Source organism: Gouania willdenowi, chromosome 17, assembly GCF_900634775.1.
Source record: "Gouania willdenowi chromosome 17, fGouWil2.1, whole genome shotgun sequence".
Lineage (NCBI taxonomy): Eukaryota > Metazoa > Chordata > Actinopteri > Blenniiformes > Gobiesocidae > Gouania > Gouania willdenowi.
This window is the reverse complement of record NC_041060.1, coordinates 14,410,738-14,987,453: the sequence shown is the minus strand read 5'-3', so window position 1 is coordinate 14,987,453 and position 576,716 is coordinate 14,410,738. Positions and strand designations below refer to the sequence as shown.

The window sequence follows — 576,716 nt, the reverse complement described above, 5'->3', positions numbered from 1 at the left end:
ATTAATTTCTTATCTTAGACTTTTTCAACTGAGAGCCAAAATGCCAGGTTAGCTCCATGTCCCACTGTTTGTCTCTGAGCTGAAGAAAAGCAATGATTTTGTCCTCATAGCTGCTTTTTTTTTTTTTTATATAAATCAGAGTCATTACAGATTAGCTTCACTACTTTTCCTTTCCCCTTTTAAGAATAGATAATTATTAACGCTGTGCTTATTCCTTTAATAGACTTCTGCCAGATGCTATTAACTGTGATGAAAATATCTAAAAAGAGAATTTAAAGGCCAAAAAGGCTGATTTATCAAACTATTGCTAACTTCTATAGCCCAGAGCAGAAAAACATAACTTTTGCACAGCTGGGGAAAAATTGCATATGATGGTTTAAGGCTGAGTCTGATGACTGACCTGTTATCACTCCTATTACTGTGTTAGAGTTTAACACATCATTGCATTGTAGCCAGGTAACTTCATGTAGCCAGAATACATATTATTTATTGCTATTGCAACAATGCACCTCACATAGTTATGACTTATGAACATTTATCAATGTTAGCCTTAAGGTGCGTTCACAGTAAACGCAACTTCAGCGACTATAGTTGCTTAAAGAGGCATTATTATGTTAAATTCACTTTATAATGGCTTTAGAGGGCCAAAGTTGAAAATCTTTCCCTTGCTATTCCACATTTTGTAAAAAGTCAGCTCCAAATGGGCGAGTTGGATTTTTGCTCCCTTATGACTCATAACATGAAAACTCCTCCTCCAGACAATCCTCGCTCCTCCCACCCTACAGAAGAATGTGAGCTCCTCCCTCTCAAACTACCTCACAGGTAAAACAAACATGGCGAAGGCACTGCGGTTCAGTATATAGATAATCCCAAGCGCAGTGAGAGCGCTCACAATCAGTTTCACTTTTAGCAGTCGATACACCGCTTCGTATCGCCTTTGACATGATCTGATGTTTTTGTGAGCCAAGGCGACGCAGCGATAGGACAAAACAAATGACCATCACCTTAAATGGAGAGGTGAGGACGAGAAGAAAGTGACTTTGCTGATTGAAACAGCTGACTCAGATGACAGTTTACTCCGCTGCGATAAACAAACACCCAGAAGCAGCATTTGTCAGACTCACAATCACAATGCATATATATATATATATATGTGCATAAAGGCCCAAAAACGACCTGTTTTTAGAAGCAGTCATGACTTTTCAGAGGGCTCAAACTCTGAAAAACAGGCAAGTTTGGGAAAATAAACCTCATACTATGTTATTGGAGTTCCTAGAATATTTGGAGATGGGTGAAAAAAGCATAATACTGGACCTTTAAATCGTGATGAGTCGCTTGAACATAATCATGCTTTTTGCTCGCTTCATCGCCTCATCTACCACAGTGACATGACGACCGGCGAAGTGAGATAGGGAGAAACTCATTGCCGATTGGATGTCGTGACACAGCGGCACTCGAAGTTGTTTTAAAAGTTCTACATGTTTAACTTTGAGTGACTTTCAGATCACGCGACTGCGGCATTTACATTGATTTTGAATGTAATCTAGTCCCCAGAGTCGGGTTCAGTGTGAATGCACCTTTATAAAATTAGAATATTGTTTAAAACAGCTCATTCATTTTACTTACCACAATTCCTGATTACTCTTATCCCAATTAGTTACATTACTATGATTTTGAATATAGTACTGAGAAGTTTTTTTTACCCAAGGTAATAAATCAACAGTAACACTATATGTTATTGCATGTGCAAATTGCCACTGAAATGCTAAGCTAGCTCTGGCTCTTATGATTTCGGACGAAAGTGTATGAAAAAGGCAGTGAATGCCTGCAGAAGAGGAGCTAACTAAATATCTAACGTCCTGAAGTGACAGTATTATCGTCATTTATTTTAGATTACAGAGACACTCGATGCTGATTCTAGCAAATTCATTTTATTCCTGCATATTTTAAAACAAAACCAGATTAGTTACTGCAGTTCAGCATATTTCCTAACGTGTTTAAAGGCATTCAGCGGCTGTGATAATCCTCCTTGTCACATAAGGAGTAAATAAGTACATTTTTACTAGGGATGGACAAATTCCCTGTGATCATTTGTTTGTTCCGTGTGTGCGTGTGCTATTTTTAGGTTTTTTTAATCTCATCTCATCTCCACAGTGTATTTGGGATTATATTATTGTAAAATTGTAGTATCAATCTGCAGTCTGTAAATGAAAATCTGAACCAAGGCACAAGATTGTAGAAGTTTGTGAGGTTTCCTTATCTAATAAAGGGGCACCGAGGGACAGAGGACAGGATCCAATTCATGATAACTGATATTTCCAGGAAGGCTTGTGTTACAGTGGTTGCCTGCATCAAATATAATCTATGCATAATCTATAGCCTCTCCTTCAGAGGCTATAACAAGTACGTGCTCTAGTCACATGGAAACAGGCCAGCTGTAAACCAGCAACCTTCCCACATCACATCTGTCAACGACTGCTGTAAATAGCAGGGTTTAAATTTAATTGACAGCAAGAGGAAAGTGTCGTTTATGACAAATACAGAGTAAAATGTGAAAAAAGAATGTCCCATGCTGCAAGAAACCCAAACATCATAAAAATCTGCCTACGTGGTTTGACAACATTTCGTTTTCCACTCACTTCAGGCATAAAAAACTGTCTAAGCAATCGAAAATAACAGTCCACTGGTTTCCATACAACTTTCTGGATTCAAGCCTTGGGGTGGACACTTGGGTCTTTTCTTTGTGAAATGTGCAAGTTTGTAATAATAACTATTGTAAATTAAAATGTTTATGTGTTGTATGAAACTATGTAGACTTTTCTTTTATTTAAATATATTATTTTTTTAAACCTACATGTATGGAAAAGAGGGTGATTTGAACCTCAAAGGAAGAAATATAATATTTATTCTCTGTTTTTCCAGGTTTATATTTAATTTACTTATTTGTTTTTCAATTTTTTTTATTCTCTCTGAGTTTTGTTTTAAGAATGATGACTCATAAAGACCACAGGCGTCTATTTACTTTATTATTTTTTCTGTCCAATTTTGTTGTATGCCACCCTTTGTAAACGTTCTGTGATTGTTTGCAGAACATTAAAGAAAAAAATAAATACAAATATAAACTAAAATAGAATTTGCAAGTTCTCCCTGTGCATACGTGGGTTTTCTCCAGGTACTCCAGTTTCCTCCCACCATCCAAAAACAGTCTCTAGCCTCTTGAAGTATCTAGATTGCCCATAGGAGTGAATTACAGTGTGAATGGTTGTCTGTTGCTGTTAAACTTTCCTCTTTTTCAGTCAAAACTAACAACACTTTGGAAACTTTTTATGGTTGTACATATTACCAGGATTCAAAGAAGCTGATTTATCAGCTTAACTTATGAACTATTAAGGATGTAACGATTCACTCAACTCCCGATATGATTCAATTCATGATACTGGGTTCACAATATGATTCTCTCACGATTTATTTTACAAAATGGGACTGTAGACAAATAATGACTGAAAAATATTCCTTTATTTTTTTTTGGGAAAAAAAAATAGAAAATACTGTGCTATTTTCCTTTTATTTTTCATTGTCAAAAGAATCATTTGATAAACTATTGAAAACAATACAATTTAACTAAAAATAAATCTTGAATAAAATAAATAAAGGAATAATACAAATGAAGAAGAAGCCTATTAATTCAAATTCTGGTTCTATAGTAAACAATGCAAAACTGCATAATAGTTCTTTTTCTTTTTAAAAGTGCAACTAAAAATGTTTTTTTGTGCCTTAACACTTCGACTTTATAAAAAAAAAACAAAAAAAAAAAAACGTCAGATATTTGTTTGGACCAGCAGAAGGCGCTGGTAACCCAGTGGTCGGTTGGCATGTAGTTATTCTAGCAGTGAAGAAGAGATGCTATGCTAGCAGACAGAGCTAATAGAAAAAAACGTGACTTTTACAGATATTCACGTAATATTACAGATATTCTTTCGGTGCTAAAGGAGTAAGGAATCATTTATGAACATGTTTAAGAGTAGAAGGCGGCCAGAAAGAAAGTAGAAGCAGATTCCGCCCGCAGCCTACAATGTTAAACAAGCTAGGGATAAATATATATATATATTTTAAAAAAAGTACTGCGATTCAATTTTCAGAATATCGATGTGACCCGTGATACCTAGGAATCGATTTTTAACTGCCTTATGATTAATCGTTACATCTCTATCAACTATATTAACTAACCCATAAAGCACTAAGAATGAAGTTGTGAAAAAGTTTGGTAATAAAAAGTTGGAACATTTGGCTAAAATCTACCCATTGATCAGCAGCTTTGGTGCAAAAAACTGATTAATACGATAGACTGAAGCTTTTTCCACCTATATGAAACATATTCCAAATGCATAATATATCTTCTTTTTCCTGTATTTTTTAAAAAAACTTTAATAATCACAGGGAAAATGTATTACTATTGGTTAAAAATCAGCTGTCCATAAAAATGACTTGTATGTTGCTGGTATTGTCCTTAAAGTCAGAAAATGGAAGATTTAAAAATTTGAGAGGGAGTAATTCAAACAAATTAATGAGAAGCAAAGCACATTCTTTGTGTAACTAGATCTTTATGTTAAAAAAAAAAAAAAAAAAAAACTATTGGTTGATAAGCCTATTAACTCTACTTATCAAAGCTCTGACAAGAAGCCTTGAGTGAAAGAATCCCATCATTATCCCTGACCTGAGAAAAGACCTCACCACACTTCACATGGAGCATCAGCTTTTGTTTGGCAAAAAAAAAAAAAAAATGATCCATTTATGCATTATTCAAAGTATCAAGTGTCTTCGGTTGGAAAGCATCGTATCTGCTGAGATGACGTCTTAAAGGAAACTTCGCCTTCAAAGACAAGCACAGCCTGTGAGTGTTGGTGCTGTTTACTACACCAGTGGTTTTTAAAGTAGTTTTCAGTCATGCCCTTTCTAGAAAGAAGACATTTTTGATCTGGCAGCCCTCATATCTTTTTATTTCCCAAAATGTTTTTTTTAAATACAAATTTCGTTGTTAGTTGTTCTCTGATCTACTAGGTTAATTAACAAAACTTTTAACTTTTCTATTTTTACGTAGTCTTTTTCTCATCACTTTTCACACCGTTATTCTGAAGACACAACTGCAGATATATTTATGTGCACAACATCCTTTTTGATAGAAGAGACAACAGCGAGGGAGTGGCTGAATCCAATATAAAAGCAGTTGTAAAGTTATAATGTAATAATTTGTATAAAAAAACACTGTAAGCTAATATTTAGACAGGAGTTACTGTATCTGCTGATTATAGGTATACAGCTTTTGTCCAGGTTGTTTGTTATGAAAGATAATGTTCTGTGTGTGCACTGCGTGAGAATGTGTGTGTGGCATTATATTAAAGAAAGATAAGACATCAGTTTAACCAAAAAGAGAAAATCCATGATATATTTTATCGACAAAATCACACAAGTTGAACCCATCACATTCCATCTTACACAATGCTTCGTGTTATATTTGAATTTCACTTTTCACTACTGTTGTGCCATTGAGCATCCAAGTTAAATAATAATAAAAAGAAAACAGCACTAAACAAGACATTTCATTAAAAATGTAATAAATCCAAATCGAAGAGAATTGATTTGATGTGATGGATGTGAACATTAGTCGAAAGCATCTGTTTGTAGAAAGAAACTGTGAAGTAAACTATGAATGCTCAGCGGCCTATTCAACATGCTAATGAGAACCTCGCCTCAGACAAGGAGAATAAAAACCAAGGATTAGAAAAATAGATGAGGACTCATTTAGAAGCTTTTCCTGGGACATGGATCAAAACAAAGACTTTAGATTCAAAATGACATGCATAACTACTGATTAGCATTGATCTAAAACTCAATAATCAATTAATCTTCACTTGTACTGTTGAATTATTCAGAGCAGAGCCCTCCTGGGCGTCACACTTTAGAGAACTTAACAATAGGGAGTAATCCCAATAACCATGGTGGTTATTAAGCTCTCCCTGGCTGCTCTTAAAGCACACTGTGTCACCTCTCCTACAGTAAGCAAGATTTATGGCTTGCTAAGAAATGGGCTCCGACCTTAATATGCAACATCCTTCTGTCTCTCTCCTGGTTTTACAAAGGGCTTGCTGCACACGCTGCCCTGATTTTACATTTTCATGATCACCCGACGACATTATGCTGATGGAAAATGATGCTGCACACAAATCAGGAATCTGAAAGGTGTGACAGACGCAATAATGAAGCGATCACTCTTCTTATAATGTGTAATGCTTTGCCAATGTGACACATTTATATAAAGCCATATTGTGTACTCTTACTTTCCATTTAATATATGCGACATATATTAAGTATTTCTGAGGGATGCTGCTTGTACGGCTCATTGATCCTCTTTGTTTTTCCTCTTACAGTGATTGCTTGACTGCACTGATGCCAAATTTGGAATGAAAACTCTAAAAAGAGGAATAATGGCAATAATGGCTGTTTCTGCTCCAACTCCTATTAATGTGAATTATTATTCATTAATTGGTTCTTTTTGACATGCTATAATTATGTTTCTTTACTAAATACTAAATATCCTTATATCCAATAGCTTTATATTATTCATCCATATTCCAAATATATCCTTATAAAAAATTTTATGGAACAAGGACAAAGAGTTTCAAAACATCTGATTTCAACTAAATCTAACCAACAAAAGTTTTACGTAAGCAATGGGACAAGTCAGATATGCCAACTAATGTTAGATGTAAACTTGTGAATTCCTGCCTGGCTCAAATAAAACGTGTGTATGTCTTTATCTCTTGATGTGCGACAGCTAATTATGTTTTGACTCTGACAATCAGAAATGTCTTGTGTAACATAAAAGAAGACACATGGCAGAAGCCATGTTCCAGGCCAAAGGGAGGAGGGACACTAGATAACAATGACTGGTTAAAATGATGAGAAAAACTACAATCCAGGCTTACAATCCAATTCTTAGTATGCATACTCCGTACTTGTGAACTCCTGGCTACAAACTTGTGGCAGTAAACTTGGAGGGAACGGACGTTGTTGTGGGACAAAGCAAACTTCCTAACATTGTTATGTGCAACACTGTAGAGTATGTGGGGTCCACTGTAAACATCAAAGAAAATAATATGTATCAGATGTCATTGTAGATGTCAAATATTAATTATTTTGTAAAACTAATAAAACATTTGGTGATAAATTAAAAAATTCTGAACAGATTTTATGAAAATTTTATGTATAACAAAATCAAAATAAGGTATTTGAATTCTTACTTAATAATTAGATTTTTAGGTATTTAATTAATAATAGTAATAATAATAATAATAATAATAATAATAATAATAATAATAATAATAATAATAATAATAATAATAATAATAATAATAATAATAATAACTAAAAAACTAATAACTGAATAATTCCCGATAGATTTTGGAAATACTTTAGACCCACAAACAACAAAAATAATATTATTAAGAATATTGATAATAATGATGATAATAAAAAATAAAATAAAACTAATTGTCCTTTTTGAATATGGTATTTTAATTGTCAATAATTACATGTTTTAGGTATTACATTTTTAAATAAAAACAAAATTCTGTCTTGAAAATATTTTCTTTAGGACAAAACAGAATCTGCACCACTTCAGGTATGAAATTAAACTCCTAATTTAATGCAATATTATTATTATTATTATTATTATTATTATTATTATTATTATGTTCCATATGCTGGCCAATGTATTATTTGTAACATATATATGTGCGGCTTATCCTCCTTCGTCGTCACCTTTGAAATCATGCGCTTGTTCGAAGTGAATGATGGGAAATATAGCTGGCAGAGTACGCACAAGTCTCCTCTAATGCATGCTCGGTAAAACGGGCGGAGCAAGTTCATCCAGGGATTTATAGCGGACTTTGAATTGGAACAGGACTTGGACTGAGTCCACGAGCACACAATTCTACACAAGTACACAGAATAAGAAACGGCCAATGTCTGTGCACATTAGAAAGGGTGTCTACGCCAGACCACAGCTGTGTTAGATGAGTGCTTGTTTTTCTATTGACTTGATAATCTTGTTTATTCATTCTATTCATTTAAAATCTGTTACTAAACGATTGATTGATTCAAGCAAAGCAAAACCGCTGACTCCGTCTCTCTGATGCTTCTCAGGTTTGAACAACTACAGTAACTTCATTCTATTCTAACAGTCCATTCACTAATTTATATGAGACCATTGTTTGTCTTTTTAAGGGTTTTAGCACAAAAATCACTGTAGGGTCAATTCAGAAACTCAAATGACTCTACTCTAAGTATGCTTGTCTATGTAATTTTTGCATCTTGTATCTGGTAGGGCGGGACTCTCGCTCTCGTGCTTTGGGTTTGTTGGAATTTACATTCACACTTCTCAACAGCCCACAATATCCTTTACTAAACATCCATATGTAAACTGCAACGCCCATCTCATATACTTGGGTTTTTTATTGGCCCACCGTTATTAGCCATAGAATGTAATATTGTTCTACGTCCGTATTTGGTTTCCACAGATATTGAAAAACTGATATGTGCTGTTGTTTTAGACAACATAATAAAAACGACAATGGAACTTTTTCCATTACTAAAGTTGAATAGGTTTTCTTATTTTGCATGAATATTGTTTATTTGTGAAATACATCCAGTATTGTATTAAATTAAAAGCAGCCATAACCTGTTATTTCCATTGAGACATATATATTGTGTGACCTAAAACTAGGTTTATATATCGGTATCGGTAAATATTGGGAATTGGAAATTTAGTGTTGGATACGGGCAAAAAGCTTTCTGTTTAGTTTGATTATTTGAATAAAATGAATAGTTTGGTTTTTAAAAATCTATGAATACCTCTTTCTATTTCAACCCAGTTGTCAGTTCCTACTTTTGTCAAGGCCTTAGAGCCAGGTTGTGACATAGGAAACCAGAATATCTTGAGTTAATCCATTTGAAGAACAGAAATTTGACTATTCAGAATATTTACACTGTGACACTAAACATTTTTGCTAAAATTTTATGTAAAGTTTATGTACTGCAACAAGCCAAAGCTAATACGTATTTAAAAAAAACCATTTATTAAAGGAATGATTTAGTTATAGTAGTTTAGTGATTTCCTTTGTCCAAATTAAGTACACATTTCAAAATCTATTGTCCTTCTGCGACAGTTGTAGCCTGGATAATTGCGTATGTCAGTGGCGGCTGCTGGTCTTTCATGCAGGGGAAGCTCATTTTCTGCCTACTTCAGAAAATTTATCTGTTTATTTAAATGTGAATTCTAGTAGAATTCACATTTTGTTGTCAACAACTATTTGTAGATTATCGCACACGCACGCACACGCACGCACGCGCGTAGCTTCTGCGCGCTGGAGTGTGAGTGTTTGGTGAAAAGTCTCACAACACAAGCAGTAACAGTCTCCACAAACACCGAAAACAGACACTAGGTTTGTCAGAAGTTAATTCGCTATGAGAGGATCAGCAAAGTCTCCGTGTCAACACAGAGCAACGGACTGAAATATTTGAAAAACCCGCCTGTGTGCTTACAACGTCATACTCTCTGATTGGCTCATTTCGCTGTCAATCAAAATTGAATTAGCCTGAGACAGATCATCCAATCATCATCCATTATTCCAGCGTCCGGAACAGACAGATCCAGCCCACTGCTCCATAGAACTCCTGTGAATCCCGGCGTCCGATGGGCGGGACTAAGTGCGTCATAACCGAGCATTTATCCAATGAGCGTCTAGTTTGACTGCAGTGGATCAACCCCTAAATCATCTCCCATTGAAGTCAATTGAAGCTGAACTTCACCACTGTTTATTAACACTTTGACGCTGCGGTAATGAATGAAGAACGTCACGCTGTCACTGTCAGTTTCCTGTTATAAGAAGCTGATTCTGAACTAAACATATAATGTGTTCTGTCATATATTTAGTCAATGAAATGTACACACAACACTACATATTTGACCACTGATTTTAGGGGAAGCTGAGGTTCCCTTGTAGTCTTAAAGCATCCGCCACTGGCGTATGTGTATGTGCACGTGCATAAGCATAAGCAATGGTTGTGTAATTTTTGGCCAGATAAGTCGATTCATTTCCTACAAAGCAGAGCAGAAAACACATTCACAGCTTCTCTGGCTGGAGGCTAATCATCATTCCTACCTGCATTATTAGCAGCTGATAAATTAGGTTATTTACGTAAATCAGACATGATTTTATTAGCAACAACCCAATATTATTTATTTAAAAAGGCAAAGGTTATCAATAAGAGTTGAGCAAAGAGAGATTTTTTAAGAAACTGGAGCTTGATAGATACTTCTTTGACAGTAAATCGACTAAAACATACATAATGTGTAAAGAAAAGCGGCTAAACAATCAGGATCCGTGATCATAAAATGTTATTGGGCAATGTGTAAAAGTGAGATTATGCATCCAGATCGAACAGGAAAGAAAATGGTTGTTGGAGGCTTTAGAGAGAGGTTAGAGATACTGAGAAGGGTTACAATAAAAAATACATTTCACGTTTAATTATACTGCTCACGCAGAAAGTGTGCGTCAAGCCTTCATTATACTACAAAATAGCACATACATGTAATTTTACAACTCAAAAATATGCTACTGCTCAGCAATCAGCATGCTTTTATTCCTCCTGCCTTTTTTACTTTATTTATTTATTCATTTATAAAAGAGACAATACATATTCATGAACATTTAAGTACATATGTTAAATTGTAGTCAATGGCTAATTTGCATCTCTAGTCCTTTAGCAGGTTGATGTAGAATATTGATGATTAAGGAAGTGAATGTCATAATAGATTTTTAATTTAATTTTTTTTTTTTTATCAGCAGTTTAATTGCAAACAATGCACATGCAGGCATGCATACTGAGCCTGAATGGCTTCACAAAGAGCAATAAACCAGGGGATAAGATCGGCCCTGGTGAAAGTCCTTATACAAAAGAATACGATAATTTTTAATGAGATCCTACCCTTTTCTGATTCAAAGAATTCCAGCAATGCTCATGGTTAGTATTTAAATTGTATATGTTCAATCCTTTCTTTTATTTATTTCAAATTGTCCCTTGTATTTAGATTATTTATATATACTATATATATATATATATATATATATATATATATATATATATATATCATTGCTTACACCTTTTGCACTATTTTTTTTCTACACTGTCTTGTGTCTTGCACTGTTTATGAGAGCTGATATTTTAAAATAAAATGATTTTGATTCTGATTCAGTGGCAAAACTATATGCGAATGCATTTGAATGCATTTCTTAATGTTGTCAGTTCAATCCACTCTTGTTCTATTACTTGCTTTATTACAAAGTCAGGGGATCGCCAGCAAATACGCACACGCACACACACATACACACACACTTCACTGACGCAAACCACAATCAAACAAATAGACAATTCAGTGAAGCCAACCAAATACTAACAATTATCACTACTCTTGTAGTTCTGTGATAAAACCACACCCGTGCATGCACATGGAGCACTCAGCACAGATTTCACAGAAGGGGCCTAAACAGAGCAGAGATAATGGATTTACCCCACATTCCAGTACTCACATTGGATTAGGAAAAGATAAACTAAACCCAACGACCAACTGTGTTAAAAATTAGTTTAGAATTTTACCACCAAAGTATAAGGAAAAAGGGGAACAACAAAATGTGGTTTTATGGTTAAAAAAGCCCCCCAAAAGCTGAATTTACTCTAAAAACTAATTACAGATAGAAGATTGCTCAACTGAAAGTCTCTCTCTATAAATCATTTTTCAGTCTCAATGCATTGTTAAAACACAATGCAGACGGTCTCAAAGGACGATGACACTTTACCCATGGCAGGCAGTTTGCTTTCTCTCCTCTCACAAATGTCCTGTGTTTTTGTCAAAAAGGGTCAAGGGAACAAAGAAAGTGACATGTCCTTTTTTCCTTTAAGATGCCGTGATGACAATCAGCTTTCTCTGATCCCAGCACCTTTGGCCTGAATAACAGCGACCCACAATGACAGGTTATTTGGGTCTAAGGCAGGGATGTCAAACTGGTTTAACGTGAAGGGCCACATGCCACCCAGTTTGACCTCAAGTGGGCTGGCCAGAAAAATCCATGTTTTTATGAAGGAAAAAACTAAAAAAATTGAGCATCGCGTTAGTTCAGGTCAAGTCAAGCTAGCCAGCCCCATCAGCTGTCAGTAGCCATCCCCTAATTCAGCTAATCATCCAAATTTGACCATGTTCCATGCTTCCCATTGGTCAGAGTTAGTCACAGCATTGTATTGAAACCACTGTAACAGGCCTACTTCCACACGCTTTGTCTGCAAATGCCTCGCAACCCACTCCCGCCCCAGCTCCTCCTCTTCTGTCTAATTAAACAGTGTCTCCTGTTGCCATTTAAACATCTGCGCTTCTGTTCCGGGGGGGGGGGGGGGGGGGGGTCATGCTGACCGCTCTCTCTGCTTATGCCTTTCCATTTAGCTCATGGAAGAGCAATGGGGAGCTCCCTTAGCTTTGGGCTTAGAAGTCCTAAAACAGAGCATTACCGCCAAATCTAAAATGTATGCTAACAATTTGACTAAAGTGATCCTGACGGAAATTAAAACAAAATCCTGAATGTTAAGCAATTGGTGAAAGTTCTTTGAGCCACATTTCTCAAAATTCGCAATGTAATTTGACAGAATTCTGTTGGAAACTTTGCAAAAATGTTCCAGGTTTTTAAAAATAATTGCCAATTAGTATTGCTGTAAATAATGTAGCACTGCAACCCCCATCATATGTTATCTAAAACTTATATGGCAATTTACAAAGAGTCTGGTTTTTGCTGCAATTTTTACTTAAAACAAAATCTTCCTGCGGGCCGGACGAGATGCTCCGAACTTGGCCCTTGGGCCTTGGGTTTGACATATGTGACCTAAGGGTTCCAACTTCCAAGTGGCATTTATTGATATAATTTCACAGCAATTGCAGGCTTTAAACATGCTGGCTCTGTGACAGATTTTAGTTTTGGATATGGAGCGGATGCTCAGTGCTCATTTTTAGGACTGAATGCAAGTACATTTTAGTTCTATCCTCCTGCCCTGTTGTTTTTAAAATGGCTCTCAGTGATAAGCATGACATCTCAGTTATATGGTGCTGTATTAAACACAGTTTCAATCTTCCACATGAACCTCAAGCCTGTTATGTTGTTGTTTCTACTGTTGACATCGCAAGGCAAAGCAATTACTGCATGTAGCACGCCGTATCCTTGTAAACACAAGACAGAGTTATAGGACATTGAAGCCAGTGGTTGCTCTCAATAAGACGAGGGTGCAGATTGTATTAACGGTTCAGTGACTCCATCGTTGTCAAAATGCTTTACTTCAAAATATTTCACGCTCTTTGTCTGACACGCTTCAAAGACTCACAGGAAGTGCACTCTTAAAGACGGCAGGATGATGAGAGTTTGTCACAAATAAATTCAACAAAATGTATGCGTTCAATCCGAGAATAACGAGGAACGAACGTGGAGGAAGTATCAATAAAAATGTTTTATGCGCGGGGAAAAATTTGAGCAGATGGTCGAGGTTATACATCAAACATCGAGAGGTTTGCTCTTTCAAGTTAATGAAAAAGAAACACCTTTGGATCACTGAACAGGTATATCATAGGAAGTTTAGTAGCTGTCTGTTGTAATAAACTATCACACAATGCTAATCATTGTAAACCAATGTGATCCAATGATACGTCGACATCCAGGGTCCTAGAGAGCTCCTGTCTTGCATGTTTTAGATGTTTCCCTGCTCTAACACACCTGAATCTAATAATCGTGTCATTATGAAGCGCTACAAAAAGCCTGATAACTCATTGTTTCTGCCGTATTCTTGTCCTTTCCAGATAATCTGGATGCAAAAAGCTTACTACGTGTTCTGTAGTGTTCCTTATCCTCTGTACTATGGATGTTGTACTGTTTTACAAGCCAGATCTTGGTCTGACTGATTCCTATTTCATTCCTACAATTAACATTTCACAGGATGTCATTTTATGCACTCAGACAATTTAGTTTCAACTACTTTGGCCAAAGTCGATACAGAACATCGGAATAAATTAATTACACATCTTTGCCATTAGGCTGTGATAAAAAGAAAAAAAAATGTGACAGAGTCGGTGTGACATGAGCTATATTCAAAACTACATACTAACGTACTACTCATATTAAGATTGATGTCTAAATGAGTATGTAGTGCATTCACATTAGATAGTATGGAAAGATTGAGTACGTGAGAATACCCGGATGCATAATATATCAAGACATTTTTGAAGTATGCACCGTGGGCACACCAGTCATACTCAACCGCCCCATGATGCATTGCGAGCGGAACGTAAAATCGTCCTGAGACTGGCTTCAAGCAAAAAATCAAACATCACCTCTTGGTTTTGATTAGTTTTCTTTCTTTCACCAATTTAGTTGAGTTAGTTTTAGGTTTCTGTTGTGTTAGGGTAGATTTTGCATCAAAGGGGGTCACTCTTTTTTTCTTACAAAAAATAAACAAACATAATGGTAATTATGTTGGTCTCTATAAATAACTATTTTCAGTGGCCGTAACAGCCAACCTCTCTGTATTTCATTATTATTTTTTTTAAGTTATGTGTGAAATTAAAAACAATACACATCTGCAAATATTTTCTGCCTTTTTGGCTGTCTGCTGCTCATCTTTTTACTTGATTTTGATGGAATTTCTTACAGTCCACTGATGTATTTCTAAAGACGCTTCTATCTATTCATCACAGTATCAAGGCATGAAGCTGTTAATAAATATTTTGTCATTGGCACAAAGGTCATGATTATGATTTTCCTTTTCAAAATCTCCTGCTGCATACATATAATATTTTCCTTCTACCCAAATGCTATTAAGTTTTAAATTGAACAAAAGAAATGCTGTGATTAAAATTCCATTTCATTCATCTCCGTTGTTTTAATATCCCAAAAGCAGCCCACACGTAATGCACTGTTCACTTTCACTAGTATCAAGACTGTAATTATAACTCAGAGGGGGAGGTGTCGAGGTGAATAGTGTTTGAGAGACTATTTTGGGATAAGAACACACTGATTGCCAAAGCTACTCAAATTGCCATGAAGGGGATCGTCTGCAGCTTATGAAGCATGACTACATGGCAATGACATTCACACTGGAAAAAAAACAGATTAAAATAGATTTTAAAAAAACCAACATAATTGGAAGACCATGCGTGTGAAGCATCATCTTTTTGGTTCATCTCAGATTAGAGTGACTTTGTTGGGATGATGAATTACAGATGAAAAGTCCCTTTTTAAGCTTCTGTGTTTAGATGCTTCAAGTACCATAGCCTCATGAAGATATCAGTGTTAAATAATACTCCCTTTGGTTTCTTTGTGAGGCCACAGTATGTAGAAAGTATCTTTTCACAAGTATTCATCTGTGATTCTTTAGATTTGAGGTTTTCCCATTATTAAAAAAAAGTTTCAACAAAAGAAAAAAGTCCAGAAATAAAAAATGTAAAACATTTTCTTGCATTACGGTATGTTTCAATTTACTTTTCAGTTAATTTCAAGCCATATGTCATGCCAAAAAACTTTAAGGCTTTACCTCTATTATACGGGATAAGCAACATTTGAGCAACTAAAGTAGAAGAATCACTGATTAAATGCCACTAGGTTATTGCAGATAGTCACCATTATAATCTCTAATGTTGTGTTTGATCATAATAAACATAGACAACAATAAAAACATTGCTTTGCCTAATAAATGTGATCTATGTCATTGTAGGAGCTGTTTCTAGCAACAGTTTGTGTTGTCCTGTCCTCTCCATGGCCTAAATACATCTCACGGTGTCAACACTGTAACATTTTGCTAGTTTTATTCTTTTTAATTGTGCATACAGAAACCAATTTACAACCAGTCCCATCTCCAAAGGGACATAATGAGCTTTTTGTCTTTATATTGTTGCTGCTGCTGTTGCTGCTGCTGCTGTTGTTGTTGTTGTTATTCATACCAGCTTGTTTCCTCAGTGGAATTTTGATTTGATGTAAATGTGCAGGACATTTCCAGCTCTCTTACTGTCTACTACAGCATGAAGCTAATATTTTCCGCAGAGAGTGAGCATCAAATACTGCTCTTTATGACATTACTCTTGTTCGCCTTCCTAATGTATGGCAATGTGAAGCAAACTTTTATGTTGGCAGTTTGTGCACGTCTTGCTGTGTGTCATAGAAAGTGATGTGCATGCTCGTGTCTTAAATTTATCTGCAATTTGCTTCACAAAAGCATAAAAATACATTTTTACAGTGTGTAATGAGAAATTAGACAATTGCAAGTGTAATTTGTTTGTTTGGAGTTAGACTTTCTGAGTGTGCAAATGTTTTTGCTAATGCATTTGTCAAAGTTCTTTGCAAACTTCTAGTTTGAAATCAGTGCAAGGTGCAAAAAAGATATTGAATACTGGATCTAGAACAGGGCTGTCAAAGTCATTTTCGTTCAGGGCCCAAAAACGGACCAATTTGAGCTTAAAGCTGATATATGGCGTTTCTGAGAAATCTATGTTTATGTATGATTCTTTTGAAATGCAAAAAAATGCCTAACTAGTCATTTACTATGGTCTACTGCCCGTGGTCATTCATATACATCAATGTATACAAGTCCCGCCTTCCTCCTATAGACCCCTATACAAATGGAAAATCACGCCGCAATCACCCAGCCAATAGGCTTTGACTTCCTGTAGCGGACTCTGTCAATCAAAGTGAATGTGGAACTGTGCATGGAAACAAGGCCGCGTGTCACAACAGCAAACAGGTTAATATGATTTTGGCTCTTACTTCAGAAATGCCTATCTCCAAAAGAATAACGATGACCCATAGACATATATCAATGCGACTTCTTCTGTTCTGCTATGCGCATGCACAAAAGTAGAGGCGTGGCTTCTGGTAGATTGGCAGAGGCAGGGGGAGGAAGTGGAGATGTTTGAATTTTCTCTCTCTCTTTTCATCCTCCGGATAATTGCTTTAAGTGGGCCACAGTTTTTGAGGGGGGAAAAAGAGCAAATTCAACATTAATGTGCCCTGGTTTGCATGTCCACTATAATTTATATATGGTAAAGTCTCTGAGTATATCCGTCCCTGCAGGAACTTCCCTGATTTGCGGAATTTTCGTGGAATTTATTGCAAGATTTTGGAAAAATTGGAAGTTTTTTCAACAGTTTGAGATTAAAAATAACTGCCGTCATGTGATACAAGAAGGAAAAATCTGAGCTCTGCAAATATTGTGAATTGTATTTGAGGTTTTTTATTTAAATGGGCTGAGATATCTACAGCTGAATTTGTTGATAAAATATTTAATGTTTTTTCAATAATTTTTACTATTTCGAGCGAGCCTTTATTCATATATTTCTATACGACATAATAATGCTGCTAAAGAGCTTTGTCTTTGAGGCTGGACAACAGGAATGTTATTAGAGTAGACTGAGAAATAGTGAAAAGAGCAGTGCTTCGTGGAATAGAGGGATAAAGAGCCTCACGATGACATATACCATTAGTCACGTTATCAGGAACAAGCATTAGGTGCCAAGTACACATCGCCACATCTGAATTCCCACGGATTAAGAGTCCACGTGCCTCGTGAAGGTGCAGAAACAGGATGTGTGGTTTTACTATGAAGTGAAAGTATTATTTAAGTCCTGTGTCATCCAAACATCTTTTATCTGCTGCCACAAACAAGTCAACCACCGACTGCACTGACAGCCCACGACTATAGCTCCACAGGTGGTGCTGATAATGAGCTTCAACCCACACGTCCTACCCACAACCCCCATGGATCACATCTTGAATTGGTTGGTAAATATATTTAAATATACGACGACTGATGACCAAAGCTCCTGCAACATAGTACATGGACAAGATCTTGTTTATTGGTTTTCAATACAGACTCACAGCAATTCGTTTGGTGAAGAAGGCAGAAGGAACGGGGAGAAGGACAAGGATGTCAATCCTGGAGTGAACGTGTGTCCTCGATGTTGGACTGTGTTTCTTTTATTGAGCGTCCTCTAGCTGCAGACCCAATCACTACTCTGTACAAACTGCACAGTGAAAACCTACCACATTACAGATAGAGTTAGAGGTTATATACATTAATTGTTATAGAAAGCTTTATTGTAACAACTATTGTTAGAATGTGTCCCAAATGAATGATAATAATACATTTTATTTATATTGCAATTTGCATTTTAAGCAAATGTCAAAGTGCAATAAATGGGTACAGAGGAGTAAAAGTCTATAGGTAGAAATAAGAGCAGGTTTAAAATTCAAAACAGAGAGTGAGCCATACATCAATAAAAACAAATAAGATAAACTATTTTTAAAGGAATAACAATAACAATAAAAAATACATGTTCTTTTTTCTTCTTCTTCTTGAAAATCCTGTTTCCCATAAGAAATAAATCATCAAATGTTGCGCAAAGATGCAGACGTCAGCTGCAAAAACAGGCCAATAGTCCCGATGGTGGCGCCACAGCAATCCTCTGACAATTCTGAACAAATCAACAATTTATGCTAAAGGTTTGCAACTTTTACCAAAATGTAGCCCCAACAGTAAAGAACTATGAAGTTCATAAGTCTTTTTTTTTTTTCATTTTTTTAACTATAAAAATTATTAAACATATCTTCTCCCGCAATTTTTGCCCATTTGACACCAAACATGCTACAGCTCTTCTTCTACTGTCCAACACACACAATCCACTTGATTCTTGATGTGTTGAAAATTGAACCTACAGTGCATCAAAATGTTTGACTGTAAACAGTGTTGTCAATATATTCTGGCTAAATACATTTTCAGTGTTCATTGAAAAAAAGACAAAATTGTAATGGTAGATGATACAATATGAAAATTTCATCTCAAAAACATTCTTTTAATACAGAATTTTGAATTTCGCTCTCATGCAAACAATTAAGAGTCAATGCACAAATGGCCTTTTTTGACATCAGTTTTTCTACTTATGGAGCCAACAAATCATTGTTAAAAACAAATGACCAACATCTCCATCCTGCCTAGATGCAATATGTGTATTTTTGTTTTGATAAATAACACTTTTGACAGCTGTTTGAAATATGCCTTTAAACGCTAACAGCTGTTGTCTTGCATACAGGTGACTGGCTTAGTTAATTAGTGAAGCTACATGTGACATTTACATTTGCCAATTAGCTCAGTGAAATACGGCATTGTCTCTTTGCCAGAAATTATGAATTCAAGCCTCAGCTCATGTAACATTTCCATTATTTGCTTCTGAGAGCAAAATTGGAAAAACATTTAGATTTATTCAAGATTTTTATCCTAAACTCATGATTGATTTAATACCATTGAAGACATTGTCCAACTTTTCTTCTAATTTTGATTAGCACAAATCCTTTTGTATTCTTTACCTACTCAAAACTACTACTGACTTTACAGTAGATTTAAATAGATGATCCTAACCAATTCAATAAAGTAGCTTTAGCGTTTCCACTAACTTTCCTAACAGATTGCCAGAAAAGGTTTTTTTGTTACAAAGTCAACAGTAAATCAGTCATGTCTGGCTCCGCATCTATTTTGATCAAATAGCTAAGTCCAAGCAGAGAACGTGCATCTCTACAGCTGTTGGATAATTAGAGCTTTGGATTGATCGCTGCATCACCACCCCCCCTCCTCCCCCCCTCCTCCAAGTTGATGCACAGACAGCAAATCAAATTACAGCGTTAAGACAGACAAGAAATAGCAGTTAAAATGTTTTTTACTACAAATAAATTGAGATAATATATTAAAAGAAACCTTGATTACGGTTAATAAACTATATAACTTTGGAGTCAGCGTAGAAAAACAACATTGTGTCTTCTTTATTATCTCAGCTGTGGTCTGATGTTATTCTCTTACCTTAACGTGCACAGCCAAGTTTAGGACAAACATAGGTACAAACATCAAACATCTCGGTACTTATTATAAATTCATTAGATGCACTTCATTGCGACTCTTTGACTTTCACTAATCAGTAATGATTGAAGCTCTGCATCTCATTCTGAAGCTTTGGGTCTGGTAATGAGATTCTTCTCCCAGAGCATCCCTTCCTAATCCCACTAGTCTATCTGTGCTTTGCGGGGCTCCGGAACAGTTAAGCCAAGCTGAACATGGGCGCTCAATGTGAAATTCAATGTTAACCCTGCCATGCTGAATAAAAGTGAGACAATAGAGCTGAAATGGAATGGATGCTATGCCTATTACAGAACATGTTAATCCTCTTAAGAAGTTAAGAGATGTCTTGATGACATGCGGGAGGGACGGGAATGTAGAGCGTGGCAAAAAAAGAGGTTCATCCTCAACAATAGCAGCCCTGGAGGCTTATTTTCACAGTCATTAACCTGCAACTCATTTTAAAGAAATTGGTGAAAAGAATTAAACGAGAGGGACTGTTTTTTACTTTCTACATGAGTTATTTTTATATAACATTTCTAACAAATATCTCCAGCATCAATGAAGGCAAGTCTAAACTATAGTTTGGATTAATTATCAAGCATTTTATCGTAATCAAATCCAGTAGTTCTCAAACTTTTTTGGGTTTAATTTTATTATTATTATTATTATTATTATTATTAGGGATGTAACGATTCACTCAACTCTCGATACGATTCGATGCACAATACTGGGTTCATGATACGATTCTCTCGCGATTTATTTTACAAAATGGGACTGTAGAAAAATGATGACTGAAAAATATTCCTTTATTTTTTGGGGGAAAAAACTATAAAAAATTATACTGTTTTCCTTTCATTTTTTTTATTGTCAAAAGAATCCCTTGATAAACTATTCAAAACAATGCAATTTAACTAAAAATAAATTTTGAATAAAATAAATAAAGGAATAATACAAATAAGATGAAGCCTATTAATTTAAATTCTAGTTCTATAGTAAACAATGCAAAACTACATAATAGTTCTTTTTAAAAGTGCAACTGAAAATGTATTTTGTGCCTTAACAATTGGACTTAAAAAAACAAAAAAAACCAAAGTCATTTCACTGTATTTAGGTCAGATATTTGTTTGAACCAGCAGAGGACGCTGGTAACCCAGTGGTCGGTTGACATGCTGATATCTTGCAGTGAAGAAGAAATGCTATGCTAGCAGACAGAGCTAATAGAAAAACATGACTTTTACAGACATTCACTTAATACTACAGATATTAATATTAAAGTATTAGCAGATTCCGTCCGCCGCCAACGCTTCTGGATATCCCTCTCTGCTGGTTAAAAAAAAGTACCTATGAATCGATTTTTAACTGCCTTACGATTAATCGTTACATCCCTAATTATTATTATTATTATTATTATTTAATGCACTTTTAATTCTGCTACATGTTTAGGCTTCTCATTATGAATTTCTTTGTGTGTTGTTCATATTTATTGTCAATGAAGGAAGGCAGTTAAGAAAATTGGCATCAAATTAAAATGTCCTCCCTTTTGTCGGGCTTCACCTGTCAAACCTACATTCCCCACCATAGGGGTGCGCCCCGTCACACACTTTGAGAACCACTGCCGTATTCTGTGTAAACACAGATTCTCAAGGGTTGCGATTTTGTTTCATTTAAATGCATTAACCACACTTTCCCCAGATGAGCATTTGTCTGATTTCTGTCTCACGTCAGCACATTCATGTGATGCTTCTGTCCGTGTTCATTTTTCAAACAAGTGACCTCCTCTATACCTCCAGACAGAGACTATTTTTGTGCCAGAGTTTAGAGCCCCACTTCTCAAAGCCTCATGAAAGTCAAATTTTAGAGATTAAAAAAGCACTGATAAAGAACGGGACCTGCGTCTGTGATCAGATCTATATTATTGCAGGCAATGGAACACGAAGCCCAAGAATCCACCAGAAGTGTGTGACTGACCTGTCTTTTCCAGTCTCTTTCTTGAAGACCATGTCACAGTAGTTCATTCGGTCATCAGTGGTGACGTAGATCCGTGCGTTGGGGTAGTTTTCGGCCGCCTGTCGCAGCATGTTGTAAACCACGCCCTTCCCGTCCTTCCTCATGTTCCGTAGCGGGCCCCACACCACGTAAACTGTGTTGTTGCTCTGGCCAAAGAAATACTGGGGCCTCTGCAGCAGCAATGGGACGCTCGTGTGGGACACCACCCTCAGAGTGGTTCGCTGGCCCACGTCGCGCTCAAACCCCCGCGTGGGTGCGTTGTTCATCCTCCAGATGCAGGGAGAGCGGTCGATCTGTGCGCCAGAAGCTTGTCCCAACATCTGGCCAGAGCTGGACACGATGCTGCACAGATCGCAGTGCAGCTTCAGGGGCTGTAACACAAAAACGTACAGTAAGTCTAGCCTGTTCAGCAAAAGGAACATCTCAGTATTAGAGAGAATTCAATCAGCATAAAACTGGGAAATAAAATGTAAGCAGAAGAAAAAGAAATGTAACAAATTATGACACTTTTTGCTAAATGATGACACCTTTGGTGCTATGTTGGCATTTTTGAGTTAGGTGGAGGGATCTAGTGGGGTTAGGGTTAGGTAGGTTTATATACATTAATTATTTTTTCTCGATGAAACCCCCTGAATGGTTCTGGACTGTTCAGTTTAGAATAGGGAGTCAAAGGCAGGGCACGGGGTTAGGGTCAGAGCAGGGATGGGAAACTCTATCACAGCGGGGCCACAAACATCTGATTGTATCTGATCCGAGGGCCACATGATCAATATTTATGTCACCTTTTAGAATAATGACCAATCAGAGCATTAATATGGGGATAAATCACTTTGTCTTTGTCTGTAGTTTTGATGTTTTGTTTTTGTGTTCTTGGTGTATTTGTGTGTCATATTCTGCATTTGTGTTATTGATTTGTGCCTTATTGGGGTCACGTTCTGTATTTTGGTTGTTGTTTTCTGTATTTTCCTGACATTTTGTGTACGTTTGTTGACAGTTTGTGTCTCTTTGGAGATATTCTGTAATGTGTTGCTGTTTTGTGTGTTTTTGCATTCACTTTTGTTTGTTTAAGTGTGTCTGTCTTTGTTGTCATCGTATGTATTTTGGTGCGTTTTTGTGTACTTTGTGTATTATGTTGGGCTTCATATTCCATCCAATTGGGTATTTGCTTTGGGGGCCGCAAAAAATTAGACTGAGGGCCACATTTGGCCCTCGGGCCGTGAGTTGCCTGTGCTTGGATTAGGGGTTAGGGTAACAAAGGACACTTAATGACAGCCTTCATGACACCTTATTCATGCTAATGACAGGTGTCATGTCATAAAAGAAAATAAATTCAACATGCTCATTCCAATTCCTTTTTTCCATTTGTTCTACTGATCATTCCTTTGTGTGACTTTCTCTGCGACAGAAACATTTTTTTTAAAGTACAACTATATCTAGTGAACTGACGACCATTGTTGTGTTGAACTTCATTGTTTTTCTAACCATACTTTTATGATGGACTTTGCAATGTACATTATAACATCAATTATATTTAAGTGGTCTTTTGGCCGGAGGCCTGTGGGGCTAGAAATGAAACACAACACATTTAATAATTATTAATTTGAAAAACATGTATGTATTGATCAGAACTTTATAGACCAGCATGTTGTCCGATAATTATTTTAGATTGATGTCATACTGTCCGGAACAAACAGGAGCTTAAGTAAATTAAAAGAGAGACCTCATGGTTGGCACAGTAACAATACAGAGCACTGGTAGATGTACATGATGCATCTGCAACTGAATTTTTATGAGAACATTTCATAAGGTGAAGCAAATGGATTTGAAATGAATCTTTGGCAAGAGCACTCAGCTTACGTAGTGCCAGGAGAGGAAGTGCTCCATGAATTCCCCCCCCCAAAAAAAAAAAAAAAAATAGATTTTCCTCATTGACGTTAATATGATTGGACGAGATTCATCATTGTTTAATGAATGTGAGACAAGTTAGAAAGCAAAAAAAGAAGCTTTGTGTCATGACTAAGCCATGTTTTTCATTTGTCTAATGGAGACTAATTGTAATGCCACAGGTTTGAATACAAATTAGATTTTAGGCGCGCTCTGGTTGCAAATGTAAATCTCCCTCTTGACCTTTGTGCATTTAATCAACAAACCAGAGAGTTATAGAGAGTGCAATCACAATCCCACATGGCAATTTCGGTCAATTTTATTACCATTGCCTTAAAAACTGCAAATTATTCGCTTTTTTAACAATGACGTGACACCTAAATATTCTGTCCAACTGCATTTCTTTTAGTCAAAAAAGGTTAAAATGCATAAAAAAATACCAAATATGTAGTAACTCAATGTAATATATACACTATGTGCTTACTTTTGTTTAGATGAGAGTTATCATTGTTTAATGAATGCAAGACAAGTTAGAAAAGAAAAAAGAAGCTTTGTGTCATGCCTAAGCCATGTTTATACAGTAATTTGTCTAATGGAGACTAATTGTAATGCCACAGGTTTGAATACACATTTTTACACAACAGAAAGGTTGATGAGATGACACCTAAATATTCTATCCTAACTGCATTTCTTTCAGTTAAAAAACAATAAAATGTATAAAAGATACCAAATATTTAGGAACTTAGTATACTATATATGTGCTCACTTTGATTTTCTTTTTATGTTACTTCCTAAATGACTTCTGTAATTTATTCTGTTATTCAAAGTACCATGTTTTGTGCGACTATCCATGACTACTGTTTTGATTTATTTTTTCTTAAACTTTATTAAAGGGATAATATAAAAATAGAGGGCAGTGTTATACCTAGGTGAGTTGGAGGGGAATAGGAAAGAGGGAGTCAGGGTAGGAAAATGGAGTCGACCGTTTAGATTTTTTTTGTTTATTTACCCTAAATATATTCAAAAAATGTTCTGCCCTATTTTTGTTATATTATAGTCTTTATATGATTTCAAAGTATTTCTAATTTTATCTCCATCACCATATTCATGCAAACCTTGCCAGATGATGCCCATTTCATAAAAGCCTTATATGTCATTGAGTCCCGAAATCATGTTTATTACACCAGCAAATAGTTTTTGTTTTAGCATTCGCCTTTTTCCTCTGATTACTAGATTTAATCAGGAGTTCAGACTGATACAGGACCAGTGGAGGTTGAGTCCATTTACTCAGTGCTTGAAACACACATCACTGTAGCCCTGAGCTGTCAGCAGCTCGTCCATCATCCCTCGCTTCCCGTCGGCCGAGCTCATAACTCCACCACGCCTTTCAGCACACACAAATTGGCACTGCATGATGTGGGGGATACTGACATAAGCAGCCTGATAGCAACTAACAAGGAGGAGCTCAACATAGAATTCCAAAAAGTTTCATTGATTAAAACGTTGAAATGTTTTGGTTATAACACAATCTCTGTCACTGTTCAGCTTCCTGTACAGTGAGCTTTAGTTCATTCAGTGTGTCATACAGTAAGTGAGCGCTACATCATCATCTACACCAGGGTGTAGACACTGGGAGGGGGTCGCCAGATGCCTTTAAGAAACTAAGAATGTGTTTTGAGCAATTTTACCCTTTTTCAGCAATTACACCAAACTTACTACATTTTAAGCTATTTTTATCTCTTTACTTGCCATATCTTTGCTACATTACTCCCATTTCTGCTACTTTTCCATCAAATTACAATGTCTTTTCCCTTTCCACCACTTTTCCCACATGTCACATACTGTTCACCTATTATTGTCACTTTTAACTTCTTTTCAACATATTTCATGCTTATTTTTGCCAATTTAACCACATTCACAATTTGCCTTTTGCCATATTTTCATGCCACTTTTAAGCCAATATTGACACTTTGTTTTTTATTGTTTACTACTTTTTCTGCCTATTTTTGGCAACTTTTAACCAATTTCTGTGGTTTTCAAAATCTCATTTCACCACCTTTTCAACCATTTTTGGTCACTTTTAACCTATTTTATTTCTGATTAAAACAAGGATTTACATCTTTAAAATGACTATATACTACGGCACAATAATATTAAACATGTATAACAGTGGATATTATTCATATCAATAAATAAATGTGGTTATCGCAGATTCACAGAACAATGGATCATCATTTTGCTGACTTTATGGATGGCCCCCAAAAATCTCCCCCCTTTATTCCCCCCTGATAGATGGCCCTGTCTCCACATGATTGTTCTTCAATGTTCATGTCTGTGTTCAACCACCTTCAGGTACAGTGGGGGTCAACAATCTCTGGAACCTTTATTTTGGGGGTCACGGGCTGAAAAGGTTGAGAACCACTGCTCTACACAGCAGATCCTCACATTCTACTGCTGTTGTGTTTGTTATGTTTCTAAGGGCTTTATTGGAAAAGCAGGATGATGTGATGACAATCCTTCAAACTGAACCTCTTTACGTGAACTTGACCTGCACACTTACATGAAGCTCGAGCCCAATTCATTTCTAAGCAATCATTTTTAGATGACCATGCCAATTATCTCTGTCAGGCGCCTCAGTGGGATTTATAAGTCCTTTTGCTTAAAAAATGATTTAATTATCATGAGCTGTCTGCATTTGCTAAAAAGGGGATTAAAGCCAATGCGACTCTAGGGGCAATCATGTAATTCTTGAAGAAGGAAAATCGGGTAAACCGTTTTACTAAGCGTTACCTACAAATTAGACGAGTGGAAGTTATAGGCCTCATCAAAGCGGTATTATGCAGTCTTTGAGCGTTCAGCGACAGCTCATAATTGATTGCAGACTCGTGTCATTACAGGAAATAGAACATTAACCTTTCAGCACAGGTCCACTGTTTTATACTGAGTCAGTACAGTGTTCCCCTGACAGACATCATAAATTCAACATGTGTTGAAGAAGGAAGAGTCAAAAAGGAACCTGGACTAAGTAGAGCATTGCCTGTGTGTAAAGCCTGTCTCATTAAGAATAAGCACCAAATACCTCCACACGGTTTAACAATGTAAACACGGGCCCAACGACCTCCAGAAGAACATTAAGGGATACACTCACCGGTTGTTCAGCAACAAGCTGAAGGTACTTTTGTCTCACTTCTTATAAACTTTAAAACTAAAGCTTTTAGTGCTCATAAAAATTCGCAATTAGTGGGTTAATGAGTCAGGAGAGAATGTCATTCTAATAAATGTGAGCTGTAGCAGTGATTGAGAACAGTACCTGCCTATTCAATGGTGCTTTATATCACTGTGACAGCTTATTATTCTGCCCTTCGTTGTTCCGTTGTAGACTAAACAAATGTAATGATATCCAATCAGGAAACTAGTGACAATACAAACCATTTTACAAATGCATAGAAAGACACAGAAAAGCACACCTACAGTAACCTTAAAATGAATGTATACTAAATAGTGCATTTTTTTTTTTTGCAAAATGTTTCTTTTTTGCTTAAATTCACTTTCAAAATAGCTCCACAAATTTTGTCCATGTAGAATTTTAGATGCATATTATTAACTAGCAACAGTTACAGGACTTAAACTACACAAACGCAAAAAAATTATACAAATATGTTGGTATAACACCAAGGTTACATTTGATACTATTGATGCTATGAAATTGATACAATTTTATAGCAGAAGGTTCATCAATCATTTGTAGAGGAAGGAAATTGGTATAATGTCCCTGTATCGGATGGGTATTATTTCCCCGCCTATATCTATAATTCTTTATTTTGAATTTTCTCCCTGTGCAAGTATTAGTTTTGATTGAATGCTTGAATTTCCTGTTAAACTGAATTACCGCGCCCCTTGTGTATTAGCTCTGTACTGGATTAGCAAGCCGTCCAGCTTTTCAATTGCATTTCACTTAAAGTGAAAATCCCACTACTGACCCAAAAATGGAAACTATTTCTATATATGACGAGTCTGGGATTTTGGCATTTTTACAATGTTAGAATAAAAGTATGTTCCCCACGCTGGCTGTGATAGACCAGAGGCATAAATATAAGCTGCCACAAGACAAATGTTTTCTATTTCTCCCAAGAAGCAGAACAGGAACAATTTATCACACCTGCAGACAGACTCAATCAAATGAGAAAAATAAAGCAGACCGTTCACAGGCTACAGGGTTATGCATTATACATGATTGTGTGAGGTTTATAACACCTTAAATGGCTTCTCACAGTGGCTTGTGTAACTGTCCAGGAGAAATATCACTGCTTCATACATGTCTGTTAGGGTTTAGGAGGAGCTGAAAGAGTCTCACCTTGACCAGACCTCCATAGTTCTGATCCCTCTTTGTCACATTTGACAAAAGGTGTGAGAAATACCTGTGAGACTTCCGTTTAAGCTAATTATGATACTGCCAGTTTGATTCAGTTGCCAAAATTCAGTGGTGAAGAAAAGTGAGGTAAAAACAGTCGCAGAAAGTGCGAGTCTTTTTTTGATCATTTGCATAAATCTCTTGAGGACGAGTCAGTGATTTAAGCAAGCTTGTCTGAAGGCAGAAGGAGGCGCAGACCAAGAGATTGGTGTAAGGCGTGATTGCCTCTGGGCCCATGTTGTGTTGATGAACCCCTCCAGAGCCAGAGGATGATGCTCTGCATTAATCTGCCAATATCAGCGCGCTGAAAATAAGGCTTTCCCTTCTCGTGAGCCGTCAAAGCACCAACTGCAACATTCAATCATGTATACCAAAGACAAAATGCACTGTCAGCGTACGATGCCTCACTAATCGTGTGCTAGAATTAATTGTTTTAATTTTATCCAAGAAGAAAAAAAAAGATCAAAGTTTTGTGTGGCTGCATAGAGTCCAAGGGTAAAGGTACGGTTTCAGCATACGGCCTCCCCAAACAACAAGCACGCAGCTTGGTTTGTGCATTTTGATGTTTGTGGGAATTAAAAGGCTTTGATATTTCAATTTCCATAAATTGTGTTGGGAATTTAAAGCACAGAGCTGTTTGAAGGCAGAAGAAAGGGATCACAGACAAGTGTGTGTATGTGTGTGTGTGTGTGCGTGGAATTACAAAAAAATGATACACACCAGAGACATCAAACAGGCATATTGCCATCCATCATGAAAAACCTGATCTAATGAATTAGGGAAAACCTGAAAGAGATGCTTTATCTGAAGAGGCCATACCGGTGCCTACTCTGCATTTTTTAAATGGTTCCGGTGCTTAAACCGGTACTTTTCAAAAGATTATATATATATATATATATATATATATATACACAAGTAACATATGGAAATAATAAACAAAGACATTTAAATAATATCAAATAAAACAATATTGTATTAAACTATATAATACTGGAGATGAATATTGTTATCATGATTTTATTTGTCAATAATCATTAATAGCCTTTGTAAAAATAAAAAAATTTCAGTATATATATTTTTTTAAAGCTATAGGGAGTCATTGTAAATGAGTCAAAGTGCCACATGTGGCTCCTGAGCCGCAGGTTACAGTAAACCTCTGAGCTAGCCAATCTGTTGCATTCCTAAATGCAAAACTGTGCCTTTTAAACCTGGTGTTAAAGCTTAAGTTCAACCTTTTGTCTACAAACACGACTTGTTATGAGCTTAACATTAAACAGAAAGTCAGCGAACACTGAGTTGAAGTATAAGACAGTTGATATGCTGTTGTCACACGTTGAATGGCAATGGTGTTTGCTAAGAGTAAAGGCTGCTATCATCATCTGTGATGATGTGCTCCACACGAGCAGCGCTGGGAGCGGGACTCACTGCACTTTGTCTAAGGAGGTTGACACTGGCTGCTGTCAAACACGGTGCCTTGTTTGGCTTTTAGGTAAACTCCATGTGGTCTTTTATCCTCTCGGTATCAGTTATGAGCAACAGGTGTGCTGAATCTGCTGAGTAGCGGCACTGACGTCACGATCAACAACCGGGACGGTGGCGGGGCACCGATATGAGGCACACATATAGCCTACTCAAAGGGTAAACAAATGTAAGCAAAGAGGGGGCTGACCCACATCGCGCTAGGGTAACCCACAAGGACGGAACAAGAAAAAAATCCGAAAACCCTGTGATGGAAAAAGAGGAAATTAATAAAAATTAAAAAATGTAAATGTTTTTTTTTTTAAACCTGAAATTGCAAAATATAATAGTTTTTAACTACAAATTCGATAAATCGATTAATCAATTTTTTGCCCAGCCCTAGCTCTTACCTGATTTCTTTGATTTTTTTATAGGCTTTTCTCCACATCGTCTTTAATAGTGTTGTATTTATTACTGTGGACAACACAAACACGTGTGTTGGAGCAATTTTTGACACGTCTGAAGCTCTTATTGTGAGTCCGCAGTCAGCTGCACTGTTTACAGAGGAGATACCACATACTGTAGAGAGAGAGTGGAATTACCCAGGGGTGAGTCCGGGAGGACAATGAGGTGATTTAGAGGAGAAAAATCCACTAGTGGAGTACCTGTCGGCAAAGCTAACGCCATGTCATGACGTCACTACAAGCATCTAAGGTGAGCATCATGGTGGCCAGTGTCTCACAGACGAGCAGGTATTTTCTGCTCCTGGCTGCTCTATAGGGTATTTTAAAGAAAACAACCTGACGAAACCTCTAGTATTATATCGTAAATGATGTTTTGATAGAGCTTGCAATTAAAAATTTAGAGGTATACCCTTTAATGTGAAAGAGGAACAGATTTGCAAGAGAAAGCACTATAATAGGTCACTTATTTAGAGACGGTTTGTAAAATTTCTATAAAAACTCACTCACACATGCTGTCCCTTAGGGAAACACAGTTAAACATTACTAGCTGGTAATAAAATTGTCATCGTGGTATTTTACAGCAGTGACTTCGACCCAGAATCTTCCTTCGCGTAAGACTCTACTCAGAAAACGATATTGATTCATTGGCATTTTGAGAAATAATATTGATATTTGATTTTTGGTTCATCGAAACATGATGTTACTGCAGTCAGGGTAAAGATTTATCATGCTGTCCATCCAAAAGAGAAAACACAGAAATCAGTTGTTTATTTTAGGTTAAAAACTCTACAAAAGCAATTATTTTATGCTCTGCTGTTAAAGGGAACTTTGAGTTATGGCGCTGTTCAGGGTTCATAAGGAAAATCCACTCCTACCCAGTAGGGGGAGCACAATACCAAAGAGTCACTATGTCTGTCCCCATGGTGACCACTGTGCAAATAACTTCACAGCAATATTTTTTGATTCAATACTTCCTAAATTATTAAAATAAACATTGAAAAACACCAACAAATGAACTAACTTTTAGTGTTAACTTATTACTTGATGCACAGAAGTACAGTGTCTGGTTTTTATCTTGGTTACTTGGTTGTTATTGTTTTTTGTTTGTTTTTTCACATCTTATGAAATGTAATGAGCTTTGTGTAAACGATTGTGTACATCACATATCAAATTAATGTAATAGTGCTGGATCGATAAAGACGCTGTTACAGTAAGTGCTTTAATGGTGTTAATGTTTCCTATCACTGTATTGCACAGATTACATATTTATTATCCTGTTATTTAGACTGCATTGATATTTATAACATAAATTGTGTTATTGATTAATTAGATTTTATTGCACTTGTAACTTTATCATGCTGTTTTATTTGTATTTTATACTGTCTGTCAATTGTTACTATGAACTGTACTGTTTTTTTACCTTGTATTTCTATCTTGTTTACCTGCCCAGGGATGCCATAAATGTGCTATTTGCTAAATCTGGTGCAATTGACTATTGCACAATGTTCCTGTTAAATAAACAACAAATACAATGAAATTAAATTATGACTTATTTATAACACTACCATAAATAAAAAAAATACAGTTTTTGCATTAATGTGTGCTTTTTTTTGTCCCTCACCTCTTCTTTCGGGATGCTGATGTAACCCAGGTGAGGCTTGTAACCTTTGTAAAGTGGTTTGGCAAACACCCAGTGGCTGCTGAAGGTCTGGCCGAACACAGGCTGCAGGAGGAAGTAGGGCTTCTCCGAGTAGTTCACCATGACCACCAGGAGCGACACCACCACGGCCAGACTGGTGGCGATCAGTGACTTCCTCTGTGGAAGGAACAAGGTCTGATTATTCATCTTGAGCATTGACCGAAAATCACACAATGGTCGATGATTGCATGGCCTATTATATATTTGCCAATCCGGAAAATGAACACTGCGGCTGCATCACGAAACTGTCAGGGACTAGGCTGAGGGTCACCTTCTACTAGTGGGAGGGTCACATGTTCTGGGCGGTCCTGTCAGCACCCCACCTGTAGCCAGTCTGCTAATCATCATGTCAGAATCAGAATCAACTTTACTGGTCATGAACTGTGCTCTCTCTAACCATGTAAACATTAAAGGTATTGTAGTGGACCGTTTCTCCAAGTGAAGCTCCCATCCGCCAAGGAGCTAGCAGAGGTGACGATGACTAATTTGTTCCGCCTCAATGGGTTCCCACGGGACATAGTATTGGACAGGGGACCTCAGTTTTTTGGAGGGAGTTTTGGTTACCACCCCGAGTCTAATGGCCAAACAGAGAGGGAGAACCAAGAGTTGGAGTCTGTCTGGAGTCAAGGTCGGCCGCGCACCCCAGGTTGAGGATCGTCCCGCACCCCACGTCAGTCTGTAGTCTGCTGTTAAAATAAAAATGTTGTCAAGCAACCCTGCGTCTGAGTTCCGCAATTGGGTCCTGTCTGTTACCCGTGACAAAAACTGGTTAAAGGAAATCGACACAGTGAAAACAGAAGATTTGTCTCACATACAACTATTCTATCCTGTGTCCACATATACTGTATGGGTTTCATGTGTAGTGGAACATACATCTGAATCACATTCAGATTTTTACACATTAAAAAAAAAAAATTCTGATAAAGACAAAAACATAAAATCACAGTAAGAATGAATTTAAAAAAAACAAAAAAACGTAGGCATCCGTCTCTGGGACTCCACATCCCACATTGCAATGAGCAAAACTTTTCCAAAAATGTCAGTAAACCAAGGGTTTACGATGGAAATTAAAACAAACCAAGTGGCAATTTAAACATTTACTTTAAATATATCGACCTATGAGGCATACACTGTCTTTATCTGATAAAAAGTTTTTATTCAACTTCATCAAAGTGTATGACATAGAAACTTTAGTGGTTTTATTTCATAAAGATAAGGATCATGTTTCTCATTCAATGCTCACCACTTTAACCCTCCTATTATCCTTGGGTCTATTTGACCCCATTCAATGTTTATCAATCAAAAAAATTATATTTGACTTTTTTTTGCTTTATATTTAAAAAATAATGAGAGTAAATTTGAAAAGATTTGGATGAAACTTATTCAAAACAAATAAATTCCCTAATTTAAAAGTTTAGCCTGATGATGGCGCTATAGAACAGGACGCGGTTTCGCTATAAAGGGCTTATTTATGTATTCAACAAATTAACAAAGTACCTGACACAAAAACTTGGTGAATAATTTTCTGAAAATATTTTTCTGAATGCAAATATCCCTGGGGTCAGATTGACCTCAAGGGTAAAAGGGTTGACTTTAGTGCAACATGACTTTAGTGCAATTTAACTGAGGTTTATGCCTAGAACAACAAATAAATGCAGAAAGTTAGTACTTTTTTTTCAGATTTTATTGAAAAACACAAGCTGGTCAACATGCCCAGGTTTCAGCACTTCTTTGTGCAGTTACAATGTCTCCTGCAGTGGAAAAGACTTTCCTGGTTAAATAAAAGTTAAAATTAAAAATTAAAAAAAATTCGATATGGATGCATTTTAAATCGATCCGAGAATCGTGCGATGTAATCGAGCGATATATCGCCAAATTAATTTTTTTCCACACCCCTAATGTGTACAGTAAATAAACATGTTTCCTTGCACAATGAAAATCTAGCTTTGCTTTCCACACTGTCTAAGGTATTAAAACACAGCAGACTGGGCTGAGTAATGAATAATTGATAGAGACAGAGAACATGAAGAGGTCTCATAGAGGAAAAACTATCAGACAAAGCAAGAAATCAATTCACATAAAAATGGAAAAATAATCAGCAGTGTGCTCACACTACACCCTTTGGTGAGGATAGATTTTTATTTCCATCTTTTTAAAGAATAAACTTCAATAACAAGCTGCTCATCCAATAGACAACACCAGTGGAAAGCTCTGGATTTTGTTTTTTTAGGAAAGTAGTGTTTTGCAGATACTTTGAACTTATCTGTTAGTAAGAAAATTGGATGTGGTGCAAAGTAATGATGATGCTGCCGCAACCAAAGAGCCTTTGCATCCGTGAGCTGTGATCTCCAACATCAAACATCCCGAGGGAGGTGCCAACGGCTTTGTACCGCCGAGACGACATCAAACGTTTGGTCTCCGAAGGTGGTTGGTGGGGAAAAAGATAGTGACCAATCTCTGCCCTGACAAGCCTATCACATCTTACCAGTTGCGAACTTGCGTGCGTGTTACATCACACGTCATTTCACGAGACTACCATATATCTTTGATCCCAAACAGAAACAATCTTTTTTGGATGGTGACCCCATTTTCAAGAATTTCTTTCTTTTTTTTCTACAGTTTAAGATTGCGTTTAAATTTTTTTTAATGAAAAATGAAAACATTTAAAAAATCTATTTTTATTTTTCAGAAATTTCAGGCGACCCCATTTAAACTCCAGGTGACCCCACATGGGGTCACAACCCCAAGGTTGAAAAACCCTGATTTAGTGGCTCCTGAATAGATTTATTTCTATAGTTTTTATCATTTCCAGTTATTTCACGCCTTGGGTGGGACCAAGATTAACACTTTATTTGTTAATTTTCCACTCTTACTCTCTCTCTGAAGTATCCCCTGTAGTGCCATCGCATACCCTTAGGGTTACATGTACCCCCACTTGAGAAACACTAGTCTACAATATAACAGGATGTCATACGAAAGCAATATGGATCATTAGGACAAAAGGATTCTTCAGAAGTAAAACAATATAGAAATACCCATCAGCTCAGACTGCAGAGCAGCAACATTCAACTGTTCACATGGCGACGCACATATTCTCGTCTCCTTCAACTTCAATCTGGTCACAAATCACAGAGGAAATGATGTGTCACAGAGGCACAGTGTAGGCGTCTCCGGGCGCTGATCCTCCGCAGGCTTGAGTGTGAGACTCACCACTCCTATCCTCATCTGATCATCCATCAGAGTGATCATGAGTCAGCCTGTTGAGGCGTGCGACACTCAAGTCAAAAGACGCCATGTTGAGGAACGAGTATAGTTGGAAGCGGGACCATTATCCCCTACAGAGAGGAGCACAACGACTATAAAGCGCCAACATTAGAGCTTCCAGTCATCGGAACACATTTTGCTGGAGGATAATGAGTCCAGACTGTATAGCTGCTGCAGCAACCTTGATTGCCACCATCAGATCAAACCATGACGGACATTGTCTGCTTTAAGAGAGAAAAGTGATCTCAGTTTATAGATTTGAAATTGATTGGATTTAATGGATAATTGGGACCTAGATAACAAGTAAACTATGATTTCATGGGGTACCCCAAAGCCTACACCTGGCATACTTGGCAAGCATCTACAAATGCCTGCACTGAAATCAGGCCTCAAAAGTTTAGTCCAAAGTCGTCCAAACCCGATTATTTTGAAGCTCGAACTAGGGCTGGGTGATATGGACCAAAACTTGAAAAAAAAAGGTGATATGCGATATAAATCTCTATATTTTGAACTCAATAAAGCCAGAAAACCAATTCAGGGAAACAATATGTGCCACTTTTATCTTTTTCTCCTATAGGGGACAGCACGTGTGAGTGAGTTCTGTAGTGTAGCTTATTTAGGGGAAAAGTCAGGATTAAGAAGCACTCTATATCTAACTGGGCTTTTCCTGATTTTCTGAGAAGTAACAAAAGCAACAACTCCTAAAACAAGTATTTTGATACATGATAAGCTATAATAATAATAATAATAATTGAGAAAAAAAAAAAAAAAAAAAAAAAAAAAAAAAAAATATATATATATATATATATATATATATATATATAGGCGACATTGTAATTTTCTATATCAGATATCTTATATTTCTTATTAGTTTATCAGTATAGTAGATAGTATCTCTACTATATTATGATGCTAAGTCATAATTATGAAATGATAAGTCATAATTATGAGGAACTATCTCATAATTATGAGATAATACTACTGCTGAGTCATAATTATGAGATACTAAGTATAGTAGATAGTATCTCATAATTGTGACTTAGATTATTCATTAGTTTATCAGTTTAGTAGATAGTATCTCTACTATATTATGATGCTAAGTCATAATTATGAGATACTTAGTAGATAGTATCTCATAATTATGACTTATTATTTTATTTTTCCAGGGATTTTATTTTTACAGGCGACAATGGGCTTCCATATAGAAGAGATTAAACTTTTTTACCGATCAAAATATAGATAATAGATGAAAAATATGTCTTTCTTTATATGTATGAAGCATACCAAGAAATAATGAGTTATTAACTCACTTTACAACAACAAACATACCTCTTTTTTTTCATCGCCTACAGCATTTCTTCTATTATACATCAAATAGGTAATAAATCAGCAAATAGCAGAATGATCAGCAGCTACTTCCCAGTTCACTCGTGTGATGAATGGGAATGGAAAGTAAATTAGCTGTTGCATTCACCCACTTAAGGTTCTCTCAGGCCATGAATAGAATACAGTTTCCTACAAAGACTAAGGCTGTGGCACAGTAAACAACAGAACAACCCAGTAGTTCAATCAGAAAGTTAATAGCAATGGCTACTGGAGTAATGAGAGGCTAAACCAGAAGAAAATGGCTCATGAAAAAAACATAACTACAGTCTATTTTTTATTGTTTCCGGGATAATCAGCAAAAAATCCAGAGAATTACATTTGCATTGCAAAAAAGGGGCCGCCTCCCTGGCAACTAATTCCTTCCACGCCGCTCCACTGAACATTTAAAATGCATTTTCATTTAGGACGTTTGAGCAAATATTTGGAGCTTTCTCTTTCTATTCTCTTTTAAGCCTCAGCGCTGCTCTTCAGCAAATAATAATGACAAGCATGAACAAAATGGCATTATTGACTCGGCTACGGTATTTTAAACACACACTTTAATTTGTTTCATATTTAGAGAAAATGACTGGCTTTAAAAGTCTTCTGAGAGCAGGATACACAGGGAGGCCCTGTTATTATACTGGAAACTATAGCACTCTGAACCTTTTCCCACAGGAGAACCACAGCAACTGAGCAAGAGCATCTATTACTATTGGAATACATTACTGTCAGTAAATTAGGTTAATAAACATGTGAATAATAAGTGTTTTTATGCCTGGATGATATGGACCAATACTCATATCTCCAAATGGCGATATACGATATAAATCTCGATCATTTTATTTCAAATAAAGTCTGACTAGAAAGACAATTCAGGGTTAAATTTGCTGACACAAAAGGCACATTCATTAACAAACAGCCATTTTTGGCTTTTAGTCCCCTAAAGGACAGCACGTGTGAGTGAGTTCTGTCGTGTAGCTTGTTTAGAGGTAGATCTGGGTTAAGACACAATCAGCAACTCATCTAACTGTGCTTTTCATTCATAAAGCTCGATATATCTTGAATCTTGATACAGTTTATCGCCCAGCCCTAAGTCTTTCTGGTTTTCACAAACATTGGCCATGTTTACATGGGAGCTTTAATTCCTCTTTAAAGCAGAAAAAAGTGAATTCCTCTTTAACCTGACCTTGTAAACAGTTCATTCCTAATGCTAATTTCATTCCGAATTAAACTTAAATCTGAATTAAGTGGCTGGTTTATTCCGATTTCACTTCCGAATTAGATAATTCCTCTTTCTTGTAAACCCTTAACTTGGTGAAAGCCGCTTTAAGTTAATTAGGATCGTTTTGCACTTGCGCAACTTGCGGCGATGACGCGCTGGTGACGACATAATCGTAACCGTGGCATGCATATAGTATAAAACAACAATAATGACAAAGACAAAAGTAAATATGTGTTTAAAAAGCATGTGTTTGTTACAAAGTTTTGAGCGTCGAAATAATTATTGGTCAAAAACGCTCATGGATTTCTGACAGAGAATGTTTGAGTGTATAAAGGTGAATAATTGAGTAGGTAGTCCTTGTACTTTTGACAAAATAGTGCATTAAATGAATAGCTCGTAATGCAAGGAATTTGAAGTTCGGACCTTAAACTATACAATTAATGAACAATTATCCAGGTCATCATGACTGTGCAGCCTGACAGTCAGTGCATTAGCAGTTAGGTCTGAAGAGGCTTTCAGTGCATTAGGCATGAAGAGTAAAGTGTCTCACCAAGATGTGATAAATGCCTCATAGACAATTTCAATGATTTTGGAAGACCGAAAGAAGCTGAATCAGGATAACAGTATTTTTAACATTTCCAGACAGCTGTTATTTTTACATCCCCTCATTGGAAATAATGATCAAATGTGGCACAAGGTCAGGTAATAATGGCAACATAATGCTAGAAATGAGGGTAAATGCATAAGGGCCCAAAGTCTGAGCCTTTATTATGAAATAATATTTAAAATTATTGTATTTTAGCTTTGAAGGAGATGGCAATCAAAAAAACAAACACTGTTTTAGAAATTCTAAAAAGAGGCAGAATAGTTTTATCTATATAACATAATAATATATAAACATAATAAAACGCTATGGATGGGTGAAGTTGGCATTTTATCATGTCTGACATGCATTAGGATCAAAGCTTCCCACAAAAGAGTTTCTGTGGCACAATATGAAGTAAATGTTTGCTGCCTACAAGCTTTTAAATGACGTGTTAATGCATGACTACAGTTCAATTATTATTTAACAAAAATCAATGTCACATACAACAAATTAAAAAATAAATAAATAAATAAATAAAAAAATTGAATTAAGAGAAATTTATGTGGATTTCTAGCCTGCTGATCCCAACCCTGTCCAGCAGAGGGAGTGCTCACCTGATATATTGAAGTGGAGCGCTTTGAGTGTGCCCTATCATTAATACTTAGATTAATAATGTTAAATATTAACAGATTAATACTGTTAGATATTAACAGATTGATACTGTTAGATAGGGCACAAACAAAAAAATCACATTTTTAACAACATTCACAGTCACAAAGGTTTTTACTGACTCAATATTATTATAGCTGTATTCAAATTTAGATCAATAAACTGAGAAATTATTCTATTTCTGTAAAGCCTAAATCATTAAGAAACTAGGTATTGTTTTTTAAAGGAGGCGACGACTCAAGGTACTGGAGCTAACTCATGACGTAAGGTGTACTGGCAACAGAATGTCTCTGTGAAGAAGGGTTGGTAATAATAGAATTTTGGAGGATCTATAAGGCACACACTACTTACCGATTAACAAAGAACCCAAGAACTTCATTCAAACACAAGACCAAGAGAAGCTGAGTAAAACTCGACTGAACAACAAAAGCTGAAACAACATACACCACCAGAAAAACCTCTAGGGATGTAGAAGTCACAATAAAGGCCCACAATAGTCCAGTTATTCAATTTCATTGATAAAAGAAACAGCATTATCCAACATGATGAAACAAATACAATGAGAAAACAATTTATTTAACCAACATAGTGCCTGTGGGGTCATTGAGGAACCTACCTGACATAACTGAGTCAAATTTCATAAAGATCAGTCAATTAATAACTAAAATGTGAATTTTTGGAATTTCACCAATGAAAACTAACTGTTTGGCTTAATTTTATAAAAGTATATGAATCCTGGTCATTCAGTTGGTTTATGAATTAATGTCATGTTTGATATAATCAGTCTATTCTCTGTCTTCCTGTGTCCACCCAGGTGTGCCTCATCTTCCTAATCTCTGTTTTAGGAAACATAATCTGGATGAAGTCACACACTCTGAAATCTCCCGTTATGTGTATTAAAAGCATGAAAGCATTCTGTGTTAATTGCAGATGTTTTTTTCATGCATTTTTATAATTACAGTCCAGATGTGTGTGCTGTGCAAATTAAGCTTCCATTACTCCAGCGCACATTAACTAAATATCCTTTGGTACATGCAGCTTCTGTGACATCATCCTTATCAGCGGTGACATGAAATGCTAATCCTTCAATCCAGGTCAAATGAACACTAATCTGCTCTGCTGCCAGAAATCTAGTTCATAATGTTTCCGAGCATCACATTCAATCTTAATCTAGAGCCTGAAAGAAATCAGTTCCTACTAATGGGGATGAGTGTCTTTGGACGTCTACAATACAGAGGTGAGACACAATCAAATGATATATACACACACAATGTAAAAATCCATGCAGTTAAATCCCATTTGACAAATGCGTGTCTCGTATGAATTGAAACACAATCCCAATGGGATTAAACACTGAAATTATTACTTTGACTTTTAATACGAACTAACTTTTGGGATGATGTGGGGGATGGGAACACCCATATGTTTACAAAAACATGTTGGAGATGTTGTGTGCTGCAGGAGCAAATTTGTCATGAATTGTAAAAGCAATTTTCTTGATAGAAAATGCTTTTTTTGTTGCACTTAAAGAAGTTAAAGTTTGACTATTTTTACAAAAATTGAAATTTTTGTTTTTTAAAACATAGTTTTAAAAAAAAAACCTGAATACTGGGTCATTCCATGTCATTTCAAGACATTTTCAGGATATCCCACACACTTTGGTCTAAAAAAAATTCTGAAATTTTTACCAATTGTGCCTTAATAATGAATTGGCACATTGTACATTTTTTGTTTGATCGGATGAATCGAGGGGTATGTGTCAACTTTTTTTCCATTTTCCACTTAGGATATCTTAACGAGAAGACAGTCATCAACATCCCCCACCAAATTGGTTCTCATTATAACTCACAACCTTTTCCTAAATGTCCTAAATCTAACTTAGATGTATACATAAGAAAATATTATCACATCAGAATATACAATTACTATCTTAAACAGTTTCTAAGAAAAGCTGTCCCCTTTGACGATACCTCAAACAGAGTAAAAAAAAAAACAGAACAAGGGCAATAACTGCGGAAAAAATAATTGCGCGCTTCTCATTTTCGAACTCCATCAAGGTATTGATACCCTGAAGCCTCACACCAAATGTGATAATCCTATCTTAAACATATACATAAGCTACATCTGAATGAGGTAACCTTTTAAATAATAATAATTAAAGAATAAATAAATAATAAAAACACAACTGCTTTACAAGGGTTCCCGAGCAGTAGGAACTAAGGTGTTTGCATCCCCTCAACCTCACCCTTCCCATTAAAGTTGCATTTTATAGTTTCATGATGATGAATAATTTGCATTACTGTTATATGTTAAATCAATAAAAAAAAATATCTGGAGATTTCTTTCTCTAAAAAGAGAGCATTGTTTCAATGCCAGTTTGCTAAAAATTTAACGAAATCGAAAAAGTTAAAATTCTGAATAAGTTATTTTCTTGTGTATTTACAGATTATTGTTTTCTTTATTATATATTATTCACCAACATGATAGGTAAAATTCAGGGACACCTTTCACTGTAGGGCAGGCTACATTGTATATGACATTACATTATCATGTTTTTTGAGTGTGCAGGAGTAGGGGGTACATGGCTTCAGGTTAAGGGTCTGAAGGGGTACGGGACTGCAAAAAGCTTGGGAACCACTATTCTCGATCCTAAAATGTCACAGCTCTGTTTTTTGATTTAATGTCACTTAATGCCATTTTCATTTAATGAGTAAAAGAAAAGGAAGAAAGAAAGAGAAAAAATAAAGTAGACTAGAACCGCCTGGGGATAAAGACTGCCTTTTTATTTTTTTCATTTAATGCTGTGTTTCTTTTATACAGAAATAGATTTTAGTTGATATCTTAATGGAAATGGAAAAACATCTGTCTTGAAATATGTGTTTCATCTTACTTAAAGCGGGAGATAATCTGTGTATAAATTATTGTCTGGAATATATGCCTGACTACATCTAATTTATCCCCTCCAAAAAAAAGGATTTTTTTACCCTGATTAAATAGACGTAGACACTACAGGTTTGGAAGTAAAATCACACTTGTTTAATAACAAAACATGTATAATGATTATATTAAGATACATCCATCTATGATCCTCTTTACGACCCGTTTGCTCCTTTTCAGGGTGTAAAACGGGGATACACCCTGAACAGGGCGCCAGTCCATCACAGATTAAGATTTATTAAGCTTACATTAAAATGATTAAATTAAGATTGACTGTACTGTACTTTCTTTTATTTTCATTACAAATATGTGTTTTTGTCACTTTCAAACTGATTAGGTAGGGCTGCTGTGTGGTGCACTAGTTAGTGCGCGCTAGTTAGTGCGCGCTAGTTAGTGCGCGCTAGTTAGTGCGCGCTAGTTAGTGCGCGCTAGTTAGTGCGCACTAGTTAGTGCGCGCTAGTTAGTGTCTTGTAATTGGCTGGCGTGATAAACAGGATAAGCAGGCACAAGGACACGGGATGAGGAAAATGGCAACTTTTCTTCTCCTACAATATCAACAACTCTTAATTTTTACACAAGTCCAATTGTCGTGCAGCATTTAATAAAACATAAAAGCTACGATTTTGTTATGTATTCTAAAACACAATACAATAAAGTAACAGAAAGCCCCAGTACATGAGAGAGAGAGAATGCTGCACACTCAGCTTTTCATCACTGTGATGTACAATACTGCAGAAAACCAATTATTCTCTCAGTGTCATTGGTTGGAGCCATAAAGGGAGGAGGAAAATAACTGTTGAGAGAAAAATCGACTGAAAAAAAAAATCCATTTCAATTTGCCAAATGCCAGCACAGGATTACTGACATTTAGTGTTTGAGATTTCCCCCTGAAACCTAATAGTAACCCTCCATTACTCCACAATAGAACCTCATCTCATTGACAGGCAGTACACAGTGCACGGCTGCTCTCACTGACAAACCTGAGGATGAATATTTCAAATCTACACAAACGCTGAGATATCTGAAATAGGATGCATTGCACCATCTGTAGCTCCAGGAAATAAACACACACACACAATTTACTTTCCCAGTTTCTCGATAACTGAGCAAAGGTTTGGCTGGTTTTTCTGCTAACGTTCTCCTGTTTGAGAAACATGTCTGCCATGGAAACATCTCCTCACGACATGAGGCCAGGGCACACACTGAACCATCAAGTGGTTCAACAATAGAAAATGTTCACCTATTTGGAGTTTAAGTACAAAGGCTTGAGGTTAAATAATATATCATTGTAACAGCTAAAACACCTAAAACTGCATGAATATTTGACTGGTTACAAAGATGAGTATTTTAAAATTGGTCCCACACTTCATGAAATAAAAATACTCTGCAGCCAAACAGGGTACAAAACTCAACACACACACAAATTCCAACCCATATTGAAAAAGTTCCATTTTATATTATAAATATTAAACTGAATACAAATGTAACAAATCACACTCAAAAAGCACAGAATTCTACCAAATCCCAAATATCCTCTTTGCCAGATAGTGGCAGTTATCTGGATCAATGATCCTGATCATTCAAACTTTAAAGGCTATGAGCAGCCCTCCCTAAGGAAGGGTACGAAACACTTTATTAAAGGGAGGATAGAAAAAGAGAGGGCAGTACCTACTGTAGGTGAGGGGGAAGGGAACAGGGAAGTGGGAGTCAGGGTAGGAAAATGAGCAGTGTGGTGATACTGTGTGTGGTGTCAATTACGATTTTGATTATTACACTCAACGATTACAAAATAACATAATCGATAAAAAACAATTATAAAAAATTTTTTTTTTTTTTTTTTACACGTTTTATTCGCTAAATAAAACAAACCCACTATTTTGGATATCTACAAATAATAAAGCTTGGCACACACACGTTAGTAATACTAACTTTGAGTTGTTTAATCCATGCACATGCAAGCTCCTCCCCTCCGCCCCGCCCCTCTCAAAGCTAAAGCTAGCCTGCAGGCCAACACGAGGAAAGTTGTTGCTAGTGGTCTAGAAACATGGCAGGAGAAACGCAGCAAAAACACTTGGTAAACAAGTAGCAAGTCAAATTCTCTTATATGGGAACACTTTGGGTTTGATGATGAAGACCTTGAGCAAAGACGCATCACGTGCAAGAAGTGTTTTGTTTTGTGCAAAAGCGAACATACTTGATTTTAGTGTTTGAAGGATTTTATTTATGTTTTAAGAATATATTTCATGTTTTTTTGTACAAAAAATAAATAACTTTTTGGTTGACAAATAATCGTGATTTCAATTACGATTAAAATAATCGTGAATATAATTTTTTCTATAATCAAGCAGCCCTACATTGCTGTCTTAAAAAGATTGCATTTATTGTAGTGTTGACCTTCGACAGCATGTGCAGACAAAAAAAACTTTCAAAGCTTGGAAAAAATTTCTCTCTCCATTAATAACGATACAGTAAATTAAATGAACACCCCCATTTTTAAAAAAGAATTGCAAATAAATGCGCAATCCAGATCCGATCTAGATAAAACTCGGTGAGATAATTTAGGAACAGACCTGACATAATTTAGTCGAACTTCATAAACATTGGTCAATTACAAACCCAGATATGGATTTTTCTAATTTCACCAACAATAGGTGTGATATTTCTATTCTGATCCAGAATCAGTATACAGATCCCCTTAAAAAATTTATGAAATCTTCCAATAGCGTAAAGTAGGAGTGTGACAATATCTCGATACGGCAATATATCGCAATATTTTCCGCACGATCGATTATCAATATGCTCGTGCTAAGTATCGATTTAAAAAAAAAAAAGATCATTATTTATTTATTTATTTTTTTCAAAACCTTTTCTGCTTTTTCACTAAAATGTGCAGGTATGTCTTTACAGAAATTTTTTCACTGTGTGTTGAAGGAACCAATATATTGTTTACTGGAATATGAACACTATACTGGTATCACTGGTAAGAAAGACCCTATTTTTTGTTTACAGAAAGCACTATTGGAGATATTTATTAGTTTACATTGGTATGTTGACACTTATTTACAGAAATGTTGCACTAAAATAGTGTCACTGTTCATAGGACACTTTTTCAATTTATTGTCTTTTAGAGATATAAAATACAAATTGTATTTTTTCACTTAATCTTTTTTTTTTGTGTAATGTCATAGATTATCGTAGATTGATTTCTGACCAATATATCAAAAATCGCAGTATCGTCATTTTGTGAGATAATCGCTATTGTGAGCTTTGTATCGCGCATCGTATCGTATTGTGAGGTACCCAGACGTTCCCACCTCTAGCGTAATGTCTATCTTTGATTAAAATGTTGTCAAAATCTGTAAATGACTTTCAACATAATCCTACGAACAGACAAACCAACTAAACACCAGTGAAAATATGACATCCTTGGCAAGGGAAATAAACAAAAAAAATAACAGTATAAATGTAAATGTCTGCAATGTGCTAACGTGAGTGTTATCTCATCAGTGAGACAAACGTGAGATGAGACTTTATCAATGTCTGCTCAAGTTAGAATTCCTTTATGTGTTTGTTGGTACTGTTTTATTAGAAGAAATAAAGAACTGTTGTAGTGTTCAGAGGCTGAATGACACATGCACAAAGTAGAGAAAGTAAGCTAAGAAACTACCCCAACGTTAATGTAACTCGCTGATCTACTGCACTAACATGCCCAGTCATGGAAGGGTTCTGGATAAAGGCCAGCACAGAACCACAATGTGAGCTTGTATAATTGATAAAAAATATCTCAATTCCATCCAGAGACTGGGAAGCTCCCACTGGGATTTTGACTATGGAACTGCAACCATTTTCTGGCTTCACTAGACTAAGATTTAAGACAGATTGTGAAATACATTTCCTTCACAGACAGCACCATGCCACATAGCACAATTTACCCAAAAAGCAACAAACCAAAGTCAAGCCAGGGAACCCAACAAGGACATCCAATACTGTATATCTTATGTCAAAAGTAAGTATGGATATAAATCCTAACCTTTAAGGGCAATAAGTTAGGCTGAACGCCGGTCTGAAGGGAGCAGGAATGGATGTCACACGGCTCTCAGATGGACAACACTAATGCAATTATAGGGATTTTGAGTTAGCTCGTGTTCTCGGTTCAAGGGCGGAGTGTAACAAGCTGACGGTGAGCTGCGAAGAATCAGGCATTACTCAGGGTAAAAGCAAAGCTGATCTTGCCACCTCACTGTCTGGAAAGCTGTTGAGAAAATACATAATAGGATTAAAGAGGGATATTCTGTACTGATGGGACCAGCCTGCATAGCATCAAATTATTATGTTTAGGGGAAAACCTATGTATTCCATCCAAAAATATATACTGTAAGTTGTTAGCAGCATTTGGATTAATGTTCTTACAAGCAGAACAGGAACAAAGACAAAACCTGGAGATCACTGAAGATCCATTTGTTGTTACACCTAAACATCGACCAATGATTCTGGTTTTTAGAACTCTGGGCTGCAATTTCAAGTCACATCCAGGTCCTTTGTGTCAAACATGGCCTCGTCTGATCTGCCCCTTCTGGGGGCTTTGAATTGCTTCTGTGCCAACGGGCAAGACTACAAGACTACAAACAGCTTTGCCAAGCATATCATTTGTAGAGCATCACTTGCCAAAAGTAATTCAGCAATGAAGTGAGTCTAACTAGCCAGGGGGTTGTTTTAGTCAGAACTTCATTTTTAAAGGTTTAACAGATTCAGAATGTGTAAATGTTACCAAAACAGGATTTAAAGTTTCAGGAAACTTGTGTTCAAGAGCATTGAATTGATTTCTGGAAACCAAAGCAGAGCAGGAAACAAAGAGATGAATATCCACCAATGTGCAGAAAGAAGGAAAGAAAAGCACACAAAAAAAAGCATTTGAATTTTCTCATCTTTGTGTGATAATGTAAAAGAGGTTTGAGCAAACTCACATTCCCTGTAAACGTCACAAACAGAGTGTATCAGCTCTTACACAGGGAGCAAATCCAGGATTTGTCATTTCCTCACTCTTGTTGAGTTGGCAAACAGCCTCCTGGATCATGTTGAAGTGCAGATCTCCAGTGTTTGTCCAGGAAACCAGCAGGGTAAGATGATGCCATCTGACCAAAAACAATCTGTCGTCATGGCCGTTTTTATCTCTCTCTGACTCACTCACAGTCAGAGAGACTGGCGTCGCAGTGACTGTGCTTAGCTTAGTGAAAGTGTAAATCCCTGTGGAAAGTAAAGTGTTAACAGGTCACTTTTAACCTGATAAGGCGAGTCACCTTTTGATCCCAGAGGACTCTGTGGCCAAGAACTACAGAACAGTTAATGGTAACAGTTAAATCTACCCTAAGACACGTTAATATCAGGACCTGGAACAAGATTACCTCCAACAATATGTGCATCTATCAAGCAACATTAATTCTGTTATAGGATTTACCTATTTTATCTAAATTAAAATTTGTCAACTGTTGAATGAAAAAAATAAGGAAAAGCCTAAATCAGATTTGTTTTATTTAATATTATCCACTACACAATTCAAGCTTCGAGCTAACAACACTCAGAATATGGATAGACTGCCTGACTGCTCGATGCTAAAAATAATTATGTGTATACTTCTTGTAAAGCAAGAATAACCTCGAGTTACATATCTATTATTTTTACATGTTTTAAACTATTAAAACTGCTATATAAAGACATAATGTAGGCCTCATAGATCAATAAATCAAAGATTGTTTGCTCAAAAATGATGTAAAAGTTTGTTTTGATCTCCACTCTAAAGTTTTGCTTTGCATTGTGGGATGCGCAGTCCTGTAGACGGATGCATAAAAGTGTTTCTACTTAATTTTTATTGTGGATTTCTAGTGGTTGCCTTCATAAACTCACTCAAAGTGACTTCCCAATTCATTTCTGGTGTTTTCACGAACTGATAGTTGTAGCAAAGCAATGGTGGATGTTTACTTTGGGGCTTACACGCAAAGATCTGAATCTGGCCAAAATTGAAAGTCTTGTGGAATGAGGTGATATCACAGGTAATACCGGAAACAAACTACAACAAAGATGGATTCAAGCAAATCACTGTCTTGTCTCGTGAAGAAAAACAGACAAGAAATCATGGTAGAAATGAAGTTAAAAAGAACGTGTATGCATCTGTTTCGGTGACTCCACATCCCACGGTGCAATGGGCATCACTTTTTTGAAAAGGTCAAACTTTCGAATGACAGTTTCAAGCTTTTACATCTTTTTTTTTTTTTCAAGCAAACGATCTTGTATTTATTGTTCTTTAAGGAATACACTCTGTCTTTATGTGATTAAAAATACTGTCCCTAGCAGCTTTAACCATTTTCAAACCTCACATTCTTTGTTCATCACTGATTTAAAGTGGCATTTAACAGAGACCACAATACTCCAATATGAATGCACTAAACATCACGAAGCCAAGCCTTTAAAAGTGCCATGGATCACATTATACAGCAATCAAATTTTTTTTATTGACCTCTTGTCTGGCCTGAAGTGACCACTTCCCTGCTATGTACAACAATGTTAACATAGCAATAGGCCAAACCAGTGCCTGAACAACTATTATCCCACACAGCCCTGGGAGAGTGTTTGATGGATTGACGTGTGTTCACTCAAATGAAAATCTAAAGACAGACTAGCCAATGATATCCGTGTAAAGCTGTTTTCCTCCTGTGAGATTCATTTCATCCCATCAAAATAGAGCCTGGTGTGTTTTGTATGGCGTAAGGCAGTGTTTCTCAAAGGGGTACGCGATGAAACTACAGGGGGTACTTGATAAAGATAAAGAGGGGAAAATTAACAAATGAAAGCATTAAAAATATGGGGGGTTTTTTATGTGTATTTTTAGTTAAAAATGAAAATACTAAATATTACCAGCAACTCTCAAAACGACAACAAAAATACACACAATAAAAGAAAACTATACTGAATAATAAAAAAGAACAGACAACACAAGACACAAAATGACACCATAAACACACACACTAAGAAAGAAAAATACTATCACCAGCAACACACGAAACGACAAGAAAGACGCACTAAATGAGAGAAAAACACACAAGATCACTACTAAGCACACAAAAATGAAAGAGAAACTACCAAACGACACCAAAAAAAAAAAATCACACACAGAGAAAGAATTATTTAAATAATACCAACAACAAAACACACAATATAAGAGAAAAAATATACTGAAAAATAAAAAGAACAGACAACAACAAAATACACTAAATGACACAAAATACACAAAATGATGATTGGAATTATTTCAATTAGAACATGAACTGAAAATACAAAGGTCAGTCTTGGTCCCACATCAGATAGGAGATGACCAGAAATGATAAAAACTATAGAAATAAATCTATTCAGGAAGCACTAAATACTATTTCATTCCACTTATTTACAAAATAAGATTCTTTAAAATGTGTGCTTTCACTCATTCATTCCATCATTGTGCTCTATAGTTGTTTTTTTCATAGTATTCTGAGCAAAATGTTGTCGTCGGGGTACTTGGATTCAAAGGTAAGAGAAAGGGGGTACTTGTCTTGAGCCAAAAAAAGTTTGAGAACCACTGGTGTAAGGGACAGGATGTATTACTATTATTGCCATCATTTCTGTTCAATATTCACTTAAACTTAGTTTTCAGATTTGAATTAAATAATCTCATCTCCAACAGCTGAAATGCCTTGGATTGTGTTCCTTAGTTGGGGTTATCAGCAAGGATTGCACTTCAGGATGCTTGAACCAGCAGTGGCTGCACGTGACTTAACGTGCAAGATTAGAAGCAACCTCAACAAGAGTGAAACACACAGAGAGATCAAGTACAGCTTCTCCAGATGCTGATAAAACTCCTTTAGAGGAACGAGGTGTGGGACACTGGCTAACTCACCACTCCAACACTGCGGATCAATGCCCAATCTGCAGGGAGGTTATCACCAGGGGTTAGAACTGACAATGAGCTCACCCTGCACGAGCTGCTGCAGCAGAGTGTGTGTACATCTGTGTTCACACCAGGATGTGGGTTACGTTACGTTAGCATAAAAATCAGCTGCATACATAAATGGTAGGGTTTAGCAAATGGACAGAGAAAACAGAACAAATACAAATAAATGTAAGTACTTGTAATACTTAGTTTGAGCATTTTGATGAATACAATATATTGATAATCATAAAGAACAGTGGTTCCCAAACTTTTCACAGTCCCGTACCCCTTCAGACATTTACCCTAAAGCCATGTACCCCCTACTCCTGCACACCTAAAAAACATAATCATTTCATATACTGTAATGTAGCCCCACAGTGAAATTTGTCTCTGAATTGTACCTATCCTATTGAGGAATAATATACAGTATGATAAGAAATAATATTAATGATCTGTAAGCACATAAGAAAACATATTATACAGAATCAGAATTATCACTTGGTTTACTTAATTAATTAGCCGACTGGCATTTTCAGTGATAAACAATCTCTTTTTAAATTTAAAGAAATCAACCAAAAATATTCTGTAATATTCTTTCAATTTTCACATTTATTCAACAAGGCATTGCAGGGATTTTCATCTGACGGTCCAGACTTTAATTAACCAAAGGACTTTAAAATATAGAAGCCTCTCACTTTGGAACAATTTACCTCATACTCTGAAATCTATATCCACTTTAAAAAAAAAAACATTTGCAGAAGTTGTTAATTTATTGAAAAGTATATATTTTTTTTGTATTCATCTGTTGCTTTGTATGGGTAATTTGCTTACTTGTAGTTAAAATAGGTAAGATGGTTATATAAGACCCTATGGTCTTTTTAACCTCTACCAGTAATACCAAATGTTTGTTGATTGAACATATAGCTGTAATACAACATATTAATCACCCTGAAACTGTGAAATATAGGGGTTGTGAAAAAATCGATTTGGCGATGTATCGCGATATTACGTCGCGCGATTCTCTGATCGAAATGCATCCATATCGATTTTTTTTTTTTTTTAACCTTTATTTAATCAGGAAAGTCTTTTCCACTGCAGGGGACATTGTAACTGCACAAAGAAGTGCTGAAACCTGGGCATGTTGACCAGCTTGTGTTTTCAGTAAAATCTAAAAATAAAATGCTAACTTTCTGGGTTTTTTTTGTTTGTTCTAGGCATATACTGTACCTCAGTTAAGTTGCACTAAAGTCATGTTGCACAAAAGTCAAAGTTGGTTTAAAAGCCACAGGCAGATTGAATGTTATTTTGTTTATTTTAAGTTGTTGGCACATGGCATGTTAAAGCCAATGTTTTGAGTGTAAAATATGCCAGTAAAATACATTTCATACATAATGTTCTCATGAAGATGTACACATTTACAGATGTGTTGTTTCTTAAGTCATATATTAAAAACAAAATTGTAATAATCGCCTTATACTTTAACATTGGAATATATCGCACAGTATCGTGACCTATGTATCGGGATACGAATCGTATCGCCAGATGCCAGGCGATACACACCCCTAGTGAAATACAACTCGCTACTTAAATCGTTCTCCACCTAAAGTCTTGTTCTGTATTTTGTTTTCATGTTTGTCGAAGCTGAAAATCCACTTTCACACAAGTACATGGTAGCAAAGGGCATCAAGTGCGTTTGGCTAGCGCAAACCAATGTAGCTCTCGTCAGATTTGCTCTTTTATTGATGAGATTGTTTTTCTGTCACCACGTACAGAGGCCAATGAGTTTTTTGTGGCACTGTCGGTTGAATTATATTCTAGTTTCCAATGTTGTCACACTATTTAAAATTTTCATTTACGCACCCCCTATGACGATTTGCGTACCCTACTTTGGGAACCGTTGGAATATATTAAGGCTTGTTTGTTTGTCACTGTGTTAACTATTGTGAAATAAGCAACACTTCAAGGTACAACACTGCCTACAGTGTTCAATTAAACCATTTTCTCTTCCCTTGTGTTGTTTTTATACTAGTGACAACAGACAGTTAACAGGAAGTTGTTTCCTACTCTACTTTAAATACCTGCACCCAGAAGTATTTACACACAGTAGAAGTTACAAAATGTTTCACATCACAGATCTTTGTTAAAGTTTAACTCAGAAGGTTAAGGAAAACTGTGCACATAAGACAAGATAGGCTACATTTCTAATTCCAGTAACTATAATAATATTGGTAATTTGAACAAATAATCTAGTGTAATTTTAGTATTTTATCCTAACTGTAATAGTGGTGATGTGCAACAAGTTTAGCTTCTTTCTTACATTTCAAGGTCTTAATCCACATACCTCAGTCAGTCTTAGGCCTGAACACAATCACGTGGTGAGGACAAGAGGGTCTCAAACAAGTGCCATTCATCCCTTAAACACTAAAGAACTGGGTAGCCCGCTGCACTCTTTACTCCTCTTATAATAACTCCTCTCACCAAACCTCAGAAGCTTGTCTTTTTGTGGTTTGCATCCATTAAATATGCAAATCCTCCCTGTCCGTGTTTCTTTGCTTTCTGTTTGAGAGTTATGACATGACCTTGATCTGCAATGTGTGGTTAAAAAAAAAAAAAAAATGCTTCATCACATTCTGATGATGGTGATGGAAGCCCCATCATGTAACTCAAACTGTGTTGTGCACAAACACATTCCGTCCAATTAAACATAAAAAAGGAGTAAATGTCCTCACTGGAACTCTTTCTATAAGCCTTTATTCATAGTTAGAGTGTAGACTGTAATTAAGCCAACGAAAGCAAACTGTTCATGAAATTGGTAAATCAACGACATTATTCTCCTATTCTGTTCATTTTATAATGTAGCTATTTATAAACATCAACTGCATGGAACAGGATTCACAGTTTATTCACTGGGTTACATCATGATCAGTGAAACCACGAAAAAAAATCCCTTCTGTAGCAATGAAAGTCGGGGTGTTCCTTATTTTATTCCTTTTCTTTCTTTTTCTTGAATAATAATTCCTGCCATGTACCTAGACAACACATGCCACAGGCATGTTTAATTTTTTATCCACACTATCCTGAGATGCTAAGGGAAGAGTTTATTATTTTTTTTAATTGTAATGTTATATGTTATAAAATATGTAGTTATCTGATTTCTTAATCAGTAAATTTAAACTACTGTTGCACTTTTGCTTAAACCTGGGTTAAAACAAAAAACACACAAGCAGCGTTTTTCTGTTTTAAAATTAAATCTGGTTCTGTTTGTGTGATATTTGGATCTTTACGAGGAAACTAGGACGAGAGCTTCATGTTTTAACCTCACCACACAGAGGGGACACACAGACGGACTTTTACTCTGCTGCGTTTGATAAAAATGATCTTGCATCATGTTGTCCACCTCACACCGATGGCAGATGTGTGATTTGTGCATCGACAACTTTACCGAAGAGTGTTACGGTCCAAATAGTATCCAGACAAACTGGTGACTGGGCGGACTTCTGCTCCCGGTCCGGACATAAAAAGAAGCAACGCATAAGTCGCATTACTGGTGAAGTGAAACGTTATTAATACATAAATAAATCAAAATCAAAAAATGGATGTTACGTAAAACATGCACATATGTGGTGTAATGAATCTACTGGTGCTCCTCGTTTCTTATGATCAACTTCCGTGTGTGTTGACGACTGCTGTTAGCTGTATTTATACAGTGCAAAATAAAAATTTTACTTCCCTCAAAAAAGCTGCAATTGTTTTTACAAAAGTGTCAAATGGCAGAAGTTCTAACATCTATTGTTCCTCACACCAGCCTCACAGTTGATAGTCAGTCACCAGTTTATTTGGATACTATTTGAGCCGTAGCGCCGCGAAACAAAACATAAACGTGAGCAGCTTTTTACGAGCTAAAACATCCACACTCTGAAATGAAAACATGAGCAGGACCAGAAAACTCAAAGAACAAAGGGTACACGGATTCAGATCCCGCCCATTTCTGTCCAAATCACAGAGATGCCTATTCGCAGTGGATTAGTATTATCACAGGACCTCGGAGTTCAGCAAAATGTAGTAGGTAATTTGCGAGGAAATTTTTACTTTACAAATTACTAACATGGCTGATTCGCACGGGATTAACATCACAGACATTCTCCGCAATTATTACAAATCGCATGTGGTCCCGAGGTAAAACTAATCCCGTGGGAATAGAATCAGATGTGGTGTATTCAGTGGAACAGCTGATGACCTGTTATATGTTATATGTATATATATATATATATTTATATGTATCCTATTTATCCTTTATTCTCTATCTATCCTTTATTTATCCCTCATCCTTTATATTTATCATTATTATTATTATTATTGTTGCTGGGTTGTTTGTTTTTTTTTTAATTTATTTATTTATTTGTTTTTTTTGTTGTTTGTTTTGTGCACCAACTGCAAGACAAATTCCTTGTACTGTCCTTAAAACTGTACATGGCCATTAAAAACATTTCTGATTCTGATTCTGATTCTGATACTGTATTTAGTCGGTCAGATTTCAAGGGTTTGTGGGACAGGATGGGTAGATGAGGTGGATTTGGAAAGCAGTCAGTTGGAAAAGGTGATGTAAAGAAATGCTGCCAGTGTTCTGTGTAATGCTTTGAGTCAGTGTTTTACCAAACTAGCAAGTTAATATACAACCCCAGTGTTTGTGGAAAGGAATAACAGCAGAGTTCTTCACACTGCGCTGCAGAAAGCCTTCTAAAAACCCACTTACTCCTCTTTAAGTGGCCAAAACCTCACATCACCAGAAAGCTACATTACACTACATTAATAGGGACGATGTGGGAATAACAACCACATTATAGCTATTAAGTGTATTTATTTAGAAAGAGTCACAAAAATCTGATAGGATTACTCACAATCAGTTCAAAACATTTTACGGTGCTATTTTCTTCGACAACAGTGAATTAAATTGGATTCGTAAAGTAATTTCAAAATTCATGGCAAACAAAACAAGCATGTCAGGGATTATTTTCAACAAAAACGAACACTAAAAGAAAAAAAAAAGGTTTGTTTACGTCAAAGGTTTAAAATTGAGAAGAAAAAAAAAGAATATCAGAGGTAGCATGAAATCTAAGTGAATGCTATGGGAACGTCATAACGTTTCTTAACGTATCAGAGTTGCATTCAACTCTCCTGTAACATGCTCCTGTACAAACTTAATGCAAAGTGCAAATATGTAAAAAAGAGCCTCGAAAGGTTCATTTTGCAAGGCAATGCTGGTTTTGATATTGCTTCACTTCAACCGCTTCATTGCAATTTTTTGACTAAGTAGGGAAGTTAGCTCTGTGTAACAATAAGGTCCATGTAATGCACACAAGGAAATGGAAAAATGTAAGTTAAATGGGCAAAATGTGGCAAACAATAGTGAAAAAGGGCAAAAATATGGAACAAAAGAGGCCAAATGTAGGGAAAAAGGGAAACAAGTGGTATCTATTGGACAAAAGGTAGTATTTTTGGATGAAAAGTCACAAAAACTTATTTGCCACCAGATTACACAGTTTACATTGACAATTCAATTCAATTCAATTCAACTTTATTTATATAGCGCCAATTACAACAAAAGTCATCTCAAAGCGCTTTAAAAATATAAAATTTCTAATAAGAAAAAAACACAACAAATCCACATGAACAAGCATGAGCGACAGTGGGAAGAAAAAACTCCCTTTTAACAGGAAGAAATCTCCACCAGAACCAGGTTCAGAGGTGGCAGCCATCTGCGTTGACTGGTTGGGATTAGTGGACAGAAGGACCAACAGAACAGGATAGAGAGATAGACCATCAGTGTGTCCCAGACTAGTTGAGCTGTGAGCCACTGATACAGTCCACAATATGACATTAAAAGTACATACAAATCATTTTTAAAAATGAAAAGAAATAGATAAAATACAATAAAAATGCCATTGACATGATTTGCATTTTGTGCTTGTCCTCTAATATAAATTAGTTATGGTCAGTGATTTTAGACACTAGTATCAGGACAGAGCAATGGCATGCCATGAATGGATGAATAAAGGTTAAAAAAAAATTTAAAAAAATAAAAGTGTCCCAAAAAGCAGTGGGAAACTCCACTAATTTATAATCACGTGTCATGATTGTCTTGTTTTATGTCATCAGAGGCACATTAAAACTCTCACTAATAGGGATGTCCCGATACAACTTTTTCACTTCCGATATGATAACGATATTCCAACCTTGTGTATTGGCCGATACCAATATTGATCTGATATCAGCACGAATCATACATACTTTTATGACTTATTTTGTAAGTGTGGAATGTTAGAAAAGGCTTGATTAAGTGATGTTACTCAAACAGAGAACATTAGTCAGCAACAGTAGGTTACTTTGTTAAAGTGTGAACCACAGTCACCTATGGATAGAAGTGCTGGAGCGGAAAATGTTATCGGAGTGCTTATATCTGTGATTTTAGTTCCAGTCCGGTAAAATCCGATATTCTTTTTATGGCTGATATCGGACCGATATCCGATATCAATATCGGATCGGGACACCTCTACTCACTAAGGTCACCAGGATGGGACTCTATGATGGGACATTGGATAGTTGAGTTTTATGTTATGTTAGTGCTGCTGTGTCTGATTATAACACACTGGGACCCTGATTATCCTCCTCCACATCATGTCAACATCTGGACTTCTCATAAAGGACACTGGCCTCCAGCTGCTGCCTGCTTCTCACCAAGAAACACAAACAAATGGAGGAAAAACACCACATAAACTAGTACTATGCAGAGAAACCTTATGATAGAATGAAACCATGTATCTATAGAAGGCAAATGTGCAGAATTAAATGGCAGACAGGAAGCGTTCAGTGCATAATATGCAGCAGCATCACCAGCTCCACATTCAGGCTAACACACATCAACCTATTACTAAACTACACACATTTACTGTGTGTTCTGTCAAAGTGACTGGTGTTAATAAATAAGCAAATACCGTTACGTTACATGACGTTACGTTACCTTCCACATCCAGGCCATCCTTATTTCTATGGAGACAATGGTCAGCCGCTCGTTTTCATCAGCCCCGAAACTGCAGCCGTCGCCTCCGAGTGCGAAACACCTTCATTCACATGTCCATCACTCGCTGGTACATTGGAAAAATACTGTTTAAAGCAGCCTCGGAGTCCTTTAATGTGTGAATGATCCGTTATTCTCTCGGTTTTCCCACGTAGAGCTGCAGGCAGAGCTATGTGGGACCTGGGCCGGAGCTCTGCTGCCATTGGTCGAATCAGACGTAAGGACCCGCCCCGTCACACGTCACGTGACCGGTACTGGTTTCCCCATCTGTATTAAAACACGGAGAGCAATCATTGAGCATTGTCTTCTTAACAAAATATTTTGACTTTATTGTTTAATAACCGTAGCCTAAATAATGTTGCTGCTGATGTTTTTGTTTAACTAGTATCTGTTTTAATTATATAATCATATTTCTTGCTGATAGTAACACGGCTTTTTTTTTTTCCTTCATATTAAAATGAGGTTGTTTTTTATTTTATTTTGTTTATTTATTTATTTTTAACTCAATCATAATTGGCTTTTAATGAAACATTCAGGTAAATTCCATACTCAGAAATAAAAATTGTATGCATGCAAAAAATATATTGTTTAAGAAGAGAAATGTAACAATTGCATTAAACAACTATTAACTCTATAAACTAAAAGATTTTTGTGCTCAGTTTTAATATTTACTGATTAGATTACATTTATTTATTTTTCCCTTCTGTTCATGTTTTTATGCATTCCTTCACTCAAGTTGTATTGTATTGTGAATTTTTTTTTTTTTTTTTTTTACACCTTTTATTATCCAGGAGGTGTTTCTATATATTTGATTTTGTGCACTACCTTTGTAATGGAAGACAAGGTTACTGTGTGATCAATCAATATCAAAAAAAAAATTTCTTACATATTGTAGTAAGTAATCCCAGTTATTGTTTGAAAAAAAAAAAAGTAGCCATTTATTTCTTATTGTGAAAGGCCTGCAGTTGAATAACATATATATTAACGAAAGGTTTACTTCTCCACTTACCCTTACAAAGCTTATTTCTTTATTTCTAGATTATTAATAATTGGAACTGAACTAATTAATTGCACCCATAATAGAGAGGTTGCAGCACCAAGATGGAAAAGTATTGGCATGGTGCGCCATAATATGTGTATATATAAGTGTATTCGTTGTGCTTTTTGCCCATTTCTAAAGTCAGCACCCGATGCAATGATGTAAATATAATTTTCAGGTATTTTCAACATTCATAATTAGTACTCAGATTGCATTTAGTAGGAAAAATTGAAGTAAATTGTACCTAAACAACATCCTTTAATAAATCTGCTTAACGTATTTAGAATTCTTTAAAGTCATTGGTGCATCCAACTGGTTAGAAGCACATACACTCAATATTATCCAAATTGTTCATTTGCAAATGTATCTTTTAGAAATGTATCTTTTACCCCTGGTAAACCTATTGAAAGTGTTAATTTGTACGGTTGCCGTACAGACAACCCCCGGTGTCATTGGTACGGTTACCGAAGTACACGTAGCGTCTTAGGGTTAGGTCTAGGTTTACGGTTATAACTCTATATCGCAACAATTTTTAGGGTTAGGGATTAGGGTAAAGTTTAGTCTTAGTCACATGACCTACCTATCACGTGACCTAAACTGGCCAAATAGGGGCGCTGCGTATGGATAGAATGTCGGTATATTGATACGGCAATCGTACGAATAGCCACTGCCAAACCTATTACCTATTATATTTTTATTATATAAGGAAACCAATGGACACTCAAACAGAGAATTTGGGACATTTGCTAATAAATTAACAGTATTTATCTGCAACATTTGATTTTGGCCCTCCAAAAAGGCTTGCCAGGCAGCACACAATGTGATAACTCAAACTTCATTGACCACAGGTCATAAACCTGAAACAGAATAAATGCATCAAAACACACACATCAAACCAAAGTCTAACTGTAGGACTTTTTATAACACCGTAACCTCACTGTGGCGTGATTATTGCCTTTGAGTTACCATGACTACCAGTCAGCAGAGCTGTTCTCTTTTATCCTGAGTTGCCATGACTATCTGTTAATTTTATTAAGCGACCTCAAACCAAACAATTTGACTTTTCTATTGTTTTGTCTCTTTTTTTAGCCTTGGTATGGTCTTTAGATGAGGTACTGTATTCCTATGTTTCAGAAATAGAATGAGGTATGTAAGAAGTAAGATTTTTAGATGCAGACATTTACACCAGTGGTTCCCAAAATGGGGGACGTGACATCATTACGGGGGGAGTTAAAAAATAAAAAAAAATGTTTTTCTTTGTATTGTATTAATAAAGAGCTGTTCTTAAAATATGTGATTGCAAACTGAATGTTAATTTTAAGAGATGAAGAAGAATAGTCCAAATTTGTATTTTTTTTTTATAAAAAAAAGTAGTAAAAAATAAAAGTTTTGCAACAAAATTAGTCCAAATTTGTATTTTTCCAAAAAATAGTCCAAAATTGTCTTATTAGTTATTTATTTTTTCAAAAAGTCAAAATTCGTATTTTTTTATTTTTTTTAAAAAAAAAAAAAAGAGTTCAAATTTGTGTTTTTTCCAAAAAATAGTCCAAATTTGTATTTTTTTCAAAAATAAATAAATAAATAAATAAATAAATGGTTTTTTGATAAAAAAAAAAAACTGTTTGTTTTTTTTTTGTTTTGTTTTGTTTTTCTAAAATAGTGCATTTTTTATTTTTTTCTCCAAAAAATAGTCCACATTTTTATTTTTATTTTTCAGAAAAGGTCACACCTCTTTAAACCCATTCATTTTTAAATTTTGTCACATAAAATGTTTGGGAACCATCGACTTACACCTAAAGAAAATGTGTTTGTTTTTTGAGTGTTGCTGTGTAGCCCCATATATGCCAGTTTCTTTTGTCATGTCTCTAAATACAAAAATTAATCAACTTTTGGGTATGTTTGGAAAAAGACAACAATCATTTTGAGCTACAATATCTACCTATAAATCCATCTACTGAATCCTAGGTTTGCAGGGCATTGAATCATGTCCCAACTTACTCAGAAGAAAGAGCAAACTAATAACCAAATCCTTCTATGCTTAGAAAATAAATGAAAGTACTCATGAATAATTAAAGTTGTTGTATTGAATGATTTATACTTGAAAATGTCATTCAAATGCGTGTGGATAAGAAAACATAATTTATTAAAGCTGCACACTATCAAGCCAAACTCATACATTACTGAAAAACATTTGTGGACCTCCTGTTGAATATACCTGCATATAAAAAGCTTTTGCATTTATGAAAAGCAGGCATAGCAACCTGGTGTCTGCGGTGCCTTATTCATTATGATTTGCATGCAGTGTCTTTGTGTGTGTCGGCTCCCTGCAGTGGAGGCCGTGATTGAGTTCTGCCGCAGCCTGTATAGATGAGAAGAAGACACTTTGAGTAAATAGACATTTTCCAAGATGTCAGTCATGTTTGCAAATGAAAGAACCCAATTTCATTTTTATAGACGGAGGAAAAAAAGCTTCATCTGATATTCACCTGCCTGAAATTACTTACAGGCACACAAGCATGCTCACACACACACACACACACTGATTAAACTGACTGATTAAACTTCTTCTGGGTTTTTTTGCAGGTGTGAAAATGTTAATTTACATGATGCCATTGAATTTGTTTAAAAACTTTTTTTTTAAAGTTTAATCTCATGTTTCTCAGTTTCTGGCTTTACCGCCCCACTACATCTGCCTCCGTATCTAGTCTTCACAATATTTTTATTTCAAATGTTTTTAGAAGTTTTGGCACAATTGATCATTTCATAATAAACATGGCTATAGGCAAACAATGCATTTGCATATGGCTGCATGAGGTACTATGGGACCCCAAACCTGGGTCCTATATGCTTCATCCCTAATTAGCTTAATATTAATGTAGAGAGCTGGGCGATATGAACCAAAACTCATATCTCGATATTTTTTCTCAAAATGGCAATATACGATATAAATCTCTCTTTTTATTATTATTCAAATAAAGTCAGATCAGGAAAACAATTCTGGGTTAAATTTGCTGATGCAAAATGCCACACAGGCTAATTTATTAACAAACAGCTGTACAATATGTGCCACTTTTGTTTTGTTTTTTTCCCCTATATAAGGGACAGCACGTGTGAGTAAATTCTGTAGTGTGGCTTGTTTAGGGGAAGGTCTGAGAATAAACTCAAAAAAATCCATCTAACTGTGCTTTTCATGCTGTTCTGAAAAGTAGCAAAAGCAGCGACTCCTAAAACCAGTATGAAATTATATATATATATATATATATGTGATGAGCAACATGATTGAAAGGGGGCGCGTCACACCACTTTTGGGCTCTCTGGTTGCTTACGGTCTGCCTCCGGGAGAGGGTGCCATCGCTCCATGTATGGCTCCTCTCTCAGTGGGTACACCAGAGCGCTTGACCTCTCTCTCCCACGTTGATCCTGGTGGCTCCACTGTGGCCGGCCATGCATTGGCTGGCGGGGATTTACCAGCTGCTGTGTGCACATCCCTGTGCAGGGACCTGCTGTCAAAGAGGAGGGGCACAGTGTTCCACTTGCGTCCAGACCGTCTGCACCTGTGGGCTTGGACCCTGAGTGGCTCAATCTGTCAGCCATGGGATTATCACAGAGTGTGATCTCCACCATACAGAGTGCTCGAGCCCCCTCCAATAGGTCTCTTTATGACTCTAGGTGGAGGCTATTTGAGGGGTGGTGCCTCTAGAATTAACCACATCCCTTTTCTCCCGGTGGGAGTGATTTTGTCATTTCTGCACGTTCAAGGTCAAGGTCAAGGTCAAAGTGTTTATTGTCATCTGTACAGTTAGAAACACGTTTCCCTGTACAATGAAATTCTTGCTTTGCCGACCGCCAGTGAATGCCTACGTAATAAAGGAATAAATAATAAAGGACTAAATCGAGATAAAAGAACTATAATAAATAACAGTGGCATGCAACACTGTTATTCAACAAAAAAACCTGAACATTAAATACAAAACACCTGTACAATTAAGAATACAAATATATTAGCTATACAGAGGAGAGGTGATATATACAATGGTATGTGCAAAAAAGCTGTTTCATAATAGAGAGACATGGTGTTAGCTGTGCATGGGCGCATCTAAAGTACGAATGCAGGTGGTGTGCAAAGTACAGTGGAGAAGGGGGGGGGGGGGGGGGGGGGTGAATGAATAGTTCATTAGACTCCAATCACTTATTTAGGAGTCTAATGGCCGAGGGGAAGAAGGAGTTTTTGAGTCTGCTGGTCCTGCATTTCACACTTCTGTACCTCCGGCCTGAGGGTAGAAGTGTGAACAGTCCGTGTTGGGGGTGAGTGGAGTCCTTGATGATGGCGGCAGCTCTCCTGTGGACTCTGCGCTTGTAGATGCTCTGCAGAGAGGGCAGAGGAGACCTGGTGATCTTCGTAGCAGTCTTCACTACTCTCTGCAAGCGTTTGCGGTCCATGACAGTGGTGTTGCCGTACCACACGGTGATGCAGCTGGTCAGGATGGGCTCAACAATGCAGCTGTAGAAGTTGCTGAGGATCTTTGAGGACATCCCAAATTTCCTCAGCCTCCTCAGGAAGTACAGCCGCTGTTGAGCTTTCTTCACCAGCTGTGTGGTGTTGAGGGTCCAGGTGAGGTCGTCTCTGATGTGGACCCCAAGATATTTGAAACTGCTCACCCTTTCCACTTCCAGCTCCTGGATAGACAGTGGCTGATGAGGACGCCTCTCCTTCCTCATGTCCACTATCAGCTCCTTCGTCTTTTCCGTGTTGAGGGTGAGGTTGTTGTCTTCACACCATGTCACCAGACTGGACACCTCCCCCCTGTAGGCCGCTTCGTCTCCGCCAGTGATACGTCCTATCACTGCGGTGTCGTCCGCAAACTTCAGGATGGTGTTGTCCTTGTGGGAGGCGACACAGTCGTGGGTGAAGAGGGTGTAGAGGATGGGGCTGAGGACACAACCCTGAGGAGTGCCAATGTTCGTGATAAGGCTGGCTGAAGTCCTGGACCCAATCCTGACAGACTGGGGCCTGCTTTGGGGATAAGTCAGCCAGTCAGCATCCGCTGATCTGCCGGTTTATGAAGGGAGCACGTAGGGTCCTCCCTGTGTCCAGACCACTGGTGCCACCGTGGGATCTGGTGGTGGTTTTGGAGGGACTTAGATGCCCTCTTTTTTAATCACTGGAGGAGGTGGCCCTGAAGTTTACCTCTCTTAAGGCTGTCTTGTTACTGGCTCTGGCTTCGGCCAAGAGGGTCAGTGACATCCATGTGCTCTTGGTTCATCCGTCGTGCGCTCAGCTTTTCCCAGGTGATGTGAGGATCATCCTGAGACCCAACCCGGCCTTTGTGCCAAAGGTTGTGGGCTCGTGTTCTCCCATTGACCTTTTGGCCTTTTCTGCCTCTCAGGGTGAGCAGCGGCCGAATGTGTTATGTCCAGTTCGTGCAATCTGCACTTATATGGATATGACGAGGAGCCTCAAGAGGAGCAATCAGCTGTTCGTCTCCTGGGCCAATCCCCAGCATGGCACAGGCGGTTTTACTGTCCTGATGGGATCAGACTTCTGCCCTGGAGGCTGGTACCACTCGATAAGCATGTCTGCACTACGGGAGTTTCCATATCCCATAGAGAGACATCTCACAAAATATTATGAAATAGAACTTTAGGTTATGTACATAACCCCAGTTCTTTGAGTAATATGAGTGAGATGTCTCACCAGACTACCTTTCTTGCTCGAACGAGGAGACGAGGCGCTTATTTTGAATGGTGCATGTCTGTCCGTGTCCTTCTTTTATAGGAGGTGGGTGACCCCCCGAGGGGACGGACGCGCTTCACCAACCAATCTGGGTTGGCAGATTGACATAAATGCTTCGGAGGAATACAGACAGAGGTTGCATCCTATAGTGAGGCATCTCACTCATATTACTCATAGAGCCTCATCTGTCAATAAACTTTTCCACTTTGGTACCATTTTTACATTTTTCTACTTGATTCCCAATCCCATAATGCATTGCACACATTTTTTCCACAGTTCAAGTCACATGACCATTTGTTTACAAACCCAATGTTTGAGATGGAGTCAAGAACAATCTTTCAAGTGGCAATTTTAACCTTCGACATTTGTTTGTGATTAAATTCTGTTTTGCAAATGTAATCACTTTGATCAGTGATGGGCAACACTAACACAGCAGGGGCCACAAAAATCTGATCTGAGGGCCACATTATAATCATTCATGTCAGCATTTAGAATAATGATTGATCAGAGCATTAATACGGGGGAAAAAGGGTTTCGTCTTTCTTTTGTCTTTGTCTGTGGTTTAATTTTTTTGTCACTTTTTGGAGGCATTGTGTTGTTATTTTTTGAGTTGTTGTAATTTTGTGTATTTTTCTGCATTCATGTTGTCGATTTGTACGTTTTGGGGGTCACTTTCTATATTCTTGTTGTTGTTGTCTGTATTTTCCTGTCATATTCTGTAATGTGCTGTTTTTTTGTGGGTTTTCGTGGTCATTTTCTTTGTTTAAGTGGTTGTTGTGTCTGCCTTTGTTGTCATTTTGTGTATTTTTGGAATATTTTCCGTATTTTAGGTTTAGCATTTTGCTGTCGGTTTGTGTATTTTGGGGGTTATTCTGTGTATTATGTTAGGCTTTATATTCCTTTCAACTTCTTGAAAGACAATTTTTGGGGATTTGTTTTGGAGGTCGCACAACATTAGACCGAGGGCCACGTGTGGTCGGTTGGGTGTTAGAAATCCATGAGAAACTATTTTCCTGTGAAATTAGGAAAATAATGAATTCCTTGCAAACAGAGCAGCTGCTTTCTTTTGCTATTAGTTTATCATAAAAGAGAAAATCAACCTTTAAACCTGAATGTATGAATATAAATAGATTTGCCCTTTCTGTCCAGGAGTATAATCGCTGCACTGCTGTGGTTTAATTAAACACTTATTAAGTGATTGTCTGCTGCGACTCCCCAGTGTTCTGCTGCAGCCTTGTGTACTAAACTAATCCACTACATTCTGTGTGCAGATAACAAGAAGGTGAAAGCACTGGGAAGAGAAAGGAGAAAATGGATTACAACCTTATACACACAAAGAAGCCTGGAAGGTGAAAAACGATAACCGAGCCTATCCCAGCCCAGCATCCTCTCACCGTTATTCATTCAGGCGTCTTTTCATCACTCTCCTTCTCATTAATGAGAGCCAGTGGGGTTCCCCAGTGTAACCAGTTTGTTTGTGTCTGCCTACACATTACTGCTCCCTCATCGGCTAAATAAACACATAAACAAGTACAGGGGATGTAGTTTACAGGCTTATAGAATACAGAGCATCCAACAATAAACTATGAGGGCTGTGGAAACAAATGAAAAGGTGAAGAATTTATGGAAGTTAACGATTTCATGCAAGTATACAAAGCACACTTTTTATTGTCTTATTGCAGGGATATTAATCCACACCCCTTCCATGTAACCTCAACCAGGCTGATGCATATTTTATTAAACATATTATACTGATTTTTGAACAGATGGAATTGAATAATTTCATCCGTACTGGCTGGAATGTCGGTATGGCTACGTATGGATAGCCACTGCCTATTCCAAATTGATCAATTAAAAAAAGATAAATATATAAAGGATGACTTTCTATAAGTCCTAAAAAAAAAAAACAAGATGCTTACAAAACTAGTAACCCGAATCGTAAAGTTGTACTTAATGATATATATTTTTAATTGTATCATTTTGCACAGATGCTAATATTTATGTTTAGATATGATTTGAAGTTACTTCTAATTTCTATAATAAGTTTCTATTTTTGAATATTCCCAAAATTTGCGAGTTTGGGTTCCATTGGAAATTTACCGGAAATGTTCCGTTCCTTTGCAACCCTACTTATATCTGACTGGGATCCCTTATTTACCCACTAAGAATACAACAGGGGACACAGGGTGTGGCTTTTTTTTTTTTTTTTTAGAATAATTTGCATCGGTGTAAGTAGAGCAAATACTGATTAAAAGGAAAAATGTTTAGCTAAAATACCTGACAAAATTCTAGTTACAAAACCGACCTGAATTAAAGTTATGTGGAGAAATACATCAGAAATGCTGCTGTTAAAAGTAATGTGTCTCCTTTTAGTAATAAATATTAACCTGGGAAACCTAAAGCTAATAGCAATGATGTGTACAGCACGTGTACCTCTGCATTTCCTTTCCTTCCATTGAAAATGCTGCCATCTAGCGGCCAACCTCATTTACTGTCATTAAGGATTTAAACCATTCACCTCCTCATAATAATTTAAAAAAAACTAGCAATGCTCTCCTCCATCTATGCACCCTATTGAATGTGAATCTCCAGAAAAGAGGAACGTGTTTGAGCCCAAATTCATTGATCAACTTTGTTTACATTGTGGTAGTTTGAATTATTTTTACACCCTATGTATTTTACAACATATATATTAAAAATATTGATCATATCACAGGCATCTGTGTTAACAGCTGCAGTTTATGACTTTGGGACACCATCAATAACAAGCTAGTTCATCACCTACATAGCTGTCAACTTAAACTGTGAGCTGATTGCTAATCCTAGACTCCAAACTAGTCCGTTTTAGAACTGAAGAAGCCTCTTGGATGACAGGTTTCAATTTTATGGTTAGGAAAGGTTTGCTGGGAAATATATATAAACACTGCATTGGGAAAAATAAACTTTCTAATTCAGAAAATTAAATGACCCAAAGTGCAGCAAAGAGAGAAAGCTTTTACAAACGTGTTTGGCCATGGCACATTTTAGGTTGCATCAAATGGAAATGGTAGCTTCTCTCAAATAAATGTCGTTTTTTTTTTTTTTTTTTTTTTGTTTTTCAAATTATAGACTTCCGACCAACACATGGACAATCTTTTTAAAGAACGCGAATGTGCCCCCAGTCTTCCATAGCAATGAGACGTTCTTTTTTTGGTCAAACTTTATCTGTTTGAATTTTATTCAACACTTAATTTATGGACAAAACAGACAAATGAACATCAGAAGAATGCAGTTATTACAGATTAATTACTGATTCATACCATCTGAACATGGAAGCAGGAACATTTTTCTGTTTTGCAATTTTGAACATTTTCACTTCATATAGATTTAATAAAAATGTGAATCTGAAGGTTATTTGCAAAAATTCCCGTTAATTTGCAGAAATGGCATCTAATTTTCTTCAAGCAATTCTAAACTGGTGGGTCGGGACCCAAAAATAAATAAATACTTAATATCTCTCATGTTGGACTAGTCTTTTATTTTGGACAGGCATGCTGTGAAATGCATGTTGCACAGGAAAATATAGTTTTATGTAAAAAATTATACGTGTGTTTTCAACAGCTATTTTTGAAAAACTGAATTTGGTTGGTTGAATTCTAAAAAAAAAAAATGGGTTGCAATTCAATGTCCGTGGAAAAATGTGGGTCCTAGGGTGAGACCAGTTGAGAACCTCTGTGTTAAATAATATATATCTTACTTCAATACAAAGTTAAACAAGAACATTCGCAAACAATTGTTGACGCTCCCAACTCACAGAATATTAGTGATTTATTTCACTCACAACATGATGCAGGAGGTCAGAAATAAAGGAATGTATAATAACTAGTTGTTGTGGAACCTCAAAGATGACGTATGAGAAGATGACGTTTGTGGGAAGTTAACGAGGGTCATATTTTGTCCATTCAGCACAGATTTTAAATAAAAGCTCCACCATCACTGTGATATGGAAGGACTCCCCTCTCAGCTCCCAGCATGCATCTGTGGTAGTGAGTGTGAGGGTGTGGCAGTGTTGTTTGTAGCAGCGATGCTGATTGGCTAACTGAGGATGTCTGGTTGCAGGCCCACCCTCTGCAGGACGTCTTCAGGCATACAAAGCACTGGATTCACTGGTTTGATTTGCTCGTCTCCGAGGAGGGAGAGACCAGCGACGCCAAACAGAGTGTGGAACGGATCCACCTGCAACAGCATTTAGCACCAATAGGAGTCAACATTGTAGTAACTATGTAGCATGCTAGCTTTAGCAGCACACTGGATAAGACATGACTGCATGATGAATGCTAATGCTAGGTTTATGTTATTGCTAATGCTAATGCAACGTCAATGGTGATGCCACATTAATGCTAATGCTACGTCAATGCTATTGCTAGATTAAGGCCAATGCTATGTTTACTAAATTCAATTCAACAAAAAAGTCATCTCATTGGACTTATCAAAATGTAGTTTATCAAGTTTATGCTAATGCTAGGTTAATACTATTGCTATGCTAATTCAAGGTTAATGTTATTGTTTGGTTATTACTATTGATAGGCTAATGCTAACGCTATGTTATTGCTAATGTTAGGCTAATGCTAACACTAAACTAATGTTAATGCTAGGCTACTTCTAAAGCTAACTCAATGCTAATGTTAGGTTAATAATAATGCCAGATAATGCTAATGTCAATGCTAGGTTAATATTAATGCTAGATATTGCTAGCTAATGCTAATGATAGTTAATACTAGCTAATGCTAACTTATATTAATGCTAATGCAAGTGCTAGCTAGTACTAATGCTAAGCTAATACAGTGTGACACAGACCAGCACCTGCATCCTCACTTGCATATTCTTCAGGAAATATAAATATTCTAGTTCTACTGGGACCACATAGCAGCATTAGCAGGGTTCATTTGGCAGAACATGACAGAAAAACCTTAGCTTGGTTGTATCTAAATAAACTCACCATGTCTCCTGGTCGGTCTGCAAAACCTCCCGTTTCCTCATCTTGACAGGCCAGAATAAACTTTTTCAGCTTAGCTTTGTCGATCCAATGGATTCTGCCAATAATTGTCAACGACGCCAAAACCCACCACGAGTAGCAGACGTCTGGAAGCTGTGAGGGAGCAGAAGCTAGCTCAGCACTATCACAACATCAACAGATTGAGCATCAACATTGTGTAACAGTGTGAAACATCAGAGGAACAAAAGTTTTTGTTTTTTGTTTTTTTTATCAACTAATGATTTGCTACTTCTATAATATGTTTGTCCTTCCCTCTGCCTACCAGTCTCCCATATATTATGTTATAGTTCACAGCTCTGCACAAGTGCCAACTATTTGGATATATTTATTTATCTCAAACATTAAAAAAAAGCAATATAAAGCAATCATTTCTCACAAAAAAAGAGCACCAGCAATGTTTGAAAAGGAGCAGAAGAAAGCGTAATGCTCATCTAGTCCTGCCCCTACTTCCAAGCTGTTACACAAAGAGCCATAGAAATCTGACATTTGAGCAAATTCATGTACGTACATGTATATATAAACAAAATAAACAACAAGCATTCATAAGCCTACCTACTTGCATAACATCCACATGTCCACCTACCCATAAGATTCTAGTCTTTGTACTGATCTAATAAAAAATAATATAACAATAAATGTCTTCATGCTGTTACAACTTTTAAGTTCAATATTAAGACTGTTCCAAAGGAATACCCCAAACACTGAGATCCACATGCTTTTCAAAGTTGTCCAGAATGTTCTCTTTCTTAAGTTCAATTCCCCGCAAATCATTCTCCCATTGTCTACTTAAAAAAAAAAAATCATAATACATTTTTTAGCAGTGTTCTGTATTTAGCTTTATACATCATTTGCGATGTTTTAAGCTTAATCAAATCCATAAACTTAATTTCTTTAGACTAGATCTGGGTATCCAGCATGATTTTTTTTTTTTTTTTTGTACGTTGCTTTTGTATGTATTTCCCCAGACTTCAAGACAGATATGGTAAAATTAAGTATGAAAACAATAGCTGTTTAATAAGGAGATTTAACCTTCTCAGGGCGTCCATTAAGACCTCCAGAGGGCAGCTGTCTCTCACAGAGCCACCAGCCCAGCAGGTCAGCGTTTATCTGGTGCAACTGGCCAGTCAGGGACAGAAACCCTGTGCAGCAGTAAATCTGAGGGACAGACAAGAGAACAGAAGATGAAATACTTTTATTTTGTTTATTTTTTTTTAACTATTTGAAGCTGATTTGAAAGTGCATTTGTGAACTTACCTGACCAGCATGAGACTCTGAACCAGGTCTGCAGCCAAAACCTCCATCAAAGTTCATACAGGACAAGACAAACTCAATAGCTTTGTCCAGATTTATGGTCTCCATCTTACCCTTGAAGAGAAAAATCAGAAATATTAAAATTCTTTTATGACTGTTTAAAAAAAGAACCATGTACAAGTTGACTAACATTAGCTTCATGTAAATTACAACATTACATGACTTATAACCAATGGACTAAAGCGGTTTTAGGACTTTCTGATTACATTTCATATCAGGTCCAAATAATTGTATACTAACCAGTAATGCAAGTGTGGCCACCGCACAGAAGGAAAACCGTGTATCTATTTCTCCTGAAAGACAAAGAGTTCCATTAAGGATCATTTTAATGATAATAAAATGATCCTGTGCAACAATAATATGCATAAACACATGTAATAATGCTAACCATGTGCAACTAACAACTAACCAGGTGAAGGATGGTGTGCAATAATTTTAGCACTAACCAACCAGGCTAAGGGAGAAGTGCAATTTCTTTTTAGGACAAAACATTAGCACATTAACAATTTAGCACCAAAGTACTTTATCATCTACCTTATGCACTTTAGCTGCATTGCTCACTTTTTTCTGTCTGTCCTAAGCTAAATGTTTGTTATATTTCAGTTTTTGTATTTTCTACTGTCTTATTTTGGTGTTGCCTGTGTTATGCTTTTATGTAATTTCTTTTGTACACAACACCAACCTACTAGGGACTACAAATGGAAACCAGCCCGTGGCTACAATGTGGCACATTTACATATTTGTCTAATGTTTAATGTGTTTTTTATTACATTTTGCTTAAAACAAAAACCATAAACAACTATCTTTTGTGAATTTCTTTTACACATGCAACATTTCATATATATATATAAATATATATATATATATATAGGCAGTGGCTATCCGTACGGTTGCCGTATCAATATATAGACATTCTATCCATACGCAGCGCCCCTATTTGGCCAGTTTACGGCTTCGGTAACCGTACAATAGCACCGGGGATTGTCCGTACGACAACTGTACAAATAGACACTTTCATATGTATATAAACTCTAATCCTTACTAACATTTTGTGCAGAAAAAAAAAAAAGATAACAGTATTAGTAACTGTAGGTGCTATTATAACATACATATTATGAATTAAAGGCTTCTCACCCCATTTGTCCCCTGCAAAGGAGCCGTCGTCCTGCTGCAGCCCTTTGACATATTCCACCACTTTATCAACATCTAGTGCATCCACACTGTCAAACAAACACAGGATCTAAGGAGGACACAGGGAGAGATAATACAGGTCAAAGCAGGAGTGAAAGGGAAGCATTCACACATTTGTTTTGGTGAACAAATAAAGCATCTGTCACCCTTTAAAACATCCGTTTTACAATGAAAACCTGCTATTAAATGATCAACTACACCTTAAAAAAGAGCACTGAGAGAGTGTAAACCTGGATCAGTGATCCTGATAGTTAACACTTTAAAGACTTGTAAGAAATTTCTAATCCCATTATTAACAATAAAGTTGGTCCAAATGTATGAGCACCCCCAGTTTTTTGAAAAATGGAAATGTGATCTGGATGAAACTCAGTGGGAAAACTGAAGAACCAACCAGACATAATTGAGTCAAATTTCATAAAAATCGGTCAATTACAAACCGAGATATACATTTTTGAAGTTTTGACAATGATGAGTGATATGGGATTTTTTTTAATTTTTTTTTTTTAAACTGATCAGAATCAGTATATTGATCCAGATCCCCTCCAAAATGTATGGGAATCTTCCATGGCCTAAGGTCTATTTTTGGTTAAATGTAATCCAGCGAACAGACAATCAAACAAACAATCAAACAAACAAACAAAAAACAATTATAAATATTTTCTCAACTGTAACTAATAATGTTCTTCCACTGCCTTAAAATGTGCAATAATACGTAGTACTCATTGTAAAACCCCACTTACCACTTATTTACATATTTTTTTGAACTGTCATCTCTATTGTTTATTTTATTTTTCCCTTTCTGTAATTGTATTTAGCTTTCTTGTTTGCTTGCTCTTTGTGTCTTTGGCTGCTGTAAGGTGAATTTCCCGACTGTGGGATAAAATAAAGTAGAATCTATCTATCTATTTATCTATCTTTCTATTTAATATACACAGGTGACAATATTACCTGCTTGTTTGAGGTAACTAACAGATTTTGATGCTTTACTTTTTACTAAATCCTTTTCTTTTTTAAATCTACATATGCCTATGGATAAATCAGGAATAGACAGCTTGGATGAGACACTAGGCTTAAACTGGGACTCATTGAATTAGATCACATTACATCTCGACTCAAACTTAAACTCCAAATATGGCAAAAAGTTATTCAAGTTGTTTCATGTATGAAGTCACCTGAACAGCGCTGAGGGTGTACAGCAGGTGGGGGTCGTGTCCGATGCTAGCGCTAACACCTCCACACTCGTGCTGACAGTCTTTGATGAAGTCAATGATCTCTGATCTGTTCATCCTAGATAGCTGACTCATCAGGTCCATTACAGTCAGACCCCAGTAGACACCGCTCATCCTCAGGTACTCAGACAGCGTGTACTCCTGAAGGAACACAGAACGTGACACACCAGAGACTGATCAGTGATTACAAGTCTAACAAGAGTAACATTGTTAATATTTAGGGGTGTACCGATCCAATTTTGATATCAGCAAAAAAATTGATTAAATCGGTCTGCATCTAAAATCTCCAATATAAGCAGTCTGATACGTAATTAGTTTTTATCTATAGTCACGAGGGCTATGGCTATGTTTAACGTACCTCCAGACATTTTGTTTTTAATATTGGTACTTGAACTACAGTTAGCTACTATTTACTTGTTCTCGCAAGTTTAAATACATTTTTTTCTATAAATTGTTTTTCTTACCATTTTGTACACCAAATTTTAAATTACTGCTATATAGCGTAATGTACATCGTGTTGCTTATTACAATATATCATATTGTGACATGCAAATTGTGAATCGTATGGTATTTTCAGATTCATGGCAATGCTCACCTCTAGTGCACAATAATCGATATCGTATCGGAAGTGAAAAAGTTGTACCGAGACACGCAAAAAAAAATCTATTTGGATAATGCTAATCAATGCTAACTACATTCGACCACCAGTTGGTCATATCCCAAAGTGTAAAAGGAAAAGTAAAAGAGTAGTTGAATTTCTGTAGTCAAAAGAAAAGCACTTTAAACTACATGTGAAATATCGTGCAATGGATTATGATTGTTTCAGATTGAATTGTATATATTGGTGTTTATTATGATTAAGTCCATGACTCACATAGTCGTCCTTCTTGGAGCCGTAGGCAGCGATGTAATCTGCATGTTTGTCCAGCAGCAGAGAGCTGGGAGCGTCCGCTTTAATAACCACATCCTTTATCTGGGTCCCCTGTTGCCAAAACCACACACAAAACCAGTTAAAACACACGTCTCACCAGCAGCATCTCTTTGCTAACCACAGTTATGGAGAGGTTAGCCACCTGCATGCTAACCCCGAAGCTACAGCTCGTCCTTTTAAACACACAAATATGGCCAAATGACATTCAGAGTAAAGCTACATTTATCAAAAACAGTGGACACTGCTATCTATTTTTATTTGAGACGTTATAGTAACATTTAAGAATGAAGCACATATAAAATGCGACTGTTTACCATTCTGACATATTTCGCGTGACGAGCTTTTCCTGTTTCTTCTTTTGCTGACGTCTAGAGAGCAGCAGCAGCAGCAGCGCCCCCTGGTGTCTAGGAGGAAAACAGCAATTATATTTTATTTTATTTACTTTCTTTTGAATGTTTTACGAGTGGCGTATTATTGTTGTTTACTGTGTCTTGTTTTATGGTGTTATGTATTTATTCCCTTCACTGTAAAGCACTTTGGTATGCTGCTGGCTGTTTTAATGTGCTGCTATATAAATAAAGCTGACATTGACTTTATCATATACTATGTTGAACATAAGTAAGAAATTGACACAAAAGGACTAATGAATGGATTTGGATAACAAGTACTCAAGTTACTGTAATTGAGTTGCTTTTATGGGAACTTGTTCTTTTTTGAGTATATTTCTAAGTCAGTAATTTTACGTGTTCGTTTTAAAAGAAGTAATTCATGACATTTCTACACCGAACCATTAAAGTAAATTGTAATTTTTTTTTGTGATCATTTTTTTAATTTCCGTTTCATGGTCATTGAACAGAATCGATATGATTTTAGTTGTACCATTTCTGATCAACACCCAGGCACTTTCTTGTGTTGAGGTTGGGTTAATTCTAATAATTATGTTGAGTTGATAAATGTAGCTATATTTAGAGCCTGATCATTTATTTTATTTTGAACTGAATTCAGTGTTTTTTTTTTTTTTTGTTAAATTGTACATTTTGACATATTTTGTACAAACGCCAAAAATAAATAAACTTCCGATTGTGCAAGACTTTGTCTCTTTAAAATGTATACATGAGATGTTTACTGTACGCAAGCAAACCATGGCAAGATTTATAACCAAAAATAAACATGGGGGGTCACTATGGTAGTAGTTAGAACACTATTTGAGCTACTTTTTACGTGTACTTGAGTATTATATGTATGACTTAGTTTGTACTCGTTCTCAATTCAACTCACGAGTGTTTGTTTTATAAAAAAAAAAAAGTATGTATACTTGTATGTATTTTTTTTTTTTTAATTATTATGTGTGTCTCTTGCTGCTGAGATGTTTTTTCTTGTTTTCATTTATGTCTAGAAGAATCTGTTCTATTCTATGAGTGACTAATTAAAACAGCCAAGAAAAAAAACGCATAAAACCTCGTCCGAAAATAATAATTTATTAAATGAACGACAAAAAGGATGAACTTTATAAGGATAATGAGAAATATCGATAACCATGGCCTACAAAACATTACATCCATAGAATAGCTGCAAAGGGAAGATATGAAGCTAAAAGTGTGATCGAGAGACTCTATGTAAAACAGTAAACATGCAGTTTAACAAATTTTCTCAGCACATTCTGAATCTATGTATTAGATCGTATGAACAGGCTCTGGGGGAGTGAAACCAAATACTCTATAAACTTTTAATATTTGTTTTAAAATAACAAGTACGCACAATCTGTCTTGTGTTAGGTCCTACATTAAAGTTCATTAACTTTACAAACACACGCAGCCATGACCATATCGATGCTAAATAAACAGCAAGTCTCTAGAAAAGGACAGCATGAGACATTTCACTGACATTTGACAACTGTTCCAAGCAAACAATTGTGACATGTTCACCTTGTTTTGTGTTTATTCAGGAAAAAAAAAAACACTCTGAAATCTCCAATTAAATATAGTGTTCTTTAAAGACCGGACAATCCAACATTAAGGCAAATATTTGAGGCTCACTCTGAGATCACTTGGCCAAGTCTGATTGGAGTATGAACAAGCTATGGGTACAAGAGCAACAAGGCGAAACAGGATGCAAAGCTCACTTCTTGAATTTGCCCAGGTGTTCTCGGGCAATGATGATTCTCTGGATCTGAGCTGTGCCCTCGTAGATCTATGAACAGAAATCAGACCATTTTAAAGCCGTGTAATGAGGCTATCTTCCACTTCATGGTTACCTACCTGGTAGATCTTTGCATCTCTCATCAGCTTCTCTACGGGGTACTCGCTGTTGAAGCCGTTTCCTCCAAACACCTGCACTGCATCAGCAGCCACCTGATTGGCTATGTCTCCAGCAAAGGCTTTGGCGATGGAGGCGAAGTAGGTGTTTCTACGGCCCTGGTCCACCTCCCAGGCAGAACGCTGGTACGCCATTCTGGCCAGCTCCACCTTCATCGCCATCTCAGCCAGGATGAAGGACACGGCCTGATGCTAAATCATAACACATACACAGGTATAATGAACTCATCTGACAAAGGCCTTTACATGTTCTTAAAAACAAATTCCAGAGGAGAGAATAATGTTTAAAAAATAAATAATTAACAACAACAAACCTCAGCAATAAGTCTGCCAAAGGTCTTCCTCTCCATTGCGTAATTTGTGGCTTCTTCAAGTGCTCTCTGAGCCAGGCCTGTTGCACCAGCAGCCACCTGCAAAACATTATGAACTTTAGTAACTGTAGAATTTGTAACAAAAAAGAGAAAACCCAATAAGTTAAAGGGTTAAAGCAGTGGTTTTTAACCTTCTTTAGTTCCTGACCCTATACTGATATCACAAATGTGAGCCCAAAGACATTTTTTTTCTTCTTTCTAGAATTAGTTTTTTTTTATCATATTTATTTTAGTGTGTTACAAATACAGAGTAGGTAGGAATAGTGACAAGATGTACCACTTCAGAAATCTTTATATAACGCATTTTATTTGAACTAGATTTATGCGTGAGAAATTTAAATAAAGAGTAGTTATTTGATAATTAATGTGTGTGATGTGTTAACTTGAAAAATAATAATTTCAAAAATATAAAACTATCATTTTAAGGAGTTTTTTTTTTAAACATATGGTTTTTTTGCTCTCTTTTTTTTTTTAACCAATTACTAGACATTTCAGGCAACCTCATTTTAATGTTGACCTCACATGGGGTCCCGAATCAAAGGTTGAAAAACACTGGTTTAAACTTTAAATCAACCTAAAACAAAATTAACTTTTCTTCTGTGGTTAATCTTATACCAACACAAAATAATGGCAACCGAGGTCACAAAAAACTCATAAACTACGGTTGTAAAAGCAATGACGGGATTGCATCTCTTTAGGCATAAACCAAAAAGATTCTGAGAATAATAGAAAAATGGGAATCTGGAAACAATGTCCTAAGACAAATGACTTGTTAATGTTGGTCAGATTGATCATGCTTCTCCCTTCATTTAAAGCAGATGCTATTGTTACAAATACGGTTGTTTTGTGTAGTAAAAATGGAATCGTTAGGAATTTATCTTGTGTACAGGAAGATAATGGATGAGTAGACCTACAGGTGGTCGGGTGTTGTCAAAGGCGCCCATGGCGATTTTGAACCCGGCTCCTTCTCCAATCAGAACGTTCTCCTTTGGGATTCTCACATCTTCAAAGGTGATGCCTCTGGTGTCAGAGCACCTCTGGCCCATATTCATCTCCTACCAACACAAATTAATATTACATCAATATACACATTGCAGACATGGTTACTGGGTAAGTTTAGGAGCAGGTTTATTTGTACAACTTCATTGTGATGCTAAAACGTGCTTATTTGGTTTCTGAATATTTAACTGATAATCAATAAAGAAATGGGCATTTTCCTTCTTTAACCTGCAAAACCCTTTTTATAATAGATTGAACTATCTGTGGATGCATGAGTAAGAGCTGGAAATTTGTTATACATTTATATGAATATACCAAAGCACAAATCTACCGTTTGTTTTGTCAAACATTATTCTCCTTTTCCATTCAACATGAGAAACAACAGAATATTGGTGCAACAAACTGTTTTCCGCTCACTAACACTCTCAGTGACATCGTACCTTCCTTCCCACTTGAATTCCTGGAGTGTCTGCATCCACAATAAATCCAGTGAAAGCTTTGCCAGCGGATCCTTTGGGGTCTGGGTTAGTGCGGGCGAGCAGGAAGTACCTACAAAGGAAGAAAAATGAACAAACGTTTACATATTAATTAAAACATCTTACATGGCTGTAATAAATTATCTTCTACAATGAGAGTTGAATACTTTGACATACCAGTTGGCTTTCCCTCCGTTAGTGATCCACATCTTTTGCCCGTTAACAACATACTCGTCTCCCATTTTCACAGCTCGGGTCTTGATGCTGGCTACATCAGAGCCTGCACCGGGTTCTGTGACACAGTACGCCTGATGGAAAACAAAACGCCAAAATAAATGGATGTGACCAAAATTGCCTTTTAATTTTGTCATAATAAATGTTATTACCCTGAAAAGTATTAGATAAGAGTTTAATGAGTCATTTTTTTCTCGTAATACGTGACTTACACACATGAGAGGCTCCTCTGTCATCCTTCCAAGGTATTTCCTCTTCTGTTCTTCGCTGCCAGCAATAATGACGGGCATTTGCTATGTGGAGTGGGGTTGACACAGATTAGTTCAGAAGTTATCTACAATTTCAAAGCCATTTACAACTAGCCATTTATTTCCATTTAAACCAATTGCTGGAATAAATAAAGAAAACAAAAAATAAAACTCACTCCGAGGGAATTAGCTTCCATTGCTGTTTGCACTCCTGTACAGCCGTAAGCTAGCTCCTCTGTGATGAGACAGCTGTCAAAAATAGACAACCCCATTCCACCTGAACACAGACACACAAAATTCCACTCAGCACTCATGGTAAGATGCAAACTTTCATAAAATGTGATGTGAAAATATGATTATATTAGAATACGTTTCTTATGTGCAAAAGTATGTCCATGCATCATTTCCCATAACAAGAACATTTTCTGAGACCTTTAAATGGGTGTTGCTCACATTACCATTGTAGTGTGCTCTATATAATAAATCGGATAACATTTAACATTATTTTACTGTAAAAAAAAAAAAAAAAAAAAAAAAATGTATTACCAACCATTTACTTCTTCCACATTGATACATTCTGGGTCGTTTATGGAAAAAACAAAAGAAAAAGAAAAGCCTAGGTACCGTATTCCTGTGGAATGTGGCCGTTCACCAGACCCAGCTCCCATGCTTTCTTGATAAGTGGAAAAGGATACTGTAAATAAAAAACAAATACAAAATGTTTTAGAGCAAAATAAAAAAAAAAAAAAAACACTTCATCTACTGCTTGCCCAGACTAACAAACATCAATGTAAATGTTGACAAGTCGTCCATGCCATGGTGGTGTTTCAGCAGAGATAAGGATTCAAACTTGCAACTCTGATCGCACTCGCAGCGACTTGAGACTCGTGGCTTGGCTCAAATCTGAGGTTTGAGACGTGTGAACAACCTTTTTCCTCCTTTGGGGGGAGGGGATTGCTGAAAATGTTTTATTCTTCATGCACGTGAAAATTACATCGTCTGACATATCCATTTATATAACTAGTACAGTGCCCTTCGGAAGTATGTATTCATATAATGGGAGCTTAAGTAGTATTATGGCCAAATGAGTATGTGTTTGAAGGTTGGATGTACAAAGAGGTGTACATACTCTGTAGTGTTATAAAGGGGTATATTTGTGGGTGCAAAGTAAAATAGTGTGTGCGACTTCCCTGATTTAGTTCTATGGGGCATGTGCATGATAATTGTGTTTGTCGGTTTTTTTAACTAATTTTTATATTTGTCATTTGGTGTATTTTCTGTAATGTATGTTTATTAGAGTCATTATGTGTATTTTTCTATCTTTCTGTTGTCTTCGTGCTTTTTTGTATAATTATTGTTTTTTGTTGCCATTTCAATTTGATTCTGGAGTCACTTTGTGTAATTTATAGCTTTTCTGGTGTAATTTTGTGCATTTTCTGTATAATTATTGTTTTTTTTACTCATTTTCATATTTTTGTTGTCGTTTGGTGTATTTTTCTGTAATGTATGTGTTTTAAAGTCATTTTTGCGTGTTTCTGGAGCCTTTGTGTGTATATTTACAGTTATTTTGTCAGTTTTTGTTGTAATTTTGTCTTTCTCTCTCCGTGCGCAGTGACGGTGGCTGGATGTACACACTGGGAATATGTGCAAGCTGCTAAAAAAGTTTAGAAACAGAAAAAAATCCTTCCAGCATCCCTTCCATTAATTACCAGTAAATTCCGCTAATAACTTTATCTTGTTAGTAAGGCCAGCTAACCTGATTTGGTTTCAGGTTTTACAGTATTTGTTATTGAAAAGTTGTATATTGCTGATGAACATTTATTGAGAGCTTTCAAGCAGCTCCAACCAGAGTTGGTTACCTTGGACAGACTTTGTGACATGTCTGCCAATTAGAGGCTAATAGTAGTAATAATAATTATACTCACTTCCCCACTCTTGTCGTATGCGGCAGCAGCAGGGACGATCTCTTCACGAGCAAATCTTCTCGCCAGCTGCTGGAACTCTTTCTGTTGATCAGTCAGCTCTGTAAATTAAAAGAGCAAAACACAACGAAACTCATTTCCTTTAGCCAACCATACGATGGTGGAAATGAACATGAGAAAACGATGAGAAAGAACCAAACACGTCTCATTTCTATCACTAACTGCTAATATCACGATAAATAAAAACAATAAATAAAACAATTCCCAACTTAAAGTATAAATATGTCCCTTACAAACATAAATTAATTTGAATACATCAACACTAGACACATTAAAAAGGCAACAAAAGCTGCTGACTCAAAGAGCTCATGGGCTGATATATTATGTAATAAATTAGTGCATGTAGATCACTCTATTAGTGTCATATTTCCTCAGTTAAAATGATTTAAAAAAAAAAAAAAAGCACATTAAAAGAAAAAAATAACTAATAGTGTTTTTACTGCTGCTGAATTGTTTATTTTATATCTGATAACGAGTTACGTAAAGTTATGGTTGATAAATATCTCTGAGTTCCTATAATTAAACCGGATAAAGCTGATGATTGAATACTTCAGGATATTTAGGTGTAATAATCACAATAGTTACATTACTGTCTAATGGAACCAGCTTTGTCTAGTGAACAGGTGAAATATAATTACAAATATTGCATTTCACAAGTTGGGACAGACGAATAGTGACGTTAGTTTAATGCTAACATTTATTTAACACGAGGTGTAACAGGTTAGCTTTTATCCTTCCATACAAGTGTTAAATCTGACCATAAACAGTAAGACGTGTACTTTTTACTTGGTCAATTCCTTATAAGAAGTGGTTAGCTTTAGCTCGTAGCCCAGGCTCTTATGTGTTGGTGGGTTAGCTTAGCATAGTTAGCTATAGTTGAGTTTCCAGTTCATAATTGTTGCTGCGGGTTCATCTCTGTCACCGTGTTTGTGGAAATTTGGGTGGATCTGGCGGAGGAACTTGGACTGGTTCCCTTTGTTGGATGGTTTTCTAGTCTTAACCAAGTAGTGGTCCATGATGTATCGCAACACGGTGAATGAACACCACCGTCTGTGTGTGTGTGTATGAGGGGCGGGGGCAGCGGCGGCGCTGCCATGAACAGCGCTCCACTCCAGAGAATAAGAAGTTGACAAAATATTTGAGGGCAACTTTGGCCGTGGAACAAGGTTTTTAGGGGAATTCTTGGCTAAATTGTGGGACAAATGGCCCGTGGCACTCGCTAATTTCTGACATGGGAATTTACCGTTTCTATCGTGGGATGACATATTCTTACCGGTGAGAATGTTTTTGACGACATATAGTCAATGATAACATATCGCACATTCTTACAAACTGCCATAGCAAAGAGTGGCTGCAGTGGAAGATAACACATCTGATGGTTAGAATCTTCTACTCACCAAAACAGAAGCCACCTGATGGTACATGGTTGCTGGCTGATGCTACTGCGTTGGCTGCCGAGGAGCTTTGCAGCCGGATCCCAGACCTCACACTGGCTCTGAGCACCTGAGTGACAAGAAAATGAGCCATGTGCAGATATTAAAAATCATATTTTAACACTGTGTCAAAAGATCAATAGGAAATGGCCTGTTCCTGGCTTCAAATTTAATTTTTTTTCTTACCAAAAAAAAAGTTATTTATGAATTAAACAGGTGAGGGTCTTGTTTATTACACAACACAAATTAATGGCTCAACATTAGATTATGGGCTTCACCTCAAAACAAACAGGATTTATCAGTAATGGATACCGAGTGCTGTTTCTGACAAAGTTGTCAAATAGATGAGATCTTTATTTACCTGTGATACTGATCATAACCTTATATAAGAATAGCTTGTTTGAGTAATTTTAAACATCTATTTCAGTCACATTCAAGTCCTTTTCCATGATACTTTTACGTATGACTCTAATATCACTGAAACAATGTCACCCATGTCTACAAATACAGTGGTGGTTACTGTACATGCTGCATGTTTTGTAACTGTGCTGAAGGTAAGGACATTGGTTACACATAAGTCAGCTGACAGGCCATTGTGTTTTTCTTTTTAAACTATTTATATATATACATAGGAGGTCAAAGAATTGCATTACATGCAATAAACCTCTGTGATGACGACTATCAGTAGCTGGAGTATTTAAAGTATTTCAGTTTCCTTACTATAATAGCTCGGGAACAGCTCATTTATCTTTGGTTTGTGGATCATTCTTCTCCACTAAAAGCTGGTAATAATTTAATTTAATAATACCTCCTGTGTTTGCGGATTCTTTTAGGTTTTTTTATTTATTTTTTGTTAAATTCTGGTTTTACATCAGCCACTCCAGTGCTTCCAATGGATGTTTTAATGCATCAGTGGAAATGTACCGTTTATGTAAAGGTTAAAGCAAAGCTTCATATTAAAAAAAAATACTGTAAAATAAACATGAATTCATATGCTTTACAGCCATACACATTATAACTCAAATATTTTTTTCTACCCAACCAACAGAGAAGTCAACGACTGCTCAATGGTTGATTTTCAAAATAAAATAATAATAATAAATGTATTTCTTAAAAAAAAAAAAAAAAAAAACTATTTATCTGCGGTCAACGTGACAAAAATCCACCAAGACGAAGGGTGGAAACAGTAATGTTCATTAAAGCGATTTGTAGAAAGAAAACGAAACAAGTCAACAATTAACACGGACACTAGTTGTAGTGGAACATGGCTCCTGACAGGAACGTGTGTGGCTGTAAAGGAAGTATGGCAGTCTAGCATAATACAACAAGAGTGACACTGAATAAACAAATAAATAGTACCACAATTAACTGGAAGGCTTCTTTTAACGTTATTTGGGTGAAATAATACAACCGTGAACGTTGTAGTTAGCCAAAGCTAGCTTGTTGTTGCAGCACTCTTGCTTTGATTATGCCTTGGAATGGAGGCGACGAAGGCAAAATGGCGAATGCATCATAGTTGTTTTCCCCTAACTGCTGTTACAAACCTAATCATGAACCAGTATTTTGGAAGTCTTACCTTGTTGACCAGCATTGCCTCGACGTTATGATGAGCCCTGGTGACCTGAAGAGACGCAGCTACGTTCCGTCTGTCCTACAAATATGTGACCGCGCTCTCAGCCAATCACGACGTTAGGATCAGTCACATGGAAACCCCCGTCATCCAGCTTGTGACTTTTGCCCCACTTTAGTTACTTAACACGTCTTATCACACACACATAAAACACCTGATGTTTTCTATTTAATCAATGGAAACTCCAGCAAACGTCAACGATGGAGATTAAAAACACGTTTAAAAATAGGAGCAAAGTTACCCAAGAACCTAAAATATTCGATCAATAATTATAAAAGACAAGTGCCACATTATCATACTGTCACTATGACTATAATGGTGTAAAATTCCTCAACAGTTTGATTAATATGTGCATATACTTGCTATAAACACTAAAATTTGCTGCAGAGCAGCGAGTCAAATCAGGACAAGTGGATGGTTTATGTTGCAGAGCTGGTTACTGCCACCAGATGGCGCTGAGATTCTCCGAGGTGATTACGACATGCCAACTCATCAACCAACCATTGACTGAAAATACATCAGAATATATACAATATGCACAACTATGACATCACATTGCACTCAACATAAAATACCCGATTCTTTCCAACACCTTCCGTGGTCCTACCCTGACTCCCTCACTAAAGGTGTAACACTGCCCTCTTTTTTATTCACCATTTAATAAAATGTTTTCACTATTCCTTAGGGAGGGCTGGTGATGGCCAATTATGCAAAAAAGTTATTACAATAAAACATGCATAGTAAAAATATTTCACCTCATGTAACCTTCAACAGCATGAACAAAAAAAACGCTTTACTTACCTGATTCTATTTAGATTATTGAAATTTCACTTTGATTTACAAATCCATTTTGGATAATTGATCTGACTGAATGAAAATTTGGCTTTGAGTAAAAACGCCAATATTTACAAGTGTAAATTGAACAACCAAATTACCCATTTATATTAAAACTTTAAACAAACAAGGGTATGAATCTACTTCCTATCATTTCATACACTAGTAAAGATGTCCTACATAGGTAGCTTGTGCACTCGACTTACTGTAAGCATTAAGACAGAAGTAATTGTTTTTTTCTACGGAGTAGCCAGACTGGGTATACTGGAAAGACCAGTAGTTTATATCGCCAGGTGCTGTTATCGGTATGAAGATGGTAGAAACAAAAATAGGATATAATAAAAAGCTATGTTCACACCATCGAAATGCCATGTTTTAGTGACCAAATAACAGAGGACGTTTTAATTATAAAACGAAAGTTACTGTATGAAAATATACAGGAAAATAATCAAGTTGCAATGCAAGGCCTTAACCACAGATTGGAAGCACAATTTATTAAATTCACACCTAAATAGATCCAGGCGCTTGTATAGAATAAATAAACAGTAACGAGACAGATTTGGGATGTTTGGATTTTATTGGCATATCAAACTGCTGTACATCTATTTGCCTTTTTTGGCCTTGATCTTCCTCAGGTAGAACTCAAGTTCTTTGCCTTCTAAGATGTAGCCATCAGCCCTGCCACACTGGCCCGGTCTGGAGGCGATGCACGCTGCAGGGAACAAACAAATAGCACATGAGGATTATTTAAAAACCAGTTCAATTTGAGGCAATGCAAAAGCCTCAAAAATACATCCTATATGCATCTATCATAAGAGTTTTACTTAAGTTTATCAACAAGGCATGACATTTTATCTACCCTCATAGTGGATGTGCAGATACTTTATATAATCTTTCTCAGAGTCTTTGTTGTCACCACTTTCATTCAGTAGCAGAACTGGACAAAGTATCATCTTGGAAAGACTTCTTTCTAGGCAAAAGGTAATGTTTGTTTAATTAACCTTCTCAAAGTTTGATCCTATACAAAACTTTTATTAGTAAAATGAAATACATTAATGAATAGTTCTGAGAAAAGAAATGTATGTATCTTATCTAAATATGTTTGAGCACCAATTTGGCTTCCTTCCTGCGTTAAGGACTTACTCCTGGCCCACTACATGTTGAAGAGTAACTAAACTACAATACCACTTTTATTTCCCCTGAATACACATGTAATTGGTATTAAATAGTGTTGATTTCAGACTGCATTGAAGCTGCTGTGAGGTTTGTAGCTCTGTGCTTCTATAAAGAGCTGATTTTGGTCTAATCAAATTACATGTGTTGAGCCAGAACGTGTGGGTATCCACATCTATGTGTGTGCGCCCACTGTGAGACTTTGTGTTGTCGTTTCTTTGGCAGGTGTGCATTAGTGAGTTGGTGTACAGGCTGTTTGGCTATGCACTGCATCTATGCTATAGTGTCTATAAGGTGTGTGCGTGGGTAAGCGTCATGTCAAGATTCTGTGTACAGTGAGTGTTATGTGCACTTGTGTCTTGTTGGTTGGCAAGTTTAGAGTGACTGAGCGTGTTTTAACGGTTTTAAGAAACACCCATAACCGAGGCATTTTTAAAAAATTTAATTTCCTGCATTATGCACTTTGCCCAAACATAATGGTTTAGTTACACTTCAGCGTGTTTAAGTATATTATTTCCTATTGAACTCACCAAGCAGTTTTCCCTGCTGAAACTGCTCCTCCAGAAGTGTGCTGATCTTTGCCGTCTTTTTACGTTCGTCGTACTTCTTCTGGGTTTTCTTAGACCTCTTTTTGTTGAGAACCTCCTCCTCTTCTGGAGTCTGTGAGAAAAAAAAAAACAAATCTTACTATTTATGGAAGTTTAACTACCAGGCATGACATTTTATCTACCATCATGGTGGACGTATGGACACTTTAAATATCTTTCTCAGAGTCTCTGTTGTCACCACTTTCATTCAGTAGCAGAACTGGACAAAGTATCATCTTGGAAAGACTTGTCAAGAACAAAACAAAAAACCAGCAACCTAACCAATAAGTGGCAGAATTAGCCTTAAGTTTTTGACTTTTGTCTTAATTGACTACACAAAACATGCATTGTAACGTGAAATCCACTGACAAACTGAATTAACATAAAATGTATCTAAATATGAAGTTTACGCACCAGCTTGGCTCCCTTTTTGCGTCCCAGAGGAGTGGCGAAGTGTGCCTCATACCAATGTCTGAAGGGAAGGCTGTCGACCAGAACAATGCAGTTCTTCACCAGGGTCTTGGTTCTGACCAGCTCGTTGTTGGACGCATTGTAGACCACATCAATGATCCTGGTCTTGCGTGTGCAGCCTGAATGTACAAAGGTACACAATGCATGAAGAAACAAATATGACAACTACTATGTTTTCCATGTCTGTTTAAAGTCTTTCTCAGGGTCTTAATTATCACCACTTGCACTCAGTAGCAGAACTGGACAAAGTATCATCATGGAAAGTACAGCAGTAAAAACTGAAGCATTACAAAACACTTACACTCAGAGCCCCATGAGAAGTTGCCACCGTCCAACCTCAGAGCACGATACTTCTTGTTTCCACCTCGGACTCTCACTGTGTGGATGCGACGAACTCCAATCTAAGAAAACAGCAACATAACCATTACTTTGTGTAACATGCATTTTTTTAACAGTCAAAGACATGTTAAATAACACTACGGCGTGTCAGTGTAACTATGACAAGTCCAAACATCGGCAAGCCCCCAAACTTTGGGCCAAAACGACCCAAAAAGAGCCGCCTAAGGTCAAGTTTTCATCACCCACGCAACATTAAAAAAGTTTTTTTCTCTCCGTGGTAACAACTATAATTTGTATTAGGCCAGCAACATTTTGTTATGTCTAAAATCACAAAGGGCATATATGTTATATATATGATGAGCACATGCTGAGGAGTCCTTTTACATCAGAATAGGTTTCTGCTTTGGCAGAAAACCCTCCAGATGAACTGTGCTTAGTTGTAAACTACAGTTAGAATAAAGGCTTTTACACATTTATTAAAGTAAAGTTGGTACCACGTAAAAGAAAAAGCCTTATCTGGTTGATGCTTTTTTTTAAAAAAAAAGTTCATCTAGTTTACCTTTGTGTTTGCTGGGGGACGTCCGAGCTCATACTTCCTCTTCTTATGGTAGGGCTTGCGTTTACCGCCTGTCTTGCGGCGTTTATGCCAGTTGTCCCTGGAGATACCTGTGAATGTTTGGGAGAAAAAAACAAGGGGTCAGAAAACTGGGTAACCATTTCATAAATACAGTTGGGTCAAAAGAAAAGTAATACTTGAGTGATCAGTTCTCCAAGGTATAGTTGTCCACATTTTTAGTTTGGATTACAAAAACATTCATCATTTCACTCAAGCACAACCTTCCTCTAACCCTCAAGTCAATCTATTATCTAGAGCTTACATAGAGATGTTAAATACGTTTTATCGATAGTGCAAAGTATGTGCCACGTCTTAGTAAGTAACAAAAGCATTTATAACTGAACACACCTTCAATCAACTATTTTGTTTAACAAACTGGTTTAAAAGAGTCAAATGTAACAAATCGAGTTAACAGTTAAACTGCACACATGGTTTAGCACAGCAGAGCGACATGCTAAAAGCAGAAAGCCTAGCTGGTGTGAACACTCATTGTTAACTACCCAGCGTCACATTTTAACTTCAATTTTAGCATAATTCCCTTAAAAACACAGTTCGGCTAAACATTTAGTCCACTGAGTAGTTTCATTAACTGCCCAATAAACATTTGTACACTAGCAGCTAGCGTAATGGCTAGTGAGAGCAGCCATCTTGGGATATCCACTACAAAATAACTTCGATTTCTATACATTAATCCAATCTTTGACCGCATATATAGAAGTAAGTGCATAGAGAAATAGTTATAAATAAATATGACCTAACCATAACAAAGATATTCCGGTACAAAACCTCAGATGGACAAGGATTCTGCCGTCGACGCAAGAGAGGAAAGACTCACCCATTCTCAGGCGCCGGCTAGAAAGAGGACCCGCAAAGGAGCATGGGAAGGTTTGAAGCTACGTGTTCTCGCGAGACTAGAACGAATCTAACGAGATTTCTAATATAAAGTAGTAATAGTAGCAGTGGTGGTGTTATCGTAATAAAGTAGTATCTTGCAGTAAACAAGGAAAGTAAAAATGTGCATATATAAAGTAGAAGAGCGTCAGTGACCCACTATCTTATTCTAATAATAAACCCAAACCCAAATTCAGGAAAACTCTAACGTTTTCAAATAAATCAAATACTTTGCCGTTTGATCCTAATGATACACATTGTGATATGGCAACATTAGAAAAATGCCTTTTCAACAATAATAAAAACAAAAAGTCTAGAAAAGAACGGAAAATATCAATATATCAATTTGTTTTCTGCACATAAAAACCAAAATAACTCAATTCTGGCAGCCATTTTTATCCCTAAGCCAATTTTAATAGAGAGAAAAACAATTGCACTTAACAAAAACTTAAAGTCTACAACTTATTTTCTCATTACAATGCAATGAGGATTTTACTTCATTTTAAAGAAAAGAATAAACAATAACTTTAATACAGCATTATGTAAAGTTGTTTTATTTTTATATTTTAATACAGGATAATTCATGTAAAAGTCGAGCACAAGATTTGCAATTACATGTTTAGGACCATAATATCCTACAGCAGAGGTTCTCAACATATGGGTTGGGATCCAAAATTGAGTTGTAGGCTTATACTTTGGCAAACTAGAAAAAACAATATGTTTGTTAATGCAGCTTAATACCATTATATAAAGTAAAATCCTGCAACTTAACTTTGAGTCTCAACCCATATGTTGAGAACCTCTGCTGCAGGATATTATGGTCCTAAACATGTAATTGCAAATTTTAAGTGAGACTTTTACGTGAAATACCCTGTATTAAAATATACAGTAAGATCAAGACGTAGCATTATATCCATGATTATATAAAATACATTAAATAAATACTTCTAAATTAGAAATTTCTATAAAAATCTGACGTTTTATTTTTATTATATTTTTCTTTCATTATAATTTTATGCATGAATCACACATTTACTACATGGACAATTAAAAAGCATCATTAGTCATGCATTGGACAACTGCTTTGTATTTGATGTCCGTTTTATTAAATGTGCTTAATAACTGGTAGAGGAGACATCCGTCTCATTCATGAAACTACAAATGACAGAAACTAAGCTTTGACTATACAAAGGTGTAAATCAACTTGTTTTTAAGGAACTTGATTGCTAAACACAAACTACATCACTTATTTTCTTTTTTCCACATAGTTCTTTATTATATACAGTATTTGAATGTTTGGCAATGGTGAAGACATAGTGAATAAATTGAATAGATTCCTCCAGTCAACAATGAGCATGCATGTGTTCAGTCAATAAGCAGGAGCTTCACTCCTCCCAGGGGCTCATGTCGGTATCAATGGCCACACAGTTGTAAGCAGCATAACGCAGCTTCTCCTCACACACCTTTGCACTGCAGGAGAAAAAAACAACAATATTTTCAAGACAATTTAGCTACTGTGTTAGTGCAAATCCACACACATTATATACCTTGGATAGTTTGGTAGATACAGCGTGCTGGAACATGTGGAAGACTGTGGGAGTGCATCTGTAGTTTCAGAGCTGAAACGAGAGTTACAAGTAAAATATCAACCTATTTACTTGTTGACCAGTCAACGTCTTGACTTGTGCTTACCCCTGTTTGTCAGGGATGACGTAAATGGGTGCAGGAAGCCGACTTCTTCCGGTTACAAACCTCAGAAACCGGCTGCGGTCCTCTGAAAACAGAAATTAAAATTGCACATTGTGGTTCATTTTTCACATATTTTGATTTTAGGTAATGAAGTGTGGAAGCCAAATTAAAAGTGCTCTGACCATTGGTGAAGTTTGTGAGTGCTTCCCATAAATACTGCACTCTCACATCAGTCTGTTCCAGGTCTTCATAGCGCGCTGGTAGAGGAAGACAAACACTTTCAGAATACCATCAAATAACATGATTTAAAAGAAAAATAAATAAATAAAATACTAATAATGAACATTTTCCAGGATGTAAAGATACCACAGATAGGACTCAGTCCAAAGGGATTAGCCCAGTAGTTCCTAACCTTTTTTGGATCATGATCCCTTTTTGATATCAAGAATTTCCTGGTGACCCTAAAGACATTTTTTTTCTAGAATTCATTTTTTTTAATCATGTTTGCTATGCTGCATTACAAATACAGAGGAGTCAGGATTAGTGACAAGTTGTGCCAGCTCACATATTTTTTTTAACTGTATTATCATTAATATGAACTAGATTTCTATTTGACATAGTGAAAGTATAGAATACAGTTTAGTTTAAGATTGTGTTTTAATTTAAAAAATAATAATTAAAAATAATTTCTAATCAGTAAGTTTTATTTTTTTTATTTTTATCAATTGCTAGACATTTCAGGCGACCCCATTTAAATTCAAGGCGACTGCACATGGGGCCCTGACCCCAAGGTTGAAAAACAGTGGATTAGAGTAAAAAAAATCAGCAATAATACCCACAAGATTAGTTTCTGGGTTTTCATTCATAGAAATGTAAGTGTTGGTCATTTCAAGTTCTTGCATCAAATGATAACTTCCAATATTTGATGGTGTCAGACATTTTGAATGACAATCTTTCAAGAAGCTTTGTTCTAAAGGTAGGCAACACTCACTGAGGCGTTTCAATGCTTCGACTGTGATCTCTGGGTCTCCGCACACTTTCCGTTCCACTTCCTGCCACGTGAGCAGGTCCAGCACTGCCTGAGGAACCACTTTGAGCAGCCCTGCCTGCATGGCTGCTATCTGCAACACATATAATGAAGAGAAAATCTCAACCCACAACACTTTGAAGAAGTGTGACAGGATAATAAGTCATGCATCATGATCAAGCCCCACCTGCTGTTTACTCTCCTCTAACCGAGTCTTCTGCACCAGGCGGATGAACTCGCTGCGGTCATCGTAGTGAACCGCTACGTTACTGCCACCAGGAATGAGCTCCACAATCTCACCGTCAGACGTCAGGGTGGTGTAGACCAGCTCCTCCCCGAACCTGAACTCAAACGTCTCCTGGTCCATGTTTTCCATGGCCTCCAGCAGGTTTACCTAAAGATACAAATAAAAGATGCATCAAGGCATCTGCTCACTAATCTAAATTTCACTTTAGCTTGTTTTGGGCTGTTTTTAAAATGGCAAAAATCGGTTTTATTCTTTAAGAGCCTGGAGCTGATTTTCAGTTTTTTCTGTAGTGTTTTGCTGTTTTGGTTGTTCTTGTTAATTTGTTTTGATTGATGTGTATCATATGTATTCTTTTGTAACTATGCACACATTGGTACGTCATGACTGGTATGGTGGTTGATGAACCTTTGTTTACCATCAGACCTATCCCACATTACATTTTATTAATAATTATTTAGTTTTTTTAAATTACATAATTTAAATTTTGTCTATTTTAATTTTAAATATCTGTATGTTTTATTTTAATTGTGTGTATTTTATTTATTTACTTTTAATTCATTTTGTAAATTTAGTTTACTTTACTTATACGTGTATACGTTCATATCTATGGGTGTGTGTGTGTATCTATATAGATATATGTACGTACATTCTAATTTTGTATTTTTTCCCCCTTTCCTGTTCTTTTTATCCAATATCTATTGCTCTGCTTGGTTATCCCTTTAACACTATTGTTGCTATTATTCCTTCTATTACTATCATTGCTGCTGTTATTGGCTTTTTTTGGTTTCTTTTTTTAATGCAAGTAAATACTGTACCAAATGTGGAAAACTTTGTTAATTGAGAGCCAAAAATGTGTAATAAGAATGGTTTTGAAAGAAAACCCCCAAAAAAACAAAAAGATAAAAAGTCTTACATTTAACCAATGGAATACCCTCAAAGCTATTTCATTAGGTCATTTACAGTATAATGTCTAACAATTTTGATGTACTTACCAACACAGAGTCAACAGCAGGAAAGTCTTTGTTCCAGCTGATCGTCTCCCCTGTCAGCTGTTTCCAAACCAGACCAGGTAGAGCCAAGACCTGTATGAGAGTTAAGTAAACTAATATTAAAAGCAACCAACCCTGCAGACTGGGTGTCGAGTAAGCACTCATCACTTACCAGGAAGTCTTTACCTCGGAGAGCAGCTCCCATTAGCTGACCGATCCACTCGTATTTGTGAATCTCTTTACATGATGGGTTAGGGACATAGTAATCTCTGGCCTCCAAGGAGCCCTGACCAACAAGGAAGACATTGTTGTTGAAAACCAGAGAGCCAGGCTGATGGTGCGAGGGTTGAGGGGGAGGAGAGCGTACCTGGTTGGATGTGCGAGTGAAGAAGGGTAAAGCCATGGGACACTCGGCTGAGCTGGGGCAGAGCTCCTCTGACATGTCTGCCAGGCTGTCGCGAAATCCACCGCCTTGGTCGATGATCCCTTCAGCAATGAATTTACACTCCCACCACTGGTCGTAGCGAGCAGGCCACCTAATAAGACCAAACAGAACAATTGGCCGCTTCGATTTAATGATTCAAAGTTCCATTTCCAGAGGAGAAAGTTTATGAGGCACAGGGAAAAAAACACACCTGTAATCCAACGTCTTTTCAAATTTTTCAGAGGGCTTGAGACCCTCAAAGACCTACACAAATGTATAAAAAAGGGGACATTTTGAGATGTTTTGTGGGCTTGTAATGTTTTTAAAGCATCACAGTCTGTTTACCTGATTGAACACAGCATTCTTGCAGCTGGAGTCTAAAGACGGATTGTCTCGGTGCTCCATGGCGAGGCGTCTGTTGATGTAGAGTCGAGGCATGAAGTTGGGCTTACTGGTTTCTGAGTCCTTGAGGCACTGAGTGATGAGGGCTGCACGTCGCTTTGACAGCAACATAAACTGCTTTATACTCTAGAGGGCGTAAGATGAACACAGAAATATTTCATTTAGCAGTCACAACTGAAGCCTGGGGGTTTCTATTTAAACTCAGTAAATAGGAATAAACAAAGCAGCACAAATGACTACACAACTTACTGCAACGTTCATTAATAGTTATACAACAAAAATACCACGGCAGTTAAAGCTGCAGTATGAACTGGTTTTTTGGTATCATTTGATTAAAAATCCATAGTCACTTTTCAGCATATTATAATTTAAAGTCAAATTCCAGGGTTTTCGCCAGCACTGTTGAGCGTAGGGGGCCCTGACGCTGTGATGTCGCCCCCTACGGTGCGTTTCAACCAGCTTAGGGGGATTTTCTGTTTTTTTTTTCTCCTTTTTTTAATAGGTACCATCGTACTAATTGTTGCACACAAAAGGGACTTCCAGGTGTGTACAGGTCATTTTAACTCTCTTTAATCTGCATAACCGAGAAACACATACATCAGCAACACCGTTTATCTAATACAGGCGGCTTGCTCGGATGCTACCGTCTTCACCTGAGGATGCTTGCAGCCTCCGCTTTGTAACCCATAATTACCATCCAATATAAAGTGTGTTTCAACCAGACATAGCGTGTAGCGGCACGTGAAGCTGGTCATCATGTTTGTAACACACAACGGATCATTCGAAATGCGCGCGCACGGATGTGAATAGTGTCTTTTTGAAACTGGTTCTGGCTTAAAGAGACATCGGCTTCATTCGGGTCGGACAGGTTCGGGCTCGTGCCAGGTCTTCTTTTTTTGCCCGATTAAAACTCTACTGTGTGCATCCTCTGCTTTATGACCCATAATTACCATCTAATATAAACAGTGTGCTTCATAATATAGGGCGACCGTGGCTCAGATGGTAGTGGGTCGTCTTCTGATCGAGAGGTTGGGGGTTCGATCCCAGTACCTGACTATGTGTCGAAGTGTCCTTGGGCAAGACACTGAACCCAAAGTTGCTCCCAGTGGTCGACTAGTGCCTTGCATGGCAGTCCTGTCCCATTGGTGTGTGAATGTGAGCGTGAGTAGGTGAATGAGCTGATGTGTAAAGCGCTTTGAGACTGCTTCAGTGTGGGGATAAAGCGCTATATAAAATCAAGTCCATTTGCCATTTACCATTTAAACAAAAACACTCAACTAAATAAAACAACAGAAAAATCATTTCTAATTCTAATTTCTAATATTACTGCGGGCCCCACATAATACGTAATTTTTAATTGATAAGCGTGTCTTCGAATCAGACTTTTGAATACAATTTTATTTCTTATCTATACAGTGTGAGTATTTAATTGTGGAGGAATAACTAACTAACTCCATTCATTATGACCCTTTTGGCTTTAAAGTAAGGCACTAACAAAGATAAAATAAAATAATAAAATAATAAAAAAAATAAAAAATAAAAAAAACTTTAGCCTTACTTCACAAAATTTGTCCCTCAGACAGTTATAAATTGTCTGTGGGCAACACTTGCACCGGCAGCGCTCAATCACAGTCCATAAAATCCCCCTACACTGTGAAATATCTGGTGAGAACCCTGAATTCGTTAAGGGCAGTAACTACAGAGTGAAACAAGCTTTTATGTCAGAGTCTCTAAAACATTAGAAAATTCTTCAATAACAAGTAAAAGCCGCCAGATTTGTCACTAGGAACTTTAGAAAAAAAAATTGCTTGGAGGAATTTGGAAGTCCACATACTGCAGCTTTAATTTCCTTCTCATGTCTCATTTACCTGTATTTTTCCATTGACAGCAATATTAGGAACTTTCCTGCATCTACCAGGTGTTTATTCTGTGTTCTTTCACTTGCTTCTTCACTGGCTAAAGTGAAGCACAAAATGTCTGATCTAAAATTGGTTGTTCACTTGACATTTGATTAGATTTTTCTCTTCCTATTATGAATGAAAATAATCCACAGTACAGGAAAGTTGCTGGTAGCTGGTTGAAGTTATCAAAACAAAAAAAAAAAACCAGAGTAGCATATTCAAGAAATTGGATGACTCACTTTAATCTGGCTGAAAGTCCCGAGACTGTAATCCCAGGCTGGCACCACATGTGGCATCACACTGTCTAACAAAGTGATAAACCTGCAGTGGCCAAAAGAAAACAACTATTTACTTTAAACACCTTAGAGTCAACATCCATCATAAACACACCCTACTGTCTTCACAATGATTATAATTAGCAAAATGAGCACTAACTAACCTCTGGATGACTAATGCTCTGCGGTACAAAACGTCAGGCAGCGTGCCCTGCAGACGAGGGTAACGCACCAAGTTGGAGGACTGGAAAACATCAGCGTTCAGCCCAAGGTCTCTGTCACACGATGACTTGATCTTCAAGCCTCGAATCCGAACGTCGATTCCCTCATCTGTAAAAAAAAAAAAAAAAAAAAAAATCAAACAATGATGTAAAGGCTTCATATTATACGTTAATGACTGAGGTGGGAAAAACAACCACAGAAGCAAAGAGAAAACCCTCACCTCTACATTCTTCAATTCGAACTTCAATGATGGGTAAATGTGAGGTCATATCCTCCAACACACACACTTCGCCGATTAGATTACTGCAAGCACAGGGAAGACAGAAAGATTCCTTTACTGTATCTGTAGCTGTACAATCACACTAACCCCTACCCACCCCATCCCATGTGCACACTGTGGGTTGCAATTGTTTTAAATGCTACTGCTACTGCTGCTGTATATTTGTATTATTTTGTATATATTCAAGTTTTTTTATTTGTATTGTTTTATACTACTATTAATTTACTCTCTTTTTTAAGGGCTTAACAGGGAACGTCATTTTGTAATGTACACGTTATGCACATGTTGAGAAATTTAAATCCCTGAATCTGCAACAGGAGAATAAAAAAAAACAATCAAAACCAGCTGCTTACTCGTCTATGGTGACATCACTCAACTTCTTCAGGTTGTCCCCTTCACCTCCATAAACTGTGACTCTCTTGGGCATGTAGTTGTCATCCGTTGAGTCCACAGTCAGTATGAGCTTACTGGAGGATAGAGAATAATTATTACCCAACAGCTGATTATATAGAATAGAAAAAAGTGATTTTTATTTTTTTGTCAGTCTTTCTGCTAAACTAAATAAGACATTAAATGAATATTGAGGTTCAACTGCAATCATTTGTAGTAGAGCAGCGATATCAATTCAGAACTAAAAACAGTCCTTTAACATATCAAAAACAAAAATTGACATATTTGTACTTTCTTAATCCTATGCAATGTTTCTCACCTGGTCTGGGTAGAGGAGCCACCATTACTCCTCAAAAACATGTAACAAGGAAGAGTAAATCAAATAAAGAAAACGAATGCTAATTATATTTTTCTTTATTATTTCTTTAACTTGTCAAGCCATCTACTGCCCCTCACTGCAATTATTTACATTTCTTACTTTGCCATCTTTAGAACCACTGATTTAAAACAGTTCAACATCACACCACACAAGCTTACATTGTACATAACAGCACCACGTGCAGTGGTTAACAAACATTTTGTAGCAGTAACATAAATTTGATAAGTTTGACCTATCCTCTACTGTGTACGGTGCTGTTGTTTGTGATCTTTACTTCCTGTTGCCTGAGGGCCTAATGTGTGTGATTCTTATTACAATGTCTTATATGTTTTTAAAATGGTACCATCAACCTGTCCAGGGACAACAAATGGAAATTAGACTGTGGTAAAAATCTGACATATTTACATATCACATATGTTCAATATTATGTATTATTACTTTTCTAAATAAATAAAAATAACATTGGGAAGGGAGGAAAAATTCCTGTTTCAGCACTATGCAAAACTGTGATTTCTGAGAGGATGCCAAAAAAAAGTGAGCTCCTATTTTTCAGGTGTGGTGAACCTAGTGACAGAACTTGAAGTATATAATGGCTCTATATAAATACTGGGTATTTTTTTTTAATGTAAAGAAAACATTCCAACTTTGTGCAGGAGTCAAAGTCAACACCAGAGATCCTAAAGCAAATGGAACACATTCAAGCCAGGAGTTGAACAATTAGCAAAAGACTAATGCAAAAACCTTTCTATGGTGTTCAGGTGTGACTGTTGGACATCATCTGCTTACTTGACCACGGTTTCTCTCTTCATGTGCAATCTGATCCAGTGCTGTCCCTGCAGACCGTCACTCTCCCAGTAAGTCTCAGTGTCACCGTCTGTCAGACAGCTCGCCCCTCCACTGGGATCCTCCTGTCCAATAAAAGGATTCAACAGTTTTTGTTTTTGTTTTTCTTGCACTGTTACGTGGGTTTTTCTATTCTTTGAAAAATCAAAAATAAACGAAAATAATTGTTAAAAAAATGTATCTAAAAACAGAAAGGAAATGAGTAAATCAAAGTTAAAGAGCAACTAAACCCTTGCTTTCTAATGACCTGTCACTAGGAGGAAAATTAAAAAAAAAATGCCTTGATTATGGGCGGGGCTCCTTAAACAGTAAGACACGCCCAGTCTATACTATAAAATCTCCAACGAACAATCCATGCTATGTTAACTAGCTACTCATTACACCTCTCTATTCACAACCTACTCATCACAGATTGCAGAGCCCACAGGTGATAGTTCTTATAAAAGGGGCGGGGCTAACAGTGCTTGTCTGTGAAGCAAGATTTTCCCAAAACATCACATGATTTTGTTTTCAGCCAATAGCAAAAATCAATTGTAATCGCTGTGTTTCAACCCATAGAGGGTAGTCACTGACAATTTACAGCAAAGTCTGCCAAATTGAAATACTTTGACTAAATTGTTGAGTTGGACCAAGATCAATCAACAGCACTACTTCATACCCAAAGACATTTGTATACAGCAGAAAAAGGTGGTTTTGGGGTTTAGTTACTCTTTAATCTTGTGCATCTACTTGAATAGTGTGGAATATTTCTCACTGAACATGAAGACACATCTATGCTGGTCACACACTGCTTCACACTCCCCAGGTTCTCATCTTCCTTTCCTATGTGGTCATAAAAGTAATGCACCAGGTCCTCGTCACATTCATACGTCCAAGTGGGAGGAACGTGCCTTAATAAAGATTCAAAGTATAAATTACTTTGATGATCAGTGGTTGCCGTCAGGCCTCGAGATCTCTTCACTGCCAGCTCACCTCAGCTTGTGAACCGCAGCGTCGTCGCGTTCAGCAATTTTGGGTTTACTGCCGATGTGAAAGGCGTTCTCTACATCCACCACCTGTTCCCACCTGTTGCAGGGCTTGTGGTCGTAGCCAAAGAGCTGCTGCTGCCTGCTGACTGTTTCTGGTGATTCCACAGGGACGAGTCGGTCGCCGCCCTCTGTGTGTTTACACACTAGAATCCAGCCCTCCTCCAATTCCTGGCCCTGACGATGCTCCTCCAGCTGCTCCTTAGAAGAAAAATAAGAAAGTATTTACAACTATTCCTTAAAGGTCCTATATCATGCAAATCAACTTTTTTGAGCTTTTAACCTTGTTACAATGTTAATTCCTTATCAAAAACACCACCAAAGTATTATTGGGCATCCTTCCTGCATCTCTGAGAAATCCCCAATAATCCTGCTATCTGAGCTGCTTCTCTGCCCTCTTCTGAAAAACGAGCGGTTCAAATGCTAGTGACGTCATTAGCATTCTGAACTGCCCCCTCCAGGATGTGCCTGCTGCCGGTGCCGCGCCTCCACAGTGTAGGCACCCAGGGAGCAGACATTGTATCGCCTTTGACTGGATCTGACGTGTTTGTGACCCAATGCGATGCAATGGTTGAGGTGATAAACAAATGATTATCACCTTAAATGCACTATTCCTGTATTTAACAAAGATGAGGAGGAGAAGAAAGTGAATTAGCAGCTTAAAACTCCAGTGAGTGTTTGAAACAGCTGACTGCTGCTGCTGCTGGATGAACGCACAGCGTGGAGACAGACTCACACAATAGCCACTTAAATATCCACGTGTTTTACTGTAATGTGCAGTTTTTTTTGGCTGAAAACAACAACAGTGTTTGGATAGCATGAGAAAATCACTTTGGTGATCACTGATATGCCTCAGAGTGAGTCATGCAGTAGCCTCGCAGGCAAGTCAGCAAGTAGACACGCCCACTTATGAATATGCATAAGCAGGCAGCAAACAGTTTTCAGAGGCTAAAACTCTGGAAAACAGGCGAGTTTGGGAAAATAAACCTCAAATACTATGATTTTGGGGTTCTTCAAACAAATGGAGATGGGTGAAAAATGCATGATATGGGACCTTTAACTGAACTAAATGAACCAAAGTTAAAGAAAGGACAAAGATATTTTTTCAATATCTTCTAAATTCAAAATTTGTTGAATCAAAGTTTGCCATTTCCCTTGCCACGTAGTTTTAGAACTAATTTTTTTTCTTCTTTTTTGCAAATTATGAAGTCTATCACTGGGTTTTTTTCTCCAAAAACCTGAATCTCATTAAACCCATCTCATCTCATAATTTTTGCTGAATTGACAACAAATGTACTACAGTGTATCTTCAAACTGTCCCACAAAAACCATGCACACAGATTTTGGTTTAATCTAAAACTGAGCCTATAGTGCATCACAAAATGTTTGTCTGTGAACAGTATTGTACACATAAATTTGCAAATTCTTGCTAAACACATTTGAATGATAAATCAAAAGAAATTTACATTTTTGACTCATTTTGGATAATATTTGGGAACTATCAGACTTCTCTCAAAATCAATTTTTTGTTTAAAGCATTTGGAATTTTTATTCTCAAATGCGAACAATTGGGAGTCAATGCAAAAAAATCTTAAACATCAGTTTTTCACTTATGAAGGCAAAAAAATATTGCTAAAATGACCAACATCTCCATGCTGTCTAGATGCAATATGTGCATTTTCATTTTTGTGCTGCAGAGCAACTATAATATTCTCCTGTATCCTGGCTTTTGAGGAAAAATATTAATAAGAAAAGTAATAATAATAATGGTATGGATTTATATAGCGGTTTTCATGACACTCAAAGCACTTTACAGAAACCATTATTCATTATCTGAACTTTCAACAGCCCAAAAGTAAAATATTTAATGTCATTAATCTAAGTTATGGAACAATTATTCACATCTTGCATAAAACTGTGAGATTTTGAAATGTTACAAAAGATGTCTAAAGAAGATTGTGGTTGCACATACCTAGCTTTGTGGTATATTTTATTTTTTTTTATTTTTGTTCAATCTAAGCTTTTATTGAATTCTATTGAATTATTTGACACTGAGGTATTCACAAATCCTTTACAATCACTTGTTTTTGAGGATATTTAAATCTTATTGTATGTTTAGTAGGGCTGCTCAATTAATCAGAAATCAATTACGATTTTGATTATTACACCCAACGATAACAAAAATAACATAATTGAGAAAAAACAATTATTAAAAAACATTTTTTTTTTCTTCTTTAATGTGTTTCATTCGCTAAATAAAACAAACCCACTATTTCTGACATCTACAAATAATAAAGCTTGGCACACATGTTATTAATACTAACTTTGAGTTGTTTAATCCATGCACATGCAAGCTCCTCCCCTCTGCTCCGCCCCTCTCAACGCCAAAGCCAGCCTGCAGGCCAACACGAGGAAAGTTGTTGCTTGTGGTCTTAAAACATGGAAGGGGAAAAAGCAGCAACAACGCTTGCTAAACAAGTGGCAAGTCAAATTCTCTTATATGGGAACGCTTTGCAAAAAGTGTTTTGTTTAGTGCAAAAGTGAACATACTTGATTTTAGTGTTTGAAGGATTTTATTTATGTTTAAAGAATATATTGGATGTTTTTTTGTACAAAAAATAAATAACTTTTTGGTTGACAAATAATCATTTGAATAATCGTGATTTCAACTATGACTAAAAATAATTGTGATTATCATTTTTTCTATACTGGAGCAGCCCTATTGTTTAGCAATTTTAACCATTTATTTTAGGTTATCTTTTGTTTTTTTAAGTTCTGTTGTTTTTGTCTGTTCTTTACTTTTAAACTATTTAGGTAAACATGCTCTTGGATCTTTCTGCCTTCTGTAGCACTGTTTACCCATCTCTTATGTAATAATGTGGATTATTCTGTAATTGTGCAAAAATAAATAATAAAAAAAATCATTTAAATGTGATGTTTTGCAACGCAGAGGGAGATTTTCTTACCTTATCCAGTTTGACCCACAGGCCCTGGTTGTTGCAGTATTCCTCTCCTGTTGTCCTTATACAGGTGCCTTTCTTAGGTTCAAGGGTGTACTTGGAGGACTTTTTGCTGTGAATGGACTGATTAGGGTTTTCAAACACAGAAACCAGAGTTTTGCCAACAGAAGAACCTCCTGCGGCGGCTCCAGATGATGAGGAGGTGGAAGATGAATCCTTGCAGATTTTGTAGCACACTTCTTTAGGGACGTAACACAGACACTCGGGCACCGGCTCGCTCTTCTTGAAACTCTCAATACATCTATTGAGGAAGCGGACCCTGCCCAGGACCAGGTGAGGGTTGTCACCCAGAGACATGGTTGATGGTAGTGAAGGTGACAGTTCAGCAGCAGCGGGATGACATCACAGCACCGCCCTGCTTATGTTTTCAACGCAGGGATGCACCTTTAATAGACAAACACAACTAACATTAATCACAAATGTTAATTATATCAACCCACAGTTAACTCCAGACTTATCATTTTGTTTGAAAAATATCATTTTAGGTGTTTTAGAGGACAGGGACCAAATGTTTCTTATTAATCTTATTTATACTGGAATATACTCAGAATTTAAATACTATACAGACTCCATTAAGTGCTGAGAAAATACCAAAGTGTCATAATAAAAACATATCTATACAATGTGATGCTGAAGGACTGAAAAACCACTGAAAATCTGATTGACTACATTATTGATTTCATACATTTAATTTAATGTTTGTTTTTCTATCTGAATATCTGTATGTGCCTTGTTTGTAAAATTAATACAAATCAAAAATGATGTAGCAAGTTCAACCACTGCACATTTAACCTGATAAAAGGTAATTACATTAAATAAAATAAAATAGCAATAGTTAATTGATTACTTAACACTTATGAAGACAGATTTCTCTATTCTTGTATGTTTATTTGTTCATTGGATCCTTATTAGCTTCCATCGTGGTGGTTGCTAATCTTCCTGGGGTCCATTAAAAAAATAAATAAACAAATAAATAACTTCAAGATTCTAGTATAACATGTAAGAACAGGGGAGAAATTTTTAAAGACAGTTTAAAAAATACAGAAAAAATTAAATAATATACATCAAGACACATTTTCATCATGACAGCAACAAATAAATGAAAAAATACATGATATATACATTAAGATTGTTAAATATAAATATATATATATATATATATATATATATATTTTTTTTTTTAAAGAATTTTTAAATATGCGTAAAGTTGACATGTCTTTCAGATCCCCTAGGCAATTTGTTCCATCAGTGAAAATCTCTAAAAAAGACAGACATTTGTAAATCGTTGGTATTATATGAAAAAGGACAACAGATCTGAAAGCACGCAGATTATTCTAATTGACAAAACTATCCGTAACCCGGTGAGGGAGCGCTAACGTTAGCAGGCTAGCATTGCTATAAGGCCTTTTTTAATGCTTTCATGATAATATTATACCAAAGTTGATTGGTTAATTGGTTTGTCATTTGTTGGACTACGTGTGGAGCACATGACAAAAGAAAATGAGTGTGTAAACAGTGAGTGTGAACGTACCAGAGGAGTATTGGTTCAGCAGTAGCTTTCTGTTGCACCGAGTCAACGCGGAAGTTCAACTCTTCTGATCCGTCTGAACTCCCGTCTTTCAGTTCTTTCAAAATAAAAGCATTAACTCAATTCATTTTTTTTTCTGGATTGGCAAATCATGTCAGATATGGGTCTCAATGGGCACTAAGCTGTGTGATCTAAGGGATTTCACTAATTAATCTAAGATTTGTGCAATATAATCCCAAATTAGAATGAAAGCGTATGGTTGCCGTACGCACAACCTCTGGTGCTATTGGTACGTTTACCAAAGTACACGTACGTTGCATCTTTTTAGGGTTAGGTTATAACCCTATATTGCAACAATTTTAGGGTTAGGTTTAGTCTTAGTCACGTGACCTAAATTGGTCATGACTGACCTATCACGTGACCTAAACTGGCCAATGAGGGGCGCTGCGTACGGATAGAATGTCAGTATATTGATACGGAAACCGTACGGATAGCCACAGTCAATTAGAATAGAAGGTAAGGTCATTTTATCCATAATATATTTCGCTCCGAATTCCAAAAATTGTAATGAACATAGATGCTAAATATTTTGAGCTTTAAAGTTTGAGAATGACTGCATCATAATCACCGACAGTTCGTGATGTGATTGGAGTTGAAATATTGTTTTTAATTTAGGTAGTGATCAATATTTTCATTGAAGTGCAATTGTAAATTCACAGCAAACCTTATATCCAAATAAAAACTATAATCAACAGCCACAAAATGTGCCTTGTGGTTCCTTGAAAATGTGAAAAGAAAGATTAAGAGCAGTGTTAATTTCGTCGACTACATTATTTAAGTGACATTAACTAGACTCCGAAGTTTTTTTTTTATACACATTAAAAGCTTTATCATAATATATTTATATTATTGTTGACCAATAAAGACAAAACAATTTCATCACATGGGGAAAAATCCAATCAGAAGTCATGTGATCTTAAGCATTGATCACATCAAATCTGTTTTTTTTACATTTTTTGAGATTTATAAACATCAATACCATCCCATATCAGATAAAAAAAAAAAAAACTAGAATATGACTGAAATAGTCCTGACTAAATTTGAACTAAAACCAAGTTGCATTTTAGTCAACACGATGACGAAAGCTTTTTTTTGCCTGGCTTGACAACAGTGTTATATGCAGTATGTTCTAAAACAGATCTCATAAAGTTGAATGTGAGTTCCAAAGTAAACAGAGGGTCAATTCAAGTCCTAATGGTCTTTTTCAGACGAGCATGTGTAGTTTCTTAGCTTTTTGCATTTACATTTAATCCAGTGTTTGATCTCTCACCAATAAATCAGAGACGATGCAGCATTCAGCTTTTATTATCAATAGCTTCAATCATAAACAACAAAAAAAGACAAAGAAAGGTCCAGGCATACACAATAGTAAACACACCTTTAAGGCAATATAATCCCTTCAAACAGTTCTGATAGTTAAAAGTTACAGTTGTTTCAATATGTTTGGGCTTATTAAAGCTGTGATATGCATCCCGACCGCCATATAATGGGTGGTTGGGTTCAGCTTTTTGGTTCTTTTCTCCACCAAGATCTAGATTTGTGGGAATTGTGCAGTAACTGAAGCTGAAATATAAAAGAAGAGCAGGTTACCTTTACGATTTTTGCGCATTCTTAAAAGCGAAATAGAGCGGCTGCAGTTACTATCTTATAAGCATTGTGCATGCTTGTCTTTGGTGGTTGTCTGCACAGTTTGCGGAACCGTTTGATTTCCCACCAACACTTTCAGTTTTTATTTTGATGCAGATTTAATCAATTAGACAAGAAACAACCTTGAGAGACACATACAGCAGATCCAGTTGCCATTAGAACTTTTTAACCTCATATAAACAATCTGAATGTTGGCAAAATTTTAAATACCTTATTCTTACCTTAATCTAATCCATTACATTCTTCCATCTTTTTGATGAGTAAAATTCATCACAACAATCATCTAATTGCACGAACCATAAACCTGTTGAGTGCATAGAAACACTCAGCCCCACAGCCTCAGATTGTTCTGCGTTTTGTGGAAAATTCTGGTGGCATGGGTTCTCCATTGAGCAGGCAGGCCATTATTCCCAGGCGTCCACGTCATTATCAATGGCCACACAGCTGTAGGCAGCATAACGCAGCTTCTCCTCACAAATGCTCGCACTGCATTGCGACAAAAAGGAAGAGAAGAACAGAGAAAGTAATTGTCAGTAATGGAGGGGGTTTTCAGGGCCCTACATATCATATAAAAATTAAAAGCAGTGGTTCCCAACCTTTTTTGGGCCATGACCCCATTTTGATATCACAGATTTTTTTTAAAGCATTACTTTTTTGATCATGTTTGTGATATAGTGTTACAAGTAGCACGATAGTGACGAGATACGCCCACTCAGATATTTTTATCCCGTTTTTTAAAACTAGAATACAGTTGCTTTAGATTGTGTGTGGTGTTTTTATTTGAAAAAGAGTAATAATTACAAAAATATAAATTCTATTTTTTATGATTATTTAATTATTACATTTTTATGTGTTTTTTTAAAATAGAAATTAATCAAAAATATTATTTTTATTAATTAAAATCAAAAATTGTTTAATTAAATTTTTGTGCTATATTTTCTTCAACTAGATTTATATTTTAGGATGTGAAAGTATAAAATACAGTTGCTTAGGATTGTGTGTAGTGGTTTAATTTGAAAAAGAATAATTACAAAAATATGATTTCTATTTTTTTATGATTATTTAATCATTACATTTTTATAATGTATTTTTTCTTAAACTAGATTTATATTTGAGGAAGTAAAAGTATGGAATACAGTTGCGTGAGATTGTGTGCAGTATTTTCATTTGAAAAAAAAAAAATCTAAAAAATTACAAAAATATTTTATTTTAAATAATATTGAATGACTATTTAATTATTCCATTTTTATACTGTATTTTAATTTTTAACTAGATTCATATTTGAGAAAGTGAAAGTATAGAATACAGTTGCGTGATATTGTGTGTGGTGTTTTCATTTGAAAAAGAATAATAAATATATATTTTTTTAATTTAATGACTAATTATTACATTTTTATACTATTTTTTCTTTTTTTTACTAGATTTATATTTGAGGAAGTGAAAAAACAGAATACAGTATGGTGAGATTGTGTGTGGTGAACAATAATTTATTTTAATCATTTACTAAATAAGGTAAAAAAAAAAAAAAAACCCTCAGCAAACATAAAACACAAATGATACCTGGTGTATCGAGGTAGATAAAGAATGTTGGAACACGTGGATGAGCGAGGAAGTTCATCAATCTTCTCACCACCGCTCCTTCAGACAGAAAATCACGTATTTAACCCCAAATGATTTGCTTGTCGTTCAACAGAAATGTATTTGTAATGACTGCTCAAAACAAGGAAAACTTGTGCTGACCATGAATCATCAAAGAAGATGTTAAACGCTGCAGGGAGGCGAGTCCTGCCAGTGATGAACCTCAGAAGCCTGCTTCGATCCTCTAAAACAGAATTCACATCGTTACATCAGCAACATTGAGTTCCTTAACTTAGCTTCTTTACGACACTGGATGAAAATAAAACATGACAAACATTTAAAAATATGAAAATACAACAAAAACTGACCGTTGGTGAAATTTGCCATAGCCTCCCAAAAGTACCGTAATCGAACGTCACTCTGATCACGGCAATCGAAGCACACTGGTGAGGAGATCCGAACACAAGATTAATAACTTTGATTTATTTCTCACTTTTAGAATCGGCAACAAAAATACAAGCTAACTTGATTGGTTCCTTCTCGAAGGTGTCATTATATGTACTCGTTTTAGCCCGTGAATACATTTTTCACCTAAAACACCTTCAGAAACTTTCTCTGTCTTGTTCTATTTTGGACCAAACACTCACCGACTTGTTTAAGAGCTTCTAGTGTGATCTCTGAGTCACCACACACTTTGGTTTCCAGTTCTTTCCATGTGATGAGGTCCAGCACTGCCTGAGGAACCACCTTTAGGAGACCTGCTAGCATGGCTTCAATCTGTGACACACAAATCATCATTACAGGTTTCAATTCAACATAAAAAAAAAATGTTCTATGGGAGTTTTTACCAAAAGGTTTTGTTCATGATTGCTTCTAAAATCAACAAGCAATTTAGAGCAACAAATGAGGCTAACATTAAAGTGGTAAGACGCCAGAGGAGCTTGAGATAACTTAAACAAGCACGGGGAGAACACACTCCTATTTTCTTCTCATTAAAGACTTTTCTTTAGATTAATTACAGAAAACTGGAGTACTAATTATAAAGCCACTAGTATGGATTTCCTTGACACGAGCAGCAAATGATTAATAAAGAATGAATGATAAAAGCTTTCAAAAGAGAAATGTGAAATGCTACTTAAAGTTGCTGGAGATTATTATTATTATTTATTTTTTTTAAAAATCAGATAAAGACAGTGTTGGCCTCATAGATGATTAAATTGAAGAATATTTGCTCAGAAAAAAATGTGCAAAACTTGAATTTTCCACTTGCAAGTTTGTTTTATTCTCCACCGTAAACACATGGTTTATTAATATTGTCAGAAAAGTTTTGTGCATTGCATTGTGGGATGTGAAGTCCCTTAGACGAACGCATAGAAGTGTTTTTACTTCATTAGTGAGGATACAGGAGGCACCTCACCTATTTTGACAATTAAGACATCAAAACATTTATAAAATTCAAATTTTTAATGCATTTTTGTTGTTAAAAATGTTCTAGTATAATAAGAGAGAAAACCCCCTTTTCAACTTTTTTCCCCTTCGAATTTGAACTTCAGTTGTTCGGCCATTCTTCAATCGATTTCAACCATTCAACTTTAAGAATATACAGCTGTCTGTTGTCCTTCAACTGTAATCTTCAACTTTTTTTTTTTTATCTTCAACTGTTTTTGACCTACAGCCCTTCAACTGCAGTGACTTTTCAGCTCCGATCCCATTTATAGGAACGGATGAATGGATCTACAGCGACGTGGGGTAGCAGCTGCATCCTAACTTACATTTTCTTCAGGAAATACCAATATTCTAGTTGAAGTTCTTATTGTGATTTATTGTGTTTGCAAAAAAATCTGGCTGAAATTGAATGTCATGCGGAGTGAAGTGTTATCACAGGGAATACTGGGAGCAAACGAGAACAAAAATGGTGTCAAGCCCATCACTGTTCTCCTTGTCTGGCTAATAAAAAAAAGAAATCATAGTGAGAATGAAAAAAAAAACACTTCTATGAAACCATCCATGTGACTCCACATCCCACAATGCAATGCGCAAAAGAGCGTTTACAATGAAGATCAAAACTTACTTTCGAGCAGCAATTTCAACCTTATACATATCTTCTTCAAGGAAATTATCTTTGATTTATTGATCTATAAGGCATACACTATGTCTTTATCTAATGAAAGACTTTCGTCTCACTTTTACTAAGAGAACAGATTATTAGGGATGTTAGAGTATGGTTTTGGCCAACAGAGAATAGTCTTCTAGCCCTGACAGTCCACCACCTGTCAAGTTCTACCTGCTGTTTGTTCTCCTCTAGCCGAGCTTTCTGCACCAGGCGGATAAACTCGCTGCGGTCCTCGTAGTGAACAACTACGTTACTGCCACCAGGAATGAGCTCCACGATCTGACCATCAGACAGCAGGGTGTTGTAGACCAGCTCCTCACCGAACCTATCCTCGAACGTCTCCTGGTCCATGTTCTCCATGGCCTCCAGCAGGTTTACCTAAAGATGCATCCACATGGGCTTTAACAGACTTTTCCTTCGCTGATATGGCTCAGCCTTCTTTGTGTAAATGTAAGAGTTTCAAAGTCCTCACCAGAACAGAATCAACTGCACGAAAGTCTGAACTCCATTTGATGGCATCTCCAGTTAGTTGCTTCCACACCAGACTGGGTAAAGTCAAGGCCTGCATAAAGGTTAGAGCACATGTGTCAAACTCATGGCCTGGGAGTCAAATCCAGCCCTTTGGAGTATCCAATTTGCCCGCAGGAGAAAGTAAAAATGACATAAAACATGAATCATTGTGTAAATAAACTCAATATCTCTAGGGGCTCACAGTTTTCCTGGTGCTTATATCGCATGATTGCAGTCATTTTTAATGTCAAACTGTTGAAAAACAAATCGAAATTCTTACAAAATCCTTTGATTTTTCTCAAATTATTATATAATATTTCCCTAATTACATAAAAATTGGTCACAATATCTAGGAGATTTAAAGTGAAGATCCTGTTGGGACTGATATCTGTCACTTTTTGCTTGGATGTTGTCGGTTTCTTACATATCTTTGTATTTTATGTAAATGTAGAAGTGCAAACTCAGACACAATAATGTTGAAATTACTCATTTTCTGTGGCCCACTTGAAATCAAACTGCTCCATATTTGACCCCTGAACTAAAATGACTGACACCCCTGGGTTACAGAAAGGCCATGAGTCTTAAATGTATGATCAATCTAAATAAAAACATGGGATATCTCTTTTCTGCCACTAAAAGGAAAAGCGTGACTCACTAAGAAGTCTTTCCCCCTGAAAGCAGCTCCCATGAGCTGGCCGAGCCACTTGTACTTGTGAAACTCTCTGCAGGACGGGTTGGGGATGTAGTAATCTTTGGCATCTGAGGAGTTCTAGCAATTTCACAAAAGAAAGTGAGATAATCAGTTGATGGTACATTTATTATTTATGGAAATCCTTGCTTCCACTCTCAAGAAGTACCTGATTGGATGTCCGGATGAAGAATGGAAGAGGGAGTGGACAATCAGACGATCTGGGGCAGAGCTCCTCGGACATGTCTGCCAGGCTGTCACGAAATCCACCTCCGTGATCCAGAATCCCTTCCCGATGGAACTTGCATTCCCACCACTGAGTGTAATCCTTAGGCCATCTTGTGAAAAAAAATAGAAACAGGATTTTAGAGCATAATCCTTTCAAAGGTTTGGAAAACACTTGTAGCTTAGAGGATGCACACCTATAGTCTAAAGTCCTGATGACCTTGTCAGCTGGATGGAGACCATCATAGATCTGGAAGCAGAAATGCACAAGTTTTGTTTCAACCATAGCCGAGCTGAAATCAGTGAAACGTCTGTTTTTAGTCTTTACCTGAGTAAACACTGCTTTCTTGCAGCTTTTGTCCAGAGAAGGATCTTCTTTGTGGGTCGCAGCTTTATGGCGGTTGATGATAAGTGCAAGTGGGCTTTTTGGTGAGTCAGTCTCTGAGAGCTTCAGGCACTGAGCGATGAGGTCGGAGCGGCATTTGGCCAGCAGAAGGAATGACTTCATGCTCTAAAAACCATCACAGGGACACATGTCATTTAAAGCACAGGAAGTACATTATTGCTTGACTTTAATAGTGTTCTTTTACAACAGGGGTTCTGAAACTGCAAGATCCTATAAGAAGTATGAGTTTCCCAATCCGATATTGATATCAGACAAATATTAGCAAAAAAAAAAAAAACCATGTGATTATAACATCCTGCAAGTAAAATCTCTGATAAAAGCACTCCATTCTAGACTTCCTTGCCCTCAGTTGTTCCCACTATAAACTGACAGCACAAAATAAATGCAGTGTACTTCAAATGATGTTTGGCACTTTAAAAGTATAATTTGTTTTTATTGTTTCTAATTTTTTGTTGTTGTTTATACTATTCAGTTGTACAATAGTCTCTCTAGTGGTTATTTTGCACTTTAAATATATATTTTTGTTTTTATTGGATTTATTGAAGTTATTTTTCAGGGTCTTCTAATTTTTTATTTATTCTATTCAATTGTAGAATAGTCTTGTGTTTAAGTTAAACCACTGGGTATTTTGCACTTTAAAAATATATTTTCGTTTTTATTGGATTTATTGATGTTATTTTTCAGGAGCTTCTAATGTTTTTACTCTTAATTTTTTTTAAATTGTAGAATATTATCATATTTATGGTGAAAATGTATGTAACCCATTGGTTGATAATAAATGGGTCAGTTTTTCTCATACCTACTGTTGCTGACTATTGTTCTCTGAGCGATATCACTTGATCAAGCCTTTTCTAACATTCCACACTACAAAATAAATAATGTAATGTATGCCCGATTCATACAGATATTCTATAGGATTGATGTCGGTATGGGCCAATATGCAAGGATGCAATATCGGTATTGTATCAAAAGTGAAATGGTTGTGGGGCAAGATGTAGTGAGAGAAATCCCTGTTTTCCTAAATAGGAATAGAAATACCTGGCAAAGCCTAACAAACCAATTCTTTTTTATTTGGAGGTTAATTTCGACTCACTTTGATTTGCTTGAAAGTACCAAGGCTGTAATCCCAGGACGGCACGACATATGGCAGTAAACTATTCAGGAGATGGATGAATCTGCAAAGACACAAGGAAACGGTGAAACCTTCAACAACACGGGCGGCCATCGTGGACTCGCAAGACAAAATCTACATTAGTCTGGTCCGTTTGGGGGGATTGTGCAAATTTGTCCACAAGCATGAAATTTGGCACACTTGCAGTTTTTGACCTGTTGAATTCAAATCTGCCAGGGGTAGGAGCCAATTCTCAATGGGGTTGCCATATTGGACAATTAAAAATGGCGGCCACCCCAAGAACAGCTTTTTCTGTTACTAGTCAGTCAAAATTCATATACTGTAACTAAAATTAAAAACACTTTTCTAAGGTTTTGGAACTATGACGCTTACTTGACAGTAACCTTGAAACGCATCGCCATATTGAAAAATCCAGTATGGCCACCTTTGAATATTGAACAAGGTATCCTTTATCTGGGATGTGAGGCTTCTATGTTGTAAAATAAAGACATCTTTGGTCGTAAATGTTCAATGTTAAATATTCAAAGGTGACTATATTGGATTTTCCAATATGGCAATGTCAGTCAAGGTTTCTGTCAAATAGGCATTTTCTTAAGAATCCCTGAGGTCCAGAACCTTAGAAAAGTGTTTTTTTTTTTTTGTAATTTACTTTTTATTTGGAAAACACATGAATGGACACAATCTCACTGACACAGTTTTACAGTGTTTCCTTGGCCATATCCCCATTGTCCTTCGCTGAATAAAATGAACAGAGAAAAACAATAATGAAGAAAAGTCCAAGTGTGTCAGTCAACAATGTCTTTCCAGAGTTTTCCATTCCACATTGAAAAAGGTACAAAAAATAATGTTCACCATTCTTTTCAAAATATTGGCATGCATCTTAGAAATATGGTCAATTAAAATGGCCCGAAGCTTGTAAGATTTGTCTTTTTGCACCCTGAGGGAAAATGACAGCTTCTCCATAATGTAGATCTTGTGTACAATATCAATCCATTCATTAATGGTTGGGGATTCTACTTTCAACCATTTTTTAGTAATGTTTTTATTTCTTTACCTGCAACCAGCAATTTGGCCAGTAACTTTTTGTCCAATTCCTAAAAGCTATATCACCAAGGTACAGAGTTTCACACATAAGTGGGATGTTTGAACTAAATTTGTTATGCTGATTAACTGACAACTCCAAAAGACGTGGTCATGATTTGCCCCATTTTACCCCACTGTCTCCAATATGCATCGCCACCTCCCCGGTGACTACTCTGAACGGGTGTAAAGGAAGAATCTCACCAGGTTTTTCCATCAAAATGCACACCACATGTTGGACTCTGTTGTAATACTTGGTAGCTGACATATTACCTCCCAACTCTCCACTGAAATTAAAATATTGCCTTCATTTTCCCCATTTCCTTCTCATGTATTCTATACCTTTGTGTTTACATTTTTGGATGCTGTTTTAGAGTTTTGAGATTATTTTGTTACATGTCGTGGATTCACATAATGACAAAGGCCTAACTCACCTCCTTTCAAAGCTGTTTTCAGGTTTTGATCTAAATAGTGTAGAAAAGTGTCTATAATTACAGTATGTCACTTTTGGTTGGCTAGTAACAGAAAAACCTGTTTTTGGGTGGCCACCATTTTGAATTGTCCAACATGGCGACCCCATTGAGAACTGGCTCTGGCTCCTGGGAGATTTGAATCCAGCAAGTGTGCCAAATTTCATGCTTGTAGACAAATTTGTGCGATCCCTCCTTTCAATCCCCCAAACAGACCAGACAACATCTGCTCACAAATAATCCGTAAAGCTACAATATGTGTTCTAGTATCCCACCTCTGAATGACAAATGCTCTGTAGTATAAAACATCCGGCGGGATGCCCTGCAGAGAGGGGTACCGCACCAGGTTAGAGGACCGGAAAATCTCAGCATTCAGACCAAGGTGCCTCTCATCTGACTCAATCTTCAGCGATCGAATTCGAACATCTTGCCCATCCTCTGCAAAAACCAGAAAATCAGGACAGTCAGACTCTTCTTAAAAAAAAAAAATCCTATTTATAAAAAACATGACTCAAGAATCACATGAAAAACCTCACCTCTACACTTCTCTATTCTAATTTCAATGACTGGTAGATGGGAAGTCACATTTTCCAGGACACACACATCAGCGGCCCCGTTGTCGTCACAGGAAAGCTGTTCACTATGAATCATCGAAAACAAACTCAGCATCAGTTATTCCAGTGGTTCTCAAACTTTTTTGGCTCAAGTTCCCCCTTTCTTTTATGTCTGAATCCAAATCCCACCTTTATCCAACTACAACATTTGGCTTAAAAAACTATTTAAAAACAACTATAGAGCATAATGATGGAATGAATGAGTGATATCACACATTTTAAAGAATCTCATTTTGTAAATAAATGGAAATAAGCAGTTATTTGTGCAGTGGTTTCCAAACTTTTTTGAATGTGATTTTGATATTAAAAATTTCTGGGGACCCCAAAGACAGTTCAGTTGCACCCCGGCTGTGGAATAGCTTCCCTGTGGAGCTCAGAGGAGTGCAGAGTCTGAACTAAACACATATTTATTTAGGAAAGCTTTTAAGTGTTAAATCTTGTGTAGTTTTATTGTGTTTTTAAATGCAGCACTTTTAGATTCCTTGGAATGAAAAGTGCATTACAAATTAAATCCATTATATATATATATATATATATATATATATATATATACACATATAAATTGTTTTTTTTTTTTTTTTTACTGCATTTTAGTTGAACTAGATTCACAAAGTGAAAGTACAGAAATACAGTTGTTTAAGATTGTATGATGTTTTAATAATTAAAAATAATAATGATAACTAAAAATATATCTGAATTTATCAGAAATTTCAAGAGACCCCATTTAAACTCTAGGCGACACCACATGGGGTTCCGACCCCAAGGTTGAAAAACACTTGTTTAGTGCCTCATTTCTGATCATCTCAGGCCTGGGGTGGGATCAAGACTGACACTTTATTTGTTAATTTTCCACTCTCTCTCTCTTCCTATAAAGTACTCCCTGTAGTGCCATCACATACCCCTAGGGGTACACATACCCCCATTTGAGAAACAATCAACAACAGCTTAAGAATCAAACAGAAAGATCCAGATGTGATACATAACAATATTGGGTATTAACAACAAAATCAGTCATTCCCCCTAAATGCAATGACCAAACAATACTTGATGTAGCTCACTCCTGTATAGTGATTTCATTCAGCCTCTTCAGGTGTTTTGCTTCTCCACCGTAAACGGCGACTTTTGTTGGAATGAAGTTACAATCCGACGAGTTCAGACCAATGATCACTTTTCTAGTGGACACAAAAAAGAAAGAAAGATGTATTAAGAGAGGATTCACCTTTATAAAATCACTTCAATCTAATATGGACCAGTGTCGACAAAATTACAACAAAGTCAAACAAAATACCTTCCATTAGGATCCAACACAGTGTAGGAGAACTGTACCTATGTTATTCAATTCCTAATCATTTACATGATACCTCGCTTACTTTACAATGGCACATTTCTTTATACGCAGACGGATCCAATGTTCTCCCTCCTTTCCCGCACTCTCCCAGAGAGTATCCTCATCTCCATCTGCTAGAACGCCCGGCCCGTCCGTGTAAGGCTTTTATCAGGAAATAGAAAACAACAATGAAGTGTTTGAAAATACAAACATATTAAAAGCAAGGTATTTATTGACAAGTTTTTATTAGATTCATTTGACGACTTCAAATATAAATTTAGATGTCCATTAAACAATAACTACTTATAACATGAAATATGTTTTCGTAAGCATGTCAATAAACCACCTAATCCGAGTAAAAGCAAATAATAATAATTTTTAAAAATAAAATAAAAGCAAGGCAGAGTATGATCGAACACACACAGACATCATGTCACTGTCAGTGTCTTCCATAATATACAGAACATATTTTAAGACTCTTTAAGGCTGATGTAACCCGTAAACTGTAAAAGTTACCAGTATTAGAAAATGCACAATATTCTTATATCAGGAAGACTGACTCACCTCAAAATAAAAATAAAACACTGAGGTAGGGCTGGGCAATATATATTTATATAAGATATATCGAGTTTTCTATTATCGCAATATAAAAAAATTACAATATCACATATATATATATATATATAATAGTTTATTTTGTATTAAAATACTTCTTTTAGGAATCGCTGCTTTCACGACTTCTCAGAACAGCATGAAAATCACAGTTAGATGATCACCGAGTGCCTCCTTATGCCCTATTGTAGGCACCTATTGTGCAGCTGTTTGTTAATAAATGTTTCAGCCCCATTGTGTAGTTTTTCCTCATTTTGTGTATTTATGTTGTTCTTTTGTGTATTTTTTGGTAAATATGGATGTCTTTCTGAGCCGTTTGGTATATTTTTTGGTATGTATGTTGTTGATAGATTTTTGTTGTCCCATTGTGCATTTTTTCTCTTTTTGTGTCATTTTGTGTATTTTATTGTTGTTCTTTTGTGTATTTCTCCATTTATTTGTACGTTTTTGCAAAGTTTTGTTGGTGTATTTTTGTTGTCCATTGTGCATTTTTTTGTCCTTTTGGGTATTTTGTTGTCCTATTAAGTATTTGTGTTATTCTTTTGGGTATTTCTCTGTTAATTAGTGTTTTTGTAGTAATTTTCTGTATTTTTTGCTGTCATTTTGTGTATTTACTTTTGAAGCCGCTAGTTGCTCACGTTTGTGATACATGCACACGTTTAATGTTATTTTAGCCTGCGTGGCATTTTTGCATCAGTAAATTTAACCCTGAATCATCTTTCTGGTAATTCAAATTACTTAGATTAATATCGTATATCGCCATTTTCAGAAGAAATATCGAGATATGAATTTCAGCCCATATCGCTCATTGAGGTTAGACATTACACTTTGAACAAATCTTGTTGATATTTACCGCCATTGAAGAAAACTCAATTCTTCTCACGCTGTTTGCCAAATAACCCAGGGTGTCCTTGTCTATCTCCAAACATCCATTCTCCTCTTGGTCATGGTCATACAAGTAATGTGCCAGGTCCTCATCACAGTCGTATGTCCAAGTGGGGGGAACGTTACTTTAGAGATTTTAAAATAACATGAATTTGACAACAAAATAAATAAATAAATTATGCTTTTATTCTAGATGAGGCTTACCTTAACTTCTGTTGAGCAACTTTATCACACTCTGCAATTTTGGGGTGACAGCTGATTCGCATATGAAGTGCGTTCTCCACGTCCACCACCTGCTCCCACGTATTGCAGCGAATACAATCGTAGCCAAAGAGCTGCTGCTGCCTACTGACATTCACTGGGGACTCCAAAGGCACCAGTCTGTTGCCTCCTAAGCTCTGTTTCTGTGCCAGAATCCAGCCTTCCTCCAACCCCTGACCAGGACACTGTTCATCCAGCTGCTCCTGGGGGAAAAAAAGCCACATAGACGCATGACGAGTCACAATAAGCGAATGCGCGGTTTCACCTTTTAAACATTCTTTACAATCACTACAAAATACAATTACATACTCTGGAAAAACGTGAATAAATGCATGTTCATAACAATATAATAAAAAAAAGAAGACAGTCATCAACATCCCCCGCCAGGTTGGTTGTCATTATAACTCACAATTTTTTTCTAAAAGTCCTAAATCTAACTTAGATGTATACATAAGAAAATATTATCACATCAGAATATAAAATTATGTACTATCTTACACGGTTTCTAAGAAAAGCTGTCCCCTTTGAAGATACCTCGAACAGAGTAAAGAAAAAAATGGAACAAGGGCAATAACTCCAGAAAAAATATTTGCGCACTTCTCAAGTTCAAACTCCATCAAGGTACTGATACCCTGAAGCCACACACCAAATTTGGTTATCCTATCTTAAACGATTTCTAAGAAAAACTGTCCCCTTTGAAGATACCTTGAACAAAGTAAAGAAAAACTGAACAATTGTAATAACTCCGGCAAAAATAATTGCTCACTTCTCATTTTCGAACTCGAACAAGGTATTGATACCCTGACGCCACACACCAAATTTGGTTATCCTATCTTAAATAGTTTCTGAGCAAAGCTGTCCCCTTTAACTCGGACGGTCAAACCTATATCCCTTCCACACTTTGTGGCGGGTGATAATAATAATAAAGGAAGAATCGGCTGGTCAGCTTTTTAAATGCTCAGTGTGTGGTGTAATGTGTCGTGATGGTTTTAGGAGAATATATTTCTGGTAAATACAGCCCTTAAATTGATCCACAAATGATTGTTTTTTATTGACAATACACAAGAAAAAAGAAAGTTTTTAAAAACAGACAAAAAGTTGTTTAACACAAATAATTTATAGTAATTAAGAGTGTAAGAAAACAATTATTCTGTGATATATTGCAATATTTCACCGCTCGATTATTGTATTGATAAAAAAAAATGTCCAAACACATTCTTTAAATCATGTTTTTTCACAAAAAAATAAAACACCAAACATTTAATCGCACTAATATATGCATAGCACGTAAACAAGTTCTGATGTGGTTCACTGACACCTAGTGACCCTACGTGTCAGTGAACCACATCAGACCTTGTTTTACTACCTGCTTAAGCATTTTATCTTTGAAATTGATTGCACTTTGTTTTCATAAACCATACTGGGCACTTTTATAAGATGTATGTGGTTACTGTTTTAAGAATCTAAGAACGTAAGAGAATCAGAATCTGTTGTAGAAGCAAAAGTTAAACCTTTTTGAAAAATGTGATTTGACAGTTTAATAAACATACCACTTGTTTTTAATATTGTTACTCGCAAGTTTTAACAAAATAAAATAAATTGTATTTCCTACCATTTTGTACTTATGAAGGTGAAATATTGTAATGTTTAGAAGTATTGGGATATATCGTATCATGGCATGGATATTGTGAATTGTATTGTATCGTCAGATTCATTGCAATGCACACCCCACAATTCAGTATTTTTTAGAAATGTTTATCTGTGATGAAAAATATTTTGCATTACCACTGCTACCAATCGTGAATATTTCAAGTGTGCATCAAATAGGAATTATTTCATTTAAACATAGCAGTCGTTACAGATTTGATCTTCAATCAGACGAGTCATGAGAACTTCATCTTACCTTATTGAGTTTAATCCATTTGCCGCGATTGTTACAGTATTCTTCTCCAGTTGTCCTAATGAACATCCCTTTTTTCAGCTCGATGGTGAACTTGTATAAGTTCTTGCTGTGGTAAGGGCTTTCAAGGACAGGGAAGACGCTTCGACCGGCGGATTCTCCTGCTATAGCAGCAGTGGACGACGAGTCTTTGGAGATTTTGTAACACACCTCTTTGGGGACATAACACAAAGACTCAGGCAGCGGCTTGCTCTTCTTAAAACTCTCAATACACCTGTTCAGAAAGCGGATCCTGCCCAGCAGCAGGTGAGGGCTGTCATCCAGTGACATGATGATGATGAAGATGATGATGATGGTAAGGGGTTAAAGTCCGCCGTTCAGTTGCGGAAGGAAGGCATAAAACACTGGCTTCTGCAGGAACTGTAAAAGTGAAAAACCCAAGGCTTTATAAATGACACCCAATCAATCACAACCACATGTCCATTCACTGAAAGGACAAAAACCTGCTAATCAGGGTCAAAGTTCCACTGACACACCCAGAACAGAGCAAACAGTTGATCTTCCATTGGTTCAAATAGAGACTGAATTAAAAAAGCAAACAGCACAAACCAAATGGACCAAACAGGTTAATTGACAATATGCGAAAAATCTATTTTTATTTAATTAAGTTTTTTGATATACCGTAGTTTTACTTGTGTGTGAGCAGTCGACACAAGTTTGTCTTTTATGATTTTAACTGAAAATGTCTCCTATCATGGTGATAATATATAGAAATGCAAAAAATCATTATCATATACAGTATGAAGTAGGGCTGAACAATTTTGGAAAATAATCTAATTGCGATTTTTTTTCCCCCTCGATATTGTGATTTAATATGCAATTTTTTGCACATATTTTTCAATGAACACAAGCAATAAATCAATCTGTTTCATAAACAACTTCAGATTTATTTCAACTTTAAAGCTTTACCTCTTCAGCATAGCTACTGTAAATAACTTCACGTTTCATGAAACATGTAAACATGTGGACTGCACTTCTTAAACACCTTGAACTTAACAGGACAGTCAATAAATAAATAAAATAAAGGGATATTAAAAAAAAAAATGAAATAAAGATCTCAAGTGGGCCACAGATTTTGTGTAATTTCAACATTATTGTGCCCTAGTTTGCACTTCCACGTACACATAAAATACAAAATATGTAAGAAACCGACAACTGGATATTCACTTTGAATTTTCTACATTTTGTGACCAATTTCTATATAAAATTAAGGGATATACGTCATAATTTGAAGAAAATGCATGAATTTTGTAAGCATTTTAAGTTTTTTACAACTGTTTAACATTAAAAAATGTTTGCAATCGTGTGATTCAAGCAGCGGAAAAAACTGTGACCCCTTAAAATACTGTTGAGTTTCATTTACACAATGATTCATGTTTTCTCTGTAATTTTTTTACTTCCTCCTGTGGGCTGAATTGGATGCTCCAAAGGGCATGATTTGGGCCCCGGACCATGAGTTGGACACAGGAGCCATAAGAGATCATGTGTGGGGAAAAATGTACATGACAACCAAGCTCGAAATAAAGGTTTTTGTTGTTGAAAATCAAATTTTAATGAAATTTTAGAAACAGTAATAAGTTAATTAAACGAATATAATTCCATCTAAATTTTAATTATTACTACGACTATTAATATAATAATTACACATCTGATACTATGGTCGACCCCTACATGAGCAGGGCTATTTTTTGTTGACTCATTAAATGCGTTTCAGAATGTGGTTTAGAATTTCTCCTTCAAATAACACCCAATCGTTTTTATTCGATATCTAACTACATTTGCTGCTACCTCTAGTTTTCGTCTACATTTATTGTTATTAAATGCGACATTCCAATTAGTCACATTTGATGGTTTTCTTGTATTTTCCATTCCAATCTCGGCGCTCAAATTTAACTTCAAGTTGACAACTCTGGCTTCCCGTAGACCAGCCAACACTGTTTGGATTTGTTAGATACTACATACAAAAAGCACAAAATGAGGTTGTCACATTTATTAGAGTTTAAATGTACCTTCCTGTATCTTGTGAAGTGTTGAGTCTCCTCTGCCAACCCGGCGCTGCGATCCTCTGCGAACACGGAAGAGCAGCTTGGCCCCTCCGAGCTTCCGTAGTCTTTATTTATCAAAATAAAAGTGATGCAGTCTTGTAACAACTCGTATTTTGAAACGCTTTAAAACTCATGCAGTATGCACATAAAATGGATACCAAAATTAGAAATATGTCCAATAAAGTACTACACCGCGAGAGATGTTGCATAATTTGAGTATTAAATGAGTATTTATCATGTAGCAAAAATAAATAAATTAATTAATAAATGTTACCAACGACGTGCTGTTGCTTTTACTTAAAAAAAAAAAAAAAAAAAAAAAAAACAATAATAACTTGTCACTTTAAATTATGCAACGTTTTAAAACTGGACAAAATTAGTAGTTTGAAGTCGTCAACTCAAACTTTTTTTAAATTGTGAAAACGTAGTCAAAACAGTAATTTCCCATGCGGACACCAGGGGGCGTTAAGACTATGTCATCGCTATAAGTTTGATTTGTTGGTTTTCAGTAATTAACACTTTAAAAAAGACATAGAATAACAGTTCAAGTGTGAGGTTGTTTTACTGATATTAACCCTACCACAATAAACAGACCTAAAATGGTACTGAAGGTGCCTACAGTGTGGGATAGAACAGAACAGAATAGAACAGAATAGAATAGAATAGAATAAAATAGAATAGAATAGAATAGAAAATAATAGAATAGAATAGAATAGAATAGAATAGAATAGAATAGTTCATTGCCATATGTACAAGTTAAAAAGAACAGGCACAACATAATTATTGTGCATGTCCCTGAGTCAGATGGAACAAATTACAACCAACAAATCAGCCAAGACAGTATGTAGTAGGTAGAAGGTGCAAAAAAAGATAAATAAATAAATATAATCTGATTTCAATGTACATATTGCACATTGGAGAAAGTGAGGTGAATTGTCCTGCATGGTGTATTAAACTAGTGAAAGTTTATCTTACTTCCTGAATTCCACCCTGTATGCCTAGAAAATTTAATTTATTGTTTAATAACACTTGCTACTTGTTACTTGTTTGTACATTTTTATTGGGGTTGCATTCTGGAGACAATGACAATGAACATACTGACTTGAAAAGATGTCACAATCACATATTCTCACTTCAAATGATCTCTGTGTTTTAAATACACAACACAGAACCTGAATTATACAAACTAAACTTCCTCAGAATGCATACTGAAAGGTATTACTCAACTCACTGGTGTGGCCACATGACTTCAAGCTAAACTTGTTCATCAGTGCACACCCAGATTTACTGTAATTACTCCCATTCTGTGCATGTGTGCAGCAGACAGTATCTCCACCTACTGCTGCTCTTACATGGCAGTGGAGCTTCTGGCTCTCAGACGATACATTTCATAGGGTTTTAAACCAAAAAAAAGGCTTAAGGTGTAACCTCAAAACAAAAGGATCACATTTGCAACAGCGAGTCTTTTTTATTCTCAACGTTATGCATACATCTCTACACATTTTCATTATTTTATTGATAATCTTAAACATTTTTATTCACTCATTATTCGGTGTAGGCTCCACCTTTCTAGAGCTGGCTTGGACTTTCCTTGCGTACAATTTACTTGTCAACTAACAGAACATCTCATTGTTTATGGCAATTTAAGTAATTGATCTATTGGACAATAATACAACTTCAGCAAATCACAATCCTATGACTTGGTGTGATTATCAAGGCAAGATGAAACTGGGTCATTCCAACAAATAATAATAATAATATATATATACTGTATATGATATTGCGCTTTTTTTTGAGGAGACTCAAAGAGTGTTATAGAAACCATTATTCATTCACACCAGTCCCTCACACAATCACACCAGTGGTGGTAAGCTACAATGTAGCCACAGTTGCCCTCGGGCAGACTGACAGAAGCGTGGCTGCTGACAGAAACAAGCATTCATGCACAATTCATACCCATTCATACAAGGCAATGTGGGTAAAGTGCCTTGCCCAAGGACACAACAAGGGCACAACGACAATGACTCGGATAGAGCAGGATTCAAACCCCAAACCCTTCAGTTACTGGACGACCCACTCTACCACTTCAGGACATCCCATGCGCTTTGATATAAAGATATTCACATTTTTTTTTTACCAAATAGTGAGGTGGGTATGACTATGTGTTGATTTTTGAATAATGATCAGTGATGTTCTACTGAAACTTTGAACACTGCCTTGTCTTGGCTTTTACGATTTGTACCATTGGCTTCGTGAACTTCATCTTCTCTGTTTAGAAATGTGGACTCGTCCAGCAGACAGGGGAGACTCCCTGTGTGACAGCCCTGACGGAGGTACTGTTTGGGAGCATCTGTCTGCTGATGAATCTCAAGATCTTCAGTGCTCACCCTGCAGAAATAATGTACATATTTATAGTATTTTTTTATTTAATAAAACTCCATCTTCTATACTTCTATGGATTTAGTTGTTCTACAGTTTACCTCATGTCAAAAGTGGAGCCTTGAAAAGCTGGTCTGAGCGTTTCGGCTGCAGTGGACACAGTGTAGGGTACAGAGAAGTGTCTTTGTTTCCAGTATTTGTCCTTTACGATCGGAGCCAGGTTCTGGTACATGTCATCCACAGCCAGCATTGACACCTGACGAAGGAAAAACCTGCCGTCAAAACCTCACTGGAAGTTGATCTTCTGATGATTATAGAAGAATCTCAAGGGGAAAAACCTGAATGTTTCGATCAATCAGTTGGTTTGTTTCAAAGTCGTCATCGTCTTCACCAAAAGGATTTATGATCAGCTCTCCTACCTGATGAACAGAAAACCAACCATCTTGTATCATCATTCCATGTCATTTCACAAATGGTCCACAAAAATTCAGACATTTTTACCAATTGTTCCTTAATAATTCAATTACTACACTGTACATTTTTAGCTTGAACTGATGAACAATTTTTGAGATATGGACAATTTAGTGAGCAACATTATTTTTCTTCAGTTTTCAGCTTCCAATATCTCACGAACTACACGACATAGGAAACTGAAATGTGGTGTACTAATAGAGCTCCAGTTACTCAATCAGAATATATAAATATCTGCTATACATCCTATCTGGTGGACATGCCAGCCCTTCAAAATTGGAAAATGGTTTGTTGGGGTTTTGGGCGTCAACATGTTTGGGCTTTCATTAAACAACTTTGCATATGCCTCAGCTCCCTGTAATTTGATCATCTTTGAGCTATGTATATAGACTGTTCAAATCACGAATGATTAGTCAAATATATGCATTGAGTTCTTGGGTGACAGTCTCTTGAAATCCAAATGTATTTATTTTTTACTATTTTCATCAGCCCATAACTGCATATGGGAATGCAAGAAAAAAAATCTGATCTCTTTTGTTAATTTATAGTATAAAGATAACTCTTTCTCGGGATATACATTTTTTTTTCTTTATACGACTTCGTCATTTTTATTTTGGACCCCAACTTTGGGTTATTTCACCACTTGCGGATATTGGAAAATCCTTTACATGAGGCCATTGTAGCTTGCCTCTGTCTTATAATAATGTATTGTTAATTCATTTTTCACTAGTAACATAAAAAATCTATGTCCTGAATTATTTGTTTTTTTAATGAAGTCTAAAAACAAATTTTACCTCTTTTGAAAAGAATGAATGAATGTCTAAAAAAAAAAAAGAAGTTGAGATAGGGTAGTAGATGAATTAGTGAACATGCAGCACATACATTAATCTATACTCTATAATGCGTAATGTTACCTTGAGCCAACCAGTGTAGAAGAAGAACTGCATCAGAGTGAAAACAGGGACGTACATATCTATTTTGTGGTCACTGTAGCCCTTCGCTGGATTTAAGAATTGTCGTCCGATTACACAAAAGGCAAAAAACGAGTAAACTGCAATTGTTACGACCTGCACAGAGAGGCAACAAAACACCAACATATGAAAGTCTTTGCTATTGAAATACCTCCCTGATTGTGTTGTGTTTTACCTGAGTGTAAACCAGAGGGATGCTTATCCAGTCATAGTGGAACAACAGGCTGCACTTGGCTCTGTATTTATTGAGCTCCTACAAAACAAAAGTGCTCACAGGTCATTTACGCAGTTTGACTAAAACATAAATAAATAGAGGCCTCATTAACACAAACAGACTCACATCCATCAGCAGCCTCAGAGCGATGTCATCCCTCACTCGACCCTCCTCTCTCGCTCTGGATGCCAGGTTGGTAAACCAGGTCAGAGGCATCCAGTACTTGTTGAAGTCAGAGTGCAGGGACTCAAACTTATTCAGCTCTTGTGTGGTCATAAATCCTGTACACACATCATGCGGCAAATGTAAACATACATTATTGCGTCTCTATAACACATATTTGCTATATACCATTTTTATGGGGTGCCTAATATAAAAACTCGGTAACATTTAATTCATTTATCTTTCATTTGAGACAAATTCATGTAAAACAGCATGCTCTATATCATTTTTAAAAATGTGTAAACATGAAAAATAAATCAAAATGTTAAATATAAATCTAAATGTTAAATATAAATCTAAATGTTGAATCTAAATATAAATGTTGAATATAAATTTAAATGTTAAATGTAAATCTAAATGTTAAATCAAAATCTGTATGTTGATCACACGGCCCTGCCCACACGCCACACACCACCCTTCAAGGTCTTCTACATCCTTGGTGTCTTCATCACTGGCAAAAGTGAGTTAACATACAGCATGCCTGTACTGAGCTTCAGTCAGTGGTGTGGGCGGGGCCTCATGATTGATAAGCACTGATCTGCCCACAATTTCTAAACATTTAGCTTTACAGTTGGCAACCGATTTAGCATTTAGCTTTAACATTTAGATTTACATTTAACATTTAGATTTATTTTTCATGTTTACACATTTTTAACAGTGATATAGATATAGAACATGCTGTTTTACATAAACAACTATCTCAATTGAAAGAAAACTTTGCACAATGTGAGGAAAGTGAGCTAAGTGTTCAAAATACCGATTATGAAAAAGTGTGTATATATGTTGTGTTGCAGCTCCTCCAGGCTTTGGAGCTTCATACCTACACAGGTCTGGTATCAGTAGGTGGTATTAATTTACAGTTTGTGTCTATATGGGAATTATTTATTATTATTTTTATTTTTTATTTTAACCAATTAATTTGATAATAAATTTGTACATTTATTCATTATTTTTTTAATAAGATTTTATTAAAATGGGCTAAACAAGCTGCACTAACTTCACTGGACTTAAGTGTATTTAAATCCTCTTCTCTTTTTTTGCCTCACCAGCCTCCACAATGTGCTCCAACGTTGGGAACCTCTTGCGAACTCTTGTGCTGATGGAGCGCAGAATCAAGACTGAGGACAAGTTGGCGTATCTCATAAGGGTTCGCCGAAGCAGACGACCCCTCTCATCTCCCCCATGAACATTCCCAGAGACAACCATCATTAGATCATCAGGCAGTGGGAAGCTGGTGTACTGACCCCACCAGCGGTTGAATGCCAGCGTCACATAGAAACCTTGCACCAGGGTGAAAAAAAAAAGGTTAAGAAAGAAACACTGATTCATCTTTGTACAGAAACTAGACAATAAGGGGTACAACATTCAAGACTATTAATTGATGTATTTATTGAGCACGATTATGTTGCCTGCATAGGCATGTCACATACATTATAGGTGTACATATATTTAAACACATACAAGCATATATACACAATCACAACACCACATCTACATTATCCTATACTCTCAATGGGAGGGGAGGAAGTACAACCTTATTTAATCCCCTCCATTCTCACTCAAAGAACTTAATAATAATAACTAAGAATATTGATTTCTAATAAACATAATAAAAGATATATATAGTGATAGAGAATATGATTAATTTATATATTGCCCCACTAAATTTAATTGATGAAATTTGTATCGTAGATCTGAAATTGTATAATATTAATATTATGTACATGTTTTGTACATAATATGTGTGTATATGTTTGTACGTATGTATATATGTTTGATGTGCACGTAAAAATAGTAATAACGGTTAAAACATTTGTGTTTTGTGATCTAATCTCGAGAACTTTGTTTTGTTTTGTTGTGATGGGGTAGTTGTGTATAAGCTTTGCTTCAACCTACACCTATTCGGCTGAAGAATTAGTGCTTTTGGTTCTGTTTTTGGTTTTTCTGAAGACTGCCGAAATAAACTCCAAATTCAAATTCGAACTCTCCAAATACTGAAAGGAAAAACAAGACTTCCATTTTATCTATAAGACAATGTTGCATCTTTGTAAAATACATCAGACCAATCAAGTCCTCTGCACAAGGAAAACCAACAAATCATTATACCTTACATTATCATATTCCTTACGTACATTCTTCCACGTTGTCGCTTGAAAGCACGTTTTGTCTGTAAATTGTCCCGACACTGCTTCAGATCCTCCTTTAAACTGTTCCATAATAGAGCACCACACGCACATAAGCTGAGGCTTTTTTATTGTTGTTATGTTAAGTTTTTGAAAATACATCTGACCTCTGAGATTATAACCTTCTTGTTGATAAGTGAAACATTTTTTTCTAATATTAACTGGTAGTAAGTTATTGTCTGCTTTGAACATAACTTTGACAATATCATAACATGTATTTTAATTAGATAAAGCTTTGAAAATCTCTCACTAGCAATGATCACAATGACCTTGAAATAACCAAATTGGCCAGTATTTTTTTTTTTTTACAGAAAGAGGCAAAAACATGTCTTAACCCTTTGTTTAACATTCATGACTTCCACTTGTGATGATGAAAAACAACAAACAAACAAAAAAATCAGTGAAATAAAAGAATGAAATTTTGAATTAAAAATGTCCATCTTCAGAAGTGTTTTTTTTTTCTTCATTGCGTCTTACCGAGCACAAACAGGACGGGGATGAAGTTGGTGTTGGTGAAGCGATCACAGTAAAGAGCGACTCGCTCGAACAGATCCTGCTGATTTGGTGTGAGCGTAAACCTGTGGAACAGATAAGTGTAATAAATGTGCAACAGAGCGTAGAGTTAGATTAAACGAATGAATGCATTTACCTATAAATGAGACTAAAGAACAGGTAAACTCCACAGAACACCAGAAACTCTTTGTAGAGCAGCCTGTAGATGCTGCCCCTCCACCTGAACAGAAGCCTGGAGAAGCCCCCAAACCTGGCATTGGCCACCTCTAGAGTGTAGGATACTGTCATATTTACTGAAGCAGCTCCAACAAAAACACTTGTGATATCACTTATAATAGCTTCTCAGGGGGAAAACATCCACAGACGCTACAGACGGTCTCTTCATCTGCTTTCTTAGGGTGAGAATTTGTTACTGTTGCTGCTACAATATAAAGCTTTGTGTTACGCCATCATAAATTAACATCTTAGATTTATAACCTGGGAACCTGCAGCCGGGCACACACAAAGAAAACACATATACACAATACCAGAGGTGAAAGTAATGGATTACAAGTTCTCACGTTACTTGCTCTTATGGGTACTTGTACTTTTTTTAGTATATTTTTAAACCATTAATTTACTTGTACTTAAGTAAATTTTAGAATAAGTGAAGTAGATAGTTACATTTCTACACCCAACCGTTACTGAGTAAAATATTTTTTTCGTTCTTTTAAAAAGATCACACTGTGAAACTACAAAAGATTAAATAACCAGACAACAGTCAAATGCATCACATCATAGCCGACCAACCAGATTAAAAGTAAAACAGCATTGAATGACGGTTATTTTTGCAGTTTTAGTGTTCACAAATCTAGCCTGATATATTTCTTTTATTTAACGTTTAATTTTATTCATTGGTGTTATTTTAGTTTTCAAAGAATTGTACATTTCGACAAATCTTTTATTTTAAACTGATGTCTTTGTGGGAAAAAAAATGAAGATTTGGTCTCTTCCTTTTTACGTTTATACATGACATATTTACTGTATGAAAGGAAACCGTGGCAAGTATTATTATTGAAAATAATAAGTAACTTTTACTTCCAGTACTATTTAATTGAGCTACTTTTTACTTGTACTTGAGTATTTGAGGCATGACTTACTTGTACTTGTATTTGAGTACAATATCAATCAAGTAACAGTACTTCTACTTGAGTAGGATATATCAATACTCAGTGTACACAATCCACACTGCTGCAGACATCTTTTTTCCTACTAACATTAGTACTTATACGCACATCTTAAAAGTGACGGTGGTAGGTGTACAGATCTGATGGGGACATTGATTTGGCTAGCAACAAGAAAAGTTCCATTGGTATGTGATCACTTGGTTTATTGTAATTTCTGACAGTTGAAAACTATGGTTTTCTGAGAAAAGAGAAGAATGTGCAGCTCCCATGTTGTAACATGAGGGGAACACACTTTGATACACATCCATGGACAAAGAAAGATACAAAACTGAATAGAAACATTGAAAAATGATAATTCTTGCATCTCCATTTAGATGTGAAGACCATCTACAAAAATCAAAATCAAAGAAACCTAATCAAAGTCTTTATTCCAGCACAAAACCCTAATACATTTACGTTATCGCTGTTTTATTTACATCCTGTAAATATCAAGTAACACAAGCAACAAGTATTGGGGGTTTTGTTGCTGTTGCTTTTTCTATTGAAACACCACAATTTACTTTATATATTGTAAAGGCCAATTCTGTCATGTCAAATTCAGAGACCAAAACATTCTCCTTACTGTAACCTTTCAACATTTTCACACTTTGGACTTGTTTTTTTATATCTGAGTAGATGCGATCAATGACTGTCAGTTATAACAAACAGGGATTGATTGTACATGCAGGCGAGGTGTGCTCAGTGTTATTTAGTGAAGATAACAGGGATCCCAACATCAGAGCTGTCACATGCCCCATCATTTTGTCCCTCAGACTTTTCCCTCTGCCCACTTGTTTGTTTTTCACATCGTTACAGCAGTCAACTGTAAATCTGACTCTTTTTTTTTTTCGTCCTGTGTTTTTGTGCACTGGCTCTTGTTTGCTCTCTTCTCACTGAGCATTTATGAGGTCATGTGTTCCCCATCCCAGCAGTGATCACACAGGAATTATATTATTTTCAGTCCTCAGGGAAGGGAGGAAGCATGATGGAATTTTGTGATCTGCTTTCAATTTATTACCAAGAAATGTATTTACTTGATTTATTTTGTCCTTTTTAACTCCCACCACTAGATAGAGCTCATGAGAAGACTCTGTGATGATTATGATTATGAAGGCCCATTGCCACTCAGTCTTGGTGTAGTAGTAAAGTCACTTTTTTTTTGTTCTTTTCCAAAGCTAAAAACTTACACATGTTCAATACTTATCCCATTATTGATATTAAATGTTTGAAAACTGAGCTAAAGATTTTTACGTTTGTTTCTTTCATCTGTTTTTGAAACCTAGCAACAATGGTTGTACAGATATAGGCATACGGGCAATTGTGTGATTCCAGCTACTGGATCCACTGGTCTGGGCTGAAACCTCTGAGAACAGCTCCGAGGGTGCAGCCCTACGCTGATGGTTTCAGTAACCCAATGCTGTAATTACAACTTCCCACGGTGAGTGAAATCAGAGCTCAAAAAAGACAAGTTGGATTTCAGGTAACTGGTCCCAGCTTGGGTCATTGTACAGGCAGAAAGAGTCTGCAAGAAGGTACAGATGCTATTAATGAGATAGTTTTTCAGTACAAACCAAAAACTAATAATCAGAGATGATAGGATTGCTTTTATTTTGTCTGCAAATATAAACCATTTTGCACAAAACAGTCAATTCATCTTGCAGTGTCAAGAAAAAAGCCTTCTTACATATCATATCAATTGCGTCATCATTGTTACATTCCAGCGTTTGAATTAAAGTAAATTCTAACACCAATCATGTATCAATCAGTCAGAAAATACAGTATATTTCAAAATACAGTATATTTTAAAACAAGTTTATTCCTATTTCCATATTTGCATGTTTTGTCTGACTTTTTAGAGACTGCCATCTTGTCCAGGCCTAATGTTTTGGCCTAATGTATATTTTTTAGTCAGGGCAGAAAGGCAGGATAGGCTACACCTTCAACACATTGCATTCACCTCATAGGGCAAACACACAATAATGGAGAACATGCAAACCCCAGAGCTTGAACCTGTTGTCTAATCTTACTTAGAGGAAATGAAGGAACCCACTGCTCCACCGAGTGCGTTTATTTCCAACACTTTATATGTTGTTTTTGAGCTACTTTGTCTTAGAGATCCTCCACTGTTTTTGCAAAATCTTTTAAATGTACTTATATTAAAAGATATATGCTAAACAAAATGCATTATTATGCACCATATATTATTTTATTGTCTTTTAAAAATGGGACTACTTGCTTGTGTTCCCCCTACTTGATTGATGATGTCACACGGCCCCACTGCCTGTAAATGTCCCATTCATTGCTATTGATATTTTTAAAATTTAATTTTTAATTTAAGTTTTGTTTAAATGTGTTGCTGAATGTTAGCATTATATTATTTTTAAATGCTCTAGTGTTTTTATTTCATTTTATTTTTTTGATTGAAAAATTGTTATGGATGAGTGGTGTATGGTGGACCTAAGCAGATACTGAACAAGATGTAGGCTACACTTGGCGTTAGCATTCACACACCCTCAGTCAGTGAAGTTTAGATCTTGGATTTGGCTAGAGCTAAGGCTAGCAAAAGGCTAATTATTGCATTCCAAACAAAACTTGTTAACCTGTATAATACATTTAGGTGTAATTTGCACATACACACATACATGAAAAAGTACAAATGACTCATTGACAGGCGTTAGTGAACTAGCACACACTGTGGGCGTCATCGTTTAGTCCAAAGCTAATGTTAATATTTAGTAACAAGCCTTTTAAGTTGGTTGGTGCGGAACCCCTTAATTAAAAATAAATATTTTTCATTAGTTTAATGCATTTTACATGCTCACGGCAAAAGAATGTAAACAAAAAATTATGTGAGTGCTATAAAGTTTTAGCATTCAGGACAGAGAGGGTTTTCAAGTCGCCATATTGGAGGTACTCAGCAGGTAAACAAAGCGCACGCACACCAGCAAATCCCAAAATTTCGAGAGGAAATGGTGAATTATTGCCGTGTCTTTGGCTGTACCAATCGGTCAGACCGTGAAAAACATTTGGCGTTTTATAGACTGCCAAAACTTATAACAAATCAGGGAGAACAATGTCAAAAATGATCAGAGGAAAGGAGGCGCATGTGGCTAGAGAAGCTAAACTAGGACCTATGAGCTAAAAATCTGAAGTTTAGGTTAGGTTTGGTTATTAGGGTTTGGTTGATTAAAGACGTTATTGCATTACTTACTTTGGCCTTCACAACACATCTGTTGTTGATGACTTAATACTGCATCTCCCTCACGGCCTCACCCATCCACACACCATCTGGTTATAGACCTCTAAACTTCTGTAAGTATTAAGGTCTTCCGCTGTGTATGGGCATTAAGAGAAAACCAGGATAGCAGGATACATACTGTAATAGACGGAAGACTCTTCAGGTTGTCATTGATCCAAGACGAGGGAGCCAAGTCGTTTGGATCTGCACCACCAATAAAGCATAACTTTTCATCTATAATGCAAATTGAGGAGCTTTTCTGTGGTTTATCCATTGCAGTGTTTATCTCCAAGTGCCTCCAACGTGCAGCGTTTATCTCCGAGTGCCGCCAAATGGCCCAGGGTTACTGCCCAGAACATCTGTGAAAACCCTCAATAAATGCCAGTGTTGACGCTAACCACGTAACCTACACACTTCTTTTTAGGTACATGACTTCTATTTGTTTATTTATTTATTCATTAATTTTGGCTTGACGCACGTATGGTTACTTTTTTTGGTGTATGCTTTTGTCCGTGTCTTCAGGTGCAGCACATCATACGGTTCTGAATTAAAAAGGTTCTGAATAAAAAAAAAAACTGTTTACTTGTTCTTTCCTGAAAAGGAGCAAGTAAGTCTTAAAATGAATGCATGTTGATGCACTCACGATGAACTACTACGTGAGCTTGTAAAACTAATAAATAATATCACTTTAATGAGCTCATTAAGTTATAGTGTATACCATATATTTTTATCCAACAGAATAACTTCTACTACAATCAATTGTGAAAAACTAAATGACTTGAAAGGTACGAAGACGGACTGGGGATAAACTTTAACAAAAGTATAGAAAATATGATTCAAAATTGTAGTGAAACCACTTCAATAGACCTGGTTTGACCTTTGAGGCTTTGACATTCAAAATACAAAAAAGTAAAATATTCATAAAGCTTTAATTAGGAAAAAAAAAAGTCCAATCCTATTAATAACTACATTAGTTGCAGGATGTTCCACACCCTTGACTGCACCCATTAGTGCACAACCCAGTTAGCTTACGAAGCCTGGTGAGTTTTAGGAAAAGAGGTTTGTCTGCTTATTGTACATCTGAGAAAACAATGCAGTGTGTGCTTCCTGCAACTTCACAATGACAGTAATGTTGAATGTCTTTCATGTCGGTCTCACCTTCAGCTGCAGAGAACACTCCTCTACTCTGGCATTTTCAAAGCTCATGTGCACATTAGATAATCAACATGCAAATATTTCTGCTATATATAAAACAAGACAGAATCCTTTAGAAAAAAAAAAAAAAAAAAGCTAGAGGTAAACAAAGGTAACAACACAAATGCCAGCTCCTAAACAGAATTCACAACACTGTGGCTGTACAACTGCAGCTTAGTTTCCAGTGTTGAAAAGTCGGTCCTCCCTTTTTAAACCGTTGCTACGTTCCTCGGGTCCCACAGGAAAAGCCTGGGATTAAATCACTTCCCTTTACATTGTGATACCTCAGAGGTCGCTCTACTGTGTCTCTCAACAAATATCTGTTGTTCTGTGACACACGGCCCCTTTTTGGTGCTTTGGAAACAACACTTGAACATTTTAAAGCAGCCCTATTTACTGTTCTGTGGTTTCTTTTCATTGATATAGTAGAATCTGACTTTCAAAAACATTTTTCCGCCAGAAAACAGTTTTGAAATGTATGGACAAAAAAAAAAGGAATGAAATATTGTAGTAGAACAATGCAGGGCACCAGTTTATCTTACAGATATATATACAGTATATATATATATTTAAACTTATGTGATTAAATGTGCTTCGTCATTTTCTACAGAGCATAATGTATTTCAGAATAAGAAGATAACCTTTTGTTTATTAGATTCACTTTTTGGATTTTGATTAAAATGCAGCTAATTGCATTTTGGTTCATCAAGAACCTATTTCTATTGTTGCCTTTATGTGATATAATTACAATTATTATTATTACAATTATGATTTTCATAAGATGGGTCTTAAAGCCTGACAAGTTGTATTAAATATACCCAAGGGTTTTAGTTTTTAAACTTTAACTTTGTTTTCATCCAACATTACAGCACAGAGCCTCTATTAATGCTGTATGGATGTAGAATGTGAAACATTTGACTTCATTCAGCACCATTGATCTTCTCATCCAATCATTCTAAATAATATGTATCACATGTCATGATAGGTTGATATTCTCAACCTCTCCAGGGTCTGAGTCGTCCAACTCGATGCCTGGCACCAGGCTGTAGTACTCAGTGGACTGGGTCATGTAAGCCTTCTCCCTGTCACTGGAGTCTTTCATCACCTCTGTCACACTGACTGTGTCCAGATCGCTCTTACTGATCTTGTCGGGCTCCTGGGAGCTCCGCCTCTCTTCTGTGAAGCTGGAACAGCACGAGGAGCCTCGTGGGAGAGACTCCACCGATCCCAGTTTGATCTCCTCCTCTTCGTCGATGTGATTAGTGCTAGCCAGAGGTGTAGCGTGTGGGCAAAACAGCAGCTGGCCCTTTAAAATCCCCTGATTGACACAGTCTCCTGTTTTACTTTGTTCCGCTGGCAAGGTGAAGCTGCAATGTTTCTGGCCATTGCTGTTAGAATGTGAGGTTTTCTTTTTTACCGTGCTGAACTTTGGTACTTCTTTCTTTTTCTTCCTGCCACAACACCAGCAGAGCAGCAAAGCAGAGAGGATGAAGAGGGGGAGAATGATGAAGAGCGCAGTGAGGCCAGCGGGGCGGCACACATCGTTGAGCCTCACCGACCACACGCTTTTACCAGCCAGATGCTGAGGAGAGAAACAGGTGAGATTTGCCACCACGTACTGTAGACGAGCAGTCTTGTTGGCATCTCCACCTGCCTCCAGGCCTTCCAGTAAAGGACAGGAGCAGGCCCAGGGGTTTCCATCCAACTCCAGTCTCTGAAGATTCGGCTTCATCAGTATAGAGTCAGGAAGTATGCGAAGCTGGTTCCCCTGCAAGAACAGCTTCTGGAGATTGTCAGAGGACTGCAGAAATCCCGAAGGAAGCTCCTGGAGGAGGTTTTCACTCAAGTCCACCTTTGTGAAACCAGACAGGCCTGACAGAAAGTCTTCTGGTAATGACGTTAGTCTGTTACGACCCAGATAAACTTCCTGTAACGCAGATGTCTCCTTTGCAATGAAGTCGATAGAGCTGATATTACAGTTGGACAGATCCAGGACCAAAATCTTTGTCTCATTGGCAAACACAGACCAGGACACATGGTTGAAAGAAGAGCCAGAGAAGTTGAGACAACAGACATATGGAGGAAGTTCAGAAGGGAACTGGGATAAAATGGTAGCAGCTGGACAAAGACATCCAAAAACAAGTGCTTTGATATCCAACAGCAGGAAGATTAGAAAACTCCACAGGAAAACCATCTCTGTAAGAGAAACCAGAGTGAAACACAGAACAACTGTCACCACATGTCTGTATATCACGTCCTACCTGCCTCCTCCCAGACCCTCTGTCAGGCATCCACTACTAAACTCCTCTGTGCTTGTAAAGCTGACGGCTTCTCTGAGGACTCCGGGTTGCTGTGATGATTGAAGTAGTTGGCATGGTGACACAGATCACTGGGGAGCAGGAGTCCAGTGTTTGACTGTAAGAAAAGAAACAGAAGCTACTACGAGTCTCACATGAGGGTCAGGCTGGTAATTGGCAGATGGGAGCATTGCCAATGTTTGTTGAGGCTGACGCTGTCGCCTTATCAACGTACTTTATCTGCACCTGTATTGTACCAAACACTGTTGATTTTGTGCAAACATTAGTGCTTTTAACTGTTTTAGGCTTAAGGTTGGGTACCATAAAGACTTGGTTTGGACTGTGTAGGATTAGGTGTCCCATTAGGTGAGAAGATGAATTCACAATGTAATTGTACACTTTCAATTATATTAAAGGAATTTGTTTTCATTTTGTTGTTAAAATAAAGAGCTTTTTTCTTCATCACTGACTGTATACAAGTCAAGTCTCAAAATAAAAGTGTTAAATTAATATCAAAACTATTAACACAGCAGGTAGAATCGTTTTGTTCCTTCTGTTGTGGATTTTCTTTTTTATCACAATGTGCCAGTTTCAGTACCTGAAGCAAGCTTTGAAAAAGACTGATTTTTATACATACAGTGTGCTGCATAAGTATCCCCTTTAACATTTCAACATTTTGCCACGCTATGGAAATTTTACTTGAAAAACACACACAAAGTGACACACAATCGTGAAGTGAAATGAAATTTATACATGATTGTGTAACTTTTTTATTTTTCAAATAAAAAAACTGAAAAGTGGGATGTGCAAAAGTATCTACCGTATCTCCCTTTCCTCTTGAAGTTGCATAATGATTTCTGAATGGCCACGTGTTGACCTAATGACTAAATAGAGTCCACCTGTGTGTAATCTAATCTCAGTTCAAATACAGCTAATCTGTGATGGTCTCAGAGGTCAGTTAAGAGAACATTGGGGAGCAGACAGCATCATGAAGTCCAAGGAACACACCAGACAGGTCCGGGATAAAGTTGAGAAGAGGTATAAAGCTGGGTTAGGTTATAAAAAGATTTCCAAAGCTTTGAACATCTCTCAAAGTACAGTTAAATACACCATCCAGAAATGGGAAGAGTATGGCATCACTGCAAACCTACCAGAACACGGCCGTCCTCCTAAACTTACCGACCAAACAAGGAGAGCACTGACCAGAGCTGCATCCAAAAACCCTATGATGACCCTGGATGAACTGCAGAGAGTAACAGCTCAGGTGGGGGAACCCGTCCACAGGTCAACTATTAGTCGTACACTGCACAAATCTGGCCTTTATGGAAGGATGGCTAGAAGAAAGCTATTTTTAAAAGAAAACCACAAGAAGTCCCATTTGCCGTTTGCTAGAAGCCACATGGGGGATACAGCAAACATGTGGAAGATGAGACCAAAATTGAACTTTTTGTCCTAAATGCAAAACGCTATGTTTGGTGTAAAAACACTGCACATCACCCTGAAAACACCATCCCCACTGTCAAACATGGTGGTGGTAGCATCATGCTCTGGGGGTGCTTTACTTCAGCAGGGACAGGGAAGATGGATGGGGCCAAATACAGGGCAATCATGGACGTAAACCTGTGGGAGTCTGCAAAAGACTTGAAATTGGGGCAGAGTTTCACCTTCCAGCAAGACAATGACCCTAAACATGTGTTAGAATGGCCAAGTCAAAGTTCAGACCTAAATCCAATGGAAATCTGTGGTTCATAGCATGGCAAAATATCAAAAAGTTAAAGGGGTGCGGATACTTATGCAACCTACTGTACTTAGTTGGGGACCTGCAACCACTTTTCTTTCACATACAATAAACATTATCACAAACTTGTCTTGTCTGTCGAGAGTTACCACCTGAATATGGCTCTATAGAAACTGAGACTCATCAGACCAGGCGGTATTTATTAATATATTATATTCAACAATCCGTTTTGGTGAGCCTTGAGTTGTTGCCTTTCTAATTTCCAATGTCTAGCAACAACAAGGGATTTTATCTTAGGAAAGTGCTGTTCACTGGATATACCCCCCCCCCCCCCCCTTTTTTTTTTCTAAACATTGTAAACTGTGTTTTGAAATCAGCAGGTCATTCACGTTGCTGTCAAATAATTTGCTATGTATGTTTTTAACTAAATGGGTGTAGCCTACAATATAAAGTAGACTTTAAAGTGCCGTGTGTGTTGTGCATAATGTTTAATGGATTATTGGGTTGTGAATCCTTGAGGACACAATTAAATGGATAGAAGGTCAATTCCTGAACATAAAAACCCACGTGGCTCTTCTTTCCTTAAATGACATTCAGTGAATTTAATGCAGACAGGATAGCAGACACTGGGAGGCAGAATGTGTTTGTTTCACCCTCTACAATAGGACTGAGGCAGGAATGTGCTAACTCTCCAACATCAGAGTCAATTGATTCCCAGCAGAGGGTTTAGGCAGGACCACCGTTGTTGTCAGTGGAGGTCTGCACACTTTTATTAAACACATTTTAATTGCATTTCCTGCAAGCAATCAAACATCACATTTATGTACCTCTCTATCAATAATAAAAATATGTTTTACTTATTTTATAATACAAATTGTAATTATAATAATTAGAATAAAAGCACCCAGACAGCGCAAATCTCCACCAAGCATCAAATATCCCCATATTCACAGGTCTCTGCAGTGATTCTTATCATTGTACCATGATTATTCACACTTTAAAGACTTGGAAGAAACGTCTATCCCCATTAATAATGATACAGTAGGTCCAAATGTATGGGCACCCCCCATTTTTTCGAAAATATAAAGATGAAATGCGCAATCAGGATCCAATCTGGATGAAACTTTTGGGGTAATTGAGAAACCAACTGGACATAACTGAGTCAAATTTCACAAAGATTACGAACGTGATATTAATTCTTGAATCTTTGCCAATAATAGATAGGGATTCTTTTTTTTTAACTGATCCAGAATCACTATATTGATCTGGATCCCCTCCCATTGCGTAAGATTTGGTCAAAATCCATTAAAACAAAGACGTAAAAAAAACAAACAAATAAACACCAGTGAAAATATTACCTTTTTGGCAGAGGTAATAATATTAATAATAAACAAATCAGTCAGAAAACATCACATGAATAAAAAAAAAAACACATAATTTATGAAAATTAGAAGAAAATTTGATAGTTTTCATCATTCAATCAAAAATAATAAGAATAAAACACACATATATATATATATATATATATAGCATAACCAAGAGATGAATACACTTGTATGTATCCTCTACACACACATACACACACACATTAAAGTCCAGTTCTAAACAGAGTTTACTGTTTCAGCTGTACGAGGCTGGACAATAACAATCACAGTGGCTTCAGGCTTTAGTCAGAATCAGTTTCACAGACATTAGTGTGTCCAACACCCAAATGTACCAAAATCCTTTCATTGTGTCGACTTATTTGTCTCACCTAAAATTTCAGAGCAGCGAGCGCCGTGAGAGTAACGCAGGAAGTAGGTGTGAAGAGGAACAGTACGAGCCCTCAGGCTGATGTCTGCCTGTGCTGATGACGTAATAGATCCAGTATGTGTATACACAAAGACGATTTATAGTTAGTTCCAAGGAGGTTGTTTATGTCAAGGGGAACAGTTTGGACTTCAATGAGTCAAATCACCTGTGGAGGAATGATGGAAAACCTGAAAAAAGAGGAGGAAGGATGGGAATAGAGAGGAAATCCCCTCAATCTCAGATTATATTCTTATAATGTTACAGATTATTGATCAAATTAGATGCTAGTGTTTTTTTTTTTTTTGAAGACAGATACTTTCTAAGATTAATCTCTTTGTGTACGGAAACGTAGCAGTTACATGTAGGTGATCATTTTTTTTTGGTGCATCCTAAATGAGCAGTTACGATAAGAGGAGGAGTCTAGCTTTGATAACAGTATTGGAGTAAAGGTCCTCACATGGCTGAAATGATAACGTCTGCTCAGGTTCAGGACTATAGATTTAAGTCGTTCAGTAAAAAAACCACTGATTGATGACTGAGACAATCTTTAGATTTGGACATCACACACAAAGGTTAGCCAACGGTTGTTACGGTTACGCCTTAGAGGAGAGAGGAGGGGATCCTTCATCCACAGGATTGAATATGGAGAGCTCGGGTGATCTCACTCAATAACAAAGGAAGCTGCAACATCCTCTCTGGCAGCAGGACTTCCTCTGGAATAATGCTTGCCATTCTCCTCTTATTCCATTATTAAATATGTGCATGAAAGGTGGGGCTACATGTGGCATGTGCCAAACATTTGTCCTGCAAATTCATCAACATAATATCCTGAAAGGATTTAGTGCAGGGTTGTCAATGTCATTTTAGTCCAGGGGCCAAATACGGAGTAGTACGATTTCAAGTGGGCTACAGATTTCATGCGGGCCCTAGTTTGCACTTCTACGCATACATAAAATACAAAATATGTAATAAACCAATAATATCCAAGCAATAAGTGACAGGTAATATATCAGTTCCAACTGTATTTTCATTTTAAATGTCCTTGATTTTGTGACCAATTTTTATGTATTTAAGGGAAATGTTATCTAATAATTTGGGGGAAAATTGAAGAATTTTGTAAACATAAAAAATGACTACCATCATGTGATATAAGCACTGGAAAAATTGTGAGCCCCTGTAAATATTGTTGAGTTTCATTCACACAATGATTCATGTTTTCTCTGTAATTTCTTTAACTTTCTCCCGCGGGCCGAATTGGATGATCCAAAGGGCCGGATTTGGCCCCTGGGCCTCGAATTTGACACGCGATTTATCGTATGCACAAAATATGCGTATAAAACATCCCAGAAATACAGGTTTTAATACACACACTTAGATGCTGCATTTAAAATCAGTTGTTGTGTATTGAATAGAAATAGAATACTATATATATATGTATATGGTTGTGAAAGTACAGCGAGACACAGATAAACTGACTGATAGCACTGTCCACTATGTACATCCTGAATCAAATCATTAAAAGATCATTTAAAATTGATTTTTTTTTTTTTAGATAATTATAATTGGTGTCATCTGACTTTAGTAATCTCACAAGGAATTAGAAAATCCAACAGTCATGAGTTCAGATCAGTCAAAACTTTTGAATACTAATTGTGTTTTTGTTTTTAAAATGGACTCTTGAGTCTGAAATAAAGAAGGATGATGATGATGATGATGATGATGATGATGATGATAATGACTCATTTTCCCTTTCAGTTTATATTATGGGAAGGTGTGTCCAAACTTTCAGCTGCTAGTGTTCATAGGATTATAGGATAAAACTTTTTTTTTTATTTTAAATGGTAATCTTAAGAAAATAAAATAAAAACATGAAATAGACATATCTTAACACCACTTATCACATGTTATTGTAAACAGAGAGCTATTTAAGACAGTTAGAGGAGTTCCCAAACAGAGAGAGCACATCATTGCTGAGAGGAATAACAGAGAAGTTGTTACCTGTGGATTTAATGGAGCTCTATGAGGCTCTGATGGAGGATCAGCTGTGTGTCACCACCACCACCACCGACTCTCTCCTCTCTGCATCCCGGCTGGAGCGCCTCTCCTCCCGGAGGCCGGAGGGCGTGTCCCTGTCAGAGCGGAATGTGGAAATACAACCCTGCTCCTCCCTCCCACACCCCACCCCCCCCCCCCCCCACGTGCGTGCGTGCGTGCGCGTGTCAGATAGCGCACTTTGTTCATCAGCGTTGGAACTTTTTGATAAAGTCCTCCTATCTGTGTCCACTGTTACACACCAACACAAGACAGATGACCTCGTTTCACGGGGAACGACCTGAGTTGTTTGTTACAACAGCGCCACCTTGTGTTTGACTGATATTGCACATTTATACTGTACACACTGTACTGTGTATGTCAAGTTTACTCCAGTATGCCAAATAAGACGAATTTAGTAAATAAATAAATAAATAAATAAATGATGAAATGCATTCCATTTCAGAAAATAATTACATTTAAATGAAATAAGTATTTGTAAGTTTAATCATCATATTTTAAATCAGTGTTTCTCAAATGGGGGTACGTGTACCCTTAGGGGTACGCAATGATACTGCAGGAGAGAAAGAGAGAGAGAGAGAGAAACATTATCAAATAAAAGCATGAAAAATATGGGGATCTTAAAATTAGGGGGGGTGTCACGATCCAATATCGATATCGGTCCGATATTAGCCTGAAAACGAATATCGGATTCAAATTTTTCTATTCGAGATTCTCCGATTATTATTTTCATTTGTTTTCCCCAATTCATTTTTTTTAATTTATTTCATTCAATTGTTGAATACTGTAGATATTATGTTGAAGGTTAAAATGTATGTAACATTGGTTAATAATAATAAATGGGTCAGTTTTTCTCATACCTACTGTTGCTGACTATTGTAACATCACTTGATCAAGCCTTTTCTAACATTCCACAATACAAAATAAGTAATTATTAATTTTTTCATTAAAGAAAAAAAAAGTATAATTCATGCTGATATCGGATCAACATCGATATCGGACGATACGCAAGGCTGCAATATGGGTATTGTATCTGTAATGAAAAAGTTGTATCGAGACATCCCTACTTAAAATGTGTATTTTTGGTTTAAAATGATAATCATAATAATGATGATGGAAATGATCTTAATTCGAACATGAACTGAAAATTCAAATTCACTTTCTACTATTCCTTCTATTTCTATACAAAGTTTGATTCTTTAAAATGTGTGTTAAGTTCATCCTTATTCAATTCATCATTGTGCTCTATAGTTGTTTTGAAAAAAAATAAAATTCTGAGCAAAATGTTGTAGCTGGAGGGGGAATTGAGCCAAAATAGTTTGAGAACCACTGCTTTAAATCAGTGGTTCTCAAACATTTTATGGCTATTCTTCACTTTGAACGAAGGTGAACTTTCAAGCCCCACCTACATCCATTGCCCCCCAAATAATCCTGACAAATAACACATTTTCAATTAAATAACATGGGCAACACCATATTTCACAATAAATCAAAAACTAAATTAAAAATATTAACCGGCATAAAAATAAATTAAATGCAGTAGTAAAAAAAAATACAGGTAATAACATTGTTTGCAATCTGTGCAAAAAGTAAAAAAAAAAAAAAAAAAACTTAAGAAAAAATTAAATAAATCAGTTTCCGGTCGCATATCTAATGAGGTCTAGAAATTGAATGCTCTTTATTTTCTGCTACATTTTTAGGCTATTTCATTATGACTTTTTTTTTTTTTTTCAAGTGAATGACATTGTTTTTAGTGTTTTATTGTTTCATTTCCTCCTGTTTGTCGCGGCCCACCTGTCATTTCTTTACTCCCCACCTCCACACACTTTGAGAAACACTGCTTTAAATAATAACATTTTAAGGTCTGCATATCCAGATCAATATAACATGGGAATGATGGCCCTTCTGTGATAAATAAAGATACGAGCATGTTGCACTGCCAGAAAAACCAACTGCACACACCTACAGTATTTGCACAACAATACTAACATGTTTATAATTCCCACGACTATAATGTTATTTATCCAATATCTCAAAGCTTTATCCTAATTTGTATTTTGCGTCCATCTCGGAACAATTTCCTTTTTTTTTTATCATTGAATTCATAATTTATTTTCACAGTGAATTTACAGTGGCAATTCTCTTGTACACAAAATGCCTTTCAGGTAAATAAATACTTGAATCTTAATGATACATATATATTAGGGATGTTTGATATTAGCTTGTTGTCCAATGCTATATTTCCGATATGAACCAATACTGATATATGCTTGTGCATTGTGTATATACTGTATATTTATTACAAAACAGCAATATACAGTAAGGATGACACTTGCATTTAGCTACCCCAAAAAAAGGACATTCACACTATTTACTAACTAATTGCAGAAGTTAGACTGTACCAAGGCACAATTAATTTATGAGTTTGTGATTTTGGTTACCCCGGTTTTTAGACTCATTTAAGATCTTTCACCCAGAGCCTGCATGAGTTTTTATCCCACTTTTTTAATGACAAAGTTGCATGTGTGTAGCTGTCAGGACTGATGGGAAGTCTGTATCACTGACTGATGAGCAACAAATTCACCAAAAGTTCTGTCTATGACGGCTGAAATAGTCGATACTAAGTAGAAATGAGGGCTTCCTGAGGACAAAAGAAACATTAAAACATATTTATTTAGTCAACAAAACAGCCACATTCTTATACAGTCTAGACATGTTCAATGATGACCAGAAATCTTTTAAAATGCAACAAAATAAATGTAAACCTTTTCATGGTTATAGTACGTGGTGCTGCTGCTATTGTACCATGCACTAGTAATACTAAGTCATTTATCTCAGAAACGTGTGCAGCAATATGATTGTAAACGATGTACACTACACCTCCCTCATGTTCAAAACAACAATGACCTCTGTGTTTGTAAATGCAACACAATTCTACACCATAACAAAGCGAGAATAAACAGTTTTCTTTCTATTAAGGCAGTGGTTCTCAACTTCTTCATCCTGTGACCCCAAAAATAAAGGTTCGAGAGACCAAGGACCCCCACTTTACCTAAAGGTGGTTGAACACAGACATGAACATTGAAGAACAGTAATGTGGAGACAGGGCCATCTATAAGGGGGAATAAAGAGGGGGAGATTTTTGGGGCCCGTTCATAAAATCAGCAAAATTATGATCTATTATTATATGAATCTGTGATAACCACATTTATTTATTTATCTGAAAAACATCCACTGCTATCTGGGAAGTTTATTATTATTTGGGCCATAGTATAGAGTCATCTTAAAGATGCAAATCCTTGTTTTAATCAGAAATAAAATGAGCTAAAAGTGAACAAAAATGGTGGAAAAGGTGGTAAAATGTGATTTTAAAAACCACAGAAATTGGTTAAAAGTTGCAAATTAGAGTGGCCAAAAACAAACAGGAAAAAATGGTAAAAAGGATATGTGCCAATATCAATTAGGAACACAGTATAAACTGCCAAATAATGGGCATGACAAATTGTGAATGTGGATAAATTGGCCAAAATAAGCACGGAATATGATGAAAAGAGGTTAAAAGTGACAATAACAAGTCAACATATGCAATATTAGGTGGGAAAAGTGGTGGAAAGGGTTTATAAGAGCCGGAAATGTCTTGAAAATGGAAAAAACGTGTAGAAAAGGCATTGAAATTTGAGAAAGAAGTGGTAGAAATGGGAGTAATGTAGCAATTGCATGCATTGAAAGGAGCAAAAATATGGCAAGAAAAAGTGATGAAAAAAGGTTAAAATATGGCAAGTTTGGTGTATTGATATAAAAATAAGCAAAAATGGGCTCAAATTGTTCCAAAAATATACTTGGTTTTTTTAAGGTAACTGGGGATCCCCTCTGAGTGTCTTGCAACTCCAAATGGGGTCCTGACCCCAAGGTTGAGAACCTGTGTTAAAGAGTAACTGTATTATTCAAGTGCAGGTTGTTGGTTCCACCCTCTGGCACACGGCATGTATTTCATAGTATTTTGTGTTGCAGTCAGACACTAGAGGGCAACAACGCTTTGGTACTGCAGCAGCTTCAATATGAACAACAAATAAGTTCCAATGCTCCGTAGCATTAGTGCACTTTGTTAAAGGCTATTTTTGGCAGATCAGCTTACTGTAAACCATCAGGTGAATAGCTCACCATCTTTCTTGATGTGTTTGTTTGCTTTGCAAAAACACTGGGAAAAGTACGAAAACTGGCTTAAAAAAAACCTCCTAAATTCTCCAAAAGGCTGCTTATATACATAGTTTTTTTTTACATGTAAAAACTGTAGTTCGTATCCTACAAATACTATTCTTTTCACATCCAACAACAAACTAAACCACTGGCGATAAAGTCCGCCTGGATAGTGCCGCTGTGCCGAATCACTGCCAATCAATCCACCCATTATTTTAAAAAGGACTTTTTGGTTTTGGGGTTTCCATCATGAGTCCAGATAGATGGAGAAGATTTGGCTGAGGCAGCATTCTACGCTGTTAGCCTGGAAGAGGAAGCTGTCATCCAGGCAGGGAGACATGCAGTAACCGCCCCCGGCTTGGTCCTGCAGGTCCTGCAGTAAGTCAAAGCCTGAGAAGAGAAAACCAGAATCGTTACATTCATCATATCAAGATATAAGAAGTTGTTGGTTTCAACTGTAGAAGAAGATTGCATTTAGTTAAAAATACATGGTCAACACTTAGAATTTCTTAACTTATTTGTTTTTTGTGTAGTTTGAAATACAGATTGTGTATTTTTCTGAATTACAATAACTTTTATAACCAATAATAGACATTTGCTGAGTTCAAAATTGCATACTAACGTACTACACACTAGTACGTTACTGAGTATATAGTGTCTACTATATACTATTAGTATAATTAGGAGGATTAGGATGTTGACTGTTCCCACTGAAGTATACTTCCAAGTTTCCCAAGATGCATTTCGAACCGATAACGACAAAAACCTGAAGCACACAGAGGCTAAATATCTGATTCTCCACCTTTGAAAGTTCTGAAAACATTTTAAGTGAGAAAGTGACCATGTAGAATATCTACATGTTTTCAGAGACCCTCCATTGTGCTACTGACTAAACTTCAGGTTAACTTCAAAACAAGAGCCTAAAAAGTAAACTGAAAACAAGAAGAGACGCTTTTATTTTGAAAATGGGATGTTTGCCTTTTAGCTTGAAGCCGGTCCCTGGATGATTTTATCTTCCGCTCGCAATGCATCATGGGGCGGTTGAGTATGAGTAGTGTGCCCATCATGCATACTGTAAAATGAATTAAAAGGAGCAAAAATATGGCAAGAAAAGATGATGAAAATAGGTTAAAATATGACAAGTTTAGTGTATTGCAGAAAAAGGGTAAAAATAAGCCAAAAAGGGGCTGAAATTGTTCAGAAAATATTCTTAGTTTCTTGAAGGCACCTGGTAACCCCCTCCCAGTGTCTCACGACCACAAATGGGGTCCTGAACCCAAGGATGAGAAGCCCTGATTTAACCAGTGATTTGAGTAATTCCATAAACATTGTGAGTGCCTCACACAGACTTACCTGTGGAGTGAGAGGTTGGGGGGTTGGTGAGGTAACCAGTTTCCTCAAAGCCTCCATCGCCGTGTGATGCAACCATCTTTCCCTCAGGATACAGACAGCCTTTGGATAAACACAGCGGAAACAATGACGCATAGCAACACTGGGCGCAGGTGTCGGTGATGGACGCTGTCTGTACCTTGCTGCTGGGAGAACACTTGCTGTTGTTGGTTGTACATTTTGTGGTAGCCCTGCAGACACACATCCACTCTTTCTGAGCAGAAACTCACTGGACTGACTTCAGGGAACTCGAACGATGACATGCTTCGGTTCCTGTTAATATATTGAATTTAAAGACAAACATAAATGTGAAATAATGACACTCGATATCTCATTATGTCAATGAAAAACTTGGATAAGCAGGTGTTTCCACCTTAGGGGGCGACGTAAGCATGTTTGATTTGGAGTCATTTTTTTGATGCTCTGCACCAGGAATGTGCTGACTGTGCACAAACAATATGACTCGACATGGAAACAACTGAGTCAGTGGAGCCAAGTCGGCGAGAGGAAGGCAACCAAATCTCTCTCTGAGGAGAAACGCAGCTGAAAGCCCCCAGTATGTTATTTGACTTCCCCCCTCCATCCTCTCTCAGCATTTCAACCCAAGATCTGCACTGGATGATGTACTGCAGCATATTGTTCCCCGGAGAGATAAATGGCCTTGGTTTCCGCTGGAAGAGTTTTAGTGGGAGTCATAAACAAGCTGGGACTTGTCAGTGATACAGGATGGTTACCAGCCAAAACGCCGTCTATATTTGCACACAAGCATCTTTAAAAAGTAAAAATGTTTGGAGTTATCTTTACTTACATCACATTTATCATCCACGGGTCTCTTTATTACCCGTTTCCCATGTCATATGCTATTACATTTTATTCAGCGCCCTCTGCTTTCACTTGAAAAACACAATAAAAGCGAAAATTAATCACGACTTTGAGACCAAAACTGATATAGCTTACAGATGTTTGTGGCTTCCCATGGCTTGTATAGGTTTATGTACACAAAGTGGACTTTGATACAATGAGTGACTGTTCAAACGAATGAGCTGCAATGACTGCAAGAACCAGTATCCCCTCTTGATGGCCCCTGGAGCACCATGGCTGACCTTAAGGCTGAACAATGGCATTTGCTCTATGGTTTACATCAGGGCTTTTCAGCCTTGGAGTCGCCTGGAAATAAAATTAAAATTGGGTCGCCTGAAATGTCTAGTAATGAAAATATTTTGCACAATTAAAAAACAATACACACGATCACAGAATTAGATATACAGTGCAGGAAGAGGAAAAAAGCTTGATGAGCTTAAATAGTAATTTTTTTTTTTTTTTCAAATTAAAACACCACATGCAATTTCAGACAATTGGATTTCTATAATTTATCTTTCTTAAATATAAATCTAGTTGAAAAAAATGCAGTATATAAATATCTAAGCTGGCTCATATTATCACTAATGTGCACTGATAGTGGCTACTCTGTATTTGTAACACAGTATAACAAACAAACAAAAAGGAATTTTAAAGAAAATAAAGGTTCGGGGGTCACCAGAAATTTGTGATAAGAAATGGGGTCATGACAAGAAAAATGTTGGGAACCACTGGCTTACACTCTTGTAACGCGGCAAATCTTCATCCAGATGCTTCTCTTAGTTTACATGTGGTATGAAAGGAACGCAGATTGGAAGATTTCAGATCAGCTGCTACATTGCACAACCAACAGTCAGGGATAATCTTAACAGCAAATTTAGTTTCAGTTTTTTTTTTTTTTATTATTTATAGTTTCAGTCAAAATGTATAGTCATCAGGACTTTTTCAGTTATAGTCTAGTTTTAACAAACTAAATGACATTAGGATTTTAGTCGACTAAATCATTTTTATTTATTCAATTAACATTTACCAAGCTGATATGAGATGGTATTAATGTTTGTAAATACACACAGACTGATTTGTGCAAAACACCACATGAGCCGTCTTACGTCTGCAAACTAGGGCTGAACGATTTTGGAAAATAATCTAATTGCAATTTTTTTCCTCAATATTGCGATTTAATATACGATTATTTTTTCAAGGGCCTCTTGTCATGTATTTTTCAACGAAAACAAGCAATAAATCAATCTGTTTCATAATAAACAATTTCAGATTTATTTAAACTTTAAAATAAATATAAAACATACATTTTGAAGCAGAGATTACAACAAAAAAGTAAACAAATTGGTGGCTTTAACTACTCTACATATCTAATTAACTTCACGTTTCATGAAACATGTAGACATGTGGACTGCAATTCTTAAACACTCTCTGAGCTTAACAGGACAGTACAAGACAGGACAAGAAAAAAAAAAGGGAAAAAAAAAAATTTGCAGCCTTTGCGATTAGAAAATAGCGTTTTATGATTTTGTGATAATATCGCAAATGCAATTAATCGTTCAGCCCTACTGCAAACACTATCAGCTTACTTCCTTGGCTCACTTACCAGCTTGTCCCGCCTTCCACGCAACAAAACTTGAATCGGTAACGCTTTAATTGACATTTTATACATAGGGCTGACATTACGCTGTCATTATTATGATATGACACCTGCCATTATCATGAATAAGGTGTCATGAAAGGTGTCGTTCATTACCCCAATCCTTTGGTACCCTAACCCCTAACCTTAACCCTAACCCAACCTAACCCCTCCGCCTAACCCAGAAAAAGCCAAAATAGCTCCAAAGGTGTCATATTTTAGCGAGACACTTAATGACAACCTTCAAGACACCTTATTCATGCTAATGACAAGTGTCATATCATAATAATGACAGTGTAATGTCAGCCTTTATGTATAAAACTTCAAGTAAAGTGTTACTGTAGTTTTTTATTAATATATCATCCAAAAAAAGAAAAAATAACTTAGTTCTGATTGCTTTCTGTCCCATGTGAACATTATAGTTTGTTTTTTATTAGTTAACAAAAATCTTTCGATATAGTTTTTCTTCACATCTATTTTTTAATGACCCATAGTCTGGTTATTGTCACTTAAAACATGTAGCTGACATTTGTAACACTGCTGCTGTGCAAAGTCGTGCTCATTAAACTGGTATCTTTTCAGTTTTTAGTGCTTTTCAGGTGATGGTGTAAACCAAAAATGGAGATTTAAAATGACAAGATTAAATGCTACTAAAAACAGAAAGAAATGAGTGACAATTTCATTTTGCTTTTACTAGAAGTACAAAGAAAAAGTGTAAATGTATAAATATTTTATATCCCCAATGCTCCCTGATGGACAAGCCTGTGTGCAGGTTTCTGAATCCCAAAGGTATATAAGAAGAAGTTTCATAGGCTTTTTCCAGCCAGAGTGAACACTCGTCTGACCATGAAGTCAGACCTCGATGCCGGCTGTACCGTGGAGCAAAGATAATTTACCTCCACGTGTTTAAGGTCTCACTAGGTCATTGTGGAGGGAAAAACAAGTGCTTGCCTGGTAGGCATTGGCAGAGTGCTGAGAGCTGTGGGCACCGCTGGGATTCAATGACATCTTCAGCTGCTAAAAAAACACACATCAATGGGCAGATTGTGCATAGCTTCATGAGACCGTTGGCTGAGACGCACATTAAAGGCGTTTTCAGTTATGCGCTCTCGAAGCAGACACCCAAACACTTGATTTACTCAAGTATGGCTTTGTTTAGTGGTTACTCTAATGTAGTGAGTAATTTGAGCAAATTGTTGGAAAAATGCTACAGGCGGTGGACGCTCCAAGACCTAAGGTGTATGCATGTATAGTAATTTAAGATAATGTGGAGAAGTGTTTTAGAAGTGGTACTCGTAGCAAGATACTCACTATTTTTCAAGCAAACATTGTTTGTGGTTTTGGTTTGTAATGAAGGTGAGGCAGGGGATTGGATCTCAATTCCAAAATTGCATCTTTGTGGTGCATATTATAGCACCAGTACTGTGTTATGAGGTATTTTGGCTTCACATTAGCAGCATATTAGATTGGTTTCATTTAATTTAATACTTTTTAATTTATTTTAATGCTATAAAACTTTGTATTCAGGGGAAACTAATTTAACACCTTAGCAAAAACCACAAATACGTTAAAAAAAAGTGTAAAAAGAAACTATTCCCTGAGAGACTTTCTTTTATTATAACCACAACTTTTATTGGACAGACTGCTCTTGTTGTTCCTTTGGTGCCATTAAAAGACCATTTCACATGCACATCCTCAATGACCAATAATTTGAACCCATTATGTCCACAAACTGCAGCACTGGAGGCTTTCAGCTGTCTTTCTTTAGTCCCACTGCTACTTTTACACAAGGCTAGACAAAAATTTTGTCTCAGTTTACAGAACACATAAGTTCTGCGGCCTCCAACTACCCAATCAGAGGGACCGCAACGCTTTAGCTTCATCCCTGGCGATAATGCCTCTGGTTTATTCAAGAATGCGTAGGCTGACATTACTCTGCCTGATTCTTGGTACGAGCTTTCCAGACCAAAGAGAGACTCGAGCAAAGTGACTGTGGTGATATCTTCAGCGACATTAACGGATGGTTTTGGAGATGTGTACAAATTGGGGGTTGAGATCAATTATTTTGTTTGAAAACATTTTGATGTAATAGAAATTATTTTTGAAACAGCAGAAAGGGAACCAATTGATCATATTTAACTGTATATCCATATTTGAGACTATGTGTGTATGTATATGAACAAGATAAGTCAAAAACTGTGGTCAGTAGAAAATAGCTGTGAATAGAAACTGCTCCATTGTACTGTGCTGGCAACAATAAATATCTCCAAAGTTCGCCAGACACCGCGAAGGATAAGTGGGAAAACATGTCCTCAATTTATACATTTGAATTTTGAATGCCTTTGGAAACACAACGAGATTCAAATACTTACTAAGAAGTAAAGATCATAGGGCGCTATGTTATTTCTCTCCACCAGTAGGTCAATTTGTAAGCTATTCTTTTTTCTTTTTTTTTTACATTTATTGTTTATTCAGACCAGTGTTCAATTTGATAGAAAATTGTGATTCTGTTTTAGTGATTTCAAACACAGTCATAGTCTTCTGACTAAAGTGCAGCTTAGTTTTAATCAAACTCTAATAATCAGGACTATTTCAGTTATATTCTACTTTTGGTCAACTACATGACATCAAGATTTTAAAATATAAAGTATAAACATTTAAAGGTTCAATTACCATTGATCAACCTGATATGGGATGATATTAATGTTGATAAGAAATAAACACAGATTTGCATTGGGCCACATGAGCCGTCTTACGTCCACAAACACAATCAGCTTACTTCCTACTGGATCATTTACACAAAAAAAGTCGTTTTGATTGGATACCTTCCTAAAAAATAAACTTAGTTCTGATTGGATTTTATCCCATGTGAACATTAAAGTTTAGTTTTTATTAGCTAACAAAAATGTTAATATATTTTGATATTGTTTTCGTACACGTTTTAAAAATTTAAATAAATAGTCATAGTCTCGTTATTGCAGCTTAAAAATATACTCCACGAAAACTATGATAAAAACTTTTAGTCAACAAAATGAACACTGATTTAGATGTTACCAATAGGGATGTAACGATTAATCGTAAGGCAGTTAAAAAATCGATTCATAGGTATCACGGTTCATATCAATGCTCTGAAAATTGAATCGCAGTACTTTTTTTTTTTTTTTTAAACAGCAGAGGGCACTATATCTATTTATCCTTCTCTTGTCCAGAAGTGTAGGCAGCGGGCGGAATCTGCTACTACTCTCTTTCTGGCCGCCTTCTACTCTTAAACATGTTCATAAATGATTCCTTACCCCTTTATCACCGAAAGAATATTTGTAATATTACGTGAATATCTGTAAAAGTCACGTTTTTCTATTAGCTCTGTCTGCTAGCATCTCTCACTGCTAGAATAGCTGCATGCCAACCAACCACTGGGTTACCAGCGCCCTCTGCTGGTCCAAACAACAAATATCTGACGTAATTACAGTGAAATGACTGGATTTTTTTTTAAAGTCCAATTGCTAAGGCACAAAATACATTTTCCGTTTAAAAAGAAAAATAACTATTATGCAGTTCTGCATTGTTTACTATATAACCAGAATTTAAATTAATAGGCTTCTTCTTCATTTGTATTATTCCTTTATTTATTATTATTATTATTATTATTATTCCTAGATTTATTTTTTAGTTAAATTGCATTGTTTTGAATAGTTTATCAAGGGATTCTTTTGACAATGAAAAATAAAACTAAATTAATACAGTATTTCCTAGTTTTTTCCCGAAAAAAATAGAGGAATATTTTTCAGTCATCATTTGTCTACAGTCCCATTTTGTAAAATAAATCATGAGAGAATCGTATCGTGAACCCAGTATCGTAAATTGAATTGTATCGGGAGTTGAGTGAATCGTTACATCCCTAGTTACAAAAAACATTTTTTTTTTTTTTTAAATATTCGCACATGAATAGTTTCATCTTGAAAGAATATATTATCTTTCTCAGCCAGTATTATCCATGAGCAAGGCACCAATCATCCTTCATACTAAACCCACTGTGGATGTTTTGATGTTGGTACTCACCCCTCTCTCATGCTCCCTGGGCTTCTTAACGGAGATACATTGCTGTTGCCATCAAAGTTTTCCTCCAAGCTTGCATATCTGGAGCAGGTGTCGGATGACGAAGGCAGGACTTCTGTATTTGCCTTGTTGTTGTTGTTGTTGTTTGAATACACACCTGAAGAAAAACCACTGTCACAATTAAAGATTTTTTCCCTCTACATAATGTTTTCAGTAGAGTTTCGAAAAGAGGGATTTTAAACTTGTTAGCGGTTTGGCTTGGAATAGTGATGAAGAAACCAAAGTGAAAGTTGTGTTTTACAGAGATATATCTCTGCCAACCATGGTCCAGTGTGCACGTAAAAAGGAAAAGACCATTTCAAATGTGATTTAAAGCAGACTCGTCGGAACTTTTAAAATCATAATGAACCATAATGACAAAGTTACGATTATATTAAGTTCACATTTGGCCACTAAAACCTAAACACATCATTCATGGAATATGTCTGCCAAATGTGACAACAAAACAAACGTTTTCAAAAGCATTAAAATCACAGAATTATGTAAGGTTAGAGTGACCATTGATTCCACCAGATTCTGGCATATTATGATTTTTCCCCTTTGAGTCTACACAATAGTTTGCGCTGAAAAAGCAAGTGATTCCTGGTAGAGTTGTTCAAGTCCTAAATGTTTCCCTGACATAAAGAGCACAGTGACCGCTGATTTTCACTTTAAGGAAATCAAGAATGCAGTTGTTTTTTTTTTTTCTTTCAACATCTGTGTTTCTTTTTAAAAAGAGATTTGAGGAGAGCAGAATAATTCAACTTCTTTAAAGAATGTAAAGTAAATTCCACAGAAACCACCCCAATATATACTGTATATATCTCCTCCTGGACAGAAACACTAAAAATCCGAGAACGGGGGTTCCCAATCTTGGGGTCGAGAGACACTGGTAGCCAGGGGGTCGCCAGATGCCTTTAAGAAACTAAGAACATTTTTTGAACAAATCAAGCCCATTTTTTTGCCTATTTTTGTCTTTTTTCTGCAACTACACCAAACTTGCCATATTTTAACCTGTTTTCTTGCAATATTTTTGCCCCTTTTAATACATTTTTGCTACATTACTCTCATTTCTACCACTTCTCCATCAAATTTCAATGCCTTTTCTACAAATTTTTTTTTTCCCACTTTGAAGACATTTTTGGTACCTATAAACCATTTCCTCCACTTTTATCACCTAATCTCACACATGTTGACCCATTACTGTCACTTTATTTCATGCTTATTTTCTGCCAGTTTAACCACATTCACGATTTATCATGCCCATTATTTTCCTGTTTATTACTATTTAAATTACATCACCCCCCCCCACCCACCCCCCACCCCATTTCTGCCACTTTTAAGCCAATATTGACACTTATGACCCTTTTCACCACTTCTTCTGTCTGTTTTTTGGAGCTGTAAAATGAAGTTGTGTTGTTTATTTATGTTTTTATTGTAATTTGGAAGAAAGGAGTGCATTAATAAATGACACGCCCACACGGTTAATGGTTTTCCTACTAAAAAGTGGACAAACTGCTCTGCACACTCCAATCCGTAGTTGGTCCTTTACCAGCCAATGATGCTTTGTTTGTAGTCCCTCCCTATTATTACAAAAACTATTGAACCTCACTTATTTAAACCATTCCTCTTTCCTGGGAAAAGCCTGCAGCTAAAAGTGACTTTTGTGTTCAGCAAAAACAAATCTGATGATTTTGGGAAGGAACGCGGTCAAACACTAGCAGAAACAGAAGCAACTTTTGGCTGCTGATGTCTTTCCGTTTGTTTTTGTTTTAAAAAGTAAAAAAATAAAACCAAGATGTTGCAAGGTTCAGCTTCGTGATCAAATGTTTTGATGTAGAACTACAGGGGGGTGACTCATTCAAAGCTGTACCACATGTACCTGTGTGCCGTCAGCAGCGCTTTCCAAGCCTCTAGTTCAATATGATATAATATAGTATAATTCAGCCCTCTAGTAAAAAGAAGTTTCTCCAGGCTTAATTTCAGAATTAAACACAGACATATCAGTGTCAACCTCAATTAGTTATATGTTTGAAACTATTCACTAAAATCTTCATGGTATGAATTTTGTTTCCAGTATATTACAGGATGTACTGGAGGTAAAGTTGCCCGACATGTAAGAACGACCCGAAATGTAACAAGATCCAAAATGTTATTAACAAAAATTAATAAAACCCAAAATTTAATGACTGGTCAATAATGTAACAAAATAGTTGAACCCAAAACGGCAAAATGTTTTTCTTCATTACATTTTGGGGCAGGCAAAACATTTTTCCCCAATAGTGTAATAAATGTATTACATCATAGAGTGATTAATGGATTAAAGGGCTTATTGCTTCAATGTAGAGAGTAGCAACGCCTCAACTAGTCTGGGACACCCAGATGGACTATCCTTCTATCCTATTCTGTTCGCCCTTCTGTCCACTAAACCCAACCAGTAAAAGCTGATGGCTGCCACCTCTGAACCTGGTTCCGCTGGAGATTTCTTCCTGTCGCTAAATGCTTATTCATGTGGATCTTGTTGGGTTCTTTCTTTCTTACTCTGGACTTATTATATTTTGTTCAGTGCTTTGAGATGACTTTGTTGTATTTTGCGCTATATAAATAAAGTTGAATTCAATTGAATAGCAAACAAAGATGTTTGTGTAAATATGTGTGTGTATATATATATATATATATATGTTTATATGCATTAAAAATGCAAAATGTTTATTTATTTATTATTGACCAGTTGTAATTTTTTTTTTTTTTACATTTTTTATTACATTTTGAGCTCAGCTATTTTGCTATATTATTGACCAGTTATTACATTTAGGGTTTGATTACATTTCAGGTTGTTTTTTTTTACATATCAGTCTCTAACAGGTTTGACGATGCTCATTTCCTGGCTCTGACTTCTGTAGCAGCTGCACTTACCTGTCAGGTCATCCAAAGCCTGTAAAGGTGTGTTGGTTTCTTGATGGGAAGATGAGCAGTGGAGATGCTGCTTTGACAAACAATCCCTCAAAATGTGAGAATCTAGCAATAAACTGTCCTGGACCTACAACAAGACAAAATAGAGATACTTTTTTTATTGGACTGAACAGATCAGCGATTCCATTGGTTTTGTGACATTTACTCTGCATAAACAGACACAGCGATAGTCAATAAACTATTTCCCTGGACACATTACTGCAAACCCATAAAAAAATTAAATAGTTTTCATTAATATCATACTATTATAATTTCCAACATTGCTCTAATGCAACCAAAGTAATTGAATAGACTTGTGCATGACTGCAGCACAGCGTAATAAACAGAGAGAACATTGACCTTTACTGATGTTGAAAAGCATAAATAATGCTGATAATCATGATTCAATGACACTTGTTCCCTCTTAGTACGGCTTGTTCTGACGGTTCTCCAGCTAGTGTTTAAACTTTCAGCAGCAATTGTGAGGAAAATAGGCACATTATTATTATTTTGGCATTCCTACCTAATAGTTATCTCAACTTGTAGGGCAGTGTGACCCTATGAAAAGTGGTGCCTGAGCCTTTTTTTCTGCCAAATCAGTAAATAAAGAAAGATGCAGCTCACACTGTTAATTTAAATCAGACATGGACGTGTAGAAAATGACACAAAACCACAAAACAGCAAAAAATGAACAAAATCACTCTAAAAACAACTAGAAAAACTCACCGAAATAATAGAACACTATACAACATGATAACCGAAATACCCATACGGTGCCGGGAAAAAGTTTTTGCAAAGCCAACCCAAGTCGTCATATCAAAATATAGTTTCTAAATTATGATTTGATTTATTGGGGGGGGTAAAAAATAATTGTCCCCTATTGTTAAACTATGACTTAACTGCGTCTTCGGAAATCTGAGTACAGTTTCACTGGCTACACCCAGGTTTTATTACGTCTATGATGGTTGAATCAAAAAATCACTTAAATAAAACCTGTCAGACAAATTGAAGTAGGCTACAAAGATCTAAAAATGAAACATGACTCAAAAAAGTTTAAGAACAGACGAGAAACAAAGTGATTAAAATGATTACAAAGCCATTTCCAAGGCTTTGGGAGGACAGCGAATCATGTTTAGAGCCATTATCCACAAATGGAGAAAACTGGGAGCAGTGCAGTGATGAACCTTCCCAGGAGTGGTCGACCAACCAACATTACGCCAAGAGTGCAATGACAACTTATCCAGGAGGTCACAAATGATCCCAGAAAAACATCCAAAGCACTGCAGGTCTCACTGGCCTCAGTTTAGGTCAATGTTATGACTCAACCATAAGAAAGACACTGGGAAAATATGGCATCCTCGGTAGAATTTCAAGGTGAAAACCACTGCTGATAAAAAAAGAACAAAGGCTCATCTCACATTAGCCAAGAAATATATTCATGATCCCCAAGACTTTTGGAGAAATATTCAGTGGAATGATGAGGTTTTTTCCTCCTGGAAGTTGTGCGACTCGTTACATCTGGTGTAAAAATAACAGCTTTTGAGAAAACGGTCAAGCATGGTAGTGGCAGTGTTATTAACTGATGTGTTTGATTAAAAAAAAAATGTGCCATCTACTAAAAGATCCCCAAGGTGAATGTCCAATAATCAGTTTTTCATTTAAAGCTCAAGCGCTCTTGGGTTGTGCAACATGATAAAGGACCAAAACATACCAGAAAATCCACCTCTGAATGGCTGAAATAAAACCAAATGGAGTTTTTGGCAGAAGTCTGGACTTCTATATGATGGAGATGCTGTAATGTGACCATAAGCAGGCAGTTCATGCTTAAAAACCCTCATATATGAATGAGTTAAACCTATTCTGCAAAGAAGAGTGGGGAAAAATTCCTTCACAGCGATGCAAAAGACTTGTCATCACTTACTGCAAACGTTTGATTTCAATTATTGCTGCAAAGATGGACACCACCAGCTATTAGGTTCAAGGGGGCAATTACTTTTTTTTTTTTTTTTTTTACATCAGGCTAGATAGGTTTGGATTTTCCCCCCTTAATAAATAAAATCATCATTTAGAAACTGCATATTATATTTAATTGGGCTGTCTTTGTGAGATATTAAAATTGGTTTGATAAATATGCAAAATAATCAGGAATAAGGAAGGGGGGGGCAAATACATTTTCAGAGGACGTTAAATTATTCCAAAAACATACAATATTAGATAAAAAATAGAAAAAAGAAGAGCAGTATCACACAAAATGACTATAAAAATATCAGAAAAATATTCAAAACAACAATAAAAATTCACAAAAAGACTAAAAAAACATACAAAAATATAGAAAAATACGCAACGATTACTGAAATAACTCAAAATAACAAAAAATATACAAAACTACAACAAAAACACAAAGTGAGAGAAAGTATACAAAAGAAGAGCACACAGAGCTTAAACCTCCCCCAAGCACTAAATATCCTCTTTGCCAGATATTGGCAGTTATCAGGATCAGTGATCCTGGTCATTGTACCATGACTGTTCACACTTTAAAGCCTTGGAAGACATTTTTACCCCGTTATTAATGATACAGTTGGTCCAAATGTATGGGCACTCCCATTTTTTTCTAAAAATCGCAATGAAACGCCAAATCCTTATTTAATCCGGATGTGTGAGGCGATTGATGAAACAACACAACAGAATTGGCAGACGAAATGACTGCAAAACCAATACATATTTTCTATTGAGCCACACTTCATTAAGCACGTGCTGCCCAGGTATTCCATCATGAGAGTGAAGGCAAAGTTAGGATGACATTTGATGGCAAGAAATCTTTAAAAATAAATGTTTGGCAGGACGCTGTACAGTGTTTTATGTCTAGAAAGCTTAGAAATGTTAAGAGCTGGTTAGTGGCGAGTGAATGGTGGCATCCCAGTGTGAATGAGAGTAATTAAAGCTGCAGTTTGGGCGTCTTTAACTGTGTTTTTATGTTAGGAAATACAACTCCAACAGAGCTTGCACTTTGATGGGATTGACCTCTCTTTTGATTACATGTAATAGATCAATTGCAAACACGCCGAGTGTTCTTTTTTTTCTTATTCATTTTACCTCAGCAGTTGACGCTCGTACCAGATGCCTGGTTCCTGTTTCTCCTTTGAGTCAGCTCCTCAAAGTACGAAAAAGAAATAAGATCTTTTCCCGAATGTTGTTACGACATTAAGGCAAGACAATTTGGTTTATTATCCAGCGTTAACAGAGCGTCTCCCAGGACTTTCCAAAACCATTTATCCACAGCTTCGGGACTCAGAGAGCTTGTGAAGGACACATAGGAACCACAAAAAAGTATGAATAATCATTGAGAAATGTTACATCAAAACAATGTTCATGAAGAAAGAGACTTTAATAGCCGTGACACATCAGCACATAAAAATGTGTTACCTTATATGTCAGTGTAATTTTTTTGAACCCCCCGTCAGGATTTACTGCAGCACGGGGGCGTGTCAGGCCATGTCACAACTTACAAGCACACGTGGTTCTGTTTAAACCACACAAGGCATGGGAATACACACAAAGCCTCAGTGTCACTCACGGTCCATAGAAAATAAACAAGACCCAGATAAGGCAGAACAATAGGCTCCCTATTCTGACTTCCAGGGAGTGTGTGTAATTCTTTTTTGTTATTGTATTTCATTCTACTGAATCATAAACAGCTCTCACTCCTCCCACTGCTGCTCTCAATCATCTCTCAGAAACAAGACCCTTAAAATACCAACCTCTGAGGAACTCTGTTCGCCATAGAAGCTACTTAAAGAACCAAATGACCCGACATAACCTGGCTTTTTCATTCATCCTTTGATGTCAGCTATTCCTATATTGCAGAATTCAATAAGTGTCGGATTGTTCACCCACTATTGGAGAATGTGAGTTGGGTTAGACCATACACACACATGCCCACATGCAGACTCTCTCATACAAACTAATGCATGCTTGTGGGCAGGTTAAAAGAGGACAAACTAGTAATGGCTAGTTCTTTTTTACCTTTTTTTTTTTTAATATTCTTCGGGTAGAAATGAAGCATCTAGGAAAAATGGTGCACTGACCTCTGACATTTTTTCCGCAAAATTGTCTAAAATTCTTAAAAGGATTCTCCACTTTTTACAAATGTGGCCTAAAATCTTTGAAATGTATTTATTAGAAGATCTATGCCTAAGAAAACGCATAATTTTGCACCGTATTGGTTTTTATTTACGTAAAATGGGACTATTTCACCATTTTAAAACATGTTCCGCCCTCTTGAAATCTCATGATTTATGACGTCACACAACCCCATTTGCCTGTAAAGTGGTCCCATTTTCAAAAGGTCATAAAATGAATATGGTTTCAAATAATGTGTTTTGTGAGGCATAGATCTTCTAATAAGGGCATTTCAAAGATTTTAGGCCACATTTGTAAAAACTGTGGAGAAAAAAAACCTATATCAACCTAAACAGAGCTATTTAACTTTTATCCTCTTTAAACTCACTTCTCTTGTTAAAAATGAGAATAACAGAACAGAAATAGATGGAAATCCCATCCACCCATTCCCATTGTATAATTCTTTGTAAAAAAAAAAAAAAAAACTCTACAATTTATATGACATTTATCTTTATTTAATACAAAGCTAAAAACACTTCTACCATATACAAATGCAATACAGCTTATTATAAAAGGTTAGGCTTTGGGCAATAACATTGAGACACAGCCTCGTGTCCAAAAGGACATTAAAAACTCCATCATATTTCATGCTGCTGTATTCTGTGGAGCTTAGATCTGGTTCCACAAGCTCTTAAGTTAGGGGTGTCTAACTCATTTTAGATCAGGGATGAAACACGGAGCAGTTTGATTCAAAGTGGGCCAGAGACTTTAGAAGAGGAAGAATCAGGGCTTTTGCCTTTATTTATTGTCATATATGTTTTTTACACATATACAAAATTTGTTCTACTGCATTTAACCCATCTCTGAGGAGCAGCGGGGAGCAGTTGGGGTTAAAGGACTTGCTCAATATCCCACAGTGTTGGCACGGGTGAGACTCAAACCGGCGACTCGCCGATTACAAGCCCGCTGTCCTCAACCACACGGCCACCACTCCCCATTTTAGGTAGCAAAACAAGCAATTTCAACATTACCGTGCCCTAGTTTCCACTTCCACATATTAATGATACATACAGTGTGTAAGGCACCGACAATATCGAAGCAATAAGTGAGAAAGATCTTCAGTTTAAATTTCGTTGATTTTGTGAGTGAGTTAGTTTGGGTGAAAATTGTGGAATAGTTACAGGAAAATTGATGGACTTTGAAGAACGTTAATAATTCTTCTAACAATTTCAGATTACAAATGACTGACATCATGAGATATAAGCATGGGGAGTTCCATTGACCTTATGTTGGAGGAACTAGATATCCACAACTGAATTATTTGGTAATTTACACAATGAATTATGTTTTACCTGTAATTTTTACATTCTATTGGGGCTGAATTGGATGCACTAAAGCTGTGGTTCTCAAACACTTTTTGGTTCAAGTAACCCCTTTCTCTTATTTCGGAATCAAAGTACCCCCTTTGTCCAACTACAACATTTTGCTCAGAATATTATAAAAAAAAAAAAAAAACAACTATTAAGCATAGTGATGGAATGAATGAGTGATAACACGTTTTAAACTAAACACAAACATTATAAAACCCATATTTTGAATCCTTTAATTTGTTAATTTCCAGCTCTCTCTTTCTCTCAAGTACCCATGTAGCACCATTGCGTACCCCTAAGAATACACGTACCTCCTAAGGAAAGCCATTTAATCACCGGCTTTCCTTAGGTGATTAAAATACCAGGTACAACACCAGAGCACTCAGCACAACTGAGGGCATAAACTGCACGTCAGCTTTACACTATAAAATAAAAAAACGGCCTCATAATTGGTATCCCAACATCCTGAGACTTCCCCCACGACACCATTCACATGCAATGTTTCCATCGCTGTTTAAAGCAAAACCTTTATTTGCCTAAACTGAATTGACTTGAGTGTCATCTGCTTAATGCATAGTTTTACCATTTTAATGAAAACATGTTCATATACGAGCTTGCAGACGAGCAGTACCATGCACTCTTCACCTTCCACACTCAAAGGCCGCTGCTCATTCAAACGCGATCCAAGTTTAAAACATCAGTACCTTGAATTCCCGCTCCTGAAGCCCTTTAGCTGAATGTGCTTTGACGTGTTTTCGTAACGAGCTGGGGTCTGTGTAGCGTTTGGTGCATCCTGGGATCTGACAGGCGTATGGCTTCTGTGACCAAAACGACGACAAAGGAGGAGAAGAAGTTTAAAAAAACAGGATGTAACAGTAAAACAAACAGAACAGGGGATAAAATGGAACACTGCTGTTTCAAGTACAGATTATCTCAATATTTTAGGATTTATTTTGGCTTTTAATTACTTAACGAAGGTGTAGTCCTCAATTTTATAATAAAATTAAAGGTGTGAACTACAGATATTGTAGGTAATAAAGGCCTTAGCGTGAATCTTCTTTTGTAAAAGAAACCACATGCTTACAAATACTAGTGCACATTTAGAGAAGCACAAAGAGAAATAAAAGTCAAGTTATTACAACAACAGAGTATATTTAATTACCTTTCATCTGCAAACTTCAAGAGAGGAAGAGGAAGAAAAGGTAAGTTCAGTTATTTGTGCATAATCTTTAGGGGATTCAAAGTTCACAGTAAACTTGTGGAAGTATTAAAGACATTTTTTTTTAAAAAAAGAGAGGTTACTCTTTGAGGTTGGATCAGGCTGCAGTGAGTGCATGTTTGTAAAATATGTAGAAGTTATTCATTACATGTACATGTTCATACTTATTGTGACAAAAGAGCTTTAAGCGAAGCTGGCTGTCTGTGTTTCACAATTGAGGAAAAGTTGTTCCAGTGAAAGAAAACGAGCCAAGTTCTCTGAATACAAATCCTCCCAGACCTTTACACTCTTTTTTCATTATTGAGTTTTTGAAAGATGAAGTCACTATTCCTGAAAACACATGGTGTACTGTACTATTTTACAAACTAAAAAAATCTTTTGGATTAATCGTAATTTTCAAGGTGAAGAAAGAAACGCAGAGCATCAAAACAATTCCAAACCTCTCATAGGACCAGCTGACTAACTGGTTCAATAAAACCAGGTGTTTAAATTAAAAAAAACTTCATTGGTTTAAAAAGCTAATTTCAAGTATTTGGCTGTGGCACACTCTGTACCATTAGTATGATTAATATGATGACCGTTCCCACTAAAGTGTACTTCGAAGTTTCCCAAGATGCATTCCGAACCGACAACGACAAAAACCTGAAGCACACTGAGGCTAAATATTTCTGTTGATTCTCCACTTTTGAAAGTTCTGAAAACATGACCAAGTAGAATATCAACATGTGGTTATTTAATCCATAAAACTCGTGGAAACACATTTCATGCGGACGTTTCAGAGATTTTCAGAGACCCTCTATTGTGCTACTGACAAAACTTAAACAGGTTAACTTCAAAACAAGAGCCCTATTTACAAAATGGTTAAAAACTAATGGAAGACAAGAAGAGATGCTTTTGTTTTGAAAATAGGATGTTTGACTTTTAGCTTGAAGCTGGTCCCAGGATGATTTTACGTTCCGCTTGCAATGCGTCATGGGGTGGTGTAGTATGACTAGTGTGCCCACTGTGCATACTTTAAAAATACCCCAATATAGTATACATCCAGATATTTCTTGCATACTCAATCTTTGCATACTATCTAATGCAGGGGTGTCAAACTCATTTTAGTTCAGGGGCCACATATAGACAGTGGGCCTCAAGTGGGCCACAGATTTCAGCAGAAAAAAGAGCAATTTTAACATTATTGTGTCCTAGTTTTGCACTTCCAGGTATCAATTATATATGAAGTATATGAGACAGATAATATCCAAGCATATATTGACCTTAAATTTAAATTAACTTACATTTACTTAATATTATGGAAATGTTATTTAATTTAGTAGAATCATTTGAGGAAATTTGCAGAGTTTTGGAAAAACATTTCCATCAGTCTGAGACTAAAAAATTACTGCCATCATGTAATATAAGTGTGAGAGATTTGTAAATTTATATCCATGTGTATTTGGAGGTGTAAATTACACAATGATACATGTTTTTTCTGTAATTTTTACTTTTTCCCGTGGGCCAAATTAGATGCTCAAAAGGGACGGATTTGGCCCCCAGTCCTTGAGTTTGACACGTGATCTAATGTGAACGCACTACATACTAATTTTGATGTCAGACTTAGTACGAGTAATACGTTAGTATGCAACTTTGAACACAGCCTATGAGAAAGCGCAGTAAACTATGAGCGATAATGGAAATAATTACATGAAATAGAGGTTAAATTGGCATAAGCAAGTTGAGATGGAATGGTTTCAAAAGTCAAACATTGAAAACAAATATTGCAAACACATATTTAGCTCACGGTTCACAGCATTACTTTAATTATTCCGTTACACACCCTTCTCCTGAAGAGGATTGTGGGGATTTTGCGGCAGAAATGTTTTGGCTTTGATTGTTTTAGTAGGACATTTAATTTGACCTTGATTCATGTTTGAAAATACACAATGAAAGCAGATGTGGGCGAAGTTACCACACAGCTGTAACAGGGCTTTACACCATAATCTCTCTTGGTGGAGTTTTCTCCTCACCACAGTTACCTCACAATATTCAAAACATGCAAGTTTGGGGGATCTAATATGATCATTAAAGTAAATTAGTGAGGGTGAACCATGTTTACCACGCTCCGTATTCACATGTTATTACAGATAATGAATCAGTTTGCCACAAACTTACTTATATGAGAAAAAGGTTTGCAACATGTTTTCCCCTTATAGCAACATAAATAAATGCTTAATCAGATGTGAAAAAAGCTGTTTCATTGTATCCATAGCGATCATTTACAGTCTTAAACTGAGCCTCCGAGATGGCGCCAGATGTGTCTGATTTTTGATTTGTGTCGCAACAGAAAAAGCCGCCATTAGAAAGCGTGAAACCACAAAGGGGAGAAAATAGCTTTCTAACATGTTTATAAAACCAATCTGTAGCCTCATATCATCCATATAAACATAGATCTGATTTGCTGGTTTACAGCTAAATCCTCGTTGCTTGTCAGCAGGGGTAAAAATAACTGTGGCTTGTAGCCTGATTCCACAGCAGGTATGAAGTTTCACAATTCAGAGGAATTCACGCGGCATGTCAGGAAACTCTGTAAAGAGGAGGAGAAGTGAAGAAGTGGTACTTCAGATGAAATTGATATGGCGTGTTGGAAGAGCCCCTCACATACTCAGCAAAAATCTGAATCCTTTTTTCACAAAGGAATTTTACATTTAATAGGAGGGCTGCTGTTACATTGTTGCACTCTTACTGACAGTTACAGGTAAGTATCTTTACTCCAAGATGAAACACTTCCTTTTTAGCGATACCTTTACCGTTAGTGATATATTAAACTTCTCAAGTCACTCAGGATCAACTGTTTTGAACCCTCCGATGTTTCTACTAAGCAGTTGATGTAATAAATGTTGAGAGAGATAAAGAAAATGTGGGCATTCAACAGACATTGGGCTCAAAATACTCAATAACTTTCAATTACTTGTGTATTTTTGTTGTTATTGTTGTTGTTGTTGCAAATGTATCTATATGTGCATTATCTATGTATCTGTTTGTTTGGTTTGTACCCTTCCAGTTGATATGTGGGGGATAAGGGGTGGGAAGGTAGGGGATTATGAAATTTTCTGTAAATGCCGCTAAAATTTCTAAAAAAAAAAAATATGACTGGGGAAAATAAACAACTCAATAGCGTCCATGATTTTGACCAAAGTGATTCAAATACTTTTTTAAATGTCTGATTGTATTGCCAAAGACACAAACCTAAATATATGTCCCACTTTAGTCAAAAATGAAGCATTAATATTATCTAAACATGTGTGGAATGTCCAATATCAAATTAAATACACTGGGGGAAAACCGAGCAAGGAACCAATTCTCAAGAAGTATTCATCTATAATAACAAATCCATCATATATACATCTACATTTAATGTTTTTTGGGATCTGGCCTTTCAGTAGGGACCGTATACAACACAAACGGTAGATCACATGTGCATTTTACAAATACTGTAAATACAGTATTATATTTACAGTACTAACTGCTGTTTGAGCATTCCTTAATGACACAATATGGGCTGGGCTTAATGACTTATTGCTCTTTAAATACTAATAAAGATCTTCACAGTTCATTAACCACAACCAACATAAATACAGTGACCTTTGACTGCAAATTATCATGCATGAGTCGGTAAAAAATCAATTCTGTCAACCAAACAGTCATGTATTTGGATGGTAGAAGGAAACCTGCAGTACTTGGAGAAAACCAAGCAAGCATGGGGAGAACATAAAAACTCCACACAGAGAGGCCTTAAATGTCAGGGATGGAACCTTCTTGCTGTGTGGCAGACGTGCTGACAGAGAAAGTTACATATTGAGTCATGAACTAAGAAAAGTTTGGTTTACAATTTGCATCAGCTTTCATCCCTAAAAAAAATATGTATTTTATTACATTTTTTCAAAACGATGCACTACTGTACTGCTTCAAGCGTGGAGCACCTTTTAAATGGTTGTTAATGTTAACGTAGAAAGATATGATCCACGGAAACACACTTTGAAGACATTCTTCTATTCTCTAGCTGGAAATCAGGACTCACTCACCGTGTCCAGGTGTGTGCGCTGATGTTTGGCTCGGTCACTGGAGTTGCTGAAGGCCTTCAGGCAGCCAGGGTGCTGGCAGATGTAGGGTTTCTCTCCAGTGTGGCTCCTCAGGTGGATCTTCAGGTTTTCCAAACGAGAAAATGCCTTCGAGCAGCCCTCAAACTAATGGAAAATAAAGGTTTAAAAGTACTTTTAACATTAGGATTAATCATATTAGAAAAATGACTTTACTGGTTACACTTTAGTTGAAGTTTTATACATAAGGCTGACATTATGCTGTCATTAGCATGAATAAGGTGTCATGAAGGTTGTCATTAAGCTGTCATTAAGTGTCGTTCGCTAATATACGACACCTTTGAGCTATGATGGCCTTTTTTGGGTTAGGTGGAGGGATCTAGTGGAGCTAGAGTTAAGGGTTAGGGTAATGAAGGGTTCTTTTTAATTATGTCAACACACTCCAAGTTTTGGAAAACAAAGAAAATTACTTCTTCCACTGCACAAAAACAACATTTTCTTGTGCACTTCTGAATAGTGGACATTTAATCTATTGATATATGGATTATTATGTGGAAAACTTAAACTTTTAATGAATAATTTGTCGATATTTGGACTGAATGTTTGATACAAACACACAAAAAAAGGAAGCACTTTCTTCAGATCCACTCAGATAACGCCCAACACAACTTTCTTGTGTTCTGTATCATTCCATTTCATTTAGACCCATGTGTATATACTGTATATATCTTCCGCTTTTCCATTTTTTAGTATGCCGTTTCATTTTATTTTATTTATCTGCTGCTGAAACTGTTTCAAATTTCCCTTTTGTGGGACTAAAAAAGTTTATATCTATTTTTATTAAACCCTCGTAAGATGTGTGTTACTGATCGAAGTTTGATGTTCTCTCTTCTTAAGGTTTTCTTAGTCTAAAAAGCATGTTATTTTATTTAAAACGTCTAGGGATCCGATGTAATGCGTTTCTATTATCGTCTGTTAAATCAGTGAATGATATTAATAAAATAAGTCCAGTCACCCTTTTAAAGAGACTGTAGGTACTGTATATTCAGACTCCGCAGCCTGGAGAACACCTGTCACATCTGGGACTTGGCATTTCAAGGTAAAAAAAAGCTGCATTTATTAACAAACAGTAACGGCATTCATTAGACAAACTGCTGCACCATGAAAGACTTAATTGACATGTTTTGGCTTGAGGGCTTTATGAAAAATGACGTAATCATATCCATCCAGGTCAAGTGTAGCTGAGTCAAGGAATAATTAGAATTTTTTGTTTATTTGAATCTTCATAATCGGCTCGGAGTCAACACTCTACTGTAGCTCAGGTCGGTGTAATAAGCTAATTTGCTTATAGAAAGAAGAATGTCTCGGAGTGAAACACGTCTAAATGGATAAGTATTCAGAGTCCCAGATGGTGGATGACCAGTGGGGATAATAGAAAGTTACTTACACAGATGAAGATTTGGCCCTTAACAGGTCCTTGTGGAATGGAAGTGTTGAGAGTTTTAGAAAATAACTCATGACAGATGTGATGAACGGTGATGGCTCAATAACCGTACTTGTGAAGCAGAAATATTCAAAGTTACGTGTCAGAAAATGGATGGATGATTATATCCATTTAAGATCGACATTTCCTTTACTATTATTACTTTTACCCTTTGTCGTAGAATGCCCATGGCATATTAAGACAGATTATTGATATTTTATTAAGGATTTTACAAAATTTTGAGTGATTTTTTTTAATACTAGATAAGCAAATGATGTTATTATGAAAAACACCTTGTTTTCCCAACACTAAACAAAATGTTTTTCCACAAAAAAACAAACTGTTTTCTTAAATAAAAACAGCTTTAAAACATCAGAAGCTATTCTGCGTTTGTGTTTGAGAAACATATCAAAATCAAACGGCTACAATTTTAGTAATGTGTGAAACATTAAAACACATTTATGTCTTGAAGTAATTTAACTGTAACGGTTTTGCTCAGGCAACTCAGGATTATGCAAAGAGATTGTGGTGTTTGATCTATGATGGAATGGATCTCTATAATACAACTGTCAAAAACCATATTGCCATTTAATCAGCTGATTCTTACAAGACAATACACACATAAAACTCCACAGACAAAACCAAGGGAAGGCTTTCTGAGCATTTTATCAGAGCTACACACTTTCAATTTATTCCATATCGGATGAGTAAGAGACATTATTTTCACCAAGAGCAACAGTTTGTCAATATTACTGTTTATAAAACTGTTGATAAATCTGTTAGAATGAACCTCATTCTTCTCAACCAAAACATTGACAAATGCTGGAAAGGATCAAAACTGTTTTGACTCATGCATTGGTGGGTTTTTTAAGTTTTTAAGTATTTACAAATGAGGTTGTTGGAAAATATATTCTCTACTATTTGGTCATCCACAAAACTTCTGCTTTGGCAAATTCTAACATTGTGCAGGCATTAATGCTTTGTGTTTATCATCAGTGTATAGCTTTTAAGTGGGACTCTTCTTGTGAAAGGCTACAGGCTGAAGTTGTTGTTCTTTGTGAGTGACATTTTTTTTCGGTTACACTTAATTTGGCCACTTATGTATTCATCTTTTAATCATAGACGGAGTTTGAGATTGTTGCCAGGGGGGACAAAATAAAAAATAGAATTAAATATACAGAGCGTCTCAAGATTCGCGCCAACCACAATGTGTGTAACATATGCAATTATATAAAAATGTGCATTGATGCGTTGTTCAATGTTGTCAATTCAGGATAAAATCAGGCTGGCGGCTGGTTTCTACTTCATTTTTGCTGCAGTACCATACGTGAACTGTTGCTTCACCATTTACATTGTGAAGAAAAATTGCACAACAGAAGAAGAAGAACCAACCTAAAGACTCAAAAGTTTGGAATCATTTCACTGAAAACTTAATACTACAAAAAATACATTACATAATCTACAACAAATTCAATCATATATATTTTCTACAGCCACAGTGTTTATGGCACTTAAAATATTTGTACATTATGTACAATATATTAACTCATTGACTGCCAATGACGTTTTTTGATTTAGTAACATTGACTGCCATAGACGTCTAAAAACGTTAATTGTGTTTTTGGGCTGGGGTTGCTAGGAGACAGTGTGACAAAGCTCTCCTGTGAATACCGAGCTTGTAACATGGTGTAGTGACCAACGGGTGCCATGTAGATGGCAGCAGCGCACACTCGACCAGAGCATGTGTGGAACTAAGTGGACTATTGAGAGTGTCGTGATGGTGAGGACACCTCCTCGGCATGAGGAGGAAGTTGATGTGGGGAGACTGACGGGGGTAGAGACTTGGAGGACGGCCAAAATACAGAAAGAAAGCCATTCAATTCTGACCCAGATAGCAAGATAGTCTTTAATCTATCAATCACACAGGAAGTCACTCTTATGAGTTGTAGGAAAAAGGTTGGGTAACAGCATTACTGTTGGGAAAAAAAAAGTATATGCTCACCATGCATTTGTTGGGCTTTTCTCCAGAATGGACCCTCATGTGTATGAGCAGCTTGTAGCGAGCGTTGAAGGGTTTGTGGCGTCGTACACAGCCGGTCCAGAAACAGGCAAACTCTTCACCTTTGCGTTGGTCGATGTGAACCTTCTCAATGTGTCTCACCAGCTCCTCTTGACTGCCGTAGATGGCCTTGCAGTCAATCCAGTGACACTGTTGCTCATGCTGGTCCAATATGGAGTCCTGACCTACAGGATCACTGTAACTAGGCTGATGAAGAGTGGACTTTGGACACTCTGCAGCGTTAAACTCTTGAGGAGGCTTACTAAAATGAAATGGGTCACCCTGCTGGTTGCTGATTGAGTATGACTCCCTTTCAATTGGTATGAATTCATCTGCAGGCTCTGGTTTGATGGTGCACAACTCCTCCTGTGGCTTCACTTTCTGCTGAGAAATGGCATTAGAGAGAGATGAAGCGACTGGGCTAAAGGTTGGAGGTGTGGCACAACTCGGATGCATGTAGGTTATAGGCAGTGAGGGTTGAGGGTAGCAGCTGAACCTCTGAGTGCCAGTTTTAGAGTCTGTGTGAGTAGTGAAGGAAACATCCTCTACAGTCTTTTCTACATGAGATCCCACAGTCTTACAGCTGAGCAGGGACGTGAGGTCCCGTCCTAGTGAGGACAGGGACAGTGTAGCCCTGGAAAGACAGCAGAGCCCCCCTGCACAGAGCGATGGCTGACAGAAGTCATCAGACGACAGAGGACATGTCTGAAGATCCTCAGTATCTTCAAACACGCTCCCAAAACAAGGAAGAGTCAGTTGCACATCTGGAGGTCCAAGATCAGGAGGCCACATGCTGATAATTACTGATGCTCAGCAGATGATATCCTCAAGAAAGTGTGGATGGCAACAATCTTGGTGCCACTTTCAGAATCCACTGAGGGTAAAACAGTTCACACATCTTTTAATGCTCAGATTGATTCAAACCAGATTGATGATGCAGTTAACGGCATCTTTTTTATGTGCAATCCTCCGTCATTTGTTCCAAACTGAACCACTGTCAGTCATATTTCAAGAACTGTTGGGGGAAAACCAAACCAAATGAAAATGAGTCATCTTAGCAGCTCCAAAATCACAGTTAAAAAGGTTACTTTAAACTTTAAACTTTTTCGGGACAAAAGAGTAGATTATAGTTAAGGTACATTTTATGATACATCAAAGTCAAATCTGCATTCAACAAGAATCAAATCACATGAATGTATTAAAACGTGAATTAAAGATTTAAAGAAATACACAATATCTGATGATTTGGATGAATTTTCAACAACTGCATGTTAAATAAACTTAGGCAATTTTGTAAACAAAAACTTAACAAAATGACGAAAGAAAAAATATACAAAATTACTTCAAAAACAGAACAACATAAATACATGAAATAACAAAAATACACAAAATAACAACCAAATAACCAATATGACGACAGACATACAAAAAGAAAATACTACACAAAAATAAGAAAAAAATACACAAAATGACTTGTGAGAAATACACAAAATGACCAAAAATACATTAAAAACAACAATAACATATGAAACAACAAACAAGAAAAGAGATACTTGAAAAAAAACACAAAATGACAACCAAAATGCAGAATATGACTCCAGACATATAAAACGACAATGAAAATACTCAAAATGACAGAAAAACAGATAAAAAAAACCTCAGATTGATCATTATTATAAATGCTGACATAAGTGTTGACAATCTACCCCCCCCGGATCAGACAATCTGATTTTTGTGGCAATCAATTGCTAATTTTCACTGATGTTTTTCCAAATTCAATGAAACAAGAATCAGCAGAGAAGTTTTTAAATGGACTAAAAGCAAATAAACAGGTAGTTAGTATTCGATTTCCTCTGACTAGCTGCTGTGATTCTCAGGGCTGATCCATTAAAGCCACTTTTGCTGCAAACAGCCAGTTGATTGCCTGGAAATCTGATCCAGATGCCTGTTAAAAGAATAAGAGTAATGGAGTCCAAATCTTCACCAACTACACATGTAACATGATGTCTGTGGGCCTTACAGGCGTTTTCCCACCCGTGACACATTTCCAGTAGCTCCACTGTGAAGTCTTTGGCTTTTTATTAGACTTCACTTGAGTTCCATATTACGCAGCCATCTGCCAGATACGATATGATCAGCAATTTCCCTGCAGCCTCCGGTAACTAGGTATCACAAAGACTTTATAGGCATTTAGAAAAAGTCTTTTACAAGCCAAAAATTAGATGATGAGTAAATCTACTTCAGTAGTTATATTAGCTGATGAAGGAATCACTAAGTGTAGGTTGATGGCTAGGGTTTCCTGGTATGGTCTGGTTTACAGTTCCCGTAAATCGCTGGAGTTCCCCTTTATCACAGTCGAGTAGCAGACTTATAATGAATGCTGCAGAGAAGTATTAATTAGAGAAGCTGCAACATGTTGGCATGACCCCAGGCCTTCCGCAGAGGTGCAGGATGGAGCATGTAGGTGTATTTCTAATTAAAAATATCTTAAGAAATTACAGGCAGTTCCCTGAGTGACCAGAAGAACTTGAGTGGACTGACTGGAGGCAGCTAACTACTATTTTTGTCGTGTACCGCATAGGCTTTTCACTATTTTAAACCTTTTTTTTCCTTCTGTGCTACGAAGAATTCATGAGCTAACTTAATATTTCATTTGTGTTCCCCTTATTCACTTTATTTTGGCATTCCTTTGCTTTTTATGATGTTTTTTGTTTGTTTCAGTTTTTTGTTAAATAAAAGCGGTCAATAATGCTCAAGATGTAATGTCTCATATTATTTGTTGTTGTTTTTTTGTATATCTTGGCTGTGATTAGGGATGGGAATTGATAAGAATTTAGCGATTCCGATTTCATTATCGATGCTGCTTATTTATTTCATTCCTTACCAATTCTCTTACTGATTCTCATTGGGTGAGGGAATTATATAATACCAATGGATTTGTTTGCTTTAACTCTTTATCTTATCTTATCTTTGTCTCTTTCATTTCCTGCAGGGATATCAGCTCTTTTAATCCACCAGGTAAGGCAAGGTATAGATTGTTTTCACTGGATAATAATATATACAATATATAACACGTACAGAATATGTACAGTGCTCCTTTTGAACTTGAACAACTTAATCAAAAACTAATTCAGACATAAAACAAATAATTATTTTGTAAAAAAAAAAAAAAAGAACATATTAACCAAAAGTATAGCTGCACTTATAAACTGTGGTAGATTAACAATTTTTGCGCAGAAAAATTTGCATGTTTGCCTTGTCAGGAAGGATACGAGAACATTCTGAACTTAGGGTGTCTCCAGCTGTGGAGAACACCCTTTCAGATGGTGTTTTTAAATCGATGTTTGCTGTAGGTGCTAGCTTTAGCATTGTTAACAACCAGCTAGCTGCACACAATAAGAAAGGTTATACCTTCCTCTATTATCCTACGTTGTGCAAATTTGTGTCCTGGCCGCTTCAAACACTGCCTAAACCATCTGAAAAACCATCTAAACTGCCAAAAAACTACGCAAATCAAAACGGACTCCTAAATACGGGGCCACCAGTGCCCGTTTAACTTTACGGTGTCTGTACATTTCCATCCGTTTCTAGTCAAGCGAAGCGGCGCTCTGTGACATCATCTCGTATTTGCGACATAAGAGGAACCGTTAAGCAGAATTGACAGGCAAGCAAACAAACGATTCCTAGGAATTGGATTACTGGGAACCAGTTCTCAAAAAGAATCGGATTTCAATTCCCATCCCGAGCTGTGTTAAAGAGCTCAAGTATGAAGTTCAAATCATGCCAAAACCTCACAAAGTCACAAAACGTGTTTAAAAAGCTTTTTGCCATGTGACTTGCCTTGCAGATCCACAGACAAATGCTAGAAATGCCCGTTACCATGAGTATAACATGTTTTGTGAGTTAATGAGGTTGTGGCATGTAACACCAGCAAGTTCATTTTGTCTTTTTTTTAAGAAGACAAAATCATATGTCAACCTTAACATATGATTGTAACTCCACACTCAAAGACGATAAGGATTCTTGCCATGGAGCCCTGATGTGATTCAATTTACAATAAACACAACCAGTTACCATAGTTCATTGATCAGACTAGCAGAATAAAACAGCAGAATAACAATATTTTTTAAAAGTGGTTCCGTATGAACAATTTGCTTAGATAAACAAAGGAAATGTGAAAAAAAATAATAATTTCACAAATAGAAAACAAGGTTGCTTTCCTCTTGGCACAAAAAAGAGAGCCACTTCTTCTTTCTGAGTTGAGTTTACCGCTCCTCCACTTATATCTATTGTATTTTTTTCTTAGAAATCCAATGCAGACAACAAGTAATTTGAGCTTGGTAAATGGCAGTTTAATTTATTTGGTTTAAAACTTAAACTGGCCATTTAGATGATGGATGATGGCAGTTCTTGTTTTGACACTTTGGGATAAAGTCCCATATTTAAAATGTAAAAACAATACCTTGATTACAACCAGAACCCCTGATTTTACAAATGTATTCAATAAGATCTAGGTATGAAACACTAAGAGAAGCCGTTATGGCTTGGATGCATTACTCAGAATGATGTGGCAGCTTCGGCCAAGGAGATAGCATTGTCTTTCAATTTTTTGTCTGAGTGATCCAAACTACATATATTCTACACATTATCCTTCATATAGCGAAACTGGAACTCTCCTCATCTCCATCACTTCTCACCTATCTTCTGTTTTCTCCATCTGATAGACCAAGACATACACCAACAGGTGTGGATGTGTGAGAAACACTGAGTGTGTGCAGATGTCAGGAAATACCAGTGAAATGACATTGGCTTTGTCCAAACCACACAACAGTGCGAGCTTCCACATATGGAAATTGGAGAACCTAAAGATAAGTTTCTTTCAAGATGGACAGATTCTGCTTTGCTGGGCTCTGAAGGCCTATCATGCGTGGTGGTATTTTGGAAAACTGTGTTTTCAACCAAGCGTTCCCTTTTAGAAATTTGTTGAGTCAACCCTTTTTCCGCCTTCTTAACATGGACCTCTCTCACAATCACATAGTAAGAAAGATAGTCACCACTTCACTGCTTTTGTGATTTCATGGTCAACATGAGATCAGACCAAAGGTTTTAAAGTTGAGCATAGTAGCCAAGATGGAAGACTTTAATCTAAATACCTATCTACTGTAATTTCTCATTAGGGTAGATAGCATACGAATTGGAAAGACGCAATATATGCACTTAGTGATATTTGAATAGTGCTTCTTTGTGTCATTTATAACTTAGCAAATTTGGTCCACAAGCCGCTATGTTTAAGATAGATTTCACACTTTGAACAAACAGTCCTTTCTATTTTTACAATAATTTATCAACTTTTCACCATCAGATGTGACATTGTCAAAGCTGTAAATCAAGCATGTTCATTTTACCGAGACTCGATGGTGGATATAAATATTTGGTTGATATTTAAATGGTCTCCCACACGACACATTACAAAAAACAGTGCACATTCTTTGGAAAGAATTTCGAGTGTCACACTTTATTATTCAAAGTGCCCAAAGTAAACTGAAAAAGAGATCAGGGAGGGAAAAAAGCCAAGTCTCAACTCTGCAAAGCTGGCCAATCACAACCTGTGGACTTCAGAAAGTTTCAAAAGGTTGAACACTAATCATCTTTTAATGACATCAATATAGTTTTGTTTTTAAAGGATTGTAGTAACATTTTAGCTTTAGTGCGAGAGCTCTTTGGAAAACTTTCCTGTAAGACCCTCATCTCATCACCTCTACATGCTTGTCCTGTACAGGGGATGCTGGAACCTTTCCCAGTTAAGATGCACAATGCAGAGTAAACCCCCATGCATAAGTCGAATACCAGTCTCACAGAGTTCGTGAAACTGTTACAAAAAAGACGAAGTAATTATTTGTGTGTGGCAGCACAATTTCTGCATATTTTTTGTGCAGCAAATTGCAAACTGATGCATGGAAATGGGATTCATCATTTCAACCATAACCCTTACTCTCACTATAACTCTGAATGAAATGTTCTAAAAAGTTGCGCACACACACACTCACACTCACACACTCACACACTCACACACTCACACAACTGGGGCATCTTTAATCTGCCAATTGCTGGAGCTTTTCTCTCTTTTTTAAATTTTAAAATGTAAAATTATTTTCTCCCTCGAGTTGCACAAACACAGAGCGCGTACTTTGTAGCATTCATTCAGCGTCATTTATGCTGACACATTTCTTTAATTTTTAATAATTACGGGTGTTGAAGGTGGCTCCCAGCAATAATATTTAAATTGTGCTGGAATATGCAACTTTTTAATATTACTGTTGGTTTAGTATTTACACCTGCATGGAAAACACTCAAAAACAGCACATTGAGATGCTTTACCGGCAGTGACTTTAAGTTCCTTGAAAGAATGCTAAAATCATATGTTTTTGGGGGGTACGTTCTTAGCGTTAGATTTCTTTTATCAGGTTTTGTGCTTCTATTTGACTAAATTTAATTGTGCATCTTTAAAATCCTTTAATCAATCTCACGTATAAGGATTAGAGACTTTCAGATTATTTTTACACCATGCTTCCTTCTCATAAATGCAAAATATTGATGTCTGTGTTTTCTGTTGACTCAAAATCTGTGTTATTTGGAAGGGAACAGCTCCTTCAAGACAGCCAACACTAGTAACATGTCACTGTAAACCAAACCAAACGTCAAATTGTATTTGACAGCAAACCTCCAAGAATATTTGACTATTCAAGAGTTGGCAGACAAAAATGAATAAGAATGAGTGGAGGATTTACAGACAGCACGTAGAACCTTGAGTTATTCAACTGCTGCCTTGTTACAGTACATAGACGTCATTGTGAAAAATGACATGCATGATTCAGGCAAATTAAACAAAACAATGTTTAATGGTGATTTCACTACCTCAAAACTTATTATCGGCAATGTAGTACAATTGATCACTTTACAGTTTGAAACAGTGAATTATTTCTCTGTACTTTGACGCGTTGCCCCTAAAGTGACAGATAATGTTAACATTACAGATATTTTAAATGCCATTCAGCCAAGGTGGTTTAAGACACTTTGAACTGGAGTTTTGATTTTTAGGTGAAATGACATTTTAGACGTGTGTAACTTTCATTCTTCGAAGTAAAATTGGCCAATGCAGAATGATGTGGTAGATATCGGTTCATTTTGACGAAGCAAAATTAAATTGATATCTCCAGCCAATATCAGGACAGCTGTTAAATATTATGACGGCTTTCCATACAGTGGTGTGAATCATCATCATCAAGCATCGAACTAGCGACCTTCTATTTACTACTACAGTGGCCTTTCTTATTGAGCAGGTATTTTTATGTGAATCCTTTACTGTTGGAAATGTGAATGATATGTCCCTACATATTTTTGTCTATATTAAATGAAAACAAATGTATTGCATTTATTTTGATACAATCAGCGTTAGCTATTACCAGGACAGCTTAATCTTAAATTTCACTGTCTGTTTGGGCAACGAATCAAGGGGTCATTGACTAAAGTGTTTGAACACTCAGATTTTTAGGTTATTACCTAGCAGATTTTGACAATATTTCAACCAAAGAGAGACCTTAGGCCATAGAAAGTTCTATTACATTTTGGAGGGGATCCGGATCAATTGATTGATTCTGGATCAGTTGGAAAAATCTAAAAATTAATTTCTCTCGACATTGGTGGATTTTGAAAAATTTGTATCTAGGTTTGAAATTGACCAATCTTTATGAAATTTGACTCAGTTATTTCGGGTTGGTTCCCCAAGTACCCCACCGAGTTTCATCTGGATCAAATCCAAATTTCGCTTTTATCGCAATTTTTTGAAAAAAAAAATGAGGATGCCCACACATTTTTGCCTACTGTATCGTTATTAACGGGGATAGACATTTCTTCCAAGCCTTTACAGTGGGAATAATCAAGGTACCATGATCAGGATCACTGATTCAGATAATTGTCAATATCTGGCAAAGTAGATATTTGGTACTTGATGGTAATCCTCTATTGTTGGAAATGTGAAGGATATGTTCCCACTTTTTTTTTTTTTTTTTTTCATAAAATGTGTTTTGAGTCAATTATCGTTGCCAGGAAAGCTGATTCTTATGTTTCACACTCTTTGGGCATTTAATTATGGGATCAAAGACAAAAGTTTTGCAACATTTCAGGATTTTTAGTTATTTATCAATATTGCTTTAGTGTGGATATCATGAAAAGCAATTTTGGTTTGGAATCACTGAAGGGTAAAATGAATAATGACTGTGAAGTTTTTATGTCTTTAAGCCTATTATTTTTGGTGCTACTCTTAACGTTTGCCTAAAGCAGTGTTTCTAAAGCTTTCGTACCCTAGAGGCTCAATCCCACTATTCTAAAATCTACTACATCCCATAGTTCAACTCCATCTGGATCCAAGTTGAAGCCAAATATTTTGAGTACCAAATTAGATTCAGGAACACGCACACATGTTTCTTTGATAAATTTGTTTCCCAGTAATATATATTGTGAGGGCAACCACTAACTGGAATCTGGAGTATATCACAGAGTGCTCAGTAATCTTGATGTTTTAAGAAGAACATCTATCACCGCACACATTCACTACACTGGCAAAGAAAGAAAGCGCGGAGGGACAAGATAACTTTACAAGTAAAAAGAGAAAAAAAAAAGATTCCAAAAGGACATTAGCCTGCAGTTATAGTCCAAAGAAACAAACATTACCTCTGACACTTGCAGCGGGTTGTATTACCCTGCTGTGTCATCCTTGGGTGTTGCAAAAGAGCGCACATCTCTGGCCAGGAATAATATATCTGTACAAAGCCAAATTGAGCACTGCGCATAGGGCAATCACTGTTGTTAACGTCAATGAAAGGTACTGTAGGTGCGGATGAAGGCACTGAGAAAAACAAGTACAGAACCATTTCAGCAGCATAGGAATACAGTAACAGCTGTCATAATACTACCACTCATACTAGAATGAGATTGGAGGTGACACATTGGGACCCAAGGCTGTTTTTCAAAGCATGGTAACAAATATTTATGTATGAGAGAGCAAATTTATTCCTTGCCTAACACTAAATCATCCCATATGATTTGAGTTTCTCCGTGACTTTAAAACCTTAATTAAGTGCATTAGGTCATCTCTGCTCTGCGTAATGTAAACACAATTATTAAAGGGACTTGAGGAGGAAAAGCTACAAATGAAGGTAACCTTTTTAGACACCAGAGGGAATTCCTCATTTGTTTCCATTAAAATGTGGCTCACATTTGAATTACATTTCTAAAGCATGAGCTAAACAAAACATGTATCAGCAGTTTATTTTCCTTAGCCTGCTTTACACCCTTTCTTTAAAGTGGGTGTAACAACATGACGTAGAAAAGAACCATTAAGTCAAGGACCCCTACCTGGTTTAACATTGTCATACTTGCCTTTTGCACATCATTTGGACAAGTCTTTTATCAATAATATTTATGTTACAGTTAGAGTGACAGCATTTCACCTTATGAAAAGTATAACGTCAGTTTTTGTGCTGCCAACAAAGCAGTGCTTGTCAGTGTGAAGCTAACACTATGGTTTACTTCTAAAAGCCACATTTTCTAATAGAATGAAGTTGAACAGTTGGAATGCGTTTCTCCGTTTTTCACAGCCACACTATGGACTTTGTTTTGATGATAAAGGAAATACACAAAGGGTGTCACAGCAGCTTGTTTATGAACAGGGCAATGTTGGCTAAGGTCAATATGATCTTACATTGATTAGATAAATGTACATCTCAACTCAGCTAGTTGACAAAAAATCTAAAGCATAAGCAGGGACTTCAAGACTGTCACCTTACAACTTCTTCTTCATGATAATGGGGAATTTAAAGTAAGGGGGGAAAGCCAGAGGTGACCGCCTAAAATTAAACACGTGCATTACTAAATAATCCCAAACCAATTTGTCTATTAGCAGAATTAGGTCAAAAGTACTCAACAGGTTTTGACAACATTTTAACATAAGATAGACCTTACGCCATGGAAAATTCCATTACATTTTAGAGGGGATCCGGATTAATATACTCATTCTGGATCTGTTTAAAAAATATATAAAATCCCTATCCCTTATTAGGGCTGGGCGATATGAATCAAAACTCATATCACAATATTTTTCCTCAAAATACCAATAGATAATATACATCTCGATATTTTTAACTCAATAAAGTCTCACCAGAAAGACAATTTTGGGTTAAACTTGCCACACAGGCATATATATTAACAAACAGCTAAACATAATGTGCCACTTTTGGTTTTTTCACTTATAAGGGACAGCACGTGTGAGTGAGTTCTATGGTGTGGCTTCTTTAGGAGAAGGTCTGGGTTAGAAATCAATCTAACTGTGCTCTTCATGCTGTAAGAAAATAATTAGCAAAAGCAGTGACCCCTAAAATGAGTATTCTAGTACAAAATCACCAAAATAAAAATCTCAATATATCTTGACTCTCGATATACTGCCCAGGCCTATCCCTTATCATGGGTGAAATTTCCAAAAATCCTATCTTGGTCCATAACCGACCGACCTTAATGAAATTTGACTTAGTTGTGTCCGGTTGGTTCCTCAATTATTCCACCAAGTTTCATCTGGATCGGATCCTAAATTTGCATTTCATTGTGATTTTTATTTTTATTTTTTAATGGGGGTGCCCATACATTTGGACCTACTGTATCATTATTAATGGAGATATAAATTCTTCCAAGCCTTTAAATTGACAATGATCATGGTACTATGATCAGGATCCCTGAACAAGATAACTGCTAATATCTGGCAAAGAGGATACTTGGTGCTTGGCAGAGGTTTGCACTCTCTGGGGCAGATTCACTAAAGGTTTAGGGGTATTAAAACATGTGCAAATGTCACTAAACACGCTAATATGCCATACAAACCCTAGGGAATCAGGAGTGCACGGCTGCTGCACGTCGCAATGCGCCCTCAATCCATCTAGCGTGTTTTCCTCTGATTAATATGTATAGTTGGCAGAGCTCACAAGGCGAGCAAAAAAATGGGAGGAGGACATGCAAATAAATTAATCCAGTGGGCACAATGCAATTCATCAAATCTGGAACTATTTGAGGTGATTGCTTTAGCACAGGAAAATAGTACGACTGACAAGCAGGTGCAAACACACATGCAGAGATCTGCAGGAGTAAATATTTACATATTTACACAGCGGAGATGGGAAAAAAGCTCCAGTTCACCATTCTAGTAAAAGAAAATAATTCAAATAAAACAATAGTCAATATTAAATTCCACTGAATTAAAAAAATAAAGTGTGAGTAAAGTGTGTGTGAGGGAGCGAAAAAGCTGGATGCCTGAAGCTTGTGTGGATTCTGGTATGTGTGTGTCCGCTGCGGTGCAGAGCCAGAGGATGTTGTGGGCAAACCTATATGGATGTCGCTTTGGACGCACAGCTTCAAATAGCTTGTGTGTCTTTCTCTCCATGTTTTGACCATCAATAAACTCTTGTGTCGCATTGATGTCAGGCCATATTCAGCTGATCAGATGCGTAATTTACGCAGTGATGGACCAATGTTCACATATGAAAGTGTGCGTGACACAGTGCTGCTCAGAACTGCTGGATAATGGTCAGTAGATCATGTTCAAATGGTGCAGACTAATTGACAGACTGCGTTGCTGCATTAACTCAGATCAATAGCAGATCAGTAGGATGGTTTCTGTCCAAATCTGCCTATTTTTCATGGACTGATCAGAGCAAAGTTACAGGACCTAACGGAGCAGCCACATTAAATGAGGAGGAAAAAATATAATTAGGATTTAAAGTTGTTTCAAAAAATAAATAAATAAAAGAAGCATTTTTATTTGCTTATTTAGTTTTCTACATTATTAAATGTTTGTGCAGCTGACAGAGAAGTCCATCTGCCTCTGCCTTAACTTCCTCAAATGTCATTGTGTGCTTCTGTGCGCCTCACCTCTCCAGATTGAACGAACAAAATGCTCATTTAAATAGGGTGGTCTTCACCACTTCTGCACGTGCACTAATCATTGCTGCAATCTTAGTGAATTCCTCGCAGCAGGTGAGGAAACTGCGTCACTAAAGGATTTAGGGACGAACCTGGTTTACCACCCTTTATTTCAGATCTTAGTGAATCGGCTCCTCTGAGTGCTATTGTATTGAAATAATAAACTGGACACTTCTGGTAAACTCCTCTGTTTGTTAAATAATCAGTCATGTCTTTGTCACACTATGACACTTCTGTGAATTGCTGCATAAAGTTGCAGTAGGAGTGGTTAATCCAGCAACATTATAACGCAATTAGACATTGTAAATGTTAGTAGAATTGAAATTCTGTGTCAAAGTAACATGAACATACTGTATATTTGCAAGGTCAAAACTAATATTCAATGTAGAAATACATTTCAGTCACTGGGGAACATGTTCGTCACATCGTACCCCCATATAAGCACTCAAGCAAACAAAGAAAACATCTGGTCAAATAATTGGTGAGTCACTGGTATTATATCAAAATATAATCACCATCCCAAAGGCAAGCTAAATGAGGTTTGTGTTTCAAATCTATTTTACAGCCCATTTAACAGACACACAAATTAGATTAAAGGAGATGAATAATAAAATTAGCTAAGAAGTGTTCCTTGCAGCACAGACCTCTGTGCAATGGGAGCACTGGGAACATGTCTTGGGGAATAAACCATATTTCCCAGCTAAAGCTTAAAATCTGTGGTATTGTGGAACTAATGAATATAACAAGCTCCGTAGGGCTGGATATATCGAGATTCAATTCAGATATTGAGTTTTCTATATTGGTGATATAGAAAATTACAATATCGCCTATATATATATATTTAGCATCAGCAATTTTAACCTAGATTGTCCTTCTGGTAAGACTTTATTGAGTTTATAATATCAAGATTGATAAAATATATCACCATTTTCAAAAGATATTGAGATATCAGTTTTGGTCCATATCACCCAGCCCTAAAGCTTCATCATAAGTGGGTCAATCACAAACCAACATATGAATTTTTGAAATTTTGCCAATTATCATTATTTATTTCTTTCAAATCAGTATATTGATCTGAATCCCCACTAAAATGTAAAGGCATCTTACATAGCCTAAAGTCTATCTATGGTTAAAATGTTGTCAAAATCCATTAAATACCCTTATATACCCAAATAAACACCAGTGAAAATATTACCTTGTTGGCTGAGGTAATTGATTACGAGTACGTGCCCACGTACCCCAGGTTGGGAAACACTTTTAGGGAATGTAATAATCCTCAAAGTGAATGACTGTCTGAAATTTACCATTGATGCACATTTGACACAAAACGTCAGAATTATAAAGGAAAATAATACAGTAGAGCTAAAAGTTTTAAAGTATTTTCATTCTCCTCATAACACAACCTGATACAACCACAGTGAGTATAAATCCAGTTGAAAGCTGTTGCAGTCCCAGTTCGCCCAGTTTAAGCAGGTAAATGGTGCGTGCATGGCTCTTACCGTGTTGTGTCCACTTATCATCGCTGTGTGTCTGAGCTGTTGGTCCTTCCCACAGACAGTCTGTAGCCCTCAGTCCTCCAGCAGCATCTGCTTCCCACTTTCCCCCTGAACCCCACCACCACCTGACACACACACACCCCATAGTGTGTGTGTGCTTTTAATACTACTACAGTGGACCGCCCGCTGCACAGTGCACACTACACAACAGCATCTCCTCAGCACAAACTCTTTAAGCTAACTGAGAGCTAGCATTGAGACCAGCAAAGTGTTTTCACTCTGTTTTGAAAAGGAAATAGGCAATAACTAGTTTGTATTTTAAAGAAACACTTTTTTGGACTATCTATTTTGTATGGAAGCCCATTCGCGGCAGTAAAAAACAAAAAACAAGGAAAAGAATTATTTAAAAAAAAAAAAAAAGTCAAAGTCATAATTTTGTCATAGTATCTCATAAGGATTATTTTATTTCGTTATTATTATTATTATTATTATTATTATTATTATTATTATTATTATTATTATTATTATGTTATTTTTATTTAGTTTGCACATATTAGTCTAACTACTCTTATATTTATGTTTATACTTCTTTTTTAATTTATTTTTCTTTATTCTAGTTGATTGTTATTATTCAATGTTACACTATCTGAGAGAGCACAGGTCACCAAAACAAATTCCTCGTGTGTATTCATACACTCTTGGTCAATAAAGTTGATTCTGATTCTGATTAGGATTTAAAAATATATATATATATATATATATATATATATATATTTAATCCTTATGAGATACTAAGTCAAAATTATGACTTTGATTTTTTTTTATTATTATTATTTTTATTTTTTTTTTCTAGTTTGTTGTTGTTTTTTTACTGGCGGGAGTGGCCCCTTTGTAGTTTTTATTTATTTATTTATTTATTTTTAATAATAAATTGGAATGTCATACCTGCCTTGTATTAAAAAAGAAAAATCCTACATTTGTGATTTTTTTTTAAAATTGAAGGTAAAAAAAAATAAATAAAAAAAAATATATATATATCTATATATATAGAGAGATATATATATTAGATATAGGTGTACTACACATACGCCTTTTATTCACTTTGATATTTAATTTATTTTTATTTTTCCTTTGCATGGGTACAATCATACACATCATGTGTATGTACATTGTGTTACATGTCTGGAACAAATTAATAAAATGGAATTAAACGAAGCTCTGCACACACACAAATCTGTTTAAATGGAACAAAACAAAAAAATATATATATTTTGAAACAGTGTCTTGTACTACTGGTTGCCACTGAAGGTTCACAGATGCCCGAGCCTGGATGGAATTATGATTTCCATGTTTTTCATGAATTGTTCACTTTGTCTGTGGAGCATCATAAACTGTCCATTGGCCTTGTACTGGCTCACAGTTCAGATGTTGGGAATCGCTGTAGGGTTTGGTCAGTGTTAACATGCTGTAAACACTTCCTGCTTTGACCTGTAGTTGTAGCTGACATAGATTAGAGGTAACTTTGTAATGTACAATGGAGGACTATAGTGCTTGTTTAGTAGTGTTTACTATTTTTTTTTTTTTTATTGCTGTAGATAACTGTGTCGAACACTGTGATGGCTCTTATTAAACAGGCTGTGCTGCTATGACTACCTTTATTCTATCTGCCACAACAGCCTACAACATTCATTACAGATGCATGGGCAAAGGGGTCAACAGATACTGTCATTTAGTAGATCACAGGAACAGTGTGGGTTGATCATGGTCTTAAAGCATATTCTAATCAATACCACAGCATCAAAAGTGTTTTGTTGTTGTTTTTTGTCTAAAAGAGTAACAAATGGATGAGATTGGTAAACTGGCAATGTAGCACTTGATGTTAGAAAGTGTCTATTTGTATGGTTGCCATACAGACAAACCCTGGTACTATTGGTACAGTTACCAAAGTACAGGTCTTAGGGTTAGTTTTAGGTTATAACCCAATATTGCAACAATTTTTAAAGTTAGGGCTAGGGTTAAGATTAGGGTAAGGTTTAGTCTTAGTCACGTGACCTAAACTGGCCAATGACTGACCTATCACATGACCTAAACTAGTCAAATAGGGGCGCTGCGCACGAATAGAATGTCGGTATATTGTTATGGCAACCATACGGATAAACCACTGCCTAGATGTTAACTGTAGCAGTTACTTTTCGGAAATTGTTAGCAGCCCCCAGGTGTTTTTACCTGCAGGGCACTTAGAAGTATATCTATTTGTTTCAGTTTTGTTTGAAATCGTAAAAAAGTTCAGAGAGAAAGCTCAATTTCAGCCTGCCATGCAATGTATTCATGACTGTCTACCTCAGAACAATATATTAAATTTCAAGTAAAACATTGAAGGTGTTTTTATCAATCCCACTCATCTTTGAGAATGTTCTGTTGTGTGAAAATGATATTCTTGCCATCCTACGCCCTTGGCGACATACAGAAGGTGCTGATACATTTCAACCAATCACATCAAAGAGTAAACCTATTGGGCAAAAGAATGGGAGCCATCTGGTCCATCATTACACAATGAAAGAGAAATAAGGGAACCCTTCTTCTCTGTGCATGATTACACCATGAAACTGCCATTCAGGGTTGAACTTTTGATTACCGATATCATGCAAGCAGCTGTAAACAGGTCATTGTCGACAGTGCTCCAAACAAAACCAGATGGGCATAAACAATTGACATGTTTTCCATAGAAAAAAAGCCCTGGATAACATAAGAGGTTTCATCTGCTAACAACATACAGAAAACAGCTGACATTTTCTCTTTAGCTTGCTTTCTTTTTCTTTCCTTAATGTGATTTAGAAAGCTTAGCGGCAGGAGAAACATTTAAGCAATGGGTCGCACGAAGAATCGTGCTCTGATAAAACACACACCCACAAATGATTTGATGTTCATTTCAGCGCCATTAACAATGCTTGAAAATACAATTCAATGGATAACATTAGGAGTGTATTTATTAAGTTTTGAAGACATTTTGACCTACTCTCAAAGAATATTGAACCATCATCAAGATTACTAAATATACATTTGCACTGCAGAGATATAATTACAGCAGATCCTCCAATGAATATTAGCAGGTTCTTCTCCAAAGGTTATTCCCAGGTCAAAACTTTTGTTTAGATGGATAATTTGTCAACTTTTAAAATGTCAATATGTATTAGCTGAGCAACGTATAAAGCCTGCTGATGTATTTGTTAGTATGCACTATTTGTCACTTGGATATTTAAAAGTCTAGTAAAAAGTTTGTATCTACGGTATTTAGTAAATTACCCAAAAATTCAAAATACAACCCTTAGAACTATAAAGTATAGTTATACCTGGTGGTGAAAAAGTAAACTCACTTTGAAGAGGTTGCGATGAGTCTGACATGAGGATTTATTTTCAAAATGTAAGAAAAAGGTTCTATAATTCCTGACTGAGAGCCAAACCTAATCATTTTAGCCCTCTGTAAAGGACATTAGTATTTTTTTCAACATGTTTTTACCCTGTAAGCAGCCCTAACTCATTCCTAAATGGCTGTACAGAGGACACCCTGGCCTTTCCAATGACATATCATGTCTTAAAATGGAATATCTTTTTTTCCCCATGCTGAAACTAAATGGAAAATGCAGCAAACTACTTTTTTTCCTTGGTTGTCAGGAGGATATGTTAAATCACAAAAGTGTATTTATTACCTCAAAATTGGCATTGAATGAGTCACGGCTCGTATAATTTTTTTTTTTTTTTTTTTTTCTAACTTTGTATAAATATCCAAAGTATTTTCTTTGGAAAAAAGAAAAAAAGAAACATCTGAATAATTCATATTAGCCTATTCTTGGAGATGTCTCACCTAAATGTTTGTTGTTGTTGTTGTTGTTGTTGTTGTTGTTTTGTTATCAGGATATTCAGTAGTGGTCTTCATAACAATGATTATATTTATTTTAATTGATTATCTTTTAATTGTTTTAGGTTATGCTAAAATGACAGAACCAACAAAAACACAGATAGATTAATTAAAAGATTTTTTTTTAAAAACTTCTAGATTAAATAGTTGCAATATTAACACACATTTGTTGGAATAATCTGTAGCAGGAAGTCTCTGTTAACCAAGAATAGTTTCACTTTTATCAGGCAACAATATTCAGCCCCTTTACATGGTTTGTTATTCATTTCTTAACTAAAACATGAAGATAAAAAAAAAATAATTCCTCCATTAGCATCCTCTTATTTTAAGGCAACATTGCCATCTCCTGGCGTTGCTTGTTGTCGTTTTAAGAGACATTTTCTTTCACAATCTATATGTGGCTTTTGAAATTGTATTCCCACAATTTTGTGATTTGATGGATAAAATTAATAAAGACACAACATTTCGTCAAAGCTAATTATTTAAGACGTACAATATTTGCTCCGTGTGACTCTTTAAATTTTATTTTTTTTTTTCTCGAGTTTCTTTCCACTGACACTGTCAGCATTTATTTAGTAATATAAATGTGTAAAATAATTTGTTGATAAATTCTGTTTTCACGCTCTGGTCTAATAATTGTTTCTGTTTCAAACGCCAGTGTTTTGAAACGCGTCGGTAAAGAACCCACACACAAACTAGAGCACTGTTTCAATTGCCCAACCACACCGCCAAAGGCGGTTTCCTAGCTGTTAAAAGGAAACCACCAACCCCCGCTCCCCCGGACTGGCTTGTGTTATAAATCCAGCCCCTCCACTTGTTCCCATTCTGTTGCCCGTTATGCTAGCCTGGTTCACTTGCTTTCGGGCTGCGTAGCTTGTGCTCTCATAAGGACGACCTAAGTATCTAAATTGACCGATTTTACCGAAACCAAGACATTTTGCCCGTACAGGTCGTGGTGAGTATTTTGTTCCCAGATTTTTTTTTTAATTTTTATTTTTCCTTTTTCTTTTTGGATTTTTTCCCCCACGATGTTTTTCCCGATTTTGAACAGGAACACAATGAACGTGCTGGCTAGTGGAATTGGCTAGCTTAGCTCATTAGAACTCAAAACGCTGCTTGAGGCTTCTAAGAACACTTTTCGTGCATTGCAGCTTCTGTTTTTAATCTCCTAGACCATTTTTTGAAGGGTTGTGTTGCCTTTTTTTAATCAAGACTTCTCCTTTGGTGGGACTGAATTGCTTTTTTGGCCTCATCAACTAGCTAATCGGCTAGCTAACGGCGGTGGTTTGTTAGCTGCAGAGTCATTTTGGGCCTTTGTTGGTTGCAGATTGACTACGGGTTGAGCTGGACTTTGCACGTTTTTTGTACGCATCCAAGCAAGTGGTCTGGTTTCAGTGAATTTTTTTTTTTTTTTTTTTTTTAAACGATGTTGTTGACCGACGTTAGCAATGCTCCAGCTACAAAGGCGCAGGGCCTGCAAATCACCCTGTGGCCTGGCGGTGGCGCTGTCCATGTCCATGCGAGTGTTGTAGCTGGATTTAGTACATTTTTAACATTCCAGACACTTTTCAGGTAGATGGACATTTTAAGCTGTACATTTTTTATTTTTACTTTTTTGTCTCTGTGATGAAGAGGGTTTTTCCAGTTTTGCCTGTTGGTTTTTAACGCGTTGGACTCTCAGCTGCTGCAGTTTTTACACTTATTTTTCTTCCAAGTGTCAAATCACATCCATTAAACTTTAATGAATGAATATTTTTTTGGCCTACTGTGTGTCTCAACATCAATGAATTTGCAACTACGTATCAGAGGTTAATGCCCCTATTAATTTATTATTGTATAAACTTAATTTTCATTATTGGATCCATCTCAGTAATATTTCAATAATACTTTAATTTGTTTTTATCAAATGGCTGATGGAATATATATTTATTCCTGCTAAGCATCATTTAAAATAAAAAATAATACAAATCCTCCTCAGAAACAGTTTTATACTCTAATCTTTTCTAGGTAGGAAATGCAAACATTCCTTTTAGGTATGATAAAAAATGTATTGTGAATAGAATACTTGGCAATTAGAAATATAAGCTTCTACTTCTACTCAGTTTTAGTAACAATGCAAGGAAAGTCAACATTCATCTGGTACAACTAATAAGCAAACCTGTACAAATGTTAGCAAAATAATTGTGCAGGTTATTAATTTGTAATCCACTGTCCCTAATACATCAACAAGGTTTTCAGTCCTTAATAATGCTAGCAAACCTTCATAATTTTACTAGTGAATGGTTGGAAGGCAATCAAGAAAAACTTAACATGGTGCGCCAAAATTAAATGGACCTATTTATTCTTTTCTAGTAAAATTAATGTCAATTATTCTGTATTCATTCTTTTTAAGGCAATATTTAATATTTGATTCATAGTTTCTAAATCATGTGGGTTTTTTGCCCTTAGCATTCCGTAGGTCAGTGTTTCTCATCCTTTTCTGTCTCATACATGTACCCCTCCGAGCCTCTTTAAATTCAGACTGTACCCCTGTCACTCCAATGTAGTAGCCCTTGTTTTACTTCCTCTGAACTCTCCTTGAACAACAGCAGCTTATTATTAAACCTGTGCAGTTTACCTTGAACCAAATATCAATAAGCTTAAGAGTTGCAAATATTAAAAACTAATCAATAATTTTTTTATGCATTCATAAATATTGTAATATGATAATTGTTTTGATAATAAGTTTGATATTTATGTTACTAAAGATTTTTATTCCATTTATGCTGTTTATTGTCAGTGGGTGGAAAGGTTGTCCGCTGAGCTAAGCAATATGCTTATGAAATTACTCATCTTAAAAATAATTTCATAATTGTTTCCAAGTACCCCAAGGAAGGGGTCCACTTACCCCTGGTTGGGAACCACTGCCTTAGGTGATTAAAAAAAACAAACTACGTGTTTCGTATCAGGCGCATGTTTTCCTTCAATTTTAAAATGCTGTCAGGCCTACATTCAGTATTATACAACTTCATATTGACTGAAAGGCTTGTAGAGTTCACATTTCAAAAAGTTTGTCTCGAGACACTGACTATGACTAATATATTGTTTATATGTTGGTGCAGAAAGTATGTCTGAAAGAGGTTTAAGATGCACTTCTAATAAAGTATGAGACCATTTTAAAGCTGGTGTGCATAAATGACATATATAAACCAAGTCGGGATGAGTCAATGTGCTTCTCTGCTAATCAGGGTTGGGGTCAATTATAATTGTAATCACATAATTGATAATTACTCAGTCTGCGCCAGGGTAGCTGTGGTTACAATAGTAGCTTACCACCACTAAGTGTGGAGTGAAAGAATAATGCCTTAATTCTGTAAAGAGACTTTGAGTGTCTATGATAAAGCGCTATATAAAATTGATGCATTATTAATTAATTACAATTATGATTAATAATTGTAATTTTTAAAAATTCTGCTGCTATCATAATTAAAATGTAATTGAGTTTAGATAATTGACTGTAATTGTATTTGCATTGAAAATACAATATACATTGTCAATTATAATTTAACGCTGAACTGGGGAAACCCTGTTACATGTATTAAAATACGTTTCATATTAAGCATATTAATTGAAATCGAGGGGTAAACAGACAAAGGCTCAGATGCCAACATGAAAAATATTATAACCTATATTTTCATTGATTAGGAAGCCTAACAAGGTAACCAATAAATGGTAAAGAAATTAGATTTGTTTTTACAGCTGATTTAGTTATCATAAGAGATGCTAACACAAGCGGAAGGTTAACTTTTATTAGGTTATTTGATTCAGAGTTAGTAATTCAAACATAATTGTAATGGACTTTCTGAGGATAAAAATGTAATTGGAAAAAATGCTTGTCACTGTAATCATAATTGAAAAATGGAATTGACCCCGACCCTGTTGCTAATGACATCTTATTAGAAAAATAATGTACAAACCTTATTGGCTATTCTGACCCTTGAACGGCCCCTTTTACATACACTAACCAATGTACTACATATGCATAAGAGGCACACATTAGTCTCACAGTAGCCATAGTTTTCCATCATAATTTGGGACGGTCGCACCTATTTCAGCACAGACTCTCGCAAACACACCGACCAGGTAAGACTTACCACCAGATAACCCTGCTCAGCTTGACTGAGGTTTCTTTTTGTCACCTCAGTATAAATCTCGAGGGGCGAAGGTGAAGGTCATCACACCAGCCCAAACTGAACAGACCCCAGCCCACAGTATCAAACCTCACAGACGACAGCCCTGCACACAGACGCTATGGAGTGAGTGATGAAATAATACTGGGCCCCCCCACATCTGTCAACTGGGGGCTCTGATGGCACCTATGTTTACATGTTCACATCTTCTGTCGTCCAGGAAAAATTCAAGTGTATGCTTTCTAGGAGAATTCACTTAGTCTCTCCATCCCTAGAGACAGACTTGTCTGTTAGAATAATGATAGAATGTAATAGAATAATTTACAAATGTGTTGTAAAGCACCGTCGTAAATGGAGGTAATTATTTTTGTCTTAACTGGTATACCTGAGCGTACCTGTTTACTGTGGTTAAGGCTGATGTCTGTTGGATTAGAAATTGCCTGCACTGCTTTTGATCTTAAGATAAAGTATTTTGAACTTCAACACTGGTAAGAAATGGTGGATGAGGAATGAGTGTTGACACAGTGTTGGAAAACAGATTAACAAAGGGTGACAAGTAAGTGGCAGCAGCTGTTGATGGCAATATTAACCATGAATTACATTTCCTCTTCACATTATACAAATGTTTAAATGGGATTTATTTAAGCAGAGCAGGTAAAATAAAACAATGAATTATTTTTTAGTGTCCCTCAATTTGGGATGTAAAAGCTTTTTTTTTTTTTTTTGTGTCCACATTGGATATTAAGATAATTACGTTAGAACCACAAATTGATATGAAGGTAATCTCCCAACATATGCCACCATTTCAGTTAATCTAAAACTCTCGCCTATCTAAAAGCATTTCATATTGTTTGACTTGCAAAAAAATCACTGAAAACAGATAAATACAGTTTGGCTTAAGTTTCAAAGCAAACATCAGTCCTGGTGAGTATTGCCTCCTAAGGTGGTTTCTTTGCTCTTCACATCCTGCCTGTGTATCACCCTCAATTTTAAGGAAATCGGGCTATGCATGTTTCCAGATTCACACTGAATGGGAGAGAAAGGGTGACGGATAGAAATAATCTCACCTGACCTCCAAGTCCTAAACGTCTCTCTCTGTGTGTGTTATTTCCCACAGCCATTCACCCACAACCTCCAGCCTGATGGCCAGCAACGTTACCAACAGAACCGACTTCCGCTCCCTCAATTCCCGGGTCTTTATAGGTAACCTCAACACCCTGCTGGTCACCAAAGCCGATGTTGAGGCCATTTTCTCTAAATATGGCAAGATTGTGGGTTGCTCGGTCCACAAGGGCTACGCCTTTGTTCAGTACGCCAACGAAAGGAACGCTCGCGCTGCTGTGGCGGGGGAGGACGGGAGGATGATTGTGGGACAAGTTCTTGGTGAGGCTTTAGCCTGATAACCTCTGTTTGAAAACCATTTACATCCAAGCAGCTTTTGATCTGTTGGGCATTGGAGACCTCCGAAGCACTTTAATGCAATTCTTCACTGATAATACTTTTCTAAATGGACATCATAATGTCGGGACAATTCACCTGTGTGCCACAAAGAAAGTAATGGGTCTTGAATCTTTAATTAATATGTTTTCCCTCAGATATAAACCTGGCTGGTGAGCCGAAACCACACAGGTCAAAGACCACCAAACGCTCTGCTGGAGACATGTACAGGTCAGTCTAAGTCAGGGTTTTTTAACCTCGGGGTCGTGTCGTGAGTCACCCCATGTAAGGTTGCCTGAAATGTCTAGTAATAATAAAATAATTTACTAATTAAAATGATATTTAAAAGTTATTTATTTTTAATTATCTGCTCTGCACAATAAAAAACAATGCATAATATCACAGATATAGACATACAGTGCAGGAAGAAGAAAGCTCAGAGCTTAAATATGTATTTTTTTTCTAATTAAAACGCTACACACAATCTCAAAAAGCTGTATTTCTATACTTTCTCAAACATAAAACTAGTTAAAATAAAATGCTGTAAAAAAATATTTGAGCTGGGGCATATTATCTTTGTGCACAAATGCTACTTCATAGGTACTGTATAGTTTGAAGGGCTACCAGTTAGAAAAGCACTTCCTAAATACTACATTTTCACAGTTTCACTTTAATTAGAGGGTAAGATAATAAGGAAGGCTAGCAGTAACTTAAAAAGATGAAACACTATTTCTAAGTGATATCATTTAATTTTTGTGAAATTTTATTTAAAAAAATCCACCTTGCGTTTTTTAAAATCTTATATATATCGTCTATCATATTATATATAACATACAGCACTGACTTTAAATCAGATCTGCAACATTTGTCACAATGTTTTAGTGAAAATAAAAATTTAAAGGTGGATAATTTAATACTAAAATTGTACATTTTATCAGCAGTATATCTTTACTAACTACATCTCTCATATGTATTTATCTTTAAGTTTGAATCCTGGAAAGTAAATCAGGTTTTAGATGAAACTCATTGGTGACTAGAGCATGGTAGCCCATGAGCACCATGTTGGGGACCCCCGGTACAAACAATATCATTTAAAAAAAAAAACACTGATTTTAGAGAGAAATTTGATATAAAAATGGGGTCACGACCCGAAAAAGGTTGGGAACAACTGGTCTAAGTGAACAACAAAAGCAATCATTGCTGTGGAACGCTCCCATTGACTGGAGAAAGAGAAGCTTTTCATGGAACTAAACTCCAGACTTGAGACAATGCCAGAACGGTGTAACTAATCTGTCACGTCGTAACACACTGACTCTTTGTTTCCTCTGTATTTTATCTGAACAGCAGTTCCTCGTTCGACCTGGACTACGATTTCCAGAGAGATTACTATGACAGGTGAGTAAACAACTTGGAGAAACAACACACACACATGCACTCCTCTGAGGAAAAAATATTTGTTTTTAAATAATAATTAAAGGCTTTACTCAAACTGCTCATGATTTGTAAGTTACAAATCATGTTTTTTTTTTTTTTTTTTGCCTTGTTCAACAACAGATTGTACTCCTACCCGTCTCGTGTACCCGCTCCTCCCCCCCCTCTGTCCCGGGCCGTTATTCCGACCAAGCGGCCCAGAGTCAGTCTGAGCGGAGGAGGAAGCGGCAGCCGCCGAACCAAGAGCAGCTTCTCCTCGTCCAAGAGCAGTCAGAGGAATTCTTCCTCTAGACCCAGTGAGTGAAAATGAGACAAAGATACAGTGGTGTGAAGACTTTGCCCCTTTCCTGGGGCCTCATTTATAAAACTGTGCCTAGGTAAGCTCACTTCAGCTTCAATTTACGCTTGTCCCACCCCTGTTTCTATTTCAAATCACAATCAACTCGGAAAGTTGTCGCACGTGAGAAAACACCTTGCTCCGCCCATACGGTGCCTATAAAAGGTCCGGTGAACGCCCTTAATGAATATTCACAATTACAAATTTCACTTAAAATGCGAGTTGGAGGTATTAATTGATGAGGTGGACACACGTGAGAGAGCATAATTTGGTGACAGTCCGCATCACGAATGATAATTGCATTTCCCTGCATGAAATAATAAAAATGAACAGGTAATTAAACACCTTTGGAACATTACATAAATTACAATATTTAATTTCAAGTAAAACCATATTTTTCATCAGTCCCAGGGTATTCACTGGTGAGTGCAGGCCGGGGGCCCCGCAGCACCTCGTCCTCCCTCCCACCGCAGCCTCTTCCGCCCTCTCGCAGCACCTCGTCTTCACGGGAAGGTCCTACCTATAGATCTCTCTGGTCTCTGTAGATCAGGGGTCACCAACATTTCTGAAACTGCGAGCTACTTCAAAGGTACTGAATAATCTGAAGGGCTACCGGTCGGATATACACTTATTAAATACTATATTTCCACGGTTTCATTTTAATTAAAGGGTAAGATAATAAGGACAACTAGCAGTAACTTAAAAAGATAGGAAATGGTTTGCAATTGTTTCATTTTCATTACATTTCATAGGAAATGTAATGTAGCTAGCCACTTTTTAAACTCATCATGAATTCTGTAATATTTTTTTACAAAAATCCACAATTTATCACAAATCTGCTGCTTCTTTAACAAAAATCCAATCTGCAACACTTAGACAAATTTGTCTCAATGTCTTAGTGAAAACAAACATTTCAAGATGGTTAATTTAAAGGTGCAGTGTGTACTCTATTATGTCATTGGTTACTAGTGCTCCTGTTAGAACAAGCCTGAGGGCACCTTTTGTGGTCCATGCGGGCTACCTGGGGTCCGCAGGCACCATGTTGGTGACCCCTGCTGTAGATCCTCACGTACGCCTCCAGCAGTGCCAGATAAGACACTGTGTGTCTTTACGCATTATGTGCGCATTCCTTTTTATAAAATCTACAAGTGTTGCAGCCAATTGATCAGCAGTTTTGCGCAATGATTGTTTGATTTTGATAACAATTATTAATATAAAACTTATTTGTAGGCGTGCGCACGTCACTTACTCCCTGGGGTGTCAGTATAGTTTTTTTCTCCTTTGTTTTTGGCAAATCTATTCTTCATATATATGTATTGTGAAATGTGCAATGTTTGATCATTTCACACAAATGTATCAATTTCACAGAGCTGTTTTTAATTTCATCCTTCTCCTGTTGGGGTCGGAGTTTCTCATGGTTTTGTGCGTGGGTCAGAGCTGCCGTGGAGGTGCGCACATTATCTTTTTATTTTTTTTTTAATAAGTTCCAAATGTTACTTATATGTGGCGTACACTTTATTTTGTACGTACGCATCGTTTATAAATGAGGCCCCAGAACTCTTATTTTTTTGCATGTTTTCCACACTTAAATGTTTCAGATCAAACAAATTTAAACATTAGTCAAAGATAACACAAGTAAACACGAAATTTGTTTTTAAATGAAGGGTTTTATTAATGGAAAAAAAAAAAATCCAAAGCTATATGGCCCTGTGTGGAAAAAGTGGCTCCTGTTGAAACATAACTGTGGTTGATCACACCTGAGATCAATTTCTGTAGCTACACCAGACCACTGTATTGATGTTTGACAAGGTTTTTATTTGTTTTTAGTAATGAAATGGTGTTAAGGGGATGTTGAGATTTTCCAAATATGCTCAGATCAGTGTTTGTAGGAGAAAATGTCTGAAAGGCCATTTTTCTTTCCAGTGAAAGCGGATGAGCTGCAAACCATAAAGCGAGAGCTGAGCCAAATCAAAAGCAAAGTCGACGACCTGCTGGAAAGTCTTGAGCGTATGGAGAAGGATCACGGCAAGAAGTCTGGTAAGAAGAAATCATTTTTTAAATTGGAAATTAAATGTTTGCTGAGGCTAGTTTTATTTATTTTTTTAACAAAATAAACCATCATTGTGAAAACTTGCACAATAAAGATCTTAAAGGGATCCTCCACTGTTTTTGTGCAATTTTGTTGTACTTTGTACAATGACAAGAAAAGGATTGTGTTTTAAATAAACCCTGAGGATAGAAGTCTTTTTGGGTGGGAGTCCTTCAACAGTCTGTAATTTACTCGCTTACTTCATCCAGAGTGTCAGCCGTGCACTGTTTATGGGAGAGTAAAGGTCCCTTAGGAGAGCTCTTCTTCTCAGTTTCATTGTCTACTACCAAACCGCAGAGTTGGAACTTTCCACCCCTGGAGTCATAAATAATTTTTTAACTATTAACTATTTTTATTCTCATTCTGTGAACAAAAAAGGGTTACATCGACATCTTGAACTTTTTTTTAATTATTTAGAGCAACCAAAAACAGCACAAATTGGCAAAAAAGTTGCTAAATGATCTAAAAAATTAGGCTGAATGCTACATTCCAATAGAAAACAATGGGATGTTTACAGACAAATGGAGCCTTGTGATGTCTTCAATCACGTGATTTCAAGATGGCAGAACACAGGCTCTTAAACGGTAAACTAGTCCCCAAAACAGTGGAGGATCCCTTTTTTTTTAATTTATATTTATTACCTGCAACATTTGTAATGTGGAGTACAGGAAGTTCCTTAAACTTTTTTCCTCTTTTAATGTGAGCGACAAGGTTATGTTTAATGTACGCTGATGTTTGTCACAAGTCAAGAGCATAAAAATGGAGCCAGGAGAAGTGACCACGCCTCCCCACTCCAGCAACAAGGAGGACGATGAATCTAAAAATGATCAGGAAAACCAGGACATAAATGACACAGAGGAGGAGGAGCAAGATGAAGGATACCTGCTGGAGGAGGAAGAGGTGGGATATGCTAATCATGTCAATGGGTTTTCAAATGGTGGCTGATGTAACAGTGGGCGGAGCACTCTGCTTTCGTACTTGTTACATATTATCTATACTCTCCAAAATTTCTTTTACAGAAACGAGCACTAAGAATTATTAGTAGTAGTGGATATAGTGACCATAGAAACCCAATATTTATACAGCAAAAACTAGTAAAATGTCATAATTTGGTCGAATACAACTTTTTTAAAAACTATGTACAAAGCTCATTTAAAAATCTTATCCACAAAACTGCAAAAAAAAATCATTAAGAGAGAAAGCAATTCTAACTTTTGAGGAATAGTTATTTTTAAAATGTGCGTTTCAGTTCAGGGGGTCAGACTATGGAACAATCTAAATGACATCAAACTGTCAAGATCACTTATGTTAAAAAAAGAATGTGAAATATATTGTGCTGAAGAAATCTGAGACAGAAGTGTAACTGTATTGTTGTTTGAAATGAGATATGACAATGACTGTTGCAGTTTACCTTTGACTATTATTAAAATAATAATAATGGAGGGGGGCAGATGTTAAGTTTTACTTCTTTCTGTTCCTTTTCATTCATCATTTCTTATTTTTTAAATGTGGAGGAGAAATAAACTAGTTTTAATGTCTTGAATAAAATAAATAAACAAGCAAACATATTACATTAGATACAGTGGAGTCCGTGTCCTGCCGTCTTCCTCTAGGAAATAGAAAACGAGCACATTAGTTATAAAAGGTCTCCATTATCATGTAGTATACTTCAGTGTAAACATTTGGAACTAAAGCCCTGTGTACATGGAGCGCTGTGCTGCTGCTCTTTTGTGTCCATTATGTTCATTAAATCACGTCCTTGTTTACAAAAACTGCAGGTGAAAAGCCAGCAGAGGGATGAGGATGAAGAAGAGGAAGAAGGCGAGCACGTAGAAGACGATGACGGCCAGAGCGTGAACGGTGACGAGGGCTCATAGGTTTTGATCGACCACAATGCATGCCGTGTACTCGCAGCTTTCAGCAGGAATCTGCACTCTCATTTTAAATCATGTTGTAGATAGACACACGCCAGCATGACAACCCACACACTTACACTGTCCCTGGAGCCGATGCTACTGTTTATCCCTTGCCTGTATGACGTCATGGTAACACGAGTAGCAGGTGGATGGAGCGTGTGTTTTTAGGGGAGTTGAGTTGGCCGCAGGAATGTGGACGTTTGTTCTCAGAGGCAAAAGCTCGATGGACATGTCGGATTGTACGGACAGACTTTGAGCTACAGAAATCCAATCTCATGTTCTGCATATGTTTTCTTTATCTGTGAGTTTGTTGGATCTTGTGTCCGTATGTAATGTCAGGTTTTTATACTCTTTAGTTTCACTGTAAAGTAATAAATTTCAATAAAATATCAAAAGTTGGTGTATTTGTTTTTTTTTCTGAAATCACTTGCTTTGTGCTAAAATGAGTGTGATATCTGCCTTATGCTCAATGATTTATAATGGATGTGTTGAAATATCATTACATGGGCCAATAAATACATATATACATTTTAAATCAAGGGTAACAGGAGCAAAACATATTGATTACAGGGAAGAAATGCTTCTTTCCCAAAACCCCAAATACATCTTAAGCCAATTGGAATTTATAAATTGCCCATTTGAGTGAATGATTGAATCAGAACTAGTGTCCTTAAACCAACACAATAACTAAGTTTACGTCACACTACTCTGAGAATATAGGTTTAAGAATGTGAATATGATCTTTTTATCATGGTGTGAGAATATAAAAGTTACTGGGTGTCAGTTCTGCTAGTTTACCATGAAGATGAGCAGCACTGGTGGAGGCTGATGAGGTGGTGTTTGCGGCTGGCGTTGGTGTCGGAGCAACGTTGCTGCTGGGGTCTGAGACGTTCAGAGGGTCACTCCTGAGGGTCTTGTTAAAGGACCCGATGGCAGCTGTAGAGCAGATGTTTTAGGACAGGGGTGTTAAATTATTGGTGGGAAAACAACTGTCAACAAGAATATTCCCTACTTTGTACTTCCACCTTAAAATCAAAATGTTATGATTTGAGTTAAATTGCATAAATTACACATTGATTCTTCATGTTTTTTCTGTCATTCTCACTGTCTCCTCCTAAAGCAATTATGGGAAACTTATCAAAACGGGGGCCACAGAAATGTGATTGTCTGCCCACTGCTCCTCAGGGATGGGTTAAATGCAGAGGACAAATTCCATTAATGTAATAACATTACATGGCCAATTAAAGGCGAAAGCCCGATTTAAAAAACATTAATGCCGAAATAAAAAACTAATCTGAGAATCTTTATCAATTTGAGAATTTCTGCTGGCATTTTATGAGTGTATTATGCATTTTTAGAGTTTTTTCATTGTTTTTGTAGTTTGTTTTGTCAATTTAGGTGGTTGTCATCCTTTTGAGTGGTGTAGACTGGGATTGAACATTTTGAGAGGTATAGACGGGAATGGAACCCACAGCATCCCGATCGGACGACTCTTTAGTGTTCATTGTAGGGATGTAACGATTAATCATAAGGCAGTTAAAAATCGATTAATAGGTATCATGGTTCACATCGATATTCTGAAAATTGAATCGCAGTACTTTTTTTAAACAGCAGAGAGCGCTATATATTTATCCCTCTCTTGTTTAACAGTGTAGGCTGCGGGCGGAATCTGCTACTACTTTCTTTCTGGCCGCCTTCTACTCTTAAACATGCTCTTAAATGATTCCTTACTACTTTAGCACCGAAAGAATATCTGTAATATTACGTGAATATCTGTAAGAGCCACGTTTTTTCTATTGGCTCTGTCTGCTAGCGTAGCAGCTCTTCTTCACTGCTAGAATAACTACATGCCAACCGACCACTGGGTTACCAGCGCCCTCTGCTGGTCCAAACAAATATCTGACGTAAATACAATGCAATGACTGTTTTATTTGGGTTTTTTTTAAAGTCCAATTGTTAGGGCACAAAAAAACATTTTTAAGTTGCACTTTTAAAAAGAAAAAAAAACTATTATGCAGTTTTGCATTGTTTACTATAGAACCAGAATTTAAATAAAAAGGCTTCTTCTTCATTTGTATTATTCCTTTATTTCATTCAAGATTTATTTTTAGTTAAATTGCATTGTTTTCAATAGTTTGTCAAAGAATTCTTTTGACAATGAAAAATAAAAGGAAAATAGTACAGTATTTTCAAGTTTATTCTCCCCCAAAAAATAAAGACATATTTTTCAGTCATTATTTGTCTATAGTCCCAATTTGTAAAATAACTCATGAGAGAATCGTATCGTGAACCCAGTATCGTGAATTGAATCGTATCGGGAGTTGAGTGAATCGTTACATCCCGAGTTCATTGTGTTCTTTAAATCACATGCTTATTTATTTACACAAACTGATCGACCACAGTGCATGCAGTGTACTCGCAGGTTTCAGCAGGAACACGCAATCCCATTTTAAATCACGTTGTAGACAGACACACTCTTTCACACTGTCACACCTACCGGCGCATGCGCACTAATAGCGTAGTGATAGCGCATGCGCACTAATAGCGTAGTAATATATATATATTTTTTTATTTTTTTTATTTTTTTTTTGCGTCGTAAATATTTACACGTATAGGTGCATGTTTGTTATCCGCCATCCCTCATGTATACAGCTGCATGACAACACATCTTCAATGGCGGATTCATGTGATTTTTCCCAAATTTATCAAGGATTAAATATCCCAGATAAAACTACTTGGTACTCACTACAAGTTTTGTAACAAGGAGACAAATGAAGGCGTACAAAAACCTCTCCTCATACAACTTTTTTGTGTCGGGATGGGTGAGGAATATTGTTGTAAAAAATACAATGCAAAGGAAGAAACAAATGTAAACACACACACGCCTGGTAGTACGAGGTTCCTGTTATATTATAAGCACATAAGTCAGGGTAGTAATGGATAACAAAAATCTTACCCTTTACATACTGGTGGGTTTGATGTCCGATCTGTGCAGATTTGTGAGCCACTGTCATTGACGTCTGCGAGTTAATTCTTCGATTTCTGGCCCTTCACGCTGTTATATATATTATATATATATAATAGTAGGTAAACTAAAAAAAAATGAAACATTGTTGCGAGCAGAATTGTTATAACACCCGACAACTGCGCACTTAACTCCCATTTTGCCCCTTTTCTCAACGGTTTACCGCCGTGTTGTAAATAAAAGTTATCATAAAAGATGGCGGAAACTAGTGAATCAGAGAGGATCATGGGAAAATCGTGACGTCGGCGCAAACGATCTATACGTACAATGTTTTGCTACCTTAAATTTTCCTACTATGTTAAACCCTAATTTTAACCCTAACCCTAAAAATTTAAGGAAAGATTCTCAGCTTTTTTTTTCTTTCACCATGACTGACGCGCATGCGCAGTTCGTCAGGTGCGCATGCCCATTGTCTAGTAATACAAAGTAACACTTCAATAAAATGTCAAATCAAAAGTTGGTGATGTGTTGGTGTATATGTTTTTTTTTGTTGTTGTTGTTGTTTTTCTGAAATCACTTGCTTTGTGCTAAAATGAGACAAAGTATTAGGAGTAGATATCTGTCTCATGTTTAATGATTTATTATGGATGTGTTGAAATATCAATACATGGGCCAATAAATACATATATACACTTATTTTAACATGTGTGGATCAACTCATATTAACTACTTCTTTTTTTCCCGCACAGGGCCTGAAGAAATGACCTTCAATTTTATTTGGTGTTCTTTTATTTTTGCAAATGATGAGTGCCTGGACTGTATCTTTTTATGACGTTTAAGCTGCAGTTTTTGGCTGAAATTGTACAATTTTTATTTTTATTTTTATTTTTTTTGCTTCAAAGTTTTCTGTTGTGTACAAGTTTCTTTTGAATATTGAAATTTTCCTCATTCCTCTGCTTGATGGAATGTTTACAAAACGTAAATGAAATATGCAATTTTTTTCATTTATTTATAATTTATTTATTCATTAAAAAATACAACAATTGGGCATTAAAACCTTAAATCTGACTTGCTGTTACCTGTAGAAACTCTATAAAATTATTTGTACAATGAGATCAACTGTGAACCACTTCTTTATCGATAATTGTTCAGTATGATCACCATTTAATCCAATAAAGAAACTGAACAGAATATGTATCTCTATTTAATCTACTTTAATTTTGAGTTTGACACGCGTGTCTTAGGATATCCTTCATAATAACTTACATTAGTCTTTTTTAAACGCAAAACAAAGATAAATCAAATTTTCTGGCATTCTGATTAGTCTATACTGTATATGTAAGGTGGATGACATCTTAAATTCACTAAAGCAGTGTTAGAACTGCTTTAAACATAATCTATATAAATCTCCTTCTGATCAAATAGAACCTGACATGAACCACATCAGATATTGAAGATAAACTAATTGATTACAAATCACTTTTATTATTCTTTATGGCTTATACAGTACAACATTTACAGAACAATAAACAAGGCCAATGCTTCTCCTGGATGCTGGCCAATATTAATGCAACCACTGCAGTGATCAAATTCATATATTTTACAAATATGTTATCATTTGCACAACGTGAAAACACCTATAAACAAAGAAAACTGTACACCATTGCTCTTTTGAGCTCAAAGTGCAAAAAAAAAGTCTGGTTAATGCTGTAAATAACGGTTTGCAACAACATGTAATAAATCGGCCAATACGTTGAGTATTTTTTTTCACGTCACACTTATTACAGACATCATTGTGTCACAGCACTGTCAGGATCCTGTTAGTTCGTCTTCAGGAGAGACACCGAGAGGACACTGGGCAGCAGCAGCAGCAGCACATCTGGACAGAGAACACATTTATCAGAACATCTGTTTCAGCACATCTTTAATAGATCTATAACATCCAGTGGGTTTTTTTTTTTTTAACTGGTTTTAATGGTCAGAGGAAAGAATACTCTGGTAACCAAAAGTAAGTGTGAAGGGACTTTTCGGAATTTGCACATAATTTCTCCAGGAGTGTGCATTGCCATGAATCTGACATGATACGATTCACGATTTGCATGTCACGATGCGATATATCCTGATACTAACCAATATATTGCAGTAAGAATAATGACAAAATTCACCTTTACAAGTAAAAAATGGTATGAAATACAATTTATTTCATTTATTTTTTAAACTTGCGAGAACAAGTAAATGGTAACTAACTGTAATTCAAGTACAAATATCAAAAACAAGTGGGATCTAGCATACTGTCAAATTACAAATTACATTTTTCAAAAAAAATTAACTTTCCCTTCGACAACAGATTCTGATTCTGTGAATTTATTAAATTATTTTAAAAAAAAATAACCACATACAACTTTAAAAGTGCCCAGTATAATTAAATTAAATTAAATTAAATTAAATTAAATTAAATTAAATTAAATTAAATTAAATAAGACCGGATAAATGTGCTATGCATATGTTAGCGCAATTACATGTTTTTTTCTTTAAAATAACATGATTTTAAAAAATAACAATAATTTTGATATATTTTTTTGAATGGACATGATAGTCGCACAGTCAAATATTGGGATATATCACCGAATCGATTTTTTCTTACACCTTAATTCCTACTCTAAAAAAAAAAAAAAAACCCAAAACACATCTTAAACCAACTGGAGATTCTAAATTGCCAATTTGAGTGAATGATTGAATCAGAACTAGTGTACTTAAACCAACACAATAACTATAAGTTGACATCACACTACTCTGAGAATATAAAGGTTTAAAACAAGAATATGATCTTTTTTTTATCATGGTGTGACAGAGAGAATATAAAAGTTACTGGGTGTCAGTTCTGCTGGTTTACCATGAAGATGAGCAGCACTGGTGGAGGCTGATGAGGTGGTGTTTGAGGTTGGTGTCGGAGCAACGTTGCTGCTGGGGTCTGAGACGTTCAGAAGGTCAGTCCTGAGGGTCTCGTTAAAGGACCCGATGGCAGCTGCAGAGTGAGAGTGCAGATGTTTTAGGACATGGGGTGTTAAATTATTGGTGAGAAAACAAGAATATGCCCTACTTTGTATTTCCACCTTAAAATCAAAATGTGATCATTTGAGTTAAATTACATAATTTTTGGAAAAAATTGAGAGTTCTTTCAACAATTTCCTTTTAAAAATGATTGCCATCATGTGATATAAACATTGGAAAACTGTGAACACTAATAAATATTGTAATGTTTCATTGAATTGGTGTATTTTAAGGGCCTGTGATATCTAGAACTGAATTGTGATTCACACATTAATTCTTCATGTTCGTTCTGTCCTGGGGGCCACATTGGAGGCCCTAAAGCAGGGATGGCAAACTGTAATCAAAGCGGGGGCCACAAAAATATGATTGTCTGAAAAAAGGGCCATATGATCAACATTCATGCCAGTATTAAGAATAACAACCAATCTGAGTGTTAATACTGGAAAGAACAAATAGTTTTGTTGTTGTTTGATGTCTTTTTGAGTTTTTTTGTTGAGTTTTTAGTCATTTTGTATATTTATCTGTCATTTTGGGAATGTCTGCTTTCTTTTATGTTTTTTTTTAATTACTTATTTTTTATTTTATTTCTTGTGTGTTATGTTTGCATTTCGTTTATTGTCAAGCTGTGCCTTTTTGGAATGTTTTCAGTGTTTTTGTCATTTTGGGTATTTTTTTCTGTCAATTCGTGAAATTGTGTTAGCATTGTGTGGTTTTTTTGGCGTCATTTTGTATGTGTTGTTGTTTTATGAATTTAGGTGGTTGTTGTGTGACTGATGTCTTTCTTGTTTATTTTTGGAATCTTTTTTGTTGTTGCTTCCTTATTTTTGTTGACATTCTGTACATTTTGCTGTTGTTTTGTGTGTTTTTGGAGTTATTCTGTGTATTATGTCAGGCTTTATATTACTTCCAAATTCTTGAAATGCAATTTTTGGTGGATTTGTCCTGGGGGGCCACACAGATTTAGACCGAGTGCCGCAGGTGGCCCCCGGGCCACCAGTTGCTCATGTCCAGAATTGGCCCCCGAGCCTTGAGTTTGTCTTGTGTGTTTTAGGATCTTTGAGGTCACGTTTAAACTGTTCCAGTCTGTGATTATTACTAAATGATGTGTGTTTAATTAGAGAAAAGAACTGTAAATGACTCAGTACAATGTTTAGCTCTGTGGTTCTGCTCTTACTTCCGTTCACGGGCCCTTGGCCCAGGATGACGATGAACATGGTGTCATTGCTGCTCCTGGTGTCAGTGGCGTTGGCACCGGGGATGATGAACTCACACTGGATCATATCACCGTTTACAGAGCCTCGTATTTCTGTCACTCTCTGAGGAAGGAAACAAGGAGTTAGATTTCCAGCCATTTTCCATTTGGTTCTTCATCATGAATGAATTTGGAAGAAAGAAAAAGATGTTTGTTGGGGAGCCTCACCGTCTCTGAGGGAGAAATCATGCTGTTGCTGTTGTTTCTTGTCATTGTTCGGAAAAAGAACGACCCGTTGTTCTGAGCACAGATGAAAAGCAAGGTGGTTCCCTGAAAGACAAGGATGGACAGTTAGTTTAAAATTAATAAAAAACTGTCTATTGACAAAGTTGACATGGGGATTTGGAGCATTTTATACAAAACTCTAAAATATGTATTTAAAAAAACTTCCTTTGGAAGACTATTATTGTTCTTTTTCCATGGGTTAACCAAAGGTACCCCATAGTACGGTGGCTGAGAAATGCAAAACATATTTACATCTTTGAGCAAAACACTTTAACAAACGCCACAACAAATTTTAAAAACAAATTTACACAGCTAGCTTAAAAAAATTACTGATAGCAAAAGACATTGTACGTGTAAAAGTGTTTCCATATTTGTTCATTTGTTTTGACCTGTTTTGCTATTTGTAATTAATTTTTTTAGATAATTATGTATATTTGCTTTCAAAATTGTAAAAATTTGTTGTGGCATTTGTAAATATGTTTTGCACTTCTCAGCCACCAAACCGTAGGCCCAACTGGACCCAGTCTGGCACATTAACCGCATATTTGAAAACCTTGCAGAAAATTTTTCCATTTGTTTTTTTGTTTGTTTTTTTTTTGCCAATTCGGCAAAATGATGCATAGATAAAATAACCAAGAAGTGAATCCCAACTTTAGTGGTTCAACTTTTCTTTTTCAAATTTCATGTATCCCAGTTTGATACGTCTGGTTTCCTGTTAAACGTGAACCCTGCCTTGTCCCGGTGATGAGTCAGCGGATAGAGCTGCAGCACTGCCCAACAAATAACACTCAATGGATGGTTTGATTGTCCTGAATTAAAACATAATTTGCTGCTGAAAAGAAATAAAACCCAGACGCATCATAATGTTTTTTTGGTGTTGGCTGTTTAAGATAATGGGACCAATTTGCACAGAAGTGTTCCAGTGCAACAAGTCATCATGAGAATGACGTCAGCTGTTGGGTGTCATTTAAGAAGTCTGGTTTTTAACGACACCTGCGATAGCATTCCTGTGATTAATCATCTGTGAATACTGTGCATTCCTACCTGTGCCCACGCCTGTCTAATCGAACAGTAACACACCTCTCATTAACCAATAAATGACCTATTAGGTGCATAAATGCCACTCCACTGGGGCTTATTCAAAAGATGTTTGCAGTTCCTAAAAGCCAGCTTGACTATGTCAACTCCTCACAGTCCCTAAGTAAAGCATTGGTGAAAATGTATGATGATTAAAGGTGGAATGATATATAGTGCGTCAAAGTATCGCAATATTAAGACATCACAATGCGTATTATTTCGGTCTTTTTTTCTATTCCAAAAATATTGTATCATCGTTATTGCAAGTGCTTTATTATAACTTCTCTCACAGTGGGGGCCACAAAACTGGTATTTTCTGATCCGAGGGGCAACACTGTCAACATTCAAGTCAGCATTTAGAATGATGACTGTTAGGTCTAAATACGTTAAGACCGTTGCTAAAATGTGAATGTTGGGTCTAAATACGTTAAGACCGTTGCAATCACAACTCAGGGAGAAAAACACTATCTGACTTAAAAGGCGACCAGAGGCAGAGAGGTGCGAGCTGCAGCTCGGAGAAAAACCCAACAAAAAGAGACACAAAAGTCCGATATAAGTTGGATTGCTCTGATGGTGATGCCTCAGAACCAGGTATTTATTATAGAAAACATAGACCACACCCAGAGGGCTGTGCAACAGCGCTCTGGGTGCAGGCTTAATACCATATATGGTAACACGAAAACTTTGGGGGAGAAAAAGGCTCATATGTCCCTGCAGTGGGTCACATACCCCCACACTGGCCCAAACTAGTTTAAACCAGCTATGGTGGACAATGGATATGTTTTGCAAACACACACACACACACACACACACACACACACACACACACACACACAGTTAATCATGGATAATTTCATATTCTAACTATCGTTTAATCATTTAACTATAACTAATAAAGTAATAAAAACCACACAGACTATAACATATCTTACATATCCGCCCTGTTGTGGGTTTGGAAAACATCAAGCAGACGGGCGTCTTCACAGGTTTACCCGGTGCCATCATAGGACCAAAACAACAGGGATGACCACCGTGAGGTGGGGCGAAAACCCGACAGCTAGTACGGGAAAAATTCCCCACCGTCCCCCCCTGCTGGGGCGAACATCGATTCTGATCCACGGTGATCTGGAGACAGTTCAGGGTGTATGTACAACTGATGACCCAAAACCATGGTGTTGAAAATAGGGCTTTAGGTCTCAGTGTGTGTTTGGAGTTGGTAAGGGAGGGTCAGAGGTTACCAGCACATAACCCTCCAGTAGCAGTGAACCTTTACCGCTCACTGTGATGATGGGAAGGTGTGGCAGGGTCTTAGTCCATCAATGGGGCAGATGGGGAGAGACCCATAACATGGAGTTGGTACTCTGGGGAGGCCTGAACCTGCATAGCACCGATGATCATGTTGTCTATGCCTTTCTTCACACAGGGGACGATGCAGCAGCAGGCAAGACCAACGACCAGCAGCACAGCCAGAAGAGGGAGACCCAGACGTAGCAGGAATTGGAACCAGGAGCCTTGGAACAGCCAGTCCCACCCGGATGAATGGACATTGGACTCGTCAGCTGACATGGCACCTTCCAGGTTGCGGAGTGTTTGCAGGGCGTCTTCGATGGACTCCGAGGAGTTATTAGGTATGTATGTACAGCAGGTAGCACCCACCATAGCACACACACCACCTGTGGAAGCTAAAATCGTATCTAAAGCCATACGGTTCTGAATAGCCATTTGCGCGGTGGCCGCTGTTCTAGCATTCATTTTGTTATTAACAGCTAAAGATGCATTAAGAAGCATGTGAAAGCGGTATTGGAGGGTCTCTACCATAAGGGAATTCTTACCCACGCCTATATTAGGGAAAAGAGCATGAACGACTTTTTGACTAGTTGACCAATATCTATGTTCGGGAGGGACATCTGAGCCCCATATTGCATCATGAGGTGTGAAGGTTATAATCTCACGACGAGAACGACTAGGCATTGTCATATGAACTATGAAAGACCCATCTGTGACTGCTACTGGTACACAAACGGCTGACATATTAATTGGAGGGGAAGGATAAACTTTATCACCGCACTTCAACCAAACACCGTCTCTAGCAAACATTGGGACAACCGTACGAACGTTCTGAACGGTAGCACAATGGTTTATGTCTACTGATGGTAGACCTTTGGTGTTAGTTGGTGGACCATTAAATCGTACGCATAAAGGATAGCAGTGAGTATAATTACCACAAGGGACATCATTCGTGTTTAGGTGTTTAGCAGCCTGACCTAGGGGTTCGAGGGTCTTTAGCACTGGTAGAACAGGAGGGCACGGGGTCGCGGACTTATTTTGTAAACATTCTAGTACTTTCTTTGAGTCAGGGACTGGAAGGGACGCAGACAACAAAGTTGGGGATTTTACAGCATGCGGCAGATGTGAGCAAACATAGCAACTATCATTAGTTACTGTTCGTGCAGATAGTTCTACCATACGGTACCAAGAATTAGCGCGCAGACGATGATGGACGTGATTATTCTGTTCAGACAGTAATGCGAGTAACGAGTCAGGTTCTTCTGTTGGCATAGGTTTTGCATTTATAACTCGTATATTCTGTCTAACCTCAGGTGATAACACTATGTCCATGCGTGGTTTAACTACAATGGGAGTGGCCGGAGGTGTAATACAAATATCCACCCAAAAGATGGGATCTGTCCCTTGTACGTCAGGGCCGAATCCCATAAGCAAACAAGAAGGAGGTACCGCGGTGGTGTTAACGGTTAGGAGTAGGATTTTTTGTTTCTGAACAATTGTTTTTCGCAATGACAGATATGCCGCTGTAACGGTACGTGTAGATGGTGTGAGGGGCCATGTAATAGGGGTGTAGCTTGTATGGAGGAGTACCTCAGACCAACCATGAGTAGACCATGATTGGTCTGCTCCCCGGACTTGCATGTACCATTCATAATTTACATAGTCCTTACCATGTTTCCATGGTGTGTAGCCTTTATTAGCCAGAGCCTCTAGTGGAATTGTAACGTCACTTAAAATGTCCGGTATTTGTGGTATGCACATAACGAGGTTAAAGCCCCCGGGGCATCTACCTATGTAATCATACCAAGGTGAGCTTAGAGCCCCTGCTAGCACTTCCTGGGATCCCACGAGGAGGAGGAGGAACAACAGATCCATCTCTGTGTTACTAGGGTGTATCACCTGCTGTGGTGGGTTTCTGTACCTTTTTCCCGTGTGATTGGTGTATCCACGTCTGTCTTTCAGCTATCTTAAATGCAGTTGGTGTGGTTAGCAGAACTGTGTAAGGGCCGTCCCACCGTGGAGTACACCAGTGTTTTCTCTTAATCACCTTGATGAGGACCCAATCACCAGGACGAAGGGGATCTGAAACAGGTAAAGAGAGACTAGGCAGTGTATTAGCTTCAACAATTTCAGCATCTGTGAATAATTTAACCATCCATTTTGTTATTGGATCCAACTCTCCCTCCTGATCCTGCACCCACTTAGAACTGGTGAGGGGTAGGTGAAAAGGTCGTCCTGTGACAACCTCAAAGGGGGTCAAACCCTGTGTGTTTGGTGTTATGCGCATGTACATTTCTACCAGGTTAACACACTCTGGCCAGGGCCTGTTTGTTTGTTCTACAGCTTTTTTTAATCTGTTTTTAATGGTACCATTGTTGCGTTCTACCAATCCAGCACTAGCCGGGTGGTAGGAGCAGTGATGTTTTAATTCAATGCCCATGGCCTCTGTCAGCAGGAGTATTACTCTGTTAACAAAATGGGGTCCATTGTCGCTCCAAATCTGTCGTGGGATGCCATGTTGAGGTATTATTCGTGTCAAAAGGGCCTTTGCCACTGTCATTGCATCATTTGTTTTAGCGGGCACTATGGTGACCCATTTTGAGAATGAGTCCACCAGAACCAAACAATACGTATACCTCTGAATAGTGTGCAGTGTTATGAAATCCATCATAATGACCTCAAAAGGATATGTACCAGCTGGCGTCTTACCCCGAGGGGGCCTAACATTACCCTGAGGGTTATGACGACAACAGATGATACACTGACGACAAAAGTTTTTAAAATGGGTTTGGAGTCCTAGTGGTATATGAAATGACTGTTTGACTATATCTACCATCCCTCCTGTTGAGACATGGGCCAACCCATGGCTCATTCTAGCAACGACGTCAAACATACATCTAGGCAAACACGGCTTGTCATTTAACATAAATACTCCAGAGTCATTTTTAACAGCACCTTCAGTCACCCATTTTGTTTTATGTGAATCCAAACCATCCCTGCGCTGTACTATGAAGAGGAATGGAGAAAAATGCATTACTTAAATCAATTACAGTGAACCATTTTTGATGAGGTTGTAATTCATTTAACAATGTGTGTGGGCCTGGTACATTTGGAGCTCGTGATTTAACAGCCTGATTTACTGCTCTTAAATCATGTACCATCCTCCAGCCCCCCTGTGGCTTTTTTTACAGGGAAGATGGGGGTGCTGCATTCAGCTGAGTCATGTTCCTGTAACACGCCTGCAGTCAGTAAATCATTAATTACAGGCTTTATTCCTCATCAGGCGTTCTAGTACGATATGGCTTTTTTCCCTGTCTTTTAAACCCTGAGCGTTCGCTCATTAGAGCTGCAGCCATGGCCTCAGCCAATACATTAACATTAGCTGATTCAGTTTTTGTTTTCTTTCTTTCAGTGACTTCATAAGCATGTTCGGCCCATTCCATTAGCTCTGGAACAGTGAGGGTACGGTGTGTGACACAGTTTGCTTTTATGAAATCTGACACGTTTGGCAACAAACCACTAATTAACCACATTTTTAGCTGTATTTGGTATGGATTATCCACCAGCGGAGAATGAGGAAGCCCGCTATTAGTCCTAAAAACCGTTTCTAAACGGGCACGATATTCCATTGGCGTCTCGTCTGATTTCTGACGACACGCACTTATTTCTTCGTGGCTTGGGGGTTTTGTGTAAGTCGCCCTAGTCACAGGTCCCTTTGTTTCTTGTCCTGCAACTGCTCCCCCCTCTTGTAAACCCCCTGCGGCCCCATTCTGTTGCTGATTTGTCTCCTCAACTCTACGCGGTACACACACGGTCTCATCAAAAGGCTGTATTTTAGCTGCTGCTAACTTCCCTGCAAACCCACAATTTTTGTACCAATCTTCTAAATAGCAACAACTACCGGGATACTTTCTCTGCATGAATTTCACATCATTATTTTCCATCAATGCTTTACGCTGCGCGTTACCCATGTTCTCAGCACGGGATTTACAGACACCGTTACAACAAAGAAACACCACAAAGAAACAACACACAAAGAAACAACACACAACAACTCCCGTCTGCCCTCTGTCCCTTTACCACGCCGTGTGAGTTTTACGTCACCCACCACGGTCTCCACTCCCCGTTGTACGTCACGGGTACTATGGTGAAAAGAAACAAAGAAACAACACACAAAGAAACAACACACAACAACTCCCGTCTGCTCTCTGTCCCTTTACCACGCCGTGTGAGTTTTACGTCACCCACCACGGTCTCCACTCCCCGTTGTACGTCACGGGTACTATGGTGAAAAGAAACAGCTTCTCACCTCGTCAGTGTTCTCCCTGGTTCGTGGGACCCGTCACTCCCCGTCCGGGTCGGTGCTGGAACAAGCTGTGACCACCCCTGCAAAGGAGGGGGTGCCGGCAGTTTTACTAATGGTCCGGTTGCGCCCGCACCGATCCAGACGAAAAGATGTAAGGTCCCGGGTTGCGGCACCAGTGTATGTTAGGTCTAAATACGTTAAGACCGTTGCTAAAATGTGAATGTTGGGTCTAAATACGTTAAGACCGTTGCAATCACAACTCAGGGAGAAAAACACTATCTGACTTAAAAGGCGACCAGAGGCAGAGAGGTGCGAGCTGCAGCTCGGAGAAAAACCCAACAAAAAGAGACACAAAAGTCCGATATAAGTTGGATTGCTCTGATGGTGATGCCTCAGAACCAGGTATTTATTATAGAAAACATAGACCACACCCAGAGGGCTGTGCAACAGCGCTCTGGGTGCAGGCTTAATACCATATATGGTAACACGAAAACTTTGGGGGAGAAAAAGGCTCATATGTCCCTGCAGTGGGTCACATACCCCCACACTGGCCCAAACTAGTTTAAACCAGCTATGGTGGACAATGGATATGTTTTGCAAACACACACACACACACACACACACACACACACACACACACACACACAGTTAATCATGGATAATTTCATATTCTAACTATCGTTTAATCATTTAACTATAACTAATAAAGTAATAAAAACCACACAGACTATAACATATCTTACAATGACCATTCTGAGCAACTTTTGTGTATTTTTCTGTGATTTTGTGTATTTTAAAATTATTTTGTATATATTTTTTTGTCATTATGTGTATTTTAGAATTATTTTGTATATATATATATATATATATATTTTTTTTTTTTTGTTATTTTGTGTAGCTACTTGGTACATTTTTGTTGACTTTGTTTTAATTTTTCTGTAATTTTGTGTATTTTTCTGAGGTTTTGTGTTTGTTTTAGAATCTCTTTGTATGTATTTCTGTTATTTTATATTATTTTGTGAATTCTTGTTGACTTTTTTATTTTTCATTTTCCTGTCGGTTTGTGTGTGTGTGTTTTGCTTTGGGTTTCATACATTCATTTGTTTCAGGGGCCTCACGAAACAAGCCACGCCCCTTAAATAAATAGAATACTTAGATGTTTTCAGTGTGGTTTGTTGTGTAATCTGGTTTTCACCCATTGTGTAAATATTGAACTGTATTGACTGTAAGGTTGGTTGTGTTTGTACATCTATTAACTCTGTAGGGAACTGGATGGATTTCTTATGGTTAAGATAAGATTATACTTTATTCATACTAGAGGAAAATATTCAATTAAAGGTATGAAACATATTGTTATAATGTCAGAAGAAATGTGTTATATTAAATAGGGAAAAATCAAGCATTTATTTACTTTTAAAGCTAAACTCTAGTATTCTTTTTTCTCAAGTACTCCGTTGACTTAAAATAGCTTTTAACTTTTTATTAATGTAAAAAAAAACCAGATGGAGTCACCATTATAGTACATCCAAGTTTTTTCAAAATTATATCCGCAACAAAGTATAATCAGAGGTAAAAGCAATAGATTACAAGTACTGAAATTACTGTAATTGAGTTGCTTTTATGGGTGATTGTACTTTTTTTTTTTTTTTTTTAAGTATATTTCTCAATCAGTAATTTTACTTGTACTTAAGAACATTTTAAAAGACGTAAAGTAATTAGTTTCATTTCTACACCCAACCATTACTGAGTAAATTATGATTTTTTTTGTTTTGTTTTAAAACGATTAACAGACATTGTGAAACTAGAAAAAATGAAATGACCAGAAATCAGTGAAATGCATCACATCATAGCCGACCAACCTGTTTGCATGTAATGTACGGTGCCAAAACAGCATTGAATGTTTCAGAGTTCATAATTGTAGCTACACTTATTTTTCTTTTTTTTTTCTTTATTGAATTCATTGATGCTATTTTTTTTTTATTTTTTTTTTTTTATGTAAATTTTGACATTTTCTTTTATTTTACAAATAAATGTAAGTTCTAATTGTGCAAGATTTATTACCAAAAATAAACATAGGAGGTGGGGGGTATCCGCAACAAAAGTATAACATATATTTTCCTCAAAGTTTTCAGTTTGAGGAGATATTGAAGCCTTTTATTAATGCTGTGTGTTGTACCTGTGATGCGTTGGCGGTCAGCCCCAGGGCAATGTAGCCGCTGGAGTTCCCACTGAGCTCCACTGACAGGTCGGTACCATTTGGGGCCATGGTGGTGCTGGCATTGAGCGACGCAAACAGACACTGGGTGCTTGCTGCTGGGTCACAGCCATCAGGAGTCTGCACACACAGTTTAGTGTCTCCACAGCCTGCTCGAGTGATGTTCACCTGTGACAAACACAAAGAAAGGAGAAGTTTACAATGGGGATGACAGAATATTTATGATCACCTATAGAAAGTGGGTGAATGCATGCTGTTAGGTCTCAGTGATTCTGTTCAAACACTAATTCAACCGCCATGTTTACACAGACAATACCACAACATCGCCGTGTTTGGTTAGTCTGAGCAGTGTAGCTTTGTTAAGTCTAAGAGGATCAGTGACGTGTAAACACACATTTGGAATGGAATCAGAAGGTCAAACATAGGCGATGTCATTGTAAACGACAAAAAAAAAAAAAAAAAAAAAAGCTATTAATGAGACAATGACTGAAAGACAAACCTCTGTGTTGTTGGCAAATGACAGGTGAGACGTTCCTTGAACATGGTGTACCATAGAAACCATTACCATGGCCATCAGCAGAATCAGTGCCGTCGTCATTTTTTCTGAAAAGACACAAACAATTGGTCAAAAAGAGTCGACACTATAGTAAATATAATCACATGATGTCCATGTATGAACAAATTGTCTCAGTAATCCCTCCTTTGTTGAATCCATTCCACAGACTACTCATATAAACACTGTATACACCTTTTTATTACACTGACTGATTTTATGAATACTTTAATGTTAACCGTTTATAGAACTATTTAAACTCACTTAACATGAAAATAGCAATCACACCTTGCGCATATTACAAAGCTTGAAACATGTGTTTCAATTGTGTCAGATGGGGAAATGTGTGCTAATATTCCTTTTATTAATATTCATATTTTTTGAAAAAAAAAAAACATCAAAAAAATATAATGAATCTTTGTAATTAGTTCAAAAAACCTTAGTGAGTTTTACAAAATACATGTTAAATTTATTTTAAATATAATTATTATTAATACTATTAGTTGCGAACTCATGATTAAATTGTTATTTTTAGTTTCTTTTTTGTTTAAAAACCAGTGTTGAAACCCAAAATTATGTGTTTAATATATATATATATATATATATATATATATATAAAGTACCCCTGATACAGTCCTAATACATTGATCAATATTAAACAGGCAACATTTTGGGTTTCAACTCTGGTTTTCATGTTTTTACTAATTACAAAGATTCATTATGTGTTTAGTTTTTTTTACATATAGTTTTAAACTAGAAAATTAATAAAAGGAATATTAGCACACCGTTTTAATCAAATCAAAAGTATGTTTGTTTGACATAATCCAAAAAATAACTCACTTATTATTGTGAAAGTCCAACGAGTGGCAGGCCAGTCAGTGTTCTCTGTTCAGCAGTTTGAGGTTCTCTCACTGAGATGGAGCCTCGGGATGGTTTTAATCTGCAGGTGATGCAGGTCAGAGAGAGCATCCTGAAAGGGGCGGAGCCTGATCAGAATTCACCTGTCTGAATACCTGTCTCAGTGTGTGAAGTCTGATGTCATCGAAACTCAATCTTTTCCCTGAACGTGCTTCGTCACCAGTCGTGGGGGAACCGGTTTTTAAAACAATGCAGGCATCACATGTGCCAGTTTACACAATCACTGTGTATAGAGAATTTGTTGGTCTTATAACTATAATTGTTACTTTTCAGTGACCTTTCAATACTTAATTATGACTTGTTCAACGTTATCGCCACAACCCTAGGACGTTTTATTTTTTTAAATTGTGTTTATTTATTTACTATAATGAACGTGCAACCAGTTTAGAGTGTTTTCAATAATCTTCTGCTTTGTTTCTTTATAAAACTGTGTGTCACCACTTTTAATTCAGCTGCCAGGTTGGATTTCAACACCTTGATATGGCACGTAACTTTTTTGTTTGTACTCAGTGCTTAAATTACAAATACAAAGCAATGTTTATTAAGTTTTTATGAGAAACGCAGGACGGGGATATACAGAAGATGTTCAGTAAAGCATAAGGAAGTTAAATATACCGACTGGCACAATTTAAAATGAATCTTATAGGTAGTTTTTAGTGTTTTAGCTGAAATCAGATATTTGTCAGCTTTTTAAGCTGCTGAAATAAGTAATATCACTTTAAAATTCAGTCACAGTTAAACCTAAGAACCAAATCTGTCTTTTCTACACTTTTGGTTGTGAGACCAAACACTGACAGTCACCTGACATACCTCACAAATTATTTTCATTCTTTTGCTTTATCAAAAAGTTTTTTGTTTCCAGGAAGTCTCTGCATCTTTTTTCTTTGTAGCACATCCTCCTTCTGGTAATTTACTGTCCAAGCTCATATTACCAAAATGTTCCAGGAATGAACTATTTGCTCACATATATACAGTGTATATATATATATATATATATACTGATCCACTGCGATGCCTAATATCTTCAATTTGTTCTACTGCCAAGCAAGAGTCAACTTAGTTTGATTTCTCAGCCTTTGTTTACTCCCACTTAACATAGATTAAGTTTTTGCGATATTTAAAAGCATATTATTATTCAGGCTTCTCATAACCTCACCCAGCACTTTTACCAGTACATTGGAAACAGGAACCAGCATAAAACATAGTTGTGTCATCAGCATACACGACAAGTGACGGGTTGTTCAATACATATTTTCACTAACCATATGACGTGATTCGATATTCCTAACAAAAGAGATGTTGTTTAGAAAAACCTAAGTAAATACATTTGAAAATACAACTTTGAGCTTCCTGCGCACCTGCCTTTTTTTTTTCCCCCCACATTTGTTTTTAACCTTCATCATTACGTAGTCCACCAACGCTGCTGAAAACAAGCATTAAAAGTTTCTTACAAAGACTAAAACCAGTTGGTCACCAAGTTGGACTGATGGAGAGACTGATAAAGAACAAACAGATTCTACTGACTGTGATGGATCTTCAAACATTCTACTGGCCACCACACCAAAACAGACACTTGGAAAGAGAAAGCAAACATAGCTACACTGAGTAGTGGGTTGTTCCAAGTGTTTAAAAGTTGTTTTAAACTAAGTATCTCATGAAGAGCTTTACATTGTTGGACACATTTACTTACATTCCAATGGTGACAGAGCTGTCATAGGGCTTGGGGAAAATTGAACCAAATTGAATGAAAAACAACCAACCCCGTGCACTTAGTCACAAGTGTTGCACATGACGCGTTTTTTTTAACAGTCCTCAAACAAAAGACCCAGTGTCCTGTGCTTTTTTTTGTGCAGTTAACGTCATTCGTCACTTAACTGTGGGAAAAAAAATGAACCTTCCTCATTTTTAGATGACAGCTAAGACTTCAAATCTGCTTCCATAAGCGCCCTATTCTCTCCTGCTTCCTGTTAGCTTTCATAACATGCTGTGCATTACTTGACGTTTACACAGCCCTGTTCATTGCATTAGAATGTTGCAAGACAGTGTTACCAGATTAATCTGTGACTTTGTCAGAGTAGATCCATGGGTTTCACAGCTGAAAATGACCACTGATGAAAAATACCTCTTGTGACATCCCTAGTAAATCAGACAGATACAGTGGGGCAAAAAAGTATTTAGTCAGTCACCAATTGTGCAAGTTCTCCCACTTAAAAAAAATGAGAGAGGGCTGTAATTCTCATCATAGGTATACCTCAACTATGAGAGACAAAATGAGAAAAAAAAATCCAGAAAATCACATAGTAGGATTTTTAATGAATTTATTTAAAAATTATCGTGGAAAATAAGTATTTGGTCAATAACAAAAGTTAATCTCAATACTTTGTAATGTACCCTTTTCTGGCAATGACAGAGGTCAAACGTTTTCTGGAAGTCTTCACAAGGTTTTCATACACTGTTGCTGGTATTTTGGCCCATTCCTCCATGCAGATCTCCTCTAGAGCAGTTAGGTTTTGGGGCTGTCACTGGGCAACACGGACAACTTCCTCCAAAGATTTTCTATGGGGTTGAAATCTGGAGGCTGACAAGGCCCCTCCAGGACCTTGAAATGCTTCTTACGAAGCCACTCCTTCGTTGCCTGGGCGGTGTGTTTGGGATCATTGTCGGGCTGAAAGACCCAGTCACGTTTCATCTGCAATTCCCTTGCTGATGGAAGGTGGTTTTCACTCAAAATCTCAAGATACATGGCCCCATTCATTCTTTCCTTTACACGGATCAGTCGTCCTGGTCCCTTTGCAGAGAAACAGCCCCAAAGCATGATGTTACCACCCCCATGCTTTACAGTAGATATGGTGTTCTTTCTCCTCCAAACACGAAGAGTTGAATTTTAAACAAAAAGTTCTATTTTTGTTTCATCTGACCATATGACATTCGCGCAATCCACTTTTGGACATGTACTGGCTTAAGCAGGGGGACACGTCTAGCACTGCAGGATTTGAGTCCCTGGCAGCGTAGTGTGTTACTGATGGTAGCCTTTGTTACTTTGATCCCAGCTCTCTGCAGGTCATTCACGGAGGACTCGTGTGGTTCTGAGATTTTTGCTCACCGTTCTTGTGATCATTTTGACCCCACGGGGTGAGATCTTGCGTGGAGCCCCAAATTGAGGGAGATTATCAGTGGTCTTGTATGTCTTCTATTTTCTAATAATTGCTCCCACTGTTAATTTCTTCACACCAAGCTGCTTACCTATTGCAGATTCAGTCTTCCCAGCCTGGTGCAAGTCTACAATTTTGTTTCTGGTGTCCTTTGACAGCTCTTTGGTCTTGGCCATAGTGGAGTTTGGAGTCTGACTGTTTGAGGTTGTGGACAGGTGTCTTTTATTCTGATAACGAGTTCAAACAGATGCCATTAATACAGGTAACGAGTGGAGGACAGAGGAGCCTCTTAAAAAAGATGTTACAGGTCTGTGAGAGACAGAAATCTTGCTTGTTTGTAGGTGACCAAATACTTATTTCACCGAGGATTTACCAAAAAATTCATTCAAAATCCTATAATGTGATTTTCTGGGGTTTTTTTTTTTTTTCATTTTGCCTCTCATAGTTGAGGTATACCTATGATGAAAATTACAGGCCTCTCATCTTTTTAAGTGGGAGAACTTGCACAATTGGGTGGCTGACTAAATACTTTTTACCCCACTGTATGCACACAGATGGCTCATTGTTGAGGTATGCAACATGTTGACTGTCAGGTTAAGCTGGTTACCACCGTACTTTCCTGGACTTTATGGGGGAATGAAACATGGAGTGTTTTTAAACACTCTAGAATTTGTTTTCCTGGAAATTCCGCTTCATTTGGGTCGGTGTCAACAAAAACAAATTCTAGATCAGGGCTCACCAACCTTTCTCAAACCAAGAGCTGAAAGTTCGATATACTACTTCACGGTTTCACTTTAATTTGAGAAAAAGATAATTAAGGATGTATGTATGGAGCTCCGATTGTAAAGTTGCACATACTACATTTGGCATCAAACCAAGTTTGAAAAACGTATGTAAATTTTTTTATGTTACTTTTGAGCAGATTTACAGCAATATTTGTAGGAAAAATTCTCATAATAAAGAATGTCAATGTTAAACCTAAATGTTAAACATCAAATCTAGATCTAAATGTTAAATGTAAATTTCAATGAGATTTCATTTTGGTACTTCCGGTGAATTGGCTAAATATTTAGTTTCACCCTTGACATTTAGATTTAACATTTAACACTTATATCAAACATTCAAGATTGACATTTAGCATTCAGATTTAACATTTAGATTTAACATTGACATATTTTTACAATAAAAAAAAATCACAAATTTCACAAATATTGCTGTGAAGTTGGTCAAAGTAACGTAAAAAAAATTCACAAACGTTTTTTTAAATGTGGTTTGTTGCTAAACGTTGAAAAACATTGCTGTTTATTTTAGCATGTGCAACTTTCCAATCGGCATCTCATAACTATGCATGTTAATTTTTGCAAAACAAACAAACAAAACCAATGTTGCTTTTTAGGTCCATATCATAAGCACTGGTAAATAATGACAAATGAAAAACATTTTTTTTTTTTTTTATTTTAATATATGTACAAATATATCACAATATAAAAACAAAGAAAGAATGAAAAGTCCTGTCAGGGGCTTCCGCTCGGGGGCTTCCGCTGGGTACTACTGCACCTGTGACCCGGGATGACGCTTCGGAAGCAATATGTCACCCATGACTCTGTTCCTCTAGAATCTTCTCGCTGACACACAAGAATTCTGAGTGACAGAGAAACTGGCGGTCATCCGGGATTCATAGAACCATAGTTACATACGCAACTTTCGTTCTGTTTCATCCTTCCTGACCGCCAGAGGGCGGTGCTGAAAGCACTGAGTGCCCAATATCTACGATGTCACCAAGAATCCTGAGTACACACCTCACTGAGACGACTGAAGAGTATGGTGTCAATTTAGTGCCAAAACCCAAGCGCATAAAAACTGTAATCGCGCACAGTTAGATCACTTTCTGCGAACGCCTTTCTGCACACTCGCCATCTCAGTCTGTGCTCTCGCTGGGATCTCTCCGCGCGCGGTGATGTTGAGTTTTGGCACCATCCATTGCATGGACGGCACCTCCTTTCTGATTGGTCACTTGAAAAACAGTCAGAGCCAATCAGGGGCAGAGTAGGGCAGGTCATTACAGTATAAAGTCCATGGCAGTTTCCTGGGACACCTGGGACAAAAAATAAACAAATTTCTCCCAGATTTCATTTGATTATGTGCTGGGACCAATGTATGGAGCTTTTTTTTTTTTTTTTTTTTACTGTGTTAGCTAAAGTGACTTCTTGTCTACAGCTAATTTTCCATAATCTGAGTTGATTGCAGAAACCTAAATATTTTTTTTTAAAGTAATATTAAAACCCTATTCATGTATTCTATTGATAGTCTGTCATTCATTTTATTTCTACTAAAGTGACTATACTTGCAACCAGTGTTGTGCTAGTTACTGAAAAAAAGTAGCTCGTTACCGTTACTAGTTACATTCACAAAGTAACTCAGTTAATATTTTAATTACTTACACCAAAAAGTAATGCGTTACTGGAAAAAGTAACTTTTGAGTTACTTAGAATTAAAGAATGTATTATTTTTTGGGGACATTTGTGTCCATACAGCCTCATATCAGTGCTGTAATAATATAATAATCCACTGTTGATCAACTGTGCCCCTGTATTAACATTGTTTTGGATAAAATCCTCTGATAAATGAAATGTTATTGTATCTATCCCTACAGTTTCTAATCATTTACATTCACTGTACTAAACTCTGCTCAGTATTAATCTTTACAAAGACCAATCTGACTGAAACACTAAGTATTCTTTCAATACCAGTTTATTTACCTGAGACCAGAAACTGAAAATGTTACAAGCAATTGTGAAATAAATAAATAAAACAAAACAACGTGAATATTATTCAAAATCAAAGATCAAAAATTAAAGTGGCTTCAGCATCATAAAACGGTAGTGTCTAGCCTTAGAATGTTCCCTTACAGCATAAGTACAAAAACTAACAACAATGTTTAACATAAACACAAAAAACCTTCTAAAATAAATAAATGAACGCAATCTGAATAACATTTGGAATAAATTTTGACCAACTCCGCTTTACAAAAACTGCATTTTTCTCATCTACACAATGCTAAACAAATCAGTTTAACGAGATTCTGTTTTATCGTGTTTTGGCACGCTGTCCCGCGAAAATATGTAGCGTCACTGTAAACAGTAAAGTAACGGACAAACGCACCATATTGTAACGGTAACGGCGTTATTTCTTTAAAAAAATGTACGAATATGATATGATATGAAGTACGCATTGATAAGTGGGTTCAGGCGTACAGTCAGACCAAAACCAAGGTTGATCATATTGCAGGGTATAAAAAACGGTAGTACTCCACGTGATGGTACGTTTAGCACGTTCCGCACGGTAAAAACCGTTTGTTCTCCAGCGCCACCTGTAGCTGATTAGAGCGTCCATTTTACGGCAGATTAGACAACTTCTTCTCCTAAAGCTTCCTCTGCTTCTAAAATGATGTCACCAATCAACTTAAATTCTCTGTTTGCTGCCTCGACTTTCTTTTCAAGAATTTTAAACCTTTCCCCCAGCTTCTTAAACTCAGCCTGTGTTTCTAGCAGTTCTGCGTAGAGGTCTCTGTTTTCGTCCAGGAAAAAAATGTTTTCTTCCTTCTCTTTCAGCTCCTCTACGTGTGTCTCCTCCATGTTGTACTTCTCCTCTAGCGGCTCATCTATGTGGTGGTGTACACTATTTTCTTTGGCCTGTGTCGTTGCCAGTAATTCAGCCTCATCTCTTTCGTGCTGTTTCAACTGTTCTCGTTGACCTTGGTGGACGTCAGAAAAGTCGACGTGTTGATCCAAGCGCCTCCTTTTCCGATGGTTTCCAGCGTTCACCTTGTTTTCAAGGTCAATGATCCTCCTATTCTGTCTGTCAAACTGGCTCTGTATTGTTTGGATTCGCCTTTTCAGTAATTTGTTTTCTAAAAACAGTCCAACCCTGTAGGGACAGAATCGGCACAAACGCCTTGCCATTTGCTTAGTATTTAGAGCGGTCACAAGAGAATGTGTACTGGCTTTGAAACGTAGCGTGTTTCGCTGAACGAGTATCCGACTCACAAAACGATTCTGGCAAACTCCTGTCGAACACGGCTTTTATGTCGTTCGCCTCTTGCGTCATGACGTCAGAACGAGCGTAAGTCACGTGACACACGGCGAAACGGACGCTGACTTTTTCCTCCCTGTGATTTCGTATTTTATTTATTTACTTATTCTTTAAAAAAAAAAGAAAAAAAAAAAAGGTCGCCCGCCCTAAATAAATAAATAAATAAATAAATAATGATTCAAAACTTAACATGTTCGTTTACACATACTAAGGGTTTGTGTTTAACACCAATGTAACAGCACAACCATGATGGATAACACAATCATACTCATTACGATATTCGACCATAAATACCCTTTAATTATCCTCAAAACAAAAATCTAACCAGATTTAGCTTTCAAAACACTGTCAAATATCATGTAGGATGCAGCCAACCATTGTTGTTAGAGCCACTATCTTTACCAGGAAGCAAATACTTTATCTATTCCTGATTATTGTTTTCCAGAGTTTTATTGGGCTTTATTTACCAGTGATTAGTTCCTACTTGGAAACCAGTTGTATTTTTATTATTATTATTATTGAAAAGGTTCAGATAGCCCATCTATATGTTCATGACAGGAACTATGCACAATAATAAAATATTTATAAACTTGTAAATTTGCAGTATGTTTTAGTATCACCCTAAAAAAAAAGGGAGATAAGTGACAATGAAAATGTCCCTTTAATTTAAAAACACACAATTAGCACTTTATAAAGTACAACAGTATTTAACTCTAAGTACATCTGTATTTATCTTCGTAAGTTTGAAGCCTGGCAAGTAAATCACTGAAGTATTGTGATAAATGTGTTCTAGTATCACAGATAGGATTTTGTTTAAGATGATGGAGTAAAAAAAAAAAAAAAAAAAAAAAAAAAGGGTAATTTCATTATGATTTCAGATGAAATGATTCAGAAGTGGTCCTTTGAAAATAATACAATGGCATGAATTGAGTGGAATAAAGTGTTGCACGTTGAAATGTCAGTAGAAATGATTTCAAATGATCTTGTTCTTTGAGTCCACAATGTACTAATTTGCCTTTTTCCTCACCTGTGATTCACTGTGAACATGTAAAAGAGGTAAATCTTCATCTATGACACTATTGGTTGCAGTTAAATGTGTTTGACTCGTAATACTTGTTTGGCTCTTTACTGCCATCTAGTGATAATAACCAGTCATAAATATATATCAAGTGTATGAAATCCCTAAATGCTTAGAAATGAGACAAAAACTCTGCATGGAACACTAAATAATTTATTATTTAAAAGAAAAACCCCAGCACCAATGTAAACTAAAAGTGTATTTCCAGTGTTAATATCAATATAAAACATCAAACATGTAGTGGTAAAGGCAAATAAAAGTTAACTGTGTCTCCAAAAAGTCCACAGAGTAGAAAATGTAAGAAATACAAATTCTAGCATTTAATCCACACTCCCAGAAACAAGAAAATTCCACAAATTTTATGTGAAACAGGATAAAATGTTAGTTTTGTTTTTTTTTTTTTTTTAAACAAGAAATTTCCTTTCCATGTTTCAGTAAACATACGGTCATATAGTCCAGCTGCTGGTACTGATGTTTTTATTTTAAGGTGCATCTTTTCTATAGCTTTCCTGTTTCTCTTTTAAGCTGAGACTAAATTCTCAGTCAGTATATAATGTAAAACCAGGATGTTGGGGAGAGCTTTTCTTCTCTGTAACCAGTGTTTAGTAGAGTTCTCTGTGATTAACAGCTTTGACCTGCTTGATGTTCCAACTCTCACAGTGAACAAGGTCCTGTTTGACAGAATCTGATAGTTTTGGTGCTAAATGTTGAGTCCGTCTTCCAGCAAAGGGTCGGAGCGAAGTCGTGAACCTCTCTGACTGTGATGATGATGATGATGCTCGCTGTCTCTCTCGCTTCCTCTCTTCCGACTGTCCCTGTGCTCCCTGCTCTTCTCCTCTTCCTCAACCCTCTTCTTGGTGCTCTCCACCCTGCTCGCCCGGCTTTCTTTGTCCCACTCTCTGTGCTCGTCTTTTGCTGTCTTTTTATCTTTCCATGCGTGATCAGTTGCTCTCTCCTCATCCTGTCTCCTCCTCCTCCAACTCTCGCTCCTGTCACTGTGGTGGTGGTGGTGGTGATAATGGCTCCTTTTCTCCTCCTCACTTTGCCTGACTTCCTGTTTGCCTCTTTTCTCGGCCTCCCTGTCACTCCTGCTGCTGTGCCTCCTCGTGCTCCTGCTTTCTGATTCTCTTTCTGTGTTCATTGACGTCCCTTTAGGCCTGAACTCTCCTTCGTCCTCCCTGCTGCTCCTGCTGCTGTGCCTCCTTGTGCTCCTGCTCTCTGTTTCTCTCTGTGTGTGAACAGAATTCCATTCAGGCTTCAGTCCTCCTCCTCCTCCATCCTCCTCCCTGCTGCTCCTACTGCTCCTGTTCTCAGACGCTCTCCCTGTATTTACAGATTTCCATTCCGGCATCAACCCTCCATCCTCATCCCTGCTGCTCTCCCAACTCGCACTCTTCTTCTCAGTTTTAACCAACTCACTCTGAGCTTTCAGACGCTTTGAATCTCTTGATGTGCTCTTCACCTCCTGCTGCTCTTTTTCCACTTCCTCTGCTAGATGCCACACAGTGCTCTCCTTTTTCTCTTGGTTAATTTGCAGTTTCCCAGATGTTTTCCAGTTTTCCGTTTCTTTCTCTTTCTTGCTGCCTTTTAGAAGCAATTCTTTGGGATCTTCCTCTTTGAGAGGTTTCTTCTCTTCTTCATCAGCACTCAGAGACACAGAATCACCTTTGTCATTCTCTTTTTTATCATTCTCCTCCTCCTCCTCCCTCTTTTCTTTTTCCTCCTTAGCTTTTAGCTCCATTTCCTTTTTCTGCTGCTCCTCCAGCTTCTTGTCCAGTTTCTCCTCCAGGAGGTCGAGCTCCTGCTCCAACTCAGCCAGCTTCTTCGGGTCGGACTCGAGGTCGTCTTCCACCTCAACCTCGACCTCTTCAAACTCCTCAAACTCCTCCACCTCGATGCCGTCCATTGTTTTCTGCAGCTGCGTCTTCACCTTGTTCAGCTCCAACAGGCCGTCCTGGAGGTCTTTACACACGTCTCTGATCTTTGAGGCAAATTTGGTTTTGGCCCCTTTGCGGAGCTTGTGCGAGTCTTTGGCAAGGAAAAATATATCCAGAGCCAGAAAGAGTGCGGACATGACGCCCGTGGTGACGCTGATGGCCTGAGCGGCTTTGGCGACGCCACCCGCAGCGCCTAAAACCTGCACCGTGCTGATGAGCTTGTCCGTGTTGATCATCAGGGCTTTTCCAGCGCGGCCTCCCTCCTTCATCACGTGTTTGATGTTGTGGTTCATGGCCTTACTGGCAGCGCTCTGGGAGAATTTTTCAAAATCCCACCCCTGAAGAGTATCCATACCTTCCTGCAACAGATGGGAAAAGAGTGTCAACACAGTCCTGGAAATGTCTAGTTAGTGAAATGTCATCAGATACCAGTTATCACATCTATATCTATAAAGGGAGAATAAAGGGGAGATGTATTTGGGGCCCATCCATAAAGTCAGCAAAATAATGGTCCATTGTTCTATGAATCTGTGATAAACAACAGAAAAAAATGGTAAAAAGGGCTCAAAATGTCAATATTGGAACAATCACTGGCAAATAATGGGCATGACAAATCCGAAATCTGGTTAAATTTGCAAAAATAAGCATTAAATGTGGTGAAAAGAGGTTAAAAGTGACAATGATGGTTCAACATATGTGACATTTGGTGGGAAAAGTGTTGGAAAGGGTTTATAAGTGCAGAATGGAAAAAAATGTGGAGAAAAGACATTGAAATTTGATGGAGAAGAGGCAGAAATGGGAGTGATGTAGCAAAATGCATTAAAAGGAGCAAAAATACGACGTGGAAATAGGTTAACATATGGTAAGTTTGGTGCAGTTGCAAAAAAAGGGTAAAAATAAGCAATAATTGGCTGAAATTGTTAAAAAAAATATTCTGTTTGTTGAAGGAATCTGGCGCCCCCCTCCCAGTGTCTCACAACCCCAACGTTGAGAACCCCTGGTCTCCAGGACGCCATATCCCACAATGCAATGCACGAAACTTTTCCGACAATGTGAATAATCCGAGTGTCTACATTGGAGAGAAAAACTAACTTTCGAGCGGCAGTTTCAACCTTTTACATTGTTCTGTCGAGCAAATGATCTTGTATTTATTGATCTATGTGGCAAAACACAGCAAACACTTGTGTTTCCAGGCCATAGAAAAATCCTGATAGGCTGAACAAAACATGTCTGTTAAACATAAAAGGATCCAAGAACTCACCTGGACAAACTCTAAACACTCTCGAATGTCTTTGATCTCCTCCTGGTAGTCCTGAATCATCTTCTCCAGCTTCTTGCGGTCCATGTTGGAGTGCACAGTGTCCGTGATGTTGGCGGTTGCTGATGCGATGCTGCCGGCCGTCGCCACACCAATCCCCACAGCTGTGACGATGATGGAGGCTCCAAAAGTAAACGGAGCCAGAATGAGGCCAGTGATTGTGGTTATGCTGCCAGCGACGCTGGCCACGCCCCCACCCACGGCCGCCGTCGTCGTCTTCTTATGGAAGTGATCGGCGGCGTCGGCCAGAGACAAAAGCTCCAGGATGCGTTGTTGTAGGGACGCGCCCCGCTGGTTGAAAAGATGCACGAAGAGACGAGCTGCCATAAAGACACGATCTGCTGCCTGCTCCATTGCCCTGGACAGCCAAAGGAACTTTGTTTTTCAATAAAATACAATACATTTCTTGTACATTTGTATATTCTGATGCTTACAAAAACTATTAAAGTCTAAAATTAATCAACAACAAAAAGTATCCTGAATGTAAATAGTGTTTACATTTGTTCATCATCTTCCTCAAAGGCCGTAGTCTCATTCCACTCCGTCCAACCTGGCAACACGCAGCAAAATAAACATGATCAGCACACAAAGAACAAAAACCCTGAGATTCAAACTAGTTTTGTGAAGCAGCATAAAATCAACACAGAGCCAAAAATATGCAAACAAAATAATTGTCTTCTAATATAACTAACACAAACCTTTCACTGATTTCCACCACTCCATCAGCTCCTGATGTTCCTGCAACCAGAGACATTTTATTAAGAGAAAGACGACTTATCACTGGGATCACTAACACACAGAAAACACTCAAACCAACCGGGTTGGATTCCACTGGGTTTTCCTCAGTGGGAAAAGCTGCCATCTCCACAGGCTGGACCTCCACCGTGCTCTCCTGGAACAACAACATTAGCAGTGATGTATGCGCACACACACACACCTCAGCCAGTAAAAATAAAAAGCTAATTAACATGGATTCACTTAGAGCCCTATTCTCCCGTCTGGACTTAAGCGTTTTTTCACGCGCCTGCAGTTACGCGCTAATCTCCTGTGCGTATTCTCTGGTCCAGGCTCCTGACACGCCCACCGCGCGTATGTAGACCAAAAGCGTGAGTCTGTAAATGAAGGCGGTCTGACGCTAAGGCGGCGGACTGGGCCATGATGTCATTATTTTTGGGCTGTCTAGAAATCACGGAACATGGAGTTTTTCTAACGCTTGTAAATGTCATTGAAATTCGTGAAAATGATAAAGTGCACTTTTAATTTGAAATGCCTTCATTGATAAACAATGTAACAGGTTGATTTGATCAGATAACTGTAATGTGAGGATCGGACACATTTTTCTGCCTGAGCCACATTTAAAATGTCTCTTTTATCCCTCGTATTAACTCATTCAGTGCCAGCCATTCTCAGATTTTCTACCCCCCTCAGTACCAGCCGTTTTTGAGCATTTTGACTGATTTTAAAGACCCACAGAATATCTTCTACTATGACTATCTGAAATCTGACACCAGATTCTGAAAGATTGAACCCTCTACTTTCATCAAAAAAAACTGTTGTTTCTGGCTCATTTCGTTCTTTTGTAATCAGCCGTTGAATAGAGCAAGTTTTACACAAATCTTCAGTTTCAGAGCAAAAAGCTGAGAAAAAAGTTTTTCTAAAAAAACCCCGTCAGTGACTTTAAATCTATTTTTTTTTTTTGCTTTAGTGACAACTCTAACATCTGAACATGGTTTCCTTATATCAAACAAAAAAAAAAAAACATTGAGACCGGGCTTTTGATGCAAAATTATTATTATTTATCTATCTGGGTCAGAGTTGAATGGATTTCTTCCTGTATTTTGGCGTTCCTCCAAGTTTCTCTCCCGTCAGTCTGCACACACGCAACTTCCTCTTCCTCCAGGACATGCAGTGTCACTGCATTCCCCTTTTTTTCATGGTTTTATCTCCCCATCGCCACACTATCCATGAGTTCCACACATGCTCTGGTCGAGTATGTGCTTCTGGGAACGTTAACTCTCGTATGTAGCACCATTTTCTGTCTCAAAAACGCCTTTCCTCCGCTCCCTCTGAGCTCTGCTGAGCATGGATGATCTCTCATCCAAAGGTGTGCTGCTACCTCCTAAATTTCATGAAATCATTTGAGGAAAAATTGAGAGTTCTTTCAACAATTTGAGATTAAAAATGACTGCCGTCATGTGAAAAAAGAACTGGAAAACTGAGCTCTGCAAATATTGTTGATTTAAATATATTTTTTGTATTTGGAGGGGCGAAGATATCTACAACTGAATTAGATGGTAACATACAAAATGTTTTTACTTTCTCCTGCGGGCCGAATTTGATGCTCTAAAGGGCCTGATTTGTTTGACCTGTTTGACACGTGGTCTAATGCAACAATTTGTATGCTACATTCATGCCATCAGAGCCTTCATAATATTTATTAAAAAATAGGTAAATATGTCAATAAATATTTGTAGTATTTGACTTGCAAGTTGAATTCCCAGGTCTAACATTTAACTTCTTCAAAGTTAATTGAATAAATGAATAGTAACTTCAAGCTTGTGAATAACAATAAAAACCTTGTCACTGTATAATAATGCTGACCTGCACTGGGTTCAGGTCTTCCAGCTCCAGAGCCTCAACAGCCTCCTCAATCTCAGGCAGTTTATCTGAACTCTGTAAAGCAAAAAAAAAAACAATAGAAACAGACTCACGCCGTCAAACCCTTATTGTGAAAAACATTCAAAAGACAATCTGAGCATGAACGTTAAAGATGGCAGGGAATACCTGTAAGGCCAGGTTACGTTTGGGAATTCTTGGAACAGTTTGCTTGACCCGGAAGGAAACGACCTGAGTAAATATAACATAAGGAAACAAGCTTATCAGACTAAAGTCACTGAGAAGGCTTTGGCTGCAGAAATCTCAGTGATGAAGGCTTGAGAGCCACAACTCACGCGCTGTTTCTTCTTTATGGTGCGTTTACGTCTCAGCCTGCCTCCCCGCGGAGCCTCGGCCTCCTCGCTGTCCTGCAGAACAGAAAAAAGAACGGCAAACTGAAAACTACGATCAAACACAGATTTAAAACACTCCTCAAAACCCACCTTGTTAAAACTTCTCTTTATTTGTGTTTGTCTTAGGTAAAGTGGCTTTGTGTTCCCAAAAAAGCGCTACATACATTTTCTGCATTATTATTATTAGACAATAAAAGGACACATCAAATCAACCATTTTAAAGATGATCAACTAATTTTTGGATTTTTAATTGTGCCAGTTGTGTTTCGGTGTAACTTATTTATTCATATTCATATCTGTGTTCATTTAAGTAGGAAGCAGTGATTTATGCACAGAGAAGACCAAACCTTGAAAAAAACCTCCCGATGCTGATGCTGTCTTTTGTTACCTGAGGCTCCTCATTTTTAGGCGTCCTCCGAAATAACCCAGCAAACACAGATTTTTTCTCCGGCTAAAAACAATAATAAAGCAAAAAAAAAAAAAAACCTGCCTGTTCATCACAGTACATCAACATTTCAAAAATGATCACACCAGCAACCTTTTATATTTGGCTTGTTGTAGATTTTGTATCTTACCTCGGGGCTCGCAGCTTCTAGATTTTCATTACTGGACAACAGTTCCGCTGAAATTGCCTCCTTTAAGAAATGCAATGATTAAATGTGGTTTTATTATTACAAACATTAATTGTTGGAGGTGAGGAATAGAAACAGGATGCATATCTTTTACATGAAAAAACAACAACTAAAAATTCTGTTTGTTTTAATCCCAATGACAGTCAGTTTACAACTCCAGTACAAGCCCCAGGTTTTCCTTCACAGTTTTATTTCTCATCTACTGGTTCAAGCACTTCCTTCATAGTGCATAATAAAACAATAGGAGAGTCTAATAGGAGAGAGACACATTTTCCCCTTCCCGTTCAGATGACGTAAACTCTGTAGGCATTTAATACAAATAAGGTTAAATCACCTCTCCAATCTCTGTGAGGCTGTCCAAACTGTCCGACAGTTGATTTGAATCACTGAGAGGATCCTGGTAGAAGACAAAAAACTGAGATTCAGGATCCCACTAATGAAATACATTTGAGCAGTCATGAAATGTATTATATTTTCTAGTAATGAAGATAAAACAGGAGTTTACAACAATAAGGTAAAGTATAAATACTTCACAGTTGTCAATTTTCTACCTGATTAGTAGCGAAACGTGGATACGGTTTGGGAGATTTTTTGAAGATTCCTGCAAAGCCTCCCGTTTTTTCCTGAAACATATCGAAAGCAAAAAAAAAAAAAAAAAGATAAATAACTGAGTAGAATTCTTTAGTTTTTTTGTTTTGTACCTTTGTTACCAGATTTTCACAACTCACAGACAGTTTGTTGCCCTCGCCTGATTCCTGAACACACAGTTGTCACAACATGATAACGAGACATCGAACGTATAGAAACAAAACGTTTACCGATTTTATTTTTTTTCTTAAAGTAAAATGTATCTGAAGGTTGTAACTGTACCTCATCTGCTGGTTTTGGAGGTTTTTTAAACATCCCGCTGAAAATGTTTTTCTCCTAAAATCCAACAATAAACATAAATCGTAACAATCTCATTGAGCACCAACGATTGAATACACGTTTGAACCTCCTACCTTAGTGTTGCTGTTTTCTGTCAAACTATCAGTGCTTGCTGAAAGCTCTTTGTCCTAGTCAGTGGTAAATAAAAAAAAAACGTGATGTGTGTGAATCAGCAGCGACTGCACATTGTAAAGCCTCCAGTGGAACCAGCTCACCTCTTCACCGTCCTCCTCTCCAGACACTTTGGGGGCCTTTTTTAGTCCACTGAAGAGCCCTCCTTTATCCTGATGAATAAAATTATTATTTCCTCTTTTTTTTTTAATACATCAATGTGGAAGTATCACTATCACCACACGGAACTGCACTGACCTCATCGAAAAAGTCGAACTCAATGCTGGCTGACCTTTTAAACATTTCAGCAAAGCTTTCTTTTTTCTCCTAAAAGACACATTTATCAGTTGTTGTTGTAGGTTCTCAGTTTTCAAACTCAAATGAAAGAATTAAAACACACTAAATCAGAAAGTAAACCGATTCTCCCGAGGTCAGTGTTTTTGTTATGGGGTCGCCTGAAACGCGTAGTGATTGATAAAAAAAAAAAAACTAAACTACTGATTAAAAATAGATATTTCTTAAAATCTTTAAATATTCTTTTTCAAATTAAATCGCAACACAAAATCTTAAACCACTATTCTACACTTTTGTTTTCTCAAATATAAATGTAGTTCAAATACAATGCAGTATATATGCAGTATATAAATGATGTGTATTTGTAACACAGTATTAAAAATATCATCAAAAACTAATTCTAGCTACAACAAAAAAAGAAAAAAAATGTCTTGGTGATCACAATGTGAGCAACAGCAGAATAATAATAATAATAATAATAATAATAATATATAAACCTTCCTACATTAGCATGACATATTAATTACATTGAGACTTAATGACCTACAGACAACAACCTTATGGATTTGGTTTGTGATGCACAGAGAAAGAAATAGAATATTAGCAGACAACTTGTCCTGGAAATCCTTAGAACAACATATGTTGATATTTTCTAATGTCTGTATGAAAAAAAGTGTATTTTATATTCAAGTTAATTTTTAAATCAATGGGCTATTTATGATCACAAAGGTGCAAAACCACATGATTTATCAAATTTGTTTTTTTAATAATTTTATTATTTCTTAAAAATTAAGCTTTGTCTTTGTGTGCCTTCGTGTCAATTTATCTTGAGCTTCCTATTAAAATCATCTTCTTCTCAGATTTATTTTCCTTGTAGCCATCTTACTTTTACATGTGCTGATTAGAATACCGATTAATTCAGATAACTTAATGTTCTTTTCACACTTTTTACAATTTGTATCTGCTTCATGTTTTGTTTTGGACTTGAGTGAAATATTACTGAAATCATTTCAATAAAAAGAAAGTGCTCAGAAATCGTCTCATAATTTGATAGCAGTGATCTATTTTTATTCCATTATGACTATGAAGCACAGTTTTAACACAAGAAAAGGGTTTTAAACTGAGTTACCTTTGGGTCGGTGATATTCTCTGAACTGCGTGATAACTTTTTATCACAGCTTTCCTCTGAGTCCTATATTTAAAGACACAATGAAAAAAGTGAAAAAAAAGCCAGAGAGGGCTATTAATATGTTAGACATTTAACTCAATGAACTACCTTCTCTGCTGAAGGGCTTTCTGTTGGTTTTTGTGGCCTCTTGAAGATGTTGCTGAAAATGTTTTTCTCCTTAAAAAATGACCAAAAGAAATTGTTGTGAGCGTATGCCCCTGATTGTCTGAAAGCTTTTGTTTTTTTGTTTTTTTACACTTCACTCACTTTGCTGCTGTTCTCAGACAGACTGTCATTGCTGGCTGAAAGCTTTTTTTGGGTTTCTCTGTCCTGAAAGAGAGAGAGAAAAAAAAATAGAAGTGACATTTACATTGTGGCTGCCCACTGCTCTTCAGGGATGGGTTTAAACAGAACAAATTCCATGTATGTACCTGTACATATGTGACAAAGTATATTATATTACATTCTATTTGACAATTTGCAAATCCCAAGAGCAATACAATATGTCTATATTCTTTGTTGGGCCATGCGTGTATAATTAAAAAAAACTCAACTCAACTTTCTGTTGATAAGAATGCAGATCAGTTCAGATCACTTAATATTCTTTTCACACTCTTTATTTCATTTTAGGCTCATATAATTTAATCGTAGTGATCTTGATTTTATTTCATTATGACTATGAAGCACAGTTTTAACAGAAGAAACACATTTTAAACTGAGTTACCTTTGGGTCAGTGATATTCTCTGAACTGCCTGATAACTTTTTATCACAGCTTTCCTCTGAGTCCTATATTTGAAGACACAACAGTGGAAATAATTAGCCACAGAAGGCTTTTGATTTGTTAGACATTTAACTTAGTAATGTACCTTCTCTACCGTAGGGCTTTCTGTTGATTTGTGTGGCCTCTTGAAGATGTTGCTGAAAATATTTTTCTCCTTAAAAAAAATGACCAAAAGGAAACTGATGTTAGCAGATGCTCCTGATGATCTAAAAGGTTTTTTGTTTTGTTTTTTACACTATAAACCTATAAACACACTTTGCTGCTGTTCTCAGACAGACTGTCGTTGCTGGCTGAAAGCTCTTTTTGTGTTTCTCTGTCCTGAAAGAGACACAAGAGTAAATTACATTTGTATAGAGCAACAATATAAACCGGTATGTATTAGGGATGTAACGATTCACTCAACTCCCGATACGATTCAATTCACGATACTGGGTTCACGATACAATTTTCTCACGATTTATTTTACAAAATGGGAATGTTGACAAATGACTGAAAAATATTCCTTTATTTTTTTGGGGAAAATACTATACTATTTTCCTTTTATTTTTCATTGTCAAAAGAATCCCTTGATAAACTATTCAAAATGATGCAATTTAACTAAAAATAAATCTTGAATGAAATAAATAAAGGAATAATACAAATGAAGAAGAAACCTATTAAATTAAATTCTGGTTCTATAGTAAACAATTCAAAACTGCATAATAGTTCTTTTTCTTTTTAAAAGTGCAACTGAAAATGTATTTTGTGCCTTAACAATTGGACTTTAAAAAAAAAAAAAAAAACAGTCATTTTACTGTATTTACGTCAAATATTTGTTTAGACCAGCAGAGGGCGCTGGTAACCCAGTAGTCGGTTGGCATGCAGTTATTCCACCAGTGAAGAAGAGAATCTATGCTAGCAGACAGAGCTAATAGAAAAACGTGACCTTTACAGATATTCACGTAATATTACAGATATTCTTTTGGTGCTAAAGGAGTAAAGAATCATTTATGAGCATGTTTAACAGTAAATGGCGGCCAGAAAGAAAATAGTAGCAGATTCTGCCCGTCACGTCCGCTTCTGGAAGGATAAATATATAGCGCCCTCTGCTGTTTAAAAAAAGTACTGCGATTCAATTTTCAGAGCATCGAAGTAAACCATGGTACCTATGAATCGATTTTTAACTGCCTTACGATTAATCGTTACATCCCTAGTATGTATATATATTTGGGAGTCAGAATTTTTGAAATTAATTGCTTTACCGGTGACTTGCTCCTCTCTCCAGATGCTTTGGGGGTCTTTTTAAGCAGTCCACTGAACAGCCCTCCACTTTTCTCCTGATAGTAAATAACACATGGCTTTAGGAAGAGCTATGGCTGATTTTTCCTTACACAAGTCCAAAAAAAAAAAAAACAACTGTTGCGTCTTTATTTTCCTTTGTGGATTAATGGTTACTTAATCACACTGACCTGTTTGTTGTCTGATAAGCTGTCATTACTGGCTGTGAGCTCAGTGTCAGAGGACACATCCTGCAAGAGAGCAAAAAAATATATGAAATGAAGAAAAAAAAAAAAAACGCAAATGAAGAAGGAACAACGGTGTGTAGAGAAAAGCCCTGGTCATCTATTTTAGTCTACATGCTCACACTAAACATGAGTGAGTTTCCTCTAGTTAAGCATAAAACCAGGTTCAAAGGGAGTAAATATTACAGATGGGAAATATTATCAGCCAATTTTATTCGGAAAATGTAATATTGGTCTACATTGGTAGTGGATTTTCTACATATATTTAAAGACTGATATGTGCTGTTGTTTGAGACAACATGATAAAAACAAATATGGCACTTTTTCCATTACTTTAAGTTGAATAAGTGTTCTTGTTATGCACAGAGACCTTATTTTGTGGAATAAATCCAGTGAGGCATCACATTAAAAGTAACCATAACCTGTTATTTCCATGGAGAGATATATTATGGGACTTAAAATGAGGTGTGAGAGGAGGGGGTCTATGTATATGTAGGTATCAGTTAAAGACACACTGTGTAACTTTTGGACACTAGGGGCACTAGACTGGTAACTTTAATGCAAACGCCACAGCACTGTCGCAAAAAACAAACATAGGGTCAGCCTCCCTTTGTCTTTTGATTGTGTATGCAGACAGTAGTTAATCTGTAACTTTGGGATAAGGATTGGCTCTAAGGGCTGGGTCAGTCGGGCTGGGGTGCGAAGTGGGGCTGGGGTATGGACTGGAGGAGCAGCCGCCGCCACCGCCCTCCTCTCCCCGCCGCTGGAGGCCTGGCGCTCGGCCCTCCTCGGCCGTATCGATGGCGCTCCCCCTACTCCCTGGCCTCACCGATATCGTCAGGCATTGGCGGCTGCGCATCCAGCTCATAGACTCATAGCCCAGTCCCACTTCTCACCCCAGTCCTTAGAGCCAATCCCTTATCCCAAAGTTACGGATCTGACTTGCCGACTTCCCTACCTAAAGAATCCACATTTAACTGAACTATCGCATCACGCGGGAACTATATAGTTCCAAGCCTATGGTCACGTGACTGCCGTAAAGTGAAACATTCTCCAGGTCACATGACCTGGCCAAAGACTGTCCGTCTCTCCAAACATACATAGTCGGTATTTCAAGAGGGAAGCCCCGCTCGGAGCATTGATGCTGTCAAGCGCTGTATATTGGCCTGAGGAATCATTTAAAATAACTTATATGGGTCAACTCTTTAGGTCACGATGTGCTGTCTAATATCGGGAATCAGAAATCTAGCGCTGGACAATATCAGCATATCTAATGTCATCAAAAAGCTAATATTGAACATCCCTTGTAAATATAGTGACATGCTTGGGGTCTCCCTGCCTTCGCCGTGAATAGCACACAATTAGAGTTTGAAATCACTTTGTTATGCACACACTGAACTTATCGCTCCTCGGTTTTGTGACATATCTGGTTTCCATCATGTGTTTTTATAACATCTTTGACAGTTCTCTACCAAGTTTTAAATAATTTTTTTTACCTCTCCTGTGGTTTTTGGAGTCTTTTTCAGTAACCCACTGAACAAACCACCTTTCTCCTAAAGACAAAGACAATCAACCTTTAATTTTGATATTGTAAACACACATTTTGTGTTTTTAGAGCAGTTCTTCATCACAGTGACTGGTGCAGTCGGGACTTTCCTGTTTGTGATCACAGACTAACCTTGTTTTCTGACAGGCTGTCGGTGCTGGCAGAGAGCTCTCCCTTTAGTGGCTCTGCAGCCTGAACAGAAAAAAAAATGTTACTCAACCTGTGCGAACATGTAGAGTTGTTTACATGCAGGAATGAAGCCAGAAAGGCTGGAGGACAAGGAAAAGGAAGAATCAGAGATGCTAACACGCACATACACAGCTGACATTTAAAATAAGAGGAAGAAACCTTTTAAAAGGTTGCACTGACAATAAATGAATCTCTAATAATTACTGAGAGCTTTAGAAATGATGAATTAATTACCTCATCCATTTGGTTGCCTTCAGACAGTTTTGGCGTTTTTCTAAACATTGCACTAAAAACACCTCCTTTCTCCTGCAAGAGAAAAGTAAACGTAAATCCTTTGTTAAAAACCAAGTTAAAAAAAAAATCTATTTATTTGAAAACACACAAAACCCTCATACTTTAGTGCTGTTCTCTGTTAAATTGTCATTGCTTGCAGATGTCTCAGCCTGCAGGGACTCTTTATCCTGAAACACAAAAACACAAACATTTAAATTTGCCTGATCCGTTCAATGGTGAAAACGTCTCTTTTGATAATCCCCGAGTGAGAAAGTCGATCCATTCTTTTAACTTTAATACACAAATATCCTGTTCCAGGTCCCGAGGTGCTGGAGTCAATCCCAGCTAAGTGAATGCAAAGGTCAACAATCAATCACCGTGCTAACCCATAGACACTGTCCTTTGAGGGGTTTGGTGATTTTAAAAGAACTGATGAGATCCAGAAAAAAATAAACAGTTAAATAGAAAAGCTAAAACTGATGCATTTTTTAGGTTTTTACCCATTCAGTAATTTACCTTTTGCGCATTGAGTTATAGTGACACAAAGACAGGAAATGACATCACGAAATAAAATGAAGCAAGCTCTACACTGTGACTTGAAATGAAAAGCAAGATTAAATTAAAACTATACCACAGGAAGGATAAGAGAAAACACATTAAATAAGACACAAACTTTTTAAAACACATTAAAAACATTGAAGGGTTTACACGTGATGTAGAGCTATCTTATTGATTGACTGGTGTTATTGAAATATTGCTCAGTAATTAATCATCTAACCTTTAAGAACTAAACAAAAAATAGTAAGTAAGTCATTTATTTATGAAGCGCTTTTCGCAGATAAAAAATCACACAGTGCTGTACAGAGCTGTGGGGAAATTAATACAAGTGCAACATCATAAAAGAATAATAAAACATGGGTGCATATACATCATAGGAGCAGCATCATGAAAGGATAACAAAAAACCAATTTAAAATCCATTTAACTAAAAACTTTCCTGAAGAGCGAAGTCTTCAACAGTTTCTTAAAAGTGTCCACACAGTTGTGCTCCCTGAGAGACTGGTGCAGGTTATTCCAGAGTCTGCGGGCCACAGCCTGGAACGCCAGGTCTCCTCGGGTTTTAAATTTAGTTTTTGGGATCTTTAGGAGACCCTGACCTGAAGACCGAATACTCCCCCCACGAATTGTAGGGTCACAACAAGTCCGAGATGTATTGAGGGGCCTGGCCATGTGACGCTCGGAAAGTCAGAACTAAGATTTTATAGTCTATTTGAAACTTGACTGGAAGCCAGTGCAGAGTAGAAAGAATAGGGGTGATGTGGTTATAGTTTAATGGTGTGATAAATGTTAAAGATGATTTAGTTTGTTCAAGACAATTCTTTCAGACTATGTAATTACTGTACATTTCTACAGGTTTCTTTGATTACCAGTAAATCAAACTGAACAGAGAGCTCAGACGACTGTTGACAGACTAACTGGTTTTTCTGGTAACTCACACTAATGACTCATATTGTGTGGATCCCTAAGGCTTTATGAAGACATGAAAACGCCTCACAGAAAGCATCGTTCTAGCAGAGCAGCCTTACCTTTGCCTGCTAGGTTTATCATGGTGTATCACATTCACGTCTTTCTTTCATCCTAGCATAACATCTGTAATTACATACCATTAGTGACTGTGTGTGTGTTGTATAAAACAACATTTTTATTTAAGTACAATTACTTGTTTACAATTTATTGTACTTTGATACTGCCATATATGACGTGTGTGTATAAATATATATACGTACTGTGTAGAACTCTGGGGCACCACTTTTAAGACTTTGGTAATTATATTGCTTTATTGCCAAAAAAGGCTGACCACACACATCCATTATTTGTTAAATTAAAATTTCATGAAATTTAAAGATATATTGTTTATTATAAAATATCACAGATATGTTCAAAGCTGAAATAAATGCTCTTCCAGAAGGCATTCAAAAATACTTCTACCTACAGACCAGCAAATACAGCCTAAGAGATTAATTTACGTTCATTGTGCCAAAGGCATGATTAGAACTAAAACAAAGATGTCAGTCTGTTCTTGGGCTTAAACTGTGGAATAATGTTGATAAAGAAATAAAAAGGAGTGACAGACTATTTATTTTCAAAAGGAAAATGTCAATATATTTTAGAAAGTTATGTAAAACAGTAGAAATACAGTATGTTTGTATGAGTATAAAGTGTTCTTTGTTAAATGTTGTATAAAGAAAAAAAAGGAGAAAGCAATAAAATATTTATAACTCAAACTTTTGTTGAATGCTTGCATATATTTTGTGTTTAATCTTTTGAGAAAGGTGACTTGAATCATTTATGCTGGACATTGAGGCATTTTTGCTTCTTATATATTTGTTTATATATTTTTAAATTGTGATTTATGTTTGAGTTTGTTTCAGTCCAACAAAATCATCAAACTGTGATCATATTACCTGTCCAGACGTCCCCTCTCCAGGAGTTTTGGGAGACTTTCGAAGAATACCGCTAAAAAATCCTTTTTCCTGCAGACAATAAAGGAATCAATTCGTGCAGTCGGTGGCATAATGCTGTTTATGAGATAATATCATTTAGTCCATCTGATCTGACCTTTGATGAATTCTCACTCAGGCTGTCATTACTGGCTGATAGATCTCCATGTAGAGACTGTTCGTCCTAAAACACACAGAGACACACACACACAAAAGAAAAGCTAAATATCTCCAACACATCAGTGCATTAACAAGGGCATTATTCTGGTGTTGAATTGTGTTACCTGATCTGTCTGAGCGATTTCTGCAGGCTTTGGTGACTTCTTGAATAAACCACTGAAAATCCCTCCTTTTTCCTGAAAGACAGGAAAGTTGACACGTTTAGGCCAATGAGAGGTCATAATGAGTGAATCTACAGTAGAACTGTGTCTAGACTATAATCACAGATAAGATAATCTCATCCCTCGTGTTGCTAAAGCAGCCATAGAAATGCAAAGCTGCTCACCTTGCTGCTGTGTTCAGACAAACTGTCACTGCTGGCAGACAGCTTACTCTCCTCCTTCAGATTCTCCTGAAACCCCAAAGATGGGAAAAGATTTCAGGTTAACTTTAAAGGCAAGGCAAGGCAAATGTATTTGTACAGCGCATTTCAAACACAAGGCTACTCAATGTGCTTTACATGATCAAAAAGTAAAACGGAAAACATTCTACATCTTAAAAACCAATAAGTACATTAAAAATCAGCAGCAAAAAACATTTAAAATCAGCAGTAAAAACATTCCTACAACAACATGACCAAAAATCTAACTCTCAATCATACGCAGTAGAGAAAAAGAGTGCCTTTAGCTTACTGTCTAAAGATGTTTTTTGGTTCAGAAACGTTGACTGCCAAAGACGTCAGTTGTGTTTTGGCTGGGGTTGCGAGGAAACAGTGTGACGAAGCTCTCCTGTGAATATCGAGCTTGTACCATGGTGTAGTGACCACCTTGGATGACAGATGACCCGTGATCGGCAGAGCTCAGAGGAAGAGGAAAGGAGTTTGCAAGACAGAAAATGGCGCAACGAGAGTTGATCCTGAAGTTCCCATCAGCTCACACTCGACCAGAGCATGTGTGGAACTAAGTGGACTATTGAGAGTGTCATGATGGTGAGGGAAAACGATCAAAAAAGCGGTGAGACTCGGCATGTTCGGGAAGAGGAGGAAGTTGCGTGTGGGAACTAACAGGGAGAGAGACTCGGAAAATGGCCAAAATACATTAAGAAAACCATTCAACCTAGATAGCAAAATAATAATAATTTTGCCATAAAAAGCCCAGTCTCAGTGTTGTTTTACTAGTTTTATAGTAGGAAACCAAAGTTGAGGTGTCACTAAAGCAAAAAAAAAAAATTACTTCAAAGTCACTCATTTTTTTCCTAGCTTTTTTGTCACAAACTGGCAATTTGTGTGAAACTTGCCTCTATTCAACTGCGGATTACGGAAGAAAGAAACAAGCTAGAAACAAAATATTTTTTTCTGATGAATCTAAATAAATGCAAATAAAGTTTTTTCATAGAACTTTTAATTTATCATTTGTTTAGTATGCACATGATCTCAGCTTTGTCTGCATACGCACTGATTTGCGCTGCAATTATAATAAATTGGAAGGAAATAGCGCATCGTAAGTAGTTAAGCGTGCAAGTGATTTTTCACTCTTTATTTGAGATTTTAGTAATTCTGCCTTAATTGTTTTCTTTTAAAAAATGACATGTGTGGATAGAGGAAGTATGCCATTCACATTAAATCATCACAGTTGCAGTGTTTGCTGCTGAGACTGAGGACTTAGCTCGGGTCTTAACCAGAACAAAGAGGGCAGAGCACATTACTCCGGTTTTAAAGTCTTTACTCTGGCTCCCAGTCAGACTCAGAATAGACTTTAAAGTTCTGCTGCTGGTGTATAAATCTGTGAATGGGTTTGGTCCAGAATACATCAGTGACATGTTAGTCAGGTATGAACCCAGCAGGTCTCTCAGATCTATGGACACAGGTCAGATAGTGGAGCCCAGAGCTCACAGTAAACATGGTGATGCTGCTTTTAGTTGTTATGCTGCAAAGAAGTGGAACAAACTGCCAGCAGAGCTGAAGTCAGTATCTAATGTGAACATTTTTAAAACAAAGTTAAAGGCACTTTTTTTCTCTACTACTGCGTATGATTGTGAGAGAGAGATTTTTGGTCATGTTGTTGATGTAATGGGTTTGTTGATGATTTTAATTGATTTTACAGTTGATTTTAATTGATTTTATTGATGATTTTAAATGTTCTTATTGATTTTAAACAATTGAATGTTTTATCATGTAAAGCACACTGAGTTGCCTTGTGTATGAAATGCGCTATACAAATACATTTGCCTTGCCTTGCCTAAAAAGAGTTTGACCCTGGGCTATTTGCTCATAATTATGTTGTTTATCAAAAACTGTATGTAAATCTTCATGTCACATGTATTAAACTCTTGGTACATATGATTTTACCCTATTAAAAGATGATCGGGCCAAATAATGAAAATTCCTATTTATGAAACAATAAAGTAAAAAGACCTACACGAGTTTGTCCTGATGTTTTCTCTTCTTCTTGTGCATCTTCTTCATCACTTTCTGCTTTAGTGACCTTCAGATGAACACAACAAAGTTCAAATTGAAATCCCAGAAAGACCTCAAGTGAAAATAAAACAAAAATCAAACATCAGGAGTGTTGTTGTTACTGTCAGTGCTGGGGATGATGACTTTTCTTTTGGTGCTTTACGAAACATGTCAGCAAACTTGCCTTTTTCCTGTGAAACAAATGAGACTTAATGTTAGGCCTTTAAAACCAAGCTTTAAGTATCTGTTTGACAAACATTACCATTGGTTAAAAAATAAAAAATTCAAGATTATGTGTAGTTCAAAAAGTATATTCGGAAATAATTCCCTTTTTTTCTATTTTATTCTACTTTTTTATTATATGTGTCCTAACACAGCCTGTGATTAAATGACATGGTACCGTGAGAAATGTGCGGTAAATATCTCTCTTTGTTCATCAGTTTCAGTTGTGCAACAACTTTTTGTGTGTGTAATAACTTATAATAATTATTTTAGATTGAACCTTGAATTTCTTACATTAAAAACACAGTGGTTTTACTGGTTGTAGTCATCACTGCAGACACAGCTGGCCTTTTAGTGGAGGAAGGTTATCTATATAAACTTGTGTTCCCAGTGACACTTTTAAGGTGCCTAGAATATTTATAGTATTTCTCTAATCACATATGAAATAATAATAATGATAATTATTATTATTATTATAATTCTGCTGGAAAAAGAACCGCTGGTGTTGGTTCGTACCCGTTTTGGTTCGGCATTCTTTTCGTGCTTGTTTTTATCTGCTGGTTGCTCCTTTTCTGACCTGGTTTCCTCTGTGCTGGCTTCTGGATTTGGTTCACCGCTGGCCTGGAAATGACAGCAAACAACATTATGTTTACAATGTAACCAGATAGGGAGGTAAAATACCATTTCCATCATGCGTTTAATCTTCCTCTTTCCCTCATGTGAGCTACAAAAGTCGATTTTTCAAATGTCCCCAGCAATCATTTATGTCATCTTTTTCCTTTTTCTTCTTTTCGTTTCTTTTATATTGCATTTTATTTAAACTAGATTTATAATTGAGAAGGTCAAAGTACAGGATACAGGTGTTTAACATTGTTTGTTGTGTTTTAATTTGAAAAAGAAAAATAATTAAAAAATATATATATATGGTATAAATGTGTTTTTATTTAGATCAATGACTATTTTAGGTGATCCCATGGTTGAAAAACACTGGTTTAAATGTATTTAGGCCTTAATGTCCCTCAAGGTACAAACTATTTATTTATTTATTTATTTTTAAATCAATGAATGCAGTCACCACCACCATAAGCTTGAGTATTTGATCAGATAAAAATCATACAAATAAAAAAAATAGAAGCCACCACCAACAGGAAACACTGGCTGCATACCTTTGGTGAGGACTTGAGTTGCAACCCTTTCATTACTCCCTTCAGAACGCCCTGCTAACCACAGTCAGATGTCACAATGCTACTGACAAGGCTAACAGCAAGACACACACACACGCTCACACACACACACACACACTCATACCGGTTTGCTACTTGCAGCCTGTTTGACTGGGATATCATCCGTCTTTTCCTCTTCCTCAAAGTTGTGGGTCTTGTACGTCTGAGGAGAGCAAACATCAGAAATGAGCTTTCTGTGTTTACTCAGCTGAGTGGGCAGGATTTAAAACCTTTTAAATTTACCACATATAGTGTATATTTGCTTCAGATGTCCATTGCTGACTTATCTTTAGGGTTGTATTGCGTAAAACAAATGTGTGTATATAGTATTCAGAGCAAAGTTACAATAGATTGAGTCATCAGCATCAGCTTTATCTGCTGACTCACTTCCAGGGGTGGATTCACTAAGATCTGCACCTACTGCGCGGAATTCACTAAGGGGTCTATTCTTCCATCTGGACTTAAGCGTTTTTTTTACGCGCCTACAGTTACGCGCTTCTCTCCTACGCGTATTCTCCAGTCCAGGCTGCTGACACGCCCACCGCGCGTAAGGAGCCAAAAAGCACGTAGTCTGTGAATGAAGGCGGGCTGAAGGAAATGAGGCGGTGATGTCATTTTTTGGGGCTGTCTAGAAATCACGGAACATGGAGTTTTCCCAACGCTTGTATATGTAATTGAAATCCGTGAAAATGATAAAGTTCACCTTTAATTTGAAACGCCTTCATTGATAAACAATGTAACAGGTTGATTTGATCAGATTATTGCAGTGTGACTGAGTCAGTGCATCATTGTCTTCATAATCATCATCATCATCATCTTCGCTGTAAAGCGTGACTGAGTTAGATGCACTGGAGATATGAGAAAATAACCCAGCTACAGATCGTCCTGCTTTAATACAGAGGGATGTTTGCAGTGAAACAGAACTATTGACTTCCATAATACGCAGTTTTAAATATCAATTGTTTAAAGCAACCTAAGCTGAGCCTCATTAAAATATGTGTAGAACAGTTTGTGTTCCATCCTCATCTGCATATGACAGCTTGTTTCAGTCTGTAGTGGATCAAACTGTGACTTTACGTTGGACATAGTATGAAAATAGTTGAATCACTGTGACCAACGTGTACAGAAGTCTGCGTCTGTCACAGTTTTAATTAATCGCACAGCAGCAGCTGAGTGATCACAGCTGCTGCGGTGCGACGCACGAGTCTGTGTGGCTTCAAATGTAACTAAGTCCATATTTCTAGTGCAATATAATGTTTCACCTTATCGGGGCGCTGCACTTATTCCAAGGTTAGAAGCGTGTAAGAGGAAAAGGACTTATGCACACCGGAGAATGCACGTAAAGCCAGATTTGAATGTGAACGCCCACATTTCAGGGCTGCTTTACCCACATTGCGTAACTGGGATGAAGGTGCACAGCAACTGACTTAAGTACAGAGGGAGAATAGCGCGCAGCCAAGATTGCAGCAAATATTAGTGCACGAACAGAACTGGTGCAGCCCGCCCATCTAAATGAGTGTTTTTGCTCATTTTTAATGCGGAGGCATCAGTGCGCACAAGCACACTGACATTTGAGGAAATTAAATTTGAGGTAGATGGACTTCTCCGTCTGCTGCACAAACATTAAATAATGTAGAAAACAAAATAAAAATCTTTTCTTTTTTTTTTCAAACAACAACTCTAAAACCTAATGATATTTTCCCCTCTCATTTAATGTGGGTGTAACTTTGCTCTGATCAGTGCATGCAAAATAGGCAGATTAGGACAGAAACCGTCCTATTGATCTACCATTGATCTGAGTTAATACAGCTACACAGTCTGTCAATCAGTCTGCATTCTTTGAAGATGAACTACTGACCATCATCCAGCACAGGTCTGAGCAGCGCCGTGTCACGCACACACTCATATGTCACCATTGTACCATCAGTGATCATACGTAAATTACGCATCTGATCAGCTGATTCTGGCCTGACATCACCGCGACACAAGACTTTGACGGTCTAAACATGGAGAGAAAGGAGCTCAGTGGAGCAGTGAGCAAAAAGCGATATCGATCCATGATCATATACATCTCTGCGGACAGCGAACTTCTTACGCATGTGCATGTTTCTCAGTTGTACTATTTTTCTGTACTAAAACATTCACCACAAGCAGTTCCAGATTTCATAAATCTCATTGCATCCCCTGCATTAATTTATTTCCTCCTCCCATATTTTCGCTCCCCCTGGGAGATCCACCTACCATGCATATTGATTAGGAGGAAACGCACTAAATGGAATGAGGGCGCATTCTGACACACTGAAGACGCACAGTTCTGATTCCCTGGGCTTTGTCATCCTTATTAGCGCATGGAGTGACATTTGGACATGTTTTAATACCACTAAACCCAGTGTATTCCTCGTTGCCTGGCTGCATCCACACCCACTAACACACCTGTTTGTCATCAGAAACCAGTTCAACAATGGGTTGTTTTTTTTGTTTTTTTAAACATGCATCTTTATTGGTAAATGGACTTGATTTATATAGCGCTTTATAACCACACTGAATCAGTTCCCAAAGCGCTTTTACATATCAGCTCATTCACCCAATCACTCTCACATTCACACAACCAATGGGACAGGGACTGCCATGCAAGGTGCTAGTCAACCACTGGGAGCAACTTAGGGTTCAGTTTCTTGCCCAAGGACACTTCGACACATAGTCAGGTACTGGGATCGAACCCCCAACCTCTCGATCAGAAGACAACCCTCTACCACCTGAGCCACGGTCGCCCCCCCCACCCCAGCCCACACAATGTATACTGGAGTTGCCAATAAGTAGGACATTTCTTAATAGTGTTTATTTCTACATCACATGACATCGTTCTCAGTCACATCTATTACTCATTGAAACTGGAACAATCTTTCAGTGATGTAAAGTCTAAATCTGACTATATAATCATTTATGATCAATAAAGTTAATCTGCAGAGAGTGAAAAACATGTCTTACTTTAAACTTAGGTGTCTTTTCTTTTTGGCTCTTCCGAAACATCCCAGTCCCAATTCCTGCTTCGTCTACGAAACAAAAAAAAAGGTCCCTTTGTCAACCATTACACCTTTATATCAAAATGTTATGAGCTGTAGCTGTAAATATCACCTGCATGAACTCTGCCTCATCTTTTGGAACTGTAGCAGCTTCTGGTTGATCATTTTGTTTGGATTTCTATGTGTTGAGATTAGAAGACAATGATTAAACGTTACATTTAAACAAGGAGCAAGATCATATTGACAGTGTGTGTGTGTGTGTGTGTGTGTGTGTGTGTGTGTGTGTGGTGTGTGTGTGTGTGCCTTCAGTCTCTGCAATCCAGAGTTGGGTAATCTAGTTGTGGATTCAAGATTGGCCACGTTTACATGGAGCTTTAATTCCTCTTTAAAGCAGAATAAAAGTAATTCCTCTTAACCTGACCTTGTAAACACGTAATTCCTAATGCTAATTTAACCTAAAGCTGTATTACTTAGAGCCGAGTAAACCGGTTTTCCATGTAAACACGAAGCAGAACACTTCAATTCTGAATGATTTAATTTGGAATAACTAAATTCCGAATTAAAAAACATCATGTAACCGTGGCCATTGTCAGGAACGTAACAAAGGATTTGTGGAACAACAGAGAAACATGACACCTCGAGCTGCTTTGCTCCACTGGCTGAGGATTCATATTCCTAAAATTTTAAAAAACTATCATGCTGTTAAGAAAACAGAAACGCACCCTGTCAGCAGGTCGAGGTGGAAGGCACAGGCGTATCAGATACTTTCATCTCGTCTCGTATTGCGTCATGTTTCCATTGGCCTGTTGAGGAGGGTGACCAAAAAATACAGTCAATGGGTTTTCAAATGATTATCTTAAGAATATAATTAGGATACATCACTGTTTACACACAGAAATACACAAAGTTTAAACAAGTTACAGAAAAACAAATTGAACATAGAGGTTTTTCCAGATAGTCATCGCTTCAAATTTTATCTTCATTTCATCACACCAACCCTTTTATCAATGTTAAAATCCCTGTCATGACAGACAAAGACGTTTCCAGTAAATACCTGATTGATTGCAGCAGCCATTCGTTTCACCCTGGACTGTGTTTGACCCAGTTCCTACACAGAAAACAGGAGAGAAAACCAGTCGGAGTGACTTTTCATCTGGTTTTTCTAGCCCTTTGTCATGAATAGCGATAAGTAACAGTACACATTTTTCAAAAGAAGCAGAAAACTTAAATAAATATTGATAAATTTGATTGTATATCATGTCAAAATGTCAAAGATGCACTAAGTGCTTCAGTGGCAAATAGTTTATTTACAAAGTAAAAGACTTGTGAAACTCACATCATCCATGGGTCGAGGAGGTACCACAGGAGCTGGTATCTCAGGTCTCTCTGCGTCATATCTTCTTATCTGTGAACACAGGAAGTTTTTAGTCACAGAACTTAAAACTTCTGTAGTTTCGCATAAAAGTTTTGTGTCAATTACCTCTGGAGGCTTTGGTGGAGCTGTAGTCTGTAACAGAAGACAACAAACTTAATATTACTTAGCTATCCATTTATCTGTATACTTGGGCGATTCAAATGGCAGGCTGTGGCCCAGATGTTCACCTGGACAATGGAATGTAAATGCAAATAACTAAAAAACACATCCCATGACAGCAACTCTGCTTCCAGCATCTAGATAACATCTAGTTGAGCTGCACAGCATAATGCTCACCGGTTTTGGTTTGTGCCTCTTCTTTGGCTCAGGCTTCATCATGCCGGCCTCCATCCTGCCTGTAGGAAGACATGAAGATAAAAACCACACCAGTCAAATTCAGAGAATCCTCACTTTCAGATCTGCTTTTCACTTGTAAGTGCTGCTTTGTTTCTCAATCCTTTTCACATTTTTTTCTTCTTCTTGTTGTTCTTCTTTCTTGGTTATTGAAAGTACTTGCATGTGCTGCAAACCATTTCCACATTTTTATTTTGGCAAATAGCTTTTACATAGGGCTGGGCGATATATCGAATATACTCGATATATCGCAGCTTGTAGTCTGTGCGGTGTTGAAAATGACCATACCGTTAAACCTCGCGGACTTTTTTTTTTTTGGATTTTTTTTTTTTTAAATATCTTAGTGGCATTATGCACAAAAGGTGCACTTAAATTTAGTGTTGTTTTGAAATGTCATCTTAATGACAACATGCACAAAAGGGCACTATTGTTTTTAAAATATTTGTAGTGGCATTATGTACAAAAAGTGCACTTTAATTTTGTGTTTTGAAATGCCATGTGAGTTGCATCCTGCACTAATGTCTTGTTTTGAATGTCTCTGTGACAATTTGCACGAACGTGCACTTTCTGTTGACAATTGTATGTTTGAGACCACTCACTGTTTAATAAATACAGTTTATGTGCAACTTGACTTAGTTGTGATATCCCCTTTTTGCATGAAGTTTAAAATTGGCATATATTAATGCAGGTATGATCAAGAATGTTTTAATGTAGACATATAGAATCATCATACTGGTGTGATTTTGTGCATCAAAGTGTTAATTCAAGGGTAATGCAAAATATGGAGATATATATCGTGTATCGTGACATGGCCTAAAAATATCGCGGTATTTATAAAAGGCCATATCGCCCAGCCCTACTTTTACATAAATATATTGTATTATAATTATTGCAGCCAAAGTTTGCCAACATAACAGATATTGGATGGAATATTACTTTTAATAGAACGTTTCCGTACCATTGGTATAATACAATACATTTTATGATTTGTTTGAATTTATGTTAATTTATTATTAATTATAATAATGACGCTAATTTTATCACCACATAAGCTTAAAAACTGCCTAACAATATGTTCCCTCATTTATAAATTGGAGGCTTAAAAAAAACGTTTTATTTATTTATTAATAAGGCTTTGAACAGAAAATGTGGGGGACCAATTTCAAAACGCTCCACCATGTTTGACCCACATTTACTTCATTAAAATATATTGAACAGTGACACAACATTAGCTAAACTAATATAAACAGCAAAACATAAATCAGACTCTGATAAAAACAACAACAAAAAACAGCAACTTTAAACATGATTCGTAGAAATAAGGACATATGGATATTGCTGAGATGAGCACATGACGATGGCAGAGCTAGCTATAGCTAAAACACGCGCGCACTAGAAACACGTAAACACAAACACACGTCACTTGAACGTTTCAAACCTCCAAACAACAACAGACAGTCAAACTTCTCTTTGATACACTTTGACTAAACACTCACTTACCGGAGACTTGTAGACACTGTAAAGACGCGGTGAATGTGTGTGTGTGTGTGTGTGTGTTTAAGGTGAATCTAAAGAGAATCGAGTCGAGCTCGTCCACTGTCACTCATTCCCACCAGTTTAAAGAACTTGTCCTTCCACACCCTCATCTGTAACATCTGCACCGTGGTGCCTTCACGGCCCGCACCAGGCCTCCGAAATAACAGCACCGAAACTGACGAGACACGTTGTCAGTCGATCAGGGCCAATTACATGACCAAAAACAATATGTTTTTACCCAGAGCATATTTATGTAAGTACAAGGAGAACATGCAAACTCAAAGCATGAATGTCTCAGGTAAAAAATAAATATAATAATAATAATAATAATAATAATATAATAATAATAATAATAATAATAATAATAATAATAATTAAAACAATACAAAAACAAAACAGTGTTTTACCTTTGCAAACGAAAGTAATTTTTTGTTATTTCTCATACCATATGTATAAATACGAAAACAGCTATTTCTGTTTTATTAGTATACATCATATATTATATTATTATTATTATTATTGTTGTTGTTGTTTTAGTTCTAAAGTACGCAGCTCCAGACATGACATGGTGAAGAATTTTTTATTTTTTTTAAAAGTATTTCGTGATCACAAATTATTATTATTTTTTTATTTTTTTTACCATGTCATCTCTGGGACTCCATTTAAAAGAACACTATTTCAGAACAATATTTACATAAAAGTCTATACACAGCGCTGAAAGGTTCCCTGAAAATCTGTGGTAGTTTACCATAAAATATCTATGATTAATTAATGTTTTTTGTTTTTTTGGACGTTTTACCTATTTTACTTTTATTATTTTTAATATTTCAGCTCCTCGTTGGTTTGCTAGTTAAGAGTTAATGAGTGGAAAGAAGGTATTTATTAATTGAGGACATTAAAAGTAGTTTTTTTAAATTTATTTATTTTTTATTTAAAGTATTAATAAACACCTGCAGTCCTCAATACATTTTCCATCCAAATTCACCCTCAGGTTTCCTAATTCTCAAGGTTTTTACCTCCACATTTGTAATGTGCATATTTCCAACACCATTCAAAGGCAACATCCCTTACCGGTTGAACAAAGCATCTTGAACATGACCTAAATCACGCCCAGATACAGAAATCTTCCCCAAACAGACCAATCTTCCCAGTATAACCACCTCCTTAGTTAGTTCACTGCCTCTTTATACACATGAGTTATCAACTCCATCCAGAGATTCTATTCTATATCTCACCAGTGTTTTTGCAGAAGACAAGATGAAATCTTCTTTCCTCTCTCAGGTGTCCTCGCTTTAGTCTCACCTGGGAGTGGGCGTGGCCAATGCAAGGTTGCTGACTCCACCAGTTTCACAAGTGTGACACAACATCTAAAAAAAAAAAAACAGGAGGGAGAGGCTGCTCCAAATATAGGACTATTCATCCTGCACTGGAGAAAACTTATTCTGACTCAGATTCACAGTTTGACATCAGCAAATTATGGTTTCCATGTAGTTCTGTTTGTAATAAAACAAGACAGAAAAAAAAGAAAATTAAACAAATAATTGAGTTGTTGTTTTTCTAACTAATTATCCAGAAGTGCCTGAGATTATCATTATGATGATGATATTGTATCCATGTATCTATATTATCCACTAGGGTATGTATTGTCTGACATCTGGCGATATCATCCCGATACATAGGTCACGATAAGATACGACATATCCCGAAAGTATAAGCATAAGGCGATTATTGCAATTTTTTTTCAATATAAGACTTAAAAAACAACTAATCTGTAAATGTGTACACCTTCATGAGAACATTATGTATGAAATATATTTTATTGGCATATTTTACACTCAAAACATTGGGTTTAACATGTCATGTGCCAACAACTTAAAATAAACAAATAAAAAAAATAACATACAATCTGCCTGTGGCTTTTAAACCAACTTTGACTTTAGTGCAACATGACTTTAGTGCAACTTAACTGAGGTTTATGCCTAGAACAACAAATAAATGCAGAAAGTTAGTACTTTCTTTTAGATTTATTGAAAAAACACAAGCTGGTCAACATGCCCAGGTTCAGTACACTTCTTTGTGCAGTTACAATGTCTTTAAAGACAGACCAGGTTAAATAAAGGCTAAAAAAAAAAAAAAAAAAAAAAAAAAAGATCAATTTAAAAAAATCAATATGGATGCATTTTGAATCAATTTGAGAATCGAGCGACATAATATCGCAGAATCGATTTTTTTTCCAACACCCCTTATTATCCACTATTTTCCAAGGGTTGCTGCTTCCTGATGATGGTGCAACTTCCTGTTTGTTCAACAGATTCAAACATAAAAATAAAAAAAACGTGTTAGGTTAAAAAACGTGTCTAAAATTTTAATTTGAATATTTAGTTGCTGTACACTTCACCTAAATTTTGTTTTATTGTTAGAAAACTAAATTACTAACATTTGAGACCACAATTTCAAATCAAAAGCTGACTGTCATAAGAGATTACTTTTTTTACTACTCACTTATCGCACAGGAAGATGTGACCACACTAATGTCTACAGTGTTGTCTCCAGGAATAAGTTTTTTTTGCTGAAAAGCCCAACTTGGCACATGGAGGGCATTTTCCAAGACTTTTACAGTTCTTAGTTGGGAAATCATTTTTTGTGTGTGTGGGATTTGACCAAACTGGTCAAAAACAACAATAGATGTGTTTGTAGTAGTGCCAGGAGCAACATCAGCACTTGTGGTATAGGAAATATTAGAAACTACTCCTCCAGGCACATAAAGACTATTTTAGTTTTGTCAAAATTTGAGCATGAAGCACTCATTGCATAATTGTAATTTATGTAAAATTTCTGCAAATTTTCAACCTGAAAATATCTTCAATGAATGATGAAAAACTCCTGAGACCAAGTGAAATTTCACATCATGCTTCATATCAGTTATTAATGAAAACAACAAATGCAGGTTTTTTCCCCCATATATTTATATATATTATATAGTTCTATATTTTACTGAGGGAAGTTTTCCTATTATATGTGTAAGTGAAGAATTACCTGGCACTCATTATTCTGCCTTTTGTTTGATGAAAAAGAACTTGTACCAACGAGGTACAAATGGTATCAAAGGATCCTTAAAAATACATTTCCATATTTATTGTTACACATCACCCCCGCCATAAATAAAACAGTGAGTATATGACATATAAGGAGTGCTTATTAATCCACATACACAGACGGTGCATACAAATATGAAGTGTTTATTTATATATTTACATTTATTGCACATAAAAGGTACAGTATTGAGCTCATAAAGCATCGGGCAATGATGAACTCTTCCCAGCCTTATGGAAAAATGTAACAGGCGTATTGCATAGATATAATACACTATAAGTTAGATGTCTTTCCAGAATGGGCTGTTTTTAGACCCAGCGTGGAAGCGACCAATTTCAGAGAAAATGTGAACATTAATAGCCCAAAATGTTCAGAGTGAGAAGTAAATACAAATTGAACACATTTTAATCATTGTATATATGTTGAATCTCTATTTCTAAATTTAAAAAAAAAGTCAAACCATACCATTAAAATCCAACCAGTGAATCTACAAAGTTCTTTTAAATATTTATTCTAAAATGTTATGATGGAATACAGGATTCTATTAGATCTTGCAACTCTTTTCTCAGATGATAAATATGTCCCTTTTGCCAAAGATAAACATCACACCTGTTAATAACGATCAAGCAGTAAACATTTCCTCACTTTTCCTCAAGTGTCAGATATGCAAGCCAGCATTTGTTCCAGTGATACATATTTTTTTCAAATTAAAAGCAATGATTTCTGCTAAATCCTACATAAAGAAGCAATCTTTTAAGATTTTTTTCCAGCTGTTGCGTTTCAAACATATTCCCTGTTCTCGTAGTCCTTTTTAATGGCTTTCTTAATGCGGTCAATTTCATCTTCATCTGAACTGTATTGTTTATCATCAGTTTCTTTCTTATCTGCATCCATAGCCTCTATTTCATTGTCTTTGCTGCTGTTGTCAGATGATGTGGACTGTAGCTCCTCCCTGATGGTGTTCAGCTCCACCAATCCGTCGTGCAGCTGCGTGGCCACCTCCCTGATCTTAGCCGCAAATTCAGATTTTGCCCCTTTCTTGAGAATTTTCGAGTCTTTAGCCACAAAGTAGATGTCCATGCCTACAAAGAGACCCGTGAGCACGCCGGTGGCCATGCTGGCAATTTGGACAGCCCGGGCTGCCGTGCTGCCTGCAACGTTGGCAATCTGCACCACACGCATGATCTCATTTGCATTAATGAGGATTGCCTTTCCCGCCATGGCACCGTCTTCATAGAAACACTATGGTGAGTGCAGGAAAGTCTTGGTTGTAAGCGTTGTTTTTCATCTTTATCAGGTCAAACCTGCGCAGATCTCAATTCCCTGTTTGATGAACTTCAGGCACTTGTGAGGTCGCCTATCTTTTCCTGGTAGTCCTCCACGATCTTCTCCACCTTCTTCCGGTCCATGGAGTTGTTGACCTGGTTGGAGATGCCAGCGCCCGCCGATGTCAGACCACCTGCCGTGGCAATGCCCAGTCCAATGGCTGTCACTATCAAGGAGGTTCCATGGTACTGGAGCCAGGCCAGTCCGGTGATGGTGCAAACGCCCCCGATGGCGCTGGTGGAGCCCCCCGTGGATTTGAGCAATCTTTGTGTTCTTGTTGAACTTGTCCAGGCTGTCTGCGAGGGTGTTGAGGTCGATGACGTGCTGCCAGAGGCACTCGGCGCGCCTCGGAGAAACAGTTTGTTAAAGACTCGAATGCCTTTCTGCACTTTTCTGGCTAGTGACGGCAAATGCTCTGAAAGGAGGGAATAAAAAGATTTTATGTGTTGAAGTTTAAGAATGGCAAACAGTCAAATTTGTAAAAAAAAAAAAAAAAACTACCCTAATCTTAATCATAGAGTTTAATTGCATATTTCCAGCATATTTGTGGAGACTCGAGCGATTCTCAACTGGTGGGTCGTGGACCAGTACCGGGTAGGTTGTGAATAGCTGGTTCAAAAATAAATACTTAATGTCTCCCATGTTGGACTTGTCTTATTTTGAAAAGAAACTTTTCTTTGACGGGCATGCTGTGAAACGCACGTTGCACAGGAAAATATATTCAATTAAATTCAACTTTATTTAGTGGAAATTACAACAATAGTCATCTCGAAGCGCTATCAAAATATAAAATTCTTAAGAAAAAAAAAAAAAAAAAACAAATCCATCAGCTACAGTCGGGAGAAAAAACTCCCATTTAACAGGAAGAAATCTCCAACAGAACCAGGCAAATATATAGATTTATGTTTTAAAAAAGATTGTATATATATATATATATATATGGGTCCCAGTGTGAAACCAGTTGAGAACCCCTAGACTAGACCATATTTTCTCTGCTAAAAAACAAAAAACAAATTACAACACAGAATTACATCACATCTACACATGTCTTTAAAAACTTCCTTTCAAAGGGATCATTAATAACTCTTCTTACAGGTGAAGTTGTTTCATTGGCTTAATTTCTCTGTTTTGATAATAATTGACAAAATTCCACTAATCCCCAAGTTTTCCTCACTTCCTGCATGTCAGCACCTCAGTCCTTATCTCCCATCCTCCCTCTATCACCTCTAGAAATGCTCTCTATCCAATCATCACTGATTCGTTTATCCTCTTTGCTCTCTTCTCTACATTCTACTCTTTCTCTCACCAACAGATGAATGTTTAAACTAAAAACCTGTTGGCTAATGAACTCCATAGTCATTGTTGTTAAACTAGATCTGAACGACTCCATATGGCGGCTATAGTTTTAAATATTTGTCCTGAAAAAAAGTTTGATACTAAATGTTCTTCCTTACGCTCACCATTTAGCTGGGCTTGGACTTGCACAGAATCAATACAGATAAAAGGAATCAACAAGATTTATGAAATATAAAGAGAGTGAATCCACATACACATTTAAGCTAATGAAGGAGTATGAGTGAAGTATTTGACTTACTTGGCCTCTTCTTTTTCTTGTCATGTCATCATTTTGAGGCGTGTCCTCCCAAGCTGATCAAACAGAAATTAACAATTACATTTCATTCGGTGAATAAATGTACACACACAAAAAAAAAAATGCAAATTTGAATAAATATCACGCATCTGGATGTTTAGCTTATTAATTAAATGTTACAGGACAAAAATTTGGACAGATTTATCGTAAATAACCTTTTCTCTTCTTTTTCAGGTTGCAAAGCCAAATTCTTCATATTTAATATAAAACACAATATTACATCTTTTCTCCAAAAAATACAGTCTGAATCTGATACATTTGGATTTCCAAGAGATGTCAAATAATAATAACTTTCAATTCTAAACAGAGAGTAATGATAAAATGATTTACACTCCACTGTGTTCCACCAGTCCATGAGATCCACAACATCCTGAAAGACAACGTTACATTTGTATGAGCAAAGATATCTAGACATTGACGGGAAGGTTCCATTGAAAGGTCAACATGATTTAAGAACAACCTGATCAGTTTCATCGTTAGCAGTTTCTGCTGTGCCAATGCGGTACTCCTCCAACTGGTCAAACACGGACATATTTGCGCCTTCATTCTGAAACGGCAAGAAAACATCCTTAAAAAACAATGACAATACCAATAAATAGATTTTGTTCCCGTAGGTGGAAGTCGGCAAGTACCGCTGAATCATTGACAAAATCCCAAAGTACAAAAACCAAACCCCTTATTAGAAAAATGAACACAATCCTTGTTTTTATTTTTTTCTATTCATCACATGTCTAACAATGAACCTAATCTAAGAAAAATGTTTGTTATCAAATATATTTCATTTATTCACATTTACACGTGATTTTGTCCAATGGGTTTTCATCCTGTCACCATATCTGACAGTACAAGAGTAATCACAAAAAAAAAAGGTAATTTCCAAGTTTCACTTTTTAGAAAGCACAAACAAAAACACAAAAGAGGAAGTTTCAAACTAAAAGAAACCTGAATATGCAGCTATAATTCTATTTTTTTTTTTTTTTTTTGCAGAAGTAGAAAAGACCAGAATCTTCCACAATAGAAAGGGAAGCACAGGAACAAGTTTGGGCACATTTCAATCTCGCTTGGTTCTCCATGCTCTGTGGTGCAGTGGGGGTGGATTTAATGTCAGTAACAGTTTAAAAAACAAGAAAATAAAGCAGAACACAGTGAGGCTTGGTGACATAAGAGTGTGCCCAAAGATGTGTATCATTTGAGAAAGAAAGGTGCAGAGGTGTATAAAGTACCTGAATAAAACAACTAAGTAAAAGTCCAAATACAGTTATTGAAAATGGCTTTGGTAAATGTTAAAACTACTTGAGTTAAAGTTAAACAGCTCACATTTAATTTACTTAAGTATCAAAAGTATCTAATGAAAAAAATACTCAAGTATCAAAAGTACAAGTAAAATTAAAGTGTTTTTCAAAGTACGCATAAAAAGAAAGAAAACAGCTATAAATGTTCTCCCCTTGTTCTCTGTATTTCACTTTTATGTAAATGAAAAAGACGTGGTATGATAAAACAGAAAAAACACCTGCGTAAACATGAACAGATAGTGAATCAAGTGTCTGCCTGAGATATTGATTGATATTGCCAGTGAAGAGCAACTCCTTAGCTCTCAGAAATTGGTGGAATTTCACCGATAGACAAAATATTAGCGGAGTTACGGTATTTTCGTGTTCCAGAGATAAGTGTAAGGTACCTGGGAAACCCTGACATTTTGATATGCTTAGAAAATCCACACGCGAACCGGAAGTTATTATTTTTATGATCTTGGACATGCCCGTTCCAGATTAATTATAATAATTTTTTAATGAGTAATAAGGTGGCAATAATAAAAGTAACAATGTAAAAGTATGTTTTTTAACTTTTAAATGTAGTAGAGTAAAAGTGGTGATTAAAAAAAACTCAGGTAAAGTAAAAAGCGTCAAAAAAAAACTACTTAGGAATTGTAAGTATACTTATTTCGTTACTAAACACCTCTGGAAAGGTGTCCGTTTTAAAATGCTGGAGGATTAAGTTTGTTTTCAGGGTGGAGCATGGAAAAGGTCGCCTCACAAAGACCACTCGGTTGTTCATTTATTCAACCAAAAAAAGACCTGCTGAAATCAAGATCTCTTTTAAAAGGGTGACATCTTGACAAGAATAATAACTAGAGGTGTCCCGATCAGATATCAGCCAGAAAACGGATATCGGATTTTATCGGACTGCATCTAAAATCACCGATATAAGCTCTCCAATAAAATTTTCCGCTCCAGCACTTCTATCAATTGGTGACTGTGGTTCACACTCCATTAAAGTAACCTAATGTTGCTGACTATTGTTCTCTGTTTGCGTAACATCACTTGATCAAGCCTTTTCTAACATTCCACACTACAAAATAAGTAATAAAAGTATATATGATTTGTGCCGATATCGTATCGGATCAATATCGGTATCGGCCGATATGCAAGGCTGCAATATCGGTATTATATCGGAAGTGAAAAAGTTGTATCGGGACATCCCAAATATTAACACGTACTATAAATTATTACAGCTTTAATCACATCTAGGATGTTGTAGCAACGTCACACCATGAGTGACCCGACTATCCAAACTGAAAAATTAGCACCAGCTAGCTTTACTATTAATAAGAACACAAAAACACTGTGTGGGAACTTCTTGTAATCTTCCATCTGAGAAAGGCACATAAAATGATTTTTGCTTCTTTCTTGATGTTTGCTTTACCTCTGCTGAGTCGCCTGTTGCTCCATCTGGTGCTTTTGGCTTTTTAACTTTGCCCTAAAACCAACAGGAACACAAAGGATAAACTTAAACGTATAAATGATCCCAATCAATAAATACATTTTTATGGTCACCAAAAAGAAAATCAGTTTTGTCAACAGGAGATGTTCTCATTCTCGTAACTGTAAGCAATGCAAACTCACATGTCCAGCCTACTGTGAAATAACTTGTTTTTTTTAACAGTTTTTAAATGTAATTAAAAATAGATTTTTTCAAAATTAACCAAGGCCAATTCTTGCTGTTGGGTGTTGACTGTCCTCAAAGACAACATTTAAAAATATATACAAAATAAAGGAAAGCCACTTATTAAATTTGTAAAGCATTTGTGACACCTTTATAATACACATTTGTGATGTAAACAAACTTTGAGTCTCGTCTGCAGGAAAAGGCTCTTTAGTGTTACAGCTGTTTTTGAGCTACGTAGTCGGAGCCTTTGGGCGTTTTGTAGACACACAAAACAAGTTGGAACAAGTCACATGTTTGGCTGTTACCTTGACACGAGGCATGAAGGGATTGTGCTTCTTTACTTTCCTGACTTTGGGCTGTGAATAATAAAAAAAAGAAAGAAAAGGATGACAGCGTTACTTTTACAGAGTTAAACATTGTTGTTCTCTAATTTTGTAGGACCCAGAGTTAAAAGTACAGAAAATCCTACACTTTACTGGTTTCAAAGGCAAAATAGAAATTTTAAAACTGCAAAAATGAAGCAGAAGCAATTCATAATAATACATTTGATTTATAAAACACTTTTCAGACAAAGAAAATGCAGCTCAAAGTGCTTTTGATCAAGTGTAGAGAATAAAACCTTGTCCGTGTCCTCCTCTTCAGTCTTGTCTTCCCTGGATGACAACTCATTATCTTCCTTCAGCAATTCATCGTCAGACGCAGCCTGAGTTGTGTTTATAAAATAAAGTCTGTCAACCTCAGGATGACCATTCTTTATGTTTCCACCTGATCAGCATTATGTGATGTGAGATATAAATTGTCTAATATCCCATACCTTATCTGCAGCCCAAGGTATGAATGGAATTTGTCTGGTTACTTTAGTCTGTGGAGAACAACACATTAGCAGAGACTTCAGTGTTAATACAGAGTGTGTCAGCTGGTCTGTCTTCATCACTACAAACCATAAAACAAAGTGACTCCAAGATCCTAATGACTGATTTTAGTGAGAAAAAATATGTATTTATGTTTGCCTGAGTTCATGTTACTGTGGAAGTCACATGCATAACTGTATGACTCACAAGAGAAACTAGACATTATAGAGCCAACAGAGCAGTTGAAACTGTGGAAATTATCTAAATATTCAAACTTCAGTCTTTAGAAGTTATTCATGTTTTTTCCTATCGTCTGATATCTTAAGAAAAGTGTCTTTGGAATGTTGTTTTTATGTGTGGAAGAAATGGTACATATAGACCAGATATGGGCAACTGGTGGCCCGGGGCACCATGAGTCCAGAAACACACAAAATGACAACAAAAATACAAGAAAATATACAAATGTACAACCAAAAAGATACAAAATGACTAATAATACACAAAATGACTACAATTACACACAAAACCAAATAAATACACAAAATGAGAGAAAAATATACCAAAAGCACACAAAATGACAACCAAAAAACACAAAACAACAACAAAAGTACATTAAAATGGCAAGAAAATACACAAAAGGCGACCGTGGCTCAGGTGGTAGAGGGTCGTCTTCTGATCGAGAGGTTGGGGGTTCGATCCCAGTACCTGACTATGTGTCGAAGTGTCCTTGGGCAAGACACTGAACCCTAAGTTGCTCCCAGTAGTCGACTAGCGCCTTGCATGGCAGTCTTGCCCCATTGGTGTGTGGATGTGAGAGTGTTTGGGTGAATGAGCTGATCTGTAAAGCGCTTTGAGACTGCTTCAGTGTGGTGATAAAGCGCTATATAAATCAAGTCCATTTACCATTTACCATTTACAAAACGGCTAAAAATACACACAATACAAACATATACCAAACAACAACAAAAATAAACCAATATACTCTAAAAACACACAAAATGACAATAGAAACAAACAAAAATACATCAAAATAACTAGAAAATATCCAAAATGACAACAAAAACTTTGTTCTTTCCTGTATTAATGTTCAGATGGGTTATCCGAAACACTGACATGAATGTTAGTAATGTGGCATGGTTAAATAGCTTCCTTCCTTTCTTGTTTGTACTGAACTTTAGCCATAAAACGGAATCCTTTGACCAAAATGAAAGCCGGACACACTTACGGGTTTGTTTTCAGCATCTTTCTGGAGCTCCTCGCTCAGGGGCAATTCACCTGCGTCGATGCCTTCATCATCAGACTTGTTCTGCAAAAAATTAAACGACTGACTTAACCATCAATTTTGTAATTTTGCAAGATAAAAGCAGCTAAACATAATTTGAATAATGTAATGTTTTTAAAAGATGCGTTTTAGCGGATACGAATGGAAAGAAATCCAGCAATCAAAGCCAGTGCTAGACACCCAATATCTCAGCCTCTTACTATGGACAATTAATCAGAAAAAAATCTTTTTAATAAATAAATATCAGTAAGTTAAATTAATTTGATTCTCAGCTTCAAAGGTGAGACTTGGCCGATTAAGAGATCAAAGACTTCACTTGTAAGTAAACCGGTGTAATCAAAAAGCCAGAATAAAAGCTGCATTACTCGCTGTACCTTCTCATATTTGGTTCTTCTTGGTTTCACTCTGTCCTCAGTGGCCATCCCTGTATTCTCCTGTAATACAACAACAACAGAAAAGTTAGAACACAAAAGGGCTGTGAAACATCAAACAGGAACCGTATCTGCCTGCATTCAGACCTTTGAAGTAGTTCTGCGTGGGACTGGTGGCGTTTCACTTCTCTCCTTGTTTTCCGACTGGATCATGTTCCTTTTCATCTGACAAACAAATGCGCCATAACACACAATTAAAATCACTCAGTAAACAGACGGTGAAATTAACAGTGAGCAGAGAATAATTAAAGTGATGAAGATGTGATCATTATAAGGAAGATAAGGAGGTGTGCATTATTAAATCAGGACAGAATAGCTGTGTGTGTGCGTGTGTGTGTGGTCGCTATTTAATGAGCAGAAATACAAAAATACAGACTGACCGGTTTGGGTTTCTCTTTCACTTCCTTCTCGGCGAGCGTCTCTACAGCTTCAGAATCTTTCTGCACAAATAGAATGGGAAACGAGCCTTGAACTGAGTTAAAAAAAAAAAAAAAAAAACCCAACTGATTTTTTAGGTGTGAAAATGTTATTTGTTAGAGTTTTAGGGCCATGTAAAACATCAAGCCATTGATTTCAAATAAATACATCTGCCGCTGATATTAAATTACTGTACATACAGTATGTGTTAGAATAACACATCAGCGGAAATATTCAAAAATGTTGGAATGATTTCAAATCAATGGCTGCTTAAAAAAGTAATAAACCCAACAAAGTGTAGAAATGGGTTAGTCAGGCTTTGTTCTGGTGCCTTTTTACAGATTTGAAGTAAAGTCGTCTGGAGTAAAGCTATCAGAGCTAGCCCATCACCTCCACACAGAAAGTTTATCCGTATCGTAGTTACTTTATGTGCCGATCGAAATGGATTCAGTTTGGCCATAGCTTCAACCATGGCGTTCTATGAGGGAGCAAACATCATCAGATTCACACTTTGACTCCATGAGAGCAGACATGCCACGCTAAAGTTAAGATACATGTTTATAGTAACTATGAGGATGGTGACTATATTCATATAAATGGTTAAAAGGCACAATACGTTTCAATTCTTTGTAACTGTAAATACACTTGCAAAAAACTTGTGTCAAAGACTTTTGCGTGTGACACATTTATTATACGACCTTATTAAAATCATCTCAATTACTTTATACCTTTATTTTATTTATATCTCTACAATAATTATTATGCTTGATTTAAAATATGTACTATAGATGTCTAAGCAGTCCTAAGGTGTGACTGTATGAATAAAAAGCAGAAAACATCAAGTGATTTCCTTTCACATTGAACTAAAATAATTCACCAAACCTAAAAAAAAAAAAAAAAAGAAAATCTAAAGAACAGACAAACCCCAAAGCACCTGTTTGTGACCGGATGGTTTCTCCTTGTAAGGAACTGTTTCCTCCTCGTCTGAACTCTGCTGCTTCTCATGCTGTAAATAAAGCACAAAAGTTGTTTTTACAGAAGAAGTTGTGGCTACTATTCAACAAAACAACAAAGGGCCCGAAAAATTTATTTGTATAGCACATTTCATAGACAAGGCATTTCAATGTGCTTTTCCATAAATAAAAATGTTAAACAGTCTGTATTCAACAATAAAATGACTAAAAACCTCCCTCTTTTTCAGAGGCAGTAGAAAAGAAAAAAAAAAACATGAGTTCCTTCAACTTTGATTTAAAAATGTTCACATTAGATGCTGACTTCAGCTCTGCTGGCAGTTTGTTCCACTTCTTGGCAGCATAACAACTAAAAGCAGCTACACCGTGTTTACTGTGAGCTCTGGGCTCCATTATCTGACCCGTGTCCATAGATCTGAGAGAACTGCTGGGTTCATACCTGACTAACATCTCACTGATGTATTCTGGACCAAACCCATTCACACCTTTATAAACTAGCAGCAGAACTTTAAAGTCTATTCTGAGGCTGACTGGGAGCCAGTGTAAAGACTAAGACTGGCCTAATGTGCTTTGATCTCTTTGTTCTGGTTAATAACTAAGGTATTTTGTCTGTATGCATTAAAGGAACAAATTACATTATATCCCTGGATAATCTGGCTTCTTCCCACGATCTAAAAACATGTACAGTATGCTATGTTGATTAGCTGAAATTTCCTGTTTGAGTGAATGAATGTAGGCTGCAGCTGTTAATTCACATCATTCGTTAAAATCTGCAAGCCATGTGTGTGATTTGGCAAATATGAGTTTTATGGCAGGAAGTTAGCACTGGCAAACATTTATTTTTCACTATAGAAGCCATTTAAAGTTAAATCAAATGTATTTATGTACGGACCTAATTAACTTACTTTATGTGCAGTTCGAAATGGGTTCAGCTTGCTCATTGCTCCGGCCAGTTTGCTCTGAATGAGAGCAAAGAATACAAAAGTTTTTACATATATATATATATATATATATACACACACACACAGAGCAAAACCAAGTGCAAAAACCTGTTTTTGAGGTGGCTGGTTCTCGTCATTATCTGATAACTCATCGTCAGTGGTAGCATTCTTCTCCTGGAAATAAATTCAGGTGTTATGATACCTTATTAACTAATAGTAGCAAAAAGGTTCAGTGCATTTTTCTACGCAAAAGAAAAGATTGGTTCAAATTTCTAAATAGTCTTGGTTGACTTTTTGTTAACATTTGCCATCGTCTCACCTGTTTGACGGCGTGAAATGTGCTCTTCATCTTTGCACCGAAACCATTCTGAAATAAGACAAACGTGTTAGTGTACATTGCATACATTTAAATCTGATTAGGGGCAAAATTGTCAGTACAACAAACGATACTGAAGAGTTTAGATTATTGCAGTTCAGTAAAATACCTCTTTGACTTTAGCTTTCTCAGCACTGGCGCTATCCTCATTCAAGTCTCCTGGGTGTTCACTCTTTTTCTTTTCCTACATAAAGATATTGAACAGCACCGATGAGATTGGTTGAGTTCTCAACACATTTATGAATTTGATCTTTGATGCCACGCCCTGGCAGACACATTAAAATATTACTATCGAGGATACGAATTCGCCACGATAAATTACTGTCAACATATCATCACTAGATCACAGGCATTTTGTGTCGATTAAAGAACTGCAATGCAAAGGCTGCGTTTTAAGTTTCAAACAGAGGTGGCGGTAATGCAACCAAATGCTGGATGCTAACTTATGTTTAACACAAGATGTACAAGAAGAATTGGGTCATTACACCAAAAGGTCACATAGCACAGCAAGCGGACAAAATCAGGTTAAGTTAATCTGCTCTATTGTGTTTACATGGTTTTTGCACAATATTATAGTGTTTGTACAGAAGTGAATTAACATGCTTATTTATTCTTCTAACTCTGGTTGAAATTTAAAATGCAGCATTTGCATTGTAGTTATTTAGTTTGTGCCGTAATTTTAACAGTAATTTATCGTGTCGGATTTGTGTCTACAGGAATAAAATCCACACATTGTGATTATTATTATTAATAATAATAATAATCTTTATTTTATACAGTGCTTTTTTCGAAAAACTCAAAGAAACTTTACAAAGTACAGATAATAGCGTACATGTAATAATGAAAGTTTTAAGAGCCATTGTAACATTAAAAGTCATATGATAAGTTTAGCAGTTAAAAGCACCTTTGACAGTAACCCTAACCCAAACATCTCTAGTGTATATTATATCCATGTTTAAAAAGTGATGTATGAGAACAAAAACTACTTAATCGTTTACCTTTGAGGACTTCTCAAAATGGTCTGTGTCTACAGACAGTTCCCCATCTGCATTCAAATAATCCTTTAGGGAAACAAACACAATGAATTTATTTTTACAGAAAGAACAAGCAGTTTGTATGTCTACATCACAGGTGTCAAACTGAGGGCCCCGGGGGCCAAATCTGGCCCTTTGGAGCATCCAATTTGTCCCGCAGGAGAAAGTAAAAATGACAAAGAAAACGTGAAAAATTCTGTAAATTAAACTCAACAATATTTGCAGGAGGTCACAGTTTTCCCGGTGCTTATATTACATCTATCAACTATTAACTTTTCTACAAAATCTTTTCATTTTCCTGAAATTATTACAGAACATTTTCTCTAATTAAATACAAATTGGTCACAAATCTAAAGTTAAAGTGAAGACCCTGTTGGGACTGATGTCTGTCACTTATTGCTTGGATATTGCCTGTTTCTTATATATTTTGTATTCTATGTATACGTACAAGTGCAAATAGGGCACAATAATGTTGAAATTACTTGTTTTTTCCCCGCATAAAATCTGTAGCAGTCTTGAGATGAAACTGCTCCGTATTTGGCCCCTGAACTAAAATGAGTTTGACACCCCTGGTCTACATCCTCGCAGGGACACAGTAACACATTGGCTGTTTGTATTAGTAAATAAACATCTCATCAATCCAGTTTGCAACAGAAGATCTGAGCTGAAGATTATAAATGACAAACTGTTCCCTGATGACAGCTCAACCATGTGACATAATGCATGATAGTGTCGAGTATTTTTGACGAGTCATCCCGACCTACTGGTATCGATCTTAGTGACGTAAACATGCATGCTTGTGAAAACGCAGGCCGTAACAGACCCATGTGGTTAACGGTAACACCCACTAATATAAGCAGACTGTTTCTTCTGCTCACAGTATCAATAAACATATTGAGAAACTATGTAACCAAACATATTTAAGTCATTAGTAATAAGTCTAAAGCCAACAAAGGCATGTTTGGGTGTTTGAGCAATTCTTATGACAAAGCGTTTATAAATGCTTTGGAGAACCTGTAAGACAAAATAATTTCAGCTCAGTCTTGATAACCACTTCATCCATGGTTTGACTTATGTTGCAAATCAAGTTCCTCTGGTTCTCCTCTTTTTTTCCTTGAACACAATCGTTGCATACGTCACAGTTTCGTCACCTGAGACTGAGATCTGGGAACTTTCTTCCTGAACACACCGCTGAAGATTCCTCCTTTTTCCTGAGGAAAATTCTATAATGTCAGGGATTTCTATATTGAAATTTTTTTGGATTCAATTTGTTGGATTTGAAGTTACTTTGGTGCGATTCTCAGACAAACTCTCTTTGCTGCCTGAAAGCTCAGTGTCTGCAGATAAATCCTCCTGAAAAGACAGTGAGTAATGAATACTTACTATGCTTTATATACTGCAGAAATGACAATATACAATATACAGAATCAAGCTGTGTACCTGTGACTGTGCTCTCGCTCCATAGGGTTTGGAGGCTTTTTTAAACATCCCACTGAACATCCCACCAGATTCCTAAAGGCCAAAATACAACACAAAAATATCTGTGATACATTAATGTGAAGAGAACCCGTTCCCTAATTACACATAATGCACGCTCTTTGATCTCGTCATGTTAGGAAGTTTTTGGCATGTGCAGATAAACGTTGATAATCAAAGAATAATAAAGCTTAACAAAGGTCACCTTGGTGTTGGAATTCCCCGAAAGATTTTCTTTGCTGCCAGAAAGCTCACTGGGAGCGGACAAATCCTCCTGAATGTTAGTGAAAAGGAAGTGAGCAATGAATTCTTAAGTTATAAGTATAAAAGTGAGCAACGAGTAGTTTTATATACTGCAGAAATGACAATATACAACATACAGAATCAAGCTGTGTACCTGTGACTGTGCTCTCGCTCCATACGGTTTGGAGGCTTTTTTAAACATCCCACCAAACATCCCACCAGATTCCTGAAGGATTGAATAATTATATTAAACACATATTTGAATAAATCTTACATTGTACACACAAAAATACATGATGCTTTTACATTAAGAGAATCCTAATCATAGTTTTTGGTGTTTGCAGATAAATGTTGATAATCAATAAATGATAAAGCTAAACAAAGGTCACCTTGGTGTTGGAATTCCCCGAAAGATTTTCTTTGCTGCCAGAAAGCTCACCGGGTGCAGACAAATCCTCCTGAAAGCAAGCAACAAAAGTTTAAGAAAATGATTTATGATGAAAAAATAATAAAGGCAAAAAGAGTGATTGAAGTAAAATGTAAAATAAAAACCTTGGACTCTGCCCTGGCTCCATAGTTTTTCGGGGACTTTTTAAAAATCCCACTGAACATTCCTCCTGACTCCTGAAAAATCACAATAAATCCATTTGAAAATACAGCAGTTACAGTGAAGACTTGTTGCTTTGAGTCATTGTTGTTTGTTGTTTATTTATTTATTTGAGCAACATAAAAAACACATTTTATGTACAATACGTAACACGTATTCAATGGAGAAAGTGCTCAAAAGGAGTAGGCAGAAGTTCAAGGAACTTAAAGATGCCTACCCCTTCTTCACAAAATAACATTTTAAACTTCACATTTGGTTTTTAATTATGTAAGAATACTATACAAACATATACAGTGCATATACATACATCTTTTTATTGTTTATGTTCATTTGCAACAAAAGTAATGGAAAAATAAACCAGAATATTTTCTTTTTTATCATTTATGGTTGTTCAAAACGTAAAGTAATGCATCCCATACAGAAATACAATGGTAATAACCTTGAACATAGCTCACCTTATTGTTGGTGTTCACTGAAAGATTGTCACTACTGCCTAATTTCTCATTTGATGCCAATAAATCTTCCTGAATATAACAGAAAAGCAGCAGATTTTGTAAATAGAGACATTAATCCTTCCTCTGGTTATTCTTGGCCTTTATAATATCCCAAATACCTGAGATTTGGTCCTCGCGCCAAGAGGTTTGGAGGCTTTTTTAAACATCCCACTGAACATCCCTCCGTGCTCCTGTTAACCCAGGATTTTACCATTAGCAAATGTTTTTAAAAATGTTTTGCTTTCATTCTAATTTTGTGTTTTCTCTTCTTTTTAATTTCACGGGTATCAATTATCTATTGCTTTGCATGATTATTTGTTTAACATTATTGTTGCTATTATTCCTACTATTACGATCATTGCTAATATTATTATTGACTTTTCAAGTTTATCCTTGTTCCTGTTGTTTTCTTGTTTTTTGTTTTGTTTTTTTAATGCACGTATTTACTGCACAAAATGTGGAAATCTTTGTTAATTGAGTGCCAAAAATGTGTAATAAAAAGAGTTTTGAAAGAAAAGTCTTGCACCTGCCAACAATGAAAATGCTGCTGATTGGTTGCTATTTACAAAACTCACCTTACTGTTGCCATTCTCAGATAGATTATCATTACTGTTCGAGGGCTTAACGGCAGCAGACAAATCCTCCTGAAACACATCCGTGTTATAGAATCAACAAAAGATAAAAGTATGAGCAGGACTGTTCACTCTATACCTGAGACTGTGTCTTCACTTCGGGCGGTTTTGGAGACTTCTTAAAAATCCCACTGAACATTCCTCCAGATCCCTACAGATCCCACACAAAGTCACATTAAAATTACTTAAAGAAATACAGTTATTAGAACATTACAAACCAATACAAAAAACTGATCACACCATGCATCAATCCATTGTTTCACACGAGTGCTTGTTTCAAACAGCTGATGCACACAGTTTCCATGCACACACACAAAACAAAGACTCTCCATTCAACGAGTCAACAGCTCTGTGACAAATACTGGACAACAGCAACAGCATTCCATCAGCTGCTGCTATAAGTGTACAGTAAAGTAAAACTAGTATACAATGTAAAATGCTGTCTCACAGGTCAAACCCTATAAATGTTGGAGATCCATGTGACACATGCCAGTAGATCACACATTTATTCACTTATATATATATATATATATATTATATTTGCATTTCTAAAAGGTTAATCCTAATTTGTTTGTATTTTTTTTGTGTTTTTTCCCCCACTAAATATATTCTTTAACTCACATTTCACAATTTCACAGTACAATTTTTTTCAAATCATTATGCTAATAACAGTCTGGTTAAATTTGCAGAATGATAAAGGCTTAGCGATATGGTGTGTTGCTTTTACAAAGGCTGAAACAACCAGAAAAGACAAGGCCCAACAATTAACAAAGTGTTTACCATTAGATTTATTTCGTGCAACCAAGCTCTGACTAAGAGGTATACAACAGCTCAATTCCCTATTTCATTATTTTTCCAAAAATCAATCAGTGTTTTAATCTAAATTCCCTAAATAACTTTAATAAAACAAACTTTTTTTTTTTTAACAAAAAGCTTGTTCTTGTGGTAAAACCTACCTTTGAGTGAGAACCCTCAGACACGCCGTCATTACTGGGAGAGAAATCCAAAAGATCCTAAAGCATAAGATAATTCATCATCAAACAGACTTAAATTCAGAGTTTATTCTTTCTTCTGTCCAATAAAAAAAAATAAAGCCACAAATTAATATAAATTTTACCTGCGAGTGCCTCCGAACGTGTCCTGGTCTCGGGGATCGTTTCGGTTTCCCAACCAACTTCTCCTAAAAATAAATGAAAGCTCAGAAACATCAGAAACCTGGAAACTATTTAGTAAAATAGTTAATAATATTAGAAAGCTGAAGAAGTCTCACATTTTGTGGCTTGTTGTTTTCTAAGCTTTCACAGCTCGCAGACATTTCAGGATTTGGTAAAGCCAGAGAGGCCTGTGTAGACATGGAAAATAAAACACTAAATTTAAATTGAATATTGAACCTAACTCTCGAACCAAAGTGCCAAACACTCAATTTAGACTCCTGATTTTAACAATATGAACATTAGTACAGAACAAAACTAAATCAATAAAAAGAAGTGTTAGAGGATTTCCACATAAATTAAATATTCATCCAAAAATAAAATATGTAATTCAAATCTTTCTCAGTCTCTCTCTCTTTTTTTTTTTAAGTGGACTCAATAGCCTAAAATATTACTTTAGCAAATAGATTTTATTACCGGTAATACATATTTTTCAAAGAAACAGCAATAAAATTAAGTTGAAAACAATCGTATTAGAATAGTGTTAATTAGTTGATTTTCCACTGTTTAATCTGTAAATTTCTGCCTTAAGAGCTTGGTTTGTAATATAAAAACCACTTTCACCTATTAAATATTAAGAGGATTAGGCTAGGCAGTTTAATATGGAAAACCCAATCTGTACAAAAGTTACATTAAAAAAAACAAACATTTTATAGCCTGTAATGGGGCAAGATAAAATAATACTAATTAATCTGTAAATTTTGTGATTAAATTGGGCTTTAAAGACCAAACGGTTCAGACAAGACATCAAATTTCAGATGTCACTACAAACCTGAGAAGAACCCTCTTTGTCTGATTTGGTAGTTTTTTTAAACTTTCCTTTAAATGTCCCTTTGTCCTGAAACACACGTAAAAAAATAAATAAATAAATGAAAACAAAATAACCCAATATTTACCAATAATTATTATTCAACATATTAGCCGTGGGGCTCACCTTGCTGTTGCTGTCTGTCAGACTGTCATTGCTCTTTGAAATGTCTCTGCTGGTTGATAAAACGTCCTGTAAAATAACAACAAGCCACTGGTTGAAAACATAAAAATCCAAATCCAATTTATTTATAAAGCACGTTTAAACACAAACAAGGTTTGACCAAAATGCTGCACAATAAGACATATAAATTATATACAAAAAATACAACACTGAACATTAAAAAACAATATCTGTTAAAAATGACATTGACTCACACACAACATTTCAAATTAAACACTAAAAAAATGCATTGTTTAACAAAATATATATAAGTGCAGGATATGTTTCTTTAGATTTAAATTCTTAAGAGTGAAAAACCCCTAAAATGTGAGTATTTGTCATAAAAAAGGCCATGGATTTATAAATACAGAGAGTAAATTATGTGAATAATTACAATTTAAGGCCACCATAATGGATAAAGTCAATGAATTGGTGAAAGCAGGCAATACCATTCCGAAAATATGAAAATTCCTGAAATATGCAAACCAAAAAATGCGATGCAACATACAGTATGTACATTGACTATGATAAAATAAATAAACTAGAAAAGCACCCTACATTGTTTTTATAAACACTATTAATCAAAACATACATTTAACATTTGAACTAAGGATGATATTATTAATTGTCAAATAGTTAATTAAAACGGAGGGTAAAACATAACCTTACTGCTCTGCGCTTGGCGGAGGTAATAAATAAAAACAGTTATTTAATTTTAAATTCATTCTCACCTGGGTCTGGTGGTCTGATGCCTCTGAGGACTTGGGTTTCTTGAACATTCCACCAAATAATGCTGCTTTTTGCTGAGTGAGAAACACAAAGCCATGTAAAATGAATGCAAGTCAGACGCATTTGGAAAACAAAGTCTCACACCCCATAGAATGCTTGTTGTTAACAACAATCAATCCTATAAATTATATTTGTTAATTTCTAAGTGCTTCTATGGACATTGGTATCAATTTTTAAAAATGTATTAAGTGCTTTAGCTCCATTGCATAAATGGCTAATGCAGGTTCTTATCTAAGGCGCTAATCCCACCCAGTAAACAAATAATAAAGGCAGATATAGCGCAGATATAGGCAACTTTTATTACAGCGGGGGCCACAAACTGTGATTTGAGCATTAATACAGGAAAAACAAAAGGTTTTGTGTGATGATGGTAGCATTATGTGCAATTTTATGTTATTTTTATTATGCTTTATTGATTTGTTTTGTGTATTATTGTTGTCATTCTGTTTGTTTTTCTGTTGTTTTGATATTATTTTAGGTGTTTTGGGATTTATATTGTGTGTTTTTGCAAGTAATTTCGTACATATTTGTTGTCCTGCTGTGCACTTGGAGTCATTTTGCATTTTTGGATTAATATAATTTTGTATGTTGGAGTCAGTTAAACTACAACTTTTATTGATCACTTCATTAGTAAGTAAATACAATCTCATTAGTAAAATGTAGCTCATTATTGTCTCCAATTATAAGAAGTGTGATAAAATAATCCTTTTCCAATAAATCACAAGAAAATATAGTATTTTATTGAGCGATACTACTGTTAATTTGTCCAAAAAAAAAGCCTAAAAAAAGAACTAGGAACATTTCCAAATATTTTTTTAAATCAATTGCTATTTTTTTCCGAGTACCTCCTGCAATTTTCTCCTGTACCCACAGGGGTACACGTACCTCTGTTTGAGAACCACTGATGTAAACAAAACTCAAAATAGGCCACAGTAAAATAGGATTTCTATGCCAAACTTTGCATTTGTTTCTATAAAAACTACATGTGTTTCTAAAGTAACACTTTGTACAGAACTGTTCAGGGTCAGCGTTGAGTGACGTCATGAAGGACTTTCAGGAGAAAACAAGCTTTAAAAACAAAACAAAAAAAACAAAAAAAACTCACCGACACGTTTCCTCCTCCTTCCTCACATTCCAAATCCAAATCAAGGTCATCGTAGCGATCCTGTCAAACACCGTCCACGGTTATAATAAGCACACACTAACCCTCACAGACGACATGTTTACTAAAACAAATAGCATGTTGTGACTCAGTCCTGTTAGCAAACTTACCATTAGTAGCTTATTGGTGAGGAGTTATTCCAGACTAACCGTGACTATGGAAACAGTTTTCTTTCCTGAGCTGAACTGTTTACACTCAGTAAAGTCTAAGACCCTCCCTGCTCTGCTTAAAAAACAGAAAAAAAGAGAAAAGAAAAGACAAGAGTAAAGGGAGGTGGTTTAACCGTAGAGTTCCCACACCTGTGAAAGAGGCTGAAACTGGAGGAGCCAGTTCTACCTGAGGCCCAGGGGGAGGGCGTGGCCGCTCACCTGGGACTGAGGATGAGTCTAGGGTTGCGTTCAGGTGCTGCTCGGACATTACAGAGTCGTCTTGGAATTCAGTGGATTTTCCCTCCCTCCTCAACCACAGTGGAGGTTTTATCACTGAACCATGACAAAGTCCTATAATAGACCATTAAATGTGCAATGTAAAGCAGTGTATTTTACCAGATTAATTTAAATAAAATTGGAAGGATTGAATGATTCAGAGCTTCGGCTACAGGTATTGTGTTTATGCCTCCACATGTATGGAGGTAGATTTGTCTTATTCAATTAAAAAAACTAAAACTTTTTTAATTAAAAAAAAAAGTTTACTTCAATAATAATAATAATAATAATAATAATAATAATAATAATGATTTCAATGTACAAGTGCGCAATCTAATGTGTAAACCCATGGTTTTCGTTGTGTTTTTTCCTAAAAGGCCTCCCATAATTATTTGTGTCTCAAATATATTTTTTGCATGTGAACACTTTTTTTTTTTTTGACTGAAAATGTTTATTTTTGATTGAAGTAAACATTTTTTTTTTTTAATTTATTATTATTGAAACGGTTGTTTTTGATTGAATAATAAAAACACAAATATATCTCCATACAATGATACACATGAACAGGAGGAAGGTAGCACTTCTCCTAATATTTAACCAACCTATTGTTGTTTGTTTATTTCGGTTTTTTTTTTTTTTTTTTTTTGGCTTTTTTTAATTTAGAACAAGGAAACACGTGGACATGGAAACATGTGGGACCATACAATTTGGTGAAAGTGAAAATTGCAAAAAGAAAACAAAAGAAAAAGCAAAGGCTATTTACAGTATGTAAAACTTGCTGTTGAACTAAAATAAGTCTGCCTTATCCAACATTATATTATTAATAGATCAGCATTTGGCAACACACTGTGCTGAGAAACAAAGATTATGTACATTTGGCATCAAGGAAAATTCTGTTTTTGTGTAACAATGAAAAAAAAAAAAAGAGAATCGCTAGTTATGCTATTTTGCAAAATATAGTAAACTTCAAGTCACTATAATATATGATTTTCTTTTTTACATTATACAGATGGTATATAAAAACACAATAGCTTATCAGAATAAATGTAGATAGACGTGTTTTCTCATACACTACATATCAGTCACATAGTATCACCAGACATACACACATCAGAAGTCCCTAAAAGTGTCATGTGATGAGTAATGAGATTTAGTGGTCCCTTTGCAGAATTATCAAAGCAGTCACAGTATCAAATTGTAACATGGTGTAATGTTCAATGAGTTACATTGGTGGTACCATCTAAGCGTCATATCGTTTAGCACAAACTTTTCACACTACCGTTACCCCTTCAGACATTTAACCTGAAGCCATGTACCCCCTACTCCTGCACACTTAAAAACATAATAATGTAATGTCACATACAAAGTAGCCCTTCAGCACAAATCTGGCCCTTTAGACCATCAAATTTGGCCTGCAGGAGAAAGTTTAAAAAGACAGAAAAAACATAAATTAATGGCTGGAATACCAAATATTTCAGTTGTAGATAAATCAGCTCAGATATCTCAGATATCTAAATACACAAATTCAATGTATATTCCACAATATTTGGAGAATTGCAATTTTTCCATGTTTTTTTTCCCAAGACTGCAGTCATTTTAAATTTCAAATTTTCAAAGAAGTCAATTTTCCTGCAATTATTTAACATAATTTCCACAAATTCAATAAAAATTGGTCTAAAAAATAACAAAATTTGACAGATTAAATTCTGCAGGGTCTGATATGTCACTTATAGGTTGGATATTGTTGGCGCCTTACATACTTTACACAATGTATAAATTATACATAAAGTACAAACTTGGGTACATTAATCAATGCTTTTTGATTTCTATTCACGTACCCCCTATGGCAGTTTGCGTACCCCTGAGGGTACCCGTACCCCACTTTGGTAACCTAGGGTCTAGCATAAAAGGTATCTTATCCTCCTTCTAGATGAGTATTACAACCAAAAATGATCTCAATCCAGAAGTAAAAAAAAAAAAAAACATAAGTAAACATTGTATATTTAAGGTTTGTAATGAAAAACAAGAACAATTAGTTGCTGATTTAAGAGTTTATTTAAAAGAAAAAATTAATGAACTTTTCTGTTCCATTGTGCAACATGAAAATTAAACAAATATTGATTTATTGAGCCACACATCTCTTACTGGTAATATACTTCAATCTTTCTCTCTTTTTTTTTTTACACTTGCTTGTTACAATTGCAAGTTTCTGATTATCATAAAGGCACATGTAAACATAAGGCAGATTAATCTGTTATTAGCACATTCCCCTTGTTATAAGCAAATATAAAGTAAAGTTTCCTCTTTTCTGTTAGTTTACCAAATACACAATAACCCCAAATCTTCATTTGGTGAGTTACTCTCTCCAGTTTAGGACGTATACCATGCCGTCTCCATCACCACACAGTAGCTCAGTGGGTTTTCTGGGGTTCACCTCCAAAACCAGGACAGGACCTCCACACACAAACATACCCAACTGGAATGAAAAATAAATTAATTTAAAAAAATCAAGTAATCACTAAGAAAAATGTGATATTTTTACATTCATAGCTCAAACAGGAGCAATGATGAGCCTGTAGGACCACAGGCTTGCATGATATTGACATATTCCAGCTGTAACTCATCAGATAGTCATAAAAAAATTCTTATTTCAGCAGAGCATCAAGTTGTCACTTTTAATAGTTACAGATCAATAAGCATGCAGGCAGACTATCTACAGCATGTTGGACTGCAGTGGTTTCAGACTGGGATTATCCATCTACTCTCATCACACTCAGATTCAACATGAACTTAAAGACATATGTCTGAAATGCAACAAAAGACTGGAACTGATTGATTGGATGATACAGTTTGTTTATCTGTAAATAAAAAAATGACAGTTTCTAACCTGCTTCTTAGTGCTTCTGTCCCACAACTTTATAGTGCGGTCGTGGGACGCTGAGATGATGGTAGTATCAGTGAGTCTCAGCTGTGAGATCCTACCAGCATGGGCCTGATGACAAAATAGTGACAACATGGTTGAAATCTTTTATTTTTTTCTTAAATATAAGCAAATAAAATAATTAAAAATAAATAAACAAATAACAATAATAAAATATATACTGTATATTAAAAAAATCGAAGTTAAAATCTAGGTGTGGTAAATTATGATCCTGTCTCAAAACCAAAACTTTTACTCAGAAACGGAGAGAAATACTATATTTACCTTGAGTTAGTGATTATTATTAATGACCAACTTCCAGACAGTTTGTATAGTTGCTATACTATTTCAAAACTAAAAATTAATCATTCTAAAATGTCTTTAAATAAAACGACAACACAACACAAAAACAAATGATTACAGATGGCTCTTAATTCAGAATGCACCATTTTCATTGGTAGAAATACATTCTATATATTCTATAGCTAATTTAAACCATCAAGTCAGTGAGATCTTACAGGTTTTCTTTGGCTCCATGACATGAGGTTTTGTGGCAGATTGAACCACATGTTGCCCTCGATGTCTCCACACACCACCAACTCTGCAAGAGGCATGACCAGGAAATGATAAGAAATGTTAGCCAGTGAGTTAGCAACGTTGATTTTTTTTTAATGACAAATGGATAAAAACCCTTTCAAAGTTACTCCACGTGGTAATAACCAATAGAGTAAGAACAGCAATAATTGATCTATCCACCTTGGATTCAAACTTGTTGAGAGGAAACCAGTATAATATTAAAAGAAATGCACTCACAGATCATACAACATGCTGGATTGGAATGGCTGGGAGGCAGCATTTGCTAAAAGAATGAAAGTAAGAATATTGTTTTTGTGGTGCTCTTATTCATACCTTGGTCTACAGTTATAGCAGTGATCAGGCTTCCTTGATTTCTCTTTTTTGCCTCCTCTTCATACTCCTTCTCTCCATCATCCTCTTCCTTGTCCTCCTCCTCTCCCTTTACCTCCTCCTCCTCTGCAATTTTCTTGCCCTCGTCCTCCTGTTCATCATCTTGCTCCTCTTCACCCTTTTCGTCGTCCTCCTCCTCCTCCTCCTCCTCATCTTCCTCCTCCTTCTCATCATCTTCCTCCTCCTCATCATCTTCCTCCTCTTCACCCTCCTCATCCACCCATTCTTCATCGTCCTCCTCCTCTTCCATTTCTTTCTCTCCTTCTTCATCCATTTCTGCCTCTTCCTCTTTCTCCTCTTCTTCCTTCTCCTGCCCAGGTTCTGCCTTGTCCGTTTCGCCCTCCTCTTCCTCCTGCTCGCTTTCCTCATGTTCGCTTCCCTTCTCCTCTTCCATCACCTCTTCCATCTGCTCAATAGCCAACAAACCAAAGGCAGAAGAAAACTTGGATTTCGAGCCCAGGGTAAACTAAAGAGAAGCAACACCAAGAAAAGAAGAAGAAATTCAGTATATGCTGCATTACTTCAGTTATGATTTTTCCACACAAAACAATCAGGGGTTAAAGGACAGCTTCCTCCAAAAAGGTTTACAATGTTTTCATGAAGTTTGTGTGAAAACGTATTAGATCAATTGACCGTACTTTATTCATGTCCCAGTTTATTTGTAATGCTGCTGTTGCTCAGAAGATAAACTGAATAAAACTTACAATGAACCCAATGTTAACTTGTCCATTTTCCTCGCCAACCAGCCACGCACTTTTCTTGTCATTTCGGATTATGTTCAGAATACGAACGCGATCAGCCATACTACAGAAACAAGAGAGCAGACACAGCATTAATATGAACTGTATTTTTAGACTCAAACATGTTAGAAATAACCTTAGATCCCTTGTCCAGGAGGAGGTACCAGAGTGCAGAAAAAACCTTTTGTTTTCTTGTGCTTTGACCAAGTGCAACATTTTAAACGTTTGTAGCTCTGGTTTTAATGTCATAATAATCTGTTGGAGACCTTCTATTTGGAGCTTCACCTGCCCACAGTTTTATGCTGCTGTGAGATTATTAAATAAAAGTGTGAAGGCCTCCCAGTCAGCCTCAGAATAGAATTTAAAGTTCTGCCGCTGGTGTATAATTGTGTGAATGGGTTTGGTCCAGAATCCATCAGTGGGCTTTTAGTCAGGTATGAACCTCGCCGGTGTCTCATATCTATGAAAACAGGTCAGATAGTGGAGCCCAGAGTTCACAGCAAACATGGTGACGTTGCTTTTAGTTGTTATGCTGCAAATAAGTGGAACCAACGTGAACATTTTTAAATCCAAGGTAAAGGCACTCTTTTTCTCCTCTGCGTATGACTGACAGGGAGAGTTTTAATCATATTATTGTTGATTTTTTTTTTATTTTTTCTACTGGTTTTAATGTTCTACTTGATTTTCCAACTGTTAAACATTTTTTGTTGCATTTTTTAAATCATGTAATGCACATTTAATTTGACTTACCTCTCAGACTCTATATTTTAAAGACTTGAATCAACCCTGCTTGTGAATAAACCCAAATACCATCAAATAATTGGAGATACAGAACTTTATACTGTAGCTACATCCTTCTTTGCTGCATGTTGGATCTATTCATGTCATTACATACGACAAGAAAAAAGATTAAAAAAAAAAAATGAATGAAATGAAAATTGTGAATTTGTTTATTTGCGAAGTTTATCTGTACATCTTAACATGGCATGTCATCAAGCGAGAGAACAAGTGACATTAAGGTTATTTTAATTCTGCATGATTGTGTGCATGCACTATAAACATGATGCGATTGAACACGGTTGTGTGGACCTTTATTGTGCATGAATGTGTAATTCTTCAATTTATAAATGTTTTTTTCCCCATTCATGCAGTTTATATAATTTGTAATATATCTGTGGTTGATGTTTATATGCTTATTTGTACCGTTACCTCCTGTATATTGAGTTCTTCAAGTGTTTTTGGACTAATCCAAGGACTATATGCTTTTATTCATGCAGCTAGCTAGTCTTGCTACCTCGTGAGTTAATGAAGCTTATCTTAATGTTAATGACCCTGATATTTCCTTGTGCATTCTGCACAATTTTCCTCACATATTTAAAAACTGATTATTTTTACACAGACTTCACTTTTTGTTGCAGTCTAGTAGTTACAAATCTTTGGTTACCCGTTGACCGTGTAGTTCCACCTTCGTTCATGATTCCCGTACGACACATCAAAGATTTCTCCGTTGTAAGAAATGGCCAAGAGTGTAGAGCAGTAGAGGAGACGCACCACGGTGCACTTTACTTTGTAGGTGGTCACCTTCACCAAACTGAAGGCGGCAAAAAAAGAGGATGTTAAAACCTTCAGAATGACAAACAATATCATACCATTTCTCTTACATCTAATATAAAAAAAATCTACATATCCACCATACATAAATGTTCTCTCCCGACATATAATTTTAAATGCTGAAATTATGATTTCATTGACCTGTTAAACTACCACAAATCATTATTTTTCTATTACTTTTAACAGTTCCAAGACAAAAATGAAAACCCCTTTTGAAATAATTTAGTAATTTGTTTATTGTTTTACCTCCTTTTGATGTGCTGTTTATTCCACACAAGCTTCCACACATCAACAACCATCTTTTTCAAGTAGCTAACAGCATACTGGTTATTACCAATGGAGCAGACTGATGTGATGGGGCAGTCCGCCACCTTTGACACACAAAAATAAGGCACAGTGTGGTTAATATAAACATTTAAAAGGTAAATGTTGCATTTTAAATAAGTGTTCCTACCTGCTTATGGCTGACCACGGCATTTTTTTGCCACACCTCCAGCAAACCAGACTCATAACCAGCAGCGAAGGTGTCATCATCCTCAGAGAAACACAGAGCTGTAACGTTTCCTTTCAGGTTTGCAGGGTAATCTGTGGTGGGGCATTCAAGCTCACAGCTCACTCACACAACCTTCACTAATTCATACGATAAGAAACACACAAACACCAATTGGACAACTGTACCTTTAATCCACGTCCAGCATCTCAGTGAGTGGTCTTCTGAAACTGTGAGGAATTCTTCACGTTCTTCTTTGAGAACAATTCCGTGGATTGCACCGCTGTGACCCTGGTAAGTGACGAAATGCTCCATCTAGACAAAAAACATACAGAACAAATTGTAAAAGGACAGAACAGCACAATCAATGGGGAGAGATTTGTCTCAAAAATATTCACACATACAGTATGTCCACCATTTTTACGTGTTTTTCAGATTCACAAATATATCTGCAATTTACAAGTTTCATAATTTGTGTGTGTATTTATCATGAATGTGTCAATCTTCATCTGCGATTGTAATTTGTGTAAAGTGCGTTTGTGGATTGGCCGGCTTGTAAATTTATTTTTGAGACAAACGCAGTTTTGCTCAGATTCACACACATACAAACACTGAAGGTCCTGAACCACATGTGTGGAAAGCGCCACCCCTCCACTAGTCGGCAGTATTGAAGTGTCTGCTGAACATTATTTCCATTTCACTGGGAGTCCGATAATTGATGGAAGAATCAGAAAAATAGAGATTTAACAGGTTTGGGCTTTCGGCATCAATAACTCTTTAATGAAAAGTAATTGACACACAAATTACCTGTCATTACCATCGATGTGAGGTGAATAACATGCTACAAAATCATTTTTTATCAAAAGCGGCTGTATTTTGAGCAGCAGAAATAACAGGACTCTATGTGCACCCGGTTGTGCGATTAGGGCGCAGGGACTGTCTGCAAATTGCAACACCGCTACAACAACAAAAACAAATACTACAAGAGCATTTTCACTTGTCTCCTGCTTATCATAGTACAACTCTTGGTTTGACAAAAAAAATTAATGGATTTTTATCATCATTTAGGGGTTTTTGCTTTCCACACATGTGGACTGGGACCTTTGTGTGTGTAAATATGAGCAAAACTGCGTTGCTCTTTTTCTGAAAAATAAATGCACACGCCGGCCGATCCACAAACGCAGTTTACACAATTCACAAGCATAACTGAAGATTTACACATGATCATTCATGATAAATACACACACAAATTACAAAACATGTGTAAATCGTGGATGTATTTGTGGATCTAAAAAACACGTGAAAATCTAAAAAATACAAGTGGAAAATTGTGAATGTGTGTGTGAATATTTTTTTAGACAAATCTCTCCCCATAACAATCAGGTTTTTCTTTGAAAACTATGACATCACAACCAGACATGTTTTAATGTGGAAGTGAAAAGTAGAAAAAAACTCAAAGTTTAAAGAGCTACAAGCAGTCTTTCAGGCTGTTTCAGACACCTTCTGATAAGTCAACCTGGTGTTGACTGTTGTTGATTTGCCTCTGAACTACACGTCATCATGTTGTAAACTCTGACACCTGGTTTACGTGACTAACCTCTAACGGCTTCCAGATTTTCACTGTGCCATCATCTGACGCGGTGAGAACTGTCAGTTCTTCTGCATCGGGTTCATTCATGTCGATCAAACACAGAGTATATATCATGACCCATTAGTGATACAGTGTGACACAATATTTACTAAGACAGACTACATGTGTGCATTTAGTCTCTGAAAGCTGTGGGTACCTTTCTCTGGCAGGAGAACACATTGGTGTATGCGCTGGTTGTGAGCAGCTTTATGGCTGATTTCAACATTTGTTTCCCAGTTCCAAACATGTAAGCCACCATCTGCACAACCAGCCACCACATGCTGTCCCTGTACACAACATTACACAGTTTTTTAATAAAAGAAGAAAACAAAAACAAATCATACTATAATCACAAACATGTTGCTATATTCTGCACATTATGCAAAGCTATTAGCCAGTATAATGTATTTTGCTCACCAAACAGCATAAAGAAGACGGAGGACTTCTCCAAGAAATTTCTCTCAGACACTGACCAGCCTCAAGATCCCACAAACAGAGCCTGCCATCATTGGAAGAGCTTATCTGAAAATAAAAACAGGATAGATACAAGATAATTCAATTCAAATTTATTTATATAGTGCCAATTGCAACAATAGTCATCTCGTAGTGCTTATCAAAATATCAAATTCGTAAGAAAAAACTATTCCACATTAACAGCTACAGTGGGGAGAAAAAACTCCCCACATGAGTATGGAGATGTTGGTCATTTGTTTTTAACAATGATCTTTTGGCTCCATAAGTGAAAAAGGGATGTTTGAAAATGGCATTTTTGCAGTCAAACATTTTGATGCACTGTTTTGCTAAATCAAAAATCTGTCTAAATAATTCATGGAGGACAGTCTGAAAACTGCTGTAGCAAGTTTGGTGTCAATTGAGTAAAAATTGTGGGAGAAAATATGTTTAATAAGTTTTACAGTTTTTGAAAAAACAGAGAGATGAACTTCATGATTTACAACAGGTTCAAGTGTAGAAAAGTTTCTTCAGTAATAAGGCTACATTTTGGTGGAAGTGGCAAATCTGTAGGACAAATAGTTGATTTGTTGTGAATTTTCAAAATATTGAAGTTCAGAGGCTTGTTGTAGCGCCACCTTTAGGACTATTGGCGACTATTGGCCTGTCTTTGGAGCGACAATAACTTATTAAAATAATGTGGACTAACCACACAGGATGGGGTCCAAATGCAGTCAGTCACCCAGTCTCTGTGAGCATGAGGGAGAGGTTTGCAAAGAGCAGCAGGAGATGAAGACACGTCCCACAACATCAGAGCCTGAAACAAATGAGAACAGATTAACAGTATGAAAAGAACTTTAGGTAAAGAGATCATGACTGGAGTTAGTTAGCACTTGATAGATTAGAACACTCAGCTTTGACATTAGCACCCCTTAATGCTAAAATGAGACCAAATGCATTCCTGTTTATGTTACAGTTACCAGATATGGAACCTGCTTTTTGGTTATTTCTGAAAACCAAGTCTAGGACAGAAAGGGATCGATCAGTAGTTTGATCCACATACCTGATCCTTGCCCCCAGAGAGCAACTGGGTACCATCAGGACTAAAGGCCAAACAGGTGACTCCTCCTGTGTGGCCTTTCAACAAGTCATGTGGGTCCAAATATGCATCCCTGGCCATATTCTTCAGCAGCCAAAGCACAATGGTGCAGTCCTCTGATTTCACCCAGAAACCAAAAATCATGAAAAGAAAAGTGACATGATGAATTGAAATCAATAGATATTTAAAGTTGTTCTAATATAGTAGAGTGTAGACTACCTGAGGCTGTGGCCAGATACTTTTTGTTTTGTGCCATTGCCACTACAACACTACACTGTACTGAAAACATTCCCACATATTCCAGTTGTCCCATCATTCCTTCTTCCCCTTCTTTTCTCTTAAACGCCCTCAGACGATTGTCATTTCCTGAAGCCACCAGCATCACCCGGTTGGACCGTGGAACAACAACCCACAGCAGGCAGAGGATGGATAGCTGGATATACTCAATGGTTTGAATCATTTCTCCTATAGGGATAGAAGCATATTAATAGGATAGTTTGTTTAGCAGAATCAAGAAAAGGCTTCAACAAACATCCGAAAATTCCTGCAGTATTTCCATTAGGATTATGGAAATAAAATAAAGTATTCAAATTAACTCATCTACATAGATTCTTTAGGCAAATCTGTACTTGCATACATATGATTAGCTTAACATTTTCTTCAAGATAATCTGTACATCATTTTGACATATGTCATCTTACCTTTAACTGCAGATTTGACATAGCTGATTATTTTTATACTTTTCACACACACAAAAAAAACACCCTCCTCAAAAACAATTCTTGTTGTTTTTGATAATTTAAACACTTTCTTGGGTGGGAAAACATTTTGGAACATTTTTTTTAATTATTAAAATTTTCAAGGCATAAACTAACCTGATTCAAGATTGAAAATTTTGATGCTATCTCCATGGTATCCCACAGCGACGTAGTCCCCGCTTACAGCCGCACACAGGGCAGCAGGCTCTTCACACTGTGTAGACCTTGGTTTCTTTTGAGGAGGCTCCTGCTCGTCCTAAACATTAAAAAAAAAAAAAATGTCAGGAAAACTGTAAAAATACATAACATTTTCTGAAGGAAAAAGGTTAGAAAAATTCAGTAAGAAAAATCTTCATAGAAATTATATAAATCCAACATATCTTCTGATTGTTTGTACAACTGAACTTCTACTGTTAGAAATGGGAAAATATGGCACTACCCTCTTCCCTTTTGGTTTTTTGTATGCGACCCACTGAAACAAAGTCACGGCCCACCTTTGGATCATGCACCCCTGCTATAAAAGATACCAAACACTTTTCTAGATTAAACATATTCTTCCAACTATGATAAACTTGAGTTGTTAGTTTATAAACAGAGAGTTTTTAATGTTCATTTATGCTAAACCTCACAATGTCAACAGTTGCTTTCAAAGGTGTTCATGAAAACATGTCATGCAGAAACTTACTTTTACGCTTTTGAATGTAGCAACTAAACGGCCAAGTCCTCCTGACCAGAGCTGGAGCTGTTTCATTAAAACAGAACAAAAAAAGAGCAAATGAATTATCTCCTACTTAAAAAAGTCAAAATGTCCCTGAAATGTTACCTGTGAAGTTATTCAGCTTTTTTTTTTGTTATCTTTATTTAACCAGGTAAATCACTGAGAACCAATTCTCATTTGCAATGACGACACTTGCTATCCATTGTATAATAAAACATATCAACCAGATATAAATAAAGATTATTCTAAATAAGAAGACTTGGAAAACTAAAATTCAGATTATTTTCTTCATTCTGAACCGTTTCATCATCGTCTCACCGTGCGATCAGAGCCAGCAGTCAGAAGCATGTTTCCTTTCCCCAGGAATGTAAGAGTCTCAGTGGCCCCAGAGTGAGCCTGAAAACATCCAACACATGTGGACGTGGGCACCGACCACACCCTCACCTCCCCAGAGACAGAGCCAGAGCAGAGCATGGATGAGGTGGAAGAAAAGGAAAGACTGCGCACTGATCGCTGGTGGCCAGACAGCAACTGTGGAAACAGAGTCAGAGGTTTGGGGTGACACTTGATTCAGTCTGAGAATAAAAGCTGGTTTCAACTCAGAGCTATTGCTAATTTTGATTCAGTACTAACATTTCTAATACAGCTAAAATATTGTGTTCCACGAAGAGTAAATATTGGTGGAAAGAATAAAAGTACAGCAATAATTTTTGTGCTATATGTTGCAGAAAAAAAGCCTATTTTTCCCATTACAAGCTTTAAAGCAGCCTGCCTTTTTATTGTTCCAATAAAAAGAAAAAAACTAGTCCTTTCAATGTCTTTAAGTCGAGTTGACAAAGCAGCAGCTCAGAAACTGGTGCTTTTTGATTGAATGATGTGTCATGAGAAGCATTGAAATGCTTTTTCTCTTTTTTTAATTAGATGAGGTAATCTTTATCTTTTTAATTCCTATTCAATTAAAACACAAAATTCTCTAATGACGATGTTGACTCACGGGTAGAGCTTTGTTTCGGAGCCAGTTCCACAAAATCACTTTTCCGTTCCAGCAGCCAGCAGCGAGTAGGTGACCCTCAGGGTCGAAGGTCACACAATTCAAAGGACTGGTGCTTATGTGGGACGCCACTTCCTGGCCTTTATTAGAGGACCACACCTGTAGAAAAGCATTAGTTTATTAGTTTTAGCTGATGCTTGAAGTCAGAGACCCAGTTTATGATAAAACAATGAGAGCGCTCCAAGATTCATTGAAGGTCAACTAATATACAGAGAACATTATTTCAGCAGTGACAGTTACGCACAGCAAGAGACAGCCCAAGATTTTTTTTAACAACATGCACAAATGATCCAACTAGACATAATTTAGGCGGGTGCACATGTTTCGTGGTTCTGTGCTCGTAGTTCCTGCTTTAAAATAATGTGTCAAACTTAAAAACTGGGGGCCAAATCTGGCCCTTTAGGTTTAAACCATCCAATTCAGCATGCAGGAGAAAGTAAAAATGACAGAAAAAACATGAATTTTTGAGTAAATCACCAACTAATTCCGATACAGATATCTCACGCCCTCAAATAAATACAAAAAATACACTTAATTGTCACAAAATTGAGGACTTTTGAGGTGAGGATCCTGTAGGGACCGTTATCTGTCATGTATTGCTTGGATACTGTTGGGGCTTTATATACTGTGTATTTATTTATACGTGGAAGTGTAAACCGTGGCACAAAAATGTTAAAATTGCTTTTTGTCCCCCACTTGAGATCAAACTTCTCTGTATTTGGCCCCTGAATGAAAATGAGTTTGAAATACCTGCTTTAAACCTACAAAGAGGTGCTTTATAGCAAAATTGAAAGAATTTATTTACATATGCAGATATATCCACCATCACACAGGCATTGATGTTTTAATCAAGGGTAGGATAGGCTGTGTTAAAAGGGCAGCATAACACCTGGTTCTGGAAACTTTTACAGGCCCATCAACCAATAATGGCCCTTGAATGGCAAGATTTTGCAGATATTTTAAAAAATTATAAATAAAAACTGTTTACAAAGGCAGAGAATTAGTGAACACTAAAACACACATCCATCTTCAAAAGGTTAATGTTATATTAGCGACTGCTAAGGGTTTCAGACAGCAGAAAAAAGCTCTGAGGTGACGGAGCATTTGGAGTTGCGGGTCCGAAGCCGCGGAATGCATTGCCACTTCCTATCAGAGAGGCTTCATTTCTGCCTGTGATTAAATCTAACACCTTTTTACTTTGGCGTATGGTTTTTGCATTAATTTTATGTACACTGTTATATTTCATTTTGTTCTATTGTTTGTCTTATAGTGTATGCACTTTATATCATCTGTTGTCAATTTGTACAGCACTTAGTCCCCCTCTTCCTAGGTTTTAAAGTGCTTTATAATTAAAGTTGGATTGGATATTGGAAACTTACTTTAAGACTAAAGTCCAGGGAAACAGTTGCAATGTGCTTCTTGTCTGCAGTGACATTGCTTGCCGTTATTGTGTTACTGTGAGCATCGTAGAGAGCGGTCCTGCAGAAGAGAGGATTTAAATATTTTTGAACATTTCAAGCTTGGTTAGTAAATATTGTAAAGGAGAAAAAAAAACCTGTCAGAACTGCGTGAAATGTGCTGATGATGTGTAGGAATGATTAACATCTGTCATTAACTTACCTGCAGCCATTCTCAATATCCCACACCTCTATGCGCCCATCAAAGGAGGTGGAAACAAGACGGCCGAGGGTCACAAAAACACAGCTGGAGATGCCGTCACAGCTGCTCACAAGTGACTTTAGTTCCTGTTCAAAACCAGCAGAAAGTTACTTTACATTTATATCAAGTACAATGAAGTTAGGTTAGAAACATACCTGTCCAGTCAGTGAGTCAACTATATGAAGCATTCCCTTTCCAGTACCAACCACAAGGAGCTGCTCATCTGGACTTAGAGCCAAACAGGTCGGTTGCGTTTGGAAAACTGACATCATATCACTGAGGTGAAATACACAAGGAGAAGAAATGCAGTTAATTTTAAGCTATCATGTTTATTCATCAAGCAATGCAAATCTATACATATTTATTCATTGATTTTTAATAATTATTATTCTAATAATTCCTTCATGCCATAAGAAACCAACCTTATCTCCTGAACATCCCAGACATTTTTGTTTTGACACTGAACAAGTCGGGTTCGTCCGATCTTCACCATACCCTGTGCCCAGGCGTAAACAGGAGACACCGGCGGCTCTCTGAGAGCCTCCTGAATGAAAAGACCCGGCCAGGAGGAAAGTGTAACAGCATGCCGCCGCAGGAAGTCATGACAATCCTCAAGCTGGTTGTCAAGGCAACCTACAAGACATAAGAAAGTGAAATGAGACCCATAGGTTTTACTTTTAGATGGTTTTGGGCTTTGGGTGGAAACCAGGGTACAAAAACCTTTTCCAATCCAAATTCCTGCATTTGCACAGGGGCAGTGTTCCTGTAGCGTATGGTACGCTATAAAAGCCATAGAGTGTAACTATGAAGTGGAAATACTCACCATATAATTTGTAAGTCTCCATGAGGTGCTGAAGGAGGCCATGTCTGACATTAGCGTACAGGAAGTAGTAGCTGGAAAGTAGAAACTTAAGAGCATCCCTTTGTCCAATATAATCCTAGAAAAAAAATAAAACAAAGAAACTCAGAAGGTAAATTTCATTAAAAACAAATTTCTACATTCATTTTATTACTGGTAAATTTTATTTAGATCACAAACCAAAAAGAGCACAGACTCAGACTCCATTTTACTGTTTTTCAGTAATTAGGCTGACATCTTACCAGGCTGAGTGGAAGATGCATGAGAGAGTTCATTTCACTGTGAAGAAATGTGTCTCGTCCCTGAGGGTCTGCTCGGGTCCACAGATGGGCTGAAGCACAAAGGAAAAAAATATTTAAATCCACATTTTGAGTGAAAATATAAAGCCGATTGTATTTTACCTGCTAGGACTAGATGCGCTTTCTTTCGGTCGCTCTCAACGTGGAGGAGGAAGTTTTCAAAAGCTTGTTTCACCTCAGTGTGGGTTTGAGTCAACAGGTCATCCGTGTTGTAGCAGTGAGATGAACCAATGAGACTGCAGGGAACAAGACAGGTTCAAATTATTAAGTGAGAGATTTTAGGAAACCGCACTTAAATATACTTTTTATGACAAGATGGACATTTGTGTCTCTGTTCTTGTTCTCCTAGGGTTCACTTTTGTTAGTGGGGCTCATGATTCAATAATGAAAAAACTAAAACACGTTAAAGATTCTATTTAAGATCTGATAATACTGAGAGTCATGGTGTTCCATGGGGGTGTTTTCGAATATTTCTTTTTGACAATTTCATTTTTCATTTCATTGTTCCCCATGAAGATCTCAGAAACATTTGCTGAGAGCAAACACTTGTTTTAAGTTAAGTATCTATCCGTCACAACGTAGTCTGACAGATTTAAAAGTCTTGAGTCAATTCTAAACGTATTTTATCGTAAAACATCTAATAACTTGAAAAAATGAGTCGACTTGTTAGAAGAAAATAAGAAGGAAGAGCTTTCTTCTTTGGAAAGTCATTTTAAAGTTCATATATTGTGTTTTTGTCAAACAACTTGCTGTGCTGATCCAACTAAATCGCTTTAAACATTTAATCAGACTATAAAAAAGATGTCACTGTTTTACTGATCCTAATAAGATCATTGTTATATTTGTCTGTAAATCTTTTGTACTGTGTGTATTGTAAGTTGATGCCATAGGATTCACTTATGTTTTAAATCTCACTACCAGGGACCTTCCTGGTTAAAAGAAGATTACATAAAATCAAAGAACATAGACTGTCTCTCTAAATAAAAAGAAAAAACTATTTCGACCATGTAATTTATAAACAAGACCAGACGCGCACGCGCACGCACACGCACACACACACACACACACTGATTACTAGGGTCCCATACAACACCAATATGTCATACTCAATTAAGTCCACCCATACCAGGAACCGATCCCCATTGCATCCAATGGCTTTGAATGGCAGCCATTCATTTCTGTTGTATTTTTAGGGATTGGCCGCTGGGGTGTCCAATTTTTAAAGAAAATGCACTTGAAACGTCATTTTTTTAAATTACTTTTTTCAATTTATACACAATAATAACAAGCAGAGAAAAAAATGTAATACGTCTTCAAATTAATGGCACTTTGCTTAATAGGTTTTTGTGTTTGTGGTATTAGTATGGTATTGGTAATCAGGTTTGACAAGTACACATAGCCAAGTATTGGTTTGGGAAAACTGACAACAATCGATGGGTTTGAGAGAATCACCTTTGCAAAATTTGCACTATACGAGTAAAAATCGCCATTGGAACACGTCCTTCAGGCTTCTTGGACAGCTGCAGCACATTGTCCCAGGTGATCACTTCACTCTTAGAGCTCAAAGTGTTGCAAGTGTTCAGCACTGAGTAAAAGTCCATCTCCTTAAGGCCTGGGAATATTGGCAGAAAACACCATTGAAACATTGAATGCAAGAATAAGCCTGAATACTTAAAATGTGTTGGATTTTTGCCTGTAATAATGAAAGTTTCTACCAGTGGTGCTGACGGTGAGGACTGCCAGAGCCCAGCGGAGTCCACGTATGCCTCTGTAGTTCCAACACAGCCTCTCCAGACTGTGTTGCACGAGCTGGATCAGAGACTGTGGCAAATCCTGGACATTATCTTTCAACTAAGACACAGAGACCAAAGTATGCAGACCAAATCAGTGCACTGGAATCCAACCACTGGATTTAGTGTCTGAGTGTTAAAAAGGTTCAACCAAAAAAAAAAAAAAAAAAAAAAAAAGGTTCAACCATGTGTTACATTTAGAAATGTCGGCCTACAGGAAAGGATTACATGATAGTTGTGTCAAATTAGTTGATAAAAGGATTACCTAGATTACAAAGTTGGACCAACCTTGTCAAAGGAAGCAAAGTTTTTCAGGTCCTCACAGGCCAAGTGTAGATAGAAAGGACTGACTGCCCCTTTCTTCATCATCAATGTGTGGAGCTGGACAAGCACACCCAATGCATCATTTTAGAATGTTCACTTGATTAGAAAGATTGTCACGTCCTTGAGGTAAAAAAAAAAAAAAAAAAAAAAAAAGCAGAAGAACCTGGTTGTTGAAAGCAGAGTCACTGAGTTTCTTCCCAAAAGCAGCCAGCTTGTTCTGAATGATGTCCCTTCGTTCTGGCACATTAAGAAGTCCGAGGTAAACAGGGATGGTGTTTTGCTTTTCCAGCAACGTTTGTAGCAAAGGTGATTTTGGATTGGCACTCACAACCAAACACACACCCTGGTGACAGAAAAAGTCAGTGTTATAGCAAGTTCTCAGGAAACACACATTAGCTCCTCCTACTCTCATAAACATCAAATCAAAGGAGAAATAACTTTGTCCAAATAATTTGAATTTAGATTAAATGCAAAAAAAAAAAAAAAGAAGAAAAAAAAAAAAATCAGAACCTGAAAGAGAATCTTTGTGTTGGACTTAGATTTTAAAAATCAATAAAAGCAACAATCCATTCTCGACCTAAGACACAGCCCTATCAATAGCATCATTATACTATAATATTACATTCCCAATTGCAGATATGATAAAGCCTTTATGTCTTCAGAACAACAATTAAAAAAAAAACCTTGTTTTCATTAAAGCCCCAAGCTGAAAAATTAACTGTCATAATGTCCATTGAACTTTGCAATTTACTATTGCTAAGTATTACAATTTCAAATAATGGTAATGACCCTTTTATTGTGTTTTTAACTTTTATTTTAAATTGGATAAACACTGGAATAACTGTTTCTGTTCTGGGTGGTATGGTACTTGTTTTTAATTGAAATGTATGCATTCAATAGGTCATTGTTACTTGTTCTAACGAATGCTTGGTAGGGGGATCATTGCCAGGTAATTAATTATTTATAATTTTTTTTAGAACAGAATATTTTAACAACAGTGTAAATACAACACTGATGCATACCATGAAAATCAGGCAACTTTGTTCATTTGTTATAGAAAGTAATCTAACAGCACAACATTTTTTATTAACCCCTTTTTTAATCAGATATTATTTCCATCAAAAACAAAAAAAAAAGACTTGTTACACTTGTTACAAGACTTGTTATACATCTGTCGCAGCCTCTAAGTTAAAGGCACATTTTTCTCTAATGCGTATGATTGAGAGAGAGATTTTTGGTCATGCTGTTGATGTTATGTGTTTGTTGATGATTTTAATGGATTTTACTGATGACTTTGAATGTTCTTATTGATTTTAAGCTGTAGAATGTTTTATCATGTAAAGCACATTGAGTTGCCTTGTGTATGAAATGCGCTATACAAATAAATTTGCCTAGACAGTGGCGCTACAAAAAGTTTTATTCACAAATATTGGAGCTCTCCAACAGTCAAATTACATTTCACAAAATAAATAAAGAGTAAAATATTTGGAGTGTAAAACTGAGACAGACTTTTGTTTCCAATCTTACACTTTAGAGCCATCAAGCTTCCTTTATCCTCATCTGTCACACCTACCTGTGGAAGCTGCTGTGGGATCCAATCACAGCTAAGCTGACCTCTGCCATCCTGGACTAGATCCACTCCATCAACCAACACCACCAGAGGCTTACAGCTTTTCTCATCATTCAACAATGAGTGAAATTCTGCCAGCATCTCCCTGTGATAATAAAGACATTTTAATCATAAAGAGTTGGTAGGTTGTTTTCGGTTGGGAGAAAAAAAAAATGCCAGCAACCCACTTGTAGGAGCAGGCCAATGGAGTTTGCTCCTTTGTGCCGTTCATATCTTTAAGACACAAGACGAGGCATCGGAGAAGGTTCTGAACGGATCGAGCTGATTGGCTGGCAGCAGTAGAGTAGGAGATGACTGAATGTTTCTTTGATTTAACACCAGATTTAAGAGCTTCTGCAAGAGCAGCCTGTGTATTAGGAAGAAGAAACAACTTTCAACACTAAGGTCGATGGTGGGTTAGACCCTGAGTGTACTGGACTGTCTCATCGTGCTATGTAGAGTGGATCAAAGGGCAGATTTCCATCAGTAAATATATAGCTAGCAAGACAATAATTTTACAGTCATTCTTTGTTTACTACTGGTGGGAAATTCAATTTACCATGAAAACAGTCTTGCCGTGGCCAGATCCTCCCTTTACTACAGTGATCCATCCTTTGTCCTGTGAACGCTCCACTCTGTCGATTGCTTCGGAGAGCAACTTTGACCTGCCGATGAACTGCTTCCTCAGCGCCTCCTGGTGAGCCTCCTGCTCGCGCACCTCTGTCGCAGCCTCTAAGTTCTCTGCTTCCTACAAGATGATGGAGAAATTTTAATTTTATTTCGGCATTCTTCATAAAAACTAAAAAAAAAAAGAAAACAGAACAAACAACACTGGCATGATATAATTAGGAGACTTATGTTACTAGTTTTACAATACACATTCTGCACAAAGTTCTATTTATACATGCACATCACACAAATACATAAAAGGTATATACGTTCACACATTTACACACATGCATGTACGTAATAATAATACACTATTTAATATTTACTGCACAATTTTCATCAATTAAATTTTAAATATAGTGTGTCAATATTTAAAATAATATTCTCTATCTCAATATATATGTTTTATTATGTTTATTAAGTATTAATGTATTTTATACCATTATATACATGTTATATATTATTGCTGTCCAAGGTGAAATTATTGCTCTTCTTTCTTATACTTACTAACAATATATGATGTGAAAAGCTTTTTAAACTGGTTTATGTTAGTGCTTTGTTATATTTCATCCTTTAAAAAGTTCCATAATTTAACCCCTGCTATTGTTGTATGTATTATTTTCATTAAATAGCTTGCTATGAGCTAAAAAAAAAAAACAAAAACCCGCAGACGAATGTATTTCAGCCAGAGGCCTCAGATGGATAGAATGTTTTCTTACTTACATCCACAAACATCTTCCTAACAGCGAGCCAAAGATCCTCCAGAACGGCATTGCTGAACTTTTCCAGGTTTTTCAGGTGTGGCTTTCCATCCACAATGCCTCCCCATTCACATGAATAACTGCAAGTATTAGGGATGTGGTAAATATTAAGGATAATGCTGTGGTGGCTTGTTAGAAAAGGATCTGGGAAAACTAGGGAAGTTCTTTAAAACTAGTACTTAAAATATCAGTTGTGTTTAATAAATAGTGCACGTTCAGACTTATGAAGAGCTGACTCACTTCTCTGTGACCTTCACTCCACTGTCAATGAGTCTTTTCTTAAAAGCACTCATTTTTTCCTGAGCCTCTTTTGATTCAGGTGAGAAATCAGATTTCCAGGCAGCAGGGATAGAGCTGAGAAATAGATAATAACATGCTTACAAGCTGATAAAATGTCGATGATATAATACAATGTAGACAAGTTAAGGACTTTGGAGCAAGAAAGAAAGTTAAACAACTGAAACCGCTTTATTGTGCCATCAAAGACTGAGGTTTTTGCATATTGAGGTTGAAGAGCGTACCTGAAGATGTTTGGATCTCTAAAGTAGCAGAACATTCGCTGGTGTGCCACGTCAGGGTGAAGCGCCTGAAACTGACACACTTCCATCTCTGTGATGGACAAACCGTCCGGGGCCGAATCCAACTAGAGAAAAAGGAAAGGAATTATTGAACTTTTTAAATTACAAATGGACATCACTTACATGGAGCTTTAAACTACACGTGTAGTCCATGGGCAGAGTTTGGAATCCTTGCCAGGGAAGGGGTGAGCGGGGGGGGTTGGGGGTTACACAATGTGTGCAACATATACAATAAGGCAAAAATGATTAGCAACATAATTGATAATGTTGGCTACAAAAATGTGCGTCAATGCAGCGGCATCGTTTAATGTTGTAAATAAATGTTAAAAGTTGGCTTGGTTTTTTTTTCTAAATCCTTGGGATCAGGATGTTTCAAAAACCTTATCATATTCATGTTTTAATGAGTATCAGAATGAGAGCTACAGAGTAATGTAGGCTCTGCTGCAGCCTTGAAAGGAAGACGATAGTCATATGACTCGAGCACCAAAAATTACTTGTATTTTAAAAACAACAACAAATGAGTTCATATATATTTTGTACAGTAACTGTATTTTGTAGCACTTAAAATATTTGTCTTTTATGTACATTAAATTAACAATTATTTAGAAACTAGAATTCAGTGTCTTGCTTAAGGACACTTATGCACATGCAACAGGCATAGTTTGAGATTAAACCCCCAACCTTCCGAAAAGAAGGCAACTCCCTCTACCAACTGAGCCGATGCCTGCACTTCAAAGATTTTCATTTTGTTTCTTCACATCTTTGGCACTGATTTGATTTTGGAAAAAATTGAAAATAAAAAAATATGAGAAAAAAACACTGACCAAAGCATAATTCTAAATTAAATCACATTATAATTAATTTTGGATAACACTAATTGCCTAATAAAAAAAAAGAGTTCTGATGTCCTATGGTTTCAATTTGTTTTTAAATTCTTACCCAGCGATACTGTGGCAGGTCAGGTAGGACAGGCTTGTGGGGCACCATGCCGTATCGCTCTCCCAGGAGTCCCACAAGCATGTCACTGCGGCACACCTCCGACAGGCACAGCTCTGTGGCTCGCTCCGACTCCTCCTCCGTCACACCCCAGCGCAGCTCAACCTCCTGCAGATAAAGGCAGTGCTGCGCAGCACGCCGGCGAAGCTCGGGAAAGACATTCCGTACCAAGACGTCTCGTTCTGAGTGCATGTCTCTGAATGTGGAAGAGATAAATACTCGCACACCTCGCCATCTGAGGAGTTCAATGAGAAACGCAATGGAAATTAATATGAATTTGAAGGGCTTTGGCAGCTGATGAAAAAATAATTTTAAATGGTGTAATACAGACATAGGCAACTGGCGGTCAATTGTGCGCCCCCACCCCCAAAAAATTCCCAAAAATTGTATTTCAGGAAGTTGGAAGGAATATAAAGCCCAACATAATATACACATAGTAACTCCCAAAACACACAAATTGACAGCAAAATCCACAAAGTACACAAAAACACACAAAAAATATCAAAAATATACAAAATGAGTCATAAAACACAAAATGACAAAAAAGACAGACACAAAAACCACTTAAACTAACAAAATTACTACGAAAACACAAAAAACAACTACACATTACAGAATAGCTCCAAAGACACACAAACTGTCAACAAAATTACACAAAATGACAAGACAATACAAAAAACAACGAAAAACACAGAAAGTGACCCCAAAAATGCACAAATTGACAACATAAATACGTGAAATGACAAAAAAAATACGCTAAACTACAACAAGCGCACAAAAAACAACAAAAACACACAATGACTCTAAAAAAAAAACACAAAATGACTAAAAATTTACAAAACAACAAAGCCATAGACAGAGATTAATGCTCAGATCAGTTATTATTATGCTGACATAAATGTTGATAACGTGGCCCTCAAATCAGATACAATCACATTTTTGTGGCCCCCAATTGTGATAGAGTTGCCCATCCCTGGTTTGTTACAAAAAGACGGGTCAGAACTTTACCTTAACTTGGGACTTGCTGGTATTGCCAAAACGCTGTCTGTCTTCTGAGCCTGTTTTTCTCCCTTTGGTGCAGGGACGTTGAATAGTTTATCCATTTGCTCCACGTGATCCAGCAGCCTGGACGATCCTCGCTCTGCCACAAATCTAGTTGTGCAGTATGAGAAAAGTGCAACACATGCTTTCAGAATAACAAATCCATTACTATCCATCATTATTTCAAAACTATATAAGTTTATATAAACCCAATCGCAAAAATAATTACAATTCTACATGCTGTAATTTCCAGACTCCGTTCACGTCACTTGCACATACATTTTCACTCTTATGATTAAAACTGTATTTGTTTTCTAGATGCGCGCATGCTTTTGAATAGAAAACAGCCAATAAGTTGCATCAATGCATGAATTTGCGCACTCAATATTAAATAGAAAAAAGTATTGTACTCCTGAAATTAATGTATGTATTAGTCTTTTCCAGGATCGGTGTCAATTATAATTGCAATTGCGTGATTGGTAATTAATCACAATTATGAAACAATTATAGTTGTAATGATAATTTTAAAAATCTGTTGCTGTTGTAATCACAATGAAATTGTAATTGAGTTCAAACAATTGAATGTCATTGTAATTGTCTTGGAAATTCTATAAAAACTGTCACTTTCAATTTAATTCAAGTTAAACATTTGGAACCATTTTATGTCTTACATCTTACACATTCGTAGTTAATATTTATTGAAATATGTTTCAGATCAAGTTCACCTGTCAGTTCTCTTACCATTTAAAAAAAAATAATAATCTAGGGGTATACTGACAGAAAAAAAGGCTCAGACACCCGCACCAAAAATATTAAAACCAATATTTTCATTGATTATGAAGCCTAATAAAGTAACCAAGAGATGAGAAACAAAGTAGACGATAGATAATATGTTATTAGTGTATTTTACAGCTGATTTAAGACATGGGTCAAAACTATCCTGTTATCATTCCACGCTAACAGAAAGCTAACACAAGAGGAAGGTTATGTTTTTTGGGATTATTTATTTCAGACTCAGTAATTGTGATTAGTTGTAATTGAACTTTAGTAATTGAGAACGTAATTGTAATTGAGTTTCAGGGGGAAAACAATAATTGTAATTTTAAGTGGAAAAAATACCGGTCACCATAACTGAATGAATTTAATTGTGACTTAAAATGAAAGTGACCTCAACCGTGGTCTATTCTTATAAAAGTAAGTTACCCAAAGTTCATTCAATAAGAGAAACAGTGAGGTGGGTTTAGCTTTAATGGATGGTGAAATTTACCTCAACATCTGATCACTGAAGCCGGTCAGCTTGACAAAGTTTGGACCTGGGGGGAGTACGTCTACGTGACCACTAATAACATAAATATTGAAGATGAGTTACAGACAAAAGGATCAATCGCTCCATTATCTTTATTCTACATGGAGAAATAACACATGATTCTTACCAATCCACTAAATCAATTTGCACCACCAGGACTTCGCTGTTTATATCTTTCTTGTAGCTACTGATGGCCCACGTGATATCATTGTCTAACCAAGAGTCATTCAGCACGATGATGTTGTCCACCTGAGATTTTAAGAAAGGAGACTTTAAATAAAGCAGAAAGTAACCACATCATAACCACATTAATTAAACAATAACTTACCTTGTTTTTCTTGGTGAATGTCGTGTGAAAGTAATTTGTGTTTCTCTTGTTATAATCCACATTCTGAAATTCCTTTTAAAGAGAAGAACACAATGTTAAAACTAAAACCCTTTTTTAAAAATACTTTAGTAAAGCCATTTAGGAGTCTATAGGTGTCTAATGTTAGTCTACCAAGTTTCTGAAGGTAGTAGATTAAAGACATAAATGGTAACAAAACATTTTTAACCTGAAAATGTTGAATTAAAGTGGAACAAAACCCCAAAACCAATTTTTTCTGATAAATACAAATGTATTTGGGTATAAAGTAGTGTTGTTGGTTGATCCTGGTCCAACTCAACATTTTACTTAAAGTATTTTAATTTGGCATATTTTGTTATAAAATAGATACAATAGAATAGATGGACTTTATTGTCTGTCCTGAAGCAGTGACAGATGCCAGCGTGACTGCCCTCTATGGGCTAAAACCTGGCTATTACAATTGAATTTTGCTATTGTCTGAGAACAAGATTCTGCGACGTCATTGGACCATCATGCTTCACTTTTGGCTCCGCCCCTTCTATATAAACTACCACCTGTGGACTCTGCAATCTGTGGTGAGTAGGTTTGACTGAGAGAATCGTGAATCGAGAGTTATATTGAGTAATGAGTAGCTAGTTAACATAGCATAAATTGTTCTTAGGATATTTTATAGTATAGAGTGGGTGTATCTTAAGTGCTCCAGGAGCCACGCACATAATCAAGGTTTTAACTCCCCCCTCGTGGCAGGTTAGCAGAAACCTGGGAGTTTAGTTACTATTTAAGTTTTTATTGCACTTCATGATAAAATGCTGTAAACAAAGAGATGTGGAAACCTTTGACTGTTTGACCACAGCCCTGACGTTATCCAAAAGGACATCAGACTTCAGCTTGACTTCTTCGCAGTGATAATTGTTGGTCAAGCAGAACATACAATCTTCAGCACTGCTGTGGATCATCAGGGAGAGCAAAACTCCGATCTCTTGCATCTGTATCATGTTTAAGGATACAAAGAGATATTAGTTACCCGTTTTACAGTACTTTATTGCTTTAAAAAAAAGACACCTACAGAAGGACTGAGGTCATCAGGTTCTTCATCACTCATTCTCCTCCTTCTTCTGCGTGGTTTTTTCTCCTCTTTGTCGGTTTTCTCTGGGTCAGGAGGGAGACAGAAATCATGTTTCTCTGCCTTAGATGTGTAATATGACCTACAAGAGGTGAGCAGGATGACAGTTCGTCCAGGGAGTGGAGGCAAGTTGTAGCGACAGGAGATCTGAACTGACGTCTCCAGAGCTTTACAGTATCGGTCCAGCAGATCCATAGTGTAGAGCCTTTGGCTAAATGCAGAGGAAAATGAAAAACCACTTAAATGCTTACACTTCAGTCATTGCTTCTTTAAAATATTTTATATTTTTGCATTTCACCACTAGCTGCCCTGCTTTTTGACTAAGATGAGCATCTCAGGTATTACCAGTGTCGGCTTGTATGAAGACTAGGGGTGTGCATTGCCTTGAATCTGACGATACGATTCATGATTTGCATGTCACGATACAATATATCGCGATACTACACAATGTGATATACATTGTGATACATCATAATATCAATAATTACAAATTTCACCTTTACAAGTACAAAATTGTTTGAAATAAAAGGCATTTTCTTTTTAAACTTGGGAGAACAAGTAAATGGTAACTAAATGTAATTCAAGTAGTTTGTTAATCAAACTGTCAAATTACATTTTTTTTTCAAAAAAAAGTTTAACCTTTGCTTCCAAGTTATTATTATTATTTTTTTTAAAGTAACCACATACTGTACATCTATAAAAGTGCCTAGTATGTTTAATGAAAATAAAATGCAGAGTAGTGAGGTAGTTTAACAAGGTTTGATGTAGTTCACTGACACCTAGTGACCGGGCGTTTACGTGCTATGCATGTTAGCGCAATTTAATGTTTTTTCCTGAAAACACATGATTAAAAAAAATCCATCTGGACATTTTATGGATTGATACGATAATCGTGCGGTAAAATTTATTTTTTCTTACATCCTTAATGAAGACATTACTTTTTAACACATCCATTAACATCCCATCCATGTACCGGCACCAGTTTGACAGAACCCACATCTGACATGATTGCAGAGAGAACAGGTAAACTCGTACTTTGCTTTTTGGAGCTGGGCTCTTTTCATTTTATACATTCGGTAGACATACGGCACGCCAAGTGCCACCTTTATCCTGCTCTTCTTCGTCGTCGCCCACTCCTGACTGCTGAAGCGCTTGCTCTGAGGAATCTTTGACAGAATCTCCTTCAGGGTCTCCTGCGTAGTGGGCAGCGCAACCTGAGCTGCGGAAGCTAAAAGACAATAAATAAAAAGGGAAAAAAGCAAAGGAACAAAATGTGGATTAATATAACAATAAATAAACGAATTATTTTTGAGTTTTTCTTAGTATTTAACGTGTGTTTGAAGATGCTTAAAGGACATATTGACACTAGTCACAGGCTGATCATTTGAATCTGACAGCACTGAAGGCCTGAAGTTATCCATATAATCTTGTTTCTCAATGACTAGGACAGCTTTCCTCCAAAGACCAGTTAAACCAGACAACCAAATACTGAATATCTCCCAAAACAGCCAATTCAAATCATTTAGCACACATTACAGCAGCTTTGACAGATGATTACATATCACTAACAGCACATCTATATTATAGGAAGTTTAGGAATCACTAAAAACATGTTGAGTGACAATGTCATAAATGGATGAGCTGACGGACAGAATTAAATATGTAATAGGTGGATGGCTCAGTCGAAACATAAACTGCTGAACTGCAGCGAGTAAATGAAATAAACATTTATAAAAATCAGCTTAAAAATTTTCACATTTACATTCATCATTTTTGCGCCAAGTCTTGTTGCGAAAAAAGTACCGTTACCAAAGCAAATACTTGGATTTTATTGACCTTTTCTTTTTTTTTTTTAAAGAGCCACTTCCTGTTTCTCACCCAATTTGCGGATCTCCATTATGACTTTATAGGCCGCAAGAAATCTGAATGGAAACTGTCGGCTTTCGATGACTGCTTTCTGTAAAACAACAAATCCAAGTTTGGAAAGGAAACATTTGCACGATGCGAGGGTGTAATCCTGAGTTTTAGTGTAATTCACCTTATCTGTCAGTCTCTTGAGGATCTTGTTGTGATGTTTCTCACTGATCCCTTTAATGATCATGTTCCTCAGATTCCTTAGCATGGCCATGAATGGAAGGGACTTCTCATCTAAATATTGGAAAAATAATATCTTTGATGTTACATTTAACCTTATTTCACGCAACAATAATTCTTATTTTCTGCATATTCAATGTACACAATATATCTTTCTTGCTTGATAAAAAGCTGGATCTCAGACCTATGAGCTTCTCCCAGGTGGCCGCCTTGTTGCCCTCCTGACTGAGCAGCCGTTCCCATGTTTGTGGCTCTTTGAGTTTCATCCGTTGCCCGGCTCTTTCCCTGTCCCACTCGCCCTTTAATCCACTGTAGGTGAAGGATTTCTGGTTTGCAGGATACCTGTCAACATCAAACACTTGAGTTTCAAGTTGTGGGCAAGTGGGGACTGTCGTACATATCAATCTCATTTGCTTTTACAGTTAAAAAGAATAAAATTATGAAATGAACCCTTAGTAAAAATATTATATGCAATAAGCCCTTTTTTTTTTTTTTTTTTTTTAAAGATTTTTTTGGCTCTACCCACTGAGCTACACACCGCCCCATAAGCCCTTTTAATACAGATCAAAAGACAGTAGTGGTTTAGTCATGATCGCCACATAATCTATGTTTTAGCTTAAACAAAATTAAGAAAAAAAAAAAATTGTCAGTATAACACTGGATTTTAACTTTAATGCTAAATATGTTGGAAACGTATAAACTTATAAAGCAGGAAATATTTGTAATAAATATGTCCTCAATTTTCTTTAAGACACACGACTGAATAAGGGTGAACAAGTGAAAAAATACCAAATTATATCTCAACATGGTGATAAAATAAATCAAATGCTGTGATTACATCCTTGTGATGCATATACAGTATATAAAAAATAGTATATCTTTTTCTACTTATAGGAAAAGATTGAGTGAATAAGTGTTCTGTCCCTCCCTCTATCTTCTTTGCACTGAATGCAAGTCCCCACCCCCCCAAATGACGACCACTGTACTTTTGTAAAATACATAAACAAAGTAAAAAAATAAATATAGTATGTTCGCTTGCAAAAAAACAAACAAGCATAAAATCTACATTTTGCATTTCTAAACTCTCTCATAGTCATGTACCTACAGGCACATTTCAAAAACATCTATTTATAATGTCTTGTAATTACCAGGCACAAATTTAAATTATCTAACTAAAAGTAAAAAAAAAACAAACAAACATATCATGAAAGTATAACACCACCCATCACATGAATGCACTTTAGATGTTTGTTTAAAGCTGAATGAAACGTTGTTACTTATTTGTGTAAGAAATATCTTTTGAGTCATTTATAACAGCTTTAAGCCTTTAAATACAAGTAATATCTCTTTATATGTTGGCATCGCCATTTTGGAGATTTTAGGCAATCAGCATTCGCATATCATGTTAGTGTAACGTCAGGACTGTGTTGAGGAATGGCTCGTTCATCTGTTGGTTTTCTCTCTTCTTACTTTTTCCCCAGGAGAGCCATGATGTTTTCAGCCGGTTCTTTAATGTGAAACCTCTTGATCATCTTCTTAATGCTAAACTCACTCTGCTTTTTATCCACCACTGAAACCGATGACTTTTTGCCAGCGGACTCCAACTGCACACAGACACACACTAGAGTTAGACAACTGCACTGCATGAGTTTGCAAGCATTTAGCATGAAGTATTTTACTCCTTCATATGCAGCAACCAACAGAAAACTCAATTATTAAATAATTTAGTAACAAACATTTTGTTCAGTTAGCCCCAGAAGAAGGAAAGTGGCGTTGACTTACAAACTTCCTCAGCGTAGATGCATCTGATCTGACCTTTGATGCCCAATCTTTCAGTTGTTTGGGACTTGGTTTCTAATAAGATAAAAACATTGAAGAAAATTCACATAGGGATTGATGCAGAATGTGTTTTGTAGAAGGAAATTAAACAAAAATCACACGAAACTGAAGCTGTAACAAAGAAATAAATAAAAGCACCTATTGACGGTAGGGGTGTTCCAATCGGATATTGATATCTGTTTGATATTAGCCTGAAAACGAATATCAAATTCAAATTTCCAGATTTTTTTTGTTTTATTAATAATAATAATAATAATAATAATAATAATAATAAATTAAATTTTACATAGCACTTTATTTGACACTCAAAGCACTTTACAGAATTAAAGCAATATTCTTTCACTCCACACTTAGTGGTGGTAAGCTACTATTGCAGCCACAGCTGCCCTGGGGCAGACTGACAGAAGTGAGGCTGCCATAGTGCACCATCAGCCCCTCCTACCACCACCAACACTCACTCACGCACTACATTCATACTAGGCAATGTGGGTGAAGTGTCTTGCCCAAGGACACAATGACAGATATCACTCCAGTGACTGTCCCCCACTGTGGCACCTGGAATTCTCAGTGGTTTTCCATCCAACTACAAACCAGGCCCAGACCTAGTAAGCCCAGTGATCAGACTGTGATGATAGTTTGCCTATAGAAGAACTAAAAACCAACCTATCACCTGCAACTGTACCTTTTTTTCTGGCTTCTTGCTGTTATGCTTACAGCGCTGTTTGCGCGTGTTGTATTTGGCCAGCTGATACTCATTGAAGTCCTTGAACTTGTCGGCCATGGCTTTCTTCAGGCACATGGGCAGGGAGCGCTTGAAGCACTTTAAAGAAAAGAATCAGTGAGACAGAACCAAAACAGAAATGACCGCCCTCTTCTGCAAACACTCCATTAAACTCACAGCGGTGTAAATTCGGATCACTTCCAGCCAATCAGAGGGCAACTGCACGGCTGCACAGAAGTATCTGCGGAGATGTGGCTTCGTGGTGTGTATATTGGCAGCGAGGGCCAATAGAAAGTTTGCAGTGATCCGGATGTTGAGCTTCTGTCGAGTGTAGACTGCAACCTGAATTGGACACAAATGTACACAATAACATGTCAAAATAGTAAATACACATGATCAGAAACCATGAGAACGGTGATGTCTTGTTTCAGTGCAGCTCTGTTCAGAAATGTATGCCTCCTTAGCAAATGTTAGTATTATTAAAAATGTCCAATGTGAAAATAAAGGCCTGTACTATCACATTATTTTGTATGAAAACCATTAGCCAGCTACACAAAGTCCATCTTTAGAGATTTGGCTTGCTTGGCAATACAAATCGCTTTGATTAATGTACAAAAAAACCCCAAAAAACATTGAAGATTTATTTGAAAACAGCTTTCCAATATTATTAAACATTTTCTGTAGAATATGTTGTTAGTTTTTGGTATTTACAATCATTAATCCCTAAACATTAAAATACAGTATAACATAAATAAAACAAAAGAATAAAAAGCATGTAGTAAATGTAAGCATTTTGCTTATATTGATAACAAGTCTTTACACACAAGGTTTATTGCATGAAATATATTTATATTGATAGATATTTATTATGGATGGGCATGTTGATGTATTTCTACACTGTCTTTTATCCGTCTCAATGTTTTAAAAGTGTATTTTAACTTGTTTGTATGTTTCGTGTGTAACCCCACTGCCTCCGGCCCAGGTCGTCATTGTAATTGAGAACTGGTTGGTACCTGACCTTATCTGGTAAAATAAAGGTAAATATATAAATAAAATTTAGATTTAACAACAGTGTGATTAAAAAAAAAAATGTACAGTGAATGTTTTCAGTGTAGCACATACATATTTGTTTTTAAATACATTTTGGAATGTATTTACTGTATTATTCTTTTTAAACCCACACTTTAACTAATTTTGATAAACTTTTACCTAACTTAGACTTAAGAGAGTGAACCACACAAACCTTCAAAATAAATTCCGGGTCACTTTCAGAGATTTCATTTGCAAACTTTTTAATCCTGAGCCAAATGCTGTCCTTTGACTTCCAGCCTTTCTGGCCTGGAGTTTTGCTTTTCATAACCAAAGAGCAGCAAACAGCATTCAGCAGGAGGTACTGAAGAAATATTAGAGAAAGGATAAGTTAGATTAACCTTTACACAGATGCAATAACTAAAATGATGACAATTTAATTTGGATTTATTTCATTTCTTACTTTTTTTTCTTTCAGTTCTTCCTCAGTCTTGTTGTTTTCTCTGTCAAGCTCTGGAAATTCCTCCTCGGTGACCACCATAGTTTCATCCACATCCTGAATTCCATCATCCGTTTGTGTGACTGATGACTCCACGGAATCCGTCTCCTCCACTGAAGTTTCCTCGTTGGAGTACTCGTCACTTTCTGAACAACGCTGTTTAACCCAAAGAAATCCAAACAAGATAACAACACACATTAAACGCTTAAATATTGTTTTAGTCAAACTGTTGAACTAAGATTTGCTGCCAGTTCTATTTGACTCCATTTTTTAAGTGTTTTCTAATGCAGTGCTTCTCAAATGGGGGTATGTGTACTAGTGGTCGACCGATATATCGGGCCGATATGGACTTTTTTTGGCCATCAGCCAAAAAATTAAAAATAAATGTATTTATTTAATTTTTTTTTACCATCCCCAGCCCCTCCTTAAAGAAGGAAGGGTAAAAAACACTTTATTAAAGGGAGCATATAAAGAGAGAGGGCAGTTTTACACCTAAATGGGGGGAAGGGAACAGGGAGGAGAGATGCAAGGGAGGAAATGGAATGGGTGGGGAAGGATTGATCATTTTAAAGCGAGAGTGAAGTGAAGTTGTGAATATGGTGACAAGTGTGAAGCTTAGGTATGGTGGTGTCTGTGAACAGAGGGAAGGAGTGAGTGGTAATACCAAAAACAGGTATTTAGTTTAAACCGACTACTTGCACATTGTATATTGCATATTGTTACTGCTACTTACCAGTCCTGTACTTTTCGTTTTACTTGGTTGTGTACAGGTATATTTAAAGTTCAATAAATGTTAAGAGTTCTATTGGTGTATTTAATTTAATTTCTAGTATATACATTTATGTCATATAAGTGTTTCAATTGTCTTTCATAATCAATGTGCTTTAAAAAATATATATATCGGCCTCAAATATCGACTTCAGATATCGACCATCGGCTGAATTTTTTTTTTTTTAATCTGTATCGCTTCAGCCTTTGAAAATCCCATATCGGTCGACCTCTAATATGTACCCTTAGGGGTACACGAGGGCACTACAGGGGGTACTTGAGAGAGAGACAGACAGAAAGAGAGAGAAAGAGAATGGAAAATTAACAAATAAAGTGTTAGTCTTGGTCCAAACCCAGGCGCGAGATGAGTGGAAATGATAAAAACTAAAGAAATAAATCTATTCAGGAGCTAATAAATTAGTGTTTTTCAACCTTGGGGTCGGGACCCCATGTGGAGTCTGTTAAGTCGTTTAAATAGGGTCGCCTGAGATTTCTAAAAAATTAAAATAGATTTGACATTTTTTAGTCATTGTTCTTTTTTTTAAATTAATTGTAAACAATTCTATACTTTCACTTTGTGAAACGTAAATCTAGTTCAACTAAAATGCAGTAAAGACAAATAAATATCTGAGCTCAAACATGATCAAAAACTAATTCTAGGGTCACCAGAAATTCTTGATATCAAAATGGGGTCACGATCCAAAAAAGGTTGTGAAGCACTGCACTAAAAACCGTTTTTTTTCCACTTATTTAATAAATTAGATTATTTAAAATGTGTGTCATTACTCATTCATTCCATCATTATGATCGACAGTGGTTTTTAAAAGGCCCAGGTTACGCTAAATCAACTTTTCTGTGCTTTTAACATCATAAAAATGCTAATGGGGCTTCATACACATACCCAAAGTGTTTTTTTCATTGACTCCCTCAATCGTTACTTGAGCTGGAGAAGCCGTGCCTCCAGGAAGTAAACAGACACGCCCACGAAGGTGAGAAGTGCTATGTATGTATTTTCTACAGTCTATGTATGTACTGGTGAACGCCCCCCCCCCCCACGCTCTGTCTCGTGTTTATAAAGCAGCATGAGCTCGGCTAAGGAGTGGGTGGGAGGAGGGCGGGGCCGTCCTCTGGCCCTACATCACCGTGTGGGGAGGAGGAATTCAGTGTCCGTCTATAGACACGTCCCACCATGAATATGCATAAGTAGGACGCAAATCAGCCTGTTTGTGTAGAGCTGCTCAGAAAGTGACTAGTCAGAGGCAAAAACTCTGGAAAACAGGCGAGTTTGGGAAAATAAACCTCAAATACTATGTTTTGGGGTTCTTAGAAGATGAGACCTTTAAATAGTTTTCTTAGCAAAATGTTGTAGTCAGACAAAGGGGGTACTTGGATTCAAAAATAAAAGAAAGGGGGTACTTGAGCCAAAATAGTTTGAGAACCTGTGTTCTAACTTACCGTACATGTTTCGTCAGAGAAGGACTTCATCAATATCTCCTCTCCCTCTTCCTCAGCCTTTTTCAGCTCCGTACTAGGCTTTAGGGATGAAGAAGGTGGAGTCAGGTGACTAAACAGGGCATGACTGGAAAAGGAAGTGGAGGTCAACGAGCTTTTGAGAAAAGACGAGTCGGAAGTTAGGAGCTTGTTCTCTGTGCTGAGAAGGTGGGAGCTGGAGGTGCAGGCGAAGGAAGCGGGGGAGAGAAAAAGGGAGGATTTGGTTGAAGATAGTCTGGAAGGTTGGAGAGCGGAGCAAGCAGAAGGGGAAGCCGCTAAGTTCATCATCGGAGAGCGAGTCAGAGGTTTCATCGTGGACGACTGGGTTAAAATCTTATTCTCCAGATTCAGAGGAGCATAGTTGGAGGTCAGACTTCTCCCACATGAAGCCTGCTGCTGCTGCTGCTGCTGCTGCTGCGCTCCAGAAGCCACGTTTGTCAGTTGTAAAGTCAAAGCCTTCATTTCTGTGAAATAAAATACAATGACCGGAATGTCATGTATGATTACAAGCCAGTTTAAAAGCACACAAGTTAAGGCGTGACTAAGCACTGTGATTTGCAGCTCAGCAGGGCTCCGGTTTAAAAGAAGCTTTGCACTATTGTACTCAAAGGTGTGTTGCCTGATAAAGGCATACATGACACGGGGACAAAGTTTGCAAACAGTCAGCACCTCAAGAAAGGAGCAAAAAGGAGTTTCACAAAAAAACCCTTCAAATAAAATGCTAAAATAGAGGCATTCATCATTTATTTATTGCACAACAAGCTCAACAGAAAAAGTTCATGAGCCAATATAATTTCATCGCTGGGACCTAAAGTTATTGTCACTTAAAAACCTTACATTTTTGAAAAAGTAATTTCCCTAAAACAGGTATAAAATGAATATAAATCAACACAGAATCGAGAAACGAGGTCCATAATAAACAAAGTTTTGCTTGGGTTACATTTTCTTTCATTTGAAAATAAAATAAAAGAAAGATTAATCTTCTTTGAGGGAAAATACAAAATAACATCCCAGTACAAAGCAGTGAAAATGAGTTTCCATTAGCATATATGGGTCTGACCCTAAATGATGGGATCAGGAGCTCAAAGTAGAGTTGTTGCTCCTCCACATCAAACTTGGTAACTTAGAATTGTACTTTTTAAATGTTTTAAGGCATATCAGAGAGAGTTCAGTGTCTTTGAATAAATAAATACTACATATACAGGTCAGCTCATAATGTCAAGTTTAAACAAATATGAACATTGTATTTTGTATGAATGTAGACTATAGACAGTTACTCGATATGGTGAGAACAGATATCTGGTTGTATAAACTACATAAATAAGAGACATACACTGACAACAATTATGTCTTTTCCTTCTTATAATAAACATAATGCAGTACACTAAAAAAAAAAAAAAAAAAAATGTCCAACGTTATGAACAGTACTTTTTCCATACGTTTTTTTTTTGCATTCTTACATTCCTTATATTTCAGTGGCTTCAGTAAAATATTTTTTTGTGAAGCATATATGTTCGTAAGGAGGTTATCTAGAGGTGTACATACGATACGTAAACCCCGATTAGAGTTAAAAAAAAAAAAAAAAAATCTGGGATAGGAAATCAAATTTCCTTCCCAATTGTTTCAAAATAGACATGTTTTTAAATCTTGATTACTTAATTAGGTAGCTAGTATTTCAGCTGCGTCAACGCTTCCTTGCTTTGGGTGACTCCTGAGTTTTTACATAGGCGTGGAGGAGCTCGGGTTACTGTCATGGATGAAATGGGAACCCTTTTAATTGGTGACGGCTTTTCGACACACAACTGCATTTATCACCACCGTCTTCCAAATGTTTAACAAACGCAGGGGCGAGGCTTTAATGTCAATACTCATACTGGTCTGGGCTGTTAGTAAGATATCAGTAAACAATGAATTTGGAAATGTAAGTCTCATTCCAAGCAAAAATCCAACAGGAAGTTGATCACCATTTGGAACAATCACCGGTTGAAATTGAACACCAAGGTTAGATCATTTTAACTCACCGAAATGTTGACTTTGCAGTTTAGCATCACCTAATACACTATTACCGTATAATAATTAATCTACCGGTGTGCAGTGTTGCACATTGTTGGTAGTTTACGCAACTGAATCCAGGTAAAGAGGAGGTCTGTGCCTGCTCACTTTCGGTAAACCACCCAACATAAGCGATGGCGTCAGACGCCGCTGATTGGTTAGTATTATTGTGTACTTTTTTACCATAATATTACTAATAGGAGCGCATTCACAAATCAACCGATTAAGCTTGAGTAATAACGATTCGTGTTTATAAAAGGCTATTTGCATGTATACAAACAAATCACGTTTTTGTTGAAGTTGATTAATGTAATCGTTGAGTGGATTAGTTGGTTAACAAAGTGAGATTACCGTAAAGGTTTGAATGCGCCGCAAAGAGGAAGCGAAATGCGGTATTTCCGCTGCAGCAGCGAGAGGTTCAGGGCGAAAAAGAAAGGGAAATGTGGACGGTTAGGACGAAGCACTGCCAGAGTCCCGGTACCGGGTGATGTTTGAAAGTACAAGACCGAGCATTGTTTTGTGATCAAACTCAGGTGATCTTCGGTTGCTTTGAGCCTTGTCTTGTGACCAAAGCGATCTTTCGTCGCTTTGAGGAAACACTGTCCTCTTGTTCCGTGGAGGTTCGCTTTGAGGACGCTACGCGGCTAGCCTGTTCAACCCAGGAGCCAGTCCAGGATGGGGACCAGAGCCAGCCGTCTCCAAGAAGACCCAGTAGTGGCCCCAGCGTTTGGAAAAGACGGCACAAAAAGAGACTCATACCGGCGGCCCCGGTGTACCAGGCCTACCAGCTTCGTCGTTGACTTCTCGGGAAGCTTCGAGGACACTGAGGCTAACCGGAGCCGATCAGAGGAGGGCAGCGACTCTGACCTAGGACAGCATGGGGCTAGTGCTGACGGAAGCCCCGCTGACCACCACAGCATTCACCGAGCGTCACCCGTGGACGACAACAACAGCGAGGGGAAGCCCGACGAGGACGGCAACACAAGCCCAGAGGCTCCCGTTGAATCGGAACACCAGCCCGGGGAGGAGACAGGCCGCACACCGCACCGCACCTTTTCCGAGCGGCTGCCCGGGAACCGACACTCGTCCTCCCACAGCGTTGGAGCGAGATCCGCCCGAGTCCGAGGCACACACCAACGGCCGATGTCAGAGGCTTGGATCGGCCTCTATCGTGTTAACAACCGCCACGGCAGTAAGATTACACACTTTAGATCAGAGATGGTCTAAAAGCTACTTATACAGTACAGTCAACGTATGATAAGTCCAAGAGGAAAAATATATGGCTTTTAGCCTACACATTTTATATGACAAATGAGATAAAGAATCAATGCAATATAAACTAATACATAATATATAGCCCACTAATTCTTATATTTCAAAGTTTGCTGAGATAAGTAACATTTGTGATTTTTGCAAAACAACTGAACACTTATTTTACAAATGTCCAGTAATTTACCTGTTCTTGAAGGATATGGAACACTTTTTGATGAATACTTTTAAAAGTTAGCATTAGTCTGACAGCAAAAGATGTAATTTTGTTATATTGAAACTACAACACTGCTTGGTAAGTTCCACATCTATCAATTGAAATTCCAAAAAAAGAACCCACACTTTACAGTATTCAGCATTGAATAAAAATATTACATAGAATCCATCAAATTAATCGATAATCAATGTCTATTCACACATTCAATTTGATAAATGATTTACTTATCGATTACAATTCTGACTGCCTTATAACCTCTTTAACCTAGACTGATCTATCTTATTTTATTTTATTTATATATTTTTTTTAATTTTCTTTGTTTATTTTTTCGTGGACAATCTCCTTTTTGGGAGCCACACAAATTAGACTTAGGTCCGCATGTGGCCCCCGGGCCGCCAGTTGCCATTGTCTGCTTTAGATTATTAAACCGGTCATAGGGCCGTCAAGCAGTAATTATGAAATTTTATTGGCAGATGACAGGGAAAAGGAAACAAATAAATGTCAAATTTGAAGATCAGATCTCAAACTCATTACTTGATTAATCACCAATACATGTTTGTTTTTACTTCAATGCAAATAGACATTTATGTAGCGCTGTATTATAATAAGTAATGTTCAATTTTCAAGATCCAATAGATTTACAAGGTAGCACAGTGTTTTGCCCCTAAAAAAAGGATTGTTATTAATACTATTAATAATCCCTAAAGAAAATCAGTAAAATATTTGACCAAAAGCCATTAAAATTTAGATAATTTTTCAAACTAAAATGAGATTTTCCATCTTTGTATATGAAGCACTAATATGCATGTAACAGTTATCGATATTATGTTAAGGTTTCATTTATTCAGACAGCTTGAATAAGTGTTACATGCATATTAGAGCTTCATATACAAATATGGAAAAAATATAATTTTAGTTAAATTTAGTTGAATATTTTACTGATTTTCCTGAAGCGATCAGCAGACGCCTCTGACGAAGACTGGCAGTTGTCAGGAGATCAAAGTGAATTTCCTAAGGAACTGTTGTCTGAATAAATTAAACTTTAATATATTATTCAAAAAAGAAGACAAAAATAGTCTTGCTGGAATCACTTAATGATATAATAGGTACTGATATTTATAATGTAACAACATTGATGGAAGTGGATCCTCCTCTAGGTCTTCATACAGGCTGTTTGTCTCTTCTACTATATAGATTAAAATCTTTTACCCTAAAGCAATCTTCTCTCTCCTCTTTCAGGATGTAATTGCATCACTGTGTTCTACAGTGATGCAGTCATCAGCCTGTTAAATCTGAAAGTAAAATGGATTATTTGAGGAATTTACATTCCTCAACAGATAATCTCTTTTCCCATGCTTAGAGGGTGGTTTGGATTTTTTAAATTATTTTTTTTACAAACTATAATCTGTGATATACAAGCCTTTTCTAAGAGGTTATCAGGGGTGGCGTTAAAAAAAAAAGTGGTCGTGTATTTTGACCCTTGAGCTGTGCTGGATAATCGGACCATCAGCGTTGGAGAAATGGGTCACTAGTCAACAAGTCTGTTTACCGCTAGCATCAGGTCGTAGGGCAGAAAGTCAGTTTTGGTCCGTCCGTCTGAACCATGCATTGATGTTGTTCCCGTGGATCTCCTGCAGCAGCCCTGAGTCATTGTTTTATCTGGTGCTGCATGCAGTCAAATAAAACAGTCCCAATATGTTAACGGTTAATTTAATTAGACAACTTTTTTGCAGGAAATTTGATCTCCTGACTAGGGCTGGGCGATATAGAAAAAATTGTCTTTGTCAAAATGGCGATATTCAATATAAATCTAGATATTTTAATTCAATAAAGTCTCATCAGAAATACAATTCAGGGTTAGATTTGCTGTTGCAAAATGCCACACAGGCACATTTATTAACAAACAGCTTCACAATATGTGTCACTTTTGTCTTTTTATCCTATAAGGGACAGCATGTGTGAGTGAGATCTATGATGTGGCTTGTTTAAGGGAAGGTCTGGGTTAGGACGCACTCAGAAATAAAAAATATATCGTTAGAGTAGGGCTGGACAATATATCGTGATTCAAGATATATCGAGTTTTCTATTTTGACGATATAGAAAATGACAATATCGCCTATATCAAGATATGTCTATCTTTTATTTTTAACTTGTTTTTATTCATACAATTCCAGTATAAATCACATCAAGTATTTCATATTATTGTAGAGTACAGTCAAACAATATCCTTTACAATTTTTCCATATTTCTTAAATATATATATATATTTTATAGCTTATTTTGTATTAAAGTACTCGTTTCAGGATTCGCTGCTTTTGTTAGTTCTCAGAACAGCAGGAAAAGCACAGATGTTTTTCCGTGTGCGTCCAAACCCAGACCTTCCCCTAAACAAGCCACACTCACACATGCTGTCCCTTATAGGAGAAAAAGCCAAAAGTGGAACACATTGTGCAGCTGTTTGTTATTAATGTGCCTATGTGGCATTTTGCATCAGCAAATTTAACCCAGAATTGTCTTTCTGGTAAGACTTTATTGAGTTAAAAAATATTGAGATTAGTATCGTATATCGCCATTTTGAGAAAAAAAATCAAGATATGAGTTTTGGTCCATATCGCCAAAATAGAAATCTAGATAAATCTTGAATTTTGATATATTGCCAGGGCCTACTCTGACATGTTTTGATTGCAAACTGTCAGTCTTCCTCAGTGGCATCGAGTGATTACTTTGATGTATCCCTATGAGTTATTTCACAAGATAAGCATCAAAGCACCAACTGATCACTTTTATGTGTCCTAATGACTTCTTACGAGAGAGTTGAAAAAAAGTTGACAGAATAAATGAAACCGTAACATATTATATTATTTAAAAAAAAAAAGACAAAATGAACTTCCTGGAATCAAAAACAGTCCCAGGTTGGTTTACACTTTATTCTCTGTGGATGGTGAGCACTGCATTCTGACAGGCTGACTTGGTTTTTTTTCGTCTGCTCTTCATTGTGTTGGCAGCCTTTGTGGCCTGCACGTCCAAACACAGTCTCATTCCTCAGTGGGATGTGAGCATCATCTATCATTTATATCTCCCTCTGACACAGTGCGCTAATCTCAGCTCTGTCGCTGTCTCCGCCCTTCCTAGATATCCGCTGTCCTTTCTGCTCAAAGGATTTCCCGGGGGGTCGGATTGAAGATCACCTGTTGAGCTGCCTCACATCTCCTCCCCTCCCATACAACAGTAAGTCACATTTATTGCATTAGAGAAATGACAGAGAAGCTGGTTTGATTTAAAAAAAAATCCACATTATCTAATTTTGTAACTGTTTTCTTTTTGTTTTTTTTAAATATACTGAACAACAATCAATTGAAATCGTCCATATCTTGTAGCCAGATTTATGGAATAAAAGAGTTTACACAAAATAAATAATGACTGCATTGTACAAATGGGTCAATGACGTATAAGGATTTCACTGCATGATATTTCATAAAATGGGCATTATCGGCAAGGTTTGCATGAATATTATGATGGAAATAAAAAGAAAATATTTTGAAATCTTATACAGCAGTTATGGTCAGACAGTCACACCCACATGATATTTTTGCCACTTTGAATAACAGAATAAATTACAGAAGTAATTTAGTAAGTGACATTTAAAAAATCAAAGTGAGTGCATTTATACCAAGTTACTACATACTCGTTATCTTTTTATACATTTAAACCTTTTTTTTTTTAACTGAAATAAATGCAGCTGGACAGACTATTTAGGTGTCACGTCATTGACCCAAATATTCTTAGGTACCTATTCCACTCCCTTTCCAGCTCTTCCCCATCAAGTCCTTATAAAGATGTTCATGGTCAGAATTACAAACGTAAAGTGACAAATTACAGAATGAAAAAGTACTTGTATATATGTATATATTCATCCTTGATATTTATTACTTCCGCGAAGCGCAGCAGCAGCGCGAAGTGCAGAGCGAAAAGTTGTGTTTTACCCTCTATTTATCTGTCTGCGTTTATCTGTTAGCAAAATAACTTGAATAGCTATGAAAGGATTTGGATGAAATTTTAAGGAAAATTGATAAATGGGACATGTTCTGACTACCAAAATAAAATATATAGATATATATCCCATTCATTTTCCCATCCACACTGTGGAACGTCTGTAAAATTTTGACATTGATGACACTGGTATAGTAGAACATTAGAACATGTTTGACATTGCTTGTTCTAAATAAGCCTGTGGACGTTAACATGCTGAAAACCAATCGTACAAAGAGAGAACAAAAACATCGGGCAATATGGCGTGTACATTATGCTGAGTCAGCTTTTTGTGATGTTCTGGATGACCAAAAATGAGAAAATACCACTCGTGGAACTCGTGAGCTGTGCCTGAGCCTGCTATCTAAAACGTGGTGTCTTATGGGTAATGTAGTAGTGGGAGGGAAGTGCATTGTGGGTATGTCCTGCCTGGTCTCACTTCTGTGTTAGTATCCTAATTATCATTCACTCATATTTGTAAACTCGTGTAATACAATAAAAATAAAAGATGGTCCAAGTGGTGAGCCACACCTAATTCTTTCAACTGTCCCAGCCATGTTTTTAAGACCACGAGTTTTAGAGCTGATACTGTGCATAATGGTTTGGGGTCAGTATTTATGTGAAATATGTTTTAATGTAGACATTAATAAAATGTTGGTGTGTTTTTACAGCGGATGTGCTCAGTAAAGACAGCGGAGAGTGCTCCATCTGTTTGGAGGATCTTGTCCAGGGGGAAACCATTGCTAGACTTGCCTGCCTCTGCGTCTACCACAAGAGGTAACTGTGTTGAGTTACTGTTATATAATTAAAGGAAATGTCAAAAGAAGAACGTGATCTTTTGGTTCAACTTAAATCAGCCTTATTCCTGTTTCAGATTTCACCGTTTCTCTTTTTCTATTCGCTAACCCTACAAAGCGTAAAAGAAGATTAAACATATATATTTTTTTAAATATATAAATCAATGAAAGCATTCTGTCTAAGGTATTTAAAAGACTTAAATGGAACAACATGGATTGTGTAAAAAAACATTACTGAGCACAAACTACCTTCAAAATCCTAAGTTCTCGCAGGATAGCTCGTCTTCCTCCTTTTTAATGAAACCTTTCATCACATACCGTACATAATTATTATGGTAATGTACTTTCAGTTGGTGATCATTGGTTTCAATACCTGTTGCAGCTTCTTTACATTTAATGCTAAAGTAGATGATCTCTGGTATTGATGCATTTTTCCCTCGTCATTTTAAACTGGACACCAGAGAGCGGGAACACAACAATTAATCAAGTGTTTTTTTTTTTAACTTTGGGGTCGTCTGAAATGCCTAGTAAAAGAATGACTGATACTTTTTTATTATTATTGTTATTCTTTTACAAATTAAAACACCACACAATCTTAAACAACTGTATTCTATACTTTCACTTTGTCAAGTATAAATCTAGTTAAAAATAATAAAGTACAGTATAGAATTATCTGAGGTGGCACAACTTGTTTATAATACTGGCAACTCTGTATTTGTATTACAGTAGAACAAACTTCATCAAATACTGATTCTAGAAGATGAAAAAAGTTGTCTTTGGGGTTGCCAGAAATTCTTGATGTCAAAATGGGGCCACGATCAAAAAAAATGTTATTAATTATTGTTAATTTGAGCCTATTTTACCTTTTAGGAAATAATAATAGCAGCTATTTTAGTTTAGAATTTTAGTGAAGGTAAACTTTTTATCCCCAATATTTAAGGTTTGAGCCCCTGTCATACAACTGGCACTCTCAGAATCTGCTATATTGTCTATAATTCAGCCCTGCTTAAAACATCTCAACATGACTCAACTCATACAGAAACTATTTGAGAGGCTTACACCTCAATCAGCCTTGGTCCAATATCACCAATTCAAGCTTTGTAGTCCTGTAGCTGTAAAACACATGGTGGATAAAACTGAGAAGAAGCGTTTGTAAGTCAGATGAGTAAAGGTGACATTTAATGGAAGGTTTGTGCTTTGTGTGGTTTGTGAAAGCGGGTGCTGGGTTGTGGTTTCACACAGAAAAATCAGGTGCTCTGCTCTCATGCACGCATCACCACACACTTCTCATAAGACGAAGACCAGTTGCCCTTTCCCGTCATGTAACAATGCATATTCACGTTGGTGTTCCAGTAAAGCCTGAGTAAATTGTTTAGAGGAGGAGATTTTAAAAAGCATGCACACAAAAAAAAATCACCTCAGAAGGTAAAACTTGAAGTTATTCTGTGATATTACGTTAAGAATAGTTTAAGCTCACACAGTAAATGAATGTGTAGCTGGTGGATGTTTTTTTTAATTTTTTTTTAATGTAAATTAATTATTGTTATTAGAGGAAGCCATGTAATTATGACATTTTCACCTATATAAAAATATATAAAAATGCCACAATGGTTTATTGCAGAGATGGGCAACTTTTATCACAGCAGGGGCCACAAAAATGTGATTGTTTGATCCAAGCATTTAGAATAATGACCAATCTGAGCATTAACACAGGACACAATAGAGGGTTTTCACCCTTTTTGTTGTCACTCATTTTGTGTGTTTTTGTTGCCTTTTTATGCATTTTTCATTCTTTTTGTGTATTATTTGTTGTCCTTTTGTGTGATTCAAAAGTCATTTTATGTAGTTTTTTGTATTTTAAAAATAATTATTTATTTGTATTTATGTTAATGTATTTTGTGTTTTTAAATCCATTTTGTGTATTATTGTTGTCAGTGTTCATGTTCTAATTTGGTGTTTTTTAGAATCATGTTGTGTTATATAGTTTTGTTATCAATTTATGTATTGTATTGTCATTTTCTGTGTTTTTTTTTAAGTCACTTTGGTTATTTGTTTTGGTTTTGGGGGCCACATAATTGGACCAAGTGCCCCATGTGGCTCCTGGGCCACCGGTTGCCTATTCCTTGCATTTTGTGAATCCACTGGTTTTCCACCCTCTATGTAACTCACAAGATTGACCAACATTGGCACATCCTTCATGCTGATGCTTGTATATTTTTTCCAACGTTGTGCAATAATTGTCGGACTAAGTTTGAAATCTAAATTTGGCTGCAGCATATCAATGACTAACCGACTTCAGTGGAAATTGTCGCTATCGCATTGCGCCGAAGCAGAAGTTCTTTAATAAACAGTGTGTGTCAGCACAATGTTAGACTTGTAATTTTGCCCCAGTCGATAGTTGTGGCTGTTCGACTGCATATTACAGCTGCGTCTTACTGACATTAAAAAACCACCCAGTAGAGCACATGAGATTTGGGAAAGCCTTGTATTTTTCACAGTGTTCATGCATTACATTTTTTTTACCTTGTACATATTTATATTGATCACTTTTTTAAATTATTACAATCATTGTTACTATACTTTTCTCTTTATTTGTTTTCTTTGTTTGTTTTTGTTTTGTGTGGCATCCAGTGTAGTGAGCAAAATAGAATTTTCATTGTACAGGGAAACATGTTTCTTTACTGTGCACATGACAATAAACACTTTGAATCTTACATGAACACGGTTACTTTCCTTTACATTGACATATGCAGTAATGTATAGAAATAAAACACAGCTGTGCTGCTATTTAACTTATTTGCCCTACTTATTTTTCCTATTTGGCTGCGGTTTATCATTTAATCTGAAAAATATAAAAAGAAAAACAGAAGAGGTTTGTGATATATATATATATATATATAAATATATATATATTCGAGTATAGCCAAATTCAATTTTTTTTTTTTTTAAGAAATTCCACAAGTGGCATATATCAAGCTAGTAGTGCAGCAATTACAAAAACATTTGCAAAAATAGTGCAAATAAAACTTAATGCAGATTTAAACAGGTCTTAAAAGTGAATGTAAAATATAATGCAGATTATGGTCAAAAGCCATCTCTACCAATCTGCTCATTCACAAACCATAATTTCTCCTACATTATTATTTTTTTTTATTTAAAAAAAAAAAAAAAAAAAAAAAATATTATTCTGTTTTATAATGCATTGCACTGTTTTTATTATTCTGTTTTTATTGCAAAGTGTCTTTGGGTAGCCTGAAAGGCACTTTTAAATGAAATGAATTATTATTATAATAAAATGGCGCAAATGTCTCCCCACAGCTGCATTGATTCCTGGTCAAAGGTGAAGCCCTGCTGCCCTGAACATCCCTTTGATTGACTCACAGGTCACATGGTTCCCTCCCAGTGACAAACTCGACTCAGGTATGTAATGATCTGAATACAGGACTCAAATGGTTTAGTCAATGTATGCAGCCCTATCTTCTTTTAATTAAATTCTTTCCATCACTTTTGTTGCATTTTGCATGTAGTTACAACTTTATCGACCTTACGAAGGTTGTGCCTCAGAACGATAATGTAACGGCCCGTAAACTTGACCAGAGAAGAGAAGATGACTAGTTTTTCTTCCATTATTTAAAGCTGCTTCCCCAGATCATTTTTTATTAAGATGAAAATCATGCCTCCACCAATAACTTGAACATCATTTACTCCAAAAAGAAAAGGAAAAAGGCTGAAATTACCTCTCAAATTTTTGTTTTTGTCGCCACTCCAAACACTCCGTTTGTTGATATTTTTGCACATTGCATTGTGGGATGTGAAGTCCAGGAGACGGGTGCATAAAAGTATTATTACTTCATTGTGATTTCACTGGGAACAAACTAGAACAAAAATCCCGTGAAGAAACACAAGGAATCACTGTAAGAATAAAGGAAAAACACTTTGTTTTGTATTTGTTTACAGGACTCCACATCCCACAATGCAATGCGTGAAAATGTTAAACTGAGTGTTTATGGTGGAGATGAAAACAAACTTTTAACTGCCAATTTTGGCCTTTTTCCTTTTCTTTTTGGAGAAAATTCTGTTTGATTCACAGATCTAAGAGGTATGCATTATGAATTCATCGAATGAGAATTAATTGTGCAATCCTGCAAGCATTTTTAAACCACTCCAGAAATCAATGTGAAAGCTAAAACACTGTTCATCTTACAATGACACACATTGAGTACATCATATTAACAACTTATGTTCCCCTTCATTTTTGGTAATGTATTGTGTGACTTGTCTAATTGTCTCTATCTTTCACAGGAGACTACAAACAACTTCTAATTAAACCAAGCAAAAGTGTGTAGTTGAAGAAAGAAGAACAAAAAAAAAAAAGCCCACGGTCTCCATCAAAAATAAACTGCAACCTTTTGCGTGGAGAATAGATGATCCCCCAGAGGAATCATCGGTTGATTACGGCTGACGCTCTCTGTTGATTGGTCCATTTCAGCGAGCTGTTTGGACCTCTATTTGGCAAGCTTGAGACTGTAAAAGCAACTACTTTGTACAAATCTGAGCTCACACCCCTTGTTGGAATGAGATGACGGTGTTTTGTTTTTTTGGCGCCTGAAACTCTGGATCATTAGAAATATAATCAGCCCGGGGAGGTCAACGTCCCACAGAGGAGTACAAAAGAAAAATAAAGAGAGATAAATGTTGTCTTAACTGCGACTCTGGATGCTCACCTGTTTATTTTTCTCCCTCTGAACAGACGTGTTCATTTTTATAGTATTTTCCAAAAAAAAGTGTTCATGGGATGAATGTTTTTCTTGCCATAGGCTTACCCTAAACCAACCAATGCTACATTGAAATGGTGAGCTGTTACCACAGGAACTGGGCTTTACTTTGAACTTCAAACGAGGGCTTGTTTTTGGGTCATTGGGACTGGAGCTGCTACAGGATTTCTGTTTTTTTTTTTTTTTTTTATTTAATTTTTTTTTTAAATCATCTGTAAACATTTCAGGGGAAGCCTGGGTGCTTTTTTTTTTTGATAGATCAGAGTTTTATTGGGGATTGTTAGTTAGCGCTGAATTTTATGTGCTGCTACATGGACAGTTTGTGGGATGGTTTCTGGTGTTTTTTGGGCCATAGTAATGAATTAATGCCAGTTTTGACACCAATTTGTGCACTTTTGTCCCTTAAGGCTGACTTTTATTTTGTTTTCCTCCAACATAAGTCTGGTAGAAGTGTGTATGCTGTGTGTTTGTGTGTATTATATGATGATAGAATGTGTATGGGTGCTTGTTTAGTCTGTCGAATGCTCAGAAAACTGCTTAGTCATGAAGTTATTGCTTTTTAATTATCAAAGCTTTTGTTTCTTTTTTTAATAAAACCTTATTGAAGCTGGTTAAAACCCTTTCACATGTGGCATTTGGTACGCTAGGTTAAGTTTTACCCAGAGTTCAGTTTGGGGTTCTGATCTGCTAACCATCACCCCTTATTCTTTTAAACTCACTCTTGGGTGAAACAATTTGAGCAACAATGTTGCCATCTGGTTACATTAGTGCCAGATCGGGGGAGGATTATAGGGTCGGGCATATTGAGGCAAAATGCTTTGGGGACATGCTTCTCACCATGTGTTATCGGCCTCTCTCTGTAACCCTGGGGGCTATTGACAGCTGTTGTTTAATTATTACATAAGACTTGGATTGCCTCTCTCCTATTGTTGTTTTAAGATAATAATCACATTTATACTGATGATGCTAGATGTGTTACCTTGCTTTTCTTGGCCTTTCTGGGTGTGCGCGTGTGTCGATTGCCTTGGCCTGGTGAAAGGATTGTTGTGCAAGCAGGTTTTTGTGGTGTTTTTAGGGCAGATTTGGGATGCAAGGCCCCGACAGATCAGCAGATGTGGTGCACAGAGCATGTGGAAACTCTTGTGGAAGCAGCAATAAATGGATTGATTGTGTTTGCCGTCTGTTAAAAAGCTGTGTCCCAGCAAAGTGTTTAACTCTTAGTGCAATGGATCCATTTAGGAGGAGTTGAGCTTTCCGTACAGGCCAATGTGTCACTCCATCATTTGTTTTTGTCTTAAATCCTTGGTTTTCTGCCATTTGTGGGGCCACAACGGTTTTCAGCAGTAGGGGGCAGTCCTGTGCATGTTTCTGATGTTCTGTATTAAGAAAAGAAACTTGAACCCAACAGTTTTTCTGTGCTTTTCAGAAGAATGGCTCAGAATATGGTTTAAAGTGTGTGTGTGTGTGTGTGAGTGCAGAAGATGAGGTACATTGGTGATTAGATGTTACATTTGTTGTGGTGATTAGTTACGATGTAGTGGTCTTTGGTTTTTAACGAGGCAGAGAATTGGGGGTTTACTCTTATTACTCTCATTTAATTTCTTTGCCCCTTGCTATGTGGTGCAATACCTCAATTTCTACCAATGCTAGCTGAACACTCAGTGTAAACTAGCTCCTGTTCAACCAAGGATGGTGTTTGTCCCTAAATATTTGCTTTAAAACATGGGAAGGGGCACAAATCTGCATCAGAAGAGAATGCTTTAAAAAGTGTCACCACAGAGGTATTTGCATTACTAAGATACGGACAATCCGCCTTCACACTGGTATGAAAGCAAAAATCGAGTTCTTATTTATTAAATTGTAAATATGTAATGCAATTCAAGAAAATCGCTGGGTCCTTGTCTGTTCAATATACTGTTTCTAAGCTCCACTCTTTTGTATGTCTCAGAAATTGTTTTTATATGTATTTTTTACAATAAATATGTGTGAGAAACCATCTGGTGCTTGTCGATTTTCTCATTCTTTTCTTTTTTTTTAAAGTTCTATTTTATTTAATAAAAATAAAAATCTAAAAGTAAACCTTTTGAAGCAAAATGTGCAAACACTCCATCCAGCTGATTCTTTCATACAATAGGTAAAGGTGCTTTATCCTTATTGTACAATACATTTAACATTATTACAGATCAGTAGAGAGGGTCACTTTATAATGGAAACCCATTTCCGCCAGTAAATATATATGTATAAATATATATATATATATATATATATATATATACATTGAAAAAGTAAAATGATAATAGTGAAAGAAAAAAAAAATCTTAAGTCAGAATTATGAGATAGTATCACATAACTTAGATTTTTTTTTTTTTTTTTAAAACTATTTTACTTTCCTTAGTTTGTTTTTTTTCGTGGCGGGAATGGGGTTCTATTTTTTTACACACGTGGCCAATGTTGTCCATTAATGAAAGCAAAAACCCAAAATGTCACTAAAATAACTTTAAATTGACAAAAGTGTTAATAAGTAAATGTACTTACTTATTTTGCCCCTACTTTTATGTGTACGTCATTCATAACTTTCTACATTTTGTTAAAGTTTCCCTGTCATGTACCGGTATTGTAAATGTTTTAATAAAGTTATTTGGTAGAAAAAAAAAAAAAAAAAAAAAAAAACCCAAAACAAACCGATACCAATGAGTTGAAGTCATCGGCCGCCATCTTGGCATACCGAATAACTGCCTGGCGTGACGTAAATAATAACGGGTTGCTGTTGCATATGCTATTTGCATATTTATATATGTGTTTATTTGTACAACACAACATTGTTCGTGCTAGGTCTAAACAACAAACAGAAACGCTATCTATGCAAATTCAGAATACGAAGAGCCAAATATGACACAGCTATTCACTTACCAATATGGCGGCGGCTGGCTTCACTTCTTTGACCAATGGCTGTCCAGTGATGCCATCACCCCGGACATTGTCATTTCTCCGTTCTTTTCGATGTGTTGTTGTGCCAGCTGCTGCTTTTTGCTGTTTATAAACAACATTCACTCATACAAAGGTAAGATATTAGCCAGGACTGATGAAAGCCTTTCAATATGTCGGCTTCTTCCAGGGTAATACGAAAGGTCGTTAGTCAACAATCTCCCCGAAGGGGGGCCCGTCCTTCAGGCTTTGATAACAGGGGTAGGGGTCCCTGAGGTGGGCAGCGAAGCTACGCACGCCTTGTGTGCAACAACACTGTCAATGGATCAATCAATACAGCGGAAAGTCTTGTCTAACTCTTTTGTTTTGTACAATTCTCATTTCTAGATGATATAAAGCTTATTGTTTTATGTTCTTATTTGCATGATTTAGGTCAGGGGTTGTCAACTGTTCTACCATGGGACCCACTTTATGTCAGAGGTGTAAAGAGTACTGGTACAGTATATCATACTAAGTATAAGTACTGTTACTTGATTGATATTGTACTCACGTACAAGTACAAGTAAGTCATACATAAAATACTCAAGGCCAAGTAAAAAGTAGCTCAATTAATTAGTACTATATATATATATTTAAATGTACTATTATTTAAAAAAATAAATAAATAAATAACACTAATGAATTCAGTCCAAAATAATAAAAAATAAACATTCTCAGGCTCTAAGTACAGCTACATTTATGAACTCTAAAACTGAGAAAATTACCAGCATTCAATGCTGTTTTGGTTCCATGCATTACATTTAATCTGGTTGTGATGTGATGCATTTGATTGTGGTCATTTCATTTTTTCTAGTTCCACAATGTCCGTTGATCATTTTAAAACAAAAAATTATTTACTCAATAAGGGTTGGGGTGTCGAAATGTAACAAATTACTGTATTTCTTTTAAAACATACTTAAGTACAAGTAATATTACTGATTTAGAAAAGTACCCATAAAAGCAACTCAACTACAGTAATGTGAGTACTTGTAATCCGTTACTGCATTTTGTCACGGTCATTAAATCGTGACCCACTTTTTTTTTTTTTTAGAATTCAACCAACCAAATTTAGTTTTTACAAAAATAGCTGTTGAAAAACATACATATAATCTTTTTTAAAACATGCATTTCACAGCATGCCTGACAAAATAAAAAATTCTTCCATCATGCATTAATTTACTTTTGACCAGCTGTCCGCAACCCACTTTTGGGTCATGACCCACCAGTTGAGAATCATTGATTTAGGTCATGTTTGTATGTCGTGTTTATTAATTTTGTCTTTTAAAGCAGAAGTAAGTAACTTTTTCTTTGTAATAAATCCTAAAACATATAATTAGGCTTTTTTTTTTCTATTACTTACGTTTTCTGATCATGAGTTACTTTGGGTTTTATTTAGTGTTGATGCCTTGTTTTTTTTTTTTTTTTTAATATTTAGTTTCTTTTTCTGAAAAAAACAAACAAACCCCATTTTGTGCCTATTTTGTTTGTTTTCTGTCGCACATTACTGCCACTTATTTGAAATGTATTTATGGAACGCCCCTTGAGATGCAACATCTCTGTTTCCTCTTTTTCACCTTAAAAAATCCTTCTCGTAGTCCCTCTGAGGATAATACAAGTGTTTATTGGGTGATCTTATGGACCCAAACAGAATTGTTCAATATTCTTTGATATAATTAAACACTCATGTATGACTGAGCCTGGTAATAGGTCTTTCATGTAATTAATGCTAAAAGTTGATTTGATTTGATTTGAAAACCTGAATGAAGAGTTTTTAGTGAAGTCTCAATATTTTTGGTACAATCTCTCAAAAACGGACTCATAACTAAGGTTGGGCGATATGGACCAAAGCTCATATCTCGATATTTTTTCTCAAAATGTCGAGATACGATATAAATCTCAATATTTGCAATTCAAATGAAGTCTGACCAGAAAGACAATTTAGGGTTAAATTTGCGGATGCAAAATGCTGCACAAGCACATTTAGTAACAAACAGCTGCACAAAATGTGTCACTTGGTTTTTTTCTCCTACAAAGGACAGCATGTGTGAGTGAGTTCTGTAGTGTGGCTTGTTTAGGACACACTCAGTAATCTATTAAACTGTGCTTTTCATGCTGTTCTGAGAAGTAGTGAAATCAGCAACTCCTAAAACAAGTGTTTTAAAGCAAAATAAGCCATAAAAAAATTATATATATATTGATTTTGGCGATATTGTAATTGTCTATTTCACCAGAATAGAAAACTCGATATATCTTGAATCTTGATATATCGTCTAGCCCTACTCATAACCCAGTAGTAACTACTGACTCCACTTTGTTTCAGCACCCCCGTAGCACCCGAAAGGGTTTCCTGTCACCAGACACCAATGAAGAAGAAGTCCCCTAATGTGCTGCGTCCTGAACGTGGCCGACGGTTTCCTAGTTGCAGCAGTGATGGCAATAAAGAGACGTCAGCTGCACTGGGATTCCGTTCACCAGCACAAGCGTCCAACTCACATGTCAGACACCTGACGATGCCCCATCACAGTAATAACCTCCTCAAGTTCCTTAACGAGGACCGGACTCGTCAGAAGTTCTGCGACGTGTCGGTATCAGTGGGTGGGAAGGTCTACAAGGCCCACAAGGTTGTGCTGGCTCATGCAAGCAGCTACTTTCATGCCGAACTATCCAAGAACCCTGCAGAAACTACACATGTGACCCTAAACCATGTGGAGGACTCTGTGTTCCAGCACCTGTTGGCCTTTCTGTACACCGCTGAGTGTGCTGTTGCAGAGTCCTATCTACCAGCCCTGACTGAAGCTGCACGGTTCCTGGACATGATAGATATACTAAAACTACTGTGTGAGGAAGAGGCGGTCCACCCTGTAGGCATAGGACAGGGGGCAGCTAAAAAAACACAATATTCAAATGTGGAAGTTGCCGTCAGTGGCCCTCGGGGAGCTTATTCAGATACCCAAAGCCCAGGTGAGCTTATGTGCAGCCTGTGTACTCTAAGTTTTAACACTGACCACCACCTTCAGGACCATTTAGCTGAGTGTCACGATATTATACGAACGGTGGTCTCTGCCGATGTGAAGACCAATCAGAAAAGTGCGAGCGCAAGGAGATCAGTTCGTAGCAGGAGAACGCCGAAAAAGTACAAGAAAGATGAAGCAGAGTCCTCAATCAGCACTTCTAAGGATAAACAAGTTTCTGTGTCACATAGACATAAAGGGGAAACCAGCGTGGAGACAAGAGGGGAGTTGGCTGTTGAAAGCCAGAATCCTAAATCCAATGTGAAAGAAAGCTCCAAACCTTCTCATCAGGAAGCAGTAGGAAATGAGGATGAGGGGCAGGAGGAAGAGGAAGAAACTGAAGGAAACCCTTGTCCAGACACTTTAATCAATGTAGATGATACTCACTCCTCAAAAGTAGAAAAGAGTGAACCGCAGAGTGCGAGAGGGATGGAGCCTGTTGTTTCTGCGCCTGGAACCTCCACCCAGAGTCGAGTTTACCCTGAAGGCCTGGCTCCAGTCATCATCCAAACATCAAGCAAAAAGATGCTAAAGTGTCCCAAATGTGACAAGACTTTTGACCGTGCAGGTGAGTTTATGTCAAGGTTTCAGAGAGCTAGCACGGTAGCAAGTGTTTCTGGAAAATAATGGTGGGGAACAAAAAATAAATACATAGATAAATGAATTATATATATAATAATAACCGCACGAAGAGTGTGGAAACCTCTACCAGTTATCTACATCAGTGATCCTGATCGTGGTACCGTTATCTAGGGCTGCACGATTATGAGATTCAAGATTTTTATTTGTCACATGCTCATACAGATGTGCAGTGAAATTTAAAAGACTGTCCTGCAAGGCCATGCAACAACAACAAACACTCAATTTAGTAATACACATATATGGAGAAAAAAATTTAACACAATGCAAAAATTAAGAGTTATATGAATGCACAAACTTAAAATACAGAATAAAATAGTGTACACGTGTAAAATATGCAAAGTTCAGAGTGACCAGGGTCCAGTTAAATAGCAATGTACAATAGTTTAAAAATGATTATTGAATGTGCAGAATATAAAAATATAGAAAAATGTAAACCAGAGTTGTCAAAGTGCAATGTGAAAATTTATGTTTTAAATTTTTTTTTTTAACTGAGGAGAGTGGAGATAAGAGTTAAGTTAATGGCCAAAACGATAATCACTATTATTTATCATTTATCAATATGTTTTTATTGCACTACTTTTACACAAACAATGCAAAAGTAAGCGTTAAAACAGAATTTTAATTATAAATAATTAATTATTAATAATTAAAAATAATTACCCCAAGAATTTAAAATGTACCAAAGGCTAATAATAAATATATTATTACAGAGTACAGAGCCCGTATTTTAAATGTAAATATTGCCAACAATCAGGTTAATTTAATCGTGGTAACCAAAATGATGATCAAGATTAATTGTGCAGCCCTACCATTATTGTTCACACTTTAAAGGCTTGTAGGAAATTTATATCCCTGTTAATAATGATAGAATAGTCCAAATGTATGGCATTTGGCACCCCCATTTTTTAAAAAATATCACAATGGATCTGTGGACCCAATCTGGATGAGAGAGTAGAGGATTCAACCCGACATAACTGAGCCAAATTTCAGAAAGATCCATCAATTACGAAGCGAGATATGATTTTTTGAAATTTTGCCAATGATTAGATGATTTTTCAATTTCTGAAACCGATCCAGAATCATTGTATCGATCCCCTCCAAAATTTAATGGGATCTTCCATGGCGTAAAGTTGTGGTTCCCAACCTTTTTTTGGTTTGGCACCCCATTTTAATATCAAGAATTTCTTGGCGACCCTAGATGTTTTTTTTTTTCCCCCTAGAATTTAGTATTTTTAGTCTTATAATTTTAGAATTAAGTTTGTTATACTGCTCTACAAATACAGAGTACACAGGATTAGTGACAGATACGGTATCTGAATAATGCCAGTTCTAATATGTTTTTTTTTTTTTTTACTGCATTTTATTTGAACTAGATTTATATTTGACAAAGTGAAAGTATAGACATTCAGTGGTTTAAAATTGTGTTGTTTTAATTTGAAAAAGAATAATTAAAACATTTCAAAAATGTTTTTTTTTAATTAGTAATTTTTTAAAATCAATTACTAGACATTTCAGGCACCCCCATATATATTGAAAAACACTGGCCTAAGGTCTATCTTTGGTTGAAAGGGCGTCAAAATCCATGTAGTGCTTTTGACCTAATCCTGCTGGTGAAATGATTGCCTCCTTGGTGAAGGTGATCATTTGTAATATAAATAAATACATAAAAACAAATTTAAACAGTAAAAAAACCCAAAAAAACACCCAACAGCTTGTACAGCGTATGTTTGATAAGAATTATAGTAAATATCTCTTCACCCACTTCACTACCCGGTCAATTCCAGAAGATCCACCAGGACGAAATCCATATTGCATCCATATTGTATGAAACTGTGTATAACCGAATACTCACTAGTGTTCCTGTCACAGCTTTTACCCTATCGCATTCTGAGTCAAAGTCATCCAGGATCATGTTTATCTTCACTAATATGCATTTTTGATTGAGTAAAGAGCTTGAAACATCTGTCTCTGTTTTCTATCAGGGAAATATGAGAGTCATACTCGAGTGCACACAGGAGAGAAACCGTTTCAGTGTGACATTTGTCTGCAGCGCTACTCCACCAAATCCAACCTGACCGTACACAAAAAGAAGCACGCCAGCAATGCTCCCATCCAGAAGAAGGAGCACAAATGCCCCTTCTGCAACAAACTGCATGCCAGCAAGAAGACCCTGATCAAGCACATCAGGAGGTGGATTGTCGTTTCATCGTTCACTTCATGTTCTCCTCCAATATTTAATTCTGGCTAGTGTTGGATTGTGTGTTTTTCTGTCGTGTCTTATTTATCTTTAAATCATATATCTTTATAGATTTCACCCAGACAACATCCAAGAGTTTCTCAGCAAGAACAAGCGAAAAAGTGAAGGCTGGAAATGTTCTGTAAGCTGAGTTCAGTTTTTTTTTTAAATACATACATTTTATACACTTTATTGCAATAATTAACAAACGAAATGCCATTTTCACCGGCAACTGTCATCAAAAGTACACTGCATTTATTTTTTTTAATTATAAAACAAAACAGAACAGAACAAACAAATTGGGGGAATTGGTGATAAATAAAAAGTAATTTTGACTTTTGATAAAATACTGTAATTGTATAGTCTACTTAGTCTATTTTCAGGGTAAATTGTATTCATTTTTTTGCAAGTTATCTCTATTTTTGAATGTTATTTTTCCATCATCTAAAGTTTGCTCTACCATTCTCAACCAAAGGTTTATTTTGGTGACGTTTGTTGTTTCCATGTCCTTGTCACCTGCTTCATGGCTGTAACACACAAAACATTAAAGAGTGGGATATCCACCATGTTTATTATTAATGATACATTTTCCAATTTCAGGTTTTGATTTAGATCAACGGTATTAGACAGCACCTTCTTAACCTGTATATAGTTAGCGTTTTCCTCCCCACACCCTCTCTAACATTTAGTGCATTTAGAGTATTTTTCACATTGGTAGTGTGTGATAAACTACCTCATGCTCAGTTTCCATGCAAACTTTCTCCAGTATTTGGAAAAAGTCATCTTTAGTTCAGTTATTTACACTTTATTTTCCATCAATGTACCCAAAACTTAAAAGATTATGCTTGAATGAAGCATGTGAATACTCTGAATAAGATAAGTTATAACTGTTCTTTAATAGATTTGTTTGAAGACCTTCACTCGCCGACCTCACCTGCAGGAGCACATGATTCTTCACACCCAAGATCGACCATTTAAATGCAACTTTTGCGAAGAATACTTCAAGTCCAGATTTGCAAGGCTGAAGCACCAAGAGAAGTACCACTTAGGTGAGGAAGAAACCCATAAAATGCAATTTAACTCGTGCCATTGCTTTGCTTTCTCTGCTGCGTATAATGAACACACAACACAAGAGCATTCTGTGTTAATTCGTAGGTCCTTTTCCCTGTGAGATCTGTGGTCGTCAGTTCAATGACAGCGGGAACAGGAAGAGGCACATTGAATGCACACATGGAGGAAAACGCAAGTGGACCTGCTTTGTTTGTGGAAAGTCAGTAAGGGAAAGGTACGGCTCGGGGCCATGTCATTTAAACATGAACTCCTGATTTTCTTAATATGTCTGAGCTCTAAAAATGACCGTAATGCACGTTTCCTACTGGTAGGACTTCTTTGCGAGAGCACATGAGGATCCACAGTGGAGAGAAGCCTCATCTCTGTAGCATTTGTGGACAAAGTTTCCGTCACGGAAGCTCCTACAGGTGAGTCCAGTGATTGGAGTAACTTACGCAGACATAGGCAACTGGCACCCCGGGGGCCACTTGTGGCCCACATGTGGCCCTTGGTCTAATTTCGTGCGGCCTCCAAAACAAATCCCCAAAAACTGTATATCAAGAAGTTAGAAGGATTATAAAGCCTAACATAATACACAAAATAACTCCCAAAATACACAAAGTACAGAAAAACACACAAAAAAATAAAAATACACAAAATGACTCATAAAACACAAAAAAACAACACATTACAGAATAGTTTCAAAGACACACACAACGTCAACAAAGTTACACAAAAAGACAGGACCCCAAAAATGCACAAATCGACAACATAAATGCAGAAAATGACAGAAAAATACACACAGTTACAGAGAACACACAAAATGACTAAAACAGACAAAACCACAGACAATATTTATGCTCAGATCAATTATTACTCTAAATGTTGATATTGTGTCCCTCGGATCAGATACAATCACATTTTTGTGGCCCCCGCTGTGACAATGTTGCCTATCCCTGACTTACAGGGATAGGCAACCCAAATTTTTTTTGCCAAACCCAAAAAATGCCAACATAGCTCCAAAGGTGTCATAATTTAGCAAACAACACTTAATGACAACCTTCATGACACCTTATTCATGCTGATGACAGATGTCTTGTTATAATAATGACAGCGTAATGTCAGCCTTATGTATAAAACTTCAAGTAAAGTGTTACCCTTCGTTTTAATCATTCATTGCGTGACCAGATCAAGCCATGCTCTGTTCTGGATTTGAAACTCCACCATATTTACAGAAGGTCCCAATATTCACAAGCATACTGTATATCCCAATGCTAGTCATTTTTTGTTTTTTTATTATTCGCAAATTTTGGAAAGAACTTTTCATTTACATTTTCGAAAATTCTGCTATTTCTTTCAAACAATTCCATGAAATTCCACAAAAAAATGTAAAAAAAAAAAAACAAAGAATTTTGAAGTAAAGACTCAGCAGAGATTGCTACCTGTTATTTATTGCTTGGATCATGTAGGTGGCATACATACATACTAAATATAATTTTTATAATTAAAAAAAAAATCTGTATTCTTAATTTTCAGTCACTACCCACACATTCATGATGAAAATGTGCTTTTTTAATCGTGTGTGTATGTGTGTGTGTGTGTGTGCAATTGTGTGATCACAAACTACCCTTGTTTTCCCACTCTGTGCTGCATTTTTCTCTAATAAAACATCACTAATGTCTGCTTAATTCATAAACTTTCATACTCTTCTCATTTGAACTCTTTTTTTTTGTTTTTTCCCCACAGACTCCATCTAAGAGTCCACCACGATGACAAGCGCTATGAGTGTGACGAATGTGGAAAAACATTCATCCGCCATGATCACCTGACCAAACATCAGAAAATACACTCTGGTAGGTGTGTGTGTGTGTGTGTGAGAGTGAGAGTGAGACTCCTGCAGCAAGTTTGTGTTAAAGTCAATTCAATTAAAACTGAGCCACTGTTCATTCCAGGTGAAAAAGCTCACCAGTGTGAGGAGTGTGGAAAATGTTTCAGGCGCCAGGATCATCTAACCGTTCACTACAAAAGTGTCCATCTAGGGGAGAAAGTATGGCAAAAGTATGTTTTACATTCCTCCCATTTTCTTTATTATTGATATTTTTTTTCTTTTTACAGTATTAGCATGCACTGGTTAAATGTACCTGGTTTTGTGCTTAGTGTATATTTTTATTCTTCTGTACTCAGGTATAAAACTGCCATACATCAATGTGAAGTTTGCAAGAAAGAATTTAAAGGAAAGTCCAGTCTGGAAATGCATTTCAGGACTCACTCTGGTAAGGCAACAATAAACTTCATTAATTCTCAAATTTTCAGATGTAGTATTTCATATTTATGGAGAAACTCACTCATGAGTAAAACTTTGAATGATTTACTATTATGTCCAATGTTATCACTGGCGTTCTTCATCCCTGTTTCTGTTGCAGTGTTCATTTTGACAGCAAATTTTTATTTAGTTTTAGTGGCAGTCTTTTTACTTTTACTCCTTACTTTTTTAAACAAATTTTTTACTCCTTACATTTTAAAAATGAGCTCGTTACTTTTAAGACCTTTGAAGATGACGCCACAACATAAAAAGACGCACAATTTTGGTAGTTTGAGCTTTTTTCTGTTAGTTTTACGGTTAACATTTTCCAGTTTTTAGAAATATTCAACTTTAAACTGCTCTAGGTTTAATAGATTTTATTTACAAATTTTATCTGAGTGCTAAATTCTCCTGGTGTTTCCATGGACCAGTTTTCTAAAAGTTCTTGAAAAAATAAAAAATATGGAATTTGTTGGTTTAAAAACCCTGTCTTATTATTGAAGAAATATTTGTTTTACTTTTTTAATGAAGTACATTAAGTAGCATGTACTTTTTACTTTTACTCAAGTCAAGGAGCAATTTCAATACTTGTACTTTTACCATAGTCATTTTTTATTCAATTATCTATACTTTTACTTGAGTTCTGAAGACTAGAACTTTTGCCCCCTCTGGTTTTAGTCAATTAAATTACATTAAAATTTTAGTCGACTAAATCTGCTACATAAATAGTTTATGTACTGTGTATAAGCATTGATCAACCTGATATTGGATTGTATTAAGGCTTGTCCCGCAGCCTCCCACATAACAAACGTCGTTTTGATTGGATCCAAAATTGCAACTGAGTTCTGATTGGATTTTGTTACTTGTGAATAATAGTTTAGTTTTTAGTAGTCGACGATAAAAATCAACAAATGAAAACATAAAAAATATGGGGTTTTATTATGTTCATTTTTAATTAAAAATGATTATCTCACAAAATATTACCAGCAACTCACAGAACGACAACAAAAACACAATACGAGAAAAAATATACTGAATAAAAAAAAAGAACAAACAAAATGCACAAAAATAACAGAGAAACGTACAAAACGACATAAACAACCAAACGGCACCAGAAACACACACAATGAGATAGAATACTTTAAATAATACCAACAACAACAAAAAAATGACAACAAAAACAATATACTGAATAATAAAAAGAACAAACAACAAAATGATCTTGATTAGAACATGAACTGAAAATACAAGGGTCAGACATGGTCCCACTACAGGTGGGAATGACAGGAAATGATACAAACTATAGAAATAGATCTATTCAGGAGGCACTAAATACTGTTCTGTTCCACTTATTTACAAAATTAGATTCTTTAAAATATGTCATCACTTAATCATCCATCACCGACAAAGGGGGAACTTGGATTCAGAAATAAGAGAAAGTTTGAGAAACACTGATGAACACAGATGATTAATTAAGGAAAGCTAATGTTTGTGGAGTTTTATTACCTATAGTTTGATCATCCCACATCTTGTGTCCAGGTGAGAAACCCTACAGATGCCCTGAGTGCCATCAGACATTTCGGATCAAGAAGACACTGACAAAGCACATGGTGATCCACTCAGACGCTCGTCCGTTCAACTGCCCCCACTGTAGCTCCACCTTCAAAAGAAAGGACAAGCTAAAGTACCACGTAGACCACGTACACAGCGCCCGCTTTATGGAAACGCAGCCCATCGCGGCGCTCAACGAGGAAAAGATAGTCTCCATTCCCTTTGTAGAGGCCTCAGAGTCGTACCAAGATGAGGAGAAATCAAGCATCCAGAGCAGCTCCTCTCCTGTGGATGCCTCCGTCCCCGTCACGTTGGTGCCGGTGCAGATAGCGGGAGGTGCGCCGACTGACTTGACCACTCACAGGACCCAGACTCACGGTGTTGTCAGCATGCAGGCTCAGGGACAGCAGCAGACCGCTGGCTACCAGGCAGCTGCAGACCTGAACTTCTTAGACAAGTACAACAACGTGCATCCCATGAGGTCTGAGCAGACACTGGATCCTCGGGAGCAGTCCTACCTCGGCACTCTGCTAGGACTGGATTCAGCCTCATCCGTGCAGAACATTTCTACGGCAGATCACGCTCATTGAGAACGTGTGGTCTGTGGCCGAGATGTGTGATGAAGGCCCGCCATATTCTAAGAGGAACCTTTCACAGCACATGCTTTAGCCAAATAATAGGGTTAAACACAAGATTCAATCCCAGTATGCTTAAAGAATAACAAAACTCCTGCTTTCTCCTGACTTGCCACAAGGAGGGAAATTCAAAAAGTGTCTAGAGATACGTTAAATGTAGCCACAGCCCCCTGGACTATGGCTACATTTCCAGACCTTTTCTACATAATTGTGCCTGTGTTTTCATCGTTTCAGGATTTCCGAATGGTCCACTTCCTTCCGCTAATGTGGGTTCGAATCCCACTTTTGACATACCTTTTTTCATTTTAACATGCTTAACATGGCAAACTCCACCATTAAAAATACATATACGACAAAAATAAACATTTTAGGGTTAGGATTAGAGTTACGGATAGGGCTAAAATAAAAGAGTTAGCGGGGTAGCTGAAAATAAATTTGAGCTAAAATACAACTGACGGAACGTTAAGTCACGTGGTGCACCTATAACATGATCTAAACTGGCCAATGAGGGGCGCTGCGTATGTATAAAGTGGCAGTCTATGGATACGTTTAATGTATCCATAGCCTTGGCCATTCAAAAAAATACCTTGATTATGGGCGGGGCTCTTGTAACAATCTATGCTAACTAGCTACTCATGACACCTCTCTATTCACCACAGACTGTAGAGCCCAGAGGTGCTAGTTTTTATAAAAGAGGCGGGGCTAACAATGCTTGTTTGTGACACAAGATGGTCCCAAAACGCCACATCATCAAGTTCTCAGCCATTAGCAAAAATCTATTGTAGCAGCCAGGTTTCAACCCATAGAGGGCAGTCACTCTGACATTTTACAACTACATGTTTAGAGTTGGACCAGAATCAGTCAACAGCACTACTTTATACCCAAATACGGTTGTATTCAGCAGAAAAAAGTGGTTTTAGGGTTTAGTTACTCTTTAAGGATGTGAAAGTGTCAAAATGGTACAGAGTTGACTCTTGATGACCTCCTCTACTACTGCATCATAGAACGCAGCCCATCCATACATGTCATGTCCCCTACAATCACACTTTTTTGGCTCAAGTGTCCTCTTTCTCTTTTTTCTGAATCTAAGTACCTCCTTTGTTCGACGACAACATTTTGCTTAGAAAACTATTTAAAAACAACTATAGAGCATAATGATGGAATGAATGAGTGATAACACACATTTTAAATCTCATTTTGTAAATAAGTGGAAATAAACAGTGTTTACTGCAGTGGTTCCCAACCTGTTTTGGATCGTGACCTCATTTTTTATTTTTATTTATTTTGCTTTGCAACATACAAGACAATACACAGGAACAAAAAACCCGACAGCATTGATCCAGGGAACAGTATTTACAATTTTTTATAGTATAGGTGTGTGTGTGTGAGAGAAACAGGAGGGAAGGGATGAAGAGCATTTTATATTGATATATATACAAAATAAGATATAAAAATAAGTATGGCAGTATTAATAATAAACATAAGATATATATACACCCCATTTTGATAAAGAATTTCCAGCAACCACAAAGACTTTTTCTTAGAATGAGTTTTTGCCCGCCCCATGTACAGAGGCTGTAGTTCCTCACCTGCAGCCGGTCCAGGTTCGATTCCCGGCCTGGGACCCTTTGCTGCGTGTCATTCCCTGCTCTCTCTGATCCCTTTCCTGTCAAGCAACTGTCATATAAAGGCCACTAGAGCCCAAAAAAAAAAAAAAAAAAGAATGAGTTTTTGATCATGTTTGAGCTCCTATTTATTTTTTTTACTGCATTTTAGTTGAACGAGATTTATGTTTTGCAAAGTGAAAATATAGACATACAATTGATGGAAACTGTGTTTTATTAAAAAATATTTTAATAATAAAACATTTCAAAAATCTATTTTATTTTAAGCGACTCCACATGGGGTCTCAATGGGAGTATCATGGGATACTCAAAAACCCTTGTGGTTTTTTGAGTATCTCCTGAATTGATTTATTTCTATAGTTTTTATAATTTTGGGTCATATCACCCCTGGAGTGGGACCAACACTGACACTTATTTGTTAATTTTCCACTCTCTCAAGTACCCCCTGTAGGCCATCGCGTACCCCTAGGGGTGCACATACCCCCATTTGAGAACCCCTGCTCTACATGACAATACCCTAGAAACGTATTGCTTTAATTACTAATTCCTGATCAACCTCAGGAAAACAAGCTGGTTTTTCTACATGTGTCGTATGGTGTGAACCGAGACATTTGGAGTTACAGGTGCTTAAAGGAAATAAATACATGAATGTGATATTAAGGTAATGGAGTAGTTTCTTTATTCAATTTTGACATTGTTGCAACAGAAGCACTCATTTCTCCTGTCTGGAATCTAAATGTAGATATATTAAAGAATACAAGGGTCGCTGTAGCCTGACTGGAAAAGTTGATTCCTGAAACTAGTCTTAAAGTTTTTAGTTAATCAGAGGCTGGTGGACAAGCAGCAAACTCTGTTTACGACCCTTAGATATGAAACCATTTCAGTCTAAACGTCGTTTGGTAGATTTTCTTGTGTCTTTGGTTTGTGCCAGCTTCACTGTGTATACTGGGGTCATCAATCCCAAAAAGATATCTGTACTCCCCTTTCAGATTTGACAACACAGTCAAATCGTGCTTTCTTCGCATTTGTTCTGTAACAAAAAAAACAAAACAGAAGGTAAAAGTTAACAATATGAAAATATTACATAATAGAGTGTAGGAGCCCCATAAGTCTGATTATTAGGCTGATACTTCCTGATTATGGGTGCAGCTTCCTGTGCGATAAACAGATAGAAGCACACAATGCGGCTAAAGGCATGTTTATATTGTTGAATTGAACATGAGATCAATGCTCTTGACACACACGCGCACACACACTTTAAATTTCAAAACCCTTTACACTTATCCTAATAAAGTTGTAAGATTTGCTTTAACCTAAAAGAAATCACAGGAAGTTGGTTCCATAATCATAGAGATGCCTTTAGGAATTAAGATCTGCCACTTTTTCTATAAAAGTACGGCTGTGATCATTAGTGTTTGTTTTAAGAAATGTGGGAATACTCACAATTAAAAACGTAGCTTTAGTACAACCTGTAAACAAACAGAAAAACAGTGAGAGGTTAGCTGGAGCCTTCAGACAAAGTGTAGCTATCAGATATTTTAGATCAACATAGGGTTTGTTTTTTAGCCCTGTGGGTTTCTGAGTTTATTGCAGTAAGTCCTAGTTTATTTATTTGTTTGTAGTTTAGGTTTCTAGTTGTTTTGATCGTTGTGTTAAGTCTTGTGAGTCTGTGTTCCCTGGTATTCCTGCTGGTGTCTCCACCTCCCAGTGATGTCAGTGTGTTTAGGTTGTGAGTCATTAGCTCCCTCATGTTTGACACCTGAGGAGTATTCCAGAAAGGAGGTTCAACAAATTCTGAGTCTATCCGATTCTATTACAGCTGGTATGAAGTGGGTCAATCAAATCTGAGTATGTAAACCTAAAAGCTACCATCAATAAAGCAAAAATAACACAAACTACCATGGCAACCAGCTGGAAGAGAGATATTTATTTCACCCAGATGGGTAAAAAAGGAGGTGTTTGGGGAATATGAGCCTGCTCTAAAGGTGCGTTCACATAAAACGCAACTTCAGTGACTATAGTTGCTTAAATCGCCCGTGATGAGCCGCTTAAACATTGTCGCGCTTTTCGGTGACCAGGGAATAATATTAATAGTATGAATAGTCTTGTGTCTGCGGAGCCGGCAGCAGCGCTGAAAGGGCTGATCACTTCTTCTCCAGCCGTACGTTTACAGCACTTATCAAAGACAGCTCCACTTGTACTTACAGTTTAAATGATCAACTTACAGAGTTACTAAAGGGTGAGTTCACTCAAAATATAATCAGAATTTAAAAGGGTTATTCAAGGAGTATTCCTCTTTCATTTGGCCCCAGTAAGTTGAGGAACTTCCCGATACAGTGAGAGGGCTGCAGCCTCGGCTCTACAGACAGTGACGGCCGCTTGACATCGCGTCATTTTACATCATGTAAAATGAGTCGTCAGCACGTCCAAAAAAGATGTACTCTAGACGTCCCAAGAGGACGTTGTAAAAAAGATGATCCAGGTTGAATTTTGAACCCCTGACCCTATGATTTTCTGTGCTTCCTAAAACATTGCACTACTTCCACACACACTCTACAGTTAATAGGTATTAATCCACTTGTAACATTCATATTGCTCTTTGATTTTTTTCAGAAACAATGTAAATGTTCAGTCTTAAATGTGTATTTTTTTAAATTGACATTTCACCTTTACATTTGGCACAGGTTTGTATCCAGGGAACTTTATAAAAGACGATAATAGGTGTTAGAACCTTTAACTAAATATGCTCTGCATCCACAATGTAGTAAAGAAAACTACCGTTTGCAAAAACAAAACAAACCTAAAGCAGCACAACATTTGTAACAATGTGAGCGCATGTCTGCAGTGTGTGATGTTCCAAATGTGTGGTCGGAGATGAGTGTCAAGGTAAACTAAAGTGTTCCTAGAGAAGCGGTGTTTAGATGGGCGGAGCCAGGTAGAAACCCAACGTTTCTTAGACAAAACCTGCCAGCGAGCAGGTTCAGTTCACAGAGGATGTTACCATGGTGACTAACTCAGAGTAAAACTTACCTTGTTTTCGGGAATCGGACACTCAGAGTTTCCCCTCATTTGAGCCCGAACAAACTCAGAGTTTGAACTTAACCCACTTTCTGTGATACCCCTCAGGTGTGTCCCATTCCAATTCAAGCCTCCCTTAATGCTCAGAGTTTGGACACATTCTCCAGTTAAAGTTTTGTTTCTTTAAATCTTTGTTTTATATTTTGCTAACTGTCACAACTTCATTTAATTTCCTTATGGTCTCCAACCCATTCTCTTGTTGCAATGAAACACCCATCAAACAAAAATGACTATAAAAATCCATCTGTGTCTTATACATCAGTATGTGTTCACAGAGAAAGACCATGTGAGTGATGTTAGAATTCATTAATGTAATGAGAGACAGTAATACTTACAATCTGTGTGCTTCACTATCCCATCCATGCACTCGAACTCTGAATACGTAGAAAACCATCCCCATTTTTCCACACACTTGAACCTCTTCTTTTCACCTTCCAACAAAAATTCTGCTTGTATATTTATTAAGAAGGGGTAATCCTCAGTGTTCACATGGCAGAAAGCCTCTGTGCAAAAGATACATCAATATTTAATATTTACTTTAAAGCAAGATATCAGAGCAGTTTGTTTTTGTTTGTACCTCTGCAGAATGGCAATGGTGTCCACAAGCCGTTATTCAAGCACCTCACAGTGTCCGGGCCCTCGAGCTTGTAATACAATGGGCACGCGTATTTCAAATAATCGCTCCCGGTTTGCACAATTTCAGCATTGGTAATAAATGGCTTTTCACCACATCTGTTCACTGTAAAAAAAAAAAAAGGAAAACAATTAATTATGGCAATAAACTCTGTGAGAATAGAGAAAAATCATGTCTCCTTTTCATCATCATAGACGATTGTTTTTGGTACAACATTTACGTTTTGTGACATGTTGGTAAAAAAAAATGACCCACGAACACAGTGAGCAGCTGTTGTTGGTGGAGTGTAAACACAAGTTTGTACGGGATTAAAGATGAACTCAGGTCATCAAATGACTTCCTGACATACATGTTGGTATGGGGTGCTGAATGTAAAAACACCCACTTTTTCATAGCTGACTGATTTTGAACATTTAGCTCACTTTCCTCACATTTGAGACAGAAATTCATATAGAAGAACATTTTCTATATCATTGTTAAAAATGTGTACAATCTAAATGTAAATATTAAATCTAAATGTTAATTATAAATCTAAACATTACATTTATATCTAAATGTTAAATCAGCCACCAAGTGTAAAGCTAAATGTTTAGGAGTTATGCAAAATGGGCAGGTCAGCATCTGTCAATCACAAGGCCCTGCCCACACCACAGACCATGGCAGTGAGTGAGGAGAGGGGAAGAGCGGCATTGCTCCAAAATGACAAACTCAAAAGAGCGGTAATGACAGGTGTACGGGCTGTACACCAGCCGAGAGAATGTGTAGATAACTGCCCTCAGACAGTTTAACAGACGTGGAATCACTGAGAGTACCGGCGGCATGCTGTATGTCAACTCACTTTTGCCAGTGATGAAAATACTGATGATGCAGAAGACCTGGGAGGGTGTGGTGTGTGGAGTGTGGGCGGGGCCTCGTGATCTTTGTATAATTTCTAAACGTTTAGCTTTGCACTGGTGACAATTTAACATTTAGATTTACATTTAACATTTATATATAGATTTATTTTTCATGTTTACACATTTTTACCAATGACAGAACATGCTGTTTTACATGAATTTGCTCTAAATGAATGAAAAGTTTGCTAAATGTGAAGAAAATTAGCTAAATGTGAAGAAATTTAGCTAAACGTGAAGAAAATGAATTAAATGTTCAAAATATGTCGGCTTTGAAACAGTGACCAAGGTTTTACATTCAGCACCCCACATGTTGGTAGATTTATGGCTGTTTGACTGAATCCTGCCCTCTGTTGGGATTCTACGTGATCTGCTCCTGAAGGAACACCAAAATGGCATTTTACAGACATTATTAATGTCTACAATAAAAAAGAAACTCACATCCAACACCAGAAGACGGAGTGACACTTTCACCAGTTCCAGTTGTGGATCCGTCATTTTCAGTAACTGTTCTTCCTGGTAGGAAATAGTAATCTCATGTCATCATTATTTGCTGGTAATTGAAACTTTTGCCTTTGATATCACAAGTATACGTAATTTCACACAATCATTTAATATAAACTGAGCATCAACACTGAGGATCAGCACATTGAAAAGTGTGCTAAAGTGTGCTACTCACGACATGTTGGGCCTGCAGTCCAGGTCCCTTTCTGACAAGTGACTGACGCTTTTGTGCCGTATTTCTCTGTTGTGTATCCTTCCTCACATTCATACAGCAACATTGTACCGTCAGCAAACTCCTCCCGGTAGTGCTGATAAATGACAACTGCATGAGGGACCTGTGGAGGCTCACCGCATGCACGGACGTTACCTGTGAAAGAAGCAGATCATTTCGAATTGGAACAAGTAGATGATGTGCTTCACAATGTGCTGGAGTCATTCTGATTGACTTACTCGCACAAACAGGCATAGAAGACCATGAACCATCGACACAATTGTAACTCTGTGGTTCGTATCCTGTTTTACATGTAAATTCGAGTGTATTTCCTTCCATGTCAATGTTTTCTGAGTTGGGGATGGAAGGTTTAACGCAGGCCTTTTCATCTGAGTAGGGAAAGAAAAAAAAAACAAAACAAAAAAACATTGTATCTCTTTCTTTGAATTTTTCCTCATTGTGGGACTAATAAAGTATTATCTTATCTTAAGCACTCGGCAAAAGCACCAAAAAGGTTCAGGACTAGATAAAAGACAGCAACAAAGTATTTTTAGTAGCTTCTGAATAAGAAGAAAAAGTCTGATAGTCCATAGAGGCCAGATTTCAGTACGAACAGGACTTTAAAAAAATCAGCCGCTGACAACATTATTTTCAACCACCCAGGGGTCACCAACCTTTCTGAAACTGTACTGTACTATTGAGTATGAAGTACTCAATAGTCCAAAGGGCTACCGGTTTAAAAACCATAAATAAGTATCTTAAATACTAAATGTTCACGGTTTCACATTAATTTAAAAAAATTTGAATATTGTGAAGAAATCACCATTGACTTAAAAAAAAGAAGAGAAGAAGGACTGGACTGTTTGCCAGTGGTTCAAGGTCCTCTTTTCTGATGAAAGAAAAGTGTGCCTTTCATTCTGGAATCAAGGTCCAAGGGTTTGGAAGAAGACGGATGAGGAACACAACAGAACATTGCACCCCAAATCATGACTGATTGGATATTTCACACTGGACCTCAAGCAGCTTGGGTTCTGTTCTGTTTTTTGAACTCCATTTTTCGTGGGTTTTACGAGTGGGAAGCCCAAATTATGTAAAAATAAACAAATAAATACTTGAAATCATTTAATCAGTGGGCCCTGAATATATAATCTATGAAAGTTGAACTTTTTGATTGGAATTATGGAAATGAAACACATTTTCCATGATACTCTAATTTTTTGGAAAGGGTCTGTATATATACATGTATATACCCATACACTAAATTTGCAACACTTAAAAACGTTGGCCACAAAGTTTCAGTGAAAATAAACGTATACACATGGTAATTTACTGAAACTTTATCACATGCAGCAGTATATAACTCTACTAAATACTAACTACATCTTACATCTGTATTTATCTTTGTGAGTTTGAATCCTGGAAAGTAATTTAGATTTTAGATGGGCTACCTGGTGCCCGCAGGCAACATGTTGATGTCCCCTTCTCTAGAATTTTATCCATCACTTACCTATGCACCGTGCTACATCTGACCATCCGTCGCTCTGACAGGTGATGGTAGCCCACCATCCCTCCACTACTGGCTTATGTCCAATATCACACGCATAAGTCAACACTTGATTATTGGAATAAAGAGACTGATTTGGGTAGAAATACCCGTTCTCCAGTGTGGGAGCTGTACAAGATGGCACTGTTGATCCAACTGCTACACACACAACGCAGAAGTACAAAGATCCATTAAAAAGCTGTTTCTCTCCATGATAAAGTTTGGTTTAGGGTCCTTACCATGCTGCAGCATCAGAACAAACAGACCCAGCAGGAGAAAACGCAGAGTCATCGTCGCACACATGTTTTCAGGACATAAACTCCATGCAGAATAAATCTGAGTTTGGAGCTGCTGACAGATGTGGATCAGTTAATTATTGTTGGGTATATCCACAAAGAGATAAGAAGTTGGGAAATAACAAACATTTCCCAAAATGGCTGTTATTGAATGTCTATGTTGAGAAGCCAGTAAATTGTGTAAAACAAGCATTAGTCACTAATTAAAAAAACAAAACTAACCACTGAACCAATGGGCAGAGGTTGTTATAAATGGATTTTCCTTGTTGATGTGAAGAGGTTGAAGAATTCTCCACTGACATCTTCATGATATAAATACAACATTTATTATTACATGATGAAAAAGTCAGATACAGGCACCAAGGCTTGTCTGGAGAGTGCGAGGTCGAAAGCAGCTCTGGAGCTCCTCTGAGCAGTAGGTGCCTATATACTTCAGTGATACGTGAAGGTGTAAAGAGTACTTACAGTATATATCCTACTCAAGTAGAAGTACTGTTACTTGATTGAAATTGCAGTCAAGTACAAGTAAGTCATACATAAAATACTCAAGTACAAGTAAAGATAGCTCAATTAAATAGTACTCAAAGTAAACTAGTTACTTTCACCCCCCACGTTTGTTGTCGGTAATAAATCTCGTCATGATTCCCTTGCATACAGTAAACATCTCATGTACTGTATTTTGTGTATTATATTGGGCTTTATATTCCTTCCAACTTCGTGAAATACAATTTTTGAGGATTTGTTTTGGGGGCCGCACAAAATTAGATCCAGGGTTGCCTATGTCTGCTGTAAAGGATCAGCAGGTATATATATGTATGAATGAATCTCAATAACAGGTATGATTCTCTAAAATAAATAAATGAATACAATTGTGTGATTTTTTTTAAAGTTGATGATGAGAAAGCTAAAGCTGGCAAATAGTTAGAACGTTATTGTCCTCTTACTGCAGGATGGGCGTCTCATCCATTGTCCATCCCTGCAGGTGACAGATGCTGTGGTGTGTCCTCCCACTGCAGTGTATCCACGCTGGCATTTATATTGCACATTTGAGTCCACAGCAAACACTGTCGTTTTCCTGTATGTGGGATTTTAGGAGGCTCCAGGCATGAATGGATAAGCTCTGTAAAAAAAAAAAAGAAGAGTCACTGTGATAACCAAGAGTATCTGAAAAGTGATTTCTTCACACTTAAAAGCAATGAGGAGCTTACGCTGACATGAAGGCAAAGAAGACCACACTCCTCCCAAACATTTGGCTGTTGAGTATTGGCCTGTGTTCATATCCTTTGTTGCACGTTATAGAAATCACATTGTTTTCCTCATACCAGCCATTTAGGTTTTTTCTGTATGTTCCATTTGCAACAGTTGGTGGGGAGGCGTGCATTTTCACCTAAAGGACAAAGACTGCATGAATAAAATACAACTTAAGTTTTAGTCTAATACTCTTTTTTAATCAATCAATCACCAACTTTATTTGTCCCCAATATATGTGACTCAGAGTGCAAAGATATGGGGAGCATAAAAGACATACAAGTCACAACAAAACACAAGAGTGCATAGTACATAAAAACATATAACGACATATAAACATGTAGCAGTGCAATTTGACCCAATAAAAGCACATGGTAATATAAAAACAACAAGACAAATATAAATCCTTATATCCATATAAATCTTGTTTGAAAACTAATTATTACTTTCTATTTGTACAACTGCATCAGTTTAAGGTAGTAAATGTTTTCTTACTTCAAAACAGTCTGTCTATTCAAACCAAAGACAGTAATAAAGTTTTCTAAATACCATCAAGCTAAATTGTATAAATTAGCCTTTTATTTTGAAATACTTGATTTCATGGTTAATGGTAAATAAATAAAGTGTAGTGACCAATTTAACTTTTGCCTTTTGAAATTATGTATCAAAATAAACCCTGCCTCTTTGCTATCTCCATCTTACCGTGAAGGTATATATATATAAAAAAAAAAAAAAAAAAAAATCACACAGCGAGTGTGGCAGGAAGTCCAGCATCTCACCCATTACATGTCCTGAAACACTACAAAGGATGATAGTGATGCTGGACTTGCAGAATAGATATTTTTTCTTTTTTACAGTATTAGCATGCACTGGTTAAATGTACCTGGTTTTGTGCTTAGTGTATATTTTTATTCTTCTGTACTCAGGTATAAAACTGCCATACATCAATGTGAAGTTTGCAAGAAAGAATTTAAATGAAAGTCCAGTCTGGAAATGCATTTCAGGACTCACTCTGGTAAGGCAACAATAAACTTCATTAATTCTCAAATTTTCAGATGTATTTCATATTTATGGAGAAACTCACTAATGAGTAAAACTTTGAATGATTTACTATTATGTCCAATGTTATCACTGGCGTTCTTCATCCCTGTTTCTGTTGCAGTGTTCATTTTGACAGCAAATTTTTATTTAGTTTTAGTGGCAGTCTTTTTACTTTTACTCCTTACTTTTTTAAACAAACATTTGTACTTTTTACTCCTTACATTTTAAAAATGAGCTCGTTACTTTTAAGACCTTTGAAGATGATGCCACAACGTAAAAAGACACAAAATTTTGGTAGTTTGAGCTTTTTTCTGTTAGTTTTACGGTTAACATTTTCCAGTTTTTAGAAATATTCAACTTTAAACTGCTCTAGGTTTAATAGATTTTATTTACAAATTTTATCTGAGTGCTAAATTCTCCTGGTGTTTCCATGGACCAGTTTTCTAAAAGTTCTTGAAAAAACCCGTGTTTCTCAAATGGGGGTACGTGATGGCACGACGGGGTACTTGAGAGAGAGAAAAAAGGGGGTTTTATAATGTCTATTTTAATTAAAAATTATTATTTTGATGATAGGGGTACATGAGCAAAAAAAGTTTGGGAAACAATGCATTTTTTGTATGATTGTTTTTGGTTGCTAGTACAGTGCCCGTCCAAAGTATGTATTCATATAGTGGGGGCTTAAGTAGTTGTCAATTATGGCCAAATGAGTATGTGTTTGAAGGTTGGATGTACAAAGAGGTCTACATACTCTGTACTCTGTAGTGTTATAAAGGGGTTTCTTTGTGGGTGCAACGTAAAATAGTGTGTATGATTTCCCTGGTTTAATTCTATGAGACATGAACATGATAAATGTTTGTTTTTTTTTTCCACTCACTTTTACATTTTTTTTGTTTGGTGTATTTTTCTGCAATGTATGTTTTTTGGAGTCATTGTGTCTATTTTTGTATCTATCTGTTGTGTTTTTGTATAATTATAGTTTTTTGTTGCCATTGTAGTGTGATTCTCTTGTCATTTTGTGTATTTTTATGCATTTCTGTTGTAATTGTGTGAACTTTAAGTAAACATTGTTTAGTTTTTTTGTTTTATTTTACACATTTAGTATATTTTGATTATAAATAAATAAACAAATACCGTGTGTGTGTGTGCTCCGTGACATGTTTGAGACGCTGATATCCAAACTCCATAGCGATTGTAGCGCCAATCAGAAAAACAACAAAACTGCGCAAAACAGAATGTAGAACTCCAAACTACATGACTGAGTAAGTAAATTAAAGTATTATCTACAATTCGGCTGTCTTTTTTTTTTTTTTTAAAAAAAACAAAACAAAAATCATAACCTTCAAAAAGAGTGGTCAGAGCTTCGCTTCCATGCACGGCACCACCGAGAATCTGCAGTTTTCCAGATGGAGTATTGAACGGGTTGAGTTCAATACCGACTCTAGTGAAACAGCGCGTTATTGAGCAATTACACGGACAGTTATGTGGTTTAAACAATGGGAAACGTGTCTGCAAAAGACTCACCAGTGGCTGACGGTTTCAAATGATCTATTCAGAGAGCTCCGTGTTTGAGAAGCTAACGATAACATATCACAGGAGGAAGTGGAGGAGGAGTGGCCGCACACGTGACTCTTGCTCGGGTGTGGAGCTGTGCCGTGAAATAGCTATAGATGGTGCGCTAGCGCCCCCTCAAACCCTGCGGTCAAAAGTTGAATAGGTTTCATTTCGGGGCTGTCCAGAAGTGAAATAAAATTAAAATAAACATTTAGAAATGACCAAATTACTCCAAAATAACAAATACACAAACTCGGGGTATTTGGAAGCCGTCGACTAAGTTTCAGGTCGAACTCGCATTGCGTCGGAGAGATATTCGCTACACACACACGGAGACGTTCCTTGCTTTTATAGAAAGATTATTATCTCACAAAATATTACCAGCAACTCACAGAACGACAACAAAAACACAATATGAGAAAAAATATACTGAATAATACAAAGAACAGACAAAATGCACAAAAATAACAGAGAAACGTACACAACGACATAAGAAACAACCAAACGGCACCAGAAACACACACAAAGAGAAAGAAAACTTTAAATAACACCAACAACACAGAAATGACAAAAACAATATACTGAATAATAAAAAGAACAGACAAACAACAAAATACACAAAATGATCTTGATTAGAACATGAACTGAAAATACAAGGGTCAGACTTGGTCCCACTACAGGTGGGAATGACAGGAAATGATACAAACTATAGAAATAGATCTATTCAGGAGGCACTAAATACTGTTCTATTCCACTTATTTACAAAATTAGATTCTTTAAAATATGTCATCACTTATTCACTACCTGCTCACCACAGACTGTAGAGCCCACAAGTGCTAGTTTTTATAAAAGAGGCGGGGCTAACAATGCTTGTTTGTGACACAAGATGGTCCCAAAACGCCACATGATCAAGTTCTCAGCCATGAGCAAAAATCTATTGTAATAGCCAGGTTTCAACCCATAGAGGGCAGTCACTCTGACATTTTACAACTACATGTTTATAGAGTTGGACCAGAATCAGTCAACAGCACTACTTTATACCCAAATACGGTTGTATTCAGCAGAAAAAAGTGGTTTTAGGGTTTAGTTACTCTTTAAGGATGTGAAAGTGTCAAAATGGTACAGAGTTGACTCTTGATGACCTCCTCTACTACTGCATCATAGAACGCAGCCCATCCATACATGTCATGTCCCCTACAATCACACTTTTTTGGCTCAAGTACCCTCTTTCTCTTTTTTCTGAATCTAAGTACCTCCTTTGTTCGACGACATCATTTTGCTTAGAAAACTAATTAAAAACAACTATAGAGAATAATGATGGAATGAATGAGTGATAACACACATTTTAAATAATCTCATTTTGTAAATAAGTGGAAATAAACAGTGTTTACTGCAGTGGATCCCAACCTGTTTTGGATCGTGACCCTATTTTGATATCAAGAATTTCCAGCAACCACAAAGACTTTTTTTTTTTATTTATGAGTTTTTGATCATGTTTGAGCTCATATATATTTTATTTTTTACTGCATTTTAGTTGAACTAGATTCATGTTTTGCAAAGTGAAAATATAGACATACAATTGATGAAAACTGTGTGTTTAAATAAAAAATATTTTTAATAATAATTAAAACATTTCAAAAATCTATTTAAATTTTTCTGAAATTTTAAGCGACCCCTCCACAAGGTTGAAAAACACCTTTTGAGTATCTCCTGAAAAGATTTATTTCTGTAGTTTTTATTATTTTGGGTCATATCACCCCTGGAGTGGGACCAACACTGACACTTATTTGTTAATTTTCCACTCTCTCAAGTACCCCCTGTAGGCCATCGCGTACCCCTAGGGGTGCACATACCCCCATTTGAGAACCCCTGCTCTATGTGACACAATACCCTAGAAACGTATTGCTTTAATTACTAATTCCTGATCAACCTCAGGAAAACAAGCTGGTTTTTCTACATGTGTCGTATGGTGTGAACCGAGACTTTTGGAGTTACAGGTGCTTAAAGGAAATAAATACATGAATGCGATATTAAGGTAATGGAGTAGTTACTTTATTCAATTTTGACATTGTTGCAACAGAAGCACTCATTTCTCCTGTCTGGAATCTAAATGTAGATATATTAAAGAATACAAGGGTCGCTGTAGCCTGACTGGAAAAGTTGATTCCTGAAACTAGTCTTAAAGTTTCTAGTTAATCAGAGGCTGGTGGACAAGCAGCAAACTCTGTTTACAACCCTTAGATATGAAACCATTTCAGTCTAAACGTCCCTTGGTAGATTTTCTTGTGTCTTTGGTTTGTGCCAGCTTCACTGTGTATACTGGGGTCATCAATCCCAAGAAGATATCTGTACTCCCCTTTCAGATTTGACAACACAGTCAAATCATGCTTTCTTAGCACATGTTCTGTAACAAAACAAAAACAAAACAGAAGGTAAAAGTTAACAATATGAAAATATTACATAATAGAGTGTAGGAGCCCCATAAGTCTGATTATTAGGCTGATACTTCCTGATTATGGGTGCAGCTTCCTGTGCGATAAACAGATAGAAGCACACAATGCGGCTAAAGGCATGTTTATATTGTTGAATTGAACAAGAGATCAATGCTCTTGACACACGCGCGCACACACACTTCAAATTTCAAAACCCTTTACACTTATCCTAATAAAGTTGTAAGATAAACTTTAACCTAAAAGAAATCACAGGAAGTTGGTTCCATAATCATAGAGATGCCTTTAGGAATTAAGTAGATCTGCCACTTTTTCTATAAAAGTACGGCTGTGATCATTAGTGTTTGTTTTAAGAAATGTGGGAATACTCACAATTAAAAACTGAGCTTTACGACAACCTGTAAACAAACAAAAAAACAGTGAGAGGTTAGCTGGAGCCTTCAGACAAAGTGTAGCTATCAGATATTTTAGATCAACACAGGGTTTGTTTTTTAGCCCTGTGGGTTTCTGAGTTTATTTCAGTAAGTCCTAGTTTATTTATTTGTTTGTAGTTTAGGTTTCTAGTTGCTTTGATCGTTCTGTTAAGTCTTGTGAGTCTTTGTGTTCCCTGGTATTCCTGCTGGTGTCTCCACCTCCCAGTGATGTCAGTGTGTTTAGGTTGTGAGTGATTAGCTTCCTCATGTTTGACACCTGAGGAGTATTCCAGAAAGGAGGTTCAACAAATTCTGAGTCTATCCGATTCTATTACAGCTGGTATGAAGTGGGTCAATCAAATCTGAGTATGTAAACCTAAAAGCTACCATCAATAAAGCAAAGATAACACAAACTACCATGGCAACCAGCTGGAAGAGAGATATTTATTTCACCCAGATGGGTAAAAAAGGAGGTGTTTGGGGAATACAAGCCTGTTCTAAAGGTGCGTTCACATAGAACGCAACTTCAGTGACTATAGTTGCTTAAATCGCCCGTGATGAGCCGCTTAAACATTGTCGCGCTTTTCGGTGACCAGGGAATAATATTAATAGTATGAATAGTCTTGTGTCTGCGGAGCCGGCAGCAGCGCTGAAAGGGCTGATCACTTCTTCTCCGGCCGTACGTTTACAGCACTTATCAAAGACAGCTCCACTTGTACTTACAGTTTAAATTATCAACTTACAGAGTTACTAAAGGATGAGTTCACTCAAAATATAATTAGAATTTAAAAGGGTTATTCAAGGAGTATTCCTCTTTCATTTGGCCCCAGTAAGTTGAGGAACTTCCCGATACAGTGAGAGGGCTGCAGCCTCGGCTCTACAGACAGTGACGGCCGCTTGACATCGCGTCATTTTACATCATGTAAAATGAGTCGTCAGCACGTCCAAAAAAGATGTACTCTAGACGTCCCAAGAGGACGTTGTAAAAAAAAAAAAAATCCAGGTTGAATTTTGAACCCCTGACCCTATGATTTCCTGTGCTTCCTAAAACATTGCACTACTTCCACACACACTCTACAGTTAATAGGTATTAATCCACTTGTAACATCCATATTGCTCTTTGATTTTTTTCAGAAACAATGTAAATGTTGAGTCTTAAATGTGTATTTTTTTAAATTGACATTTCACCTTTACATTTGGCACAGGTTTGTATCCAGGGAACTTTATAAAAGACGATAATAGGCGTTAGAACCTTTAACTAAATATGCTCTGCATCCACAATGTAGTAAAGAAAACTACCGTTTGCAAAAACAAAACAAACCTAAAGCAGCACAACATTTGTAACAATGTGAGCGCACGTCTGCGGTGTGTGATGTTCTAAATGTGTGGTCGGAGAAGAGTGTCAAGGTAAACTAAAGTGTTCCTAGAGAAGCCGTGTTTAGATGGGCGGAGCCAGGTAGAAACCCAACGTTTCTTAGACAAAACCTGCCAGCGAGCAGGTTCAGTTCACAGAGGATGTTACCATGGTGACTAACTCAGAGTAAAACTTACCTTGTTTTCAGGAATCGGACACTCAGAGTTTCCCTCATTTGAGCCCGAACAAACTCAGAGTTTGAACTTAACCCACTTTCTGGGATACCCCTCAGGTGTGTCCCATTCCAATTCAAGCCTCCCTTAATGCTCAGTGTTTGGACACATTCTCCAGTTAAAGTTTTGTTTCTTTAAATCTTTGTTTAATATTTTGCTAACTGTCACAACTTCATTTAATTTCCTTATGGTCTCCAACTCATTCTCTTGTTGCAATGAAACACCCATCAAACAAAAATGACTATAAAAATCCATCTGTGTCTTATACATCAGTATGTGTTCACAGAGAAAGACCATGTGAGTGATGGTAGAATTCATTAATGTAATGAGAGACAGTAATACTTACAACCTGTGTGCTTCACTATCCCATTCATGCACTCGAACTCTGAATACGTAGAACTCCATACAAATTTTTCCACACACTTGAACCTCTTCTTTTCACCTTCCAACAAAAATTCTGCTTGTATATTTATTAAGAAGGGGTAATCCTCAGTGTTCACATGGCAGAAAGCCTCTGTGCAAAAGATATATCAATATTTAATATTTACTTAAAAGCAAGATATCAGAGCAGTTTGTTTTTGTTTGTACCTCTGCAGAATGGCAATGGTGTCCACAAGCCGTTATTCAAGCACCTCACAGTGTCCGAGCCCTCGAGCTTGTAATACAATGGGCACGCGTATTTCAAATAATCGCTCCCGGTTTGCACAATTACACCATTGGTAATAATTGGCTTTTCACCACATCTGTTCACTGTAAAAAAAAAAAAAGGAAAACATAATTAATTATGGCAATAAACTCTGTGAGAATAGAGAAAAATCATGTCTCCTTTTCATCATCATAGACGATTGTTTTTGGTACAATATTTACGTTTTGTGACATGTTGGTAAAAAAAAATGACCCACGAACACAGTGAGCAGCTGTTGTTGGTGGAGTGTAAACACAAGTTTGTACGGGATTAAAGATGAACTCAGGTCATCAAACGACTTCCTGACATGCATGTTGGTATGGGGTGCTGAATGTAAAAACACCCACTTTTTCATAGCTGACTGATTTTGAACATTTAGCTCACTTTCCTCACATTTAGCTCATTTTTCTTTCATTTGAGACAGAAATTCATATAGAAGAACATTTTCTATATCATTGTTAAAAATGTGTACAATCTAAATGTAAATATTAAATCTAAATGTTAATTATAAATCTAAACATTACATTTATATCTAAATGTTAAATCAGCCACCAAGTGTAAAGCTAAATGTTTAGGAATTATGCAAAATGGGCAGGTCAGCATCTGTCAATCACAAGGCCCCGCCCACACCACAGACCACGGCAGTGAGTGAGGAGAGGGGAAGAGCGGCATTGCTCCAAAATGACAAACTCAAAAGAGCGGTAATGACAGGTGTACGGGCTGTACATCAGCCGACAGAATGTGTAGATAACTGCCCTCAGACAGTTTAACAGACGTGGAATCACTGAGAGTACCGGCGGCATGCGGTATGTCAACTCACTTTTGCCAGTGATGAAAATACTGATGATGCAGAAGACCTGGGAGGGTGTGGTGTGTGGAGTGTGGGCGGGGCCTTGTGATCTTTGTATAATTTCTAAACATTTAGCTTTACAGTGGTGACAATTTAACATTTAGATTTACATTTAACATTTATATATAGATTTATTTTTCATGTTTACACATTTTTACCAATGACAGAACATGCTGTTTTACATGAATTTGCTCTAAATGAATGAAAAGTTTGCTAAATGTGAAGAAAATTAGCTAAATGTGAAGAAATTTAGCTAAACGTGAAGAAAATGAATTAAATGTTCAAAATATGTCGGCTATGAAACAGTGACCAAGGTTTTACATTCAGCACCCCACATGTTGGTAGATTTATGGCTGTTTGACTGAATCCTGCCCTCTGTTGGGATTCTACGTGATCTGCTCCTGAAGGAACATTTTACAGACATTATTAATGTCTACAATAAAAAAGAAACTCACATCCAACACCAGAAGATGGAGTGACACTTTCACCAGTTCCAGTTGTGGATCCGTCATTTTCAGTAACTGTTCTTCCTGGTAGGAAATAGTAATCTCATGTCATCATTATTTGCTGGTAATTGAAACTGCTACACACACAACGCAGAAGTACAAAGATCCATTAAACAGCTTTTTCTCTCCATGATAAAGTTTGGTTTAAGGTCCTTACCATGCTGCAGCATCAGAACAAACAGACCCAGCAGGAGAAAACGCAGAGTCATCGTCGCACACATGTTTTCAGGACATAAACTCCATGCAGAATAAATCTGAGTTTGGAGCTGCTGACAGATGTGGATCAGTTAATTATTGTTGGGTATATCCACAAAGAGATAAGAAGTTGGGAAATAACAAACATTTCCCAAAATGGCTGTTATTGAATGTCTATGTTGAGAAGCCAGTAAATTGTGTAAAACAAGCATTAGTCACTAATTAAAAAAACAAAACTAACCACTGAACCAATGGGCAGAGGTTGTTATAAATGGATTTCCCTTGTTGATGTGAAGAGGTTGAAGAATTCTCCACTGACATCTTCATGATATAAATACAACATTTATTATTACATGATGAAAAAGTCAGATACAGGCACCAAGGCTTGTCTGGAGAGTGCGAGGTCGAAAGCAGCTCTGGAGCTCCTCTGAGCAGTAGGTGCCTGTATACTTCAGTGTTACGTGAAGGTGTAAAGAGTACTTACAGTATATATCCTACTCAAGTAGAAGTACTGTTACTTGATTGAAACTGCAGTCAAGTACAAGTAAGTCATACATAAAATACTCAAGTACAAGTAAAGATAGCTCAATTAAATAGTACTCAAAGTAAACTAGTTACTTTCACCCCCCACGTTTGTTGTCGGTAATAAATCTTGTCATGATTCCCTTGCATACAGTAAACATCTCATGTACTGTATTTTGTGTATTATATTGGGCTTTATATTCCTTCCAACTTCGTGAAATACAATTTTTGAGGATTTGTTTTGGGGGCCGCAAAAAAATTAGATCCAGGGTTGCCTATGTCTGCTGTAAAGGATCAGCAGGTATATATGTATGAATGAATCTCAATAACCGGTATGATTCTCTAAAATAAATAAATGAATACAATTGTGTGATTTTTTTTAAAGTTGATGATGAGAAAGCTAAAGCTGGCAAATAGTTAGAACGTTATTGTCCTCTTACTGCAGGATGGGCGTCTCGTCCATTGTCCATCCCTGCAGGTGACAGATGCTGTGGTGTGTCCTCCCACTGCGGTGTATCCACGCTGGCATTTATATTGCACATTTGAGTCCACAGCAAACACTGTCGTTTTCCTGTATGTGGGATTTTAGGAGGCTCCAGGCATGAATGGATAAGCTCTGTAAAAAAAAAAAAAGAAGAGTCACTGTGATAACCAAGAGTATCTGAAAAGTGATTTCTTCACACTTAAAAGCAATGAGGAGCTTACGCTGACATGAAGGCAAAGAAGACCACACTCCTCCCAAACATTTGGCTGTTGAGTATTGGCCTGTGTGTTCATATCCTTTGTTGCACGTTATAGAAATCACATTGTTTACCTCATACCAGCCATTTAGGTTTTTTCTGTATGTTCCATTTGCAACAGTTGGTGGGAAGGCGTGCATTTTCACCTTAAGGACAAAGACTGTTGTTACACTGAACCACAACAAACTAATGAAAAAAAAAAAAAAAGAGGATTTTTATTCCCAACATCCAATTTTACATTATGATCACTGACAGTAAGGTTATTTTTTTACAGTAACATTTGGAATTAGTTTTAGTCATAGTCTTCTGAATAAAATACTACTTAGTTTTAGTCTAATACTCTTTTTTAATCAATCACCAACTTTATTTGTCCCTAATATATGTGACTCAGAGTGCAAAGATATGGGGAGCATAAAAGACATACAAGTCACAACAAAACACAAGAGTGCATAGTACATAAAAACATATAACGACATATAAACATGTAGCAGTGCAAATTTGACCCAATAAAAACACATGGTAATATAAAAACAATGAGACAAATATAAATCCTTATATCCATATAAATCTTGTTTGAAAACTAATTATTACTTTCTATTTGTACAACTGCATCAGTTTAAGGTAGTAAATGTTTTCTTACTTCAAAATTGTTTGTCTATTCAAACCAAAGACAGTAATAAAGTTTTCTAAATACCTTCAAGCTAAATTGTATGAATTAGCCTTTTATTTTGAAATACTTGATTTCATGGTTAATGGTACATAAAGAAAGTATAGTGACCAATTTAACTTTTGTCTTTCGAAATTCTGTATCAAAAAAACCCCGCCCCTTTGATATCTCCACCTTACTGTGAAGGGATAATAAAAAAATCACAATTTTTTTTTAAATAACATACTGGAGCTCTCAAATATGTTTTTGGCTGTTTTTTTTGGTATGGCTATAGCTTATACAAAGAAAATAGAAGAACACTATAAAGACAATAACACACAGCGAGTGTGGCAGGAAGTCCAGCATCTCACCCATTACATGTCCTGCAACACTACAAAGGATGATAGTGATGCTGGACTTGCAGAAGAGCTGGAAATTACTGGACATTGGACTCCCCCCCCCCCCCCCCCCCCAATCACCTGCTACTGGATCAGAAACTTCTTAACAGGCCGCGTTCAGAGAGTCAGAGTGGGTCCTCATCTCTCCACAGCCCTTAGCCTCAACACAGACTCTCCCCAAGGCTGTGTGCTGAGCCCTCTTCTGTACACATGACTGTATCAGCACCCACCTAAGCAGCATCATCATCACATTTGCAGATGACACTGCAATTGTCGGGCTCATCTCTGGAGGAAATGAGACGTCATACGGGACTGAGATCCATTGGTTGGTGGAGTGCTGAAAACAACCTAACCATCAACACATCAAAAGAAGACTGTTCTCCAATCTGTCTGCATCAGTGGGGAGGCTGTACCGCTACAAGTACCTCGGTGCACACATGAATGCAGAACTCAAATGGAGCACCAACACCACAGGGATTGTGAAGAAGGTCCACCAACATCTCCACTTTTTGAGGATTCTAAGGAAAAACAACTTGAAGAGGGAGTTGCTGACAGTCTTCTATCGCTGCTCCATTGAAAGCGTACTCACCTACTGCATCTCTCTGTGATTTAACAGCTGCACCATGGCACAGTTGACGGCATTCCAAAGGGTCATTAAACTGCCCAGAAAATCATCGGCCACCCTCTCCCCTCCCTGGAGCACACGTACAGGGTTCACTGTCTCAAAAGGGCAAGCAGAGTTTTAAGAGACGGTAAACACCCAGGACATCAGGTGTTTGAGTTGTTACCCCTCTGGCAGGAGACACTAAAATCACACACAAACAGCGCAATAACCTTTCTGAACAAAAACTGCTTACTCCTGACAGACCCACACTAAACTGTTTTATCATTTAATTATTCATACTGTTTTTATTCTGAAAAATGATCAATTAATTGCCTCTTTGCACTTTTTATCCCATTTATTTATTTATTGTGTGTGAATGAAATGTGATTTGCATGGAGGGGGAATGTGGTCCAATTTCATTGTATGTTGTACTTTGTATGATTAGGCAATGACAATAAAGATTTATCCATCTTTAAGTATTGATACACTACGGCACAGGAGACCATCTTTCCCCCTGACATGTGACTCTTGTCCACCAGCCCTTGGCTACAGGCTTGTGTCCTTCCTCACAGGCATATGTGAGATTTGCTCCATGTTGATTTGTTGCTTTCACAGGAACAAAATAACCATGGTTCAGGTTGGATGGATTACAGAACTGAGCTGTGGACAAACAAGCAACATTGTGTTCACTGTTCCATTATTTGCAACATGAGTCCATTGCAAAGCAGCAGTGGGAGGAGATACACATTGTATATAGGCCTGAACTAAAGAAAAGAAAAGAAAAGAAAAGAAAAAAGGAGGTAATAATGAATGTTCTTACCTTGTAACAGTACTGCAAACCTTACCAGAAGCACAAATCCAACATAATGACTAATGAAAGCTACAAGAACAAAAGCTTTTGGTACAGCATTTGCTCAACCTAACGGTGAGCAAACGTTAGAATCTTTCCTCAAATTCTGCATGAAAGAAGCAAATGTCTCACAGTTGTGCTGATGCTTTTGCTTTTAATGATGCGTCAGCAAAAAACAAGCAGCAGATGGAGCGATAACTGACCAGCATGGTGTGTGACTAAAGAGCGCTCGTCTGCTAAGATTAATGAGCAGAAGCAGAAAAACAAGATACCACACAGTACTCAGTTAGATTTAACAAATGGAGCAAAAATAAAGACTTGCACATTTCAAGAAATGGTCATTCAAAAACAAATGAGTTAAAAACATTTGTCTTGGTGGGCAGTGAACAGCCATTTCTGGCAATTGAAGCAGAGAAATAGATTGAGATTCCAACCCAGTTTAAACCTTTGATAAGTTACAACTTGCCTGGAGGAGAATCCTATTTATGACTTCATATAGTACATGTTACCCACCATTATGAATGCTATTTTCTCCCATGGTGTCAAGTTAGACTCCAAACAATAATATAATATAGCTTTATTATCTATCATTTAAAGTGAAGACAAATTAACTTTTCCTTAAGTTCTATTTCATAATATTTTGTTAGATGTCTCACTATGGGATTCAACCTCATTTATTTCAATCTGCCAATCCTGAGTGGCCGGTAAAGCGCGTCCGTCTCTGTCCACGTGGGGGTAAAATCTCTGCCAAAGACAAGCACAAATTCTGCCCCAGCTGCCTGGGTCTGGAACATGCCTGTATGGCGGTCGAGACTCCGGGCTCGTGCCAGCAGCACAGGAGGCTGACACGCCAGATTGGCATGTTTGAACAGGACTCATTCCCTCCTCACAACGTCCCCATAGAGGCCAGTGAGATAGAGGCTCCGCTGATGGACACTGCGGCTGCTCAGGTTTCCAGCTGGGGTTCCCAGCTCAACCAAGCGACCCCCTCTTCGCTTCACGAGGATGTCCTCGTGATTGACAGTGGAGAGTTTGATGGGGACTCCTCTGACTCTTTCGGCTAGGGTGTGGACAAACTTTTCATTCACTCCATTACCTCTCAGGAGGAGATGGAGGGCTCCATGCCCGTCTCCAATCCTCGCAGCCTGGACACGGTGGACGTGTGTAAGCGTGCTGTGGCCTGGTTGGTCATTGTAGCCCCTCGTTGCGGCTCACCTGCTTCCTCGACAGCCCGCTGTGTCTCCTCGGAGGCCCGTGTTGCCATCCAGAGCGGACCGTCACCAGTCAGACCTGTCCGGTAGGACATACGCGGCCGCTGCTCTCTCAGTCAAGGCGCTGAATGTCCTCTCTCTCGTCACTGCCAATCAGGCTAAATTCTGTGAGGATTTTGCCCTGTCTTAGGACCCGGCGACAATGGAGGAAATATCCACGGTTGCCAATGTCACCCAGCGCTGCTCTGTGCAGGCCATGGGGAAGGTGATGAGTAACATGGTTGTCCAGGAGCAGGCCCGCTGGGTTGACCTGGCCAAACTGTCCGACGCGAAGTGTCATCCTGGATGCCATTGTTGTTCCACAAGAGATCTTCGGCCCTGGTTTTTTTTCGATGCAGCGGAGCTGCGAGGAGAAAAAGAGAGACAATAAGGCTCTCCGCCTCTGCCTCCCCAGGAAACCCCCGCTCACGTCTCTACCAGTGCGACAAAGGGCTTTCCCTCAGGCTACTCCCCAGGGTCCGCAGTTTAAAGCGGCGAGACTTTTTGTTCCCCCGCCGGCTCCACCACAGCCTCATCGAGGCCCGCCCACCTGGCCCGGGAACCCTGCAGCTCTGGCGGCTGCTGCTGCGCCAGCACAACCTGCTCAGCGTGCGCAGTCAAGGAAGAAGAAAAAGACTGTCTGACCACTTTCTTCTCCTCTAACAACAAAGCTAATGTTCCCTTGTTTTCTAGCTTTGTCTGTTTTGCTTTCTCCCGTGAGTTTTTGGGCTGTTCTCGCCTCGTCCTCCCCGCTGCCAAGGCTCGGCCCTCTACTGTTCGGGAGAGACAGACTGGTTCGGCACGACGTTTGGCTGTTGCCCCCCCCGCATGTCCACAAGCAAGCACCCACACATGTTCAAAAGAGAGTAATGTGTTTATCGCTCACGCCCCGAGGCCAAAGGCCAGAGACACATCATTTGAAAGTAATGTCTGCCACAATAAGCAGAATGGTGGCGGATCTCGTTATTCCCACTCGTAGGGAGGCCCCGGCCCCCTCCCGGTCGGGAATGACAGTTTCCCAGTGATCACCCTGTCCCCTGGAGTGAGCGTGTGCTCGCTAGGGGGGCTGTTGCCCTGTTTCACTAGCTGGAGGTGCCTACGCTGTGCAGGAGGTTCCTCTGTTGTTGGTCAGGCGGCCGCCGGCAGAGGGCTCCACTGCGCTGCGGACGGGCAGCTCCGCCTTGGGTGTTACGGATTATATCGAAGGGTTACAGGCTGCAGTTTGAATCTGTCCCTCCCCGTTTCGCCGGCGTGAATCACTATTGGTACAGAAGGAGATCACATCCCTGTTGCGCAGAGGAGCGATCTCAGTGGTCCCCCCCGCTCGGTCTCAGGGGGGGTTCTACTCCAGGTACTTTCTGGTCCCCAAACAAGGGGGGTCAGGGATCCGTCCCATCCTGGATCTACGGGCCCTGAACAAGTGCCTCAGGATATACACCTTCAGGATGCTCACGCATTCCTCCCTACTGCTTGTGGTGCGACAGGGCAATTGGTTCACGTCTATTGACCTCAAAGACGCGTATTTCCACGTTCCAATATATCCTCCTCAGAGAAAGTACCTATGATTTGCTTTCCGGGGGGGTGTTATGAGTACCGCGTTCTGCTGTTTGGCCTCTCTTTGAGCCCAAGGGTGTTTGCGCGCTGCACAGATGCTGCAATCGCCCTGCTGAGGAGGCGGGGCATTCGCCTGGCTATGAACCAGGACGAGTGGCTGCTTTTGGCACAATCAGAGGTGGAGGCCAGGGCGCACACGCGCATTCTGCTGGATCACCTGTCAAATCTATGATTCTTGGTGAATGCGGAAAAGAGCGTGTTGTCCACTACACAGGAAATTATTTTCCTGGGTCTGTCCCTGTGCTCAGTGCCGTTCAGGGGCGTGTCTCAAATTGTTTTGAACGGGCAAATCTGTTCAGTTCAGATTGTGCCTTTGTTTACTCAGGTTGATGGCTTCGACCATCCTTCCTGACTGACAGGGTGCCTATGGGCATTGTTACGTCCAGGCAGGTGGTCTCTATGGATGCCAGCCTGATGGGCCGGGGTGGGACACATGGGGCGAGGCTGTGAGGGGTCGCTGGGACCCTCCAACATGCTCACATAAATTACTTTAAATTACTGTCAGCGATGTTCCTCTCGCTGCTCCACTTCCTTCCATCTCTCAGGGGACATCATGTCCTGGTGAGGACGGACAATACCATGGCGATGGCATGCATCAACCGTCAGGGCGGGTTGCGCTCACGTGGGTTGCTGTCACTGATCCTGTTGAGTGTTGGGCGTCTTCTATTCAGGGGCGCGCTGCTTTACAGGGAATGGATGCTGCACTCAGAGGTGGTGCGGCAGCTTTAGGCCAGTTACGGACGGGCCGAGATGGACCGGTTTGTAGGGCAAGACAACGTGCAGTGCGCAATGTTCTCCCTGCGCAGCAAGGAGTCTCTCCTCGGCGTAGAAACACTAGCGCACGTTTGGCCGTGCGTGCTTCTTTAAGCGTTCCTCCTGTTGGGTCTGATTATCTCCACCACTGTCCAGGGTGAGGGAATGCGGTCACACGCTGATCCTAGCGGCTCCACTGTAACTGGCCATGCATTGGCTGGCAGAGATTTATCAGCTGCTGTGTGCAAGTACCTGGCAGCTCCCGCTGCACAGGGACTTGCTGTCACAGGGGAGGGGCACAGTTTTCCACCTGCGTCCAGACCATCTGGCGCTGTGGGCTTGGCCCCTGAGTGGCTCAATCTATCAGCTGTGGGATTATCAGTGTGATTTCCACCATACAGAGTGCTCGAGCCCCATCCACTAGGTCTCTTTATGAATCTAGGTGGAGGCTATTTGAGGGGTGGTGCCTCTAGAGGAACCGCATCCCTTTTCAGTGCCCGGTGGTAGTGATTTTGTAATTTCTGCAGGACCTGATTGACAAAACCAAAGTCTTTTCTACTGTGAAAGTGGCTTTGGGGATAAGTCGGCCAGTCAGCACCCGCTGATCTGCCGTTTTATGAAGGGAGCACGTAGGCTCCTCCTCGTGTCCAAACCACTGGTGCCACCTTGGTGGTTTTGGAGGGACTTAAATGTCCTCCTTTCGAACCACTGGAGGAGGCGGGCCTATAGTATGCCTCTCTTAAAACTGTCTTGTTACTGGCTCTGGCTTCGGGCAAGAGGGTCAGTGACATCCACGCGCTCTCGGTTCATCCGTCGTGCACTCAGATTTTCCCAGGTGATGCAAGGATCATCCCGAGACCCAACCTGGCATTTGTGCCGACAGTTGTGGGCTTGTGTTCTCCCACTGACCTTTTCTGCCTCACAGGGTGAGCAGCGGCCGAATGTGTTATGTTCAGTTCGTGCAATCTGCACTTATATGGATATGACGAGGAGCCTCAGGAAGAGCGATCAGCTGTTCGTCTCCTTGGCCAATCCCCGCAAGGGGAGGCCTGTTACTAAGCAACGCCTGTCACACTGGGTTGTGGATGCTATTGTTTGGGCTTACTGGTGTCAGGGTCTGCATGAACACTCGACTCGGGGTCTTGCCACATCCTGGGCTGTGTTCAGGACATCTGTGCAGCAGCGAGTTGGACCTCGCCCCTCACTTTTGCTCAAACGACTAGAAGGGGTGCTTATTTTGAATTGTGCTCGTCTGTCCGTGTCCTCCTTTTAAAGGAGGTGGGTGACCCCCATGCGGACGGACACGCTCACCGACCAATCAGGATTTGCATATTGAAATAAATGCTTCTGAGGAATGCAGACAGAGGTTGCATCCCATAGTGAGACATCTCACTCATAGAACCGGTTAAATACATAACCTAAAGTTTTAGCCACAACTGCTACAATACTGGAAAGTGTGTCAGTGAACAAGTGTTTATGGTCCTGGATGAATTGTGATGAAGAGTGGGATCAATTACATTTTTCCTTTACAATTATGTCTTATTTGTACCCTTTTTCAATCACAACTCAATCACGACTAGTGACCAGCATTTTTTCCCCAATTACAATTGCAATTATTTTGCTCTGAAAGTCGATTACAATTACATTCTCATTTACAATTACCAAGCCTTTAATCTAACTAAACCTTCCTCTTGTGTTAGCATTTATTATGCTAACACAAGCTTGGTTTCAACTCGTTTTAAATCAGCTGTATAATACACAAAAATATGATCTATGTTCTCCATCTCTTTGGTTCCTTGTAAGGCTTTCTTTTTTGCGTCAGTACTCGATTTTAATTTATCCTCGAATGAACTGACAAGTGGTAAGAAAAGTTGACATATTTTAATAATGTGTAAGTCATAGAACTGTACAGGTTAAATTAAATTGTAAATGAGTTTTTTATTTCTATGCCACCCCATGGACATTTACTCCACTAGATGAAGGAAAAGGGCCTTCTGGCTACGGAGCATAAAAAGCAGGACCACCAGAGTGAGGAACAGCTTTTCTCTTGAAGCTGTCAGACTACTGAACTCTATTATACCATCATTGTATATATATTATATACAGTATATATTACTGGTGTTTTTCTATTTTTATTCATTATAGTATTCTTTACTCTATTTGTTCTGTAATGTGCAGATTAGAAATCTAAAGCAAAACCAAATGAAATGATTTTCCTTCACTCAGCTTTTAAATACTTATTGTGATATAAAAAAACAACAACCTAAAAACCAATATCAAGGTGTTTTTATATCAGATGATTTATTGTCAATTTGTGTGATGACAAAACAATAATTTCTCCACCATTTCTCGTCTAGCACAACATCAACGAAGAGGAAAATAAAAAGTCATTAGGCCATTGCATGACCAAGATGTGCTGACCTGTTGAACTGAACTAGCTTCAAAAGGAACTTTTCATCAAGTGCAGGAGTTTTTTGCACCTCTAACTCACAGGTTTTATTGTCTATGTACATTCAGATCACAGGCACCCAAAACAAAACTAGAAATGAAGTTGCTCAGCACATTACACAAACTACCTCAAGTCTCTCCTTAATCTAAATGTGTGGCTGGATTTACCATAATAGTTTTCTTTGTATCCTGCTGGGATCATGATATAAAACCATATTTTGGTTTTTCTGTTAACATATATGAAAACATAAAAAAAAAAAAAAAATCCCCTAAGTCCTCTTTGCAGTATTCACAGCAACAGATCCAGCAGAGTGCACTCAGGGAGGTCCGTGTGTTCTACCTCTGCTGCTAGAAATGGGAATCATGTCGTTGGAAGCTCGGATGGCAGAGGTAACTCCAGCAGAGTCCGAAAAAAGCCTCAACAAACGCTTTGTGGGATTTCTGGTGGTTAATGCTGTAATCTGGACTCAGAACCTGAGATGAGACTTGTGTTTGACCATGTATCTGAAAAACAAAGAGAGGGAAACAAAGGTCAGCAATGGTAACATCAGGGTTTGGGCCAAGTGCAATTTTTATAATCACATCTTCAATTATCAATGTTAAATTACAACTCAATTTCCAGCATTTTTTTTCCTCAATTACAATTAAAATTGCAATTATTACTTTCCCTCTGAAAGTCAATTACAATTACATTCTCAATTACAATGAACCACTATTACTGAGCCTTGAATAAATAACTCCATAAAATTCATCCTTCCTCTTGTGTTAGCTTTCTGTTAGCATCTCTGATGAAAATGGGTCAGTTTTGACCCATGTCTTAAATCAGCTGTAAAATACACAAAAAATATTATCTATCATGCAATTTGTTTCTCATCTCTTGGTTACTTTGTTAGGCTTCCTAATCAATGAAAATATTAGTAATAATATTTTTGGTGTGGGCGTCTGAGTTTTTTTTCTGTCAGTATACACCATGAATAATTTTTTAATGGCAAAATGACAAGTAAACTGAAAAATATTTCAATAATTATTAACTACGTATGTGCAAGCCATAAAATTATAACATGAATCCCCAGGTTTACGTTTGATTACATTGTAATTGACAGTTTTTAATAGAATTCCCACGCCAATTACAAAGTCAATTATCTGAACTCAACAACAATTCTATTATGATTACAACAGCAAGAGTTTTTTTCAATTACATCATAATTGTAATTAATTATCAACTGCACAATTATAATTATAATTGACCGCAGCCCTGGTTAACATTCAGATAAAATCTACGTGCATAGATGAAACAATGAAGACTGGCTGGAGGCACCTGTCCAAGGTTTCCCAGAATCGGAGAAAAATGGGTCGGTCCAGATGGCGTCTGTGGCGGCTCAGCTCCAGGACGGTCACATCCCACTTCTGCACGTTGGGGTCTGTCTTTGCTTCGTCGTACTTCAGATGAAAGGCTCGAACTGCAGGATGGAACAATCAACGTTATCATTTACACAGCTGAAGATTCTTAGATATGTTTCCATTCATTTTTAATAAATTGTAATTATCACAGTTATCAGAACTTCAGTGATATACCCAGGTGTGTCGTGAGGTATGGTCCTAGTGTTGGATTAGGTTGGTTAGAGCCTGTGTGAACAGTATAAACTTATATTATGTAAGTTTTACTCTTATTCTAAATACTAAGAATTATTTTTGCTTTAGTCTTGTTCAACCAAATTTAAAGAGTTATTAGTTAAATAAACCTGAACTTTCTTTAGTAACCTCTGTGTGTGTGTTTCCAGTCAATTATGGCATAAATATAATCATACTTGTAACTTAAAACATCTGTCGTCGTAATTGAATTGGAATCGAGTTCAATTAATTGACTTTGTAATTATGGTTACCATGGAAATTCAATAAAAGCTTTCAAATACAATTTAATTAAACACAAAACAGGTCTATGGCTTACACATAAGTAGTTTAACATTAAAATGTGTTTCATATTAAGCTTTTGAATAGGGACGATGCAATTTTACAGATTAACAATACTGTAGCCAACTGATGTTATGTACAAAGAGTATATAGTTATTGCTTAATTCCAACTCTTGCCCCTAGTTGGGATTTTACATAATATATTATAACAAATGCACTCAAATGTAAAGGTAAAGATGCTAAAACGACACCGTGCACACAAAAAACTGCATACAATTATCACAACGCTATATGAATAAAAGTCATTAAAATCGTAATTTCACTTTAGTAATTGAGAACTTAATTGTAATTGACTTTCAGGGGAAAATAATATTTGTATTTGAAAAAAATGCTGGTTCTCATCATCATAATTGAATAATTGTATCTGACCATGGATAATTGAAAACGTAATTGTAATTTTTGTGGCTTACCTAAATATTTTCATATATTTTACGATGCTCAAATATAACTGTGATAGTAATGACCATATCATGCTCATGCACCACCTGATTTTACTGTGATGGGCACGATCCATGATACAGTGGATTGCTCACTTACTTTTGGCAAAAATATCAACGGGAGACCCATCAGGCAGTAGCCACGGCCACCCTTTGAACTGCCAGGCAGGACCCTGCACGAACACAGCCACCACTCGATCCCTGCAGGAGGACACAAAGCGTGATGACATCAATCTTCTACATCGTTAGCTCTAAACTGGTCTGACTTCAGGACTCAAAACAACTACAAGTCAGAACCCAAATCCAATAATCTTTAAATTAAGTACACTGTGCCTTTGTACCTGAGATAAAGAAGGTTTAACTTTCAATTAGCAAAACGTGCCTCGTCCCTTCATGTAGGTATTAAAAAGCAAGCACCTTTTTTGCATGCAACCACCCACCAAATACAAGTTTGCAACCCACTTCTAGCTTTAGGGTCTTAATCACAGGTTGAGAAGCCTTATTATAAATGACCTAAGGGCAGACAAAACTGATTCAGGAATGTGCAGATTTTTTATTAAAATAAAAAGGATTATAAGAAACAGTGAGGTAATGTAACGATGGTCAAAGTTCCCGAATTTCCTGATTTTATGGTAAGTGGTGAAAACATCCCATAAACCCACCCAGGAAACACTCACCAGTCCTGGGGTGCGAGTTTGAGCGGCTGGTCGATGACGCGGTACGGCACGGTAACGCTCACAGACGATCCTCCAGGCTGGATCTGGTCTTTGCGTCTTTGGAGTAAAACCTCGTTGTCGCGGGGGATGCCTTGTTTTTTCTTGTCCTCCGATGTGAAGAACCTGAAACACACAGAGATTGAACCTCCTCATCCATAATTAAATCTCTCCAGTGAAATGTCCCTTCTTACAAAAATACTTTATATGAACTTTCTCTGCAGGATGACATACTTTGCCAGAGATGTTATGATCAAGTTTAAATGATGGGCCAATTACACAGGGTGTCACACTGCGTTACTGCGGTTTAAAAGAAATTATGGCAGTTTGTCAGACGAGCAGACAGTGGACACTTTAAAATACTAATGAGAGATCCTGATGTTTTAGGTCCATCTCCTGTAGACATGTCCTGTGTGAAGGGCTGGTTATACTTTCCCTGGTTCCATTGACAGACCGCGTGCGCACTCCACAAAAGCGTATTGGTGTTTATACTCGGCGCATTTGCCACTGCTTATGTTTGGCGCGCTCAACTCACGACATCCCACGTCCATCAAGCATAAACCAGGCTTTAGCATTACAATAATAATACATAACTTTAATATAGCACTTCTCAAAACAAAAACAAAAAAAACTCAAGACGCTTTACAAAATTTGAAACAGACGAACAAAGAATGGGAGTGCTCTTGTAGGTTGTAGGCGAGCTGAAACAGGTGAGTTTTGAGCAGTTATTTGTACAGTAGGTGGTCAGTGAGTCGGAGTTTCTGATGTGGATTATACACCATCACTGACCATCGACTAATGCTTGAGCCAAAACTAGCAGCTCTGTCATTCTCTAATAGATAAGGATATTTTAGGGCCTCTGTCATATTATCACACACAAACATTTACATAATTGTCTTCAGTGATACTCAAGATCTTCCAGAACAGTGTTTTAACCTTTTTGAAGCCAAGGTACATCGTTTAATTGAATAAAAAAAAAAAAAAAATCCCAAGGCACTTCACCAGTGGAAAAATGTTACAAAAATTAAACTTTGTAGTCTAACAACATACAGTCATTTTAAAGTGTCTTGAATATGAATCAAACACAAAGAAAGTAAAAAGTGCAATTAACAATCTGCAGTCGTTCTAACAGGTGTTTTTCATAGGAATCAATTTAACAACATTTTTTTTTTCAAATAAAAAAGTGCATTTAACAAAATGGAGTAATTCTTATCAAAGTGTCTCAAAAACAAATCAAACAAAAAACAAAAACCTTTTCTTAAATCATCTTTCATATTTTGGAAACTTGATCAATTTTGAGAGGCGGATAAAAGAAGAAAAAAAATGATTATAACTACATTGAAAATTCTGTTTGGTTTTAAATAATGTTTTTTTTACATTATACAATTATATTATATAATACATAAGTATATGATTAGGTAAAAAGTAAATATTGAATGGTGTGTACTGGACCTACTTTAAATCCTGCAGGAGATCCTTGGCATTGAGCATAGTGATGAGCGAGGTGGTGGCAGCGGGGATGATAATGATGGGTGTTCGAGAACCTGCAGGAAAAGCTCAAAATTAAACCACATTTCATCATCTTTAGTCCATTAAACAACAGTAATACATGGAATAAAAATACCTTTCTTCTGGTTTGGTGGAGGCCTGGCCTGAGATACTATTGGAGAAAAATAAAATAATCATTTTCAATCAATCCAAACACAGATTTTGATCGACATAAAAAGACAAGATGTGTACCTGTGTCTAGAATGGGAAATAGGATTCAGATTTTTAATCTCTTATGTAAGTTTATCCAAAGAAAAAGTCAGAAAATTGCATAAAGAAATGTGTACATTACAAATTGAATTCAGACAAGGCAATTTTTTTTTAAAGCAGGACCCCTTCAAAATGTTTTTATAGAAACACATAATGTACAATAATTATAATGTAATGGATGAGTAGAAAAATATACTATGAGATATCAAAGGTTCATTATTTCTATTGTTTCCAACGCTCTCCATCAGATAACTGTGTAATAACTAAAGCTTTGGACTGCACCCTTTCCACCCTGGACCAGTCATTGTACAACTTATAGCATTTCCATTTCACTCTGATTCTGAGGTGCTACGGTCTGCCTCCAAAGTTTTACACCAAAGCTTGCCGACTGCAAGAAACACATTAGCTGTTCATGCTGTCACTGGTATGCTTTAAAGCAGGGGTTCTCAACTGGTCTCACCCTGGGACCCACAGTTTTCCACGGTCATTAAATCGCGACCCACATTTTTCAAAACTCGCTGTTGAAAACACACATTCTCTTTTTTTTTTTAAACATAAATCTTTATATTTTGTGAACATGCACTTCACAGCATGTCTGTCAAAAGAAGAGTTTCTTTCAAAATAAAAAAGTCCAACACAAGAGACTTAGTATTTATTTATTTTTGATCAGCTGTTCGCGACCCACTCTTGGGTCCCGACCCACCAGTTGAGAATCACTGCTTTAAAGCACTGGCATGAAGTTGTAAGTGCAATGAATCAGTAATAAAGTATAATAAAACATACATTAATTACAAATTGGCACATACCTGGACGGGGGACAGGCTGGAGTGCTGGGGTCTGGGCCTTCCGAGCGGACGCTCCTTCCTAAAAGGTACACATCAATCAACCATAAAGTATAGACCAGATTATAATATCTATTTACACATACTGTTACATCTATTTTGCTGCACCCAAGCTGGTCTTTTGATGTTGTATAGGTATAGATGTACATGTACATGTATACATGTATAGATATGTATAGGTCTTGTTTTTACACACTACGTTTCAGTCTGGATTTCAAATTCTCACACTTTTTTAGTTTCAATAACTATTCTCTCAGCACTTCCTCATTTTTGTTTTTTGTTTAAATGTTCACTGTCCTCTGCGTGGCCTCCACCCCACATTTAGAATAAAGGCCACGTTTTGTAAAAACCCCAACGTAAAAATCTAAACAAATGAAGACTATATAAATACACTATGTTAAATACAGCAGTAATTTCATGGCCGGCAGCCAGAATGTCAAAAGACCCACAAACTTCCCACAAGAAAGCAGAAGCCAGAACAGAGGGGAAAACTCGACCTCATGATAAAAACAAACTTTAATTTTGCTGCTCTCCTCTCACTACCAGCAGGATAAAGTCGATGTATAGCACAGTCTGCTACACATAAACAGCTGCAGAAAACCACAAAACAAACAAAAACGCCAAAACATTTTGCGTTTTGCTTACTTCTGTAAAAGGACACCCACAACGTTTCCTGTGTGAGCCAATAATGCTTCCTGAAAAGGGTTAGTCAACTTTGTTGCCATAGTTTAACCGTTAATTTCCAGACAATCTCTCACTGTCAGCTTTGCTGTCCGTTTCCTGCTCTTATAGGGTTAAAGCTTATCTGTGTGCATCCATTGCGGCGTGCAACATTTCTTGTATGCGTTGCTATAATCTCAAATCCAAGTAATGATCTTTATAATGTGGATCACATACAGTCATAATGAAGTGCAGAGGATCTTTGTCAAATGTGCGCTGACAGACTCTAAGACCAAATTCATGCTACTAAAACAATTTTCTGGATGCGCGCGTCAGATATCAACTGTGCAAAGCAATGGTGTCAATATGATGCAGAAACAAACATCTCAATCTCACTTGAAAAGGAACTTTTCATTTTTTCCGCTCATAGCTCCGTCTCAACTTCTGCTAAGAAGATGGTTTAGTGCTCAGATAAACTTAACTTAACATTTTCAGTGGCAGAATTTTAGATGCATCACTACTTTGACATCAGACTAAACACATTGGTGCAATACTCAAATGTCAGAATGCATTGAACAAGGTAGTATAGACTATTTAGAATTCCTACCCCAAGCAGCAAATTCAATGTAAATGTGTATTAGAGCAAAAACATGAACAAAATCGATCAATGTTTAGAGAATTTAGAAAAAGGAAGATGGTTTTCCATTAAAAAACAAGAATGAAATGCACAATGTTTTTTTTCCCCACAGACTAAGAAAACCTAAGGGCAACAAAACACCACACAAAACACCAAAACAAATATTCAACTCGAGAAAATGAAATCTTCAGCCAATATGGGTTATGATTGTTTGTCATTAATTTTAGTTGAACTGCCAAACACAAAAAAAAAAAAAAAAAAAAAAAAAAAAAAATCATGGAATTTAAGGGAAATAAAGTGGAATTTAAAAAATCTTGATCCAACACTTGAACATGTAAAGAATGTGCATAAAATACCAGTATTTATCATTTTCTTAGTTGTTAAATCCTTCACTTACATATAACTGGAACTAAACTATATGGTGTTTTACTTCATGATTAATGTTTTCCCTAAAATGTTTAACTTAAGTAAAACAGTCCTGCAGATTGAACTGGATGCTACAACGGACCAATTTGGCTTGCAGGTCTTGAGTGTGATTTAGGATTAAAGAAAGTAATGTTTAATAAAGTAATATCTGACATTTTTATATTTTTATGGGAGGATCACAGAAAAAACATTTTCTGTTAAATCTTGCCTCCTGTCTTACACAGTTGTCTGTTGACCAAATGTACAACATTTCAAGGAAAATTTGTTGCTCAAAGTAAAATTAAACTATTTTATATCTGAAAAAAAGCAAATGTATTGTGAACCATGATTAATAAATGGGCCTGGTGAAAAACATTGCCTTCATTATCCACATTCCAATTATGATGATTAGATAGTCTGGCACAAAACTCATTAAATTGGCAGAGTGCGTGTCCTACTGGGTCCATCAATGCAAATTTAAGACCCTTTTTTGCTGCCATCGGCCATCGTTAAATCAGATCACAAAGCCCCACTCTTCAGTCACTTTTACCTCGCAGCATGTCAAATTGAGATAATGCTTCATTTCTCTTTCTGGAGAGTGGGTGTGAATACAAATAGGTCAGTATCCCGACCCCCCTCCCCCTTTACAGATCAGGCAGCAACAGCAGCAGAGGCTGCGTGACGTGTTGGGAGAGAGTAAATTCCACCAAGTCTGGATCAGCCTTTATAACGAACAAACCACTCAGAGCGGTGTCTGTCTCACTCATCTTCCTCCTCCCCAGCAGCTCACATTCCCCCCACCCCTCCAGCCTGCTCAGACAACGCGAAAGACGACAAAACAGTACGTGACAGGCCGCTGAATGAGGATGGTAAATGGAGGAAAACAGCAACAGGAAATGAAAGAGGTGTGGATGCAAGGCGGAGGGGAGGGAAGTATGTATTTCAGAATATGATTCAAGGGAAGAGCAAGAGGAAATAAGCTTCAGGACCAAAATGTTGCTGCCATACATGCCAGTGGGCACAACAGGCACCAAGAAGAAAACACAAATGGGAGGAAGAGCCTAAACGGGAAGATTTAGCGGCTTTGCATCGTTCAGATTTACAGCCTGTTAGCCTGCAGTTGTGCTGATTTGCGGTGTCACAGCAGGGAGGGGGAGAGGATACAGAGCTGCAAATAACTGTCAGAGTAAAGACTAGCTGCCGTTGGACAGAAGAAGCAGCAGCAGCAGCAGCTGTATGGGAAGACTCGAGCCTCTAGGGACAATGCACCAAAGCAGATGGAAAGACTGCAACACTGGAGCTCAGATGCTCTCATCACAGCCAGGCATGCATGGTGCTCTAGCATGCATTTGCTAATAAGCCGTGGTAAATGGACTACATCATTTCTCTGATGCCAAGTATATAGAGGCTAAAGAGGAAGGGGAAATGCAGGGGAAATGAGTGAGGACATGCAAAAGAAACGTGAAGCTTTAACCGCCAGAGCTGTAGACAGTACGGGTAAGTGTCGAGGACTTAGAATGCATGCATGCTACATTCTGTAATCAACAGGACACCACGAGTGTAGTCATAAAGCAAAAGTCAATGTTGAACAGTTGGGTGCTATCCAGGATGTGTTGGGTGTGCCTTTTAAAAATAACCCCTCGTTTCTATTTCTGACAGCTAATTAAACCTTTTTTTACAGGAAACGGCAAGCGATTAATTTAAAATGCAACAGAACAGTCCAGGGTGTTACGTTGACAGTGTTGTTTTGCAGTAAACAAATGACATTTCCTGAGCAGAAGATCTGAACCTAATGCAAAGAATCTCAAGAGTTTATTTTGTCATCTGTCAAAACAAAGTCTCATAGTTCAATATACGGTTATCAACGTTGAACATGTTTCTTTTTTATTAAAATCTTTAGAATGACACTTAACTAATGACACATAACTGACATGAAAGACTATATTTTTGAGAGAAAAATCACCATCTTGAAACAAAATGCTAGAATAGCTAGTGTCACCAGTCACATCATAATCCTGCTGACGTCCACTATTAACTCAACAAGGTACAAAAAACAGCCAGCAGAAAACAAATGCACCTATCTTTCAGGAAAAGAGAGGCATCTTTACATTCTGGTGCTGGATGAGGGTTTAAAATAAAAGTTGGAAACAGGGCTGGGAACTGGGGTGGGAGGTTTGAAGTTATAACTGGCCTGAACTGCACAATAGTAAGCATCACATTATACTATCAGCCAGGGTTGAGGTCAATTATAATTAATTACAATTATGGCATAATTATAATGGAAATTGTAATTGAAAAAAATCTGTTATCATATTTGAATTGTAATTGAGTTAAGATAATTGACTTTGTAACAGTAATTATGGAAATTCTATAAAAATTGTCAATTATAGTTTGATGAAATGCAAAACAGTCATATATGTTATTGTGTTCCAGATCAAGTTTTCTCACTACCCATCAGTGAATCTTCATACCCATACAGGTGGTAAGGGTTAGAAGAGTTATGGTACGTTCACACAAAACGCGTTTCGGGCATCAAAATTGTGCGTCACGCCCCTAGTTGGACGCTTGTGCTCATTGAATCAGACGCTTGTCACCAGCGTTGAAGACACTCTGGACGCGCGTCCAAACAAGTTGGGAAGAGAGTGCGTTTAGGGGAGGGGCTTCTCTGTTGCTGGTGGTGTTCATACAGTAGATGATATTGTGGCAATCAGTTAAGTTCATAATTCACCCAGTGACAGTGAAGTGGTGGGGAACATTATTATTTTGAGAAGGCGGTGTTTCCGGTCGGATGTATTCTGGTGTGACTCAGTGTGTGCACTGTGATGTTAGAGGGCTATAGAGAAGTATGGTTGAATGGAGAAGAGAGTTTGCAGTTCCTTGCTGAACACACCGCCTCCGACTCCCGTTCATCGGCTCTACATTATCAAGAGAGTGGCTTGGCTTTATTCGCGCCTCGGTGCCATTTCTGGATTCACCAGAGCTGCGCTCGGACAAGAGTCACTTTCAATGCTACTTCCTTCTCTTCCATGCCCAGTTTGACGACCAGCTGACCCGCATCGGTGCTCGCATCCCCTACCAGGACACCAACTACAGGCGCTCTATTCCAGCAGAAGAGCGCCTGTCAATCAGTCTCCGGTTAGTGTTTTGTTTCCATTATTCTGAATATGTCACGGTTGGGGAAAGCTCCCGATTGGTCGACGCGCGGCGATATGCTCCAAAAGTTCAACCATCCTAACTCTCAAAAGCTTGAAATCTCAAAACATGCAGTGTCCGCCGCATGTAAATCTTCAAAACGCGCAGTGGGACCTCTCGACGCTCCTCAAAGTGCGATTACCATATATTGTGTATGCAAAACCTGACGCTTTCGGCGCATTTGGTGTGAACGTGTCATTCGGGGTTAATGTTAGCATATGATTAGGGATGTAACGATTCACTCAACTCCCGATACGATTTGATTCACGATACTGGGTTCACGATATGATTCTCTCACGATTTATTTTACAAAATGGGAATGTAGACAAATTTTTTTGGGGAAAAAACTAGAAAATACTGTATTATTTTCCTTTTATATTTCATTGTCAAAAGAATCCCTTGATAAACTATTCAAAACAATGCAATTTAACTAAAAATAAATCTTGAATGAAATAAATAAAGGAATAATAGAAATGAAAATGAAGCCTATTAATTTAAATTCTGGTTCTATAATAAACAATGCAAAACTGCATAATAGTTCTTTTTCTTTTTAAAAGTGCAACTGAAAATGTATTTTGTGCCTTAACAATTGGACTTTAAAAAAAAAAAAAACGTGATTACACTGATTTACGTCATATTTGTTTGGACCAGCAGAGGGCGCTGGTAACACAGTGGTCGGTTGGCATGCAGAAATTCTTGCAGTGAAGAAGAGAAGCTATGCTAGCAGACAGAGCTAATAGAAAAACGTGACTTTTACAGATATTCAAGTAATATTACAGATATTCTTTCGGTGCTAAAGGGGCAATGAATCATTTATTAACATGTTTAAGAGTAGAAGGCGGCCAGAAAGAAAGTATTAGCAGACTCCGCCCGCCGCCTACACTTGTACACTTGCCCGCTGCTGGTTAAAAAAAGTACTGCGATCAATCAATATCAACCGTGATACCTATGAATCGATTTTTAACTGCCTTACGATTAATTGTTACATCCCTACATATGATAGATTTAACGATACAATACAATTTTACAGAGTAGCAATAGTGTGAATGTAACTGATGTTTTGTACAAAGTGTTTATAGCTAATGCTCAATTCAACCTTTTCTCCCTAGTTGGGCTTTTACACAAGCTATTATAATTAATGCAGTAAAATGTAAAAATGATAAAACTACAGCATACAAATACAGAACCACATACAATCATCACAACACTATATGAATAAAAGTTAGCAATATTGTAATTGAAATTTAGTAATTGAGAAATTGAAATTGAGAAATGTAATTGAAAAAGTGTAATTGACCCCAACTCTGCTATCAGCACAACCTAAGTGGCTTCATTCTCAACCTTCTTTTAGCAAGAATAAATAGAAATCTATCAAATGATGACCAGGTTAGCGCATTTCAACAGTGAAGTCAATAGTACTATAAGCTGTACACATTATTAAATTAAGGTGTCACATAACTTGAGTTTATTTAGTTGTTAAAAGAAAGGATTGTTTTCCTATCATTCAAATAAATTGTCTGTATTTCTCTGTCTTATAGGTGATTCCAGGACTTCAGGTGTACTCCGTCGATGGATGTAACATACACCTGCAGGGTTGGACAAAAGCTATTCATCTCAGGCATTGAGTGATAGCTTTCTGAGACAATTATTATTACGTCAAAACCATGCAGTGGAGACGCCGGCACTGCTGTACACATGCGGTGAAACTATTTTATCTCCTCTCTTTTTTGGGGGTACTGGTGTTTCTGGTCCACCAGGTGTGGCTGCCTAGATCCACTGGCATGCCAAGATGGAAAGGTCACCCTGTGGTGTATGGCGGACTTCATATTACAAGAGCAAAATGGAACACAAGTGGCCACCGTTCAGCGTGGAGGTTTGTGATCATTCCTCGACCAACTTCCCTAGCTGACAATAATGTGACCTCTCCTGAAAACGTGGGTGCCCTCTACCAACAAACAGGGCTGAGCTTTGAGGACCCTCTGGCTGCTAATACAAGCATTACTGAACAGGAAGGCTTTGGGGGAACTATAAACCACGGACCTTTTCCCTATATTATCAATGAGCCCAACAAATGTGCAAAAAACAGAGCCACTCCCTTTCTGGTGTTGCTGATTGCGACCGAGGCGAGGCAGGTAGAGGCAAGGAACGCCATACGTTTGACCTGGGGGAACGAGAGTGTTGTCTCAGCGCTGGGAATCATTCGGATTTTTTTGCTGGGAAAAAAAGATGGAGAACTGGGACTTCTGCAGCAGAAGATGCTCCAAACAGAGAGCCGGCGCCATCATGACATCATTCAACAGGACTTTTTAGATTCTTACAAAAACCTGACCATTAAAACATTAATGGGAATGAACTGGGTGGCCATGCACTGCCCACAGGTCAGCTACGTCATGAAAACTGACAGTGACGTGTTCGTCAACACTGAGTATCTCATTCACAAGCTGCTCCATCCAGAGCTGAAGCCCAAGAAGAACTACTTCACAGGCAACAACATGAGAGGCTTTGCACCCAACAGGAACAAAAAGAGCAAATGGTACATGCCCCCTGAACATTACCCCGGTGACAAATACCCCACCTTCTGCTCTGGGACTGGCTACGTCTTCTCAGGAGACTTGGCCAGAAAAATCTATCGAGCATCCCTCACTGTCCGCCACCTTCACCTGGAAGATGTGTATGTGGGGATATGCCTGGCCAAACTAGGAATCGAGCCCACACCTCCCCCCAATGAGTTCTTGTTCAACCACTGGCGAGTGTCTTACTCCAGCTGCAAGTACAGCCATCTGATAACATCCCATGGGTTTCACCCCAACGAACTACTCAAGTATTGGCACCATCTTCAGGGCAACAAAAGTAATGCCTGCATCAACGCATTTAAAAAAAGAGCAGGAAGGCTTCATTCAAACAGAATGAATGGAGAAACAATGAATGCAGACTCTCAGTGAAAATAAATAGAGTAATTGTAATTTTGTGTAATTATTGGCAAAATCAAATCAGTATCTTTGAAAGCTTTTGTTTCATTTGTGACAACATCTTTTCTTGGAATACATATGAAGTATATTATAAAGGTAAAGGTCACAGGGTACACAACGCAGAAAAGAACAGTCAAAGCAGTCAGACAATAGTTGTAACCTAACATCAGTTGCTGTGATTGTTGCCGACTATCATCAAATAAATGTTTTTTTTTTTTTCTTTCAGTACTCTTGAGATTTTTCTTTTAAAATTGTAGGGAAAAAAACATTTGCCTCTATTTTGTTACATCAAAAGGGCTTGTGCATCTTTTAGTGCAGCATTTTACTGATTAAAAAACAACAACTGGCTGTCAGCAGACATGTTATATTGAGGCTCTGTTGACTTGGAACATCACAACAGGTTATCATCAGAGTTGGGATCAATTACATTTATTATTTAATTACGTTTTCAATTATCCAGGTTCAATTACAATTCAATTATGATTACATTGACTGGCATTTTTTCCAATTACAAATACCTTCTCAAAAACTAAAGTTCAATTTTACTAACCTTACGTCATATAGTGTGGTGATCGCATGTGCTTTTATGTGTGTACAATGTTCTTTTAGCATTTTAATATTTACATTTTAGTGCATTGATTATAATATCTGTGTGTAAGCCATAGAACTGTTTTGTATTTAATTAAATTGAAATTGGAATTACCACTTCTATAAAAATTGTCAAAGTAGACTCAATTACAATTCAATTATGATTGCAACAGATTTTTAGAATTACAATTACACCATAATTAATTATGAATTACACGATTACATTTAATAACTGACACCAACCCTGGTTATCAGAGATTGATATTTCTTACCGTCACCGACTTCAGCGTCATGCCGTGGTATGTGCCCATGGTGTCAATCTTAAAACCCTCAGTTTCTAAAAACAAATTATGCACAGTGTCAGAAATTATTCACTATATATATATATACACATACATACACACACACACACACACACACACTACCGATCAAAAGTTTTCGAAAACCCTAATTTTTCCATTTATTTCTTGCACTTTAAGTCGTGCAAGTCCAATGAATAGCTTGAAATGGTACAAAACTAAGTACTGAACAGACAGAGGCTAAAAAAAGGTTTGGTTACCCAAAACTGAAAAAAAATGTACATTTCAGAATTGTACAAATAGGCCTTTTTCAGGTAACACAAAGTGGGTTAAAAATTTAAATCTGTTCTGCAGCACTGAAGGTTGAATCAGCCTTGAAAGATGGTGCTACTAATTCCTACAGGTGTTCCAACTTTTATTGAATGCATGCCACGTGTGTGTTCAGCCGTTATATCTGCAAAAAGTGACTACTTTGAGTCAAAAGTTTAGAATAAATTATGGTCTATAAATTGATTCCATCCCATTCAACTCAAATTGCTTATTTGTTCTATGCTTTCATTTCAGAGTGCAATGACACAATAAACTGAATATTTTAATAATTTAATTTAAGTAAAAAACTGGAAAAAGTGTGGTGTTCTAAAACTTTTGACCGGTAGTGTATATGAAAAGGTATTCACTATTATATATATATATATGAAAACAAATCTTATATCTTATAAAACAATGCACACACATTTACTGTAATGTTTTCTTGCTATACAGAAGTCACTGACATTGTTTTCAATGACAAAAGTTTGCAAATAAAAGAGTGACTTATTATGTATTAGGACAATGAAACATACAGTGGAATATTACTGTAAAATGAAAAAAAATTTGAGTCACAGAACAAAACAGATTTATGTAAGAAAAAGTGAAAAAAGCACATTCACCTTCTTTTCCTTTGAATCGCTCCTGATCGTATCTGTTATAAGCAGCAGGGACAGGCTGCTTGTTCCTTAGTGACGGATCCTGGAAAGGTAAAACAAAGACAGTTGTTTCACTCATTGACTGCCATTGTCTAAAGATGTCATTTGGTTTAGTAACGTTGACTGCTAATGACCCTCAATTATGTTTTTCAACGAGAACGGGTGCAGTAAAACCTTATGCAACTACCACGTAAAGATTATTGAGAGTGTCGTGATCATGAGGAAATAAGATTAAAAAAAGGGTCAAGGAGGAAGTGGCATCGGTGCAGTCTGACGGTGGGAGATATTTGGATAAAGGCCAAAATACAGTAAGCAAACCATTCAACTCTCACTCAGATGGCAAAATAATAAGAATTTTGCCATCCAAAGTCCAGTCTCCGTGTTTTTTTTGTAGTTTATAGAAGAAAATCAATGTTGAGGTGTCCCTAAGCAAAAAAACAATTGCTTCAAAGTCACTAGCTTTATGTCAGAAACAGGCAATTTGTGTAAAACTTGCCTCTACTCAACTGCTGATGATTAAAACAAGCTAGAAACAAATAAAAAATTCTGATGAAAGTAGAGACTTTAATCTTTCAGAACTGGTATTGAAAGATCAGTGAAAATCATCTAAAACGCTGGCCAATATGGGGTTGGCTGCTCTGAATGTGGCTGGCAGTGAATCAGTTAACAGATTATCCCTTTACAACTACAGTCAAGTAGAAGCTTAATCATATGGAGTTATTTTTTAAGTGAACAGATCGAAATATGTGGAGACGCCATATTTACCACTTGAGTGGTGTTTTGCGCTGGTCTTTGCTCTGGAGCTCGCCCTTCTTCTCTGGCTTTCACCGACTGAAGGATGGCAAAGATGTTCTTTGAAAAATTCTGCAACACAGGATAGACATCCTTAGATTAAACAATTGATCTGTGGAAAAAGGTTTGATTGGGAAAGGATTGCATAGCCAAAGATCCTTGATTCACTAAATTAAAATTTAAGTTACTGCAATGTTTATAAGACAAACCATATCCCGTTCAGTTTTTTGCAGACATCATCAAGCCAAAATAGAAAAAAATTACATGTGTTTTGCCGCCATCTAGTGGTTGATAAATATATTTTTAAAACGTTGTCTTGACAACAACAAAACAAGCCTTTTCAGCTCAGTTCATCAATTGGCCTTTAAAACTCATGATAATACACCTCCTTTCCTATATTTAACTACTTTTGTTGTAGAACTGCTGTTTTGCAGGCATCTTTATCTGATCATTGGTAAACGTTCTCTAAATGTTGTTGTTAAAATCTGTGTCTATAAAATAGATTATCACTTAAAATGTAACCTTTTCCAAGTAATAGTTTTATAGCTGATGTCAAATGTTTGTTACTTTAATCAAAAATCATAATAAAAATGTGAAATTTTAATAAAAATAAAACATTGGGTGTCAATTTAATCGATTACATCTAAATAAGGACCAGTTGAGCCATCATAGCAACGTGAAATACACTACATTGGCAAACCAAGGGGTGACATTATATCAAGCAGTATTTCGAACCATTTGGAATAAGTATTTTCGCAGATGGAAACTTGATATCAGCCACAGGTCTAAGGCAGGAAACCAGTAATAAAGTTAGACTGACCTTTCCGGTGCTTTGAAGAATGGTTGTCCTCGTCCTCCAGACTCTTTCACGACTCACGATGTCCCTGGTGACGTCCACCTCTGCATCGACAAAGCTTCTCTGCTTCAAGGTGATGTCATCGTCCAGATCTGTTTTAATAGTGGAACGTTTCTTAGCCATAATCTTGGCTTTGATGGCTGCGATTTTCTCCACCGACATGGCCTCAGAAAGAGATCTGAAAAGGGTGAAGGCGTTTTGAATTAAGTGAATAAGAATTCTCTTAAACCTAATCTACAGAAATGAAAGTCAAAACAACCATTTACTTAGTAATTTTAATGAACAGACACTTCAATTCTAGTAACAAGTACAAGTTCACAGTCTACGCAAAGTTTGATACCTGATCTGGTCAGTCTGTACGATGCCCTCTTTGTGGCCCTCCAGACGAGCAGCCAGGCGCTCTTTGTCCAGACGCACACGCTCCTCATCCTTTAAGGTAAAGCAACATTTACATCATTAGCAAAGAACCACAAATCTCTCAAAGGTTATGTATTGTTTAAGTGCTGAACCTTGTGCCGTATTTTCCGGCTATAGAGTACACTGCTGTTTTTGCCGCTTTCCCAGGACTTTGCTATTTTCGAAGGAAAATCTAAGTAAAGGCCGCTCTGTCACATAAGTCGCACTCTATTGGCCGATGAACCCTTCAAACAACTCAGCCAATCAGAACGTGTCAGTTTGGGTTGAATTTCTGTGTATTCTGGAGTTTCAACTGATGAGTTTCCATCTACACGTGAAGTCATCTCCTCACTGGCCCATGTCTGCATATCAGTGTACTTACAGCTTTTAATGGTCAGTTCTTATTAGGGATGTCCCGATACAACTTTTTCATTTCCGTAATGATAGCAATATTGCAGTCTTGCGTATCAGCCGATACTGATATTGATCCGATGCGAGCATGAATCATACACTTTTTTTGGGGGAATTTTTTTTTCTTTCCTCTCTCTCTTTTCTTTAATAAAAAAATATAATTACTTATTTTGTAGTGTAGAATGTTAGAAAAAGCTTCCATGACAGCAACAGTAGGTATGCGAAAAACTGACTCATTTATTATTAACCAACTGGTTACATAATATCTACAGTATTCTACAATTTATGCTCTTCTTACTGCAAATGCATACGCACCTGCACCGCTCCCATCCAGAAACTTTAACTTACTACCAGTATTTGCTTTTTATTTAAGCATACACCTTATTTTAGAAATATAGAATGGAAACAAATAACAAACATATGAAATCTGCAGTCATTCGTAATTTCCCTTCAACTCGAACAACGTTCTGACTAAGACGCACGTCTCATCCATCCTGCATTAATAAAGTTGTTCCGAAGCTCGTTTTTAAACGTTTGTTCACGGCAACGTCCCTGCAGCAGAAATGACGTTAAGTACGCAGTTCTGCCTCCAGGGAAACCCTGGACACGTGTGTGCAGACTGAAATAATCCACACAAAGCTCGCTGCTTTATTGGCTGCACCTTGAAATTCAAATGAGAAAAAAAAAAAAAAAAAAAAGCAACCTATGTGGCGGAAAATACGGTCATATGTTTTGGGATTATTCATAGCTTCAAGTCACTGGTAATGTATATATATTCAAAAGGTTAACCTCAATTCTTGGCCTTTTGGCTTCAGAAGACACTTCATCAGCTGCTCGTTTGACTGCAGAAGCAAAAACACTTTGAGGTTAATCTAACTGTGTTCCTGAAATACACAAAAACTAAACTGAACAAATTGGACTTACCCTGTGTAGGCCTTTGCAACCCAATTTCAATAGGCGCACTTCTGTCGATACTCGTTGACGTGGCTGTACAAGAAGAAAAGATATTAATGCACAAGGCTTTTTCAATATAAAAAATTATTATTCAATTAATATACAGTATATATTTTATAATATATCAAAAACTAGGCTGAAAAAAAAATGAAATTACAACTTACAACTATCTCCATTGAGATAGGCGAGCAAGCCCTTTCGATCAGGTCGTCTGACAACAGGGATGTTCTCTGTCTATAAACACAAACATTTCCAAGGCAATCACGTGAAAATGAAAAGAACAGTTACAAACACAGAGAAGTTTAAAGGTTGATATTGCCCCCCAAAAAAACATATATTGAATCAATAGGATGTCATTTTTGATTCTGTGACTTTAAATTTAGAAGCGATGGGGTTAAATTTCTTCATTTGGCAAAGAAAAGGAGGGGGTTAAACAACATAAAAAGGGGCTTTTCACATAAATGTACAAAATGTCCAAGCACAGCTTTAGTATTTAGAACCTTTGTTCTACTAGCTAAATGGGAACAGGAAGAAAAACATTGTCTGGCGAGACAACGATAAGATGAAACATGTCTGTAGCATTTGTTTTGTAAAGATATCTAATAAAGTGTTTTGTGTCATGTTAGGAGCTAAAAAAAACAAAACAAAATATGCAGAGGTGGAAAATTCAAAGGAAAATTAGCAAGAACCAGATGAAAGAGAATTAAAAAATGAAAATGCTATCTAAAAGTTCCCTAATGTTTCATTAAAGAAGTCTTTCTTTACCAACATTTGCATTAATGGCCTTCCTTTCCATCCTATGAAATTACACTGGGTAACTAAACAGTTAAACCTTGTTGAGCATCGCCGAAGCTTAATGTAAAAAACGTAACAAAAACAGCTCAGGAACTTGAAAACCAAGTGCCACTGCATTATCAATCCACAAACATGACCAAGAGTGGAATACTCACTGCAGCTCGTCGCACATAGGATGAATGTGGTAGATGTACATTGTTTAGGAGGAAGAGGATAGAGTCCAATGTATAGTACTCTTTGGGCTGCCCCTCTTTACCAGTACTAAACACACAAACACAAGCAAAATTGTATTTTAGAAAGGTGATTCAAAAGATCAACAATAAAGAAAAATAATACAATAAATGCTAGGGATGTAACGATCAATCGTAAGGCAGTCAAAAATCGATTCATAGGTATCACGGTTCATCAATACTGTGAAAATTGAATCGCAGTACTTTTTTTAAACAGCAGAGGGCGTTATTTATCCTTCTCTTGTCCAGAAGTGTTGGCGGCGGGAGGAATCTGCTTCTACTTTCTTTCTGGCTGCCTTCTACTCTTAAACATGTTCATAAATTATTCCTTACCCCTTTAGCACTGAAAGAATATCTGTATATTACGTGAATATCTGTAAGAGTCATGTTTTTCTATTAGCTCTGTCTGCTAGCGCATAGCATCTCTTCTTCACTGCAAGAATTTCTGCATGCCAACCGACCACTGGGATACCAGCGCCCTCTGCTGGTCCAAACAAATATCTGACGTAAATACAGCGAAATGACTTTTTTTTTTTTTTTTTTTAAAGTCCAATTGTTAAGGCACAAAATACATTTTCAGTTGCACTTTTAAAAAGAAAAATAACTGTTATGCAGTTTTGCATTGTTTACTATAGAACCAGAATTTAAATTAATAGGCTTCTTCTTCATTTGTATTATTCCTTTATTTATTTCATTCAAGATTTATTTTTAGTTAAATTGCATTGTTTTGAGTAGTTTATTAAGGGATTCTTTTGACAATGAAAAATAAAAGGAAAATAGCACAGTATTTTCCCCCAAAAAATAAAGGAATATTTTCAGTCATTTGTCTACAGTCCCATTTTGTAAAATAAATCGTGAGAGAATCGTATCGTGAACCCAGTATCGTGAATCGAATCGTATCGGGAGTTGAGTGAATCGTTACATCCCTAATAAATGCTCAATTTTCCTTTAGGCAAATTTTGGTCCACCTGAAGACAGTTTTTTGTGAATACCAGCAAAAGCACTATGTCATCTACAAAATGCTGGTCTGATGATTGTCTTACAAAACATCTTATTCAGAATGCTCCAGCTAATCTGACAGGTTAGTACAACCTACAGCTTTCTACACCAATTACATTTTTCATGTTGATGGAAATATATCACACAAACACACATATTCCCAGTCCAACAGATTGACAACAGCTTTAAAAAAATGACAGGCATATTTCCCTTCAATATTTGTAAGATGAATTGTGCATTCTAAAAGACGTTTGCCCAAGTCTATGTGCAGCCTTACTTATTTTCAGGCATTGACAGTGGGAAGTGTCTCCTAGTACATAATATGTATCCATCTATATACCGGCAGCCTATCCGAACGAAAGATGACGTTGCAGGACCTTTTCTACATAAGCGTAATGTGCCCGCTGCCGTAGGTTCGAATCCCGCATTAGACAAATATAATTTTTCAGTTAAAAATATTTAACATGTCAATTTCCACCTTTAAAAATACATATACGAAAAAAATTTAAATTTTATGGTTAGGGATAGGGTTATGCTGTGTTCACACCGGATGCGGCACGAAATGTCCAGATTACATACAAAGTCAATGAATAGATGCGTCCCAGATGCACAATCTTTCCTGTGCGGCAGTGCAATTCGATCCGCACAGCAAGAGCGTTGGCCGTGCGAGCGCGCTCCCGATTTTACACATATCCGCACATTCGCAAGAGTTGAAAATATTGAACTCCGGCGACCGTGTCGCATGACGAAAGCCAATCAGAGTCTTTGTTGACGATGACGTCAGGCCATCAACACGGACACAGGTCTGTTCACCCATTCAACCATGGAGTAGAAGCTGTGTGTGACCACCTGGAGCTGTATGACATGGCCTTTATAACTGGGACCGGACTAGGAAGGATTTGGCATGGAGGAGAATCAGTGAGGAGGTGGTAGTAGCAGGTAAAAGTTCTCTCTGTAGTTTTCATCTTTGAAAGTCGGCACTGAGCTAGGATAGCATTAGCCGCTAATCACACCAGCTTTTTTCACTGATGATTTATGTTTATGAAAGGAGAAAAAGGAGTGTAAAAGGGTTAGTGTTAGGGATAGGGCTAAAATAAAAACTTTAGTGGGGTAGCTAAAAATAAATATTAGCTAAAATAGAACTGACGGAACTAAGTCACATGGTGCACCTATCCTGTGACCTAAACAGGCCAATGAGGGGCGCTGCGTACGGATAGACTGCCAGTCATTGACACTTATTACGTACAGATAGCTACTACCTTCATAGTGAACCTTTGAAAGAGCAGAATAGATTTAAACAAACAAAAAAAAAACAACATTCAGATTACACTTGTGACACTAGTCCTTTGAATTACAGCCCAAGAAATATGTATGTTTTAGGGCCGATACCAATTAATTGCCAATATCTGATGTACCGGATATGAAATAAAAACATTTATAAGACTCAAGAAAAAAATCAAAACACTACTAAATTTAAAAAAAGAGACTTTAATTAATAAAACTTTCAACACAAGGACCGTAAAACCACTGATGAATAAGAAAAGGCTAACCTATGTCAAGCGTGTGTTTCTGGAATACAATGTAAAAAAAATTAAGTTCCTCAAAACTCAAACACACATGGATATAAAAACAAAGCCAAATTTAATTTTGAACAATGAGCTAGTTCATTTATCCCAGTGTTGTAATTTGTAATAACAAAAGCAAAAAAGCAGTTACAAAATGTATTGACCAATGTTGAATAATCGATAGGTAAAATCAGCCAGATAAACTAGAGTCAATGATTATTGGAAATGACTTTAAGACTGTAAAAAGTTGTGTGAATTTCGTTCACTGTATAAAGCCATTTATAAACGCATTAAAAAAAAAAATAAAAAAATAAAAAAAATATTCAAAAATAAACTTTCAATGAATAGCCTGCAGGACTTGAACATTCCAACTGACCAACGAACTATTGAGTGAGTACACACCTCACACACAGCGAGACACGGATGCTATGTAAATAAACAATAAATGATAATTAATTTAGGCACCTTGACACTTCTCACAAAGTTTTAATAGCATTTTTTTTTTTATTTAACTTTTATTTATTTTTTGTACATATGACGTGTCCAAAAATAAAGCATGACAATCGTATCGCACTGTTAAAGGTAAAAAACTAAGTGATTTATCAGTGACTTCAGCTCAGCAACGAGGAGACATATGTTAGCATTTTTAGCATCTGGTAGCTATCGCGCTTTCATATTCAGGGCCGCGTCGTATTAAAACTGTAAACACAACAAGCACAAACTTACCCCCAGATTATGTAGTTAGTCTTGACATTTTTGGGCCAAGAGAACTCTCCAAATATCACTTCATCTCCTTTGGCGACAATTTCCTTCTTTTGGATGTTGTACTGACGAAGAACACTCAACACGTCCGCCATCTTCACTTGTCCAACTGTCCTGTGTGTTTCTGAGGACCCAACATATCAACATTAGGCGGCCTCGCAGAACGCCTGAACGGAACTAAACCTTAACAAATAAACAAACAAAATAAATACATAGCTAAATAAATAAATGACTAACTAAATAAATAACTATGTAACTAAATAAATAATGATCGAATCATTGATCTGTAGAAGGAGGTAATCTTGTTGATATCTGCAACTTTTTCCATTACTAATAATATATTATTATTATACCATATATTTCCAGAATCAAATGAATTTCCAATATTTACACAACAATAACATTTATTTATTTATTTTTACAATAATCTACCAATTCTTCGTTGAAAGCAACCCAGGGCTCAATCAATATCTTCTCCAAAGACAATTAGACATACAGTTAAAAATTGAATTTTTATCCAAATTGCTGATTGGGTCATGACTCCGACAGTCACCTTAAAGCAAGAATGAACATATTTTTTGCAGCCACTATGTAATTGTAAATACATAATGTATTTTTTTTATTTATTTAAAAAAAAAAAAGCCATTTATCAGGTTTACCGGAGGTCATTAGTTGATTTTGTACCACAAAGTTTTCTAGAGAAGGGGAATTTTATCTGCCCATCAACGTTGTTGGCCAAAATAATAAAAACAAAAATAAAAATGTAATATCGGTTAACATAACATCGGTATAGGTTTTTCCACCAATATGAGTTATCGGTTAAGGTAAAATGTTAAAAGTAAATATGGCAATTTTCCATTACTAAAGTTGAACAAGTATTCTTATTTTGCACAAATTATGTTTATATGTGGAATACATCTGTCGGGCATCACATTAAAAGTAGGCTCAACCTTTCATTTCCATGGAGATATATATTAAGTGACCGAAAGTTTGGGGGGAGGGGGTCAAAGTATATATCTGTTAGTCAGGATCAGATCCCAGGGGGAAAATTACTTAATAAAGTAATATTGGAAATTGAGTATTTGACAATAATGGTATATCGTACATCTCTAGTGTTTTTTAGTTTCTTACAGATCTTTTCTTTCTTGGCTATAGTTTGCTTTCTTTGGGACTTCCTGGTACGCTATATTTGTTAGTTTCTGGAAGCGCTTTATTTACCACTGAAGCAGTCCCAAAATGCTTCACAATATCAGAAACATGAACCTATTCTCAAATCAAAGAAAATAACTGTCATGCAAGATGCTAATCTCCCTATTGGGCGAGACTTTTAGGGTCCAGTGTCTTGGGGACACTTTGACACAACTTTTTGATCAGAAGAAGACTCCCCTAAGGCTTGAGCCCACGGTTGCCTGTTGTTAATGTTAAGTCAAAACTACAAAAACAATTACACAACATTCCAGGAACAACCCATTTATTTTATTCAGGCTTCATGTTGCAGCTACAGTCAAGAACTTACATGTTATGCAAAATATGTCAAACAGTAGGTGTAATAACAAAATAGGTTAAACATGTTTGGTGAAGAGACCAGCGGCAGTGAAGGCGGAAGGAGGTTGTCAGTAGGGGAAATGATACCAACCTACCCATGTTGCATATTTATTTTTTACTTTACCTTAATATGGAATAAGTAATGATAGTTTAAGTAACTAAAAAAAAAAACTTCGTGTTTTCACTGCCCCCCCCCCCCCCCCATCTCTGCCACCTATATGTCGTAAACTACCATACTGGGTAACTATTCTTCCCTTTCAGACAACAAAATAATTTAGCCTAATAAAATGTTGACTTGCACTGGATGATGTTGTGCATTTTGTTAAGCTAGTTGGAGTTTTACTGTAACACAATAGGATAAAAGCTGATCACCTGAAACTGCTACACCCGACTAAAACAAGCCTCATTTTGTATGGTTAATCAACATCCCATAAAGCGACAGGAAGTTTGTAAAAATATAAATCACAGAGATTTAAATCACTTTATCATATTCCTGCATGTAAGTAGTGATCTGTTAGTCGTTTGCACAATCAACACTCACACATTAAAGATGCAAAAACCTAATTGTAGCTAGATTAGCAGTGTTGCTGTAATTTGTCATACTGCAACATTCAAATACAATAAACATCATAATGAGTAAGAGGAAAGGTTTTTTTTTTTTTTATAAATGTGAGCTGCTGCATTAAGGACTGCACTACAGCTGCTATAGCTTACCAAAATGTAATCCAAATGTAATTAATTTAAATAAAATAAAAAGACAGTATACACAGGAGGAAAACAGGGTAAAGGGTTGGGTGGCCTCACAATGCAACATCATTGCAGTGTTGAAAAACAAATGTGAATTAAAATGTCCAAAAATGACAGCTCAAATTCTAAGCCTCTACTTTGATAATCCTAGAGTTATAGCATCTGCCATTATCCTTTTGACATGACTGTAACACATTATTGAACCGTCATCATAAATTAACTTTAAAAGGTTTACAAAATATTCCTCTGCACTGGCTTCTCGAATGTCACAAAAAATATGTGCACCGTACACAAAATTTTCATTCTGCTGTCCAGCCCGCTGGACACTTGTTCTGGACTTGTGAGCAACATAATACAAAATGGATTTGTATTGGAATTGCAAAGAGCATCTTTTGGAATTTGTACAAATAAAAACTGTTCAACATGCTGAATGAACCACCTGGACCCACACCTTTTTTGTTCATGTTCTCAGGACAGAATGCAGGCGCTCTGTGGACCTCCTTAGATCAGATCTCGGGCAAAGTTACAAATGACGTTCAAGGCTCCGAGGTCGAAGCCGCAGATGTTCAGCACACCTCTGTCTGGTGTGTCTGTGATGGCGTGTCCGATTGATGTCAGCCCACACATCACCAGCTTGGAATTAGCACCGGTTGTCTGTTGTGAATAAATACACAGTAAAGCCCAAGGTCTATCTGTACCGTACTTTTGATGTAATCCAGCTAACAAACAAACAAAGAAAAACGCTCTTGAGGGAGGTTTAAAAAGAAAAACAACTTTGAACTATTCACTTACTAATTTGCAAACTCATCAGTTTAGGAATAATTTACGATTTACATAGTGTTTAAGATTTATATTGTGAAAGCTGATTAGGAGCTGATAGTTATCTTAAATGATAATATGTAAATACATACCTGTCTGTGCTTTTTCAATGTCTCCACTGGGCTGGCAGCAAACCCCCAAAGTGGGTTATTGGTAAGAATGATGAACATGTCAACAGATTTGTCCTCCTCCATTGCCCACGTGATGGGAAGGGTGCAGTCTGTGCTCCCACTTGGAATCTGAAATGAAACGATCATCATGCTGATGTAGACATCACTGCAGAATGAAAAACAAAAAAATTAGAGAGTAACTAAACCACAAAACCCCTTTTATTTCTGCTGAAACACAACGTGTTTGAGTATGAAGCAGTATTGTTCATTGATTATTGTCCAACTCTTGACATTTCAGTCAAAGTATTTCAATTTGGCAAATTTTGTTCTAAAAATGTAAAAGTGACTGCTCAATATGGGTTGAAATCTAACTATTACACTCTCTTGCTGTTGGCTGGGAATGGTGGTTTCTGATGTTTTGGTGGCTTTTTACTTCACGAACCAGCACTGTTGGCTCCGCCCCTTCTATAAAAACCAGCACCAGTCGACTCTGCAATCTGTGATGGGTTGGATTGAGAAATTGTGAATACAGCGGTATAGAGAGTATTGAGTAGGCAGTTAGCATAGCATAGATTGATCTTTGGAGGTTTTATAGTATAGACTCTCCAGGAGCCCCGCCCATAATCAAGCCATTTTTTTATATTCCAGCTTCTGGATTTAGTTACTCTTTAAGTTGCTAATTACTGGCCATTATAACAGGATTTACTGATCAACACAGTATCATGTCTCACTTTAACAAGTTCCACCGTTGTCTCAGCGAGCGTCATGTCTGCAGAAATAGAACATGGAAAGACGGCTCCTTCAGAGTAGGCCAGCACCTGCGTGTGTACTTCAGTCCGTGCAAATATCTGAGACAAAATCAGAGAGAATAAAAGCTTTTAGCTACAGTTGCCAAATTAGTCTCTCTTTCATGCACAGCAGTGGTTTCCAAACCTTTTTTGGATCATGACTCTATTCTGAAAGCAAACATTTCTGGTGACCCCATAGACACTATTTTCATCTAGAATTAGTTTTTTATTGGGTTTCACATATATTCTTGTCAAGGTAAAAAAACCCATTTGTTATTTTTCAAGCACAAAAACATCATACACTATATATACCCCTCCAAAGCACACACACGCATGCACACTCACACTAAAGGAAATTAAACTCTACACATAAAAATACAATAAGTACACAATAATATTTATTATAATAACAGCAAAACAACAAAATTATATCAGACAAACAGGTAAACAAAGATAAAATAAAACCAATGGAAATACAAAGAAATAATATGTAAATTTAGATATGCAAAGAAATTGCAGCGTGTTCCAAGTTGGTTGGTGCAACTCATTAACATCCTGTTACACAGAATGAGAATTAGTTTTGGATAATGTTTGTTTTACTGAGTTACCAATACAGATCAGCTAGGATTAGTGACAAGTTGTGCTGGCTCAGATATTTTTATAGTCCATTTTATTTGAAATATATTTATATTTGAGAAAGTGAAAGTATAGAATACAATGAAGATTGTGTTTTGATTTTAACAAATCTATTTTTTTGTAATCAGCAATTTAAAAAAAAAAAAAATCAATTACTCGACATTTCAGGCGACCCCACATGGGGTCACAACCCCAAGGTTGAAAAACCCTGATATACAGTGTGTTCTCATGTTTTGCAAATCTTTATAAATAAATGATGACTCAGGAATTATAGGTATGTGTCAACAGACCAGATTCTTCATCCAGGCTTCCTAATGAAGCTGCCTAAGCCTTGTGCAGTGGAGTTGTCCAGTTTCAGTGCACTCTTACCATAGTGATAGCAGCGGCAGCCACAGCAGTACTGATGGACGTCCCAGGAACCAAACTGCTCAGCGACGTGCTCACATCCACGGCAACCACAAAGCGTTTACCTGTAGGCTCCACGTTCTGAGGACAGAAGGAAGAGCGTTTAACAGCTGTTGCTGATTGCCTCTCACTCTCATGCTTCGCTCGAAACACAAAGAAAATCTACAGACCAAAAAACTTTTATAAAAGGCCGAGTCCATGGCTTTGAGGACACTAATGTCTGGCTCCCATTTGGTTTTGCCTCGGTATCCATGGCCTCTTTTATAATTCTCTAAAGTCAAGAGGATGCTGAATGGGTGGATCTTTGCCTGGTGATGTCACAGAGTATGAAAAAAACATAAAAACAAACATTTTTAATTGGTAAAACTATAATTCAATCAGAGAAATGTGAATGATCTCACCTTCTTAAGCACTGTGTCACATTGGATTCTCTCACACACTGTTAATGTTGCTGAGCTTCCTGGTGCAAGGACTTTGTTGGACGTCATTTTCCCCAAAGAGTTCAGCAATGAATGCAGAGGCATTTCCTTCAATAATGCTCTCCACACCTTAAGGAAACCATAAATGCATAACCTCAGTTGTAGAAGAAAAAAGCTGCAAATGGTGCTTTAAACATTGCTTTTTCTTAAGTGGGATTTCTGGGTTTGCCAAGATAACGACGAGTCTCTTTCCTCTTTCAGCCTCAGTAAAACATCTTTGTGTTCAGAAAAAGCCACACCCAAACATGGCAAATAAAAAACTGAAATTACATTTTCATTAAAAAAAATATTTCTAAGAAAAAACATCAGCTTTAAAGTAAATCACGGACTGTTGAAGGACTCCAATCACACACTGAGCTCTTAATCTCTGCTTCATTGTCTACTACTGAACCGCAGAGTTGGACTGTTTTTATTCTCTTTTGGTAAAGCAAAGAGGGTTATATTACCTTTATTTGACCAGAAAAGTTTTTTCCACTGCAGGAGACATTGTAACTGCACAAAGAAGTGCGCTGAAACCTGGGCATGTTGACTAGATTGTGTTTTTTCAGTAAAATCTAAAAAGAAAGTACTAACTTTCTGCATTTATTTGTTGTTCTAGGCATAAACCTCAGTTAAGTTGCACTGAAGTCATGTTGCACTAAAAACAAAGTTGGTTTAAAAGCCACAGGCAGATTGTATGTTATTTATTTATTTTAAGTTGTTGGCACACGGCATGTTAAAGCCAATGTTTTGAGTGTAAAATATGCCAATAAAATATACTTCATACATAATATTCTTATCAAGGTGTACACATTTACAGATTAGTAGTTTTTCAAGTCATATATTAATAAAAAAAAAATCGCAATAATAGCTTTATACTTTAATATCGGGATATATCGTATCGTGATGTATGTATCGGGATACGAATCCAGGCAATACACACCCCTATGTCTTTTTAACCGAAAAAGCTGCTAAATAAAAAGCAGGCTGAATGCTTCAAAACAATGGGATGTTTACAAGCAAATGGGGGTGTGTGACGTCATCAATCACGTGATTTTAAAATGGTGGAACACAGATTTTAAAACGATAAAGTAGTCCCATTTTTATAAGGGATAGTAGAAGGAATATGGGGCAAAATAATGCATTTTGTCAGGCATAGATCTCGTAATAAGGACATTTTAAATATTTTAGGCCCCATTTGTCAAAAACAATGGAGGATCCCTTTAATTTCCAGGTAAAAAAATATCAGAAAGTAATTACAAATTTCAAAAGAATAGTTAAAAAAAGCAGTGAGCATCCTAAAGATCATAAAGTTCAGATTCATCCACACAGAACCATTTACAGATAATGCAATGAGCACTCATGATAGAGTTACTGTCTTTATATTCAGAATTTCAAAAAAAAAAAACACTTTTTCTTCAAAAATCTAAAAACGCTTTTTCTTCAAAAATCTAAAAACTTGTTTTGCCTGGCTTTAACACTCAAACCGATATTTGATTTCCTTTTATTCTAAAAGTACTTTATTGAAGATAAATCCACATCATAACTCTAACTTCAATTCTGCTCTGGTCCTGAATGACCTCATTAAAGAAAGCCTCACCTCCTTGGACTTCAGATGGTTGGTAAGCAGCTGGTCTCTCTCCAGTCCGTGTTCCTCTATTAAATTGATGACCTCCGTTTCATCACAGCTGTGTCTGACCTTCTCGGCCACTTCAAGATACGAAAGCACTCTGACAACTTCCTCTGAGTTCTCTTTGTCTGCGTAAGCGAGCTGGACCTCCTTCCACCCCTTTGTTACATATTTGCTGATCAAAGCAATTGCTGCGGAAAAAAAACAAAAACAAAAGAAAAAAGAAATTTGAATGTTCGATTAAAAAAATAGTTATATTTGAAACAATCACATGACAGTCTCCTGGAATTTAAAGACACGTAGGTTGGGGAGTTCTAAAATTGTATTTTTAGTGTGAAAATGTCTGTCTCTGTGTATTTGCTTTGTGACACAAAGGCTGTTCATCAGAAGGCAAATACACAGAGAGTGCACAATAGGTTTTACCCTGTGTAAACTGGAATAGGCTCAAGTGCTTTGTTCACTCAGTGTGGATTAATTATATCTTTCGTCTTGCTGTTTTGCGATTAAAGATTTTAAGCCATTCATTTTTCCCGAGCAAATACATTGATGTATTTCATGTTTAGATAATGATAATGCAAGGTAATAATGACCAAGAAATGACCTTTAGTTTACATTTATTGATAGTGGTAATTGATCTCCCCAAAAATAAAAGAAGTTGTTCATTAGCAAAAGGTGTTTGTATTGTATAGATATGAGGTTGTCAGGTAGAGGACACTAGGGATGGGCGATATATGCCAAAATTCATATGTCGATACTTTTTCTCAAAAAGGCGATAGACAATATAAAACTGGATATTTTTAACTCAATTAAGTGTAACCAAAGAGAAAAAGAAGGAAAGAAAAAAAGGAAAGATAAGAAAGAAAAAAATAATAATAAAAGAAAGAAGGAAAGAGGAAAAAAGGGGGAAAAAAGACTGAATGAAGAGAAAGACAAGAAAACCAAAGGACAAAGAAAAAAATACAATAAAAAATGAGATACTTTTTTTAAAGGTAAAGGGGATGATTTTCCCAAAGTTTAGAATCCATTTTCAAAGGACCCGGGGGGCACAAGCAAACATATCATCAGAATTATTGACAAATAGGAAGAGTAATAGTCTTGATGATCCACCCATAAGTTGAAGCCAAAATAACCTTTAATCGACTGACAGCCCTAAAAATAAGCTATACAATAAAAAATACATCGTCATAGGAGATATTGTGATCTTTTATATTGCCAAAATAAAATATTCGATATATATTGAATCTCGATATATTGCCCAGGCCTACTGATGACTTACAATTAAAACCACTTTGGTTAGAATGAACTCACCATCTTTGGAGGGTTTGATATGTGAGAGTCTGAGCAGATCCAGGTGTGACCATCCTTCTCTCTGTTTACATTTGGTAACGGCTGCAGCGAGACACAGGGCGTCCTGCTCGTTGTACCAGTGAGACAACGCATTCCTCAACGCACGTCCCCACATTCCACACTTCATACCTCGCTTCAGCTCCTTCTTGTACTGGATGAAACAGAAGAGATGGGCTGGGTCTCGACACACTTCCCTCAGTGCTTTGAACGCTGCTTGCCTGGTGTTCAGCTCCTCGTGCTGCGAACACAAAGCCAACGCAAAGATCGACGGCGCCAGTCTGGCAGCCTGGCCGTCCCGGGAGAACTTTTTTATTTCCTCTACCACCTCAACGCCTCGGCCATCCTCAAGCATGGAAACCAGCGCTCCGGAATTCTCCAAGCTGAAACAGCCCTCCTCACGGGCGGTGTAAATATCACCCTCTGAGCCGTAGCAGAGGAAACGACAAAATTTGACCTTGTTGCTGACGTCCCATAGACAACTACCACCTGTTGAGGTCAGGGTGTGGTTGCTGGTTGCGCTTCCCGATGTCTCCATTTTAACACCTGAGAAAGCCTGAAAGACACAGAATCTAGCAATTTAGCTTCTTTATTTAAAGTTTAATTAGGCTTCAATAACTCAGGGTTCTCGTCAGCACTGCTGAGCATAGGGCCCTCTACGGTGTGTTTCAACCAGCGTAGGGGCTTTTCTGTTGTTTTTTCATTTTTTAATCAGTACCGTCGTAATAATTGTTGCACACTTGGACTTCCAGGTGTGCCCGTGTTGTTTAAACTCTTTTTTATTTGCATAACCGAGAAACACATACATCAGCCGCACCGTCTACTTCAGTGTTTCTCAAATGGGGGTAGGCAATGGCACTACAGGGGGTACTTTTGAGAGAGAGAGAGAGAGAGAGAGGAAAATTGAGAAATTGTCTATTGCAGTGGTTCTCAAACTTTTTTTTTGGCTCAAGTACCCCCTTTTCCTTATTCCTGAATCCAAGTACCCCCTTTGTCGGACAACAACATTTTGCTCTTAATACTATTTAAAAACAACTATAGATCATAATGATGGAATGATTGAGTGATAATGCACATTTTAAAGAATCTCATTATGTAAATAAGTGAAATTTAGTGCATCCTAATTAGATTTATTTCTATAGTTTTAATCATTTCTGGTCATCACCGACCTGGCGTGGGACCAGTTTTTTTTTATTTTTTTTTTTTTTTTACAGTTTTTAAGTTGTCACTAAATGGAAAAGCATAAAATCAATAGAAAAACACGATGGATTTCAGTAAAAATAACACGATTAAGGACATTTATAGTGATTGAAAAGAATCCAGTCACAGACGATATGAATAATTATATATCTTTAGATACATAGTCGAAAGCACTAGGGTTTCTGTGCAACCTGTGTTGACATAAATACTTGCCTAAATAGGTTAAAGTCGAACAGCAATGTCCACTATTTGTTACAGTTAGCAGCAGCAGCACCACCAAAGCATCTCACTGTTTATTAGCTTCTCAGTGCTAGGTAAGCTAACTCAGGACATTCTGAAACATAAGTTACGGAGTCACTGATAGCTGTGCATGTGTTAAATACGTCGCTATTAATAATAGAGATAATTTACACCCACCGTATGTTAAGTAAGTGTCTCCACTGAGCAACAAAAAAAGCAATGTTGTTTGATAATAAAAATGTTATCCCTGGATACTTAGTTGGGATCAGTGCTCCAGTTGTGTATCAAGTCTACTGGTCATCGTAACAGCCGGTGACGTCACATCTCGATTTTTTTAAAAAATTATTATTATTAGTAGTAGTAGTAGAAGAAGAGGTATTATTATTATTATCACTACAACTAAGATTTTCACCCTTTCTGTTTATTTTTGATAATCTACTTCCATTATTCAAAGTGCTCCTTCTCATTCACGGTTATCTTCTTTCGATCAATTATCTTCAGTTAACACAGAAACCGTCTGATCCATACCACCGGATACGGAACAACCGGGCAAGTTGATTTCACGCGGTGGGGCGGAAAGTCACTAAACAGACACAGGTTTAGGCTAAATAGTAGCGGTCATGCCACCATTATAGGAAGTTTAACAAATCAGTGTCACACGAAACATAACCAATGCTTACCTCGAATGCTGACGCTCAGCTAATGTTTGATATAGCTGTAAGCTAAACACACGCAGGGCAGGCCTCCCCTTCTGAAAGAGCACTGAGCTCGTCACTAGCACTGGGATTGTACCCGTGCATGCGCAAATTGTCATACTGAGATTACAATGATATCTTAGTTGTAATTCACATTAATAGTGTATTAAGACGTGTAATGATGTATTTTAAATATTTCAGCAAGTTATTTGTCAGTGAAGTGCAATTTATGCCAAAAGTTAACTTTGAACATTTATTTTGAAATTGAAGGAACGATCTCAGCACAGCGGAAGTAGCAACAAGCGCAGCGGAAGTAGCAAAAAATAAAACAATTCCAATCTCACTACGACGCAATCTCAGTACGTGACACACACACGCACGCACGCACGCACGCACGCACACACACACACACACACACACACACACACACACACACACACACACACACACACACACACACACACACACACACACACACACACACCAACCGGGGTTGAAGTAAATTACATTTCCAGTTACAATTACGTTTTCAATTACCCATGTTCAATTGCAATTTAATTACGAGTACAGTTACTAGCATTTTTCCCAATTATAATTGAATTATTATTATTTTTTATCCCCAGAAAGTAAATTACAATTAAAGTTCAATTAAAATGAATCACAATTACTGAGCCTGAAATAATAACCTAATTAAAGTTAAAATTAATCTTGTGTTAGCTTTCTATGACACGACTGAAGTCATTTTTAATCTCAAATTGTTAAAGAACAATTTTCCTCATAATATTCCACAAAACTTCCCGAAGTTAAAGACAAGTTGGTCACAAAATCATGGAAATTCAAATGGATTTGTATTGGTTGATACGGTACATATCATTTATATGTGCACGTTCACAGATTCAAACCTCCAGAAAAGTCAAATTGTTTTCAATTCCTGCAAAGATTACATAAAACGTTAACAGAAAGTACTGTTTTAGGATGATCTCTTTAATATCTAAGCTGATGTGTATTCATTGGACACCAGATGGCGCTACAAGCGGCCTTTTAACTCTATTGCTAGTCATCATGACAGATATGAGGTTGTTTGAAAAAGAAATCTAAATACCTAAAATTTCACACTGACCTTAAACTGTCTGTCCAGCATTTTCAGCTTCATGCATGATGTCATTCCTCAAATTAAAAATAGAGTTAACACTAGACCATGACAAGTATCACATTTCTTCACAAATGGCTTTTTGTTACAGCCATAAAAGTTTACAAACGAACAAGGCTTAATAGAACAATAACTTTGGAAACTTGTCTTCTGTTTTTTACACACGGGAGTCCACATTAAAATGAAAACTGTGCCCAACCATGATATTAGTATTGTGCTGCTTGAGAGCAGATGGAAATGGAAATTACTTTTCATGAAAAGTAGAGTCCCCAGAGATTCTCTCAAAGGCTTTACTTTATTTGTTTCTCATCGCAGAGGACAAAACTCAGATTAGGTCATTTGTTCACATTTGAAGGAAAACATTGGATTTTAATGGAAAAAATCCAACAAATACAAATAAATAAATATGTTTTCATCCATTATTAAACCTCCTCATATTCAGGTATGGATCTTGGATTTTTTATGCTTTATTTCTGCAGTGAAATATATCAAATGTAACAGTGATAACACGTACACAGGCCATTGAGAGGTTATTGTTGAATATTATTTAGATCACATGTGTCAAACTCAAGGTACGGGGTCAAATCTGGCCCTTTAGAACATCAAATTCAGCCACTTCAAGAAAGTACATGTAGAAAAAAGTCATAGAAAAAAAACATGTAACCTTTTGTGAATTACTAATAACTAATTCAGTTGTAGGAATCTCAGCCCATCCAACTGGAAAAAATATTACAATCCACAATAAATATTCTGATAACTCAGTTTTCCAGTTCTTATGTCACATGACGGCGTATATTTTGCCAATTTTTCCAAAATTGAAGTGAAGACCCTGCAGGGACTGATATACTCGCATACTTTATTATTTTATATATATCATTTATACGTAGAAGGGCAAACCATGGCACATTATTATTGAATTTGCACTTTTTCCCACCTAAAATCTGTGGCCCGCTTGAACTCAAACTGGTTCATATTTGGCCCCTGAACTAAAAAGAGTTTGACACACCTGCTTTAGATGTTATTTTTAGATGCAAAATGGCCATTTTTACAGTCACCGCCACTACAGAATACGAAGGGTCAGTCAGAAATAATAATAATAAACCACAACAAAATAGTTTTCTTCATTACTGAATAATCTTAGAATAAAGCCTCTATGTGTGGTCTAGGTGTACACAGTTGTCTGGACTCTTCCTTAGAATTTCAAAAAGCTAAATCATTATCGTCCAATCGTCTGTGTGAACTAAATTTGACACCTAATTACTTATTTGTGGCGTTCCCCCCCCCCCATGATTACGTAACTCACTTGTCATTTTGTTCTGGCTGTTCATTCTAAGTGTGAAAAATGACACAAACAAAAGCTTTGTGATTAACTCTCGGAGAGGAAAACAAAACAAAATTAGGGAATGGAGGTGTGTGGATAATATTTAAAAATTTGGAGACAATTTTTTTTTTTAACTATTAGGCAGTTAATCCCATTCCAAACAAGTAAAGTAATAGTTGGAAAATTAGTGATACGTTAAATGGCGTTAGTCATTCTATGGCTGATTGGTGGACAATATATGGTTTACATTATTTTAAAGGAGACTAATAAAGGACAAGGGAAAACTTAATCTCTTGAACTAAAGCAGTTATCAGTAGAGATGTTTGATATGAGCCTTTTGCAGATATCCAATACGCCGATACTGTCCAGCACTTTATATCTGATTTACAATATTAACTGATATCGACATACACATAAACCATTCACCCCAACCTAATTTTATGTCACATTATACAGTATATACAGTAACTCCAGGGAAATAACAATATGGAAAAACAAATACCCATTTCGACCGATATTCCATTATATAGCAAATGTCAGCCAATAATACTGGTGGGCTAATATTATCACCCATCTCTATTTATCAGGTTTACAGTTACTAGTTAAAAAATATTGCATTGATGTGTGTCGGTTTTTTTCTTTGTTTTAATAACATGTTTTGGAATGAGGAGGCATGGAGCTGCCACAGGGTAAAACTATATTTTTGGATCACTATATTGTACAAACAGTATATTTAAATTGTACAAATGTAATATTATATTGTACAAACTATATCATTATATAGTACGAACAATATAATTTTATTGTAGAAATGTGATTACATTATATGAACAATATAATCACATTATTTGAACAATATACTTTTGTTGTACAACATGATTTTATATTGTAGAAACAATATAGTTATATTGTACAATAATACAATTACAGTATATTGTATTAACAATATATTTATAATATTTGTACAATATATCATTATATTGTTTGTACAGTGTATTGATCCAAAACATATTGTCTTCCGGTGGTAGCTCTACACTTCTGTACGTTTTCAGTGTCTTTAGCATCACCAGTATAAAGTAGGTAGGTTGGGGTTTATATGGTTTGAGCATTTTAGTTCGTTTCCACCACAAGTCACATTTGACAAAAAAAAGTTTTTAGTCCGCGACCCCCAAAATATAGATGTGAGAGACCGGGGACCCCCACTGTACCTGAAGCTGGTTGAACACAGACCTAAACATTGAAGAACAGTCATGTGGAGACAGGTCCATCTATAAGGGGGAATAAAGGAGAGAGCTTTTTGTGGCCCATCCAGTCAGTAAAATGATGGTCCATTGTTCTATGAATCTGTGATAACCACATTTATTTATTTATCTGAATAATATCCACTGTTATACAGGAAGTTTATTATAATTTGTGCCATACTACTGTATATAGTCATCTTAAAGATGTAAATCATTGTTTTATTCAGAAATAAAATGAGTTAAAAGTGACCAAAAATGGTGGAAAAGGTGGTGAAATGGGATTTAAAAAATCACATTAGAGTCGCCAAAAAACAGACAGAAACAGAAACAGACAGAAAAAGTGGTTAAAAAAGGGTTCAACGTGTCACTATTGGAACATTTGGTAGGAACAATTGGTTGTACTCTGGTGTCCTCCCACAGTCCAAAAACACCAACACGTGTCACGTCCCGAATAGGCTGGAATAAGAATCTTATCTTTACCTCAGAACACATATCAAAATAGTATATTTTGCTAATTTAGAGGATTGCCATCACTCTTTGACTTCATTCACACACATTCCGTGGCTTTAAAATATTTACTTCTCTGTAATGATTCACAATGGAACTAAGTCTGTGGCTTTTAAAGCTGAAATTAGATCCAGCAGTTGGGGAGGGTCTGTGAACAAAAGGAATGACACTTTTTATAGATGTGTCATGCATTCTGATAACTAAAACCTCTGCGGTGTCATTTTTTCCAACAGATCACGCTCATATGACTAATCTATCACAAGTCACAACAATGCAATGCAAACAAGGAAATTATAGTATTCAAGTCAAAAAAACCAAAAAAAAACAGACGTGATTTTTTTTCCTAAATGTTCGTTTAATAACAACAAAGAACTCCTTCAACTAATTCAAATGCACATTTATCTTTTAAACCTTCTGCTGTAATAAGGGAACTCTGTGATGTGATGTGTTTGAGATGAATGATGGTTCCATTTGACGGTTTGAGATGAGTGCATTGTTGCGCAGTAGGCGGCAAAGTCATAAAAGGCCAACCACATGGAGAATTGGCTGACAGATGCTGCGTAGGTGGAACCAATACGTGGATGTCTTATTCAAGATGTGAGTGCTGAAGTGTTTTATTACAGTACAAAAATTAACCAAGAACCTTTATCATTTAACACCTATGTGTGAAGAACCTTGCTGATGTGTACGAAATCTCATTTTCATATTCCAATGGTGACTTCAGCCCTTCCAGTGATACCACATACTGTAACCTGCATTATTTCATAACAGCAATCTGCTTAAAATACATGTTTTGTTTTCACATTTATTCTGTTTAACCTTTTTCCAATGTTTGTAGTTTCTGTTGAACTAAGCTAACCACGGTCTACAATACAAAACAATTTGTGCCTTTGTATCTGCACAAACAGACAGATATAAGAGTAATACAAAATATCTTCATTTATAATTCATGAGGGATTTTACTATGTGTGATACTGTATAAGCTATAGGTGCTATAATAGCATCAAGTGTTATTGTGTTAATTCCTGTGACTAAATATTACTTATGTACCCTACTTTCTCGCCATAATAAGCTGGAATGTTTTTTTTTTTTTGCCCCAGGACCTAAACAGAATTGAAAATCATGAAGTAAAAAAACAATGTTGAACCCAGAAGGGCTTCTGATTTACCAAATATATATAATATGCCTTTGAACTGAAAGAAGAAACATGCAAACAAACCGAAATCCCACAGAGAAAAAGAAGGAACACTTTTTAATTAAACACCAGTATTACTAAGCTCCATTTATTGGAATATGATAAAAAACCTTTTCAGATACAGATCTGAGCTCAGATGCAAGTCAACGCAGTCCACAGATTTACATTCACTATGTTTTTACAGTTTGCAAATTGCTTTATACAAATAGCTTAAAACAAATCAGCAATGGCTTTCAATGAGTCAATGTTAACGTCAGTATGTAAAAAGTTGCAATCAGGATGTTTGGATCTTGACAGCTTCTAGCAAGTTGAACTTGAACACATCATTTCTTTGAACACACAACCTCTTTCTGTTATTTCAGCTCATGCTTCACACGTGGTTCAGCCTTTCTCTGCCAGTGCAGGATCTCCACTCCCTTTACATCTGTGTTGTTTCTGATGCTGAGTCCAGGAAAGCTTTGTAAAAATCTGACTTGAGGAATCTGGGGTAGGAGTCCCTCTCCATCAGGCTGTAAACAATCTTTTGAGCATTATCGAAACACGCAGGCGACGGTGCCTGGATGTTTCGCCTAATAATCTCCCTGGTTTTTTGATCAATGTTGATCTGGAAGTAGATCGAAAAAGAAAAACATCATGAAAAACAATGCAAATAAACATGAAACAAGAGAAAAAAGTTACTTATGGCTTTTATTTTGTCTGCAAAGGAGTGGAAAATGCAGACTTTTTAAAAAAATTCATTGTCAAAGGCTGAGTTCAAAGTCTGATGTCAAATTGAGTATGTAGTGCATTCACATTAGATAGTATGCAAAGATTGAGTATGTGAGAAATATCCGGATGTATACTATATCGGGACATTTCCTAAGTATGCACGGTAGGCACACTACTCATACTCAACTATCCCATGATGCATTGCGAGCGGAACGTAAAATTGTCCTGGAACTAAAAATAAAACATTCTCCTTTTCAAAACAAAAGCATCTCTTCTTGTCTTCCATTTGTTTTTAACGCTTTTGTAAATAGAGCTCTTGTTTTGAAGTTCACTGAAAGTAAAGTCAGTAGCACAATGGAGGGTCTCCGAAAATCTTGGAAATATCGGCATGAGATATGTTTCACTTGTCACTTTCTCACTTCTAATGTTTTCAGAACTTTCAAAGGTGAAGAATTAACGGAGATATTTAGCCTCTAGTGTGCTTCGGGTTTTTGTTGTTGTAGGTTCAAAATGCATCTTGGGAAGTATACTTCAGTGGGAACGGTCATCATCCTAATCCTCCTAACCATACTTATAGTATTGTATATAGTTGACAGTTTTTCTACTCACTGAGTTTGTAGTGCATAGTATGACGTACGTATGCCATTTCAAACTGAGCCAATGTTTGCCTAAATCCAGTCCTTTTCTCTTTACCCCGTGTTAATAATCTTATTTGATATGGAGCGAGTGAAAGAAATGTGTTTGGAGAGTCAACAGAAATCCATTCCATATTAGGCCAAAGGTATAATTGGTCAACCTTGATCAATGTCCCTCCCACGCTTGGTGCTCATGGTCTACCCACATAGGAAATCAAAGCTAAGTGCATACCTCTCTGGGAGACTCAGCTTGAATATAGCACTTGAAGATCTTTCGGGCCCTGTTGGACATCCTGAAGGAAGACCTGTTCGTCTTAAAGTCCTCACAGACCAACCAGAACTCAAGGTTTTCATCACTGAACTCCGACCTCAGGAAAGCTTGAAATACCTTCATGCCATCTGAGCAGACATTATACAATCCATGAGAAAGTTGTTTCAGGAAGAGAAATGGCTTTTAAACATAACGGGATCAACTTACATTTAGATGATAAAAGTGTCTCCAGGGAATGTGACCATATTGATATTTCCTCAAAACAATGCCTTCAAAATAAAAGCATGCACAACACACAGCTGATTTTGGTGTAAACAACTATATTTCTTCATGTTGTGTGTTTTTGTTACTCACCTTTTACTACTTGTTGTCTGAGATCTGCACTGAAGCCGAAACCGTGGGTTGCCTCTGTTTAGTCAAATATATGAATGAGTCCTAATTCAATGTTGTCATTTCTCATTTGATGTAAAAGCAAGCCTTGTATGCTTAAAAGAGAATGAAGCATTTACCTGTGTTTTCCCATCTTCTTCTCACCAGGGTTCATGTTACAGTCTTGTTGGGAAAAAAATTGACACAACTGTGTTGCTCTATGTTTTTTGTTACCAAGGCTTTCACAGAATCATGTCTGTTTATTCAGTTTGTTCAGCCTCACCCTATATATATGTGTGTGCAGCGGAAGTCTGAAATGAGGATGTTGAGTAGCATCAGTGCATCACACTGAGCTAACCACAAGCAAAGAGGAAGTTGGAGATGACGCAGATGTTCAGACAAACACGTTGCAGACAGCTAAATCGGTTTGTTTGCTCTTATATTCTAACCAGCATCCCTTTTTGTTTAGTTTCAAGTCCAGGGATGCAAATGGGTGCCATGGAAAACACTGTGGCACATAAGCAAATGTGTTCCACGCTTTACTGAGAACCAAAACCATTGTTTCATATTGAAAACATTTCATGGCCAATGGACCATGATACTGAAACATGTAAAGCCCTTTTAGATAGATTTTAAATGGAACATTTTTGTATTAACCCGGTGCTAATATATACGTGCTAAGTCCGTGGTTCCCAACCTTTCTTGTCTTGTGTACCCCTTGAGCCTTTTTTTATCATACCATGAGTACCCCCTCACTCATACATGTTCATGATTCTCCAAAAGTAGAACATAACACAACTGAATATGCAACGCAAGTCATTTTATTTCATCTTCTTAAATTGAACAATTTATATTCAGGCATTATCTTCTTATTTAACTCAAATTAAACATTGAATTATGTTGCCTTCAAGGCAATAAAAATGATAAATATAAGAAATAATATTGTTGTAAACATTTGTATTATTAATATCGTATTATTAATACTATTATATTATGATTACATTGTTAATAAAGAAGAATAAAAAGGTTGAAATAAGAAAAAAATAAGAATAAATCAAAATAAGTAATATAAATAAATACGAAACAAATAATTAACCTGCCTGTCTTATATATAACTTTTAAACAGGCATTTAAACTTTAAAAACAAGTCATAGGGCACACGTATCATTTTATGGACGGACTCATGACTGTGAACATTTTTTATTATCTTGGAAATAAATTCTTAAGTGTTCCACGTACCCCCTGCAATGTGCTCACGTACCCCTAGGGGTACGCGTACCCCTGGTTGGGAAACGCTGTGCTAAGTAGATAAGTATGATAACTCTTGAAGACTAAACAACATGCTGTTTTTACAAGTGTTGATCTCTTTCTTAGGCTTTGGCCTACTCTTCTATTGTTTCACTGTATTTGTGTTTTAGACACCAAATAAATCAGTGTTCAAAGCCTTTTCTATCATGGACAACTATTAAAAAAGGCTGTATTTTCATAAACATTATGTAAATGCCTCCCCTGAACTGAACATGAACTTAATCACATGATTTAGTTCTTCTTTTTTTCTTTCTCTCCACCGATACTGCTCATAGCAAAGGGACACAGACAAAAACTTTCCAAAAGTTTCTCTATTTCCAGTTCTGTTTTATGACCATTGTATAAATGTTAGATTTTGTTTTAATGTTTCTCTTTGTAATTCCAACTTCTGCTTTGGAAAATCTTTTTATGAAGGGTTGGTATCAAGGGAAGCAATGCTTCCTCTGAGCTCCAACACTGTGGTTGGATTCAAACTATACCAATCAAGGTCAGTAGAGGTTACATGTTCTCCCTGTTTGTGCTTGGGTTTGTCTTGGGATTTCCAGTCACAAGCAGCTAATTTGATCCACTCTTGCTTTGCTAATAAGAAAACATGTTTGCATGGATAATAATAAAAAATGTGCATGTGGTACTACTAATATTACATGCATGTTATTTTTAGTTATTAGGGCACAAGTAGAGTGACAGATAATCTGGTGTGAATTAAAGTGTTCAATAAAATTGTCCAAATATGATTAATTACACACTACCGTAATTAATCGTGATATGTGACGGCGGATAGGCTGTTCCCTGTTAACAGATTACACATTGGAATTGTACAATGTTGGCTAATATTAGGAAAGCTTTGATTTTGATCTAAAACAAGGGAATATTTGCCACTCTTTAAGATGATAAAATTAAAGGGTATGGGTGTTTTTTTTTAGTTTTTTAGAAATATTTCCTATTTTCAGGAGAACTGACACTTGTGTTTGTCGCATGCCATGAAAAAATAGGAAAAAATAAAGGCAGGTTGATAGAATTCTACATTTATCAACCTGTGTAGTTTAGGAACATCTTTTTTTCCCATGGTGTGACTTCTATTAAGGCAGTTTTATTCAGTGTTATATCCTCGTTGGACTGAAATATGATTATTTATTATCCAAAATAAAAAGTTTGAATTTTCTCCATTGCTTGTGTCATAATGATTGTGACCACAAGAGGTTCCCATAAATGTGAAAGTATAAGTTACGACACACTATAGAAATGTATGTTTCTTAAAGCTGTTTCTTAAAAAAAAAAAAAAAGAATCCTTGAATATAACAAATATGAACTGTTTTATCCTAAAATGACTAAATTATGAAACCAAGATGTTGTATTTTAAATGTTATTTTTTAATTTTTTTTTTATTATTTTAAAGTAATCAGCACTTGACAAAGTAAAACCAATAGCCTTTCAAAAGACATAAATCTACTGTTCAGGGAGGCAATAAAAGATAAGTGCATCATGCGTAACTCAATTTCTTTCTCTGAAACGAATGACAGCTCAAACACAAGTGTATGTGGGCTGAGTGGTTCTTGAGGTGGGCGTAGATTTGTCCCGCAGTGAATGGTCGTGACAGCATGCCTGACAGTGAGTGGTTTGTGTTAGAGTGCATATGGTTCTGTCTCCCCGTATTACACCGGCCATTATATTTTCGTCTTCGTCATTTGCAAATCCCCTCTTCAAATTTCCAGCCACTACAGTTGACACTATGATTTATGGCTGTTCATTTTTCTTCATATTTACCTGGTTTTCTTCCTGCATTGCGTAGCAGAGGTAGCTGGACTGTGTTGTTGTAGAGAAACATTTACATTCTAACACCACATACTATAGTGTGGCTCTATGACAGTAACCACCAAATCTGATGCTCCAAAAAGTGTGTTAAACCATTGTTTGACTAAATAAAAGAGGTTGTGCTGTGCAGCGTCTACATTAAAGATAAACCTTTTCTTGATATAGTTCTCTCTATACACTTGTACAATCATTCTCCTGAATGACCATATTGTGTTCTCCTAACAATAAGTCGTAACAAAGAACAGCAATTAGACCAGCTTCACTTTACAAACGCAACAAAGCCACTCATCAAAACCGATCTCAGTTCCGTGTCCAAGGTATTTTTTCTTTTTGTCTGGGAATTTATCCCTAAATTGCTGAAACTCAACAACATCAACAAAGCAAAGAAAGACCTTTTGTTAGCATTTTTTCCAATTGTGTCTGGAACAAAGTTTGTTTTGATTATCGATATAGTTGATTTGATGATGAAAATGATGCAGGCATGTGTGAGTGAGTCACAGTTTTCCCTATAAAACTTAACCTTCCATCAGCAGCACAGTATAAAATACAGCACACATCATACGACGGTTTAAGGGTCATCAGAGTCAATTCTATTAAGATTGTAGCAAACAAAAATCGCACACTTAAAGCCTGTTTTTCTACATGTGTTTGCATATGCTTTGCATGAATTCTTTCACTGATATGCTTCAGCTAGAATAATAGAAATAAAAAACACCACACTCACAAATCAACATATTTTCTCATTATTGAAGGAAGACTTACATTTAGTTTAACATTAGATCATCATCTGTAAAGAGCAATGGACAGCAGTGACTTCACTCTGTTTAAATATTTAATTATCTTTAATGTTAAAAAATATTTTATAATATTCAGTGTTAACAAATATTTAATAATCTCCAGTGTTAAAAAATATTTAATATTCTTTAGTGTGAAAAATATTGAATTATCTTCAGTTTTAAAAAATATTTAAAAATCTCAAGTGTTAAAAAATAAATAAATAATTGTGTTAAAAAAACATTTTATAATTTTTTGTGGTAAATTATCCAATACCATCAAACAAGCTCCAAAAAATTGTGCACAGCTGCCAAAACAACACATTTTATTTGAGCCAAACTTGATTTCACTGCAGCCCCTTGGCTTCAAGGTGACAGAAATCCAAAGAAAACTCGAAAGTGAAAAGTGTGTTTTTATCACAGTAGGGCCTGTCTGTGGAGTAATAACTATGGCCAAAATGTCTCTGTGGCCATTTGCTGTTTCTGAGGTCAGTGACCCTTTTAGAGTAAATAAATAAATAAATAAAGGCCTCTACCAAAGCAAAGCACTGATTTGCATTAGATTCTAAAGGGCCGCACCCAAATGTGCCTCAACTATGATAAATAAAACTACTAACTTTGCTTTTTAAATCACAATCTAAACAGAAAAGAAAATTATTTTCAAAGACAACGACAGAAAGCTTGTATTTATTTGCATATAGATATTAAAGCTCGGTGAATATTATGCATTTCCACTTCCATTGTCAAATAGATAAAGGGATAATAATACTTTACAACAGCATATTTACGTTTATGATTACCTTCACCCCTAAGTGTAGAGTTATCTCAGATCTTACTTAAAGTACAGTGGTTGATAATGCAAAGTATATTACAAGCTGAAAAATATAATGAGCTGTACATGTCTACTCGATCACACTGATTTAGAAAAAAAAAAAAACGTTATCTACTCCACAGGTTTTTTCAACCTGTTATTCACACTGAAAACAGAAGAGTGCTACAGGAGATCAGGGATAGAGGGAAGATTTTATGAGCCTTTGTCTGCCGGGCTTTCAGGTTTATCACAGTCACCTTGAATCGTTTCTCCTCAGGAGTCCCTGATAGATGTCAGATTTTAGGAACCGTGGAAAGCAATCCCTGGCCATCAAACTGTAGACAAGCTTCTGTGCCGTATCAAACGAAGTCAGGGTCGGCTGGGAGATATTCTTTGTAATGTTTTCTCTGGTCGTGCAGTCTATGTTGATCTGGAACCAAAAAGCATCACTTTGTTTCTGCTTTACCTCACAGCTTTTGACATTTATTTATGTACACTTTGTAGATTACAAAAAATAGCTTCGTTAGTATTTTTACCTGTTTTGGAGCTTCAGTTTGCACAAACTCTGAGTAGATCCTGTTGGCAGCGGAGATCATTTCCGGGATGGTCTTAATCTTTTTATACTCCTCACAGGCAAGCCAAAACAATATGTTCTCCTCACTATACTCAGTCTTTAGGAACTCCCGGAATGCTATCTGTCCAGCTGGAAATCCCAGACGAAGCATGAATTGAAGATGATTACATTTGAAATCTTAAACACAATCCAAAGAAAGTCTCACCTTTACAACTGAGGACTTTGTCCACAGATTCGCTCCAATTCTCAACATCCTCCAGAGGGTCCTTGGGAAAGCAACACAATCTACCCTTGAAAAGAGCATTGAGATCTATCACTAGTCGACTGGCCAATACAGTAGTCCCATCACTTGTCATGTCAAGACTATAACTTAACGCTCACAAGTGTTTGAAATAATCAACAAAACATCCTATTTATCGCACAAAGCACCTGAGAAGAGTATCCCATCAACACAAGTCGCTTTCAGAAACAGACAGAACACAAAAGTGAGACTTACAGTAAGGAAACCCGTCCTTGATAATTTCCACATGGCTGCTGTAATTTGTTGTCTGCTGAAAATGATAAAGGCCCAATAATCAATGATGCAGTAACTCACTTTATCGCCATCTCCTCGTCCTCTACAAAGGGAGACGGAGATAAGTTCCTGCCAGACTGAAGATGCAGTTGTGATTGTTTGGAAATGAAGGAATCAAGTGAGTGAACAAAATGACCCCCACCTAGCACGAGTGGAATATATGGAAATCTGTATGCAAAGTATTTTTACTGGGAGAGACCAGGCGCTCGTTCCATGTTGGTGACACCTTGAGGAAAACCGAGTCTGGCTGTGATTGACGCTGACCTCATCTACTGACCAAAACACTGATCATTAATGTGCATGTGATGTGCAACGTGGCTTGTTTATCAGACAGGAGGATGTCAAATTAAAACTATTTCACCAACGTTGTAACAGTCAGATACTATAAATGCATGGTTGGCCATTTTTTAGGACTCTTGCCAAAAGTGTTTAACTGATATACAACAACTTGCCATAGTTAGAAAATGAGCTTGTTTGAAATAATGGACGATGGCCAGGAAGTCCTGGGAAAAGATTCCAACCACAGGCAAATACCCATAAACAAATTTCCTAATAGGAAAAAGCCCTACCACGAGACAAAACATCAAACAAGATCATGCCTGGATTATCAACCCATTCTTTTGGGCGACCGTGGCTCAGGTGGTAGTGGGTCGTCTTCTGATCGAGAGGTTGGGGGTTCGATCCCAGTACCTGACTATGTGTCGAAGTGTCCTTGGGCAAGACACTGAACCCTAAGTTGCTCCCAGTGGTCGACTAGTGCCTTGCATGGCAGTCCTGTCCCACTGATGTGTGAATGTGAGAGTGAATGGGTGAATGAGCTGATATGTAAAGCGCTTTGAGACTGCTTCAGTGTGGTGATAAAGCGCTATATAAAATCAAGTCCATTTACCAGTCCAAGTCCATTTTTGGGTGCCATCTTTATCTATAATCTTCTCATTCTCATGTTAGCAGATTTCCCGTTTATTAATCTAGTCAGTGGTTAATTACTGCACTTTAAGGCAGTGAAACTTGACCCTGTCTTGGCCTTTTTGTTTGTCTGATCATTATAGTTTTTTAATGGGTTTCAGTGGGCTTCTCTATATTCTGTCTTGTGTTTGGAGTACCTGTATGTAGTTTAGAACTTTTGAGAATTGTGAAATCTCCTTTTTAGAGGGCGTGACACAGACTAATTGTTCAGTGAATGCATACAGTTTCTTTTTCAAAAAGTCTTGGCAACTAGTGAAATAATCTTATCAATTTGGGAACAATTTACCATTTCCACTTTACAGTGTGCTTACTTATCGAGCAACCAAACTGGATTCTAGAGAGCCACAATCCTGCAAGTTTTAGATTTTGCTCTTCTCAAACAAAACCTGAATTTGATGAAAGAAACCAACTACTGATACTAGTATAGGGAGGAGCCCCGATATGGCACTAAAAGGCTGGCATCGATATCAGCAAGCACTAACTATTAACATGCCAGTGCCTTTAAAGCAGAACTAAGTAACTTTTTCACCTTAATAAATCCTTCTCATAGTTCATGTGACGATAATACACGTGTTTATGGGGTAATTGGGGGGTCTTCCATCCTCCCCTGCTGTGTCTGGCCTGTGATTGCACACATCCACACACACTCGCAACCCAGCGCTCCATCAGGCAGCACACACACAAATATCCATCCATCTATCCATTTTCAGAGCCGCTTTGTCAGCACACAAACACATCACACACATTTCCACACTTCCTTCCATATTACTCCCACATCATTAAGTTATTTTACTTGTCTCTCTTCCTCATACTGTTCACATGGTCACATGGGACTATATGTGTGAAAGCAACCTTAGTGTCACTGTTGTATTAGGATTTTTCAGTGATCAGTTGCTACAGTCGGGAGAGTTGAAACCACAACATGTAGCTGTGCGGCGTTTTTACGACAGTGACATAACCAAAAGGGACCTTTAGGGGGAGCGCTAAGCACAAGTTACTTAGTTCTGCTTTAACAGCATCAAACTCTTCTTCAAATTCAGCGCCTTATGTTTTTCTCTCTCCTGATTCTCACTGCTGCCTTGACTCCTGATCATTGCATGATGAGACAAGCTTTTGCTATTGGCCTGGAGCTGCCACTCTGAACCATTAGCTGGGCTGTGTTTTTATGTTGCCAAAAAACAAACATTCCTATACACACGAGAAAATGTCGGCGATTTTGACAACCTGATTTTTGGACACAAACAGGTCATATAATTTTGTAAACACCGCAGTATCGGCACATATCAGTATAAGCCAATACTGTGCAACTGGGCATTGGTATTGGCATTAGACTTGAATTAACTATGACATATAGTCCGATAAGAGGACACTCTCCTAAGAGTCCTAGGTCCTGCATTTGGGAAATGGTAAATATTGTGTATCTCTGTGTGTCAGTGACAATCCCAGATTTTGCCCTGAGTTGGTTGTAGTACATCCAACAAAGTATTCAAGAATATGAGAATATATGATTTTTTTCCTCCCTCATTTGAACAGTTTAAGTATTATGCTATTGGTTAGAATTACTGGTTTGAAACCATAGGCCATGGGTGTGAAGTTTGCATGTACACTTAGTGGTAACTTGTCTTCCTCCCACATTCTAAAACATGTGTTATGTCTGTAGGTGAGCAGTGCCTCTGGATCGCTGGAAGATGAGATATTTGTCCCTCTGTCCATGTGTGCCATGTTTTCTTTCCTGCATTCACCCTGTGATAGCTGTGGCTCATTCCTCTGTACAAATGTGTCATTATTAGCAACAAAAGGAGTGATAAAACACTGTTCTTTTTTCCTTTATAATTAACAAATAGCAAAAAATTATATATCACAGTAAAAGGTGCATATATTTAATAGTCATCCTGACTGAATCTGTTTAAAGCTGCAGTATGTAGAATCAACAGTCAATATGTGACAAGTTGGGAGTGAGACTAGGTTGGTAGAACCATGAGACTTGTATAGAAACAACAAGGCTCACCCTCTTCTCCCTTTTTCAAAACCGATCGTCCCTTACTGGTATCATTATGACAGCGTACAACTGTGGAGCGCTTAGCAACTTTCTCAATAGAGACTAGTGACAAATTTTGGGACTTTATCTTGTGTTATTGGAGAGTTTTCGAATGTTTTAGAGACTCTGACATGAAAGCACAACGCGTATCAATCTGTAGTTACTACAGAGGACGTGAACGGATCGACTTCAGTCGGGCAGCCAATAGTAACACCCCAAAACAGCTCAGGGAGTGCTCTGTTTGTAAAAAGATCTCTGATTGGCGTCATGCTCCTGGATTTCTAAAGTTCATATACAGAGCCAAGAGAAGGTGCAAAAGTGCACTGTTCTTCCAGAACACTTTGGATTACAACACACTTAAAGGTAATTATGGATTTTTGACCAAATGAAGCCAAAAACACAACCACAAATAAAAACGTAGATACTGGAGCTTTAAATACTAAACATTTTGAGATTAGCTTATCGACAACTTTTGGTAATTCCATCCTTAGTGCTTGTGGTAAATTTTCTTTTATGAACATCTCAAGGCAGTCCATATCAATCAGCATTGTTGGTCTTCTATTGGACCAATGAGAAGTTTTCATGTGCAGCTTGTGGTAACTCTGTCTTCCTCCCACAATGCAAAACACCTGCTCAGTCTGTGTGAGCAGATCCTCTACGTCATCTGCTGATGGGATTTTTTTGGTCTCCAGTGAAAGCTTTGACTGATGATGAGCAACATGAGTCGTAGAATTATGAGCTATATATAACGTATAATCTCAGGCTTTGTTGGTTGTCAATAGGCTATACATGTAAGATAATAAACAGTTCTTTTCCTCTTTAACCTGCCTTTACCTTCTCTATCAATGAATTGTGATGTGCCTAAAAGATGTAAATCCCAATAGCTGATGGAAAACACCAAGTCAGCCCTTATTTGCATGTGAGTAGGCACATCAGGTTCATAAATTTGGTATTCAAAGAATACTTGCCATGAAAGATATTAGGAGAGCTCCAAGATGGGCCTTTTTTGCGTTCACTGTATGAAGGGTGTTTAGTCTTGTTGTGATACAGCCTTTCACGGTCCTACATCAAAGATAATTCATGTGAACTTTAGTAGTTGCAGTTAATATCACCCAAGGATAAGTGAATTCCTCACCACCTTGGCTTCTTTTGTAAAATGACTCCAACTTGTTTTCATACTCATTACTCATCCAAAATGAACTAAGTGATGCATTCATATGAGTTGCTGTTTCTTTATCGTCCACAGGGTGGCACTCTAGTCCTCTCTAGGCCAACAAGAGCCACTTTATGTTCATCTTTTCTGCAATTACTGGACTTGTCTCTCCTTTTCTATCTTGTTGGTCCTGCTTGCTTTATTTATTTGAACTCAAATTGGGTTTTGACTCATCTGCTGAATCTGTTCAGGCCTCAGACTGCAGGGTGGAGATAGGCGAAGGGTGAAGATGTAACCAAAAACCCATTTAAATTAGATTCCAAGCCCCCCCCTCCCCGAAAGCAATTCAGCACGAGCATGTATTTGATTTATTTTGTGTCTCATCTCTTTTTCTAGAGTGACTTAGTGCAGGGAATTAGAAGGGAAACAACAGGGCCTTAATTTCGTTTCTTTTTTCACTTTCTTACAAGTATTCTTATTTTAAATAAAGCCTTTTTCTAAACATTGATGTTCATTGGAATAACAGAAACCTGGTCTGAGTTTTTGCTTGATGGAAAAAAAAAACCCAATCCAAAACACACTAATAACATAGTTATATTAAAGGAGACATATCATGTTTTTAAATCCTTCCTTTTTACATATAAATCATACAGTTGTGGTCTATATAAAGCGGAACTGCAATGCTTGGGTCTGAATTCCTCATTATTATTGCTCCACAGGCCCCTTTTCTACCCCTTTTCTGATGTGCTTCTGAGAGCAACTCGTTTTGGTGCTGTCTCTTTAAATGCAAATGAGACACTTCATACCCCGCCCCCTCTCCAGGTTGCAGAGGTGACACTCGGTTCAACTCCACCCTGTTCGGTCATTTTTGTAGTTCGATAGAAGAGATACGATTATGTAGCGGCGCAGAAACTTTTTATTCACACGTTATTTACAAAATGTCAACAACAGAAGACTTGTCCATCCAGCCTTACATGTTCGAGCCAGAGTCGGACCCGGCGGAGCGAGATGAAAATGAAGATGAACCTGCCGAACGTCTTCATATGGATGTTAACAAGTGAGCTAACACAAGCGCCGAGCTAACGCTAGCGCCAGCTAATGTCACGAAATGCATTTTAATACAGTCTTTTCGGAGACAAAAACGGCAAAATGAAATGACTAATGAAAACTTTAGACTTAAATTAAATCACGTAGGCCATATCATCAAGGATCTAAAACGAGCACACAGCGCTAACATATGAAGACGGTGCAACTGCTAATGCTAACAAAACAATGATAGGGACATCTTATCACATTTTTAGCGTTATTTACAGCTTACCGAAGTGCTCTGTTCGTCGTCTCCAAAGATAGAAGGAATTGAACCCTCAATCAGACAAAGTCTTTCGGCAAATTCTTCTTTATACTGGTGGAGGTTGCTGAAGCAGTCATCCTTGAAGTGCTTCACACACACAAAAATGACCTTACCCACAGATGTGGGTACATTTCCGTGAAAAATAAAACTCAACCAGGCACTTTGAAAAGGTTCTGATGCTGGGAGACGGTGTAATGAAGCGTGTGGGTTACTACATCCAACAACCAAACATTTTGACTTATCCTCTCGTAACTTCGGCATCCTTGAGCTTGGACTACAAAATAAAAGCGAGAAATAAAAATGGCGGATTGCTCGAAGTGTTGGGCCTGGAGTCGATGTCCTAATTTGGCAGTTACGCTGCAAATACTGTGACGTTAATGTTCAAAAAACGTAATAGAGAATCGAAAAATCGAAACAGATTGAAAAATATGACCAAAACAGAATATAAAGATATCAACGGAGCACCTGAAGAGATTAATTTGAACTTTTCAGTACTTCTAAACACTCTAAATATACAACAAAATGCTTTTAAGGGCTAAAAAAGTGGATTTAGCATGATATATCCCCTTTAATTTTAACTTGTGGTTATGTTATCTGTGTTACACTCATTCCCAGCTACAGCAGCTACAAACCATGTTTTATAATTTTAGCATCATTAAATGGTTTCCAATTTTACTCACCAAAAATGGCAATGGCAACAAGTTATATGACTGCAATGAGTGCATGCTTCAAGGCAGACATGTGCAGCTGGCGGCCCAGACGCCACATGCAACCATTGGACTAATTTTGTCCCTCCAAAATTGTAATTCAAGAAGTTGGAAGGAATATAGTGAAATCAAATAATATTATGATTAAAATTGTGTTTTATTATCTTGAAATATTACTAACACATTTTGCCCCTGGGGATATTTGTCTCCAGAAGATGATTTTCAGGAAATTATTGACCAAATTTTTGTGTCAGGCATGACCGGCCCAGCCAATACGCATTGCGCAGACTAAGCGGCTGCTTAGGGCCCCCTGGCCACTAGAGGGCCCCCAACCTGGAAACCCCACTTGCATGTTACAGGTACTGCTGTGCATTGAGCGCATCAAAACTGGAATTGTCTACTACTCTTAAACATGTTCATAAATTATTCCTTACTCCTTTAGCATCAAAAGAATATCTGTAATTATACGTGAATATCAGTAAAAGTCAGGTTTTTCTATTAGCTCTGTCTGCTAGCATAGCATCTCTTCTTCACTGCTAGAATAGCCGCATGCCAACTGACCAATGGATTACCAGCGCCATCTGCTGGTCGAAACAAATATCTGACGTAAATACAGTACACTGACTAAAATGGAATATCTATTATAAAATAACTAATAGCTTTCACATTTTTCATGTTGTAGGCTTGTCAATCGCTAAAGATTCTGAGTTTCCTGGTTTTACTCCTTGGCCATGTTTTTTATCTATGTTAATTAATTTTACTTTTAAATGTTACCAGCAATGGCTTGTTTTAAGATTCACTAGGATTTAACTTAAGTGAAAACAATTGATATTATTTATTTTAATTTTAATTTTGTTTGTTAAAACCGTATTTCAAGATTGTGCCTTTTTGTAAGACTCTACGTTTAAGTATAGGTAATAAATTGCTTATAATAACACATAATGGTCATAATTTCAAAATTCTTGTCAACTTTTAACATTTTTTTTTTTTTTTTGTATTTGTTTGTTATTTGACTCGGGAGTGTTTGGTCTGCAGTGAGATTGAAATATTTCAGTTAACTTTTTGTGCAATACTTACATTTGGAGTGTTTACCTGTGTTCTCTGTTTGCTTTACTCGAATTTAAAAGCACATTACTATTTTACTTGACTTTTGACACATAATGATAGCATGTTACAAAAAAAAAAGCAGGAATTGCAGAATTTCTTCGTCTTTTCAGTTTAAATTGAGGTTTGGAACCATCTAGTGTACGTTTCAATCAACAGGAATGACAAATAAAATATAGGTGTACATGCACCAAAAGGTTTTACCAAAATAGGCACACTATGGGCCCCATATACTTATTTTGCTTAGGGCCCAAATGACCTGGGCCGGCCCTGGCACTTTGTATATTTGTTGAATACATAAATAACCCTTTGATAATGAAACTTTGACCTGTTCTCTAGTGCCACCATCAGGCCAAATCTTTAAATTAGAATTATTTTATCTTGAATAGTTTTCATCCAAATCTTCACAAATTTACTGACAACATTAATGAAAACTAAAGTATGAACCCGATTGTTTGTGGTGAGGATATGACCTTTCCTGCAGCGCCACCATCAGGTCAAAATGCCTTTGTGGAAAATAAATGAAGTTTGGTCTCTTCCTTTTTAAGTTTATACATGAGCTGTTTACTGTATGCTAGTGAACCGTAGCAAGATTTATCACCAAAAAATAAATAAAAAAATGAAAAATATGGGGGAGAGTGAAAGTAACTAGTAACTTTTACTTTAAGTACCATTTAATTGAGCTACTTTTTACTTGTACTTGAGTATTTTATGTATGACTTACTTGTACTTGAGTACAATTTCAATCAAGTAACGGTACTTCAACTTGAGTAGGTTATATCTGTACTCTTTACACCGCTGCCTGTTATGGAAAAAAGTAGTCACAGACCTCCTTTACTGTCACGTTACATCATTAATTTAGGATAAAATTGCACTTCTCTAAAGATTTACATTTTCTCACATCTTTTTTCTTTGCTTCACTATTCATACACAACTTTTTGTATATTTTCCACAGGCTTTAGAATGAATTAAATACCGGTTTAGAAATAACAAAGTCATCTGCCAACTAAGTCTTAGCAGGCGACTAATCCTCCACCATGATGTTTATAATGGGCCAACCGAGCTGCTACTTTAGTTAGCAACTACCCACATCCCCCTCCTCCACTTTCTTAACCACTTGTCTGACTTCTTGTGCTGGAAACCTGTGGGAAGTGCAGTGTCTGCATGATGCTTTGGTTTACACAGAGGCATAATTCTTTGCAGATTGTGAAGTAGTCTCTGCATGTGTTGGTAATACGACAGTAGCTTGTGGTGAGAAGGACTTAATCCTTTAGAGGACTACTAAAAAACCTGACATCTGTGGTAATGAGCATAATCTGCCCTCATATGAAGAGCCATTTACTAAGAGACGTGTTGCGTTTCTCCTGCATACATCTTCAAGTGTTTGCAGATGACGGCTTTAAATTAATCCATATTTGTCTTTGTAGGAAGTGGAGCTTGCGCATACATATACAGCCCAATGAATAATTCTCTACTGGGGTGCTGGGAGGTGATGGGGTCTATAAATTTTTTAGTGATTTGGAAATAGGAGCAACACAACATCACAACTGGCCCTGCTGGTGTAATATACACACTTTATGGCTGCATTTGTCACTTTTGTATATGGTCAGTCTCACTAATTAATGGTAAAAATGGACTAAATGGACTTGATTTATATAGCGCTTTATCACCACACTGAAGCAGTCTCAAAGCGCTTTACATATCAGCTCATTCACCCAATCACTCTCACATTCACACACCAGTGGGACAGGACTGCCATGCAAGGCGCTAGTCGACCACTGGGAGCAACTTAGGGTTCAGTGTCTTGCCCAAGGACACTTCGACACATAGTCAGGTACTGGGATCGAACCCCCAACCTCTCGATCAGAAGACGACCCTCTACCACCTGAGCCACGGTCGCGCTTTTGCGTCAGTAAAAGCCTCATTAAAACATTTTTTAGTAGTTGCTTCGAGTTACTCTGCAGTGCGCACGTTCTGCAACATCAATTCAACACGTGAACACCATAGTACATGAATCACATGTTATAGAAAATGCATTATCATTAAAATTACTCCATCAATCATTGGAATCCTATAGCTGCAGGTTCACTGGATGCTGAAGCCCAACCCAGATTATTCAGAGCAAAAAGAGGGTGTGCACACTGTACATACACCCCTGTCCCCCTCACATTATATATATCTTCATGGAAATAAAAGGTTATAGGCACTAAATTGGGGCCCTAAGTGAATTTGGATCCCGGGGGCCCCAACTCACCCCATCCCTAAGATATTAGCTAAAAAATGAAAGTATAACAACATGCATTTAACGTGACAGCCCTTATTAGTATTATATAATGTAGTGCAAGTATAGATATGATCAAATGACCAAAGTAAGGAACCATTTAAAGATACATAGATAAATAGTAAATAGAAATAACTTCAAACTGCAATAACTAAAACAAATCTGAGTCACAAATAAAACTAAACATGAGCGTGTGTGTGGGGGGGAGTGTGTGGAAATCCTGAGTTTTCATTGGTTGTCATGTTTCATTTTGGACTGAGCTGCCAATAGGAAGCCTCAGTCAGTGCAAGCTTTTCCCAACTTATTGTGATTTTGTTTTTGTTTCTGTAACTATTTAACTAGTGCTTATTTCCCCTACACTAGTAGTACACACTTTTACCATGACTAGTTCACCAGTGGTGCTGAAAATGGCTTTACTATAAATATCTTAATTTTAGTTCATTAACATGTTGGGTCCACCTAGTTTACTAGTAAGGGTAAACAAAGGCTTCAACTATTGAGCGTGCTTATAGTTCACTAGGTTAAGCCTTTTTGCTAGTGTTTTTTAGCCTAACATGCAACTGTATCAATAGTTAACGAGAGATCTTAATCAATGATCGACGAGTTAACATGTCAGAGTTTTAGCAGCTCACTGGTGAACTAGTTTGTGTTTTGACATCCTTGATATGAAGCATACAGAGTTTTAGCAGCTCACTGGTGAACTAGTTTGTGTTTTGACATCCTTGATATGAAGCATACATCAACTAACAAATACTCACTCAGCTTTCCATGAATGCACAGTGACATTACTCTCTTTTGTCTCCTGGTTATTGGCACTTTTAAAGTACTGCCTCATTAAACATTATCGGTGCAAAAATAAGAACACTTATTTAACTCTGGTTATGGAAATAGTCCCATATTTATTTTTAATATGTTGTCTTAAACAACATTACTTATTCGCTTTTTTAACAGATGTCGACATCAACCAATAAAAAAAATAATAATAATAATTAAAAAAAAACAGAAACAGGCCCCAATAACCTCAAAATGATTGTTCATGTAGAAATGTTGTGTTTTTTTTTTTTACCATCATAACTACATAAACAAAGTTGAAGTGAATTGAACTGAAAAATAAATAAATAAAAAAACTTCCCAAAGGAAGATATGAAGCATGTGAAGAAGACGTTGTAAATAAATGTCTTTAAAATGAAGAACTTGTGAAAGTGTGATCATCTTTAACTGAGTGGCAAAACCGCCCTCAAAAAAAATTCATACCTCCAGTTTTAATCGGCACTATTTTCTCTTCCGTGTCCATCAATCCGCGCTGCCGTCATCGGTGCGCCTAATCCCATCAGCTGTTGATAGCGCGACTCGCGGACGACATGTCTGACTCCGCCGATGGCAACTCTGGGGCTGGTTGAATTTTTTTTGTGGGTGGTTTTGTGATGTAAATGAATCAAGCTTTCAAACGCATATCTCTTTTTCTATTAAAAACGCACAGTCATGTGGCCCCGGAAACTAACCGGGACTACTTTCTTGACCAACTTCAAACGGCCAGAACTCGGACCAGGGAGGTGACCACTGAGTGAAACAATGTGTATGCACTATAGTGCTGGTGAGGATTGCATACAACGTCATGTCTAAAATAGGCGAACTATCCCTTTAAGATACTATAAGCACTAATGCAATTAATATCTTTTTGTAATTCAGCGCTCCAGCTGATATTTTAAAGTAGGAGCTTGACTGAAGCTGTTGATCACATGATTCCTCTTTGAGATTTTCACCATCCACCCTATCATTAAAGTTCCACAAAAAAAATGACAAAACCCTACAAATCAATAACTGAAGAGTGGATCTTGAGCAGTGCAGCACACACACCAAATAGACCATTGCACCATGCTGCAAGCCTGACCGCTGTAGCGGGAAATGTTTAATAAAGAATGGCTTCAGCTGCTTTCCATCGGTTTTAAATATAAATAAATAAACATTCAATCCGAAGCAGGTTTTTTTTTCTTTCGTACAGCATGCTAGATGATAGGAAAACCACTGTAATCTATGGAACAGCATGGAAATATACTTTGCATAAAAACAACGTAAAGGGCTGCTAATGTGTCAGACATGCCCTCAAGGTTGCCAGGCCACCAAGGACCTCTGCAGCTTACCAGGAAGTAGTGAGGTGCCAAACTATTGTGTAACACCATTCATTGTTAGTGACACTTATGTTCATACTTTATTTTATGCACAGAACAAAAGCTTAAATAGGAGACAAATTCATTTTAATCCAGCAATCAAAAGCAATCAGGGTCAGGACACATTAAGTTATGTGTATGTCCTAAATCTATGGCAGCTTACTGCATTCACTGAAGAAAAAAAAAAAACTTTTGTTTTTTCTGAAATAATGAGAAAAAAAATTGGCCCCATTTTTCTGTTTTTATATTAAATGTTTTTAGTTTTTTCTGAATTCATTTTTTTTGAGTTGATGAGAAATAAAAAGATTTGGCCATGTTTTTCTGTTTTTATAGGAAATATGTTTAGGTTTTTCTGAATTGATGAGATACAGTACATTTTTAAAGGAAATTCAAAAAAACAGAGAAACATTTCCTATAAAAACAGGGCAAAATTTTTATCTCATCATTTCAGAATATGCAATAAGCATCTAAAAAAATCAGTGTTAGCCTTCAACAACATCTAAACGCTAAAGAATGAAAAATAATTTAATCAAAGATCAAAGGAAACGCATAACCTTCGATCGGAATCATTTTACACATTTACAGTATAATGACTTTTACAGGTTTTGCAGGTCAAACTTTTACTCCCCATGCCTTACGGGCTGAACTGGAGGAACAGATTTGGCCTCCAGGATGAATACTCAACACTGATTTACAGGCTCAGTGAGTGCTCCTGGTTTTGCTGTTGGAATATCTTTTATTAATGAGTCTCAAGGTCTCTTAACTTCCGATAACAAAAATGAAAGCTTTAATTGACAGGAAATACATTAAATAAAAACGAGTGAAACAGCAACAGTCCTGTAATACAGTAGGTTATTCTCAAACACAACATAGCAACTGCAATTGCATTTACATTTTAAATTGAACTTTTTATTAAAGCAGCTTTATTTAGGAAACACTCCAATGCAGTTTAGCATTCATGATGCAATTTCTTCAAAAAAGAAACTCTAGTTCCTTTTTTTATTTTTTATTTTTTCTATTTAGAAGAAATGGTTGTCATGGTGTTTTCTTCTTGTTTTTGAATACGGTCTTGGTGCAAAACTATAAATATGACATACTTTCACTATTTATTATTTATAACATCGGGTGATCTTTGAAAGGATCCACTGCATTGTAATGTACCAGTTTCAAAGAAATAGCCACCACCATTCTTCGCAGTGAACCAACTACCAGGCTGAGGGCTCAGAAGTGGCCTCTCCTCTCTCATTGAATACACAAGAGCGTGACCTTCTGCGAAACAAGGTGGCCCCAGAGCCTCTCTTCCTTGTGAGACGCAGATAAATGTCAGAGAGGAGAAACCTGGGGTACGAGTCCTTTTTCATCAAGCTGTACACTTTCAACTGAGCTGCTTCAAAGCAGTGGGCTGTGGGTTGGGTTATGTTCTTCTGAATGGCCATCCTAGTGTCGTAGTCAATGTTAACCTGAAAGAAAGAGCAGAAACAGCACGGAATAGATAATCCATCCATTCAACCATTTTCTGCACATGCTTTATCCTGCATTAAGGCTCATAGGTAACTCCTTGAGCTCACATTAGATGCACAGTGGGGCTTCACCTTGGACAGGAAGTCACAAGGTATCATAAATCCTCATATAGACAGAAAACTATTCATACACTCATTCACTCCCATGGGTAATTTCAGAAACTCCAATTAATCTAACCCGGGGTTTCCACGGGATACGTCTCCGCTGCAAACCGGCTCCGATCCAATACCTAACTACTCTTTTACTATGGTCTACTGCCGGTGGTCATTCATATACATTAATGTATATAAGTCCCACCTTCGTCTTAAAGACACCTATACAAATGCAAGAAAGCGCTGACTTTGCCCAGCCAATAGGCTTCGATTTCCTGTTTTTAAGCCAATCAAAGTGAATGTGGAACTGTGCACTGAAACAAGGCCGTGCGTCACAACAGCAAACAGGTAAATATGATTTTGACCTATATCAATGTGACCTAATGTGACCTTATTACGCTCCACGATGCGTGTGCAGAAAAGTAGAGGCGTGGCTTCTGGTAGATTGTACTCAAATCAATGGTGTGCATTAGTTCATCTTAAGATGAAGAAAAGTCAACTTAAAGTTTTCAGTTTTTCTAATTGAATAAATTGTATGATCCATAAGTAAAATACAGCTCCTTTCTAATCTGATATTGTCTTCTTTTTTCCTTTCCTACTGCCATCTTGAGGCCTGAGCATGGGTGAGTGGGTAGGTATAAAGGACTCATAACAACGGCCCACAGTGGGGTTCAAACCAGCAACCCTCAAGTTATAAGTCCACATCTGTACACATTAGGCCACCACTTTGCTTTTACCCTAATTTGATGGTTTACAGAGGTAAAAGTAACAGATTACAAGTACTCACGTTGCTTTTATGGGTACTTTTTTGAGTATATTTAATTTCTAAATCAGTAATTTTACTTGTAATTTTACTTCAACACCCAAGTGAGTAAATTATTATTTTTTTGTTTTGAAATTATCAGCAGACACTGTGAAACTACAAACAATTAAATAACTAGACAACAATCAAAATGCATCACATCATTGCCAATGTCAGACACGCGGCATCACAAGAAACCTAATTGATGCAGGATGATGTTGGGCTTTTATTGGACCTCCCATCACTCTCTTGCTAATAATTGATCTTGAGTCATTATTTGACTGAATTATGTAAACCCTTGGCTCACATCTGATACTAATATCTTCATGCAAGAATTTTGTGAATGAGTTTTTTTTTTGTTTTAAGCTGTCTTGAAACAATTGGGTTGAAAGGCAAAAATGAATGCACTTATTATGCTATTCCTAATAGTATTTGTGTGTAATTAAGCCTCCTCTCGACTCATCTGCACTGAAGGTTACATTAATTTACAATTGTACACATCTCAAGACCTAGTGCTTGGTTTTTTTTTTTTTTTTTTTAAAGAAAAGGCTTTGCTATTTACATTTACGTTCATCTTTTGCTGGAAGTGTGTGGGTGATGCTCTTTCCATTTCTCACAGGGTCAGACTTACTGCAAGCCCTGAGAACATCATATGGAAACCCAGTTGCAACCGCAACTGTCTCACACACACACACACACACACACACACACACACACACACACACACATACACACACATACAGAGAGAGACACATTGCTTTGCAGCAATGCATGCATTAAGCAGCCCTGACCTCAGTGACTGCTGCTTCTAATGATTGTTCACACCGGTCAATGTGCTGCAGGCCTCTGGCTGCACAGCAATTCAGAACTCACCCACCATTATCTTACTATAATTACATAAATATTTCAAAGCTTTAGCAAGCCTTAGGGACAAATAAGCCAGGAAAACATTGAAAACGGCAGGGGTTTTTTTTTCTTTTTTTTGTTGCTTTTTAGCGTTGCAGCATTGGATCCACACAGTTTATGATAAATAAACATGCTGTGTCCTACCTCTTTGGGGGCCTCCGATTCAATAAAAACTGTATAAATACATTTAGCTTTGGAAAGCAGCTTGGTCTCCGAATCAATGGTTTTGTATTCCTCACAGGCCAACCAGAATTCGATGTTCTCTTCACTGAACTCAGTTCTCAGGAACTGAGAGAAGGTTTCCACCCCATCTGATGCAGGGAAGTAAAGAGACAATCATTTAACTGCAATTTAAACTGAACATGAAAAATTAATATGAAAAATATCTATCAATCTCTCTGTCTATACTGGACAATACAACTACTATATAGTATTACAGTAATTACACTCAAAGTTATCTTGGATTAAACCAGTGGTTCCCAACCTTTTTTTTTTTTTTTTTGTCGTGACTCCATTTTTTTATCACAAATTTCTGGTGACCCCAGATACATTTTTTTAATTATTGTTTTGATCATGTTTGTTATACTGTGTTACAAATACAGAGTAGCCAGTAGCAGTGCACAAAGTAATAATAAGTGCCAGCTCAGATATTTTTATACTGCATTGTATTTTAACTAGGTTTATATTTGAGAAAGTGAAAGTATAGAATACAGTTGTTTGATATTGTGTGGTGTTTTCATTTAAAAAAAAAAAAAAAATCAATATTTAATGTATTTGAGCTTTCTGCCTCTTCCTGCACTGCATATCTATTTCTGTGATATTATGGATTGTTTTGTTTTTTTTTTGGTGCAAATTAAAATCTTTTCTTTTTTTCTTTTTCAAATTAAGACATTTAAAAAATTGCTTCTTTAATTTAAAAGATTTATATTCATTTTTATTTTTAAAAATGCATTTCTTTTTTTATTTAATATTTCTTTTTTTATTTAATATTTCTTTTTTATTTTATTTCTATTTTATTTTTCTCTATTAGTTTTCACGTCATGTTTGTTATACTGTGTTACAAATACAGAGTAGCCAGTATCAGTGCACAAAGTAACAATAAGTGCCAGCTCAGATATTTTTATACTGCATTTTATTTTAACTAGATTTATATTTGAGAAAATGAAAGGAGAAAATACAGTTGTATGAGATTGTGTGGTGTTTTCATTTAAAAAAATAAATACATATTTAAGCTATTTGAGCTTTCAGCTTGTTTATCTATTTCTGTGATATTATGGATTGTTTTTTTTGTTTTTTGTTTTTTTGGTGCTAATTAAAATAAAAAATAAAATCAAAATGTTCAAAATTAAAAAAAAGGAAATAAAATTAGAAATTTAATTGTTTATTTAATTAAAAAAAATAAAAATGTCTTATTTTTTAAGAATTTAAAATTTTTGAATTAAATTGTTATTTTTTTTTAGATTTTTAAAAATGTAATAAAACAATATTAGGTGACCCCACTTTATTTCCAGGCGACCCCACATGGAGTCATGACCCCCAAGGTTGAAAAACCCTGGATTAAACAATTACAAAGGAGGAAATTGTTTGTCTGCGCAAACAACAGTTTTGAAAGCTCGACGACAACATTTTGAAAAATTTCAAGGTGTTGTTTTTTTCTGACCTGAGTGCTTCAGCAGCTTTTCAAAGGACTCGCTCCATTGCAAAGCTACTTCTGGGGAAATGCTGGAACAAAAAACAAAGGAGGGATATGAGAGGTAATGAAAAGACAAGAAACTTTTTTTAGGCTCTCACTGAGATGTAGACACCATGTTTTTCTGAGTTTGTAATGAGACATTAGGGGACTATAGAATCTGATGTACAACCCCAAACTTGTCTGAATACCTGAAAATACTGCCTACATGTAAAATAATGGATTTTTGCCTCACTTGCTGGTTGCTAGATTCGTCTTTTTATGGGGGCTGACGTTTTCATGAGAGCCTGACTTGGTGAGAAAAAGGCTTAGTCGGCTCTTCCTCTCCTTGTCTTTCTGCCTGCAAACAACAGATAGGAAATATGTTCAAGTTCCACAAACTGCCGATTTGATGCTGCCACTTTTCACTAAATCAGCTTCTTATCACTGGCTTTTCTCCTCAAAGACACATTTCAAACACTCTTTACACACACGCGCACACAAAATGATTATGCAATATCCTTACAGCACAAAAATGCAGAAAATAATAGCTGATTCAATTTCTGTGGCAGATACACGACAGGAAAAAGATAACATGCATGTGTTCAATGAATGACAATATAACAGTAGCTTTTACACCAGGCTATAAAAATGAACTTTATGTTTGTTGTTATTAGTTTGAAATATATTATTTAGTCTTCTCTGCTTATCATAAGCTTTAGATTAAATGAGGTGAATGAGGTGAGAATTACCAACCTGCTGCAGTCGTCCTTCATCGTTGGTGTCTGTTCGTCTTCTGAAACCAGGCACTTTGAAACGTGCTTCCTCTTTTGGAGCCATGTATGTTGAATTGAGGAAATAGAAAAAGAAGCGTCTCCGTGCATGCTGAGCTGTCTGTGTCTGGTGGAGTAACCACCAGGCCACAAATAGTTCTGAAAATAGTTGAACCCATTTGTTCGAGGAGCTCTCCTCATCTTTTTAAAAACCTGTGACACATGTTGCGTTCCCAGAGGCTACACCTGCTCAGCTTCCAGTAATGGCTTGGTCGCTGCCCGAGGCTTCTTCGGTAATACAGAAAACCCCCTCCAGCTTTGACATCCTGTCAGCTATTTACCTAAAAAAATCTTTAAAACCCTCATCTGGTTATGCTTGCAAATGAGCCTCCTTAAATATGTTGGTTTGATCCTGAAATATCTTTAACATTTAGAAGCATCAACTTTTAAGCATAGGCAGAGGTTGACATTCTTGGTGGTGGGGGGAAAAGAAAAAATTGAATTTAAAATATATACTGTCTCGAGATTCGCGCCAACCACAATGTGTGCAACATATACAACAATGCAAATATGATTAGCAACGTAATTTATAACGTTGGCTACAAAAATTTGTGTCTGCTTGTCGTTTAATGTTGTAAATTCATGATCAAATCAGGCCCCCTGAATCATTTTTGATGTAGTACCATACATGAACTACTTGGCGCAGTGTCGCTCTACATTGTGAAGAAGAAATGTGCAACAGAAGAAGAACCAACCTAAAGTCTCCAAATTTTGGCACTATTTTGCTGAATACTTATACTACACACCTCAGGTAGAACTAACATCTGTGACATGAAACTAACAGCAGGGTTGGGGTCAATTACATATTTCAGTTACAACTATGTTTTCAATTACCTATGTTAAACTACAATTCAATTATGATTACAGTAACCAGCTTTTTTTTCCTATTACATTTAAAGCTGCAGTTCATAGAATCCTCTCTCTGCTCCGTTTTGAAACCGAACAATAAACGAGCCTAAAATAATTAACCTAACATAAGTTAATCTTTATCTTGTGTTAGCTTTCTGCTAGAATCTTTTATGAAAAACAGGTTCTAAATCAGCTGTAAAATAAACTTAAAACAAATATCTATCATCTTCTTTCCTATCTATTGTTTACCATGTTAGGCTTCCTAATGAATGAAAATATAAGATTTCATATTTTTGGTGTGAGCCTTTCTTGTGTCAGTAAACCCCTTGATTTTTTTTTTTTTAAAAGGTAAAATGTGGGAAAGCTTGATATGAAACTTCATATGTATAGAACTGTAGATAGAACTGTAACATGGTTCCCAAGTTTTGCGTATAATTAACAATTTTTTATAGAATTTTCATGGCAATTACAATTACAAAGTAAATAATCTAAGCTGAATTACCATTTAATTACGATTACAACAGCAACAAATTCTTAAAATTACAATTACGCCCCTAATTGTAATTAATTATCAATTACGTGATCACAATTACAATTGAGGCCAACCCTGACTAACAGTAATATGTTAGAATCAAAGCAGCAGAGAACTGTTTCATACAGTATAAATGAAAACTCCCATCCCCCCCCCCCCCCCCCCCCCCCCAACTCATTTTAAGCAAAATCACAAAGAATCGGTTTTGTCTGCATTTTTAAAGTGAATGTTTTCATCACCAACATAATAAAACTGCAATGTGCAAATGAATGTGAAGTTTGCTGATAGATGCCTCTCTTCGCTACGTGAGCAAAGAGAGGTCACTTATCGCGCGATTCCACTTGTACCACCAGCAAGGCCAGACAGTGCCGAGATGGAGAGAATGAAATGTAATGAATAATAAAATGTGTGTGCATGTGTGTGTGTGTGTGTGTGTGTGTGTGTGTGGGTGCTGAGGCTGGCTTTGGCTCCTTCCAGAACATCAGAGAGTTAATGGAGAAAGACAAAGTGATTGTGACATAGTGGAAAGCAACAGAGAATTGGTGCATTCTGGGGGCAGATGGAGACAAATGTGATGTCTGGGTTAGAAGGAGAGCAGAGCTACTGACTAAGACAAAGAAACAAAGTGAGTGAAGTTCTAATTGAACCTAATCAATTGCTTACCTTTTGAAGGACAATGAAGGTTGTCATGGGAGAGTTTCAAGGTATTGGAGCTTCAAATTCTGAGGGCAAATCACAAAGCAAAGAGTACAGTTTGACCTTAACTTATTAATTATTGCTCTCTCAAGACAGGAAGTGTTTTTCCACATTACTGTGAGATTTTGGTGTTCTCCAAGTTAGAACCTAGATTGCAGGCTGGTGGATGGGTTAGGGTCAGTAGGGCTGGACGATAAGGACCAAAACTCATATCTCTATTTTTTTTCTAAAAATGTCAATATACAATATAAACCTCGATATTTTTGACCTATCGTGGGTTTACATGCTCTCAACAGATATCTCAGGAAATACAGGTTCAGGATGCTTATGCAGGCCTCCCTGCTGCCTGGTGCATCAAGGAGATTGGTTCACATCTGTCGACCTGAAGGATGCTTATTTCCACATCCCGATTTATCCTCCTCACAGAAAGTATCTACGGTTTGCTTTTCAGGGGATATGTTATGAGAACTGGGTCCTCCCTTTTGGCCTGTCTCTGAGCCCAAGGGTGTTTGTACGGTGCACAGAAGCAGCGGTGGCCCTGCTGAGACGTTAGGGCATCTGCTTGGCCAAGTAGCTGGACGAATTATTTTTCTTGGCACAGTCGGAGATGGAGGCCAGGGCTAACACACGTATCCTGTTACGTCACCTAGAGGACCTAGGTTTTGTAATAAACGAAAAAAAGAGCATGTTGGTAGCGGTACAGGAGAGACTTTTTGGCTCTATCCCTGTGTTCAGTCCTTTGCAGCGTCTTCCGTTTTTCCAACCAGGAAGACTCGTCCAATTCAGGATGTGTCTTTGGCTGCTTGGGCTTATGGCGTCAGCCATCCTTGTGACTTGCATTGGCAGCCTCTACATGCGGGAGTTCCAGCTGTGGGTGGTCGTGTGTGGGCTAGACCCGGTGTGTTGCATGGAGGATGGTGGTCTGAGATCATGCGCCCCATTTTTCCAGATGCAAGGGGTGCTGATGGGCATCGTCACGTCTAGGAAGGTAGTCACCACAGACGCCAGCCTGGCGGGCTGGGGCGCGGTGCTCCCATATTAATTACTTGGAACTCTCAACAGTGTTCCTTGCGCTGAGGCATTTCTTTCTGTTCTTTACAGGCCACCATGTCCTGGTGAGGACGTACAATACAACCACGGTAGCGTATGTCAACCGTCAGGGCGGGTTACGCTCCCTTCAGCTGCACCTGCTGGCTCGCAGGCTGATCCTGTAAAGGTGCAGTCGCCTCCTCTTGCTCAGGGCAACGCACATTCCGGGGCCCCTGAATTCAGGAGCATACCTGTTGTCCAGGGGTGCACCGTATTACGGAGAGTGGTGGAGGTCATAAGCTAGGGTAGATCTGTTTGCCGCAAACAAAACTCCCCTAGGGGTAGACGCGTTAGCGCACTTTTGACCTCGCGTGCTGCTCTATGCGTTCCCCCCATTAGCCCTGATACCCCCAATTCTTGTCAGGGTGAGGGGGCATGGGCACAGTTTAATCCTGGTGGCTCCCCATTGGCCTGCCATGCACGGGCTGGCGGAGATTTACCGGCTACTGTGCACTCTCCCCTGGTGTTTCTCGCTGCAGAGGGACTTACTGTCACAGGCGGGAGGCACAATCTTCCATCCTCACCCAGAGCGCTTGGTGCTATGGGCTTGGCCCCTGAGTTACTAAGCAACGCCTGGGTGGCGGAGGCGATTGCTTTTGCTGATTTGAGTCAGGGTCTGCTGCTGCCTGTGGGTTTGCTTGCACATTCGACTCGGGGTTTAGCCACTTCCTGGGCCTTGTTCAGGGGAGTGTCTGTTCAGGATATTTTTGCAGAGGTGAATTGGTCCGCGCCCTTCACTTTTGTTCGGTTTTACCGTCTGGATGTCTCCGCTCAGCGTGTGGCATGGGCGGTTCTCTTGTCCTGATCAGTATGGTACTGCTCCGTGGGCTGGTGTATGCAATAAGCTTGTCGGCAATACGGGAGCTACGATATCCCATAGTGAGACATTGAAACAAATGTTATGAAAAAGAACTATAGGTTATTTACGTAACCCCGGTTCTCTGAGTAATTAGAGTGATACGTCACACAAAGACAACCCTTCTTGCCACCTGAGTAAGAAGAAGTTTGCTTAGTGAATGTATTCTCTGCCCACTCTACTTATCGTAGGACTACCTGTCGCGAATGAATACATCTCACCAGCCAATCAGGTTGGCTTTATGAGAAAGGGCTTCTGTGATATGACGCAGAGGTGTAAATCCCATAGTGAGACATCTCACTCATATAGTGTGTGCGACCTCCCTGGTTTAGTTCTATGGGGCATGTGCATGATAATTGTGTTTGTCGTTTTTTTTTAACTAATTTTTATATTTGTCATTTGGTGTATTTTCTGTAATGTATGTTTATTAGAGTCATTATGTGTATTTTTATATTATTATTATTATTATTCAGAGAACCAGGGTTATGGAAATTTTATTATTATTGACTAGATTTATATTTGACAAGTTGTTTAAGATTGTATGTTGTTTTAGATTGTAAAATAATAATAATTGAAAATAATCTTTTAATCAGTAATTTTTAACTATTTTTTAAAAAATAATTTCAGGTGACCCCATTTAAATTCTAAGCAGCTCCACATGGGATGTCGACCCCAAGGTTGAAAAATACTGCAATAAGCTATAAAATAAAAATATATAATTATAGGCAATATTGTAAATTTTATATATCGCCAAAATAGAAAACTCGATATATCTTTAATCTCGATATATCGCTCATTGCTCGGTCACAGGACACATACACCCATTTCTGGGCTGCACATGTTGCTCATTATCTCTGGACCTACAGTACAAGATACTCAAAATGATATGATTCATATATGAGGTTTTCTGCTGAGGTCATTATTTTTTACGTGTTTGAAGGTGTCTGATAGGGCTTCATACAATGAAATGACTTTGTTAAAGCTTGGTGGAACAAATGGAAATAACAGCTTCTGCATTTTTTTTTTTAACCAAAGGGGTTGTTTTAGTCAAAGCAATTTAGCTCCACTATAATCATTCTGTGTGAGGAAACCACTGAACTAAACAATTAACTCTATCAGCACTTAGGCAGTTATGTGCATTTGAATTCAAATGAGCTTTCATTCAGGCACGTGACTTCATGTCTCATCTCAAGCAGCGTGAGCCACCTTCTTCTTCTCCTATACATGACTAGACAACTATACATCTGTGAATGGTGATAATGTGCGGTCGTTTCTATGTCTGCTTTGGATATGACTTGCTGAAAGGGGAAGTGATGGAGCTGAAACTGCAAAGCTCTGACGTGGGTGAAAGGGGAAGGAGGGGTGCTTCTACTTCCTGTCTCAGAACATCTGTTTCGCCTAACTTTGGTCTGCCTGGTGCATCTGAACACAAAGCAAAAAGCTCATTAAAGCCATGCTGGAAAATAAATCAGCCAACGTGTTTTTGAGTATTACAAAATCCCTCGCAGCAGCAGGAAGCTGCACAGACACACACAACAAAGAGAAGTGAAAAGAAATGAATTTTTGTCTGACAATGCACAGGATTTGTGATTTCTCTTTGTGATACTTTGAATATGCATAGAATTACCATTATGCCTCAGTGGTGAATACAAAAGTATAAATCAAAAGGAGAGTAGGTTTGGGCAGAGATATAGCCCATCAACGCCACAGTATGACAGACTGAGACATTTTCTTCAAGAAGTGCATCAATATAATCAACTGCTGTATGAGCTATTCTATTTAATGATGCCCAGTTTGAGTAATCACTGAATGATTAATTAAAAAATACTGACACGACTCTGAAGTCCCTACTCATCCATGAATGAGATATAGTTCCACTGCATTTAGAGGTATAGGTGAAATGATTCTGTCCACTAATTAAGAGCCACATACTCAAAAAAGATTAATGTTGATGTAGAAAAAAAATGCATCCTTACAGCCCATCACAGAAGTAAAATGATTGCCTACCATCATCGCATTGAAAGATGTTGTATTGCTGTTATTCAGTAGTAGCGTACTGCATTCTTTATAATTCCATTTTACTCTGGAATGTACTGTATCTCATAAAAGCAGGGCACTAATAGTAGACTTCTGCCATAAAGTCTTGCTTTTCATCTCATTATTCATTAAACCATAGACCTTTATCAAATTCAAGCAGCAAATATTTGAATGTAAAAGCTTTGACTCAATTTCTCCAAACAAAGTTCTCTTTATATGACAATAGTTTGGTGAAATGTGCATGCTGCAGGCTGACTCAAGTTAGGGTCGGATCACTTGTTATATACTCGCAGGCAGGAATATTTCCCGTTTTCCGCCCTGTGTTGGCTGCAAATAGGACGCTTACTGTTCTGATCATAGGAATCAAAGGAATCTGTGCAGTAAAAAGCTTTATTCCAATCCCACGTGTAATTTACTTTCTTAGTTTGCTTGTGCAAAATAAAGGGACTTGTTGAAAATATTAAAGGAAAGATTGGGTCAAAGACACTGTATAATACGCAACACACTGAAATTAAAAAATGTGAAGGCGTGAGATAAGTTTGTGCCACGTGTCATCACTGTCTTGCTGGAAGTGAATTCAGCTTCGGCACGACGCGGCCCAGGAAGGCAATGACAGTGAATGCCCCCTAAATCCCACGTCACTAAGTCTTACTAACATCCGATCCAACCAGTGGTCTTTATATCACTGGGTGAACTAGCCAGTGCTTAGTCATTGTGCTAAACAAAATAAGGAAGAGCTGATATGAGCTAGCTGAACACGTTAGTTACCTCTATGCTAACTTTTCTGTTCACTCTTGCTTGAAACCCAAACATTCAGAATGGCGAATAGATTGAGGAAGTTTGTATTAAGCACCAGAGCTTAACTCAGGGTTTTCCAACCTTGGGGACGTGACCCCATGTGGGGTCGCCTGGAAATAAAATGGGGTCGCCCGAAATGTCTAATATTAATGAAAAAATAAAATAAAAATCACTCATTAAAATCATATATCTTTTTTTTAAATTCATCTTTAAAAAAACCCTCATATTTTCAAATTAAAACACTACACGCCATCTCAAACGATTGTATTTCTACACTTTCCCAAATATAAATTGACAGTAGTTAAAATAAAATTCAAGTTTAAAAATTTCTGAGCGCATATATTGTCACTTTGTGCACTAATCTTGGCTTCTCTGTACTTGTAACCCATTATAAGAAACTGTATCATATTTGTATATTTGTATTATTTTTGTAAATATCTGTATCATATTTGTATATAATTTGTATATTTGTAATATTATTATTAGTAGTAGTAGTATTATCTATCCTACTTTATTTTTTACTACTGTATTGTGTGTGTATCTTTTACTTAATTATACACTTATTTCATGTTTATTCTTCTTAAGTGGCTGTAACAAAAACAATTTCCCCCTGCAATTAATAGAGAAATTCTGATTCTGATTGTGATGATCAAAAAACACATTTTAGAGAGAAATTTGTGATATAAAAATGGGGTCACGACAAGATAAAGGTTGGGAACCACTGGTTTAACTCATAGTGGGCAAGTTCCTCAGTTCCATGTTAATATATCAATGTGGTGCTTTCAGAGTAGACCTTGGACATACGCACATTTCCTCTCAGACCTCTAAAACATGTTTTTATTGACTATGGTAGATTATGTGTACTCGTGAAAGACTTTCTCTCTTATGGACTGGTGACCTACCCAAGGGTTACCTGAGTTAAACCCTGCATCAGCAAGCTTCAGGAGCCAGTGACACTTGCCAGCATTTTTTTTTTCTGCCTCGCACATATAGAAACATCTCGTAGGGATTTTAATGAGGCCGAGCCTTTCTGGTTCTCATTGGCGGTGTCCATAGGGAAGGCACTGCATCTGCCATTCCTCCTGTTAGGAAAATTGTCAAATCATCACTTCCCACTATATGTGCTGCACTGTATCTTATACCTGCACAGCCACCTACAAAGTCCATTGCTTGGACTGATATAAGCACTATGCGTGTACTATATCTCCCATAACGATTTACACCAATGAGAAGGAAAGTTGGCCTTGGGTGATACATTTAAAAGGAGTCGTCTGAACTATAGAAACCTCTCACACTGACTGATCACTGCGCTGAATGCTACTGCACAGAAAGTCTGAGATGAAGAGATTAGGGGAAGACATAGTGATGAACCAGTTGTATTAGTTGCCATTAGGCAGTGCAGATGTACCTAATAAAAAATGTCCAAATGTGTCCCTGCCCACGTGGACTGCTAATGAGGATAAGTAAATGCAGCTCTTTTGGCAAGTGAGAGAGAGAGATTTCTCCTGGGCAGCGTGAGCATTAAACTTGAGTTGGCACGCTGTTTGGGTCTGAATTGTAAATCAGTATTTATTTCCAATTTTCTCCCACTTTCATCCAAGATGTCATTTAACATCAATCCATTACGCAGGAGCTCAGTGTACCCATAGCAAGATGGTCCACCAGCACAACAGCCAGCTGTGGAGCTCTTCACAGATGAGTTTGCTGTTGTGCAGATGGCTTTGCAGCACTAACCAGTATCATAGCGCTATTGGGGAAAATTGGATGAACTGATTTTCCTGTCCGATGCAACATTTCTTATCTTTGAATATATCTTTGTGATTTGGAAACTAAGGAGAGGGAAATATAGTCAAAGTATAAAATAATATATTTGCCATACATAAACAATGTTTCCTAAGATGCCTCTATTTTTTTGTTTTTATCACCAGGAATTCATCATCTGTACTTTATCCTGTCAACGGGGTTATGCCGATGTTTATATCTTAGCTCACATCGTTCACAAGAAACAAACATAGAAATCACAGTCTCACACACACATTTACTGCTCCAGGCAGTTTCGAGACCCAATTTACCCTAAAACATGCATTTTTGGACTGTGGAAGAAAACAGAGTAGCTGGAGAGAAAAATGACAGGTTTATGTCATGATTTTTATTTTATTTTAAAATAAATATCTCTATATGTTGCCAGAATGGATCACAAAATGCTTGTTTTTAATGCTGATTTAATGAGTGTGGGTGACACCGATAGTGTCACCCACACTATCGGTGGGTGACAAGCAAAAGTATTTACATTATATTCATGAAGTTGTGTTTGACAGAGTGTCTCGGGTTTCCGGGGTAGCTTCAGCATATTCTCTCCGACTCCAAAGCCCACTTTTTCCTACAGGCACATGTTTGAGTGATTTTGTTCATTTTTGTAGTGTTCCTTTATTACTGCATCTAAAGAATAAAGCAAAGTAAAAGTGGTCCGGACATTTTCATGCTTGTTGTAAATAGTGGGGAATTCCAAGGAAATTGATATGGTGCTAAAAATATTTTAGTCAGTGATCATTTTTATCACTGACATTTTCATTCTTACATTCTTTTTTTTCTTAGTTATTTTGGTTAATAACTGTAATTTGTCATGTATTATCATATTTTGATTATAAATACTTTTTTATTGGGTATAATATATTGGGTAAAAATCACCCGGTAATAGTGATGGTTTTACTAATTTTAGCGACAGTGTTCTAGGGTTAAAAATTGTTTTCATAATGTTTGAAAAAATGTTTTAAGCTGCTTCATCAGGTTGTGCTCAGGGGTTACCAGAAGTACTGGAGCTTTCAGGAAACCAGTATCGCTGTGAAGCAGAAATCAAAAGTAACATCACTTCCTTTTCAGGGAGTTCCCTAGCAGCTTTCTGCAAACACATACACAATACATCTTTTTTTGCTACAAAATCTAGATTTACTCATTCAAGTAAATGTGGAAGTTACAAGAAATGGACTGACAATAACAATAGTCCAGAATCATGGGTATTATAACCACAAAAGGAAGTATCACCATACGTTTTACATCAGAAGCTTGTCATTTTACACTGCCAGCATAAACTTTAATATCATAAAAAACCTAAACAAAGGCTAAACAACCTGAAAATGTGTTTCTTTTGACTATAATCTGGGCCTTGATTTCATTGGCAGCCATAAAACACATATATTAACGTATCTTGCTCAGAAGGTGGGCTGGAGATTCAGAGCAGGATGATGTATTTTCATGTGCATTCACTGTCACAAGCCAAAGAAAAATAACGCACTGTCTTTGGTTGATTTGCGAGCCTGGAGCTTATTCAGACGGGGGTTTTCTGCCTGCTGTTGCAAAATGCTAACTCCATCCCGATTATCATACGTACTGCCTGAAAGATCGTTTTTCACGTTTTGTGAATTTCTTCTCGTGCTGGTATGCTGTTTCAAATCAAAATGGACCACCTCGCCCACTGCTGTGGATAAATTGGCTCTGCTGCTGTGCTGAATTTCACTATCATTTCAAATGAGACGCAAAAGAAACTTATCATCAATGTTGCATCTGTTTTTGCCCATATTTTAGAATTCATTCTAAGTTTTTACTCAAATTATGTCAGTTTGCTTTTCTAAAATATGTTGTTTCTCTGACTATGTTAAATGTCTTCCTGGGGTTTGTGGTGGAGCGATTATTGACGTGTCGTGTACGCTTGTTTTTTATTCCCCTGTCTTTGTTTTGCAATGCATTCTTCTTTAATGCAGACACTCTGAGTGATGTGGTTGTAAAAAGGCCTGGACAGAGTTCTTTATCATCGGATCATTGTTCTATGAGACTTACACTGTCTCTCCAGTAAACAGGTCCACATGCCAATAGTGATGGATTCCAGTCTGCTGCCAGTCTGCAAAACAGCACACACACACATACAAATCAGAATTTACATGCCTAAGTCACTCCTGATCAATAAACATTTACTCCTGAGAAGACGCCGCGGACCTGTCTGCGTAATCAGATCAAACATTTGTATTGATAGATGAACAAATACACAGATGAGATGACTCCTGGGAGACAGGTTTGGCTTTTGTTATGCACTTTCTGTCATTGCACATAAAAACAAATTTAGCATTAACACATGAGCATGTCTTACTCTTTTATCTTTGGCTTTAACTGTTATGATGAACAGCTGCTAAACAGAAAAAAAAAAGGACAAAGCAAATTCAGACAGACACGCAGATTCTGCTGCTGCTCCCAAAATAAGAAGGATGCTAATGACATCGCAGGAAAAGACAGATCATTTAAATCAATTAGCTGAAAGCATTTTGCGATACTGATTAAGCCGTGGTTTAAAGTAGGCTAACAAATGGCCGAGCCACTCAGGTTAGATGACGAGGAGGTTGCCCTGCTTCAGCTGTGACGGATGTCGGAGCCTGCTTGGACGCAGCTGGACTACTAACGCTACACAAACAGATGGGTGATGCTGCAGAGCGCCTTAGCAACAAGTGTACAAGGACTGAGCCTGAGGCGGTGACACAGATTGGAGAGTGGATCTGAAGAGTCTGCATGACCCTCAGTCAAAGATGTGCTGTGTGATATTACAATAAACGTAAAAAAATGAAAAATAATAAGAACAATGACAAAATAACTCACTTAATTCAAAATAATAAGATAGGAAAATAGGAGTTAACAAGTTCTGATAAACATGCGTAGATTTACTCTACCTAAAGCAAAGACAAATACAATTAAAAGTGCTGTAATGTACAGGGCCATGTGACATAGAATGCTCTTCCAAGACAAATTATTCAAGAAATCAACAGCTCTAGGTTCCTAATGATGTATAATCAAAGCTACTGAATACAATTAATTAGGGTAAGTTTGATGTGATCTATAAATATATATTTTTCTTAGGTTGCTAATGTTACGTAATCACCTTACTTAATAAACACCATAAGTAAATGATTAGAGACGTTATTATGTTTTACTAATACTGTACGCATACATAATATGCAATAAATAATTAACGCACGGTATGTAACGTTTTTATTAATACTTAATAATGATTTCATGAACTCTGTGCAGTAAACATGCATTCATTGGTTATTAATACATTAACTGATGTGTTAATTAATGTTAGGTGATACATAAAAATTACTAATAACATTATTAAAGTGTTAATTTACTGTTGCCTTAAATGAATGCATAGTAGTCTCCTACAATATACATTTTGCGTAACACCGTAATAAACACCATAAGTAAATTATTACGCGAGAGTTTATTATGTTTTACCAAAATATTGATTACTGCATACGTATGCATACATAAGGATAACTAATTAACACACACTATGTAACTTATATTAATGCTTAATGACATTTTAATTAAGTCTGTGCTGTAAACATTAATTAATTTCTATTTATTAATACATAAACAGATATGTTAATGTCAGTTATATCTATCTATCTATCTATCTATCTATCTATCTATCTATCTATCTATCTATCTATCTATCTATCTTCGTCTGTCTGTCTGTCTGTCTGTCTGTCTGTCTGTCTGTCTGTCTGTCTGTCTATCTATCTATCTATCTATCTATCTATCTTCGTCTGTCTGTCTGTCTGTCTGTCTGTCTGTCTATCTATCTATCTATCTATCTATCTATCTATCTATCTATCTATCTATCTTCGTCTGTCTGTCTGTCTGTCTGTCTGTCTATCTATCTATCTATACACACGCACACACACACACACACACACACACACACACACACACACACACACACACACACACACACACACACACACACACACACACACACACACACACACACACACACACACACGCACACACACACACACACAAACACACTAAAACTAAAGCCACTGAGTCCTGCAGGTAGAGCAGGGGTCAGAGTCAACTAAAGGTCAACAATCTTAAAACGAGTGGGGATTAAATCTAACACTCAAGGGCTCTGAAGGTGAAAAGATTTATTCACTCATGTTTAGGCATTTGGTCAGTGACTGCTCAGCATGTAGACTTTGCATTACATGTGGACTCTTTAAACGGGGAATGTAATGTTACACTATCTATCCTTTATTTATCCCTCGTTCTTTATATTTATCATTATTATTATTATTATTGTTGTTGTTGTTGGTTTGTTTCTTTGTTTTTTGTTCCGCGCAGCGACTACCAAGTCAAATTCCTTGTGCTGTCTTAAAAAGTGTACTTGGCAAATAAAACATTTCTGATTCTGATTCTGACAATATCACCAACAGATCATCCATGTCAGTCCTTTATACGTTTCTTTTAACCACAGCACCTCAAAGTATTAGAGATAATCCCCTACCATCCCATAGCTCAGACAGCAGCCTTTACTGTGCATTGTGACTGAACATTATTACCATGTAAAAAGCTCTCCTGTGACTCTGGGACTGTTTGTGTTGATTGAGAAAAAAAGAATCACGATCGTCTCTCTGTCTTGAGTGATTGTAATATTCAGTTCATAGTGATTCAGCCATCCACACATGCAGCGCTTGTTCACTTGACTTATACTGCTCAGATAGGACACTAGTATTTCTGTTAAAAAAGGCTTAAATCGACAGCATATCAGTTTAGAGCACATGTATGAAACTCAAGGCCCGGGGGCCAAATCCGGCCAGCTCGAGAAAGTAAAAATGATAGAAAAAACATTCAACATTTGGTCAATTCTCAACTAATTCAGTAGTAGTATCCCAGCCCCTCCAAATACAAAAAAATCAATTAAAATCCACCATATTTGCAAAGCCCAATTTTCCAGTTCTTAAATCACATGACGGCAGTCATTTTTAATCTCAAATTTGTTAAAAGAACTCTTAATTTTTTTAAAATCTGGCAAATTTTACTCAAATTATTTCATGAAATTTCCCCAAATTCCTAAAATCAGCATAATTTAAGTGAAGTTCCTGCAGGGACTGATATACTCACATACTTTATCATTTATATATCATTTAAACGTGGAAGTGCAAACCAGAACAAATTAATGGTAAATTTGCTCTTTTTTTCCACCTAAAATCTGTGGTCCACTTAAGGTCAAACTGGTCCATATTTGGCCCCTGAACTAAAATGAGTTTGACACCCCTGGTTTAGAGGCATCACAATCTACTGAGAGATCCACAGCCTAAAGGAACATTTATAGCACGGTCTGTCTGCACCTATTACGCTAAACGCTACCTAGCGACATCTGCGTCTTACGTTGTAAATGTTCCAGGACTCATCATTTTGCTTCATGTCTGTTTCAAGCTCCCCTCTAAAAGACCACGTGTTTATTCATCCTGCTCTCACGTCATACAAGCCAGGTTTAATCACTGTAAATTATTTGGCTGATGGTCCGTGAAACCCACAGCACCAATTATCAGCAAATTATATACAGACTGTTATCTGTGAAATCCCTCTGCCTGGGAGCATCTGAGGTTCGAGGTGTAATTGATATGCAGAGAAACCAGGTCAGAGATAAATCCATCCGCTGGTCTAACTAAACATCCCCGCAGCCCAAGGAGAAACTGTGTCTACTTTAATTTAGGTATTTGGTTGAAAATTTGCAAAGAAAAGTCTTGATGAAAAGTAAGGCACGGTTTTATTTTCCGTGTAGCGGATAATTTATGTATAAAATAAGGGGGCACCGTGAGAAAACTGAGAAACATTTGATACCTCATGTTGACTCTTTACTGGGTACAGGTACACGGGCGACCGTGGCTCAGGTGGTAGAGGGTCGTCTTCTGATCGAGAGGTTGGGGGTTCGATCCCAGTACCTGACTATGTGTCGAAGTGTCCCTGGGCAAGACACTGAACCCTAAGTTGCTCCCAGTGGTCGACTAGCGCCTTGCATGGCAGTCCTGTCCCACTGGTGTGTGAATGTGAGCGTGATTGGGTGAATGAGCTGATATGTAAAGCGCTTTGAGACTGCTTCAGTGTGGTGATAAAGCGCTATATAAAATCAAGTCCATTTATTAAATTGAAAATGAAGTGTATAGTTTTAAATCAAATGCTGAATGACCATAGAAATCCCATTAATTAGAAATGCATTAGCTTCAGTTAATGATAAATGCCAGAATGATTAGTGCTGTATTTAACATCATCGGGTTTAAAATCAAACGTCATTAGTGAATGAAAGCCAAAAGCTAGAGTTTATAATAATATCTCTGTATGAATGTCAAAAGGTTCACATGCTACCATCACACTCGTAGCTATTTATAATAGTAAACAAAGCCATCTTCTAAATTGAGATGAGGCTCATTGGTGGAAGGACATTCTTTTCTCTGCTTAAAGTACACGGGAAGCTAATGATGATATAACTGGCCGACAATTCTGTCACTGTTGATAATAACACATGAGATGTGAGGTATATGAGAGGATAGTTCTCGGTAAATTCATCTGGATCCTATTGCAAACCACAGAGAAGGTTTAAAAACACAATAATATTGGTTTGGTGACCCAATGCAGTGCAGCATTCTTGGTAAAAACGTAAGGTCATTTGTGGAGGTCAGAGTGAGGGAAACATTTCTAACTCCAGTCAAAGATTGTGTGGAAGGTATGACTGATTTTTCCCATAGACTGTAAAAAAAAAACACCAGAGGTCGGTCATCTTGTTTGTGTAGAAAGGAGTGACTCTATTAAACTGTACCAAGAATCACTCTGTCCTGCTTGCACAATCACTGGATAATCTTTTTCATGCCACATCATGTCCAGGTTTTACATCACGATGATGAAAAATACTTCTGAGAAATATTGATTATTGACTGTTGTATCTCTAAAGCGGGCAAAAGAGATTGACGGTATCAAATAAATTAATAAATTAATTCACATACGTTTTTTTTTAATTTTTTTACCAAGTGCTGCTGTAACAAATATGATTTGAAAACGTAATATTTCATAGCTCACTTACTCAAGCTTCATTATATATGTGACTCAATGTTGTCAGGCTGCTTACCTTTCAATGTGACATTTCGAAGGAGCATTTCACATTGTGTATTTCTCTGTGCCTGACAACAAAACAAGAACGTTGCTGTACTTCAGTGTTTTCAAAAGCATTTTATTTAGACACAGATTCTTCAATGTAACTTTGAAATTTTGCTTGTTAGCTCACTTGGGTTTTTTTAATTTCATTTTTAATTTTTTTTAAGAAAGTATCAGCTTTATTAACCCTTTACAGTCTGCAGTTTAGGCAGATTCAGTTTAATATGTAATAAGTGTAGGACGTTTGAGAAACTACGTTGGGAGGCTGCATGGTGGGTCTGTTCTACCTAAATATGTTTGCAGCTACTGTATATCTGGGAACTCTGATGTTTTGATATCATGATACCATTTTGATATCACAAATAAATTCTGGAGACCCAAAAGATTTTTCTTCTAAAATATATATATATATATATATTTTTTTTTTTAATCATGTTTGTTTATGTAATACTACATAACACATTTTATTTCATTTTATTTTTCTTAATACTGCATCTTTTCACCTAGATTTATATTTGAAAAAGTGCAAGTCTAGAACACAGTTGTTTAGGATTGTGTGTTGTTTTAATTTGGAAAAAGGATGTAAATGTAAAATGTATTTTCAATCAGTAATTACTTTGATAAATTACTAGACATTTCAGGTGACCCCATTTAAATTCCAGGGGACCACACATGGGGTCACGACCCCAAGGTTAAAAAGGACCCCTTTACTCGCTAAAAGTGCTTCAGTCATGTCAACTTCTGACATCTTAACCTGAGCCACTCAAGCAAGATCATTGAAAACAACAATACTACAATACTATTTATATATGTCAACCAATACAAAAGATTTTGAGTCGAAAGGAAACATTTTCACAAACAAGAATTCAAAGACAATTTTTATAGCTCATGCTAATAATAATAATAATAATAATAATAATAATAATTTGTATAGCACTTGTATAGCGCATTTTTGGACATTCAAAGACGCTTTACATAGGGAATAAGACAAAACAAAACAAAAGTTGTTTCTGGAAAAGCCAGTTTGAACAGGTGGGTTTTGAGTAATGATTTGAAGTTTAGTAGTGAGTCCGAGTTTCCAATGGGTGGTGGGAGTGAGTTCCAAAGGGTGGGGGCAGTGATGGCGAAGGCTCGGTCCTCCAAGGTCCGGCGGTTAGTGCGAGTGATGGGAGTGAGGTGATTGGTGTCGGCTGAGCGGAGGTGGCGGGTGGGTTGGTGTTGTTGCAGGAGCTCGGTGAGGTAGGGCGGGGCCAGGTTATAGAGGGACTTGTAGGTGAGGAGGAGGAGCTTGTATTGTATGCGGTATTGAACGGGGAGCCAGTGGAGCCGTTGGAGGACAAGAGTGATGTGTCCTCTGGACCGGGTAGCAGAGTTTTATTCTTATATCCTATATTTAGTTTCAATAACGCAAAGTATAACAGGAAAAGTAAAGGGAATAAAGACAAAGAAATTATTCTTTTCAGATGACAACCAGATCCTCTATAATTACTGCATTCAGCCAAAAACGGCTCTACCCCTACCTACAAACTAAAATGGGATTTAAATGTAATGTAGCGAACGAATAGATAACTTCCCCTTTAATGTCTGTGAGACTGGGAAAGTGCTTAAATCTCTATTGTTTATTTCACCACTGAGTTTGTAACCTTTGACATATACCCTATAATGACACAGTGACAGCTCTATTACGGCACTCATCCTGATGTTTGCTTTGTTTTTGGCGGGTCAATCCCTCGATACAGCCCCCGAATCCTATTAAAACACTGGAAAGCTCGTGCTCTATTTAACAAAACCCACTTGGGCCTCATTAAAGGCCTTTTAATGCATAGAGCAGTGTGTTAATGTGCTCTGTTTGTGACCTGTGATGATTTTACACATCATTATGCTCACCAGCCATCAAAGTGTAGGCTGATGCTATTTGATTACCATCAACACCGACAAAGCAGTCTTCAAGATCATCAAGGTAACTGCAGGTTGTTTGCACCTCTTTGTGATTTTACTTTGAAGAGTGTAGAATCTGCTTTCACACAGATTTTAGATTACTTCAATAAAACCCTCATAGAACCCCCAAAGTGGAATACGTTGTGTAGCTACTTACCATACAAGTGTGTCCGTTCTAAATTGTGTTTACAACGCTATTTTCATATGTGTATGTGTGTAATAAATGGCAAATAATACTTGTATGTGTGATTGTTAAAATTTTAATGAAGGCTACAATAAGAGGCACAAGGGTTATCAACTGGTCTCACCCTGGGACCCACATTTTGCCATGGTCATTAAATCAGAACCCACTTTTTTTTTTAGACTTTACCCAAACAAATTTAGTTTTTCAGTTGTTTTTTTAGTTGTTGAAAACACACATATATAATAGTTTTAAAAACATAAATGTATATATTTTCCTGTGCAACATGCATTTCACAGCATGCCTGTCAAAAGAAGAGTTTTTTTCACAATAAAAGACAAGTCCAACATGAGAGACATTAAATATTTATTCACTTATGACCAGCTGTCCGCCATCCACCCAGTACAGGTCCGCGACCCACTTTTGGGTCCTGACCCACCAGTTGAGAATTGCTGCATTAAAGCTCTGCAGAGAGGGTACGAAATTTGGTTTGCAACCTACCTGTGATTGGCAGAAAACCTTTTATAACCACAACCTTTAAAGGGCCCATGTTACGCTAAATCAACTATTCTGTGCTTTAAACATGATAAAAATGCTATTTAGACTTCCTAAAGTGTTTTTTTCATTGATTCCCTCAATCGTCATTTAGAGGGTGATTTGCTCCTTTCTTACAGCAGGGCGAGCCCAAACACCTCGCTCCAATTTGATGACGCGTTCCCACTTTGATGACAAATTTGACGCGGCACTGAGCCACGCCTCCAGGAAGTAAACAGATACGCCCACGAAGGTGAGCATTTCAGTGTTCTATGTATTTTCTACAGTCTATGTATGTACCGGTGAACGCCCCGCCCCCACGCTCTGTCTCCTGTTTGTAAAGCAGCATGAGCTCGACTACGGAGTGGGTGGGAGGAGGGCGGGCGGTCCTCTGGCCCTACGTCACCGTGCGGGGAGGAGGAAGTCAGTGTCCGTCTATAGACACGCCCACTCATGAATATGCATAGGTAGGTCGCAAATCAGCCAGTTTGTGTAGAGTTGCTAAGAAAGTGACTTTTCAGAGGCTAAAACTCTGGAAAACAGGTGAGTTTGGGAAAATTATCCTCAAATACTATGTTTTGGGGGTTCTTAGAACAAATGGAGATGGGTGAAAAATAGCATGATGTGGGACCTTTAACAAACAGACTTTCTGGAAATGCTAAATAATAACTGCATGACTGTTTATTAGTAAGGTGCAATTATATAGCAAAGTATGTTCGTAATTGTGTCTTTTTGACACTGCTCTTATATCAAAATAATATTTTTTTTAGAAAAAAATAAATATTGCAAAGTCAGCCTATTGATCATGGCGAGTTACCAGCTATATTATTTTACTCGCCAAAACATAATTTTATCCGCATTTGGTGAGTGGAAAGGTGCTTATTTTAAACCCTGTCTGCAGGATGTCTGGAACATATCATTAAAGAGGCATAGAAAGGTGTATTGATTGGGTAAAGGAATAGCAATGTGATGACACTTGATAAATTACTTGCAAGAATCTTAAAAGCAAAGTATAACCTTCATTATGTTCTTCACGGGCAAAGTGCATGCAGTACTGTCAATGTGAACACACTTTAAGAACACACTCACCTCACACACAAATGAATGATAAATGAATGAGTGATAGTCAAATTACAACATTAACAGGAGCTTTGATTTACATATAATGTTCTTATTTTAGTCTTTAGGTATAAAGGAAACATGGAGTGGGTTTGTCTGCCTCTTATATTTCATAGCAAAGGTTTATGTGGGAACACCAGTGTGTAATACTCCGAGCGTTGTGTCCGGACACATGCTGGGACTGACTCGAACACCCTCCTGCAAACTTGCATATGAAGTGAAAAGCCTAGAAAATGAATGGATATTATTTCCCAGCATGCAGCTGGTGTGAAAGTTTTCACATTATGTCAGTCGTAACTTTTTAAAGAAGAAATAAGGTATTCCTCCTCTTGCTAAAGGAATGACCTTGCTTTGATCGTTTGTTTCAGTTGAGGCTTCTTTTTTCATGCTGAGCTCACCTTTAAGAGAGTTACATTCTTAGGCTTTATTAAAAGCTTTTGTCATTAATCGCATATAAGGAAATACACATTGCTCAAACAAAGTCTCTGTTTTTTGACCAAATAACAATAATCAGTTTTTAATACTGGCTCATACAAAAATCAATTTGGGCGATTGATACAATAGTAAACCAAAAAAAATAAATAGAATTTTAGCAAACGCAATGCTAAAACTGGATTATATTTCTCTTGATTAGATAAAGAACAGATATTTTACTAAAGGTGAATTAAAACCAGAGGTGGGAACAAGTCACTGCTTCACAAGTCTCAATAAAGTCTAAGGTCATGTCACTGAAGTGTAGAGTCAAGTCCTAAGTCGAGACAATCAAGTCCAAGTCAAGTCTCGAGTCAAACTCTCGTCAAAAGTCTTCAATCAACAAGTCTTAACAAGTCAGTCCATCATCTTTTTAGAATAAAAAAAAAATATCACAAGTTCCTCTGTTAACCAAACAAACAATCATACTGGGAAGTAGAACGAGGTAAAATTTTTCCAAATCAATTATTAATCATGGTATTACTTTAAATCCAAAGGATATCACTTTTGGAATCATTTTCTCTGCTAGTGTGCACAAGTCTCCACCCAGCTTGATGTTTTCAGCTGCTTCCTGATTGGCTGCCAGTTTGTTTATTAAAGGTGGAACTCACAAAGTCCAGTCTCCTTAATAATAATAGCATTTTATGAAAGATTTCATCAAGGAAAGGTAGGAAGTCAAGTCTTCTCGAGTCAATAGGCTTAAGTTCGAATTAAGTCACATTTTCAAGTCTAAGTCGAGTTGCAAGTCCTTTGTGATTCTGTCAAGTCAAGTTTAAAGTCATCAAATTTGTGACTCGAGTCCAAGTCATGTAACTAGAGTTCACACTTCTGGTTAAAACTAATCTTAAGAATCTATCAGGACAAAGACTAAGAGGCATGACATTCAAATGCCATGTCATAACATGACAGATTCTTATTTTATAGGCATCACATCTTAACATGTGAACTTGTTTCACATGTATTATTGGTAAGTGGCAAATAGCTTACCATGAAAATTTGTGTGGCATGCAGTTCACGTTTTTATTTACTTTATTTAGTTCTGATATCACACATTTTAAAATAGTTTGTAGTTCTTTTATGTATGATAGCAAAACGGTCCAGGGTTGAAGCCTTGATCTGGACAACTAAAGCTGCTGGACAAGAACTTTTTCAACAGATAAATCCATAGGCCTTATTGATCATTTGTCTGGAAAAAAAGATGTAAAAGGCTGAAATTGCCGTTTCAATGTTTGTTTTCATCTCCATCGTAAACACTACTTTTGTTGATATTTGCACGCATGGCATTGTGGGGAATAGCACAAACTACAACAAAACTGTTGGAAAGTGAATGTGCTCCTTGTTTGGCTAAAATATCCTAACAAGAAATCGCAATGACTTGTATACATCCATTTACGAGACTCCACATCCCACAATGCAATGAGCAAAACTTTTCCTCAAATGTCAAAAAAAGCGAGCTCAATTGAGTAGTAATTTCAATCTTTTTCCTTTCTTTTTAGAGTAAATTATGTTCAATTTATTCCTCACACAATACAGAAACATGTACAAGTACATTAGATTGATTTGAATTACTAACTTGCCCATAGTGGTTTAGTGTTCCCTCCCTAGTACCCATTAAGAGCTGGAATCATGCACCAGCAGAACCACGTAAACCTGAATAGCAATAAACAGTCCCTCCAGGATTTCGCAATGTTGCGATCGCAACTATTAACACAAAACTCAAGCAAACTCCGTGAAATCAATGCAATTTTTCCAAAAGCCTGCAACTTTCCGGCAACTTCGTTGAAAAAAACACAAATATGCGGCCGCTTATTGTTATTTTTGGCATTTTAGCGCTTGTAGTTGCTACGAAAGTAGCGGAGGATGCACTACCCACTAGAGCGGTGCGTCTATGTATATTATGTCTATGCTTGGCGCTGCTTACAAGGAACCTACGGAGAAGAAAATGCCTGTCACATTCTGTTTTCAACCAGTGCCAGGAAAAACATTCAATGGAGTCACGTGTGATAAAAATACCTTGCATTTGCTTTCAAAAATATCGGCTAAGGACCGTGCAAAACAGTACCCAACGTTGCTTCATAAGAGTGGAGGTAAAGTTTTTTTTGTTCAAAATGCAAAGTTATCATAGAGCAAAAGCGGAAGTCGTCTATGGACAAGCATTTTGCTTCTGCAAAGCACGTCAAGAAGAGAATGCAAACCAGTTCACAACCCCATGTGGAAGAACAAACAGGAAGCACACAATATCATTGCATACAGTACATTCATTAATGCTTTGTATTTTTTATTTATTTTTTAAGTTCAATATTGTTTACTGACTTGCACTTCTGATGATCATTTTGATTAAAAACTGTTGCACTTTTTGCATTCAGGGTATGCTCACTTTATAAGCTACAAAAAAAAGTGTTTGCATGTTTTGCAAAATTGTGTTGGTGTTTGCTTTCCAACAATAAAGCATTTTTTTTCTAGAACATGTCTTTTCAATATGTATTTATAATTGGTAGAAATAATTAACTTAATGGTGAGTAAAGTATGTTTTAGGTCTGGAAAAAAAAGCACAACTTTTGGAAAAATGGCTTGCAAAATCAGGCATTTCAACCCGCAACAATCAAAAAATGCCCCCGAAATCCTGGAGGGACTGAATAAGGAGGCTGTAAGATGAATGAATAATTAATATCAAGCTAAATTAATAAAAAAAAACAATCAGATATGTGAAAAATAACTTAAATCTCATAAACTTGTATTAAAAGAAGCAATAATTGAGCGTACCAAGACAAACTAACCATTCATTGCACAATGACCATGGCCTTATTTTGATAACGCATTGCATTTTTTACTTCCTCATTGAATTAAAAGGACATGGGAGAAGAGAGCAAGGGACTGAATGAGAAACTGAAAGCTTTTGAAATTTGTCAAAATACATTACATTTTTTACAAGGATAATCGTATTTCATGACCTCTCCTAATGTGATGAGTACAATTGATTAAGCATAAAATTATCATGATGAAATAAATTTTTTCTATGTGCTGAACGCATATTGCACACATTTGTCTCAATCTTGAAAATGCCCTCTAGGAAATGGTTTCTTGTCAGTGAGGTTTTGGAACAGCTCTTTCACAGTGAAAGTGACGTAGGGGAGAATGTGTCTGAGAAAGAGGACTTTCATACTCTTCAAGATAAAATCATTTCAATTTAAAAGTTTGGCTTGAGGGTGTGTAATGAAGCAAGTCCATTACTTGTTGGATAAAAGACGCATGCATATTATCTTTTGTAAACAAATGTTTTTTTTATTGTCTTTCCCATGGTTGTGGACCTGCAACAGAGAGTAAAGTAAGGGTGAAACTAAATGTAAAATGTATCATTGTGTGAAAAATGAACTTACTTTATCTCTGGTCTGGTCCCAGGTGTTCCGGCTAAAAGACTCCCCAGAGAGCCGGAGCACCTTAAGAAGGTTCCAGGAGGGACCATTGTGTGAGGAGCAGGAGGGGTGTTTGATTTAAATGTTGTGCTAAATTAGATGTTTGTTTTTAATGTAGATACAGTTAACTTAATACAACATATATATTTGGTAGAGGTTATGAAATGTTTTTATGCTGTTAGATTTGTAATGTATAGTGTGGAAGAATAAAATTGTTGTTTTTAAGAACTTTCCTGTGCTTCAGAATAGGCTGGGGCTTAATCATCTGTCAGCCTATAAAAGCTGGGAGAGTGTGCTGCATTAAGTGAGCAATGATTGGAGCGCTGCACATGGTTTAACTTTGTTTTTGCCTATTTTCTTGTAAATACTTTTCTATTTTGAAGTCATTAATAAATACACTTTGGTCTGCACCTGGAAACGTGGCCTCACCTCTGCTCTGTTCCTCCAACCGCTTAAATGAAATGGTCTACCGATGACAGGGTAGCACTAGAGATCTAGTCAAGGTTTATGTAATCAACAAGTAAACAACGTGTCTGACACAAAAACTTGGATGACAATTATCTGAAAATAATTTTCTGGAAGTAAAAGTAAAATGTGTTAGTAATATTTGAGGATATTAGGAGGGTTAACTACATCTCCAAACACAATTAAAACATTCCTCTTAAATCTTTTGGCAGCTCACTTATCCACATAATTTTACATATGAGACAGCATATTACTAGAGACAAGTAGATGATTTGTCACATCTGAATTTTAAAACTTACGTGCAGATTTGTTATAATCCTCTTGAACATGACAGAAACAACTTCTTACAAAGTCTGAGATGATGACAATCTGCTGTGAGAAACCGACCTGTAGACGTAAAATGTCTTTAAAATGAGTATTAGGACTTTTTCTGTCTGTCTAAAATTCTATTACACTATAAATTACCCTAAATCTGCATTTCTGCAGTAACATTTTTACAATTGACTATTTTAAGTTTTCTGTTATTGCTTTACTAATTCCCATGATAGCGCTCATTGAAAAGTAGCACACTGTAGACAGCCCATTACCTCATTAGAGTTTGATTTTCATATGCAGCCCCACTTTTGCTCCACTATTGTTTGTCATTTTCCTGAATTACAACCCGCTCATAAGCACAATAAAAACGAATCATTCTTATCTGTCGGCTATTATTTTGTGGCTTTAATGTTGCTGACTGGAGGCGGGTAGGGGCACAGTTCCTCTGTAATTATCATGTAATTAGATACAACTGTGTTGTGTATTAGTGTGTGGTGTGATAATACATTTGGAGTGATAACAGGGATCTTACAATGTTTCTTCCTCCTTTGTTTTACAGATGCTTATGAATACATCAATGATTCATTATAATGTTTTTAACTCAAATTTACCACTGAATGTCACTTTTACCAACTGGTAACTATTTTTTTTTTTTTACTTTTATTTAACTATAATAGTCTCATTTAGATTATGAATCTCTTTCCCAAGTGATTCCAGGAAGCGGTTGGTTTAACATTCTTAAAATCCTTAAATATTACACATTTCACACTTGGGGTCAATCTGTCCCCAGGGATATTTTCTGCCAGAAAATTATTTTCAGAAATTTGTTGACTGAGTTTTTGTGTCAGGCACTTTGTTTATTTGTTGAATACATAAATAACCCCTTGATAATGAAATCTCGACCTGTTTTCTAGCACCACCATCAGCCTAAACTTTTAAGGTAGATTTAATGACAACATTGAAATCAAATTTAATGACAACATTAATGAACACAAGAGTATGAACCCTATTGGTTGTGGTGATGATATGACTTTTCCTGCAGCGCCACCATCAGGTCAAACTTTCTGTTTCAGAGTTAGTGTATCTTGAAAATCTCTCATCCAAATCTTTTCCAGTTTGGGGTACACATTCATGACTCTCACAGAATGAACCATAAACATCTTTTTTTGTAGCATATTTGCAGTTATTCACAATAAAGTCATCTATAAAGTAAAGTCATCTATTATTCTTTTTAATAACAAACATTGAATGGGGTCCAATTGATCCCACAGTGATGGCACGCAGTGGATTCCATGTCCTAAGTTTTCCACTCATGCTTTAGTTGTTACTTTCACACTTTAAATGCACACAAGTGCTGAAAACTCATTTAATTTGCACTCAAACCAATTTTTCATCATTAAGTAAAACCTGTTTTGCTTCCACACCTTCACACATTGCACTGATTGTAGAACATGGTTTGTTACCCATTGAACAACCTCATCCGTTCACTTGGTTATGTTTAAAATTTTTGTTCATTCATTGATTTGTTCTTGTGTATTTTTCTTAATAGGACAACATACATTAAACTATGTGAGCAGTTCAACATACCTTTTGATCATACGTTTGATAAATATACAAATATTTTAAGTGCCATTAACCACAGTGACTGTACAAAATATGTATGAATTAATTTGTTTCTTTTAAAAATACTAGTACATGTTTTCAGTGAAATGGCCCCAAACTTTTGATGCTTTAGGTTGGTTCTTCTTCTGTTGGGCAATTCTTCTTCACATTGTAAATGGTAAAGTGACACTGCACCCAGGAGTTCATGTATGGTACTGCAGCAAAAAAGAAGCAGAAAGCGGCCACCCGCCTGATTTTATCATGAATCTACAACATTAAATGATGCGTCAATGCAAATTTTGCAATATCATTCAAGTTACTAATCACCCCCCACCCCCCACCCTTAAGGCAATAATCTCAAACTCCCCCTATGCTTTTGATATATTAATGTGTTTTTCAGTTGCTTTTTTATTGTGATATGTACACTTTTTGAGTATAGCAACAAAGACTAAATGGTATAATTGTTAGAGTGCACCACTTGAATATTTAGTTTAGTTTACGTCTGCTTTTAGTGGCCCCACTTTTGAATTATGGAAAAGATATGTTTTACCCCTAAGGAGTTGTTTCTTTATTAGCAGATCTGTTTTCCCAATGCAATTTGGAAGCAAATAAGCTGCTGTTTTAAACTGAATCAGCACGACCACTGTAGCACCAAGTCTGCATTGTTATATTATGTATATGATATAAACTGCTCTGGAAACACGAGAGAAATTGCCTTTGTGACCCACAAAATAAACAAGTTAGGTGTTGCGAGGTGACTTTAACAACATCGAAGTGTTCATTCTTTGCTGTGAGAGAACAACAGCACATTTAATCTGGGGACTTGTATTATTAAACATTAGAGGCTAAAATCTTTGTTTGGTTTTTCATTAACACCTACATTTACCTTATATAAAGATCATCTAGCGTGGGTGGTGACTAAGTGTGCGGAGGGACAGACATTACTGTGACCAAAACAAATACAGACTCAAATACATTATGTATTTCCTCTACTACACATGCTTCCCTTTGGTAAAAGCTTCATTATTAACGTACATCCCACATACCAAAACCAAAGTACTTTAATAGATTATTTCAAATGTCTAATATAAAAAAAACTACTTCTTTCCAGTAAAAAAGCTGTTTTTGTCAGTACATTTTCAGTGTATTTTAATTGCACTAAATAACTTTATTATATTAAACTCAGTAAAAAAAATAAAATATACAATCACTAAACACCTGGACTCATAAATACACGTGCACTTGTGGATGCAAACAAAGAAAAAGTTCTGATGAACTACGGCCGGACCTGCAGAACGTCTTAGCGCCAAATAGCATGTACCACGTTCTCGAGACTTCAGTGAAATGACTCAGTTCCAGCGAGTAAAACAAATTGAATTGTGCAACGTAAAACAGTAATCTACGTTGAATTGCCTTTGAAACGATATATCACACGACTATGTTCGGATAAATTCAGAAATTACCAGAAAAGTAGATTCGGTACCACTAACCTTAGTAATATTTGACTCACAAATAAATGAGAAATCGACTTTCTTTTTTTTTTTTTTTTTGGCCCCTTTGACTCCACATCAAAAATCGGGGTCCAAGCGTCGATGCATACACGTCCATAGATTATACCTACCAAATTTCAGTCTGATCCGTTCACGAATAACAGAGGAGTAGAAGAAGAAGAAGAAGAAGAAGAAGAAGAAGAAGAAGAAGAAGAAGAAGAAGAAGAAGAAGAAGAAGAAGAAGAAGAAGAAGAAGAAGAAGAAGAAGAAGAAGAAGAAGAAGAAGAAGAAGAAGAAGAAGAAGAAGAAGAATGGTGTTTTGAGGCCGCAACAAAACTTGCAACAAAACACTACATAATAAACTTCTATTCAAAATTACTCACATTTAGGATGAAGGTTAAAAATTAACTAAATTAAGTTAAAAAAAAAACAACTTTTATTTAGTATGAATGAAATGGTTATCAGGTGTTAATAGCATCTCTGAAAGGGTTCCTTTAATGCACATATGTCAAACTCAAGGCCCGGGGTGAAATTTGGCCCTTTAGAGCATTTAATTTGACACGCAGGAGAAAGTAAAAATGACAGAAAAGACATGTGCCATTGTGTAAATTACATTATTAAAAAATTAGGAACTAAAAACTATTATATAGTAGAACACTAACACTATATTCAAACACAATCCACCATCTACACATAGCGCTAATGGGCTACAATGAGATGATGACACAGTTGTGCTGAGTTGTAGCCAACCCCCACTTCTGAATCTTGTTGTATATCCAAAACAGTGCTTACATACCATTTACACTGATGTCCACCTCATACTCATTCTCATTCCACTCACACATAGTTTAGCACCAGGTGTTTCCATGCAGGTAGACCTGCTAATACTGTATCATGTTTTTCTGCAGTCTGTGCCTTCTCCTTGCCCTGTCTTGACGCTGGAGCTGGCAGTTCCTGATCAATGGTTCACGACTCAACTAGTCTGGGACACTGATGGTCTATCTCTCTATCCTGTTCTGTTGGTCCTTCTGTCCACTAACCCCAACCAGTCAAAGCAGATGGCTGCCACCTCTGAACCTGGTTCTGCTGGAGATTTCTTTCTGTCGCTTATGCTTGTTCATGTGGATTTGTTGGTTTTTTTTTCCCGTTTTATTACAAATTTGAAACTGTATTTTGATAGCGCTTTAAGATCAATTTTTATGTGATTAGCGTTATATAAATAAAGTTTAATTGATGAAAAAAAATTATTTTTTCCAAATATACTGCTAAATTAAATTTAAAAAAAATTATAATATCAAGGAAATGTAAGTCAAGTGCAAACTATGACACATTTTTCCTGCCTAAAATATGTGGCCCACTTGAGATCAAAGTGGTCTGTATTTGGCCCCTGAACTAAAATGAGTTTGATACCCCTGATTTAATGTTTCTAACTGCTGCTCTCATGGCCAGCAACACCAGACTGAAGTACAAGGCATTGCAGCACTAATTCTTTTTTTGCAAGTGAAACTGCTGATAAAGCAGTCCAGGACAGAGATGTGTTCATCCTGGCCTCTGGATGTTGGGGAACATTATGGTACCCATAAGTCTTGAGGTCATTTGTTTTTTTAGCCAATCATCACACAGTAGCACTAAAACCGAGTTGGCCAGACCATAAATATGAATAAATAGGCTTTACAGACCTTAAATGATAACACGGGACACTATTTTGATATTGTGACACTATCATCACGACCACCAAGATATTATATTTAGGGGTTAAAACAGGAGGAGAAAACAAAACCAAAAACCAAAAAAAATGACTTTTTGTGTTTGGCTGCACTTAAAAATACAATTATTTTCTGATTTTCTAAGACTGTGCTGGAGAAAACATTGTCTACACTTTTTTCTTTTTTACCACTTTTATGATTGTACACTGCCAGAGGTAAGCCACTTCTTTGTTAACTTCATGGGGTTGTATTAATGATTCAGATGGATAATCTTAATGGTGCTTTCCAGTCATCAAATTTATACCTTTTCTGCCATTACCATGTGAGAACATATTATTTCAATGAGAAGCCATTAGCCTGTTGCTTTTTTCTAGCGGTAGAATTAGCTGCTGAGTCACACTTTGAGTATGTGGTGAGAAATTGTCTGAGAACAAACGAGACATTCAAGTTTTTTCACCGTTTTCATTTATAGTTATTATACGCTTTCATGGAATTTTCTGTCTGTTTTATTCACTGTACACTTCCAGGAAATATAACAGTTGGTTTTCTATGATTTATCAGAACATTTATTGTGGATCTTGTTTTTAAACTTCAGATTAAAAGTGGGAATAATCACATCTCAGATCATATAGTTGCAACAAAACAACAATTATTTCCCAGAGCAGCCACGATTAGTGTTTTGCCCTAATTAACCTACTTAGATTGTATCAAAGGCAGAGATTAAAAAACTACTGTTTATTAGTGCCTGCAGTCGATTATTTAATCCCCAGGACAGAGTTATCTTCATTGTATATCAAGGTGAAAAGAACAAATTCACTGAGTTGGTTATTAAGTGTGTAACAGGGATTCTCAACCTTGGGGTCGGTACCCCATTTGGGGTTGCGAGATACTGAGAGGGGAACAATTAAGAGTTCTTGTTTGCTTATTTTTACCGTTTTTCTGCAACTACACCAAACTTGTCACATTTTAACCTATTTTCATCACTTTTTCTTGCGATATATTTGCTCCTTTGAATGCATTTTTACTACATTACTCCCATTTCTTCCACTTCTCCATCACATTTCAATGCCTTTTCTGCACATTGTTTCCATTTTCAAGACATTTTCTGCACTTATAAACCCTTTTCCTCATATTTCATTCTTATTTTTGCCAATTTAATCACATTCAAGATTTGTCATGCGTATTATTTGCCAGTTTAAACTAATTGTTCCTCCTAATTGTTCCAATAGTGACACTTTGAACCCTTTTTTACCACTTTTTCAATCAATTTTTGCAACTTTTAACCAACTTCCGTGGTTTATTAAATCCCATTTCATCACCTTTTCCACCATTTTTGGTCACTTTTAACCTATTTTATTTCTGATTAAAACAAGGATTTACATCTTTAAGATGACTATATACCCAAATAATAATAAACTTCCTGGATAACAGTGGATATTATTTAGAGAAATAAATAAATGTGGTTATCACAGATTCATATAATAATGGACCATCATTTTGCTGACTTTATGGATGGTTCCCTAAAAGCTCTCCCCTTTATTCCCCCTTATAGATGGCTCTGTCTCCACATATCTGTTCTTCAATGTTCATGTTTGTGTTCAACCACCTTCAGGCACAGTGGGGGTCCCTGGTCTCTGAAACCTTTATTATGGGGGTCACGGGCTGAAAAGGATGAGAACCACTGACTTAGAACATACAGGGAGTGCTTTAGAAATGGATGACTCGGGTGTCACAAACTTGTTTTTGTCACTTCTCTTTGCGAGACAGCTCAGCGTGTGCTATGAATTATTATAAATGGAGAAATCTGCCATGACAATTAACAGGAAATTGGATAGGTGAGGCATTCTTCTTCCATCTTTGGTATTCATGCCAGCTCGCGAGGGACCTGTCGAGGATCCTCCTCACTAATATTCAGAAAGATTAATTCCACGAGTAATAGAGGATACAGTACACTTCCTTTCCCACTTTGCTGTTATGAGAGCAAATTAACAAGTGGGGAAAACATTCAACCTCTAACAGTCATTTAAAGACTCACACAGACCGCTCACCCTGCAAGTGTCAGTCATACTCAATGGATTTATTGGCAGAGGGAACCAGTCAGTATGTTAAAACACTGTCAATTATCAAAGTAATGAGTCTGAGTTTTAACTCTAAGTACAAGCAGTGTTTGGGGTTTTATTCTGCTGTCGCGTTCTTTAAACAGAAAAACAAAACATGATCAAAATGCAGTCAATAGTCTCTGCAGGAAGAATTGCCTCTGAGAACAAACCATCATTCCGAACTGAAGGCTACACTTAATGCCTGTCAGACTTTTACCACAAATTGTAGAAATCTAAACATCTGTTTGGGGGATACTGTGATACATCCTTGCTGCTGTTTTCCAAAAATCCCCCTATCTTCTATCTCACTCTGTCATTTTAGATTCCTCTTGCAGACAGATCATTGATAACAAGGCGAGACTGATTGCTGTGCACTGGCAAATTTGGTGCTTTCCTGTGAACTCAACCACATTTTGATGCATTTCTGTTCTGGATAAAAAAAACAATGTTTGGATGGAAGCCTTGTAAAATACATCGCACACTAAAGATGACAGAAAGAGATTAAGCTTGTATCAGTGTGGTGTATAAAATGCAATGTCATGGAGTCAGCCAGAAACAATAAGTGTTCAAATAAAGCTCAAGTAGAATACTTCAATCAATGCTGTGAAGTTCATTCAAGGTCAAACCGGTAGCCACTCCCTAAATAAAATCTTGAATCCATCAAGACAAAGAACACTTCAATAATCAACAAGCACATTTTTGACATTTTTTCCCCAATATAATCAACACCCTATTATCTTCATATTAATGACTTTTTTTTACTGCCATTCTCAAAATTTTGTCATAATGTCTGAGTATACCAGTCTAGGATGGGCTTCATACCATCTTGAGGTGTTGCAGTGCGGTCTGCAACTACTTAGGCAACAATCCATAATTAAATACAATACAAAATATTTTACTCTGTCAATAAACATTTTACACATTTTAGAACAATTTTATACCTTGAGGCATTAAATTCTGTCATTTTGGACAGGATGTGACGCACTTTCGTTCATCGGCCTAGCCTGTTGCTTTAAAGAAGAATTGCATTGTGGGAAGAGTTGGCGTAACAGGTCTGTTTACACTGTGGGATGGGTAGCTTTTCTGTTGGCTCTTGGTGTGAAGCACCAATGCGTAAGCTCTGCTTCAGTGATAAAGTGCAGCATCCAGGTTGTATATTTGGAGAAAATTAAATATCACCTTTCTCAGCAACTTCCTGTTTCTTGTGCTGCACCCACTCAGCATGTAGAATTAGCCTAACGGACAGAGCTGTTGTTAGCAGCAGAAACGAGTCATGGCTGATGAGGACAAAAATATGGTTAGCAACTGCGATGAAAGCTGCATGAAAGGATATCTGTCCATTGATGGGATAATGCACCACTAACTCCGAGTATCAGCACATGACGGCGCCCTAACAACAAGTAATGTTTGTTAGGGCCTGATAGACCTGATAGAGGTCATCATTTAGCCACAGGGAACAATCTAGTGGGGATGCTGTTAATAACATAACAGCCACCCATAGTATCCCCTGTAAGTAGAAACGTGGTAGTGCTCTGAACAAGTACGTTTACAAGCTGCATTGTGAAGGAAATCTGTTGTGACTGCGTCTGGTTTCAGACATAACTTTGGCTTTGTGCCCATTAGCTTAGCCCGCAGACACCTCTCACAGCAGCTTGGCTTGAAGCGGTCCGAGCATATCACAGAATTTCGTCCGAACGGAAATGTTTTAGGTGGGTATCCTGTACCGATACTATGGAGCAAACGTTGACTTAATGTCGTGTTTTGGCTTATAGATGCAAAATGAATATTTCTGTGGGGGTTTTCTCTCGTTGTTATAGCAACCATTGGTTTTAGTGACATGATGCGTTATGGCAAACCAGAAATTAGAATTTTGACCAAATAAATGTATTTGTCAATATTTCATTTCAACCAACTCGCCGTCATTTAGCTGGGGACATGTCTCATATTGTAGGTGTTTGTTGCGGATGTTGATGCCTTGATGACAGAGGCAGGGGTTCCCACTTAAAACACTGTGGCTCAAGGCAGTGCTACCTTTACCTCAGCTCTCCTTGTCTGCAACATCATGTAAAAAACATTAAAACATCAAGTGATTTTTGATTGAATGAATCCTCGCAGAAGACTCAAGGTCCATTGAAATACACTATTACATACAAAAATAATCAAATAAGAACATTAGATTAGACAAGGCATTTGTTTCATTTACTATGTATTTATGCTGATATAACCTACAAGTGCAATTCAGCTACTAGCAGTGTTCATAATACTGCTAGTAGCTTAATAAGAGTTTTAATTAATTTAAGTTAATTTCTAGCACGGACACACACACACGTGAGTGAGAGAGATTGACACACACACAAAATGTTAGTTTTTTTAAATGAGTAAACAAACAATATAATACACACACACAATGAACAAAATTGGGTAGTACATACTGTCTCAGACGGCGTCTGTCCTCGAGAAACTTTCTTTTTGAAAGCATGTCGATGACTCACCATGTGTTGTGTGAGAAAGATACAAGTTAGAGACAACTCGTCAAGACCCGCCTTACATTGCTTTGGATTGGTTTATTATTGCATGGTGCCTGCCATAGTTTGTTAGATTTAAGCACAAGGAGACATGGATTGGTCTGGGATTGGTTATCTTGGTCAGTCAATCAGAGTTACTCGAACTACGGCAAGCTGTGAGGACCAAAGTTCATTATCATGAAAAAAATAAATAGAGTATTGAATGGGGAAATATAAGCGTGAGAAATGTTAAGTGTGGCATGTGGTGTGAGAATGGGTCAAATTGCGTGACTGTCACACTCAATGGGTGACGTTTGGCAGCTCGATCTGACTCTGCCATTGTTCAGAAACTGTAGACCACCAGAACACTGTTGCCTAGCACTAGCTAACACAATCAACGAAAGTGCGTCATATCCTGACCAAAATGGCGACTGCCATAGTTATGTCCCAAGGTGTAAAATTGCCCTAAAAAGTCCTTTTAATGTGTTTTTATTTTATTTTATTTTATTTTCTTAAAAGGTGGACATATTTTGTTTATTGCTAATACATTAAACACATTATTTGTTACATTTCCAGCACAGGTACCCTTTAAGAAGCACATAATCCAATCTAAGGCTCAGATGCTCACACTACTCTTCAGAGCTTCGAGGGGTATTAATACCCCACGGTTGAAAAGATAATCCTATTTAAAATGAATTGAAAAGCTAATAGTAATAAGGACCTAGACCTAATACTTACTACGTGGTCCTCAAATGTTCCCCATCACCCCAAAACACCACAAAGATGCTCTTTTTTTAATCTAATCAGAGTAAATAAAACACAATGTAAAACCTGATGTGATTAGAAGAAGCCTATAAAGCTATTTTAAAAACTGTAATTTACAGGCACAAATTTGAGGATTTGAAGTATAAAAACAGAGAAATGGAGGTGTTTTCTGTATTTGCTACAGGGTTCAATGTTGTCATCTTTTTGATTAAAGGACCAGTGTGTGTTTTAGGAAATGTCCCTTTTGGTAGGGTCATGAATGTTTTAAGTTGGAGAGACGCACTTTCAACACAGCACCGAGAGAAGCCCGAAGGTGAAGAATAACTAACATGCAGCAGAGGCTGTTGACACTGCAAAATGTTGGCACTCTAAGAGACTAATCTTTCTTTTCCTTTTGTCACTTGACATAAAGAAGTCTTTCAAACATCCTGCTCTTATATTTCCATACTACAGACCTTGACAACGTTCTGCTGCAGTCTCACTGTACTGTTTTTTTTGCTTTTGTCAAATAATTATTTAAATTTATTCTGAAGTGTGGCAATTGCAGTGTGATTAGTAGTGTCTATTAGACATTAAAGCAAGGATTTGTAAGAGTTCTGCAGATATTATATTTTGAGAAGCATAACACTTCTTTCCGGTACATTATTTCGAACTAGCACAGTGCCTGTCGGTAGTATGTATTCATATAATGGAAGCATAAGTAGAGTTGCCAATTATGGCCAAATGAGTATGTGTTTGAAGGTTGGATGTACAAAGAGGTCTACATACTCTGTACTCTGTAGTGTTATAAAGGGGTATATTTGCCAGTGCAAAGTAAAAAAGCGTGTGTGATTTCCCCAGTTTAATTCTATAGGACATGCGCTTGATAAATGTGTGAGTTTTTTTTCACTCATTTATATATATTTTTTTGTTTGGTGTATTTTTCTGGAATGTATGTCTTTTGGAGTCATTATGTGTATTTTTGTATCTTTCTGTTGTCTTTTTGTGCATTTTTTGTATAATTATTGTTTTTTTTGTTGCCATTGTAGTGTGATTCTGGAGTCATTTGTTGTATTTTTGTAGCTTTTTTAGTGTAGTTTTGTGCATTTCTGTTGCCATTTTGTGTATTTTTTGTATAAATATTTAGTTTTGTGGATTCACACTCTCTCACACACGCATGAGCCGCGCACCTGCACATACTCCGTCACAGGTTGTTGAATCGCGCGTGTAGAAAAAAAAAAAATCAGACCCGCAGGAACTATTTGAAACTTCTGCGAACTCTTCCGTTGTGTGCGTTCCGCCGATGACAAAGCTTCAGGTCAAAAAGACACCGCGCAGGGGATATATTCGCTCTACAAACACACACGCACGCACGTAGACCTTTCCTGCATTATAGTATAGATTGAAGACAGATGACAGATATTTACAGTACATGTCACTCCTTCCAACACACACACGCACACGCACACGCACACACACAAACGCACACACACACACACACACACACACACACACACACACACACACACGGAGCAGCAATTCTTAAAGTGAAGGTGTTCTAAGGGTAGGGCAACCGTCATCTCCCAATTCAGTTTATTAAAATTATTTACTAAAACCATGACAAAGCTGTTATTGAGTCAGTGATACTTAACATGTGGCTCTTTATGTCTTAATTTTTAATTATTATTCCCCCAGAAAACCCTAAAAGGGGGACACCTTTTAACCCCTTTTACCAATTTCCTTTGTCCCATTTTTGGCCCTTTTCCAAACAATTTGACGCTTTCTGATTATTTATTTTTTAATCAAATTTAGGTTTCCTTTTGCCAACAAATATCCCTTTTTACAAATTTTTTTTTTTTCATTTTTGCAAGTTTTTGTTGACGCTGTTATCCAATTATTGTCCTTTATTTAACCATATTTCTTTTACACTTTTCTCCAAATAAGCTACATTTTGCCCAATAAATAACACTTGTTTCCTTTTCTCACTAAATTTTGCCTCTTTTTCTCCCACATTTTGCTTATTTAAGCTACATTTTGCCATTAAATAGCACGTTTCCTCTTTTATTTCATTTTTTGCCACTCTTTTTGTCCATTTTAGTCAGTTTTAGACCATTTTTGGCACCTGTTATAATTTTTTTGTCACTTTACTTACACTTTACTCATCACTGTTAACTCTTTGTTTGCCTTCTCGGAACGGCGACTGGCTGTGATTGGCTTGATCACCATTCAATCAATGAATCCCTCTGTAAAAAGTGAGGGGGATGATTTTTCATTTTTATGAAAGTGCGGGTGTCACACTTAAATAAATGAATTTATTTTATTGCTTAATTGTGACTATCACCAGCCCTCCCTAAGGAAGGGTGAGAAACATTTTGTTTTAGGGAGGATATAAAAAGAGAGGGCAGTGTTACACCTTGGTGAAGGGGTGGGGTGTGGGGAAGGGAATAGGGAGAAGAAACTCAGCAAAGGAAATGGAAAGGGTGTGCATATTGTGCGTATTGTGTTGTGTAATCAAGCCAGTCTGGTGACAAGTGTGACACTTTTTGGTAGTGGCTGTGGACAAAGGGAAGGAGTGAGAGGTAATACCTAAAGCAGGTATTTGGGATCAATGTGTCTAAGAGTTTATCTCACAGCCCAAGGCATGCCAGTGCATTGTAGACCAATGTACTGTATGTGAGAGAACCGCTACTGCAAACCCAAGTGCTGCAGGCCAGCCCAAAGGACAGCGGGCCCCAGGCCACCAGCCCCACCCCGCCCAAGGCAGCGCTGCACCACACCGAACCGCGGCCAGGAAAACGCACCCCGGAATACTCAACCCAAAGACCCAACCCTGGGACACCCTCGCCCCGGCACGGCGCCCACAGGGCCCGGCGCACCCAGCCAGCAGACCAACCACTCTTGACACGGATCCACCAGGCCAGGAGACACAGGCCGCGCCCCCCCCACACACCCAGCACGACCCCAGGAGAGGCCCCAGCACTGGAGAGGCCCCATAGCACCCCCACCCCCGACGTCGCACTCGCCACATACTGGCCCACGTGGTCCACCAAGTGAGCCCTGAAGGGGGCTCGACCCGGCCCACCACGCTAGCGACATCTCCGGCAAAGGTGCGCCCCACGGAACAAATTCAAAGTCCCAGACGGGCCGAAGGAGCAACCCACACCAACATCAGAAAAAAAAAATGGAATCAGAAAACTCTGAAACTCAGCGCGTCTGAGAAAGTCTGGAAAGTGATAGTTGAAATGCAGAGGCAGAGATTAGGCACAACAAATAGTGTGTGCGAACATGTTTATGTAGCTTCCCACACACACACACATAGAGACTGACAGAACCATCACACCATGCAGAGAAAATGTCAGCTCGTGACAAATTGAAATACGAAGGAATTTTTGATCAAACTGGTATTTATTGTCAGGAAAAAAGAAAAATATAAATTTAATACCATAATTAAAAAGGCTCAAACCGTGGAGCGTTATTCAAATGAATTTGTCACGTCTGGCATTGTTTGTGTCTCCTGCGTCACTGATTGAATAAATATGTGAATCAATTATCAAAGCACAAAGGTAGGAATACAAGCAGCAGAAATAAACAATGCAGCTCATCACTGGCTTTCCATCACTAAGGGCGTGTCTATTCAAGCGTGATCTCTGATGGCCATTCAGGTCCCTGACTTTCACTAACAATTAGACTTTTAATTAGGCATTCAATATGAATTTGTGCATCAGGTGGATGCTTTTAGTCATTTGGAAACATGTGTTTCTAAATGATCTATAATTCAACAATGGTCTGTTGGAGAAAATAAATTACATTTGTGAGCATTTCTATCAAGATCTTTCAAGCACAGCCAGGCTATTCCAAATGAATTGCTGCCATTGTGGATTCCCCAGAGTGCCGTGTGAGAAAATATGTAATGTTCATATTGCTTAGTACATAATTACATTTTGTATAACCATTGCATGCTTTTGATTGTCTACAAAAGTAGAAGTTTATGCTTTGAAGTTGTTAATTTGTTCCCTCATGCAACACCTGTTGGGTGAGATTGTAAAAACGAAGGTCCTCAAAAGCCGGAGAGTCAAAGTGATGATTAGAAAATCAACTCGGTATACGGTGACATTCAGACGAGCTAGTCCTAAACAAAATTTTAAATGTTGCACATTTTCCACGCGCTTGAAATCTGAGGCAGACGTTTTTGTGAGTGCCACTTTAATGCAGATCAGATTCCAGCTTTGATTTGACATTTTCATTTCACTGGTGCAAAGCTTTGACAGAGTTAGTTGCTCTCTAGTTAACCTTAATTTGAATACGCTCGACAGAATTTGAAAAGAGTTCTCGCAATGTCAAAGACTCTGCTGCTCTATCTTTGCACAGCATTCCTGTTGCCCAGGACACAAACTGCATCAAAAAGTTAGACTCTGCATTTTCCACCTATTGTAAAGTTTTCTTTGTAAGGACAAGCACAAACTTCATTGCTCGGCCTAGTATTACCTGACTCTTTTTGTAACGCGGCTGGATGGAGAGCTCCTTTGAATGATAAGCTGTCAGAGTACCGTAAAGCCCAATGATGTGACTATAATGCCTTGGTATTAATCACTGACTTTAAAAGCTTGATCATTAATGACTCTCAGTGCCAAAAGTGATAAGTATTGAACAGCCTAAAGAGTCACTGGCCTCTAATGAGCCCTCTCACTGAGAGAGCTAACAAATGGAGGGGAAACAGAAAAGGGACAAAAAAAAAAAATCTCTCTGGTATTCAGCTGCTATAGCCCCGCACCTCTCAGCGAATAAAAATGCACCTCTTATCTCAGATTGTGTGGCCTGGGCTTGATCCACTCTGATCTAAAATGACTTTTTAGTTCCTGAGCATTATCCTGGCTCTCTGCAGCCATCAGCAACATCAGCCAAGACACAAGCATTAATTATAAATCCATTAAAAGGTCTAGTTCGTCAGCAATGCAGCCATTATCACATGACATGTCATTATTTTTCCCTCCTCACTGCAGCAGTGAACTCTGGTGGCTGCTGGCCAGCCCACTGGAACAAGCATTTCATCTGTTTAAGGGAGCGGGTTTGGGAGCATATAAAGCATGGAGAGTAGGTAATGTGTCTCTGTGGGTAATTTGGCATCAAACCTGATGGTATGTGGACACACTGGTTACGCTATAAATTAAATACATTGTGCTGCTAACTAGAATATTTAATGCAATGAGCAAAGGGGCTGTTTTCACTGTAACCATGGGAATCATAAATAAGTAAACAAAACACAAGGAGGAACTTTTATTTTTTTTTTAACCTTTCAATCTTAGTTTAGTTGATGTTTTGTTCTTAATAGGACATACTAAAGGGTTGAACTTTCAGAAACAGTCGAGAGACCAAAACATAACTGCAAATGTTTTGTATTAAGTGTTGTTTTCTAAAATATGATACCTTTGGAACTATGTTGGTATTTTTTTGGGGTGGGTGGAGGGATCCAGTGGGGTTAGGTAGGGTTAGGGTTAAATTTAGGGGTTAGGGTAACAAAGGTTTAGAGTACGGGTAACAAACAACAGCCTTCATGACACCTTACTAATGCTAATGACAGGTGTCATGTCATAATAATGACAGCGTAATGTCAGCCTTTATGTATAAAGCTTCAAGTTAAGTGTTACCAGGATCCCCCGTTGTTTTTACTAATTTGGTCTAAAATGTTTGAAAAGTATTTATTATCAGATACATGCCTAACAAAATGCACTATTATGCAACATATTAATTTAATTGCTTTTTAAAAATGGGACTACTTTACAGTTTAGGAGGCTGTGTTCTGCCATCTTGAATCATCACACAGCCCCATATGCCTGTAAACATCCCATTGTTTTCTATTAGAGTGAAGCATTCAGCCTGCGTTTTAGATCATTTAGCCAGCTTCTTTGGCCAAAATGCCAAATTGTGCTGCTTTTGGTTGCTTTAAAAAATCAGGAAAATTTTTAAGATGCCAATGTAAACTTTTGTTCACCAAAAGAGGATATAAACAGTTGTGACCAGTTCCAGCTCTGTGGTTTGGGAGTTTGGTAGACAATGAAGCAGAGAAGAAGAGCTCTCTCTTCAGGGACCTTTTCTCTTCCTTAAACATTGCACGGCTAACAATCTGTGGCGGAAGTTAGCGAGTAAATCACGGACTGTTGAAGACTCACAAATCCTGAGGATAGAAGTTAACTGTTGTTATTCTTCGAAGGGCTTTAGTGGTAGAATGAACATTTAACATGTTTCTAAAGTGTAAAAATGCATATTTACATACTTAGTCTGGAAATTTTGTGTATGAATTTTGCATAACAGGTTTTTTTTTTTAAAATATCAACTTAGAAGAGCATATCAGGCCAAATTTAAGATATCAAATATTAGTACATCTACATTTTCTGCAGCATTAGAGACCTTTGGACATTGACTATGTCTCCTAGAGTTGAAAAGAAACATTATTTGCGTTATCATGACCCCACTCGTACCGTCGACTATGTGATGTTCTTTTAATATTGCGATATATTGTCGCACAATATATTGTCCCATCTTAAAGAGATTTATACTAAACATCACATTGAGTTAATCAAATTACAAAGCCTTCGAAATACTGAAATAGTGTGGAAAGCATGAAACTTTAATATTACCTATGTGGAAAACAAATTGAAACTTCTGCCAGAGTACTAATATTTACTGCTTTCAAAGTTTTCCCCTGGTGTAGCTGCTCAAATAGGAGCTCAGATGTTCACTCAATCAACTGGAAGCATCAGGATCATATGCCTGAGCCAAATGATGCTGTAGTTCATTTGTGCAGCAGGTGGACAATGTGTAAACAATACAGAGCAGCCAATCTAATTTGTGTGTGTGGGCTATGTTCTGCAGCACAGAGAGGCTTTTTAGAATATGCATGATGCCTTTCAGAAACAGGGGAATCCTGCCTTGGGAAATCACACACTGAGGATGGTTCATTTCATTGTGTGTATAAGGTGGTTTAAAGGGGACACACTGATGATGTGTTGCTGCTTACAGGACCCTATTTGACATAGTAGAAAACAAAAAAAAATGCAAAAACCACTTTGACTAAATATTTCTCATGAGGTGTTTTCCTTGAATACTTAATTAGTGTGAAACAGATGGCAACCTAAAAGCTGTCATACCAGATAATCATGAATGAGCAGTAACTGAAAAGAACCTAAATTACCTTTCAATAAAGCACAAACCTCAAAAACAACCCCAATAAATACACAGTTGACTTGAAAAGTGCAGGTTCTCTGTTTGACAAAAAGAGTTAAATTAGAGAAATACCTGAATTATTGCAAAGTTTGATAAACTATCATAAGATCAACACAAGCCTTGCAAAATAACTTGTCCATTGGTCCTTTGTCAAAATGGACCAGTGATAAGTCCTGTTTGCCAGCCCAGTTCTCTTAATTCATGCAACGATGCACAGGTGAGCCATGACAATTCCACAACATCCAAAGGATATTTTAAAATCTTTTGTCCAATTGTTTTTTTTTTTTTTAGGTACACCCGAATGATTAGTAATTTATCCTTTATGGGCACAAATGTGCAAAAGTCTCCTTTCATACTTCTTTCTGCCAGAGTTATAGTTTATGAAGTTGGATGAAGTTGAAGCAACAAGTGTGTAAAATAAAAACTCTAACACTAAGCTTAACCTCGGGTGAACAGACGTCCCTATTTACCCGGGACAGTTCTGGTTTTAAGAGTTACTGTACATCCCGTGTCCCAGTTGATTTCCCCCAAACCATTGGTTTGTCCCAGATTTTAACAAGCTCAGTCCCGTTTGTCCTGTTTATTAAAAAAGGGACGTCTGTTGCCGGTGACAGAAAAGACCCTGAAAGCAGCGGCACATTTTGCTTAAAAACTTGTTTTTTGATTATTCAAAACTATTTTATATTAACTTAAAATTGCTTTTTTTTTTTGACTGATGGCTACTTTAACTTTGGTTCAGCTGTTGTAATAATACATTTCAACTAAAAGGAAGAAAAAAACAATTTAATTTATTTAACCTTTTTTCATTAAAAATAAAATCATAATTTCTTTTGAAAAATCTGTCGTCGTCTTTGGTTAAATTACTTTTCCAGTTTTGAGATTTAAAAATGTGGTCCTCCTAGCTTAACCGTAAAGCAAATAGCATTTGGATCTTGTGTCGTTTGTTTGTGTTAAAGGGACGTTCCAATATTCCAAAAGTTCCAATTTTTCTTATTAGAAGATCTCTCCTGACAAAAACGTCTTACATCTATTTACTGTTAAAAAAACCAAGGGGCCGCCATCTTGAATGGCCTGCAAAGCACCATTGGTTGATGACATCAAACTGTTTGTATTGTTTTCTGGTGGAGTGGAGCATTCAGTCTGCTTTGTGGAACACGAATTCAGCTTTTTGAGTCAAAATGCCACTTTTGCAGGAAAAGGTAAAGATCCCTATGCAAGTTTATTTTGTTTCCCAAAAGACGATAAAATACACTGTGCTTAAATTCATGCTGTAGGAAAAATGTCGCTGCCAAAAGATCCCTGTCTGTGTTCTAAGCTCGAGCTTGGAGGATGTTGCAAAGCTTCAAACTGAGCTGCTGGGATCATGCAAGGTGAACACTTAAACTAGATGCTATATTCAGATATCTTCGCACTCTTTTTGTTCTTATAGTGTAAAATGTGACAAGAGGAGACGACAACATAGGGCTGCTCGATTATAGAAAAAATAATAATCACAATTATTTCAGTCATAAATTAAATCACGATTATTCAAACAATTATTTGTCAACCAAAAAGTTATTTATTTTTTGTACAAAAATAGTTGGGTGTAATAATCAAAATCATATTTGAGTTTCAATTAACAAACAACAGGTTTGTAGGCACAGTCGTATTAGTAATTGCTTTAGTATAGAAGCGTACAGCTACCACAGTGAAAATCAAGTATTTTACAGGCATTATAATCATATCAGACATGAACTCTTTACTGTTGTGATTCCTACGATCTCCCTGATTATAATTTCCATAAATATTTAACTGAAATTCAACTGCAGTGAAAAAAAGCAATGAATGCACTGATAACGGCCTAACTTTGGCACCTAGTTAAAAAGCAGAAGAAGAGAAACTTACAAACCAGTGATACTGTATTCCCTCCTTTTCAAGCTGGCTCTACCTTTGGTCTGAACCTTGATGTGATATGTATCCTTTTATACACAGTTTGTGTATATAATGGAATTGTGTAAATAATAAAAATGTCCGAACTGAAAGTTGAATAACGGTTATTAGAACGCCTGAACAGCAGAGTTATAATGTCTGTAAAAACTCCCAGCGCTGTTGTTACTCTATATCAGCACTCGTGGAATGTCTCTTGTCCAATCAAATTACTCGGTTGGAACTGTTGTATAAAATTAGTTATAAGGATTTCTGTGGTAATATAAGACAGCTCGAATTTTAGCAGCTTTTCCAATTTGAAAACTCACCCAGTGTCTGATCTATAAACTTATCTGTATGGATGATTTTAAACAGTTTAATTTTAGTCTGGCACTTTAGAGTCAAAAGTAGTTTAGGTCAAAATTCTAAGTGCAAAGTAATTCATAAGTGTAATCTGTGTAGGCATGACCTTCCCTACTATTAGTACCCAAACAAGACCCTTAGTCCCCAACATCTATTACAAATATAGGTAAGCTCATTCAAGATTTGAATTTTAAATTAAAAAAAGAGAGAAATCTGTCCAAAATTGTTTTTTCATAATTTAATGAAATTACTGATTTGGTAAAATCATAAATTATATTTTTCTTCTCTTGCTAATATATTATGAAAATGAGTAAAGCAAAATTAAAAGTCTAGATGAAGTAAAACTAAATCTGAGCTGGAATATAAACATGGAACAGCTGATCAACTGTTTTATATTTTGATAGCGCTTCAAGGTATTTTTATATAAATAAAGTTGAATGGAATCGCCCTAATCTGAATAGGAGTGGTGGTCTTAATGAAAGCTGGAACTCAACATGAAGGACTGTGGAGATTTGGGAAAAACACACATTCTCAGCTTTGTGTCACTTTTTCTATTTGGGAACTATCTCACCAGATAAAGTAATAAACATGCAGATAAACACTTGAATGTGTTTTTAAATAACAAAACTTGAAAAACTAAAAGTGTACAACTAGATGTACAATAAAGGTGCAATTCATTGACAGTTCTATTTAACCCATTTGCTGAAACACTGTCTGGAAAAACCTTCAGCGTTCCCCACCCTAGTTCCCAGGTGTCTATAGAAAAGCTGGACGCTCAGAGTTTGATCTTCAGCCTGAAGGGAGCAGTACATGCGACATAATTGTGATGAGATGACATGAAGTGAAGATGACATTGAAAACAGCTGCTGAATGAACAGCCTAAACACGCGGCAGCAGGAGATCCATCGTGTCTTCTTGGCTCTCATCAAAGTTTGTCAGGAGACAAAATGTGGTCTTTTTTGCCACCCTTGGAGATTTATTTGTAAATGTCACACTTGTCAACTTGTGAGCAAATGTGTCTCCTGTGGATCCTGCGTCTAACACACACACACACACACGCACACACACACACACACACACACACACACACACACACACACACACACACACACACACGCACACACACGCACACACACACACACACACACAGGACTCAAATTATTATAATTCTGTTTAGTTTTATAATGATATTAAAATCATTGAAGGGGATGACGCAAAACTATATATTTGAATTTTTTTTTTATGTTACATTTGGCAGTGAATACACTCCTGCACACACGCAGAGATGTTACAGGAACCCCACACATCAGCACACATGCACTAATCAGTCACTTCTCAACCACATCTTGGTCTGTCGCTCATTAAAAATGTTTGCCTGGATGACATCGCATGTCTGTAACCAACTGTGACCGCATCATCTGTCCAGAGTTACATTTTTCTCCTCGCATCTTTTTTTTTTTTAAACCGAGTAAAAAACATGTCGAAATGATGCGACACACTTGCCAAAAATGACTTTTTTTTTTTCCTTTTCAACTTTTTCCATCTCTTTCATCAGCCAAATTTACAAATTAAAACAGCAACAGAAAAAAGGGACTTTTCTACATAAACATCAGTGATTGTTCATTTGCCAACATTAGGTTTCTGAAGTCTGGCTTCAATCAAAGTGGGAGGGTTGAATAAGCTCATCTGGACCCAAACGCTTCATCTCTCATCCATGTGAATTCATCTTCTCAGTTGACTGCAACTGTCTCCAGCCACATTAACAGCACAGTCGTATCATGGGAGGAAACAGAACAGTTGTATAAGAGTGAAGCCTGCAATTGATTTTCACTGCACACACTTGCACAAGTTGAACTGCCTAAGTAATCAAAGGTTGCTTTATTATTACTATTATTATTACTACCAGTGCAGTGCCCATAGGAAGTATGTATTATAGAAAAGTGGGAGGTTAAGTAGCTTTTTCATGGATGGTCAAATTAGGTTGTGTTTAAAGGTGGGACGTCAGGGACATTTAGGTTTGTTGTGAAATGTTTAGAGTGATAACTATTGAGTTTTCATATATTTTGGCTTTTAGCAAGGACACTGTAGGGAGTTAAACCCCATTCCACTAATGTTTCACCACTACCGGTGCCATTTGCTTTTTTAGCCATTGGGAAAAAGCAAAAACAGTAATGCAACAACATGATATTTGAAAGTGTTTTGAAGGCTAAATCTGGTTAGATTTCTGTTTTGAGGATAATTAAAGGGTATAGTGCAGTGCCCGTAGGAAGTACAGTATGTATCGCTATAGAAAAGTGGGAAGTTAAGTAGCTTTTTCATGGATGGCCAAATGAGGTTGTGTTTGAAGGTGGGACGTCAGGGACATTTCGGTTTGTTGTAAAATGTGTAAAGTGATAACTATTGTGTTTTCATGTATTTAAATGAATAAATTGGGAAAAAGCATCAGCATGAAGTTATGCCGAGAGAAACACTTTGAGACATTCACATTTACATGGGAGCTTTATTTCCTCTTTAATTCAGAATAAAAGTTAAATCCTCTTTAAACTGACCATGTAAACACTTAATTCCTAATGACGGGTCTCCAAAAATCTCCAAAATATTGGCATGAATTGTGTTTCCGTGAGTTTTATGGATCAAATGACCACATGTTGATATTCTACTTGGTCACTTTCTCACTTATGATGTTTTCAGAACTTTTAAAGGTGGCAAATCAACGGAGATATTTAGTCAGTGCGCTTCAGGTTTTTGTTGCTGTAGGTTTGAAATGCATCTTGGAAAACTTGGAAGTATACTTCAGTGGGAACGGTCACGAGACTAATCATACTAATAGTAGACAGTATATACAGTACTCATTGAGTGTGTAGTGTAAAGTACATTAGTATGTGATTTGGAACATTGGAGATGGGTGCATAGAGGTTTTTTTTTTTTTTTTTTTACTTCATTCTGATATCAAAATGAATACCGGTAACAAACTAGATCTATCTATCTATCTATCTATCTACCTATCTATCTACATGCTACAAATCCTATTAACACTTTAATAGGTGTGAACAAACAAGATTGATCAGAAAAATGATATATACTTCCCCCTACATCTTGACAGCAGAGTGCAGTATTATTGTGAGAAAGTCACTTATGATACACAGTGTGTAAACGTTCACATTGTGTATCACACCATCATCCACACTGGCTCAAAAATGTTGAGTTCAGCCTTCATCACGGCCCTGACAAACAAAAGCATTACAGTCGCCCATAACTTTGTCTACAGAGCTCTATATATCAAAAATCGAAAAGTTTATTGTGACCATAACAAAAGTGTCATCAACAGAATAAAAAAATGAAAGGCCAGTATTTTACCTGCTCTGATATAGAAGACGAGTTTGGGATTGGATGTAGCTGTCTTTAATCAAATATATTTGATTTTGAGGAAATTGAGAGAAATGATGCAATCTCCTCTAGATGTATAGAAGTGAACACATGAGCTAATACACTATTATGATGTTGCCATGGTAACAGGTACCTATAATGAGACAGTGCTTTTTATTTTTTTCTCCTTTTGTTATACATATACAACCCCTGGCAAAAATGATGGAATCACAGTCTTGGAGAATGTTCATTCAGTTGTTTAATTTTGTAGAAAAAACGTAGATCACAGACATGTCACAAAACTGAATTCATTTAAAATGGAAACGTTCTGGCTTTAAAAAACACTAAAAGAAATCAAGAAAAAAAAAAATTGTGGTCGTCAATCACAATTGTTTTATTAGATCAAGCAGAGGAAAGAAATTATGGAATCACTCAATTCTGCGGAAAAAAATATGGAATCATGAAAAATAAACAGACAAAAAAACACTACAACGCACCACTAGTACTTTTATAACACCTTGCAGTCTCTGAGGCATGGACTACAAACAGTACTCTTCATCCATCCTGCTCCAACTTTCTCTGATTGCTGTTGCCAGATCAGCTTTGCAGGATGGACCATTATCTTCAATTTCCACCACAGATTTTCAATGGGATTGAGATCCGGACTATTTGCAGGCCATGACATTGACCATATGTCTATCTTCAAGGAAAGTTTTCACAGTTTTTGCTCTATAGCAAGATGTATTATCATACTGATAAATTATGTCATCATTCCCAAACATCCTTTCAATTGCGGGATGTGATGTGGTTCTTGATTAAATAAATGATGGCATAGCCAGGATATACATTTTTAGTGCTTTTATTCCATTAAGTGAACAACAATAACAAAAAAAAACTCCAGGATGAAGAGGAGCGCAAGACAAATAAACAGAAAAAGAGAATACATATTTACAATAGATACAACTGCACATGCAACAAAATAACAGAGGCCTTCTGGCTTACCTTCATTGCACCCAGGCAGGACATACACTGACAGGGAGAGCAGAGACTGGCTCCCTTCTATAGCCCTTGGCTCCCCCCCCTTGTCCATTAAAACCCATAATCAGGGTTTTCTACCTAAAAACCCATTCATTTCCACCCTAACATCTATGTAAAAATCGGGCCATTTATTATTAATTCAACCCCGTTGTATGTGCCAACATGACATTAATTAAATTAGTTTGTCACGAAAACTGCTATTTGTGCTGACGTCACCGATGACGTCAGACGCCGACGTCCCGCATGTGATGGATAAAACCCGGAAGTGTGCGCGGTGCTCGGTTTGAATAGATGGATGGTGAAATGAGAGATCGTACGTTGTCTAAACTTTATGGACTACTAAACTATGGCTATGGATGATCTTCACGGTGGCCTTGTGTGCACCCAAGACTACTGTGATGGATGGATGGAGAAACCGAGCGGAAAACGGCGCGGATAAACATAGTAACTATCGAGTGTGTGCCTGTGTGGATGTGGTTAGAGAGAGAGACTGCTGCCCGCCTCTTACCATGCTTTGCCGTAACGTACGCTTAGGGACGGGCTTGCACCGTCACACGGGAATAAGAAAAGTGTCCAATATGTCAACATAGACGTGCATTTATTGAAGATGTAATGACTGCCATCTCCCAGTGCCTTTACCTGACATGCAGCCCCATATCATCAATGACTGTGGAAGTGTACATGTTTTCTTCAGGCAGCCATCTTCATAAATCTCATTGGAATGGCACCAAACAAAAGTTCCATCATCACTTCGCCCAATGAATATGACTTTCATCCAGTCATCCACAGTCCACCATTGCTTTTCCTTAGCCCATTGTAACCTTGTTTTTTTCTGTTTAGGTGTTAATGAGCTTTTCTGTGTATGAATTCCATTTCCTTTAGGCGGTTTCTTACAGTTCGGTCACAGACGTTGACTCCAGTACCCACCCATTTGTTCCTCATTTGTTTTGCTGTGTATTTTCTGTTTTCAAGACATACTGCGTTAAGTTGTCTGTCTTGACGCTTTGATGTCTTTCTTGGTCAACCAGTATGCTTGCCTTTTACAACCTTCCAATGTTGTTTGTACTTGGTTCAGATTTTAGTCACAGCTGACTGTGAACAACCAACATCTTATGCAGCATTCTGTGATGATTTACCTTCTTTAGGAAGTCTGATAATCCTCTCCTTTGTTTCAACTGACATCACTCGCGTTTGAGCCATGATTCATGTCATTCTGCTTTATGCAACAGCTCTCCAAGGTGTGATCACGCCTTTTTAACTGCAGACTAATGAGCAGATTTAATCTGATGCGGGTGTTAGTATTGGAAATGGAAACCTACAAGGTGATTCCATAATTTTTTTCCTCCGCTTGATCCAAGAAAGCAATTGTTATTGACCAATTTTTTTTTTCATGATTTCTTTTAGTGTTTCTTTAAGCCAGAAACCATAGTTTTTGCCAGGGGTTGTAGAAATGTGAGAATGAATGATTAGGCTGATTAGTTATATGTACCAAAATTCTATTCTAGCAGTTCAATACTAATATATATATTCATTATGTCTTTTTACGTTTGGTTTTAAAATGTGATTTAGGTTGTGTTTATTTGAACTGTTCCTTGAGACTAAAATTAAATAAAATCTAATTGTTTTACATTAGTGTTAATTGTGGTTTTATTTCTTTTATTAACCCACAGATTAGAATATCAGTTTCGTTGTGGCCCCTTCAGCTATTGTGAAGGGCCTGTACTATGAAGCTGGACTTCCTCTTATCGCGCTAACTTCCAGGATTTATTCAGTGTGTCCTGTACTATGACGTGGGTTAACTTTTTACCGGGCTAAATCACCATGGTAACTTATGCTGAATGGCTAACCTGTTTGGGAACGGATTAAGATGTGGATCAAATCGGAGCGAGAATGAAGCCCCGACTCCTGATTAATCAGTTCTTATGAAAAATGACCTGCCCAAGAACAGGACATTCTCTGTACACATTGCTGCATGGATCTGATCTGACAGCTGACAGGAGAGAAAGAATGAATAGATGTAATCCTTTAATTTGCCCGTTGACATCATGTATTCTGTGGCAACGCAGAGGGCCTCAGCCCTGTAAGATAATATAAAATACAAATATTGTTCACCTTATGACGTAGAATGAGCTCTATGAACGCAGCATTGGAGCCAGAGACAGGGTCTGGAGATGTAAACAAACTTTCAAGCAGCAATATCAACCTTTTTTTTATTTCAGGCAAATAATCTTCAATCAATGAGGCTTATACTATGAATTTATCTGATAAAAAAAACAAGTATCTCTGGTTAAGATAGACTTCATACAATAGAGTGAATTAGAGGAACCAAAAAAGACAATTCCTTAATTTTTTGCTGTTCAGTGAGAAATTCACTTCTCTATCCATATACTGGCTCAATCTTAGCCTTAAAAAAATGAGTCATGTTTTATCAAATTGAGACCTGCCTCCGGGATGAGTGGCAATGTTCTGCAATCTTTCACTGATTTAAATGTGCCCATATTTTACTGCTTTAGTCACCAAAACTAATCCAAATGTAGAAATCATGTGGCAAGAGTTCACCGCCTGAACATCTGATGGATGCCAGTGTCAAACCTTTAAATGAACACAATGAGTGATGACAGGCTTGCCCTTCAACTCTGCTGGATCGTTTATCATTTATGGGCGGTTTTACCTGCCTCAACGTCAGCGCATCCACACGCTGTGACATGGCAGAATGTCATTGTGAAAACATGGCACGGGACCTTGTTTTGTCATCTACGCCCATCAATCACAGCTGATACAGTCAGCAACCAAGATCAGTTTCCCCACTGCTGGCGACTGCCCTTCACCTCAGCTGACCACTAGATCTCTGCTGTGGAAATAATGGTCCTCGCAGGAACACACACACACAAACACGAGCACGCAAAACACACTTTTACTTTCCACAAAGCTGTTGTGTGAGTTGCAATTTCAAGTCACAGTTTGCCATAAAACTGTAACACAGTTCGATTGATGAAAGCACAGTTAGTGTGAGCGCTGGCCTACTTGAACGTACGTGTGTGACTGATGGCTGCATCCATCACTGTGGTGACATTATTCAAAAGATATCAAGCAACTATCAAGAAAACGGGGACAAAAACTTGGGGATAGTTGCAACTCAGTGTTTGAAGTTTAGTCTGGACCCATTCCCCCCATTTCAAATCACAGCAGCGCTGCAGTTAATGTCAACAAAGCAAACAAATTCACTTGTTTGGGAACCGACGAGCAAAAATGGCAATGGCGATACTAACCCTCAGGTCAGAAATGTTCCAATATAATCTTGCGTCTTCGGAATACCTGATGAGGTCACATTTCTGTGTGTGTGAGGGCTGCGCCCACTTTTTATAGCCGCATGTAATGGTGCAGCAGATGGCAATAAAATTCACACGCCTACATGTTAATGTTTCACGCTATGCTTACGCTTGTGTGTGCATTCATGTGTGAAATAGCAGTGTTGTTTATAGCATGAGAAAGTCTCTTTTCTGCTTGTACAGCTTTGATAACTATTCTGGATTAAAATTAACGATTGGTTTGTAATCAGTATTAATGTTGACAACACATTTTTATTTAGTCACATTCAGTCTTTTGACTAAAATGCAACTTAGTTTTTCGTCCAAATTTAGTGATCAGGAGTATTTCATTCGTAGTGAGGTTTCAGTCAACTAAAGGATATTAAGATTTTAGTCGACTAAATCTGTTACAGATATAGTCGACTAAAATACAAGGCATAACAGTTCAGGCAATTCAATTAGCATTTATCAACCTGATATGGGATGGCATTGATGTTTGTAATTACACAGACAGATTTCATGTGATCAATGCCTAACACCACATGATCACATGAGTTCTGATTGGGTATCGAGTTCACCATGTGACGAAATTACAGTTTAGTTTTTAATAGTCAACGAATATCTAATTTTTTTTTTTTTTTGATGTAGTTTTTGTCAACATGTGATTTTTAAAAATATAATTAGTCATAGTCTAGTAATAGTCAATGCAAAAATTGTAGTCTGCGAAAAAAGTTTATTTTTTACAAAATGAACACTAATCAGTAACCGCCTTTTTTGAACTGGTTGAAGTTCATGAACATCAGCGCAATATTGCTGAATAATCTTTTAATCAGGTAAATGCAAGAAACCCAAAAATGCATTTAGACCTGCACAATAAACCTGGTTAGCATTGACCATTGACCAGTTAGGAAAGTTCTCTCAATTAATCGCAAACAAAACGTGATTATGAGTAACATTACAACTCATATGTTCGCCTTTTGGATGTTATGTATAAAAGCAACAATCCTTTTTATTGCACATTAGTGATATTTTAAAACAATGCATGAAAACATCTACAGTGATGCACTAATATTACTATTATTTTAAACTGAATGCAAAGGAGGGCAGTGCCAAGATTTAAGTATGTGTTTTATGACTCTTACAAGCTACGCTACTTTGTTAGAAGCCTATAGCTGCAGCTTTTTAGAGCACCTACAGACGACTGGTGGGAATCTCACAGACAGGTAAAAATGTACTTACAACAGTCCAGCCTAATTTACAGTTGTTGTACCTGTTTGTGTCTCTCCTCACAACATTGTTTGGTTGTTGCATTTACTTAGATTAACACCATTAAAATGGACATCATACCACACAACGATCTTAGCTGCATATTTTCAGATGTACTTAAAAGTAAAAAAAAAAAAAAAACATGCAGTGAAATGACCTACATTGAGCATGAATGGACTTGTTGTGGTAAAAAATAAACAGAAACATGCCGGTACAAAAAAAAAAAGAACAAAAATACTGAAGTCAAGACATGTGAGTCATAATAAAGCAGTGAAGAGAAAGCTTTTTGATCAGCAACTTTCCACCCTCGGATGAGCCATGAGGACACTAGTCACCACATGTTTTTATAAACACATTACAGTTTGGAAGATTTTCCAAGATTAGAGAGCCGCTACCATGCAGACATACAGAGAACAACCAGTTAATGAGATGTGTCTTTTATTATTATAATGTTTCTTTTTTTTTTTCTTTCCATTTTCTTAAATCTGAGTACAAGTACAAGCAGGATCCTAGAAACATTTTGTTTTAGTGGAACAGTTACTGAGACTCAAGCTTGGTGTGGTTTTGAGGCTTCTTAGAAATCATTCAATGTAGCAAAGCCCACATAACAAAATTATTATTTATTATGCATATTATTATTCACCCTTTTGTTTTTAACTTTGCATGCTCACCCCAGCCAGTGCATGTTGACGTCTGCTTTTCAGCTACTGTTTAACAAACATGAATGACCCTTTTTCACCTTCTGCTGCTTTTTGAAAGTTTTGCCCTCTGTTCTTCCCAAAATGCTCTTTCATGGTCTTAGTTTTGCAATTAGATGTGGATTTGTAAGGGTGTGTGAGTGTGTTTATGCCTGAGAGTGAAGGAGAGTAGTTTTGTGTTTGGTCTTTTTTTTTCTCTTCATTTTGCAAAGGTCTCCAAATGCACAATTGAATTTACTGGGTCACTTTCAGCCTCTGTTGAGCAGATCTTAAGCTGACTTTGCTGCTGGAAATTTTGCTGGAAGTGGCAGCCCAGAGGATCACAGGAACACTAAATCAGGGTTGAGCACAATCCTTTTTTTTTCCTCTCTAAGCTGGTTTTTCTGTGACAGTCAGCAAAAGCAAAAGGAAACATTTGGAAATGCATTTAGTTCTACTGCAACAATGGATACTTTATGTTTAAATATCACATACCATATATTTATATGATACCACTGTACTATGGATGATAATGTTCAAATATAGCAAGTTCGATTAACTTATCAATCAATGAATGAGAGGGTTTTTCAATATGTTGCACTCTGTGCTTTTCCTTCCTTACCGTGTCACTTCTAACGAACACTACCTTTAAATTCACCTTTCTTCTGAAAACTCATCCATATTTAATCAACTACCAGCTGAAAACCTGGATAATGATGTCAGATGATATGAGATAATTTGTTAGTTTCAGTAGTTCAAGTTAATGAGCTGGTTATCGTCTGCGATACAGCCGATAGACCTTGTGTGATTGTGGTAAAGGGTGAATATTTCACAAATTAACACATACGTGTCAAGTTTTGGATTTGAAAATATGAGAAATTTTTTGGTGCCCACTATGAGCCGTCTTACCACCCCAACCAAGCTCCAGTATCCCTCATATTTTAAGACAGGTGTACAATAAATCTAAAATACCCACTTGACAACCACTTACTAAACACAATTAAGGGATTAGAATGTGGTAGGCCGACCTTTGTTGACATTGAAATGCTGTGAACATTCCTACGTTATAATACAGCGTAAATAAAAACATTAGGGTATATGAAGGACATTTTCTTATTTAATATACTTACAGTTCATATACGAGTCAATGCATATTCACATTTTATTTTCATTACATATTTGTATACATATAATACACAGTGACGTGCAGTCAAGGTAGGCAGTGCCTACCCACGAGTGAATTAATATTTGCATTATTTGTTTTAATTATAATATAATCAGAATTTAGTTTTCAATTTCCGATAGTCTACAGTAACTAAAAGTTTGAAAGTGTCTCATAGCCCATATGACTCAACACCGCTATTTCCTGGTACGGCAGAGACGCTGCACAAGTCTCACTCCGCTGTAAGGAGGAGGAGCCAGGAGGAGGCCACACCCTCTCCCAAAGGCACACTGCTGCCCTGCCTGTTGCCCTCATATCAGTGTATGGATGTGTTTACGCATGTGCAGTAAGTCAACTTATCATCCTGACTGTAGTGTTATCCCGCCCACTCGCTGGAGTGGGCGGGATAACACTACAGTCAGGATGACAGCGCTAGAGACAATAAGGGAATTTTCACAACTTTGTTTTGAGGAAAAACGACAGCTTTTAAATGATGGGAGACCAACACCTGAGTTACCAGACCTTCAGCAAAGGTAAGGTCAGAAAATTGTTCGTACTTTCCATAGTGAATGGTACAAAAAGTTGTTGTTGTCATTTTCTCTTTTTCAACACAAACGTGTTTTTCAACACAAGAATGTGCTGCCGCGTCATGTGATATATCTTGTTGGGAGAGTATGAAGGTTGCTATTGAATAATTGTTTATGTTTCTTTAATGGTGTTTTACGATCTTGATTTTGTTAGATTAACAGTTGCCAGCAGAAACATATGAAATTGTCATTGATGTCAACATTGGTGGTCTGGATTCTTTTGAAAGGAGTGTATATTTGTGGCACTTATGACTGGCTGATTTTTCATGGTGACTTATGTTATTCCTTCCCCCGTGGAAGATGCTAAAATCTCAGTTACAAATCTTAGAGAACGTGTAACTGTGTCCCATCCTGCTCCTCTTTAAGAAGGTAAACTCTCTGTCCCATCTTCCAAGGTATTTAAAAAAAGTTCTTTGTTTTTTTTCTGCAGTAACGCCTTCTTACATTCATCCATCTCTCTTCTTAGTTGTTTCTGAGTTTATTCCTGCTGTTGGCACTAATGTAATCTAATCTTGGAAAAAAATGCCACCCAGGCCACTGCAGGTGGCAGTTCTTGCGAGGCTAGAGACCAGGGCTTTAAATTAACTGTTTAGATCACCAGCCAGCATGGCTAGTAGATTCTTAAAGTTACCAGCCAACCAGATTTTCCACCCGCCAAATTTTTGAAGGAAATTCTTTTCCTGCAAAAATAAACTACATTATGGGTGCCACAGAATAGATTTAAGCGTTTCTTTAAATAGTTTTTATTTTTATTTTTGTTGATTGCAAAAATACATTAAAAAGGTAAAATTATAAACATTCAATTTAAAAACAATGTTGTAACAATGCCTAAAAGGTGCAATATGGAACTTTGGGTGTGTCGGAGAAGTGAACCTTTACCATAACTTAATAAACAAACTTAACTCAGATGAAAATTGGATCCCTGGAACACTGATTGAAGTTATATAGAAGTTAAATAGAAGTAATCAGTGCTGACTAAGAATTACATGTACTGTAGAGAAAAACAAAAGTTTTACTACCAGGCATGCTCTTCAAATCTCACTCCCCACAAACTGTATAGCGCACATTTTAAAGGTGAACAAATGGTGGAATACCAGCCAACGACTCGACATCCATTTAGCATTAAAACTCCTCAATTTCTTCTTCTTTTCAGATCCTCTTTCATCCTCATTTTCTCCTGTGTCGGCAGCAGCCTTCCTTTGTTGCAGTTCAGGTTTTTAAACACCCGATAAATATCTCCACGTTTGTTTTTTTCTGACTAATTTTACAACTTAATTTCAGCTCCTATTGTTTGTTTTGCACCGTTCCATTTGTCTTCTCCAATACAAAACCATAACAATCAAGCCAGCGTAAGCACGTAGCCAATTGTTGTATGACACGTCACAACATAGTGTTCATGGGAAATATAGGATTAGTACAACAAGCAGTGCTGCCAGATATACATTAGGTTTTAAAATCTAAACACAAAAACTCTTACATTTCTTGGCAGAATTAATTAATTATTATTACATTATAATACAGGATATTTACGGATAATATTAATACAATAGGATGGCGGGAAAGAGGGGTAAAATACGGTAGTTTCATGGTTAAAACTGGATACTTGACAGATACGCAAACAGTGTAAAGACCTGTAATATGATGAAAAGCACCATCTTAACAATTGTTGTTTTGTAATGTGTTACAAATGTATTACAGGTACTGTATGTTCTGCTAGTCCCGGAGTGGTGGTGTCCTTGTTTTTTGATTTGTCCCTGTCAGCACATTTGATTATGATGACCGGCTTGGTATTAGACTTCCTGCTGAGCTAGATGATGAAGCATTCATTATATTCTGGTGTTTTGATGCGGAGAGACAACCAAAAAATTCTTAGTTCTCCTGAATATCAACTCTTTTGTAATTGTTGAAATGTATGTAATGTAAACAACACTAAAAATGAACACAAAAATTACAAAGCTGAAGAACAATTAACAACATTCAGATGACAAGAGGGGAAAAAAAGTATTTTCAATTTATTTGTTTGGTCTTCACTCTCTTATTGACATTTTTTAGAACAGTTTTGTGCAATTTCATTTTGGCATGTGGAGTTTTGTAGATGGATGCATAGAAATGTTTTACCATTGTTTTACCATCCCCTCTGACCCTTCATCACTAAAACTGGCTGCTGTAACCTCCGTCATCAGAAAACCCGGTCCTAACCCCGACACCATGAGCAACTTCCGACCCATCTCCAACCAGTCAAAAGTTCTGGAACGTGTCGTTGCCTCACAAATCACATCCCATCTCAACGATAATCACCTTTTCGAACAATTTCAATCTGGATTCCGCACCAAACACAGCACTGAAACTCCTCCCCAAAGTCACCAACGACCTCCTCCTCTCATCTGACTCCAGCCTACTCTCAATTCTTGTACTTCACCACTCCATCCTAGTTTCACGCTTACAATCCCTCCTCAATGTCACTGGCAAAGCCCTCACCTGGTTACAGTCTTATCTCACTGCTCCTCCTCCACTGCCACCTGTCCCGAGGAGTCCCCCAGGGCTCTGTGCTTGGTCTTCTCCTCCTTACCATCTACCTCCTCCCCCTTGGTGAAATAATTTGTCGTAATGGTCTTCGTTTTAAACTGTTACGCCAATGACGTCCAATTATACATCTCCACCAAGTCTATCACCCCTGAAACCCACTCCACACTGTCAAACTGTCTCTCTGATATCAAAGCATGGCTCCAAGAAAACTTCCCGATCCTCAATAGTGACAAATCCGACATACTCCTCATTGGTCTAAACTCCCTCACCCAAACAGCCTCAGACTTTCACCTCACCATTGATAACTCCACCCTATGTCCCGCCTCTCACTGCCGTAACCATGGTATCAACTTTGATAATAACCTTTCCTTTGACCACCACTGCTTTTTTTCACCTCAAAAACATCCCTTGTCTCCGCCCTTCACTTTCCTTCCCTGCCGCTGAAACTCTCATTCATGCCTTTATCGAATCCCGCCTCGACTACTGCAATAGCATCCTATTTGGTACAACCTCCACACTCCTAAATAAACTCCAATACATCCAAAACGCAGCTGCCTGACCCCTCACCCACACCCTCTCCCACGACCATATCACCCCTGTCCTCCAAAATCTCCAGTGGCTCCCCGTTGCTCAGCACATCAAATTCTAACTCCTCCTTCTCACCTATAAAGCCCTACAAAATCAGACGCCCTCCTACCTCACAAACCTGCTCTACCCCTACAATCCCTCCGGTAGCCTCCGTTCCTCAGATGAAAACCCCCTCACTGTCCCCGGGACCAAGCACAAAACCTGCCAAGTCAAATCCGTAACTGCACCGACCTCCCATCTTTTAAATCACTTCTCAAAACTCACCTGTTTCATTCAGCTTTTAACGTTTAACCACCCACTCACTCGTTATTTTTTTCTGATTCATATTTTCTTTAATCACTGTACTTGTTGTTGTAGTTTTTATGCTGTAAAGTGTCTTTGACTGCCTCAAAAAGCACTTTCATATAAAATATATTATCATCACCATTCTTATTTTTTGTTTTTTGCCAGACAAGGAGGACAGTGGTTCAGTTGACACCATTTTTGTTCCAGTTTGTTCCCAGTATTCCTCGTGATATCAGAATGAGGTGAAAACACTTCTATACACTCGTCTCTGTGACTCCACATCCCATAATGTCATGCATAAAAATGTCATCAAAAGGACATTGTTTAAGGAAGAGGTTATTATAATTTTGTATTGAAAAGAATAACTGCTGACATGATGCAGACAAATATTGATCAGCTTAGAAGAAGATGCTGTGTTAAAGGAGTCTACGGCATCGTAAAGTGCAAAGAACATTTTTTTGATCAATTATTTTTTGGAGCTGCTTTCATTTCCGGGATTCATCTTGACATAATAATCCATTTCAATGGAGGCTTGAATTAGCCTGAGGCTTTCCTTTAGTCATTATTTTGTACTCATCGTTCTGATGTGCTGCACTGCGGGTGTGTTTACTTATCAAAGGCAGCCAAAGGAAAGCTGCAAGCCTCCGACTGATAATATCTCAAAAATTGTACTTTTTTTTTTTTTTTTTTTTTTTTTTTTTTTTTTTAACAATTGTGCTCTCATTTTTAAAACTATAAGCCAAACTAACTACAAAACTACTGAAATCTTGGCAAAAAATAATTAAAAAAAAAAAAAAAAAGCAATAATCACATTATTCCACAAATTTTAAAAAGTTTACATGAAACCTATTTTTCTAAAAGTATCTTTTAGATACTTTTTTTTCCTGATAATTGGTTTGGCTTTGAAGGCTGTGTTTTCAGTGTTTTGGTTCGCCCACATGGATTTCTTGACATTTTCTGACACAACAGGATACATTTTAAAGGAAAGAAGAAGAGAATCACTGAGTTTAAACGGTTCAGTGACATCTTTTTGTAAATCAAAGCAAGTTAGTTTCACACACTTACATACACAAAGAATGAATAAAGATTTAAGACAATTTACAAAAAAAAAAATATATATATTTTCATGTCTGTTCCAGGAATGTTATTATAAAAAAATGCCACTTTCACATTTGCACTTTCTTCAATTGACTACACTTGTAAAGTCTCAGAGTGGAAGCAAAGCGCACAGGTAGGAGCCACTGATTTAAAGACTCGCTAAACTGTTGTGTAAGTAACTTACAGATTGCAACCCGTTAACTGCTGAAAACTTTATTTTGCTTCACACAAACACACTAGCACACTCTGCGTGCCGTAAACTCCGTCGTACCCCACAAAGCTCTGATGTAATACTGTCGTAAAACCCACAGTCACAACGGGTGTCGGGGTGGCTCGTACACAACATAAACCCCTAAAAAAAACTCTTTTTTTGCTGAAAACAAATGTATTTGGTATGAAGGAGTGCTGTTGATTGATCCTGGTGCAATTCTTCACATTTTAGTGAAAACTGTAAAATATGGCATATTGTGTTGTAAAAATGTAAGAGTGACTACCCCCTATGGGTTGAAACCCAGCTATTGCAATTACATTTTGTTATTGGCTGAGATGGTAGTTTGTGACGTTTTGGTGGCTCCTTATGTCACAAACCACCGCTGTTAGCTCCGCCCCTCCTATAAAAACGAGGACCTGTGGGATTGAGAGAACTGTGGATAGAGAGGTATAGTGAGTATTGAGTAGCTATAGCCAGTGTAACCGGTACCAGGTCTAGGGGTAGCTGGACTGGTCCATATGATGCACAGAATAAACACTGTGAATCAAAAACAGAGATGAACAACTTAACATCTTTACAAAGCCAGCGCCATCTTTTTTCCTTGGCCTTTGACACCTAGTAAGACGTTGATTTTATTTCTTTAACTGCGTATTTTGACTCATGTTTTATGCCTCTTAATTTATTGCTTAACAAATAAAGTTGGTTTGGATTGGATATTACTGACGCTACATCGGGCTTCAGGAAGTATCGCTCAGCCTGACCCACAGAAGCGTTAGAGTGCCATCTATTGTTCTGATGTAGTAAGATCATACTGTATTCTGTAAGTTCAGTTAGTTTAGCTCTGTAGAATATGTTTTAAAATAATAAAAAAAAAATGGAATGGGGGAAACTGTTAAAGTTATGTTGAAAACACCATAAATCATAACATTTTCCATCTGTTTTATATCAAAACTGATTTTCTACAATGCATTATCCATTCTATACTCAAACCATATGCGGAGTTTGCGGGGGCATACGGCGCATTTCTCCTACTATTGGTCAAATGTTTTCATTACAGTTTTCCCAAATTCATTCAAAAAAATACAATTCTTAATATAATTTGCATGTATGCAAATATTTTGACTGTCATAAAACACAATGACTGTACAAAATATATATTAATGAATTTGTTGCTCTACCTCAGGTGTTTTCTGTGAAATGGCCCGTAACTTTTGAGACTTTAGGTTGGTTCTTCAATTCTTCTTCACAATATAAATGGTGAAGCGACACTGCACCCAGCAGTTCATGCATGGTACTACAGCAAAAATGAAGCAGAAAGTGGCCACCGGGCTGATTTTATCATGAATTTACCACATTAAACGACGCATTGACACAAATGTTTGTCGTCAACACTATCAATTATGTTACTAATCATTTTTGCATTATTGTATATGTTACACACGTTGTTGGCACTCATCTCGAGATGGTCTATATCTTTTATCCTATTTCTTCTTTTGCCCTCCCTGACAAGAATCTCAAACTCCGGTTATGACTAAAATGTTTATATCAAACCGTTTTCTCAGTCCCTTACATTTGCCGAGCATAGATTGTTCATTTTTTCAACTGGCTATATGCATGCATAATTTCTGCATTTGGCGTAAGGATATAATGATATTTCCGGTCGCGGCGTTCTGAATGCAGAAGTTATAGTTATAGTTTAAGTTGCTGCTGCAGCAACGGCAGATGTGGGCAAAGAGGACCAGGTTGCTAAGCTGCTCTGGTCGATGTCGGGTAGCTTTTATTTCCGTTGTACAACTGTTTAAAGTGTTAATATGTGATTGTGTTTGCAGCTCTTTGTCACATGTATAACACTGGACTTCTCAGTGCAAAGTGGACTCACTGTGGCTGTTGTACACAGGAAGTCACATGTCTCGCACTTCTTCAACCCCATGTGTTTTTATTGTATTTTTACCAAATCTGCAGTCTGTGTGAAGTGATGAAACAATAAGACTAACACATGTATGATCTGTCTCATAAAAATAAATACTAATTGAAAAACTAAACCCACACCTCAGCTTCATAAACCACTCGGCCACTGATCAGCTGTCAGCTCACTATTCTAATCTCTGAATAGCGTACATACTGGAGGTCACACGGGAAACGCAGTGTTTCCTTGTTAATTTGTGACCGCTTTTACTTAAATTTACACACGGAGAGTCTATCTATCTCCATGATTCTTTTTGTTCACATATGACTCTGAAAAACCTCTTTTAAATAATCTGTGGAGCCAAACTTCAGCGCGGTGCCGTCACAGTCCAGAACTATGATTTTGTTTCAGTTCAAGTGGCGACCTACTTCCGACAGTCAACAAAAAAAAAAAGAAAAATTCTGACAGTCGCTACATACCACAGGTTACATCTGGTCACAGGTAGTGTGTGACAAGAATAAAATACAAACCTATTTACTGTCACTGTAGAGTGAATAACACGTACGTCTGACTAAACATGATTATGAGATGTGATTTCATTGTTTGTACATCGACTTGAATGTGTCGGAGGTAAAAGTTAAGCAAGTGAAATGACATCAACACACTTGAACATCATGCAGAAGACGTCTTACACAAAGAGATTTATGCTGTGCACTTTCATTGACCTATTATGTGTCCCACGAGTGTCCAACACCGTATAAATTCAGCTATCCCATCATAGATTTAATCGCAGCACACGTATGTAGCTCGTTTTAACTTGCAACCGAATTATTGTAAAACCACAAAAATATAGTGATGTTGTGAGAAGAGTTTTATAAATATATATTTATTTATTTCAACTGGTGACCCACTTCTGACGGTCGCAACATCCCACAGTTTACAGCTGCTCACAGGTAGCCTGGAAAATAAAAATATATAAACCTATTTAAAGACACTAAATGGTAAATATAACAGCTGGCTAAACATGATTATGGGCTGCATCATACACTTCCGTATCATATATTATTTTCAACTTGAATGTAAAGTTACATGGGACACAAGCATGCACACAGCAGTGGTGGCTTGAACTGCTGTTCTCGCCATTTTTAAGACGCTTTGTTCGCTTACATGTCGTATGACACGTAAGGGGAGACACAAATAGTAAAACAATACAACAACAACTAAAAGACGTGATTATAAAAGGCAAATATTGACTAAACCGAGCGGTGAGGTTGCCATAGCATAGCACGGTAGTAGCATTCAGTGATCGGCGGAAGTAAACAGCCTTCCTCACATTTCAGCAGAAATGATGTCATGTTCCTGTATGCATAGAGCCCATTGTCTGTCTTGAACTGTTTTAAATTACAAGTTATATTGTAATCAAAATAATTAATCACTTTAAAACAAACCCTAAATATGCAGCGATCTTTGGTTGCATCCACTTTACACACTCCAAGGTAATCAGGATCTTCCCATGCATTAAACATATGTATCTATAACACGCAGTTTTTTCAAACTAATTGAGGCAATAAAATAAAAATATGGTAACTAATAATGAAACCTTCACATCGGTCACATTAACTGCACACTTCTCATTTTCTCATAGAATACAAGCCACATGGAGAGCTGACTGCAGCAGTAGTTATTATTCTACGGTAGCTGCATTTATGATCTGTTTATACATAACCAATGCAAATTGCACAACTCAAGCATAATGCTATGCTTCAGCCTCCTTTACTATTAGTCACTTTTGGACAGATTGTATTTTATAACTTCCCCTGCCTGACGAGACTGCGAAATGCAATAGAAAGAGAAGATCACAGATCATATCATATGGAAGGAATTAACACCCGGCTCAGTTTATGTAAAAAAAAATGATCGTACCAAGAATTGTTTGACATTGATCTCCTCAGACTGTTCTGCCTTATCGTTTGTTTTGTCTGAAATATGAGCAGTCTTTGTCAGCTTTTTTGCGGTGCAAGCTTTAAAACCACTGCCATTAGCTTGTTATCTGTGGCTGCTTCTGTGTGGCTTGCAGTGAGCCAAAAAAAAGGGAGATTGTTCTTTTTTTTTAGTTTAAATGGAATATTTGGAACCAATTATTCCTCAGGCCCCACTGGCTATTGTTTCATAATGAATTGGAAAGGACAGTCTAGAATGTTTCTTTGCTTGGTGAAAAAACATCCATTCAAAGACACAATAAAATAAAAAGAAGATATTCAAAGTAAGAGAGGAAGGAGTTTTGGCCTCCGGGCAAATAAGCCACAAACATGTCTTTTGACATCAGCATTAATCTTGTATACTTTTGTATTCAGGTAGTGGAGCACATTATTAATGTTTGAGAGACATTTGTTGCAGGGTAATTAGTTAAAATTCCAGTCAACGAGGTCCATTTTTTTTTTTTTTTTTTTAAAAAGGCGACAAAAAGCCAAAAATAATGATGAGTAATTTTCCCTCAATTTACGACTCATTCAAGGCTGAATCAATTTCCATCAAAGCCCTTTGTGGTAAATGAAATGTCAGTATACAAGGAATCAAACAGACCTGAGTGTATAGCACCTACAGGCCTGAGACACAGAATCCCATTAAATGTTTCTTTGCCTGGGCTTTGACAAGCACAAGCAGCAAGTTGAATTCTCACACAATGTTAAAAAAAAAAAAAAAAAAGTCTTCAGATCATCGTCCTTGCTTTAAGTGGATGTTGAAGAAAGAGTGTGTTTGTCTGTTGCACTTATCAAGGCACTTAGAATGTATTTTTTTCTCAAAGGTTTGTGCGTGTGTGAACACCTGGAAGTGCGTTTAAAAAGACATGATGGTTGTTCTGCTAATGCAATGTAATTCACTAAAAATCGTAGCACTCAGAGAGTGCAAACCTCTGCCAAGCCCAAATATCTCGTTTTGCCAGATATTGCCAGTTATCTGGATCAATGATCCTGATCATAGTACCATGAAGAATGTCTTTCCTCATCAACAATATCAATACAGTGGGTCCAAATGTATGACACCGACATTTTTGTTCTTCCAAAAAGCAAAATGAAGTGCGCAATCTGGATCTGAGTGAAGTGAAACTTGCTGGGGTAATTGGAGAACCAACCCAACATAACTGAGTTAAATTTCATAAACATCGGTCAATTATAAACCCAGATATAAAGTTATGCCAATAATGCGAGCTATGGATTCTTTGATTTTTACAACTGATCCAGAATCAGTATATTGATCAAAATCCATTCTAATGGAATCTTTCAGGTCAGGTCTATCTTTGGTAAAAAAAAAAATTAAAAAAAAAATAAACGCTGGTGACAACATTACCTCCTCCACAGATAAATTCTAACCAGCATTTTTACATTTATTTTTCATCTGATGATTTTTTTTTCTCTATTTGACTTTTTTTTTTTACAGACAGCCTCCAGTGTTTTGTTTCTCCTGGAGATTTGTTTGTGTTGCTCTCTGAAAATGAACAACAGGCTTTCTTTCTGCTTAACAACATTTCTTCTCAGTTCTTGGTTGGAGGAATATAATAATAAAACACTTTCTGGTATGCACAACATGTACAATACAGACCGTTCACGCTACCTAACATCCCTCACTCGTGCACCGGGCAAATGCACTAAGTGATGACATCATTACCAACCTCCGTCTCAAACTGCATATATCAAATATCAAATTTACTGATAATACAACAGAGTTTACCTAATCTTCGTTAATTAAATTTTAAATTAATGAAATTATGTTAAATATCTCAAGGTCACAATTAAAGCTGCAGTACTCAAATTATTTTCTTTAGATTAAAAAAAAGATTGTCATTAGCATCATATACTTTATCATAAAAGTAATCATTTCTGAAAAAATCGTACGTCAGCGTGCTGTCTGTGCCTTATAATTAATTATTTTAGTTATTAAAACCCTGGAAGACAAAATCTTGGCGGTCACCTCCTCCAGCTCCAATCACAGGATTTAGAGAAAGGAGGGGTGAGCAGAGCCCACGACGGAGCCTCCTCATTGGCTGCCGCGATATATAGTGAAGCGTGTGCACGGTGCAAACTTGTTTTCAGTCTTGGACTAACCTTACCTTCTAGACAAGTAATCTAATGTTCCATTTTCCTATATTTTGTGTGCATCCTTTTGTGTGGCGACGTGTTTTACCGGTAGTGCACGTTCAGCTCTCGTGCGCAATTTCGTGCACTTCCAGAGAGGAGGAGACTGGGAGGGATTATCTGTGTGGGGGGCGGGATTTACAGTTTGAATTCAGCCATGCCCCTCTGTCATGCTTCAAGATTCAAGTAGTGCAGCTTTTATAAAATGGAAAATGTGGCTTATCAATTTTATTTATTTTAAATATTATTGAGGGTTATTTTCTCCTTGTCAGCATGTCCACATTTTTTATAGATTATTTTATCTGTCCACGCTATCTGCCCCCAGCAGTTAGACCAAGCGAAGATGGTCTAATTGCCAGGGATGATAATTAACATTTTCATAGATCAATAAATCGAAGATATTTCTTCTTAAAAATAGCAGAATTTTACTCGCAAACAAATGTGAAAGGTTGAAACTGCCGCTGGCAAACAGTGGGTTTGCTTAGAAATGGTCATTTGACTTAAACTTTGGGTGAGCTTTGCACATTGCATTGTGGGATTGGGAATCCCGTAGACAAATGCAAAGATGTGCCAATACGCAAAAGTATCTTTAAAAAGTTTGTTTTTTCTTTTAATTCCTACCATGATTTCTTGATGTCATAATTGTTCTATTTAGTTCATGGTGTTCTCTGAGACATGACGTCTTAACATATTGGCTTTATCTGGTGGAAAGTCACAATATCAACCTGCGCTATTGTTTTGGCACAACTTTCAATCGGTAAACCATCCGCCCCCAGAAATCTAACTCTGGATGTGATTTTGGGGGCACACTGGCATCAGTAGTGGATGAGAACAATTTTTGGATGAAATACAAGTACAGTTTTAAAAAATGTTAGTTATCGTCCCCCGCAGCTGTTTTACACCTTACCGTTGTTGAATTGTCTTGTGTTATAATATACACAAGGATGAGCTAAATTACAAATGGGCAATGCGTGACCTTTATTCAACAGCTTCTTAGCAATAAAATGTAAAAAATGGAAATCCAACTTGGATTATAAAGACAGTGTAGTGCCTGTAACTATCTGGTAATGTTTTGGTTTCTCGCAAATGTGCTTCTCAGTCTTTTCTAGCAAGGTGAAAAAAAAAGTTGCAGTATATGCAATTGTTTACACAGTTTGAAAATATTTTTTAAGATAAGTTAAAAAAAAATCCTTCATTATCTGCCTTGGTCTGTTTATCCCAACAATTCCTCTGCTCCGTGAGTTTGATATAGATTGTGGGCCTTTCACGGCACTATTTATTTTCTTGTGCCTTTGTTTTTAATCTGCAAAACAAAATGCAAGTCAGAGCTTTTGTTTGAGGGAGGTGTCTGCATTCACAGAGCGTTTCTTTTATTTAGCTTAGTGAAGCATGGGGACTCACGCCTGCTGCCGGGTGCTCATTTCATACTCCCATTTGTTTTGCACATTTGGAATGCAGATGAGCTTTGCTGTTGATATTTTAGCACTATAGCGGTGTGGCTTTGTCCTAATGAGGTATCAGTATTTTTTATCTTATCATACACGGTGCTCAGCGGCAGTAAAGAGGTGTGTGAGCAAAGACCGGGACACTGACCTTTAGGTCGTTTTCAGTTGACAGATAAAAAATTGCTATTCAGTGTGACAAATCACAGTGGTTTGTATGATTAAAAGTTTTATTTGCTGGTTTTTAAACTGCTGCATGATAGTGTCTATTTTACCAGAGGTGTAAAGAGTACTGAAATATCCTACTCAAGTAAAAGTACTTACTTGATTGAAATTGTACTCAAGTACAAGTAAAAAAAGGTCATACATAAACTACTCAAGTGCAAGTGAGCTTCCAATACTGTGTAATGATGTGATTTCTGTAAGTAAATGAATGTGAACAGCGCAAATAAACTAAACTAAACAAGTAAAAAGTAGCTCAATTAAATAGTACTCAATGTAAAAGTTACTAGTTATTTTCACCCCAAGAACTCGTGCCACAGTTCCCTTGCATACAGTAAACATCTCATGTATAAACTTAGAAAGGAAGAAACCAAATCTTGCACAATTGGAAGTAAAATTCATTTTCCACAAAGGCATCTGTATAAAATAATAGGTTTGTCAAAAATGTACAATTATAATTTAAATAAAATAACACTAATTAATTAAATTCAAAATGAAAATATTCTCAGGATCAAAGTATAGCTACATTTATGAACTCAAAAACTTAAAAACTAACCAACTTTTAATGCTGTTTTGGCGCCGTGCATTACGTTTAATCTGGTTGGTCGGCTATGATGTGATGCATTTGATTGTTGTCTAATCATTTCATTTTTTATAGTTTCACAATGTCCTTTGATCATTTTCATACAAAAATAATAATTTAATCAGTAAATTGCATTGCTTTGAGGAGTTCCTACAGAACCAGTATCACTGATACAGTATGTACTGCACCTTATCATGGCCCATCATCGAAACTAAAATGCATTATAATTTACTTATATTTATGAAGAAGATCATTTTAACTGGTCAATCGAGATTATTTCAAGAAAAGATCAAATACTCAATCATATCCACTTGTACAATACTGGACTTGCTTCAAACTTTAACTTAATCACTCATTGTCTGTCTTTTTTAGAGCTTTTCTCTTATGGAACAAATTGCCTATAGGGGCCTGAAAGACATGTCAACTTTACACATATTTAAAAAATCTTTAAACGGGACATTTTATGAAAAATTCACTTTTGCACATATGAGGTAACTTTCACAAAACGTGAAATTAATCAATCCGATCCTTTGTTTGTGTGTCTTACAAAAAAAAAAAAAAGAAAAAAGTGCTCTGTTTCAAAATTTCTCAGTTTGTGATGTCACAAGTTGAATCGGGCTTTGCTTCGAACTCTGGCTGTCAAAAACACAAGAAGGCAATGGCTGGATTGTTAGTGTGTGCCAACCACTTCAGCCCCAACTGTTTCCATAACTTCATGACTTGTTTCGGCACACCCCGTGGAAGAGAGGGGCGGGGGGAGGGGGAAAAACGGAGTGGTCTGAAAGAGTGCTTTAAACAGGTTCAAAAACCTCCCCTGTTGCTTGATTCATGTTATGTTTTGACCAAACCCCAGCACAGATATGTAATTTAAACCACAGGGAACTGTTTTAAAAGGTGTATAATGAGTATAATATGTCCCCTTTAAAATCACATTTCTTCATATCTTAAAGTTTATATCATGTATTTTTAATTTATTTGTTGGTGTAATGAAAATGTTGTCTTGATATACCTTTTTTTATGTAATGTTTATGTATATTAATAACTGTCTGTGTCTGTTCTTACATGTACTAGAATCTTGATGTTTTTTTTTTGGACCCCAGGAAGATTAGCAACAACCACGGTGGAAGCTAATGGGGAATCCAATGAACAAACAAAACAATAACTCACTTCTTTTAAAAAGTACGAAGTATAATAAAATGATTGATTTAGCAATATACTCAAAAATACAAATACCCATGAAAGCAACTCAATTACAGTAACATGAGTACTTATAATCCATTAATTTCCTCCCTGCTATTTACACAAAACGTGTGTTTCCAGGTTAGAGGATAATATCTGAATAAAAATCCGAGCTGTAACTTTACTGTATATCAAGGTTCTTCAAATGAATCTTCTTCCAACATCCATCAATAATTAAAAAGTAATAAATAATAAAGCTCAAATATACAGAAAGGGGTGCACACTGGACGTTTGCCCACAGCTCCTGGTGAAAAAGTTAACGCGGATCAATGAGAGTGTACGCACTTTTTGACCTTGAATCCCGGCCCCTGGATGCTGTCCTCCTATCGACTCCAGGAGTGGAGAGGCATAAAAACCCCTCCCCATCTGAGCTGAAATATGAGATACTCACTGTAAAAACTATCTGCAGTTTCATCCACTCCACATCATAAAAGGTGCTTAAAATCTACTCCTATTTGCAGAAGTACCATCCTGGACTAAAGGCTGAATGTGAGGTGGAGACTTACCTTAAAGTGCTCCTGAACTTTGCCTGGTTTCAGCTGCATAAAGGCTTCCTCTCATGTCAGCGCGCTGAAGAGGATAACGTCAAGGTCAACAAGCTGAGATCAGTTTACAGTAAGAGCTTGGAAAGAAAAATTACATTACTGAAGAAAAAAGCCTATTAAACACATATGGAGAGAGCTAAATGCAAGCTCTTGGTATTTTTTCACAAGCAGTACCTAGAATACAATTTAAAAGGCATCCAATATATTTAGAAAAATTGATAGTTGGCACAGAATTAATGTTGTGACTGTATATTGGACAGAATATTAAATGCTAGAACACAGAGACGTGCAAACTCAGCAATGTGGTGACATTCGATTACTTTGGCCTAGTCAATGCAAACAGAAAGCTTGAACAAGCATTTTGGAGGAAGTATCACTAATAAGATTGTAATAGTGGAAAATTAAACAGACCGTGTTATGACACATGCAACTTTCATTGGAGACTCAATAGTTTTTTTCTCCAATGGTATGTGATTGCATAGAGGCCCCATGAGCCACTAGGGGGCCCAAAAACTGAGTCGCCCACCCCCACCCGAGGGAAATGAAATTCATCTTTATCCGAATTAGCTTAAATTTAGGCAATAAAAATAAAATAACCCGATATTGTAAAATGCACATATGGCCCCCACAAAGCAACAAACTGCTTTGACCATGTAAGATTATTGTATGAGTCACTGTTAATTTTGTCAAATTATAGTTTTTGTTATAGTCAGTTATACTCAGAGGTCTAAAGAGTGCTGATATATCCCACTCAAGTAGAAGTACTGTTACCTGATTGAAATTGTACTCAAGTACAAATACAAGTATGTCACTGAGACTGAATCTGCAATAGGTAAGCAGCTTGGTGTGAAGAAACCAACTGTGGTAGCAATTATTAGAAAATGGAAGACATACAAGACCACTGATAATCTCCTTCGATCTGATGCTCCACGCAAGATCTCACCTCGTGGGGTCAAAATGATCACAAGAACGGGGACCTAGTTAATGACCTGCAGAGAGCTGGGACCAAAGTAACAAAGGCTACCATCAGTAACACACTACGCTGCCAGGGATTCAAATCCTACATTGCCAGATGTGTCCCCCTGCTTAAGCCAGTACATGTCCGGGGCCGTCTGAAGTTTGCGAGAGAGCATTTGGATGATCCAGAAGAGGATTGGGCGAATGTCATATGGTAAGATGAAACCAAAATACAACTTTTTGGTTAAAAACTCAATTCGTCATGTTTGGAGGAGAATGCTGAGTTGCATCCAAAGAACACCATACCTACTGTAAAGCATGGGGGTGGTAACATCATGCTTTGGGCTGTACGAAGGACCAGTACGACTGATCCGTGAAAGGAAAAAATGAATGGGGCCATGTATCGTGAGATTATGAGTGAAAACCTCCTTCCATCAGCAAGGGCATTGAAGATGAAGCGTGGCTGGGTCTTTCAGCACAACAATGATCCCAAACACACCGCCCAGGCAATGAAGGAGTGGCTTTGAAAGAAGCATTTCAAGGTCCTGGAGTGGCCTAGCCAGTCTCCAGATCTCAGCCCCATAGAACATCTTTGGAGGGAGTTGAAAGTCCGTGTTGCCCAGTGACAGCTGAACATTACAGGCCTCTCTCATCCTTTTAAGTGGGAGAACTTGCACAATCGGTGGCTGACTAAATACTTTTCTGCCCCACTGTACATTACATTATGATACTGTCACTTTTCATATGTTTAAATGCAAATGTGTCTGAAAGATGTGGCCATTTGATTGTTGTTTTTTTGTAGTTTCACAATGTCCATTGATCATTTTAAAACAAAAAAAATAATGATTTCCTCAGTAACTGTTGGGTGTAAAAATGTAACAAATTACTTTAGTTCTTTTAAAACACACCTAAGTACAAGTAAAATTACTGATTTAACAATATACTCAAAAAAGTACAAGTACTAAAAGTACTAAAGATACTAAAAGTACTAAAGATACTAAAAGTACTAAAGATACTAAAAGTACTAAAGTACTAAAAGCAACTCAATTACAGTAACGTTACTTTCACCTCAGGTTATACTTTTTTTTCGGTATATATGCAAAAATAGGACTAAAATGAATGCCATGTTTATCTTCTAAAAAAGGGGAAAAAAGTAAAAAAGAAGACTAAATTTTGTCCAAAAAGTTTTTATCAAATGAATATGTCTTTGACTTTCAGGCAAGGTGAAGTTAGTCTGACAGAGCAGGACACAATGTCAGATTATAACAAAATAATTATAACTGAATAAGAATGAAACTAAATGAATATCTTTGTCCAATGTCTAACACTAAGGCTAAATCAAAGTATATGTTAGAAGGTCAATGTGGTGTTTAAATCAAGAAATTCATCAACAATGATTCCTATTATGTCATAAGACTGCCTTAAAAATTATGTATCTTTATTTTGGAGAAAAAATTGATCAATATAAACTCTACTCCCATCCATTTCTAAATATATTGACTGCAAATTTGACATTTTTGAACCAATTTGTTTACCCTAATCGGTGAAAGCTCAAGTTGTAAATATTAAAACCCATATGATCAGACTTTAAACACAATTACATACTGGATGAAATAAACCATTTCCCTGCATTTGATCGAGTTTGTATTCCAGCATACACCCCAGGAATATACACACTTGTAATTTTTTTTTAAAAATGCAACCCTATAATCCCAGATGATGGCTGAATGTGGTTCCATTTACATATTAGTGGAACTGCTACATCAGCTGTCTCAGACTTTTGCTGAGCCACTTTCTTCTTGCTGGCCACCAATAAATAACATTAGCATGCAGCATTAAATGATAACAAGTCATCAAAGAAACATTTAGCGAGGCTGACGTTAAGCTTTAAATTCAAGTTAAAAGTATATCACAGTAGAGTAATTGATGTAAATACTTTAACTGAAGTCTTTTAATGGTTTAATGGTTTGTCTTTAGGAATTCCCTGATCTCAGGTCTGTCATTACCAACTCAAAAACATGTTTTTCCCATTTAATAAAACACAATAAATGACCACAGCTTCCTGTGGGAACACTCACCGGATGTCCCCACAGTCACTGAGCTGCTTTAAACTCACTTATCAGTGTGAGGCATAATTCAATCATGGCTGTGGACTCCTGGGTCTCGTTACCATTTGCATTTAAATCCTGCGCTGGTGTCAGCTTCATTTAACTGCTTCACAGTAAACATGTTTAACAAATGCAGCCGCTACAGAGTATTCATCCCCACCAACATCCGTCCAGAGTTTAATATGACACTTTCATGCAGTCATTTGTGCAGAAAGCAGAATATCTATTTCAGTATTCGTTTATTTTACATTCACATATTAACAAATGAACAATTTGGTCACTCCAAAATTTTTATTGTTTATTTTGTTATTTTGGTCACAAACAAAATGTTTAAATGTATACATATACCCAACACAAAATAACTGAAATAAGGTGATATATGTAACATTAACATAATACATAAAAGGACTAAAAAGATACAGGCTGAAGCATTTCCTTATTTCACCTATCCTTTGCCAAGACTGTCATTTGTAGTCTCTGTGTCTACACAATTTACCAATACAAACCTATTGTTTGGCTTTTTTTTTTTTTTTTTTTTAAAAAAACATGTATTATGTCTTCTGATCATGGAGTTACTTTGGGTTTTTTTTTTTTAGTATTGATGTCTTTTGATTCTTGTCCAACTCTTGACATTTTAGTTAAAGTATTTTAATTTGTCATATTTTGGGTGTAAAAATATACGGTTAAAAAGCGGCTATTACAACTCAATTTTGCTATAGGCTGAGATTGTGGTTTGTGACATTTTGGTGGCTTCTTATGTCATGAACCATCACTGTTGGCCCCTTCGAAAAAAAAAGACTAGCACCCATCAACTCTGCAATCTGTAGCTTAGGTTCGTTTAGGGGAATTGCAAATAGAGCGGTATATTATGACGCTGGACACGACCAAAAAAGGATTCACTCGCAGGACCGAGAGTTTGTGATCGGTTTACTCCACAAAAAGGTTGGGTACACAGTCAGGAATCAGGCAGTGGCAAAAATCCAAGGAATACTATCAAACATACCAGGCAGAGAATCACAAGGAAACCACTGGATCACTGGTGTATAATGAACACGAATAATCTAGCAAACAGAAACCATAAAGGAGGTGACCTATATAGATCGAGGAACGAGTGTGATGAGTGACAGCTGGGAACGCAGGTGAAACTGATGGAGCAGGCTGAACAATGGGTGAAGCAGCCTGGAATGGTAAAGAAAATTAGAAACCAAAACAGGAAGTGTCAAAATAAAACTGGGAAAAACCAAACCGTGAACGTGAATGTGACGTTTAGGCTCCGTCCCAATACAAACACTATGCCCTACGGACTTCCACAAAGGGCTCACGTGGTTTAAGTGCACTTCGGATGTAAAGTGTGTAATTAAAAGTGTGCTGAAAGTGTAGAATTGGGACAGTTTGCGGTTACTTCATCCACCTGAGTCAGGACATCATCAATCGTGATGGCAAAATATATAAAGTAATTGAATAAAAAAATAAAATAAAAAAAAAGCTTTTCTTGTTAAAACAATACAAAAATGCATTGAAATAACTTACTCATATCTTTGTGTGGAAGCATTTTGGTGACCTGTGAAAAGTTGGTAATTCTCTGCCCTCAACTGTATAAAATTACCGTATTTTTCGGATTATAAGGAGCACCGGATTATAAGGTGCACTATCAATGAATGGGTCTGACTGGGTCTATTTTCATACATAAGGCGCACCGGACTATAAGGCACACTGGTTTGTTATTATTATTATTATTAAGACACAAAATAGTCAGATAAGTCAAACTTTATTCAACTCATTAACAATAACTCTCAACATTGTTCAGGTTTAACACATAAAATACAGAACAATACACTCACTTTTTCAGTTCAGCATGTTGAAGCATAGTACTGGTACATATCAGTCCGGGAGGCGCCTGACTACGGTAGCCCTAAAGCAACAAAAATCCACCAAGCAGTGCAGCTTCATAGTTTGCCAAAGTTGTACTAAAACATTTTGACATATTTTCATACATAAGGCGCACCTGATTATAAGGCGCACTGTCGATTTTTGAGAAAATGAAAGGATTTTGAGTGCTCCTTCTAGTCCGAAAAATACGGTAAATGTCATTTTGTCTGATTAGAAACTGAATCAGCCATTTCATGTATATTTCATATTTTCACTATTACAAGGAATTTGGGGAAAGTACAAAACATAACTACATGAACCAAAGCCCTTGTAATACAAAATGTATTTAAATATAATACATTTTACAGAAATTAAATAATTGATACCTACAATTTTTGCTGCCAACGGGGTTTATTGTGAGAGTTTGTCCGCCATCGATTTTTTTAAATTTTTAACGTCCCACGACTAAAGGACTTATGGATAATTCCCTTCATCAAAGTCTGCTTACATGCACGCTTCGCACAGGTGTGCATGAAGAGTGCATAGCGGGTGAAGCTAAAGCACACTCCTTGAGATTGGGACACCCTACACGCTCCCACACGTCAGCAGGAGCGCACAACCGAGGGGTGCAAGGGCGCAAGTGTGTGTTTTGGGATGCAGCCCAGTAGGTAGTTAGCATAGCATAGATTGTCCTTTGGAGGTTTTATAGTAGAAACTGGGCGTGTCTTAAATGCTCCAGGAGATAAATGCTACATATTACAGTATTATCAGAATTTTCTTTCCGCTATTGTATCATTGCATTCTGTACGTTCAACATTAATCTGAGGTTTACAAATATGTGAATGTAATAATGTCTGTCAATGTGTGGTAGTCCTATGAAGACCAAGGGTGTAAAACTGCCTTCAGCCCTGAGTGATCAGCAATGCTCCGCAGTATATACCATAATAAGTTGTTACTGATGAAGAAAATCTATAAAGGAATTGAAAAAATGTGTATAGAATGTCAAAAGTATAAACCAATAAATGTACACATTTACGCTGTTCACAAACATTAACAATGGTCTGAAAAGAAAAATCAACCCGTTTGTGAGATTTGTAAATGGTTTTATCGTCACTTCACCCATTGAACAGGATATTTCCACACTCACTGCCTCCGTCACGTTTTGTGCGTGAGGTGCAAGACATTTCATGACAAACAAGGGTAATGAGCACTTGCGTTGTGACAGAGACGACAAAATTTGTTGTGACAAGGATTCCCAAGTAACGAGGATAAATGTGGCAGGCACCACAGGAGCATCGAAGTTGAAAAACAAAAAAAACACAAAAAAAAAGAGATTTGTGCCCTGAAGTTTGCGAGCATTAACGTAATGAGATTTTTCGCACACATTTAGCTCCTGACAGATCAGAGTGTAAGAGGCAGAGGCTCTGATTATCAGATAAGTAGACAGACAGATACACACAAAGTCGGGAAATAAATGATGAAGAGCAGATGAAAAAAGATTTTAAATTCGACTGGGGCTTAGTTTTCTGTCAAGAACTCACTTTAGTGTTCTTTAGTTGTTTATGTGAGCTGACAGGGCAGATCGTACTGACAGTATGGCAGTCAGAATGAATGTCATGTCATGTCTGTCTTTGAGAACCAAACCACTCCTCACAATAGCATGCTCCGCTCTGGCAGCACACTCTGCCAAATGTTAAATGTTGCACGTCGGGAAGAAAAGGTAGCCTGCTGTCTGTTCTTGGATGAGGACTCAGTGTGACTGAAGCAGATTCTAAATGTGTTTCAGTAACTCAGCTTTTTATATATTTGTAAAAGGGGAAAACAATATATGTCCTCTGTGTTTAGCTTCTTTATTTTGATGTGCAGTGTTTTCTTTTGGCCAAGAAGCATTTAGGCATTTTCTCATCGTCTTGTGTTGAGACAGTTCCGACTGTCATGATACTGACTTGAATTTGTAGTGCTCTTCAATTTAAAACATTTACATTTTTTTTTACAAATTACATTTTTATTTCACTCAACCCAGTCTCACTTCAAAGTATACAGTATAATGCCTACACTTGCGTAGACATCCTATGCAAATAGTAAAGACTACGCATCATCTGCTCAGTCTTGGGGAATATGTCAGGTCACGTGACCACCTTGTCAGCTCAGTGTGAGGAAACCATGGGGGAGAATTCAAATGTTTTACTGGAAATTGCTATGTATCAAGAAAGCTTGTGGCTTTAGGCTTTAGATAGATAACTAGAAATGTTATCAAATTGACGCTAAAGCCACAAGCTTTCTTAAAGCTGATATCAGTAGTTTCTGAGAAATCTATGTGTATGTATGATTCTTTAGACCCCTATAAAAATGGAAACGATCGTCGAGTGTGCCCAGCCACAAGGCTTTGACTTCCTGTTTTTGAGACTGTCGATCAAAGTGAATGCGTAATTGTGCACAGAAACAAGGCTGCGCATCACAACAGCAAACAGACAAATATGATTTTGGCTCTTACCTGACCCACAGACCTATATCAGTGCTACCCAATGCAACCTTATTATGTTCCGCGATGCACGTGCAGAAAAGTCGGGGCGTGGCTTCTGGTAGATTGCAGAGGCAGTGGGAGGAAGTGGAGCTGTTGAGGGCGGCTTTAATGTATAGCAATTTATATTGAAAATGTAAATGTCCGCCATGTTTTCCCAATCTCAAACCCGTACGCCCGAGAGAAAAGACTGATCAGATGATGCGTAGTCTTTCTAAGTTTTGAAAGGGGTTTGAGTAGGATGTCTAGTCTATGCATCGCACAGTGGACAAGCAAAGATATTATACGCTTCGGAGTGAGACGAGTTTATTTCATTCATTTTCTGTATTGTTCTTTATCTTATACATGGTGTGGGAGTCTGAGGTAGCCTAGAAACTAGAAAACCTACATCTTTTACCGAATGAGAAGTGCCGACTCTGACTCCCATGAACGAAGTCACTCAGGGGCTGATCACATCTGTTACCATGACGCAGCAAATGTCTTGACCACTGTTTTATACCAATATCTAAATGTTCATTCCCAGTCTTTACGTTTCATACTGTCAAAGACATACAGTTACATGACACCCTTGTTCCTTATATGAAAACCAACTTGTTTACCCCATCACAATTTCTGTACACGCTTTTGAGGACGGTGCGTATTTTAATAGCTGCCCGCAGCATCAAATAAATGGATGGCTTTACAAATAAAAACATTTCTGCAGGCCGGTGTTTTTTGTCAACAACTGTGGCTGCTTAAATTGCATGGTAAAAGATGACAGGAAAGAACACACTGCTACAGATTGGATTTGGCTTCTCAGTTGGTTGTACATTTTTTTGAAGCATTCACGTGTGTGTTTTTTAAAATTGAAAACAAGTTGTGGGGTTAATGAAATCACCTAATTATGGTATCACTATGATGAACCTAAAACTCTCCTGGTCAATTTTCAGCAGTTTCCGAGCTGACAATATATGACATGAAAAGCCTTCAACCTTTAAGGAGACATATCATGGTTTTAAATCCTTCCTTTTTACATATAAATCATACAGTTGTGGTCTATATAATGCGGAACTGCAATGCTTGGGTCTGAATTCCTCATTATTATAGCTCCACAGGCCCCTTTTCTACCCGTTTTCTGATGTGCTTCTGAGAGCAACTCGTTTTGGTGCGGTCTCTTGAAATGCAAATGAGACACTTCATACCCCGCCCCCTCTCCAGGTTGCAGAGGTGACACTCGGTTCAACTCCACCCTGTTCGGCCATTTTTGCAGTTTGATAGAAGAGATATGGCTATGTAGCGGCGCAGAAAATGTTTATCCACACGTTATTTACAAAATGTCAACAACGGAAGACTTGTCCATCCAGCCTTACATGTTAAAGCCAGAGTCTGACCCAGCGGAGCGAGATGAAAATGAAGATGATGAACCTGCAGAACCCCAACAACTGAGCTAACACAAGCACCGAGCAAACGCTAGCGCCAAGCTAACGTCACGAAATGCATTTTAATACAGTCTTTTCAAAGACAAAAACGGCAAAATGAAATGACTAATGAAAACTTTAGACTTAAATTAAATCACGTAGGCCATATCATCAAGGATCTAAAACGAGCACACAGCGCTAACATATGAAGTCTGAAAACAACGACAGGGACGTCTTATCATCACACTTTTTAGCGTTATTTACAGCTTACCGAAGTGCTCTGTTCGTCGTCTCCAAAGATAGAAGGAATTGAACCCTCAATCAGACGAAGTCTTTCTGCAAATCCTTCTTTATACTGGCGGAGGTTGCTCAAGCAGTCATCCTTGAAGTGCTTAGCGCACACAAAAATGACCTTACCCACAGATGTGGGTACATTTCCGTGCAAAATAAAACTCAACCAGGCACTTCGAAATGGTTCTGATGCTGGGAGACGGTGTAATGAAGTGTGTGGGTTACTACATCCAACAACCGAACATTTTGACTTATCCTCTCGTAACGTCGGCATCCTTGAGCTTGGACTACAAAATAAAAGCGAGAAATAAAAATGGCGGATTGCTTGAAGTGTTGGCCCTGGAGTTGATGTACTATTTGGCAGTTACGCTGCAAATACTGTGATGTAATAGTTCAAAAAACGTAATAAAGAATAGAAAAATCGAAACAGATTGAAAAATATGACCAAAACAGAATATAAAGATATCAACGGAGCACCTGAAGAGACTAATTTGAACTTTTCTGTACTTCTAAAACACTCTAATATACAACAAAATGCATTTAAGGGCTAAAAAGTGGATTTAGCATGATATGTCCCCTTTAAATGACACATAGGTTTTGGTTTTCACACATAAATCTTAATCCAACCACGATAACTTTTATATGTTGTATAGAATGCAGAGGTAAACGTACTCAACTTCATTACTTGAGTGAAAGTACAGATACTACTTGTCAGGAACTACAACAAAATACAAGCAAAAGTAGCTTAGTCAAAATATTAAGTATTGAGTATTTTTTTTTAAATACTTCAGGATTGAAAATAATTGTATGTCTACTAAACATTATGGGTTTACGATTTTGTAGCGGGACTATCATAGTCTAGAAACCACATCAAATCAATGAATCATATTCAAGGGATGAAAACAATGTCTTTTCAATGGGTGCAACATCACACAAAGAAAGACAAGACACTGTAGAGTAGACATTAACTAAACTTTTCTGCATTCGTCAACTTATACAACTATTTTATGATACCAAGAAAATAAATCCAACCAACAATTATATCATTATCACAACAAACATTTATCCATCACTTGTAGTAACATTTGAGCATGAATGGGTGGCTATATATACCAAAAACAACTAATAATGCAAGGTTCAGTGTCTTTTGTTTAGCTAACGAGACTTTATCTGGCTAGCATTAAATTGAAAATACATTATGAGCATCTAAAAGCTGTCATGTCAAACAGTTGAAGCATTCTATTGAAAAAAAAAAATCATCTGATGACTTTGTTTTTCTATACCAGGGGACTTGATGAGAGTGTCTGCGTGGCTCTGACTGGAACATACAGTACAACTGTGGTGATCAATAAAACTGTGCAGCATGGAAATTACAAGTTCATTAGAGTTTCAATGGTGCAGCAAAGAAAATTAATGACTCAAAACCATCAGAAGTTAAAACAGAATGAAAAAAGGAAAACATATTTTTTATTACCTTTGACAAGAAGCCAGCTGAAAATCAAAAGGAATGTTCAGTGTGTTTGTGTTAAAGCAACACCAAAACCTTTGCTTGCTGGGAATAACTGAACCTTGTTGTGAAACGTTAAATTTAACTGCACATGACAGAGGATGGTTGATGTTGATCCGAGAACATGGAAGTTCCTGCAGAAAAGTCCCTCACGCTCACCATGGAATGAAACAGAAGTGTGTAGGAAAGAATCAATTCTGCGATATATCGCAATATTTCAGCACACGATCATCGTATTGATCCAAAAAATGTCCGAATCGATTTTTTAAATTATATTTTTTAACGAAAAAAACATTTAATTGTGCTCACATATGCATAGCACTCCTCATAGCATTTTAGCTTGGAAGTTTATTGCACTTTATCTTAAAACATACTGGGCACTTTTATAGATGGATGTGATTACTTTTTAAGAGCTTAAAGCTGATATCCGGAATTTCTGAGAAATCTATGTTTATGTATGATTCTTTTGAAATGCGAAAAAATACCAAACTAGTCTTTTTCTATGGTCTACTGCTGGTGGTTATTCATATACATTAGTGTATATAAGTCCCTCCTTCGTCCTATAGACCCTTATACGAATGGAAACGATCGCCGACTGCGCCCAGCCAATAGGCTTCGACTTCCTATTTTTTAGACTGTCAATCAAAGTGAATGCGGATCTGTGCACGGAAACAAGGCCTCGCGTCACAACAACAAACAGGTAAATATGTGTTTGGCTCTTACCTGACCCATAGACCTATATCGATGCGACCTTGCTATGTTCCACGATGCTGTGCATTTCTCAGAAACTGCAAATAGCAGTTTTAGCATAATCAGAATCTGCAAAATTGTAACTTTTTCTTGACAGTTTAATAAACATACCACTTGTTTTTTATATTGGTCCTTGAATTACAGTTAGTTAAAAAAAAAAAATTATATTCTACCATTTTGCAGTTCAGTCAGGATCACTTTAGTTGAATAGCTTCATTTAGCATGCATTTCAGATTTGGCGGTAAGGCTCTGTTCTGGGTACTCTCTGCCATTCCAGCAGCTGTGTGGGGGGTTTCCCCTTTGCTTTTCCATGAGCTACATGGAACGGCATACAGTATACAGAGAGTGTGGTCAGCATGACCCCCTGGAACAGAAGCACAGGCGTTAGTGTCTTCAATTTAATTGAATTCAATTTTATTTATAGCGCGCAAATTACGACAAAAGTCAAATATCCAATTTGTAAGAGAGAGGAAAAACCCAACAAATCCACATGAACAAGCATCAGCGACAGTGGGAAGAAACAACTCCCTTTTAACAGGAAGAAATCTCCAGCAGAACCAGGTTCAGAGGTGGCAGTCAGAGCCATTTAGAGACAGAGTAGCGACAACTGAAGTACGAAATAGACTCAAATAGTTGCGGAAGTTATTGACGGGCACTTTAAATCCATTGATTCCAAGTAACATAACTGGGTTTTTAGGTAATTTGTCATCAATAATTGCATTGATTTACAATATTTATACAGTACACCGTCATATGCTACTAATGCATTATTCATGCATTAATAATGACTTAATAATGCAGAAGTTAATGGGTTTAGATACGCTGATAATAATAATAATAATAATAATAATAATAATAATAATAATAATAATAATAATAATAATATATCAAATATGATTATTTAAACGTCTTACCGTTCAAAAGTGCATCACAAACTGTCTACGCTGCTTTAGCTCCATGAACCGCCATTGCTGTAAAAAAAAAAAAAAAAAAAAAGTTGTCGCTACTCTCTCTCTCTATACGGCTCTGGTGGCAGCCATCTGCTTTGACTGGTTGGGGTTAGTGGACATAAAGAGGAAAACAGAACAGGATAGAGAGATAGAACATCAGTTTCCCAGATTAGTTGAGTTGTTGCCATCTGTTTAATTAGACAGAGGACAGAAGCGTGCGGAAGTAGGCGTGTTTGCAGTGGTTTAAATACAGCACCGTGACTCTAACCAATGGGAAGCATGGAACATGATCATTGCTACTGTCAGCTGGTGGGGCTGGCTAGCTTGACGTCCGTGCCAGCCTGAACTAACATGATGCTCAACTTGTAAAGGTGTAATTTATAATTATTGATATTGCAATATATCGCAATGCATATTGTATATTTTAGCAGCGGAATATATCGGGATATGTCATTAATCGCAAATCGTATCATATTTTCAGATTCATGGCAATGCACACCCGTTGAAGTGTGACCCACCACACCCTTATAATTTAAAGTTCATTCTTTTCTGGTGGGGTTTTAACTCCGTCTCACAGCTAAAAGGATGTAGGTTCATGCCCCCATGGGATCCCGCTCCATGCATTATATTTGGATGGATGGGAAGCTGTGGAGTAAAAACAGTGTTTGGAGGTAAGTGAGCCATGATATGAGTCACATTAAAGGGCAGACAGTCACTGGCGATTGTCGAAATGAGTGCTACTCTATTGCCTCACTCTGTTCCTTTATCAGTCACGATCACAATAACCAAAGAGTGAAGGGCGAGTAGAGTCTGTGTGAAATGATTAACATTTGCCATTTCTGTCTCCTTTCAGACCTATAATGTTTGAAAGCAATGATCTTTGCTAAATGAGAGCTACATGAATGAGTTTTTCTTTTTCATTTCAGAGAGTGCAGGCTTTCCATTGTGAGGGGAACAACTGTGAGGTTTTTGAAGTGGTGTGGGGATTGTATGAGGAGAAACGAAGACGCGAAGATGAGCCAGAGAGGTGAAGGAGTCGATTTTAAACCAAAGAGTAATGTGATTCTCAATAAAGAAAAAAACCTATCGAGTGGTAAAAGAAAGAAGAGAAGGCAACCAACTGTAAAACAAAAAGCAGAAACAAAAATGGCATTTTCAGAACAAACCTGTTTTTGTTTCACAACAATTCAATAAACACACACTGTGACCAAACCCCTAATCCACATGACATAGGCGAACTAGCAGGGACTCATCTAGTGTAAACAAACTTCGTCATTTGGTAGAGGAATGGATTTGATTTAGCTTTAGTTTGGTTTTTCATTTATAAAAAACAGATAAAGACTAAACTATAAAAGTATTACTATATTTTTTTTTTTTTTAAATCTATCTCATATATCATCATATAACAAAAAACCTGAACATACAATCATCAATTACAGTACATGCAGGGTGCAAGTGCTACATGCAGTAAATTATATTTATATATTACTATAACCCACCTTTTTGTTTTTCTGATGCTTTATACAACAGTATGCCAAAGATTGTAACCCAAAATGAGACATTTCATGATAAAACATAGTTATAGGATCATTAGGTTATTTTTCAAATGTACTCTTTGAATAAAAAATCTACAAAAAGATAAATCACATTGTTATTCATAAAATAAAACTGTGCGTATACAAAGATTCTGGCACACTGAAAACTAGCTTTGCTTCTAGTTTTATGTTTCAAAATCTTGATTATTAACATAGATTTGACACTAAAATTACAAGTTAATAATTATGTTTTTAACTTTGCAAGAGTGTTAATGGTACCAGGACAGGTAAAATAATCAAATTGTTTAACCACAGCTATATAATCCTATACCATAATATATACAGACTTTCCAAAATGTTTTTAGTTGTTCTATTTCTTCTATTACTAATGTCTTAACATTAAATTTTAACAGCTATAACTAAGATGGAAGAAACAACTGAACTGGAAAGATGGAATTACTCGGATGTCCCACAAAGACATTGTGATGATGTATTAGGAGTTATATTCTTTATCAGTGATCACGATGGGAAAGGGTTCACGACCACACCGTAACATCTATTTGTAAGAGCAACTGTATTTAATGAGATCAGAAGCCATTTTTCACGTGAAATAATCATTTCTTTCCACTATAGCAGAGAACCACACTGAAAGGCATTATAAGGTTCTGAAGGGCTTCACTGCACATGATAAGGGATTGGTTCTCTCCCGTAGCTCCCAGTAATAAACCCAACATTATACATGCTGTGTCTTGAATTTACAAATACAAATATCTCTAGAAATAATAAAAGAGACTTGTATGTATTTGGCTCAAGGCTACATTGTGAAAAGTAGGGTCAATGCTCAATATTGATACAACGTAATTATTAAACACATGCCTGTGCTTGGCTTCTTAAGAAAACAAACGAAACAAAAAAAAAGGGCCCAGGTCTGTCAGAAGAATCTTAGAAGTGTCCCTCGAGCTAAAACAGTCTTTTTCTTTGATGGATACCACAACGTGCAAAACAGCACAGAGCAGAAATAGCCAAATATATGAATAGTGCAAAGTCTAGGATTCCAACTCTTAAATGACATCCCATATACTTTGGATTTTTCTTTTTTTTTTAAAAAATCCCAATAAAGGAAATGTAAATATAGGCTGCCAGTAACCTATGTTATCCTTTCTTTCTTTCTTTTTTTCTTTATTCAGAGGAAATCCTACTTTATACTCACCAAACAGGCCAATCGTCCTAAAGGTGGTGCTAGAGCAAGCCCCTAAAGTTAAACATTTTGAAATGTCACAACAAATCAACCCAATGTGCTACAGATTTGCCCCCTTTAAATAAAATGTAGCAAAACTAAAAAAAAAAATTCTACATTTAAACCTATTATTGCAAATGATAAAGTCCATCACTGCTTTTCACAGTTTTTGCTCTGTTGACACCAAACTTGCTACAGCACAACTTCAGTCTGTCCAACAGAAATGATCCACACATATTTTGGATTCATACAAAATAGACAGCGAATCAAAATGTTTCAATGCAAACATTATTCCTGAACATTTTGGATTCATGGAAGATGATTGGAAAAAATCTCAAAAACAAAAATTCTTTAACTTGGCAAGAGCCAGATTGATGTGTAGCCCCTCCTTCTAACTCGAGTTCTCCACATCGATCTGGGTCCGTGTCTGGTGAATCCTTTCGGAACCAGGGAGGGACATGAACAGATTGCTTGAAGCTGATTGGGCGAAGCTCCTGTCCACCGTGATTTGTTTTAGCCAATCACACGGCGGAGACGCTGTTATGGCTACAACAACAACAAGGCTCCGCTGGTGAAAACTTACGCTCGCTGTTGCTCTTTCAAAAAGGAAATGATGGATTCTTCTAAAAGTGAGTTTATAGCAGCTTCCATACGTTCATCATTTTTGTCTTACAGTAATAACTTAATATTTTACATCTGCCTTTAAACGTTAACAGCTGCTGTCTTGCACAGGTGACTGGCTTAGCCAATGAGTCAAGCTACATTTGATAATTAGTTCAGTGAGATTGGGATAGAGCATCATCCCTTGTGCCAGAAATTGTAAGTTCAAGCTTTAACTGATGTATATGCAGAACTGATTGACACCTCTTTTCATCTTCCTACTCGGCTTGCTGCTCAGATTTGCCTAATTCTGGCTAAAATCACCTGGCCCCGACTATTGCTGCGCAGCAGCTCTAATACAGACTAAATGTTTCCTATATGCTACCTCTGTATCAATGGTACAAACTTCAAGAGCAAAGCAAAAACAAATGACTGAGCCGAGAAGTCAGGGCGGTCACACAACGTGCGCTCAGACAGAAATGCTGCCTGTGGGAGTCAGGGCAGCTGAAAGGGCAAAGCAAAAGACCATAGCAGACTTAATGTTACAAAAACTTGCTTTGTGGGACACAGCGATGAAGAATGGACTCATCAAGGAAGAACTGGGAGGCATCACTGGCAGTAGATGCAACCAATTAGGATGACCTTCATTGGCTTGGCTTCATTAGGTGCCACAATGTGTTAAAAAATATACTTTAAATTAATATTGTTTGTTTTCATTGTCCATTAGTGTAACTTTTTCTGGTTTTGGATGTTTTACTATAATATTTAATGATATTTTTTGTCTCATTTTGTGTTTTTTTTTTGTGTGTTATTGTTGTTTCAACTGTTTTGGGGGTCATTTTGTTGTCCTTTTGTGTATTTTCACAAAATTCATCACAAAGGTCCAGTCTCGTGCCTGACTGACTCAGCTGCACCCACCCACCCACTTTTTGGTCCCGACCCACCAGTTGAGAATCACTGCTCTAAAATACAACTGAGATCAATCCTACCTAATTCCGTGGAGACAATTCAAACGCAGGTTCACCCCTAAGATCAATGCTAAGTGGTCTGCTGCTTTTAATGGTGGCGATGAAATGGAAACACTGGGATGAAAAGCAAACACATCAAGAGGAACAGACCAAAAGTTCTTAGAAAAGGTTGCGGGGGTGAGCCCACAATCTCCAGGCCGTGAAGCTGTGTGACTGATCTTTGATCCACCCACTGAGCTACAAGTACAAGAGATTCACTTCAGTGTCATTCATTCATCTTCTCTATACTCACTTAAAAGTTCAGGTGATTAAGGTTGGATTTGAAACAGGAACAGTTTATTTATTATATACCTCATTAGTTGTTTCCAGAACTTCACTTCAATAATTATTCAGCTACGGCAAGTGCATTCTTGCATGTACATGTGCAAATATGCTAAAACCCCAATTAGCTTTAAGTGCGTTTATTACTGCTGCTATTTTGAGGTTATCTAATGGATTCTAGAAGCCCATTTTTGCTTTCTGAACGCTTTAACTGTTAAGTTACCTTTCCTTTGTCAAGATGTTCATGTTGTGTTGTTGTATATGACAGGCCCTGTGTATTCTAGGTCAACTCTCCAATACTCCAGAGTGACTCAAGAAGGAAAGGCCACAGAGGCTACGGGGAAAGAGCAAAAATAGCAGCTGGGCCGCAGAAGCTAAAGCTTTGACAAAGACTCCGACACTGTGTGTGTGCGTGTGCATGTGTCTCCTGACCTGGATAAGCATGGTAGGTCTACCAGGTACACACTGGCTTGTCAAACAATATATAACTTTTCCTCTTTAATCCTCCTCCAACATCACATACATTGTTTGTTCTCTACTTCCACACGAATAAATTGTACAGCAAAAATTATAAAGCTAATCATACCTAAATTAATTTGTTTTAACAACTCTCAGCCATGAGATGATGTTTAATGTGCCGAGACCAATGCTTATGTGCCTCAGCCAGCACAACCCCCTACCCCCATGGAATCATCTTTTTTTGGGGGGCTTTCAGACATCTTCTCTGCAGCGTTTCCAATTACTCACACCACAAAGCTTTGGGTCCAATCGCTGTCTTTGCATGCACACTTAAAGAGAATTAGCCAAGTCGAGACCTCATCATCATCCGTCCCTCTTTGTTTGCACTTTCACATTCACCACCTGCCAAGTTACATTTCAGTCCCATTTTGGGAGAGATTTTCAAAGCACAAAGAGTGCAGAGCGCACAGCATGACCATTATCTGCTTTACACTGCACTCATCAACTTCTTATTCTCTTCTTTTCATAAAAAAACTTGCATAAGAAATAATTACACTTCTTTAGTCAGATTAGAGGCTCCAGGATGCTATTGGTTAAAACAGAGTGAAGCAGGGCACTTTGATAAATGGCTCCACCACAGTTCTAGTCGAAATAATGAGTCATCTTTTTAAGAAACATTTTTTTTTTATCTCATTTTGTGTAGAGATGCTGCCAGACTTTACATGCACACAGTGTCACACTACTGCTTCACGCCAAAGCCTTTATGTCAGGCAACATACAGTTTATATCCCCCATCCCCTCACTTCATAATGTTGGAGAAAATTGTTACGCCACTCTTGACTTCAGCACATCACATATTAAGGGCTCGAAGGCATTCGTTTTCAGGCATATTAACACCACGGCCACGTCAAACCTTTTCACATCACCCCTTGAACAATTGTCAGTTCCTTCGCCTTTGTGCTCATCCGCTGAAAGAAGTTGATTCAGTGGTTGGTTGAGGAGCGTGTGTGATCAAAACTGACTTGATTTGTCCTAAAGCTCAGCAGGCAGCCAAGGAGGGAAGAGGAGAATGAGTGAAACGAGAGAGAGAGAGACGGCAGAAACAGAGACACTTATTCAGACTCAAAGACACAAAGATGCTGAGAGAGAAGAAAATTGAGACTGGTAGGTGGAAGTGAAAATGGGTCCATGAAAAGTAGAATCTAAACAGAAAGCAAAGGGGACTATATAAGAGAAGAAGAAGAAGCAAAAGAGGGATTGGGAAATAATGGGCAAAAACTTTTCAATTACAATGTACATGGACAACAAAGAGCCAGATTTCAAGAGAATACAGCAGTCTGCAGCCCAGAGAGAAAACTCATTTAGACTATTTCATTCCTCTTATCCTTTCCTCATACAAATTACAAGTTGGAATATTAAATGCATTCTTTTGCTTTTTGTTGCACTTTTAAATGCAAAATTAGTTGTCCTTAAACGTCCTGACTGTCAAGATCAGCAACCAGGAAAGAAAAGTCACTCTGCTGACAGGGAAAAACATCTCCTTTTTTTAGGTTTAATTTAAGATTAAGAAGTTCCTGAGGTCTGTCAGCAGCAGACAATAGCTGCGTTTCCATCACCCTTGGAAATGCGCAAAATCTAAATAGCACAATAAAAACTGGTAATGGAAACACCTGAATTAAAAAAAAAAAACATTTTACGCTTTCATTAGGAGGAATTTCAAACATTTCAATATTAAAATGTGTCGCAGAAGTGCTATGGAAACAATTTTTCCGCAAATACACATTACAGAACGTGACGTACATGGTCACATGACCACTGCTCTCCAAGAAAACATAGCACTGTACGTGTGGAGAGAAGAGGAGACCGGGACATTTCTTAGTATTATACTTTAAAATGATTACTGCCACATTAGACGTGAAACAACAAAGGAATACAGAGTGCTATAAGGTGGTTCTAAGTGTTCCTGCAGCGAAGTCTCGTGGGATGAGATTTCATGGGAGTTACGAGGCTCCAAAACAGCATTCAACAAGTTCAAAGTGCATTTAGAAATATCGCTTTTATTTTGCAAAAATCTGTAATGGAAACCTAGCTATTGACTTCAGACATTTCAAACTGTATAATGGGATCTACGGTACATATTACTGAATTGAAACAAGTGTATTCATTTGAAGCTTAGATAGCTAATAAAAGAATAACAACAGACAAGGATAGGTCAATATTATTGAAACTAACACGAATCTAAGAAACCAGACAGCTGATGTAACCCTATTATGAATCCCAGACACTACATAGACTATTTCATTCTTTGTCATTCGCACATTCTGCATGAATGTCAAATACAATGTCAAGATAAGACCTTCTCTTAGAGTACAGCACTGTGATTAAAAAAAGAAGAAAAAAAACACACGCTGCTGTGACCTATATTCATAGATTATATTGGGACATTGAATAAACACGAAGAGTTATCTCAAAAGTCACAACACCTAATATTGATTAAAGTTTTTTTTAACACAACAGTGATATACATGTCTGGAGGGAAGAGGGAAAATTCCATTTTAACCAGACAATCTTTCAGATTAGCCACCATTTACTGGTTGTGGTTAGTGGGAGGTAAAGGGAACAAAAGAACGGGATGGTGAAGAGCAAGAAACAAGAAGTCGACTGCACGTAAAGCAAGAGTGGAAACTACATGTACATGCCATTAACTAAATCAGGCATGACTTTAAAGACAGTCTGTGTCTACTGTCTATGGAGCAAAAACTACAAATAGGTGAGGCCAACAGTTTTGTTTTTGATACATCATGAGTCTGGGGTCTTTTCAGAAACCAATGTTGTTATTGTATTTTGTTCTTAGCCAGAGATGTCAAACTTTTATTAAGAGGTGACAAATCTAATAATGGGCCCAATTGTTAAATTAACACAGGATTTGGTCATAGGTTGGCGACGTGTGGCTCTCTTGCTCCGCCCCTGTGGCTCAGAGACCAATCACTGTGCCCCTATCTGACAATGGTGCACGTTTACTGAAAGATATCGGCAGCAAAAGAGGACACATATTTGCAACATATCAAACACAGTGAGCATGCGTGTTCCTACTTGTTTGGTGGGTGGGGCTTCAATGACTCTGGTGATGTTGAAGGTTGCCAAACCCTGAATCACATTGATTAGTGCGTTTTAGACAACTCTTTGAAACATTTCCTGGATACAAAGTGCATTTACTATAAGAGTTGCAACTTTGTTGACTATGTGATGTGCAGCAAGTGAAAAGAGAAGTCCTTAGAGTGCAGCAGTCATCGGTTTGTGGTCCTTAACTGTATGAAAATTATACCATCCTTGTAGTTTTCAAGCATACTTATACTTTGGCGATCCACACTAACATGGATTAGCATCAGAATGCGGCACGATATCACAACCGCTCTAATGAGACGGCAGAGAGAGCTAACAAGTCCTGTTATGAATAAACAACAGGAAAACATCAAAACCAGTCTTTCTGAAAAACAATGCTATATTATCATATTAACTGTTGGGATAATATTCAGATTGTTAAATTTGTAAAATAAAATGTTGTCAAACAAACCACGGCTTGTAATCAGACATCTACCAAAAAAAACAAAAACAAGTCATAACATTACGACACAGTAATTCACATGAAATCAAACATATCCCTCAGAATCACACATATGATAAAAATGAATTGCATATTTTGCGACTACAGACTAAAGGAGAGAGGCATAGATTTAACAACATCAAGGAACATATGAGGTAAAAAGAAAATGCTCCACGCTCAAAAGAAATCTCTCAGCAAAATAAAACTGTAGAAGCATGACTACAGGACATTGTCTGTGGTCATTCACATAAACTATTACCTCTATCAAAGAACAAGGTTTTACATCCGATATCGAGGGTGTTTACCACACAAAAGAAAGGGCAGCTGTTCTACTCGAGGAGCCGGTTGTAGCTGAGCACTTTTTTGCAGGAGTGCATGCAGAAGCTGTCAACATCATCTCTAAATAAACATAAGTACCTCCCTGCTTTTTTTCTGTCACAGCAGTTTGTAGGTCTATAGCTTCTACTCTGTCACATCATTCTGCTTTCAGTAGTTATGGTGTTGTTGCTGCTGCAGGAAGGCTGGAGAAAAAAAAAAAACATTCTCACATCAGCATCTGTCCCTGCACCTGTCTGACTCTTCACTGCTTGAGTCCTTGTCCACACATAGCTGGGTATTTTTATAAATGTATATATAGAGCTGGGCGGTATGACCAAAAATGTATATCACAGTATTTTTCAAATATATGTTCACAGAATATTTTACTGGTTGAGAGAGGAATTACTGCAGTAGATTGACTTAGGATGGTCTATTTTACTGTCATGATGAGTGAATATTGTATAATAAGTAAATAAGAATATAATCATACTTATTATTATACATACAATATTATTTATTAACAATATTCCAATATACAAATATGCAAAAAAATAACTGAAAATTATAGAAAGGAACACCAAAAATACACATAAATGCCACCAAAAACTCAAAATCACAACAAATATAAACGAAATGACTCCAAAAAAACCCCACAAAATGACAACAGGAATACACAGATTAATGTTTTTTGACATTTGGCCCATTTAGTGAGGGGGGTATGTGTTGATTTTGGTGCACCCTTATTTTTCTTCCATTTTCAGCTTCCAATATCTCAGGAACGACATCACATAGTAAACTGAAATTTGGTATAGTACCAAAATACGGCTCCACCTACACTCTCAGAGTATAAAACAATATGTTATACATCCTGTCTGGTGGATATGCTAGCCCATCAAATTTGGAAAAAGCTTTGTTGGGGTTTGGGGCTCGAACATGTTTTGGCCTTCATTAAACAACTATACATACAGTATGCCTCAGCACCCTGTAATTTGATCAGCTTTGAGTTATGTACATAGACTATTCAAATCACTAATGATTAGTCACATATATACATTGGTTATTGGGAGACAGTCTGTTGAAATCCTTTTTACTATTTTCAGTAAGAAACAATCTGATCTCTGTTTTAATTTATAGTATAAAGCTTTCATTCTTGGGATATACAACAATTTTTCTTCATGCAACTTCTTAATTTTTATTTTTGACCCCAACTTTCTCCGCTATTTCTCCACCCATGACACCATTGTAGCTAGCCTCTGTGTCTTATAATCATTTATTGTTTAATCACTCTTCTATATGATGCAGTTCCTGAGATATTGGAAGCTGAAAATGGAACCCACGATAATCAACGCATAACCCTCCTCACCAAATTGGCCATATCTCAAAAAGTATTGATCCAATCAAACCTATTGAACAATCACTGATTCAGATCAAAGTGTGTGGGCCATTTGTTGAAATGACATGGAATGACCCAACAGCAGTTTGATTTTTTATTCTATTTTATTGCAGAACTTTGAGAAAGTTTGGAGTCAAGTTAAATTGCGGTGGTACACCTATCGACCGCTGGCTAGAGCTAACATGTAATTTTCACAGGTTTCAGGTGAAATGTTGCCTTTGCATAATTTGGAAATTAAGCTGGTTCTTATGTTGAGGGGATGTTGCTTGAGGGTCTGGAGACTTGATTGCACTCTTGGACTTCAAAGAAATCTCCCAAAGAAACCTACTCCCTAATAATGGCCTGTAATTGTTCTCATCTGTAAAACCTGCAGCATGTGTCTCTGAGGATGGTGCATAGCATTTAGTCATGCAAACTCTCTGGCTCTAGGGCTGTGGCAGAGAAAGAAGAACGAGGGGGGGGGGGGGGGGGGGGGACGACAACAGTAGGCCAACGCTGAAGGATAATTAGCCTTTGATCAGACATTCACATAAAAGAGAAACAAGCAGTGAAGAAAGAGTAAAGAGGAGGAACAGGTCTACTGTGCAGGTATAGACGGCAGTCCTCGTCAACCGACACGATTATCACCACAATCCTCATCATCATTAGCATCAAAGCCGGTAATTACCTATCAGCGGTATCAACTATAGTTAAGGTCTACTAGTAAATTTGGTCTAGATGCTTTCAATTTTGGTTTACTCGTGCACAAGTACACTTAGTGAAGTATAAAGTGTCACGAGTAGTCCTAATGAAGCAAAATGTGTCGCTTCTAGTCAGCACCAGACAAAATTCAATGGGGGGGCATTAAGAAAACTGCAGGGGACAGAAATGTGTGTTCATTCCTGGGGGTTGTTGGTGACAGGTGATGTGTAAAAAGAAGGAAGTGCGGTGATACAGCGGTAATGTTTTGACAGGTGAAATGTCATGCTGTGTGTGACGCAATAAAGAAAGCCGACTCGACATACCTGTCCATCTTGTCTTTCTCGACTTCCACATTGGTGATCCTGATTTGAACATGTCTGTCTAGGGCGCACAAGCCGGCGGGGCCGTGATGTTTGCCGCTACCGTCAAGTTACAAGAGTTTTGGCAACATAACCCAGAGCCGTGGTTTCAGCATGTCAAAGCCCAGTTGCAGCTCCGAAGTATCAATGCAGATGACACAAAATATTACAACGTCGTCGCGGCCTCAACACCAGCCAACCGACCGCAGACGTAGGTTTAAAAACCACTTTTTACGACGTTGTTCAGTTTGCTTTTTATATTTCTCACCTTTGTGAACGACAATCCTCGGAACTCTATAAAATCTTTTTTCCTTTTCTCGGTTAGAACAATTGGAGCAGCCGCAAACTGTACAAAACATGGATGTTTTGTTTATTTCAGACGGCAGATTCTCAAGCTACTTCACTTCCTGCCCTCCCTCTGAATTTCACGCTCTCGCAATGCAGCAATGTGACGTCACGTGAAAGCAACCTGCTTCCAGTGATGTATATATTGGTACAGTTTTTAGCCAATCATATGTCAGCGAGCTTGTGTTGTTGTCACGGTCTATGAAATCTAACGCCTTCAGAATCAATAGAGCAGGCTGTGAATGGACACAGTCAGTTGCGTTAGCAAAAGAAGTTTGTTCCAGGGTTCCCCCCATAGAGTGGGAAGTGGGGTGGGGGGGCACAGTAGGTCAGCAGGGGGGACACGGCCCTCGAATGCCCCCCATGACGGAAACATTGGGGGCAGGGGAAAGCTAATTCACGATGGCCAAGGGATTTGGTTATAATCCCTTGATTGTACTTCATTAGTATTATAGTACTACTAGTGAATATTATGGCTTTACTAGTAAACTAGAAATAATCTACTAGTACTGGGTTTTTGTCACACTAGTGCGTGAGTACACTTTACTAGTAAAACAAAATCTTCAAGTGTCATTTGTACATTTTCTTTAAAACATATATTATTATTTTTGTCTATTGTTTCTGGTTTCTGGTTTTTTTTTCATTCTTCTAATTTATGTCTGACCTGCAACTACTATTCTATTCTATTCTACTTTAAAATTGTTTGCTAGTAGACAATTTTATGCTACTAGTAAAATTAGTACACTTGAAATATGTTACTAGTGTAAGCTCAAAGCTTTACTATAGTTCAATAGTTTAGTTACAATTATACTTAAAATATCTTACTAGTTTAAACTCAAAGATTTACTAGTAGCTTGACGTTGGTTTACTCCACCCCCTTATTATTATTATTATTATTATTATTATTATTATTATATAATGCTTAGTAGTAACACATTTTGCTTCACTAGTACTAGCATATCTTTCTATCCCTGCTACATTTGTCCAAAGTGAGTGTGCCTTTTCAACTGCAGGAGACAAATTAAATGTCCAAAGGTCACAATTGCTGCAAGAAAATCTTTACATGCCAATAGGGATGTAACTGGATTCACGATACGATTCTCTCACGAATTATTTTATAAAATGGGACTGTAGTCAAATGATGACTGAAAAATATTCCTTTATTTTTTTTGGGGAAAAAAAACTAGAAAATACTGTTATTTTCCTTTTATTTTTAATTGTCAAAAAAATCCCTTGATAAACTATTCAAAACAATGCAATTTAACTAAAAATAAATCTTGAATGAAATAAAAAAGGAATAATACAAATGAAGAAGAAGCTTATTAATTTAAATTCTGGTTCTATAGTAAACAATGCAAAACTGCTTAATAGTTATTGTTCTTTTTAAAAGTGCAACTGAAAATGTATTTTGTGCCTTAACAATTGGACTTTAAAAAAAAAAAAACCGTCATTGCACTGATTTACGTCAGAGAGCGCTGGTAACCCAGTGGTCGGTTGGCATGCAGCTAATCTAGCAGTAAAGAAGAGATGCTATGCTAGCAGACAGAGCTAATAGAAAAACGTGACTTCTACAGATATTCACGTAATATTACAAATATTCTTTCGGTGCTAAAGGAGTAAGGAATCATTTATTAACATGTAACATTAACATGTAAGAGTAGAAGGTGGCCAGAAAGAAAATAGTAGCAGATTCTGCCCGCCGGTACACTGCTGGACAAGAGAAGGGATAAATATATAGCACTCTCTGCTGTTTAAAAAAAGCACTGCGATTCAATTTTCAAAGTATCGATGTCAATCGTGATACCTATGAATCGATTTTTAACTGCCTTATGATTAATCATTACATCCCTACATGGCAATATTGTTGAACATGATATCTTAAATATTGGCTATGCAGTCATTAATACACAGTAATTATTTCATTTTGTTTAATTTTAGATTGGCATGATTGGTCAGTCTCTGTTTTTGTGTTTTATTTGCAGAGTGGTACTTTTTGCACTTTAAATATAAAAAATGTGTGTTATTTATGTGATTGTTTATTTTTATTTCATATCCCTATTTAGTTAAAAAGGTCATAACCAGAGTAAGTTTGTAAGTATGCCCAGAGCTAAAGTCATATAAAATCATGGTAATTTTTTTTCCACCTGCAATTTCTTTTGTATTTTTCACCTTTCCAAATACATCATCTCATATCATTATAATAATAAGCCAAGTGTCATATATCGTCTCACATCGTGAATTCTGCATACCCTCCCACCTCTGGCTTCAGAACTACACGTGCACTGTCTATAATCAGAGTCACAAGTACATCACCCTCATAATGATGCACTTGCTCACCCTCTCGCTTTCTCACTTGGAAAAAAGGGGGAGCTTGAGAAGAAAAGCGCTCTTCATCAGAGAGGAAAAGCAGTCAGAAAGCAGTCTGGATGTTCACACTGAAACCAAACTCTGGAAATACCTGGTAGCGCTGCACGGACGCGGGATGAAGTGCTGGTTGTCTCCAGCACCAGTGGATGCTCGGCTGACGGAGAACCAGCTCGTTGAAGGAAGTTGGGCTGGATATCATCAATAAGTTGGATCCACTTTTTATTTTATTTTATTTTTTTAATTTTTTTTAAGGAACTGAATTAAGACAGAATTTATTTTGTATGTATGAGGACACTTTTTTGCCTTTCAAAGTAAAATCGGGTTTATCTTTCTATACGTGAGTCAGCGGTGCTGTTAATTCGGTGTGTCAGGGTTTTTAAAATGAATGTAACGCAACCGTCCGATGGAGCGCGGCGCGTGGGGCTACCTGCGGACTCCTAACAACAGTTTCGTGCTCCTCGCAGTCCGGAGAGGATGAGGTGTCAGCGGGTGAAGCATGAGCTGTCGCAGAACCAGTCATAAGCGGCTGTCTCTGCTATGGGAGGCTGTCAGCCTCTGGCTCTGCTGCTGCTGCTGCTGCTGCTGCTGGACCTCCGGGGCCACCGGCTCCGGCTCCGGCTCCGGCTCCGGCTCCCTGAGCTGGCTCCTGTCCGATAAAGGACCCTTCCACCAGTCCATGGAGTTCACCGAGGCTGCGGAGAGGTACCAGCAGGGCTTCAGCACCAGATACAGAATATACAGGTGAGACAAACCTACAGTATATATGTTTATTTGACTTTGTGTTCAGCTTAAAGACATATGGGAGCTTTGGCTAAAGTAGACTGTGGGTGGCCAGACATTTTTTAGGGCAGTGTTTCTCAAATGGGGGTACGTGCAGGGTTTGGGTCAATGACATTTTAAAATTACATTTACGTCTTCAATTATTCACGTTCAATTATGACTATGGTGACTGGCATTTTTTTTCCCCATTTACAATAATTATGTCCCCCTCATCAAATCAAGTTCTCAGATTTACTAAAATTCAAATACGTTTAATCACAATTACTGAGCCTTTAATAAAATAAAAAAAAAATAAAAAAAAAAGAAAAGCCCTTAAAACGTAATCTTCCTCTTGTGTTAGGTTTCAGTTTTCACCCATGGCTTAAATGAGCTGTAAAATACACTAGAAATATTATCTATCATCCAATTTGTTTCTAATCTTTTGGTTGCCTTGTTAGGCTTCCTTATCCATGATAATATTGGTGTTTTTGATGTGGGCCTTTTTTCTGTCAGTATACCCAGAGATTTATCATTGTTTTAAATGGTAAAATGATCCTCAAGGGAAGTGGTAAATTTTAATAATGGTTTACTACATACGGTAGGTCTATGTGTAAACCATAGAACTATAACTTCGACAGTTTTGCATTTAATTACATGGTAAATGACAGTTTGTATATACAAGTACAATTACAAAGTCAAATATCTAACTCAATTACATTTCAATTACAATTACAACGGCAACCTACTTTTCAATTACAATTTAAACTATAATTATGTCACAATTGTAATTGATTACCAATTACACAATTACAGTTATAATTGACACCAAACATGGGTACGTGTAGCCCTAGGGGTACGCAATGGCACCACAGGGGGTACTTGAGAGAGAGAGAGAGAGAGGGAGAGAGAGAGAGAGAGAGAGAGAGAGAGAGAGAGAGAGAGAGAGAGAGAGAGAGAGAGAGAGGAAATAAAACTATTCAGGAGCCATTGTTTTTCAACCTTGGGGTTGGGACCCCATGTGGAGTTGCTTGAAATTTTTGAAAAATTGAAAGACATTTTTAAATGTTTTAAATTATTAATTTATTATTGTTATTATTATTATTATTATTATTATTATTATTATTATTAATAATAAAACAACAACTGTAAAAAAACTGTATTTTTATACTTTCACTTTGTGAAATATAAATCTAGTTCAACTAAAATGCTGCAAAACCAAATTGTATATATATATATATATATATATATATATATATATATATATATATATATATATATATATACATATATATATATATGTATGTATATATGTTGTAGTCGTTATGTATGTAAAAATTATATAAAATTCAATTGAATTTGACTAATTCTGGGCATGCCAAAATATACTTTGGGTTTAACCTTTCTAACTTAAAGTGCAAGTGTTATTCGAAGCGCAAAAAAGTGCCAGTCTGCAAGTAGAACGCAAAAGTCTGACATTTCATGCCAAATTAACACTAAAGCATGTCATCATCATGACATTTTCCAAAGAAAAAAAAATTCCCATTTCTGCATGAACTTTGCACGTTTTTTTAGCACATCAAAATATAACTGTCTATAAAGCCCAGATTTTCAACATTATTAGCATATATATATATATATATATATATATATATATATATATATATATATATATATATATATATATATATATATATATATATATATATATATATATAGAGAGAGAGAGAGAGAGAGAGAGAGAGAGAGAGAGACATTTGCTTAGTGCAGATGTAGCAGGGATGGAAAGGTATGCCAGGTATCCAATCTGGCCCATAAAGATGGCAAATATTATGATTATAAATCATTGATTAGGAGTGACCTCGGACCTACAATTCATTAGTACAAATGTTAATAAATAAATAATTACATTTTCTATTTGTTCAAGTCTCTATTGTCTTGTAAAATTATTCTGAGCTGCACACTTAAGAATAAATCAAGCCCATTGTAAACTATGGGCCAAAATTTGTGAAAATCTGAACTTATTTAGATTTAAAGGTATTGTGGACAATGTTTAGAAAAGAAACGCTGTCTCCACTTTCTGAAAAAAGAGAGCGTGCACGAGCCCAGTCTTCCTCTTGCACAGCTCTGCTTACAAGTGGTGTGGACATCGGTCATACGAGCTTCATTACCAAAAGAATATTTGCACTTTTCCCACTATGTCACGATGGCCTTACGTAAACATGACTGACAGTGAGGAGGACCAATAGTCTGGATGATCCACCCTTTAAGAAAAAAGATGGAGAGAGACATTGATGACCATATACCTACAATTCATTAGAATTCTAACAGCAGTAAGATTCATACAATTAAACTACAATGGGGAGAAAGCAGAGGAACAATATCAAATTTAAAGATATATGAAAAATATGAGCTAAGATTCGCAGGCATAAAATACTTGAAGAGATTAAGAAAACATCTTTCAATATACTTAATGAAAGCTAATCAGATATGAGGTTAATACAAGTATTACTACAAAAATAAAATCTATTTGTAAAAGTTTCTAAATTGTCTCTTCATTGAATTATTCTAAGCTGCATACTTAAGAAAAAACATGAGTTTGAGCTCAAACCTCATCATGAATACTGAAACCTAATTATGTGTAAGATAAAGCTTCTCCCAAGCCAATCCAGACACATTAAAGATGCCTACTCTGTATTCTGGAAGTTTCTGGTCTCTTTTTCTCCATTATTCACCTGGGGTGAGACTGGAAGGTGTCTAATCAGGTTCCAGATATGGTCAGTGCTACCATCGCCATCTCTCGTGTGGCCACAGGATCATTATACTGACGAGCACTTTACAGGAATCGACTTATCAGTGAACAGCAGCTGCAGGAGAGTTTGAAGTGAACACCTGCACACTCTCGAGTCTCGATGGTGTCCTCACAGGTACCTGCAACAAATTAGTAGCACAGCTGATAACCAAAGCAGGAGAGGTGCGTCAAAGTGTGCCCTTCACTTGTGCAGTAATCCGACGAGAAACTGTTGACTGAATTACAGCAAGAATAGAACGTTCTCTCATCTTTTGTGTTGTACAGTTTAAATTTGACTGTTCGATGTTTCGTTCACCCATGACCAGGACATAATTGGTTTTAGTGAGAGGGCAGTGGATCTCATTGAGAAACTGCACTTCCTGAGACAAAGTTATGTAACAGTTTGATGCGGAATAAAGTGTTGAATTAGCTAAATACTATCTACAGTGTATCAGTTCAGCCTTGATTTATGAATAATAAGTGTATTTAATTATATAATATACATCTTAAGAGGAATTCTTTAATGATTAAGAGCACAAAGGGTCCAAGAAAGTAGATACAAGTGCTTAGTGATCAACTACAAGTGCTTAAATCAATGGGTTTCATTTAGACTGTGGTGGGTGTTGTGTGTGTTTTTCAAACGGACCAGTGTCTCAACCAGTCTCATATCGAGGCTTCCTTCTTCGCATTATTGGTCAACACTTTTGAACATAACAAGTGATTATTGTCATATCTGGAGTATTTCAAGTATTTTCCCATAGCAGCAGGGATGCCACCAAACTGGGAGAGGTGAGATAAGACTCTAAGGGACAGTCTCTTAAAATGTATTTTTAACTCTTTCATTTTATGAGCCGTGTTATTTCACATCTTAAAGACAATTTTAAGGACCAATGAAGTAGTTTGGTAATGAAAACATGTAATAGTTAACAGAAGAAATTGAAGAACAATTAAAACTGTAACAATAGGATACATTCAAAGATTGTCAGTCATTTTTAAACCATCTTCCTGCTGTAAGCAATGCTCGATCGAGCAATAGTGACTTTCAGTGCCTCACAGGACAGAGATTGTGGTTTAATCCCATGCAGGGTTATCATGTACTGTAACTGGTTTTCTCTGGGCTGCTCCCACAGTACAAAAAGATGCATGTTACAATTACTACAATTCAACATGCATTGTGCAGTGAAAGTGAATGCTATTTAATTTGACGGTGATTGTTCGTGTCTTTGTTGTTCACCCTGTGACACTTTACGTGATAAGTGTCTGCTGAAGATGAATTAATCAATACATGAATTACCGTAGCTTTCATTCCATTCTGCGTCAGTGCTAACCGGGGGGGGGGAGTGGCCCAGGAGTCATTGACAGACTGGTCCACTCCATGCAGGGGTGTGGGGAGCCAGCCAGCCAGCCGGCAACACAAGTTTCTTGTCCCTTGATGAAAAAAACTGCATTTGATGTTGCTTTGAACCATAATCATATATTAATCATGAACATGAACCCTCAAGTAGCCTACAGGAACATAATTACAGCAGTAAAGTGATTTTACAGCATGTAGTGATTTTAATGCTGAGAGGTCATTGATACAATGAAATGTGGCTGACCCTCCACCCCAACCAAGCTCCAGTGTCCTTTATATTTTAAGACACGTGTACAGGAAATCTAAAATACCCACTTGTCAACCACTTACTAAATACAATTAGGTGATTAGAATCTGGGAGGCCTACCTTTGTTGACATTGAGATGCTGTGAACATTCCTACTAGGGCTGGACGATATGGACCAAAACTCTTATCTCAATATATTTTCTCAAAATGGTGATATACAAGATAAATCTTGATAATTTTATCAAATAAAGTTTGACGAGAAAAACAATTCTGGGTTAAATTTTCTGATGCAAAATGCCACACATGCTCATTTATTAACAAACAGCTGCACAATATGTGCCACTTTTGGCTTTTTCACCTGTAAGGGACAGCATGTGTGAGTGAGTTCTGTAGTGTAGCTTGTTATGAGGAAGATCTGGGTTTGGACACAATCATTAATCTATCTAACTGAGCTTTACATGCTGTCCTGAGAAGTAAAAGCGCTTGTGATTGGCTGATTTTTCATGCTGACTTGTGTTGTTCCTTCACCCGTGGGAGACGCTAAAGTCTCAGTTACTAATTTTACAGAACGTGTAGCTGTGTTCCATCCTGCTGTTCTTTAGGAAGGCAAACTCTCTGCATTTTCCAAGGTATTTACACCAGTTCTTTGCTTTTTTCACCAGAACGTCTTCATTCATCCATCTCTCTTCTGAGTTGTTTCCGGGTATGTTGCCGCTGTCGGCACTAATCTCGCGAGAACTGTCACTCAGGCCATTTCAGGTGGCAGTTCTCACGAGGCCAGTGACAGCATTCAGTTCAGACCGTCTGGTCTAAACAGCGAACGGTCAAACAAACATGAAAATAAATGTTTGGAAATGACCAAATTACTACAAAATAACGGATGCACACACTTGGGGTATTTGGAAGCCGTTGACAAAGTTTCAGGTTGAATAGACACAGCGTCGCGGAGATATTTGCTCCACAAACACACACGCACACACACACACAGACCTTTCTTGCTTTTATAGGTAGATAGATGGATATATGATTTTATAAATGTACACATTGGAAAGCTAACATGCAACTTTCTTTGAGATTAAAAATAGAAAAGCAATATTGTTTCTATGAATTCACGTAAGTAAAAAGCTAAAAGCTAATTGGTTACTTTTAGTTTGTCTAATAATACTATTCTTATCTATAGACTCAGCCATTAGAAAACCATCCATTCCTTGGCTTGATATAATTAGATTTAATTAAAAAGGTTGTAGTTTATTTGAGTGGGATGGTGTGTTTTAATGTACAGCCAAAGTTGTAAATACACTGGACTTAGCTGCAGGCTAATTTCCATCGATAATCCAATGGATTTGACAACGTAACTTCTGTTTTCATACATGTTAATTGTGAAGGTTTTTTCCAGATATCTAGTTATCTTTCTACCAGTTTCTATGATAGATATTTTTAGAGAAGGTAACACTGTTTTTCAACATGGACCTGTCATAAAATGTCTGCCTGCACAAAATCACCTGTGTGTTACACGTGGCTTGTTAACAGGTCGTCTGCTGGTGTAGATGATGACATATTCATTAGATTGTGGTGTGGTTAAAATGGAAGATGTCTAAAACGTGTGGAAGATGAGTAACCTTTAGGAACAGTATTGTGCACCCTTACTTCACAGTTTCCATTAGTGTTCCCTGTTTGAAAGCCCAAGGTCTTATTCAACCATACTCCTCTTTATAATGCTGTGAAATCTGTTGCAGTGTCCATCACACACTGATGGACACTTTGTAGGTTTTTTTGGATTTGGTTGTCCAATTATTCCGAGCCAAACAGATTTTCTATCCTACTGTATTCAGGCTTATCCTCTTGGTTGATTATTTTCAAGGCATATTGTTAATGTTTTGGAATATACAACACTTCTGTAATGGCTGGGGGGCAAAATCATGCTGGAGCTCTACAATACCCATCTGTCCAGCACAAGCTCTCAGTCTGATCCCATCGTCATGGCGATAAGCTATAATGATACACTCCACAGTGTCCTGGTCCACAATTATTTCTGTGGCAATCCCTACCCATGGTTGTGGTTTGATGGCCTCCCTGAAAGTGAGGGACGGACACAAAATACCAGGCATGTCATGAGGGAGACATTAACTGGGCTTATACTGAAGTAGGTAGAAAAATACTGCAGCACATGTGTTTCTGAGCCTGAAGTGAATACCACAAAATAACAAATGATGGTGCTTCATCAGTTTTGGTGGTTCTCCTTTTTAATGTTGTGCACTGTGTTGCAGGCAGCTTCACATCCCAACACAAAGTGTCCCGTGTGCATCCTGTAACTCTGACTCATAACTTTGACTACTGAAAAATGTATAGTTGGTTTAATTTATTGCTCTCAATAGAGAGCAACATGTTGACAGTCTCTACACCTTGTCAAGGTTTGTTTAATGATGTGTGAAAGGCTTTTTTTTAGTGTACAAGGTGTGGAAGGGATCGCAAAAATGCTGACAGCGGTAGAACTCATCAGTAGGGGTGTTCGGTACCAACCTCATGAAAATTTCTAAAAAGCGAAAGATGAACATTCCCTCTTTGAATAGTGTTAGAATTAGGCTATGTACAACACCATGAACTACAAATGAAGGATGTGTTAAATATTACCTTTAAATATATTGAATTATTGAAAATGTAACTTTTTTTCTATTTGCCTAGTGAGGATTTGTGGTTTGGGGCCTGGATGTACAGTGAATACAGTTTTCCTTTTTCCTGTTTTCAGGGTCACAGGCGTGCCGATCGCCAGCTCTCATTAGTCGTTAGGTGGGGGTGCACCCTAGGCCTGGGCAATATATTGAGAATCAAAATATATTGAGATTTTAATTTTGGCGATATAGAAAATTACAATATCGCCTACAACGATATATTTTCATTTATAGCTTATTTTTTATTAAAATTTTATTCGTTGCTTTTGCTACTTTTCAGAGCAGCGTGAAAATCACAGTTAGATGGATTGCTGAATGTGTCCAAACCCAGAGCTTCCACTAAACAAGCCACACTACAGAACTCACTCACACATGCTGTCCCTTATAGAAGAAAAAACTTTATTGAGTAAAAATATCAAGATTTATATCTTATATAACCTCATTTTGAGAAATGAGTTTTGGTCCATATCGCCCAGCCCTAGTATACCGGGCAACACACACACACACACACACACACACACACACACACACACACACACACACACACACACACATGCACGCACGCACACACACACACAGACAACCATTCACTCCCACTCCTACGGGCAATTTAGAGACTGGAATCAACCATGTTTTTGGAGTGGGGGAGGAAGCCGGAGTACCCGGAGAAAACCCATGCAAGCATGGGGAGAACATGCAAACTCCACACAGTAAGGACACAAGTGTCCACCCTAGGGCTTGAACCCAGGACTGTCTTTCTCAGAATCAGAAAGGATTGTACAAGGAATTTAACTTGGTAGTTGCAGCTGAAAGGAACACACATCGACACACCACAGCTGCCATTTTCAGCGCTGTGTTCTACATTAAAAACATTTTATGTTATATATAAGACAGCACAGGTACTCACAGGTAAGCTAATTACAGAGATATCATCTGTTGGAAACATGTAATAACATAAGTTGTGGTTTTTGTTGTGTTTTCAGGGAGTTTGGACGATGGAAGGTCAACAGCCTGGCAGTGGAGAAGCGGGACAGTTTTGGTGGCGGTGGCTTGGCACTGCCCCTCGACCCCGACTTCATGCACACCATCCGCCAGCTCGGGAGAAGACCGACGCTGCAAATGATAACAGAGAGTCTGATAAAAAAATATGGCACACACATCCTCCTCTCTGCCACCCTGGGAGGTACAGTACAGCATGCTAATCAAAGCTAACTTGATTCTCAAAGCTTCAAACACAACTTTGTTCCTTTTTCTCCAACATATTGTGGTAATGATCTCACCGCCTGCTGCCTTTGAAGCACCAGGCCATACATTATGGTTTTTAGGGTTTATTTTTGATCAGCGTAATTTGGCATAAAAATAAGCCCTTGAATTGCTATTGGTTTATTGCGCAACAAATAACTGCAGTGTGTGGAAAATAAGTGATTATTCTTCTATGGCTGCTATAAAACCCTCATTTAATTGCAGTTTGCTCACTTTTTGCTTTAGTCATTTATTAGCACGATGCATAATTTATCATAAAATTTGAAACTGTGGGTTTATCAGGAGAAAAAAAAACCTAATTGCATAATTTAGATGATTTGCTGTTATTTTAGGTTTGTTTTGCAGAAGGGAAAGCTCTATTCTTATTCTCACTTACACAGTAACATAATAACTGTCCATAAAGTTGATCTGTGAGTACTCAAGTGGTAAGAAATTTAACCCAGAAAGTTGACTGTGATCTATGACTCAAAGACTGCTCAGCAAGAACTCAGAACTTAGTGTATAATGCAGCTTAGAGACAGCATTGTTATGCTATCGATATACCGATGCTATGGATAGATTCCTCTGTGGCGGTTTATGGAAGACGAGGACGCAAAGTGATTTTTAATTATTCAAGGTGTGACCAGACCGTGTGCTCTTACTTCATGAGAGGCTGAAAACCTTTGCCTTCCACATCATTCAGGGTCTGTGGAGGCAGTGCTCCTTATCAGACTGAGGAAAAAGTTTCCCTGCGGACTTACTGCGTTAAGTAAAAAATATGATAGCAGATTTGATGTTCTCACATTAATGTAGTATGAAAAAGGTGTCACAAGCTCCATATATACTCTTTATAATCAGTGTAACACATGCTTAAATGATGTTTTCATCATTACTGTGTGTCTGTTGAGCGTAAAAAGAAACGTTGAAGTCCATGAGCTGCAGCATTTGAACATACAGATACTTGTAAGAATTTCACAAAAGCGTTTATTCCCAGAGCAGGGTCTGTTAAACTTTTGATATATTGGATAAGAGGGATTTTTTTTTATTTCATTGTTTTTATTTCGTTTTGGTGTTGCTACTGGCCCCACTGTACGGCTGCAAAATAGTAGAGAAAGTTTCTAACCACACCTCATTCCATAGTCAAAATTGTTTTATTGCAGGTGGAGGTGCAGAAGGTAAAGTATTCCCCCAAAAAGAACCCGGCAATACCAGCTACACTTTCTGTCTGTAGTGGCCCTAGCCTCAAATTAGAATGCACTGGTTTCATAATCCAATGATGGGGAATCAACTGGAATTTTATACAATATTTGTATACTCAAATTTTAAACAGCTTTAGTCTGATTTAATTAGATTTTTTTTAAATTTATTTTTTATTTATTTATTTATTTTTTCAAGCAGTATAATACTGGAGCCATCTTTCCTGAATAATCAATGCTAAGTAAACACAAGAGAAATGCTACTCTTTTGTCCTACATGTCCTACTCTGTCCTACATGTTGAATGTTTGGAAACAAGAATCATCATCAGGTTCTAACATTAAGTGTGAGAGAAGTGATGTTTTTTTTCTTGTACAACTTGGACCACAAGCAGCAAAATATCATTGTAGCTCAGGGGAAAAGTAAAATGTAAAAAAAAGACAATTTAATACACGTTTTTAATTGATAAGCAGTGACAAAAGTCATATCAAGGTCGGGCCTGAATTTTTCAAGACTGTGATGATTTCTCACAAATAAAACCAAGTATTTATGTTGTAATGTATGAAAAAAAAAGAAGTAAAATTGATATCAAGGCAAACCAAATCTTATTTCAAAGGGCCATAATATGCTGATTTTGTGCTTATTTAAAAAGTTCAGGAATCAAACATTTCTAATAAAATGTGCTTTGCATTCTCTCCCAAGATGGATTTGAAGTAAATGAGGCTTTTTTCCCCTTTTTTTTAAAGCACCGTCTGGATTTCTCACCTCTGTGAAACACGAGACACATAATGCAATTCTCAGAAACTCAGACTTTTGGGAAAATAATAGGACTTATTGATGACCTGTTCACCTAAAGTGAATGTAGCTATTTCACACCTGTTCTCTGGGGATCATGTTAGAAGTTATACTGAAAAATTGTGGGAAAATGACCTATTGCCACAGCTGAAGATGAGGTGAACTTGGGGAAAAGAGAGAATCTGTACCAAAAGGAGTAAATTGCTCTACTTTATCACAGAAAGGCCTCAAGTTCTTATATTGACTTTTTTTTTTTTCAAACATAAGTGTAAACTCACAGTCTGGAAAGACAGAAAATTCCTCCTCATGAAATGTGGGTTTTATTTTTCCAATAGCTGAATGTTTTTGAGTCATTCTGCATAGATTTAGAAAGAGCTCTGTTTTCACATTTACCTCATCGATAATGCAAGTTTGCTACTAAAATAGTGATACTTCACAGTTTTAGGACTACACAAATAATTAACCTCACTTAAAATGGTTTGGAAGTCATTCCTGGTCCTATAATCCAGCTCTATAACGGTAACATGAACAACTAGAAGCTCTAACATAAACCAAAATGTGGATATTTCACAATAATTTATTAACCGTCGTTTGTCAAGAATTTATTTCTTGGAAGTAAAAATTACAGCATTTGCATATCCTGAGGATTTTAATGAAGCCGACGCAACAGATGTCATTTTATCTGTTTTTACTTGAGCAAAACTGTCAAAAATCCCAACTAATGGTTTTTCAGATATTCATTACATCTTTTTTTCAGTTGGGTTTCAAGGATTTTAAAATGAAGCCAGATTGATTTTCTTATAAGATTCATTGTTGACCTGAGATCTGCTTTCATTTCCATTGTAATCTTTGTCATTATAGTTATTGTAATTACAATAATCGGGGGAACTCAACAATGATCTCACAAAAATGCTCTTGTTATTCATGGAGGCTATAATAAATGCAGAGACCTTGTCTCCAATCATTTAAACCATCAATTGCCCCTCTGCACTTAATCACTTGTGCACGTCTCTCTTTGTTCTGAAAAGATTCTAATGAAAGGTGATTAGTGCTGCTCTGTCAGAGCTAATGAACCTCTCTCTGTCTCCAGGGGAAGAGGCTCTGACAATATTTGTGGACAAAAGGAAGCTCAGCCAGGAGTCTTCCCCCTCAGGCGCTGAGACCGTCCACAGCAGTAACAGGAACCTGAATGCTACAGGGGTGGTGACCCTTGAAGCCCTCCACCAGCTGGCTGCCTCCTACTTCACAGACAGAGAGAGCACCCTACGCAGGCTCCATCACCTCCAGATTGCCTCCACAGCTATAAGGGTATGTGGAAGTGAGATATCAAAGCAACATGCCAGCAAATGGATCACCTCATGATGGCCACATAGCGGTAGTTGCTTGAGGTTCTGTTTTCATATAATCTGTTACCCTTCAAAGGGGAAAGACAGTAAGAAAAGCCAGTGTATGTTTCAGTGCATCTTTAAATTTTAATGTGAAGAGCTTAGTCAGTTGGATTGTCAAATGTGTTAAAGAAGCACTTTTCAAGAATTGAAAATTACAAATAACTCATAAAAAAGGAAGGTAATAATGATGATAATGCATTGGATTTATATAGCGCCTTATTTTAGTCACTCAAAGCGCTTTACATGGCAATATTCTTTCCCTCCACACTTCGTCGTGGTAAGCTACTATTGTATAGCCACAGCTGCCCTGGGGCAGACTGACAGAAGCAAGGCTGTTATAGTGCGCCATCGGCCACACTCACACACTACATTCATACTAGACAATGTGGGTGAAGTGTCTTGCCTAAGGACAGGATGACAGATATCACTGGAGCGACTGCCACCCCAGTGATCTCAGTGGTCTTCCATCCAACTACTAACCAGGCCCAGACGTGCTTAGCTTCTGAGATTTAACGAGATTGGGCAATGACAGGCGGTATAGCCACAATAATGGCCACAAGGTGAAATAGGCTGCTTCACGACACAATGGCTATTGGGTGGCTGCATCTAGGGTCCGGGGCGGCGCTTGGGTTTGCAGTAGTGGTTCTTGCACATACATTGGTCTACGATGCACTGGCATGCCTTGGGCTGTGGGATAAAACTCGTACTGGGCTCAATCTTAGACACGTTGATCCTGTTTTAGGTATTACCACTCACTCCTTCGCTCTTCACAGCCACCATCATTATACCTAAGCCTCACACTTGTCACCAGACTGGCTTGATTACCCAACACAATATGCACTACAACTTCACATCTCACTCTCATTTTAAAATAATCACCTCTTCGCAACTCTTTCCATTTTCTTCCCTGAGTCTCTCTTTCCTGTTCCCTTCCCCCTCACCTAGGTGTAACACTGCCCTCTCTTTTTATATGCTCCCTAAAATAATGTGTTTCTTACCCTTCCTTATGGAGGGCTGGTGATGGTCACAATTATCCAATAAAATATATTCATTTATTTAATTGCAATAAGAAAACATGCATTATTGTCTCAAAAACTGCCAACATGCTAAGCTAACCATGCTTCCGAGTCCGTGAGTGTTGTTCTCTTGTAGCAGAGGCATGCGCAGGCAGGCACATGCTCACATGCAGCTTCAGAGCTTTCATTTGTGTCTTTCTTTTTCATTACACGTATGATTTACACCGTGACTAACTCCAGAGCGCTACTGTTTACCTTCCTAGTTAGAAGTGCAACGTTGAAAAGGGTCCAGTCTTTAATGCGGCGCAGCGTAGCGTTCCGAAAGTTGTGTAATCAAATACACCGGTATGGCGGTATATTAAAAATTCATATCATAATGAAAATATATTCTGGTATTCGGTATGAACCGGTATACCGCCCAGCACTAGTCCCTAAGCGTCCCTGCCTTTCAGTGCAGAGATTGCGGGTTTGAGTCTCTCTGATGACCTCCAACTTGTCTTTTTCTAATAGTCCCAAGACTGACAGGATATAGTGGGTAACTTGTTTGTTTGTCTTTGCTTTGCTAACCTAAAAGTGACCAGCAAAAAAGAAAGGGTCTGACCATGGGCCAAGGCTGATTCATTCAAACACAAAACATGAATAATCATTTTTAAGTTTAGTTTTGAATGATTTCTTGAATCATCAAACCATTTTTAAATGAACTATTTTCAGTTTCCATAGGACATTCATCTGTCCAAATTGCTCCTGGTATGTTTGAGAACTTTAATGAAAGTTTCTGTTGAAACCTCAGTGTTTGAGTTGAACTGACAGAAATGTGATTTAGCCTAGTTTTCTGCCAGTGAACAAGGCAACTAATAAAACGTGGAAGTTCTAATGTTTATGTGCATGTCAGTAACATAGAGATGATTTGAGATGTCATTTTATTTGTTGGTAGTTTGTGGAAAAGAAGCCCTGGATTTTACATTTTATGTAACTCACATGTAGATTATGTTTTATCTCTTAAAACCCATTTTTTAAAACTAGAGTAGACATAATCAATGAATTTCATTGTTACCAATAGTTTACAACACTGGTTTGTAGCAATTTTAAAGTGTGACTGACTTTCCCTTTACAGAATATTGTTTAATCAATAGCAGTAAAAGAAAAAAAGTCATTAAACCAAAGGTGGTTTATTATTAAAAACCCAATAGTGTCTGTTACTGTTAATTATTAGTCATATCTTGACGGAAACAAAACAACAACATAAAAAGTGAAAAAGATTTAGTGTTATTTAACATTTTTGGCTACACCTCTTAAATTCATTATGTTATCAATTAACATGTGAGTCAATTTCAATCAATTTCGTTGGCTATAACAGCCAGTTATTGATTAAAACATCACAAGTTTTCTGTACTGCTAAAACATCATTAAACATTATCATTTGATGTCATGAAATGTTCCCACAGCAGAATTTATTCAGCGAGTGGTTTGAATAAAGACCTTAAGCGACGTGTGCACATTTCTCGCTTTAGCGGCCGATATGATGGGAAAGTATTTCAAAGATGATGCCAACACACTGAGCAAACATGATTGATGAAAATGGGCTGTGATTTGCAGAGGTACAAATTAAACGAGGTGTAAACATGCTGCCTTGAGCTCTGAAGGGAGAAGAAGTCTCCAACAGTCGGAAAGGAAATCATTGCTTTAGGTTTGAAGGGAAGAAGAAGCAGTCACTGAAAATACACATGCATGCCGCACACAGAGAGAGAACGTGAATCAATCAACACACTAGGTCAGTTGGGAAACATAAAATCTGTATTTTCACTCATTTGTCCAGAAACTCTGGGCAGAACATTAAAAGAAGATATTCTAGACCACATGTGTCAAACTCAAGGCCCAGGGGCCAAATCAAGCCCTTTAGAACATCCAATTCGGCCTGTAGGAGAAAGCAGAAAAAGACAAAAACATGATTACCAAACTGAATTACCAAAACTTTCAATTGTAGATCTCCCAGCCATTCTAAATACACAAATTCAATGAAACGCCACAATATTTTAAGGATGGCAGCCATTTTAAATCTCAAATTGCTCAAAGAACTAAATTTTCCTCAAATTGTTTCACATAATTACCCCCAAATTAAAGACAAACTGATCACAAATTCAATAAAATTTGTCAGAGAAAGTTTTACGGAGACTGATATTTCTCACTTATTGCCTGGATATTGTACTTACATACTTTATGTGTCATTTATGTCAAACTGCAAACTTGAGGATATTAATGTTGAAACTGCCTAAAATCTGCTGCCCACTTAAGATCAAACTACTTGTTATTTGGCCCCTGAACTAAAATTAGTTTGACACCCTTGTTCTAGACAATAAAAAACATTTAAAATCAGAGTTTACTGACATTCGAATCCACTGACACTGAATGCAGGCCCAATCTGGGACATTATGGTAATTTGAACTAAATGAAATCTTTTTTTTTAATTTACATCATCAACAAGGATTAGGAATAAACGCTTATTTACAGCCATATATTGGCCTATTTTAAGTACTGTTAACTACTAGACATTCAGATTGGTTTCCTTGTTTTTGATTTGCTGCACCATGTTTTTTATGAAATGTGCGGGAGGAAGGAGAACAAGCATGTCTTTGAGTCGTATGGGAGAGCGATGAAAGAATGTGTCAGAATATTTACTGCGAACGGCCCATGAACACACTAATTAACTTTTCCCAGGCAGCACCAAAACAATAGCGCACAGTGCAAGGTTACTTAGAATTCATTTGCGGGGGAGAAAGTTTTTTTCAAAAGATTTTTACTATCTGTTGTATAAAACACCAGTCATTCATTTGTCCTTCTAAAGTGGCTATTAGAGCGCGCACATTTATCAGCCCGAGGGCCGTACGTAGACGCAAAAAGTGAGTAGCTGGTGATGAAGACAAGACCCCCCCTCAAAACTGAGAGTGGCCAGTCATGAATCAGTTTGATAGATTAAACATATAATTTCATTCATTTACAGACAAGACAACATTCAGTCAACTGCCTCTCTGCAGCAGGTGTGAGGTCGAGGCTGATTGAAAAACTGAACGACAGCGGAAAATGAATCAACAGCACGATGTGGGACAAGAAGCAGCACCTGCAGTAGACGGCATTCATTTAAATCTCATGTATTTTAAAGCATTCAGATACCAAATCAGAGGCCTTAAATGTAATAGTGAAAGAAAATATGGTTCTCTCGGTGGTGGTGAGATGGGACACAATTAGATTTTAGGTTTAAATCTCATTGATAAGCTTTGTGCACTCACGAAAGAGGGCCTGAATGATGCGCATGACACTTTACACGCAAAGTTTCTGATTTTTTTAAATAAACGTAGTGTGATAATGTGCACATCAATACATTCACTTTGACATTGCGGAAACATGGGGAAATGATGGCACCGGTAGTGAATTGAAGCCAAATTCATCTCATACCAGAGTTATAGATCCACGTAATGATAAATACCAAAGCCTGCAGTGTTAGACCTGCTCCTTTAGGGCTCTATTCTCCCTTCCATGTAAGTCCAAAAAGCCACGTATTGACGCTGTTTCTGGCTGCGCGCTATTCCCCACCTGTACTTAAGTCAGTCACTGCACGCCTTCATCCCAGTTACGCACTCTGGGTGGAGCAGCCCTGAAATGTGGCCGTTCCTATTCAAATCTGGCTTTACGCGCATTCTCCCGTCTGCTTAAGTTCCTTTCCCCTAACACGCTTTTGACCCTGGAATAAGTGCAGCGCCTCGATAGGGTTAAACATTATATTGTACACAAACTCATAATATTGCAGAAGAGACTCCCGGAAAAAATCAATCCAAAGCGACACTGACGCTGTCACAGGGGTGGGCGGAGTCACACAAGCACGCCAAAGGATTGACCATTCAGCGTTACTAATATGTTCACATTTACCCATTTTAGATGGGACACAATGTGTTACATTTCAAATTATTTTACCTGTGCGTCGCGGAGCCAATCAGCTGTGTGTGTGTGTGTGTGTGTGTGTGTGTGTGTGTGTGTGTGTGTGTGTGTTGCTGCAGCTCATTACAAACTCTGATAGATGTCAAACTGATTAAACTATTTAGTGAAACATTAATGACTGATGATGATGATGATGATGATGATGATGATGATGATGACGACGATGTGCTGATCAAAGAGAGAGATTTTAACTGTGAAAAACCCTGCAAGAGTTCATTCATTATGATACTGTTCTGATTCCATAGCCTAAGGCTACAGTAAAAATGTGCGTACAATCAATATAACATCTGACAAACTTGCTGCACAGTTACCTAAGCCAACAAATGAATAATTTTTTTCCGATGCACAGCAGTGTTGGGAATAGACTGCACGGCACCGCCATCGAACAGACAAGGTGTGCTTTAATGGGCCTTTGCTACTAGGCGCTCTGTTGTGGAGCTACACCTCCCTGACATGAGGAGTTTAGACCTCTGAATGCTCTGTAAACATGTGACGCAGTGAGCACACCTGTAGCAGATGCTGTGACGGTGCTATGCCATTCTCAGACCTCTTTTTCCTTCACCTCTGCCACATTTGGCTCTGTGGCATTTACACTATTTACAGCAGTGACAGCGGAATAACTTGCTTTTCATTTATTCGTCATGCCACTACTTTGACCATCAAATAAAGATATACTTTTTTTCACCTCAATCACCCACAAACAAAATTGCTTTTCGGTGTCTCTGCCATGATCGAGCGTAAAACGCCTTTGGTTAGCAAGCTTGATTAGATGCAAAAACAAAAAAACAAAAAAATCACCATCATATTTCACCCTGCAATTATCATATCGATCCAAAAAATGTCCAAATAGATTTTTTAATCATGTTTTTTATAAAGACAAAAACATTTAATTGCGCTAACATATGCCTAGCACGTAAGCGTATATAGTATCGTGACAGGCAAATCTTATCATATCATCAGATTCCTGGCAACGCACACCCCTAGCGAGTATTACCATATTTTTCAGCACATGCACACTTTTAATATGGATCCCAAGTAATGTTTTATAAATGAGGCTCCAGGATTGGATAGCTGTGCAGGATTAACATTGACGTTGATGAGTACTTTTGTCTTTCGGGTATTCATTTTGAAACTGCCTTTAGCCCACGCTTCTTTTAAAAATTCTCAGTCCTGCTTGACAAAACATGACTTCTTTCAGCCCTCTCTCAAAGTGAGAGTCATCTTAGGTCATTGATTCTCTTTTTTCTCCCCTGGAACAGAAACCAAAGAGAGACTGTGTTTATTTTTCTGTCTAACTGGTGATCTGTCTTGCCTAACCTGTCCGTGCCCTGTGTAGAAAAATATGTGTTGGTGTAGAAAAATGAATGCATAAAGAAATCAATTCGGAATCCTGGGTGTTTTACAATTGGAGTAGAAGAGACACATCGTCTGGTTCAGTTTAAGGAGTTCGTTTGTTCTGGTTTAACACCTTGTCTTGCTTATCTTGACGAAAGATGAGTCTGTATGTTGAGTTAGAGAGAAATAGGAGATGAGTGTGTCCACTGTCCATGCAAAGATGTATGAGCACAAACACATTATAACAGTAACCCTCTTTTTACCTGCAGGTGACTGAAACCAGAACTGGTCCTCTTGGATGCAGTAACTATGACAATCTGGACACAGTGAGCTCCGTACTGGTTCACAGTCCCGAGAACAAGGTTCAGCTACAAGGTATATAAATATATACTGATAAGAGTGAGTGATAAGAAGTTGTGAAACTTGTGAAAAAAAAACAACAACTCTCACATCCATATAAAACAGTCAAGCATCAATATTGTTATGTTCTCCAAATGATCAGAAACCTTTTGTAGTATTTGGCTCATTTTGCCTAAAGGTATCTGTTTTCCAAGGGATTGTAACCTACTAAGATGTTGTTGTCAAGAATTTAAAGTTTCTTATGCAAATTGCCCAAACAGAACAACTGTAGCATAAATGTAAATAATTATATGTATATGGCAGGAGGGTCACTGGCTCAAATCCAAAGTAGACCCATGAGCAAAGCCCTCTATCCTAACAGCTCCCTGGGCACTACATGGTCCATGTGCACTGATCCTCAGGGATGGGCTGAATCCTGTGTATATAGAGGATATGTACAATAAAAGTAAAGTACCATTTTATATTACATGAACCTTTACGAGATTGTCTCAAATTTAAAAGGTTTTTAGTAATTCAGTAATTCAATATGAGCTGACTCAAAGACAAAAAAAAAACACTTAAAGTTGTTGGGCTGTACATTTAGTTAGCAAATGTTTGCAATATTGGGATTTAGTGGTAGTTGTGTTTTAAACAGCAGTATAATAGTCTCTATAAGAAACTACTCTTCATATTGAGTGAACGAAACTTCTTTTACTGATTGATGTCAAAAATAGATGATTTTTTTCTGAAAGGAAAGCCAAGAACATATGAACCAATCATATCGTGTGCTTTTTCATGCTCCAGGCCTGCAGGTCATCCTCCCTGGCTATTTACAAAGCTCTTTCATCCAAGCTGCTCTTGACTATATTGGCTGTAAGTCTGAGGGCCAGTTTGTCTGCCAGAACGGGGACTGCTGGTGCGAGTGCAGCGCGGACTTTCCACAGTGTAATTGTCCGGTAGCTGACCTGGACAACCTAGAAAACCACCTGCTGCGCCTCAGCGAGGCCTGGAGATGGAACAACCAGGAGTTTGAAGAATCTGGTGAGTCACAAACTAATTTCACATGACCCTCTTCTGCAGGGCTGTACAGTATGTGCCTCCACAAAGACTACACGACCTTTAAAACATGCTCAGGATTTGGAGATAGTGGTCACTTTAGAGCTGAGGCAGCATGTGTGTGTGCTTTGTTCTGATTATTAAAGGCTGCCAGCTGCCAAACCTCAAACCAGGGGAGCTGTCAGCTATCCTGTCAAATCAAATGATTGTTCAGTGGTTTGAAGAGAGCTCTCAGTTTTTTCTTTTTTAAAGTCCATCTGTTAATACAGAGCTATTAAAAGTCAGAGGACAAGAGTCAAAGAAAAAGGCAAAATGATACAGGAACTTCTGAAATCACAAGTCAATGTTTTAGGATTTGAAAAAGCATAATTGATGCCCCTTGGTCTCTACAGCCCACCATAAATCAATAGAAAATGCTTAATTCATTTATTTACAAGACTTTTTGTTTTACAACACACTATTTATTTGTTCAATTTTGCTACTTGTCAGCTGAAGTTCAACAGGGCTCATAAAAGATAAGAATGATTTTACATTTTACGAGCTGCAAACCTTTTTCCCTCTGATGCCTTATATAGCATGTTGTCAGGGTCCGTCTCCAATATTTTCTTTTTCTTTTCTTTTTTTTTTTACTGCAGGCCTCTCGCTCTCTAAGTTAAGTAATTCATATTTAAATGTATGGATGTAACAGCTAGTGATGCAGACCAGAGGAAATGTTCAAACACAGAGCAGTTTTTAAAAATATATACAACTCTTAATTAGTTTAGAAACTACACTTGCTTGAAGTCTTTGCTGAAGATGCCTGACTTAAGGCCTCAACTCAACTCGAACCAAGGCTTTTGCTATTGCAATGGCCCAGTCCTTTGAAGAAACATCCCTTTTAATTGTCTTTTAGTAGAATGTGAATTCCCATAAGGTTTGCCTGCTAAAAAACAGCTACAGTACTGAACATCAAAGTCCCACAGTAAGTAAATTGTCCTCCTTTTTTGAACTTTTGAAATAATATAACACTGCACACAAAGCAAATACTATTGTTTGGGTGGTTGATCAGAATGTGTATGGTCACATTTATTTGGAAGATTAACAGATCATAGATAGATAGATGGATGGATGGATTTGGTGTAGAACATTTGGGATATGATGTGCTGTATGTAGGATTTATTTTATTTTTCCATCAGTTTGTTTATTAATTTAGCAATGATTGTGTTTAAACTGTTATACTGTATTACCTCAATTGAAGATCAATGCATGAATTATCACTCTTTAAGTACAAATGATAAACTGATTATACGAGAATTACTTGTTTTAAGCACAAAATGTTCTTTACTGCAGTTTTTTTTTTCTGACATTCAAAAAGTCAAATGTCAGAACAAATTTGCACAGAAATATTGGAAAAATAATATAACTTGGGCTGACCTGTGTCTGAGTGTGTGCAATGGATACATTAGCATTATTGTGAGGTAGACTTATAGTTCCAGTTCAGATTCAGATTCCTTTTATTTGTCATTTTACACAGTGTAGCCATAGACACAATAAAAACGACATGTGCTCTCACCAGCGGCGCAGTGCAAAGTACAACATAATAAATAATAAAAGCTGTAGATAAATATGGATACAATAAAAAGAAATAATGGAGGCGTATCTGGGGAGGGAGCATAGGTTGCTTATAGGAGCCTGTGGGAAGAAGCTATTCAGTTTTCTGCTGGCCCTGCAGCCTATGCTCCTGTATCTTCTCCTAGATGGTAATATGGAGATGCTTTTTTATCCTCTGCACTGCACACTCCAAACCAGGATAAGAAGGCAAAGGTTAAGGTGCTTTCTAGGTTAAAATAGAACAATAATCAGCAATTCTACAGTGAAATATATTGTCTGTGAACTAATTTCTCTTTTGTAGGCCATGAGACTCTTTTGCTTTAGATACATGATGCCTGTACAACATTCACACTGCGCAATAGTTGCACTGTTTTCACATAACCCTCAAGGTCACGATGCAGCAAGACTGGACTGCTGTGATTTTAATATGCATTGTCCCTTGAGTAAATAAACAAATAAAAAACAAGAAAATGCTAAGAAAGCATGTACCTGTGAATATGCAGGATTGTAGCCAAAGCTAATTTCCATCCTCAGCCACATTACCCACACAGTACATTTAATTCAACACATCAATATCCAAGCTCACTCTCATATATACTGTATTCTTAAGCATTGGCATCTAACTTTAAAATAACAAACATGTATATTCACTCACATTACACAAACACAATACCAAAGTAATTGCAGTTCCCGGCTCCTGTGCAAAAGTGTGGTCACATGATTGTGCATGGTTTTGTGATGATATATGGCCAATCCTGTTGTGCACCAGCCTCCACTGTTTACAGGGCAGAGCCCAGCCCAAGAAGATAAATGTTGAACTCCCAAGATTGAGCTTAGTTTTCAGGAACAAGCAGGTCTGCTAAAACTTTTACTTGTGACTATAACTTAGAATAAACTACACTGAGAAATAGAACAACTTTTGCCATTTGTCCTCGAGCTGTTCAACAAAACAACCGGGTAAAAATAAACCTTACAACAGCTCATGAATTAGACCGCTGAGCTTTCCAAGAACACAAATGACAAGATTGTGTTTTGGTGCCACTTGCAACCAGGGATGGGGTCAATTATATTTGTAATCGCGTAATTGATAACAATTATGGCGTAATTGTAATTTTTAAAATCTGTTCCTGTCATAGTCATTATTGAATTGCAATTGAGTTGAGATTATTTACTTTTTAATTGAAAATTATTTAAAGATTGTCAATTGTAATTTAACGCAAAACCGGTGAACCATGTTACAATTATTTGTATATACGCTATATATATGTAATATATGATTAGGAAACCTACCAAGGTAACCAATAGATAGGAAATAATTTAGTGTATTTTACAGCTGATTTAGGACCCGTTATTATAAGAGATGGTTTACTTTTATTAGGTTTTTATTTCAGGCTCGGTAATTGTGATTAATTATTATTTTACTTTTGTAATTGAGAGCATAAAAAATAAGTGTAATGAAAAAAATGCTGATCACTGTAATCATAATTGAATTGTAATTGAACATGGGTAATTGAAAACGTAATTGTAGCTGAAAAATGTAATTGACCCCAACCCTGCCGGCAACTATGTTGAATATTATCAATATAATTGTAAATTACAGACGCAGCCTGATGTTCCAAAGGTGTATACCTCCGATAGTTTAATTTCTAAATCAAACACAACACATACAATGTTTGACAAAAATTATAATTGGTTCCCATGGCAACCTGTGCTGGAGTGATGCTAGCAGGAGCCGCCTTTTTGGTCTCGGTGTTGCCCGTGCCTCATTAGAAATGTGTGGTGTTTAATACCAACAGGTGTGTAGACAGGTGTGTACGTCTTTGCAAAACAGGAAAACCTGACACAATGGAAGCTCATCTATGTAAAATTGCAGAATAGCAAAAAAGCAAGCGTTGTGACTCATGACATGCGTTAGTGCTGTTTTAATTTTCTGGGCCAAATGATATGAACTGACAGTTTTTCAGGAGATTGTTACCTCGAGGAGTGTTGACTTAGGGTGAGTTTATTTATTCATGTCTTCCAGAGGAGTTCCAAAGCTTCGTTGGAAATCTGCCGACCCATTACGCCGTGAATACATCTGTCGTGGAGCACTTGTGGAGGACGGATGCCAACCTGCTACAGCGCTACAAGCAGCTAGAAACCAGTAGCAACCAGCTCTTCACCAAAGCTTGCCGCTGCACTAACAAGCTTTTCAGTCTCAGCAAGAGGTGCAGGAAGCAACCGAAAGTAATCCTGTTGAGGCCGAGGTGAGAAGCTGAACAGGAGCAGAATGAGGAGGGGGTGGGGGGGTGTCAGTATATATATATATATATATACTGAGGCCTGTTAACCCAAGGTGCTCCCTAAAACTTATAATTATGAGAATGATTTATGCGGCGGGCGGTGAGAGAAAGCAGCGGAGCAAGACAGTCCTTATTAGAAAGCTCCCGAGGAAAAGTTGTTAGTGAGTGAGGTGAAAAGTGCTGACAGGATCAAAACTGCCTCTCTTTTCAGCCGCTGAGGGACAAACAGGATCATGTTTGGCCAAATATTCTAGTGTCGACTCGACAAATAAGCTACAAGTTTTCATTGCAAATAACATGCTTTTCAGAAACTTTCCCGCCGTAGGTGTTCAACTTTACCACCCAATATGAGACCACTAAGGTCGTAAGTTTACTTAGATGTATTCCTCTCCGATGAACACTCCATGTTGATGGAAGTTCTGGAAGAAAGATTAACTAAATTATGCAATCCATCAGCATCCCACTGCCTCCTCAGTCCTCAAACCAATCATCATTCCTTATTATACCCTGTCTATTTGTAACTGGTGGTTCATTAAAGTTGAAAATAATTTGTGTATTTTGGGTGCCATCAGATAATAGCATGATGTATGGCTCTGTGTCAGTTATTATTAACATTTGACCCTTGATTAATGAAAATCATGTAAATTGGCAACAACAAAAAAAAAGATAAAAATACTGAAGAAGGCAAATATATTTCCCCTCAACCTCTTTTTATACAACGAATACACTATATGTTGCGCTCAAGCGAAATAAATTCAGACGATTAAGATAAATTTGGATGTTTTTTAATGTGGCTGCTCGTTCTCTATCTTTGAACACTTCTGTCTCTCCCTCAGGCCTCTGCTCTTCTGGTTGAGCTACGCTCTCTCCATCTTGTACTGTAGTGAGAACAATCAGGTGGGTGCATACAGTGACCAGAGCCGCAGCTGCTCCTGCTCTTACAAACATCCACCGTGCCAGGGCGTCCTTCCCTGCTCTGTGGGCGACGGCCCACGCTGTGCCTCCTGTGCCACAGAGAACCGGACCCGTTGCGCCAGCTGTAACCCCGGCTTCACACTGACCCAGGGATCCTGCCGTCCCGCGGTGCCTGACCCCACTGACCCCTACTTAGGGTTAGAGAGTGACAGAGATTTCCAGGATCTGGAGCTGCGCTACTTGCTCGAGCGGCGCGATCCACGCATCGCTCTGCATGCCGTCTTTGTGAGCAACGACGTGCGAATAAACACTTGGTTCGACCCAACATGGAGGAAAAGAATGTTGCTCACGCTCAAGAGCAACCGGGTGAAGTCGAATCGGGTTCACATGCTTCTTGGTATCGCAATACAGTTTTGCCTAACCAAAAACAGCAGCGTGGAGCCGGCCCTGTCTTTATTTGTGAACCCGTTTGGGGGCAGCCATTCAGAGAGCTGGACCATACCCATCGGCCAGCACGGATACCCTGACTGGAGGCGGAACAGACTGGATCTCCCTTTGGACTGCTATAACTGGACCTTAACTCTGGGAAACAGATGGAAGAGCTTTTTCGAGACGGTTCATTTCTACCTGAGGAGTCACAGTAAGGACGCAGTTGGAAGCTCGACAGGAAACAAAAACATGACTCTGTACTATGACCCTCCAGATGTCCTGGAGCCCACCAACAATGTCGGCTACATGAAAATCAACAGCATGCAGCTTTTCGGGTACAGTTTGCACTTTGACCCTGAGGCGATCCAAGACCTAATCCTGCAGATAGACTACCCGTACACTCAGGGATCGCAGGACTCCGCCCTCCTGCAGCTGGTGGAGCTGCGCCGCAGGGTCAACCGCCTCTCTCCCCCGGGGGCTCCACACGTGGATCTCTTTGCCTGTCTGCTTCGTCACAGACTCAAACTGTCTAGTGCAGACGTGATCAGGATACTCACTGCCCTGCAAGCGTTCAGTGCCAGACAGCCAAACTTCATGCACCACGAGGCAAATAAACTGTGTAATTAGGTGTTTCCTACAATTTGCTCAACCACAGACAGAACTGTGTCTTTTGTTAGCTGGATAAATCTGTGTCAAGTGTGTATTTTGTTGTAAATGACTATGGTGTATATTTACAAAGTTCAATTAAATTTGATGTTTTTATCATATTGTCAGTTGTAGTGTCATGTATTAAAGCCTCTAAAGCACATGTGTCAAACTCAAGGCCCGGGGCCCAGATCCGGCCCTTTGCAGCATCCAAGTTGGCCCGCAGTAGAAAGTAGAAATGACAGAGAAAACATGAATCATTGTGTCAATGAAACCCAACAATATTTGCAGCGGCTCACAGTTTTCCAGTGCTTATTTTGCATGATGGCAGTCATTTTTAAAAACTTTAAATTGTTACAAAATCTTTGAATGTTCCTCAAATTATTACGTAACATTTTCCTTAATTTAATAGAAATCTACACACAAATCTATGAAATTTAAAGTGAATACTCTGTTAGGACTGATATGTCACCTATTACTCGGATGTTGTCAGTTTCTTACATATTTTGTATTTTTCAGTGCAAACTAGGGCACAATAATGTTGAAATTTCTGTTTTTTTTACATAAAATCTGTGGCCCTCTTGAGGTCAAACTGTTCAGTATTTGGCCCCTGAACTGAAATTAGTTTGACACCCCTGCTCTAAAGAGTCTAAAAGACTTGAGTAAAAATCTAGTAAATTTAAAAAAAATATTTGATAGCAAACTGCCTGATCGTTGTGGCTTATTTCACATACTGAACAATAGGTCGATAGTTTCATATTTATCTCATGAGGATCTACACTGTCTTTTCAGCCTGGCTAACCCTTTTATAAGGATAGAGTCTTAGCTGTGAGTGTGTACTGTGTTGTTTCTGCCCATCTGGAGCCTCCAAACACAAGGTCTTTGTTCTTCGTCCAGGGAAGAGTGTTGGCACTGATAACTGACTATAAAGTGAGAGAGGATGCAGCATCAGTAGTAGCCTGCTTCCATTTCTCTGCCTTCTCTGCCCGCCATTCACAGTTACTGTGATAGATGAGCTGGGTAGCCATAGAAACATGCCCAGCATCAAACAACAGTAAGCAACATATCGCTGACAGAGAGTACTTCCACCCTGCGCCCGGGGAGTTGGACCCTAGCGCATTAAGCTGAGAGGGAAATCCACATCAATCCCCTCCGGGTTGTCGACTAAGGATACGTGGGCAAGCAGCATGTCGTCACTTTGATTAGACTGGAATCTAAAGAACTTGTAGTAAAGAAGTAGCTTCATCAAAATGCAGAAGACATTTCCCTCCCGAGATTAAAGACGTACACAATTTGCTCTGATGCTGTCCTTCTGAATGAATTTGACCAAGGTTGCTGGTCCACGTTTAAATGTGAGCTGAATCACTGAGTGCACTAGAATTATTAGCACTGCCCTATGCTGTCATTCACATTATTCTGTATGCTGCAAAAGAACAGGAAAAAGACTGTTTACTATGTTAACCTTCAAATCTAAAATAATTCTTTGCTAGTGTTTGACTTTTTCTGCTTTTGGATTTAAACATTGGTTTTTCAAAGTTGATAGCCCAGCCTTGTGGGTCCTGGAAATTAAACTTTAATTGAGTCATCAGACATTACAGAAATATTGGCTAGCATAGTCATATCAACAAAAAAATCACTTTTTAAATGATCTTGTTATTTGGCACATTTTAATTTCAAAAATGTTAAAGCTGTTTTCCAGCTGGAAGTTGTTGTAGCCGTATTAGCAGTGCCAACACATAGCATCACGCATTAAAGATTTTAATTGTCTGAAAGGAAGAAGAAGCGCCGTGTGTAAGGAAGATACTGAATTTGGTTCATCTCCCAGTAAAGGGTTAATTCATTTGGCGAAGCAACAAACATCTGCTCTGATTTAAAAGACTTTTTAACAAGGATGTGTAGCATCTGGATGTGAATATGTGCAGCACTGCTGTTGTAAAGGGTCCAGGTTACCCTGGGATGCTTCTAAGGAGAAAGATTTAATGTTTTAAGGCACTCAGGCAGGTTTTGGTTTCAAGGTATGGCACATCTCATAGTTCAACTTTAAAAAGTATTATTTTTGGTTTAGTTTGAATATGATCTCCAACCTGAATGGGTTTCTGATAGAGAATAAAGGCATAAGTGCTTTGACACATATTCAAAACAAATGCTCGTATCAAATTGTTAAATCAAAGTTGGAGAGAACTGATTGTCATGAATCACTGACCAAACATACTTCTGGCCAAAATCTTGTAGAAACTTTTTAATAAAACTTTTAGAAACAACAAGTGTATAACAATGTCTCCATCAAAGTGTTTTCAAGGACTGTTGAGTTTGTCAGGGGTTGTGAACTGTGCACAGACGTTTGGACAATAGTGCAGAGTTTCAAACCGAGACAGGCATGAAAAGAGAAAAGAAAACCCTGCGGAAAGAAAACTCTAGACAAAACCACATGGATATGATGCCAAGATCAACAACTATATCTTGGTAAACAAATTATGCCCCACAGTAAAACACTTAAACAAAACAAGGCTCAAAACGGCAAGATGAATCACAGCCAAACATGATAAATAAGAAGCCACCCACAAGATATTCAATATAAACCAAAGACATAAAACCAGGTTGTGAAGAACAAACTCTAAATAGTAGAATAGAGCAGTGCAACAACATTCATTATATTGGCCAAATAGAATAAGAATTTGAAGTATAGTATATAGTAATGTATACGTTGGGGGAAACATTGGTTTACCTCCTGGCTGGCTTGCCAATAAAGTTTCTCTTATTGTCCTTTTTGTCTGCTTGAGTTGTGAGTGAATGAAGTAAAACATATTTGAAAGATAAAGATAGTGGTTTCCTGCAAAAGTCTGAAGGCTGAAATATTCAGGTGTTGGATGAATACTCAGCAGTTAGTTTCAGTTTGTGGGCGTGTTTACATCTTTGTGTGTCTTTCAGGTTCCCAATTTAATAGACAGTCCATCTTGTGGGATCATTTCCTGAATCATATCCTTTATAGGCTGGGCTCAGGTCCTTGTAACCCAGCACTGGGTGGTTTTCTAATTGGTTATGTTAACTTTTTGTTTTTTTTATTTTGCTTTTGCTACAAGTTCCCATGTAAAATGTGGTGGTGGAATAACGGTTAAGGTAGCTGGCTTGTAATCGAAGAGTCACTGGTTCGAATCCAACCTGTGCCATCACTGTTCGATGTTAAGCAAGTCTGTTAATCCTAACTGCTTGTGTTGCATGCCTCTTTGGCTAGAAGCCTCTGCTAAATGAAATTGTAATCTAGTACACAGTTGGTAACCTGGAACAACATGTTCTCTTCTCCTGATTTACAAGTATGTATTATCGGTAGAGCTGATGGACTCAAAAGGTTATGGAAAATGCATCTTGCTATTAGTGTAAAAGCAGGGTAATCATCACATTGAATGTGAAGCAGGTGAAACATTTCAGCTACTGCTGTAAAAATCATCAAATAAGCCTTTATATGTCCATCAACATCTGATATTTCACATCAGTGGGGAAAAAAATGATTTCTTAAATCAGAACTAAGTAACTTTTTCACGTCAATAAATCCTTCTCATAGTCCCTGTGAGGGTAATATATGTGTTTATGGGGTGATTGGGGGAGTCTTTCATATCTCCCTGCTGTCTCTGGCCAGAAAACCACACTTGGAACTTTCCTGCCTGCGACCCGGTAGCAAGACGTACTGCTTTACGGCAGCCCAATACAAACTAATGCTAGATTATGACAAGCACACGATTGTCTACAAATTGACTTTTCTCAAACTTCTATCATGGCAGCGCAGAAGACCTTTGTTCGAGGAATGGAGCAACTCCATGCAGTGACAGCTCAATAGCAATCACACAGCAATCACGTATCGTCGTCACAACAACAAACACGCTTGCAACCCAGAGCTCCATCAGGCAGCACACACACAAATATCCATCCATCCATTTTCAGAGCCGCTTTTTCAGCACACAAACAAACACATCACACGTTTCCACACTCCCTTCCGTATTACTCCTACATCATTCATTTATTTTACTTGTCTCTCTTCCTCATTCTGTTCACATGGTCACATGGGACTGTGTATGTAAAAGCACCCTTAGTGTCACTGTTGTATTAGGATTTTTCAGTGATCGCTTGCTACCGTCCTGGGAGAGCAAATGTGCGGATGTAGATGTGGGGTGGGGCAGGCGGCGGGAGGTGTGGAGTTTTTACGACAGTGACATAACCAAAGGGGACCTTTTGGTGGAGCGCTAAGCGCAAGTTACTTAGTCCTGCTTTAAATATAACATGAAGCTTAAAAAAAATCTGAAATCAATTATGACAGATATCCTGCACTTGTAATTATTTTATTGTTATAAACTTTTAATGAGGCCATTTTCATAATTGTTTTTTTCTGACAACTTTTTTTCCATCCGTTTATTTTTCTTATCCCTCATTTTGTTCCCCCTTTTTTATAATGGTCATTGATCTAGAGTCTAGACTAAAACAAATTAAACTTTTAGTACACAAAATCCTGCATCTTGTTTTCTTCTATGCATTTTGACATTAATATCTTAATTTAGATAGTAAGTAGGTAAAAACAAAACAAAAAACAGAAACTAAACTTAGAAATCTTTGTAACGAAGTAGTTTTTTTTTTTTAAACTTGTATTGACAAAACATCTTAGGGCACACACACTGTGTAAAAATAGTTGTCTAAGCACAATTAAAGTGATGCTTTATCTTTTCCATCGTAAGAGAAAAACCTACATTGATAGAGAAACAGAGCACCTGTGCAGTTTAGCAAATATATTACATTCTTAAAAAGAGCCCAGGAAGTGGCAGAGGAAGAATAATTAGAAAACCGTGTGTTTTTAATGACCAAAGTTGGATTGGGATAATAAGGGGGTATCTATCAGCTTTCTCACTAATCACTGTGTAATTGCCTGTTTCTGGTGTCTATCAGTGGCATACTTTTTGTGCCTCTGCGCAGACAGCGGATTAATTTCTACACAAACAAATGGCAACAGGATGCTTACGCTGCACTCATTTGCATAATCCTGGCTCATGTGATGCATCTTCGCTGTTATTTTTGTGGAGAATCTGTTTATCTTACTTGTGTTTTGACCTCATATGTCCATCCTTATTTATAATACTTTAAGAATCATTTGAAATTGTTTTTCCACGAGGCTTTGAAAATGCATGTACACTGATGCTATTGATTGCTCTCCAATCATGAATAATGTGAAACAATATGGAACAAAACCCCGTATCTGGAATTTTTCAAAACTTCTTCCTTATCAAATCGCTTTCCTTTTATTGAAATGGGTAATTTCGCATATGTCATCTCCTCCTAATGGATTCCAGGTCAGTTCAAACCAAACACAGCTATTAAAAGGCAAGGTGGTGGGATAAAAAAAATGGCACACACTCTGAGAGAGGTTTCCTTTGAGGGCAGTGCCGGGAGTATAAATGTGTTCAAGCAGCTCTGCTCACAAACAGGGCACGGGTTGAGTGATAAGCAGCAGCTTGGGGTTGGCAGGCTTGTGGGCCTCACAGAAAACATGAGTTAGACTAATGTGTGTGTCTGTTTAACAAGCATTCTGGTGATGGGAGGCAGGGGGCGCGGTGAAATCAAAGAGTTTATGGAGAGGACCACCCCACGGGACACATCAGGATTAACAGCTGACGATACATCAACCCAGACAGCTCGCTTTAAGAAGCCGAGAGGGAGCATTTCGCCGGAAACTGACTGTAAAGCATCAATTCTTTTCATGCTTATTCTAATATGATTCTTAGAATTTCATTTGAAATATTTGAATTGTGTGCTTTTTAAAAATAATGAGTAGAACTGAATCCCTTAGTTGCACCATCATCCTTTCAAGTTTTGCTACAGAACAGGTCGATTAAACTCCTTCCCAAACAATAGCACAAATATTTAAGCGTCTGTTTGGACAGCAGAAGGCAGAAAAGTTCAAATGAAGGTATCATACTTTCACTGTCCATGTTCCAGCTGTCAGCGTCAGACTTTTAATGCTGGTGTTCCCAATGACCTGGACATCATCCATCCATCCATCCATTTTCAAACTCACTTGCTCCTGTTTTACAGGGTCGCGGGGGTCTGCCAATCTCCGGCTCTCATTGGGCGCTGGGCGGGGGTACACCCTGGAGAGGGCTCCAGTCCATCGCAGACCTGGACATCAGTCACTTTCTTTTTCTTTCATCATCTCACACAGATGACTAGATTTATTCTAACGTAATCAATAACCTTATACATGTTGTAATCGATAACCCTGATACATATAAAGCTACAAGCTTGGTTTTTGATTCTATAGAATTTGACACAGCCTTTTTTTCTTTTACAGAAGTGCCTCATTTACCTACTCTGTGCTCCAAATACACCGAAAACATCGGTCAAGCTGATTAAAATCCCTCATTTATTCTCACAAAAACAACAATACATGCAACATTTAAAGCTTTGGTATCAAAACACCACTGTGCAAACAAAACTCCCACACAAGACAGCATGAATCTACTAGAGTGATCACTTTTAACCGAAGAACATAATATATTCTTTTGACTTCTAAAAATATGTCATACTTCCACACATTCAGGTCATAAAATTCCAATTAAAGCATTTCATTGTAAAATCTATGGAAAAAAACTCTGCTTTTAGGACTTTTTTTTTATGTATAATTGTGTCGTTGGTATTCCCATCAGACTTTTGAAGAGGCTATTACAAGTTTAACTATGACTAATTTTTCCTAAAGGAGATGAGGCTGGAAAGAGTATTTTCTTCACTTCATGCCACATGCAGTCTGCAGAGAGCTATTAAAACCCCATTGAATTAGCATAAGAAGTTGTTAATTCAGAAAATTAGAAGAGGGGCTATCTTCTGCCAGCATTAATGAGGGGCCAAATGTCAACCAGAATAATGAGAGGATATCAAATGTTTTTCCGCAAGGAAACCAAACAGGATTCTACATGTTGTCACTTGTACCGATGGTGTGTGCAGATATTTTGATGGTGTTTGACTTCAACACTGTCGCTGAGTTTTAATTCCCACTGTCAAGCATTGCGTTTGTAAAATAGGCCTGTTTTTGTGTCAAACGGAGAAAAATGTAAGATGTTTTCCCCAGCTTCACAAATCTGACAGGATGCTAAATCCTTTCAATCAGCATAAAAATGTAGGCTGTATCTTCTGACTATCAAAAAATAAATAACAGCACCAAGACCGTTTCTGAAGTCAGAACTTTGAGAAGCATTCAGAAGAGGAGCATCTTTCCAAAAGATTAAATCCAGTACGACACGTCAAAATGGTGGTTTAAAAAAACAACAGCATGAAAAGCTTTTTGATATGTATATCAACCAATAGATGTGCAAGCAGTTATTTTTGGGTTGTTTTGCCCTCTGCACAGGATTGTCCTTTTGCACAATAAAAACAAAAAAGTTATTATTTGGTGCTTTGAAATATTCAAATTTTGGTGATTTTGCTTCTCACTATCAGCTACAATTAACACCCTCACCTTATCTTTAATCCTGAGTGAAGCGAAATGAAAGCGTCCACGGATTGCTTTCTTACCATGATACACAACAACAGAGGCTTTTTTTCCATTTACATGGAGGCTTTTATCATAATGAGTGTTGCAGGCGCTCAACCTCTCCGCGCACGCCGTGCAACGAGAAGGTTGCAATTCTTCATCCGAATCTCTCATTATTGCCGCTGCGCTAACAGCACAGTGAGGATCAAGGTGCTGTATGGAGATGAAAGAGGAGATGCAAAGGATTTACAACGCCTCCCAGAGCACTGATAAAGCGTGGCATAAACAAAACCTGGCCTGGGGTTTGAACCACCCGAGTTGGGATTTAGTCCCCATATTCAGCTTCCTACTGTTTAAAATCATGGCATTAGGAAGGCAGGGAGCACAAATCCTAAAGAAGCCCAGTATCCAAACAATGCCTCTATATTCTCTCTCTCTCACACACACACACGCACACACACAAGCACTCTATGTCCTCATTATCCGTCTGCCTTTGGAAACCCTGATGTTCCTCCTAAGTGGCTCTAGAGCAGAACATACAGTATAATAGTCCGTTAATCAGCAGCTTGGGAATACTTGTCAACTTGGAACTTGTGAATGCTTGAAGTGCAATCACACCTCATAGTAATCATCAAGGCTCTGATCCCTTTTTGCATCCAAGATCCCCCCCATGGCTGTGCAGCTCCAAACTGTAACTGGACGAGTCTTTGTGTAAATGACATAAGAGTAATGCATACATGCAATAAATAGCAAGTTTTTAGAAAGAATTTCATCATCTCATGTTTTCTGCAGCAAAAACATTTGGTCAACTACGTTTCTTTAAGTGACAATAACTAGACTATTCTGTAACACTTTACTTGAAGTTTTATACATTCAGAATACTTTATTCATCCCCGAGGGGAAATTCGGTTCCTGTTACAAGGAACATGAAAAAACAATCATTAAGTGTTGTTCGCTAAATTATGACACCTTTGGAGCTATGTTGGCATTGTTTAGGTTGGTGGATCTTGTGGGGTTAGGATTATTTAGGTTAGCGAAGGATTAGGGATGGGTTAGGGTAACAGGCTTCATGACACCTTATTCATGCTAATGACAGGTGTCATGTCATAATAATGACAGGTTAATGTCAGCATTTATGTATAAAACTTCAAGTAAAGTGTTACCGACTATTCTGATTTAAGAAAATACATGTGAAGGAATACAATATCAAAAATATATTGATATTTTCATTAACTAATAAAAAAGGAACTATAATTTTGTCACATGGGACCAAATCCAATCAGAACTTATGTGGTCTTACACATTAATCACATCAGGCACTACTACGAAGCTGAATAAGTATATCCGGGATATCGCTCCGTTAGTAGGCTTCACTTAACCAAACATTCTCAATCCTTGAGCAGCTGTACTACAAAGCTGGTTATCAACACGTTAACTTAAAGGGGACATAATATGCAATTTTTCACCCATCTCCATTTATTCTAAGAACCCCAACAACATAGTATTTGAGGTGTATTTTCCCAAACCCGCCTGTTTTCCAGAGTTTAAGTCCTCTGAAAAGTGACTTTCTGAGCAGTTCTGAAATCAGGCTGCTTTGGGGCCTAGTGTTGCATATTCATGAGTGGGCGTGTCTATAGACGCTCACTCACTTCATGTCTCGCTCTTTTACAGGGTGATCAGAGATCACAAAAGCGGTTTTATTTTTGCTATTCACACGGTTATCATTTTCAGCCAAAAAACTGCACATTACAGTAAAACACATGGCTATTTAAGCGGCTATTGTTATTTTGAGTCCGTCTCAGCGCTTCAGGGTCCGTGTTTATCCAGTAGCAGCAGTCATTCAAACTCTCACCAGAGTGTTAAGCTGCTAAGTCACTTTCTCCTCCTCCATTGCTCTTCTAACTAAGGGAATAGTGCATTTAAGGTGATAATCATTTGTTTTCTCCAACCGCTGCGTCGCATTGTATCACAAACACGTCAGATCAGCGATACAAAGCAAGATCGCTGAGTAGAACTGATTCACTATGGAGGCCCGGCACCGGCAGCAGGAAAGTTCTGTATTTAGTTTTCCCGGTAGCCATCACTCCTTCGCGAGCGAGAAAAACAATGGTGGACTTTCGCAAAAGTTTTCATCAGGTTGAGGGTGGAGTCCATGGGTGGAGATACCAGCGGAGGGGAGGGGTTTGACTTGTGACGTCACAAATCTGGAAAATTTGAAACAGAGCAATTTTCTCTGTGTTGTAAGACTTACAAAGACCACAAAAGAACAACTGGATAGATTTATTTAATATTTTGTGTGACGGTGGACACTCAAGTTACCTCATATGTGATCAAAAAAACTGCAAAAGTGGATTTTTCATAATATGTCCCCTTTAAGCCAGGTGTTTTCCGCCTGGCTACATGCACGGTCATATAAAAGGGGTGGACTGACCCATCACAACCATGGAGAAACCTTGTAGAGCAACTTACGTCACTGAGGATCAATTCTTAAAAAAGATGAATAAATAAAATAAAAAAGTAACACTGTTGCGGCAGTAAAAGCAGATTAGATTAGATTTTAGAGTATTAATTAATCGTAGAATAAATTGACACACTGACAGTTTCACTTTACTATGCTACAGACTTGTTTCTATTCTCGAATCAGCCTAATTTTGGGTGCAATCTGTGGCTCCGGTGCTGCGTTCAGTGTAGTGCTCAAAATTATTTTAGTCAACTAAATTTAATATAAATAAAAACTGATTTTACCTATTAATAAGCATCCTTCAAAGCTAATTATTAACTCACTGTTGTAAAATTGGTTCCTATTACCTCTCTTGATGCTGTATGAGGCTCCACTAAACAAAGGACACGTTTTTCCCAAAAACTGCCTCATAGTTTCCGTGTTTTGTTCATTTTCAATGATGAACTCACAGTTATCTCATTTATTCTCCACTGCTGGGTGACGCCTCTGAGCCCGCCTGCACTTTACAGCATTCCCAGATCACATTTATCAATTTGTAGCTGACAAAAAAAGAGGTATCTAGAGATAATTTTGCAATTAAGAATGAACAAGTTCTCTCATGAAAGCACTCGGAATCAGCTTTTTCAGCCTGCAGGGACTACTCCAATGCAGAAGCAGCCATAACTGGACCAACAGCAATCTCACAGCCGGGAACCCTGAAGCCAATTATTTGGAGGTAACAGGCGGCTCCATGTACGGCTCCCATCACATCAGCTGAAAGTGGTAATTGCATCTAAAATTACGGGCTACTTATCTGGCCAAACATAATTTCGCAGCAGAGCAGATAAGCCAGTAGGGGCACACATGCCCTGTCCAGACATATCCAGATATTTTAGAAAATTAAGTTTCTTTCTACTGCTAAAAGAATGTCCTCAACCATGTCCTCAATAATCAAATTTGCTACTAAATCAGCAGTGATACAATGGGAAAGAAAATGGATATTGGTTTGGACTGACACATGCTAAAGTCCACTTATAAATTCAAGCATATTTCAAGTGAAACTGGAGCGCAGGGAAAAAAAATAATGGTGCAGTCTTGTTAAATTGGCTCACAGTCGATGAAGTGGCTGCTCAGTGTAAACACATTCAAGTGATTTTCTTCATAAATAAAAGCACAGGAATAACAATGCCTGTTTTTGCAGTCATCCTTTGCCAGTGTCTTTGGCTGATCCAAATTTAAGGGTCAACCCTCAAAAGTGTGCATGGACAAGCCCTGAATGCCTGAATGTCTGCCAGTGTTAATCTTTTTGACGAAAAATGTTCTTCACAGTTTTGTCAACTACATTTTTTTAAGTGACAATATCAACCCAATATGATTGGGTTTACAGATGTAAGATAGCTCATGTGGTGTTACGCCCAAATCTGTCTGTATTTACAAACATTAAAGGTAGGGTAGGTAATTTTCCCCAGATACACTTTTTAAGTTTTTGTTTGAAATTTTCTTTATGTCCTGATAGATTTTAAGAATAAAGTTGTATCTTAAAAAACTTGTCATGGTACAGCTCTCAGAGTTCCCTGTTGAAGTAAACGCAACTAACACTGATAGTCCTGAAGTCGACCAGTTCCTCCTCCACGAAAGAGGCTATTAGGTCCAAATCAGTCTGGTTCTTTCGTCAGAACAAACGCAAACATCTGCAAAGATGCTTTAAAGTCCTTAAACTGATAAAATTGGTGATGAAGGGCCAAGGCTCAGTGTTTCAGCACCTAAACCTAAGAATAACAGTATAATCTCACTAAATGTTCCACATTCTCTAAAAATGCACGAGTGACCAAAACACAGACAAGATCCAGTGTTTGTATTTCAATTTTCCCACGTAAAATTATGACTTTATTCTGGAATTATTGCAACTTCAATCTCAACACATTATGACTTTAAACTCAGGATACGGCTTTATTCTCATAAAATTACAACTTCTTGAAATATTACGACTTTAATCTTGTAATGCCCAGACTTTTTATTTTATTTTAATGTGGCTATAATATGCTGTCGTAGTTAATAAATGGTAATTGATTTGTATTTTTGTCTCTTATGCATTATATTTTGGATTTAGATGTATAACTTTAGTCCATTAAATCTTAATGTAATTTAGCTGACTAAAACAATAGTACAACTGAAATACTCCTGATGACTAAAATTTGACAAAAACTAAGTTGCATTTTTGCCAAAATGATTAAATGATTAAAAGTAAATAAAAATGCTGTCAACATTAACACTATTTCAGTTATGGTAACGACTCTTGTGGTGAGTCTTGCAGCAGGATGATCAGATGAAGTCCTAACTCTTGACTAAGCAATGACTCAGCTCACCTCAAGTGAAAATTAACCACCTACCTAAATGCCCTTTGATAGTGTCTATGTTCACTGCGCTGTCGTTTCAATTAGGAGGAACTCAGCGGAGCACAGCCGGGCTGTGTGTGTGCAGCAGCCAACGTTCAACTCTAACTGGGTCAATGTAAATCCAGTTGGATGGACTGAGCACTCTGTGTCTTTTACATCCACTGAGCTTTAATTCAGTAGCACAACTGTGACTCACAAAAAACACCAACACACACAACCAATGTAACAAATTCAGTTTATCTTACCAAACAAAACCTTGGTCTACTTCTAGCACTGTATGATAGTGCATTAAGTAAAGAATTTACAGGAAGCCACGAAGGATAATTTGTTATAAATATGAGGGAGCATACAAACGTAAATAAAACAGATTTCCTGCCAATGTTCTGCTTCATTTTTACAGCATATTTATTGTTAGGTGAATTGTGTAACCACTTTGAAACTATCTCAAAAACTATGTACATGCCTGTTTGTCATATTTTCATACTGTCAGATTCTGTAAATGCTTGTGTAGAATCATTATTTGGGAAACTAGACTTGGTAAATGTGTAAACACAGACACATAGCATTGTAAAAGTGGGTGGACAGAGAGGGGAAGACAATGATTCTTGGACCAGGAAACAGAAGTCAGCCCAGGAAGTCATGGGCTGCGTCCGAATAGTCCCTCCTATCTCCTTTCCTATCCCTGTGACATCATCCACAGGGTTAAGGAAATGTATAAGCGGATTCGGCATCTCGCTGTGCACAAAGCATGCTGGTCCGGGTCAAAGGTCAGGACTACCCAGCTCCCGCCTAGCTCGTATCATAAAACGTAAACATGGCCGAGTCTGACAAAGATATTGAATATTTTGAGCGTTGTAAAGTGGATGTTTTAAAAGAATATTGTAAGAGACGTGGACACGTTGTTACTGGGAAGAGGAAGAAAGAACTGGTGGCCCTCGCTTGGGCATTGTCATTTCAAAAAGCGCCTATAGTTTTGACAAAACAGCAGGAACGAGAGGCTGTCAACCTTGATTATAAATCTCTGCTCGAGATCGATGTTGACAGTTGATCCTGGGGGGATCGGGCATATTGTGGCGAGAAAGAAAAGGACGCCAACAAACCCCCGAAACCTGCTGGGTGAGAGACACCTCTCTAACATGTACACCACAATATAATATTTATATACTAGTTTACTAGTTAGCTTTAATGTAGTACAGTATATGTCAAACTTACTGATTTAATCCATTCGGCACGATGTTCTGGATCTTTTCTTTCAGTAGGAAATGGGATGAGTACGTATGGCGGGTCGCATATACATCGTGAGGTTCCTTTATTGCACTCGTGAACGGGGCAAAACTCTTTCATCCACGTATTAAGCCCACGTGTACCGTTGGAACAGCCACGCACTGAACAATGGGACCCTGGCATATTGCCTTAAAACGACCTTAAGCAAAGTAAATGCCTAAAAGTCCGTATAAGTAGCCGGTTGTTCCGCTAGACAGGGGCTTTGTTGACACGCTGGGCAGTCGTGAACTCTGACCCGGATATATTGACCCGGGAATCGCGCATGCGTACTGATAATCTGATTTGGCTTATTAGGAGACTTCCTAAAGGAGTTAGGGAAAGGCCATCACGTTGTTTTGACGATCAGACGCACTTCCTAGGTGATGTGATAATGGGGGGTTGAAAAACAATAATCATGCCTAAAAGCACATTCATAACACTTTCCCCTGTGCGTCTAAATGCTGATTGAATCTCAAATATCACAAGGTTTGAATTGAAATCAAAGGAAAAGAGGCTACCAGGCTACAAGGAACTAAAGTGAATCTAAAAGAATGTTGCATTGAGAATGGTTGCTCACTCACCTTCCACTCAGAAATCAACATTAATCCAAAATAAGTAGGATTTTATGAAATTGTTACATTTATGGAAGGTAAAGGCCTACATAACGTTGTAGGCATACAAATGTACAACTGTAAAAAGCATTCCTATAGGGGAATGAAATAAACACATAATGTTGCTAAAAATGTCTCTGATACCTTTTTCTTGAACAACAGAGTGGTCTGTTTTAATGTTTAAAGTTATAATCTAATAATATGGCTTGCATATCATAGGATATGGGTTTTAGATTACTTAAAGTTCTAAAAGGCATAATATTGCATTGATAACTTACATAATCTGTGTCCCTTTAAAGGTTGTCGCCGCAAGGAATTGTCGGGCAGCATTAGCTCGTCTCCTTTGGTAAAGGACGCATCCATGTTTTCCTTAGCTTTAAGAGAATTTGAACGCTCCTTATCACTTAAACACTTCCGGGGGTTAAGGAAAAGTGGATAGGAAAGGAGATAGGAGGGACTATTCGGACGCACCCATGCTGTTGGATATCACAAGACCAGCAAATGGTGAGAGTTGGTCGGGTCAAACCCCCACCCTAGACTCTTAACCGTAGGTTGAAAAGCACCAGAAGAACAACAGAGTCGGACATAAGAACAAGGGAGTCAGATAGAGCAACATGTCTGACATCCGGAGCAGTCTGCTGTGAAGGACGCGGAGAACCTCGATCGAGCTTGTAGCTTTACACGTATCAAAGTTATTGATTACAACGTGTTATTGATTATGTTAATAAATCTAGTCATCTGTGTGAGGTGATGAAACAAAGAAATTGACTGTCCAGGCCATTGGAAACACCAGCATTAAAAGATATACGCCGCCAATATATTGCTATTTTTTACATTTTGTTTAGTGTGTCTGTCCATGTTCCTAATTTCTGGCAGGAATGAGTTCTCAGTGGAGGAGACGAGTGACTAACAGCCTTGTTCTCCATCCTGCTGAGGTAAGCAGGAGGATCAAACGTGGAGGAGATCAGAGAGATATGAAGGAGCGAGGTCGTAGATGGCATTGAAGGAGTAAAGGAGAATTTTGAGATTGATACAGAATTTATAGGCAACAGAATTTTCAACCAGCTGTAGCTTCTGAAGGTGTTTGTGTAAGAGACCAAAGAGGGAAAAGAATTACTTTTTTTTGTCACTGATGTGGTGGCTTAGTAAATGAGACAGGAAGACAGCAGCACTCACTCAGTGTTTAGCAACTCCTTAGCAACTCCTTAAGTAAGAAGTAATTAGTAAATGAAGAACACCTGAGTGCTAACATAATACATAACACACACTGACAATACAGGGAGTGAATACACAGACAGGAAGCCAATAGCAACAAAGACAAAACTAACATAAAGGTCAAACAGAACTCGTGAATGACTAAACACTAAATGTTTATTAAAACATCGGAATTTTTTAAAGCAACACCAATAGGTACTCAACCAACAACCTATTTGATTTCTTAATCATTTCAAACAGCTACAGAAATCACAAAGCAGTAAACTGAAAAAAACAACAGATAAACAAGCACAACTAGCAAAAACTAAATGAAAACTCGGCAAGACCTGTATTTGGCAATTGAAAATAGGCAAAAATGACAACCTGTATCTGATTTGTTGTTTTCACAAATGGAATTGAAAGTAATAATGCAGGGAAAACAGAATACTGACCTTGACCTTAAATGTGACCTTGAGCAAAGGTCAAGGTCACACATTGAAAGGAAATGTTGTTCAATGGTAACAGTAGCCAAGTTATAGGGAATCAAATATTTTTGTATGTAAGACACGTTGGGACACTCTGGGACAATGTGGAATATGCTGGGACAATGTGGGACACTGGGACAATGCAGGACAAATTGGGATACTCTGGGACAATGTGGGATTATTTGGGACACTGGGACAATGTATGACAATTTGAGACAATGTGAGACATGCTGGGACAATGTAAGACTATTTTGAACACTCTGGGACAATGTAGGACAATGTAGGACAATTTGGGACACTCTGGGACAATGTTGGACACTGTGACAATGTGGGTCACTCTGTGACAATGTGGGTCACTCTGTGACAATGTGGGTCACTCTGGGACAATATAGGATGATTTTGGACACTCTGTGCCAATTTGGGACAATTTGAGACACTGGGACAATGTGAAACACTCTGAGACAATGTGGGACAATTTTTGCCACTTTTTTTGCGCCGTGGCATTGTCAACAGTAGCCAAGTTATAGGCAAAAAAGTATATATATATAAACAGGGGCACAATGATGTTCAAATTGCTCTTTTTTTCCACACCTAAAATCTGCGGCAAAATAATCAAACTCCACTTGAATTTTGGCCCTTGAACCAAAATGAGTTTGGCCCCCTTCCCTCAGTTATACAGTATATCTAGATTCTAGAGCAACAGAAGCAAAGGTCTTTTTAAGACGCACATATTTTTAAGTACGGCAACTTATCTGTGATGACTTGCATAAAGGTATCCTTCCCCTCAGATAGATTTAGCTTTAAATACAAAAGAAAATACAAAAAAAGCAGCTCCTCACATTCCTTCAAGTGTCTTCACACATTCCTGTGCCGTTGTTAATCTGCAACCAAAGGCAGTGATTCAAAACCTTCACTCTTATTTTACGCACACATTCATCAGGCCCACAAACAAGACTAATTTCTGGGCAAATAACTGTCACCTTCACGTGTAGCTCTCTGTGTGTCTGATTCATGTCTTTAATGACTTGTTTCCAAACTCCACGGGACCTGCCGAGCAAATCCAAAAAGGGAAAGTAGAAAAAGTCGTTTCTTTGAAAGTGAAATGTGTGTTTCCTCCTTACAGGTGAATTTGTCTCTGCTAGAAGCATTTTTTTCAGATGATGATGATGAAAGAGAAGCTTGAGTCTGCCTGTAGATGAAAGAGATGTCTGTGCTCCTTTCTGGACTCATTACTCTCAATTCATGCGTCTCTTACACACTCCACTCTTCCTCTCTACCTTTTCTATGTGTCCATTCTCACGTCACACTTTTCCCCCAATACAGCTATACAGAGCTGTCTAATCTCCCCCCCCCACACGCTCTGATACAAAGTAGTCATCTTCACCCAGAGACGTCTACTAATGGGATCACAATGATGCCCAAAGGGCTTTGATGGGCAAATTGAGACAAATCGTCTGTATTTCAGTTGCTGCTGGATCGCACCTGGCTGACTGAACTGATTTCCTCAAAGGAAAATCTCATCTGAAACATTTGAGTTAAATCAGGAATGCTCTTTAGAATTCTCACTCTCACACCTGAGGATAAACTGAAGGTGACTTTTATTTCAAAACCTGCATTTTGGACATTTCCACGCAACATCATGACAAAACCGGCTCTATTTTGGCTTGTGCTATAACAAGGATTTCTCGCATCATGTCTCTGGATACATTTGATGAAGAAAACTCTTTCTGAACAGAATAATAGTGATTTTACAAGTCCAACGGGACCATGAAAACAGATTGAACTGCTAAAATATGGCTTTGTGCTCAATCTCCAGATCTTCTTTAAAGTTATGGTAATCATTAGTGATCCATGGTTCTGTGGCTAATTACTAGAATAGTGAATGCTGGTGTTAGGGTTAGAGTTTATTGAAGAGGTAGATTTTTCATGTTTCATGGTAGCCAATCAGAGCCAATGTTTTTACACATGTTCCAGAACACGCGCCACACGCCCAATCACTACCGATTTGATGAAGCAGCAGAGATGTTGAGCGTGGAGCAATCTGATGAAAAGTTGGCATTTTTAAGGTGGCGATACAAACACTACTTTAAATGAATTGTGGTCAAAAGCAAGAACGTGGATGTGAAGTGTTCATTATATCCAGGAGGGAAGACTTTGTCCACATCCATTGTAAGCAACTCAAATTTAATGAAGCACCTCACAACGACACACGCATCTAAAAAATCTGAATTATTTGACATATAGCAACTTTTTTTTTTTTTAACAGTAACGCAAATAGTTACTTTCCTTGGTAATGAGTTACTGTTATTACAGAATAATTCAATTTCTAACTCAGTTACTTTTTGGAACAAGTAGTGAGTACTTTTTTAAAGTAACGTTCCCAACACTGGTGAATGGACACAGTCAGTTGCAATAGCCAATCAGATATCTGTGATTAATAAAAAGCTCCCCCTGTAGTGGGCGAGCACAGTAGGTCAGCGGGGGGGCACAGCCCGCGAATGCCCCCCATGACGCCGACACCGTATTTTTACTTAAGTACATTTAGTAGAATGTACTTTTTTACTCTTACTCAAGTACCAGCATCATTTTTTATTCAAGTATCTATACTTTTGTTTGAGTACTGAAGACTTTTGCCACCTCTGTTGCTCGTTAATAAAAAAAAGTATGGTATTACTAAGTAACTAAATATGTTCTTTTGAAACCCAGGTTTTGACATTGCACTTTAAATGCAGCACTTCTCTTATTGTGAGCAGGATTTGTGCCTTAGGGTCTGCATTTGCTCACACATAAGCTGAAAATAAGTAACAGAAGCTCTGGGACTTTCTCTGAGCTGTCAGTGGGAAGATACGTTCGAGCCTTTAGATGTTTGGGAATTGTACCGTTGGCTCGTGACTCATTGGCACAGTCTTTTTTTATCATGGTTTGGACATTACAAAATAATCTTTCCTTGAGACTTTTCTCCAAAATGACAGTTTTTTTGTCCATCCTATTTCTATGAGTGCCTCGATGTTCCACGGTCAGAAAACAGGACTGAAACAATTTCATTTAGCAGTGATGCTGATCACTTATGCAAGCTGTTTTAATTAAATGAGTATCTACCATGATTAACCCGTGTATTACCTTTACACGGCACATCTGCACACATTGCTCACCAAGTATCACAATCATTGCAGGCATTTCCAAAATGACCTCAGCCTCTTAAGACGTGTTATCCTCTATTAGCACGACGTTAGCGCTGCAGAAGGCATTCACCACTGGTTTGTTAATTAAACAGAATCAGTGCCTCTTAACTCTTCATTTCAGCCTTGATAAGCTATAAGAGCTCTCCTGGGGAAGGGGAATGTTAACATGCAGTGAGAGGGGATCACGATTAGCTTTAAACTGTGCTTTATTCCTGGTGCCCTTGTTCGTCCTTAGCCGTCTGTCTTTAGCAGCCCCTAGACGCCGCAGTCAGACGGAAGAACCTGCTGTTTTATCGTGGAAGTGGACATGAAAAGTCTCCAGAGGGTTTTGTCTTGTTCTGTCCTCAGAAACTGATGATTTGGGTTGCATTACAATGAATTAGCTCACAATAGGGCTCGGCACCTGTGGACACCATCACCACGTCCTTGGTCCACAAACCAAAGAGATGGTACCCATATATTGATTAAGACAGGGGTGTCAAACTTTTAATTCAAGGGCCAAATATGGACCAGTTTGATCACAAGTACTTTTGACCACAATTACAGCAATGTTTGTAAAATTTGTGATATTTTTTTTTCTCGTAAAAATATAAATGTTGAATCTCAATGTTCAATATGAAATTTTAATGTTAAAGAGTAAATATAAATCTAAATGTTACATTTAAATATAAACATTAAATATAAATATAAATGCCAAATGCTAAATGTTAAATCTAAATATTAATGTAAATATTAAATGTTAAATGTAAATGTTAAATCTAAATGTTAAATGTAAATGTTAAATCTAAATGTTAAATAGTAAATCTAAATGTAACATTTGAATATAAATGTTAAATCTAAATGCTAAAAGTTGAATCTAAAAGTTAAATCTAAATATTATCGTAATTCTTAAATGTTAAATCTAAATGTTAAATAGTAAATCTAAATGCTAAATGTTGAATCTAAATGTTAAATCTAAATATTAATGTAATTCTTAATGTTGCATTTGAATATAAATGTTAACTCTAAATGCTGAAAGTTGAATCTAAAAGTTAAATATAAATATTAATGTAAATCTTAAATGTTACATCTAAATGTTAAATCTAAATGTTAAATCTAAATGTTAAAAGTTTAATCTAAATATAAATATTATTGTAAATCTTAAATGTTAAATTTAAATATTAATGTGAATCTTAAATGTTAAATCTAAATGTCAAATAATAAATCTAAATCAAAATATTACATTTAAATATAAATGTTAAATCTAAATAATAAATCTAAATCAAAATATTACATTTAAATATAAATGTTAAATCTAAATAATAAATCAAAATCAAAATATTACATTTAAATATAAATGTTAAATCTAAATATTAAATGTAAATCTTAAATGTTTAATCTAAATGTTAATTAAAACATTGAAAACAGGAATGAAGACTGGGAGAGGGATATATCAACATCCAACAGTTAAATGGAACCATTTTGACAATGAGAATATAGAGAATGATAAGTATTTAACACTTGAAGAAGTACCGGAAGCAGAAGTGAAAGCAATCATTACAAACTGTAATTCAAAAAAATCCAGACATTAATAATCTAACTATGAGTCTACTAAAAACTATAACAGCTGAAATAATCCCACCTCTAACATATATCAGCAATCTCTCATGCAAAAATGGTGTTTTCCCAGACCAAATGAAAATTGCAAAAATCAGACCGATCCACAAGAGTGGAGACAAACGAGATTTCACCAATTATCGACCTATTTCAATATTACCGCAATTATCGAAAATTCTAGAAAAATTGTTCATGAAAAGGCTGGACAATTTCATAGAAGAGAATAATATCATACATGAAGGCCAATATGGGTTCAGAAAAGGACGTTCAACAGCAATGGCTACAACTGACATCACGGAAAATATAAGAGATGCATTAGAAAATAATTTAATTGTATCCTGCATTTTTTTGGACATTAAAAAAGCATTTGACACAATAAACCATGGCATTCTGGAAGAAAAACTTCAAAACTACGGCATTAGGCATAACGCCCTAAACTGGATTAAAAGTTATATGAGAAATAGGAGACAATATGTTGACTTCGAACAAAACATATCAATATGCCAAACCATACAATGTGGTGTGCCACAGGGTTCGATTTTAGGGCCAAAACTGTTAATTCTTTATATAAATGACATTTTCAAAGTCTCAAATTGCCTCAAACTAGCGCTGTTTGCAGACGACACAACCATCCTATGTTCAGGTAAAGACATTAAAACTCTAATAGAAACGACGAATGAGGAACTATCCAAAATCCCAACATGGCTCAATGTAAATAAACTAGCCCTAAACGTCAACAAAGCCAAATTCATCAGTTTTGGAAATAAAAAAATAACAGAAAACATTAGACTGAAACTAGACACGGACATAATTGAACAAGTAAAAGAATATAGAGCACGAGGAGTGTGGATAGATGAGAAACTGACCTGGAAAAAAGCACATACAAGTAGTTAAAAACAAAGTTGCCAAAAGCCGCTACATCCTATGGAAATTACAACAAATACTACATACCAAATCACTGATGACAATCTATTCTTCCCTTATTGGGTCACATTAAAATTACTGCTCAGAAATCTGGGGAAACACCTACAAAACGTATCTTGAACCTTTATTTAAACTTTAAAAAAAAAGCAATTAGAATTCTATATAAAGCACCACACAACGCACACACAAACAAACTATTTGAAAAGGCCAAATGCCTAAAACTGCAAGAAATAATACACTACAACACACAAATTCTCGCATTTAGGGCCTCACTTAAAACACTCCCACATCAAATACAAAAACGTTTCACATACAAACACACTGCTTATGAACTAAGACATAGTAGTGTGTTTATACAAGAAAGGGTTAAATCTAACATTGGAAAATACAGCACTGTCAATAGAGCTATTACCAGCTGGAATAACCTTGATGTAGAGACAAAACAAGCTGCAAACTTGACTAGATTTAAAGAAAAAACTCGAAACAAATTCTTACACGAATACGAGATCAACACATCAACGAGATGGAACTTATCAACTGGTCAATGAACACAATCGACTCAATCTTCACGAACAGAAGATCACTACAACACGAACCAGCGTGTCCAAAAGAGACACTCCCAAGTAAAGAAGATGAACTTTTCTTTTGAACAACGATGGAGAGGAGGAGGAATGAAAAAAGACAACACTGACTACAGATGAGAATAAATCCTACATAAAAAAGGACAAAAAAAAAAAGAAAGAAATGAAATTGTGTTCAGAACAACCTAAGACTGTTTGACCAGAGAGACAAGCTTTGACGTAAATTTTCTGTGTTCAAAACAGGGGACGGGACTTGAATAAGCAAACTGCTTCTCTCGTCTCCTTTTTCGGCATGGACAACACAAAAAAAAAAAACAAAGGAATAACAAAACTTCTGTGAATGCAACCATGTCGGAAATAAACTGAATAAATAAATAAAATAAATTCTAAATGTTAAATGTTAAATCTAAATGTCACAAGTGAAACTAAATATTTAGCTAATATGCAAATTCACCAGAAGTACCAAAATTAAAAGTAGTTGACGCAAACGATTAATGCACCCAAGTTTGCACTTCCAGTTAGACATAAAGTATGGAAAGTATCTACAATACCTAAACTATAAGTAACAGATACTTAAGTATCCTTTGATTTTTTTGATTTTTTGACCAATTTGTATTGAATTTGGGGAGATTTTGTGGAATAATTTGAGAAAAATTACAAGATTTTGGAAGAAAAATATAGTTCTTTCAACAACAATTTACAACTGAATTATTTGGTAATTTACACAGTGATTCATGTTTTCTCTGTCATTTTTCTTTTTCCTGTGGGCCAATTGGATGCTCTGAAGGGCCGAATTTGGCCTCCGGTCCGAGTTCGACACATGTGGCTTAAGGGATGAATTATTCTTAACTTTTTCCCCTGCTTTGGCAGATGGTTAATGACCTGGATTGCATATTTTATAAAGATTAAATTATCTGAAATCCAGCAAGTGCCACATGTTGTGTTTGAGAAGTCAGATAATTAAACAGCCTCTCACAATTTCTCACAAGCTACAGGAGTCTTAATTTCACATGTTGCAGGCAAACATCTGCCAGGGCCTCTCGTTGCTATGGCAAAGATTTGTGATAATGTCGCTCACCTTGACAGTGGTGGATTGAAATCCATACGTTTGACATTGCTCTGCAAAGATTAAATGTTTTCTCGAGACTTCTTTCTTTTGCCTGCCAGTTT

The 576,716-nt window shown here is 37.1% G+C and overlaps 26 protein-coding genes, 1 long non-coding RNA gene, 4 other non-coding genes and 1 pseudogene across 62 annotated transcripts in view; 6 read left to right on the top strand and 26 right to left on the bottom strand.

Moving 5' to 3' along the window:
• The window catches only part of st6galnac3 (ST6 (alpha-N-acetyl-neuraminyl-2,3-beta-galactosyl-1,3)-N-acetylgalactosaminide alpha-2,6-sialyltransferase 3), a 78,896-nt gene extending 21,649 nt beyond the window's left edge, over positions 1-57,247 (bottom strand). The window contains exons 1-3 of the mRNA XM_028472825.1: positions 56,967-57,247; positions 31,868-32,062; positions 21,991-22,400 (exon numbers count right to left, since the gene is read on the bottom strand). Coding sequence (XP_028328626.1) covers positions 21,991-22,400; positions 31,868-32,062; positions 56,967-56,984 — 623 coding nt within the window. The 5' untranslated portion in view covers positions 56,985-57,247. The remainder of the gene's footprint in view (positions 1-21,990; positions 22,401-31,867; positions 32,063-56,966) is intronic.
• A 10,621-nt stretch (positions 57,248-67,868) lies between these two features.
• Positions 67,869-73,897, bottom strand: rabggtb (Rab geranylgeranyltransferase subunit beta). The gene is made up of 9 exons (XM_028472631.1): positions 73,808-73,897; positions 73,437-73,544; positions 72,506-72,703; positions 71,277-71,382; positions 70,383-70,435; positions 70,086-70,196; positions 69,861-69,986; positions 68,775-68,924; positions 67,869-68,011 (listed from the first exon to the last, which is right to left on the bottom strand). Exons 1-9 carry the CDS (start codon positions 73,808-73,810, stop codon positions 67,871-67,873), a joined length of 996 nt encoding a protein of 331 aa, XP_028328432.1. The 5' UTR covers positions 73,811-73,897; the 3' UTR covers positions 67,869-67,870.
• On the bottom strand, positions 72,670-83,274 carry acadm (acyl-CoA dehydrogenase medium chain). 3 transcript variants are annotated; one of them, XM_028472628.1, is made up of 15 exons: positions 83,128-83,274; positions 81,516-81,621; positions 80,062-80,159; positions 78,761-78,830; positions 78,313-78,413; positions 78,101-78,181; positions 77,832-77,962; positions 77,619-77,727; positions 77,094-77,234; positions 76,123-76,218; positions 75,752-76,000; positions 75,616-75,683; positions 73,808-73,897; positions 73,437-73,544; positions 72,670-72,703 (listed from the first exon to the last, which is right to left on the bottom strand). In XM_028472628.1, exons 1-14 carry the CDS (start codon positions 83,140-83,142, stop codon positions 73,532-73,534), a joined length of 1,368 nt encoding a protein of 455 aa, XP_028328429.1. In that variant the 5' UTR covers positions 83,143-83,274; the 3' UTR covers positions 72,670-72,703; positions 73,437-73,531. The 3 variants fall into 3 exon arrangements, with proteins under 3 accessions (XP_028328429.1, XP_028328430.1, XP_028328431.1); XM_028472629.1 differs by lacking the exons at positions 72,670-72,703; positions 73,808-73,897 and having other exon boundaries at positions 73,438-73,544; XM_028472630.1 differs by lacking the exons at positions 72,670-72,703; positions 73,437-73,544; positions 73,808-73,897 and having other exon boundaries at positions 75,374-75,683.
• Positions 83,275-84,573: 1,299 nt separating this feature from the next.
• On the bottom strand, positions 84,574-88,089 carry rps8a (ribosomal protein S8a). Its single transcript, XM_028472705.1, has 6 exons — positions 88,037-88,089; positions 87,145-87,251; positions 86,548-86,647; positions 86,190-86,365; positions 85,719-85,848; positions 84,574-84,727 (listed from the first exon to the last, which is right to left on the bottom strand). The coding sequence occupies exons 1-6, from the start codon at positions 88,038-88,040 to the stop codon at positions 84,618-84,620; spliced, it is 627 nt and encodes a 208-aa protein (XP_028328506.1). The 5' UTR covers positions 88,041-88,089; the 3' UTR covers positions 84,574-84,617.
• On the bottom strand, positions 84,909-84,976 carry LOC114479887 (small nucleolar RNA SNORD38). The gene has a single exon (XR_003676033.1). It is a non-coding gene; the product is annotated as a small nucleolar RNA SNORD38 (small nucleolar RNA).
• Positions 85,952-86,019, bottom strand: LOC114479885 (small nucleolar RNA SNORD38). The gene has a single exon (XR_003676032.1). It is a non-coding gene; the product is annotated as a small nucleolar RNA SNORD38 (small nucleolar RNA).
• Positions 86,442-86,509, bottom strand: LOC114479884 (small nucleolar RNA SNORD38). The gene has a single exon (XR_003676031.1). It is a non-coding gene; the product is annotated as a small nucleolar RNA SNORD38 (small nucleolar RNA).
• Positions 86,727-86,834, bottom strand: LOC114479888 (small nucleolar RNA SNORD46). The gene has a single exon (XR_003676034.1). It is a non-coding gene; the product is annotated as a small nucleolar RNA SNORD46 (small nucleolar RNA).
• A 1,284-nt stretch (positions 88,090-89,373) lies between the features above and the next one.
• hectd3 (HECT domain containing 3) lies at positions 89,374-102,808 on the bottom strand. Of its 2 annotated transcripts, XM_028473537.1 has the most exons (20): positions 102,737-102,808; positions 101,152-101,589; positions 98,133-98,386; positions 97,915-98,050; positions 97,104-97,225; positions 95,902-96,015; positions 95,489-95,571; positions 95,211-95,376; positions 95,011-95,092; positions 92,814-92,996; positions 92,680-92,732; positions 92,412-92,580; positions 92,217-92,330; positions 92,048-92,137; positions 90,996-91,202; positions 90,773-90,902; positions 89,964-90,038; positions 89,785-89,866; positions 89,640-89,711; positions 89,376-89,562 (listed from the first exon to the last, which is right to left on the bottom strand). In XM_028473537.1, the coding sequence occupies exons 2-20, from the start codon at positions 101,500-101,502 to the stop codon at positions 89,478-89,480; spliced, it is 2,568 nt and encodes an 855-aa protein (XP_028329338.1). In that variant the 5' UTR covers positions 101,503-101,589; positions 102,737-102,808; the 3' UTR covers positions 89,376-89,477. The 2 variants fall into 2 exon arrangements, with proteins under 2 accessions (XP_028329339.1, XP_028329338.1); XM_028473538.1 differs by lacking the exons at positions 101,152-101,589; positions 102,737-102,808 and adding an exon at positions 100,510-100,562 and having other exon boundaries at positions 89,374-89,562.
• A 1,274-nt stretch (positions 102,809-104,082) lies between these two features.
• Positions 104,083-120,405, bottom strand: LOC114479489 (E3 ubiquitin-protein ligase HECTD3-like). Its single transcript, XM_028473189.1, has 20 exons — positions 120,311-120,405; positions 118,245-118,661; positions 116,285-116,544; positions 116,049-116,205; positions 114,627-114,745; positions 114,315-114,428; positions 113,179-113,282; positions 112,918-113,080; positions 111,054-111,135; positions 109,883-110,065; positions 109,752-109,804; positions 109,499-109,667; positions 109,297-109,410; positions 108,604-108,693; positions 108,303-108,509; positions 106,666-106,795; positions 106,387-106,461; positions 106,181-106,262; positions 106,001-106,078; positions 104,083-104,926 (listed from the first exon to the last, which is right to left on the bottom strand). The coding sequence occupies exons 2-20, from the start codon at positions 118,569-118,571 to the stop codon at positions 104,845-104,847; spliced, it is 2,589 nt and encodes an 862-aa protein (XP_028328990.1). The 5' UTR covers positions 118,572-118,661; positions 120,311-120,405; the 3' UTR covers positions 104,083-104,844.
• A 1,955-nt stretch (positions 120,406-122,360) lies between these two features.
• best4 (bestrophin 4) lies at positions 122,361-127,692 on the bottom strand. Its single transcript, XM_028473190.1, has 9 exons — positions 127,436-127,692; positions 127,264-127,364; positions 125,650-125,883; positions 124,508-124,662; positions 124,343-124,420; positions 124,111-124,263; positions 123,064-123,144; positions 122,827-122,981; positions 122,361-122,734 (listed from the first exon to the last, which is right to left on the bottom strand). Exons 1-9 carry the CDS (start codon positions 127,585-127,587, stop codon positions 122,530-122,532), a joined length of 1,314 nt encoding a protein of 437 aa, XP_028328991.1. The 5' UTR covers positions 127,588-127,692; the 3' UTR covers positions 122,361-122,529.
• A 5,752-nt stretch (positions 127,693-133,444) lies between these two features.
• Positions 133,445-140,894, bottom strand: LOC114479858 (leucine-rich repeat-containing protein 26). 6 transcript variants are annotated; one of them, XM_028473770.1, is made up of 5 exons: positions 140,761-140,829; positions 138,929-138,950; positions 138,725-138,817; positions 135,198-135,351; positions 133,445-135,132 (listed from the first exon to the last, which is right to left on the bottom strand). In XM_028473770.1, the coding sequence occupies exon 5, from the start codon at positions 135,128-135,130 to the stop codon at positions 133,913-133,915; it is 1,218 nt and encodes a 405-aa protein (XP_028329571.1). In that variant the 5' UTR covers positions 135,131-135,132; positions 135,198-135,351; positions 138,725-138,817; positions 138,929-138,950; positions 140,761-140,829; the 3' UTR covers positions 133,445-133,912. The 6 variants fall into 6 exon arrangements, with proteins under 6 accessions (XP_028329571.1, XP_028329566.1, XP_028329569.1 ...); XM_028473765.1 differs by having other exon boundaries at positions 138,725-138,950; positions 140,761-140,852; XM_028473768.1 differs by lacking the exon at positions 138,929-138,950 and having other exon boundaries at positions 138,725-138,928; positions 140,761-140,843.
• A 3,662-nt stretch (positions 140,895-144,556) lies between these two features.
• glis1a (GLIS family zinc finger 1a) lies at positions 144,557-183,878 on the bottom strand. Its single transcript, XM_028472851.1, has 9 exons — positions 183,800-183,878; positions 170,220-171,291; positions 166,720-166,881; positions 162,138-162,251; positions 155,909-156,032; positions 152,957-153,110; positions 146,540-146,673; positions 146,365-146,463; positions 144,557-145,401 (listed from the first exon to the last, which is right to left on the bottom strand). Exons 2-9 carry the CDS (start codon positions 171,066-171,068, stop codon positions 145,259-145,261), a joined length of 1,779 nt encoding a protein of 592 aa, XP_028328652.1. The 5' UTR covers positions 171,069-171,291; positions 183,800-183,878; the 3' UTR covers positions 144,557-145,258.
• A 4,643-nt stretch (positions 183,879-188,521) lies between these two features.
• LOC114479635 (heterogeneous nuclear ribonucleoprotein C-like) lies at positions 188,522-199,485 on the top strand. 6 transcript variants are annotated; one of them, XM_028473406.1, is made up of 9 exons: positions 188,522-188,667; positions 191,896-192,007; positions 192,999-193,264; positions 193,477-193,549; positions 194,660-194,713; positions 194,873-195,045; positions 197,010-197,123; positions 197,921-198,075; positions 198,954-199,485. In XM_028473406.1, exons 2-9 carry the CDS (start codon positions 192,003-192,005, stop codon positions 199,050-199,052), a joined length of 939 nt encoding a protein of 312 aa, XP_028329207.1. In that variant the 5' UTR covers positions 188,522-188,667; positions 191,896-192,002; the 3' UTR covers positions 199,053-199,485. The 6 variants fall into 6 exon arrangements, with proteins under 6 accessions (XP_028329207.1, XP_028329206.1, XP_028329209.1 ...); XM_028473405.1 differs by having other exon boundaries at positions 188,525-189,520; XM_028473408.1 differs by lacking the exon at positions 188,522-188,667 and having other exon boundaries at positions 191,144-192,007; positions 192,999-193,084.
• A 4,040-nt stretch (positions 199,486-203,525) lies between these two features.
• Positions 203,526-216,985, bottom strand: LOC114479448 (putative ferric-chelate reductase 1). The gene is made up of 7 exons (XM_028473123.1): positions 216,863-216,985; positions 215,969-216,072; positions 215,431-215,637; positions 206,528-206,629; positions 206,282-206,423; positions 204,950-205,081; positions 203,526-203,935 (listed from the first exon to the last, which is right to left on the bottom strand). Exons 2-7 carry the CDS (start codon positions 216,065-216,067, stop codon positions 203,877-203,879), a joined length of 741 nt encoding a protein of 246 aa, XP_028328924.1. The 5' UTR covers positions 216,068-216,072; positions 216,863-216,985; the 3' UTR covers positions 203,526-203,876.
• On the bottom strand, positions 208,479-213,547 carry LOC114479447 (uncharacterized). Of its 2 annotated transcripts, none has more exons than XM_028473121.1 (2): positions 213,258-213,547; positions 208,479-211,030 (listed from the first exon to the last, which is right to left on the bottom strand). In XM_028473121.1, exon 2 carries the CDS (start codon positions 210,821-210,823, stop codon positions 208,970-208,972), a length of 1,854 nt encoding a protein of 617 aa, XP_028328922.1. In that variant the 5' UTR covers positions 210,824-211,030; positions 213,258-213,547; the 3' UTR covers positions 208,479-208,969. The 2 variants fall into 2 exon arrangements, with proteins under 2 accessions (XP_028328922.1, XP_028328923.1); XM_028473122.1 differs by lacking the exon at positions 213,258-213,547 and adding an exon at positions 211,581-213,178 and having other exon boundaries at positions 208,479-209,554.
• An 8,667-nt stretch (positions 216,986-225,652) lies between the features above and the next one.
• LOC114479162 (uncharacterized) lies at positions 225,653-249,329 on the bottom strand. Of its 7 annotated transcripts, none has more exons than XM_028472693.1 (41): positions 249,254-249,329; positions 248,644-248,709; positions 248,497-248,561; positions 245,594-245,671; positions 245,452-245,505; positions 244,802-244,906; positions 244,186-244,254; positions 244,026-244,091; positions 241,955-242,020; positions 241,734-241,805; positions 241,568-241,633; positions 241,414-241,482; positions 239,072-239,137; positions 238,911-238,982; positions 238,620-238,679; positions 238,438-238,494; positions 236,888-236,947; positions 236,681-236,755; positions 235,695-235,757; positions 235,525-235,593; positions 235,382-235,444; positions 234,925-234,987; positions 234,766-234,834; positions 234,619-234,681; positions 233,454-233,522; positions 233,300-233,368; positions 233,159-233,212; positions 233,028-233,081; positions 232,859-232,912; positions 232,709-232,780; positions 232,492-232,554; positions 232,101-232,160; positions 231,914-231,976; positions 231,469-231,540; positions 231,302-231,364; positions 231,119-231,190; positions 229,335-229,409; positions 229,216-229,255; positions 229,016-229,067; positions 228,461-228,875; positions 225,653-227,558 (listed from the first exon to the last, which is right to left on the bottom strand). In XM_028472693.1, the coding sequence occupies exons 3-41, from the start codon at positions 248,536-248,538 to the stop codon at positions 225,963-225,965; spliced, it is 4,410 nt and encodes a 1,469-aa protein (XP_028328494.1). In that variant the 5' UTR covers positions 248,539-248,561; positions 248,644-248,709; positions 249,254-249,329; the 3' UTR covers positions 225,653-225,962. The 7 variants fall into 7 exon arrangements, with proteins under 7 accessions (XP_028328494.1, XP_028328497.1, XP_028328495.1 ...); XM_028472696.1 differs by having other exon boundaries at positions 232,886-232,912; XM_028472694.1 differs by having other exon boundaries at positions 245,452-245,502.
• Positions 249,330-255,053: 5,724 nt separating this feature from the next.
• On the bottom strand, positions 255,054-275,080 carry apol1 (apolipoprotein L, 1). The gene is given in 43 exon segments (XM_028473381.1): positions 255,054-256,167; positions 256,169-256,245; positions 256,248-256,277; positions 256,280-256,505; positions 256,507-256,605; positions 256,608-256,667; positions 257,849-257,901; positions 258,236-258,275; positions 258,366-258,452; positions 260,609-260,662; positions 261,157-261,207; positions 261,471-261,554; positions 261,666-261,713; positions 262,928-263,008; positions 263,359-263,418; positions 263,503-263,580; positions 263,796-263,855; positions 264,257-264,310; positions 264,767-264,838; positions 265,709-265,762; positions 265,853-265,918; positions 266,064-266,111; positions 266,230-266,304; positions 267,119-267,181; positions 268,306-268,365; positions 268,442-268,507; positions 268,595-268,666; positions 268,836-268,904; positions 269,028-269,099; positions 269,263-269,331; positions 269,426-269,497; positions 269,936-270,004; positions 270,094-270,165; positions 270,550-270,618; positions 270,686-270,757; positions 271,563-271,619; positions 271,724-271,786; positions 271,877-271,948; positions 272,590-272,655; positions 272,752-272,817; positions 273,519-273,590; positions 274,682-274,741; positions 274,849-275,080. Coding segments are annotated over 43 exon segments (3,300 nt in total). The 5' UTR covers positions 274,852-275,080; the 3' UTR covers positions 255,054-255,708.
• Positions 275,081-277,199: 2,119 nt separating this feature from the next.
• tep1 (telomerase-associated protein 1) lies at positions 277,200-311,605 on the bottom strand. Its single transcript, XM_028472342.1, has 55 exons — positions 311,419-311,605; positions 309,362-309,861; positions 307,103-307,294; positions 306,854-307,003; positions 305,788-305,952; positions 305,572-305,709; positions 304,833-304,904; positions 304,521-304,654; positions 303,235-303,392; positions 302,995-303,104; positions 302,835-302,913; positions 301,992-302,184; positions 300,900-301,167; positions 300,667-300,819; positions 299,816-299,887; positions 299,615-299,736; positions 299,449-299,520; positions 298,149-298,292; positions 297,084-297,375; positions 296,088-296,209; positions 295,807-295,920; positions 295,529-295,646; positions 294,696-294,884; positions 294,325-294,503; positions 294,101-294,242; positions 292,691-292,870; positions 292,492-292,584; positions 292,129-292,264; positions 291,866-292,025; positions 290,516-290,649; positions 290,357-290,445; positions 290,079-290,193; positions 289,678-289,888; positions 289,411-289,531; positions 289,217-289,341; positions 288,976-289,075; positions 287,540-287,695; positions 286,864-287,076; positions 286,513-286,569; positions 285,945-286,083; positions 285,289-285,534; positions 285,034-285,185; positions 284,680-284,787; positions 283,938-284,042; positions 283,678-283,807; positions 283,488-283,549; positions 282,079-282,205; positions 281,855-281,985; positions 281,647-281,771; positions 281,234-281,380; positions 279,754-279,853; positions 278,993-279,515; positions 278,602-278,684; positions 278,051-278,155; positions 277,200-277,639 (listed from the first exon to the last, which is right to left on the bottom strand). The coding sequence occupies exons 2-55, from the start codon at positions 309,857-309,859 to the stop codon at positions 277,520-277,522; spliced, it is 8,169 nt and encodes a 2,722-aa protein (XP_028328143.1). The 5' UTR covers positions 309,860-309,861; positions 311,419-311,605; the 3' UTR covers positions 277,200-277,519.
• Positions 311,606-311,815: 210 nt separating this feature from the next.
• LOC114478968 (E3 ubiquitin-protein ligase znrf2) lies at positions 311,816-322,125 on the top strand. Its single transcript, XM_028472343.1, has 5 exons — positions 311,816-312,641; positions 316,068-316,163; positions 317,636-317,741; positions 321,080-321,181; positions 322,064-322,125. Exons 1-4 carry the CDS (start codon positions 312,125-312,127, stop codon positions 321,135-321,137), a joined length of 777 nt encoding a protein of 258 aa, XP_028328144.1. The 5' UTR covers positions 311,816-312,124; the 3' UTR covers positions 321,138-321,181; positions 322,064-322,125.
• A 3,380-nt stretch (positions 322,126-325,505) lies between these two features.
• Positions 325,506-338,083, top strand: zbtb41 (zinc finger and BTB domain containing 41). 2 transcript variants are annotated; one of them, XM_028473466.1, is made up of 11 exons: positions 325,506-325,597; positions 327,821-329,079; positions 331,136-331,343; positions 331,462-331,531; positions 332,291-332,438; positions 332,545-332,674; positions 332,772-332,867; positions 334,186-334,292; positions 334,392-334,497; positions 334,624-334,712; positions 336,281-338,083. In XM_028473466.1, exons 2-11 carry the CDS (start codon positions 327,864-327,866, stop codon positions 336,880-336,882), a joined length of 2,772 nt encoding a protein of 923 aa, XP_028329267.1. In that variant the 5' UTR covers positions 325,506-325,597; positions 327,821-327,863; the 3' UTR covers positions 336,883-338,083. The 2 variants fall into 2 exon arrangements, with proteins under 2 accessions (XP_028329267.1, XP_028329266.1); XM_028473465.1 differs by lacking the exon at positions 325,506-325,597 and adding an exon at positions 325,664-325,956.
• A 1,125-nt stretch (positions 338,084-339,208) lies between these two features.
• On the bottom strand, positions 339,209-349,581 carry LOC114479670 (complement factor H-like). Of its 4 annotated transcripts, none has more exons than XM_028473469.1 (13): positions 349,522-349,570; positions 349,338-349,436; positions 346,920-347,098; positions 346,656-346,831; positions 345,655-345,763; positions 345,380-345,574; positions 344,112-344,261; positions 343,837-344,028; positions 343,599-343,673; positions 342,208-342,369; positions 341,966-342,133; positions 339,996-340,021; positions 339,209-339,582 (listed from the first exon to the last, which is right to left on the bottom strand). In XM_028473469.1, the coding sequence occupies exons 5-13, from the start codon at positions 345,716-345,718 to the stop codon at positions 339,556-339,558; spliced, it is 1,059 nt and encodes a 352-aa protein (XP_028329270.1). In that variant the 5' UTR covers positions 345,719-345,763; positions 346,656-346,831; positions 346,920-347,098; positions 349,338-349,436; positions 349,522-349,570; the 3' UTR covers positions 339,209-339,555. The 4 variants fall into 4 exon arrangements, with proteins under 4 accessions (XP_028329270.1, XP_028329269.1, XP_028329268.1 ...); XM_028473468.1 differs by having other exon boundaries at positions 346,920-347,112; positions 349,338-349,438; positions 349,522-349,551; XM_028473467.1 differs by lacking the exon at positions 349,338-349,436 and having other exon boundaries at positions 349,522-349,581.
• A 2,000-nt stretch (positions 349,582-351,581) lies between these two features.
• On the bottom strand, positions 351,582-358,584 carry LOC114479511 (complement factor H-like). 2 transcript variants are annotated; one of them, XM_028473221.1, is made up of 8 exons: positions 357,465-358,584; positions 357,200-357,375; positions 356,200-356,311; positions 355,992-356,066; positions 354,590-354,751; positions 354,348-354,515; positions 352,374-352,399; positions 351,582-351,955 (listed from the first exon to the last, which is right to left on the bottom strand). In XM_028473221.1, exons 1-8 carry the CDS (start codon positions 357,637-357,639, stop codon positions 351,944-351,946), a joined length of 906 nt encoding a protein of 301 aa, XP_028329022.1. In that variant the 5' UTR covers positions 357,640-358,584; the 3' UTR covers positions 351,582-351,943. The 2 variants fall into 2 exon arrangements, with proteins under 2 accessions (XP_028329022.1, XP_028329023.1); XM_028473222.1 differs by having other exon boundaries at positions 356,200-356,308.
• Positions 358,585-358,659: 75 nt separating this feature from the next.
• LOC114479697 (uncharacterized) lies at positions 358,660-360,107 on the bottom strand. Of its 2 annotated transcripts, XR_003676010.1 has the most exons (4): positions 359,968-360,107; positions 359,133-359,807; positions 358,969-359,061; positions 358,660-358,891 (listed from the first exon to the last, which is right to left on the bottom strand). It is a non-coding gene; the product is annotated as an uncharacterized LOC114479697 (long non-coding RNA). The 2 variants fall into 2 exon arrangements; XR_003676009.1 differs by having other exon boundaries at positions 358,660-359,061.
• A 3,504-nt stretch (positions 360,108-363,611) lies between these two features.
• On the top strand, positions 363,612-434,686 carry LOC114479618 (uncharacterized; annotated as a pseudogene).
• cdc73 (cell division cycle 73, Paf1/RNA polymerase II complex component, homolog (S. cerevisiae)) lies at positions 365,891-389,367 on the bottom strand. The gene is made up of 17 exons (XM_028473719.1): positions 389,223-389,367; positions 385,858-385,963; positions 385,072-385,141; positions 384,878-384,940; positions 384,743-384,795; positions 383,487-383,575; positions 383,111-383,324; positions 382,264-382,362; positions 381,463-381,541; positions 380,507-380,571; positions 371,748-371,805; positions 370,808-370,843; positions 370,640-370,727; positions 369,148-369,309; positions 368,571-368,671; positions 367,381-367,522; positions 365,891-366,566 (listed from the first exon to the last, which is right to left on the bottom strand). Exons 1-17 carry the CDS (start codon positions 389,351-389,353, stop codon positions 366,530-366,532), a joined length of 1,593 nt encoding a protein of 530 aa, XP_028329520.1. The 5' UTR covers positions 389,354-389,367; the 3' UTR covers positions 365,891-366,529.
• Positions 374,154-379,779, top strand: LOC114479825 (beta-1,3-galactosyltransferase 2). 2 transcript variants are annotated; one of them, XM_028473720.1, is made up of 2 exons: positions 374,154-374,982; positions 378,216-379,779. In XM_028473720.1, exon 2 carries the CDS (start codon positions 378,342-378,344, stop codon positions 379,617-379,619), a length of 1,278 nt encoding a protein of 425 aa, XP_028329521.1. In that variant the 5' UTR covers positions 374,154-374,982; positions 378,216-378,341; the 3' UTR covers positions 379,620-379,779. The 2 variants fall into 2 exon arrangements, with proteins under 2 accessions (XP_028329521.1, XP_028329522.1); XM_028473721.1 differs by lacking the exon at positions 374,154-374,982 and adding an exon at positions 376,563-376,620.
• On the bottom strand, positions 391,391-399,975 carry ro60 (Ro60, Y RNA binding protein). 3 transcript variants are annotated; one of them, XR_003676024.1, is made up of 10 exons: positions 399,358-399,631; positions 397,705-398,296; positions 396,367-396,587; positions 394,710-394,856; positions 394,479-394,616; positions 394,273-394,389; positions 393,211-393,327; positions 392,922-392,976; positions 392,462-392,608; positions 392,070-392,204 (listed from the first exon to the last, which is right to left on the bottom strand). XR_003676024.1 is itself a non-coding variant. In XM_028473718.1 (9 exons), the coding sequence occupies exons 2-9, from the start codon at positions 398,276-398,278 to the stop codon at positions 392,052-392,054; spliced, it is 1,614 nt and encodes a 537-aa protein (XP_028329519.1). In that variant the 5' UTR covers positions 398,279-398,296; positions 399,861-399,975; the 3' UTR covers positions 391,391-392,051. The 3 variants fall into 3 exon arrangements, 2 of the variants coding, with proteins under 2 accessions (XP_028329519.1, XP_028329518.1); XM_028473718.1 differs by lacking the exons at positions 392,922-392,976; positions 399,358-399,631 and adding an exon at positions 399,861-399,975 and having other exon boundaries at positions 391,391-392,204; XM_028473717.1 differs by lacking the exon at positions 392,922-392,976 and having other exon boundaries at positions 391,391-392,204; positions 399,358-399,629.
• LOC114479827 (regulator of G-protein signaling 21-like) lies at positions 405,362-407,565 on the bottom strand. The gene is made up of 5 exons (XM_028473723.1): positions 407,413-407,565; positions 407,258-407,311; positions 407,111-407,172; positions 406,865-407,031; positions 405,362-405,893 (listed from the first exon to the last, which is right to left on the bottom strand). The coding sequence occupies exons 1-5, from the start codon at positions 407,445-407,447 to the stop codon at positions 405,708-405,710; spliced, it is 504 nt and encodes a 167-aa protein (XP_028329524.1). The 5' UTR covers positions 407,448-407,565; the 3' UTR covers positions 405,362-405,707.
• Positions 411,744-413,256, bottom strand: rgs1 (regulator of G protein signaling 1). Of its 3 annotated transcripts, none has more exons than XM_028473726.1 (4): positions 413,146-413,256; positions 412,756-412,835; positions 412,513-412,679; positions 411,744-412,406 (listed from the first exon to the last, which is right to left on the bottom strand). In XM_028473726.1, exons 1-4 carry the CDS (start codon positions 413,154-413,156, stop codon positions 412,230-412,232), a joined length of 435 nt encoding a protein of 144 aa, XP_028329527.1. In that variant the 5' UTR covers positions 413,157-413,256; the 3' UTR covers positions 411,744-412,229. The 3 variants fall into 3 exon arrangements, with proteins under 3 accessions (XP_028329527.1, XP_028329525.1, XP_028329526.1); XM_028473724.1 differs by having other exon boundaries at positions 412,756-412,840; positions 413,047-413,233; XM_028473725.1 differs by having other exon boundaries at positions 412,756-412,816; positions 413,047-413,233.
• rgs18 (regulator of G protein signaling 18) lies at positions 425,323-430,932 on the bottom strand. The gene is given in 7 exon segments (XM_028473722.1): positions 425,323-426,352; positions 428,358-428,524; positions 429,874-429,935; positions 430,139-430,243; positions 430,639-430,682; positions 430,684-430,725; positions 430,727-430,932. Coding segments are annotated over 7 exon segments (783 nt in total). The 5' UTR covers positions 430,835-430,932; the 3' UTR covers positions 425,323-426,097.
• A 92,622-nt stretch (positions 434,687-527,308) lies between the features above and the next one.
• LOC114479816 (BMP/retinoic acid-inducible neural-specific protein 3-like) lies at positions 527,309-553,414 on the top strand. Its single transcript, XM_028473704.1, has 7 exons — positions 527,309-528,078; positions 536,137-536,336; positions 539,476-539,693; positions 546,384-546,489; positions 547,258-547,494; positions 551,123-551,345; positions 552,218-553,414. The coding sequence occupies exons 1-7, from the start codon at positions 527,834-527,836 to the stop codon at positions 553,350-553,352; spliced, it is 2,364 nt and encodes a 787-aa protein (XP_028329505.1). The 5' UTR covers positions 527,309-527,833; the 3' UTR covers positions 553,353-553,414.
• Positions 553,415-576,716: the final 23,302 nt, after the last annotated feature.

Excerpts from the sequence above, each read along its gene's own strand:
- rabggtb (XM_028472631.1), bottom strand. Across the intron at positions 70,436-71,276 it reads CTTTGCAGGGGACAAATGGG|GAGAAATAGATACACGGTTT; the intron begins GTGAGAAGCCTT and ends TTTGTCTTTCAG. Across the intron at positions 69,987-70,085 it reads CAGAGTCTCATGCTGGTCAG|ATTTACTGCTGCACAGGGTT; the intron begins GTAAGTTCACAA and ends TCTGTCCCTCAG.
- acadm (XM_028472628.1), bottom strand. Across the intron at positions 78,182-78,312 it reads TGGAAGCTAATTCCCTCGGA|CAAATGCCCGTCATTATTGC; the intron begins GTGAGTTTTATT and ends CACTCCACATAG. Across the intron at positions 73,898-75,615 it reads CACCTGGGCAAATTCAAGAA|ACACCAGGGGGCGCTGCTGC; the intron begins GTGAGCTTTGCA and ends TTTTCCTCCTAG.
- rps8a (XM_028472705.1), bottom strand. Across the intron at positions 86,366-86,547 it reads CTTCTCATGGGGCTCTGAGT|GCTGCACACGCAAGACCAGG; the intron begins GTAAGTGTTTTG and ends TTGTACATTCAG. Across the intron at positions 84,728-85,718 it reads TCAGCAGGGAAAACTGCTTG|CGTGCATCGCCTCCAGACCG; the intron begins GTGAGTTCAATA and ends TGTTCCCTGCAG.
- hectd3 (XM_028473537.1), bottom strand. The coding sequence starts at position 101,502 with ATGTCTCTGGGTGACAACCCTCACCTGGTCCTGGGCAGGGTCCGCTTC. Across the intron at positions 95,377-95,488 it reads TCGAATTGAAGAATGTAGAG|ATGAGGGAATCGACGTTCGG; the intron begins GTGAGGGTTTTC and ends TTTTTTTTACAG. Across the intron at positions 92,138-92,216 it reads TCCGAGGTAAAGACTTCCTG|GTCTTGGCTCTACCTGGTCT; the intron begins GTAAGTGATGAG and ends ACTCTCATACAG.
- LOC114479489 (XM_028473189.1), bottom strand. The coding sequence starts at position 118,571 with ATGTCACTGGATGACAGCCCTCACCTGCTGCTGGGCAGGATCCGCTTT. Across the intron at positions 108,694-109,296 it reads TCAGGGGGAAAGACTTCTTA|GCCTTGACTTTACCCAGTCT; the intron begins GTGAGTCACGCT and ends ACCTTTATGCAG. Across the intron at positions 108,510-108,603 it reads GTGCAGTTGATTCTGTTCTG|GTAAACCTGCTGGAGGCCAT; the intron begins GTGAGGACTTTG and ends ATGCATCTTTAG.
- best4 (XM_028473190.1), bottom strand. The coding sequence starts at position 127,587 with ATGACAGTATCCTACACTCTAGAGGTGGCCAATGCCAGGTTTGGGGGC. Across the intron at positions 124,421-124,507 it reads CTCTGAGGCTGCTGATGGAT|GAGCTCAATAAATACAGAGC; the intron begins GTGAGTCTGTTT and ends TTTGTTTTGTAG. Across the intron at positions 122,735-122,826 it reads GGCTCCACTTTTGACATGAG|GGTGAGCACTGAAGATCTTG; the intron begins GTAAACTGTAGA and ends TTATTTCTGCAG.
- LOC114479858 (XM_028473769.1), bottom strand. The coding sequence starts at position 135,130 with ATGGTTTTCCTGTGGAGTTTTCTAATCTTCCTGCTGTTGGATATCAAA.
- glis1a (XM_028472851.1), bottom strand. The coding sequence starts at position 171,068 with ATGTGGCCTCCTGATCTTGGACCTCCAGATGTGCAACTGACTCTTCCT. Across the intron at positions 166,882-170,219 it reads AAAAGCCCAACAAATGCATG|TTTGAGGGCTGCTCGAAGGC; the intron begins GTGAGCATATAC and ends ATTTTCCATTAG. Across the intron at positions 146,464-146,539 it reads AGTGTTCTCCCAGCAGCAAG|GCTGTCTGTATCCTGAGGGA; the intron begins GTACAGACAGCG and ends GTTTATCCAAAG.
- LOC114479635 (XM_028473406.1), top strand. Across the intron at positions 193,265-193,476 it reads GATTGTGGGACAAGTTCTTG|ATATAAACCTGGCTGGTGAG; the intron begins GTGAGGCTTTAG and ends GTTTTCCCTCAG. Across the intron at positions 195,046-197,009 it reads GAATTCTTCCTCTAGACCCA|TGAAAGCGGATGAGCTGCAA; the intron begins GTGAGTGAAAAT and ends TTTTCTTTCCAG.
- LOC114479447 (XM_028473121.1), bottom strand. The coding sequence starts at position 210,823 with ATGGATCTGTTGTTCCTCCTCCTCCTCGTGGGATCCCAGGAAGTGCTA.
- LOC114479448 (XM_028473123.1), bottom strand. The coding sequence starts at position 216,067 with ATGACGACGGCACTGATTCTGCTGATGGCCATGGTAATGGTTTCTATG. Across the intron at positions 206,630-215,430 it reads TGACCGCCAACGCATCACAG|GGAACCACCTTGCTTTTCAT; the intron begins GTACAACACACA and ends CTTGTCTTTCAG. Across the intron at positions 206,424-206,527 it reads TGATTTCTCCCTCAGAGACG|AGAGTGACAGAAATACGAGG; the intron begins GTGAGGCTCCCC and ends TTCCTTCCTCAG.
- LOC114479162 (XM_028472693.1), bottom strand. The coding sequence starts at position 248,538 with ATGTTTCGGAAGAGCCAAAAAGAAAAGACACCTAAGTTTAAA. Across the intron at positions 245,506-245,593 it reads AGGCTGCAAGTAGCAAACCG|CAGGGCGTTCTGAAGGGAGT; the intron begins GTATGAGTGTGT and ends GACTGTGGTTAG. Across the intron at positions 241,483-241,567 it reads TGAGTGAGAATTCATCAAAG|GAAAAAGGATTTTTTAGCGG; the intron begins GTCAGATCAGAT and ends TATTGTCTGCAG.
- tep1 (XM_028472342.1), bottom strand. The coding sequence starts at position 309,859 with ATGAAGGCTTTGACTTTACAACTGACAAACGTGGCTTCTGGAGCGCAG. Across the intron at positions 303,393-304,520 it reads ATGGCTCTCCTGGGGAAAAA|GTATCCTGCAAACCAGAAAT; the intron begins GTAAGAAGAGAG and ends TGATGTTGACAG. Across the intron at positions 281,381-281,646 it reads AAACAGCACATCAAAAGGAG|TTTGGTGAAGGTGACCACCT; the intron begins GTAAAACAATAA and ends TGCCGCCTTCAG.
- LOC114478968 (XM_028472343.1), top strand. The coding sequence starts at position 312,125 with ATGGGGACCAGAGCCAGCCGTCTCCAAGAAGACCCAGTAGTGGCCCCA. Across the intron at positions 316,164-317,635 it reads TCCTCCCCTCCCATACAACA|CGGATGTGCTCAGTAAAGAC; the intron begins GTAAGTCACATT and ends GTGTTTTTACAG. Across the intron at positions 317,742-321,079 it reads CTCTGCGTCTACCACAAGAG|CTGCATTGATTCCTGGTCAA; the intron begins GTAACTGTGTTG and ends GTCTCCCCACAG.
- zbtb41 (XM_028473465.1), top strand. The coding sequence starts at position 325,919 with ATGGGACCCACTTTATGTCAGAGGTGTAAAGAGTACTG. Across the intron at positions 332,675-332,771 it reads GGAAAGTCAGTAAGGGAAAG|GACTTCTTTGCGAGAGCACA; the intron begins GTACGGCTCGGG and ends TCCTACTGGTAG. Across the intron at positions 334,713-336,280 it reads GCATTTCAGGACTCACTCTG|GTGAGAAACCCTACAGATGC; the intron begins GTAAGGCAACAA and ends TCTTGTGTCCAG.
- LOC114479670 (XM_028473467.1), bottom strand. The coding sequence starts at position 345,718 with ATGTGTGCGACGATGACTCTGCGTTTTCTCCTGCTGGGTCTGTTTGTT. Across the intron at positions 345,575-345,654 it reads TGTTCTGATGCTGCAGCATG|CAGTTGGATCAACAGTGCCA; the intron begins GTAAGGACCCTA and ends TTGTGTGTGTAG. Across the intron at positions 343,674-343,836 it reads GACTGCAGGCCCAACATGTC|GAAGAACAGTTACTGAAAAT; the intron begins GTGAGTAGCACA and ends ATTTCCTACCAG.
- LOC114479511 (XM_028473221.1), bottom strand. The coding sequence starts at position 357,639 with ATGCACGCCTTCCCACCAACTGTTGCAAATGGAACATACAGAAAAAAC. Across the intron at positions 356,067-356,199 it reads TGTTCTGATGCTGCAGCATG|GAAGAACAGTTACTGAAAAT; the intron begins GTAAGGACCTTA and ends ATTTCCTACCAG. Across the intron at positions 354,752-355,991 it reads TCCATCTTCTGGTGTTGGAT|TGAACAGATGTGGTGAAAAG; the intron begins GTGAGTTTCTTT and ends TTTTTTTTACAG.
- LOC114479825 (XM_028473720.1), top strand. The coding sequence starts at position 378,342 with ATGCAGTGGAGACGCCGGCACTGCTGTACACATGCGGTGAAACTATTT.
- cdc73 (XM_028473719.1), bottom strand. The coding sequence starts at position 389,353 with ATGGCGGACGTGTTGAGTGTTCTTCGTCAGTACAACATCCAAAAGAAG. Across the intron at positions 371,806-380,506 it reads TGACGCTGAAGTCGGTGACG|GAAGGAGCGTCCGCTCGGAA; the intron begins GTAAGAAATATC and ends TGTACCTTTTAG. Across the intron at positions 367,523-368,570 it reads CGTTGATATTTTTGCCAAAA|TTCGAGCCTTTCATCTGAAG; the intron begins GTAAGTGAGCAA and ends TCCATCCTGCAG.
- ro60 (XM_028473718.1), bottom strand. The coding sequence starts at position 398,278 with ATGGAGACATCGGGAAGCGCAACCAGCAACCACACCCTGACCTCAACA. Across the intron at positions 394,617-394,709 it reads GTGACACAGTGCTTAAGAAG|GCAAAGATCCACCCATTCAG; the intron begins GTGAGATCATTC and ends TGACATCACCAG. Across the intron at positions 392,205-392,461 it reads CATTGAAAAAGCACAGACAG|ACAACCGGTGCTAATTCCAA; the intron begins GTATGTATTTAC and ends TATTCACAACAG.
- LOC114479827 (XM_028473723.1), bottom strand. The coding sequence starts at position 407,447 with ATGAACCCTGGTGAGAAGAAGATGGGAAAACACAG. Across the intron at positions 407,312-407,412 it reads AAGAAGATGGGAAAACACAG|AGGCAACCCACGGTTTCGGC; the intron begins GTAAATGCTTCA and ends TTGACTAAACAG. Across the intron at positions 405,894-406,864 it reads AAGCTGAGTCTCCCAGAGAG|ATCAACATTGATCAAAAAAC; the intron begins GTATGCACTTAG and ends ATCTACTTCCAG.
- rgs1 (XM_028473724.1), bottom strand. The coding sequence starts at position 413,079 with ATGTGGAAATTATCAAGGACGGGTTTCCTTACT. Across the intron at positions 412,841-413,046 it reads CAAGGACGGGTTTCCTTACT|GGTAGATTGTGTTGCTTTCC; the intron begins GTAAGTCTCACT and ends GCTCTTTTCAAG. Across the intron at positions 412,680-412,755 it reads CAAAGTCCTCAGTTGTAAAG|CTGGACAGATAGCATTCCGG; the intron begins GTGAGACTTTCT and ends TGGGATTTCCAG.
- LOC114479816 (XM_028473704.1), top strand. The coding sequence starts at position 527,834 with ATGAGCTGTCGCAGAACCAGTCATAAGCGGCTGTCTCTGCTATGGGAG. Across the intron at positions 547,495-551,122 it reads CCAGGAGTTTGAAGAATCTG|AGGAGTTCCAAAGCTTCGTT; the intron begins GTGAGTCACAAA and ends CATGTCTTCCAG. Across the intron at positions 551,346-552,217 it reads GTAATCCTGTTGAGGCCGAG|GCCTCTGCTCTTCTGGTTGA; the intron begins GTGAGAAGCTGA and ends TCTCTCCCTCAG.